Raw genomic sequence first — 576,716 nt, 5'->3', positions numbered from 1 at the left:
AACACGAAAAAAAGAACGCTTTTTTTTAAATGACTGATAATGAATGGGGTTTCTTTCTGCTAAAATTATTCCTAACTGATACAGAAGTAATACATGTAAAATGCTTGGAGTAGTTCTTAGCCATGGTAAATGCTCTACAAATTTTAGCTATAAGTATTATTTTCCAGTTAATTACTTGTGGTATGTCATCAATTTAATATTCATTAATCTGTCATATGTTATTTGTTTGGTTTGGGTATCTTCTCATAATTTCAACAGTTGTAATATTATGTAAAATTCATTGTATTTTAAACACATGATAAATTTGATCCATTTCTTACAGCAATTAATCTGTCTAAAAGCCCACTTTATGCTGTCTACTTTAAGCCAGGAGTCCATTATATCTGTTGAGCTCTTCTTGGTATTCATCAATATGTTACTAATTTGAGTGCTCTTTAATCAAGGAAGTTTTAGAAATGATGCTCTAGAATTTCATCATTAGCTACCTTTTAATCCATTTTTTTAAACTTGTCTTTTTTTGCAATGTTTTTAGCACAAAAATGTTCAGGCATTTATGAGCTTCTACTGCTTCCCAGGAGTCTACGCTATGATGTTTTGTTGGAAGTAAGGGTTAACATATTCTTAAGGCACTCTCTTCTGCCATGCCATCTGCAGTGCAGTCGCTTTATGGGTACATATTAAAAATCAAGGAAGAAAAAATAAAGTAAAATGAAACTACCTGAACATTAAAAAACAATCTAGAAAGGCTGCCTTTATAAGCAAAGTAAATAATTGAGTAAATTTCCTAGTTAATGCAAACAAAAAACAGATATAAAATCACGGAAAATTATTCCAGGAAACTAATCATTCAATCGTGAACCTTTATCTAACTCTCTATTTACCATCCCCGTTTATAGATTATTGGCACTGTCTACATTATGAAGTGTAAACCAATGCTCTTGATTTCAATACCCATACATACGTCTATACACACACACACACACACACACACACACATCCCTGCTTTTCCATTCATTTTCCCCCGTTGGAGTAAATTTAATCAACATTCACCCAATTTTTCAGCCCTAAAATGTGGATGTCATCCCTGACCCCTCTTTCTATCTCATCCACTTGCCACCTATTAGCAGATTTCATCTGCTGTCTCCGCAAAACATATATATCCTGAATCTGGCATCTAGCTATCTCCAAAGATAACCGCCTTTGACTTAGTCTCCCATGTCCTTCTTCTACAATCATTTTCAAATCTGGGCTACATATTAGACTATTTGAAGAAATAAACACAACACACAAAAATTTTCATTAACCGTTACTTCCTTGTAGTACGTTGGTTAGTACTTCTTAATTCATTTTCATCATTTCTTAACGATTTTTTCCCTCTTTGTTTAAGGATTAGTTTTGTTCTCTAATCTAACCATATTCCTTAAGGAAGAAAATAAATCCAGATAAGAATCCACTCCTGTTTTAATAGCTTAACTTCAACGTTCTAGTTTTTTACTTTTTCCTCCTGGATACAGATAACTGCCCAAGATCCAGCCCCCAATATCTTTCTCCAACAACCTTTTCCAAGCTTGGCTACATATTAAAATCACCAGAGGAGCCTCAAAAAATATCAACTCCTGGGCCCTACTCCCTGAGATTTTGATATAATTGCTTTAGACTGGGGTTGTCTGGAATCATCTCCAGAGAATTCTAACATGCAGGCAGGATTGAGAACCTAGATGGTCGCAATAGACTCTCAGCTGGGGTTCCTGATTCTATTCTTGCTCCGCTACCAATAGTCTTTTTCTCCTTGTAGCCAGAACCACCTTTTAAGATGGGAAATCAAATCCTCTAACTTCTTACCACACTAGGAATAACACTTCAGAGAGGCCTTCTCTGAAATCCCCATTTCAAATTCCCTTTTGACTCCATTACTCTCTATCCCCTTCACTTGGTTAATTTTTCTTTATAGAACTTAACATTACCTAACATTTAATTATATAGTGATGTGTTTCTCTTACTAAATATAAACATTCTGAGGTCCAGGATCTTGCCTGTCTTCCTCACAACTTCCTCCTCCATACCTAGAAAACGTGGTAGGAACACAGTCAATATTTATGGAATCAATTAGTGCCATATATATATATATATATATAATAATATAAAAAAATCATTTATCTCTCCCCTTGACTGTATTGTGCACATGAATTTTAGTAATTGTGCCTCCAAAATTATCTCTAAAAGAGGCAGTTAACCCCACTGGATCCCAGACAGGATTAAGAATTAGAATCCCAACAGAATTTTTTCAAATTATTTTTGAAATTAATACCTCACATATTACTATAGAAAATAACCAAGAATTGTAAAAATGTGATAACATTACATTTAAAACAAATTCCCCACAAAATAGAGCATCATCATGGGTAATGGTAAAATGAAAGATATTAGCTAGTCATCATTAACGTCTGAGTCAAAGCTTGAAAGTTAAAAAAAAAACCACCCAGGAACTAGGGAGAGCCTAAGTTTGAGTAATGTTTATTTCTCAGATCCAGCCGGTTTCCTGCCCTCTTTGTTTTAACAGTCTCCTGTCATCAGTGAACCAAGCAGAACACCATAGTCAGTAACAAAGTGGGTAAGTGGCTTTCTGACCCACTCCAGGAAGTCACCCTAGGGGAATTCCCAAATCCCTTCAGACAAAACCAAATTACTGATTTCTTATCTGGCCAGGAATGAAACCTGTGATTAACCTGTAAATGAATCAAGGTTTATTCCGTTTCGAGCATGATTTACCATCAGAAGATGAAATCTGCTTTGGAAAAGAGTGCTTCAGAGACAGCACTATAGTGTGAAAAACAAGTATCCCTCTAGGGAGAGAGGGCTTCTGTGGGCATCACACTTCCTGAGTTAAATCTGAGCCCCACTCCAGAGCCAGAGAGCCTACTGTGATTTCTGACCATCCCACTTAGCACTTGTATGATCTTGGGCTGTTTACATAAACTTTCTGGACTTCGATTTTCTCATACGTAAAATGGAGATAATAATAACACTTATCTCAAGACGTTATAGTGAGGATTATGTGAATTACTGGATGTAAGGTGCTTAGAAAAGTGTCAGGGCACAGGAAGTGCTCCGTGAGTGTTAGATAGTAACGACTGAAGGCATGGACTGCAAAGCTGTTTCCTGTGTTTGAATTCCAGCCATGCCAGGTAGGTGACCTTGGGCAGGTGACTACCTCTCTGTCTCCATTTCCCCTTCTGTAAAATTGAGATAGTATTTACCTCAATAAGTTTGTGTGAGTATTAAGTGACTTAAAATAGGTAAAGCCCTTAGAACAGTAACTGACATATAGGAAGTACTATAAAATGAATTTATTATTCTTAGTATTATTGCTATTATTTTCTTAGGTTACAAGTCAGTGCAAGATTTTTCAGACATTGATCTCTTCCAGGTCTCTCGTTTCTTTGATCATTATTTCTCAAGCCCCTTTGTTGCTTCCTTTACTTTGGTGGTTTCATAAAAGAACAGTAATTCCCTAAGGATATATTCCCAGCCCTCTGATCTCCTCATCCCATCTCTTCTCCTTTGGCAATATCATCGCTTTAACATATCTATTATTACCTCTCAGGAAGATGATTTCTAAAGCTGGACCCATGGTCCAGACCTCTCTAGGGAGCTCCAGACCTGATCTGGACATAGATGTTCCTTACGCATTTCAGACTGTCTCTGTGCACAAAACTTGTCTGTTTCCTCAAAATGTTTTCCTCTTCTTGTCATATTAGCTTTGATCCTCTCTCTCCTTCATCCTTTATGTACAGTCACCAAATCCTGTTGATTCTAATTCACAATAAATTTTTAATGCATCCTCTCCTCTTCATTTTTTAAAAAAAATTTTTTTTTGAGGAAGATTAGCCCTGAGCTAACATCTTCTGCCAATCGCCCTCTTTTTGCCGAGGAAGGCTGGCCCTGAGCGAACATCCATGCCCATCTTCCTCCACTTTATATGTGGGACACCTACCACAGCATGGCTGCCAAGCAGTGCCATGTCCGCACCCAGGATCTGAACTGGTGAACCCCGGGCCACGGAAGCAGAACGTGTAAACTTAACCACTGCGCCACCGGGCCGACCCTCCTCTTCATTTTTCATGCTACTTCTCCAGCTCATAATTACAGTAGCCTTTCAATGGCCTCCTGAAATCACCTTCTGAAACTAATACCATCTGTAAGTCAGCATGAAAAGGAATGAATTACAGATATATGCTACAATGTGGGTCTTGAAAACATAATGCTAAGTGATATATATGGTGTACTGGGTGAGATAGTATCTCCCCAAAATTCCTGTTCACCCAGAACTTGTGAATGTGATCGTGTTTGGAAATAGGATCTTTGCAGATGTAGTCAAGCTAAGATGAGGTCATACTGAATTAGGATGAGCCCTAAATCTAATATGACCAATGTCCTTACAAGAAGAGGGAAATGTAGACACACAGATACTCAGAGACACAAAGGAGAATGCCTTATAAGTACAGAAGCAGAGATCATTTAAGTTATGCCTCCACGAGCCAAGGAATGCCAAGGATTGCTGGCAACCACCAGAAGCTATGAAGCGGCAAGCAAGGATCCTCCCCTAAAGTCTTCAGAGGGGGCATGGTGCTGTGCTGGTGACACCTTGATTTCAGGCTTCTAGCCTCCGGAATGATAAGAGAATAAATTTCTGTTACTATAAGCTACCCAGTTTGCGGTAATTTGTTATAGTAGTTCTAGGAAACTTATATATATGGTATGGATATATCACATTTTGTTTATTCATCAGTTGATGGATATTTGCGTTGTTTCCACCTTTTGGCTAATTGGAATAATACTGCTATGAATGTTTGTGCATATCTATGATTCATTTTGAGTTAATTTTTGAAAAGACATGTGGGTTAGATAGGTTCATTTTTTTTTTGATCTGTGGATAGTCAGCATCATTTGTTGAATATGATCCGTCCTCCATTGAATTTCTCTTGTATCTTTGTCAAAAATCATTTGCCCTTACTTGTGTGGATCTATTTCTAGGTTTTCTATTCTGTCCCATTGATCTGTGTGTCTATTCCTTCTCCAATACAACACAGTCCTGATTACTGTAGCTACACAATAAGTCTTCAAATCAAGAAGGGTAATTCCTCCTACTTTATTCTTCTTTCTCAGAATTGTTTTAGTTGTCTAGTTCCTTTGGCTTTCCACATAAATTTTAGAATAATCTTATCTGTCATAGTGTATTCAGGCTGCTATGATAGCATACCATAGACTGGGTGGTTTGTAAACAACAGAAATTTATTTCCCACGGTTCTGGAAGCTGGGAAGTCCAAGATAAAGGTGGCTGTGGATTTGGTTTCTGGTGAAAGCTCACTTCCTGGTTCACAGAGCATCTTCTTGCTGTGTCCTCACGTAGTGAAAGGGGGCTCTCTGGGGTCTCTTTCATAGGGGTACTAATTACATTCATGAGGGCTGTGCCCTCATGACCTAATCACCTCCCAAAGGCACCCACCTCCAAATAACATCATTTTGGGGATTAGGTTTCAACACATGAATGGGGGGCGGACACAAATATTCAGTCTATAACATCTATATTTACAAAAAATCTTGCTGGGTAAATCCCAAAGTTTTACAAATCAATTATTTGCGGATAACTTTCAAATTTATATCTCCAAGACCAGCCTTTCTCCTGTGCTCTGTACTTGAACATCCACTTGACAGCTACCCTTGAGTGCTTGGTTTTGAATACGTTAATTTTGAGATGCTCTTTTCATCTTCAAGTTTAACCTCTGGTCTTCCTCCACCTAGTAAACGGCACCACTACTTAGCCAGATGCTCAAATGAAAAACCTTGTCTATGAAAGAGTTTGAGTGCTTTAAAAATACACACGCACATGCATACATCAGAAAATATCTTTTGTCAGTTTAAAAACATTTCAATGTTCAATTGCTGTTAGAGTAAAATGCAAACTCCTTACTTAAGGCCCACAATGCCCTTTCATCTCACACCCCTTCCTTCATGAAGCTCCAGCCTCAGGCCTCCTTTGTGGTCCAAGCAGGGCAAGAACAAGAACGAAGGTGAAGTAAGTCAGGCACCTAGCGTGCAAAATATAAGAACTTACAGGATCCCGAGAGTGAATGCCTCTTAAATTTTCCTCCCTAGGGTCCTCACATGCCCTACCCTTGTCCCAGGCTTGGGTCCAAGCTTTTTCCTGCATTAGGGCCTTGGTACTAGCCATGTCCTCTGCCCAGAAAGTTCTGCTCTCCTACTTTTTATGGCTGGCTCCTTCTGGTCATTCATAACTCTACTCAGGTCTAACTACTTTATCTAAAATAATAATAATAACAGTAGCTAAAATTTATTTACCACTTACATTGAGACTGGGCCTATGCCAAGCCCATTATGTTATTTAATCTTGAAACAACGCTTTAAGGTGGGTGCTATCATTATCTCCGTTTTACAGATAAGGGAACTGATGCAGAAGAAAGAGGCTAAGTAAATTGCCCAAGTGCACACAGCTACTGATAGTAAACGATCTGTCTAGGAAATAACATGAGTGGTTTGATTCCAGAAACTAAGCAGTTGTTTATTTCCTTTGGGTCACCTACAATCTGCAATAGTCTTGTTTGTTTACTTGCTTATTATCTTTCCTCATTAGCATGTGAGCTCCATGAGGCAGCTTGGTTCGTCTTTGATGTTGTCTCCCCAAATCTAGTTGTGCCTGACTGTGCTCAATGATCCATAACGTTTATTGAATGAAAGCCTTTAGAAAGACAGATGTGGCCCCAAAATAACCAAACTACTGAAAAATACTTACCTGTGAAAGTCTCTGAAGTAAATATTTCAAAATCTTACATCAAAGATTCCCTAAGAAAAAAAAAATTATTACAAAACTTTCAAGACTTTCAAAGAATGGTGCATGGCTACATTCCTTCTAAATCATCTTGAAGTACATAAATCTGCCCTCTTCCTTGATGGATCTGCTTTTCTGTGGTGGCAAAGATAATGACTGTGTTTTCATGATTTTTCTTCTGAAAGTTAGATGCATAAAATTGAGTTTAGGCCTCTTTCAATTGGAGTTGTTTGCATTCGTTCCTTGTTCTCTGAAAGTTTGAATCATTTCTTCTTCCTATCTCTTTTGATCTACTCTTTCTCCTACTCCAACCTTTCTCGACTGACTCTTTCCTTCAGGGCACCTGCACTATCTAGTTGAGAAAGTGTTTTGGTGTCCTGAATGTTCTAAATCTATGATGAGATCTGACATTATATGGAATTTAAAGGAAGAATTCTTGTGGCTCCTTTGTCGACTCCCCTTTGTCTGATGGCTTTCTGAAGGTGTGGGTGGTGGTCCAAAGGGATGTAAAGGCATACCTCCTTTTATTGCACTTCGCTTTACTGCACTTCACGGATTTGCGTTTTTTACAAATTGAAGTTTTGTGGCAACCCTGCATCGAGCAAGTCTATCAGCACCATTTTTCCAATACTACTTGTCTCTCTGTCACATTTTGGTTATTCTCACAGTATTTCAAACTTAGTCATTATCGTTATATTTGTTATGGTGATCTGTGATCAGTAATCTTTGATGTTACTACTGTAAGTGCTTTGAGGCGCCATGAACTACGCCTATATAAGATGGCAAACTTAATCTATAAATGTGCGTATTCTGACTGTTCCACCAGCCTGCCGTTCCCTCATTTATCTCCCTCTCCTTGGGCCCCCCATTCCCTGAGACACAACAATACTGAAACTAGGCCAATTAATAACCTTGCAATGGACTCAAGCGTTCGAATGAAAGGAAGAGTTGCATGTCTCTTACTTTAAATCAAAAGCCAGAAACTATTAAGCTTAGTGATGTTGCAAGCCAAGACAGGCCGAAAGTTAGGCCTTGTGTGCCAAGTTATGAATGCAAAGGAAAAGTTCTTGAATGAAATCAGAAGTGCTACTCCAGTGAACACACAAATGGTAAGAAAGCAAAACAGCCTTATTGCTGATACGGAAAATGTTTCAGTGGTCTGGATAGAAGATCAAACCAGCTACAACCATCCCTTAAGCCAAAGCCTAATCCAGAGCAACACCTTAACTCTCTTCAATTCTATGAAGGCTAAGAGAGCTGAAGAAGCTGCAGAAGAAAAGTTTGAAGCTAGCAGAGGTTGGTTCATGAGGTGTAAGGAGAGAAGTCCTCTCCTAAAAACTCAAGGTGAAGCAGCAAGTGCTGATGTAGAAGCTGCAGCAAGTTATCTAGAAGATCTAGCAAGATAAGTAATGAAGGACTGGCTACACTGAACAATAGATTTTCAATGTAGACAAACACCTTATACTGGAAGAAGATGCCACATAGGACTTTCATAGCTAGAGAGGAGAAGTCAGTGCCTGGCTTCAAAGCTTCAAAGGACAGGCTGGTTCTCTTGTCAGGGGCTAATGCAGTTGATGACTTTAAGTTGAAGTCAATGCTCATTTACTACTTTGAAAATCCTAGGGCCCTTAAGAATTATGCTAAATCTACTCTGCCTGTGCTCTATAAGTGGAACAATAAAGCCTAGATGACAGCACATCTGTTTACAACATGGTTTACTGAATTTTAAGCCCAATATTGAGATCTACTACTCAGAAAAAAAGATACCTTTCAAAATACTGCTGCTCATTGGCAATGCACCTGGTCCACCAAGAGCTCTGATGGAGATGTACAATGAGATTAATGTTTTCACACCTGCTAACCCAATATCCATTTGGGAGCCCATGGATCAAGGAGTAACTTTGCCTTTCAAATCTTATTATTTAAGAAATACATTTCATAAGGCTGTAACTGACATAGATAGTGATTCTTCTGATGGATCGGGGCAAAGTAAATTGAAAACCTTCTGGAAAAGATTCACTGTTCTAGATGCCATTAAGAATATTCATGATTCATGGGAAGACGTCAAAATATCTACCTTAACAGGAGTTTGGAAGTTCATTCCAGCCCTCACAGATGACTTTGAGGGGTTCAAGACTTCAGTGTAGGAAGTCACTACAGATGTGATAGAAGTAGCAAGAGAACTAGAATTAAAAGTGAATCCTGCACATGTGACTGAATTGCTGCAATCTCATGATAAAATTTTAATGCTGCTTCCTATGGATGAGCAAAGAAAGTGGTTTCTTGAGATGGAAACCACTCTTCGTGAAGATGCTGTAAAGATTGTTGAAATGACCAGAAAGGATTTAGAATATTACATAAACTTAGTTGATAAAGCAGTAGCAGGGTTTGAGAGGATCGACTCCAATTTTGAAAGAAGTTCAACTGTGGGTAAAATGCTATCAAACAGCATGGCATGCTACAGAGAAATTGTTCGTGAAAGGAAGGGTCAATCCAAGTGGCAAACTTCATTGTTGTCTTATTTTAAGAAATTGCCACCGTCACCCCAACCTTCAGCAACTACCACCCTCATCAGTCAGCAGCCATCAACACCAAGGCAAAACCTTCCACCAGCAAAAGGGTTACCACTGCCTGAAGGCTCAGATGGTTAGCATTTTTTGTCAATAAGGCATTTTTTAGTTAAGGTATATACATTATTTTTTAAGATATAATGCTAACGTATACTTAATAGACCACAGTATAGTGTAAAGACAACTTTTATATGCACTAGGAAACCAAAAAATTTGTGTGACTTGCTTTATTACGATGTTCGCTTTATTGTGGCAGTCTGAAACAGAACCTACTATATCTCTGACGTATGCCTCTATTGTGGCCAGTAGGAGTCCCTCTCCCAGGGGAGGCATGTTTGACAGTGGATTTGACAGCGGGCAGCGGAAGGGGTGACCGGGGCAAAAACCTAGTCTGACTCGGCATTAAATTTCCATTCTGCTCCCGCCCTGAGTGCAGCATTCCTTAAAGAGCAAGAACTTCATCAAGCAAATACCCTAAAAAGAATGAAGGGTAAGTCCCTAAAAGGCATTGGAAGCACCGGCCAGCCAAGAGCCTGACTCCCAAAGCACGGCGGCTGGGTCAGCCGCGCCGCCCCGCAGACCCGCAGGTTTTCTTCCACGCGGGCCTTCGGGGTGGCGGGAGGGGGCGAGGGGCGCTGTGCGCGGCCACGCGCCTGCGTCCGAGGTCCCCAAACCCCCGCGTCGCCCGTCGCGCCTTCCCGCGCAGCCCTACGCGCTCCGCCAGTGCGCAGGCGCCAGGGGAGCGGGCGCGCGGTGCGGCGCGAGGTGGCGTGGGTAGGCAGCGGCCGGACAGGCATGGCGGCGGCCAGGTTCCGCGGCCTAGCAGTGGCTGGTGGTGGCGAGAGTAGCGAGAGCGAGGACGACGGCTGGGAGATTGGGTATCTCGACCGGGCAGCTCAGGTAGCAGAGGAGACCTTGTTTTGGCCGCACCTGATCGGACTCCCCTGGCCCTCGAAGGCCCGGCCTGTAGAGACCTCTTACTTCTGCGCCTGTGTTCCCCTAACTTTTTCCTTGTGGAAATGCAGGCCTTTGGCCTCCAAACAAACCCGCGAAGTTTTCCTCTTGTTTCCCTTCTGTGCTTTCCATCACACGCGCTTCCTTCGGTCGTCGATGTAGCTCTTGGCTTGGGTTTGGACCCATTCCGACCCAGTGCCTTTAAAGATCATTTTAGACGTGAATTCTTTACAAACTTTGTATGTTGCCCCTCCCCCCAAAATGTACCTATAAGCAAACATTGTTTCTTGATACACCGGCAGTGGAAAAATGTCTAACAAGGCTTCTTTATATATATAACTTTCTGCTTTTTTAGAAACTGAAAGAGCCGTTGCCTATTGAAGAAAAGAATGAAACATTTAAGAGAGCGTTGACCGCGGGAGATGTTGCATTGGTGGAGGAGCTCCTGGATTCTGGTGAGAGACCAGGGGTAGTACCCAAGACAGTTGTGGAAGTTCCCAAGTGTTCCTTATGTTGAAAGGTTTGAGGTGCTTTTCTAACGGAAGCACAGTGAATTAAGTTAATCTTTTAAGGGTCCCGCGTATCTTACTTGACTCTTGTGTTCCCTTTGCCTTATTTTCTTTCTCTGCCCTCCGATTTGGAATGCCACCCTATTACCTTCCGTCAGTTCTTCCACCTCCTTCAGTCTGACTAATCCTACGCTGCTCTGAGAATTTACTTTGTTCTCAGCGTTTACTTGGCCGTGACATTATTATGTGTTTTTCAACAATTATTTCTAGTTGTGTCCATTTTTGTGGATGTTCTTTCCTTGTGCTGGTTGTGTGTGTATGTGTGTGTGTGTGTGTGTGTGTGTGAGTAGTGAGGCCTGAGGTAGGAATCAATATCTGGATATCTATTTCAGCTTTATGCCTATTCAGTGTGGCTCCTTGGGAAAGCCATTTAAACTTCCAGACCATCAATTTCTTATATAAAACAACATAATTCTGTCCTGGGTCACACGACGTTTTTCTGTGGATCAAATTAAATACTATTTTTTTTAATTACCTTGACATAAAAATGTGAGTTGTTGATAATGATGATTGAAATTATCCAAAGGAGTAACAGGCATTTACCATCTAGATATAAAACATTCACGCACAAAATAGTAAATGAGATTGTATGTAGCAAAATGTTTTTCTTCTCTGCTCGAGTTGCTGCATGGTTTAGTGGAAAGTAAATCATTTTGGAAACAGTACAGTTCTGGGTTTGATTACTAGCCCTGCCACTTGATGGCTCTCATCATCACCAAGTTACCAAACCTTCCTAAGCGTCAGTTTCCCCCTTTTTAAAATGGGGATGCAGGGGCCAGCCCGATGGCTCAGTGGTTAAGTTCACATGTTCTGCTTCTTGGTGGCCTGGGGTTCGCCAGTTTGGATCCCGGGTGCAGACATGGCACCGCCTGGCAAAAGCCATGCTGTGGTAGTTGTCCCACGTATAAAGTAGAGAAAGATGGGCACAGATGTTAGCTCAGAGCCAGTCTTCCTCAGCAAAAAGAGGAGGATTGGCAGCAGACTTTAGCTCAGGGCTAATCTTCCTCAAAAAGAAAAAAGACATTTTACTTCTGTGAAACCTTTTCCAACTCCCTTAGAGAGAAAAAGGTAGCATGTAAAGCTGTTAAAATATAGATATTTTATATAATATAGAAAAACATTTGTCAGAGCAGGTCTCTTTGAACAAAGTGCCTATAGTGAAACTGAGGTTAGCTAATTTTATTAAAGTTCAAATGTATCTCTTCTATTTTTCTGAAGCCACTATTACCAAGAAATTCTCTTCTATTGTAAACTAAATCGTGATGTTACTATGCACGATCCTTTAAGCATATTTTGGTGACAATGATTCCTTTTTGGTAGAGGAGGCTTTTAAAAGCTTGTTTTTATATTGACAGGCATTAGTGTAGATTCCAGCTTTCGGTATGGATGGACTCCCCTTATGTATGCTGCTAGTGTTTCCAACGTAGACCTAGTTCGGGTCCTTTTGGACAGAGGTGCTAAAGCAAGCTTTGATAAGGGTAAGATATTTAAAATATTTAACATGTGAAAATTTACTTTGTATATATCTCTGTTTACAAGCCTAATTATCTTCTGTTTAGGGGTGGTGATACACACTTTCCATGCTCTGTTTTTGTATATTCACTTTAAAATAAACCTTTTCCTTGAAAAAAAGGTAATATTTAGGGTAAGATGTTTGAGATAACTGGTTATGTATACTGTGATTTTCTTGATTCCCAAGCAGCTGTTATGCAAAGTGAAAAAGTTAAAGCAATTTTAAAAAACCTTCCTGTAGTTACATTTTGTAAATTACATACAAAATCAAAGAAGAAACCACAGATATTTTGAAACACTTTCTTTCCAAAGAGGTAGTTTCTCTTTATATTATCTTTATAACTGGTTATGTTATTATATATTATATACTTGTTATTATATAGCTAGAGGGTTTGGGTTATTTTTAGGGAAAAATGCATTGAAAGAAAACATCAAAAAGCTGATAATTTTGTGGAAAATTACTTGATAATCAGTCTTTGGAATTTAAAACTCAGCTCTGAATTATATCTGTTAAAGTTGTTTCAAAGATAGTTTATTAAATCCTTATGTTTCTGTCACTGTTCTTAAATAATTTCTACTCACTAGTGCTTCGAGTGCTTTTGAAAAATAAGAGTATATGTGCAAATCTAGTTTAATTATTATTAAATATATATTAATATCATTATGTTGCATTACTGATTACTTAGTTTTAACATTTCCAATTTCACATTAATTTTGTACCTACATTAAATATTTTTAAAGCCATTTTTACTGTTTTCTCATTTATATATTTTATATAAGTTCCCATCTCATCAACAGTTTTATGTTTAATCTGCTGTTATGATAGATTTTTCTTTTTATTATGTCATTTAAAAATATCACTCAATGAAAGATATACTTAGGAATGAGAATTTTGAAAGTGTATAAAATATTCTCAAAAAAATTCATTAATAGTTTTCTTCCTCTGCATGTAATCAGAGGAATACCTTACAGTTATAAAACACTGTATATTTTTCACAGCATGTTCACATAAATTCTTTTATGAATCCCACAATAGCCCCATCAGGTAGAGAGGGCAGATATTAGCTTCCTATCTAAAATTAGTCTACTGAGATATTGAGATACTACTGGAGTCACAGTTTATCAGTGACAGAACTGGGACTAGACTCTGTATCTTTATACTTGGTCAGTATTGAACCACTAATGTAAACCGTGGCTGCCATGATCTGTTTTGCATTCTCCAATTCTAATTTGAGAAGTGTTTTTGTTTATTTAATCTACCCTGATCTCTGTTGATGCCATAGGAGCCAAGGAAAGAAGAGTTTTAGGAAACAGGGTGAGCTCAGAGAGATCGAGTAGAAAAGGACTGAAAAGAAACCAGTAGATGTGGCAGTTAGGTCATTTTCACTAGGATGGTTGGGGTGTAAGCCAAATTTCAGTGAGTTGTTGAATGAATGAGAAGTAAGGAAGTGATATCAGAGAATATCAGTTACTGTTTTTCAGCCATGAGTTCAGCAAAGCAAATTTTAATCAACCAAAAACTCTTCATCTCCGGGCATTATCTCTACACAGAGTCCATGCTCTTAACTACTTTCCTATTCTCTTGAAGAAAAGGGAATAGGGAAAGGAAAGTAAGATATGAAATGTAGATAAACTTTGGATATTAAGGCAATTCATCCCTCATCTCATTTTTTGATGAAGGAAGACATAAAGTTATCTACTGAGAGCAAGAGATTTGGGAGTAGGTTATAGAATTTTAAGAGTGCAGCAAATATTTAGAATCTTTTACATGGTAAGAGAAGTCAATTAAATACACTTCTTGATGTGCGGGGGGCTCCTCGTTTTTCTATTCACTATAGATAAGCAAACTATTTTGATAACTGCATGTTCTGCTCGTGGCTCAGAGGAACAGATCTTGAAGTGTGTAGAGCTACTACTTTCAAGAAATGCTGATCCAAATGTTGCTTGTAGGTAAGAGCCTTACTATCTGTTCAAAAATGATGGATACTTTTCTTTGATTATCAGCCTGTTGAACATTTGATAGCATGATTATTTAAAAATAAACAATGTGTGTTTATTTGGCTATATAGTTGTTGAATGGAAATAGGTCATAAGATCATGGTTCCAACTGTATAAAATTATCAAAGGAAGGGCATGTCATGAAGGTAGTCTCAACTTTTAATTTTTAGAGGAACGTGCTAACAATTGGAAGTGGGAGGGAAAGGAGTACAATAAACTCTATCATTTCCTGTGAATCATACACTGAAAAGAATATGATTGAGCTATAATAGTAAAGCCTCTTAACTTAGTATTCTCTTTATGTAACACTTACCTGCTAAACAGCTTTATACAAAAACTAAGAATTCCAAAATAATATATCAAAATGAGGTCATTTCGCTAAGACTTTTCTAATTAATTGTGTTATAGCATATATTTAATAGTGCCTAGATGCCTAGAAAATAAGCAGTAAATGTTTCTTGCATCTGTTGAAATGTCAGTATTTAAAAAAATGAATCAGATTGGTTAAAATTTCTAGCTAACTGACTTCTTGTCTGGCTCCATCTTCCTGTTAAATATCTTTTTGTTTTATTTAATCTTGAAAATGAAGAGTAGGAAGTAGTCTGTCCGACAGAAATATGCTTAGCATGAACAGAATTATTCATAATTCACTATTCAAATAATGATCTAGTGCCTGATATATAGAAATAACTATGCTTGACTCTGGAAGTTTTTTCTAGTTGAGTTTCCATGACACCTGGACAGAAGCTTTGGAAGGTACTGCACAGCTCTAGATAATTTCCAGATCTTTTTTAAGATGCAAAGATTTTGATTTAGTAGAGACGTTCTGAAGTAAGATCTGTTTTGTCTCCCAGTGGACATTTGACAATGTCTGGAGACATTTTTGATTGTCACACCTGGGAAATGCTACTGGCATCTAATGGATAGAGGCTGGGGATGCTGCTAAACATCCTACAGGACATAGGACAGCCCCTCAGAACAAAGAATTACCCATCCCCAAATGTCAGTAGTGCCAAGGTTGAGAAATCTAGTGTGAGAAAAGTCAAGGCTTATAGAGTAGATAATCAGTATTTAACAAATAAAGAGTTAAAAAGATCTGGGGAAAAAACTACCTGCAAATTTTTAGCAAATAAATTGACAGGAACTTTTATTCTGTTGTATATGGTATAATCCCTAGTTAGGTGTAACTTTTGGATTTGATTATACCTTGGAATTGTGAGCTCCAGGATGCCTAGCTGAGGTAAACTTCGATAGGTGCTGTAGTTTTGATTTGAACCTTTAGAAGTGGCTTATGATAAGATTTCCCTCTCTGGTCTCAATGGAAAATTGTTTTTTGCTGGTGCTCTTCAATTTTGTTTTTCTTAACCACTTCTACAAGGTATAATAGATAAGGAAGTCTTTACATTCCCAATTACTTCCTGTATTGTAAACACTGAAAGAGAAGTCAGTTAAGCCAGTGTCATAGGTTCTAGACTATTCTGTGTCCTTAAGAACTAGAAGGTATCTTTTAGATACATAGGGTATATCTGGAAAAAACATATTCCATTTGAAATGAAATAACACAAGGTTAGCATCTCAGGCTAAGGCAACCACACAATTTCGGAACTGAAAGCTGATGAATTTGAATGAGCATAAAATTTAGATTGGTTTGTGCGCAACTAAGAGAATTTTACAGCATGGTTGACGGAAAGAGCAGTTTGCATCTAATTAACAAATGTGAGAAATACCTAAAAAACTATTCAACTGCTTTTATTTTAATGCTCAAAGCATAAAGCAATAAAATGATTGAATTGTGTTTTCTCGTGGAAAATGAGGATCTTGACTGAGCAGAAAGGAGAGTAAGTTATGACGGAGTGCTTTTAGGCTTCAAATTTTATAAGGATGGCATTAGTGAACATGGGGATAGCATGCTGGCAGTGTAAAAGGAAAAATCTCAGGACACAAGGAGAAGGCAGTGAGATTGTGGGGAATTTTACAGATAATTCATTAGCAGTGACAAAAACCTATTAGACGATTGGGAGTTTTATTTTCTTGTACAAAGTGCCAAAAGATACCAGGGATACATGAGGGAAACTACTATTCATATATAAAGGAGAAAAACATATTTAAATGAATATTCTTTCAAGCTGTTGACCATAGCCTCTTTTGTTAACAGTTCTTTTGCTGAGAAAAATTACCTCTCAAGAGGAGCACGGGAGAAGAGTCAGCCATAAAACATAAATGGCTATGAAAGCTAGTCATGTACTTGCCAGTTGCAAGGAAAGTTGACCTGTAACTTTTAGGGTTTTTTTTTTTTTTTTAACTTAAACGGGATCAGTAGTCTTGTTTTGTGAAGTGAAAGTAACAGAAAAGTCTTAGAGATCAACCTCTAAGTTAGACTGAAGTCCCAGTTCAGATATATAAGGTAGCATGGAAGCTGTTCTGCATTCTATGGACGTAACTCAAAAGACAAGGTCTTAGTGAGTATATAAAAAGGAGAGAAAAGAAAATGAGGATTTTACCTGTATTGGAAGCAAGATGATGCTAGATCTTATAATAGAAGTGAATCACTTAAATCAAATGTACCACTTGGTTCTGTTTGCACTAAAAGTGAATAAAAGAATGAAAATTAAGAGGAAACTGTTGAATTCCCTATACTTAATTAATTAGAGGTCTTGCTGAATGGTACTAAGGAAATTCTATAATATTTGGAAAAACTTTTTCAGCGTATAATTTACATATAGTGAAATATTCATATTTTCAGTGTATAGTTGGATCAGTTTTGACAAATGCGTACATTCATGGAACTCATACCCCAAGACGGAACATTTCTGTCATCCCAGAAATTTCCCACATGCCCCTTCCCAGTGCACTGTATCTTATTTCTACCACTGTAAATTAGTTTTTGCTATTCTAAAGTGTTATGTAAATAGAATTATGCAGTATTTTTGTGTGTCTGATTTTTTTCACTCAGGATAATGTTTTTAAGATTCGTCAGTGTGTGTATCAATAGTTTGTTACTTTTTATTGCTGAGTAGCATTCCATTGTATGTATATTACTTTGTTGTTGTTGTTGTTGTTGTTGGGAAAGATTAGCCCTGAGCAAACGTCTGTACCAGTCTTCCTCCACTTTATACATGGGTTGCCACCACAGCGTGGCTGACAAGTGGTTTAGGTCTGCACCCAGGGTCTGAACCCATGAACCCAGTCTGCCGAAGTGGAGCGTGCAGAACTTAATCACTACTCTGTGGGGCCAGCACCTATAATAATTTTTAAAAATGTAAGGAAGTCTTCATGGCCTGACAAAAATCGCTGACCAAATAAGGCAGAGAATTGATTGCCTTTGACATTGAAAGAAAAGACGGAATAGTATATAAAAAGGCTCTAAGATTGTTAGAATACTTCAGTAGGCACAACTGAAAGTGTGTTAATGCTCAGTGCTAAGGCAGCTTGAGAGCTGACCACATATAGCGGATGTGTCTCTGTCCGGAGCAGCTCCGAGTATCAGGTTGAAGCACCTGTAGTCAGTCCCGTGGCTTGTCTTCCCCAGTGGTTTTCATCTCACTCCTTTTTTGCACCCTCCCCAGGTTCCTTGTATCTTTTCCTCCAAAGTTTCCGTAAAACTATTAAGTCCTACCTATCCCTCTCTCTCCCTCCCCTAACTCTCTTTTCTTTTCCTTTGAAATTTTTTTATTGTGGTAAAAAATATATAATCTAAAATTTGCCGTTTCAACCATAATTAAGTGTACAATTTACTGTATTTTTCAACTGTAAACTTTCGCCTAAGGCATCTGAGGCTTGCAGTCTTTTTGAGCAATACTTGCTTTTCTAGACTGAGTTCCTAGTTAACCTAAATAGAGGTGAGCACCTTGCATCAGTTCTTCAGAGAGCTGTGACTACCTGCTTCTCTGTTTTACCTACTGAATCGCTGTTTGGGAAATCATGTTTAGTGTTTAGTGTTTGTTTTGCTTCAGCAAGCTGTTTGTGTATGTGTGCTGAACATCAGTATCACCATGTGCTCTTATATGATTTTCGGCTTTTCTTTTACTTCTTTATCCATTCTTGTTCATTGTTATGGTGAACATTTAACAAGACTCAAATTTATTATATAAAGATTATTTAAAAGGCAACTCTCATCTGCTTTGAAGTTTTATGTTGCTCCCAAATTTTATATGTAAGTAGACTTTCAAATCTGCTGATACCTTTTGATTCCTAGTTGTCAGTTTGCAAAATTTTCTTAGTTTCTTCCAACATTTCTTCTGTTTCATCTTGAAAATGGCTAATGAGAAAAACATCAATTTAATATGGTATCATTAAGGTATCTCCATCTGCTGTTAAGCATCATTATGCATCTTCTAAATTTTGGATTGATGCTTCAGTTCTGGAGAAGTCTCATTCATTATCTCTTCAAATATCACCTCTGCTCTTTCCTCTCTTTCTGGCTCTCTGATTGTATATCTGTTAGCCTTCTCACTGTATCATCAATTTCGTTCTTCTTTATTTTCCGTCTCTTTGTTTCACTGCCACATTTTGGATAAAAGCTTCTAATCTGCCTTCTAGGTCATTGAATCTCACTTCATTTGCTTCTGATTTATTGTTAAACTTATCAATTGAGTTCATAATTTCAGTTACTTTTTTATTTCTAGAAATCCTGTTTGATTCTTTTTAAAATTTTGTGTCATTTTTTTATAGCTTATTCTTCCCTGGAAATATTTTCAAGCTATAAATTAAAACTTCTTTAATATGGTGAACTAGATATAACAGTCTAGATATAACAGTTACAATGCCTGAAATCTTTATGGGTTTCTTTCTGCTAGCAACAATTTCTCATGCTTCTTAGTCATGACTAGGTGCTCGTCATTAGATTTCAAAGCTTACTTGTGGGAGTAGTGTGAGGCCTAGGATGATCCATCAGAGAGGATTTTGTGTATTTCTGTAAGTCGCCTAGGGCACTATCAGTCTAGGACTTATGTAATCTAAGTTCAGGAGTTGAAGTTCCCTGGACCATTTTGGTGATGTATACCTAAAGAGCTGGTTTATTTCTGGTTTGTCCTTACCCTGAAGGTGTAGCCCTTAGAATCCCAGCTTACTGTGTCTTGAGTATGGTTTAGTAAACCCTCTACTTTGTACAGGCCCAAAGCTTCGAATTTTGTTCCTCTTGATGTTCAGTGCTGCCAAAGCTACACCTCATTTTCCCCTGGGGTTCTTCTGGACTGGACAATGTCCTCAAGGCAAAAGCAACCACAAATGCTAAATTTATTTACCTCTTTGGATTTTGCCATCTGGATTTTAGTTCAGTAGTTCTTTATATCCTATTATTAGTTCTTCAGTTTTTAAGAAATTTTTTAACAATTTAGCTGTTTCAGATGCCTTCACAATTTTGGTACAAATTATCTAGCTTGCTGTTACTGGAAGTGGAAATCAGCATCTTCTAAATTTTTAAATTGTTTTTTACTTATATATCTTCTGTTAGCTCTTTAATACTTTGTATTCCATGCAGACTTCTATTAATATTGTTGAAAGTACCATTGATTTAATATTTAATGATTAGCTTTCTATATTAGTACGCATAGATCTACCTTGTTTTTTTATTATTTTTCCTTAACTTTTAAAATTCTTATTTTTCCTCCTGTAGGAGTAATGGTAAAACTTGACAACTTGAAAGCCATTTTTAAATTAACACAAATCACATCATATGTCTCTTGGATCTTGCTAATGGCAGTGCTTAGCACAGTGTACTATGTCTAGCAAATATGAGAATTTAATACTGTTTTATTCATTTGGCTTTAGAATTTGTTTCTGGGGTTAGGTTTTTTATTTTGTTTTTAAATGAAACATTTATTGAATGCTTTCTGAGTACCAAGCACTGTGTTAATTGCTCTTAAATATGTTATCCAACATAATCCTCACAACTCAGTGATAGATGGTATGTTATTTTTGCAGAACACAAAATTAGTGCCCAAGTATTTTAAGCCTTTGAATGTAGCAGAGGTTCAATAAGGGAATTTATAACAGTTTCATCCAAACAGGGTCTGCCATTGGAATGTATTCATCTTGTCTATATTTGGGATTTTTCAACACAACCAGTTTAAACAGCATTTCTTTTGTAATTGTTGCAAATATTTGTGTTAAACTGTCTTATATCTTTGGACTTTTTCCCCTCTTTCCCTAAATTATTGTAGGTAGTTGAATATTTTGACTTAAAAAGTCCACAGATTACAAAGCGAAGTATGTGAACAAAAAAATATTATCACTTTAATTCAGCTTGATCATATTTAACCCTGAAAACAAGGTGGCCTGCAATCAGATTAACTGGAACTTGGCAGTTCAGCCATAGTATGGACTTATCATTCCTTATTTTTCTTTTTATATTGATAATGCAGTCACAAATGATTATAACTTATTAAAATTTTAAAAGTCTGTGTTAGATTATTGGATACCTGATAAAATTTGAAACCCTCTTCAATCTAGCCTTAAATTTGGAGTTGTCATTTTTATTGTTAGAGTAGTAATAAGCCTTTAAAAAGTGTATATAGGGCCAGCCCTGGTGGCCTACAGGTTAAGTTTGGCATCCTCCACTTCAGTGGCCCGGGTTTGATTCCCAGGCACACACCTACGCTTGTCTGTCACTGGCCATGCTGTGGCACCAACTCACAAAAACAGGAGGATTGGCAGTTGACATTAGCTCAGGGTGAATCTTCTTCAGAAGGAAAAGAAAAAGAAATGCTACTCGTTAAAAAAATAAAAGTATATATAATTAACATTCCTGTTTTTAGGAATTATGTGGGTTTTTTCCCAGTTTGCTTAAATCTTTTCTTATATTAAATAAATATATGTTTTTTCTTTACATTCATAAGACAGTTCTTCTGGCAGAGAAGTCTGTTATATTCACATTGCTCAGTCATGAGATAGGGGTTTTGTAAAATGATGTGGCATTTTAAGTTTAATAGATATTTTATTACTGTTGATAAGACAGCACACATTAACTAATATCCAAGGTTTTGACGTAATCATTGTGTGATTGTTAACTTGTTGAATGTTATTGCCTGTTTTAATAAACAGAAAATGCTCTGGGAAAAATGTTGCTTTCTTTCTCAGAATATAAATTTAGTTGTAAATGTCACTGGAGCAGTTTAGTAGATTGAGGTGTATTGATTTGTTTTCTAGTTGTAAGTAAGTATGTGACATATCTTTGCTCTGAAAAATGTAGGCTGAAGTCACAAAAATATTTTCAGAAAAATTTTTTTAAATATCTTATTTAGAAAACATTACTTGAAATTATTATTTTGTGATTTTTTTCTCCTATAATTTTTTATAAATTGCCTGTCTATATCCTATGCTGATCTTTTTATTTACCTGTCTTTTTGAAATCTACATATAGGAGTTGATCTTGTCTTTGTTAGGAGTTTTACGTGTATGCAAACAGTGACTATATCATAGCGTTACCTCTCATGTTTAGGGCATTAGCATTAATATTGCCATTCGTATACTTGGAGATCTACTTGGTCCTTTTGAAAGCACAGAATAGAGAGGATAGAGGTGAGAAAAGCTAGTTGATGAAAGCACTTGACACTAACTGATTTCTCAAAACACATGTGCAAAAATCAAGACTTTAAAAAAAAAAACAGCATTCAAAATTCTGACTTGTCTTTGTCTTATTGGTGTCTAGCACCAGTGGTAAGTCATATGCTGGCTACTAAAGCTTCCACCTGGAAGAGGCCCATGCCATTTCTTCTGTTTAACTGTAGTCACATGCTCGTATCTAACTTCAAGGGAGTGAAGAAGTACAACCTTACTGTGTTCACAGAAAGAGAATCAGCAGCGTTGGGTAGATAGCCTTATGATTGACCATGTTACCCCAAATCTATTTTCTTTCTTTTTTTTTTGTCGTCGTCTTCTCCCCAAGCCCCCAGTACATAGTTGTATATTCTAGGTATAGGTCCTTCTGGTTGTGCTATATGGGATGCCGCCTCAGCATGGCTTGATGAGCGGTGCCATGTCCACGCCCAGGATCCGACCCAGCAAAACCCTGGGCCGCTGAAGCAGAGTGTGTGAACTTAACTACTCTGCCCTGGGGCTGGCCCCCAAATCTGTTTTCTTCGTGGCCACAGTAACTATATTTCCTTTTTATTCTATGCTTAAAGCAATAAGTAATTTTGAACTTTAAACATAAATGTGTACCAAGAAAAATTTGTGTTTATCTCAAATTTTTCATTCCCTTTCATATATAATTTGTCCTTAATTTGTTTTAGTTTGTAATGTCTCTTAGAGTCACTGCACTTTTGATATTTATTATCCCACTTTAGGGGCTACTTTTTTTTTTTTTTTTTTTGAGTAAGATTAGCCCTGAGCTAACTGCCGCCAATCCTCCTCTTTTTGCTGAGGAAGCCTGGCCCTGAGCTAACATCCATGCCCATCTTCCTCTACGTTATATGTGGGACACCTACCACAACATGGCTTTCCAAGCCGTGCCGTGTCTGCACCCGGGATCTGAACCGGCGAACGCCGGGCCACTGAAGCAGAATGTGCGAACTTAACCACTGCGCCACCGGGCCGGCCCCCTTAGGGGCTACTTTGATGGTCTCCTAATTGGTATTTTTGACTGTACTATTTCTGTACTTTAGTCAGTCTTACATGCTGTTACCGGTACAACACGTTTCTTTTGTCTGTTAGGTAAAATCCAAAACTCTCCATAATTTGATCTCGCTTTATTTACTTCTCACTATTCCCTAATGTCTAACTTGTATTTCATTTATAGAATTTCAACACTATTCTTCAGATATATGGTCACTCCTGCCTCTCTGTTTTTCCTTTTGTTTTTCTTCAATTTGGAATCTCCTCTCCTCTCCTCACTGTGCAAATTATGCCTCAAGGGCCAGATTAATAGTCTATTAAGCTTTCCTGTTATTACAGCCTCAAGAGTGCTTTTTGTTCATAAGCTGTATTTTGGGTGGGTGACTACCTTGTTTAGCACATTTTTATACATCTCATCTGTTGTTCTCTCATTGTTTTCATGTATGAAAGTCTTGATTTCACTGTGAGACACTTGACTACCATGATACGATACATATTTTTTGATTCCTTCACAATTCTTTTGTGTGATATTTATCAAGTTCTTACTGAATTTAATAGATTTGAAATAGAATGATCATTTGTCTGTTTTATTTTCAAAACTTAACTGAATCATATAATTTGGGAAGTATTTAATATGTTAATCCATTTATACCAAAGAAAATATGAAGCATGACTTGGAGCTTGAAGATCTGCGTCCAAATATTCTCTCAACAATTTGTCCGAGCTAGTATAACCGTTAAGTATTTTTGAAATCTTTGAGGCTCAGTTTCTTCAGTGATTGACAGATGTGATACCTAGCTAGCTAGCAGGGCAGCTATGAAAATTAAAACAAGATAATGAATGTGAAAGTACTTAACATGCTGCCATTTCATAGTATGTGCTTACCAAATACTACATTTGCTTAAATTGATAATACGTCCTGTGCTGTGTTATGAGAGCCACAATTTCTAAAATGCCCATTTCTGATCGATTTATAAAACTAAACTAATAAGTATATATACTATTTTTCTTTAAGCATTTATCATTTTAATAAAATGCACATAAATACATAAGTGTATTAATTCTCATCTGTTGTTTTGACTGAACATTAAAAATGATTATTTCAATATTAAAAAGTCTGTATTGTTGCAGTAGGTCAGGAGTAAATGAGAGTTGGGGATGTGGAAAGAATGGATATAAACTACCCTTTCTAGTAGCTTAGTAAGAAAGAGAGAAGAGATATAGGACGTTGGCTAAATGGGAATGTCAAGTACATTATTGACTTGAAGAGTTAGTCTTTCTACTCTCTTGTAACTGCTGAAAGAATGATTTTTTTTTTTTTAAGTGAAACTGGAGTTTGCCTACCACTCCTCAAAAAGATTATCCAGGTAGCGAATATAATTGTTTCTAATGCTTTGTAATTAGAAATTATAATCCTTCCTCTTCAGAAGTCTCTTTTTGAACTTTGGTATTGATTAAGTTTAGGTCACCATATATATTTTTATAAAAAAATAATTTGAAATAAAAACCAGCCATATTTCATGTATTGTGACACATTTTTTTCCATATATTAGCATCTCTGAAATTGGTATGCCTCCTAAAATTGATTGTGTCTTACATCCAATGAAATATAGATTTGTTACTTATCTATTTTAGTAGTTTCGTCTTAATTTATACTTTTTGTATTCAGGGATGTCCACTGGTACTAGAAGTCTTGGAAGAAGTGAACAGTGTAAAAATAACATTTAAAACTTTCTCTCATGTTTTCCTAGCTTTCAAAAATTAAAATGTTTTTCTTACTTAAATATACTCTCTTTCAGCAGTTTCCCACCAGAATAGGTTACTTTCTTTATATTAACGGTCTGTGCTAAAGAATTTTAGAAGGATGGTCGCAGGTGCAAGTGAGGTATAAGACATAAAGAATTAATATGTTTCTCCATTATACTACCTTGTATACACATATAGATGATATTTTCATTAATAAACCTAATGCTTCAATTATATTTCCTTTTGAAAAATTTTCCCACATTCCAGTGTTGTGGCAATGACCTCATGAATACCTATAGATAGAAGTGAATCCATTCTTGCTAGCATAGTATCTCATGTTAATATGTCTCTGTGGAACTGTGCAATAGTTAGGACCTTTATTTAGTCAAGAATTTACTGGATCCTAATCTTGTCAAGATATTAATTTTTAATATCCATTGGTACTTATTAAAGCCAATAAAAGACTTACTAAAAGTTAAGAAAAACCATACAAAACTTCTGTCTCAAAGCTATAATTCATATAGTCTTTGAAAAGCCGTTTTGCCTAATGATTCTAATTTTGCTTTAAATATGTTTAAATAAAATAATGCAGTGTGCTTAAAGGCCCCCTTGTATCCTCCCCAGTCATATTGGTTTCCCTTCTTTCTTTCTCAGAGACAACCAGTCTTGTAATTTTTGTATATTTTTCCTGCCCAAGTTGGATTATATATATATGTATATATATACGTAGTCATCCGTTTGCATATATATACAGATATAATCATCCATCTGTCTGTAAACCTTATATAATATCATTTGGCATGTTTTTTATTCCACCTTTTTATTGAGATCTTATTTACAAAGTGAAATGCACAGATCTTAAGTGTACAGTTTGAAGTGTGACAAATAAATGCACCAATGTAGCTCACATCCTTTTCAAAATATATAACATTTTTCCATTACTTTATAAAGTTCCCTTAGTCCTTTCCAAAACAATCCTCTGAATCCTAAAGGTAACCGCTCTTATTTTTTTTCTACCCTGGAGTAGTGTTTTGTTTAATGCATCACACATTGTATACTTTAGTGTCTGCATTCTTTCACTCAGCATAATATTTTTGAGATACATCCATGTTTTATGTATCAGTTCATTTCTTTTCATTGCTGAGAAGTAATCCAAAGTTTGAATATATCACAGTTTTTAACGTTTTCCTAGTTTTCTTTTTGTTATTGATTTCTAGCTTAATTCCGCTGTGGTCAGGGAACATATTCTGTATAATTTAAGATCTTTGAAATTTGTTGAGACTTTCTTACTGGCCTAGCCGATGGTTAGTTTTGCAAATGTTTCATGTACACTAGAAAAGAATGTAAGTTGGCAATAGTTGAGTCTAATGTTTTATGAGTATTAATGAGGCCACATTTATTAGTTCTGTTGTTCAGGTCTTCTAAATGACTACTGATTTTTTTGCTTGCTTGTTCTATCAGTACTGTGATTTATATTTTGGTCAACATTTACTTCTATGTTTTAAGGCCACCATATTCCCGATGCAGTGACCTTTTATTCTTAGGACGTTTGCTCATCTGTATATTTAGTAATGCTTCTTTATTATGATGTACTTTGTCTAATATTAGTATGGCTGTATCAGCTTTCTTTTAGTTAATGTTTGTATATCTTTTTCCATCCTTTTGCTTTCAACTTTTCTGTGTGCTTTTATTTAAAGTAAGCATCATATAGTTCTCTTTTTTAATCCAGATTGATTAGCAGTAGTTTCCTTATAATTGGCATATTTAGTCCATTTGCATTTAGGGTTCATACTGATATATCTGTTTAATTTAGTTAGTGCTCTTTTTTTCCCAAGATTGTTTCTGGATTAATCTTTTTATTATTCAGTTTCCTGTCTTGCTAGTTATTTGTTCTTCTATTATTCTTTGAGTGGCTACTCTAGAGATTAGAACACACATTCTTTACTTATTAGAGTCTATTATGAATTAGTACTTTTACCAATTCTTGGACAATGGCAGGAATCTTGGAATATTTTAACTCCTTTTGCCCATCCCACTCCCTGCCTTCGTGCTCTTGCTGTCATGTATTTTAAATCTATATGTATTTTAAACCTCACAATACATTATCATCATTTTATTATTGCTGTCAATTGTGTTGTTGTTATCAACTTTAATTTAGATTTACTCACATATTCATCCTTTCTGGTGCTCTTCGTTCCATTCTATATTTTCATGTTTCAATCAGGGATCATTTTTCTTCTGAAAAATCTTTCTTTAATGTATTTGCTGGTGACAAGTCTGTTTTTGTTTGAAAACCTTTTTATTTCACTTTAATTTTAAAAATTATTTTCATTGAGTGTAGACCACTAGATTAGAAGTTACTTCCTTTTGGTTGTTTTTTTTTTTTTTTAAAGATTTTATTTTTTCCTTTTTCTCCCCAAAGACCCCCGGTGCATAGTTGTATATTCTTCGTTGTGGGTCCTTCTAGTTGTGGCATGTGGGACGCTGCCTTAGCGTGGTTTGATGAGCAGTGCCATGTCCGCACCCAGGATTCGAACCAACAAAACACTGGGCTGCCTGCTGCGGAGTGCACGAACTTAACCACTTGGCCACAGGGCCAGCCCCCCTTTTGGTATTTTAAAGCTGTCATTTTGTTGTCTCCCGCCCTCCATTGTTTCTGTTGAAAAGCCATTTGTTAGTCTTCTTGTTGATCCTTTGACAGTATTGTATTTATTCTCTGGTTGTTTTTAAGATTTTTTTATTGGTCTCTTGTTTTGGACAATTTTGCTCCATATCACTAGATATAGTTTTTTTTTTAATTTGTTAAACTTGGGGTTCATAGAATTTCTCAAATCTGTTGTTTGATATATTTCATGAGTCTGGGAAAATTTTCAGCCAGTATGTCTTCAGATATTGCTTTTGCCTCATTCTCCCCCTTCTCTCTAACTGGGATTTAGACCCATATCACGTATGTCTCTTAACACTCTGTTCTTATTTTCCATCCTTTTGTCTCTCCGTATTTCACCCTGGGTATTTTCTCCTGGCCTATCTTCCAGGTTACTAATCCTCTTCTGCTGTAGTTAATCTGCTATTAAACCCATCTATTAACTTCTTAATTTCACTAATCCTATTTTTCAGTCCTAGAATTTCTGCTTGCCTCTTTTTTTAAAATTCAGGTCTCTAAGTTTTTCCCTTGGCTTCTATTTTGTAGAGCATATTAATTACACTTATTTTAAAGTGTGTTTCTGATAACATCTGTAGATCTGTTTTTGTTGTCTCTCTTTTCTTTTGGTCACTTGGTTCTATCTCCTAGAATGCCTAGTAATTTTTTATTGAATGCTGGATTTTATGTATAAATATTTGTATAGGTCTATTTGCTTCCAGAAAATATTTAATTTTCTTCTGACTGGCAGTTAAAATTTTGATCTACTCAGGGTTTGGGATGGTTCAAGGCTGGGTTTCATGATTAGTCTATGTCCCCCATAGCCTTACAGTGGTCTCAACTCAAACTTGGCTCTTTACCTGAGCCACTCTACCTCTGAGGGTCTTGAATGCCAAATTTTGTTTCCCCAGCTTTATGGGAATGCTGCAAGCCCTTCTTAGCTTTGCAGCCTCTTAGTAGTCCGTTTGTAGTCTTCCTCCCTCCCTCCTTCCCTACACTTATTTTGTGTATTTTAGGAACCTGCAATTGCTTTAAAGGTAAAAGCCTAGCAGAAGATCACTTTTCCTCAGGGTCACTTTTCTGCTTTTCCCTTTTTTCCAGACTCTTAATTCTTGAAGTTCTTGGTTGATAACCCTGAACTCCAATTGTTGTCTCTCTAACCCCATGAGAAGGCCTAGAGGTATTGCTTTTTGCTTATGCTACCCAGGAATTGGCAAATATCTCCAGTGAAAAAGTGGCAGAGAACGTAGGACTCAATTCAACAAATGCTTCTTTTCTCCCCAAGATCTTGGCTTCTTATGTTCTGGTTTTTCTGCACTGCCTTCAGACATGTTTTGTATTTTATCAGCTTTTACAGCCTTTGTTAGAGGGAGGATTGGTCAAATAAAATTACTCTGATAGCTGGGAATGGATGTCCGATTCTTAGCATTTTATCATTGTCAAAACCTCTTTTATCATAGTTGTTCCATTAATCTCCCAGCTAAAAGCTGATTGTTTTAAGCAGAACAAAAACAATAGATAATACTGAACTGTATAGTAAAAAATGTGATATGAAGACAAACCAATCATTTTACCCTTGGTACAGAGAAGTGACATAATATGTCATTATGAAGGTACATTTTTTCCCATCAGGTTGAGAGTTCTGTTTCTACTTTTCCTTGTATGCCCTCTAGTGGAGGTTTTATTGAAATAACCAGAAAGTAGGATGAATAAAAGGCTCTGTATCATCCAGGAAAAAACACTTGTAATTATGGTAACGTAATATGTATAAATTTTATTCTTTTTAAACAACTCTTGACCGTTTATTTTGAGGAAGTTCGGTAACTGAAGGAAAAAAACAACTTAATATCACTAGTAAATTCAACTGGATTTTGTTAGACAATATGTTATGCACAAGGAGATGTAAGATAAAAGACCTAGTCCCTGCCTCAAGAATTTAACAGTATAGTAGATGAGATTACAAGGCTATAGGCATTTATGACATAGTAATATTAGAGGTAGTAGAGGGTATCTCTCTAGGAATAGAAATTAGGAGAATTTGAGATGACAATGACAAGTGGAAGCTTCCTAGAGGTTTAGCTTTTGAACAGAGGTTTAAAGAATGAATAGGAGTTAGCCAACTGAAGATGGTAGAAAAGAATATTCAATGTAGAGGGGTGTGCATGTGCAGGCCAAGAAGAATGAGAGAGCACGTTTCATTCAGGCAATTCTAAGTTACGTAGCCAGATCATATGATGTTAGAATAAAAAATGCCTCAGAAGGGTCGGCCCGGTGGCGCAGGGGTTAAGTTTGCACGTTCCGATTCTCTGCAGCCTGGTGCTTGCCAGTTTGGATCCCAGGTGCGGACATGGCACCGTTTGGAAAGCCATGCTGTGGTAGGCGTCCCACATATAAGGTAGAGGAAGATGGGCACGGATGTTAGCTCAGGGCCAGGCTTCCTCAGCAAAAAGAGGAGGATTGGCAGTAGTTAGCTCAGGGCTAATCTTCCTCAAAAAAGAAGAAAGAAAGGAAGAAAATGCATCAGAATTTGGCAGTGGCTGGATAATAACCTGAGTAATCCATGCTAAAAAATATTAATTTCATCCTAAAAGCTATTGAACAATTTTAAGAAGAATGAGCATATTAGTATTTTATAAAGGGTTATTCTGACAGCAGGTTGAAGATGAATTGGGACCAAGAGGTCCAGTTAAGATTCTTTTGCTCTTGCCAAAGCCATGGATTATATATTCAGAATTGAAAATAGTAAGTAATTTTGCCTGAATTTGGAGAACATTAGTTCCACTCTACCTCAAGATAGTTTTCAAAATTTATTTTTATTTAAAATTCTTCTTATAAAAGGTTCCTGTTGAAATGTTTTAAAAATATGTAACTTAGAAAGTGAAAAGTCTTCTATTTTTCCTATTCTATAGCAGGTTGTTATATATTCTTGCAGCACTTCTTCCATGTGTTAGCATTTTTCTTTTGTTTTCTTTTGTTTTTAAATGGAATTATACATTATATACTGTATTGCAGTTGGCTTTTTTTAACTGAACACTGTTTTATGGACACTATACCTGCCAGTATGTATAGATATAGTTGTCTCTTTGTAATGACTGCATAATATTCCATTGTATGGATGTGATATCATTACATAACCTAGTATTTTATTAAAGAACATTTGGATTGTTTTTAGTTTTTTAGTATTACAAAAAAATGCTATGGTAAACCTGTCTGGCAACTCGGGTAGGTTTTCTATAGAATACATTCCTAAAGTAGAACTGCTGACTCAAAGATATATGTATATTTAGGATTGTGATAGCTGCTGCCACATTGTCTTCTGAAAAAGTTGAATCACTTTGTGCTACCTCCAGCAATATTTGAGAGGACCCACACAGTGATATCACTGGATTTTTTTCATGTTCTAAATTTTCCAATCTGATTTGTAAATAATGATACTTTATTTTAGTTTGCATGCTTTTCAATAGTACTTAATTGATGAGTCTTCCATGTTCTTGTTAGTCGTTTATAATTCTTTGTCTATTAATTGCCTATGACCTTTGCTATTTTTCTATTTGGTCATCCAGATATTTCTTACTGATTTATAAGACCTTTTTGTATATTGGATATTTTAGCTTTTTACTGTCACGTGTTGAAGATGCTATTTATAGCTTTTTATTTATGTATGCTGTTTTTTGTTGTTTTTTAATTTTTATGTTGTGATTTCTATCTTTGGAGAAAAATTATCAGAAAGCTAACTTCTCAAGAAGTTCGGGGCTCAGAGAGTGTAGCAGGTTACTTCTTTTAAACTTCGAAAGAATAGATTACATTAATAAAATTTAAATAGTTCCAGAGCATAAAAAAAGAGAAGCCTTTCAGTTCTTTTTTATAAAGCAACCATAACTCTGATTCTGAAATTCAGTAAAAAAAAGTTATCCGGAGGCCGGCCCCATATCCAAGTGGTTAAGTTCACATGCCGCACTTCAGTTCACCAGTTCGGATCCTGGGCACAGACCTATATGCCTCTCATCAAGCCATGCTGTGGTGGCAGCCCACATAGAAGAACTAGAATGACCTACAACTAGGATATTCAACTATGTCTTGGGGCTTTGCGGAGGGAAAAAAAAGAGGAAGATTGGCAACAGATGTTAGCTCAGGGCCAAACTTCCTCACCAAAAAGAAAAAGAAAAATTTATCCACTCCAACAAACTATAATTCAATCTCAATTATGAATATAAATATAGAAATTCAAATCCTTAATGAAGTATCAGCAAAATGAATGTTATCAGCAAATTAAATAATATACAATGATCAAATGGAATTCAGGTCAACTGTGGAAAAATGGTTCAATATTAGGGAAATAAATTTTATAAATAGGTTGAGATTTTTTTTTTTTAAAAGGGGGTATCATTATAATAGATGCCAGAAGGGCTTTTTTTTATAAAAGTTAAAATTGAATTTCAGTTTTCGTAACCTTAGTAAAATTCGATTAGATGAATAGTTCTTTAATTTCATAAACATATATCTGAAACCAAAGCGAGTCATATGCTTAATGGAGAAACACTAGCAGCATCTGCATTAACATCATGAACAACTCAAGGATGCTTATTATAAGCTCTCTTTTTGTCTTAACATTATTTTGGGAACTGTAAGGCAATTCAGTTATGCAAGAGAAGAAAATAAGAGATACAAATAATAATAAAAAATACCTAATAATGACAGAGCATTATTTCATGCCTAGTACTATTCTAATTATTGAACATTATCTCATTACCACAGATTATGATAATGTCACAAATAGGTGCCACAAATGTAAAACTATTACTATGCCCATATAAAGTTGTAAAAACTGAGGTAATGAGGATTTAAGAAACTTGCCTAAGGTTACACAACCAATAAATGCTGAAGGCTAGATTTGAACTTAGGCAGATTGACTTTACTTATACTTACAAATATGCTACCTATACTCTAAACAAGGAGTTTGAAAACCTCTAAGGTTTTATTGAAACAGAGCCATGCTTATTCATTTATGCATTGTCTATGACTACTTCTATGCTACCGTGGCAGAGTTGAGTGGTTATGACACAGCCCTATATGCCCCATAAAGCCTAAAATATTTACCTTTTGCTCTTTACAGAAAAAAAATTGTTGACCCCTGTTCTAAACCATTGAACTATGTTTCCTTTGATCAAGCTATTAGGCGTTTTTTATTATGAAAGGAGGGACAAAATTATAATATTTTAGATTATATGAATATATGCCTGGTAAACCAAGATAATCAACTCAGAAACTGTTAGAAATAGTAATCTTATAAAGTGAGATAGGTTTTTTAATAATATAAAAAATTCAGTTGGTTTCCAGTTTACAGCTTGAGAATACAATGATATAAGAGATCCCCGTCTCAAGAGCAAAAAGCATAATTATCTAAAGGTAAGTGTACAAGAAATGTGAAGGACCCAAATGAAGAGAAGTTTGAAACTACACTGACTAAAATAAAAGGAGATTGAATAGATATGTCATGTTCTTGGCTGAGATGACTCAGCATTAAAAAAGACATTTGTTTTTTATCTAATTAGTTTGTAAAATTAAACATCTTATTCAGAGTGCCAAGGGGATTGTTTTAACTTGAAATAATTCTGAGAAGAAAACATGACCAAAAAAAGACCAGGAATTTTCTAAAGAATAGGTTTATGACTTCAAGATGTTAAACTGAACATATGCTAAAGTCTTGCCCTTTCACAGCAAATTTTAGATATCCATAAAATTCTATTTGAAAAAAGAAAGGGAATTATCTCTGGAATTGGAAAGGAGCAACTCTCTAAAGAAAGAAACAGATGGGAGCCCTCTCTGCAATCCCTAAGAACTGCGTTACTGATAGGCCAGGCCAGGCTTGCTGGCTTGAGTCTTCTGTGCTGTAAAGACCCCCAAGCGTGGAAGACTCAAGCCAGCAACCCTGGCCTGGCCTAGCAGTTGACAGGCCAGGAGATGGCCGCACAACCACAAATCACCAAAATTAAAGAACGTAAGCAGCATAAACAGGGACAAGAAATTCAACAAAAGAGTAACTTAGACTAGAGAGAGTGGGAAAAACAGAAGACTCTAAAAGGTCTTTATTTCTCTGAGGCTTAAAAGAAGAGTTTGCCTCCACAAAATTACAGGTAGGAATTATGAAACAAGTACAGTGAATTATGAAAAAAGAAAGTATTGCTGAATATTAAAACTAAATATACATGAAGAATAGCAGATGGGACTCAGCTGAAGAGCTGATTAGTGGACTGGAAGATAGATGTGAAGAAATCTCCTAGAATACAACACAAAGTTCACAAAGGAAAAGGTAAGAGACACGGAGAACCCCACCAGAAGTTCTAATATCTGTCTAAGAAGAGTTCTAGAAGGAGAAAATGGAAGATGGACTATATTTGAAGCAGTACTTGCCAAGAATGCCTCCAAACTGAGCACACAAGGCCTTAGGATTGAAAGATCCACTAGACACAAAACAAGATTTATATGCACACAGAGATATATAATGTATATTTTTTATTAAAAATTGTATAGACACATCAGAATGAACTTCAGAATATCTAGAATATAGGCAAAAATCCTAAAAGTTACCTGTAAAAAAGACAGTTTATCAAACAACTCCCATCAAAAAATGACCATCTGGGGGCTGGCCCCGTGGCCGAGTGGTTAAGTTCGCGTGCTCCGCTGCAGGCGGCCCAGTGTTTCGTTGGTTTGAATCCTGGGCGCGGACATGGCACTGCTTATCAAACCATGCTGAGGCAGCGTCCCACATACCACAACTAGAAGAATCCACAACGAAGAATATACAACTATGTACCGGGGGTGTTGGGGAGAAAAAGGAAATAATAAAAATCTTTAAAAAAAAAAAAAAATCTTTAAAAAAAAAAAAAAATGACCATCTGATATTAGACTTCTTATAAGAACTATATGTGGAAGAAGACAAATGGTCTGAGGAATAAACTTTGAACCTGTAATTCTTTATTAAGCCATTTTGTCATTCAAGAATGAAGGCAAGGGCCAGCCCGGAGGCATAGCAGTTAGGTGTGCACATTCCGCTTCAGTGGCCCAGGGTTCACTGGCCCAGGGTTCGCTGGTTCGGATCCCAGGGGGGACATGGCATCGCTTGGCAAGCCGTGCTGTGGTAGGTGTCCCACATATAGAGTGGAGGAGGATGGGCACAGATGTTAGCTCAGGGCTAATCTTCCTCAAAAAAAAAAAGGTGAAGGCAAAAATAAAGACATTTTCTTATATATGAGAACTTAAAGTTATCATCTTCAGCATGAGTATTACTGACATTTTAAGTGACACTGTATTGTATATTGCAGGATATTTAGCAACTGTGGGCCTCGTCCAACAAATGCCAGTAGCTCTCTACAGTCATTTTGGTAAACCAGAATGTCCCCATGTATTTCATAGAAATGTGTTCCCGGTCAAGAACCACTGTTCTCCTAACTCTTAAAAGTAACATCTGAAAATTTTGCTGCAAAAAGAAAAATATGAGGCAAGCCTGGTGGCATGGTGGTTAAGTTCACCTCCTCCACTTCAATGGCCTGGGTTTGCAGGTTTGGCTCCTAAGCACAGACCTCCACACTGCTCTTAAAGCCATGCTGTGGCAGTGCCCCACATATGAAGTAGAGGAAGATTGGCACAGATGTTAGCAACAATCTCCCTCCAGCAAAAAGAGGAGGATTGGCAACAGATGTTAGCTCAGGGCCAATCTTCCTCACCAAAAAAAAAGAGAGAAAAAGAAACCCAGAAGAAGTAATAGGATGCAAGAAATAATGTCGAACAAAGAAATTAATAAAGATATTAGTAAATCTAAATAACTACCATCTGAAAAAAAACATATTTATGATAAGATGATAAGTTTTACTAAATTTCCATGATAACAGGTTTGGTAGTTACATGGCTGAGGACAGAATGAAGCAAAACAAAAGTAAACTTCTCTCTTCAAATGAGACCAAAGTTATTGATTAACTTTAGTCTTTGTTAAATGGTAAGGTTAAGGGTGTTTTGAAGAAGTTGAGAATGATTTAAAAGTAAGTACTAGAAGAAAGTAAGGAAGTTATAAGCTTTCAGATCAAGGGGTGAGGGCTGGGAGTAGGGAGTAGATAGAACAAATAGAACTTGATCAGTCTGACCAGGCTGAAAAGGAGACTTGGAAACATCTATTTACCATGAAATCATGGTAGATAAAAAGCACAAAAATATAGTGTCAGAAATAAGTTTAACCATGTCAAAAAAAAAAAAGGTAAGGGGCTGGCCTGGTGGCACAGTGGTTAGGTTTGCACATTCCGCTTCAGTGGTCCAGGGGTTTGCCGGTTCGGATCCCGGGTGCAGACCTACACACCACTTGTCAAGCCGTGCTATGGCAGGCATCCCACATAGAAAGTAGAGGAAGATGGGCACAGATGTGAGCTCAGGGCCAGCCTTCCTCAGCAGAAAGAGGAGGATTGGCAGCAGATGTTAGCTCAAGGCTAATCTTCCTCAAAAAAAAAAGTCTTAAATTTGTTTATTGGCAAGTCAAAACTGTATGAACAGCATGATATCGTTTATATTTTAAATTGTCATTTTTTTCTGCATACATATGTTTATATATGTAAAATTCGTTCTTTTTGTTTGCTAAGATCTGGAAAGACACCCAGCTCATATCAGTGATTATCTGTAGTGTTCTAAGGAAGAAGTACATATGTATGAATTAAGTAATTTTTAAAAATCGCTGCATCTTGTTATAAAGAAGACTACAGATATAAAATTAGCCTTATATTAAAAATAAATCACAGTAATTAAAGTGTAGTATTAGTGGAATGCTGTCTATTGCTGATCACTAGAAGTAAAACAAAATAGAAGATCTAGAATGAAATTCAAGAATATATGAAATTATCATATATGATTAATATGGCATTTCAAACTAGCAGGGAGAAAATGGATCATCATTTCGGTGCTGGGGATTTGAATAGCTATTTGAAGAAATAAAAAGTGTGGGTTCCAACCTCACACCAAAATAATTTCATATGCCTCAAAATACTTAAATGTTAAAAAGTACAAAGCCACACCTGCTTAATAAACACCAGATGAAAATGTGGATGAATATATGTTGGATTGGCAAAGGCCCTTATAAACATGATGCAAGGATATCTGGGAATGTGGCTACCAGTTTGTTCTCAACTCCAAGCTACTTGCCTTTTCTCTGCCTCAGGCTGAGAAGGCCTAAGGCAGATGGGTGCTGATGAGATATCAGCCTCTTGTTCCTATCCTTGCAAAACAGACAAGCTCCTTTCCTCAAAGGTGGGATGCCATCAGCAGTAAGCCTAGAGGGAGAGCAGCTCATCCTGTAAAAGCTTGACATGAGGAAATCTGTGGACCTGCATGAATGTGTTAGGTTTCCAGACTCCTAAAGACTTGGAGCTAAACAAATGGGCTGAGTAGTCTCTGTCCACAAGGTTGGGAGAGTTCAGGAAGATAGGAAAGCAGAGAGAATTCTCTAGGTACTTCTGGAGGAAGCTGATAGCCTGTGCTTAAACTATATTTCCACTGCACAAGGAACTTGTTAGATTTTCAAAATCTGTAAGGATTTCTGCCATTAAGAGTATTCCAACAACTGGACCTGAGCCCTAAAGAGCCAACAGAAAGTGAAAAACTTCCTAGCAGCTAAAGAAAGGATTGATAATTAAAATATTTGCCTAGTACAATAAAATTGCTGACATAGAAAGGTGAAAACTTGAATTAAAATTTAAGAGCACATAAGGAGATCTAAATGGAGCATGAAAAATGATCTCTTAAAAAAGTGATATTTGAATTCAAAATTCAGAGAAGAAAAAGGAACATCTGGAATATTGATAATAATAAACACATTCTGGAAAAAAGAAGTGGTTCCTGAATTGAAAAACTGTGAAGACTGCTTATTGAAAAAAAAAAGACTGCATATTGGAAAAATGCCTGAGTTGTTGGTTTTTTGTTTGTTTGTTTGTTTTCCTGAGGAATATTTCCCGTGAGCTTACATCTGTTGCAAATCTTCCTCTATTTTGTATATAAGCCACTGATGGGCCAATGGTGTAGGTCCGCACCTGGGAACTGAACCCAGGCCACTGAAGCAGAGTGCGCTGAACTTAACCACTAGGCCACCAGGGCTGGCCCAAAAAGTTCCTGAGTTGTAATTTGAACAGATGAGAGAAAAAAAGACATACCTAGGTGTATATTCTGGTTAAAATGTGTAAATTTCTCAAAGAGGAAATTTTTACAAGCTTCCAGGCAGAAAGAAAGAAAAATTTTTTTTGAGTTCATGATAGTTTATATCAATGTGAAATTCCAGTTGTAAATTATTTCTTGTCTGTCACCACATGGGTAATCCCCTTCACCCCTGTGCCCACCTCCCATGCCCCTTCCCCTGGTAACCACTGAATTGTTTTCTTTGTCCATGTGCTTGTTCATATTCCACATATGAGTGAAATCATCTGATGTTTGTCTTTCTCAGTCTTGCTTATTTCACTAAGCATAATTCCCTCCAGGTCTTTCTGTGTTGTTGCAAATGGGATGAATTTGTCTTTTTTTCTGGCTGAGTAGTATTCTATTGTATATATACCACATCTTCTTTATCCAACCATCAGTCAGTGGGCACTCGGATAGTCTCCATGTCTTGGCTATTGTGAATAGTGCTGCGATGAACATAGAGGTACATATGTTACTTTGGATTGTTGCTTTCAAGTTGTTTGGGTAGATACCCAGTGGTGGAATAGCTGGGTCATATGGTAGTTCTCTTCTTAGTTTTTTGAGGAATCTCCATACTGTTTCCCATAGTAGCTGCACCAGTTTGCATTCCCACCAGCAGTGTATGAGGGTTCCCTTTTCTCTGCACTCTCTCCAACGTTTATTTTTAGTTATTATAGCCTTTTTAACAGGCGTAAGGTGATATCTTAGTGTAGTTTTGGTTTGCATTTCCCTGATGATTAGTGATGTTGAACATTTTTTCATCTGTTTATTGGCCATCTGTATGTCTTCTTTGGAAAAATGTCTGTTCATACCCACTGCCCATTTTTCGATCAGGCTGTTTGTTTTTTTGTTGTTCAGTGTTGTGTGAGTTCCTTATGTTATGGAGATTAACCTCTTATTGGTTATATGATTTGCAAAAAATTTCTCCAAATTGGTGGGTTGTCTTTTGATTTTGATCCTACTTTCTTTTGCCTTGCAGAAGCTCTTTTGTCTAACGAAGTCCCATTTGTTTATTTTTTCTTTTGTTTCCCTTGTCTGAGAAACATGGTATTCGAAAAGATCCTTTTAAGTTCAATATCAAAGAGTGTACTATCTGTATTATCTCCCAGGAATTTTATGGTTTCAGGTCTTATCTTCAAGTCTTTTATCCATTTTGAGTTTATTTTTGTGTATGGCATGAGATAATGGTCTGCTTTTATTCTTTTGCATGTGGCTGTCTGGTTTTCCCAACACCATTTATTGAAGAGACTGTCTTTTCTCTGTTGTATGTTCTTGGCACCTTTGTCGAAGATTAGCTGTCCAGAGATGTGCAGTTTTATTTCTGGGCTTTCAGTTCTGTTCCATTGATCTGCGTGTCTCTTTTTATACCAGTACCATGCTGTTTTGATCACTGTGGCTTTGTAGTATATTTTGAAGTCAGAGATTGTGATGCCTCCAGCTGTGTTCTTTTTTGTCAGTATTGCTTTAGCAATTCGGGGTCTTAGGTTGCCCCATGTGAATTTTAGGATTCTTTGTTCTATTTCCATAAAGAATATCGTTGGGATTGCATTGAATCTGTAGATTGCTTTGGGTAGTCTGGACATTTTAACTATGTTTATTCTTCCAGTCCATGTGCATGGACTCTCTTTATGTCATTATCTGTTTCTTTCAATAATGTCTTACAGTTTTAATTGTATAAGTCCTTTGCCTCCTTAGTTAAATTTATTCCTAGGTACCTTATTCTTTTTGTGTGTGATTGTAAATGGAATTTCATTCTTGAGTTCTCTTTCTGTAAGTTCATTATTAGAGTACAGAAATGCAACTGATTTTTGTAAGTTGATTTTGTACCCTGCAACTTTACTGTAGTAGTTAATTATTTCTAATAGTTTTCCAAAGGATTCTTTAGGGTTTTCTATATATAAGATCATGTCATCTGCAAACAGTGAGAGGGTTACTTGTTCACTCCCTATTTGGATTCCTTTTGTTCTTTTCTCTTGCCTAATTGCTCTGGCCAAAACCTTGAGTACTGTGTTGAATAAGAGTGGTGATAGTGGGCATCCTTGTCTTGTTCCTGTTCTCAGGGGGATGGCGTTCACTTTTTCCCCATTGAGTATGATATTGGCTGTGGGTTTGTCATATATGGCCTTTATTGTGTTGAGGTAATTTCCTTCTATCCCATTTTGTGAAGAGTTTTTATCATAAAAGGCCGTTGGGTCTTGTCAAATGCTTTCTCTGCATCTATTGAGATGATCATGTGATTTTTATTCCTCATTTTCTTAATGTGGTGTATCACATTGATTGATTTGCAGATGTTGAACCATCCCTGTGTCCCTGGAGTAAATCCCACTTGATCACGATGTGTGATCTTTTTGATGTGTTGCTGTATTCAGGTTGCCGATATTTTGTTGAGGATTTTTGCATCTATATTCATCCACGATATTGGCCTTTTTTGTGTTGTCCTTGTCAGCCTTTGGTATCAGTGATGCTGGCCTCGTAGAATGTGTTAGGAAGCAATCCATCTTCCCTAATTTTTTGGAGTAGCTTGAGAAGGGTAGATATTAAATCCTTTCTGAAAGTTTGCTAGAATTCCCCAGGGAAGCTGTCTTGTCCTGGGCTTTTACTCTTTAGGATGCTTTTGATTACTGTTTCAATCTCTTTCCTTGTGATTGATCTATTCAGATTCTCTGTTTCTTCTTGGTCGAGCTTTGGAAGGTTGTAAGAGTCTAAGAATTTATCCATTTCCTCTAGATTGTCCATTTTGTTGGCATATAGTTTTTCGTAGTATTCTCTTATAATCTGGTGTATTTCTGTGCTATTATTTCTCTCCTTCTGCTGACTTTGGGCTTTGTTTGTTCTTCTTTTTCTAATTCAGTTAGGTGTAATTTGAGATTGCTTATTTGGTTTTTTTCTTGTTAAGGTGAGCCTGTATTGCGTGGAATTTCCCTCTTAATATGGCTTTTGCTGCATCCCATGTGAGTTGCTATGGTATATTTTCATTTTCATTTGTCTCCAGATAGTTTTTGATTTCTCCTTTAATTTCTTCAGTGATCAATTGGTTGTTCAATAGCATGTTGTTTAGTCTCCACATCTTTGTCCTTTTCTCAGCTTTTTTCTTGTAATTAATTTCTAGCTTTATAGCATTGTGATCAGAAAAGGTGCTTGTCATTACTTCAATCTTCTTAAATTTACTGAGGCTTGCCTTTTTTCCCAACATATGGTCTATTCTTGAGAATGTTCCATGTGCACTTGAGAAGAATGTGTATTCTGCTGTTTTGGGGTAGAGTGTTCTGTATATGTCTATTAAGTCCATCTGGTCTAGCTTTTTTAATTCCACTGTTTCCTTGTTGATTTTCTGTCTGGATGATCTCTCCATTGATGTGAGTGGAGTGTTGAGGTCCCCTACTATTATTGTGTTGTTATTAATGTCTTCTTTTAGGTTTGTTAATAGTTGCTTTATATACCTTGGTGCTCCTGTGTTGGGTGCATAGATGTTAACGTGTCATGTCTTCTTGTGGGAGTGTCTCTTTGATCATTATATACTGCCCCTCTTTGTCTCTCTTTACTTGTCTTATCTTGAGGTCTACTTTGTCTGATAGAAGTATTGTGACACCTGGTTTCTTTTGTTTGCCATTAGCTTGGAGTATCATCTTCCATCCCTTCACTCTGAGCCTGTGTTTGTCATTGGAGCTGAGATGTGTTTCCTGGAGGCAACATATTGTTGGGTCTTGTTCTTTAATCCATCTCACCACTCTGTGTCTTTTTATTGGAGAATTCAATCTGTTTACGTTTAGGGTGATTATCGATATACCAGGGCTTAATACCGTTTTATCGCTCATTTTCCAGTTCCTTTGTTTCTTGTCCTGTGTATTTTAGTCTACCGATCGTGTTATGTAGTTTTTTATGTTGTATTTCTTTGTTTTCTCCTTATTTATTATTTGTGTCTCTGTTCTGCTTTTTTGTTTAGTGGTTACCCTGAGGTTTGTATTCAAGATCTCATGGATAAGATAGTTCCTTTTCTGCTGGCTTCTAATTTTCTTAGACTAAACCCATTCAGTCCCATTCCTCTTCCCCTAAGTTGTTTTTCTCACATCTTATTCCATCTTATGTTATGAATTTGTAGTTAAAATGACAATATTATCTTTGTTTCTGGTATTTTCCTTCCCTTTGTCTTTAATGCTATACTTGAGTATTTGCTATCCTGCTCTGATTCTGTCTACCTATTTAACTCCTCACTCTGTGCTTTGTAACCTTTTTCTCCCCCCCCCCTTTTTTTTTTGAGGTATGAGGACCTTCTTCAGGATTTCTTGTCGTGGGGGGTTTCTTGGCTATGAACTCCCTTAAGCTTATGTTTGTCTGGGAAAGTTTTTATTTCTCCATCATATCTGAAGTATATTTTCACTGGATAGAGTATTCTTGGCTGAACGTTTTTGTCCTTCAATGATTTGAATATGTTATTCCAGTCTCTCCTAGCCCGTAAGGTTTCTGCAGAGAAATCCACTGAAAACCTGATGGGAATTCCTTTGTAGGTTGTTTTCCTTCTGCCTTGCTGCCCTTAGTATTCTTTCTTTGTCATTCAGTTTTGCCAGTTTCACTACTATATGCCTTGCAGTAGGTCTTTTTACAGTGACCTATTGAGGAGATCTGGCAGCCTCTTCCACATGGATTTCCTTCCCTAGGTCTGGAAAGTTCTCTACTCTTATTTCTTTGAACAAGCTTTCTACTCCATTCTCCTTCTCTTTTCCTTCTTGAATACCTATAATTCTTATGTTGCATTTCCTAATTGAGTTGGATATTTCTCAGAGACTTTCTTCATTTCTTTTTAGTCTTAGTTTTCTCTTTTCCTCTATCTGGAACATTTCAACATGTGTATCTTCGATTATGCTGATATGCTCCTCTATGGTGTCCACTTGGGCGTTCAGGGAATCCATATTTTATTTCTTTATTGTGTCTTTCATCTCTAATATTTCTGATTGATTCTTCTTTATAGTTTCAGCCTCTTTTGTGAAGTAGCTCCTGAACTCATTGAATTGTTTCTCTACATTCTCTTTTACCTCATTGAGTTTTTTGATGACAGCTATCTTGAATTCTGTGTCCTTTAGAGTACATATTGCTACGTCCTCAGGACTGATTTCTGGGTACTTGTCATTTTCTCTCTGGTCTGGAGATCTAATATAATGTTTGATATTGCTAGAGGGAGTGGTTCTGTTCGTTTGCATCCTGCGGTTATTTGGTCACAGTTACCACCCATCGCCACTGGATAGGAGTCAGCAGCCACGTATTCTGAGCCCTCTGTGTTCAGCCAAAATCCCAGGGGTTGGAGCCGTGCTGAGTGTGTGGGAGGAGGGGCACTTTCTCCTGCATGCTCTCGGGGTTTTCTCCTCTGCTCTCACTATCTTCTCTCCTGGGTTGTTGGCTTGTTCAGGTCACCCCCTGCAAAAGCTTTCGCCCCAGTAGAGGGCTTCCCTTTAGGCTGCAAGGGCCCTTGGGAGTCCTTGATGTTCCCACAGACAAATGTCCCTGTTCCCGTTCCTTCCCTCTTGGAGGCCTCCTGCAATCCTGGATCACAGTCTTTAGAGGGAGGGCGAAGTTTTCTCTTACCCCATTCCACCTCCTCCAAGGGGGGCTCCAGTCTCTCTGCCCTGCATCCTATGGCTGTGTGGGTCTCCAAAGTCTTTGGTGTTGTGTTTGGTTGTCCTTTGTTGGATTATGGATTTTTTTTGTTGTATATTGGAGGGGAAGGATTTCTGAGAGACCTCACTGCCATGATGCTGACATCACTCTAAGAATTAAATTTTAACAAAGGAAAGTAAGAAGATGAGTACCATCAGAATTCTCATGTGCATAGCTGAAGCTAGAAAAGAATTAAATTACATCTTCACTTAGACAAAGGGCTGCAACCTAAAGATCTTATTCTCAGCCAAGCTATGTATGCCTGTCATAGTGAAAGAAAGATGTTCAAGGATATGCACAAACTCAGAAAGTACATTTCCTGAGTGCCTCATTTGAGGAAAACACTTGAGAAGGACTCTAACCAAACAAAAACAAACCAGAACAGAGACTTCATGAAGGTGGAGGATGAAAACAAGAGGAAGCAATGAAGAGGGATGAACTTTGATATATGTGTATTTAATGAATAATATTAGACTATCTGGGAATGTGAAATAGGAGTGCTAAATAAGGATTCTGGAAACAGACAAGACCAAAGTGTAAATAAAATTCTAATAAGTACTAAATTATGCCAACAAAATCTGAGAGCTATAGTTTGCAGAGAGTTCGAGGGCACTTAAGAGGAGGAAGGCAACTAAGAGTATTCAAAAGATTGTATCCTATTAGAGGAGAATCCCAGGAGAATGATGCCATGGTGGTGGAGGAATTAGGTGGTAGTCTCATTAGGAGAAATAGGTCTTACCTGGCTTACATACAATAGAGTCAAGTGTGTTTTACTAAGAACATAGGAAGATGGTAATATTTAGTGACTTTTTTTTTTAAAGGAAAAGCAGAGTCGTCTGCTTTTCAAGGGGAAAAATGTAGTGGATAACAAAAAAGAAGAAATATTGTCAATTATATCAGTCATTACACTAAATGAGAATGGATTGAATTTATCAACTGGGATAACTGGTTTAAAAAACAAAAGATAACTAAATGCTATTTAAAGAAAAGTTGAAGAAAAAAGAATATGAAAGTCCCTTTTCAGGTAAGGTTAACCCCATAGAAATCATAATTGTCAATATCAGATATTACTAATATTAAAAGCAATAAAAAGAATAAAGGAGAACTTTGTACTATTAAAGGCAAATCAGTGAAAATATAACATGCATAGACCTGTACACAGTAGACTACATGGCTGCCAAATCCATAAATGAAAACCTATTAAAATTCAAGGAGAAGTAGATCAAAATACACTTATAGCAGGCAATTTCAACACACCTCTCTCATTAGGCAGATATAGCATATGTAAATGTAATGATATAGATGCATTGAATAATATAATCAATAAATGTGGTGTATGTAATAGATAAGGAGAAAATCCTGCCTATATTAAATGTAAGCATGACACAAAACATAGAAGCAGACCGTTATTCTAGTTACTATGTGGGTTGGGGGCTTGATACAGAGACAGCTCAGGGTCATTATTCTCAAGGTACTTAGAGTCTAGATGACAAAATAGATGAGCTGAACAAAGACTTTTTCGCCTGATAGGTGAGCTGATAAAAATAAGCACCGAGTGCTGTGAGAACACAGTGGAGAGGGGGATTTATATCTGAGATGAGGTGGGGCATCAAAAAATTGGGGGGCATTTTGGCTTCTAAGATGAATTCCCAGAGGTAGATTATGGATAAGCCTTTGAAGAGAAGTAAAAGGACATTTCACCCAGAGAGTACTTTGAATATAGGACATCCAGAGGAGAGAGAACTTGGAATTCATGACCTGCAGATGTGACCAAAGTTTATTCTTAGATTGGAGTAAGACTGCAGGTGCTAAAATGGTAGAGAGGTGGACAGAAGACTTATCATGAAGATTCTCACAGGAGTAACCTTGGAAATTTTAAACAATGAATTGCCATGAATAGATTTGCAAATGTGAAGGAAAGACTGGAAACAAGGAGGCCAGTTAGGACGCTGTTGTGGTTATCCATGTTAGAAGTGAGGAGGACCTGGACACATGAAAGGAGAGAGAGAGTAAAGTAGACAGATACAAATGATGGGAAGGAGGTAAAAATGACAGGAATGCTGACTTATTAGAAATGAAGGCTCAACAAGGAATCATGGACAAATTCCAGGTTTCTGGGTTGGGCAGTGCATTGACTGTGATGCTGTTCACAGAGATAGGTAATATCAGAGAGTATTGTGTGTTGGAGGGAAGATGGTGACTTCAGATTTGGATTTATATTGATTTCGAGTTTTGTTGGGGTACCCAGGTGGCAGTGACAGATAAGATCTGGAGCTCGGGAGCAAAGCCTGGGCTATTAGATACAGATTCAGCAGTCATCAGTAAACTGTCAGTTGACAGTGAAGTCATGAGAGTAGGTGAGGTCGTTCATGCATGGTGTTTGTGTAGAGAAAGGGAAGATCGTTGAGGACAAAAGCCTCTGAAATACATACTTTTAAGTGCTAGAAAAATAAAAGGAGTCCAAGTGACTGTTGACCTTTGTCAAAGCAATTGTGTGTTAGAAGGAGCAGGCAGAACAAAATTACAGTGATTTAAAGAGAGAATGGGAAGTAAAGAATTCTTTACTTTAAATCTCAGGAAATAAGATGGAAATTAATATTGGAAGCAAAGTTATCAGTTGCACAAATAGTTACTGTGTCACTTGAGTAGACCAGTTATTATAAAGTTTTATAACTTCCCTGAACAGTTCATAAGATTTTCATAAATTCATAAGAGTTTGTAAAATTGAAGAGTTCATTTAGATTTCACTAATCTGTAACAGGAAACTACATATGTTACAAGTTTGTATAGATGTAAAACCACTGGATGCGTTGTTCTGTCCCTTCTCAGAATTGTCATGCAACATTATTGATGGTATCAGTAACTTTAATAACTGTTTAGAGGCTGAGTAATGTACCTTCTAGGTAATCTAGACTCTGTTACAGAGAGTTTGCTGTTCCATTCAGTAAATTCAACTTTTTTTAGAAGTTAGAAATCAATGCAACATTTTTGGGTAATGATCTGAATCTTCTAAGTAAGCAAACTATATTATTCTAGTAGTTTCTTATCTAGGAAGAAGTAGCGTCTGTAAGAAGGCATTTATGTCCATGTGAATGGACATAGAGACAGCAAATGATAGCCCTGCTTGTTTCTGAGATTCTAAGAGAAGCTGATATTTAGAAGAACCTCAATTTTCGGCACAATCTCAGAACAAATTGCAGTACCAGTTCAGAAAATCTCTGTTAAAATTTTCAGTAATAAGGTTCAATCAAATGGGACACTCACACTTTCATGCCACCTTCTGTGGATATTCTGTCAAATAGTGTCACTTCCTTGAGATTATACTTCAGCCAGCTTACTTTATTTGGGTTCCCAATTTTGCCATTATGTAGACTAAGTTTATGAAATGTATCCCATATTTCATGATCAAATACATAAAAATAGAGAGAAAAAGAGCTTTAGATTTCTCTAAATCAGGATAGATTGAAAAAAGAATAATTCCTAGGAGATTCTTTTGGAGGATCAACAACTTCAATCACACATCAACAGTGATCCTTCAGCAAAAAATTAGTTATTTCTGAATCTGTTTTCTCATCTCTAAAGTGAGAATATCTACTTCATAAGGTTGTCATGAGCAATGAATGAGATGACCACCTAGCACAGCACAGTTTTTGTTTCTCCAAATTAATAGACAGTCAATGCTGAGGTTACAAAATTTTGATGATTGTGTTTTCTAAATTGGTGTTTACTTGTAAGTTGTTTTTTATATGGGTTGAACTAACATAATCTAGACTTCTATAAATTATAAAGAAATGACCCTGTCCTTTTGAATTTTTAGTTCTGAGCCATTATGGTTTATCATGAGTTGGGGAAGTTGAAAGAATAATTGTAAATAATGTTATATGTATTCCATATGAAATATCCTACATAACCCCAGCCTTTACATAGAAAAGAACAACTAAATACTGCGTAAGTTATTATACTTAATTTATTTTAGTAATTTTCCAACAGCAGTAAGCATGTTAAAATATTGAAAGGTCACTCTAAAAGATTTTACTTAGTTATAAATAAAATACTTGTTACTCTGGATAGGTGACAAGGCGAAAGTAATCTAGGACTAAATAAATGTATAATTATATAAGAAAGACTGGCTGAGTTTTAGTATGTTTAGATCACTCTAATTCCATTTCAGTGTGATGGTATTCTACTTAAGATAGAAAAAGAATATTATTCTGAGTTCTTAGAAATACAAGAGTGAAATGAGAAATTGTATCAGTATTACTGAATAATATATTCAGAAAAATGTTTTAAGCTGAAAATATTTTATGACATGAAAACAGGATTTTGGCAGTCTTATAACTTGTCAGATCTTTATAAACCTGTTTGATACATGCTAGCATTGCAGTAGAACTCGTAAAACTTCCAGTTTATGCAAAAGATGTATGCGTTCAGCTGTCTGGTTTATGTTTGTTCTGTAGTTAAATCAGCAGCAGCAGCTTACCTGATATGTAAATGCCAAGTGGACAGTGACTTGGTTTTATGTATTGCTGTATCTCTGGCACTTAGAATAGTGTGTGGCATGTGTAAGTGCTCAATAAATGTGTTTTGAATGAATGAATGATAACTAACACCTAGGTGTTAGGTAGTTCACATGTATTAAATTATTTAATCCTCATAACAACTTCTTGAACTATGTACTATTATCCCCAATTTATAGATGGAGAAACTGAGGCACAGACAGACATTTGCCCAGTGTCACAGCTAGTAAGTAGTGGAGCTGAAATTTGAAATCAAGTATTCTGATTCCAGAACTCATACTTTAAACCACTATACTATATTTCCTCTTATAATTGAGACATCTGAAGACCTGTGTTTGGGCTAGAGGCATCTGAATCCAGATCATTAGTGAGATGATGACTACAAGTCAAATACACACAAATGGGGTGCAGTTTTAGTAAATAGCAGTAGATTTCCCCGTTTTCATATTTTTGGTACTATTGTAAATGGTATTGTTTTATTAATTTCTATTTCAGGTTCTTTCTTTCTATTATGTAGAAATACGATTGATATTTTTATATTGACCTTATATCCCACAACCTTGCTAAATTTATTTATTAGTTCTAGTAGGTTTTTTGTAGATTCTGTCAGATCTTTTGTATAGACAGATCATGCCATCTGTGAATAAAAACAGTTTTACTTCTTTTTCAATTTAGATGCGTGTTTTTTCTTGTTTTATTGCACTGGCTAGAACTTTCAGTACATTACTGATTAGAAGTAGTGAGAGAAGACATCTTTGTCTTGTTCCTCATCTCAGGGGAAAGTGTTCACCCTTTCACCATTAAGTATGACGTTAGCTATAAACTTTTCATAGATGCCTTTATCAGGTTGAGGAAGTTCTTTTCTATTTTTGCATTGCTAAGAGTTCTTATTAGAAATGGATGTTTGATTTTATAAAATATTTCTTCTGCGTTTATTGAGATAATCATGTGGCTTTTCTTTTTTAGTTCAAATGTCAACGTAACCTCACATTCCTAGGATAGCTGTACTTGGTTATGATATATTATTCTCTTTTATGTATTTTTGGATTCTTTTTGTCAAAATGTGTTCACAATTTTTACATCTATGTTCATTGAAGATTATTGGTGTATGGTTTTCTTTCCTTGTAATGTCCCTCTCTGTTTTTTGTTATTAAAGTAATTCTTGCCTCATAGAATGAACTGGAAAGTGTTCTCTCCTTTTCACTTTACTGGAAGAGTTTGTGTAGAATTTGTTTATTTTTTTCGTTAACTGTTTGGTAGAATTCACCAATGAAGCCATCTGGGCCTGTTCTTTTCTTTGTAGGAGGGTTTTTTTTTTTCTTTTTATTTTCAGATGTACATCATATTTCAAATTCTGTGTACATTACATCATGTTCACCACCCGAATGTAGGAGGTTTTTAATTACTAATTCAATTTTCTATAAATATAGGACTATTCAGGTTATTTCTTTAGGAGTGTGCTTTGGTAGTTTGTGTTTTTCTGAGAAATTTGTCCATTTCATAGTCTAATTTATTGATATAAATTTGTTCATAATAGTCCCTTGTGCTTTTAAATCTGGAGAAACTGTACTGATGTCCCCTCTCTTATACCTCACTGGTAGTTTGTGTCTTCTCTTTTTTTTTTCCTGATTAGTTTGGTTAGGTTCGTCAATTTTATTGATCTGCTCCTCTGAATAAGAGTGTGCAGTATGAAGGTCTAGGGAAAGATGGAGGGAACGGCACTTGCACGTCCCTGAAAAGGGAAGAACTTGGCGTTTTCAGAAAGAAGAAACTGTAAGTGGGCAAGAGTAGAAGCATGGAGAGCAGTTATGAGGCTATTGCAATAATATGGGTCAGAGAAATATGATGATGACTTGGACTACTTACAGTGGCTAATGAAGTGATTAGATTCAGAATATATTATGAAGGTAGAGCCAATAGGACCTGCTGATGACTTATATATGGAGTGATGGAGAACAGTCATGAATGATGCTTAGTCTTAGGCCCGAGTTTTGTGGTTAATGATAGCTTTGTGAAATAGCAAAGATTGGAAGGAGCAGATTTGGGCTGTGTGAGGGAAGTAGGGTGGAGGGAGAGGCATCAAGAGGTCTGTTTCAGACTTAGTGAAGAATTTGAATGATTAGTTGTAGGAAACATTCCAGGTAAAAGAGGCAATGTTGACAACTACCTTAGCATATAACTTCCAATAAAACATTGAAATTGTGATGTACCAGGAAGTAGAGGAAACAGATAAATGTGTGATTCTTTTTGTGCCAAAGACATTGGTGTGAAGTGATTAGATTCAGGATATACCTTATGTTAACAAACCTTATAGAAAAATATCCTATTTATAGGTAGTGTATGTAATGTGAGTAACCAAGATGAACTTCCTTAGTGAAATCAAAACAGAATTCTGCAGTTATTTAATTTGTTGTTCTTTTGTGAACATCTTTGTTTATAAATCAGATATTTGAGGCAACTCAGGAAGATTGGGTCCAGAATCCCAGACCTCCTTTAAAACAGACCATGATACTAAGTTTAGCCCAAATAGAACTGATAGAATCTTTCTGGTGACCTTTGTAGTAGGTCCAGAAGCTGAGTAACTTCCAGAAGTAGAGGGATTGAATCTCTAATTTTGGGAAATGATACACTAGAGGGAAACCACTATGTTCTCCCAGAAAATAGTCTCAGAGAGTCTGGCTAACCTATTGGACTGATCTCTTTCTTGATTAGAGTAAGCGTCCAAGTCAGGGTAAAATTGTTTCAGTCCTAAACTAAAGTAGAATCATAACAGAATATATTAAGAAATAAGAGAAAGTTTTATACTTATGCTTTTATTAAATAAAATATAATAAGCATTTAGTATGAGCAGTCCTGAGAGGACAGGGACCTTATTTGTGTCATTCATTACCATGTTCCCAGCATAAGCATAGTGTGGGTACTCTGATATTTTACATGAATAGGTAAGTTAAGGAGACTTCATATCAGAAAGTGTGGCTTGTTTAGTGATTTTTTAAAAACACGTTTCTTCACTAGAGGGTGCTGTGTAAGCACTCAATACTTTTAAAAGTGCAGTCTTCACATTTATTTACTGAGAGACTGGATTTTTAAATTACCTGACTTATTAAAAGCTTTCATTTCGTTTTCTTTGCTTTCAAAACAGTACTGATGGTATTGTGTATGGTAAAATTCATGAAATTGAGTAGCTGTCAATGGCAGCATTAACACAAGTGTTTCTTTTTTTCCTCCTTTTTAGGAGACTTATGACTCCAATCATGTATGCTGCACGGGATGGTCACCCTCAGGTTGTTGCTCTCCTTGTTGCTCATGGAGCAGAAGTTAATACCCAGGATGAGAATGGTTATACTGTAAGAATCACTTTTACAATGTTCCTTTTTATTTCTAAGACATTGATATCTTCTTATTATCAGTAGTCCACGAAAAACGATTTTAAGAAGTAAAAATTACAGAAGGCCTGGGATATAATACTGTTTGGTGAAGAAAAGCCACAGCTGAAGTAGAAAAAGGGAATTATCTGACACTTGGTACTCCCCCCTTGACAAAGAAGCTGTAACACACAACAAAGCCTGGGCTCTAGAATACACACAGAGTGCTTTTTTATGGAAAACAGTTCAGTGATTGGCAGGTAAATCATTTTATTCTATAACATCACTTGACTGTGTAAAACGTTACTTGGTTTTATAAAATCAGTGAGCACTGGCAGTCTGCTTTGCGATTACAACTTTGGAAATATGTTTACGTTATATCGTGAAATAAAGAGGTTGGATCATCTCATTAATTAACCATGTTCACTTTTTTATTGTGCCATAAATACTGTTGAAAAGTTTTCCTCTTTGTCTCACACTCCCTCTGTTTAAAACGATCTTCGTTTTCCCTCACTTACAGGCATTAACATGGGCAGCACGTCAGGGTCATAAAAATGTAGTTTTGAAATTGCTTGAACTTGGAGCTAATAAAATGCTACAAACCAAAGACGGAAAGACACCAAGTGAAATTGCAAAAAGAAATAAACATCTAGAGGTATCCTACATATTAAATTAACTTTTTTATGGCATGTTACATTATTATTTGTAGAACTTTGTATTATTTGTTAGAATTCACAACTGTGATAATAGTGTACCTGGCTATTATTAAATTTTTAAATATGTAATTTTCCTCCAGCCAGGTAATGAAAACTTTATTTTACAACAGTATTCATCCTTTACCAAATAAGAGGCATTTGTAATGTAGTAATTTAAAAGCTATGTAAAGGGATAATAAAGACTTAGTTTGGGCCCTAGAAATAAAATTGTAATAGGTTATTTGTTTAAACATTTCACACTGATCCAGATTTTTAAAAATTAGTGTATCAAGAAAACTTGAGTAAAATTTGAAAATTTGAACATGAAATTAAAATATTTTTAAATTTTTATTAACACATATTAGACAATTTAAAAATTAAATCCTTTAAGCTACATTTACTCCTATATGTGTGACAAGGTATATAATAAAGTGATAACATATTTGAATATATGATCTATTGTCATTCAGATGTTAAAAGTCAATAATAAATATTTTTCATACATTACTTTACTGATATAAACCTTTGGTCTGAATATTAAAGCTTTCAGCCAAAGGTCTCTAATTTCTAAGCAAGGATCAAACATAATACAACTGTAAAAGTAAATTATATAGTCCAAGAGCTTCTAAAACTGAGTTTCTGAATTTAAAAGCATATGACATTCCAAAGTTTCCACCTTTAATAATCAGACCTTGCCACTTTTACTGCATGTAGGATAACCCTCTATTTTTTAAGCAATCGGATAAACATGCCTATCATTTTCTAACTCAAATCTGCTTTTCCAAAATTATTCTAGAGTAAATACTGATCGCTAAAACCCTATGAAACTTCCAAAGGAAATCTACAGTTTTTCTTCTAAGCTGTGAAAATCTGGAAACTTTTTATTAGTTTACTGCATTATTAAATGTAGAGTAGATGACACCACATTTGACATATTAAGAAATTTATGAACATCAAAGATTATTTGGAGTCATAAATTTTTTCTTAAAGTGAGATTTGATTTTATATTTTGGCTGATTATGTGACATAACTTTGACTTACTGAAAAGTTAGATTTTAAAACTAAGGAATTTTACCATATCTCTTTGAGTGTACAGTTGGGATTTGTATATATGTTTAGTCATGCTTATTACTTTATACCTACTTAACAGTGTATTTAAAGTACTACCTTAGTGCTTAATCTTTCTGAGTCACTTACCAAAATGGAATTTTTATTTTTGTTTTATATCTTGTGTGTGTGTGTGTGTGTGTGTGTGTGTGTGTGTGTGAGGAATTTTGGCCCTGAGCTAACATCTGTTGCCAATCTTCCTCTTTTTGCTTGAGGAAGATTGTCGTTGAGCTAACATCTGCACCAATCTTCCTCTGTTTTATGTGGGACACTGCCACAGTGTGGCTTGATGAGCAGTGCTAGGTCTATGCCCAGGATCCAAACCTGTGAACCCTGGGCAGCCCAAGCGGAGCACGTGAACTTAACCACTACACCACTAGACCAGCCCCTGTTTTATGTCTTACTGAAAATATTACTAATTATCTTCCTTGAATTTTTACCATTTTGAATTATATGTACTTTTGTTTCTTTTCTGATTATTATTTTAGGTCAAGGAAATATTTACTTGATTTTATAAAAATTATTCTCAGGGGCCAGCCCGGTGGCGCAGTGGTTACGTTCACACGTTCTGCTTCTTGGTGGCCCAGGGTTCGCTGGTTCGGATCCCGGTGCGGACATGGCACTGCTTGTCATGCCATGCTGTAGTAGGCATCCCAGATATAAAGGAGAGGAAGATGGGCACGGGTGTTAGCTCAGGGCCAGGCTTCCTCAGCAAAAAGAGGAGGACTAGCAGTAGTTAGCTCAAGGCTAATCTTCCTCAAAAAAAAAAAAGTTATTCTCAGAATAATAAGTTGTGATTACTCTGTCCTTCTCACCTTGCAAAAATTTCCTGTATGGATATAAAATGATATATATAAAATAATACATGTGAAATAACATACAAATAAAATAATCATTTAGTTTATGTTAAGTGTAACATGATAGTATATAATAATAACTATATTTGAATGGCTTGTTAACTTTTTTCAGATCTTCAACTTTCTTTCTTTGACTTTAAATCCATTGGAAGGAAAGCTTCAACAGCTAACTAAAGAAGAGACTATTTGTAAGCTATTGACAACAAAGTCTGATAAAGAAAAAGATCACATATTTAGGTAACATAGCATGTTTTTGTTCAACAGAATACCCATAAATGAGTAAAAAATGTACATGTTTTGATTATTTGTAATAAATGTGATAAATTACTTAAATATATGATATTTTAAACTTTTACAAGTGTTTTATGGATTTTACAAGTATTTTATGGAAATGTCTGGATTTTAAGTGCTTTGTTCTCCAGAATTTTAGAAAATTTTTATATATGTGTACTAACAGTAATGAGAATGATTTTTTACTTTAAATAAAATATCAACAATAAATTTATTTCTAAAAGGTTCTAAGATTATATTTTTGTTAGTGTTCAAACTAGACTGCATCTTGCTTTCTAATTCTTGTTAGCACATTTCTGGTAAGTTAAAATTTTTTTTGTCTGGGGCCAGCCTGGTGGTACAGCAGTTAAGTTCGCACATTTCGCTTCTTGGCAGCCCAGGGTTCGCTGGTTCGGATCCCGGGTGTGGACATGGCACCGCTTGGCACGCCATGCTGTGGTAGGCGTCCCACATATAAAGTAGAGGAAGATGGGCATGGATGTTAGCTCACGGCAGGTCTTCCTCAGCAAAAAGAAGAGGATTGGCAGTGGTTAGCTCAAGGCTGATCTTCCTCAAAAAAAAAAAAATTTTTTTCTGAACATAGTTGTTCAATATACATGGCCACAAAGTTATTCTCTACTTACCCACATTTAAAATTGTTATTAAATTTTTACTTCCTGCAGTTAAAGAAACTTTCACGTACAGATATCTCACAAGGAACATACATGTCGGCAACTATTTTTACTCTTAGGAAAGATGAGCTATGTTTTACTATCTCTGTTTCCTCTGTTTAGGATATCTTCACTCAAGAAATCTGTCTTATCACTTTTGTATAACATAGATGTGTAAATTTGCAAATGTATTCTGCATAGATTCATTCTTACTCATTCTTATTCTCCTTTTTTCTCTGCATTATAAATATATATTTATTGTTTGTGCATTTATAGTCTGTTCTGAAATTGACATTGCTATAAATATGTACAGTTCATATACAGCATTTGGAGATCTGGAAATATTTTTACATGGTCTTGGACTTGAACATATGACAGATTTATTAAAGGTAAGATTTTCTATAGGCTATATTGACTTAATGTATGTATGTTTATTTGTTGGTTAACATAACACTAAATATTAATTCATAAGCATGCTTATGAAAGAGTACCAAATGCACTTTTCTCCATAATTTGTAGTAAATCCCATTTTAAACTTATAAGCATTTCAAAAATTTATTATTTTAGAAATTTACATAAATTAGAATCTGGCTGGATTTAACAGCTTTTACTCACCGCCTGAAGCTTCACAGAACTCCTCCTTGTACACCTAAGCCCTTAGTTTGTTTCTGCAGTTGCTTATCTTCCTGTATAGACTATTATTATAAGAGGCATGATTTTAAACCCAATAAACTTGATATCCTTCTTGCCCTAATGATTATTAACTGAAATATGTTACCTAAATCTCTCTCTTTTCTTTTCATAAGGTTGATAATAATACCTAGTGTATGGTTGTCATGAAGATTAAATTAGATCATATGCCAAGCACTGGTCTAGGTACTTTAGGCATGCATTATGGGATTTGAATAGGTGACGGTTATCAGCCGTTTAGCTGATACTGAAGCAGTAAACCACTGTTTAAGAAGGCTCTCCTTAGGAATATGCACATTCTGTTTAGGTAGTTCAGAATTGGACTTTATTGTACAATCTTGAAACTTCTTCCCGTTTGAGAAATATTGAGTAAAACTAAATGTTATTGATTTTAGTGTGATACAATTAGAAATTTAAAATATCCATAAAACAATTTCTGTCAAATTTTTGAGAGTGATTTATCTTTTTATGTAAGCAAATATAAGTTGTAATCATTTTCTTTGACTCTGGAAACCTAGCTATGTTTATACATTTTGGGGTAATTATACATATTATTGTTACTGCCTACCCAGTTGTGTAGTTCTATACCTGCATATCCTATCCCCTCTAGGAGGCTGAAAGTTGTTTAGGAGGGTAGCATATAACTGACAAACTTGTGTACACTTGCCTACTTTCCCTTCTACTGTTTTATTTATATTGAAAGGTGGCATTGTTTTCCTTTCTACAGGAAAGGGATATAACTTTAAGACACCTTTTGACCATGAGGAAAGATGAGTTTACAAAGGTTGGTATCAAGTTCAAAAACTCCAGACATTCTCTTTCATATTTTTAAAATTGTGGATCCTTTTATTTTCTACTTTTAAAATCCTAGAGCTGCAGACCGAGTGATCTTTTGCTAGGTCCTTGATTAGATATGATTGTGAATAACCATATCTAAAGTCTTCTGCTACAGTATTAAGTTCCTTTAAGAACATTTAAAGACTTAGAGGTTATTTTTCTTCAGGTTAGTCATGACATCTCAACTAAAACTGGTGCTTTATTTCTAAATGTGATATAGATTTGTGAAACAGTGTAAAATAGGTTGCTTAGGAATAAGAGGTGGGTTTTTGTGTATGTGGGTATGAACATGTATCATGAAAATACTCCCTTTTCCTGGATTCTCAAAATGATCAAGACTTATTATTTTGCCATCTAATATTATTAAGTAACAATTTGAAAACAGCTCTGGGAAATATTAGAGATATTTTAATAAATAGGATTCCTAAAAAGTATGATCTTCCTGCATGAATACATTGAAACTTGAAATCTTTAGTATCAGTAAAAATCAAATTACACTAGCTAAATTCAGGATAGAAAATTTCGTTAAAGGTAGAATACAGACAATTTGTTTTGCTTTTGAAAGATTATATATTAAAATCTAATGATTTGTTTTTAGAATCCATCACAATTGTTATGTATTGCAAAATATTGACTGTAGTTTCTGTATATGTAGATATTGTAATGATATAACCTTGTCAGTCAGTTACAAGCAAACCATATAATTTTTCAGTATGTTTGTTGTTTTTCCAAGATATGAATCAATCAAGTAGAAAATGTCTTTAGTAATTTTGGATATTAAATTATTCAAATATAACTGTGTTATTGCATCTTAAAATTATTTCTACTTAGAATGGAATTACCAATAAAGATCAGCAGAAAATTCTGGCTGCTCTTAAAGAACTAGAGGTAGAAGAGATAAAATTTGGAGAATTACCTGAAATGGCAAAGTTGGAAATCAGGTAAAATTAATTTATTGGTTTACATTAATATTCTTTAGAACCAACTGTTCTTTTTTAGTTTAATTTTGATAACATCTGAGTCATTTTATTTGATACCGTCATTTTCCTAGGGAAATGGATAGTTCATTTTGCAATTATACCATGTTCTGAAATGGGAGATTCTTTATCAAGTTAATCGTTAAATGTCATTTTATGAAGAAGAACAATGCAGCTTCTCGTTAAGTCACATAAATATTTTTTGTTTTATTTTTCGTAGCATTTTGCTAAATGAACTATATAAGAGATCCCATTATTTTAATAGTATAGCTCATATTCTCTTTAAATCATTTTAAGTGTCAAATTGAAAATTCAAAGTAGTGATATTTTTGCCTAGGGCAATAAGAAAGCATTTCTTATGTACCTCAGATGTATTTTCTCAGCTCTATTTTTAGCTTTATTCTTTAAGAAATTATGTTATCAATATATAAAGTTCACTTACAATTATTAGAAACTTGTCAAGCACTGATTATTAGTAATATTAGTAATCTAAAATCTATTTTGAAAATAATGGCATTTGATTTTATTAATATATTGCAGAGCAGTAAATGATTTTTTTAACTTTGTATTTGAAATCATTATAGATTCACAGGAAATTGCAAAGAAATGTACAGAGAGGTATCATGCACCCTTCATCCAGTCTCGTCCAGTGTTAATATCTTGCAAAACTATAGTATAATATCAAAACCAGAAAACTGACATTGGAACAACCCATATTGCTTATTTGTGTTTCACCAGTTGTACATGTGCTCATTTGTATATGTCTATCGCTCCATGCAATTTTATCACGCGTGTGGCTTCATGTAACCACTACCACAATCAATATACGTATCATACCATTACCACAAGGCACCCTCATACTACCCGTTTATAGTCAGACCCACTCCCCCATCCCTAACTCCTAGCAACCAATAATTTGTTATCCATCTTTATAATGATGTTACTTCATGAATGTTACATAAATGGAATCCTACAGTATGTATCCTTAGTTGATTGGCTTTTTTCAGTCAGCCTAATTTCCTTGAAGTTCATCCAAGTTAAATCCGATGATTTATAATACCAACAAATGCAGCAGTATCATCAGTGGTGTAACCTGCCTAAAACTAACACTGCAACTCTGGTAAACATTGATTGAATACATGAATAATAGATTTCACACCATTTTAGAATTTAGAGACGTCTTCCAGGAGATAATTTAGATGGTGCAGATTTCTTTAAAAACTTTATTGCAAAGTTAAATTATTTCCTTTTCTCTTAATATATTTCCTTATAACAAGATAATCTATATTCAAAATAATACCTCATCATTGTTTCAGAATAACATTATAGCTCTTAAATGTGTAAATACATTGTAAAGAATTTCGGTTGTGAAGACAAAATCAGCAAACCTTCTTGAATCTCTTTGTTCATTTTCTTTACTTTTTTAATTTATTGTTTCTATGAAGGAATATTCTAAGTTCTATATTACTGACTTGAAAATTAAAGTTTTTAATATAACTTATTTGTATGGTGGCAGAGTTGCCTGTTTGACTTTACTTTGTGGTATTTAATAGACTTAAAGAATGTGCAGAATCCTGAATGGTTCACTTATTAAAACTGCTAAATTTTTTAAAAAATAAAACTGGCAGACATATATTTCAGGAATTTGACCTTTTTATTAAATCATAGACTTTGTTTACATGCTGTTATGGAAAAGGTTTTACTTCCCATTTGTTCAAAGTCATTCTTTAAAGAAGAAATTAGTCATTAAGTCATAAGAAAACTAACAGCAGGAAAAGTTGAACTGATTGATTATAATCTTCTGGTAATGCGACTTCAACAATTTAGCTACTGACTTATTTTAAGATAGTTTTGTGTGTTAAATTTTCTAAAATAGTCTGTTACAAGAACACATATGCACAATACATTTACTTTTTCGTACACTTAGCCTTAGTATGTTTGCAGAATTAGAGAATACACTTTAAAGATATTAATAACCAGTCTATTACTATTTTGAGATATTTTGAAGAGAAGTAGTAAGCTTTCATCCATGTCTTTACATATTCAACATTTTCTGCCCAGATCCCTTCTCTGAGCCTGACAGCTACTTGAATGTATAAAAGGTAGCTCAAAATTATGGCTATTAAGGAAACTATCCTCCCAAAAGAAAAATCTGTATAGATACAAAATTTTATGTAAAAATATATCGTTCACGTCTGTTATTTATAAACATTCTAAAATTGGAAACTCTAAATATTTAACATCAGGGGAATAGTTGAATTATATTGCATCAATATAATTATTTTATTCTGTTATTAAGATTATTTTGAGACTTAATGTCATGGGAAAATACTCAAAAGTAAAAAGCAAATGTAAAATGGAGTGAGGTCTTACGCCTGTTGTATATATGCATATGAAAAATACTGGAAGAAAATGTGTACTACAAGAAAACATTCTGGAAGAAAATAGTACCCATCATTATCTTTGAGTGGTTAAGAGTATTGGTCATTTTAATTTTTGCCGATATTCTACAGTGAGCACGTAGTACTTTTATTTGCAGTACCTTTCAAGTATAAATTGTATCCTAATACTTGACTTCACTTTTTTAAAATCTGGCCTGTTATTTTAGTCAGCTTACACAAGGTTATGCTGCAGTAACAAATAACTTCTAAATCTAAATGACTTACAATAACAAAGTTTCTTTATTTTTTTTTGCGGGCATGGGGAAGGTGGAGATTAGCCCTGAGCTAACATCTACTGCCAATCCTCCTCTTTTTGCTGAGGAAGACTGGCCCTGAGCTAACATCTGTGCCCATCCTCCTCTACTTTGTATGTGGGATGCCTGCCACAGCATGGCTTGACAGGCGGTGCATAGGTTCACACCCAGAATCCAAGCTGGTGAGTCCAAGCGGAATGTGTGAACTTAACCACTGCACCACCAGGCCAGCTCCAACAGTTTATTTCTTGATCACCTATATCATGGGTCATCTGCAGTAGATATACTCCCTGTTATTTTTCTGAGAACAGGCTGGAGAAACAGCCCAGGACATGCTGCTTTTGTGGCAAAGGGAAAAGAGAGCTGGCAGAACTAGTCAGTGGCTCATAAACCTTCTGTTCAAAAGTTACACAGTCACTTCCAGTCATATTTTATTTGCGGAGGTAAATCACATGGCCAGGCCTCATGTCATTGAGGCTTGAAGGATAATCTTCCAGCTGAGAGAGGCCTGGTAGTATTTGGTTCAGTAGAAAAGACATGATTCAGTCTACCGTCCCTATACCGTATCTGCTTATTTTGAATTCTTTAAATAAGTATGAAATTATCAGCACTGCCATGCAGAAGTATGTAGGTGGTATACTGTACAGCTCTAGGGTGGGGAGTGGCGAGCCATTCACATAGTATGTGATAAATGGCACACTACAGAGGTGTGTTTTTTTACAACTTGCCTATCCATATTCAGTGGCCCTGAAAAGTATATATTGGAAGAAAGGTATATATTTTCCTTCCATTCATTAAGACTATGTAATTTTGTTAATATTATTTGCTTATTTGAACTGAGTTGTTAATGTACCAGTCTTTATTCAGAATAAGAGCTTATAAGTTTATATCCCACATATATATGTGTGAATTGCCTACCTAGAATTATATACCTGCTGTCAGTTGATATTTTGAGTGATAGTTCTCAGTGGATCTTAATTTCCTTGGGCTCATTAAATAAAAATATATAGGACATTAATGAGTTACTCATCTAGTAGTGATTGCTTTTATTTATAGTAAATAAAATTTGAGTATTTAAAGAGCACTAAAATCTAAGCTATAAGTGTGTCTTAGATAAATATCACATGGAAACAAAAATTAAGTAATGACTGCTGTTTGAAAAAAATGTGTTCAAGTTCTGTTCTTTCTGAAAAATCAAAAAGAAAAAGGAATAAAGAAGAATTAATTATATTTATTTTGAAAATGCTTTTATAAATACCACTTTTGCTAAATAGAACAAGAGCCTGTTTAAATTTTGTAATTTCACTATGCTTTTATAAAGCATCAGACACTTTTCACTTTTGGTGACTTGATTATATATGTTATGTTCATAAAGTTTAAATCTTTATTTTATTTGAACTGTTTATTTTTCAACCTGATAGCTAAGAAAAAAACTTGTTTTAAATGAAAATACTATATAAGTCCTAGCAATGTATCTTAGAGAAAAAGTTTGCTATTAAGTTTCATTGGAGGTTGACTTTCCTTGCTTTTTATAACCTTTCCTCCTGGAAACAGCATGAAAGAAACTTTGTATAGTATATAGTTGAAACTTCTACCTATAAGAATTTCATTTGGAGTCAGAAGTACCTTTTGGTCCCTTAGTAGTAGTTTTTGTGTGCATTTTTATTATAGTATATACTGCTATGTGACTCTCCAGAAAGGTCATCTCACACTGTTGTCAACTCTTGATATTAATGACCTACTTAATTTTCATCATTCCACTAGAAGGTAACATCTTATTTTTATTGTAATCCCATACTTATTATCCACTTAAATTTTGTTTTTTCTTTTTCTCTGAATTACCCATTCATATCCTTGTTCTACTTTTCTATTGGGGTTGTATAAGTTTCTGTGACGCTTTCTCTATAAATTGGCCTCTGTCACTGAAACTAATCTAGTCACCAGTGTCTCTTCATTGCCAGAATCAGTAGACTTATCTTAATTATTTAATATGCTTGACTTTTTCCTCCTTCTTGAATCCATCTCCTACGTGGTCTTTTATAACAAACCTTAATTCTTGATTTTCTTCTTCTCAGGCTACTTTACCTTTGATAGCTTTCTTCTGCCCCTGTCAACTCTCCCTTCTTCATAATATGTATCCTTTTTCTCCATGACCATGGTCTTGATTTCTATTGGTGACCAAGTTACAGACACTTCTAATACTACTGTGGTTTGTGCCTACATTCACAATTGAAGGAAAGACTGAATTTCTTTTAGAGGTTAGTGAAAATAAATATGTGATTTTTTGCCATCTGAGTTCACCATCTCCCTGAATTCTGTCTAGCCTCGTGAATCTGTGGACCTCAGGGTAAGTATCTCTACAAGATTGACATTTTCTGCTGCTTACTGGTTGTTGTCCCCTACTTGTCTACATATCATTGCCATCAGCATCATTATTAAGTTTGTTTGAATGCCGTCTATGAGCTAGACAAACTGCTAGATGCCTTTTCAGTCTTTCTGACAGTCCTTTTATCTCAATTCTAGAGATATGGAAATATTTGACTGAAGATTAGGCTTGCCCATGATCATAAAGCTAATAAGCGTGGAAGCTAAATTCAAACTCAGGTCTTCCTGACTCTGAAGTCTGTGTTCTTAATTATTATGCCATAATGTTTTCTCTTCACCCCACTCCTTTCCCCACAACCCACTCCCGAATTCACTTCCCTGCTTGGTGGCACCACCATTGAAACCAAAAAACTTAGACTCGTCTTAGACTCTTCATTTTCTTTTACAAGCAATCTATCACCAACTTTTCAGTTTATCTCCTAAATGTTTCTAAACCACCACTCTCCCCTCTCCCCTCAGTCAAACTGCTGCTGCCAGATTCTTAGTTTAAGCTTTCCTTCATCATCTCTTAGGGGGATTTTTCCATTAGTCTCCTAATTATTCTCTCTACTTCCACTTTTAAGTTCCTTTAATCCACATCACTCCCCAAATAAACTTTTCTCATACAAAAAATCTGATTTTCTACTTTCTTGTTTAAAATCCTTTAGTAACTCTGCATTATTAAAAGAAAATTCAATCCCTTAGCATGTCACAAAAGGTCCTTAAAAATGGTGACATCCAGCCTCTTTTCTTACTACTTCCCATAATTGTGCTTTAGTTATACTTTGGTGACCTCCTACCCCATGCTTTTGCACCTGCTATTCTCTCCATGCAGAATCCCTTCTCTTCCTTACCTACTTGATGTATTTATTCCTAAGCTCCAGACTCAGTTCAAGTATCATCTCTATGAAATATTACTAATTTCCTATTCCTATTATACTAAGTTCATTGTCTCTTGAGTTTTAGAAGTTTCGACTGTGAAGTAATATTAACAACATCTACCTTACAGGAGTTGTTAGGAGGAATTAAAAGAATAATAAATGCAAAATAACCAGTGCAGTGCCTTCACATGATACTCAAATATTGGTACTTTTATATTCCTTTTTAATTTGTCCCTGTGAATAACAATGCTATAATTGTATGTTTGCCTCTCATCCTGAACTTTGGAGATCCTTAAGATTGGAGACTTGATTTTCCTTGTATACTCTATGTCTTTTTTGGTTGCTAGTACATATTATCTGTACTATACATATTTTTTAAAGAATCTAGTAAATATTATGACTAGACATTGAGTAACTAGCCCAGTAGAAGAATTAAATTGCTTGTATTAGTGATTCCTGTTTGTTTGTTTGTTTCCTCTCTTTAGTGGTGATGAGTTCCTCAACTTTCTTCTGAAATTAAACAAACAGTGTGGCCACTTAATAACAGCTGTACAGAATATCATTAATGAGTTGCCTGTAAATTCTCACAAGGTATTCTACAAGAGTTATTAAGTGAAGTAAAGTATGTATTCCAAAGAACATTCCAGATAAGTTAATGATAATAAACAGTAGTGATCTGGTAAAATTGTATCTTTCTTCTACAAAATCATTTAAGATCTAAATAAGTCAATTTGTTTAGGATTACTCCTTTACGCACTAGTTAATTGAAAAACTTTGTGTTCTAGCCCTCAAGACAAGCAAAATGAGTCAGAGCAAAAATTAAACTGATCTGTGTATGGAACTTACCGTTTGTTCTTAAAGGGAATTTAATTGTTTAAAATATAAAGTGACAGGAGACCCAAGTGAAAGCTGAAACAAAACAGTGTGTTGAGTGTTATTAAAAACCATATCAATACAAGGGTTTTTTAATGAAAGAAATTTTAAATAGGGAAAGTGTAAGTGACCTGTAAATAGAAGACTTATTTTGTAGAGTTTTTCATGTGATTTGCTTTTAGCTGTTTGTCTATAGTGAAAAAGTTTTAATACACTTGTTTTCATATGATTTTTATATAACACTATGAGAATCATGTCATTCTTAAAACCTTCATGAATTTATTTGTTCACCACAAAGATTCTTATTACTAGTATTAGTTTCCATAACATTAAATATGTAGTCATGCATCACTTAATAATGGGAATACATTCTGAGAAATGCGTTGTTAGGTGATTTCGTTGTTGTGTGAACAGAGAGTGTACTTAAACCTAGATGGTATAGCCTACTGCACACCTAGGCTATATGGTACGAATCCTCTGTGACCTGTGTCGTATAAGTGGTCTGTAGTTGACCGAAACATCATTGTGCAGTGCATGACTGGACATAAACATTTAGTAATGCATTCAGGAAACTGATTTGACTATTTATATAAAATTACTGACTTCTTTTTGGTGTCAGGATTTATCCTGAACAAAAACTGCTTTTCAGTTAATATAGTTTAATGTTTAAGAATGTTGTATAATTTTTGTGGATATAAACTTGTGAAAAATTGTTTCCCATTCTTTAAAGTGTAACTTTTGAAAATATTAACAGATAGTACTAGAATGGGCTTCTCCCCGGAATTTTACTTCAGTTTGTGAAGAACTAGTTGGTAAGGTCGAAGATTTGAGTGAAGAGGTCTGCAAACTAAAAGACTTAATTCAGAAGGTATATATTTAACATAAAAAGGGGAATAAATGATTTATAGCATAATATGCTAAGACAATGAAGTAATTCTGACAAGAGCAACTTAAGCTTCTTTAGACAAGTGGAAAAATGACAGTTTCCATAAGAAGAAATATACATAGGAAACAAATTTTTTTGGTCATTAAAGAAATGCATACTAAAAGAACAATGATATGTCGTCTTCATCTTGTAAATTACATGGGGAAAATATATTACCCTACCTATTACTGGTTAGAGTTCACCAAACTCATATTTTCTTGTGAGACTGGTGTCACACCCCTTTGAAAAACAGTTTGACAAGATGTGCCAAGGACCATAAAAATATTTATATCTTTCAATAGTAGTTTAATGATGCCAAAATTGTATGTACCATAAGTGTCCTATGCTAGAAGAATGATTTAATAAATTACGGTACGTCCGTTTGTTATAATGATATTCAGCCAGTTGAAAAAATAATGAAAATCAAATATCAACATGTTAAAGATATGAAGTTATATTTGTAAGTTTTACTTATATTTTAATGTGCAGATGAAAAATTACCAAAATGAAATGTTTATTAGCCCTGTTAATGAGGTAGGATTGTGGGTGAAATATTCCTTCTCTTTTCTAGACTTTCTATAATATCTTTTATTTTGACTTTTTTAGAGGGTATGGGCTTTTTTGGTTCTTGTTTCTATACTTACATAGAGGTATATATCTGGATTTAAGGACAGGTTATTTTTTCCCCCTTTAAGAAGATTGGCTATAACAAAATCTAAGCTTGAAATAGGGAACTCTGTTGAAGATAGGTAAAAAGGAAAACATTTTCACTCAACTAGAGAAATCTCTTCTGAGTTTTCCAAGTCTATTTAATAAATATATTTTATACCTATAAAGATTTTATAAAATATCTGATGTGTACATTAGATTATGCATAAATTTGTATAGCCTCAACCCATAAGTTGTTTAATATTTTCATTAATATTTTATCAAAAAAATTATTTTCCTCAAAATAAACTTTATGCACGTTCCAGATAATTTGTCATTCTAACTATTAACATATGTTCAATCAAAAGGAATCTTTTAAAAAAGTGAGCAGAAAATTGTGAAGCAAATTCTACAAAATAACAGGAGAATAAAGACATTTTAAACCAGTGAATGAATAATATATTCAAAAATTCTTGTAGAAGATGACTCCTTTCCACAGAAAGAGCCATCTTAAAAGTTGTATTCTCTGACAGTTATTCACTTAACAAACATGAGAATGCCTGCTATTTGCCAGGCAACTGCGCTACACATTAGTCTCCTAATTATTCTGTCTACTTCCACTTTTGCGTTCCTTTAATCCACGCCACTCTCCAAATAAACTTTCTCGTACAAAAATCTGATTTTCTACTTTCTGAACTTGGTGACAACATGAATATTAGAATACCACTCATCTTCACTACCTTCACTAATTCATTTAGAAGAATTGAAAGAAAATGGTATTGATTTTACTTAGCATGGTGTTTTTCATGGGGATCCGAGAGAAATTTGGAAAGATTTATATAAAGATACTTCCTGCAAAGCATCAACCTTTAATGTTTAGGAAATTCCTTAAAACGTCTTTGCCTCAGGATTGGTAATTATTTGGTTTCTCCAAGTAATTGGTAGGGGTGGAAGATTGAGATATAATTACAGAGACTAGATTTTTCTTAAAGGAATGAAATTAAGAAACATTGCTTTGGAGTGACTTGGACTCAGAAACATAAACAATTCAATCAGGTACCATAATATTTATTTTAATAATGTGTACCTATAAAGAGAAATTTCAGCTTTCTTTAGCTAAATGGAATGTCTTTGTTCTGTGGCATTCTCTACCTTTAATTTACACACTTTTATATAAGGACTAGCCTTGAAAACACATTTGTTGGTTTAAAATAATGGCAGATACAGTTCTTTGGTCAGGAAAGTCTTAATTTTAGAGCTAGTGCTTTGGTTTTTCTGGATTAGTCTTAAACAACTAGTAATCACCATAATGAGATTTGATTTAGAGAACTATGAGAGCTTCCAGATTTGAGAGTATGTTATCATGCCTGATAGCTTATGATATTTCAGAGTTTACCAATAATTGAAGGGAATTTTTTTAAAAAACAACATGTGAGTTATCATAGATAAGTGTATGAAGGTAACAAAGAGAGAGGGTGGGAGAGGTCAAGGCTGGACTTTAGCACCACATCACTCTCTTTCAAACCAACACACTGACAGGCTCCTGTCAGAAAGGGTCATTCTAAGTAATTGGTTAATAAAAGGAGTGACTGTCTCAGGATTCAGTAAATGGAGCATCAGTGTCAAAAAGGAATCTGTTGCTGAATGAAGCCATTTGGAAGTTAGACCAAGAATACAGTATTACTGCGATTGGCATTGAAGTCTGTTTTCTGCTATAAATTTAAAATTAATTTTGCAGGCTTTTTTAATTAAATATTTACACTGTAGATTTTAGAAGTAGTTATTCTTGCTAATGTTGAAAGTATTTATGTCACCACTCCAGCACAGGATGTTTCTAGTAAATATCACTCTATAAATATGCCTGATTCTTTTTATCTTTCAAGGATCTTTTGGTTTCTGCTGTTCTGCCTCTTCTGCTCCTCCCCCAACAACTCTCATCTCTCTCCTTCTGTCTCTCCCTCTGATACATACACATACATGCACGCACATGAGTTGGGCAGCCTGCTTTAGAAAGAAAGATCTCTGGGATTTTAGAAGCTAAGTCATATACTCTCATTGCTGAAAAGTGCTAAAAAACAGTGTGTAAGATTTTGTTAACATTTCTTCCTGCAATTATATTTAAATAAAGGATTAAACTTGTAGCATTAGCATCAAATCTTCCAGTTTTTAAATCTCATGTATTATAGGTATGCTGTAAGAATGGTTCACTTTTTTTCTAAGAAATCACTTGGTATACAGATTTAATACAGAAGAAAAAAATAAGAAGTATCATTCTTTATAGGTAGAAATAGAAACTTTAACATTAAAAGAACTTTATATCTTGACATTAAAACGTGTTTTTAAAATGTAATGATCTATGAAAGTGTTGATTTTTAATGTGAAACTTGTAATTTACTGTAATGGGACCCTGGGGAAAGAGTGTCTTTCATGTTCACTTTAAATCTTCCATGGGAATCTTGCATTAACTACATCTAAATCAAGTGAATTAACATGGATATTATGATATTTTCAAAATTCAAAGACAGTTTTATTTTCAGTGTACTATACGTTAATTCTTTTCTTTTTTCCCACACTAAATATTAGCTGCAAAATGAACGAGAAAATGATCCAGCCCATATACCATTAATGGAAGAAGTATCTACATGGAATAGTAGAATTTTGAAGAGGACAGCAATTACAGTCTGCGGATTTGGGTTTCTTCTTTTCATTTGCAAGCTAACTTTCCAGAGACAATAACCCTAATATTTGTTTTGAGTAATTATGTGTATCTTATTGAAATTACCTAAAAATGTTGCTTTTAACTATTTGTGGCACAGTATAGCTACATTCGTTGCCAATACTCCATAGGAAAAATTATGATAGCATAGAGCAGAAAGTTTTTCTTTAGAAAGTGCTTTGTCAGTTTGACTTAAAAATAGAATTTGTTATATTTTTATGTTAATTTTGGTCAAGCAGTAAATTATAAGTGATTCTTAAGTTTGATCCTTTGACTCTAAATCACATTCAAAATAAAAGTTTTATCTAATATTCTTTGACATTTAAAAAAGTGTATTCATTTGTCATGGTGACTCTCAGAGAATTTGTAAAGTGTTCATAAATTAGTAGCTTTCTTTTAGTCCTTGTTTTTCCCTTCCACTACTATATAATAAGGAATTTATTATGTAACTTTTTTAGTTATAGCATTATTAGGAAATTATTAATTTTCAAAGTATTCCAGAGAATGTAAAGAATAAAAATAAAATGTAAAATTTTTGAATTATGGAAATTATGGATTAAAAAACTAAGAAAAATTTTTTAAATGTAAATTTAAAAAGCAGAAAACTTAGAGAATAACATGGAAAGCAAAAGTACATTACAATTTTTTATGTAATGTACTTATGGGAACATATGACATGTACTATGTGTAACATTCTTAAGGATGTTATGAAAGTGAATGGCATTTGACATATAATTTCCCATATCAATCTAAAGAAGTAATACACGATTTCTTTGTTTTTTTTCAAAATCAAAATAAGGATATTCATATTTTAAAAGTGAAGGTAATAAAAAGGCAGGCCAACTTTAGCAGGGAATATAGCAGTTAAATCTTGCTTGACATAGTACCATACTCAGAACAGATACACTTGATCTACAGCTGTTAAAAGGTAAACATAAAGCAACGGGAAGAAATTGTGCAAAAGACGAACAGCATAAGGAACTATAATTAGTGGCAATTTTTGCTCTTGGTTATACCAAACAGCAAGACTCGAATCATCATTCTTTTTCTGAGAATGTCATTGGAAGGAACTGGTGTCTGACGTTTTAACCTAAGTGCCATAACAAGACATATTTTTTTCTGATATCCCTCATAAGTTGGTTCAGGACTTAGAACTAAACTGGAATATGGATAGGATAATGGGTACTTCTTTTAACACAGATCATGTTTCACTACTAGCACAGTGCTTAGACAAATAGAAAGTGTTTAATAAATGCTTTTAGTTTCCTTAAAAAAAAAACTGTAGGAAAATGACAGACATACTACCTGATTATCCACTTAAAATAGTCTTTCACCTTAGTTCATCTTAAAGATGGCCATATTTCTTCTCTGGGCTGGATGGGTCACTATTTTTTTCCTCTAACCAAACCAAACTATAAGCATCTCTCAAATTTTAGAACAAGCTATGAAAGTGCAAATTGATAAAATACTCACTTTCCTTACAATAGTAGCCTGACAATGGTAATCTGCCCCAATGTACTTCAAATATAATTAGCTATTCAGGGGAAAGAGTATTGTAAAGTCCATTGTACCTGCATATTCTGAGTATAATTTTCAGATTACAGATTGACAATAAATTGAGCAGCATTTGTTGTGATTAGTTAAATTGTTTCTTCATGGGTAAAGTATCAATAGAATAAGATTTTCCTCATGGTTTCAAGTTGGTTATTTTTTCTAGAGTAGAAGTCTCTTCCTACTCTATGATTATTTGACTTGATTACAGTGCTTTACTATGAAGGGGTATAACTTCTGGAATATTCTTTCTTTTACAAGATAGCTCAGTACAAATCATTTTTCTTGTTTTCTCAAAACAAGTTCCACAGAGACCTCCTAAAACCACGGATAGAAATGCTGTAAACCAAGTTTTAATTCTGTGTCCTTGAAAGTAGTACAACTTTATTTTTTATTAACTGGTATTTAATTTTTAATTAGTTGGGATCAGAAATGTTCGTATGTCTTTGGAATCAACTTTGGAACCCAAAAAATCCATTATAAGCACCTGTTGGGATGCAAGTATCTTTCAAAGAGTGGCATACTTACTTGCCACTATCCTTAAGTGTGGAGAGAGGTGCTTAGTTCTGCCTGGCAACCCTATTACTTTTCCCTGATACATTCACTAACCTTTTCACATAACTATTTTATGCTTCTCTGTCCTCAGACTTCTAAGACCTCCTCCTCATCTCACTCTTAATGATGGCCTTGTTTCTTATTGCCCTGGGAAATGGAATCAGTTAAAGAAGAACTTCCACACTGAATTTCCTTTAGTTAAGAAGTCAACACACATTTTTTGTAAAGGGCCAGATGGTAAATATTTTAGACCATATGGTCTATGTCACAACTTCTTAACACTGTCATTGTAGTGCAGAAGCACTAGAGGCAATACGGAAATGAATGGATGTAGCCGTAGTACAATAAAACTTTATGTACAAAAACAGGTGGTTGCCCAGATTTAGCCCACCAAGTTATAGTTTGCCAACCCTAGCCTAATGTCGCACACTTACAACTATGAGTTAATTTTTGTTTTTATCCAGTCTGACAGTCTCTGCCTTTTGATTGAATTGTTTAATCCACTCACGTTCAACATTATTATTGGTACAGTCATGTGTCGCTTAAGGACAGGGATACCTTCTGAGAAATGCGTCATTAGGCGATTTCATCATTGTGCGAACGTAATGGAGTGGAGTGTACTTAAACAAACCTAGATGGCATAGCCTACTGCACACTTAGCCTATATGGTACTAATCTTATGGGACCACTATCATATATGCGGTCCATCATTGACCAAAGCATGGTTATATAGCACATGACTGTTCGTTATTGGTATATTGGACAGAAATATCTGTCATTTTACTTTTGTTTTCTGTATGTCTCATATAGAAAAGTCTCTTTTTTTTTTTTTTAAAAGATTTTATTTTTTTTTCCTTTTTCTCCCCAAAGCCCCCCGGTACATAGTTGTATATTCTTCGTTGTGGGTCCTTCTAGTTGTGGCTTGTGGGACGCTGCCTCAGCGTGGTCTGATGAGCAGTGCCATGTCCGCATCCAGGATTCGAACCAACGAAACACTGGGCCGCCTGCAGCGGAACGTGCGAGCTTAACCACTCGGCCACGGGGCCAGCCCCTAGAAAAGTCTCTTTAATGATTTTGTCACCATATTTTTGAGTTATTTTCTTAGTGGTTGCTCCAGGGCTTACCATATACTTCTTCATTTATAAGGATCTACCTGGGATTTATACTAACTTAATTCTGTTGAGTTAGAGAAACATTACTCCAATATAACTCCATTCCATCATCTTCCATCTTTTTGTACTATTGTTGTTGTGCATATTACATCTGTGTATGTTACAAATCCAACAATAGTATTATAGTTATTACTTTATAAAATTTTATGTATATTAAAGACTGAGAAAAGAAAAATGATTAAGTTTATACTTATAGAGTGTTATATTTACATCCGTATTTATCATTTCTGGGTATCTTCATTTGTTCCTGTGAGTTCAAGTTGCCATCCTTACTCCAATACAACTCTGCTCCCACCCACCTCCTTTGTGCTTTTATTTTCAAATATAATACATTTTTATCAGTTATAAGCCCAACAGTACAATTATATATATATTCCTTTATCCAGTTGCTTTTTAGATCATTAAGAGGAGAAGAAAGATGCATTTATATTGTCATTTTATAATTACATAATTACCTTTATCACTGCTTTTTGTTTTTTTATATCAATTTAGATTTCCATCTGAGTTTACTTGCTTTCAGTCTGAAGGGCTTTAAGTATTTCTTATAAGGTGGATCTGATAATTAATTTTCTAAGCTTTTGTTTATCTGGAAATGTCTTTGTTTTGCCTTCATTTTTGAAAGAAAATTTTGCTAGATGTTAAGATTCTAGGTTGAGAGGGTTTTTTTTTCTTTCAGCACTTTGAATATGCTGTCCCACTGCTTTCTAGTCTGTGATTTTTATGAGAAGTCAGCTGTTGACCTTATTGGGATTCCTTGTATATAACAAGTCATTTTGCTGCTTTCAAGATTTCCTCTTTGTCTTTGGCTTTCAGCATTCTTACTATGATATGTCTGGGTATGGATCTCTGCGTTTATCATACTTGGAGTTCACTGAGCTTCTTGGATGTGTAGATTAGTGTTTTTCGTCAAGTGTGGGAAATTTTCTGGCATTGTTTCTTGGGATGTTTTTTCTATTCCTTCCTCCTCAGTTTCTGGTATTCCCATTACACGCATATTCGTAGACCCAAAAGTGTCCCACATTTTTCTCTTCATATTTTTTCATTCTGTTTTCTCTCTCTTCTTTAGATTGCATAACTTCTATCCATTCATCTGAAATTCAGGTTAACTGATTCTTTCTTCTACTAGTTCAAATCAACTGTTGAGCCACTAATGATTTTTTTATTTCAGTTACTGTACTTTTCAACTTTAGAATTTCCATTTGGTTCTTTTTTTATGATTCTGTCTCTTTATTGATATTCTGTCAGATCAGACGTTTTCTTCACACCTTGCTTTACTTCTTTAAGCATAGTTTCCTTTAGTTCTTTGAACACATTTATAATGGCTTCCTTGACGTCTATTAAATATGACATCTGGTCCCTCTCACGGTTTCTGTTGCCTGCTCTTTTTCTTGTGTATGGGTCATGCTTTCCTGTTTCTTTGCAGGTCCCATAATTTTTTGTTAAAAACCAGATATTTTAGATAATATAGCAATTCTGGAAAGCAATTCGTCTCTCCCTCCCCCATACAGGGAATTTTTGTTATTGTTGTTTGTTTGTTTAGTGACTTGGCTGGGTGAAGTCTGTTTCCCACAAAGTGTGAAACTCCTGACATTGCTCCTCAGAGAGTGTAGTCTTGGGCATGCACATAGTCACCCTGGGATGACAGTGGTTTTTGCATGGCTCTTTTTAACTGTCTCTTTCCCTGATCTCTCTGATAGGCTGTCTGCTTCATTTGGTATTACACCCAGCCCTTAGGTTCCAAAACTTACTGGTTGGTTGCTCTGGGTTTTTTTTGTTCCCCACCCCCCCCCCCCCAAAGATTGGCACCTGGGCTAACAACTGTTGCCAATCTTTTTTTTTTTTTTTTCCTGTTTTATCTCCCCAAACCCCCACTGTACACGGTTGTATATCTTAGTTGCACGTCCTTCTAGTTGTGGGATGTGGGACGCCGCCTCAACGTGGCCTGACAAGCAGTGCCATGTCCGCACCCAGGATCCGAACCCTGGGCCGCCACAGCAGAGCGCGTGAACTTAACCACTCGGCCATGGAGCCGGCCTACTCTGTTGTTTTTTGACATGCCCTGGGGCATGAAGTGCTCAGTAGTCTGGTAGAATTAAAATTGGACAGGGGTAGTTTATGAGGCCAGATTTTGAGGTTTATTCTGACTGGGGAGGACCCTTCTTAGCTGTGTCTTTCCCTTGTTCTCTCTGATGAACTAGGTGGCCTACAGTTTATCTTGTTACTCCTACATAAGAGGAGCTGCTGTCTTCAAGAGTGCCCTTAGGCTTGATTTTCTCCACATTCTCTTTGAAATAAAGTCACTTCTTTTGGGGAGTACTTTCAAGCTCTCCTTTCTTACGGACTGCTTCCCTCCCCTGGGCAAAATCTCTGTACCACTACTCTGGGTGCTGGGTGGGGCAGTAGCCTCTGGTCTTCTGGGTTTGCTTCTTACAGCTTTCCCCTCTGAGCGAGCTGGCATGAGGGAGAACAGGCCCCAGTATTCTGTCTTGCCATTCCTGGGGTAGAGTCCTCATCCTATGGGGCTCAGTGGAAGGAGAGAGCCCTCAACCTCTCAGCCAGACTCATCAGAATTTAGCTGCTTGACCTTACAGTTGGAGGGGATAAGAAATGCTGGTGGCTTGCCCTTCACATGAGATATGGCAACCCTTATTTGGGAGCTGAGAGAAGAGGGAGCCCCGTATACTTGGCCACTTCTGCCCAGAGTGGCACTTCTGCCAAACTGAGCTGACTGGGGTGCAGGGATATGGGAGGAAATGGGTCATGGCTCAATGTTCTTACTCAGTTTTAGTAGATTTTCTTGAATAAATGTTTCTTCATTTGTTCGGAGCCCTAACTCTTTCTAGAGACTTTAAATAAAGGTTGTATGTTTGTAACTTTCTATAGCTTTGCTTGTTTTGCTGTATGTCCATGGAGCTCCTCACACTTTCATCCCAGCAGTGAAACTCCTTAACCAATATTTCTAGGGTATCTGCTGTGTGCTTAGTATAGTGCTTGGCCCAGAACAGTGTGCAACATGTTAAAAAACAAGCAAACAAACAAAAAAAATTAGCTAAATATTTTTCGTGCAAGCTTTAAACTAGTTTGAGGTTAATATCATAGAATGCTGAAAATTCTAAGAGCACCCAAAGCCTATTGGAAGCAGAAAAGAAAGACCCCTAGGTTTGACCAGGTTACATAAGGGCTGGATAAATGATGAGTAAAGCAAGGCTACACTCTCAATTTTGAAAGCTTTCCTGTGGAAGATATTTCAGCTAATACCTAATTTAAATTAATTATATTTCTTGAATATGGGAAGCAGAATATTTAAAAGTCTAAAAGGGTATCACTCAAACATGAAGCCAGCTATAGTTTCAAGCACAAGAATCAAAATTGAGGTTTTATTTTTTTTTTATGGTACATTTTTATGGTGCCAACAGTTTTTTGATCTTAACCATTTAATGAAAGTTAATCTTTTAAGCACACAGATAACCTTGATGACTTCTGTTTCACACTCCGAGTCACTCTGTCACTGCTTAATAATCATTTCTAGCTCTGTGGGGGTGGAAATAGGGTGGGGATTTTCTTTTTGGCACATCCACTAGTGAGTAATACATTTATTTCAAGTGCCAATAAAAATGTTATACTGGACTTATGTGACACATTTGTTAGTTATTAGAGAGATTAATTCTAAACCATTTGAGCAGTGATCTATTATATTTCTCTACCTGTAAATTCAGATTATCTTCTCAGTATTCTAAATAGAATGAACAAATTTTTAATACTGTATAATATTTTCAGAGGGAGAGTAAAGTAAGGACATTTTCAGGAATGGCACGATCTCTGGATTTCTCTCACTAAGACAGTATTATTTACCTTACTCTTTTCAACTGATCTTTCATAATTGTTTCCATGAATTTTTTTTCTCTCTGGAATCTTCCTAACACTATAGTCCTTGTTTTGTTTTGTGTTTTTCCTTTTGAAGTCCGCGTCTGTTACTGTTACCCTCTCAACCCTTAAAGTTCCCCTCACCTCTACACTGACAGTGGATAGAGCAGAAGGTAGCCTGGGTTCTAGCCCTGTTGTCAATAACTTGTATATTCTCTGAGTCTTGGTTTCCTCATTTGTAAAACAGATTATCTTTAAGACTAAATGAATCAGAGTAATGCCATCCTCAGAAATGGATCCAATTTGGAATTCTGAAATTAGAGCAAAGCTGGTAGGGTCTTTATATAAGAAAATCAGTGCTTACTAGACAAATTAACTCCTCATAAGTGGTTTAGCTTTTAATCTTACATTCATAAATCTGATATGGGGATTGTTCTTAATATGGTTGTTGCCAATATTTTATAATAGTTTTGGGAAGCTTACCAGTAATGACATTTCAGCTCGTTAAACACTTACTGAAGCTTAGTATGTATAAGACACTATACCCATACATTACATAATTTATATGAGATCAGAAAACCCAAATACTTTTTCTCTTATTAAAGAGAGACCATGAGATTACTATTATTTTAAGTAAACTTTAAAACTTAAAAAAAAAAAAAAACACTTTGTAAGACTATTTCATAGGAAAGGGTGTGGTTGAGCATTTTTTTTTAAGTTTCCACAGTTGAGAGTGTGGTGATAGATTCATTTATCTTTCCTTGTGGGAGTAGAACTCAACCTTAACCAATGCCCTCCTACAAAAAACAGCGACAAAGGGAAAATCAGTGAAGTTCCCAGTGTGTAAAATCTTTTAGAAGAGATTTAGACCAGATTTAAAGTAACCTTCTACTCATGATGGATTCAAAGTTCATTAATGTTAAAATAAGTTTGAGAATTGTATATATGCAATTTCCCCTGCCCCCAAAGTAAGGTATTAAAATAAGACACCTAGAATTTTCCAGTAGTAATACTATAGCTAACTATCCAGTTAGTGATACTATTACAATTAACTGTTATGTTAGTGGTACTATTATAATTAATTATCAAGTTAGTGGCAGTGTTAGAGTAACATGTGTTGTTAGCTGTCACATACCAAAATTGGACTTAAAATATGGAAACAAAAGATTAGAGATATTATTGAAAGCCCTTAAATCTATTTCTAGATGAAATAGGAATAGCAACATAGAATGAAAGAAAAATTGTGGATTTTGTTCTTAGTAAGGTTTTGTATCTTGAAGTCGATGCTGTGATGTGGCTCCCAGATCTCCCTTTAAGAATAAAGGACTTATTCCCCCAGCTGCTAGAGTACAGCTAGCAGACAGGCCTCTTTGGGAGTTTTCTCTGCTAGAGAATTGCGTCCCCAAAAGCGTCTCCTATTTCCAGGAATGAATAATGAACTTAAGGGTTTAAAGGCCCCAATTTCATGGGCCTTCATCCCAACTCAAAGCAACTCTAAGGACTAGCCTGCTTCAGAGCTCCTGGTGGGCTGACTGAGGCCTTCATTGAGGCTCTGTCACAGCCCATCTTCTCCCTCTGCCCAATCCTGCTTCCTTCCTTTCTCTTGCACAAGCGGTGCTCTCCAGAGCACTCTTTAATAAACGTCCTGTATGCTAGTCTCCGCCTCTGTGTTTGCTTTCCAGGGAACTTAGCTTTGTCGCTGACCAGCAATACCTTGCATAAGTCGTGAAATATGGTCATTATTAGTAATCATTTTCTCTAGAACTTATTTTCCTAACCTGGAAAAGATCATTCTGAGATAGGGTTGTTGTCAGAGTGTTAAATGCAGTGAGAAAAGGGGTTGTGGAGTTTTATAAATAATACAGACTGTGGCCAGACAAACCTGAGTTCCAGTTTCAGCTCTGCCACCTATTAGCTGTGCAGCTTTTAGAAAACCACCTCAGTAAGCCCTCCAAGTCTCTGCCTTCTCATCTATAACATGAGCATAATGATAACAATCCTACTAAAACTAATTCTCCTTAATTGAGCATTTACTATATGCCAGTCAGCTAATTTAACAAACTTATATTTTAATAAACCTGTAAGGTTGTTATAAGGATTAAGTGCAATAAGATGTATAAAGGATTTTCAACAATGCCTAGTATATGGTATATACTGAATAAATGGTAGTTGGTATAATTCCTATTGTTATTATTCATCATGAAGCATTTGTTACAGTGCCTTGCACCAAAAATGATACTCTACATAGAGATAAAAATGTCAGATTTTTCTGATTGCTGCAACTATACTTTTGTTTCAGAGAAATATATTCTATCATATAGTAACATGTACTTCAAAATAGTTAAGTTCTCTAAACTGACACAGATGTATTTGGAATCCACAAGACAACAGTTAATAGATCAAGCAGAGAATAACTTATCTGGGAAGACTCCTTGTTTCCCTTATCTCTTTAACAGATTGTACCACACTCAAATGCAAAGATGTGCAATCAGCTGCAGGTTAGGGAAAAAGCACTGTCAATAGAGCCAAGTTTATTAAAGCCTTTTGTGGTAGTGGAAGGAGCTAGAGTTGCAATTCTTAGTGTTCCATAGATGAAGACTGGTGGTAGTCTGAGGAGGTGTACGGTTCAATCTTGGTCAGACAGTCAGCTTGATACCTACCCTAATACACCTTCACCTCCTCAAATCACAGAGAGGACCTCATCTCACTGACATGTTTTATACACTAGGAGGGAGCACCAGAGTTTATCCACTTGAGAGGTATACATTTTCTCAGCTTTTCATTCATTAAATTCATCTGATTTTAAAAATATTTACATACTTCATGTCTACTTGAAAACTAATACTAAAAGCATGGAAATATCAGGGTTATTGCTAAATAACCTGAAGTGATTCCATTTTAAGCACAGAGAGGGAGCTGCTACCAAATACTTGAAAGCCATGAGATGGAGCCATACACTAAGAACAGTGAGGCTCAAAGAACCCTCTCTGTCCTGGAGCAGCTATACCAGCTCTGGATGGTCTAACTCTGCAGTGTGAAAAAAATAAAGCCCAATTTGATTGAGCCACTGTAGTTGAGTTTTCTGTTAATGGTGCTAAAGGCATTCCCAACTAATACAAGTTTTACTTAATGTTGCCTCAATCTGCAATTTGCTTTTTCCACCAACATTGTTTTCAGATGTATCCATGTTAAAAAATGAAGATGTAATTACTTCCTTTTAACTGCTCTGTAGTATTCTATGTCATCCCACATTTTACCTACCTGTTCCCCCACTGATAGAAATTTTAGTTATTTCTGACTTATTCTTCTGAACAACATTGCACTGTACCTACTTGTACGTGTATCTTCATGTACATGTGACAAAGTTTAACTATATTTGGCAGTGGAATAACTAGTTGTAGGGCACAAATAGTTTCAATTTCATTAACTATTGATGTTGCCAGATATTTCTGTTTGCTCATCCCAATCGTCTCTCCACCCTGCCTCACCCAGGGAAGCTGAATCTATGAACTACATCAAAGGACCTTTCAAATCCTGATTGAGTTTATCCAATAGGAAAGCCCAGCAGAATATCTGAGGGAGAGTGAGGTCCAGGTATTTATTCACCTGGCTCTACTCCCTGCACGATTGCTATCTGTGTCCCTCAACTGCGGGAGGCTGCTCCTCCTAGGACAACCTCTACAAGATTCACTCCTGGCTTCCAGGAACCTCCCTCCCTCCCCCTGTACCTCCTGATCTGGGGGTGGTAACAGCTCCTCTGCCCACACCTTGAATAATGGTCTCTTGGTAAATCAAGCCTCCTTGAATTATCACCGTCTGTTTCCAGGTCAGAGCCTGACTGCATCACTGCTTTCTTGCTCTTCAAGGAGGCTATGTTAATTTACAGACCTATCAGCAATGCATGAGAGTGTTCATTACCCCATACCATACCAATGCTTAATATTAACTGACTTAGATTTTTTCCTATCTGATGGAATCAATAAAATTGATTGTTTTTGTTTTATTTTATACTTCTGATTACTAGTGAAATTGAGCTTCTATGTTTATAGGCCATTTTTTCCTCCCCATAAATTGTTACCGTTGTTTCCTTTTTTCTACTGGATTGTCCTTCTTGACTTTTAGTCCTTTAAATATTTGAAATACTAGTCCTTTATCTGTAATATGTCCTGAACTATCCCCTGTCTACTGCTTATCTTTTGTCTACGGTGTTCTTTGTTGCCCAGACATTTTTAAAATCTACTTATATTTTCTTCTGTGTCAGAGTTTTACTTTTCATATTTTGGACTTTAATATATCTGAAAATTATTTTTATGCACAGTATGAAATAGGAGTTTAATAGTATTTGTTTCCTTATAGTGAACCAATTTTAACAACACCATTGTTGAATAATCAATCTTTTCCTTCTTGATTTGAATTGGTGGCTATTTCCATGCCTAATTTCTAATGACTTATGGATCTGAGTTTTATGTTCTATTTCATTCATCTATTTGCTGCCAATACTATCCTGTTTTAAATACTAAGACTTTAAAATATGTCTTAATACCATGTAGCACAAAAGTAATTTACCATTACATTTTAGTTTACTTATTGCTGCCTTAGAAATGTAAGTTATTTCCGTATTTGATCTTGAATCTAGATCAAGATTCTGAACTGAATTGTCTTATTCATTCTAATAGTTTGTCCATTGTTAGTTTTAGGTTTTCTATGTAGATTTTCAAATAATGAAAATTGTACCTCTCTTTCCCTTTCTTATACTTCCTATTTCTTTATCTTAACAGAACAGTTTAGTACGTCAGTCCTATAGTTAATAAAAGTAGTGATAATGGATGTTCTTGTTTCGTTACCTTGAGGACTACTTCTAATATTTTCTTATTAAATATGATACATTTGCTGTAGGTCTGGTAGATTTCTTTCAATTAATTAAAATTTTCTCTTATTGCTCCTATATAAAAAGTTTTCCCAATATAATTCATGTCAACTGTCAAATTTTATCAAACATTTCATTGTTCTTATTTTGGAATAATCATGTTTTTTTCCCTTTCATTTGTTTATATGATGAATTACGTTGACAGTTCTTTAAAATGTTGACGTATTCTCACATTTATTGGTCATGATTTATGTACACACATGGTTTGATATTTATAATATTTACATCTATATTCATAAATGATACAGTATTTCATTTCTTGTATTGCCCTTGTCTAGTTTTGTTATCAAGGTTACAGTTGCCTCATAAAAATGAGTTGTAGTTCTATAACTCCTTTTTTTTTGAGGAAGATTAACCCTGAGCTAACATCCGTGTCCATCTTCCTCCACTTTATATGTGGGACGCCTACCACAGCGTGGGTTGCCAAGCGGTGCCTTGTCTGCACCTGGGATCCGAACTGGGGAACCTCAGGCTGCTGAAGCAGAACGTGCACATGTAACCACTATGCCACCGAGCCAGCCCCTCTTAATTATTTTTTTAATTTTTTTTCTGTTTTTTCCTCCCCAAATCTCCCCAGTACATAGTTGTGTATTTTAGTTGTGGGTCCTTCTAGTTGTGGCATGTGGGATGCCGCCTCAACATGGCCTAATGAGCGGTGCCATGTCAGTGCCCAGGATCTGAACTGGCAAAACCTGGGGCCACTGAAGTGGAGTGTGCGAACTTAACCACTCGGCCACGGGGCCAGCCCCTCTAATTATTTTTTAAATCTTGCTGAATCTATAATTATTTCCCTTTTATCCAAATAGTGTATGCTTTTATGGTTTTTTTCTGGCACTATCTTGAAAGAGGCTCATCTATTTTGTTAACCTTTCACAGAACCAGCATTTGTTTTTGTTGAACTTTTCTAATGAATCTGTTTCATATTTCATTAATTTATGTTCTTATTCATTTTCTTAACATCATTCTTCTTTTATAATATGCCATTTTAAGCTAGTTTTCATCTAAATATCACTTTAGCTACATCCCGTAAGTTATGTCATAGTATTTCTATTCCATTTGAAACATTTTCTAATTCCTATTATGAATTCTTCTTTGATCAATAAATTATTTAGAAACATTTTAAAATCTCTAAACATGTCCATTTTTTAAAGTTATAACTAGTTCCTAGCTTAACTGAATTTTGAACTGAAAATAAGGTTTATCAAAGAGCGGTTCTTTGGTTTTTGCTAAGACTAGTTTTGTAACTCTTTATGTGATCAGTTTTTATAAGTATCACACATAGTTTAAAAGATTTGGTGTTTTCTAATTCTGGAGTACAAGTTATCTATATATCAATCACATAAAACTTCTGTGTTGTTCAAATCTTACAGCCTTACTCATTTTTTTTCTCTTCTTGCCTTATCATGGTATAGATTGTAAAAATGACCATAAAATCTTTTCCTACCTTTGTCCATGCCCTTGCAGTGGGACATGTCCATCAAAAACATGAAGTCTCTTTCCTAACTCCTTGTATCCAAATTGGCCATGTGACTTTTTGGGGGCCATGGGACATTACCAAATGTGATGCAAGCAAAGGCTTTAGAAGTTCTTATGTGTTAGGATTTCCTCTCTTGCTGCTTTACTGATTTCCTATCACGTGAACAAGTTCAGGATAATTCAATAGACAATGAGATAAACATGGCTGAGTTATCCCTCAGTTTAGCAAACTCATAGACATGTGAGTGAAGCCATTAAATATGCATGATCCTAACTGAGACTAGTGGAAAAGTTGCCCAGCTAAACTGGTAAACTGCTGATCTGAAAAATAGTGAGAGAATATATGGCTGTTGTTTTAAGTGTCTAAGTTTTGATTGTTGTTTTAAGCTATGTGTTACATAGCAAAAGCAAATTGATACAGTCAGTTACTGAGAGAGATGGGTTAAAATCTCTCACTAACATTATGGATTTGTCAATTTAACCTAGTATTTCTGTTAGTTTTTGCTATGAAGATTTGAGACTGTATTGTTGGGTGAATTTAAACTTAAAATTGTCATTGTCTTCCAGGTCAACTATATCATTCCTCATTATGTGATCAACTTTTTTGTCCCTACTGATGTTTTTGCCTTAAAATCCAATTTGTAGAGGATCACAGAGCTGCCAGACATGTGAGTTAAAAAGCATATAGGACCTCCAGCCCAGCCATCTTTCAGATGAATCTGGTCCCAGCTGCTACCTGACTGCAAGTAGTACACCTATATGAAGATCCCAAGTGTGAACCACCAGCCTAAGTCCAGTCAACCCACAGAACTGTGACGGATAATAATAAATTGATGTTTTAAAGCACGAAGTTTTGGACAGGTTCTGGTTCAAGATGGCAACATAGGAGGCTCCTGAACTCACTTCCAACCATGGACAGACTGAATCTGCAGGTACATATAGAACAATTCCCTCTGAATGAAATCCAGAAACTAGCTGAATGACTCCTATGCATCAAGAAAATGAGAAGAAACCCACATTGAAACAGGTAGGAGAAGCTGAGGCACAATCTCACCATAAACCCCACTGTCAGCACAGTAACACAAAACCAAGAGGAAACTCACAACTCCCAGCTTCTCCCTGAGGAGTGAAGGTTTTGGAACCAACACTGGCACCCCAACTTTTAAGACTTCCACCTGAGAGAAGAGCCCCCAAAATATCTACATTTGAAAGCTAGTGGGGCTTGTGTCTATGAGACATACAAGGCTATAGCAAACTAAGAGACAGTTCTTAAAGGGCTCATGCAGGCTCACTTTAGCTAACTCCTCAGAGCCCACAGCAGAGGCAGCAGACTGAAACGTCCAGTTGTTCTCCAAAAGAGGCTTATTTGCTTATCTTAAAATCTTTAGCCTGAGGAGCAGGCTTTAATTCATCCAATCAGAGGAACATAAAGAAAAAAAAGAATGAAAAATAGTGAATATAGCTTAAGGGACTTATGGGACAACATCGAGGGGACCAATATTCACATTATAGGGTCTTAGGAGGAGAAGAGAGAGAGAAAGAGGCAGAACACTTATTTGAAGAAATAGTGGCTGAAAACTTCCCTAACCTGGGAAAGGAAAAAGACACTGAGATCCAGGAACCCTAGAGTGTTCCAAATAAGAGGAATCCAAAGAGACACACACCAAAGCATACTATAATTGAATTGTCAGAAGTTAAAGATGAGGAGAGAATCTTAAAAGCAGCAAGAGAGAAACAACGTATTACATACAAGGGAACCCCGCCCCCTCGGCCCCAATAAGACAATCAGCAGATTTTTCAGCAGAAACTTTGCAGGCCAGAAGAGAGTGGTGAAGCATTCAGAGTGCTGAAAGAAAAACACTGCCAGCCAAGAATACTCTACCCAGCAAAGTTGTCTTTCAGAATTGGAGAAGAAAGAAAGAGTTTTCCAAAAACGTAAAATCTGAAGGAGTTCAGCACCACTAGAATAGCCTTACAAGAAATGTTAAAGAGGCTTCTTTAAGCTGAAGCAAAAGAGCACTACTTAGTAACAGGAAAACATATGAAAGTATAAATATCACTAGTAAAGGTAAATGTACAGTTAAATTCAGAATAAAGTAATGTAACAGAGGTAGTTTAATTACTTATAAATCTAGTATGACAGTTATGCAAAAGTAGTAAAAATAACTGTAACTACAATAATTTGTTAATGGTCACACAAGATAAAAATGTAAATACTGGGGCCGGGCCAGTGGTGCAGCAGTTAAGTGCACACATTCCGCTTCGATGGCCCAGGGTTCACTGGTTTGGATCCCGGGTGCAGACATGGAACCGCTTGGCAAGCCATGCTGTGGCAGGCATCCCACATATAAAGTAGAGGAAGATGGGCACAGATGTTAGCTCAGGGTCAGTCTTCCTCAGCAAAAAGAGGTGGATTGGCAGCAGATGTTAGCTCAAGGCTAATCTTCCTCAAAAAAAAAAAAAAAAATGTAAATACTGTCATCAAAAACAAAACTTCATAGAAGAAAGTAAATATGTAGAGCTTTAGAATGCATTTGAACTTAAGTTGTTATCAACTTAAAATAGACTTAAAAATATAAGATGTTTTATGAAGGCTCACAGTAATCACAAAGCAAAACCTATAGTAGATACACAAAAGATAAAGAGAAATGAATCTAAGCATGTCACTACAGAAAATCAGCATCACAAAGGAAAAGAGCAAGATAAGAAGGAAGGAACAAAGGAATTTCAAAACAACCAGAAAAAAATTTAAAAAATGGCAATAAGTACATACCTATCAATAATTATTTTTGATGTAAATAAATTAAATTTTCCAATCAAATGAAAGTGGCTGAATTGATGAAAAAAAAAGACCCAACTATATGCTGTCTAAAAGACACTCACTTTAGGGCTGGCCCAGTGGTGCAGCAGTTAAGTGTGCACGTTCTGCTTCGGCAGCCCAGGGTTCGCCAGTTTGGATCCCAGGTGTGGACATGGCACCGCGTGGCAAGCCATGCTATGGTAGGCGTCCCACATATAAAGTAGAGGAAGATGGGCACGGATGTTAGCTCAGGGCCAGTCTTCCTGAGAAAAAAAGAGGATTGGCAGATGTTAGCTCAGGGCTAATCTTCCTCGGGAAAAAAAAAGAGACACTCACTTTAGCTTTAAGGATACACACCAACTGAAACTGAAGGGATGGAAAAAGATATTCCATGCAAGTGGAAAACAAAAGAAAGCTGAGTATGTTATATCAGACAAAATAGACTTTAAGACAAAGACTGTAATAAGAGACAAAGAAAGCCATTATATAATGATAAAGGAGTCAATCCAATAGGATATAACATTTGTAAATATTTATCCACCCAAAAGAGGAGCACCTACATGTATAAAGCAAATATTAACAGACCTAAAGGGAGAAATAGCAATAAAATAATAGTAGGATAGCCTGCTTAAATAGCCCACTTTCATCAGTGGGCAGATCATCTAGACAAAATCAATAAGGAAACATTGGACTTAAATGGCACGTTAGACCAGATGGACTTAATAGACATTCACAGAACATTCCATCCAAAAGCAACAGAATACACATTCTTCTCCAGCACACATGGAATATTCTCCAGGATAGATCATATGTTAGGCCACAAAACAAGCCTTAATAAATTTAAGAAGATTAAAATCATATCAAGCATCTTTTCTGACCACAGTGGTATGAAAGAAGAAATCAATTACAAGAAGAAAACTGGAAAGTCCACAAATATGCGGAGATTAAACATCATTCTACTGAACAACTGATGGGTCAAAGAAGAGATCAAAAGAGAAATAAAAAAATATCTTGAGACGAATGAAAATGGAACTGCAATATAACAAAACTTAAACTTATGGGATGTAGCAAAAGCAGTTATAAGAGAAGTTTCTAGTGATAAACATCTACATTAAGGAACCAGAATAATCTCAAACTAACTTTACACTTCAAGGAACTAGAAAAAGAACAAACTAAGACCAAAGTAAGTAGAAGGAAGGAAAAAACAAAGATCAGAGTGGAAATAAAATAGAGACTAAAAACACATTTGAAAGATCAATGAAACTAAGAGCTGGTTTTCTGAAAAGATAAAATAGACAAACCTTTATCTAGACTCACCAAGAAAAAATGAGATAGACTCAAAATCAGAAGTGAAAGAGGAGACACTATAACTGATTCCACAGAAATACAAAGGGTCATAAGAGACTACTATGAACAATTATATGCCAAGAAATTGTACAACCTAGATGAAATGGATAAATTCCTAGAAACATACAACCTACCAAGATTGAATCATGAAGAAATAGAAAATCTGAACAGAACTATTACTAGTAAGGGATTGAATCAGTTATCAAAAAACCTTCCAACAAACAAAAGTCAGGACCAGATGACTTCACTAGTAAATTCTGCCAAACATTTAAGGAAGAATTAATACCAATCCTTCTCAAACTCTTCCAAAAAATTGGAAGAGGAGGGAACATTTCCAAACTCACTTTACAAGGCCAGCATTACTGTGATACCAAAACTAGACAAGGACATTATAAGAAAAAAAATTACAGGCCAATATCCCTGATGAACATAGATGCAAATATCCTTAACAAAATATTAGCTATCCGAATTCAACAATACATTAAAAGGATCATACACTATGATCAAGCAGGATCTATTCTAGGGATGCAAGGAAGTTTCAACACCCACAAAGCAATCAGTGTGATACACTATGTTAACAGAATGAAGGATAAAAATCATCTCAATAGATGGAGAAGAAGCATTTGACAAAATTCAACATCTATTGCTGATAAAATCTCTCAAACAAAGAGGGTATATAGGGGATGTACTGCAACACAATAAAGACAGTGTATGACAAGCCCACAGTTACCATTGTACTCGATGGTGGAAAAATGAAAGCTTTTCCTCTAACATCAGAAATAAGGATGCCCACTCTTCCCACTTTTATTCAGCTTTGTACTGGAAGTTCTAGCCAGAGCAATTAGGCAAGAAAAAAAATAAAAGCCATCCAAATCAGAAAGGAAGTAAAACTGTCTCTACTTGCAGATGACATGATAATATATATATAAAACCCTAAAGACTTCACCCAAAAAGTGTTAGAACTAGTAAATGAATTGATAAATTAAGAACTAATAAATAAACTTATAGGATAAAAAATCAATATACTAAAGTCAATTGCATTTCTATACACTAATAATGAACTAGCAGAAGTAAAAATTAATAAAACCCATTTACAATTGCATCAAAAAGAATGAAATACCTAGGAATAAATTTATCCAAGGAGGTGAAAGACCTGTACACTACAAACTATAATACATTCATGAAAGAAACTGAAGAAGACACAAATAAAAGGAAAGATATTCCATGCTCATGAATTGGAAGAATTAATATTGTTAAAATGCCCATACTACTGAAAGAAATCTACAGATTTAAGGCAATCTGTATAAAAATTCTAATGACATTGTTCACAGGAATAGAACAAACAATCCTAACATTCCTATGGAATCACAAAAGACTCCAAAAAGCCAAAGCAATCTTGAGAAAGAAGAACAGAACTGGAGGCATCACACTTTCTGATTCCAAGATAACTACAAAGCTATAGGAATCAAAAAAGCATGGTCTTGGCAAAAACCAGACACACTGATCAGTGGAACAGAATAGAGATCCTAGAAATAAACCTATGCATATGTGGTCAATTAATTTACAACAAAGGAGCCAAGAATATACAATGGGGAAAGGAGAATCTCTTCAATAAATGTTGGGAAAACTGGACAGCCACATGCAAAAAGAAGGAAACTGGATCACTATTTACACCATTCACTAAAATTAACTCAAAATGGATTAAAGACATGAATTTAAGACCTGAAACCATAAAACTCCTAGAAGAAAACATAGAGAGAAAACTTATGGACATTGGTCTTGGTAATGAGATTTTGGATCTGACACCAAAAGCAAAGGCAACAGAAGCAAAAATAAAGAAGTGGTATTACATCAAACCAAAAGATTCTGTACAATAAAGAAAACCATGAACAGTGAAAAGACAACTTATGCAATGAGAGAAAATATTTGCAATCGTTTATGTGATAAGTGGTTATATCCAAAATATATAAAGAACTCATAGAACTAAATACAGCAGTAACAAAAAATCTGAATAATAAATGGGCAAAGTGCCTGAATAGACATTTTTCCAAAGAAGACATACAAATGGGCAACAGGTCCATGGAAAGGTGTTCAACATCACTAATCATCAGGAAAATACAAATTAAAACCACAATGAGATATCATCTCATACCTGTTAGAATAGCTATTATCAAAAAGACAAGAATAACAGGTGTTGGTGAGGATGTGAAGAAAAGGAACCCTTTTGGGTATGAAGGTTCCTCGCAAAACTGAAAGTAGAACTACTGTATGATCTAGCAATTCTTCTTCTGGACATTTATCCAAAGGAAATAAAATCAGTATCTTGAAACGATATGCATCCCTATGTTCATTGCAACATTATTCACAATAGCCAAGACATGGAAACAACTAAGTGTCCAACAGCAGATGAATGGACAAAGAATACACACACACACATACATACACACAATGGAATATTATTCAGCTATATAAAAGAAGGAAATACTACCTTTTGTGACAACGTGGATGGACTTTGAAGGTATTATGCTAAGTGAAATAAGTTAGAGAAAGACAAATACTGTATGATCATATATATGTGGAATCTAAAAAACAACTTATAGATACAGACAACAGACTGGCAGTTGCCCGAGGCAGTGGGGCGGGAGTAGGGGTGGGGGGTGGAGGTGGTCAAATGGTATAAATTCCCAGTTATAAAATAAATAAATCCTGGAGATGTAATATACAGCATGGTGACTATCGTTAATGATACTGTATTGTATATTTGAAAGTTGCTAATACAGTAGATCTTAACAGTGCTCATCGCAAGAAAGAAAAACAATTTGTAACTATGTGTGGTGATGGATGTTAACTAAACTTATTGTGGTAATTATTTCATAATATATAGTATATAAAATCATTATGTTGTATACCTAAAAATAATACAATGTTGTATGTCAATTTTATCTCAATTTTTAAAAAGCAGTAATTTTGGGGATCGTTTGTTATGCAGCAATAGATAACTGGAAAAGTTTACTTATTGTATTATTTCTTTAGTGGCTAACCTAGAGATTTTATGTATTCTTGACTTAGAATATATATTAAATATGGTTTCATAATCATTTTTAATTAGTTCAAAATATTTTCTAATATTCCTTGAGACTTCTTCTTTGACCCATAGATGATTTAGAGATATGTTGCTTAATTTCCAAAAGTTTGGAGATTTCCTTGATTTCTTTCTCTTACTGATTTTCCATTTAATTTCATTATGATCAGGGAACATACTTTGTATGATTTCGATTCTTTTAGTTTGTTAAGGTTTGTTTTATTTCACAGCATATGATCTATCTTAGTGAATGTTCACTGGAAAAGAGTGTATATTTTGCTGTTGCAGAGGGATATATTCTATAAATGTGAACTAAATTCAGCTGGTTGATGGTGTTGTTGAGTTCTGTAGCTTGCTGGTTTTCTGTCTACTCATTCTGTCAACTACTGAGAGTGCTGACATCTCCAACTATAATCATATATTTGTCTTTTTTCTTTCAGTTCTGTCCATTTTTCCTTCATGTATTTTGAAAGTCTGTTGTTTGGTGCATACACATTTAGGATTGTATTTCTTGGTGAATTGACCCTTTCATCATTATGTCGTGTCTCTAATTATCTCAGGAAAATTTTCTTGCTCAGATATGTACTTTGATATTGATCTATCTACTTCAGCTTTCTTTTCCTTTTTTTTTTTTTTTAGGAAGATTAGCCCTGATCTAACATCCACTACCAATCCTCCTCTTTTTGCTGAGGAAGATAGGCCCTGAGCTAACATCCATTCCCATCTTCCTCTACTTTATATGTGGGACGCCTGCCACAGCATGTCTTGACAAGTGGTGTGTAGGTCTGCACCATTGAACCCCGGGCCACCAAAATGGAACGTACAAACTGAACTGCTGCACCACTGGGCTGGCCCCTGCTTCAGCTTTCTTCTAATTAGACTTTGCATGAATTATCTTTTTCTATCCTTCTGCTTTTTGCCTAGCTATATTATTATATTTGAAGTGAGTTTCTTGTAGACAGCATGTAATTGAGTCTTGTGTTTTTATTCATGCAATCTTTTAAAATTTTTTATGCTTGAACCATATATATTTTATATAATTATTGATATGTTTTGATTTATGTCTACCATTTAATTATACTTTTCCTGTTTATTCTGTTTTTCATTCCTCTGGTTCCCCTTTCCTGCCTTCTTTTGGATTATTTGAACATTTCTAATTTACTATGTTTTTTGTTACATCTCTTTGTACAGTTTTAGTGTTTGTTATAGGGATTATGTTATATATACAAAACTTTTTACAGTGTACTTAGAATCAACATTTTATAACTTTAAGTGGAATGTAGAAGGTTATCACCATGTAAGTGCCTTTCCCCACCCCACTTGATGCTGTAGTTTGTGTACTACCTCTACATATCATGAAAACACCATCAGACAGTGTTACAAGTTTTGCCTTCAACCATCAAACATATTTTAAATAACTGGAGAGAAGTGAAAGTTTACAGTATTTACCCAGATATTTACCATTTCTCTTGCCTTTCCTTCATTCCAGATTTTCCAAGTTACCTTCTTGTATCATTTCCCTTTTGTCTTAAGAACTTCCCTTAGCATTTGTTTTAGAACAGGTCCAGTGACAATGAATTCTCTTTGTCTCCCTTCATCTGAGAGTGTCTTTATTTTACTTTCATTCATGAAGGATATTTTCACTGCATATAGAATTCTGGACTGAGGGTTCTATTCTTTCAGAGCTTAAAAAAATATTTCATTCCCTTCTGCTTTCATAATTTCTGGCAAGAAATCTACAGTCATTCAAATCATCATCCCCTGTAAGTAACGCATCCTCTGTCTCTGTCAGCTTATAAGATTTGGTCTTTGCCTTTAGCTTTCAGCAATTTTTTATGATGGGTCTTGACATGCATTTCTTTGGGTTTATCCTATTTGGGATTTGCTGAACTTTTACAGTCTCTAAGTTTATGCCTTTGACAAAATTTAGGCATTATTTCTGCAAATATTTTTTGCTGCAATGGACTGTTTCTCATCTCCTTCTAGGATCCCGTGATGCAATGTTACATCCTGTGGAATTCTTCCAGAGATCCCTGAGGCTTTGTTCATTTCCTTTCAATCTTTTTGTTTCTTCTGTTGTTAGGGTTAGATAATTTCTCTTTATCTCTCTTCAGATTCACTCACACTTTCCTCTGTCATCTCCATTTTGATATTGGCCTGATCCAGTGAGATGGATATGATGGATATTTCACCATCTCACTATAAAAGATAGTGAGTACATTTTTCAGTTCTATAACTATGTGGTTCCTCTTTCCATTTTGTGTTTCTTTGCTGTTATTTTCTATTGTGCATTTGTTTCAAAAATATTGATCCTTCTTTGAATATTTTTATAATAGCTGCTTTAAAAGTTTTTGATAATTTCAACATCTATGCCATCTAGGAATTAGTGTTTCTAGATTGTCTTTTCCTATTTGAGTTAGAATTTTCCTGGTTCTTTGTATGCCAAGTAATTTTGATTGTATCCTGAACATTTTGAATATAATTTTAAGAGACTCTAGGTCTTGTTTAAATCCTATGGAGAATGTTGATATTCTTGTTTTAGCATATAATCAACCCAGTTGGGTTCAGGACAAAATTCTGACCAGCTTTCTTGGGTTCTTGTTCTAATATTATTTCAGTTTTCAAAGCCTTTGTAGTGTTATTCATGCCTCCCTCACATATCTAAAACCGAGTGGTTTGTCTGGGACCTGGGAGGTGGTCTCTCCCGTAGTTCTTTTCTCAAAGTCTTTGGTGTGATCTTTAGAGTCAGATCCACACGTGCACAGCTTGGGAGGTAAACTCAGGAGTTCACATATAATTTTATGGGATCATTTTCCCAATTTCTTCATTCTCCAAGACTTTCCAAGTATTTTATGGCTCTCAAGGACTCCCCTGTTTGGTCCTCTAGCCAGATACTGTGGCTTTAGTTATCTCACTTTCCCATACACTTCCTGTGACTGCACTCATGTTTGGAACCACACAGCAGAAGAGAAAGAGAAAGAAAGAAAAAAGCAATGGAAGTTCATCCCACCTTCTTGGTACCAGAGTTCCTCTGTTTGGAGAGGAATTTTCCTATCTCTATCTTGAAGGCACATGTAGGCTCTTACTGCTGTCCTTGTCACTACTGCCAACATTAACACAGTACTTCCCAGGGGTCTGAGGTGTGAGAGAAACGGAGTAGAGATGCTGCAGGGATTTCTCACACTCTCTCTGAGTATGTTAAGAGTCCATTTTGTGTTCCTTGAATGCAAACTAGAGAACTTCTCTGGAGAATTTTCCTGTAGGTCTCTCTGTCCACGCAAGGTTTCCACTTCAAGGTTTTGGCTGCCTTGAGTCCAGGCTGCAGGATGCCACAGAGAATAAAATAAGAAACTCATCATCATTGTGTAGTATCTGAAATTTCAGTCTTCCTCAGTCCACCTGCTACCACTTTACTTTTCAGAGTCCTCAAACTGCTTCTCCATGTATTCTTTCCAACTTGTATAGCTGTATTCAGTCAGAGAGACAGGATAGAATATACTTATTCCATTTCACCTGGAATCAGAGTCCTCTCCTGCTTTTTGTCCTGGTGATTTCATATATTTTCCTTCTACATGTTTTAAACCTCACAAGATATTGTAATTGTTGTTCTAACATTCAATATTATTTTTTCCCACAAATTTACCCTTCCCACTGTTCATTCGTTCCTGCAATTTTATAATACCATCTGGTATAATTTTCCTTCAGCCTAAAGAACTGGCTTGATACTTATTTTCTCAACTTTCGTTTGAAAGTATCTTTATTTCTGTCTTCATTTTTGAAGCATCTTTACAATGATTACAGAATTCCAGTTTGGCAGTCCCCCCACAGCCCCCCTTTTAAAAGGTGTCATTCTACTGCCTTCTGATTTCAATAGTTTCTGTTGAAAGGTCAGCCATATCTTATGGTTTCTCTCATGAAGATATTGTGTCTGTTGTTTTGTGCAGCTTTAATATTTTTTCCATATCTCTGTCAGCAATTCACTGTGATGTGCCTAAGTATGGTTTTCCCTTTATTTATTCTTCATCAAGTTTGTAGAGTTCTTGAATATGTGGTTTGATTTCTTTGACCATTTTGGAAAATTCTCAGTTGGAAATATTTCTTTAGTCTTATTCTCTCTCTCCTCTTCTTCTAGATCTCAAATTACAACTAGGTTAGACATTTCCACTCTATATCTCTAATTTTATTTTCTGTATTTTATATCCTTTTAATTCTCTCTGTGCATTAATCTGGATACTTTTTATTGACCTCTTTTCTACTTTACTAGTCCATGTGTGCTTATAGATAGTTCCTCAACCCATCCATCTAATTCTTAATTTCAGTCATAGCTCCCCTTCTCCTCCCTCAGTTCTAGGATTTTTATTTGGGTCTTCCAAATGGGTTCCAGTTCTCAGCTGAAATTATCTGTTATCTTTTGAACTTTAAACTTTTAATTATTTTAGAGTCCTTCTCAGATAAATCAAAATTCTAAATTACTTGTGGGTCTACTTCTATTTTCTGTTGATTTGCTTGGTAGGTTTTTGTTTTTTGTAATGTTTAGATTTGATGCTGGATATAATGGATGAAAATTTGTAGAGACACTGAATGATATTATCTTCCTCCAAGGAGAGTTGAGTTTTCTTTTGGCTTGTAAATAGAGTACCCTGGGCTCACTTTGATCCTGTTAAGAGTTGGTTTTAGACTTTCTTGGGGCTGTTCTGTTTCAGTTTTCCCTTACTCATGAAGTGTTATTCCTTATTCCCAAAATAAGAGGAAGGAGAAGAAACAAAAGAAGAGCTCCTCTTTCAATTTTGAAAGGTATTTTCACTGATTATAGAATTCTGTGTGGACGATTTTTTCTTTCAGCATTTTAAAGGTGTTGCTCCATTGTCTTAGGACTTCCATTATTGCTACTGAAAAGTCAGTTGTAATTCATATTCTTGTTACCCTGTTTTTAATGTATCTTTTCCCTCTGGCTACTTTAAAGATTTTTCTCCTCATCTTTGGTTTTAAACAGTTTGGTCATGATGTATACAGGTGTGATATGCTTTGTATTCATTCTGCTTGGGGTTTTCTGACCTTCTTGGGTCTGTAAATTAATGTGTTCTATCTTATTTGACAAATTTGGTGCAGTATTTATTCAAATATTTTTGGGTCCCAATTTCTCTCTCCTTTCCTTCTAGAACTCCACTTGCACATATATTAGACTGTTTGGTGTTGTTCCACAGATAGCTGAGGTAAAATTTATTTAATTTTCAATATTCTTTCTCTCTGTTCTTCAGATTAGATGTCCTCTATCTTTAAATTCATTGTCCCTTTCTCCTGACAAATCCATTCCATTGTTATGCCCATTCAGTAAATTTTTCATTTCAGACTTTGTACCTTTTGGTTCTAGATTTTCAATTATTTCTTTTTCTTTTTTCTGAGGAAGATTCACACTGAGCTAACATCTGTTGCCAATCTTCCTCTTTTTATATATGGGCTGCTGCCACAGCATGGCCGCTGACAAGTGGTGTAGGTCCACACCTGGGAACCAAACCCAGGCTGCCGAAGTAGAGCATGCAAAACTTAACCACTAGGCCACCAGGGCTGGCCCTTCATTTATACCTTACAACTTCGATTTCTCTACTGAGATTCTCCATCTATTTGTTCATTGTGACCATATTTTCTGTTAAATACTTGAACGTAATTATAAGAGCTACTTTAAAATTTCTTTCCTGCCAGTTTCTACATCTGAGTCATCACAGAGTCAATTTCTTTGACTACTTTCTCTCTAGTATGGGTCACATTTTTCTGGTTTTTCACTTGCCTATTTTTTATTGTATGCTTGATACTCTAAATGATACAATGTTATCTTTCTTTAATGAGTGTTGATTTTATTCTTATAAATTCCCCTTGGCCTGTCTGGTTTGTTTTTATTCTTTGTTAGAGCATGTGATAGGGGAAACAAAATTTTGAATTTTGTCCTACAACATGCTTTTGCACTAAAGCATGACCCTTACTTTAAAGGGGTGGCCTTTCTAGCATCTCAAGTGAATGCCTGAAATGCTTAATGAGGTCTCTCCACCCCACTGAGCTGGAACTCCAGTGTCTCTCAACACTGCATGACATGAGGATGGCAATCTCTGCTAGGCCTTGTCTTGTCTATATTAAGTCCAGCTCTTGGCCAAGGACCCTAAGTGAATCTCCATGTAGACTTTTGGGGTCCCCTTTTTCACAGCTACCTATTTTTAGGTATGCTACCCTGCCAATTTCAGCTGCCTCAACAGCCCAAAACTCCAGTCTGCCCCTCCTTAATTAATTGAGACTACTGCTTTGCTTGGGTTCCACTTTCTTGCACCACAGAAAAAAGTGCCCTTCAGCAGCAAAACCGGGACGAGTATGGGATAGTTTTAGAGCACACCTCATATGTCTCTTGTCTCTCAAAGATCACAGCTATGTGCTGCCTATTATCCAGTGCCTGAAAAGATTTGCCTCATGTAGTTTTGTCCAGTCTTAGAGTTGTTTTTTCACTAGGAGAACAAGATAAGTACCTATTACTCTCTCATGGCTGGAAGCAAGTCTTTGGTGCACATGAATTTAATTGCACACTGAGATTTAAAGCACTGATATTAGAAATTTTCCTAAAAGCAGTTTCTGACAAAGAATTAGTGTGTGTGCTTCATAAAAATTTTAGGAGTGACTAAAATGGAAAGGGGGCAATGAAAAGCTTTTAAGCAAACTTCAAATTTCAAAGTTAACCTATGTTGTTATGTATATGATACTCTTTAGTTAGATACACTTAGCATGTAAAAAAAGTTTGAATGATGTATATTCTATGTTGTTTGATATGTAATCTATGTTGTTATGTATATGATACTCAGAGATTTAGAAAGAAAAAAATATCTTTTTTTTCTTTCCCATCCTTGATCTGTCCTGTTAATACATAGTGTTCTCTCTTAAGGTCACTGAATCTAAACTGGAGATGCTGGACCTTTGAATCATTGGTTAGTGAGTAGCTAAACTAAGAGTCATTGCCTTAGGAAGAAGCCAGTTCAGACTGAAAGACAAATGACTATTTGGTCGAAGAAGTAACTCTCCATTTTTAAAGGGTGGAGATGGTTTGGTAGTAAATTAGTTCTCTCTCTGCCCTGGGAGATTAGACAAACAATGGATCTAACTAAGAAAATAGACTGACTCATTTGGCTACAATGCTATACTAAAGTTACAAGCAAACTAACAGTAATCTCCAGAAAGAGAATTGGGTTCTGTATACTGTAAATGAGTTTTACAGTCAATTCTGAGATTTCTCATTGAATAAACCAAAAATCAGACATTAAATTCATAGATCTAAAGGCACTCTGAAGCCTTTTCCTTACCTCATCATCTGCTATATAGCAAGGCTGAAGTCATATGCAATTTACTTCATTATTTATTAACCCTTCTTTAGAATGGTAGTTTTTATTGCAAGAGAAGTGACATTTGCAATAACTTTCTTCCCTCCTAATTTTCTTGAGCATTTCCCAACTTCTTCTAGTAGTGAACTTCAAAGTGAAGGGCCCATCAAGAGAACAGGTACAGATGAGGAGGGAGGAAAGTCAGACCTGTTGGGCAGGAAGAGAAGTTGCACAGGCTAATAATGGGTCATAAGTGAACAAGGGTGGAGAATGTGAGGGAAATGGAATCACAGATCTGGAAGAGACAAGTCATCTGGTCCAGACTCTAGACAGGTCAGGAAGGGGTGTTTGGGTGGGTCTTTTTTCACATCTGGATTTAGCTTCTCTTGAACTTTTTCAGCCTTTTGCCTTTCACCAAGACTCTGCAAGTCATGTGGTACTTCTCTTCCTGCCCCAGGATGAAGTCCTTTGGAGTGGATTTAATTAGTTTTGGGGATGGTCTGTTCTTTTTCCAGGAGGTCTGTTTCAGGTTTAGGTCATTCCATTGGCCTCACCAGCAACTGAAGGGCAGATCTCCTGGCCACTCAGTAATCCCCTGGGTGGAGAGGAAGGGCCTCTAAGCTGACGGTCGTGCTCCATATTTGTAACTCCCCTTAGCTGTGAGGACATGATGTGCTGAGGTGGGTGGAACTTTGAGTTGAGGAGTTTTTTAGGTAGTTTCAGGTCTCATTGTCCATGAGAGAAAAACACACAACTGCCTACCTTTCCCAACACACACATCTATACCCCTACATTATTCACTAGTAGAAGTGAAATTTTGGCAACTTATGGTTCCTCTGGGGCCACTAACCTCTTCTACATGTCCCAAGTGTCTGGATTTACTGTAAGAAACTGTGCACAAAGGAGGGCGGAAGTAAATTTTAGTTTATTCTGCTTCATCCGGGGAAGAGGTTTAGAAGCATAAGCATAGAGGTAAATGAGATATTTGTTGCTGTTTGGTGCCTATCACATCACCCCCCTCCCTACCTCCCCCCCCCACCCCCGCCTCCCGCGCCACCAGCGTGTGCACACACTGCGAGCAGAAACGCACCCCCCACACACCCCGCGCCCTCCCTCACGACCGGCACAGACTGACCAGAACTTCCCCTGGGTCGCGGCCCAGCGATACGAGCGGCCCTGGCGCAGAGCCCTGCTCTTCCCGAGTCGTGGGTGGCGCGGTGCTTGTTTCCCTCCCCTCCCTTTCCGGACCCAAACGGGGATGTATCTGGGTCAGCCTGGGAGGGGCCGGACCTGCCAGGGACCGGCGGGGTGGGGGTGGGGGTGAAGGGAAAGGGGCTGGCGATGACAGCATCTTTCAGGTTTTTGGCGTTTCTAAGCTTCGCCCCGTCCAGCCTCTCACCGCGCTCGCACCCGGCGAGGGTTGATGCTCAGCCAGTCCAGGCCGTAGGAGTGGGTGTGGGGAGAGCGGGTCCTTCCTATCTGGACCACCACCCCTCCACTCACTTCGAACAGTGCGGCGCCCACCCCCACCCCCACCCGCAGCCCCGCTCCGACACACACACACACACACACACACACACACACACAATCCCGGTTCCCCAAGGCACGCTCCCGGGGCGGGCTGCGGGTCCCTCCGCCCCAGGAAAAGAGCAATGGAACAGTTCACGGCCGCCGCGAGTTCCTGGTCTTCCTTCCTTTCCGGTGATAAACGGCGGGGCTACAAGCCAGTTGCTGCTCAAGATACTCCACCCGCGGGCCGAGACTCTCTCTCTCTCGGCTTTGCGGGGGCCCAGATCCAGCATCAAGGGTCCGTTTACCTCCGCAAGGCGCAAAGGCTGAGCGCCCGGGCGGCGGGAGGCGAGACCAGTGCTGGGGCGCAGATCCCCCGGCGGGCTCCTCGCTGCCTCGGTTCCTCCTACGTGACCTTTGGCGCTCCACAGCGCATCTTCCCCGGACGCTTTGGCCGAGGACGGCTAGGGTGAGGTCCGGAGGGTCTTGGACCCTCCTGGCTCCCCTCCCTGAGAGCTCTGTGTATAAGCCCAGCACCAAGGAATCAAGGCCATAGGTCTTCATTGCCCTGAGGCCTGGCTCCTCCCTCCCCAACCCTTCCCTGCGCAGATTCGGCAGCCCCAAATTTACAAATGCTCGCTCTTCCTCTCGGAGTTAGGGAGAGAAGCGGAGCAATGAGTTGAAAATCATCTCTAGATTCTTGCATCTTCTCCTTCATTTCCCCACATTGCACGCTCAGGGTCTTCTGTTTAACAGAGGGTCGCCTTGACTATCTGAAACGCGCGGTCCTGTGGGCAGAGCCTACTGATGCTCTTTGGCTGGGAGCTTCCCGAAAGGTGCCTGCCTCCACGGGTGCTCGAGGCCACGCAGAGGTGTTCTTCCTTCCCTGCTTTACCTCACCCGCAGACATCTCTTGCCATCATTTCATCCACCCTCGTATAAAAACCCGCGCCCCCCCCCCCCACCTCGTCCCCGCGCAGCGCCCCCTCCCTCGGCTGCGCCCAGGCGGCGAGCTGAACGGACAGGGGCGCGCGGGAGGTGCGCAGAGCTCTCCTGCTGCCCGCGCTCACCGCGCCTGGGGAATTGGGCTGTGGGCGAGGCGGCTCGGGCTGGCCTTTATCGCTCGCCCCGCTGGTCGTTTGAAACTTTATCAGCGAGTCTCGCCACTCGCCGCAGACGCGGGCGGGGGGCGGGGGCGCGGCGAGGCGCCGGCTGCCGTGACGAGGCGCTCCCGGCGCTGAGCGCTTCTGCTCCGGGCACGCATGGCGCCCGCACACGGAGTCTGACCTGATGCGGACGCAAGGGGGTTAATATGAACGCCCCTCTCGGTGGAATCTGGCTCTGGCTCCCTCTGCTCTTGACCTGGCTCACCCCTGAGGTCAGCTCTTCATGGTGGTAAGTCCACGCACACGGGCGCGGGGGAATTTTGGAGATGGGTGTGGGGACCGCGCTGGCCACATAGAGCGTTCCCGGCGGCGCTTCCCCGCGGCCGCAGCAGTCGTGGATTCGGGCCCAAACCCCGGCTACTACCCTCTCATCGCCCCATCCCGAGCCCCTTCGCTTTTCCTCGGGAGTCTATTCCAGCTTTGACAACTCCAAAAAAACCCCACATTACCCCTCACATGAGAGCTCAGATGTCTGGTTTATTTGGATCCAGCTGAGCGACAGCAAAATCAGCCAATTTCTTATCCCGTTGAGAGACGCGCTAGCCGGGTCTCTAGCTCTCTAGCACAGACGTGTCTGTGTGTGTGTGCGCGTGTGCTTGTGTGTGTGAGGGAATTCACCTTGAAAACTACAACCGTCTCCTCCACCTCCCCCGTTCCCTCCCCCCAAAAAACTGCCTCAAGATAACTGTCGGGCCAATTCAGGCAGCCAGGAGCAGTAGAACCCAAAGCGTGTGATTTTCCATTATTTCTCGTCCTTCCACATTCCTAATGCTTCACCCCAGTGGGGCGGAAGAACATTTTGCTGCCTCCAGGTAGCGACTACAGCCTTAATGCGAAGCTCCAGATCCCAGGGGCTCTAAGATGTTACCCTGTTCAAAACCAGTCACTCCAGAGTAACGTTGCTATGTCCTTTGGACGTCGATCTGCAGTTCATTTTGCTTGGTGAAGGAACGTTGATAGTAACAGGTCTTATCGTTAAAAGTTCAAAAGAGAGATTCCTCTCCACCCAGCAACTCTTCTCCGTCTCCCGACCTCCTGATCTTGAAAAGAGATGGAGTTGAGAGCTCTGTACCTTGTACCTAAAAATTTGCGACACGTGTTAAAATACTGATTCAAAAAGACCTGTTATCGTGGGCTTTTTAAAGAATCCAGCAAAAGTAAGGAGTCTCAGCCAAATGAAAGACTAGAGCAGGGAACTTTAGGAAGATACTGGAGCTCTTCAAAAGAGCAAGGCAAAGCGTTGATGGGAAGAGGGGTTCAATCCTTCTAAGCCGCTTTGAACAGGAAGGCGTTTAAGCCTTGACATTGCTGACACAGGATCAAAGATTGATTTATCAGAGTGACCATTTTTCAATAAAATGACTATTTCTGTTTCCATGGGTGTATAAACATTATTTATTGCCCAGGCTTTTTGTCACATTGTCTCTCAGCTGTCATTTAAATATATTTTTTGGAAGTCACAGCTGTAACGATTTTATGATCATATAAAATAATGAAAATACAAGAAAAAGACATTCTCCTTGTTTGATCGCTTCAAAAGACACCTATGGCAGCTTGGGTTATATAAAAGGTACCTTTCTAAACATTTCACAACTAATAGAGAACATCTGGGTAGAGATGATGATGTAATTTTTTGTTAAAGTTTCTTTTCAAAAGTACTTTATGGAGCTATAACACTGTTTGATTCTTCCAAACATTTAGTGTCCTTAATAACAATAGAATTTTTTCCAAAGGTTCTCTATAAAAGCCAAAAAGAGCTGGAAAATGGAAATATTTAAAAGATTCTTTGGTAAGGAAAGAACAGCTTGTCTGTGAGGAGATACCATCAGATACCAACAGGTGTTGATTAGACAGATACAGACAGTTTCTTAAGACACTTAAACATTAGGTCAAATAAATGGGAGCGAGAAGCTTCTAAAGGTCAAGCCGAAGCCAAGTCCAGACACATTGTGTCACTGAGATCAGAGCCTTCTTGGGAAAAGTCTTCGAGTCACTCTTCCCAAAACATGTTGCCCCTCCCCCTTGTTCCATCCCCTGACTGCAGACCTTGCCTCTGCCACCCTGGCCAGAGCATCCTCTGGTGGCTCTGGCTTCATGTCCAAGAGACAATCATTACACCATTTAGGGGTAGCTTCTACTAGGTCACTCACCAGGCCTGTCATACCACTTCTCCACTGGACTAAAATTAAATAACCTTTGCTTTCTAATATCCCAAAAAGAATAAGGAATTCATCTTTGAAACGTATTTTGAACTCTTCGGTCTCCCCGGATTCACGGCAGCAGGCCCCGCTGTTTCTGCTGTCCTCACCTCTGTGCTGGCTCTTCCCAGGTACATGAGAGCTACAGGCGGGGCCTCCAGGGTGATGTGTGACAATGTGCCAGGTCTGGTGAGCCGCCAGCGGCAGCTGTGCCACCGACACCCAGACGTGATGCGTGCCATTGGCCTGGGCGTGGCCGAGTGGACAGCAGAGTGCCAACACCAGTTCCGCCAGCACCGCTGGAACTGCAACACCCTGGACAGGGATCACAGCCTCTTCGGCAGGGTCCTGCTCCGAAGTAAGTCTCCCACCTTCATGCAGCTCCCCAGGCTCTCCCCTCACACACCACTCCTTACTGGGTCTTCAAAGTCTCTGCTCATCTTTTCTTGCATTTGATTCAGTCAGAAGCTTGTTCTCTTGGGTAGCATTGTCCCTGTTTTGTAGAAGAGGACTAGAGAAAATCAAAGAACTTGTCTAAAGTTTTACAGGAGGCCTGACATAGATTAGGATGTAGTGCCCCAGGCTGATGTCCTTTTACTCTTTGCTCTGTCCATTGTGTCGTGTCACAACTCTGCCTGTCCCTTCAGGTTCAGATTTTGTCCCTAGGAGAAAGGAGGAAACAGCCAGAGGGCTCTTTTGCCATTTTTTCACTCTTCTTTCTGGGACTTGAACTTAAAGAAGGATTTGAGCTGAAGATCAGGATGGAATGCCCAAATCTTTTATTAGCCAAAGATGCTCATTATTACGAAAACACAATGTAAGGGTTTATGAAGAAGCAGAGACAAATCTTTGTTCACCACTTTTGACCTTCCATTCAGCTACTCGGCCTTGGGTCACTGTGTATCTAAATTCAACATTTTTTTCAGTAGATTGTAAATTCTGTAAGGCAGGGACTAGCCTGTCTTCCTTGCACCTTGTTTGATACCTTGTATGTTGCAGGCACCATTCAGTCATTGAATGGTTGAACGAATGAATGGATGAACTCTTAGTGAGTACCTATTCCAGATACTTTTTTTTTTTTTTTTGAGGAAGATTAGCCTGAAGCTAACATCCGCCACCAATCCTCCTCTCTTTTTCTGCTGAGGAAGATTGGCCCTGAGTTAACATCCATGCCCATCTTCCTCTGCTTTATATGTGGGACGCCTGCCACAGCATGGCTTGACAAGTGGTGCATAGGTCCGCACCTGGGATCCAAACCGGTGAACCCGACCGCCAAAGCAGAGCGTGCGAACTTGACCACTCTGCCACCAGGCCAGGGTTTCCCAGTACATTTTAGGCAGGATTTTTATGGAGGGTAGGGGTGAAAACCAGGAATAGAACTTTTTGTCTTTGGGTTTTTTTTTTTTTCACTTACAAGGAGCATCAAACATTATCTAATTACATAATAAACTTCTTAAAAGTTCTGAATATGGGAAGTGGCTCCCTAGCTGGTACACAATCAGAAAATTAACTGAAGATCAGATTTTCAAAAATATCCATCCCCTAACCTGGCATTCTTATCAACATTCTTCAAGAAGTAGCATGGCCCATTTGTTTCTGGGAAATCCGACTGAAAACGTAACAGGTTCTGTGCGAACACCAGAAACAGGAAACTTCACACTTGTTTTTTCCCACCTCCCCCCATTCCTAAGAAAATCATCCAGACTGTGCACTTGGTAATGCTTAACAGAGGGTGTTCCTATCATGTAATCATCACAGCCCTAGGGTTTTATGAGGCCAAATGCATAACTGAATGCTTCTAAAATCCCCCAAGGGCGTAGTACTCTCACTCTTAGTGTATCCCTAAAGTTAATTTACTGCGATATTCTGCAATTTAATTCTCCAGTTTAAGAACTATATTCTTCTGCATTCCTTTTGGAGTTTCGATATGACATCGCAAATTTTTGAAAGGTTAATAGTCAATTTCAGCTACATGGAATTTTAAGACTTCACCTAGATTAGCTCACCAGTGAATCAATTAAAGTGCTGGACCTTGTCACAGACAGTTTGCAAATATCTAGCACGAGAAATCTTTGGATGTATTATGTACAGGCTCTTGGTATTTAAAACGTATCAGGATTTTTCCTTTTCAAAGCGCTCACAACCATTTTCCAATGATTACAAATTAAGTGTACTTCTCATTTACAAAATGATCACTTCTAGATTCTGTCTATGGAAATCCATTAAGATGTCTCCAGATTGAAAAAAAAAAAAACCTTTAGATCACAAATCAAAGGAAGCAATTTTGACCACTGATCTTAAAGATAGTATATCTCCCAAAGCTGGGGATTCATTCATAAAATACTTTAAATCTTGGCAGTGTTTGTTTCTTCAGGACTGTAGAGTTGCTGAGAGAGAAAAGGTTAGAACTAGAGGAAGCTCAACTAGTTTGACTTTGGGCCTCAGGTAAAGAAGAGTTTCTAACTGGTACTTCCTTCAGAGCTCTTTCGGATCAAGCAGAATGCTTTGTCAAAGTACTCAGAACTTAAAACACTCATGCTACACAATTTCTTTCCATTCTTCACAGAAGGCCAGACTTCTTCCTGGACATTTATGTAAATTTCTGTGACTGTCAATGATGATTTTGTGTTGCTTATGGGAGGGCTGAATTTGGCCTAAGGTGGCTACTCCTGGAAATAATCATGAAATTCCAATGAAGCTCTGCAAAGAGTTTTAAAATTAATTGCTTGGAGGGAAAATCACATCTTAGAGTTGTGAAGAACTATCCTTTGGATCCCTCAATGACCTTATAGATGAATAGGAAAGGCAAAGGGCAACACATTTACAGGGAGACCATAAAGTTACTAACATCTTCCATAGTTACAGAGAAATGGAGAACTTTTACCTCTTTTGCTTCAGAGAACTAGAGTGAGAACAATTTTTAGGAACCTTTGTAATTCATTCACTCAACAGATTATGACCACTCACAGGCAGAGAAACTTAGACAGAACTAGTAACCCCAAAAATATTCCTGTAAGAATGTACCTCCAGAATTCCAGAGTAAGCCTTAAAAAACAAAAAAGGTGACTAGGTCTCATACTTGTAAACGTAAAAATAAAAAAGGCAAGTATTTTAAAAGAGTTGAACAACCCATAACTTTCCAGAAAGCCTACTTCTAGTGTTTTGCCCTCCCAAGTAACAATCTGCCACCCCAAACAAAAACTGTGCCTATGCACTTGAGACATTGCTTGACTTATCTCAATCCAAAAATTAGAAAAACTTCAATAGTAACACATCAGGAAGTATAAATATCACCATTTATATTTGTATTTTGATTCATATTGTGATGGCTTTAAAAAGAATCAGTTTTTCTAAGAAGAGGCCCAAAATCAAAATTTGTTTTGTTACGAAGCCAACTCTTGAAATGTGCTACTATTTCACACATAGCATTTTCGTGATTCATCTAAGACACTTAACTGAAAACATCTTAAGGCCATATCTACATGATACCAGAACATCTGGAGGTAAATGAAAAGTCAATGTGCTAAATTTTTTATTTAAATAAATAAACAAACATCTAGCTATTTAGTCACGTGTTTGAATAATAAATGACTAGTATTTAGAAGGGCAATATTTTTGCTTTGGAAATTATTTATGAAATAGAGCAGATTTTAAGGGGTTTTTCTTCTTTCAGCCAACTAGTTAATGTAATTGTTTGCAGGTTATGCCAGAATGAATTCTGTGCCTAGACAATTTATTCCTCCATTACTTTCAAAAGACTGTCTGGTCTCTGACATTCTATCATCCACATCTTCCATACCTTTCCCCTAAAAGACCACCTCATAAAATTTCTCTTCTTTCTCCTTAAAAAATAAGTCTAGTGCTAAATACCTTCATCATTTGGAAACTTTCCCCTATGTGATATCTCTCATTGTGGGCACTGAACTCCAAATCCCAAACCAGGCGTTAGCACATCAATGGGATAACTGTGGACAAGGTATTTTCCTAAACTGTAAAATGAGTAGAACAAAATTTTATTTATCTGAAAGCCACTACCTGAGATGAAGCCACATTGGCATCTATTAGTCATCATCTTTTATAAAACATCTCAATTCCACTTAGAAAACCTGTGATCCTTATAATATGATCTGGGACTCTTTAAAACAGCTCCCATGACCATCATATTTCTCTCTGGAGAGTGCTACCTGCTACCTATGGCAAATATTCATATAATTGATTTTACCTAACTACACGGCATGATTGATTCCTCTTTTGATGGTTAGCGGTTTCAGGGGAGATGTTTTTTGAAGGCTGAGGTAAGTGCCATATAATATGGTGTAGATATGTTTTCCTGATTTTTAATAATGAGACTAGCAGAGCAAATATTGCAAGGGACGTATAATAAATTTTAGCACTGAATGACAAACGGAAACAAGCAGGGCTTCGATGCGAAAAGGTGGTTTGTTCTCCCAGCTGTGTGGTTCAAAAAGTCACACTCGTCTTGACATATTGAATCACCAAATGGCTCTCCGTTTTCTGCCTTGCATTGGCATTAGGTTGTTCAGCTTCTATTTTGATTGTTAATATATTTGCTGCAGCAACCATTAATAAAAAGGCATGCTAATAACAATGAAATACAGCTCCATTTGAAAAATGAGGTGCACACAGACCCTAAAGAGCCTTATATCTGTCACTATACCACAACACTGTGTTATGAGTTACTACAGATTATTAAAATAATTTAATGTAGTTATTGCACTGAAATATGTACCTTTCAGCCTGTAAGTGAAAGTAGCCTGTGCTCTAATAAAGAACAATTCTAAGAAAGCACCCCAAAGGGTTCTTGCCCAAGTCTAATTATAGGCGGTAAATTTGTTTCCTTCCAGAAAAACCAAAGAAAAGCTTTTCACTGTCTTTTACCCAATACCAGTGATTAGTGCAGGTGTTCCAGAAGAAAGTAAATTCACCTTAATAGTTAGACATAGTATGTAACTCAAGGATATTGCATATTGCCTTCAACAATCTCTCAATTACTTGTGAATGTTGATGCCAAGCCAAAGCTCTCCGGTGTTAACGCGCACGCAGGTCTGGTTACTGCCTGAATTCTCTTCCCACCTCAGCCCTTCGATTTCTTTGAATTCAGTATTTCGATCTTGATCATTTAAAAGCATATGAGTGTTCTCAGTAATGCCAGGAGGTTTGGAAGATTTTTTCAAAGAGAGCTGTAGTAGCATGAATACCACAATATGAAATTCAGACTGTATGTTACAGATAAAGAAACCAAGACCTGGAGGTGTTACGCTCCTCTCTTTCAGGGCATAGAGGATTCGAGGTTAAAGCAAAGCACACGTATGAGACTGATGTGAAGCCAGGAGCTGGGAAAGGCGGGCTTTGGCTGCATCTTCTTTTATAGTCTATATATGTGCTTTAACGATAGTTGTCATACCGATATCTAACTTGACAAAAGCTTATGTTAGATGGAGATGGTTCATACTAAAGAAAGAGCTTTGGCTCCAGAAAAGAAGCGTTCAAGAACACCAATATCTTTCTGTCTAATGGCGAAGTATGTCAGAGGCAGAACAAGCATTCAACAGCCATCATGTGCAGAACTAGCAATTCCAGACCACTTTTAAGAAAAGCATTTTTGTTTCAGGTAGTCGGGAATCTGCCTTTGTTTACGCCATCTCCTCAGCTGGAGTTGTATTTGCCATCACCAGGGCCTGTAGCCAAGGAGAATTAAGATCCTGTTCCTGTGATCCAAAGAAGAAGGGGACCGCCAAGGACAGCAAGGGCACTTTCGATTGGGGTGGCTGCAGTGATAACATTGACTATGGGATCAAATTTGCCCGAGCGTTTGTGGATGCCAAGGAAAGGAAAGGAAAGGATGCCAGAGCCCTGATGAATCTTCACAACAACAGAGCCGGCAGGAAGGTATGGACTGCAATGGTGCTCATTTTTTAGACTGCATGGCTTTATAAATCACTTAAGCCAAGCTTATCTTAAACTTCCCTAGAGTTGATAGAATGCTATATAGTCACAACTTCCCACTGTCCCCCAGCCCAGAGCTGTTTGTTCTAAAGAATATCGCCAACTGGGTTGAAATATCCCCACCCACACTCCACCTTCCTTCCCACAGCTGAACTGAAGGAGTCCATCCATTGCTTTTGGCATTGTGTAGAGTCAAGTGTTTTATGGTCCCTCTGGGTACTGTATCATCTAGACGGAAGATATAATCTGTGGGTGAGGATAGCGCTTCATCCCACATACCAATGGGACATTGAATTCTTGTATCTAAGGGATATCAAGACCCAGAACATCTTCACTCAAACTTGTGAAAGCAACTCACCAGGCATGGCTTATTGACTTCTTCTAGATTCAGGGATGCTCTTTTTAGAACCAGACTCAGCTCTCACTCAAAAAAGCCCCACCTTGGGGTTTCTGGTACTAGATGAGTAAGTGGACCAGGGGAAGACATGGCCCCAAAGGGTACTCCGGCGCCTTAACCTCTAGTCCTGACTAACCTCCTGGTCTGTGGGTATCTGGTCTGTATTCACTCCCTAACCCCCATTTGTTAGATAAGGAAATAGGCTCTCAGGTGCTCAAGATCACATGGAAAGTGAGTAGAAAAGTCAGGATTAGAACTCAGGTTTCAACTCCCAGCCCAGGTGTGCTTTGGCCTAGGATTAAACCATCTCAATGCCAGTGTTCAGATCCATTGATGAGCCATGTGTTTCTGCACGGTGGCATGACCAGAATAACTAGAGAATCTGAATGCTGCACATTATGCCTTTGTGTAAAAAGAGTAAACTGGCTGGGCTTCTCAAATACTTAAGGTCAGAACCATTTTAGAATAATCTAATTGCCAATGAGAAGAGATAACCATAATTTGTCTTTTATCAACACAAAATAAAAATGTGCTTGATATTAATATAGAAAGAAAGATCAGCATAAAATTGAAAGGTCCCCAGGGGGGCTTTAATAGGAGAAAGAATAGAAAAGAATGCAGATCTGTTTGGATGAAAACTCTTTTACTAGGCTCATGGAGAGAACAAATCTCATTTAAAGGAAGTTGGAAGGAAAGAACTCTTGCTTAGCACATGGAATAAGATGAGTGTGACCTGAACTGTTTACAAATAGTACCTTCCTTGAACTTTAAAAATCAACATCCCTTATTTTCATGAGTCTATGAACTTATAGTGACTACTGCCAAGAATATAGACTATGGTTGTGCAATCCGACAACTATTGGTAATTACTGCTTGTGCAATGGTTTGGATAAAGAAAGATTTACATTGACCTTTGTTTTGACATTGATACCGCATGTATAAGTTATAAAGTGTGGTGTCTTTGATAGGAGTGTGCTGCTTAATTATTCAAGCTGGATATATAGTTAGATCTCTGATTATTTGTAAAGATAAAGGCGTATGGTCGTACATTGTATCCAAAAGAATGTCGCCTCATCAAAATAAATGTTAATTTTGCTTAATAGGTCATTAGATATTAAATGCTTCAACTCTTCAAGACAATAGATCTTAATTATTATATTGTAGGTTCTGAATAAACATGACTTTTCATGTAAGTCACATGATTCCTCACTGGGTAGAGGTGAACAGCTGTCAGGCCTCAGATATTCTCCTGCCTACTCTGCAAAACTTAGGAGGCTACTTTTGATTGGAATAAAAGTGCACACACTGACTTTTTAAAATGTGGCTTTAATTAATGGTGGGTGGGCAGACTTTTTCAAGGAGATGCATGATGTCAGTGAATATGAACTTTAATGAGAGTAAATGTATTGAGATAAACATGCGTCTCTAATTCTCTTCTTGCGGTCGTTAGACCCCCAGTCTCTACTCCCCCTTCGTACCAGCAGAAGGTCGGTGGAATCAAAATGAGAACAGGCTGGGCTTGCGTTTGAAGGCAGGGCTCCTGAGCTAAGCCTCCAACTGGCCTGGCTCTAGAAAACTCCAGCCTCCCAGGGCTGACAGCAACATCAGTTTATTTTTATTTCTTCTTGTGCTTTTCAGTATTTCCCAAATTGTCCAATATGAACATCTACTTTTTAAAATGGGGACAGGGGCCCAATACATTTTAAAAGAGAAACCATCTATTTCAAGATTGTTCTGTTTAGCCAGCGCTGCAAATCGGAATTCAACACTGCCATTTACAACAGGCCCTAATTTCTCCCTAATATTTGAGCAATTTAATTCATTTATTATAGCAGCTGGTTAGAGCACCCTCATGTGTCTCTGTACTGTAATATCATTTTAGGTCTTCTGTGCTGCTATATTTCATTTTAATCGCAGCTTCAATAGAATTTGTAATGGTGTCTCTTGCCTTCATGTTTACTTGAAACTCATCTTTGATGAGTTTAGTTTTCTACCTCCAAGCAGAACTATTAATAGGTCCTAAAAAGATAAATCCACCTTGTTCAACACAAATATTCTACCAAGAAAGACATTCCACAGCTTCTCTCAGCAGTTCTTTTCAGGTCTAAAGAAGCCATGCTATGAAAACTTCTAAATTATACTTGAAGATGGGTTTAGGTAAATTATAAGCGAAAAGTATTTGGTCAATATTCACCATTTGTTCCCTTTCAGGACCTTGAAAATGGCTTCTAAATTAGTCCACTCTTTCCTCAGGATGAAATAATCACAACTTCTTTTACCTTTCCTAAGAGAATCTGTATCAAAATAATCCATGTATCCAATCGAATACGGCCCTTCAATCGTTGGACAGTTCCATAATAAGAAATTCCATAAAAACACTTTGCCCTAAAGGTCTCTCTCACTATAGTGAAGATAGAACATGGCATTTGAATTGAGACCCACCTTGTTTTTAATCTTGCAATACCAGTGGCTTTGCTCATGAATTTCAGGCTTTCTCTTATGTACAAGGGTGTTATATGGTGCTGGGGTTGAGACACGTGTAAGGCAAATAGCACAGGACCTGGCATGTAGTAGGTACTCAGCAGAAGTTAGTTCCTTTCCCTTGAGTGAAGTGAAGGTTATCTGTAACTTAGGGAATAGAGCTAGGCACAAATCAAGTTTGAACTCCTACTTAGGATTCAATGTGATCACTCCATGTATCCATAGGTTCATCTTTGGTACAATTTAACGTTCTAATAAAAAACAGTAGACAGTATTTGCTAATGTACAAAATACTGTCAAATGTTTTATAATTTGATCTCCAAAAACTCCTAGAGGAATAAAAAACAGTATGAGTATTCCTATTTTTCAGATGAGAAACTGTACCTCAGAGGGATGAAGTGGCTAACGTAGGGTCACACCATCATGAAGTACTGGGTGTGGGGGTTCAAACCCAGTTGTGTCCACCCTTCGGTCCTTATCTACCTTTCCATCTTGTCTCTGTTGAGAATTTCTGAGAAACACACACACACACACATTCTTTCTTTCTTTTTTTTTTTTTAAAGAAGCAGCAGCTGCCCTTGCAAAGTAGTTTACTGATGATTTTTCCCCTTTGTTGAGTGTCTTTATTTTACAAGTTTTCTAAAAGGAATACATATTATTTTTTAACAACAAGGAAAACATTGTTTTAAATGCCAAAAACATAACTGCTAGTCATTGTGAGTATGCCCAGAGCAACTTAGCCTTATTTGGTGGATTCACCAAATTTCAACTAGTGGCCCTATAAGTTTACGAGAACTATTCCTATGTGCTATTGGACTGAATTGTGTTCAACAGATAATTTTTTAAGGAATTACTTTGGGAAAAGTTCTGTTTTAGGTATGAAGTCATACACGGTAAAGAATAAGACAAAGAAGCCCTGACCGTGAGAAACGAAATTTTACTCAAGGAGACAAGTGAAATACAATTGGGAAGCAAGTTCTGTGCCAGGTGGTACAATAGAAAAGTCAGCCAGAGGGCCAGTTAGCTGAGGAGAGAAAGGCTGTGTCATAAAAGAACCGGGTGTTTGAACTGGAGATAAAGATTTCCCATGGTTGAGATAGGGAAAATGCTTTCCAGGATGAAAGGACTACAAGCCAAAGAAAGATACTGGAGCAGAAAGAACATCAAAGTTGAGGAATGACGAGGGCTCTAGGATGGAGCTCACGACTGACAATCGATAGGAGCTGAGGCTGCAAATTCGAGTGTCAGCCGGATCTGGAGAGCCTTGCATGCTGTGCTGAGACATTTGGATGTCGCTGTGAAGCAATAGGAAGGTATTGAACAATGAGGGGTGGGGGAAATTAAATACTTAAGTTCCATTTTCATACCTTGTTAATTTCTCTAAAGTCCACTTTGAAAGAGCAATAGATTTCAGAGTTCAAATCTTCTGTAATATGTCTGAATTAACTTAAAATAGACTTACTAGGAAAATTATGAGAAATTTATACCTCTCTGAATTTTATTTTCAGCCCTAAATATACATATAAGGACTGATGTAGATAGTGAGCTTCCTGGTATTTACTAATAAAAATTAGCATATGGCAACTGTGTTGATATTTATATTTTTAACATAATGTTTACATTATTGGCTACTTTACTCATTAGAGGTTTTTGCTATTGACGTCATCGTGACTGAGGCAATACGGAGGCTGGGGCTTTGGAATCAGAACACTGGCCCTAATACTTGAGCATGACTTTGGACAGGTTACCTAACAAGGATTGCTATATAAAATGCATACACATATGCACCAAGTTTTAAGCAAGCCTAAGAGGTAGGTACCATTATTATCTGCATTTTGCCTATGTAGAGACTGAGGTCCATGATAAGGTGGCTGGAATTAGCAAACAAGTTGAATTTTTTTGCTAGTTGGAATTCAAACTTAACTTGGCATCCTGTGTTTTATATGGGAGGAGTTTGCAGAGTGAGGGGATCCAGAGTTTCTAGCTCCACTCCCTGCCCAAACCTGCACCACTCAAGTTCAGTGCCATGGAGCGCTGGGGCCTGCCTCTGAGCTTGGCCCACTGGGGCACCAGGACAAAGCAGATGCTTTTATGTCCCATCGACAGAAAATGCCTCCAAAGTCAGCAGAAACAGATATTGTACAGGGATGTAAGTACAACCTTATAGGCAAGCAAATCTAGGGCTTAGTAAAGACTTCTAAGAATACATCCTGTGATGCCATCTAAGATACATAATAAATAACGGGTCTGAACCAAGAGAACTAGGCATGATTAAAAAGACACCACTCTTTTTTTTTTTTATTGCAGTAACATTGGTTTATAACATTATATAAATTTCAGGTGTATGTTGTAATATATTTTGAATTCTGTGTAGATTACATCATGTTCATCACCCAAAGTCTAATTACAATCCATCACCACACACGTGTGCTTAATCACCCCCTTCGTCCTCCTACCTCCTCCCTTCCTCTCTGGTAACCACTAATCCAATCTCTGTTGCTATGTGTTTGTTTGTCTTTGTTTCTATCTTCTACTTATGAGTGAGAACATACGGTATTTGACTTTCTCCCTCTGACTTATTTCACTTGGCATAATACCCTCAAGGTCTATCCACGTTGTCACAAATGGCCGGATTTCATCATTTCTTATAGCTGAGTAGTATTCCATTGTGCATATATACAACATCTTCTTTATCCACTCCTCCCTTGATGGGCACCAAGGTTGCTTCCAAGTCTTCACTATTGTGAATAATGCTGCAATGAACATAGGGTGCATGCATCTTTATGCATTTGTGTTTTTAAGTTCTTTGGATAAATACCCAGCAGTGGAATAGCTGGATCATATGGTAGATCTATTCTTAATCTTCTGAGGAATCTCCATACTGTTTTTCATAGTGGCTGCACCAATTTGCACTCCCACCAGAAGTCTATGAGGGTTCCGTTCTCTCCACATCCTCTCCAACACTTATTGTTTCCTGTTTTGTTCCTTATAGCCATTCTGACGGGAGTGAGGTTAAAAAGACATCACTCTTAAAAAGTAAGGAATAACAATAGAAAAGAAAAGAATAAAACTGAACTACAGAGCCAGATTGCTTTAACCTCCTGTTCATCCTAACCTCCCTTAACTTAAGGTTGAGAATCTTTATAAGATACAACTTTCACTTAGTAGATATTTGTTTTCTGATTGATCTCTTTAGTTCATAAAATTAAATGCATTTTGAAAAATTAGATCAGTTCTGCAAGCCTCACCTCTGTCTTGTTAGACCCCAAAATAGTATGTGCTTGATACTATAGATCTTCATATAGCATATGAATCAAAAACTAACCAGAATTCAAGTCCCAAAGCAGAGAATAACTCTTAAGAAAATTGTTACAGTTCCACGTACAGTTCCATTATTCTTAGAAAATGTTTTTTAGACTAGCCTCATTAGTCAGTAAGAATTATTAAATGTATGGTTAGTCAACGGTAATGTTCTTGAATTCCACAGATATAAATTCCACACCTTATATTTCCTAGCTAAGCCCACCGCAGTATTGCTTTTAAAGAATGACAGTGCTTGAGAAATCCCAATGTCTTATTTAATAAATGATTGCATAAACAAGCCAACTGCACAGTTTGCTAATAAATATTCCTTGTTTTCCTAGTTCCAGAGCATGTATGTTTGAAAGATGTAAGTTGGTCTGATTTTCAGTAACTCTTAGAGACGTGGACCTGTCAAAAGGATTTAATTGTTAATAAATGTACTTGGCTTTCAACCAGCATCTGAAGATTAAATAATATGTTTTTAATGTGTGTTTCCCTCAGGAAAACTGATATAGGACCAGAAATATGTTAGTTGCTTTGTGGCATAAACCCAACTAAAAAGGGAAATACTCACATTTCTTTGAATGCTCAAGTTTAACTAAATAATTTAGTTAAAATACAGCATATAAGGACCTAAAACAAATGTGAAGCAGGATTTGTAAGGCAAGGTCAGTTGTTAAGTTGGCATACGTTTCACCTAGGGTAAGGTGGACTGCCCTTTTCCTGATAGGAAGAGGATTGGCACAGCATGATGTGGGGTCATAAACTTAGCAAAATGCAGGTACCTACAAGAAAAAGTTCTCAAGTTCTGCAAAGCAGTCTTACAAAGACATCCTGGCATTCCTTGGGCTCAGTCTTCAGAAAAGCTGACTTGAGAAACCAAAATTTCATTCTCCTTGAGAGAATTTTGTCTTTATAACTGGAAAAATAATTCTTTGTAGACTAACTAGATATGCAAACACTGAGTGTTAAAATTTTTTATAGAACCCACTGAACCCAGAGAACATGAACCCTTAGGGGTTAGCAAACCCTGGTATGAGCAACACTTGCAGAGTGATTTAAGGTACCATCTTGGTGTCACACAGGCTTGGGTTACATCCTGCCTTGGCCACACTGCCCGTGAGACCTGGGGCAAGGCCCTCAAACTCTAGGTGTCTCCATATCTGCACCTGTAAAATGGGGATGAAAATAGTATATACTTTATACGCTTGTGTGGATTAAATAAAATAGTGAGTATAAAATGCTTGTGTAGATTTAGCAAAATAATGAGTATAGAGTGCTTAGCATGGTTTGACATAGGGTAAGATCCTAATGAATGTGATGCCTCAATATTATGCTTCAGTAAGTTGAGGCAGATAAATATAAAATAGAATTGTTCTAGCCTGCACAATGTATGTATTTCCTCTTCCATAACTTTTTCTTTTTCTTTTTTTAATATTCAGACTTCTGTCTCTGTGGTATAGAACGCTAATATTTATAAGTTTCTTAAATTCTAAGAGTAGAAAATAGCTTCTCCAGACCTGAAAGCTTAAAATGCTCAAAATCAAAGGTTTAAGGGCCATCAAAAATCTGTTAAGGGCCAGCCTGGTGGCACAGGGGTTGGGTTCACATGTTCTGCTTCGGGGGCCCGGGATTCGCCAGTTCGGATCCCAGGTATGGACCTATGCACTGCTTGTCAAGCCACACTGTGGCAGGTGTCCCACATATAAAGTAGAGGAAGATGGGCATGGATGTTAGCTCAGGGCCAGTCTTCCTCAGCAAAAAAAGAGGAGTATTGGTGCCAGATGTTAGCTCAGGGCTAATCTTCCTCAAAAAAAAAAAAAAAAAAAGAAATCTGTTAAGATTTTAGCGCTGTAGCAATTATGAGCTTATTGAAGATTTTCTTTATTGATAAAAGTTATATATTAAGCTAAAAATGGTTTATATGAGGCTAAACACCAAAAGAGTACTGCTGTCCTTAGAATCAAATTTATTTGTCTTTTTTAAAGTAGTCATTTCAAATGAGCAAGTATTTATTGATGCCACAGAGTAACCATTAGATGGGATTAAGCAAATAGTGAGGGGAGAGGTGTTGATGAAGGATTGTGCTGGCCAGTCTGATGATAAAAAAGCCATGAGGGCTGTGAGATGTGAAAAGAGGAGCATGAGTAGGCTGAAATGGAATCTTGACAGCAGCCTGCTTTAAGAGTCAAAGAAGAAATAAGTAGAACAAGAGACTCTTTAGAAAAGGCTCAAGAGACAAAATAGAAAACAGGACCTAACTGTGTCAGGGGCTACGGCCTAAGTTTCTGGAAGAAGCGCTCAGCATCACTCACTGGAGAGAGACAGCAGTCATCGTAATGGATTCTCCCTCGAGTTCTGTCTTTCTGTTGTAAAAACAGCACTCTCACAAGTGAAAGTTACAAACTGAGCAGTGCAGAAATGTCTATCATAAAATGAGAATTTTCCTCCCCTCACAATCCTTGTCTCCTTCCAGACCATTTCACACACAAATGGACTCAAGGCTGTGGACAGGATGCGTACCATTTCACCTCCTCCTCCCTAAAACCTCATTAAAGTTATAGCAATGGAATAAAAATGGTTTAAATCAACAATAAAGAGAACGGTCAAAGAAATGAGAGAGCTCATCCAATTTCTGGAAAGTGAAAAGCAAATGAGGAAATTGTACCAGATAAAGCAGGATGGAGAAGCCTCAGTCTAGAAGAATGGAAGCAGATGGGGAAAAAGTAAAAGCAGAGGAGGCAACAGGAGAAGTGGGAACCAAGACACCCTGAGAAAATTTCAGTTACAAATGAGCACTAGAGAGACGCACAAGTCTGAGAATCGGAATTAACTGACAAACCCAAAGATGGAATTCCACACCCAGCCCCTCCCCTCCACCCTGAGCAGAACTCCTGAAGTCTGGCATCTAACCTTCCAAGCTTTCTGGAGTTGGAGTCTCCAGTGTGACAGCCAGTATCCTACCTACTCACTATAAAGATAACCTCTCTGGTCCACAAGTGCCACCCAAACAACCAGAGTTCCTAACTACCTTATTATGACTTCATTCTTAAATATGAAGAAACTGTCTAAGGTTGCCATATATTTGATTAAATTCAGTAGCACAAAAGACCAAAAACTGCAGGAAAAAAATGACAAAGGAAAAAAGCAGTAATTCAGGGATGAGAAGAGAATTTTTTAAAAACCTGATTAGTCTCCTCACAGAAATTCAAGGATATATCAACATCCATAAACAACAAGAATGGATGGCTTGAAAAAGTGACAACTAGAGAAGAGGAAAGAACTTAGAAAGCCAAAGAAATCTCCCAGAAAGTAAAATAAAAAGCCCAAAAGACAAATGGAGCTTAAGGAGATCCATAAACACCACCCCTTTCCCACTTGAGTTTGAAACCAACTGAAAAATGGAAAAAGGAGGTGGATAGATGGAGTAAGAACGTCTGTTGCACTACTGAAAAGAAGCTGCACTGAAGGATGTAGCTTCAAATCTTCAAAGTGCTTCCTAGCACTCCACCCTGAACAGGGCAGACTTACTCACCCTGTCCCAGGCTGTGCATCAGGGCCACTACAGGGAGCCCTTTCTGGAGAGTAGATGCTGATCATAACTCATCTTTTCCACAGGTTGGCAGATCCCCAAAGAGAAGGAACCTGGGTACGCAAGCCCTGCTCCTTCCTCTAAACTCATCAGTTGGACAAGTCACTTCTCCTTCCCTGGGGAGAAATGAGTAAGGGGATGGAAAGAGCCATGAATGTTACTCTAATGGAATTTCTTCCTCAAGAAGCTAGGAAGAGAGTATTAAAAATATAAGAGAGAAAATGTGAGACATGGAGGATTGACTCAGAAGGTTCAGCAACTGATATTAGAATGCCATGAAGAGACTAAAAAAAATGGAACAGAAGAAAATATTAAGACAATGTTTCAGGGCTGAAGGACATGAGTTTCCAGATTGAAAGGGCACACTGAGTGCTGAGCAAGAGCAATTTTTTTAAAAAATCCTAAATATATCATTGTGATATTTCAGAACACTAAGGATAAGGGAAAGTTTCTAAAACCTTCATAGGGGAAAAAAATACAAAGTGAAAACAAAAATCAGTTGCCAAAGAATCAGCCAGAATTTCACACTTCCCATCTGTAGTACCAGAGGCCAAAGCCTGTAGAGCAATACCTTCATAGTTTTGAGGGAAAATTATTTTCAACTCAGAATTCTATACCCAGCCACACTATTAGCCAAGTGTGAAGGCTGAATAAAGACATCTTAGACATGCAAGAATTTAGAAAATGTATCCCCCATTCACCTTGAAGGAGTTACTCAAGCAGGTGCTGCAAAGAGAAGGAATAAACCAAAAAAGAGAAAACATGGCATCCAGCAGAGCAGTATGTCCAATCTAGGAAGGCATAATGTTAGGTCTCCGCTGTGTAGCCAGTCCAGGTTGGAAGAAGAAGATGGAAGACCATGGAGTCCCCCAGGAAATGAGAAGAAGTGATCAAGTAGATGGAATGATTGTGAGAATGGAAAGCATTAGGTTATAATAAATGCAATTGGGTAGCAAGTAAAATGAGAAAACACCAAACTTCACTCCAGGAACATTCTTCTTTGGCACTGAGGTTGTGATATTGGACCAGAGATTATAAAATGCAGTCCTGGCACAGTCCTTGGTTGTGCAGTTAACAGTATTACATAAACGTTTATGGTTTTCAATTTTTAGAATCACTGTCTAGGCATTGTGGGAGACTGAACTATAGTTATGGAACTTGAATGCCGTCATCTTTGTCGCTATAAAAGGACAAGCACTGCTGACGTAGAAGGGGAGGAAGGAAGAGGGAGTGCAAATATCCTCATCGCATAAGAGATATCACCTATGACTTTTGCAACAAGAAAGGAGGTATAAGCTTGCTCCTGGAAGTTGCAAAGATCACCAGAATCATGATACAACCATGTTGGGAGCTGGGGTGACAGAAGTGAGGGCTGAGTTAAAATCTCACCCTCCCTAAGAAGTCTAGTAGGAAATATGGAGTGTCGATCGGTAGGTAGATAAACAGTGCTGTGCAGAGCTGCTGTACTTAGTCATGCCAACACTGCCTTGCACCCCTCCAGAGGGCTCCATTCGCCATACTCTTGCTGTGGATTTGTCCAGTAATTATGGCAATTTTCTGGTGGACGTCCAAAAAGTAAGTGTCTTATGGATGGGATGCTTTTTTCTATTCCTCACAAAGTCGCCTGTCAGCTAGCACAGAACCACTTGTAAAGATTTGGGTAACCACCCAAAGAGTTAAAAGAATTCATTAAAAGTGACCACTTCTGGGGCTGTGCAGACTGGGAGGTGAGGGGGGAAAAGAGGGAGGAGAAGATACAGCAGAGGGCCATTGCTTTTCACCCTTATCTTTTCTGGACTATTTGATTTTTTTAAAATCATGTGCACACGTTTCTTTAATTAAGAAATACGAAAGTAATAATTAAAAAACAAACACAAAAAGCCTCAGTCTGTCTGGCAGCCCTTGGGATGTCCCCAGGTCCTCTGCTTTGCTCACTCCCCACTTTACCGGGCAAGTAAAAGGTCGGCAACTGCTCCACCAGCGGCCTGTGTGGGGAAGCCCACCAGCCCCTCACCCAGCGCCTCCCTGAGACCCCGGAGGGGCAGCCCTTCACGCAGGACCCACCTGTCCAGGTTGATCTCTACTGGTCACCCCCGTCTTTCATTCCCTCCAAGGAAGCACTAGCACAAATTGCTGCTTGCCGCAACTTTTCCCTGGAGGCCAGGACGTTTTCGAGACACACGGTAGGACTCAACTTCTAATTCAATAATCAGATAGCCCTTTTCCTAGAAATGTAATGCCGCCCCCTCCACGGCATTTCTCACCTGCTCTGGTCCTCCGTGGGCCCCGGACTCTGGCCATGGGGCGGGGACTTCTTTCCACCTCCGCTGTGTTCCCGGTTTTGGACGCGGTTCTCAACCCTGGCTGCTTATTAGAAGCATTTGAGACCCGAAGTACCATCCAGGCTGGGCCCCACCCCCAGCCCAGGTTCTGACTGATTCAGTCTGCGGAGGAGCCGCGTCGGCGTGAGGGAAACGGTCCCCAGATGAATTTAATGCATAGCCAGAATGAGAACCACTGAGCTGCTCGCTCCAGGCGCCAGGGACAGTCCCCAATTCCTGTTCTTTCGCTGTGCGGAGTAGTTTGACTCTGTTTTTCCCTCTTTCTAGACCATGCAATTCCTCAGACTTCAGCCGGATTGTAAAAGAACCTTCTTTCCCTTCCTCCTCTATGTATACATATACACGCAGCCCTTTGAAAAGGGGACCATACCACATAGATTGGTCTGCATTTTGCTTTTACCACTTGACTTTCTTTTGTGCTGGTAGGACTGATCAACCTCATTATTCAAAGACCACATAATGTTCTGTTATTAAGGATACGCCTTAACTTGCTTAACCATTTTTCTATTGATGTAATTTGGGTTTTTTGTTAACATTTTGCTATTGCTAATTATGCTGCAATGAACATCCGTTCAAAACTTACGCAAATATTTCCAGAGTGGGATCACCAAGGTCAAACAATATGTATATTTAAAATTTGACAGGTATTACAAAAACGCTTTCCATTTAAATGGTGTAAAATTTACTCTCCCGCTGATGCGGGCTTGGCGAGCCGAGGAGTGGAAACAAAGATTTCTTGGACTCTCAAGGTCTGACAGTAGTGCTCTTTTATTTAGAGAATAGCGTGGAGTAGCAGGGGGACAGGACTCATGGGCAGTAAAGAGCTGCAAACATGAGTCGAGGGTAGGGCTAAATTTAAGGCATAGGTATGTGAGTTACCTCTTTAAAAGACAAAGGAAAGATTATGTGAAAATGTCATTAAAATGGTATCAGTGCAGGTGGGGTCTGGTTATCGGGTGGTCCTATAACTTTAGATGAGAGTCAGATCAGATGAGATCAGGACGTCCTCTGCTTCCTGGAGGATGATATGGATCAGTATGTGGGGCAGGACGCCTTGGGCTTCTCTCCCTGGGGCAGCCTTGGTCCTCCTCACCACCAACAGTTTATTAAAGCACCTCTTTCCCCAACTCTTACCAACATCAAATATTATCAATCTTTTTACTATTTGTTAATCTGCTAGACAAAAAAAAAAAAAAGTGGTGTTGCATTATTTCAGTTTGCATTTCTCTGATGACCAGTGAAGCTGAAAAGTTTTTTTGTCTTTTTGTTAGTCTTTATATTTTTTATGAGTGGCCTATTAATAGATTTTTGATAAGTATTAGTTTGGAAGATGCAATGTAATCCCCCTCCCACCACTTCTCTCGCTACCTCTTTTTCCCTCCCTTATATAAGTCTATAATATTATCCAGTCAATTCTTGGTTTATTCAAAAGAATGGAGGGAAACAGATAATGCATAACTCAAAAGTTGAGAAAATCACAATGTGATTTATATTAGGATCTTAAATGTGTTTTTAGAAAGAGCGCAGATCTGGGAGTGAGCCATATCTGATTCACATCCTAGTCTGCCTCTGTCTAGCTGGGTTACTCTAGGGGTTTTACTTTCCTCCCTGAGCTCTGGTTTTCATAATGATAGAATGAGAATAATAACCTACTTTGCCTACTTGTGGTAATAAGATAAGATAATGTGTGTCAACCACCTGGGTGGAGCCTGGCACATAGTAAGTGGTTGTTATTGTTATAATGTTATTATAAACATTTGAGTATTGGAATTCTTCTAAAGTAGGGCTCCTCATTGTGAGTTTCTCAGTCCTATTCCTTATTCTTACCTCACTGCTATCTAAATCAGGCCACCTAGGCTTAGGTCCTCTTCCCTCTGCCTCCCAACTGAGCAGGGTGTTGTCCTCTTCAAGATTAAGGATTTGAATTTCAAGTCTGCAAATCCAGTAAATAGAAGAGGTGGAGGTAGTCCCGAACAGTGATTTAGGACTGAACAGGCTGTGTGTTAATAATGGGGCGGGAGATGTGAGCAAACCCAACACCAGAGATGGTGTCTCACTTTCCCCCAAGGGGTAAATTGTCAGAGCCTGTGATTAATCCACATTCAAGAACTGATTGGCGCCATGCTACCAGTTGAAATACTTTCAGTTGTAAGTGCCGGGGGCACTAAATAATGAGGAAAACTTATGTTGGGTCACAGGAAGTCTGGAGGCGGGGCAAGGCCAAGGTGGGTTCATTCAAGCAGTTCAACAACATCCTCCAGAACCCAGTTCTTCCCATCTCCTAAGACCAATGTCTGCAGCTTGTTGCTCCTCTCACACTGGCTGCCTCATGTCCCAACGGGGCTGCTGCAGAAAATTGCATCCAGAAGACAGACAGAAGATGTTTCTCTTCATGTGTCCATTTTAAAGAGTGAAGAATCCTTTCTTACAAGTCCCCCGACAGATTATTCCTAACATCACATTGGCCCAAATTGAATCATCACGTGCCTGCTGCTGAAAAAAATCAGTACCAGAACAGTGAAATTACTATTATTGATTTGGGCTGTGCTGAGGTTAGAGCGAGGCCTGGCCACTTCTGAAGCACGTGGCTTCCCAACACCTGAACAAAATTTAGGCAGGAAGAAAGGGATGGCTGTTCAAGAATGCGTGATGACGACGATGAACAGTGTGCACCACCGCCCATGTATTTATAAGGATTCATAAGATGTATTATTAAGATCCACTTTTAAATTAATATGCAAATCCTTCAATTAATCATGTAAAAATACTGACTTTGAAGTTTGCAACTTGGAAACTTAGCATTAGATAGGGAGGGCAGTAATATTTCCTGTCACTTTTAAAGCTGGGAGCATTGCTTATAAATAAACAGTCCAACTTTAAAAGGAATATGCTCTGAAGAATGATTATTCATAGTCAAGTCCCAAGACTTCGGCATGGAGTGAGTTTTGTATGGCCCTCTTGAGAGCTTGGGAGGGAAATCTCCTGGACAGGTGGGACCCCCATGCGACAGAGTGGGGGAGCAAAGATGGCCCTCCTGGAGTTGTGTCTGTGACAGAGGCCTGCCGTCCAGGTCACCCAGTGAGCCTCATACTAAACACCCAGAATATAAAGATATGGGGCTGGGGGCACAAGAGGAAGTATAGTTCCAGAAAATGAGCTCATTCGAAGACAGCCTTTAAAGTTGCCCAGGTCCCTGTGACCGGGAGGACCAAACTAAAGAAGTTCCTCCTGCTCACTTCTCTGTCCTTGCTCTCCAAAGGCATCTCATGCTGAAGAGGATAGATTTCAAATATAACAAGGCACAGACCGCCATGAGGGGCAAAACAACAAACACCTGGGTGCCAAGGCCCAAAGTGAGAAGGGTGTGAGCGCATTCACAACCTAGAGCCACCATGACGTCTTCAGCTCTCAGATGCTTTTTGGGTCTGACTTTCTGGAATGAAGTACATTTCTGCACACTTGGTTCTACTGTGTAGCCTGGGTCAGAAACTGAGTCTGGAAGAGGCAAAACCAGATTCAAGCACCAGGGCGCAGTTCGCTGGAGAGAGGCAGCCTGGAATATTGGTCTACGGGTGTGTTTTGGGGGGAGGTGGGGGAGGGGTGAGCATGTGTGCTTTAGGGAGCTCCATCTGGGCTGCATGCTAGAGCTACCCACCCACCCCATCCCACACCCAGACCAGTTAGATCAGAATCTCAGGGAGTGGGCAGAGGGTTGAAACTACCACCTAGAGTTCTTAGAAGTAGTCCCTAAGAATTTTGTTCAGAGTACCACCTTGGAGAATGTCATCAAGGGGTTCACTGCCCCTTCTACCTGTGCCCCTGACCCCAGATACCCTCTGTCTTGGAGATGCAAATCAAGAGGATGGGGCCCACAGCAGGCAAATTTCTCCTCCTCTGCTCTGTGACTGACCCAAGGCCCAAACGCGCGTACCCTCTTCCCTACAGCCCTGTGTGTCACATTGCTTTGGGGATCCGATGGGGGCAAGCTTTAATCGTCAGTTGTGATCTCCCTTGAGCAACAAAAATTTCTGTTAATATTACAGTAATTTGGAAAACTGATTGAACAAGAGATTAGTGCCAACTGTTGGGGGAGGAAAAAAATGACAGTTGTTAAAGCGTGAATCATATGAAAAAGGAAATATGCTCTTAGGAAATATTTTGAAGAAACCCATTTATTTGCACAACCTCTGAGTTGGAAATACTTCAGAGTCTGGGTTTACGTCTGGCCATTCCACATCCTGGCCCAGAAGCTTGGGCAAGTCATCTTACTTCCTTGATCCCTGGTTTCATCATCTGTGAAATGGGAAGAACAGTACCTCAGGATTGTTGTGAGGACCATGAGTGCTAATAACTCTTCACTTATGCGAGTCAAGGAGAAATGGACCAGGGCAGGATAATTCACAGAATCACTTTGGCGATGGCACAGCTCTGCAGGCTAATCCAAGACCAAAGCAGAAACCTCCCTCGACAGTGCCGGGCCCCTGGGAGCCTCCGCTGTGCAGAGGCTGACAGCGCACAGCGAGGGCTCTTTGTGCTGGGAGCTAGCCAAGATGGGCTTGTCCTGCTTTCCTTTGCTTCCCTCTTAGGAAAGAACAGAGCAAGCTCTGCTCTGTCACCTAAGCTGAATGACTCAGCCAGAGCTAAGTGATCATCTCCCAGAATTAATGTCATCCTCAGGGTCACCAGCCGACTTTCCAGTGCACCCTGGCCCTGTCCTATATCACTTGTGTAACCTTGGACCAGTACACTAACCTCTCTAAGTCTGGCTCCTCAGTCATCTGCAACATAAGTACGGCAGGCGCAGGATGGTTGTGAAGATTCAGGTCATTGAGATGGTGTGTAGAAGGCATTAGTGCAATGCCTGGAACATGGAAAGCACCCCACAAATGGTAACAATCGCTAATATTGGCTTATTGAAAGATGTGGGCTTAGCAGTTACTTTGTTAATCTAATTTGAGTAATCGCATACACTTTTAATATAATAAAGCTGTATTTATTTGGAAAGTACTCTAATTCATTCCCTCACTCTTCCAACTGGCCCTGCAACTCTATTAAATTAAAATTAGTGAGGTTTTTGTTATACGGATAGCTAAATGGGGTTCGCAGGCAGGCACTGCCCCCCAACAGTCTATGCCCCGCCCGCTGTTGTACGGCTGAAGTGACCTGCAAGTGACCTCCAACACCTTCCAGTCCTAAACCCCAGGATCCGTGGCTTCAGTCACTTCGTGAGCGTTCAGAGGTAAGGAAAGTTGTAGCACGAGTCACTCGCTTGCGCCCACCTGCACTGACTTTGCCATCCTTTCCTGCAGGCTGTAAAGCGGTTCTTGAAACAAGAGTGCAAGTGTCATGGAGTGAGCGGCTCGTGCACTCTGAGGACGTGCTGGCTGGCCATGGCCGACTTCAGAAAAACGGGCGATTATCTCTGGAGGAAGTACAATGGGGCCATCCAGGTTGTCATGAACCAGGATGGCACTGGTTTCACTGTGGCTAACAAGAAGTTTAAGAAGCCAACAAAAAATGACCTTGTGTATTTTGAGAATTCTCCAGACTACTGTATCAGGGACCGGGATGCAGGTAAGTTCAAAACACTTTATTCACAACTCCTAATTCTTCCAAGGACCAGTACTCCACAACTTAAATGTAGTTCTGTATTTTCAGCCTGCCAATTCTATAAGCGCAGCCTGCTGCCTTCGGGTTCAAAGCTCATGTTCTTATCAGTCGAATTTCAAGTGCACAGAGAGCTCTCTTAAGCAACTGGAGAAATGGGTTGATAATGTGCAGATTCTGCAGAAATGGGAACCCAACAAGAATGTATGTGGCAAAAAGTCAAAATATGCAGATTAGCAAAATTCTTCAGCCTGGACAGAACTCTAATTAGTGGACTAATGTACGCTATATATAGCAACCCAACATCTTTCCTGTGATCCTGAAGCTGAGAGGAGCACAGCTTTGCAATGTACCGGTCCCCCTTATAAATCCCACCTCAGTGACTGTGGAAGAGGGTGTCCTCGGGACTTTAAAGTTAGCCTGTTCTGTAGTCTGCCATACCTCATTGTTTACTCTTTCCAGTAAGCTCAGAAATTGCCAAATACTAGGAAGCAAGAATTCATCCCCACTGGCTCGGCTGTTGGTGGGCAGTGGATGAGAGCTGTATAAGAGGCAGTTCCTTTATTAAAGCCACACCCTTCCCTTGCAGATGTCACCTCCTCCATCTTGAATTCACTCAGAGCCCGCCTCACCACAGCTGTTCCCACCTGTGTGTTGTATGCATGTGCTGTTCACCTCTCACCCCTCCTGGTCAGCACTGAACTCCAGGCTTAGCACAGTCTTTGCAAAGACTTTGGTACAAAGTAAGAATTTGTACAAGCCTCCATGTATAGGAGGTGTTGGGGAGTCCACAGCCAACTTTGACTCAAGCCAACTTGTCAGACTTAGTAGAAAGCAAGGGACTCCATTATCAGGAAAAACATCCTCGAATTTAAATTTTAAGTTTGTTTTTCATTCCAGACTAATTGCAAAAGAATAAGTAAAATAGTGCAGATGGCAGCCAGGTCCTTGCATGAGGTTGACCAAGAGTCACAATTACCAGGGAAGGTCACCAGAAGTCCAGAGCCTCTCTGTGTCCCCGAGTGGTTGACTTTCCTTCATGGTTTGATGAGCTAGTTCTTTGCAGCACTTTAGCAGGTTTGCACATGCAGCCTATGGATGAATACCTACTGAGCAAGAGGGCCACGTGCTGTGCCCTGCTGCATTCCTGGCATGCTTTGGGACCTCCAACAAGTCGTCCTGCCTGTCAGGCCACAGTATCGACCCAATTACCATGAAACCTGTGCTTTGATACAGGATTGTCCCAGAGGTCCGGCTCCCCTCTGCTGTTAACTAGCTGCTTAGCCTCAACCTCCTCACATAGGACATGTGGATATCAGTATCATTTTAGGAACTACATATTGACTCCTGTGAGCCAGGTACTGGGCTCCAATCACTGCATACTCGGTCTTATTCAAACCTCAGAGCCGCCCTATGACATCAGTGCGTTGGAACTGGTTACTGAAAAAAAAAAAGAATAAGAAAAGGGTGGCTCCTGGTTGATGAACACCAACCAAGAACCAAATTCACATCTTATTTTTTTAATTAATTAATTTTTTTTTTTTTTTTGAGGAAGATTAGCCCTGAGCTAACATCTGCTGCCAATCCTCCTCTTTTTGCTGAGGAAGACTGGCCCTGAGCTACCATCCGTGCCCATCTTCCTCCACTTTATATGTGGGACGCCTACCACAGCATGGCTTGCCAAGCAGTGCCATGTCCACACCTGGGATCCAAACCAGGGAACCCCAGGCCGCCGAAGCAGAACGTGTGCACTTAACTGCTGTGCCACCGGGCTGGCCCCTCGCATCTTATTTTTTGAAGTCAGATAAGCAGCCCTGGATATCATCATCCCAATTGTATGGGTGAGGAAAATGAATGACCAGCTCAAGATCTCATTGGCCTTGGAGGGGACGGAAGTCCAGCTGTCTGACCCCATGGCCTGTGCTCTTGACCCACTTGTCCCTGCCTATCTCCCAGGGCATGTATGTGAAAAGGCCTGTGAAGCAAAAACCTCATTTCAGATGTAGGAGGACCTGCTTCCCCAGGACATCTTTTCTGGTGTTTTGGATTGAAGCAGTTTGCACAGTGAAGTAAACAGTTATGCTTGATGACCATTTACAGCGTCATGAATATTCAATGACATAAAGCCTTTACTTTCTCTTCTCCACGGAGCAGATTCTGAACCTAATCCCTGATGCCTCTTCAGGATACTAGTTATTCTTGCACACTTGGCTTTTTCCACTCCCTGTATTAGAGCTCAATTCTGCTTCTTGATCCTAAACTAGCAACCATATCTGCAGTACCTGCCAGGCCTCAGGGCTTGATCTACTGTCTCTCGTTGATTCTCATGGGAAGTCTGTGAAGTGGGTACATTATTATCCCATCTTATGGGAGAGGAAACGGAGGCTCTGACAGACAGCTTACGGATTTTGCCCAAGGACTCTTGGTTGGTAAGAGGCAGAGCAGGGACTTGAACCTGAGCCTGTCCATCCTTTTAACCATTTTTCTCTGCCACCAGATGCACCAGGCACAAGGCACACCGCTGCAGATGTGGACTTTCTGAGGGAAGCTATATAATTTATTCACTCTCTTAAATTATTTCTATTCTCTTTTAGGCTCATTTTACCTTATATGACTGAAAAAGATGTGAATATAGTTCTTGGTTGGTGTTGATTAGGCAGGAGCCACCTTGTTTTTGTTTTTTTTTTAAATACCCAGGTCCAATGTATTCAATAAGATTTCGATTAAGATTCCTAGATTATTCATAAATTATCTGAATTGACTTAATGCCCATTTTAGCTGAGCCTAAGAAAATGCCAAAATCGTCCATGCAAACTTTGCAATATTTCTTTTTAATTCTGTTGGCCATCAGATGATTGTTTTAGTGAAAATATGATTCAGGGTGTTTGATATCATGTAGGCAAAAGTTCAGATGGTTGACAGAGGATTTTTTCCGTTCTTGGCATTTGGAGTAAGGTACAAATAGGCATGTGTATGGGATGCACATTTCCCTGAGAAAGCCTGCTTCCACCCACACAGCTGCTGAGGGCCTTGTAGTTGTCTGTGTGATCTATGGCCTTCTAAAGATGAGGCTTTAGCCTGGTCATTTTCTTCTAGAAACTTCTGTAGTATGCACCCTAGCAAGTTAGTCAAAACAGTCATAGATGTGTGTGGTTCAGAATCATCCTGCAGTAGCTCCTAACTTCTGTTTGTGGAGGGAGGGAGATGTGACAGAATCTGAGACCCCGCAAGAAGGGACGATCCCTGCCTCTAACTCACGGAGTGTTAATGTTTTTAATGGTTTCCAAGAAAGGATAAGCTCAAAAACTGATTAAGGAAGATATTCTTATGGCAACACCACCAAAGGATGTTTCCCTCTAGTCTTCAGTTGAAGAAAGTGAGTGCTCTGATGTTCGGCTATAAATACTCCCCTCAGATTTGAAGAGTACGTACAACTGTGTGATGCTGTGCATGTGACATTTTGCAGGCTAAATTGGAGGCTAGATCTCAGAACTGGGCTTTCTGCAGTGGGTATGCTTGTGGTTCTGTGGTTATCTACTCTGGTTATTGCCCCAGGCATCCGTAAATCAAAGAAGCCCTTAAGTTAGAGATAGGTTCATCTCTGACCAAGGAATGCCGCTCTCCTCTGCAGAGAAGCGTCTGCACCTAATCACAGGCCACTTTCACTGGTTATGATGTAAAAACCCTGACCCAGGCCAGAGGTCACCCCGAGGTCTCCTCATCAACAAGCAACCCTCCACCTCTTCTCCAGTCAAGTTCAAAAAACAAATGGAGTTCAACAGTCGCTTAACTCGTTGCCTGCTGAAAGCTGGATACCTGGCTGACAGCTGCAGGCTGGGAATGGTGTAAGCGCTCAGGTATCATGGGTTTTCCCACATAAATCACATTTAGCAAACAGCTCAGGACCCATGGGAACGCAATCCCAGCCATGGTTTACAGAGATTTACGTTTTAGACATGCCCTGTGGTATGGCCTGGTTTGCAGAACCTCTGAACGCTGTGATTGAGACCTGACTCAAAATACAGGAACAACATGTCGGCCAATAGCAATGGGTGGACTTGATTTTGATATTAACTGTACAGTTCCCACAAGTACATCTTAGGTCCCTCATTTCTTCATGAAACAAATATTGATTGAGCCCCTGCTATATGCCAAACACTGTGATAAGCCTCAGGAATGCAAAGTGAGGAAGACAGACTCAGCCCTTGTCCTCATGGCTTCATAGGCCTCCTAGTCCTTGTAGATGGGCCAGGTAGGCGATGGGACCCAGGCTGGGTGCTGAGTGACCCTGGAGCCCGAACAGGAAAGTGGTGTTTCTTAGGTTTCAGTCCTTACTCCATTGCTCTATCACAAGGTCTTACCTTATATTTGTCATTTTGAAAATTAAAGAATTTGTTATTCATTCCTTTCTGCATTGAGATTTGTTGTAGAAATTCAAGAACTGATATCTAAAAAGTGCTGACACTGCTAGACTAGGAGAGAATGATATGAAAAATGTATTGGTGAGGCTTATGTCATCATTTTCCTAGGCAATTATTGGTTATGTTGGATAATTAATATTAATTACTATCCAGTGGACCCTCTTTCTAAACTCTTTGTGGCGTATTGTGCAATTAGCCCATCCCGCCTTCCAAAATACTCTATTTCCTTGACCTCTGTAACACCACATTCTTCTGATTTTCCTCCTGCCCTAATAGCTGGTCTTTCTGAATTTCAGTGGTTAGCTTCTCCTCTTCTGTTTCTAAATTTTGAAGATCTTCAGGGCCCAATCCGGGCCCTCTTCTGCCTCTGTGCTTTCTCCCTGGGTGGTCTCCTCCATTGCTGTGGCTTTAACTGCTATCTCAGTCCACATCTGTGTCCTCTCTCTCATGTTGTATCCAACTCCCTGCTTAACAGCTCCGCTCGGATTGCTCAAATTTTTATCAACGTGCTTCTGTTCAAAACTGAATTGATTTGTCCCACTCCCAAAACCTGTTTCCCTCAGGCTTCCCCTTATCAGAAAATGGCACAGCCATCCACTCCGTTAGTGAAGCCATAAACCCACAAGGCATTTGTTACACTACTATCTCATTTCCATGTCCAGTGCATCGCCAGGTCCCCTTAAAATGTATCAAGGACCAATCTCAGACAGCCTTGTTCTTTCATTCGTAGCACATGCCACAGTTGTAGTTAATTTGTTTAAATATTTATTTGTTACCTGTTTGTCCCACTGGACTCTGATTCCATGATGGCAGGAACTCTGTTCACCACTGGATCCTCAGCACCTAGTATATAAGCATGTGTTGAATTGACCTGAGTGGCAAGTTATAAACAACATAAAAGGGGTTCACCATATTAGATGAATTCTTACATTGCTGCTTAAAGATAACTTGGCTTCTTTGACAGGTAATTACTAAGCACATCTTCACTCATCGCTGAATCCTTTATAATACACAGCCTATGAAAATTCCCATTTAAGCTTGAGTTAAGTGTTAAATGGAATTTTTCCTCATATTCAAGTGCATTAGTGGACCATTTACAGAGCTTAAGATGTTGCTGGCTGCCCATGTCCCTGGATGATATTAAAAGTCTCAAATAAATGCAGACTATATTTATTGCTTTTAGCTGCCACCAAATACTCAGTACTTTTACTCTTTGGGGCCTTTTTAATTTACTACTATCAGTAGGATTACTGGTTAGTTCATCTGATCTCATTGTTAACATAAGCAAAATACTTTTCACATCCAATGCTGTTTTATCTATAGGCATGATCTGTAATCTGCATTACCTTTCAGAATATAGACTTGCTAGAATTTTTATACTTTCAAGATATACTACAAAGTGCCCTAATTTGAATTAACAATGGCAATCAGATGGAATTTTTGAAAATTGCAAAAAACCCCGAAAATTTCAGAAAAAAGAGAAGGAAATTTTCATTTTCTTACGTTGAAGTCTTTGACGTAACTTGAACTATTAACAAAGAATCTATCAAATACACCTTTTTTTGAAATAGAACAAATTTCTTTCCAATTACCATATTAATATGCTGCAACAAACGAATGAGGTTAAAGTACTTTAAAATAATATGTTTGCTTACTTCATTTAAGCTTTCCCCATGAAACCTATTTTGTGCTGGTGTGGTAAATCTCTTCTTTAAAGCTATGCAAATTTCAAATTCCTGGTTAAAAGTCCTGCATTAAGGTCAGCAGACTTTGGTGATGCCCATTGCTACCTAATACTATTTCTACTGATTACTAATTAGATAGCCATGGACAAATTAACTTCTCTGGGGCTCTTAAGATATGTATTTCACCTGGAAATTCCTAAGGTTCCTATGAATCAATAAATAAATGAATGAATTGTTGATTAATTTTACTCTAAGTTTGCAATAACAGAAACTGAACTTGATGCCACAAACTCCTTTGAGTTGTCATTTTGAATTTCTATCATTTAGAAATGTGCCGTATTTCTTATATCAGGTGAGACAATTTGAATAGAAACCAGGCTTTTCCCCATCTACTCTCACCATAGTTCCCGCACTGGGGGACTGCTCCCCAGAGAAGTGTGCCCTCCTTTTGCAAGGGAAGGCTGATCTTAATTTTTAAGAAATTGTCTTTAATTTAATATTTAATAAATCAGGAAATATATGTTGACCACCTGAGCACTATGCAGTATATAGAAGAGAGGTAAGACCTGACCCCTGTCCTCAGGGAGAGAAGAAGCACGAGAAATCATCAAACATTTCAAAGCAATGTCTGAGCCCCATTGCATGCCATGCACTGTAGGACTTAGGAAGGAGCCGGCTGGGCATGGAGCAGACACGGAGAGCCCCAAGGAAGGTGCTGGATAGGGCTGAATGTTGAGGGATGAGAAGACTCAATCTAAAGGAGTGAGAGGGGCCTGGCCTGGTGGCACAGCGGTTAAGTGCACACGTTCCACTTTGGCGGCCTGGGGTTCACCGGTTCAGATCCTGGGTGCGGACATGGCACTGCTTGGCGAGCCATGCTCTAGCAGACATCCCACATATAAAGTGGAGGAAGATGGGCATGGATGTTAGCTCAGGGCCAGTCTTCCTCAGCAAAAAGAAGAGGATTGGCAGCAGTTAGCTCAGGGCTAATCTTCCTCAAAATAAATAAATAAATAAGTAAAGGAGTGAGAGGAAAGTCCAGTGCATCAGATGAGACTAACTCTTATGAGGAGTCTACACGGCTGTGACATCAGAAAGTCACTTCAGTGGGACGGTAAAAAGATGGCCTGATTAGAAGGTAGAGGTGGGAAATAAACAACTTGGGTAGGCTAGTTAGTGCCAGATATGGAAAGCCTTGAAGAGTCTGACCTCAACAACTTTAATTTCATGATAGGATTTGCTAATTTAGCGGGACATGCTTTCCTGTGCCAGTCAGACCTTTCCTAGTTATTATGAAAGCATTGAATAAAATCACCTGAGATCAGTGGAGGTATTGTCTTTCTGAGATTCAGCTTTGCAGTCCTTAATGCAAGGGAGGGGTAAGCCTTGCAAGTAGATGAATGTGCGGTCTCTAACATTTGCTCTTTAACATTCTTTTCTTCCCTCGATAAATCTGTGTCATTAATGACAACATGTAAGTCAACCAGAGGAGAAACAGTCTATTGGATGACGTGCTTACGTGAATCTTGCTTTATGCCCTAATGGTCAACATATGGGCTTCTGTCAGCCTGGAGTGGCAGGAATTTCCAAAGACACAGGCCCATCCACAGAGAGGGAGCGAGAGCGCGAGAGCGCGCCCTTCCTCCATGTCCCAGAGGCATGGGTCTGGGAACTATTAGCAAAAGCCCTCCGTCCTCCTCTGCTGTCAGGAAGATGCATGTCGGTGGAGACAGAAATGTTTTTGCACTGGGAACCCTGACTCCATTATGAATTTTATAGCTCTGGGGATGGGATGCTCGATTCTGTAAAGTTCCCTCAGTGGTGCCCCGCCAAAAGTGCGTTAAGTGGTCTCAAACTTACGCAATTGAGAAACTCCAATTCTTCATCCTCCTTGTTCCATGCCTCTGTGAGCCCTTGTGCGAGTCAGGGCGAGGACACCACCTGTGGAGAGGAGAAAGGTAGATCTGGCTGCAACCCACACCTTCCCACGGCATAGACATTACAGACTGCCTGGATCTTACGGACACTGAGTCTAGGGCGATGACCTCGTGACCGTGTGGTGTGAAGAGGACAGAAGAAGGTTGGGCTCGCTGAGCCTGAGTCTGCAATACTCTATCTGGGGACTGGGATGTGTACTTAGGCGACCACACATCTGGGCACACTTCACAATGGAAGGCAAAGGGAAGTCAGGGAAAAGAACTTCCAGCTTGTCACTTCTCTTAGGTGAACTGAGTAAATCAGAATGTGGTAAGAGATAACATTATAAAGCAGCATGGATGATTTTTTTAAACAAACGTTAAGTGTGAAGCAACTAGATATGTATGTATCCTTTTAACATTGTTAAGATATGTTAACATATCAATTTGGGAAACTAAAGATAGGGCCATTACTCAAAAATACTTTTAAAATTTCTCCTTTGAAGTATTTTTAGAGCCAGCCACACATGCTTTTGTAGATATGTACGATACAAATATTTGACTCATAAAGATCAATTTGGTGTTTGGAAATGGCTCAGAGTGTCTTAAAATGAAGTCTGGAGGAGAGTTAGGTAAGTGATCAGGCTATGACATTCCGTTTTTGGTGAGTTACAAATTGATGCTACAGACTTTCCTGAACCAGAAAGTTCTGCTTAGAGAGGGCTCTTCCTAGAGTCTTCGGCCGTGGCCCCATCAGTGACATACATTAAAACCACCTTGAGGTCACAAGTGTTTGGGACATGTGCGTCTTGGTTTTGCAAGTAATTGGACTCATTCCTCTAAAAGGTGACAGGAATTCAACGGGAATACCAGTACAAGAACAATGCAGTGTAAGCTACTGACACCATGTTAACTAGCCTTGTTCACTTTGTCATGTAACCTTAGGTGTTTTAATCTTCTTCGGCATATGCACTGGAGACAAAGGTCCCCTCCAAAAAAGTTACATGTCGGGACCTTTGCAAGTTCTTCATTTGATGAAACAGGAAATATGCTAAAGCCCCAAACATGTTCTGTTACCCATGAGCCTACTGTCTGGGGCCTGGCAGGGCACCGGGATGGAGCTCTCTACCAAAGGCTAAATATCACAACCGTCAAGAGCTTGAGCTCTGGAGTCAGATAAGCCTGGTTTCAAATCCTGACCCTGCCACCTGCTGGCTGTGTGATCTTGGGCAAGTCACTTGACCTCTCTGACCCTCCATTTCCTTATTTCCAAAATGGTGATGGTAATAGTACCTACTTTATAAACTTATGAGAATTAAATGAGATAATGCAGGCAAGTGCTTATCACAGGGCCTAGTCCATGTAAGTACTCCATAAATATTGGTCCCAATTGTGAAGAAAAAGGAGAGAAAAAGGATGAAAAAGAAGGTAGAGGGGAGAAAGAAAAGAAGAGTGAGAAAAAAAAGAAGAAAAGAAAGGACAGATTAGTTCAACTCTATGTCTTTGAAGATGCGAAAAAGAAGATTGCTCCTCTGGGCTCAGGGGTGATGGGTGTAGCTGGATTTATTTCTCCAAGTTATCTTCTTGTGGCTCAGAAGGGGCGGGGCAGTGACGCATTAGTTGATAAGTCAGTATATTATTTAGAAAAAGATCTAAAAGTTTATGTCCCACATATTCAGAACTAAAGTGGGCAGATCATAGAACTCAGTGGCTCCCTTTCAGAAAGCATGCACGCATGCGCACACACGAATGCATAGTTTGAGTCTTATCTTTCAAGAATAATGGTGATGCTTTCTGTTTTGGAAAGGCTAATAGAAAGCCCCCCAGACAGCATAGCCCTACTTCTATCAATAATAGTGAGTCCTTATTATAATTCCTATAAAGGAAAGCAATACCCGTAAGTTTTGTGTAGCTTCTGCGCTCGGGAAATGCTGTTTTCTGGGTTTTGAGCAAATGGCAATGAGTGTCAAAACTGCCTTTCTGCCCTGTAGTCTGTCATTAGATCTAATGAGATCCAAACCCCAAAACAGGGCCAATTGGTAGTCCATCACTGTGCAGCCGCAGCCTCTCCCCAGACTTCAGAGCCTGCTCTTCCCCTCTCGGTGGCCCCTTCCAGGTGCCGCTGATACCTCAGAGGGGCCCATTACGGCTCCAGCCTATGATCTCACCACTGTTCTGACATCAGTGGCTCTCAACCTTCAAACACCCCTCTCATCTCCCTTTTCTGGGCCCTCATTATGCCTTGTGGGCAGCCAGAGGAGAGTGGTACGTTCAGGTTAATCGTGTTTCCCAGCATTCTACCACCAAACACCGAACTCCTAAGACATCCGACTCATTGCTGGAGTCTTTGTCTCCTTCACTGAAACCTCTTCTGAGTTAAGCACTTGTCGGTGGCCATCGCTCTGTCTGCTCCTGTCGGAGTTTTGACCGTGTTGAGGTCACTTCACTGAGCAATCCTTCTGTTCAGAGTCCTGTTCAGTTTTCTGTATTCGGAGGACAAAAACCACCATGATCGTTGCTCAAGGCTGAGTTAGACCACCAACTGAGACCTCCTTAGGCTTCAAGCCACTGAAAAAAGACCAAGTTCAGTGTTGGTAAATGGCCCACAGCCTGATTCAGGAAGGAGACACTTTACTTCCTGGTCCTGGTCCCCTGTGGCCCACAGCCCAGGAAGGATAAAGGATTCTGATTGCATGATAATGTATTCGTATGTTGATAAATGCATGTCGGTGGAAGTGAAGAATGTTTATTAGTGTGCAGGGCTTATGAACAAAACAGAAAAAGGTCAAAATTCAGAGTCGCCTCTGGGATGGCAGTGGGAGTGCTTTCCACACCCACTGGGGGTCTCATTTCCCACCCATGGCTTCACTTCCCACCTCTGGGCAAAGGATTTCCTAATCTGCGTCTCTGTCCTGACCCCTCTCCTGAGTCCCAGAGAAGATTTCCACTGACCATTTCTACCTGGTCAACCCACAGTCACAGCAGACTCAACATGTTGAAAACTAAACTCATTGTCTTTGCTCAAAGCCTGGCCCTCCCCGCTTGTTCCCCACCTCAGGAAATGTCACTAGCATAAACCTAGTCACTCAAGCCAAAAACCTGGGAGTACTTCCCAACTCTTTTCAACCTCTCAGCCATCCATCCCGTCAATCACCATGTCCTGCTGCTCCTGCCTCTTCAACTTCTCTCGGGTCCATTTACCTCTCCCATTCCCACCACTACTGTCTTCATCCAGGCCACATCGTGTCCTGCCCAGAGACTGTATGGGTCTCTAACTTGTCTCTTTGCCCCCACCCTGGCCCCCTTCAATCCATTCGACCCCAACTCCCATAGTGATCCTGCTGAAACACACATCAAATTATGGTGCCTTTTTGTGTAAAAATTCTCAGTAGCATTCCATTGCCCTTGGGTTAAAGTCTAAACCCCTTAACCTGTTACATAAGGCCTTTCACAGTGCAGCCTCCACCCACCACTCCAGCCTCTTCTCTTGACACCTTCCCCTTTGAATGCTACATTCCAGCCATGTTGAACACCTTTCTGCTCCTCATACATCTCCAGGTCTGTGTGTACGTGGCCTCTTCCTCCTCTTTCTCCCTCTCCTTCTTCTTGATTTTGAAATATAAAATGCATACAGAGAAGTGCATATATCACATGCGTACAGCTCAGTGAATTATCTCAAATGAGCACACCCATATAACTTATGCCCAGATCAAGAACCTAAAGAGGACCAGTATTCCAGAAGCTTCCTTCATGCTCCTTTTCACTACCCTCCAAGAGGAATCACTACCCTGACTTCTGATAGCATAGACTAGTTTTTCCCACTTTTGTACTTTATATAAGTGAAAACCTACTGAATTGTGTCAGATAGCTACTACTGCGTAACAAACCACCAATAAACTTAACAGCCTAAAATAACCTTGAAGTCCCACTTTCAGCCTCATCACTCCTGCAGCTTATGCTTTTTCATCCTCTTCATCACCACACTTCTTGAAAATTGCCTACACTCACTGTCCACTGGTCCTCTCCTCCCATTCACTTTTCAATCCACTGCATCCATCCATATCATTCCATTGAAGCAGTTCTCATCAAAGGGCATCAGTTACCTCCTCACTGCTGAACCAAAGGAACATTTTGCAGTCTTTTCCTACTTCACACCCGCCACCACCCACCCCCCACTTCAGCGAGTCACCAAGTCCTGCTGACTCTCCCTCTTCCACCCATTGTGTATTTACGCTACTTCTGTCTCCACTCGTTATTTCTTGCCTGGACTAATTCAACAGCCTCAAGGATACCTCCCTGCCCCAAGCCACTCTTCTAGACTTATCATTCTGACATGTTCTTTCCTGATTAAAAATCTGGACTGGCTCACCACCTATCGTACAATAAAATCCAAATGGTAGCAAGGCAGGAAGACTCTTGTGCCGGTTGCTCCAACCTCCCTTTCCATGCTCTTTGCCTAACACACACCTGTGCCTCAGCCACAGTGAATTTGCACAGTCTTGTGAACTTACCCTCTGAATTTCTGCCGGGAGGTGCTCTCTTGCCTGAAATGCCTTCCACCCCATTTTGCCCTGCAAATCTTCTATTCGTCCTTCATGTCATATCTCTGATGCCACCTCCTCTGTAAAACTGTGCCATTCACAACCTTTTTCGAATCCTATTTGCTTACTATTAATATTGATACTAATAAATATCATTAATATAATGTGCTTGGTTCCCTCCCCCTAGAACACAAACTCCTCAAGGCAGGATCTTAGTTTTGTTCAGTGATATATCCTGAGCTCCCAGACTGTGGGAGCACATGGTGGACACTCAAACACTTGTTAAGTGAATGAATGGCTAACATTTATTGAGCACCTATTATACCAGGCTCTTTCAGACATCATCTCATCCCATCCTCACCACCACCCTATGAGGAAGGAACTGTTTTTATCCCAGTTTTGCATGGGAGGAAACTGAAGCTTAATGACGTTAAGTAACTTGCCCAAGGTCACACAGTTGATACATGGCAAAGCTAGGATTTGAACCCTAATTTGCCCAAGCCCTGAATAACCTCACTCTCCTGTCTTTGAGCTTTGTCTGCAGTGGTGCTGTGCACAAAACTCTACGGTGGGTTATAGCAGGTCTTCAGCAAATGGAACCATTATCTTGAAGTAGTGGAAATCTCTCTTTACCTGTTTATCTCTTCATTATATTATGAGTTCCCTGAGAGTAGGAACTGAATCCTAATTATTTTATTTTCCCACCGCCACCACCAAAAACTCCAAGCAGCAGGCACAGTGTTTTACACGTGTTCACTACATGTTTATTGAACTAAATAAATGGGTATGCTATTAAGAGGCAGCATTGGCAGTGAGTTCTTTTTGCACACTCAGTAATTCTGAGCATTGTCCTGATGGTTGCCCTGAATCCAGGCCCAACTGCTGCCTCTTCTAATCCTTTGCTTCTTCAGCACGATGTAGGCTCTGGGCCATCCCTGGCTGACCCACCCACCACCCTGACCCCGGCCCTTTGCCATCCTTCCTGTCCTCGTGAAATTCCCCTGCTTGTCTTCCTGCTGTCAGTGGCCTGATCACTCAGAGAGAGTTCTGCCCTACCCTCTTCTCTTCTCGACCCCGTGCCCTGCTTGAACCTGGCTGCTTCCCTGGTCATTCTTGAGAGGCAGGGCAACATCACATTTATATAGATAATTGGAACACAGTGTGGATTGTGATAAACACAGAGAGAGTCACGAGGCACTGTAGGAGTTATAAAGAGGGAGAAATTCCTAGTTAAATGATGGAGGAACGGAAAATGAATTAAGTCACTGTCTTTTTCAACCTGATAAAAGTTATGTTTGTTTTTTTTAATAAAGAGTTTAGCTTCTCTAGGTTTGTCAATTATTTAGAACTGTTGATTACAAGGAATAGAAACTGGAGTGGTTTAAGCTAAAAGGGAAATTTATTATAAGGATACAGAGTCTCTAAGAACCAAAGGTCGGAATGCAGCCAGGCCTCAGGGAGAAGTGGAAGCAGGACAAGAAAATAGTCCAGGATCTGGGCAGCATTCTCCTTCCATGTCTTCTCCTCACTGTCTCTGTACATCTGCCTTGTTCTTGTCTCTCTGTGGAGCTCCTCTAGTCCTCAGACCTCACCATGGTACATGGCTGCCAATGGCTACTGAGATTATACTTGGCAAGACTGTCTCCATCAAAATCACAAATCCCCAAGGAAATCTACCTGCTTGGCCTGGAGCAAGTCAGGTGCCCACCCCTGGTCCAATCACTTGCCACCAATAAGTGGGGTAATGTCATTCAACATGGCTATGAGATGCCCATCTCTGTGCAGAAGGAAGAAGCAGGAAGGATGATTGTAAGCTGAGCAGACTCTCCAAAAATGTCCCCTACACTTGGTTCTGTTGTCTGATAATGCTCTTGTAAAAGAATTCTGGGTGCTTACCTGGGGATAGAACAAATTAAGAGGCTTCCTGTCTTTGAGATTCTTTTTTCAGAAACAAATATATGAATATGAATTGCAATTTAGTAAACATCACCCTAATTAACTAAAACAGTGTTCCACTGGTCATTCCTAACAGGGTTTTTATGCCAGCTTTGTTCATAGAAGACCTAGAATCTTGACTTCAACCAGATGCCTCACACACATCTAGATGGCCCACTAGACTGCAGTACGAAAGATTAACCAGGCTGGGCCTTGCTCCCTCCTCAAGGTCTTACACAAATGATGCCCACACTTCCCCTTCAACAACCAGAATTCTCCTCTCTTCTAATAAGCCAGTGGAATCAGGACTGGGGAGACAGAATCCCCTCTCTTTGAGGGTTCCACACCCCTACAAGTTCTGAGAGAGCTAACTTTGGCCACTGCTTCCTTAACATGGTTTGAGGTCAGGACAGAAGGGACTAGGATAGATTCTTCTTTCATTCTCATCCTTGCCCATTCGGTGATCCATCAATCCAAGGCTAGTCAAGGATAATCTGAGAAGTTGATCTAACTCAGAAGTGGGAACGCTGGAGTCAGGTTGCCCAACGCAGATCCAAAGCTTCACAACATCCTTCCTGGTTTTGGCCTTTTGGGCACCACTGCACTCCTTGTGGTTGGCTCCCAGGGTTGACACACGCTACATGGGCCCACAGAACTGGTGGTACAGCCCCAGGCTGTGGTGAGGTGGAGTCAGGGCCCCGTCCCAGAGGATGACCTCCTAACTCTTCTCCTCTCGAGGCATGTTGCAGTCCACTTGTACCTTTTTGGTGACGCCTCCCTGGCTTATCTTCTAGGCTCCCTGGGTACAGCAGGCCGCGTGTGCAACCTGACTTCCCGAGGCATGGACAGCTGCGAAGTCATGTGCTGCGGGAGAGGCTACGACACTTCCCGTGTCACCCGGATGACCAAGTGTGAGTGTAAGTTCCATTGGTGCTGTGCTGTGCGCTGTCAGGACTGCCTGGAGGCCCTGGATGTGCACACGTGCAAGGCCCCCAAGAGTGCCGACTGGGCGTCTCCCACATGACCCCAGCGAAGGTTGCCATCCACCTCTCTGCCTGCAAGGACTCCGTTGGCTCTGCAAGGACTCTGGGTCTTTGGGTTTTCTCGGGGAGGTATTCCTAAGGCATGTGGCCTTTGTCTCATCAGAAGCCCCTTCTCCCTCCCTGGGGGCCCCAGGACTGCGGCCACATGCTGCACATACAGCATGCCCTGTTCTCTCTGACTTCCAGCATCCTGGGGCACATCTCCTCCTGGTCATGACAGGCTGTTGGAAGGCAAGAGGGGTGGGCCCAGCTCACTGTCTCCACCCACCGAGAAGGTTTGCCTTTCTAGAGCAGTTGGCCAGAGGGGAATAGTGTCTCAAAGGAGCTTTTTCTGTATCTTCCAACAAATGCTCACAGTTAATAAATTCCATGCTTCTCTCTGGAGGGTAAAGTAAAGAAAGCAGGATCAGCTGTCACTGAGTTAACTTTAATTCTTGAAAAGACCAAGCAAGGCTTTTGCCTGATCAAGTGATTTTCACGGCCACCACCTTCAGGGGTAGTTGGTAAGTGCCTGGAGAATGATGGCTTTCAATAAATTTTAGGTTTAAAATGCATGTTTTTCAAGGCATTTATTGCCATATTGAAATCTGATGTGACCGGGTGGGACTGCTGTCCTTGGGCAAGTTTTGAATCTTTGCAATAGCAAAAGCCGCAGAAAGTGATTCCTTTGCGATACTGTCCCCTCCATATAAAGAAGCTTTAGGGAATGAGGCTTTCTTCTCACTCAGGATCTGAAGGGATTTAAAAAGAAGATTGACAATCTGGCAGCATCCTGTATCTACTGGGTGGAGATGGAGGAAAATACCTTAGTGAGTGGAAGACAAGAAAATGTGTCTGTGCAGATAAGGAAAACAAGGGGGAATAACATTCCTATGTGGTATGGTGCATGTGACCCGTGGAATTTTGTAACTGAAATGGTTTTGAGAATGACAACTTCAGGGCTGACAAGATCAGGGAACGAAAATGCTGACGAGGTTTCCAGAGAGTCATGCCTGGACAGCCTTTACCATAAGCAGATGCCCAAAAGAAGTTGACTGTGTTTACCATCATTACCCTTCAAGCACATTTTAAAGACCTGTCATATTAAATTGTGTTCATCTGACACTTACAAGACGACGAGATATCATAGCCTAAAGCAAATGACACACAGACTTGCCTGTAAAGTCGGTAACCCTAGTATATTATACTGCAAACAAATCGTAACTTGGAGACTATATTTAAGGGACCCAGCTGTAATTGTGGGAACATGAATATGCAAGTTGTAGTTGGCTTCTGCCACGAGCCAAAAGATGACATCTAGGGGAAATAGAGAGGCCGCCTGCCCCATTTTGGATAAGAAATGAAGGAAAGGTGAAATATAGGAAGCTGCTTCTCATCTGCTTCTACAATTAGGTTCTTGTTCTCAATGTGATGCCTTCACAGAGTTACATTAACTAACAGGGTGTTTCGTTATGTGCATCTCGTGTCAAATTATTGACATCTCCTCATTTAATACTTTGGCCTTCAGGTTCTCTATCCTTGCTTTACAGCAGGACATTTAGGCTGAGGCTCTTGGAAAGCAACATGCTGGAGGATTTTGTCATAATTGATATTCGCCCCCTAGCCCTCTTAAAAATGACAGCATTCATCTCTTTTCCCTCATTCCCAAACCGCAAAATTTCTTGTCTAATTTTTCCAAAGTGGCTCGTTCTTCTTTTTATTCTATGGATTAAGAGGGTGGAAACAGTGGAGCATGACAGTAGCTGCTCTGAGCTCTGTGTGGGCCTGTAGGGTGAGTGGGAAGGCCGGGCAAGAGGGCTCAGTCTTAGTTACACTGAAACTTGCTGTGAATGTCTTCCTGCAAGGATGAAGGGACTTTCATGAGGATCCCAAAGCCATCCGCCCTTCTTCCTGCTGGACGAACTGTGAAACCATAAATCTGTGGATATATTTAGACATGGAAATTGACTTAGAGGACATCTCAGCTCCCTCAATTTGTATCTGTGGAAACTGGGACTACGAGAGGTGCAGGGATCTGTACAAATATCAGCCTTTACCCCAGCACTCCATCACAAATAGGACCACACTCCAACAGTGTTCAAGAAAGTTAAGCACTTTATCTATTAAATGAAACTAGTCTGTCTCAGAAGTAACTCAGTGGATTCTAAATAATGTTAGCATCCAAAGGGGAGGTTCATTGTCTTTTTATTCCTGGGATGTTTAGATCTTTCTTTCTATTCTGAAATGCATCCTTCCTGATAAAGAGCAAGGAGACAAGGCATATCCTTGTAGAAACCTGCATAAATTGTCCTAATCTGTAAGGGAGACTCTGGCAACCATCTCAAGCATCAGTGTGTATGGCCATTGTGGAGGGCATTATAAGAGAGTGAAATATTCTTATCTGCTTTTATTTCTGAAAGAGGAAATCGCCATTATTTGAAAAAAAAAATGAAGAAAAGAAACAGGTGAAGATAATTTCAAATTCATTTTATTTAGGGCTTGGTGGAGGATCAACAATCCATGATTCTAAAATGTACTAAACTCTTGATTATCTGAGGCTTTTAAGGGAAGGCATGGCATGAATTACCCAAAACAAAATAATAAGAGAATCTATTCAAGTCAAATCCCCTTACAAATTCCCTCTCAATAAAAATCTTATTATAAATCGAAGCTTTCTAGGCCCAAGATGATAGCCATTAATTTTCTGCATTATCTGAAAAAGTTCCACACAATCGGAGATCTTGACTGGCTCACAGGAATTTTCTTCAATAAAGATATAATCTGCATGTGACTCTGAGACCAGCAAATGGGTTGTTTTCTTCAGTACATTTGCCTCCCTAAATCAGTCTGTGGTACCGACTGATCTTTGTCTGTATTCTGTGAACACAGTTTGCCAAGGCACATTCTAGTTACAGCATCCTGGACAGCCCCTCAGGCTCTGAAACCGTCAATGCCCTGCCCGAAGAGACCCCCCTCCAATGGCTTAAGTTTAAGCACAAAAGCCCCAGTGCCAAGACCACCCTCAGTTCTGGCTCTGTGCTCCTTGGGGCTGGGGGCCCTGGCACGTTATTGGACCACAGATGCTTCAGGGTGGAAGTGGGAGAGACATAGGGCATCTCAGAACACTGACTCTCTCATACAGATGTCACTGGATTGGAATGAGCATCCCAGAAGGACCCATCAGATGGCAATTTAATCTGCATGGGGCCAGATGATGGGAGGGGGAATGAGAGGGAAACAGCCAGACAGCTGTTGCCAAGTGAGTGGCTGAGCTTGGTCATGGCAGAGAGTGGCTTTTTCAGCTCTTGTCGGTAACCTCCACTTTTCCTCCTGCTGTTGCTTCCCTGTCCCCTCCCAGCACCTACTACCAGATGCATAGGGAGACCCAGAGGCTGAGGCCTCAGGCCACTGCTCAGATCCCCCATACCTGTTGTGTAGCTCTGCTCCAGGCCACCAACGTTAATTTCAATAGATGTTTTCAATTGTCATAACATATTCCTTTTTCTTGGAGTTTTTACAAAGCTTGAAAACATGAGGTATCACGTTTCTTTTTCAAAGAAGGTAGCTTTACAGTCAGAAAATCCAGCTTCACCTCAGCATTTCCTAACCCTATGAATTTACTAAGGAATCTTAACATCGACCCTCTGAGACCTACAGCGGGCCTCTCTCTCAGAAGCAGCCAACATGACCATGCTTGCGCTTGTGCTTGGCAGCATTCTCAGGCCAGGATATTGTTATTCCTTCTCCTTTCTTAAAGGCTGGCCCGGGGCTGGTGTTGTTTCGCTCAGGTGAAAAACATTCATCTCCCCTCTTGCCCACTCTCAAAATAAAGGCTCAAAGAGGTGTCCAATGGACCAGAACCATTCCTTTGTGTCTATTTACTATACTTCAACCTGGGTTCCCTTATCTTCAGAGCAAAAGTTGTACTCTTAACAAATAGACCTCGCCAGTTCCAAAGCTGGTAAATGCTTCTGTCAGGCCTGTGCCGACTTCTGAAAAGCAATGCCCGGGTGTCAGCTGACAGCTCAGACATGCTTCTTTCGACCTTCTCCTTACCTAGGCAGAAAAAACTTTCACTCATCCATGAGAATGTTCTTTACATTTTTCTGGGGATCAGCAAGGTGACAGGTGGTTTGCAAAGCCCAACATGATCATTATTTTTCTAAATCATAGTTGTTCCAGCTCTAGTTTTTTTTTTTCCTGATATTCACATGGATTCCTGTTTAACCAAACCTCCCACTTCCACAAGCTAATAAAAGTGTCACGCAGATTGTTACAAAGAACTATTGTTATTTACAAGTCTACATTTTCTGTGAAATCAAAACATAATAAAGAGAATTTTCAGTGTTGACTTTGTTATTTTAAACTTGTGACAGTCTTGCCAAACCCTCTGGTGAAAAGAAATCGCTCAGGTTATGGGAATTATTCCCGTGTCTCTTCTCAGAACGATGCTTAACACAACTTAATCGAAAGGGGTCTCTCAAGTTTGTAAAGATTTTCAGGGACGGCAATCGTCTTACCTTACTGATAACTACTCCTGTGAGTTCATGGGTGTGGCTTATATTCCAGACCAAGAAATTATTCCAGATTTTTACCCTGTGTTCTCCTGTGGTTGCCATCTAAGTGTTTGCCCTCTCTCGGTGTCAGCCTGCTTTCGCACCATTTATAAATTCAGTGTCTCTTCACAGCAGCTAGACCCACCCTGTTGACTTCTCTGAATTACTGCTTTCAATGTAAGTGCTTACTCTTGGCTAAAATGGTATTTTCTCAGCTTGATTAAAAACATACAAGATCCCTCACCCCTTTATTGAGATCTGTGCATCCTGATTGTGTGTGTTACTTATATACAAGCAGTGAAAGCTCAGAAAATGGAAACAAACTCTCCCCCAGCAAAGGAAATCCACCCCGATTGTCTCTTCCCTGATAAACTATGTTTTGGGGTGACCTGACTAAGCAAGTTGCTGACTCTGCACTTCAAGCACCCCAAGGTGGCCCCAGAGTCAGGCTGCTCCCTGTCCCTCTAGGATTCCATTGTTCCTTCCAGAAACTACCACACTGGGATGATCTGAAGAAGAGGTGGTGGGTGACACGTGTCTGTGTGTGCTTTTCAAAGGGCATTTCCCCAAAATATTTTTGCCCAGACATGGCCCAGTCAATGAAATTTCCCTTTATCTAACCCTTTGTGTGAGAGGGCCGCCCTGCACATTGTAGATCTTTAGAAGTTACCCTGGTCTCTAACCACAACATGCTAGAAGCAACTCCCTTGCTCCCCAGTTATGACAACCAAAAGTGTCTCCAGACATTGCCGGATGACCCCAGTGTGTGTTTGTGGGTGAGGGGCGTGTGAGGGGTGATAGTGAAACCATTCCCGGCTGAGAACCACTGGTCTAACACTTTGAGTTAAGTCCTCTTTTAAAATACAAGCCATATATACCCCTGGCATTTTCAGTTAGGAACACCTCACTGGGAGTATTACTTAATGAGATTAATTCTCGATATTAATGTATCAGTCTAGCTGGGAAGGAATCTTGTGGAAGGGGTGTAGTCGTTGAACCCTCAGCCTCATGGGGCAGAATGAGACAGGCTGAGACCTGAAACTCACTTGGGCCTACACTGTATCCAGAGAGTGTGGGAAAGCATGAGGCCCCTGGGTTTCCGAGGATGGGACTCAAAGGAAGGATGAAAGGTTAGCAAGGAGAAACAATAATGTGGTTTTGGAAGCTGGAGGCAGAATTCCTGTTAGGAACTCAGTTTCACAACAAGCAGTGGGGAAAAAAAAGCCCCAAGATGTGGCCTGGAAGGTGGAGGAGTGAGAACGTTATAGCTCTGCATGAAATAGTTGAGTAATGTTGAGTTTGTCAGAACAGAGGAGAGGGTAATAATAAAGAGGAGTTCTGCAAAATGCAGAAAGTCTGAGTTTCAAGCAAAGAGAACGAGAATTTCCAGTTTAAGGCCCAGGTGGATATCATCTGCAGGTTGGTCACTGAAACACACTCCCCACCCGCCCCTCCCCACGCTTTGAGTTGTCCCTATTGCAGGCAACACTGGCATTGTGGGGGTGGTATTTTAGTGGTGTGAAGCAATCAAAGAGCTGTCCAACATGCGCAAACCAAGGTGGGAAAGGGACAGCACATGCTGGACACGAGACGGGGCAGATGGAGAAGGAAAGAAGCCTGGGTGCAGACAAAAGAAAAGGTAACCCCAGGTGGCTGGAGAACTTGGGGCAGATAACAACTGGCTGAAAGAAGGAAGCAGAAAACCTGTCTTCTTTCACTTGATGATGTTTCGTGGACCAAACTGAATTTATATTTTAGGCTACTCAAAGAGGTAAAGGGTAGATGGGAACCACTTAGATGAACAAAATGATTCTTTATCTGTTCCTCTATGCTCTTATCTAGTTCTAGATAATATGGCATGATTAAAATCTGATCAACGTGATCAATTTACCATTTAGGCTATTTTTGGACACTTAACTTGCTTTTGTAATTTCCGAGTAGCAACTGACCCTGTAAAAGCCCCTGTAATTGAATCACAGGCTCTGGATTTCCCCAGACAGTCAACCAAGTGCTATTTTAATAGCAGTCCAGGCTCTCCTAAGTTCCACAGATGAGAGGAATCACGTTACTGACTGTAAAACCAACGCAAACAATTAAATGAGGAAGATGCATTCAGTATCCACTCAGCCGGATTGCTCACGCTGGTTACTTCAGCAGAGGCTGGGGAGCTTGACAAACCCATCTGAAAATGTTTAGGGGCTTCATGTCACAGGTGGAGGTCGCACACCAGCCAAACAAATAGCAGGAAATACAGAAAAGGAAGTCTGAATTGGAGTCTCCAAAAATCTGCCCGCCCGTAGAAACTTTGGCATCTGCCCCTTGATCATTATTCTCCGATAGTAATGAAGACTTCGTGAAAGACCTTGAACTCACAGTCATCATTGTGGACTCATGCTTAATCAAGACAAATATTCTCAGACTGAGAGTCTGACTAGAAGGAGAAAGGAGGACGGGTTTAATTTTCCGATATGTTGCTGTGACTATAAACAATGCCTTATCTTCTCAGTAACTCTCATGAAATAATAAGCACTTGTGTTTTTTAAAGTATTTACAGCAGCCCTTGGAGACTATTAGAATCATGATTCACAGATGAGAAATTTCCATCTTCTACAGGGTTTAGTAACTGGAGTAAGAATTACTCAATAGACTGTCTATACAGACAAATGAATTTGAATGCTGCTTCTGTCTATTAACCGTGCATTCACTGGTGATTCCTTAATTTTTTCTGAACTAACTGAATGATTGGGTGAAGATGACCCCTCTGGTTTGCATATTGTAGGCATATAATTAAACAGTTTCTGAAAATTACATTGTTCTGTCATATGGATATGGGACTTCAACAAAGCAGTGAGGTCACGTGACACTTCCAGCATCCTGAGAGTGATGATTCATGGAATCACAGAATGTCACATTCGGAAGGAGTAACGCACATCATTTATTCCAACCTCTGCATGTTATTCATGGGAAAACAAAAGAAATTTCATGGTTCAGACTGTGTTGTAAGCAAGACACTCTGAATCATCTTCAGGAAAGAATAGTTAGTATTCATTCAGTCTGTGAGTCAACCACTGTGCTACCTACTGGAAGTGCAATAGTGAGTAAGACCGACGTCCCTTGCTCAGAGCCTTCTGGGAGGGCTAACATGGAACACGGGTCCTCCACTTCTTATTTTACAAGCACTTTCACATGCATGATTGGATTTAGTCCTTAGAACCACACTTAGATATAGATATGATTATCCTCTTTTTTCAGATGAGGCAAGTTTGAGAGAGATTTAGTAATTTGCCCAAGATCATAAAAAGGCTTATAAGAGGCAGGGCTTGAACTCAAATATTTGTCTTCTAACTCTCCCTCCAGTGTCCTTTCCAGCCCGCCAGAGCTCCCTCTGATTAAAACTCAGCGAGAAGTGTTCTGTCCAATGGAGTATTGGAAATGACTGAGTTGGTTCCATGATGATATTTTCCAAACAAAAATGAGGACATGTGGACTGCCAAAGGATTTCTATGATTTCTGATTTCATTTGTATGCAATCCAGACAGCAAATCATATGTAGATACATATTTAGCAAAGTTCTACCAGAAAGTGACTTTTAGTTATATATTTAACAAAGCACTTTTATTTAAAATAGTTTTGAGATTCTCCTAGAAAATCAGAGATTTCTGTTCATAAGAAATCTACTTTCTCTGTCATGTGCAGAATTAATCCACAATTACAGATGGTTCAAAAATATTATGTATCAGTCCAAACGTGGTATGAATCATGATTTATTTAAGAGTTTTCACCAAACCCCTACCTAATGCTTGATTAATCGGATTGAATTAACATGTCAATAATTTTGTAAAATATTTTTCATAATATAGTTAAAATTTTCTTAGCAACAATGGCTAAGAAATATTTTTCAAATTATATTCAAATGCAACAATGTATTTTACAATATTTTTAAAGGTACAAGGTGCATATACATATGATATTAACATCTATTAGCAATAATATTTTCACCTGGTTTAACATGAAGTATGGGTGGTCTTTCTCGCCATAGCAAACTGGGAAGATTTGTATAATCCTAGATATTAGATAATGTTTCTAAGAACAACAGGTGATCTTTCCTCTACCTTCTGGTCTAGAAACAATCTAGCAGGACTAGAGTAATACATGTTGCTATCACTGACCTCCAATTGACCTCTAATCCACTGCTCGCTCAGTCCAGTTTTGTGGTTAGGATTGTTGCGGATGGTGGCCAAATTAGCAAAAGGAAAGTTTCTTCAGAATGTAAAGGAACCAAGGATAAGTTCTTATATGAATATCTGAGGAGTGTAGGAGAGTGAGAGAGAATCTTCGTCTAAATGGAATCTTAAACAATGGGTCAGGAGAGAATTTTTATTACAAGTTTACTACAATTATTTTATTACAATTATTCTAAAAGTATATGGAATAGATTTACACTCATGTTTACTCATGATGAAAAAGAAAAACTGTCCCCAGATATGCATTTTAATTTGTAATATAGCTACTAAGAAATATGAGATTACAGGCCCTTAAAATAAATAAATAAGTAAAATCTAGGGAGTGTAAACCCACCCAGAATGTGATTCATTCTTTTGGAGCAATAAATAGAGTGAGATGATGTCCAAAAGTAATTTTCCTATTTCTTGGACATGTAAGTACTTTTCCTTATAACAACTGTAGCAGAATCAGATCCCTAGGTAGATTATATTGACAACCATGAGGGGGAAAAGCTCACCCCCAAATGTCATTTTCTTTTCATTATCCTTGAATGGGGCCTAAAATTCTCACCTTTACCAGTGCTGCCTGGGGATTAAGAACTATCTTCTGAAATTTTCTTTTAAAATGCATGAATGTTATTCAGCTTTATTCCCTAATTCAGCTATTACGTATTCAACAAATATCTGGCACAATTTGCCATCTACCAAATATTTTCTTGAAACAGCATTGAATAAGGTAAATGAAATAAATGAGACCTCTTCTGGTAATGTGGAAGACTAAACATCTCAAGAAGAAGCCTCCCGCTGCAAATGCTCAGAAATTCTACAAAAGATAAAATAAGCATCCTCTGAAATGTGTGTGTGAGCTTCCCCACCCACACCCTCAAATACGGGAAAGCTCCAAAGGCCAGAAAGGAAGAGGAAGCTGAAAATTCAAGCTTTGGCGCCCTATTGGAGGTTTACTAATCTCCCCATGTAGAAGATTGGGTATTAAAGGGCATGCCAGTACAGGAAATAAGGTCTTGGGCCTTTCTGAGGTGAGGAAGTGGAATTAAGACACAACACCTCATCCCTTCCCGCATAAAGTCAGAACCTTCAAAGGGCTGTACATTCAATAAGGGCAAAATCTGACCACCAGCATAGGGGATCAGCTGGGAACTACAGTTTGTTGTGAAATGGGATTAGGGTAGGAAAAATAAATAATTAAAATAAACTTACAGCTCTGACCATTTACAGCTATAAGCCTCTCTTCATCTTAGTTTATGTTAGAATTTACATAACTTGTACGCTCCAGGAATTGTCTAGCCAAGAAATTAGCCTAAAACAAAACAATAGTTCTAGATGGAGGTGCCTAGCAGATCCAAGAACAAAACTTCTTTAAGGGTCACATTTTCAACCAGCCTGTAGAGGATTCTTTCAGATGAAGTTTCACCAAAGCTGTGTTCATAATCTAAAATTATAAAACATGCCACAAAATAAGCCACCGAGATCGAGAGTCACAGGAAAAACAAACCACAGACTTAGACTCCCAAGAATATCAGATAAAAAAAATTATTATACACAGACTGTAAAACAAATCTGTTTAGGAATGATAGAAGAAAACTCAAAATGGATACAAAACATGAATAAGATACATAACACTTAAAGGAAAAAGACTAAGCTAAAAGATATTTGAAAAGGGACTAAAAAGAATATCCAGGAATTAAAAATATAGCCACTGATATTAGAAACTCAGTGATTTTCTTCCTGTGGCCACAGCTGAGGAAGCATCATTAAAGTCTTTCCTCCTGCTGCCATCATGTATAATTCGGAGTCTCCCAAAGAGCCCAAAAAACTGCAGAAGCTCTTCATTAAAGGTTTGAATTTAAAATAACCAGTGGGGGACTGAGGAGCCATGGGGAATGCTCACAGATTGTGTGGTAATGAAAGTTCCAAACCTGAAGCACTCCAGAAGCTTTGGGTTTGTCACATATGCCATTGTGGTGCAGACAGATGCAGTCATGAATGAATACAAAGCCACACAAGGTGGATGGAAGAGTCGTGGAACCTAAGAGGGCTGTCTCAAAAGGTTTCCAAAGACTGGATGCCCAGTTACCTATGAAAAAGATCTTTGTTAGTGGCATTAAAGACAAAGCTGAAGAACATCATGTAAGAGATTATTCTGAGTAGTCTAGAAGATTGAGGTGATTGAAATCATTACTGAGTAGAACAGTGACAAAAAGCGAAGCTTTGCTTTTGTAACCTTTGGTGAACATAACTCAATAAATAAGACTATCATTCAGAAATACCATACTTTGAAGTAATGAAACCCCTGGCTAAGCAAGACATGGCTAGCGCCTCAGTCAGGTCAAAGTAGTTCTGAAAACTTTGGCAATAGTTGTGGAGGTTATTTTATAGGGAATGACAACTTTGGTTATGGAGGAAACCTCAATGGTTGTGATGGCTTTGGTGTCAGCCACTGTGGTGGCAAATATGAGGGCAGTAATGGATTTGGTAATAACGAAAGCAGTTTTCCAGGTGGTGGACTCTACAATAACTTTGGAAATTACAACAATCAATCTTTAAATGTTGAACCCGTGAATAGATGAAACTTTGGAGGCAGAAGTTCTGGTCCTTATGGTGGTAGAGGCCAATACTTTGCTACTCCACAAAACTAAGGTGGTTGTGAGTGTCCCAGCAACACCAGTAGTTATGACAGTGGCAGAATATTTTAATTACTGCCAAGAAAAAAAATGGTTAGCAGAAGAGGATAGCCAGAGAAGTGACAGAAAAGCTACAGGTTACAAGAGATTTGTGAACTCAGTCAACCACAGTGGCAGGGTCTAATTGCTACAAGAAGAGATGTTTTAGGAAATGCTCTTATGGGCAAAAAAACTAAGGACTATGTTTGTGACTAACTGAATAACAGATATTTTAGTTTCTGTTCTGTGGAAAGTGCAAAGCATTCCACAAAGTTTTGATGTAGGGTGTTTTTATTTGTTCACATGTTGTTAATTGCTAAATGTAATAGTCTGGTCATGATGCTGATAAAATGTTCTTTAAAAAAAAACTCAGCAGATGTGGTGAACAGGAAAGTAGATACAGCTAAAGAGAGGGTTAGGGAAGTGGAAGATAGATCTAGGGAAATTACCCAGAATGCTGCCCAAGATATAAAGAAATAGAATATATGATAGGAGTTAAGAGACATGGAAAGTAGAATGAATCAGTCCATCATATATTTTATAATAGGAATTTCCAGAAAGAAAGAAGAGAAGAAAATGAGAAAGATGAGCATTTTCCAGAATGGATGAAAGATATAAACCTTCAGTTTCAAGCAGCACACATTCCAAGTAATATAAACAAAATAAATCCACACTAAAACATATTGCAGAGAAAGTGCAAGGAGTAGAGGCAAAAGAGAAGATATCCAAAGCTATCAGAGAGAAAAGAAAGTTACTTACAAATGAAAATAATCAGACCAAACCAGACTTTTCCAAAGCAATGATGGAAAGAAAAAGGCAATGGAATAATATTTTGAAAACCCTGAAAGAAAATAATTATCTGTAACTTTATATGCAGCTGAACTATCATTAAAGAACAAAGGTAAAATAAAGACACTTTCAGACAAACAAAATCTACCAAGAGCAGACTCTATCTATAGGAACTTCAGGAAAAAGGAGATATATTCCAAAAGTAATGCAAGAGGACATGAAGAACAAATAAACGTTTACACATGCAGTTAAATTAACAATACTAAATATGTAAAAATAACTAGTAATTACTAATTTCTGGTAACAAAACAAGGCATAATAGAGTATCGGCAACAATATCAAGATGGAAGGAGAGTGTTCAAATTTAAGCACTTTAAGTTTTTTATATTGTTGAGAAGGAGGGTAGAAATATTCATAAACTTTAGACATTGTTAAGTAAGCATGTTAAAATTTTAAGGATAATTATTAAAACAAAAAATGCATAATTTCTTACCCTGTAAAGAGATAACAAATCTTAAACTCTCTGATCAATCTAAAAGGAGAATAAATTTGTAGGTGTGGATGTGGGAGGACTGAGACTGAAAGTGGAGAAACTGGTTAAGATTCTATTGCTCATCATAACAATAAAAATACCTAGGAATAAACAATAGTGACTGTGCAGAAGTGTAAGAAAAACCTACAAAACTTTAGTAATGGAAATAAGAGATATTCGGAATGAATGGAGAGACTACCACAAAAAGATTTAATATCGTAAAATGTCAACTTTTTACTAAAATTAATCTATAAAGCTACAATTCTAATACAAGATCAGCCAAGGATGATTATGATTGTTTCTTTTAGGCAGGCTCTCTCTCCCTCCCTCCGGCCCTTTCCGTGCACCAATTTCCCTTCACTTCTCACTCTGGATTCAACCATAGAGCACCAGGTATGCAGCAGATATTCAATAAACCAATATACTTTTAAAATAAAGAGTGGATAGATATGATTCAACTGTTCTGCAAGCAATTCCGATTTCTGTTCTCAAGCATGGTACACACTATGTATCAAGATAATCCCCAACTTTGAATCCCTGCCTAAGTATATAAACCAACCTCTTACCAGGGGTGTTTTGTGGATTGACTACAACTGTAAAATTACTGTAGAAATTTCCCTGAGAGACAAATAGATGACAGTGTTGACTTCTTAGTGTTAATCTGATGAATAATAACCCATACTAATTAAAATATAAGGACGGAAGACCATTAAATACTTATTAAATACTTTCTAAACACTTCTTAAAGTCAACGAAACTGATTTTATATAGTAATTTCAATACCTCCCTACTTACCATGTGGCTCAGGAAGTGTCTTCAAGTAAATATTTAGGTGACCCACTCATTAAAGCATCTGAAATTCATACTCTGGTTAATTTTTGTAGATGATGAAAAAGATCTCAAATGCCTAATGGTCCCTGAGAGCTGGTTGTCTTGAAACTGTAGGGGAGGAAGACATTTCCTCTACCCTCTCTGGGTTCGTCTGGCCAGAGAATGAATTAAATTCACATGAGACAGAATAGCAGGAGAAAATTAAACAAAGCTTTATAACATATATAGATGGGAGAGGCTCAGGCAAGCTGAGCAACTTGCCAAAATGGCTGAAGCCACCACCTTAAATATCATATCCAGCAAAAGACAAAGGAGGATGTTGGGGGTTACAGGAGGTTACCAGACAACCACAATAAACAAATGCAGATTTAAGTCCTTGCCTTTCCCATTGATTAAGAGTTTCTAGAGATAAGGTCATCCCCCCTTCTTCCTGGTACAGAGAGGGAGATATCTTTACAGATGGAGATTTCCTTTACAATGTAAATGTCTCTTACAAAGGGTAAGTAAATTCTCCTTTTCAGTTGCTTTCCTGTCTGCAAAGTAACCAGCCCCAAGTAATCATCATGCCAGAGAGACTATCTTGGGGTGGTCAATTCCAGGTCCCAACAAAACACATAAATATTAGCATGTTACTAAGAATTGTATTGTTCCTACTCCCATTACAAATGAATAATTGGAGCTTGAAAGCTAGTATAACTGGTATAACACCCTTTATCAGCTTTACACACTTTTCCCCAATTTATTGCTTGTTCATCCATGTATCCTAATTAGCAGAAATCCAGGATCTTTCTCTTGGGGCTCCCACTTCAAATTGCCCAAGAATCCCAGGGACTCACTGAATCCAAGTGGGTCAGTACTTTTGTCACGGAAACCAGAGTGGGCTCCCTCCTGGTAAGTTAAATCAGACTTTCCACCAGAAGTAGTTGTCTCACAAAGTAAAGTATATTTGCAGCAAATAGGAGACCATGAGGAATCACTTCCAGAGTCATGGTGTCCTCAAACAAAGGGAAGCAGGGACCTTTTATTTTGGATGGGGAATGAATATTCAAAAGGGAGGGGAGGGTATTTGCTTGCACAGGCTCAGTTGGAAAACATGCTTCCACATACACTGCAAGTTACCGTAATAAGGCCTATGCTCCTCCTGGAGAGATCTTAGCATTAGAAATAAGGCAAAGGGCCTAGGCATGGCTCTTGTGGCCAGGCTCGGTCTGGTTCAGGGTGGTTGGTGATTGTATCTCCTTAACATAATAAAAGAGAAAAAAGACAATTTGGAAAAACAGTTAAATGCTTCCAAACTTACCCTTGAGTTCCTCAGGGCAACTGGTCAGTGAAACTTCAAACAGCTTAACTAGAAAGTCCCTTTGGTCTACAGGCATCTTTGCTTCCGTGACTTTTATAGGTAGGGTGCCATCATTGAACACCACTCCTGTGGAGTTGCAAGGCTCCAGCCCACGGATCAGGTGATACCCTTCTTGGGCTGGATCCCGGCACAATCCACAGCTCTCGCTTGGGCTCCAAGAGTAGTTTTCACTCACACATTGAGCCATTGTTTTAAAGAGGGACAGCATGTCTTGGTGGCTAGGTCCAGAGGTTACTCAGCCATATCAACCATGCTTTGTTGGAACCTCTCTTTATGGAGCCTGGATCACCAGAAGATTCTCTCAGAATGAAGACGCCTTTGGGGCTCTTGGAGTCCTCTCAGACCAGCAGGTATTTGTTAGGGCCACACTCTTAAAAAGAGGTTTCTCTAATTTCAACTCTCAGGAAGAGGAGCATGAGGTCTCACACTCCTTTCCTACCAGAAGCCTCCAGGGCTCTTTTTGCAAACTGATAAGCCACAAGAATTTTTAAAAGATTCTGTTACATCCTCTCCCTAGGGCAGGGAGAGGCCGGTACCCTTACATTAGCATAACTAAATCTGGGCATGCAAATGATTCCCCTCTAATGAAATTCTGCTCCAAACTGATTTGTGCCTTCGTTTCTATACCTAGTAGTTAAAATACCCATATATACTAGCTTAAAAAGCTAATCTGTGCCCTCTGCTTTCAGGGGAGTTGTAGTAGGCTAGAACAGGCCAATGCTCCTACTGTGACAACTCACGAATGTTCCTTCAGTCAGCCTCCTTGCCTCTCAGTCACAGACTCTCTTAGCTGGAGCATCTCAGTCCTCTAGGTTTGAATTTTGTATTAAAGACACTGTTTTTAGGTACAAATGGCCATTTTTAAACATATACCAACCACCCCTTAGGGAAGAATGAGTTTAGGGAAGAATAAGTGATCTGTTGCAACACTAGAGGAAAACTGTGTTGACTGTGCAAGGGGAGCTCCACTATCTTCATATTTGTATAAGGGAATTTCAAGGTTCTTTGGATTGTACTTTTCCTTAAGTCCTGACTTTAGTACCTACCGTCTGGGTGAATTGGGGCTCTACGGGGCTTGGACAACTTCATGTGCTGCCCTTCTAAGAACTGCAGTCTTAGAAGAGCCATCCCTCTCGGAGAGCCCCATGGTACCCGCATAAAATTAATGAGATAGAGTAGCAGATTCTTGCTCTTCTTAAATAAGTCCAATTGAAATTTTAAATATGTTTTCATTGTTTGAGGCTATAAAAACCCAAAATGCCTAATGGGCTGTGCCTCTACTGGCAAGCAGAGATCTTGTCTTCTCTGGCCCTTTTATCCTGCAAGATGCTCATCATCTTCTTCAATAGGGTAAACCAGTTCTGCATGAATTTTCTTGTGCTGACAACCCCTGGGACTAGGGGTAGTGAAAATCTCTGGGGTCAGTGGAGAATGCACGTGAGAAGGCATTCAAATAGTTAACCAGAGGTGCTGACTTTAAAAAAAGACTAGGCCCTGGTCACTCCCTCCACCCCAGCTCACCCTACCCCCTGGACCCTCCCTGACCTGCCCACCCCACACAGGCCCCACCCTTGGCAAAAAACAAAATAAGATTAGGTCCTATCCCAGATTAATTGAATCAGACACTCTGAAGACAGGCTCAAGCGTTGGTATTTTTAAAAGCTCCCTTGGGGCCGGCCGGTGGCGCAGCTAAGTGCCCACGTTCCCCTTCCACGGCCCGGGGTTTGCCGGTTCGGATCCCGAGTGTGGACGTGGCACCACTTGGCAACCCATGCTGTGGTAGGCGTCCCACATATAAAGTAGAGGAAGATGGGCACGGATGTTAGCTCAAGGCTAATCTTCCTCAAAAAAAATAATAAATAAATAAAAATTAAAAAATAAAAGCTCCCTAGGTGATTATGATAAATACTGAAGTTAGAGAACTATTGATAGCCATCATCCCAATAAATCCTCTTAGCCACACTGTTAAATAACTTGGGTAAAGTCAAATATATAGCGAATAACAGCAGATTGATAGTCGTATCCAGTTCCTAATCTCCAATCTAGTATTTCCCTGACTACGCAGTAAGTAGTTACCCCTCAATTCATTCTAAATTATCACATTTACTGCTGATAACTCAGGCTGAGACGGGAGAGCATTGGGAATCCTCTGCTATCACAGTGTGTTGGGGGAATAGGGGCAGTGCAGGGAGGCAGAGGCCACATTCTGAAAGGAAAAATTCCCAGAATTTCTATTTCTGAAGGCTGTATCATTATTCTGCCAATTATCTAGGCCCCAAAACTTGAGAATTATCTTTGAGTCTGTCGACGCAAATGATCCATAACTACCCTATAAATCAAAATTGGGGTGACTTTCTTATGAGCCACAGCGAGGGTTGTAACCCTGGAAGGCCTTAGAAGGCGTTCTGGAGAAGCATGGGTTTCAGTACGGTTTTATATCTTTTTAGAACAATGAACATAGATTAAACACAACTAGGATACATTTTCATCAAAATTGCAAAGAGGTGTTCAGTTGCAAATTAGCAGGTCAACATGATGGTGATGTCAGGAGAGGGGCTAATCCGGGCATTACCAATAGGGTGTAGGAGGCAAAGTATGCGTTCTTAAGAGAGTGCATTCTCTACGTGAGTGGTTAAGCAGATGTACAACATATGTCTGATAGGCCATAAGTCAGGCTTTTTAGTTCAAGCCAACTAAGTTTTGAACCTATTTACCCCATATACCTCGACATGTGAAAATGTCTTGTCAAGTCCTACTTTTCATACAACATCTATGTCCAACCATTCCCCTTCAGTCTTTCATCCAAATATTCTCCCCTTCCTTTTCTTTCTCAATGCCACCACCCAAACCAAGGCCTTTATCAGCTCATTTCTAAATTATCATAATTAGTCCATAATGAGGCTCGCTGGCACCAAACTCTTCTCTTCAACCCATCTTGCTCACTCACTCTTTCCAAATAAATCTAAAACGTTTCCACCATTTCACTGCCATTTTCCAAAATTTTCACTGGTGCCCATTGCCTAAAAGATCCAAATCCCTTACCCCTCCACAAATTAGACAAAACTTACCTTTCTAAATCTATCCCCATCTTTCTAGTCAATCTACTCAGGGCTGCTTAGAGGTGCCAACCACATTTTCAGGAAACACTATGCATCCTGTGATGGGAAGAGCTTTGCAATGGAAAAATCCTGTGTTCAGATCCCCATTCTGCCCTTCACGTGCTGGATAAGCATGAGGAGGTTATTTAACCTTTCTGAGCTACAGCTCCTCCTTTGCCACAGGTGAATAATAGCACTGATTCCATAAGGTTGTTATGAGGATGAACCAGTGAATGGGTAAAATGATACAAAGTGGACGCTTGGACATAGTAGAAATTATTACTACTTTGTTTAAACTGTTTCCCTTGCTTGTCGCTGCCCTATTCCCATTTTTTCTAGGGCTGGTGAACCCTCCTAGGGTTTGGAGCTCCTAGGGTTTGGAACTGAGAGTGTTCTCTCTCAGCTCCAAACCGACCCTTCTGTGCTCAGCTAGGGCCCTGGGGATAAGGCTGCAAACCACATTTCTGCTTTGCCCGCTGCTCCTTGATAGGATCTTCCAGAAGGAGGCACTAGAGGGAGACTTTAAGGCTCAAGGAGGAAGAAGGGACGCTCTCCTTTCTGTTGGAAGTTCCTGTGGATGTTATTTCAGGAAGAGTTCTTCCTGCAGCAGCAGCTAGTTCCAGTTTGTGGGTTTCCCCCACATCCAGAACCAGCCTCACTGTGGCTCTGAGAGACCCCAGCACCGTCTGGGCAGGACTCCTGCTTCAGCCCTGAGACCTCTTCTCCAAATTTCTAATTTCTAATAATTCCAACCTCTTCCCTTTGTTCCTCTACTCCTATGGGTGGTAGCTGCTTCCTGCACTTCCGTCTCTGTTACACCTCAGGGTTTCCTTCATGTTCTCTAGAACCTGGTTATCAGTTCTTTATATTAAATTGTCTCTGTTACTATAACGAGTGTGGCATGTGTTTCCTGACTGAGCCCTGGCTCATTTCCTTTGCAACTTTCCCCCACTTCCACGTTGAATATATGCCTAACTGCAGGAAAGTCTCCATGGTCATGCCATCCTATTAACTCTTACAGACCCTCAGACTCACCACAGATGAGGGTGGGATGATCTTGGAACCAAATTTCTAATATGACTCTCTTGTTCTCACAATCAAAGAAGCTGAGTTTCAAAAGTTAGCATTAAAAGTATGGCCTCCACCTGTGTCTCTCCTCTACCTTCCATGACAAGCCTCCACCTGGACCATTCACTTAGCACTCAGTCATTTCAGGCCCTGCAGCATCTCTTAATTATTGCCTTAGAATATCACTTAACCAAGATTCTTTAACTTAGCTTTAGGCATTTTATAAAGGAACACTACTGTGTGAGCCATAAAGCTCCCAATAGTACTTGGCTCTGTGTTACAGACAATATGTATGTGTGGGCACATAGGGAGGACGCCAAATGAAGTTTGGTGAATGAATTATTTAATCTAGAACTTTGAGCACACAGAAAAGATGATATGTTCTAGGTGATTGCTAGCAATGACCAACATCTGAATCCAATAAGATCTGAGAAGAGAAGTTTTATGGCATTCATAGATGTTGAAAGGTTTTCTGAGTTGTTTTCTCCTTCGATGCAGCAAAACAGAAGCTTTAATAGAATTTTATAAGAGTGCATATGCTACTCAGACAGGAAGTTCACATAAATTCACAGCACAGTTTTATCAGGTAATGTTTCCTCATTGATGGAATTTAATATTAAAAGCTATAAATAAAGTCTTAATGGGACAAAACATTTTAAAGAAGTAGTCTAGCTTGCAAATTTCCTTCCACAAATTTGGCTATAATAAAGTAACCTCAAGTTATACAAAGGGGAGGGTAAATGCAGCATGGGGAGTGACTGACCCAATGGGACTTTTTCCCCCAGCAATTCCTGGGGCAGTGCATGGCTGTGACACCCTGCCACAGGAACAGCATCCAGGACTGTGGGAGTGTGACCTGATTGTTGCCATGATCTGCACCTTGTCTACATGCTTTCCCTACAGAGCCTCAACTTCTCTTCCAAAGAAGGTAGGCTCTGCCTTGGGATCAGGCCGTAGAGACAAGTCATGTCAACATAGGGCTGCTGGAGTGATGAAAAGAGAAGGGGCTGGGGCATGCTGAGGAGCCAGCCTCTCTTGCCAAAGAAAGGCAATTGAGGATCAATTAGGTAAAACTTAACTTTGGCCTGTGCTTCCTAACTTCTTTATATTGATTTGGAAAATTTCGCTGGAAATAAATTTGGGGCTCGTAGTAGCCAGACAATTACTTTCTTTATCTGCTTTTGAATTTTTGCCAACCCTAGAATTTAGGGATAAAGTGTCCAGTGGACAGGAAAGCGTTTGGAGAAAAGATTTAGTGCAAACATGTATTAAACATACTGTGTGCCAGACCCGGGGGGACTCACTGAAGAGCCCAGGGCAGTGGTTCCCGATCTTTGCTGCATAGTAGAATCAGGTGGGCAACTTAAAAAAATAACAAACCCTAAAACCCAGGTTACACCCTACACCAATTCAATCAGAATGTCTGGGTGGATCAATAGTTTTTAGATTCCACAAGTGATTTCAATATACAGTGAAGATTGGGAACAACCGGTCTAGGGAAAAGAGAATGAGTTTTGGAGTAAACGAGACCTAGGTTCATGTTCTGGTTCTTCTCCTTACCAGCTGTGTGACCTTAAGAAGAAACATAACCTCATTGAGCCCCAATTTCCTCCTTGACAAAGGGAGATACTAATACCACATTGAAGAGTTGTGGTAAATGTTAAAGGAGATGCTAAGAACAAAGAGCATATGTTACTCAATAAACAGTTCTTATGAAAGACAGAAATGAAAGTAACCAATTATAATGTAAGGGCGAGTGAATTAAGAGCAAAAAGTAGTGCACTAAGGGAGACAAGAGGAGCAACTGCTGGTTCTGCCCAGACAGGGTCAAGGAAGGCTTCGTAGTAGAGATGGCCATTGGTCCAAGCTTTCACTTATGGGAGGATTTGGATTGAAAGAAAATGAAGATAAATATCTTTCTAGTTGAAGAGACAGTAAGTGGAGGCATGGGATGAAGAACAGCAGGTTCAGGGATCAGCGAGAAGACTCGTGTGGCAGGAGCAAGGGGCACAGAGGGTGTGGTGGGAAATGTGTCAAGGATTAATGAAGGGCCATGAATGCCCTTCCAAGGAGTCTGAGCCTTTCTCTGCACACAGTGAGGAGTTAGTGTTATGTCTTAGGCAGAAATGGTATGATTAAACGTGTGTTTGAAGCTTGAAAAGACGGGAGCTTGGAGGTAGGCAAACCGGGAAGAGGGTAATGGCAAGTGATCAGGGAGGGGGAGTCAGGACCTGAATTACGAAATGGACACAAAACGGTATGGCCCTGTGGCCATATGAGCTACTGATTAACTGTGGGAATTCAGTCTCCAGGGTTTCCATGCGCGTGACTGGTTGGTGGTGTCATTTACACAAGATGGGGAATTTTTAGGGGAAAGACACTAAGTTCAATTTGAGACATGCCAAGTTTGAAGTGAGATGTCCCATTGGCAGTTGGAAATGTAGGTCAGGAGCTCAGAAGAGATGGGGTGGAGCCAAGGTGGGTGGAGAGAGTGACAAGCACATTGGTGAAGATGTGGGAGAGAATGATATGCCCTGGGAGAGAGTGCAAAGCAAGAAGGCCCTCCAGGACCAGAATGAGAACTTTGGGAGAGGCTCACATTGAAATGGTGACAAAGGAGAACAGAGATCAGAGAGCTTCAAGGGGAATATGGAGGAAAGATGTCTTGAAGGCCAAAGGAGGAGAGTTCCCAGGGCTTTGTGGTAAATTGGAATTAGGAATTGGGCAGTCATTTTCCTTTGAAAAAAGCAGGTTCTATGAGAATAGAGTTTGGAGGGTTGAAGAAGGAACCAGAGACAGAGCATTGAATATAAACTAAAGAAGGGGATGGGAAGAGGCTGAATGGTGGCTTCAGGGAAAAGCAAGATTGAAGATGGGATGGTTTCTGCAAAAACATTTGACCATTCACTTAGGTCAATGAAAAAGGGACCTGAAATGGAGACAGTAGAGAAAGAGAGGAAAAATTGATGAGGTAAAATCCTGGAGGAGATTGGAGCGAGGAGAGCAAGAGTGCAGGTGAGAAGGAGAAGTTAGACTTGGGAGAAGAAAATGGAGAGGAAGAATTAAAAAATACTTTTTAAATTACAACGAGGGCCCAGCTAAGACATGAGACAAGAGAGGATATAAATAGAGAGAATGATATGCCTGAATGATAAGAGGCTCAGCAGTGAGAGTGGTGTGATAAGTGAGCCTTGAAGATGGACAAGGTGAGTGCAGTGGAGATCAAGGGTTGAGAGAAGCGGTGGTGCTGGTCATGCAGAGTGCCAATGGCAGAGCACGGGATGCTGGCTGAGCTGAGGAAGAAATTTGAAGGGAACTGGGAACATGTGAGATTATGTAAGAGTAAAGAAAAATGGTCTTAGTGAATCCTAAGAGAAGGCTTACTGGGAGAAACTAAAGGGAAAAAATAGGAGCCTAAGGAATTGTTTTCATGGAAGGAAAATTAAGACATCCGGGTTTTGGAAATGAGGCAGTTATGAGGATGAGTCTATGGTTTGGCTTTGGGAGTGGAGTTCAAAAATCAAAACAGAATGAGATTATGACTGGGAAAGAATTTCCTAAGCTATAAAATATTAGTGATTTTTTTATATATTGTTTTCATTATTTTTGGAATAGATGGGTCAAGGAACTGTCGGGCTGACATGGTGCATTAGTCATCCATGTGAACACTGAGGTTGCCCAGGATGATAGCAAGGGAAGGAAAAGGAGGGGAACTTTTTGTTTATTAGGGAACAAGGAAAAGTCTCCAGATATCAATGGATGAGGGGGAAGAGGAGGGTACATCCTTGTGTTGGACATGGACATAAAAAGAAGGATGGTTTGTTTAACAAAGGTGTTGCAGAAACATCTGGGAAGCAGCACTGTGAGGTGAGAGGAATACTCCCCCTTCTCCCAGGGCATGGGAGAACAATCTCTGCTTCATGGACCTTGAAGGCAATGCAGTCATCAAGACTGTTCAAGACTCTTTTGGTGGTAACAAACAGAAATCCACTCAAACTAGCACACCAAAAAAGGGCGGCTTGCTGTAAGGATGTAGAGATCTGACAGAGTCCCCAGACAAGAAGCGAAGCGCCCCAGGCTTCAAACTGACATTTGTTTCTAGAAAGATATTGGAGACCAAGGTAGCTACTCTCCACTTTTCATTCTTACTGATGGCCCCTCTGCTTCTTTCTGTGGTTCAGCTTCCTCTTCCCCTTTCTGAGCATCTTCCTTCACTTGTTTAAATTTCGCATGGCCCAATATGACTGCTGGCTCCAACTCTTCATCATGACCTCACAATTCCCACACCCTCTCTCTCCTTCTCTCCAAACCCTTCTCATCAGGCATGTCAAGGGTCTCAAGCTAGGCTCTAGATTGGTTCCCAAGGGGTCGGGTGTGTTCTTCCCTGGCAGCTTCATAGGGTTCAAGCCCACTTAGGAGAGGATGGAGTAGTGGATAGAAATGTTGGGCATATGTCGCTTAAGAGGAAAGTTAAGACTTCATTAAATCCAGGGATGGAGGGGCCATAGGAAGTCATGCTTGAAAAGTCCACAGTGAGAAAGACCTAAGGGAAGGCTGGCAGAGATCAGAAAGCCCAGGAGGGGGATGAAGTGCCTGCATGGAGGGGACTACTTCTCTGTTGTCATAGCAGATCAAGAAGGCAGGAGTTGGGCCACAGACTGAAAGGACATGGTAAAATGTGTGTGAACACTGCATAGGTTGCTAGCCCATGTTAACCCCCAGGTTCCATTCACGATCTTGAGGGAACCAATTGGTACTACCCCAGGGCATAGTCTGAGTGAAAGTCCTGGAGCTGAGCAGAAGCTAGGATGGTTGGATTTCTTAGGTCTTTTGTCTTTCCTTAGAGGAGAAAAGATGCCAGGTAGGGAAGACCTGGCAACCTCTGGAAGACCTGGAATTGGAAGACCTCCAAATTCAAAGACTTTAAGGATCAATCTTGGGAAAAGCTGAACTAAGGCAAATCAAGAAGTCAGTTGTCCTCATAGTGTGAAATGGTAAGTCAGCCATTGGTCCTAATCCTTGCTTGTGCTTGGGAATGCCACACACACATTCAGATGTTTAAGCCCATTGAGGTTATGTACCCGGAAGTATGTAACAGCCAGGTTTCTGCACCCATGGCCAGTGGGTTGTCCAGCATCCTGCCGATAACAGGCCAGCCTGTCTCAGGGCACGGGGCTGCTATTATGTGACTGCTTGTTCCATAGTTAGTGCTTCCAAATATCAACATAGAAAAGAATGGGATATTTGGAGGCAGAGATAAGAGAGGGAGGGAGAGGCCTGCTGGTGGTAAAAACACGACATGTGGAAGGAATGAGGAGAGAAGCAGCAGAAACTGTCACAACAACAGTCTGGAAAATGCACAAGAGCAAACACACTGGTTCTCAAAACACTGTCCATTTTCCACTAAAAGGAACCAGAGTTCCTTTTAGGGGCAAAGAAAATACAAAATAAGCTTAGAGTATCCTGTTGTGCCAGAGAGCAAGGAAATGATTGAAGAACGATGGGGACATGTCAAAAAGACAGAGGCAGACTGAACGGGCTCCTTCTAGCCAAATGTGGCACAATTTGAGCATCAAAATGGTTATTGTAACAGTTTATAACCTATTGAGTAAAATAGGAATTCATGAGTCCTTTCAGATATAAATAAACACCCTAATAAATTGAAAGTTGATGAGGCACGGGACATTTACATAGTGTCAAAGTTCCTCCTCACAAAGTGTTTATTAATTACAAGGGAAAGAGAGGAGAGTCGCCTGGCAGATACACTTTCATCAAGTGACCAAAGTCTTCATTGCCAGTAATTGTAAAAATTGAAAACATACGCTACCCAATGCAATGAGAAGAGCACAGCATTACTTTTGGAGCAGTCCTGAGAAAGACGCATAACCTGAATCTAATCATGGGGAAATGTCAGAGAAGCCCAAACTGGAGGACATTCTACCAAATAACTGGCCCTCAATCTTCAAAAGTGTTAAGGATTTGAAACTCAAGGAAAGACTGAGGATCTGTTTCAGAGTGAAGGAAGCTAAAGGGACATGACAACTAAAGGCTGTGTGTGATTCTGAAGTAGATCCTTTTGCGATAAAAACAGTATTAGGAAAATTGGAGGAATTTGAACGGGACCATCCACATGGAGGGGGATGCTGCGCTCTGCTGGTGTCAGTTTCCTGGTTTCGATGGTTGCGCTGCCGTTAAACAGAGGAACAGCCTTGTTTGCAGGAAATGCACACTGAAGTATTTGGGGGTGATAGGGCATCATGTCAACAACCAAATCTCAAAATAATAGTTTTTCAACTTCACTTCCAACTTTTCTTAATTTTTTGTTTGTTTCAAATGTTAAAAAAATATAAAATATAAAAAGATCAGTCTCTCTGTTTAAAAAAATGGAGCTTTATTTTAGAGTATATAATGGGTTGAATGGGGGACCCCAACAAAGTATATTCACATCCCCCAAACTGTAAATGTGGACTTATTCAGAAAAAGGGTCTTTGCAGGTGTGATCAAGTTGAGGATCTTGAGATGAGTGCATCCTGGGTTATCTGGGTGGGCTCTAAATCCAATGACAAGTGTCCTTATGAGAGACATACAGAGGAGAGACACACAGAGAGGAAGAGCATGTGAAGACAGAGGCACAGATCAGAGTGATACAGCCACAAGCCAATGAATGCCGGGAGCTGCCAGAAATGGGAAAAGGCAAGGAATGATTCTCTCCTTGACCCTCTGGAGGTAGCACAGCCCTGCTGACACCTTGATGTTGAACTTCTGGCCTCCAGAACCGTGAGAGAATGAATTTCTGGTGTTTTAAGCCACTAGTTTGTGGTAATTTGTTATAGCAGCTCTAGGAAACTAATATGGAGTACTTCTCTCATTTTCCTGGAAACAGAAAACTAGGTAAAGACTGAAAGCAAGCTGTGCTTTGATGTCCTCATCAACTCAGGCTGCATAAGCCAGAAGGGGGACATTTACCCTCTCAATGGGGCATGCTGCCCTCCTGAGAAAAATGACTTTCCAGGTCATGCCACCACCAAATACTGCATCTGACCTTCACCTTTGACACGTTGGGTGTCCAACTTCTAGGCTTGTTTGGATTCTTCCTTAGACAGTGGCTCTCAATCAGGAATGACTTTGACCCCAGGAGACGTTTGAAAATTTATGGACACATTTTTGGTGGTCATAACTGCAGGATGGGGTTGCTACTGGCATCTAGTGGGTAGGGACTGGGGGTAATGCTAAATCTTTGATAACGCACAGGACAGTCCCTCACCACAAAGAATGATCTGACGTGAAATTTCAATGGTGATGAGGTTGAGAAACCCTCTTCAAAGGGAACAACTTCCTTTTTTGTTCTACAGAGAATACTCACACTCCTCTGTCAGGGTAGGAACAGGGAAGGTAGGAAGACGCATTCCACAAACACTTTTGGACTATTTTATGCCATCGTGGTAAGAACAGATAACATGAAATCTACCTTCTTGAAAACCTTTTTGGTATACAATACAGTATTGTTAACTATAAGCACAATGTTAGTCAGCAGATCTCCAGAATGTGTTCATTTGCATAACTGAAACTTTATACCTTTTACATGGCAGCTCCCCATTCCCTCATCTCCTGACAACCACCATTCTACTTTCTGCTTCTATGAGTTTGTCTTCTTTAGATACTGCATATAACGAATCATGCTATGAACAGCTTATTTCGCTTAGCATGATGTCCTCAAGTTTCATCCCTATTGTTGCATAAGACAAAATTTCTTTCTTTTTAAAGGCTGAATGTTATTCCTTTGTATATATAGACCACATTTTCTTTATCTCATCTGTCGATGGACATTTAGGTTGTTTCTACCTCTTGGCTGTTGTGAATAATGCTACAAGGAACAGGGGAGTACAAATATCTCTTCAAGATCCTGATTTCAATTCTTTTGGATAAATATGTAGAATTGAGATCGCTGGATCATATGGTCATGCTATTTTTAGTTTTTTGAAGAACGTTCATACTATTTTCCACAGCAGCTGGACCACTTTAGGTTCCCACCAACTGAGCACAAGGCTTCCACACTTGTTTTCCTTCCTTTTTTTTTTTTATAATGGTCATCCTAACAATTGTGAGATGATATCTTACTGTGGCGTTTTTGTATTTTTTTTATTTCATTGGTTTTGACTTGCATTTCCCTGATAGCGATGTTGAACATCTTTTCATATACCTGTTGGGCATTTGTATGTCTTCTTTACAGAACTGTCTATTCAAGTCCTTTGCCCACTTTTAAATCAAGTTTTTTGTTTTTTTCCTATTGAATTGTATGAATTCCTTATATATTTTGGATATTAACCCCTTATCGGTTATACGGTTTGCAAATATTTTCTCCCATTCTGTAGGTTGCATTTTCACTTGGTTCATTGTTTCTTTCCCAGAGTGGAAGCTTTTCAGTTTGGTATAGTGCCCCCTGCCTATTTTTGCTTTTGTTGCTTTTGCTTTTGGTGTTATGTCCAAGAAATCATTGCCAAGACCAATGTCATGAAGATTTTCTCCTATGTTTTCCTCTAGGAGTTTTGCAGTTTCAAGTCTTTAATCCCTCTGAATTGATTACTGTGTATGGTATAAGGGTCCGATCTCATTCCTTTGCATGTAGATGTCCAGTTTTCCCAACCCTACTTGTTGAAGAGACTGTCCTTTCCCCACCCTGTATTCTTGGCATGTTTGTAGAAGATCAGTTGAGGGGCCTGCCCCGTGGCCAAGTGGTTAAGTTCGCGCTCCGCTGCAGCAGCCCAGGGTTTCACCGGTTCAGATCCTGGGCGTGGACATGGCACTGCTTGTCAGGCCATGTTGAGGTGGCGTCCCACATGCCACAACTAGAAGGACCTGCAACTAGGATATACAACTATGTACAGGGGCGATTTGGGGAGATAAAGTAGGAAAAAAAAAAGATTGGCAACAGTTCTTAGCTCGGGTGCCAATCTTTAAAAAAAAAAAAAAGAAGATCAGTTGACTGTATATGCATGGGTTGATTTCTGGCTATTTATTCAGTTCAATTGGTCTATATGTCTGTCTTTATGCCAGTACAATACTGTTTTAATTACTGCACCTTTGTAATATATTTTGATATTAGGAAGTACAATGCCTCTAGCTTTGTTTTTCTTTCTCAAGATTGTTTTGGCTATTCAGGGGCCTTTGTGGTTCCATATGGATTTTAGAATTGTCTTTTCTATTTCTGTAAAATATGCCATTGGTATTTTGATAGGGATTTCACTGAATCTGTAGATTACTTCAGGTAGTGTTGACACTTTAACAATATTAAATCTTCCAATTCATGAACATGGGATGTCTTTCCATTTATTTTTCTTCTTTGACTTTTTTCCTCAATGTTTTGTGGTTTGCAGTCACAGGTCTTTAATCTCCTTGGTTAAGTTTATTTTTTGGATAAATGAGATTGTTTTCTTAATTTCTTTTTTTGGATAGTTCATTGTTAGCCTTCAAGACTATTTATATGTCTTCTAGTTCCAGAGGACTGAGGTTTACAGTAGGATATGGGCTACAGATGGGGTGTGGGGAACAAGCAGAGGATCTGGGATTTCTCAGGAATCCCAGCCTCACACCTTTCTTTAGGCTGATCTTGCTCTTTATCACTCATACATGGAAACAATTTTCAAGTGACTTCTGTAAATTGGTCTGAACACACCTGATGAAATATTACAATTCCAACTATCAAATTACATTATGCAAAGGGTACAGGTGCCCCAGCTGTGAAGTCTGGGAGCTTAAGTTCTCACATGATACAGCTTGGGAGGAAAACACTTCTAGGACTCTAACCACCCCTCTCTCCCTCCCTCCTTCCTCCTTCCTTCTGCTCAGCATTGACTGACAACCACCAATGCAAACACTGGACTAAACATTGGGAATACAAAGATGTATAAATTAATCTGATAGGAGGATAGAGAGAGACATTAAAGTATGAAGCTCTGAGTGCTGTCATAATGGTGTCAACACAGGGCGAATTTTTGAAAAAGCTTTCTGTACATGACAGGCCCAATCAAGTCAGGATTCAGATATGTCATAGGAGAGATGGAGAAAACATCCTGGAGAGATAAAATTGAAACAAATATCTCAAAGCTTGGTTCAGTCCTTTCTGTGGCAGAAAACTGGCTGTGAGATGTGTGGAACTCTTAATTTTAAAAAACCCGGTGTGTTTTTCAACTACCTGGTGAGACCCTTTCCAAACTAAAAGACTTCTAGAGATATTTTTGAAGGCAAATGTACATATGAGTCCTAAAAATCTACATGTATGAAAACATTTCTTACTGAGACCCAAGTGGAACTTGTTAGTCTTGCTGTGGATGCGGTAGGGCCCCTTGGATTTGAAGCTGTCAGTGGATGTAATCACAGTGGAGCAAGACAGAGAAATTGGGGCCTGGGGCAACTGTCATGACTCACATTCTCGGTTCTTATTTGGATCATGTTGGAAAAGCAGGTGGATTACCTGAATGACCCTTTTAAGACATGTCTTTGGCTGTGCTGACCAGTGATGGTTGCACAATCTCATTTGACACTTTGATTAAAGTACATGATTAAAACACCTACTTGCCTACAGCTTGGCTATTTTTAGACTCTCACATTTTCTGGAGTTCAGGACCCTGTGCAAATATGGGCAAAGATACTCAAAGGACTTGAGGAGAGAGAAAGGGGACCTTTGTAGTCCTTGGATATGAAATTGCAAAGCAGTGCCATGTCAATTGCCAATACCCCTGCTGGTGACAGCTGCAGGCCCATCAGAGCTGAACCAGGGACTGCTCAGCTAATTGAAGTGCCCTGTAGGTTCTCTTTGCCCTCAAGAACCTTTCTGATAAATAGCTCTTGACCAGCTCCTTATATGGCTACAGACAGCCCCAGGAGGTTGAGATGTATTTTGAACACAATCTGATCCTCATTTCTCAAGGGTCTCAGGCTTTCGCCTCTGCAGCTGAGGGAGACGGCAGTGGGCTCCAGAGGCTCTCGTGCCCTGGCCCCATGACAGTCATTTCTCCTCTGAAGATTCCCCTTATCTTGAAGAAAAGAGGTGCCTGTCACTTGTCACAGTGTGTTGGGCAGTGGCTAAGATAGTTTGAAAGAAGGCCTGTGGGAAAATCAGAACTAGCAAACTTGCATAGGAGAAAGTGGCTCTTGATTTGTTCACCTTTTGAGAGCCTTTAGGGCCCACTGAGAATAATTTCATAAGCCCCCTTGGGTATGGCATGCTGGCTGTCCAATTTTGTTTGTTTATTACTCAGAAGAACCACACAGAGGAGAGGGTTACTGGTGTTGCTTGGTATCAAGTGTCATGTGAGAACCCCAACCCAGGGACTGCACATGAGGACATTTCCCAGAGAACTGTGGCCCTCACCATAGTCCACAAGCATGAGCACATTGGATTTTTTCTTGTTCATTGACGGAATTCAATGCATAATATATGTTGAATGAATGAATGAAGCAAAGAAAGAAGATGGTGGCTCATTAGAACTTTGTGCTTAGATCCTGATGCAGACAGAGATAAAAATATGTTCATCGTGGATTTTACTGAAGTAACTAAAAAGATTACATCCTGTGAAATCCCTAAAACTGTCCATTAGTGATGCAACAACACAGATGTTTAGGAGCATGCTAGCCATAGAAGACAATAACTTGATGGCTGTAGAGGAGAGAGACTCGTTTTGATGTTAAGGTTGCGGAAGGAAAGATACTGTGGCTTTTTGTCAATGGTCTTGATGGATTCTGGCACCCTCATCTTCTGCCTCCCCTAATCGGTGTGGCCACTCATGTTCCAAACCATCACTGGCTCCACAGAAGGCCACCAGTGCTCTGTCCCAAACAGTTGCCATTTTCTAACCTCCCTCCAGAAAACTCTAGAGAAAAATACTTTCCACCTTCCCCCGGGAGACTGTTCCTACTGGAGAGCACATCTTCCCTGAGGAGTATGAAATAGGAAGGGAAGAAAACTTCCAGCAAAAACAAGGAGCCAGGAGTGGACAACTCTCTCAGGCTCCACTCATGGCAGCCCATATTTAACGTGGAACTGTAACTGTGGAGTGAGAGCTATTCAGAAATGTATACCCAGGAGTGTAACGAGCTGTAATATATGAACTGATTTTGGAGTAACATGTAATATGCTTAACATAACATTTTAACCAGGGGAGCCATTTTTAAAGAATAAGACAACGAGGGAGAATAAATATCATTAATAAAGAATGAGTGACGTGGGAGTTCCCAGTGAACAGGGGATTTTCTCACTCTGACATCAGATTCTAATCGCAGAGGAACCATCTTAGTTGTCACTAACCAGCTTTAAAAAAAAAATAACGTAAAATATAATTTGTTAGATATAAGACCCGAAGGCCTTGGGGTTGGTGAAAAACCCCACTTGGTGGAGACCCCAGGAGAGTGATAGTTACTGACTGCTCACCACAGCCAAAAAAAGAGCTCTTAACAGGCTCTCTCAGGTACCGTCACTAGGTTTTTCTTGGATGACTGGAGAGAAAACAGAACACTTGAATTATGACCACTGCGCCAATCCTTAATTTCTCCACTTTGTTCAGCTGTGTTGGTATACATGGACAGTTTAAGGGCCCCAGGACCCTCCTGGAGGTCCACGGCCAATATTCCTGGCCAGCACCAAGGGGACTCAGGAGAGCACACGGAGCACCTGATGCCCAGTGAGGGAGCATGGCATCATTTCACAGCTGCATGCAGCCTGGGTTCCTCTCCAAATTCTGTGTGGCAGACACTCACCTGGTCAGGATGGGTGAGATGCTCAGAGGACCACATGCCTCCTTCATAAGATCCTCTTTTTGATTTGGCATTGGTCTTGTCCAATGTTTTTCAAAATAAATGTTATGAGGTTACTAAATATTCTTTACACAAGGGGAGGGTGTCCTGTGATCTCATGAAGAGGAGAAGTGCTGGGTTAAGGAATTTCCTTATTACGGGACTTCTTAGGACTTCTGATGTTGTGAATTTCCAAGAGAATGGTAAAGGTTGCAATGTATCCCAAAAAAGCATTTCAATGGACAAACATTTCTCAAAATTCATTGTGAGAAACCCTGGTCTGTATGCATTACAGGGTTCCTCTTCCAGTTTCAAGTCCACACACAGCATTCCTCTCGTTTTTATGCTTATACCAGCTAATCTAGGAACATTAGTTCCCTATCTCCTGTTATAACCCACATGGCTGGAATATGAAGAAAAATGTAAGGTCCACGTTGTCTTTTGAGATCCGCTCAGACTCTGCATCTTCCTGGGGTATTTGAGGTGGAATGTCCCCAGGTGCACTTTTCCACAGGCCTGAAGCTCAGCCGATGAGTAATCTGCTTCCAGCTGGAGAGACTAGGTAGGCAGGAAGTGAGAGGCAGGAGAGTGAGGGTCCCGTGGCCAACTTCGTCGAGACCAGTGCCCAGGTGCTCAGAGGGTCAAACCCAGCTCCTTGACTCAGTAACTGCTCAGTGGGGACGACATTAGTACTCATGTCACAGAGTGGACTGGAGAACTAGAAGAGGTTATGCACGTTGAGCACCTGGCATGGTATGTGGCACACGATCAACATGAACCATGATCATTTGGGAAATGTGGGATAAGAAGAATTAATATGTCCCAAATAAAATGATAATTTGGCAAAGTTTTCACAAAAGCTCCTCATTAAGCTGCTGTTCCAAGAATGGAATAAATACATTTTATTTCATTTTAATAATTTTTTTCCTGGACTTCCATGAAATGATGCTCACTGCTGCATTATCATCATCCTCTTCTCTACCCTGTCTGTTCTACCTTCCTGCCAACATTTATTGAGCTTTTATATACTAGCATATAGAGTAGTTCTAGATGATGAGAGTGTGAAGATGATCCCATAACGTGGAACTTGAATTCTTTGTGGTCCAGTGGGTGGGACAGACAAGTAAATGTAGAGATAAAACAGTGTGATAAATGCTGCAATTCAAGGTAGAGTTGGGAGAACAAGACGATATCCCCGCATTCAGCAGGTCCTCAGTAAATTTCAATTGCGTAAAGGAATGAGTGACCAAGTGAATCTAATTTATACAGGATGTGAAGGAGGTTATCTTTGATTTGAGGGGCAAAATATCTTTGAGGCGTTAATTCACATTTTCTCCTTGCATTCTCCCTTTAGTCATTTCAAGCAGGAGTCCCGAGTTTGTAGTTCTTTGCCCCAGAAAACTACCAGGGAAGCAGCCTGACAGAGCCTGTGTTCGGAAGGGCCTGCTCCCACTGCAGAGATGACTTGGAAGGAGAGTGGAGAAGCTGAGAGGCCTACAGGGCTGGTCTGTGGGCCCACAAGCAGCACCCGGAGCTCAGAAAGGGCAGCAGGGAGACTATCATAGGGAGCTAGGCAGGGGGTGGGGCCTCAGGTTCTGTGGCGCATGTATGCCATGGATGCAGAGAGCCCCCAGACTTCAGGGACACTGCTGGCCTGGATAATGGTGCTGTCAGAGGTGACCAGGACATGAGCCTTCAGAATGCAGGTTTGTGCTATGGGGGCTCAGAGCAGAAAGTAGGTGGTTCAAAAAAAATTTTTTTTTTTAATTATATCCCTCGCATACCCTCTAAAATTGTAACCTACCACCCTTTCCCGGGAGAAACACACACCAACTTGAGGTTTGCTTGCCTTCTGATGATGGTCAGTTGAGGTTTTCAATTTCAAAGGTTTTCTTTCTAAGGTTGACCGCACACAAACTTCAAGGCTGAGGACCCCAGAGACTGTGAAATCGACTTGAGCCGGACATAGGAGGAGACACGCTGGAAAGAGGGGAGACCCAGCTTTCTTTCCGCCCTCTTTGCTGCTGCTGGAGAATTACAGATATTACTCTGAAGGAGATGCAGATATTACCTACAGTTGTCTGTCCCCTGAGCTCCTGCAGCTCTCCAGAGCATTCCTGAGAGAGGGCCAGTCCACCTCTGTTTGGACATTTCCTCGTCAGCCAGTTGCCCTCTGTTTCACCTCAGTCATCCTTGACCCTCAAAAGCCAGAACTGCAGGACTAGTTCCTTCAAGCCCCTGTCTAGCCCCTGCAGCCCCTCCTTTCAATTTCAATTCCTGGGACTCAAGCTGTCACTACTGCAGAGCAGAAGCCAAATATGTGATGTGAATGTCTTAGAGGCGCCCCATCTCCCTCATTTTCAGCACTTACCTGGGGGTACCACTTACCTGTGTCTACTCAGCTCCCTGGTGACTCAGCACACAGACCTGTTTTAGCTTCATGAAGTGCATGGTCATGGGGCAAGAAGAACAATCTGAACAGTGGAAGGAATATAATTGTGTTTTAAATATTGTAACACGGCCCCTGAAGTTTCATATTGAAGAATGGTGGAATTTTGTTAAAACAATGATGGAAAGAGGGATCAAAAGTTTACTTAGGGGGCTGGCCCCATGGCATAGTGGTTAAATTTCCGCGTGCTCTGCTTTGGCAGCCTGGGTTCATGGGTTGAGATCTTGGGTGCAGACCTACACCACTCGTCAGCCATGCTGTGGTGGCAACCCACATCCAAAACAGAGGAAGACTGGCATGGATATTAGCTCAGGGCTAATCTTCCTCAAGCAAAAAAAAGAGGAAGATTGGCAGGGGATGTTAGCTCAGGGCGAATCTTACTCAGCACAAAAAAGAAAAGAAAAGAAAAGCGTTTACTTAGAAGTCATCCATGGATATGAGGTATCAGGGTTTACTGTATTTGGGGGCAGGTAGTTGAATATCTTTAATGTCTTTTTTTTTTCCTTTTTCTGCTTTTTCTCCCCAAATCCCCCCAGTACATACTTGTACATCTTAGTTGTGGTCCTTCTAATTGTGGCATGTGGGACACCACCTCAATGTGGCCTGATGAGTGGTGCCATGTCCATGCCCAGGATCTGAACCAGCGAAACCCTGGGACACGGAAGTGAAGCACATGAACTTAACCACTTGGCCACGGGGTCAGCCCTTTGATGTTTTCATTAGATATTGCAGAGAGCATTAAAAATAAATTCTCTGAAGGTAGTAATGGATAACCAATTATTAGGAAATGCCCAAAGTGATCACTCCTGGATAAGAAGAAACCAAGACAGAAATTTCTAGAAAAGAATGAAAGGAAAACTTCATAGCAAAACCAATGGGACAAGAAAGCTACACTTAGAGAAAAGTTTATAGCCTTAAATACCATCCTTCTTAAAATAAAATAAAAATGAACCAAATACTCACCTAAGGAAATTAGAAAAATTAGAATTATTTTAAACAAGAGAAACCAGGAAAAGCAAATAAAGATGAAAGCTGAAAATAACAAAATGTAAAGCAAAAAGTATGGTTAAATGTCTCAATAAATCCAAAACTTGTTTCTTTGAAATAATAGATAAATTTGTGAGGCCGATTATAGGGGAAAAAGAGAGAGACAGCAAAAATATACAAAATTAGGAATAAGAAAAGAGAAATAACCACAAACACAGAAGAGATTAAATATATAAATTATATACCCATGTAACTCTGTGGTAACACATTTGAATGCTTATAGAAAATGGTAATTTCGTAGAAAAACAGACAATCAAGTAAACATAAGAAGCGGCAGAAAATTTGCATACACACTGATCACCACTGTAGATAGTAAAAAGGTGATCAAAGATCTACCATTAACAAAGCACTAAAGTCAGATGTTTCATGCCTGAGTTTTATCTAATCCTCAAAGAGGAGATAATTTCAGTGTTTAAATTATTCTGGGCCATAAAACAATATGGAAAGCTTCTCAATTCTTCTTTTTACTTTTTTAAAAATTTGACATTTTGCTTCTTTTTTTTTGCAGGGGAAGATTCGCCCTGAGCTAACATCTGTTGCCAATCTTCCTTTTTTTTTTCCTCCCCAAAGCCCCAGTGCATGGTTGTATATCCTAGTGTAAGTCTTTCTCATTCTTCTATGTAAGTTGCTGCCACAGCATGGCTACTGACAGACAGGTGGTGTGGTTTCACAACCAGGAAACGAACCCAGGCCATCAAAGTGATGAAAGCGCCAAACTTTAACCATCAAGCCATCAGGGCTGGCTCCCCAATTCCTTTTATAAAGGCAGAATGACTTTGATACTAAGTACTGATAAACAAAGTTAAAAAAATCCTACAGATCATTCCATTTGGTCATATTGTATTATTTCCTGTACACACTGCTAGATTCAATTTGCTAATATTTAATTTAGAATGTTTGCATATGTATTCCAACATACACATATAAATTGAAGCTAAGGGATACCTGTTGTGCTGCTGGTGGGATCTTCAGAGAGGAAAGCCCATCAGAATGGATTTTGATGCCCCTCATATAGAAATACAAGCAAAAGACAGGAAAGCAACTGGAGTTCCAGTTGCCATCTCAATTAAGAAGTCAGGAACCATGGACCTTCAGCCAGCGTAAGAAGCTTGTGAAAATGATCATCTTAGAAACTGCTCTCTTCTATTGGTTGCTCTGCCTCTGCCTCTCCACAGATTTGCATAAAACCCTTAAGTGCCTGAATGCTAGTCCTCAGAGGCAGCAAAATAAGGCAGGAGCACGGAAGACAGCACCTCCCCGGCATCCAGGCCCATGGAGGTCAGAACTCCAAGAGGCATCACGGTTGCTCTCAAGAGTTGGTTGAAGAGAGAGGAAGCTGAAGAGAGAGGCAGAAGAAGGGGAGCACTGGGGTCACAGCCTCTGTCTGGAGAGACTCTGGGTTATAAAGTGAAAGGTTTATTAAGTTCACACAACTTGCATCCCTCAGGTTTAGAGAAGATATCTCCCTTCTCCTCATGTGATTAGCTCCTCCCTACTCCTCTCCATTATCCCCTCTTGTGTCTCCATCTGTCACTATCTTTTCTCCACCTTCACCTCTCCCATTCACTCCTTTTACCCTTTGAAGTCTAACTTCTGCCTCAGTTCTCCATAAAACTGCTCTGAAGTCCTAATTAGCAAATTCCCAGGGTGCTTTTAAATCCTTTATTACATTTCTTTACTGCATTTCCTGCAACAAAGGTCTCTAACAACTCACACTGGACCATTTCCACTGGCCATTGCCTATGAGCTCTCGAGTCTCTCATTTAAGGCTTATCTAGAGTCCTAACTCAGACAGGTCAAAACCTCTTTGGACTTTGGTTTCCCCATTTATTAAATCAAATAATTGCATTAGATAATTACAACTTTTTCTCCCAGCTCAAAATTACAATTCTAAGCCTTCCCTGGCCCTTCTTTGCTGGAACCAACTTCTCTCCTCAGAAACATGCATACAACTTTATTTGTACCCATCGTGTATTGCATCAAATCGTTCAAGAAATCACTTGAGCACCCACTCCAGGTCAAGAGTTGTGTTGGGGGAAGAAGAGGCAAAGAGGCAACAAGGCGGACACAGCCCCTGCCCCCAGGAGCAGCTCTACTGGTGTGGGTATAGGGGTCGAACCTCTTCCGAGATGCTTTCCGAAGAGCAGGAGCCATCTGCACATCCCTGTCAGGGCTTTGCACAAAAGAGGGAGAAGCAAGAGCTGCCCAAAAGCATGAAAAACCCTTGTGCGCCTAAACATGACCTGCCCCCTTGCCTTTGCTGTTGGATGAAGACCAGGAGCTGGCAGGAAGTCCACCAGGGAAGGAGCCATGGCATGGTGTTTTCTCCACACGCTGCCTAGTGTACCGCTCACTGGGGAAAGAGTCAGGATTCTAAAGAAAAGGGAAACAAACTATGTAAGGACAGCCCGCTTTTTTTAAGCACTGGATTGAGATTTTAAATAGAGGTACTTTTCACTTCAGATAGAGGATTCAAGGTTATTTATTTTTCTTCTTTTGCCTAAGTAAAGCCAGATGCTCGGCAGGTGTGAATCATGTAGAAGGCTTTAAAGGTGGCGAGGACAAATGACTGTTTTGGTTCAGATCAGTAAAATACTCAAAGAATGCTCACACTCAAGCATCAAGAATGCAAACATGATAAAAACAACAAAAAAAGTACTCTTATGAGAAAACATTTTAAAAATGGCAATGTTGGAAAGTGGTCAGGTTCTGCACCAGAATGTTGGGTCTGTGGCTTCTTGTTAAAAGCTTTCTTCTCACAACAAATTTTCGGAAAGCAAAACCAAAATGATTCCTAGAACTCTAGTGTTGAGTTTGATTCAATGAGTAGACCTTCTGAACTGCAACAACCTGTTATGACACACATGTCTCATTTCATTCACGCTTCCTGTCATTTGTTTTGGAAGCTTTTTTTGCGCATTTGGGCTATGAGGACACGCAGTTTGGGGCTGAAAAAGATGGTACTTTCAAGCCAAAGCGATTCCATTCCCGAGTCACTAACTGTAGGGCTCCTAAGGGCCTGCTGAGAGGAGTGCCAGCAGCACAGAAAACCATCGTGTGGGCTTCAGCAGACGTGGGTCGTCAGTAAACTAAATATAAACCTGTAGGTTTACTTGGGACACCAACACTTTCAGGGTTGGAAGACACAGGAAGACACACCTGGTTGCTGCAATACACAAAAGTTTATTTTTGACTTTTTTTTCTTTTCTGAAGGCAAAATATAATAGAACTGAACATCAATGAATTTTGTACAACAAAAACAGCTTTTAATATGGAACAGACAGTCCATGAATGTTTTAAAATCTCGGAATGGCTTCCCTTTTTCAAAGTCATGCTTTCTTGCAGTCCATGAGGAGTTGGCACGAAGAGATGGTGGCAGCTCGCTGGGTGAGGTGAGGGGAAGGGCAGGTGGGCGTCCCTAGATCCGCGTCAGCTGGTGCCACAGACTGGACGGGAGGATGCTTTCCACTTTCTCCATGACAAAGTTTAAGGGGGCAAACAAAGTGCTGAGGAACTGCAAAGAAACCAGAAACGCAGGGAAGTCAGGAAAGATCTCGGTGAAGGCTGTAAAACAAACCTCTCCAACCCATGCCTGCATCTAAGTCTCTGCACTGTGGAACTCTCAAAAGGCTGCAAGTTCACATTTGTTTACAGGAAACATTGGTGCATGATCAAACCCGCATTCCAGCCCCCGCCCCCAGTGCTGACAGGTAAGGGGAGTGTCTGCCGACAGCCCTCTCCACTGCTCTGATAGCTGGCCCACGGTTCCGAGGCCTTCCGACTAACTAGTCTTCAGGATCCACTGGCTGCCCATGCAGATGACTAATGCCATCAAAAGGGATTGGTAGATGGTGGCAAGTGGGCAGAAGAGTTAAAAAAGTGGGGACAACTTAGACCACCTACTTGCCTAGCTGGGGACAGAACTCACTTTAAGTGGAAAAGACAATTTTAAAAAGTTTGTTATATGGTTGTGAATTGCTTTGGGATCCTATTGTCTCCCAAGAACCTGTGCAGCTCATGCTCATTTCTGAACTACCTGCTTGGTGTGGTGCATCATGGGAGCCTGGGGGAGGACAGCAAACTGGCCAGTCCCTGGAAGACACGTCCTTGTTGAAGAGGTGCTGATCTGAGGAGATCTGTGGGGTCTCTTTCATTTGGTTACTAAACTCCTTTCTGCTTTTCATGTAGCGAAGAATGCTCGTTAACTGTGTCTTTTAAGAAAACCAAGTACCTTGCCTGAGATACACCTAACATAATCTCAAATCTATCCTGATTATGTTTTTGTGAAGACTCAGCTTCATTCCACAAACCATCCAGCATCTGGCAGAAGAGGTGCCCTAACCAAGCCCAGCACGAGAGGGGTATTTGGACAGTTTCCTTGCTCGCTGTCTGTTCACAACCAAGGTATCATCTTGCTAGGGTTCAATACCTGGTTCTCATACTGTGGAGTCCTTTGTCCTTTGTCCTTAGCACAGCACTGTCTACTCCACCAAGAATTTCCCACAGAAGCACAGTGTAGGACACAAGGACACATGCAGAGGGAAACATGGTTCTGTAGTGAAATTATTAGACAGTGCACTTAATGAAGTTAGAACGGGTGCCTCTACTGGTCCCATGTTCCATGGACTGCGGGTTTTCAAGAAGGGGTATGGTAGGCAAGTTTCACAAATTCACTTGACCTCAGAATCTTGTCTTTTTTTTTTTTTCTGCTTTATTTCCCAACCCCCCCTGGTAAATAGTTGTATATCTTAGTTGCAGGTCCTTCTAGTTGTGGAATGTGGGACGCCGCCTCAACGTGGCCTGATGAGCGGTGCCATGTCTGCGCCCAGGATCTGAACCCTGGGCCGTGGCAGTGGAGCGCGCGAACTTAACCACTCGGCCGCGGAGCCGGCCCCACCTTCTTCTTCTTCTTCTTCTTCTTCTTCTTCTTTTTTTTAAAGAACCAGTAGAATACAAACTTGGAAGCCCTGTCACACATTAGAGCTGGACCATCAGGTGTGAGATTTGTATAAGGAAACTCAAGATAGTATAAGATTTGGAATCCTTTTCTATGTTGAGTCTTTTACATCAATTAAATATATTTACTCAGTAAGGCACTTAAGTGCTGGGTGAGATATAAAGGAGTCTAGGACAAAACTCCCACTGTCAGCAAGCTCAAATGCTGCGGGAGGCACTAAGACCTGAGCACAGCCAAGTAATAATACCAGAGAGACCACGATGAAACAGAAGAAAGAAGCACAAACAAAGCACCAGGAAGGTTCAGAAAAGGGAGAGAATGCATTGTGTTCAAAGGATCAGGAAACACCTAAAATGAGGCAACTGAAATAGACCCCAATGGATGGCTGCGATATCAAAGATAGAGATGGGGTAAGGATGGTAAGGAAAGAAATATGAGCAGGTGGGCCCTCCAGGCTCAATAAACAGAACAGAAATGGGAAAGCAGCTGGAATGACCAGACGATAATAAATAGTTGAGCTGGCTGGAGAGATAGAGGCAGAGTTCAAAAGTGCTAGGAAGAATGCTAGGGAGGGCCTTAAAGGCTAGGCTGGGTTGCAGTTAAGAAATAGGAGCCATGTTAGTACTTGAGCAAAGGTGGATGGCTCTTTCCTCAAGTGGGTGTTAGATATATGGCAACTTCTGGTAACCTTCTGAAATTATCCTTTGGTGAGTGCACAGAACCACTTGAGATGCTCACCCTACAGAACGGACTGCCTATCCTTTTCAGTTTAGAGTTGAATGCAGTTGGAAGGCATCATGGGAGATACTGGGCCCAGGAATGAGTAAGTACTTCCCAAACTGCCTCTGAAAGAGTTTGTAAAATCCTGGTTATGAGAAGATAATGTGGAACAAATCTACTGATTGCATTAACCCAACATGATAACATTATAAAATTAAAAATATATATAACACACACACACACACACACATATATATCTTTTTACTCATTTATATGTAATCAGAGACCACCAAGGCTCCATAAAACACAGCATTTGCCTCTAACACTCAGTTCCATAAAGAGAAGCGAGGTGTTGAAGTGGTCTGGATAAACCAGATTCTGACAAGGGTTGGAAGATGGGGCTCAAGGAACAAGGTGATATTGTTGGTGAAGTTATCATATCCTAAAGACTTGACCAAAAACAGATTTAGAACTGCCAAAGTTGTGACTCATGTGGGAAGGAACCAGTGAAGTATTAGCATGAACCAGTGCAGTTAGATGAAAGGCATCACTCAAAGTCTGCACTCTAGGCGACTTCATGCACTAAAACGAGGGGATATCAGGGAGTCTCAGCTTGGCAGCAGAATGAATGGAGATGTTGTTGCAAATTGGTTCAAATAAATACCTGTTTGTTTGTTTGTTTGCTTTGTTTTGGGCACTGACCTCATTTTGATAAAAAGTGGAAAAGTGAGGCTTCTGGAAATCAAGGTGAGCCTCACCCTGTTTGATGCCTGTAATTGCCTCTCTTCCCACACTGCACAGCAGGATACAGTGGGCCCTGCCTTCCTCGACTATACCTGCCCTTCTCAACAAGGTTCCACAAGAGAGTTAAGTCCCAATGCCTCCAATATACATGATGATTTACTGCTCTCCCTCACATCTAGAATGTGTTATCCTTGGGAGAAGTGAGAAAAGAATCCCTTGAACCTTTTCACCTCAGTTGAGGTGTGCATCCCTGATTACTAAGCTACCTTCCTCCTTAGCACCCGTTCCCACATCCCCCTCCCCACCCCTCAGCCACAGGGAAGAGGCAGACAATGTGACGAGTCATCTGATGCTGCTAAGCCCTTTCACTTAGTAACCAGATAAAGGTCAGTGGCTTTCATCAGGAGGTATTAAAAAAAAGAAAGTTTGGTGGAACCTGCCTTGCTTGGGATGCTGATTTACATTTCTTCACGTTTGAAAATCAGTCAATACTCTGGCCAGAGACTCAACCAATGCATACAGAGAAACAGCAGTTTCACTCATAGACTTGGGAAATTTATTGCCTGAAAAGTTAAGTCTGAATGAGCAACACCAGGCAACCCTGGAACAGCTCATCTATCTCAATGTCTAAAACTTCTGTCCAGAGGGCAGAGATACACGGTCCAAAATGCACCATAATTCAATCAGTGTCTTGTGGTGAGAAAAAGCAACTGAACTAATAAAAAAGAGAGAGTGACACTTCAATCGCCTGATCCTCCTTTTCCCCAAACACCATTATTTAGAAGAAGGTCATGGCTCCCAACGTGCTTCGTTAACATTCAAAACGCCTCTGCTTATCTGAATAAGTTCCAGGTGCCCTATTGCAATGAGACAATTGACATTTCACTGTAATCAATATCAGACTTCAAAGAGGTCAGGGCCTATAAGTGAAGATGAGAGTCAGAAGTCAGGGGGCTCCGTCTCAGGGAAGGAGAGAGACCAGAGGAGGAAAGACAGGGCCCTTCAAAGCAGAAGGGGTCAGAATGCTGACATTCCCACATTCTGTGAGGGGCTGGGTTTGGAATGATAACTTCTTTATATGAGCAACCTTATCTTGGTAACCAAACATTCTAGGAAGAGTTAGTCCTAAGTCATTGAGGTAGATTAGATTAGGGAGGAAAGCCAGTTGAAGCCTCTCATTTTACTATTTTCCAGTGGTTCACACTCCACTGTGGCCTGCCTTGCTGGCTGCATATCAACATGTAAACACGCTGGAGAGTTCCCAAGCTGCTTGTGGCCTGGAGGGTGGCAGTGCAATCTCTCCGCATCTACTAAAAGTCATTATCCCAGGGCCGTTATCTCAGACGAGGGCTGAGAAAATCATTTTCACAAGCTGCAAATGGTCTCAGGCAGCCTATAGAGTGGCTGTGGTAACCTGTGGGGGCTTCATGAGGGGCCTAATGAAGTGGCAAGGGTGAAAATGTGGAGAAGACTCTGGGGGCGGGGTGGGGGGGAGCAGGCGAGAGATGGGGCTTGTCTCCTTCAGGCCATCCATCTTCCTTCCCCATGAAGTCCCTCCAGACATTTTGGAAACTGCTAAATCTTAATGAAGAGCAAGATGAATGTGATCCTCCAGACAGAGGTTTAAAAGCAAATTTATCTAAACTACATTTGAAAAATATGAGTAACCAAGCAAAACACCACACCTTGGTAGAGAATAAAATACGAAGACTGTAAAGGCAAGTTTATATTTTATTCAATCACTTGATCCTAGACGCAAAACCAAAGCTTTGGAAACATTAAATGAGGAGAGTGGCCGTTTGTCTAACATAGGTAATGAACACACTCTCCGATGTTCTGGAGGCTGTGCAGCCGTTCGTGGAGAACACCCAGTCATATGCTATGTAATGTCCTCCATTCTTCCCAATCTGCTCCCTGGTTAAGGCAGTTTTAGGCAATTAGTCATTTCATTCAGTATAGTGGTTCTCAGCCCTGGCTGCACCCCCACATCACCTGGGGACCGTCTGAAAACTCAGATACCCACGCTGTGCCCCAGATCAATTAAGTGAGAGTCCCCGTGGGGAGGGAGGACAGACATCAGTAATTTTTAAGCTCCCTAGATGATTCCGAGGTGCAGCCAGGGCGAAACCACTGATTCCTAGAAAGCTTTCGCCTCACCAGCTCTGACAGCACACCATCTACCTGCAAAAGGCTGCTCAAAGTTTTGGCTTTCTTGAGATTGGTGTTCCTGAAAGGAAACGTGGTCCTCAACCCCCATCCTCAGAATCTGCTGGGGTCCTTACTAAAAACAGATTCCAGGTGCTAGCACTCAAGATTCTGGTGGCGGGGCCAGGTGAATTTTATGCACGCTAGAGGCTGAGAAGCTCTGTTCTGATGCAAAACTCCCACCAAGTGCTATTTGTTCATATAATGAAGAATACTAGGCCAATGACAATGACTTCTACAGATATGCTTTAAAAAAAAGTTTAAGAGAGGAACATAAAAGGAGGAACAGTAATTGTCTAATGTTGTAAATGTATTCTTATTTTAAATTTTACTAAGTTACACTCTAATCTACTCAGACTTTTGGCAACTACTTTTACTTAGAAGTTGACTTGAGAATAGAAGAAAATAATAAAAAGCATGGGTCCATTAACTAGGGAGCATCCAGGGAGGCAACTTGGGTGATACTGGGTTTAGAAATCATATCATGTACAGAAGACTTAAGGAAATTTAAGATATTCTGCCTAGGGAACATAGAAGGTAGAAAGTTAGAGGTGAGAGGTGGCCAAGAATATATTAGCTGTCTTAAGAATTTGCAAGAGGAAGTAGACTTGTTCACTATAGTTTCAGAGGGTAGAACAGGAACAATAAGTGAAAATTACAGGGAGGTAGCTTTTATCAGTATAAAGAAGAGATCCGAGTGATCCAAAAATGAAATGGGCTTCCCTGTTGAATAGGTGAACTCCCCATTGTGAAAGTATTGAAGATGAGTCCAGATGACCTCCATCATGTTACTGTTGAAGGCAATCTGTTTAAGGTACCTTTCAATTCTGAGTCCATAATTATAAAAGAAGAGAAGAGATGCTAAGCTGTATCTGATTTTTACATTGATTCTTTCTGCAGAAACCACTACCATTTATTTATTTAATAATCATTTATTGAAAACCTACTATGTGCAAGTTACTGTGCAAAGCTTTGGGGATACAGAGATAAGGAAGACATAGTTCTGCTCTCAAGGAGCTCACATTCTAAAAGGGAGACAGACAAGTTTTCAACAATTATAGTACAATACAATAAATGTGATAATATAAGTATTCATGGAATACTGTGGGATCATGGAGGAGAGACATCTAACTCAGCTTAGGAGAAACTTAGAAAGAAAGCTGAGTATAAAAGAACGAAGAGGCATTAGTAGAGTGGACAAGTCAGGGTGGTGATGGGAAAGGGCATTCCATGCAGCGCAAACAGCACGTGCAAAGGCACTGAGCTACACAAGAGCCTGGTGCATCTGGGAATGGTGAGTAATTCACTATGGCCCAAGAGTAGTGTCTGTGCAAAAGTTGGGAGGGATGAGACTGAAGAGGCAAGCAAGGCCAGATCATAAAGGACCTTGCATGCTATGCTAAAGAGCTGGGACTTTATCCTGAAGATGGTGGGAAACCACTGGAGAAATCCAAGCAGGGAAGTGACATGCTTAGACTTGCAATTTAGAAAGATCATTCTTGTGTCAGTAGGAGAAAAAGACTGGCAGAGGATAAGACTGGAAGCAAAGAGACCAGTGAAGACTCTTGCAGGAGGCCAGGCAAGAAATAATGAAGATCTAAACTAAGAGAGGCCACGGGGAGAGAAGGAGGGGAAGAAGACGTGAATTATATTTACTGAATGTAGTGGCTTAAGAGGTTAGGCCCGACAGGGTGTGGAAGCCAAGACAGACGGGATGTGGGGAGGGAGAGAGGGAGCTTGGGAGGGCTGCTGAGTTTCTGGTTGAGCAACTGAGCGGATGGCAGTGCCACTGGCGGAGGTCAGGAATACAGGAGGAAGAGCGGTTTTGGTGGTGGGGGAAGAAGGGTGATGAGTTCAGTTTTGGAAATGTTGAGATTGAGGTGCCGGTGGGATTTCCAGTTCATCTTCAACACGCATGAAAATACTCTTGCAATTCCAGTCCCTGAACTCTGCCGAGCAGAAAATGTCAATCATCTGGAAAGGGATTAAATCAACCCAGCCAAGTTAGAAATCATGCTTTCTGACTCCATTCGCCTTGAAATCAGAATGGAGTTCCAGGGGAATAATTGATACACTTTTCCTTATTCCTTCTGTTTGAAACTCATCTGTGGCAAAATCAGTAAATTTATCCTCACTGCAAGTGCAGTTTGAAATGGTCAGTTTTCAACAAGGAAACAATGGTTCTTGGCTGTCAGTACAAATGGCTTTTCTTATTAAAGCTCTTCTCCACACCCCTTCTTAAAGACTCTTACTGGCTTTCCATATTTCTATATGTTATGTCTGTATACTTTTTAATACTACAAGCCCTTCACACCCTCTCACTTCATTCTCCAAACAAGCCAAACGTTTGTAGCCATTAAAATTTTTTTATTTAAATTTTTGAACATGTAAATCTCATCCTTCTTGAAGGAAAGACCCACAATTCTAAAGATGAGAAATAACGTCATTCAATTTATACAAAACTGAACAATTTCCCACACGTTTTTCATTTGCTAGGATTCTCTTAATTATTTATTTAATCCTTTTAGATCTCATGCTTTTTTTGGAAAAAGAATTTTTTTTGTGCGAAATGAGGCAAGGCATGCATTAACAAACAACCTACACTTTCTCATTTGACCTTCAACCTTTCGATCCCACTGATGATAATGAAAATTAAACAGTGAGCAAATGATCAATAGAGGCACGTCCATTTCTACACGACACTCCCTCAGCTCTCTCCTGCTGCCCCCCCTTGGCTTTCCCTGCCCCTCCCAGAGGCCTTCCTCTAGGCAAATACTCACAGCTTTTGCGAAGACCCCCATAAGTTCTGGGAACTGATGTGTCAGGAGGGCCAGCATGGCTGTGAAGGAACACAGTCCAGCAGTAAAGAGAATAAAGAAGGGAAGCTCTTTCTTTGGGTAAACTGAGACTTCATGGAAAGCTGTGGAGAAGATCAAAAGGGAATTATTAGGGCTGGAATAAAACGCATTCTCAGGGAAGTTTCTACACATGGGACTGACTCTTCAGAGCTTTGGCTGAAGCCTGTTGGAAATGAAAAGTGCAGGCACTTGAACAAACCAGAGCCAACACTTGAGCCAGCCTCTGGCTGCCTATCTGCTTCTCCCGAGTCCATACTCAACCCTCGGCACTCTACCTAGGGGCATGATAGGGCTAACATGGGAATGTCACACATTCATGGGCAGGGACAGTAACACCAGCTATGCCTAATAAACAGTATTCCTTTATCAAAAGCAGACAGAAAAACAAACCTTTATTCCAATTATAAAACACATGTTCATTGTATAAAACCCAGAAAATCCAAAATCAAGTATACTGGAAAAAAAAATCCTCTCTCTAGATTTTCACCTTCCTCTAATTTTTTAATCATTATATGGGTGATAATAGTTTATCTTGTATTTTCTTCCTGGAACACTCTAAGTATGTCGATGGAGGGTGCCGCCTTGCCAGAGACATTCAGCTGGGCCACTCAATCTTCAAGGGTTGGGGAGCAAGGCTGTGAGGGTCATCTGGCAAAATTGTAGGAGATTCTTGATGACAAATATACTTCCAATAACCACCAAAAAAATAAATAACTGGTGCTCTTTAGAGCACCTTTCATAACTTTTAAATTTCAAACATTGAGTTTGGGGAAACCACAAAGCTGTGGCAGAAAAGCCGAGGGAATGGACTCCCCGGCTTTCTGCTCGAGGTGTGGCTGTCTGTGACCTGGGCCAGTGGGCGTGCTGATCAGGGGAGAAAGGGGCTGGCCTGTGCAGAAGAAAACACCAACTGTGGGGGCCCAGGTGGCGGGGAGCCATGACACTGCATGTGAGCGATACTCCACTCAATCAAGTGCTCCAAGAAGGACCAAGTGCTCCATTTTCCTCAGGAAATCCAAGATCTAAAGGCCCTTCCTCAGCCATGCAGCTCGCATGACTTAGAGCCCTGAACACTAATCCACTTTGCTGAAACTGAGGGAGGAGAGGAGCAGGGAGGGACAAAGCACAAATAAGCAGGTGCACCTGAATCCAGGGAAGTCTCCCCACTAGGGTTCAAAGGCAGGATGCGAGTGCGCAGGGCCGACTGTGGCAACGACGACACTTTCAATGTGCAAAATGTGGGTAGCATTTAAAGTAACCGACCCTCTCTATATCCTCACCATCCTCACCATCAACCTCCAACCCCCAAAGGATTGCGAGGGGAGATCAGACTCGGACAACTGCATCCAATTAAATAAGTGTGACCTATAATTTTCTATTTCAGGCTTATAAAGATTATTCCCATAAAATTTCTTTTAAGAACTGTAATCTTGTCCTAATAGTGAATCTATCTCCATGGAAACTTAATTGGACTCAATTAAAACATTTTAAAAGTGTACTTTTCAGAAAACGGCCTTTCTTACCAGAAAATGGAAACTTTAACAAGGATCTCCCTGAAGGGGGAGTCAAAAGGTAAAGTATGGGCCCGTAACAGGGATTTCTGGAATCAAACCTAACGTAGTGTGAGGCACCAGACCCTTTTCCACAACAAACCTCAGACAACGAGGAAGAACGCATCACTGGGATCTCCCAGTTCGCTAAGCCACAAATCTAACGTTGGGCCTGGAAGCAAGGAGACAAGTGCGCTCCCTCCTGCTCCTTCAGTCTGAGACAGCCACTTGTTTTGCACCCAGACCCCACCACGTTGGAGATTTATGACTGGCTCCATAAGGTTGGCATTGGACAATTTACTATGTACCCAGGGCTCCAAAGTTACACTATTCCTCTGGAAAAGCATTTAAATATGTTATAGCTATGAGCTATGATATAACTGGGGCTGGTAAAGAGGAGTGGGTGGCAGGAGAGAGGATGGGGAAGAGAGAATAGCCAAATTCGGAGCTTATTATCTGAGGGAGAAAAATATGTCCTAAGTCAGGGCCACATGAAGAGGCTGGACACGATCCCTGTACACAGTACGACTTGATAATAACTAGTTAGCAGGAATTGTCAAAACAATGTTGTATTACAGTAAACCAAATCATACTTTCCACATGTGGTGTAGGCCAGCAGACTGCTAGCTCATAAAGCAGTCGAGGGCAGGGTTCCCCTCTTTGTGCTGGATACAGCGCTGAGGTTGCACGTGTGCTCTGCACATGTTACATCAACGCACTACGTGCAATCCACGAGATGCTCACGGGAAATCCCTCTGGCCAAGAGCATTGCATCACCACAGAGAGCACCCGCCCTTCCCCACGACTCCGCCTCTGGCAATGATGCCAGCGTCCTGGTGCTGCCCTCCCATCCGTGACTCATCTGCAGCTCCCTCTGAAGTCAGTGCTTCCTCTTCAAACTCCAGTCTGTGCAGACTGCATCTGACCAGCTAGGGAGCTCAGGAAGAACTGTGCACAGTGGACCAGCCCAGCGAACATCAGCCCCAAACTAGGGGTCTCTGTGCTCAGTCCAACCAGTATATGATGTCTCTTCATTTAAACTGCAGTCCTCTGGGGTCTTTCCCTTCGACGAATTGGGAAAGACTTGCAGGGGCAGGAAGCCAAACCCACTCACATAACTCACTTTAATGCATATGCTATCAAATGAGGACAGGGTTTGGGAGGAGAGCAATAAAAGGCAAGGGACATTATAAACATTTCTCATCCCCACCTCTTCCCATCCCCACCCTCACTGGCTGAAGAGGGGAATGCAAAGGTGAGACTTACAGGGCAGCAGCTCTCGGTCTGCTGTTTCTGTACAGATTGGGTAAGGATAAAACAGATGCCCCTTTTCCAAGGGATAGGGGATCATCCGAAAAGCTGAAAAGGAAAGACATTACATTAGAGGTTCAATATTTGTCTCATATCTTCTCAACTTCAAAAAGGGACTTTTGTGCATTTTTATAACGGTGAACACTTCTACAAATAACTCCCAGAAAGGATGCAAGACTTACCCAAACTCTGAGTCATGTGCCAGATAAACTGTCAGAGATGCATTATGATGCATGACTCACACGTTAATCTCACACTATATATTCTGGGCAAACCTCACAAAACTGGGCGGGGGTGCAGAGGAGTAGGGAAGCCATCAATTCCAATGCCCAGGGTTTCCTCATCTACAAAATATTATTAAAATGTCATAAGCACTAATTCACTATAGCTCAACTGATGGTAATAATGCAAACCTGGATTGAAATGCTTCCCCAAGAAGCAAATGTGGATTGACTTGTTGGAGCCTGTTACAGATGTACAAATATGAAAGGCATTCTACCACGTCGATTTAAAAAATACATCTAGGTGGATCAGAATTCCAACCAAGATGGATAAAAACAAAAATCTAAAAATGTATGACTTGGGAGGTATTTCTAAACTTTATGAAACTTTTAAATCTTCACTATCACGTGGGGAAAAAATGGATCTGGAGAGATTGATTATCTGTATTTTGATGATGTCAGGCCACCTAAATTCTGCTCTTGTGGCATCAGATGATATTAGGTCTCACCTTGAATTATGGCTTTCCAATCAATCCATCCCTGCTCATGATCACATGTGTTACTCTCCCTGTTACCATGTCATCAGCATGTTAGTCTCACGGTTCCTATGAACAGTGCTCACGGAGGTAATTTTTCTTCAACAGATGTCCTTTAACTACAGTACGCTGTAGATATGAAATACAAAAACTATACCCTACACTGGGGGTGTAAGATAAAAATCCTTGCCTTCATGTGTGTCAAAGAGGGGTGGTGGCAACACAGCAAACTTTTCAGTCTTAAATGCTATATTTCAAGGAACTGTAGTTACATCTCAGCTGTGTAATTACCTAAGCCTTCTCAAAATGCTGTCAATGTACATATTTATCTTTTGCATACTTATTTCAAACAGGAATCAGAAACAAAGAATGTTCTCCCTCACAAGAAATGACAGGGTTCCATTGTAACCAGCATCAGTGCACATATGGTATTTATTCTGGTGTCTGAATATTATTTAAAAGTAAAAACATTATGTATGTGATTCCAGCATTTGGAATGCAGTCAATCTACACCACAGTGGTATCACTCTGAGGTTACAGCACATTGCCACGGAGAATATAAATCACTATAAACGTGGGATTAGAGCAGAGCCAGTTTGCTGGCAGTTTGCTGAGGTAAAAATGTTATCAATTTTCCTCTTGCAACAGAAACCTCTTAAACAGAGATTAAAACATTAAAAACACCCAAGACTTTAACTCTTCTTAAAATAAAAGGCTCACCCTAGTTCAATCAGACCTTTTCTTTCACGCAAACAAAGATGACTTTTGCCCGCTAAAACGAGCAAGAGACGAGCTCCCTGCACAGGTTGTTAACACACAAAGATCACTCGAAGGAACCATCATCTCTCTCCATAGAACTAGGCTTGCAAGAGAAGAAAAAAATCTACAAAACCTAAAAACCCTTTTAGTGCATTTATAGGATACACTGAAATCTCTTCTGGGAAGCAGTGCATTTAAATTTAAACTGCAATACGGCAGGATTTTAATACCATTTCCCATAAATGATGGCTGCTATGAAAGCATTCCAAAAATGTGGAAAAACCTACATGGAAGTTTCTTTTTTTTTTTTTAGATCCAGATTCTCCACGTGCAACAGGGCTGCTGCAATTAAGAATCTGTTCGGGTTCATATGATATAAATAAACTCTTAGTTTTCAAAGTGGCTATAAATTTGAATGCTAAATTTTATTCAAAATTGAAGTCAGTTTGCACTTCAGGGAACAATATTTTAAATGAAATAAAGGAATGCAAGATCTTGAGAGTGTTCAACCATAGAAATCAAATGGTTGGTTGGTATCTTTTCAGTCAGATGCCAAATTTTTTTCACTCTAGTATTTGGCATGCATCCAGAATCTTGTGCATCAGGTTAGTCTTTTTTCTTCTTCTAATCAGTTCTGGTCTTTTTGGAGAGGGTGGAGACATTGATTATATACAACTTAAAAAAGAATACACACATACACATGCTGCATGGTCCTCCCTCCACCAAACACCCATGACTGTAAAGATGCTTATGGTGTTCTTAAAATCTCTCTTTCTCATTTCAGTTGTCATGTACGTCGGGTTCATAAAATCATACTAAGAATTTTGGCTTCAATAAACAAAAGCAAATACAATTTCTGTTTGCAATTTTATCCTTTACCCACCCTGTTGTGCATGGTCCAGCAAAGTGTGAGATAAGCAGAGGAGGTCTGGAGAAAACGGGAAGAGGCACTGCATAAGCCTTGCCAGCTTCACCTCCCACCTCCTGGTCCCCTTCACTGCAAAGACAACTGTTCCACGAGAACCTTGTGCCTTCAGCTGCATGTCCAGAAATTTTGCAAGTGCAAGTAGTAACACACTGATTTGGCAGCAAATAAGGATGGAAACAAGGTCATCTGATCTATTTTACGAATTTGATCTATTTCATGAGTGACTACAAACCTCCTAAAAATCCTCATCAGAAAAAACACACATTTCAGAAGACATGTATTTGGTTCAAAACAAAACAAAACAAAAAGCTGGGCCACTCAGAGTTGATACATGGTACACAAACGGCATCTCTGCATTTTCCTCTGTGGGCCATCTCCTGCCCTTCCTTGATTGCTGTCGCGCCTTTGTGGAAGGGGTGAAATGGAACTGGGAATTAGTTAATGGACACCTCAGGCCCTCCACAGTGAGGTCCGAGGCATTACACTGCTGCCTTCTATCTCTGACCAGACACATTTTCTAGGCTCCAAGTCTACTGGTGCTGTGCCCATCAGTGACCTGCCACCTATACTGAAGAAAGAACCAAAGAATGGACAGAAGGATGGATACATAAACTAATTAATTCCCAATTTTCCCAGCTATTTCCAATGACCTTTCCCCCTACCCACTACATAGACAAGGATAGAAGGTAATGTTTGATATTTGGCTTGTCTATGTTGCCTTTTCAAAGAGGATCTCAGAGAACTTTATACAGGGAGATTACATGTAACAGTGAGAACTGGATTTGAATCCCAGCTGGATCTTGTCAAAATGTATGGGCCTTCCTCATGATGAGGGATGAAGGTGAGCAACGCACATACTGCTCGGCACTGACGGAGCTCACCCAGGCTAGGAAACAGAGGATCCAATACCACGAAAGTAAGTGCGAAAGCTCCCCCATGCTGTGCACATCGGAGAGGGGAGCAGTGGAGGTGACACCTAAGGATGAGTCGAAATTGACCAGGTAACAACTGTATGACTTTGGGTGGGTCATTAATCTTGACCAGGTAACAAGTGTATGACTTTGGGTGTGTCCAGTCTGTCCATCTGTAAAAATGAGAACACCACGGACCTCAAGAGGCTGTTAAAGGGACTAAGTGTGAGAGCAGAGATCAAGGTATCTAAACACAGTGCCTGACTGCTCAATAAAAGTTAGTTTTCTCTTTACCTCCCTTTTCTACTAAACCCGAAGTTTCTACTTTCTCTATCAGGTCATACTCTAGCGTGTAAGTAAAAATGGTGCTTGTTTGTAAACAATTAGAAGTGAAAACAACAGAACAGAAAATTATCATCAAAATACAAATTTTATGTTCTCATTTTGACTAAAATGTAGGTAACGGGCCATAAAGGCTGTCTGTCTTTTGTGAGGCATTTGGGCACAACAATAAAGAAAATTCAAAAGTCAAAAGCCTGGGTTCTGATCCATATTCTTTCACTATCTAATTATGTGGGGTTGAGTAGATCACTTTCCCCTGGTTAGATTGAATGATGTTCCAATCCAATTCTGAAGGGAAGTTCTGGAGTTTTATAGCAGATTCACTAACTTGTAACATTCTGTTCCTGCTTGTACTAGTACTGTTTGTAGCCACGCTATATATTATATACATATGTGTGTAGTGTATGTATGTATATGAGTATTTACACACACACATATTCATGTTTCTCTCAAAGCATTTCAAAGTCTTAATCATCTTGGTACCCCCAACACAATGCCTAGCACAAAGGAGAAACTCAGTAAATATTCACTGAATAAATAAATGAATAAATTAATGCACAATCAGGAAGAGACAGAATTTTCCCTTTAAAAACTCAGGTGGATCCAAATTATGGTCAGTCACTGAGACTGATAACTGAGAGGAGCAAGCTGGTTCTACTGGGCAGTAGGTGGGGAGGCATCGTGCAAGATCTGGAGACCGGCTATTGGTGGAAGTTAGTCATGACCAGGGGACTTCAGCTGACCATCGCTTTCTCCCAAATTATAAAATTTAGCCCTAGATCTATGGGGTGAGGGGTGGGGGAATCTCTCTTTAGCAGTCCAAAAGGTGCCAGCTGTTCGAAGGAAAGGTTTGGTTAGAGGAAATGCCCTAAGGACCATATTGTACAGCAAGCAGCATTTACCATTAGGTTCAAAGAGAATAAATTAGAATCATAATCTCATCCTATGCTTCAACAATGGGCCATTTTCTCCTCTCAAAGGAAATACTCTGCTTTAGTCCCCCTAAAAACACCACCTTCAAGTCTTATACATTATTTAGTGAATTCTTTGGGGAAAAAAATCTCCAAAAGAAAATAAAGAGTCTTACTTGGTCAAGTGGAAAAAATTGAAACAAAGAAAGGCTAAGTGATTTACCCCACGGCATACTAGTCTTCTGATACGTAGAACTAGAAAATTAAATCTTAAAGTTCACAGTTGTGGCCAGCAGACTACCCTGTGTCATGTGTTATAAAATAAACATAGCCAAAACAGAGCCTTGAAAATACCAAGGCAGGAGGGAGATAAGGCCACATCAGTAATTAATACAGGTAAAACAGAAGATGTGCCACTTCAAATAGGGCCCCCTAGGGTGCAATACCATTGTAAATAAGACAGTTCAAATGAGGTCCCTTATTCATATTTGCTTTTTATATTCAACTCATACCTGCAGTGGTGTGCGTGTGTGTGCGCGCGTGTGCATGCATGCGTGCACGTATGGACAACCAGAACCGACAGTGTTTAACATAAGTATAATTCAGATAAGGTGGCAGCTGTGTAATGAACTAAGGAACATATTTTTAAATCTTGTAAATTAAAACTTTTCTCCTTTCTTGATTATCTTGACTTTGAGGAACATATTGTGTAATTTCAGGGGCTGAGGCAGTGATGAATCAAACATTTTAGAAACCTTTGAAATGCTGATGTATTTGTGGTTGAGGACTCAGTGTTTTTTTTTTTTAAACCACCATATGTTTCAAACCCAAACAATCTCTGCCATGAATCAGCTGGACTTTGGGGTTTTATCAAAAATGTGAGTTATTTAAGCCTGATTGGTGGGAAATTCATTTAATCCCACAAGATGACTAATGCTCCAACATAATAAACTCATTAAAAAGCAAAGCAAAATATAGCCCATCTCCACCCCTAACCAACACTTTTGACAGAAGTAAGAATTTTTTAATCTCTGAAAGACTAAAATAATACTCATTTTTTTAACATGGAAGGTGAAATTGGGTACTGTTACCTTCCTCTCTGAATTGCTTTCCTAATGAAAAGGGGAAATTGGAAGGGAGTTGGGGAACGGCCTTAAAATTCAGAATGAAGAAAAAATGATGTAAAGGAGAAAACCTAAACTATGAGGCTGGAGATGTCAAAAGGCGCCACCACGTGGTGCCCTGGAGGAAGCGCAGCTTCCTGCGCTCAGGGTAAGGCTGTCTAGGGGAGGCCCGCTGACCTCTTGAGAGGGAGAGGGAGAGGGAGAGCGAGCGGTCCACGTACTGCAGCTGCCCTCAGCGCAACTGCCCTGAAGCCCACCAACCTGACCTGCGGCGATGGCATTGAATATCATCAGTGCTTCACAGTTTTCAAAAACTGGGTAAGTTAAGTAAATACCACTGTGAGCAGCCGAGTCCGAATTCTAATCCAAGTTTTCTGATTTAAAATCCAGAGCCTCCATTTAATTTAACTTAGAATGCACACAGATCTAGAAGTGATATCAAAAGATTGCACACAATTGTCTGAAGTTGGAGTGGTAATTCTTTCTTCTAAATTGCATGACAGATTTATAGCTTTATTTTTAAAAAGGACCAAAACTGTTCGTAACGAAAGAGTCTTTTTCTAAATATATACTATTATATACACATACACACATATATACACATACATATTTATGCTTGTAGAAAATATAATGCTTGCCGTATAAAATTGGAAAAATACAAATATGAAGAAAAAAATCACTTATAATCCACTTAAAGATGTATTTATTTCTAGTCTTTTCCTTTGTTTACATATAAAATTTATTTTTGTAAAACTGGGCTCATTCTACATTTAAAATGTTTTAATTCAATATTCAATAACAAAAATATGATTCCATATAGAATCATTACCTTTCTAAACCCTAGAGAAGGAATAAGTATACCCCAGTGCGTAAGTAGTGATGTAAATTGAGGGCTTCCAAGCAAATGCTTCAGAGATGACTGATCCTCTTATCCTTAATCTATTCGGGAAAGGCCTACACAGCTGCTATTACAGGTGAGAGCAGTGTAGAAAAAGTGAACTTGGGTTTACATCCTGGCTCCTACCAACAGAGGCTGCAGGACATCCAACAAGTCGCTCATCTCAATGAATCTGTTCCTCTCTTGAACAGCTGAGATGGCCCCCTCTCAGAACATTATCAGGAGTAGTACATGAAGGAATGGAATCACAAACCCTCTGTACACGCAGTTATACAAACATTCTTCAAGGTTCTTAGTATTCTCCCAGGCAGTTAGTACCTAGGAAGCACTCTCACGGTTCTCTTTTCAAAAACTGAACAGCAGTGTAACTTCCCTGGAGTGATCCTATTTACCTGTAAGGATCAAATGCAGAATTTCCTTTTCCTATAGGTCCCTGACTGCCTTGTCATAGTGTTTTATGTCTAAAAATTCACCTCCTCTTTTTATTCTAATAAAGTGTTCTGCCCATCTAACTTGAGGTAATTACATTCCCCCAACATTGCTACCCTGCATGATTTTGGAGCTCACTGTGTCACTTCACATTTCTTGAAATCTCATTGTCCTTCCCAGTCGATCCAGAGCATCTCCCCACTGTTATTTGATTATACAGGTAACTGATTTCTAAACAGAATTTCCAGTTATTCCTCATGGAATTTTTATTTTTTTTATGGTTATGCCATTCCTAACACCATGTCTCTATCACTTGTTGCCCCATCCCTCTTCTCATCCTTTCTATTGGACTAGTAACTTTCTTATCAATCAGATCCAATTGATAAGGTTCCATTACTCTGTTTCCAAGATGCCAATCTACAACTATGTTCTTATTTGGCAGGCCAATTTGTTCATTTAATTTTTCCACAACTAACACTAGGAAGGCCTCTCATGTTCAATCTTGTTGGGCTTTTTCTGTCTCTTTCTCATGTTTAAATAAAAATTCCTTTCGTCTCGTCTGGATAGAACACCTTAATTGCAACAATAAGCCCCAGTGAGACAGGACTGTATACATGCCCACACACGCCCTGAGTAGAGTGTGCTCTGTCTTAGCATATCCAAATACCAGGACCAGGACACCTGCAGTGTTATTCCACTTAGACAGTCGGGGCGGGAGCACTGATCAAGTCAACATCCCTCAAGGTACAAACAGTAAATTATTTAAGTAGACCAGCTGTTAATTCTCTAAAGAAATATTCTCAAAACAACTAAACAAAAAACTTTCAATCAACTTGGGTCTCACCTCTGTCAACCTACTTTACCCACTCCTCCTTGGCTGCCCCCCTCCCTTCCTGCACCAGTTTGGACTCCTGCTGGGTTAGGAAAGGGCAGGAAAAGGCAAGAGCAGAAGATCATCAAAATGAAAGTGAGAGCAGCAAAGATTAAGCAGAGTGAAAGGTATTAAAAAGACATTCGTTTGTGAGGCTGATCAGAGTAGGAATGAATTAAGAAAAAATTATCAGAAGACTCTAATATTTGTTTTGTTTCCCCATAAGAGGAACCCCCCGCCATGCTACATGTTGCACTTGCTTTGCTTAAATTATTTATAAAAGAGTATCAACACACATGTTGTCCAATAATCCATAGTCTTGGGCCTTTTCCCCTAATTTATATTCTCCCAAACAGTCCCACCACTTAGCATTTCTTCACACAGGGTCCTTGCTTATAATACTGTCCTAACTCTTCAAGGCTTGGTTCAAATCTCATATAACCCATAAGGTTACCCATGACTGCTCCACCCCATAGACCTCTCCCTTCTGAAAAATCCCTGGGCAGCTGATACATGCTGCTGGTTACTCCTCCCAACTAGCCGAGATGCTTCTTCAGGGAAGGGAGTATGTCTCACCCACCATTAGAGCCTCTTCTCCTTACACAGAATGATGGTACCTAGCACGTCCTCAGACTGATTTATCCCTACACCCATCTAACAGGCATTTATCCATTAACACACAGATGCTACATCTGCCACGAAACACTAGGGTCCAATGGCCACCGCTCTGGTTCTGAAGCATAACTGCTGCTTCTTTGTGTTTGGCCAACCTAGCTCCAGCAGAGGATAACTGTGGCTCTTTAGCTAACCATCCCAGAGAGGCCATCCAAGTGGTAATCAGAGCCCAGCAAGAGGTCTAACCCCATGCCAAAGATTCCCATGATGCTGAGGGGCTGTCCAGGTCTCCAAAGAGAGTTTTCTAGAACAGTCCAGATTCATCCCTTTCATTGTATAAACTTGCCTTTTTGAGCTGTAGAGATAGCATCACCAGAGGAACACCCACCACCACTGGGGAACTGGAGAGCCTAAGTAATTAACCATCTCTCACTGATGGACCATCGCAGACAAAAAGAGCTATAGATATGCAAACTTTCATTATTCATCATGAATACTCAAGGAAAAACAGTTTTAGCATCTTTTCATGCTCTTAAAAAAATGTTTCAAAGAAAGAAAATTACTTACTGCCTTCCCATGTACAATGCAAAAGATTCAAAGCCCCTTCCACCCTCTTCCAGTGTGCCAGATGAAAGAAGGCATATGCTATTGCTTCACTGTCCCCTCTCTTCAGGATATGTTCTGGGGGTAGGATTAAGCTTTTCATTTCTAGTAGGTACTGAAATAAAAAAGGCAGGAGACAGATGTGTTAATACACAGTAATTTGGAATTCAATATTGAAAACAGAGAGGTTGATTTCTCTAAAGTCACCACTCATAAGCATTTCATCAAACCTGCAACCTCATTATTGCTTTTGAAGGCAATTACTCAAACATCCAGCAATTCAAATTTTGCCGACAGATAATTAGCCTTGTACTAGGTTCCTACAGTGAAGATCACAGGCTTTCAAGCTAAGATGCTCTAATCAAAAAAATATACATAAACTCAAACAGCAAGAGGGAAAATTGAGACAACACAATAATTTGGTATAACTTTGTAACCAGAATGAAAATATATATAACAAACACAAAAATGTTAAGACGTCATATGACTAAACCAATTGCACTACAGACTTGACCAGAGATTGACCAGCACAGTCCATTATTTTTTCTACACAGATCTATCAAGGAGAAAGACCTAGTCCTGCAGAAAGTGCCACCCATCACTGCTACGATGCTGGAGGGAGGAGGGGTGGCAGCCTGACGATAGGAAGACCCAAGGGAGAGGAGCAGTACGGACCCCAAACTACAATGTTCTTTAAATCCTTTCCCAAAGCCTGCAGGGTTCTCAGTTTACACCTCTTCATTCCTATCTTCTACAAAGGAGATGGGAGTATAGAGCAAAAATGGATATTCTTCTTGGGGGCTCAGAGAAGATGAAGTTTCCATTTGCATTCTTTTGTTCTTACTATAGAGTAGAAAGGGAAGCAATTTAGGATGGTATTTCATATTTGCAAATGTCTTTGCTGGCTGCATTCTTCCCTGTGCTCCACTCCTCATTATCTCCCCTCCCAATTCATCACATACACATACACATACACCACCATGAACCACCATCACAACAACCCATTCTTCTCCTGTAAAATGGAGATTAGCAGCCAATGGAGGGATGTGTTTAATTAAAATGGGACACACAGCAACAGGAAAAGTTATGAGAAGAGATGTTCAACAATTTTAATGTCAGAAACAAAACCATCTGTAGATTCACCTGTTGGTGGAAATTCATGAAAGAAGGTGAAGAATGGAAGAATCCTGGTATACAGAATGGAGATTATGATACACTTATCAATGCTTCATTCCCATCTCGCTGTGAATTTATCTGCTTTGGACACCAGGGTGCAGTTGCCTTTAAGCTTCCTCTCCCATTGGCAAACTTGGTGTCAAGGTGTACAGCCCAGCAGGCACTGGGAGGACAGTTTTTTCACTCTTGTTCAGCAAATGAAACTTTTCTTGCTCTGGGTCTGATATTTGAAGAAACCTCCAAGTCTCAGACCTCAAAGCAGGAGAGTAAGGAAGTGAGAGAGCCCACCCAGAGAACGCCAGAGCACGGTGATATGGCTGTCACACTTCAGGGGGTGGGTGGGATAGAAGGCCCTCCTTCATGGAAAGACCTCTTCCCAGGCTGGTCCTTGAAAGGTGTTTATTATTTTGATGGGAACTCCTCAAGCATGGGTTCCAAAAGAACTTTTTGGTCATATGCCTTTTTGAATTCTACTATTTACTGCTTTCCTCCTCCATCTTCTTTGAAAACAGTACAGTACAAAAATCTTTTGGGAAGAATACGATTTTGAATTACCTAGTAATCTAACTAGCACTATACTTAGAAGGAATATCAACTATAATATAAATACACAGGTGAATTTTATGCTCAAAGATATTTGGCTATCCTCTTGTGATTTTCTTACCTTAATAGAAGCCACCGTACTGTTTATGTTGTTACTGCACACAATGATCTTAAAAGACGTCAAGGCTATGAGTCGTGAGAAAGATATATAACTTGTAAAGTGCTATGAACTGTATTAACTGTTTCAGAGTAAATTAGAGGAGGAAGACCATTTGGTTACTCTTAATAATCACCAGGAGAACAAAGGAAAGGGATAACTTCTTGCCTAATGAGAGCACTAGAATAAGATTTTGATTTCTGAGTTTCTAATAACTATTTATAACCACCCTGCCTACCAAATAGTCAATTTTTAAAGAAGGGTCATGCCCTATGAACTCTGAAACAAACTAAATATGAAAACCACTAGCTCACGTGTCCCAGGTATACAGAAACCTCTTCAAGTTGCTGTATAGAAATTAAAGTGCAAACTACCATTCCTTTTATTTCTATGATTAGGAAAGGCTTTCAAAGTCATTTCATTAAGCATCTATGAGAGGACTCTTCTCTTGGCCTAAGGAACATTCAGGAATAGAAGCACCTGAGAAGAGCCTGGTAGCCACCCACATTTGTGGGTAGAAGTCAAAACAAACTACGAGGGGGCAGGGTAGAGGAAATGTGGTGGCGGGGGGATTTTTAGAAAATTAGCTACAAAGGGATACAATAGATCTGCACTGCCCAATACAGTAGCCTCTACCACATGTGGCTATTGAAATTTAAATCAATTAAAATCAAATAAAATTAAAAATTCAGTTCCTCAGTCCCACTAGTCATATTTCAAGTCCCCAAGTGCTGACATGGTTAATGACTACCATATTGGACAATGCAGAGACATTTTCATTACCACAGAAAGTTCTATTGGACAGCACTGCTGTAGACAATGGAAGTTTCCAATCTTCAAGTAGCTAAAGCAATTTTTAACATGAAAAAATTTTACAGATGCCCATGATAGGAATTATAAGTATACTATCTATTGATTGAAAATAGACAATATGGCAAAAAGCTACAATAAATGTAATAAAACAAGAATTCACTTAAAAGCATTGTTGGCCACCAGGGCATCTACATATATTTGGACTATAGTTGTACACATGTGTGTGAGACAGATGGTTTACTCAGTCTGCAGGCTGAATGTGCTACATATGGCTTCAAGGACATCATCCATAGCCCTAAATGTGAGCCGTGAGGTAATGCTCCATTTCTCCTCTGAGCTCCCTCTCATCTTTGCGTATATACTTTTCACACACCACCTTATATTAGTTATCCACGTGTCTTTCCCCACAGCTGAATCGTAAGATCCTCAAGAGAATGAATCTCATTCCCAAGAAGTCTCTCAAAATGTGCATCCCTGACCTCATCAGCCCCGTGAGGCTAACCAGAGCAACTCACCAAGGAAATGGAGCTGCCTTCTCGTTGTATCTACTTCATGGCAGAAATAGGTTATGCCTATGAAGGAGATTTATACTCCTGTATAGTTCCAAACAAAATGTTGGCTCTAACCAAATGATGAAGGCTAATAAAAACAATGTGTTATGTTTTTGGCCAGGCTTAAAATGGCTGGCAAGATCAGTTCTCAACATGTGCAACATTTAAATTAGAAAGGCATGGAACAACATTTCACATCTTACTTGTCAGGAGAAAAATAAATGGAAGAGGGCAGATCCCTATCCACAAGTATGCAGAAATCAATTAGAATAACTGTAGCCTGCAAATCAGAGAACACTCACTCCCTGCCTGTCTGTAATAATTATTGACTTCTATTAGCTAAGCCAGCATTCTATGCTCTCTTGCCTGCCATCCTGCCTCTAACTTCCTTCCCAGATTCTCAAATCACATTGATCTTAAAGCACAGGTTTCTAAAAGTTTCGGAAGCAACTCTTCAAAATCCATTTGTCAGACCTTGTTCCTTACGCCCAATATAGGAACATATAAAGTCAGGACACAAAGAGGAGCTGAGTAGTGCCTACTTATGGAGGTATTTGAGCAGAGGCTGGCTCACCTGTCAGGAAAGCTGCAGGAGAGATTTCGCCCATCAGAGGCTACCCCAGGCGACTGCTCAGGTCTCTTCTGCTAAGGTCTTAAAATTCTATGGTAATTTAAGTAAAAATGATCCCAAAGTTATCCTTCATATAGATATTAATGCCAATGAGTTAATTCATAACCCTTTTTTGGATTTTTAATACCAACAATAGAAGTCATATGAAAATCATTAGTAAAAATATGGGAATAAACAAAATATGAAAGAACATGTTAATTAAATTACTGCACAGTTAGATAATGGCCATCAAGTTGCTCCCCAAATCATGTAGTGGAAGAATATTTATTAGCATGAGGAAATGTTCATGATATATTACTAAGTGAAAAAAACATATGTATACCATACAGATTATAATTTTGGTAATAAAAATGTATATGTAAGCATTAAAAACTTTGAAAGGTCACAGACTGAATGGTAATGGTAGCTAAACATTTGATTTTATAGGAGATTAATTTCTTCTGTGCTGTACAAGTTTTCTATAAGCATTATCATCTACACGTATGTGCACGTGTATGTACGTATATATGTAATACAAACCCATGTTCTAGACCTGCGTCAAAAACACAAAAAGTGAACCACACAAACCAACCAGAGATAGCAGTTCTTTGTATGTCTACAGTGCTTTGGTGGAACTGGCTCTGAAAGGGGCTGTAAGCTCAGAGAGGATATTTTTAAAACATCAGTAAAGAGTTCAGAGAATAAAACTAGTGCCATTTGGAAGGCATGCTACATATTCTGAGTGTCAGTGTTGCCTACTCCCTGCACTCAATAAGACACACGCTGGAACAGGACAAAAACGTCAAAGGAACAATGGCTCACTCAGGTCATGCTGCGATGGGAAACGAGGTGCACAAGGCACCCTGCCTCCCCTCCCCTCTTCTGCCCTCTGCCACTATGGGCCACTGTTTGAATCCCAGCTCCGCTATTCTGCTGTGAGACCTTGGACAAGTTATTTAATCTCTTTCAACCTCAGCTTGCTTATCTGTTAAAATAGAATAACAAAAACACACACCTTGCCAGTTTTAACTTTTGAAGATTACATAGGACAATATATGTAATACATTCACACAGTACCTGGCACATAAGCATCCACTAAATAGTAGCTATGTTTGCTAACAAAAAATTGAAGTGTCCACATTATTGCGGAGGTAAGTTGTGTTTTTTGTGTCTGTGTGTCCCACAGACAATTGAGTCTCTTTCTAGAGATAATTTAGCAATTTTATCGTAGAAGCAGATCAGCTGAAGAGAACTGGCTACCAACGGTCACCAACTGACCAATATGGAAACAAGCACAAGGCAAAGCTGACCCGACAGATTAAACCCAGTGATCTGTAGTACCACTCAGGGATCCTCTTCACAGGGTAACTGCTTCTTGCTGGTTCACTTATTTCTTCATCAGTTACTTTGCTTCATTAAAAAAATATGAGAGTGCCCACAATGTATCCCAAGGAAAGATATGGGAGTGCCACTGTGTACCCCAAGGGCACAGATAGGGCAGTACTCACAGTGTACTCTTATGACACACCTATGGGAGTGCGCATAGTGTACCCCAAGTGCACAGGTATGGGAACATCCACAATTTAACTCCAGGCATGGACATGAACCAGGTCAGGTCCCTACCCTGGTGATCCTTAATCTTTGTAGGAGTATAGGAGTGTGTGTGTGTGCATGTGTGTGTGCGTGTAGAGACAAAGAAACAATAAAATCCAACATGAAGGCTGCCTTAGTAAGAGGTATATACTTAGTACTAAGGAAGCAAATGAGGAGCATTGTCTCTGAGAAGGCTTCAGAGAAAAAGGAAAATATGAGTCAGTCTTATTAAATAAACAAGAGTTTACCCATAAAGATGAGGGGAGAGGGAAGCCACTGCAAGCTTGGGCAGTGGGACCAAAGCATCAACCCGCATAATGTGCTTATAATCTTGAGGCGCTTGAGTACTAGCATGATAGTAATTGCCAACATTGACTAAGCACTAACAGGTGTTGAGCATTATCTCAGGTACCCTTGCAACAAGTTGAGGGAGCCAATATTACTATTTCTATTTTACAGATGGAAAAATGGAGGCTTCGGGAAGTTAAGCAGCTTGCTCAGGTTTGAATAAGTTGTATGTAACAGAACCTACATTGGAACTCAGGTTTTATGCTACTCTCTAACGTAGTGAAGCAGGAAAAGTAGGCTGTGAAAAGCCTTCCATGATATGCTCCAGAGTATGAACTTAACCCTGAGTTATTCCACGGTTTTCAAACTTTGAGATACAGAAAAATCTGTTCAAAGGAAAACAAAAAACTTAGAATATGTGAAATTGATGTAAAACAAAGCTGTGGGGGACCCTGAGAAAGTGACTTAAGAAAGGTCTGAGGAATCCTGATGGCTCCTAGGAAGACTGTTTGAAAACCAACCGCTCAGTAGACAATTGGGAAGTGAGTGGGTACAGTTTGTGGTTTTGAATGAAATGGGCAAGTCATGTGTAGGACCAATGGACAGAGAAGAGATTGAAGTTAGCCAAGTCTAAGAAAGCTCTTGTCATGGTTCAGGTGAGGGGGTAAAGAAACCGAGGAGGGAAACTTCCCCAGGACATGGTCCTGGCTGAATCTGAGGGCGAGAGAAAGAACCAAGAATGACTGTGAAATTTCTAGTTTAGGAAACTAGAATAACGTGAGATCATTAGCTAAGACAAAGATACCAGGAGAGGAAGAGGCTCAGCAGTGGGAAGGTTAACAAAAATAGTAGATGTGCCTGCAAAACATCTCTGGAGTGAAGGCCTGAAGGCAGCTGGCTGTGCAAGCCTGGAGCTTGGGAGAGAAGCTGGAGACATGGACTTGGGTGTGCCGGGAGAGGCAGAAGCTGAAGCAGTGGGAGCACATGAGCTCTCATAGGAGAGCTTCAAGCAAGCAAGGAGAGGGCAGTGAATGGTGCTTCCCAGAGAACCTGGCTGAGCGATGGGCAGGGGAGGAAACAATATAGGAGAATGCTCAGAGATGCAGGATGACATGGAGCCAGCCAAGATGACCCCGAGATAGAAAAAGTGGTCAGTGGGACCAAATACTCAGGAGAGAGAAAACAGGATGAGGCTTAACAAGGGGTCAAAGGAGCCGATGACTGAGATGGGAGTAGCCTTGGTGGCAGTGGCCTTAGCAGGAGCAGCTACAGTGCTTTTTGTTAAAGAGACCACTTAAAAACTCTCTATTCCTGAGAATGTGGCTAAAAACTGATTTCTCTACACTTTCCTCTGGATCATATTTCCATAATACATTCTCCTTACTATAATCCAAAAAGGCTTTGGAACAAAATATGACTCAATTCAAAGAAACGTATATTGAAATAATATTTCTGAAATGTACTATCGATATACGGTATCACAGACAATCTGCCAAGGTATTTTGAGTTTCTGCTGCCTTGAAGCATTTTTAAATGCTAAAACCCACTACACGTTTTGTTTCCTAAATTGGATTAAAAAGCAATTTTACACTCTGTCAATCAGCTTCACCAAGATATAAAGGGAGGATTGCCTTAGTGTTTGCATGAAATAGAATTTCCATCACTATAACAAGGTCCTGTGGATATTCCATTAGCATATACAATTATCAGGATGTTTCACTTCACAAGTGTCTTAAAATAGAGTTTCTAGATTAACATTAGATGAGCTTTTTAAAAAAAAATTGTAAATTTTTACTGGAAATGCATTTTTGTCATAACATTCTTGATTTTTTCCTATTTTCTCATTACTTTCCACACTCCTAGACTTATAATTTAAAAACTAAATATTAGGCTGGGTCCTCACTTCGATATTCTTTCAAGCCTGGGCTGCCCTGTTGGGAAAAAGAGCTTTAGGAGCATGGTGAGTCCCCTTCCGCCAGCACCCTAGTGGACTGCCCTCCGCGTGGGCCCAGTGACAAGAGCCCATGGTTTAATAGGGCTGGGATTTCAGGCAAGATGAAGATGAAAGGTTTCCCCCATTGGTGCTAATTTTGCTTGATTTTTCTCCCTCAACAGCTTCATTCACAATACCCAGGCACCCCAAGCAGCTGGGGCTCCCTCAGCCCCCTGCTGTGCTAAGAATAGGTGTGGGGCCTCCTGTTCTATGGGTGGGACCTTGCAAGCTTGAGGTTTTCCTGTGATGGTGATAATGGGTCACAGGCTTCTGTTATTTTCCAAACTGTATGCAGAGGTGCTGTGGGGTTGCTGGGCTACCCGCCTTCTCATCTCAGTTTCAACCACAGCAGTTCTGCTTTTATACTTGCTTTGCTCATTAAGGTGTCACACAAGATGGCATTTGGAGGGGAAAAAAATGTTTACTGCATAAAAAGAAATGATAAATTGTTATTAGTTGTTTTTGGTGGCAAGGAGAAGAGGGATGGCCATGCTAGAACAAGAATATAAGACAGGTTGGAAACGGGCAACTCTTAATCAGCCACAAACAAAGGACTTACCAAACAATTACAAATGGGGAATTCCTCAAGACAAGAGCTGTACCCAGGACATGCTAGAGCCTCCCCTCAAATATGGAGGCCTGTGGGTATTCAAGGGCAGGGGCACTGTAGAGCCACTGTTACACTCTCTGGTAGTTCTTCCTCAGACTAGGGTGGTCCAAGAAGCACCTGTTAATGCATCTTTCTAGGCATCTCTATTTCCACCCAGCCTGCCAGTGTAGAAATAGAGCTGAAGGGACAAGAGAAGAGATGATGAAGGGGCCAACATGTATTAAGTACCTACTAGGTACTGGATGAGTTACACAACGTAATTCCACTTACTTTTCATCAGCCCTAGGAAGCCTATATTTTTATCCCCATTTTATCAAAAAGGAAATGGGCAGGGAGCTAATTACCTCCCCACTTCCCATAGTTCCCTCTGGCCCATGGACAGAAAGTAGTGGGAGTCCTTGTTCCAAACACTTTTGAACCCTTTCAATGATACCTCACAAGTCTGCCTACCTTTATGTTGCTACTTATTGCTTCGTCATTATAATTAATAAGTTTTCCCAGTAATAATAGGAAGTCTACACAATGGGCCTGACAATTCAGAAAAGAATAACTACACATGGCCAACAATGTTTCACCTTACTAGTAGTGGCAAAGAAACACAAACTAAAAGAACAGAATTACATTTGTACCTAATAAAATCCTAAACGTTTTTTGTTTCCCTTCTTTCTTTTCTTTTTTGTTTTAAACAAATTGCTCAATGCTGCTGAAGGTGTGATGAAATAGTAGAGTCACCTGCTGATGGGAGTGTAAACTGCTACAATCTTTTTTAGCAATTTGGCGATAAATATCAAGAGCCCTAAAGTGCTTCCATATGTTACTCAGTAATTCCCATTCTGTATATCTATCCTAAGGAAATAATTCTAAAGACCAAAAACACCTTTATGCCCAAAGAGTTTCACTATTAGAGTTGACTACAACCTGATGTCTACAATAGAGGACACAAGAATTAAATTATTTTCTTTAACAAATGGTGCAGGCAAAACTGAAGATCCAAATGCAAAACAATAAAATTGGACCCTTATCTTACACCATACACAAAAGTCAACTCGAAATGCATTAAAGATTTAAATGTAAGACCTGAAAATATAAAGCTCCTAGAAGAAAACGGGGGAAAACTTCATAACACTGGTCTTGGCAACAATTTCTTGGATATGACACCAAAAGCACAGGCAAAAAAAGCAAAAATAAACAAGCGGAAGTATATCAAAATAAAAAGTTTCTGCACAGCCGAGGAAACAATCAACAGAGTGAAAAGGCAACCTATGGAATGAGAGAAAACATTTGCGAACTATATATCTAGTAAGGGGATAATATCCAAAATATATATGGAACTCTTATAATGCAATAGCAAAAACAAAATAAAATTGATTAAAAAATGGGCAAAGGTGGGGCTGGCCCAGTGGTGCAGTGGTAAAGTTTGCACGTTCTGCTTCGGCGGCCTGGGGTTTGCTGGTTCAGATCCTGAGTGCAGACATGGAACCGCTTGGCAAGCCATGCTGTGGCAGGTGTCCCATACATAAAGTAGAGGAAGATGGGCATGAATGTTAGCTCAGGGCCAGTCTTCCTCACAAAAAGAGGAGGACTGGCAGCAGATGTTAGCTTAGGGCTAATCTTCCTCAAAAAAGAAAAAATGGTAAAGGACTTGAACAGCCATTTCTCCAAAGAAGACATGGCCAACAGGTAGATGAAAAGGTGCTCAATGTCACAAATAATCAAGGAAAGGCAAATCAAAACCACAATGAGATATCACCTCATACCTGTTAGGATGGCCACTATCAAAAAAAAAAAATAGAATATAACAAGTGTTAGCAAGGAAGTGAAGAAATTGGAAGCCCTGTGCACTGTTAGTGGGAATGTAAAATGGTGCAACCACTATGGAAAACAGTATAGAGGTTCCTCAAGAAACTAAAAATAATACCACCATATGATGCAGCCGTCCCACTTCTGGGTATTCATCTAAAAGAACTCAAAACAGGACCTTGAAGAGATATTTGCACTCCCATGTTTATTGCAGCATTATTCCCAACAGCCAAGAGGTAAAAACAACCTAAATTTCCATCAGTGGATGAATGGATATACATACACACACAATGGAATATTATTCAGCCTTAAAGAAGGAAATCCTGTCCTATGCTACAACACAGATGAACCTAGAGGACATTACGCTAAGTGAAATAAGCTAGTCACAGAAAGACAAATACAGCATGAGTCCAGCTATATGAGGTATCTAAAGTAGTCAGACTCACAGAAGCGGAAAGTAGAATGGTGGTTACCAGGGGCTAGGGGGAAGGACAAATGGAGAACTGCCCTTCAGTGGATACAGAATTTCAGTCACACAAGATGAAAAGGTTGTAGAGATCTGCTGTAAACAAGGTGCACACAGTGAACAATATTGTACTGTATACTTAAAAATGTGTTAAGGTAGACTTCATGATACGTGTTGTCTGTAACAAAAAATAAGGAAGCAAATCATTCAGAAAACAGTTACTGAGAATATTTTAAAGTGTTTGAAGGCACATGTATTTTAAGGTACAAGGACTTAGACTAAATTTAATGTTAAGTTAGAAGATAGACTTTTTAACTTCAAGGAACCATGAAAATCTGATGATCCTCCCCCAGAAAAAATAAACATATCCCCAATACCGAACCATAAAGCCCAAGTTAAGAGCCCCATGTTAGTTTTTTTAAATATGAATATGCTGTTTGACTATGATTCCTTAAGTATTAAAAATGCATAGATAAGGCTAAAAGACAATAGTCTTAAATATGACTGGATGCTGAGATTATCAATGATTTCCTTATACTTTAATATTTTAAAAAATCATTTTTAGAATACCATTACAGAGGGAAAAAAAGCTATCTAAAACTTCTTATAACTAACCAATAATTTTGTCTTTTTTGGGAGACTTGTCAGAAAATGAAAATTTATCTTTAGCGTCCTGAAGGAGTTAATGTAACATCCTTCAAACCAAAATTGCGCCTCTTTCTGGGGAAAGCTTTGCAGTGTAGATGCAGTATACTAAGAGTACACGGCACCAATGGAAACTCAGATCTGTGTAGAGTGATGAAGCACTGCTAGAAGTGCCCCCTTCCATGTAAACCTCGACATTGCTAAGGAAGAGCAGTGAGTTGGGAAGCATGTTTGCAGGGAGAGCAGAATTAAAAGCTAAAGCGAAAAATCCAATGAACTATAACAAAACATAGATGAAAGTATAGAACCGAGATGAGCATATAGTTCTTCATTTGTCCAGCAACACATGAGTGTTGCTTTAAAAAAGGGAGAATACTCCCTTTAAATTCAAAGCTCCTATTTTAATCCCATTAAATGGAAAACATCCTCTAATGGTTTAGAGGTTTCTTTGTCTTTTTGAACTGAGTACCTAGTTCTTGAAAATCACCAGCATCATCAAGATCCTAACATCCCTAGTTGCCCTCAAATAGGGGTAAACAGGGAGTGCATAATCAATGCAGTGTAGTGAGAGACCACAGAGGGGAGAGACTGATTCTGGGATGAGAAAGACACAGGCTTCTTGGCGTTGATTTTTAATAGCAGGGGTGAAAGAAGAGTAGGATTTCCTCAGAGGAAGCAAAGAGGGAAGGGGAGAAGAATGGTTCTGGAACAATGAACAGACTGTTAGAAGGAGCTGGAAAAAATGAAAAACAAGTTGGGTCAGATTACGAAGGGTCCTGAAGAACCACCCAAGGAGTTCATACCTTCTCCTGTAGGGCTGGGGACACAGCTGCAGTTCCTCAGCGGGGAGTAACACAATTTGATTTGTAATGATGAGTCTATGGGCTGCTTCCTCCTTAAAATCTGCTGCAATCTAAAGCTTCAGAAATCCTCATGTTTACAATCTGACTACTTAGACGCTCTCATTCAGAATAGAGACCCGTGGCTTTTTACTATTTTTATTTACTTCCCAGTCTTGCCTTGCGGTTAGGAGAGAGACACACTCCCTACTCCTCGTGTTTGCAGGTGAAGAGTGTTCCTAAGAGTAATGAGTAAATAACATCTTTCATTGGATGTTGAAATATTAACTACGTATTTTTGCTTAATGGGATGCCAGATGGAACTAAGCTGGAAATTTATGGAAAGCAGTTCTCAGCTATCATATGTGGTATTTTTTCTCCTTTGGGCAGACTATAATTGGATAAAACAGCACGTAGATACTGAAAATTCCTGTGATGGGTCACTGACAACTTCCTGTTATAAAGAAAAAAGGCCATGGAAGTGTTTAAGATACAACAATATCTTGAAGAAATCTGAATTGTCCACAAGGAATTGAGTGCCTTGGGAAGCGACGTGCCTGCCATCATTGAAGGGTTCAAGCCTAGGCTGGTCTGCCACCTGGTGGGATGGGGGGCAGTAGAGGGTGACGTTTAAGAGTTAGAGAACCTAGAATCAGTTCAGGCTCTGTCATGTACTTGCTGTGTGACGCTGAGCAGGTTACTTAACCTCTCCAAACTACAGTGTCCTCATCTCTGTAGCAGGAATAATCGTATGACACACCTTTCAGCGTTCTTACGAAAAACAAATGAGATGGCATATGTAGTTCAGTTAGCATTGTGCCTGGGGCATAGCAAACACTCAACAGAAACCAACAATAAAAATAATTATCATATTATCATTATGAGGAGAGATTCAAGCTGAGGAGGGGAGGGTGTCCTAGATGACTTTTGATGCCCCTTACACCAAGAGTCTAAGAGTTTACATCCTTCATTGACGTTTCATTAGAATTAAGGCTATCCTTTGCCTGAAAAGGCACCAATGTGTGTGTGCATGTGTGTGTGTGTGTGTGCGTGTATGTGTTTACTAAAGCACCAGCAGGCATTACAATAAACAGCAGAACACGTAAAAAAGATGTTTATAGCAGCCTGCATTTAGTACACATATACCAGAGGTTTGTGGTTAATTCTGAACATATGACCCAGTGCCTCACAGGGCCTTTTCCCCACAGAAATGTCAATAGATGAAGACGATCTGGAAACAAGTTTCCCTCTTGGCACAATCATCAACAAAGCAAAGTGGTGGAGAATCAGTTTACCTACGTTCCCTATCTTTTCTTCATTTAATGGTTAGAAAGTTAGAGTGAAATCAAGTATCTGAAATGTTTCCACTTTTAGAAGAATTCTATTTTGCAGGCAGAGTGCTAGTTAACTGAGTCAAATTCTTCCATGGTAGTGTTAAACTATTTCCTCGAGTTTTTAACACTCTTCTAGAGGCTCAATCAACCGTTTAAGGCTATTACCATACTATTAAATGGCAGCTTCAATTAAAGTATCTAACCAGCGAGTACTGTACCAGTTGTCTATCTTGTGCCCCAGAATTACAAGGCTCTGGTTGGTATAACTGGAAAAGTTAAGACCCAGTTGCCAGACTTGAGGGACCACCAAGAAGTCAAATATCAATAGTTTTAATAAGTTACAAACATATGGTGCTCAAGTATTTTCAAAGAACTTTGGATATATTATCTCACGTGATCTTTATCACAGAAGATAAGTAAGGCTTACATTTTAACTTTGAGTTCAGAAATGCTAAGCCCAAGTCCCAAGGCTAATAAATGATTTAAACCGAAGTTTTTGTCTCAGAATCTAGGACTCTATTGTCCAATACTACTTCTAAAAGAGCCTCATTTATGCTCATAGAATAGCTCTGTAGTTAGAGAATGGCATTCAATAAATATTAATTGATGACTTAAGTTTACTGTAATTCAGGACAATATTTTCATGATTGGTTTTAAATTTTAATCAAATTTGAATGAACATTTTTAACTTAGCTGAAAAAATATTAAATGAAAAGATACATCTTATGCCACCCTATATATAATACCTAAGTTTACAAATACGATGCTGGTCATTATCCACTAGAACTAGAGTGGATAAAGGCATCCTTCTGCAACTGTGGCACAGTGCACCACTCTCCAATTTCCGGTTTTGTGAAAAAATGATCACGACCTGAGTAAAACCTCAGGAATGATATTAGGTCACTTATCTCTGTCACTATGGATAGCAACAAAATAAATTAAAGTAGGTAACTCCATAAATCAACACACACACACACACACTCCACCTTACCCTTTGGTTACAGTACTGCAACAAAACAAGAAAACAGCCTTCCCTTGTCATTTTTCACCAATGAAAGTCTTCATCAGACATTTGCCAAGAAAATTATGCCTTGTAGTACCTGATGTGAACTGCAGGAATAGGTTTCTAGAGGTCAAAATGTGCTTTATAATATCCAGAAGCTGAAAATGGCCCTGAGTGACATGCCTATCAAATAGCAGGTACACAAACACAGGTAAATCATAAATACACATCCATCTCCTGAATAAAAGACTATAGAAATATCCTCTACCATGATTTGACTCTCTTAAAATCAAATTCAGAAAAAATATATATATTTATAAATTGGTAAATCATGTGGTTAACACTCAAGACAAATATTTCCTACTACGTATACTGACTAAAATAGCACTCACAAGTCAAAAGGAAAATACTTCATACTCTGAGGTTTTCCCTATTATTTTCTTGCCAATACAGTACTGATGGCTATCATTTATTTAGAGACATAAAATGTCACATTTGTCAGTATTCTTTACCACTTTTATTCACAAGGTTCATTTCCCAAGTTGGGGCTAAGTAAGACTGTAACTGGTGTGAAATTCCTATCAAATGCATCAACACCGTTGGGATCTCCATATTTTGTCAATTTCAGACACCCTGACTTGGCCTGCCTAAGCTAGATCTATCCATTTACCCTTATTACATGAAGCCTGAAAATCAGCCCCAAAGCCTCTTGAATGTAGTTTTTGCTTAAAAATGGACTAATAACCATAGACTACAGAGGGCCTCAGCATTCATTGGTTGCAATTCATTTTTTTATAACTGGGTGTATTCAAGAATGACACTGTGGTCACCGAACACTTTCTCTGCTATCATAATGAGCTCCTGTGGGGATTCCACAGACTCACTTTTGGCACGTGAGGATTGAATTCCACAGCTCTATGAATGGCCTCTACCGCATTCATCTCTGCTGTGCTCAGTCCACGCCGAGATGCAGCCTCGGGAGAGAATCTGAAAAGCAGAAAGACAAACAACATCCAGTTGGGACCACTGCTTGGGCATCAACCTAGAAAGGCATCTACACATCAAGGGCCCATAAAACCACAGTGAGTCAATGGCATGAGCTCTCCAAACCTCCACTACACCGAACCTCTGAGTGACCCCTCAGTACGAGGCCAACAAAAACCCCAGCAGAAGCAGAAAGCGTGCTTGCATCTAATCGCGGCAGGAATTAAATTCAGCTGTCAAATCTCTCTGTCTAAATAGCTAATCTAAATTTTCTATGAGGTACCTGCTTAGGTCAGGGGAGGAGGTAGGACTGACGAGGGTAGAGAGTGTAGGAAAAAGAGAAAACTAGGTTACAGAAGAGCGCACTTGGTTAAAAACAGAACTGGGGAGAATTTTAAAGGAGGCTCCCAACCCAATGTCAGTGCTGCGATGGAGGGTTAAGTCGTTGCAGCTTCAGCAGCAGGCGAGCCTGCTTGGGGCCGTTCCGGCAGGGGGGGTGTACACGCCCAAACTGCGGGCGAGACACCTGCCCAAGTGAATGAAAAAAACCAGACCATGCAATCTCTTTCTCACCTCACACCCAGGGCTAACTCCAGAGCTGTGCTTGGCAGGCAGACACCACAGGGGAAGCTGTGACAACCCTGGCCCTGCCCTCCCAAGCTGGAGTCGCTGTGTAGGGAGAAAAGATGTTGCAGTAGGTACTGGCGATCTACAGGATAAAAAAGAATGAAAGAAAATTACTTCGGTCTTGAAGTGCACACACACTTAACAGCAATCCTGTCTGACATAGCAGAGGCTGTTTTCTTTTCCTGTTATCTGCTTTTCAATGCTACAGAGGAATTGTATCAGGGAAGTGTAGACGTTTATGAACTCAAAAACAGTTAAGCCATCTATTGCCTTTCACCTGCCAGTCATCTTGGATGTTTATGGAAATTCTCTATGCCATAGTCACCTGCCTGAATAAAATGGGAAAATGTCCCACTGAGAAAGCGATTCAGACTAAATGGACCCTGGGTGGGGAGTTAGTTTGGAATTGATGAGGCAAAGAATGGGAGATGACCATCCCCTCTGCCATATTACATTTGTTACAACTCTACCCAGTCTTGGACTGCTGAAGGAAGAGGAATTTGCAAAAAAAATGAATAAAAGGAAGGCATTTTGTGTAAGTCCCAAGCAGGCCTTTTAGTATCTACTGTCTGGCAAAAAAAAAAAAAAAAAAAAAAATTCACCTCAGAGGTATGGAATTTCACATAAATCCCTCTTTAGGGACCCATACACCCTTACAATACCTGGGGATACACATTCCCTCCTTCTAGTAGTGAAAGAAAAGATCAGCAGGTTTTGGAAAATGCATGCTCATAAGCAAGGGTCTCACAGACTAAGAGAAACTTCCAGAGAAAGCCCTCAGAGACAACACATCTCTTTAGTTGGGTCAGGCATTTAGTACCACACAAGTTATTATTCACTTACTTGTCAGAGACAGCTCTTGCTTTGAGCAAGGCAGCTGTGTAGCATATTGTTGCCGACTTTGGTAAGCTTATATCTGTTAGAGAAAAAGAAAGTAGGAACTCTGGTAAGTTTGCAGAAACAAAGAGCAATGATTTTTAATACACTAGCATTTTAATCATGTATGTCTAATAAAGCATAAATTAAGAATATTTTAACATACAGTACACAGCTGCTCCTTATGTATCAAAGTGGTATGTGAAACTAAGGATAATTCATATTTTGTGAATAATTCATATTTAAAATCCACCAGACTAACTCTTCAGCAATCATCTTCTATTTTAAAATACAGATTTTCATATGCTGAGTTTAAGTAGAGAATAGCTATAAATATATAAATTTAAATATTACATGAATACCCTTAATATCATGAAAGGCAAAGACCTCTTTGTCACTTATAAAAATTTCTCAACAGGCACATGAAATACTAATGTGAAGAAAAAATACTACCTGGATTTTTTTTTTGTAAAAAACACAGCTAAGTAAATTATTCTTTAGTGGTTAGATTTAAACCAGATTTCCATTCAATTACATTTCAAGAAGTTCATATTTGGTTTTTTAAAAAAAAAATGTAACATACATATTATATAATTTAACACATATAAGAAATCTTTATATATTTATAAGGAGATATATATACATACATATGAAATCTTTAGAAAACTATACAATTTTTGGTCATTCAAACCCATGGTAAATGCCCTTTCATGTGAAGCCTAATTTGTTTCCCAGAAAAACAGCTCTTCTCAGTTAGTAGAGAAAATTCAGATGGAGAGGTGGGAGCAGGTAACAGATTCATATAATGAGTTTACAGGGAAATAAAAGTACAGGGTACAACTCAGAGTAGATAATCTCAAAGCAGGTAGTCCCTTTGGGGGAAAAATTTGTTTTTAAATTATGGTTCTATTTCTTCCCAGAATAGTATTTCTTTAACATTCAACCAAATTTATACTACGACATAGAAATACCTTCTTAATTCAGACCAGGTAAAAATACGCCCTTCCCAGTGCTACAAAATTCACTCTAGGTTAGAGGAACTCTTAACACCTGGAATGCCCTGCAAGTTTCTTTGCAGGGCTGTTGTCAACTTAGAAAGAATTACATGACAGCAGGAATGAAAAGTCCCATAATTAGCCAAAAGACAGCAGCAGAAGAAAATAATTTTGTAAAAGACCAATCTCTCACCTAATAACAAGTATTTACGATCAATTCCAGCATGAGGAATTTCTCTTTGAGGGAAACGTCAATGACATTGATAAAATACAAATAATCATAGAAAATACGAATACAGAATTGAAAGGGAAAGGGTCTTTGTAACCCTGATCTCACAAATTATATTCAAACAAAATTTCATCACCTAGGAATGGTATAAAATGGTGTGCTTATGACTAAGAAGAAGAAAAAGAATATCAGACACATGGATTTGTTGTTGCTTTTCCAGCATCTAAACATTTAACCGCTTCCCAGTGTGGAAACTCAATCCAGGAATCAAATATCTTGTTTACTAGGATCCACTCATTAATTGTTATTGGAACATAATAAAAAACTGCAGATAATACATTCTACCTAAAAGGTCAGACTTTTTTTTAAAGTACAGACCTTTTAAATAAAAGGTGTTCCTTCAGTGTCAACCCAGCACCTCTCTATTAAGAAGGGACCAATGAAAAGTCCTAGAAAGGAGTTGAGGCTAGAAACAATGGTCATAATTATTTGAAGGTGGCAGTGCAAGATGGAGCCTCACTTCATAAACTATAGAAAATCTGTTGTTAAGGATTCAGCTTCTCAATGAGAAAGATTAGACCGTGTTTTGATGGTTACCAAATCAAACAAGCGGACACATTTACTGAATTGGAAATGCGGAAAAGGTACAATTGATGTGTTCCAGCAGAGTACTAGAGATGCCTAATCAAGGGTGATCCTTAACCCAGACCCAGGCCCTCTCACACCCACAGACAGGACATTCACAACTAGAAAGATGCAACAGAATTCTGCAACATTACGACTACTATAGTACACTTGCCCCATTTAAAAAATTTTACCTCTACTCCTTCATTGTGTGTAAAGACGGTGGTAGATGTGCACAGTCATAATGCTTAAAAAATAAAAAACCAAAAATATATTTTAACCAATATCAAGTGGGGAAAGGGAGAAATGTAAATACCCCATTCCCTACTAGTGGTGTGTTCATTCTATTTATCTTTTCACTCCAGTAAATTACTTTGCTTTCATTGTTTAACAAAAATAAAAATAGCAAAAAATTCCTGCGCAACTTGTTTATTTAGATATTTTCAATTTTTTCTTTTAATTCTGTCAAAGTAATACATCTATTTGGTAATGGGATGAATCACTCTAAAGAAACTGATCCTAAATTTCCCTTCAGGTAAAGCATCTTGTTCAAATAAGGTTTTTGTTTACAACATATTTTTTAAAATGATTCTTATCTTTGGCAATATAAATCAAAAGCTTTAACATTTTGCCTACCAGCAATGCCACTTCTGAGAGTTTATCCTAAGGGAAATAATCATGACTGTGCATGAAGATTTAGCCTTAAGGATGTTGATCACGACATTGTTTCTAATGGTGGAAAACTGAAAACAGCCTAAATGTCCAATTATAGGAGATTGGTTAAGCTGTTGTACATCCACAGGGTGCAATCCTATGCAGTTATTAAATCACACAGTGGCAAAGTATTTAATGACCTGGTGAAATGTTGCATTCTTGTGCACACATCGATAAGTAAAACAAGTTTACAGAAATTATGATTTCATATTTTTTTAAAAAGCATTTATGTGCACAGAGATAAATAGACTGGAAATTATATATACCAAATATAAACAGCGTAGGATATAGACAATTTTTTTCTACTTCTTATCTTTATTTTATTTTAGTTTCTACTTATCTTTATTTCTTTTATTTCTTATCTTTGTTTATCTGTGATTTACATGTAATAAGTGAATTTTTCAAAGATAACAATGATGCTAAATGGAAGACTTCTACAAATTGTCTGAAGCAAGTTCATGGGCAAATACATTGGTGGAGCCAGACACAGACAGCACAAACAGATAAAGGTAGAACTTATACAAAGTGCTGCCAGCTGGCAGATCTATCAGATGTACTTACATACCTTTACAAAAGTTAGGGTGTTCCTTTTGCAGGGCACTCTCATTAACTATATTTCATTCTAATAACTGCCAAACATCTAAATCACAGGTAGGAACTGCATGTTTTGGCTCAATTTTCAGAAAAATCCATATACATTACCTTTATGAGAAAGATAATTATTATGGGTTGCTTGCCCCATGAACACTACCTATTTCTTAAAAAAAAAAAAAAAAACAAGGCTGAGACTTGGTTGTCGTTGCCTATTATATTTTTGAAATTTATTATTTTGAAATAATTACAGGCTCACAGGAAGCTGTGAAAATACTACACAGAGATCTGTGAATGCTTCCCTCAGCTTCCCCCAATGACGACATCTTACATAACTGTAGTAAAATATCAAAAACCAAGAAATTGACATTGGTACAGTGCTATTAAGTCAATTAGAGACTTTGTTCAGGTTTCACCATTTTTTGCATGCATTTGTTGTGTGTGTAGTTCTATGCAATTTTATCCCATGGCCAGACTCAGGCAACCACCACCACCATCAAAATACACAACTGTCCAAAGGAACTCTCACGTGCTTCCCTTTATTTGTACCCTCCTCACCCACACCTGTCCCCTGGTGACCACTAATCTGTTCTTTATCTCTGTAGTTTTGTCTACCTACTGTGATTTTATGCTTTCATCACTAGGGAAATGGATAAAAATGATAAGGGGAATAGAGTGGCAAACAGTAGTGATGAAAATGGTAGTATCAGAAGTTTGGAGCAGGAAATAACAAATTAGCTGCTTTCCAATATTGCTTGTAATTTATTCAGAAGTTTTATTTTGAGGAAAAGGATCTTAAAATCATTCTAAGTCTGATTTTGTATGAACAGACTCAATGCAGTGCCTTTCTGTCTTTTGTAAGTGGCATGTAGCTACCATTATTCCCAGAAAGCCCTCTTAAGAATTAGAATCATGAAGCAAACAAAAGGAAAGGAAATAATGAGACATCACATAATTCCATTACTCATTGCAGAAACAAGGAATGCTAAATAAACATTTCTCACTTAAGCAAAGACGAACTGCTGGTGTTAGTTTAGTTTTCTGTCCCCCTCTTTGCCATCTTGTGTTTCATACAGGTCCTTTTCTGAAAGGGGAAGAACTTTCTCCAAGCATCTTAGGCATGTAAAATCAAATTATCATAAAAGTCTTTCATTAAAATCTACAATCTTGAACTTCATACAATTGGAATCATACAGAATGTGCTCCTTTGTGTGTGGCTTCTTTCACTCAGCATGATGTTTCTGAGATTCATCCATGTTGTAACATCTATCAATACTTCATTCTTTTTTATTGCTGAGTAGTATTTCTTGTGTGGTTATAACACAATATGTTTATTTTCTTGCTAATGCTATTTGGATTGTTTCCAGTTTGGGCTTATTATGAATAAAGCTGTTGTGGCCATTCTTGGGTAAGCTTTTTCTAAAAAAATAAACTCATTTCTCTTCGATATATAATTGGAATTATATATATAAATAACTGAATCAGAAGATAGATATATATTTAAACTGGTAAACAGTGCTCCAAAGTGGTTGTATGCAGTTTGCAAAATAATATGCGGTGATAGAGGTCAGAAAAATAGTTACTTCTGGGTTGGAGGGCAGTCAATGGTGGAAGTGGATATGAGGCAATCTTCTGAGATGGTGGAAAGTTCTAGCATCATGGGTGGTGATCACATAGGTGTATACATAAGTGAAAAGTCATCCAGCTCTACACTTAGGACTTGTGCACGTTACTATATGTAATTTATACCTCAATAAAATAAGATTTTTTAAAAACCAAACCTTCAATCCTGTGCCATCTGAAGCTGTCTTCTCTTACTTCAATCTAACTTATATAACATTTTACTCGCCTTTTATCATTCTGACCCCTCCATTCCCTCTACGCATGCTTATCTAAAAATTACTTACTAGTTTTGCCTAGTAAAAAGAGAAAATAGAATCTGATTATTTCTTATTAGCCTTTCAAGTATTAAGATGGTTCAATACCTCCTCTAAATCTAACCTTTTCTAGAATAAATACTTCTAGGTCCTCAATGGACATAATCTTCAGAATTTCTCACTTATTTTTGTTATGAAGCCATGGGTGATTTCAAAATATGAGAATTAGAAATGAAAATAATCCTCTAAGTCCCTGAAACCTGACCAGGGGGGAGCCCAGGGAAAATGTGCAGTCTCAGGCACTACGGCCACTACACCCCTTTGAAAACCAGCTTGGACGGCCCTGCTGCTGAGCATCTGGAACCCCTAATCTGTTTCTATGATCCTGTGGTCAACAAAATCCCCAGATCCTATTCAAACTGATTTCAGCCAAAAACAGGTCTTCTTTTACTTAAGCCATAAAAATTTTTGAACCTATAAGCAGGATTTCACTTTTGTCTCTATTAAATTTTAAATCTTAAAATGAAATCTAAACCACTAAATCTTAATGGTTTCAGAGTATCATTCCAACCTATTGGTCACTGTGCTGACTGCGTCTCCCACCCACAGCTTTGCTTCATACAATTCATACACATACCTTTCTCCCCATACAATCATTGTCATCATCAAAATTACTGCTAACATTTAAGGGCTTATTAAGTAAGTGCCAGGCACTGATGTTAATCACTTACACATTATCCCATTTCATCCTCAGAGCAACCCTATGAGATAGCACCTACTATTAGCCCTGTTTTATAGATGGGAAAAGTGAAACATAGAATGGTTAAGAAATATACCAATATCACTTAGTTAGAACAAATATGAGCTCCCCAGAACATTATGATTTTTAACTGTGCTTTGTTGTCTACAAGGCCTAACTTAAAAAAATACTGAGGGTGGCAATACCAAAGAGAGAATCCAGAAATGGTATTCTATAGATGACCCTAAATTTGCAACAGCCTGCAATGATATATGTGCAAACATTTACTAATGGTTATAATGGGCATTATATTATACCATTTATATCATTAAATTATACCATTTATTAATGGTATAAAAGGTATTATGACCACATTTCTCCATGTTACCTAAAAAGATAGCATTCAAAATATTATCAAACATTTTATTTAAATAAAGACATAAATACTTCTATGGCATTTTTCTAATTCAGAAATATGAAGAAAAATGGCCATTTAAATTAATCGGAAACATTTAAATACTATTGTATAGACTACAAATATTTTCACGTCCACTACCTCATCTATTTTTTTTTTTTAAAGATTTTATTTTTTTCCTTTTTCTCCCCAAAGCCCCCTAGTACATAGTTGTGTAGTCTTCGTTGTGGGTCCTTCTAGTTGTGGCATGTGGGACGCCGCCTCAGTGTGGTCTGATGAGCAGTGCCATGTCCGCGCCCAGGATTCGAACCAACGAAACACTGGGCCGCCTGCAGCGGAGCGCGCAAACTTAACCACTCGGCCACGGGGCCAGCCCCTACCTCATCTATTTTTATTAGGCACAACTTTCTCAGTAAATCCATGTTGGATCTTCAATCATCTCTTTCTTTCCTAAGTGTTCATAAACCACATAATCATCTCTTTTCGAATTTTGTTGGGATTGATTTATTTGCTGAAATTCTAAAGAAAAAAGAATCAAAAGTATTGAGGGGAAACAGAAAACAGGAATGAACAGCTGTATGTTTTTATCAATTATTAACGTATTACTTTCTTCTCCAAATCATAGTACTACAAGATAGATCAAAGAATTGGACAACAGCACATGACTGTGAAGGTCATCCCTCAAAAATCTTTTATTTACAGATGAAGAAATACAGGTCCAGAGAATCTAAATGATATACTTAAGAGTTGTCTAACTAATTAGTGACCGAACAGGTGTTGTAATACCACAGCCTTGTTACCATCCCATACTGCCCAAGTGCTACTTGCCTTTATTTTCATTTTCTTATACTTTCTTCATCATTTTCCTGGGAAAATAGCTTCACAATTAAAGTCTTGAGACTTTTGCTTCCTCTAGAGTTTAGCCAACACCTGCTTACAGGTTTCTATCTCACTTTTATGTATCTATTTAGCTATTTGTCATTCTGATCTTTTCACATACTTTAATCATTTGTTTTTCCTTTACATTTTTTTCCATTGGGAATAACTATAATTTCATCTTTTGGAATCTCCCATCCTTCTTGAACAGTTTTCCACTTAAAAAAAAAAAATCCTCTGTATTTCCTATGCCAAACAGTGTCAGCACAAAGTCATTTATTGAATCTCCATTTATGGGTTTACATTTATCTTTCCTTTGAATTGAAAAAGGGTGTAGCTTTGGCTTTTTATTTGTTTTTAGATTCAGGGAATATGTCTATGCCTAATGTTCCCTTCTTTTACTATTATGAGCCACAAGATAACATGGTCTCCTTCTCTTAAAGGTCTTCCCTTTTGGTAAGAATGAAATCCAGGGTATTAATTACTCCCAGGGTTTGTCTACTTTAGTAGTAATTAAAGTGTCAGTAAGGCAAGAATTTATCAGATGCTTTGCTTTTAGCAAATGAGACTTGTAGATCTATACAGGCAGGCATTCACATCATCTACTCCACGGTCCCCAAATACACAACCTTTAAAGACTAGGTGGGCATTCTACCTGTTCCCCACATTCTATGTTTTTTCTTCTCGTGTCATTGTTATGACTCAGCAGAAGTAGATAGCTGTTGATGGATTACATGAATCCTGCCAGGCTTTTAACCCATGTCTCAGTTACATTCCCCTGAAAGACAGATTATCTAAGAGTTATGCTGGGTATACACAAACCTCAATTTTCTGTAGTTAAGACATCACAGGAGAGTGAATGAAATTAAGTGGCATAGTTTAAAATAGGAAGTTTTAATCACCTGGGAAATAAAAAAGTTTCTACACTGGGATTCCCTTTTGTTGTTTAAAGAAAAACCAGGAGGGAGAGCCAAGATGGCGCTGTGAGTAGTCCTCTTTGTCTCTCGCCCTTCGAGTCTACAATTATTTGGACACTTATCGCTTGACAAAGGATATCCAGACAGCATCTCAGGACGTCTGAGACACCCACGCAACTATACATCGGAAGGCGGATGGACTTTCCTCCGGGAGGATGTGGAAATAGGTGAAAACTCTCCGACCCTGACGGGCAGCCTAGTACCCGCAAGCGGCTTTCTTCCAACGGACGCCCCCAGAGGATCCACACACATCTAGGGCAGGAGCGAGAACACAACAGAGGAGCGACGGTGGAAACAGGTGACCAGAACCCTACCTAAACCCCCCGCAATTACTCCTAAACGCAGAGGGAAACTTTGGAGTTGCACACCTGAGCCCGCGGGGAGAGTCTCTCCCGGCCATTGGCGGGGAGACCCAGCCTGGTGCTCGGGGCACCCGGAGGGTCCCAGAGAGAGACACGGAGGGCACGGAGGTCTCCCAGCTGCTGTTGCCCGCCCCGTGGGACTAGGGATTGCCGGAGATCTCGGAGAGGACCGGGGCTGGGGGAACTTTCAAAGGCTGGTTCGGTGACCCGGAGGGGAAGCACCGGAGCTCCGCCCGGGCAGCAGACAAAACTCTCTGTCTGCCATTAGCAGAGGGGCCATGCTGAGCACTCACGGCTCCGGGAGAGGCCCGGAGAGAATCCCAGAGGGCGGGGCGACCCCCAGCTGCCGTTGCCCGCCCCGTGGGGCTAGGGATTGCCGGAGATCTCGGAGAGGACCGGGGCGGGGGAACTTTCAAAGGCCAGTTCGGCGACCCGGAGGGGAAGCGCCGGAGCTCCGCCAGGCAGCAGACAAAACTCTCTGTCTGCCATTAGCAGAGGGGCCACGCCCAGCATTCAGGGCTCCCGGCAGAGGCCCGGAGAGAAGCCCAGAGGGCGGGGCGACCCCCAGCTGCCGTTGCCCGCCCCGTGGGACTAGGGATTGCCGGAGATCTCAGAGAGGACCGGGGCTGGGGGAACTTTCAAAGGCCAGTTCGGCGACCCAGAGGGGAAGCGCTGGAGCTCCGCCCGGGCAGCAGACAAAACTCTTGGTGTGCCGTTAGCAGAGGGGCCACGCTGAGCATTCACGGCTCCGGGAGAGGCCTGGAGAGAATCTCAGAGGGCGGGGCGACCCCCAGCTGCCGTTGCCCACCCCGTGAGGCTAGGGATTGCCGGAGATCTCGGAGAGGACTGGGGCTGGAGAGAGTTCCAGAGACCCAGCTTAGTAGCCTAGGGGGAAACCCTACAGGCTCACAGCAGCCTTAGGGAAAGCCTCTGCACAGCACCAGTAGAAGGCACCCAGCCGCCAGCCACAAGGCTGGAAGACCCCAGGGCAAAAGCAGCATAGCTAGGTGTACTAACCACAGACTGTAGAAGATGCCAATAGCTCTCCTGCGACCCATAGAGGACAAGTGAGATTTGGTGGGTGCCGACAGCAACGGAGCGACAAATATAAGTGATCCCACCCTTGGCCGCTGGAAAAGCCCATAACACCGTTGCAGACCCCAAGGAGAGAGCGCATCTAGGTGGGCAACAACAGTAGGCACCTGCAGCCTGAAGCCCCCCTGTGACGGCCCCCACGGCAGAGGAGGGAATCCAAAGGGCCACTGTGGCTACGAAGAGGGGCCCAGGCCCAGTTAGCAACTACGGACAGGGTTCCTGGTTGGTGAAGTATAAACAGCTGCTCCCCCCACCGCAGCAGCTGAAACAAGTGAAAGGAGCAACTAAACTCTATCTCCATGCGGAGGCACAAATCAACATCATCAAGCAATATGAAAAAATACATTAAATCTCCAGAACAGAAAGAAAGTAACAAATACACAGAAAACAATCCCAAAGAAAATGAGATATATAACCTAAATGATGATGACTTCAAAACAGCCATCATTAGGATTCTCAATGAGTTAAGAGAGAATTCTGACCGACAACTCAACGAGTTCAGGAGCTATGTCACAAAAGAGTTTGATACAATAAAGAAGAACCAAACAGAAATATTGGAAATGAAGAACACAATAGAGGAGATTAAGAAAAATCTAGATGCTCTGAACAGTAGGGCCGATAATATGGAGGAAAGAATTAGCAATTTGGAAGATGGCAATATAGAATTGTTGCAGGCAGAGGAGGAGAGAGAAGCAAGACTTAAAAGAAATGAAGAAACTCTCCGAGAATTATCAGACACAATTAGGAGATGCAACGTAAGGATTATAGGTATACCAGAGGGAGAAGAGAAGGAGAAAGGGGCAGAAAACCTATTCAAAGAAATAATGGCTGAGAACTTCCCAAATCTGGTGAGGGAGATGGATCTTCAGGTGACAGAAGCCAATAGATCTCCAAACTTTATCAATGCAAGAAGACCAACTCCACGGCATATAGTAGTGAAGCTAGCAAAAGTCAACGACAAGGAGAAAATATTAAGGACAGCCAGGCAAAAGAAACTAACCTACAAAGGAACCCCCATCAGGCTATCAGCAGATTTCTCAGCAGAAACTTTACAGGCTAGAAGAGAGTGGAATGATATATTCAAAAATCTGAAGGACAAAAATCTACAGCTGAGAATTCTCTACCCAGAGAAAATATCCTTCAAATACCATGGAGAAATAAAAACTTTCCCAGATAAACAAAAATTAAGGGAGTTCATTGCCACAAAACCTCCTCTTCAGGAAATCCTCAGGAAAACCCTCATTCCTGAAAAATCCAAAAAAGGAAAGGGGCTACAAAACCAAGAGCAGAGGAGATAAGTAGAAGGACAACAACAGAGAGTAGCAGCTCTACATCAGAACAGATTAAACCATGGGACGAGAAACAAAGGAAACTGAAGAAAACCGGAAAACAAGACACAAAATGGTAGTGGTAGGCCCCCACATCTCAATAACCACTCTAAATGTAAATGGATTGAACTCCCCAATCAAAAGACACAGAGTGGCAGGATGGATCAAAGAACAAGATCCAACAATATGCTGCCTCCAGGAAACACACCTCAGCCCCAAAGACAAACACAGACTCAGAGTGAAGGGATGGAGAACAATACTCCAAGCTAATAATGAACAAAAGAAAGCAGGTGTCGCTATACTAATATCAGACAAGGTAGATTTCAAAACAAAACAGATAAAGAAAGATAAAGAGGGACAGTATATAATGATAAAAGGGACTCTCCACCAAGAAGACATAACACTTATAAATATATACGCACCCAACACAGGAGCACCAAAATTTGTAAAGCAACTCTTAATAGAACTAAAAGAAGACATCAACAACAATACAATAATAGTAGGGGACCTCAACACACCATTAACACCAATGGACAGAACATCCAGACAGAAAATCAACAAGGAAATAATAGAATTAAATGAAAAATTAGACCAGATGGACTTAATAGATATATATAGAACACTTCATCCAAAAACAGCAGGTTACACATTCTTCTCAAGTGCACATGGAACATTCTCAAGGATTGACCATATTTTGGGAACCAAAGCAAACATCAATAAATGCAAGAGAGCTGAAATAATATCAAGCATCTTTTCTGATCATAACGCTATTAAACTAGAAATCAACTACAAGAAAAAAGCAGAGAAAGGTGCAAAAATGTGGAGACTAAACAACACACTTCTCAACAAACAATGGATCATTGAAGAAATTAAAGAAGAAATCAAATATTATCTGGAGACAAATGAAAATGAGAACACGACATACCAAATCATTTGGGATGCAGCAAAAGCAGTCCTAAGAGGGAAATTCATCGCAATACAGGCTCACCTCACTAAACAAGAAAAAGCTCACGTAAGCAACCTCAAACGACACCTAACAGAACCAGAAAAAGAAGAACAAACAAAGCCCAGAGTCAGTAGAAGGAGGGAAATAATAAAAATAAGAGCAGAAATAAACGATATTGAAACAAAAAAGACAATAGAAAGGATCAATGAAACAAAGAGTTGGTTCTTCGAAAGAATTAACAAAATTGACAAACCCCTAGCCAGACTCACCAAGAAAAGAAGAGAGAAATCGCAAATTAATAAAATCAGGAATGACAGAGGAGAAATCACAACAGATACCAATGAAATACAAGAGATCATAAGAGAATACTATGAAAAACTATATGCCAACAAATTGAACAACCTGGAAGAAATGGACAAATTCCTAGACTCCTACAATCTCCCCAAACTGAATCAGGAAGAAATGGAGAATCTGAATAGACCAATCACAAGTAAGGAAATAGAAACGGTAATCAAAAACCTCCCCAAAAACAAGAGTCCAGGACCAGACGGCTTCTCTGGAGAATTCTACCAAACATTCAAAGAAGACTTAATACCTATTCTCCTCAAACTATTCCAGAAAATTGAGAAAGATGGAGAACTCCCTAACACATTCTATGAAGCCAACATCACTCTGATCCCCAAACCTGACAAGGACAACACAAAGAAGGAGAACTACAGGCCGATATCACTGATGAACATAGATGCAAAAATCCTCAACAAAATTTTGGCAAACCGATTACAGCAATACATCAAAAAGATTATACACCATGATCAAGTGGGATTTATACCAGGGACACAGGGATGGTTCAACATCCGCAAGTCAATCAACGTGATACACTACATCAACAAAATGAAAAACAAAAACCACATGATCATCTCAATAGATGCAGAGAAAGCATTCGACAAGATCCAACACCCATTTATGATAAAAACCCTCAGTAAAATGGGTATAGAAGGAAAGTACCTCAACATAATAAAGGCCATATATGATAGACCCACAGCCAACATCATACTCAATGGACAAAAGCTGAAAGCCATCCCTCTGAGGACAGGAACAAGACAAGGGTGCCCACTTTCACCACTCCTATTCAACATAGTACTGGAGGTGCTGGCCAGAGCAATTCGGCAGGAAAAAGAAATAAAAGGAATCCAAATAGGTAACGAAGAAGTAAAACTCTCGTTGTTTGCAGACGACATGATCTTATACATAGAAAACCCCAAAGAATCCACAGAAAAACTATTAGAAATAATCAACAACTACAGCAAAGTAGCAGGGTATAAAATTAACGTGCATAAATCAGTAGCATTTCTATACACTAACAATAAACTAACAGAAAAAGAACTCAAGAACTCTATCCCATTCACAATCACAACGAAAAGAATAAAATACCTTGGGATAAACTTAACCAAGGAAGTGAAGGATCTATACAATGAAAACTACAAGACTTTCTTGAAAGAAATAGGCGATGACATAAAGAGATGGAAAAACATTCCTTGTACATGGATTGGAAGAATAAACATAGTTAAAATGTCCATACTACCTAAAGCAATATACAGATTCAATGCTATCCCAATCAGAATCCCAAGAACATTCTTCACAGAAATTGAACAAACAATCCTAAAATTCATATGGGGGAACAAAAGACCGCGAATTGCTAAAGCAATCCTGAGCAAGAAAAACAAAGCCGGCGGAATCACAATCCCCGATTTCAAAACATACTACAAAGCTACAGTGATCAAAACAGCATGGTACTGGTACAAAAACAGGTCCACAGATCAATGGAACAGAATTGAAAGCCCAGAGATAAAACCACACATCTATGGACAGCTAATCTTCGACAAAGGAGCAGAGGGCCTACAATGGAGAAAAGAAAGTCTCTTCAACAAATGGTGCTGGGAAAACTGGACAGCCACATGCAAAAGATTGAAAATTGACCATTCTTTTTCACCACACACCAAAATAAACTCAAAATGGATCAAAGACCTAAAGATTAGGCCTGAGACAATAAGTCTTCTGGAAGAGAATATAGGCAGTACACTCTTTGACACCAGTTTCAAAAGAATCTTTTCGGACACTGCAACTCCTCAGCTGAGGGAAACAATAGAAAGAATAAACAAATGGGACTTCATCAGACTAAAGAGCTTCTTCAAGGCAAGGGAAAACAGAATTGAAACAAAAAAACAGCTCACTAATTGGGAAAAAATATTTACAAGCCACTTATCCGACAAAGGGTTAATCTCCATAATATACAAAGAACTCACACTGCTTAACAACAAAAAAACAAACAACCCGATCAAAAAATGGGCAGAGGACATGAACAGACATTTCTCAAAAGAAGATATGAATATGGCCAATAGACACATGAAAAGATGTTCATCATCGCTAATCATCAGGGAAATGCAAATCAAAACTACACTAAAATATCACCTTACCCCCATTAGATTGGCAAAAACATCCAAAACCAAGAACGACAAATGTTGGAGAGGTTGTGGAGAAAGAGGAACCCTCATACACTGTTGGTGGGAATGCAAACTGGTACAGCCACTATGGAAAACAGTATGGAGATTTCTCAAAAAGTTAAAAATAGAAATACCCTATGACCCAGCCATCCCATTACTGGGTATCTATCCTAAGAACCTGATAACAGATATCTCAAGAGTCCGTTGCACCCCTATGTTCATCGCAGCATTATTTACAATAGCCAAGACGTGGAACCAGCCTACATGCCCAGAAACTGATGACTGGATAAAGAAGATGTGGTATATATACACAATGGAATACTACTCAGCCATAAAAAGAGATGAAATTGGCCCATTCACAACAATGTGGATGGACCTCGAGGGCATTATGTTAAGCGAAATAAGTCAGTCAGAGAAAGACGATCTCTATATGACTCCACTCATAGGTGGAAATTAGTATATTGAGAAGGAGATCTGATCGGTGGTTACCAGGGAAAAGGGGGGGGTGGGGGGAGGGTACGAAGGGGGAAGTGGTGTACCCACAACATGACTAACAAAAATGTACAACTGAAATCTCACAAGCTTGTAATCTATCATAACATTAATAAAAAAAAAAAAAGAAAAACCAAACTCTACTCTTTTGTACTTAGTGGTTGGAAAGCCAAGCAAATATCTCCCTAAAGGATAGCATTCTGCAGCTTCACAGTGTCTGAAGTCACCTCACCAGTCCTCTAGAGTGGCACTCCACTCCTTCATGTCTTAGTGCTTTCACACTGTGTGTTTATCTGTCAACTACTTCAAATCAGAACAGGGCAGAGTATTAATCCATTGTGCCACTCTCTCCACTTTGTGGTCAGACTGAAGCCCTTCCTCTGCTGAAATTGCCTCCAGGTCTCTCCATGGCCTGTAGAATAAAATCTAACCTAGATCCAAAACTTGTCTAGGTCTGGTCCCTACCTCACTCACCCAATGCATCTCGACCCTTTGCTGCAGCTCTCCTCAATGCCTTTGCTCTGGGGGATACTTGGAGTTCTCCACATAAGCCATGTCAATCCTGCCCCTAAATCTTTCCATTTTCTCTCTTTGCCTCCAGCACCTTCACTGTCTGGCTCAGCTCAGACCCCATCTCCACCAAGAAGGCTACCCTTACTCCTCCTGGGTGAAGCGTCTCTTCCATCTTGGGTTAAACTCTATCGCCGTCTTTACACTTTACAGTAATTGTCTGTTCTCTTATATCCCTCTCCTACTTACATGGTGTGCTTTAGTAGTAAAAGCTGTGTTTCTTCATCACTTTGTACCCACAACACAAAACAATATCTGAAAACATAGTTGGTGGTCAGTGTTTGCTGAATGAAATCCTAAGTTAATGTATTAACATCTGAAATCACTTGATATTAGCTTCCTTCAATATGCAAACATTTATATATAATATAGCCTCTGGGAGCCAAAAGTGACCAGTGTTGATGGGTGTTTGAAGAGGGAGTCAGAAACTTGTTATTTCTCAACATGCTGTACACATTCTAGTAGAATGTATGAAATTGTACTGGTGCTCTAAATCTAGATGTCTATCTGAAACAGCAGTGGAATGAAAAAGTAGGGCAGCAAGAAAGCAGGAGTAAAAGCTGAAACAAGGTTGAAGAAAAGAAGAATTTTTGGCCAGAAGCAAGGAAGGCAAACCACACCTCTTTTGGCTCCCAAGGACCCTTTATGAGAATGATGCTGCTGAAAGAAAAGGTCATCTCAGGGAGAATGACTCTTAAGTTTTCAAAAGTCATAAATGGCTCATAATAGCAAGTTTGAAATTCAATGTAATAATCTTGGGAGAGATTCATGTAATTATGAGTAAAACTCTCCATTTGAGGTGTTTCAGAAAACCATGGGGCAAAACTTTAGACAGAACAATCTTTTCAGTGATCATCTTTTTTACCTAATTTCCTCTTGTTCATCTACAATATTAATAATCAAGACGTAATTAAAAAAGGATCGTTACTCTTCCTAAGTATGAGATAGGTCAATTGAGGGTCAATTTCATATCTATAATTCTAAAACCTGTTTTCAAGTGTAGCACCAGCAGATAAGTGCCAGAGAGCCTCACAAGGAGGACACTGTCATGAAGCATCTCCATCTAACAAGTCACTCATTCACCACAGATGTTATGAATGTCTAACTAGCACATGAGTGTGGAGAAGAGGAGGACACAGGGCTTGCTCTCAAAGGGTTTCTTTCTCTGCACTTCCCACAACATGTTTCAAATAGATTCACTGAGCACTGATTCATCCCAGCTTGACTTACTATAGGTTGGTTTTTGTTTTTGTTGTTTTTAACATCTTTCTCCACTAGACTGAAAGCTTCTCGGCAATACAGAATAGATCATATTCATCTCTGAATCTGGAAGCACCTAAAAGTTAGTTTCTTCAACATAAGAGTTTGATAGATCCTTGCTGAATTTGAAAAAAATTAACGTAATTACTCTGTAATCATTTAAGAGGATGGAGTATCAAGTGTCCCTTTCCTTCGTCAGGGAACAAGTTGATATACTTGAAGTGTGTATTAATCCAACATATGTGGCCTTGACAGATGCTTTTGGAGCCACAAACTGATCAAACAAACAAACAAAAACTAAAAACAATCAAACAAAAATGCAGCCCATTTCTCCTTCCTAACCTGTTTGTGGACTGTGATGTATTATTACTGTCCCATTATGTGATGCTGTCCTCCATGTGGCTGTCTTCAATAAAATTTCTGTTTACTCCTGTTTATGATGTGAAGCAAAGAAAACAACAGAAATGTAGAATTGTCCTTGGATTTTTTTTTTTAGTTCTAGACAGCGTGAAGTCTTTTTGTCCCACCTTCAAAAAGCCACTCCAAGGTCCCCTTTCAACCAAAGGGGAAAACTTCACTGAAGAAATAAAAAGGATTGATATACCAGAATCTCAAAAAGATGTGCCACCTGGGAGTTCAATGATTCAATAGGGAAATACTACATGACCTTAGTAATTTGGAGCCGGGGGAGGGGCAGGCAACACAGATTCAACTACACCCAGGAAAATTCATTTTATGCTACAAAGCCAAACACCAGATGTTATTTGCAACTTTTGGATTGGATTACCCCAGAAAGTCTGTGTCAGAGGGCCCTTCTGAGGCTGGCGCCCTGGAGCCAAACACGGCAGTTTACGTGATGGTAATGGTGGCTGGGGAGGGATGTCACCTTGGTAAATTATGATAACTTGGCAATAAGGACTACTAAAGCCATAAATTTAGTGGGTTTGTTCATGTGCCAACTATGTGAATTACAGATGTATGCATTCATAAAATGTCTTCCATCATCAGAGACAGTAGAAGCTTCTTATGCATACTGTCTTTATTGAAATAACATCTATTATCAGAACTCCTGCTCATTGCATGTATAGTATAACAGTCAATCATTTTGTAACCTCAAAGGCCTAGTCCTCCTGACAGATCTACCTCTTGGTTTCCAAGTCAGCAGGGCACCCAGTGCAAAGCTATACAGGGCCATCCTTTCTCAGTGACTTGTGCTTACTGGTCTGAAGCCATAACCCATGACATCAGTGTTAATAATTATTTTCTTCTTTGAAGCGGCAATGTGATTCATTTACCCATCTTTTACACAAGGATCCTTTTTAATATCTGCTTGATATCCTTGATCTTTTCCATAAGAGCCAGCCAGGGAAAGGAGCTGGACTAGGCTTGGAGTCTGCCGCTAGGGAGTGACTGCATTCAAACCTTCTTTCTCAAATGCAGCCTAATTTTGTAGTAGATTTGTTTCAGAAGCGGCTTTTGCCTGTGGCATCAAAACTCACATCTATATACTTAACTGAAAACGCTGTTTTGGAGGTCTGAACAGCTGACACTGACAGCCTGAATACAGATTTTATTCACTTATCCTCCTGGTATCTCAAATCCCTCTTATTCTTGCCTAGTCCTCAAACGTAAATGGAAAACAGCCTACCCAAAAGAGAGGGTACGCAGTGAGCATTTCAAAGGAACTGTGAGGATAGTTGAGTAACTTGTGCTAGTTATAAGGCCTTGGGCAATGAACAAGGTTTATGAAATTTCTACTTATAACTATGTGCTGACTCTGCAAAACAATATCAGCAAAAAGCTTATTCTCTGAATAGTCTCAGCATAGAGTAATTCCCTAATGCTTTCTTTAGAACTTCTGTTTTCAATCTACTAAGATGAAAGTATTGCCCCCAATGTTAATAACATGTCCAGTTCTTAAAAGTATACCCTCTGCACATTACCAGATGGCAGATAATAATGCTAATTTAGGATGGGCTGGATGGCATCAGTAAAAATGGTCTTGATATAGTTGTTGCATTTATATAGCATTTGTGACTATAAAAAAGGCCAGCTATCGCTCACAGGGAAGTTTCTGCCCCCAAATTTAGGGCAATCAACAAATGATCCAATGGAGTAAATATCCAAAAGAGCTTGGATTTGTATTTCCATTGGTGCAAATTGCCCCAAGGCTGAAATAATTTGTCTTTTAATCAGGAGTGAAAATCCCTGGCATTTTTTTCCTCAGCTTTCCAAAAGTTTAAGAATTATTTATAGATAAAATTAAGCATTTCCATTCTTATCAAATATTTGTACATATGTCCTATTAGAGCCATAATTAATTTTAATAACAGGCCATAACACTATCTTTGGGGAGAGGGGCACAAGACTGGGCTCTTATTCTCTCATTTTAATTGGCATTTTTATATATAGCTTTCTATTTGAACAAAATTAACTGAGAACAGTGGTGAAGTTCAGGAGTGGTAATCTTGGCTCTTTATAACAGCTAACAGTTACTGAACTCTTACTGTGTACCTTACACTGCTCTAAACACTTAACATGGATTAACTACTTTAATCCTCACAACAAATTCCCAACTGTGTGATCCTGGGCAAGTTACATAGCCTTTCTAAGCCACAATCCCATTTCAAGAGAAAGAAACAAAGGCTTAGCAGGTTAAGTAATTTGCTGAAGTTCACTCAGTTAGTGAAAGGCAGAGCTGGGCTTGATCTCAGCAGGCTGGCACCAGGGCTAGGACTCTTCACCATTATCCTTGACTGCCTTTGGTGTCCCCAGGGATCACTAACTACAGACAGACAGAACTAGACGTTCCCAAGGGTACCTTGTAGCACTCACATTCACATTCACTTGCTCTATGAGATCCTTCTAAAATTGAAATGTGCAAACGATAATGAATAAAAAAACGTATGAATTCTTTTCCACATTACCACTTTAATCTTTTAGACTTAAGTTTTCAACCTAGGTGGCCTATAAATTTCTTTGAAAGGCAATCCAAAGCTTGTAACAACTTTAGTAATGGCTTCTAAAAGAAGGTTCTGATGACTTAATGATCTTAAAAAGATTTCTGTCTTTATAGCTAATGTATGACTGAAGAAGAGAGATGATAAATCTCAAAGTAAATGAATACCATGCATTAAATCCCCTTTGTGACTAAAGAAATCAGGCACAAGTTGATTGAAAATGGAAAACTCTATTTGGAAGACAGTTTCAGAAAGATAAGCAAATACAGATATACCCAGTTCTCAAGGAATGATTAAAAAGGAATCTTAAAACACAATTTGGCATCATTGAAATTCTGTACCACGGCTCCAGCCCGCCTACTTCATGCCTTTGTAAGAGGAGAGAGGGAGGCAGAGTAAGTCACTTCAGCAAGGCTTACATTTATGAAAAACACATGCGCTTTCAGAGCCAAGCAGATCTGGATTTGAATCCTAGTTCTTCAGTTTTCAAAGAATGTGGTCTTGAAAGTTACTTAAACTCACAAGCCTCAGTTTCTGCCTCTGCTAAAATGGAATAACTACCTCCCTGCAAGGTTATCGTGAGGGTTACAGGTAATGTGTATAACTTCTTTGGCACATGGTAGCTTCTCAATAAACTGTAGCTAATAATAACAACAAGAATGGTGCCAGTGACAACAATTAAAAAATACTGCCAACAGCAGAAACAGTGGAAGTGTGATGGTTAAGACCATGGGCCTGGAGTCAGACCACTTTAGTTTTTATCCCAGCTCTCATTTCCTCATAGAATTCACATCTTACTGAACAAGGACTGTTCTCAGTTTCTCTCTTTGCTCTCACATCTCCAAGGCTTTACTTTGGTATCTTAGGCTCTTTATTTGAGCAAGTTACTTAACATCTCTCTGCACTAGTTACCACAGCTGTAAAACAGGGCAAATAACACTACCTACCTCACATGCTTATGGTGAGAATAAATGAGTTCAACCACATAGGGCTTAGAAACATGACTGACCCTGACACATTATAAGAACTCAATAAATGCTAGCTGTTACTGTTGCTGTTATTTTTGTCAGTTCATGAAGGACACTCCAAAACAAGGACCAACTTCCTGGATAAAAACTGCCTACCCATAATTTGGTTAACAAATTGGAAAAAAGGATAAAAACTCCTGAATAGAGCAAGACAGCAATTTAGGTTAATGGCTAGAATAATCTAACATGAGAAGTTATCTTAAGGGCAAAATCAAAATTAGACTGAAGATGATAAGGAGGTATGACCAATTAACTGGTAATCCTACTAGGGATCCAGGGTACCTCACTGTAAAAGACGTTTGTGAATGTCACTTTAAAAAAGACTCAAAGCCCCCCCAAAAAAATGGTGAAGAAAAAGAAGAATGAGGCAAAGGGAATACATGTTGCCTTTCTCCTTTCCTCAGAACATGTTGTTTTTTTCCCCTTTGCCTTGCCACATTTCTAAATCCTTTCTGCAAAGGTCAGGAAAGCAGCACTAATCCTATTGTGTCACTCCCCAACATACTACTTAAAAAATTCAGCCACCTAGCAAATGTAATAAAGAAGGACTGCTGTACCCACAAACCATCCAAGAAACAGCAACCCAACCAGAGCATTCCAATTTGCAAAGATAATATAATCCTGGCTGCTTTGGGTGTGGCCCTACAGAGACGGATAGAGAGGCTGGGATTCAAAGTGCTGTCTCCAGCATCTCATGGATCAGAATGATGACATCTGAATCAGGGTGAAGAATTGGGTGCCCCTAATTGCTGTCTGTACTCCAAGTCGTCTAAAGCACCCACTTCCTCACACAGGGCCAGATAACAGGGCAACAACTCGGTCGAGGTCCTTTGTGTCTCCAGGAAAAAGCAGCAGGGATGAACTCGAAAGAGTCCATTTTATGGTATGGAGTGAGGAACAAGGGGCAGGCCTTTTTAATAGTCTTGTGTGGTTGCAGCTCACTCCTCAAGAACAGTAACTTCAGCAGCCACTTCATTATATTTCTACTGTAAATGACACAGGCCTGAGCCAAGTCTGCACCAAAACACCCTCCAAAATTCAGTTGGGGCTAGGTCATCTGCAGTCTATTGACAAATGCTGAACTTGAAACCCCTAACGAGGCATCTCAGCAACAGCATGTGTCCTGCCTCTAGTGAGGTTCTTTTTCCATGAATAATGAATAAGGACATCATCTCTGTTGCCAGGTGTACAACATAAACAAAGCTCAACACAAGGGCCTTGGTATGGTGAGTTTATTCATTTGCAACAAAGGAATTTGCAAAGTGCAAGCCAAGTTTTAGTGGAGGGTGGGACAGACTATTGTAACAAATAACGCAAACATATATTATCAGAATCTAATAAATCAACTTTCAGTTGTTATGGAACAGAGGCTATGCAATGGGATAGACTGAGATGGCGGAAAGCTCCAAAATTCGTTCATTTCTTTATTTTACAATCAGTCTTATACAAAGCTGATTATTTCTGTAATGAATGAGATATTCATGACAGGAGACTTATGGGACTTGAGATCCCAAAAGCTCTATTGGTTAATCCTTTTTCTTAAGCCTTGATGTATCAGGTTGGGTACAGTTCAGCACTGGGGATGAAAACATTAGAAGCTTGCTATGGCATTAATGGCTACAGGGTGGCATTTGGAAAAGTGCATGGCCACCTGAACCCATGTGCATGGTACTGGGTTCCTTTGGTACCAAAAGACCCTCAATGTATGAGCATTTTGCTTATGAGGTAGCCTCATGACTTAGACTCCCAAAGTCAGCCAAACAGTGAGATTCTAACATATAAACAGAAAACAAAAGTCAGCTGACATGAAAGCCAAATAGTTCTTATTTTGTTTACTATAAAGTGAACTACAAATACTTTTCTCTCTTTCTAAAATCAGTTCCATACTAGGTAGCATATATCTTGTCACATAGGGTGCTCATGTTTGCACAAGCCAAGTGATGCCATCACTGGCTGAAAGCTTTTAGTTTCCATCAATTTGAGCAAGAATTAACAACAAAATAAAAAAAACAGTCTCACAATGCCTCACTTCCCCTAACTGTAGGGGGTAACAACGCCAACCTATTTCAAAGATTCCTTAGGAAGAATTGTGGGTCAAAAATCACACCCAGATAGTATAGTTTCCTCTATATGTCTGATGAATTCCTGGAAATTCCCGAAATGAATAATTCTTTAAATGCACTAAAGATGCTTACTAAAGAATGAATATTTTATAAAGTAAAAAATGTAATATAAGTAATCACTCCCTAACATTCATTTTACAAACAAACATGTTTATTTTGGGGAGAGAATTAATAAAGTAAGGCAGAAGAGTATGCAGTTCTGCAGAGATTCCAGTAGCTAGGTCATGGCATGCACTGATGTGGATAATTTTTGTACAATTAGTCAAATAGTGAATTCACGGATAATGGCAATATGAGTAGAAGTGTTTTCAAATCTCTAGGATGTCAGTTTATTTCTCTGGTTTATTAAGAACAGGTAAAATAGAATAAGCTCATGGGTGAGTAACCAGAATGGCAAACGGACTTCAAAGTCCCTCATGTAAAGAAATGAGAATATCCTGCTAATGAGGAGAAGACCTGAGATGAAAGGGGCATGATTTTATCTTCAAATATTTACTGAGCTGTTACAAGAGGTGTAGCAAGGGCTACTAGCTGTTCTATATTGTTTCAAAGGATCAACACAACCAACAGTTAATGGTCACAGTCAACCAATGTAGGGTCACAGCAGTGGCTCGAACAGTCAGCACGGTCCCTACAGGCTACGTGCTGCCTGCAGAGGTTCTGAATGATTCCTGACCACAGAAGTAATAATGCAGAGCATGTGTAACTCTTGTTGACAGGGAGAGGGTGAGGGTACCTTGTTGGGTGGAAAAGAGAAAAATGCAGCACAGGCCACTTGACATTTCTGGCCCCTACTAACCATGAAATTATGAGATTCTATAAAATGCCATCACAAAACTGTAGGTGAAAATTCTGTAAGAGGATAGTTATCAAACTGCTGTGCTATTTGAAATGATCCTTCCAATCTAATGATTGAAATACATCAAGAAGAGAGGAATACTCAAGTAGATAAAAATACCCAAGGACTTACCATCATACTTTGCTAAGACTGCCTGAACATCAGCATATGCTTGTAGTTCCAGAAGGGCTTCTAAAAGATTTTCATGGATGTTGAACATGCTCAGCAAGGGGAACTCCTTCATTAACTAGGAAAGAAGAAACCAAGGAACAATTAGTACATATTTCTTATTTTTCTAAAAGTATAACTAACACTGAATTGCAACATTTATGTAATATGAAAGTATAATATAATTTTCAAGAGTATAGTTAATACTGAATTATAAGCATTCACACCTATTATTATTTTGTAAAGCATTAAATGCTTAAATTTTTTCCTACTATTTTGAAAAAATGGCAACTTTGAATTTGTGAGAAGCTAAGGTGGGAGAAAATCCAAAAAAGAGGTGGTTCATAAAAACCGAGGAAGATGCTTAGACGTAATGTTCAATAACGTTAAAATGCCATAAAGGCCAAATACGATAAAGGTTGGAAACTCTCTCATTTGTGTTAACAGTTGAACTTCATCAAGAGCAGTTTGGATGGATGCCAGAGAATAGAAGGGTAAACAAGTAGGGACTACTCTTCTGAGCAGCCTGGTGACAAAGTTAAGGAGAAAAAGTAGGAAAATAACTAGAAGGTGATAGGGGCTTCGAAAGTTTGTAGGTAGATAGAAAGTGGTGGAAAGGAAGTGGATGTTCAGGAATTCCTCCCTGGCGGTCTTAGTAAAACAAGAGTCAAGATCATTTTCTGCAACTGAGGGAATAGGTGGCAGGGAGGAAGTTTGAAGATGGGAGTGAAAATTGTAGAATAGCCACAAAGGTGAAAACTGGTTAGGGAAACTATCAAGGACTGCTAAGGCCATCTTGAGGACCTAACAAATTGAAGACTATGAATTCACGGAGGCTGCAAGTGGCATGTTTGTCAAGTTTTAGCAAATAGTGCTCAGCAGCCCAGGTGCAGTAGCAAAGATGTCAAATGATTAGGTTGAGCCTGAGAAGATTGAATTAGATTCAATGAAAAGTCAAAGGGCAAGAGAGTTGACTAGCGTGGGGAAAGAATTATTAAAGGAAGGGCCTAAAGGTTCTAGACAGGATGAGGAGGAAGACAGATTCAAAGGGAATTAAAAGATATAATATTGAAGTTCCCTGGAAAGCAAAGAAAAGAAGAAAGGACCAAGAATTTCAGAGCAAAATCTCATTTTAGAGAAGGGTAAATCTCATCTGAAAGATAACCAGGTTCTTTATAAAGCAAAATCTTATGTACATACATACATACATATACATATGCACACATACACCCACACATTCATGGATATATAGGTGTATACATGTATAAGCAAAATCTCATATATATACACGTGTATACACGTATATGTGTATATGTATTGTGTGTATATCTATTGATGTAAACATCCTCTATTTAATTTCCTACATGGATAACTGTTTTGCATTATAATATAATGACCTCTAAAAAAGTGAGAACTCTTCTTTTGATGTCAACATCTTTAAAGCAATTGTGCTGAGAGAAATACTACTCAAAAATAGACTAATTTAATACTCAAAAACAGGTTAATTCACCATTAAGCAAGAAACCAGTGGACACACAGCATTGACTATCCACTTCTTCCTACATTAGAAACATTTGCCATATTGTTTTGTTTTTTAAAGCCAAGAATCATTTAGCATATCTCTAAAAATAAATAATTTTCTGCAGCCCCAAAGAGCATCATATTACCAATGAAAAACACCTATCAAAATGATTATGTGTTTAATAAGACCGAACCCCCTAGAGACAGCCTGCAGTATTTTCATTGCTAGTAAAGGAAGTGAATAAGACTATACTACAAATTTTGATGTTCTGTAACCAATAAAAGCATTTCTTGTTCTGGTTCACTTTGATTCTGGTTGACATCACCCTTTGATTTTTTTTTCTCTTTCTAATTAGAGCTTGTTAGAATTAAAGCTCTCTGTCATTCAGCATTTGGCAACACAATAAAGACATTCTCTAAACTGTAACATTTAAACATTTACCATTTTTGACCAATTCTTCAGGTAAAGGTCAAACTTAAGGACACAAGCCATATTCTGTAATTTTAAAACTGCAATACTAAATAGTAGTATGCTGAAGCTTAAAAACTGAGAGGGGAGTCTTATTAAAATTCAATGAGATTATGTGTGCAAACACAGGGGTCTCGTCTTGTTTAAACAGAATTGAAGTAAGATGCTAGGAGTTTGGGCAGCAGTGCTTACATTGGAAGCTTGGACAGAGTATACCGTGTCCAAAAACATAATCACCAACAAAAGGATTTTAAACATGGCAAACAGCAAATGTTAGAGAGGTAATCAAAGTCATATGACAATGTGGAAATTTAGCTCTCCTTGTTTAATATAAACAAGAAGAAAAAGTGAACCTCCCTGGGCCCCATCATACTCCAGCTATTGTCTTGCCCTCTCCAGCCCTTCACAACAAGCTATCTTAGAAAAAGCCATCAACACTCTACTCCCTTGGCTCCTGTTACTCCTCACCACACAGCTACAATCTGGCTTCCAGCCGCACAATTCCTCTGAATCTGCTCATTCCACATTTCAGGTGACTTAAATTGTTCCCATGGATACCCTCCAGTCCTTTTCTTGCTTGACCTCTGCAACATTTGACAGTTTGATGACTTTCTCCTTGAAACTCTTGTCTCTCTTGGCTTCTTCAGCACCATTCTCTTCTGGTTTTCTTCATACTTCTCTCCTAGCTCCTTCTCTAGTTTCCCCCTTGTCTCCTATTTAGGAGTAAGCAGTCTCCTCAGTTCCATCCCAATGGCTCTTCTCATAAACACTCTGATCTCTAAGGCGACTTTCATGTCCAAGGTCTCGGTACCACTGGTGGATCTTTGTGAGGATGGCTCCCACATCCTCACACCCTGCTCTGACCTCTCTCCTAGGGTATTAGATCAATTCATAAACTATCTCCTTAACAATTTTATCTAATACACCTAATCCTGGGCTCATAAATTTCCCACCCCCAAGCCAACCCTTCAAATCTGTTCTTCCCCCTTAGTATTTCCTATCTCAGAGAAAAGAACCATTAACTCCTGTTACCCTCTTCATCCTACCCACGGCAGCCAACTGAGAGGTCCCCAAACCCCTGAATTACTAACATATAAAAGTGCCCATAGCTTTCATCAAGTTTGCAGGAAGCTCTGTTATGCAAACAAACAAATAAAGAACAAACAAGTAAACACCTTAACAATCATTACTGTTTCCTCTTTTCTCTGACCTTATGGCCAGTAGTTTAGCTTATGCCCTCATACTTGGTCTATATTGCTCAAATAACATATTTGTTCTGCTTCCCTCTGGATCACCTCTTTCCAGTCCACCTTTCACGCTGCAGTCTTAATGGCTTTTCAAATACATACACTTGAGTCCATCATACTCCTGCTTAAAAGGCAACCACTGACATTGCTGGATCTATCTCAAGGAAATAGGCAAAAGTGAATACAAATTCACAAACAAGACTGTTTATCACAACATTATTTATAATGGTGAAAATTGCAAGCAACTTAAATTTTAACCCATTATGAGGCATTTAAGTATAAAATACAGTCATCTTTTGGGATATTCTAAGTAGTCACTGGTAGTCAAATTCTGAAATAATTTTTAATGGCATGGCCTGGGAAATGCTGACACATAATGTTACATTAGAAAAAGCAGGATACAAACTATATTTTACAATAAGGTCATGCTTTTCTTCTGTATCTATGCACAGAAAACACAGTTGGTTAGAAATATACCAAAAGGTTTTAACAGTGGTTATTTTCGGTTAGTGAGATTAAAAGTGATTTTTATTTCTTCCTTTGTATTTTCAATATGTTCTAATATTTTTAAAAGGAGTATATGTACATTCTATAAATGGAGTAGAAAAAACTATTTTTAAGAATATTGACTTCTCATCAAATTCGGGATATAAAATCCTTAGGATGGCAAACACAGCCCCTCATGACCAGTCCCTGTCTACTGTGCCAGCATCATTTCTAGCCACTGCACTACACACACCATGCTCCCGCCATAGAACAGCTTTCAGTCCCTTAAATAGGCCACATTCACTTGTGTTTCTAGCTCCATGCTCCCCCTCCCTGAAGTATTCTCCCTTATGCCTCCTTGGGCAATCTGGCCAGCTCCTCAACTTCCAGGAACTCTTATCTGCCCTTTGACTCCCGGTCTCTTATCCTCCTTCTGCCAGGTTAAGTACTCCTGCCCTGAACTCTCAGAGCACTTGTCAGAATGGTCTACTGGTCCATCCTCCCCAAGGGCCTGGGAAGAATGTGAGGGCAGGAACTCTGTCCTATCGATAGATTCTTGGTCACTCTCTGACTCATCACAGGTGCTCAATACATACTTCATGAATGCATGCGTTTCAAAGGCTCTTTAAAGTTCTCTTCCTTGGGGTACATATTATATGTGTGCTGCAACAGGCCTACTTCAGTTCCCTGGGTTACATATCCCTGAACATGTTCCTCTACCCTTTAAAATCTTCCAATGACTTTCTATTATCTACATTTTGGAAAAGATATAGCTAGAACCCATAAGATTTGATTCAATGTATGGAAGAATTTTCCTACACTTACAGCTGTCTGTAAATGGATTAAATGGTCTAGAGAAGTCTCCATTACTGGAACTGTTCATATGGAGAGGTTGGTTGCTGAACAGGCATGCTCAAGAAAAGACCCAGGACCTTTCAAATCCTGTAATTTCAGGGAAAAACTTTCCAGCAACTAAGCCTAACTCTCAGGCCCTCTCTCAGCTCAGTGCCAGACGTCTCTTGCCTCTCCTGTCTTCTACAGGATTAAACTCTAGCCTTGTCAGACCAGACTATTATATACCATTCCCAGAATTCTTTCTACAGTTACTAGCCACTGTGTTTCTGCTCAAACTGTTCTCACCACCTGGAATACCTTTTCCCTTCATTTACAAGGCAGCCTGTCAAAATCACCCCACACTCCACAGCCCAAATCAAATGCCACCTCCTAAAGTCACAGCCTCATGGAAAGTGAGAGCCAGAAGAGCCCATGGAGATCATCCAAACACCCTCCTCAGTTTACAGACGAGCTCCCTCCCACCCCTGCTCCACCAAATAACAATGAACCTGCAAATTTAAGTGATTCAGCCAAAGCTAGTGCTGGGACTATGATTCAAACCCAGTCATCAGTAATCATTCCAAATTTCAACACATCAGAACCCCCATCTCTGGTCTGCCAAGTCCAGGAGAACAAATCCATTCTGCTTATGCTTCTCTGCTACAACACTTACGAACCTGTGTTGTATTGTGTTTACATGAATATATGAAGACAGCTGTATTACAGAGGAAAGAGCCCTCGATTTGGAGTTAGTCCTGAGTTTAAATCCTACCTCTACCACTTACTACCTGGGTGACTTTGCACAATTTACTTAACCCCGCTGAGCCTAGGTTCCCTCATCTCCTGGGTCTCAGCTCACATGGCATCTTCTCAGACTCTCTCTACCACCCTATCTATGTCTTCACCACACTCACATCACCATTTCCTACTGCTTCTATCACATTCTGAAATCATCTTGTTTATTTATGTGGCTGAATATCAGATAATTTAAAAAGCAGAATGAAAAAGAATTAAACAGAATCATAACAGGCAATATTCTTATTACAAGGGTCAGCAAATTTTTTCTTTAAAGAGCCAGAGAGCAAATATTTTGGGCTTTGTGAGCCATATGGCCTCTGTTGCAACTACTCAACTCTGACACTGTAGTATGAAAGTAGCTGTGGACAGTACGTAAATGAATGACTTAGGCTATGTTCCAATAAAACTTTACTCACAAAAACAGACAGGAAACCAGATACGGCCCGCAAGCCTTAGTCTGCCAACCCCTGGTTAACAGGAATAAATTTAAAAAAACAAAAGGTCTTCATATAAAGAGTTTCATGGTGATATTACACCTGAAAAATGTAACATCTCTCACACACAGCTGGTTCGGCAGACCATAGTAAAATGAAAAAAGGCCTGCCCTACAACGCAATACTTCCTCTTCCAGCTCCGTTCCCTAGAGACCATTCACACAAGTTTCCGAGGTGTCACACACTGGGACATTCACACAGGATGGGGAGCACTCTCAGAAAGAGTGGAATGGGTAGATCAAATGGGGAATACTCGTATGGCAAATGCTATTCCTCAGGCAAAAGGAATGAGTTAAGCTTAATAAATCTTAATGTAGACAAATATCAAGCAGTTTTGAGTGAAGAAACACTCTGTAGAGAAATATGCTGTAGAATATACCATTTAATTTAATTTGTAAATGCACACAAAACAATTCCTCATGTCGTTTATGGGTATATATTATGGAAATGTACGAAAGCAAACTGAAAAAACAAACTTGCTGGTGCCTCAGAGAAGGTGAATGGTGTGAGTGGTGTTCACATGGGGTCTATAGCTTTAGTTTTATTTCTATTCAGAAAAGAAGGTGAACAAAGATGACAAAAATTTTTAATTATTAATCTATTACTATTTATTATTATTTATAATTAGTTTGGGGTAGTATGGTTCTTTTTAATATTATTATTCTTTTTTTTCCTTCGTATTTTTAAAGTTGCTTCCTCAATCAAAGGAAGTCTGTTAGTTGTAATTCCTCAAGTCATGAAGAGTTCAATTTTCATCACTTAGGACTTTGATTTGTTTTCCTATTTTCTTTTCTTTCTTTCTTTTTTTTTTTTGAGGAAGATTAGCCCTGAGCTACATCAGCCACCAATCCTTTTCAATCCTTTTTTTTTTTTTTTTTTTTTTTTGCTGAGGAAGATTGGTCCTGAGCTACCATCGATGCCTATCTGCCTCTACTTTATACATGGGACACATGCCACATTATGGCTTGATAAGTGGTGCATAGGTCCACACCCAGGATCCAAACCAGCGAACCCTGGGCTGCCAAAGTGGAGTGTGCAAACGTAACTGCTGTGCCACCAGGCCAGCCCGTTTTCCTATTTTCTAATTGCCTTTCAAGGCAAAAATATTTCTTCCCATTGTGGGTTTGACTTTGTACCTCCTTAAAGTATTGCTAGAGTCTAAAAAAAGGTCAATGTCTGGCTAAAAAACATTTAGAGAATTTCCTCAATTCTAATATACTAATTCTAATACACTGCACTTGGATTCTATAATGAAATCAAGATAATAATTGCTAATCTCAGATGAACCACAGCTTAGAGTTTCAGTTAATTCTCCTCTGAGTTCCAGAGAGTAGTTTCACTGACTGATGTGGTATGGGGAATTACAAGAATTATTATTTCCTCTTGAAGGATGCTTCAGAGTTAAACTGACTATAAGGTAAGTTCCTTCCCAAGTCTTAGCATCAGGGTTGGGGTTGGGGTTAGGCTTAGACAAGACTATCTAATAAGAAAATTCTTCTGTCATAAAATTCCTTCTTGTTTCCTTTCCAGAACCACAAAGATTCCCATGACACATTGTTTCAAAATAAAAGAGAAGGCATTGGACATGGCAGTGGGGCTCCTAGAAAGAGTGCATCATGGGAGAGGTGGCACATGATAGAAGTCAAGAGCACCACTGCCTTAGGAATCAGATAGATCTGGGTTCCCATCCTGGGACACTGGAGTTTCTTAGCACCAGGTGAGCTGATTTCTCTCATCTACAAGACAAAGGTAACAGCTGGTTCACAGCACACCCAGACACAATATAGGGGCTTGAAAAACTCTAGCCATTATTCTTACATAATGTCAGGAGAGGAATACTGCATTTTCAAAGTGCTATTTATTTTGCTTTGTGAGATTAGATTCCTTTTTGGTTTTAGTTGTACAACATAGCATATCCCAATTTATTTTAAAATATAAAAAACATGGCTTGGTGACATAATTAGCCTTTCTATTAAGAAACTTGAATGAAGGCATATATGATAAATATAAAGGCCTGTTCTCTATAAGCTAAGTCATTCTAAATAAATCTTTAAACTCGTCCACTATCTAGCATAGTTCTGTTTATTTATTGCCAACTATCTCCTCCATGCTGGTAATTGCTTTCTCCTGGCAGTAAGAAATTTATATGCCCTGTTTTGCCCAAATATTACAGCTCACATACAATGAAAATACTAACTCTCCTATAATTCCTCTAATACCTATGGGGAAGAACATGGGATGGGCCAAGGATAAAATTTCAGTTTCAATTTTACATCATCTGGCTATTGTCAGTTCAAGTTTATTTCAATGGAAGAATTTGAGGCACTTCTGAGGTTAACATTTATGAGCTCAAATAAGAAAAAAAAGGAGAGTTAATTCACTGGATTTGAAATACTCTACGGACATAATTTAGAACTACAGTCTGTATGCTTTTTCTCAGCTGACTTACAGGATGAAAACAACAGTTTAAACTTTCAAGTCTGATTTGTATCTACTTAAACATTTTATTAGTTTAGCTATCCATGCATTGCTCCTTGAGTGAGAAAAGCGACGTGAAAATTCTTACATATTTTAAAGCAGAGGTAATTAAAAGAGATCCTCAGCCAGATTCCTACTGAGGTCAACACAAGCCTGGCCTAATTAAAGTGTATAGAATTTGGCCTGGATTACATTCAAACAGCAGATACTATTTTGTTATAGTTGCAAGTTTGACATTATTTAATTACAGTTTCAAATAAAGGCATAAACAGAAAATAGAAAAGACATTCTGTTTTGCATGGTTATTATTTTGTCAGTGAATTTTACTGACACTAAGGGCCATGAAAGGAAAGAATGAATTGTTTACCAGAGTCCTCAGAGGCCCATGAGAGTTCCATTTACACAGACCGCTGTAAAATGCAGTCCTGAGAGGCTTAAACGCACATTAATAAGAAAATGTCATTTTCAGAGCTAATCTACAGGAAAATAGTAAGCCACATCTTGAAAAGATCATTGATCTAACATTATCAATATATGACCCGCATGGACAGTCAGGTAAATCACCAGTTAAACAGGTCTTCATTGAACTGAGCACATGATGTAAATACACCACCACTGAGAACTGACGAGAGGAGTGACGGTTGTGGGCATGATGGTGAATCACCCAATGACAGCTTGGTGTTGCCCAAAGACTCAGAAGGCTGGAAGCTTACTTCAATAATTATCTACTTTTCTTGTCAAAATTATGCTCACTTCATTCCAGAAAGGGAAATTTTTCTTAAAAATTTCTAGTGAACGAGACAAGCTTTGCATTTCTACTGATCCTAACAAAAATATTTTCAGTTTAAAACTTGCTCTTCCATTTGTTCCTCAATCAAAGATAAAACAAGCACAACTCCAGTCAGAACTTAGGAAACTTCAAAGAATCTCTTCTTCAACCTCTCCGCTCGTCAGTGACAATCCTTTACCTCACCTCGAGACGCCTAAGAATTTTTCTTTCCAAAGGCAAGGGTCTCATTGCACCATTATTTTATCTATGCTATTATCTGTGTAAAGTTTTCCCACTTTACACTCTCTGGGGAATTGCAGTTTCAAGAGCCCCAAGGGGGAAGTTGGGGAAGAGGACAGGGAAGAAGTCAGGATGAGAAGACTCAGCCTGTCTTGGGGAAAAGAATGATTTATAGTCTCCTTAAAACTGACAGGTAACACTTTGAGTAAAACATTTTCTTTATTAGCTTAAACAGCTTCAAATAGGGCTGTGCCCTAGCCCAGAGATCATGAACAAATCTGAACAATTTGATGCATATTTCAAATGGCTTGGAAGCAGGCCTAGTAAAGGAAAACAAGACAATAAGCATCCTTCCCTCTGTGATGACATGGCATCGCTCTCCTGTTCCAGGAGTGGCCTCAATGAGCAGCTCAACATACCGGCCAAGAATTACTGTCAGAAAAGACTTTTTATTCCAAAACCACAATAACTAACTGTGTTTGGCAGACACTGTTCCACATTCACATGGGTAATGGTAAATAACTCTATTCAAGAGATTAACTCATTTGGTTATCTGGGGCATAGTTAACACTCACCCTGGCAAGCATCTCACAACAGGCTCACGCTGAAAGTCAACTATCATGAAAGATTCTTTCATAGCAACATGCAGGTCAGTACTTCAACCTCTGACATTCATCCCTACACTGCACTATAATCACTTTACCTTCCAGTGTTCTCTTTCCTCCCCAAGTCTTTCTGCTCTACCCTCTTGGAACCTGAGTCCATGATATACAAATTCCCCAAAACATCCATAAGCTATTTACAGAACACAAGTCTGAGTTCACTGATTCTGTTGCAGCTGTTAACTTCCCCTCCAAAACCTGTGTCTACCAGGCAGGTTGTAGTGCTGGCTGCTAGTTCCCCAAAGCACATCTAGACCATTACCACTCAGCCCTTAGGCAGCAGTTCCTGCTCCTCTGAAGCTCATGCCATAATGCTCCAGCACCCGCCACCATCCTTTGATCATGTTTTCTACCAGGAAACAGACTCCCACACACTGAAGATTTTGGAACCTGGCTCCAGATTCTTACCTCAAGTCCTACCTTCAGTGTGGATGATTACAGTCCACGTAAACATCTCATCTAATATCCTAGACTTCAACTGTTTTACTGTCTCAAAGAAAAGACTGTCCCTCCACTGCAATTAAGTAACTCAAGGTCATAGCCAAACTCCAGACCCTGGCATCTAGATGTGCTCCATCTAAAATATGCAACTCTCTGACCATACTGTACCGATCTCCAGCTATCTTACACCATTACTCACACTAAATGTCTTCAATTTCAACAAGACCACCAGTGCCTTATCCTGTCCACTAACTTTTTTGTCCTTATCTTTCTCAGGCCACTCTCATTACTCTTTTTTTCTTCTTTTAGCTTCTATGATATCACACTCTCTTGGTTTTCCTCCCACCTTTCCACATGCTCCTTCGCAGAAGCCACTGGATGGTTCTCCTCTACCCAGCCTGTCAATGTTGGAGACCACTGGGGCTCACTCCTTAACTTTCTTCCTTCTCTATCTACATCTCTACATACATGATCTCACTCATACCATGGCTTTAAATCCTACACATATGTTGATAACTCCCAAACTCCTCACTCCTGAGTTCCAGGCACACATCCAATTGCCTTCCAGAAATCTCCACCTGGAGGTAAAATAGGCATCTCAAACTTAACATGGTCAAAACAGAATCCTTGCTTCATCCTGAAAACCAGTTCATCTCCTAATCACCCTCTTTTCCATAAATGGCATGACCATCACGAGCCTGCTCAGGTCAAAAACCTGTGGACTAGTAGGTTTTCCTTGATTATACAATTTCTTTCTTTCCACATCCAATCCATTCAGTAATTCATCTTTCAACTGGTTATTGATAAGCTACTATGTGCCAGGCACTGTTCTACTGGGATATAGTAGTAAACAGATAAAAAAATTCTTGCTTTTCTGAAAATGACATTCTAGTGAAGAGAGACAGAAAATAAGCAAATAAATATATAGAGAGACTGTCAGGTAGTGCTCAGTTCTAAGGAGAATAAATAAAGCAGGGAAGGGGGTTAAGGAATGCAGGCAGATGCAATCTTAAATAGAGCAGACAGTGAAGGCAGGAGAGGGAAGGTGGGACTGCAAAGGCAACATTTAAGCAGAAACTGAAGCAGGTGAGGGAGTAAGTCACGAGAGCATCTGGAAGAGGAGTATTCCAGGGAAGCCTTCCAGCAAGTAAAGATCTTGAGGTGGGGGTGAGTCTGGGATGTTCAACAAACAGCAAAAAGTCAGTGTGATTGGAGCACAGTGAACACAAAGCAGAAATGAAGGTGAGATTATATAGAGCCTTGTAGGCCACTTTTACAGTTTAAATTCTGAGTTCGATGAGAGATCAGTGGAAGGTTCTAAGGCAAAGAATGACGGGGTCAAACCTATGTTTTAAATGGTTCGTTCTAGCTGCTCTGTGAAGAGTAGATGCAAGGGGACAAGCACCGAGGCAGAAAGACCAGTTGGAATGCCATTATAATCCAAGTATGAGATAATGATGGTTTATATCAAGGAGATGGCTGTGGACATAGGAGGAAGTGGTAGGGTTCTAAATATGTATATATTTTAAAGGTAGAGCCAATAGGATTTGCCAGTGGTCAAATCCTGTTGATTCTATGTCCAAGTACATCTCAAATCCATTCACTTCTCCACTGCCACCCCCAATCCCAAACCCTCAGCAGCTCTTGCCTGAACTACTATTATAACTGTTTACATGGACTCCTTGCTTCCATTTTCGCCATCCATTCTCAACAATGTACCCAGTAATCTTATAAAAACATTAGTAAGATCAAATCCTCCCTCTGTTTTACATACTTTAATGGCTTCCCACTGTACTTACAGTGAAATCTAAACACCTTACTTTTTCCTGCAAAGCCCTGAATGTCCCAGCTCCTGTCAGCCTTTTCAAATCCATCTCATTCCCACCTTCCCTTCACTCACCCTGGCCTCCTTTTCATTCCTGCCAAACTCCTTCCAGTCTCAGAGTCTCTGCATTAGCTCTCCCTCTGTAATGTCTTCCCCCAGATCTTCACATGGCTGGCTCTCTCTCACCCCTCAGGTCTCAGCAAGGTTACCTCCAGGGAACACCTTCCCTGAGCAGTTATCTAAATTGGTCCCTCTCCAGTTATCCTCTACCAGGGCAGCCTTTTTAGTTCCTTTGTAGCACTTACCATAATCTGTAACTGTCTTTATCATCAGTGTCCCTTCTCTCCATTATAACTGTTCCATTACAGCCATAATTATTGGCTGTCTTGTTGTCCACTATGTAGTTAGTGCCTAGAACTGGGGCTGGCATCTTGTAGACACTCAACACACACCTATTTTTAGAAAAGACCAAATCCATCATCCCTTGTTACTTTCCTTCCTTCCCTCCCCTTTCCAGACTAGAGCCCATGGCTCATCACCTTACCACTTACTTGACAATCCCTCAAGTTCCTGACTCCTTGTCTATTTCATTCACAAAGCAACACCTAACCTCCACTCAACCCAGATGTCTATCAATTCTGCCCCAACATTCAGGCTAAAGGACACAACTGTGAGGTTTGGAGGAACAACTAAAATACAACTATCTCCAACCTCTGCTGGGCTGATGCTGCCTAGTAAACCTCTAGTATTTCCATTCCACCACTCCCTTTATACTCCTAGCCCACCTCCTCCCAAGCTCATTCTCGTTCATGACTTTAGTCATATTCTACGCTGACCATTCCCAGAACTTCTTCCAGCCTAGGTCTCTCTCCTGAGCTCAAGGTCTGTATATCCCACCACCTACTAGATATTTCCATTCGGATGACCCACAGTTACTGCAAAAGTAGCATACCTAAAATAGAAATAATTCCTCCCTATCCTCCCATCCCCCCAAAACCAGCTACTTATACTACAATCTGAATCCCCAAGATGGCAACATTGTCTCCCCAGTTTTCCAAGCAAGAAATCCAGAAGTCATCTATAACTTCTCTTTCTTGTTCTCTCTCACACAGAATATCCAATGCCCTGAAAGTAACATCAAAAACAAAAACAAATTTATCCAATCAGTTTCCAACTTCTCTCAATTCTACATCTTAAATCTCTCAAACTGGACCTAGAATCCACTTGGGGCTGTCCTACCAGGACCCATTAAATTAAACCCAGAGCATTTGAATGTGAGTGTATCTCCATTACTGAAGGATAGAAGGCAAGATTGAGAAAAGAAACTACACAAGACAGGAGTGACATTTCTCTCTTTCTGAAAGGGACATATGCTCAGATGCAGCAGCATAAAATGAACTCTTATTCTTTAGAGAAGGGTCTAAATAAATTTCCTTGCTTGAAATCAGGGATGCATGAGTGTGCCAGACAGAGTTATTTATTAACACATAAACTCTGCATCTACTCGAGAAGTCTTTATGCTTCCCACATCATTGTAGTAAAAGAATTCAGGAAAGGACTTAGAAATTGAGATGGAAGACTGAACAAACACATCTACCTCCTCTCCCTACCACAAACCTACTGAAATGACAGGAAAGTAGTACAAAAGGAGGCAAATCTATACCTGTGATGAAAACAACAAAGGGGGTGGGAGGAATGGCTGGGAGAGTCGCTGAACAAGAGATCTTAACAAATATCTCCAAGACAAACTGCAAATGGAACTTAATATTAAACCACAGCAGAAGAAGCTGAGGAAGCTGCAGCTGTTCTGAGAAGAGCCCCAGAGAGCCTCCAAATTTGGAGCCGGCAGAGACAGAGAGCGGGAGTGGGTTGATGAGCAGTAACCAAATGTAAGTAAACACCTCACTATAGAACAGTTGGGTTGAACAACCCTTTTCATCCCTCTGAGTTTAACGGAAATGAAATGACTGTCTAACCTATAATCAGACAAGTGCTCACTAAAGAGACAGAAGATTTACGCAGGGTGGAAAAGAGCTTTTAATGTGGCACTCGTAAGTTTTTAGTTAAGTCCTCTTATTTTTGCATTTGGTAGGATGTGGATGGGAAGTGCTCTTGTCTACTCCCCACCCAGGCATCCCATTCCTCCATCCATCCATTCAATGACAATTAATGGAGTAGCTATCGTGTGCCAGGGAACAAGATGAAGTTCCTACCCTTGTGGAGTTTACTTTCTAGTGGAGGTGGGGGCTAAAGACAGTAAAAAGGAAACAAACAAATAAGTGAAATAATTTCAAAGGCAAAGGGCAATAAAAAAGAAGACAGTAATATGACTGAGAACCATAGTGTGCGTGTGTGTGTGTGTTTGTGTGAGTACTTGTGCATAGTGCTCCTTCAGCTGGGTGTCATGGGAAGCCTTTCAAAGATGATATTTTAGCTGAGCTTAAATGACAAAGAGCCAGCCACATGAAGATCTGGAGCAGAGTATTCCATGCAAAGAGAAGTATCTGTGCAAAAGCCCTAAGGAAGGAAAAAGCAAGCCTGGCACACTCAAAAACAAGCCTAATGTGGCTACAGCCTGGTGAGTGAGAAAAATACCAGCATGACGTGAGTTTGTAAGAGTAAAGAGTGAGCAGATCATGTAGGGTCTCGCAGGCCTTGTAAAGGGTTTGCATATTATTCTAAATGCAATGATAAATCATTGAAGTTTTTTAAGCAGGAAGGTGACAAGTTATGAGTTTTAGAAAGTTACTTGGTTACTTTCTGCAGAAGGGACTCTAGAAGGGCAACACTGCAAGCCTGGAGACCAACTGCATAGGTCAGATGAAAGAAAATGGTGACCTGAATGAGGATCACAGCAGTGCAGTTGAAAAGAGGTGAACAGACTGTGTACACATTTTGGCAGTAGAGTCAACAGGACTTTTACACGTTAACTGAATGTGGAAGGTGAAGCAAAGAGAGGAGTCAAAGGTGCTTGAGAGTAGGAAAAGAGGTGGTAACTACATCTACTCTACCTAAGCAGTAAAAATTTTTCTGATGGGAGAGTAGAGCAAGATGCTCTACTAGAGACTAAGCTTGTATTTAGAGGGCTCAATGAGACTCAGGTCTGAGAAAGGTATCTTGTGCACCAGTGGAGTCTTGAGTCACAAAGGTAGTGTCCCCAGTCCATAGAGAACAGGGAAGTCTATCAGGGAATCTGCTCTTAACAAGCAGGATAGATGACTGTCCTAGAAGAAGATATATTCAATGCTTTTGCATTGATTATTAAAAGAGGAAACCCAAGAGACCCAACTCATTGGCCTCCCTGGTCATCACATGCATTGCTGGCTTTTCCTGCTTTATGGTTTCTCTTTCCTTCTGATGCAGGTCAGCTGATATGTCTGTTTCCAGTGATTATCTCTCTGTTCCCCCTAAAAGTCAGCACCTTCACTGGCTCCTGGTCACAGAAGCAGCCCAGCCAGAGATTCAGACATCAGTGATCCCTGTACATCTCAGAGAAGGAAAAGCTGCTTACAAATTTCCACGGTTGCTGTGTGAGTCTAGAGACGGGGCAGGCACGTGCTAAGTTAACTCTATCATTTGGGAAGAAAATACAGATATTGATAAGCTTAATAACTAATTGAGAAACATAAATATAAGTATGGATCTTAGTAAGTAGTGACCATAAGAAGAATAAAATAGAATTTTTAAATGTTGAACCAGCAGATCTATTCAATGGAAGAGAAGAAAGGAAAAGGGAAAAGTACAAAGATACAAAATACGAAAGACAGGAAAAATGACCCTAAACAGAATAATAATGACAATAAACATAAATGGGAAAAATACAAAAGTACAAAACTCTCAAATCTGAATAAGGACAATATTCAGCAAAAATTTTACAGATCCAAATGGTTACAGAAAAAAAAAGTTACAAAAAGTTACAGAAAGCTTGATTATAAAATTTGGAAATACATCTATCAGGCAAATACAAACCGAAATAAGCTAGAATAGACCATCTTAATACAATTTAAAAAGAAAAAATCAAGGCAGAAAAATATAAGAGACAAATGAGGGGCATTATATACTCTTAATGATATGTCAGCAAGACAGAATAACCATCAACATAAATGCATTTAACAATACAGCCTCAAAATATATAAAGCAACAATTAACCAAACATGGAAAAAAGCAGGTAAATAATCAATTAGAAGTAAATATTCTATCATATCCCTCTTAGAAACTGATAGACCAAGCAGACAAAATAAGCTAAGATATAGAAGATTCAAATAACATGATTAGTAAGCTCAAGCTAGTAAATACATATAGAATTTTATAACCAACAGGGAACATACTCCTTTCAAACAGATAAAACATTTGTGAAAATTGACCACATACTAGGCCTCAGAGGAAGCCTCTGTCCAAATCAATATCATATGATCTATGTTCTTTACGCATAATGTAAAAAAAATTATAAATCAATGACAAGGTGGCAAAAACATACTATATGGGAGAAAATGAAAATATAAGTGAATAAAGAAATAATTAGAATCAAATGGAGCTTACTGTTCAAATTGAGAAACTGGTAAAAAGTCCACAAATACAGAGGATGGAGGATGGGGAGGAGGAGGAGGAGGAGAAACAAAATAGTACAAATATAGGCAGAAAAAGCTAGAATAAAGATGAAAAAGTTGAGAAAATAATCAAAACAACATCCTAGTTCTTTTAAAAGATTAATAAAATAGACATACTTTTGTCAAGACTAATCAGGGAAAATAGAAGTAAAAAGAGGCAAACAATACAAAATGAAAAGGGAGAAAAAAAACTAGACAGAGTACTTTTTTAAATTATGAAATAGCATTATAAAAAGCTACATTCAATAAATTTGAAATACATATAACATACATACAGTGCTTAAAACAGCCTAGTTCTGAGATACACGGGTACAGTCATGTATTGCTGATAAGCATTAGACATTCATAGGCAGCCATCCTGGAGTGTGTGCTGGCAGGACATACTGAAATCACTCACTCACATGCCCAAATATCCAGCAATCCCACTCCTGGAAATACACCCTAGTGGAAGCTCCTCACATGCCTAGAAGGATATTCATTGCAGCACTGCTGGGCTAATGGGAAGTTGGAAGCAACCTGGGCGTCCTTACTAGTGAAAGGTTAAGTAAAATAGAATAGAGCATAATACGGAATACGATTCTGCAGTTAGAAACTGCAAACTACACACTAGAGGTACACAGAGCAAAACTGAACAGCCTGAAAAGTAATGTTGAGTAAAACTGGTAAGAAAAAGAGAAAAATCTATAGACATGCAAATTAAACACATACAAGCCACTGCATTATATATTTTGCAAGACTGTTATGGTCTTGGTTTCTCTGAAATCAATTAGGTTCTATCTTCACAGGATTTTAAAAATGAGTTGTCCTATAATGGGAGTTCCTCACCATCTACATTTTAAAAGAGACTCCATCAAACCCAGAAGTCCCATTATTTTTCCTCTAATTAATGGTTTCCTCACCTCAACAAAGCAAAAATTTGTTATGGCCCACAAAACAATCAAGAAAGCCACTATTTACGATAAAAATGATTATCTGCTCTCTCAAATATAGCATGTTCAAAACTGAACTCCTAACCTTTCCCAAAAAACCTGTTCCACATGCAGGTTTCCACATCTTAGCTGATAGGAACTCCTCTCCTTTCAAGGCAAAATCCTTAGAACAAAGAGAACAGTTCAGTGGTTACCAGGGGAAGGGGACCGGGGGTGGGAACAGGCAGTGCAGGGAAGCACTTACATGGTGACGGACAAGTAATAACGTACAACTGAAATCTCACAATGTTGTAAACTATTATGAATTCAATAAAAAAAAATAATCCTGGGGCCAGCCTGGGGGCACAGCGGTTAAGTTCACACATTCTGCTTCTCGGCAGCCCAGGGTTCGTGGGTTCGGATCCCAGACATGGCACTGCTTGGCAAAAGCCATGCTGTGGTAGGCATCTCACGTATAAAGTAGAGCAAGATGGGCATGGATGTTAGCTCAGGGCCAGCCTTCCTCAGCAAAAAAGAAGAGGATTGGCAGTAGTGAGCTCAGGGCTAATCTTCCTCAAAAAAAAAAAAAAATCCTTAGAACCATCCTTGACTTCTCCCTTTTTTTCACACTGTACATTGGTTGATTAGCAAATTCTCTTGGTCCCACTTTCAAAATATATCTAGAATCTGACCTCTTCTCACCACCTCCTCTGCTACCACTCTGGCCTGAGCCACTAGTGTCTTTCACCAAGATTAATATAAAAGAATTTTGCTTGACCTCCTTTCTTCTCCCTTGCCACACAGCAGCCTGTAAAAATTAAGACTGGACATGTCACTCCTCTGCCCAAAGCCTTTCAAGGCTCCACATTTCACCCAGGGTAAAAGCTGAAGCCCTTACTATGGTCCACAAACCCTGAGTGATCTGTACCAACAACCCTCGCTTCCCCTTCACTCCCCTGGGATTACTCTGTTCCATCCACCCGGGACTCTTTTGCTATTACTTGAGCACACCACGCACACACCTGCTTCAAGGCCTTTGGTAAAATGTCACCTTCTACATCACATGTACCTGATCATCCTATCAAAATTGTGACTTCCATGGCCTCCACACTCTGCCCACTGGCTTTCCTAATCCTCCTTATCCTGCTCTACTTTATCATTTTTCCACAGCATGCCTGGGAAAGGAAGTCAAGAACAGGAGTTTGGAGGAGGGAAGCTAAGCCAATCTCCCAAACGACAGGCATCTGTCTGGAACTGCTCATGGTCCAGCCCATACACTGAAGGCTCTGTTCATCAGTGGATACCACTCACCACATTGAAAAATGTGGGTCCACGTACAAAAATCCTGATAGTGACAGTTCAGGTTATCAGTCGTGTATTTACTATGCCACACATAAGACTTTCATGTACGTGACAATACCTAATGGTAAATAAAGCAATGCTATTTCTAGCTAAAACTCTCATCCACATCAGAGATTATTTAATACCTGCTCTTCACTTTATATAATGAATACAGAGTACAATGCTGATAAAACTGTGCTTCATTACTACTGATGCAATAAGTTAAATCAATAATTAATAAATCCATTATTTGCTCTTATTAATTAAGCTTTTCCTTTCTATATAAGTCACTAATTGCCAATAATTTACTAAGTCAGTCAACTTAAACAACACATCAGGCAAATCATGATTTAAAAAAAAAGCAAGGATTCATATAAAGTCGAATTTTAAAGATGAGTGAGTTATTATTTTTATTGCATTTGCTTTTAGGATTCATTTTTTTCTTTATTTCTAAGTATAGCAAAAACAGAATCTGGAAACATGCCAACAATCACTTCAAGAACACTTACTATGAATTAACATATTTCACTGTATATTTTGTCTTTAGTTCAATGATACATCTGGTTATCCTAAAGCTTGAAAGCAACTGTATTCAAGTGACACTTGGTTGCCTGACTGTATTAAAATACTACCCTTCCATCCCCCATAATGGTACTTTACTTCCTTCAACAATCAATTTAACATCTTCTAAATTAAACCATCAACCAAGTTATCCATAATAATCCATGACAATTTTAAGAAAAATAAGTAAATGTTGATAAGTGGGAAATAATGTGACTTGTGGAATGGAAAGGCAGAGAGAAGAAAGGAACAAAACTAGAAGATTAAGAAAAGGAGGAAAAAGAGAAAAAAAGGAATAGAAATTACCCTCCAAAATAGTCATTTATTTTCCTCCTAAAAAGATCTTTTTACCTCTGCAAGAAGAACAAAATTTCCCCTGCAGAATATTCCCTAAAATAAATTTTAAAAACAATTTGGGAAGAGCAACTAGCTCTCTTTTACAAATCACTGATTTCATGAAGATTTCTCCTCATAAACATAAGTAGGCAAAAATGCAAATCAACAGTCCTTAATGCTCCAAAGGCCTTGATTAGTCCCAGAGGTGTCTATTTCCTAAAGAATGCCTTCATTAGAGGTGCTTCTCTTCACAAATCACCTAAAGGGCATCCTCTTACTATTAACACTATTAAACTACTGCTCAAAGGTCAATTGTTCACATCCTAGGACACCTCTAATGACCTAAAACGGATACATAATGAACATCTACAATAATTTTCTCAATAGAACTTATTTTAATTTACATTAATTAAAAAATAAATGTTATCATTTCTAACGAAGGTAGAAAATCAGTAGTAGTAAACCAGTAACATAGAGACATCATAGTCAACAAGAAGCTGGGCATCAAAGGTCACAAATGCAAAGTGCTATCTGGGAATTAGTATGCCACAGCTCTGATTCACCTTTTCAAATATTTTATTGACTGTGTCTGTCTATAAGATACTACTGTTCAGTGTGCTGGAAAGGACACAAAAGAAAACCAAACATCATACCAGCACTCAAGAAGCTCAAATCTAGTGCACTTCAATTATACTTTTGTACACTTTTAAAATCCAGCTCAAAAAACTCTCTCTCTCTCTTCATTTAGCCCTAATCTCTCTATACTGAAGGGATCACACAAATAAGTGATTTGAGATAAAAATTAGGAATAAGAATAAAATAATTGTGAAAAAAGCCTTCAAGGAAAATGGCATTACATTACCTCAAAACTTGTATATTTTCTTTAGTGAGGGAGCCCCCACAGAAGACGCTCAGAAATTGAGCATCCCCATGAAGCCTTAATTCTTGCATGGAAACTTAGTTAAGATACAAATCAACTTTGCTCAAAATCCTCACATGATCAGGTTTGTATTTGTAGGAGCAAAGAGAAGAGGGTAGAAAGACATACATGGAACTCGGAGTGTTGGCAACCTCAGTGAGATGGCACTGTAGACATAACTTTCTTATTCTTTGACTTGTTACAATGACTACAAATTATTTTTGTACTTTAATAGGACACCCATGTTGTGTGTGAATGAAATGAGTTGGTATATGTAAACTTCTTAGCAGACTGTCTGGCTCATAGTAATACTCATTATGTAACTTGATAATAAAAACTGAAAACCCTCCAGTTCTCAACTGGGAATCCTAGAGAAGATGCTGAAAATGCAGGAAGGATACAAGCCCAGGGATGAGGTAACTATAGCTTCCTCTGATTATTTTTTATAAAGAGTCATGACTAAGAACACAAGAAGGATGGTTAGCAGTTATAATCTTTACTCCCTAGGCTGAGAATAGGTTTATCATGACCAAAGGTATATAAAACATGTCTTCAGCTGACCTGATATAGTTAGTGACATTTAGAAAGAATGAAATTAAATACAGAGTATCTATATTTGCTTTTATATATGACCCGATATTGCAGGTTGAACTGTGTCCCCCAAAAAGATATGTTGAAGTCCTAACCCTCTGTACCTGGGAATGTGACTTTATTGGGAAACAGGGTTTTTGCAGACGTAATCAAGTTAAGATGAGGTCATAAATCCAATTCTAAATCCAATATGAATGGTGTTCTTATGAGAAGATGGAAATTTGGACACAGAGACATGGATACTCAAGGAGAACGCCATGTGAAGACAGAGGGGGAGACTGAAGTGATGTGCATACAAGTCAAGGAATGCCAAGGACTACCAGCAAGAAAAGATTCTTTTCCAGAGCCTTCACAGGGAGTATGGCCCTGCCCATTCCCTCTGAAATCAAATCAGTTGATTTGAAGTTGATCTCAGACTTCTGACCTCCAGAACTCTGAGAGAATATATTCCCCTTTTTTAAACCATCCAGTTTCTGGTACTTTGTTACGGCAGCCCCAGGAAATGAATACACTTGGTAATAAGTCACAGGTGGGTTTTAAGCTAAAATTTTAGGTGGGTGGATTTTTTCCTTGATATCCACATTTCCCTGTGTCTACCCCATTTTCCACCCTTTTGCATTCACGATTTTGCTTTTTTAAAAGTAGTTTCAGTATTTATTTTTAAATTTTATTTTTATCATTATAAAGAGTAAGAATAACACACTTATTATAATAATTTAACATTAGATAAATACATTAGATAAATTCAAAAAGTAGAAAGTTATAATTTTACTGCTAACAACTTTCTATTTCAAGGTTTTTTCTTATGCTTATGTAAGCGGCTCTCAAGGAAGCCCTGGGGGTCCCTGACACCTTTTCAGAGGGTCCTCGGGTTAAAACTATTTTCATAACAATAATATGTTTTTTGACTTTTCACTCGCACTCTCTTGTGAGTACACACAGGGGCGTTGCCACAGGCCACATGCTGAGTGATATCACAACAGACGAAATGCAGAAGCAGATATCAGTCTCCAATCATCTCCTACTCAGCTGGACACTAAAGAGATGTGCAAAAGTCAAAAGACAATGTCACTCTTCTCACAAACTTTTCCATTTGAAAAATATAGTTATTTTTCATAAAAATGTTATTTGTGTTAACATGTAATATATTTGCAATTCTTATTTTAAAATGAATAAATAAATATTTCAAAAATTTCTCAGTTTTAGTTTCAAAAATGGTAAACAATAGATAAACCCACGCAAACAAAAGTTTGGGGTGCTTAACAATCTTAAAGGGGTTCTGAGACCAAAAAGTTTGAGAACCCTTGGTTGATATCAGCATCTATTTTTAATTGAAAAAATGGAATCAAACTATACCTAATATCTGCATCTATCCTTTTCAGTTAACAATGTATCTTGGACAATAATGATAAGAACAGTAACACTAACTGAGTACTTATTATTCATAAAGTCCTGTGCCAAGTGCTTTGAATAGTTTATTCCATTTAATCCCTATACCAACCCTATGAGGTAGGTACTCAACTAGCACCCTGGGCACTTCTGATGCAGATGACTGGTAGACCACACTCAGAAATATTCATCACTGGTTGTGTAACCTTGAACAAGCACCTATGTAGAGGGTTGTTATGAGAATTAACTGAGTTTATATTTGTAAAGCACTTAAAATAATGCCTAGAACACAGTAAACACTATAGAAATGTATGTCAGCCATTAGATGGATTTAAAACTCTGAGTCTGAGTGTGGTCATCCAGGGTTGTAGATGGAGACAGAAAAGAAGAATTAGGACTGGCCAGGAGCCACTGCAAATTTTGGAAGTCAGGAAGATGAGGAGAATCCAGGAGGGAGACTGTGAGATTTTAGGAGAACTAAGAGATCACAGTTACCTAAAATCAAGTAAATAAAATGTTTCAAGAAGGTTGTGATGAGCTGTGTCAAATGAGAGGCCAGGATATTGAAAGAGGTAGTGCTGCAGAGAAAGAGCAAGCGAAACAAGAATGAGGGAGAATGACTCAGAAGTCTGCAGAAAACTACAAAAAGGAGGGGAAACAGGTGATGAAGTCTGAGAGCCTATAGTCAACTCTCAAAGGAGCTACAGATTTTAGGGAAGAGAGGTAGACAATGATCTGGAAGCACGCATAAGGAGCAAGGAAGATCACTAGCCCACACCAAGCCTTCACATTCTCCTCTCTCTCTTTCCCATCCGTCCAACCAGGACCCCACCAACACCTTCAAGTTCATTTACTCTTCAAGCTCTGGGATGCCTCTTCAGGGAACCTCATCTAAGACAAACCACCCCCTAAACCAGCCAGTTCCCCATCAAGGGTTCTAGTAGGAACTGATTAACTCTAGGGATGCTTTAGAGGCTTGTGCCCAGAGGAGGGGGAGTTCAGATTTCTAACAACTAAAGTGAATAAAAACCCAATATCTGCCCTGAAACAGATCTACTCACCTCAGGATTCTCTAGACCAGTGGTTCTTAACACGGAACAATTTTGCCCCCAAGGGGACATTTAGCAATGTCTAGAGACATTTTTTTTTTGTCACACTGAGGAGCAACAAAGGGACAGGTTGCTACTGGCATCTAGTGAGTAAAGTCCAGGGATACTGCTAAACATCCCACAATGCATAATACAGCCTCCCACAACAAAGAATCACATAGCCCAAATTGTCAATAGTGCCACGATTGAGAAACCCTGCTCTAGACCAAGTGACCTGAGGCAAGAGGAGCTTTTGGGTTCTTTCATGGGCAAACAATCCCATCCATCTCAGTTACCTATACCAGTTCTGACCCAATATGGCTAAGGGGCCAGATCAAACAGTCAGCCTTATGAATTCTATTCCAAATCTACTCAAATAGGGCCAGCGAAAGATAGAGGAAAAACTTGAGGCTAGCTAGCTAAATGGTAAAAGTTAAAAAGAAAATGACGGGGCCGGCCCCGTGGCCGAGTAGTTAAGTTCGTGCACTCTGCTTCAGCAGCTGAGAGTTTCTCTGGTTCGGATCCCGGGTACAGACATGGCACCACTCATAAGGCCATGCTGAGGTGGTGTCCCACATAGCACAGCCAGAGGCACTCACAACTAGAATATACAACTATAAACTGGGGTGCTTTGGGGAGAAGATGAAGGAAAAAAAAAATTAGCAACAGATGTTAGCTCAGATGCCAATCTTTTAAAAAAAAAAAAATCTCAAAATACTTAAAAAAAAAAAAAGAAATTATGTATCAAATGTTAGAGGCAAAATTACCAAAACTGAGAACAAGCAAAAAGACTTTTCTTTAAATTTAAGAAAGCAGAAAATGCAATTCTTTTAATATGAATAATAAATAATACCTTACAGTAAAGTTCAAAAACCAGAATGTTCTCTTTGCTCTACTCACTGCCAAAACACTTCTTCAGTACGATGCTTCCATATTCTTGATTGCAAAAGGAAGCTAACTAAAGTGAGTTTTTGGGAAAACATTCTGGGAATTCAAAATAGTGAAGGTGTTGCTTTAAAAAATGAGAAGCCATGAATCTTGACATTTAAGGAGCTGATGTGTTCTTATCTCATCAACATTTCACTTACAGTATCAATATTTTATTAGACCCATAATCATCTACAGCTGGCCTTTCCGGAATTTTCCTTCATTCTCTTTCAGGATATCTCACCAATTAACAGTTTTTCCCTTCCTTAAGGGGTTTCCAGAGAAATTTTTTGAAGAGTCTACCTTCTACATGGAAGGCATTCTGCCTCCAGCATTTCTATTTCCACTTTAAAATCTGCTCCAGGAAAGATTCACCTAATGCATATAGCAAGAGGATGGCTGTGTCTTAATGAAAAATTAGGTCCTCCTGCCTAAACATTTTATCAGCAGACTGCCTGGAATCTAGTGTGCTGTTTTATCACAGGAAGTTTTCCAGCAAGATGGTTTATGTGCATGTTGTTAAAGGAGCAAACCTATAATAGAAGTCCCCGTTTATGCATGACCCATGACCTGAGAGGAGTCAGGCCCGAGCAACAACTGTCTCCTGCAAGGCTGAGACCAGCTGCAGCTTTAACAGAGAGAGGGGTCCTCAACCTCACCTTCTCCACTTGGGGTGCCAGGAGGTTCTGAAGGAAAAAGCACTTTGAATACTTCTCTTCAAAACCCATTTCCACCATGTCTGACAGTGTCCGGATAGGACTATTATAACAGTAGGGCCCGCATCTACTGGATGCTCTATAAACCCAGTCAAAAGGCAACATGTATCAGTATTCTAATGAGATGACAGATTTTTTTTAGAAAAGTAACCCAAGAAACAAACACATATAAATACAGATACACACACACACATATAAACATATATGTGTATGTGTGTGTGTATATACACATATGTAGAGAGAAAGACTGCTTGACTAACTCATTCACTCAAAAACAAAAAGTCAGAAATACGCCCAGATATCCATCAAGGGAATGGTCAAGTAAATTAAGGCATACTTACAGAATGGAGAAAAAAATGGAAAAAAATTGTAAGAATGTCTATTATATGTTGGTGTTTTCACATTCTCTCCCATTCCATTCTCCCCATCACTCCCTCAAATACCTTTTTAGGTTAGAGTCATTATCCCCAATTTACAGAAGATGAGTGAAAAGCTCACAAAAGGGAGGTTAGTTGCCCTGAGTCACAAAGCTAGTGAAGAGCAAAGCTGAGATTCACATCCAGGTTTTCTGACTCCCGGCCCAGCATTTATTCCACTGCATCCCAGACTTTCCCTCAAGATCTATATTTGGTCTAGGTCAATACATGGAATTGTTAATACAAAACAATGCTAAACAAAAATCAAACCACAGTAAAGAGGTATTTGTTTTAATCATATGAAATTTTATATGTATATACTAAAAATGATGATAATCAGAATGAGACGGATAGAAAAAACTGGAACTAAAATCACCCGAGTTTGTTTTTCCTAAGAAGTTGTTTAAGCATATTATAAAGAAAATCACCAAAATCGGCTCCTCCATGCATGCCTGTCCCGGCTAGCTAATTAAGGTTAAGATGAGGCAATAAATATGAGACACCTTGTAAAAGGCTGAATGTGGCTGGACCAAGTTAAGATATACAAATATCCCATCCTTCATAAAATTCTCAGCTCATTCAGAGCCAAAGGGACTGGCAGAGTTTCTTTGCTATATCGAATGATGGAATTTCTGCAAGTTAAAAAGCTTGAAAGCAAGTTCATGTCTCTGCAGAAATTTACTTTTCTTAAAATTAGCACTTACACTATATAACAAACATTCTTTAAATTCTTCCTTCATCCAAAAGAATTTAATCCCAGGAGATCCCCTTTGGGAGCATTTATTACCTTCAGTCAAACAGAGTTATTTCAGGATCTTCTTCCACTTGTTCCTCTCCACAGGTCTGGGGGCTATAGGGCTATTTAATGGAGTAGCCAGAACCCATGCCTGGGTCTCACTGGGGTCTTCACATTATGCTATAGCTTGCAGAAATAACCAGGGGTGGCCTAGAGTGCATGCCCCCGCCTCCAAAGAGTAACTGGGAATTCACATGAATCACTGCCGTTCCAGAGACAAACTGAGAAAAGACTCACCAGGTTGACAAAGTACTGTTGTGAAACCCAAAAGCCAAGAATTGGACAAGATGCTACTTATATCTTGCCCCTTGGTTCTTTCATTTTTATAACAGGCAGTTAGCTATGTCTGCTAATCCACAAAGACAGTAGAAGAATGAAACGTTGACAAAGGTTTTCTGAGATGGTTTTTAAAAAGAAAATGGCTTATAAATACAATTTACACTGCTAGTTCTTTATGAAAAAGCATTTCTTATTTTAAAAAAATGTGGAAGTAAAAGTTCCCCCACTGTTTTCCCTTAAAACCACTGTTTTGATTTAAAGTTACATAATAATCTCTCTTGGTTCTCCTTTGTTTTAGAACTTTCACCTATTTCCTCTCTTCTTATGTAGACTACTGCTAATAAAATATCCTGATTCAAGAATCTAGGAAAATGCTCGAAATGACTACAATAAGATTAGATCATAATATTATTCAGTTTGAGGGTAGCAACTCGACCCATAGTTTATTCAAATCTTCCTAACAGCTACAAAAAGAAGTCAGTCAGCTTAAATGGCTGATCTCATTCTTGGCTTCTGGCTACAGCCCCAAAAGTTTAATAATAATGGCATCTATTGAAATTTCTTTAATATACCAGCCACTCTATTAAAAGCTTTGCATGTATTATCTCATTTAATCTTTGCAACACTCCTAAGTGGTAATTGTTATTATTATTGTATTGTTATTGTTATCCTCATTTTACAGATGAGGAAACACGGCACAGAGAAGTTGAGTAACTTGTCCAAGATCACACATCTAGCAAGTTGGGAGCTAGAGATGAACCCCAGACAGTCTGGCTCCAGCACCCATGGGACACCATCAGTGATACTCCCAGCTATGGCATTCAGTGGGCTCCTCCTTCTCTAAGTCAGGTGCATTGCCACTGATCCCAAAGACAAATTAAAACTCACATCTCTCATCATTTTCACTGCTTCCCTGGTCCTCCCGAGTCTTCTGGCACACATTGCTAGCCTTCTTTTGATGTAGACCAAGACATTGGTGTCTCGTCCTGAAGAGGGAGATATAAAACACCAAAATTTTAAAAAACATGAGCTTTCAGCTGAGCAGCAAGAAAAAATTGCAGAGGCCCATTTGCCACACTTTTAAAGGAAAATCTCAGAGAGAACAGACTGCTCCTTGGCTTTTCCTTACTGCCAGGAGCACTGACAACTTTGCTAATACTAGAACACCATACACAGTAAAGTCAAAGTACTTAGACTTCCAAAGGTCAAATCATGTGACTGATTACCTAATTCATGCTTTTGAGTTAGGATGTTGAATACTTGATAAATAAAATCATCTGCCACAAAGTGCTGGGAAAATGAACATACCCACATTGCACATGGTTTACAAGCAAGAATTCCACATTCTTCAAGTGTGCATGCTTTTGGTGAAGATGCAAAGAGGTGAATCTCAGGTTGCATCCTGATGAACTATTTTTTTTCCTTCTTGACATTAAGTCTGGAGAAGCCTCATCTTGAACTTCTGTTTTATATTATTCTTTCCCTAACACTAGTGACATCATAATCATCTCCAGGTCCCCAAAGCAGTCGATTTTAGATGGCAATATAACACATTCCAGATATGACAATAGAGTATGCAACAAAATGAAAAACTATCCTAGTGTTAGAGAAAGCATTGACAAGTTAAATAGTTATAATAATAGTCACTAAAATGGCTCTTAAAAAGTACATTAACAACTTCTCATCTTAATCTTTTATTTAATTATATGTCTTTTTGGATATGTTTCCAGACCAGTGAGAACATGCATGTGCTTAATCCTCAATAAAATTACCATGCTTTAGAAAAATATGACACACCTGTTATAGATTAAATACATGTATAATATGCAACTATTAAAAGATGTTAAGACTGAAGTCCTAACATTTCAAGTTTTAAACAATGAGAACAAGATGTGTGCTGAAAATTTGCCAAGTACCTACAAATTATTTTAAAGATGTGATTATAATTTTTGGATAGCTTTAGGCAGCAAGTTGAAAGGATTTAATTTACAGAAGAAAAGAAATAAAGAAAATTTCTTGTTATATTATTAAGTTATGTAATTTTATGTATTAATCCTCATTTAGTTCACAAAATATTTACTACATATGTCTTCAAAATTCACTTTATACATAATTTTTTTTAAAAACCAAGATTTAGATCGTGATTAGAGACTTGATTAACATATACACTTACTGCAAAATAAAAATTAAAACCTGTGTATTGATGGGTTGTGTATACACAGGCTACAATGCAAAGGTCTCGCTGTATCTTAGTCATAGGCACTAACGCACTCAGTGTCTGCACCAAATCCAAATTTAATACTAAAATTTAATTTTATAATCTCAAATATAAAGGAGATACACCCCTACTCTCCAAGATGCAGGAGGGAGAAATGAGGTAAGAGAAATTCCACTTTAAGTTAAGGAAACAACCCAAAGTTTGTTTGGACAATGAAAACATTCCCTCCCCACAAGGATTGCTAAATTTCTGCTTAAACAACCAACAAACTGACAAGTCAAGGGGCTCAGGAAATTTCAGAAACCATTTTGTTGTCTTGTTTTTATACCATTCCCCCAAAATATCACTGACTCTGAGTTTAGCGTACTGAAGTGAAAGGTCTCATTTTAAAGAGACATTTATCTTAAATAAAAGAAGCCATTATGTTTAATATAGAAAAGATAAATAATCAGGAACTCATAGCTCTTTCTCTCTGGAAGCAAACACCAATGCTTCCTAAAGAAGAGCTAATACTGAGAAAACCACCAATAACTGTTGTCTTCTTAAGTGTCCTATTTCAACCCATGCTGTAGAAGACCCATAAGATAAAACCTTTGATAACACTAACTCTAATTTAAATCCTGTTTCCAATTAGGACTTAAAGTTATGGGGCAGAGAAGCAAATGATAAACAGAAATATATAAGAATTCTGGGGAGAAAAAAGGTTACCATTAAAGGTTATTACCATTTATTTCTATTAGAACTCTGCGGGCAAGAAAGAGAATCTGAACATTAATGTGAACAGTAAGGAAGCCATAACTATGTACTGTGCTCTCATGGAAAGGAAAAAATTAATAAAAACAAAGAAAAGTAAATACCAATATTTATTTTCATCCAGAAGAATCACATTTTGAACTGGCCTAAAAATTTGCTCTGATGAATCATGTTACGGTTCTGATCCCCCAACACGTCAACCTCAAGGGAACCTTACTATGTTGGGCTTCATACTGGGATCCATGATGCTGTAGCTGCTGAGAACGCCGGTAACAGCCATCTCCAGCCTTCAGGGCCTGCTTAAACAGCTTTTCTGCTTCAGCAATGGTTGTTGCTTCTTCTTCAGCCAAGAGAATATAAGCAGTTGCACACCTGTTCATTCAAATAATAGCCACCATCAATTACAAATCCAAGGACATCCTAACAGCTGTGGGAGTGCATGCAGAAGGGCAAGGAGTTACATCAAAACATGCAGAGTGGCCAACTGGTTCATGCACCCCTGTTCATAGTTGTTGACACAAAATAATGGTACAAAAGAAATGTCTGTATTTTAGCTTGAGAGGTAGAATGCGTAGTGTTAGGCACATAGGGCTCACATATGGACTCTGCCCCTTATTAGTGTGTCATTTTGGGCAAGTTATTACTCTGCCTCCCTGGTGGAGAACAACATAGAATCTATTTGTTCACAGTGTTGCTGTGAAGGGTAAGTAAGGTGATGCATGTAAAGTGCTCAGTACAGTAGCCAGCATGTGGTACATGCTCAACAGATGTCAACTAACGATGGCAATGAGAATAGCTGTTAAATATCTACTTCCAACACTCAAAGTTAGAGGTACTATATATAAGTTTACTTCTGTTTACTAAACACAGATTCTCTTTAATCTAAAATTTTCTTCAGAATGAGAAATTCATTAAATCAAGTAAGTTACTCATTGAAAAAAATAGCACTTCAACATCTCATTACAGTTAGCACTGATTCTCTATGTCAGAGAAGAACACTAGAAGAACCTGCAGGTAGTGTTATTTCTGAAAAGCTCAAAATTTGATTCAGCCTCAGCAGTGAACAAGAGTTAAATCTCATGTCTTTAACAATAATAGCTACCATTTGTTGCTTAGTGTATCTTAAGCACTGTACCAGGCACTTAACACATATCGTCTCACTTAAGCCTTTCAACAACCCTCTAAGGTAGGAAACCAAGAAGGATAAGCAGTTAACTAATGAATAAGGGGAACTCTGAAAAATTTAAACCTTCCAAATCATGTAAGAACAACCCAACTGCCAGAGAAAGGGAATGTAATAGGGAAACAGTGAGCCGAGAACAGACCACACAGGTCCTAATCTGCACAGATCCCTTTGCTTTCCTTCTTCTCCGCTGCCTCTCTTGTGGTCATTTCCCTACTTATCAGAATCTCCATCAGACCACAAGAGAGAAAAATAAACAGAAAGTGAAACCAAATGCTACTTAGACTATTCATAAACTGCTACAGCCAGCTAGGAAAAGGAGGCTGAACTTACAGTTAATGTGACGTTTAGGGTTACTAGTTAATCTTAGCTTTGAGGAGGGGTCTTCTAAATTCTTTAGCCAATCCTTCTAATTTCAGGCAGGATTGATCAATGGGGCTTTCAACTGAATGTGGTGAGGTAGGGAGAAAAATGCCCAGAAAAAAAATCATAAAACCAATTACTATGGAGGGCAGCAGATATGACTTGGAAGAACAATAATGATGCTGAAACTGCCCAGGGGTTCACTGGAGAAAATAACTGGGATAGGCATCAGGAAGGAATACTTAAGGCTTCAGATGCCAACATATAAATATGGGTCAAGGGTAATGAAGTGAAAATTGAGATTATAATACTGAGTGGTAGACATAGTATCAGAGGAATTAGCTATAAGACTATAGCTGGTGGGCTAGGAACTCAAGACAGGTTGGGGCCAGCTTGCTTGCTTTGTTTATTTATATTTCAAATAGCTTTCTTAGGAGGAGAGGCAGAGTAGCACTACCGGCCAAGAAAACATACATCTATGTGGAAACTCATGAATCTGGGGTAGAAACATGCTAAGAGCTTGTGAGTGAAGGAGAAAGGAAAGAGCAATAGAAGTGCTAATGGTTGGGGAGTACAGAACAGACTGCTCAGCTCGATGGAAGATATAGATGATGCATCCTTGTCACAACACAATACACATACAGAAGCAAGAAAGTGTGGTGATGGGGGTGTCAACCATCCAGATATCTGCTAGAAGAAGTCTCACTTGGTTATAAGTAGGGCACCCGACAGATTCTTGACTTACTTTGGTAACAATTTTATCTCCCAGATGGTAGAGGAAGCAATTAGGGGAACTTCAACTCTGGACCTAATTCTGACCAAGAAGAAAAAAATAGTTGGTGAAATGAAAATTGATAGGAACATTCAGAGAGAGTTACTGTCATTCTGGAGTTCAGGGTAATCAAAGAGGGTAAGGTGGACTTCAAAAAATTCAAAGAAAAGAGGCATGATTCAATGGCATGAGATTCAGAGGGAAAAATGGTTTAAGAGGGTTGGGCAGCTTCCAAATGTCCAACTGTAACTGCAATCACAAACGATCCTCTTGGGAAGAAGAGAGGGGTGACAATTAAGTCACCAATACGGCTGCACAGAGATCTCTCACAAGGTCAGAGTTTAAAGGAGATGGAAAAAAAGATGATAAGAGGGCATGTAATGAAGGACTATAAGAGAGTGTCATGAGCTAATAAGAATAACGTCAGGAGAGCTAAAACTCCAATCTAGCCAAAGCTTGAAAACAAAGACAAAAGTAAACAAAATGCTAAAGACAACCATCTATTCCATGTTTTTAAATTCTGTTTAAGGCCCTATCGCCACACTATTTCTCCAAAACCATCACAAAAATAAATAAGCAAAAAAGACAAACAACACAACATCAAAACAAGGAAAGTTTAAAGTTAGTAGCAGCAGGTAATAAAGAGAAAGCAAAATTCTCTAATACCTATTTTGTTCCTGGCTTCTCCATCAAGGAGAATGATTGTCAGACTGAAAAAGGGAGAAGAAATGAAACTCTAAATAGGGGAAAAAGATGTAAGATAGCAAATTACTGATCTATTCTAAATGAATTATCGTACCAGGATAGGCCAATCCCAAGAAGCCAACAGACCTTGTAGGCAGGCCATGGAATTGCTCTATGTGGATAGTTAAGGAATCACGAAGAATGGAGAGGTACTAGAAGATGAGATGACAAATGTAGTAAAAATGTACACCAAGGGGAAGAAGGCAGACTTCTCAAACTACAGAACAGTGATATGGAAAAATATTCTAATAGATTATTAAAGGGATGGTTTCCAAGCATTTTAAAAAGGAAGTAGTGAACACTAGAAGCTAGCTTAAATTCACCAAAAATAAATCAATCAGGTTGTGCTAGCTTAATTTACTCTAATAGATTGACTATACATTAAAGATCCATAGCTACAACTGGCATTCTTAAGATCAAAATGCTGAAGTATAACTGGGTGGCTTAGTAATCGGTTGAACAATACCAAAGGATGATGATTCATGAGGACATGAACCTGGAGGGTTGTTTCTATATATCATGTCACAGGGTTCTATCCCTGATCCTGATATTTTTATCAGAAACACGGATGACATACAGAAGGCAGGCATATCAAATTTGTAGATGTCAAGAAACTGGAAAATAAATATGTTGTATGACAGAACCAGAAATCAAATAGATCAACAGGTTACAATGGCAGGATTCCCAACTCTCAAGCGAATCTTTCTTCTAAGACCTCTGAAGAAGATTCTGTAACCTTCTTCAGAAAAATCATAAAATAGTTTAACAATGACCACTTGGCAGGGAGAGTGTCGAGGTGATTCAAGCACCAGATGGGTGGTTGAGCTAAATGACCTTTAAGGTCTCTGCCAACCCTGAGCTTTTATGACTCCAACTTTAAGAATCTTTCTCATTTTCTGAGATTTCCAGAACAGATTTCCCAGCCTTCCTTGGTAACTCATAGAATGTTTAACGATGCTAAGGATGGCATTTCCTCTTATCTCTGTGTTGATCTTGAAATATTTTTAAAGTGTAACTTTTTCACCTTACGTTTTTATTATGTTCTCCCCACTAGCAGAAGTTCTACCTAGAAAATGTGATGGCACAGTTGACATTACATCTGGGAAAATTTCCCTGTCAAAATGTTTTAGATATGTAAAGAACTCTATTTATTTTATGTCCTCACAATATCCCACAGATAGCCCTTGAAGAATTTAATTTACGGTCAAATAGCAAAGCCACTGAATTGTTCTTTAAAATAACTAAAACCACCTTCACATAGATGTCCTTGATAAAAAAATTTTTTTTTATAAATTAATATCCCCCAAAATAATCCTCAAGTTCAAATGAATAGTTTAATATGAGTAACCCATCAGCGACAACTGATTACATTCAGCAAAGGATGAGATTTTCTTTTTAAAAGCAAGATTTTCCCCACTTACTCATTTATCTCTAAGGCTTCATGAGCTGCAGAAATCCTAGCCTGGGGGTTTCTCTCTCTCCAGGCTTTCTGCATTACTATTTTAGAAAAAAAGAAGAAAGCAAGATAATCAATACACATAATTAGGAAGACTCAATACAAGACAACAGTTAAATTAATAACTTTCAGCTTGAACTACAAGAGAATATTTCACTTATCAAGAGGGTCAGCCCAAATCTCCAAAGTCACACAAATACATTCCAATTTGCTATTCCATTGTCCTTCAATTACTGATATCAAACCTTTCTTGTGCTCATGAAACTACATATCTAAATATTATAGACTAATCCATAGTTTATAACCTTAGACTTAACCTTGATTAAGATGTCTTAATCAAGAAAAGAGAAGGCACTCTAACAGAAACTTAATATTCCTTTTTGCTCATTAATGACATTTGTTGTTAGAGAACATACATTATTTTATACATTTTGAGATGACATTGCTACTAATCTCTTCCTTCTACTTAGACACAACATAATTTCTATTGGTCATTTTCCCAAACACTTGCTACAAGCTCTGGATATTAGAACATTTTAAAACTATTTGAAGAATTATGAGTTGGATCAGGAAAAAAAGCTGGAGGCTTTTGTTAACACATGTACCTGCTCCCAAAGTTTGCTGCAAACCCAGTTTTTATATATCAGAGAAGTTTGTGAATATATTGTGGGAAGCTCAATGCTTAGAATATTTATTGTACTAGGATGTTCTACCATGGCAAAGTGCACCTCTTAAAAAAGAGTAACAGTCTCCTTATCTAATTTGTTTTACAAATTTCTGTCTCCTAACTTAGTTTCTCAGGAATATGAACATATTCTTTTTAAAGATTTTTTTTCATCTAGTTTCCTTAAGCTTGGAACATAAAAAAAATATCAGTAAGGTTATTTGGAACTCAAGCAGTATCAAATGCATGCTAAACTAAGTCTTTTCCAGGATGGAAAACAAATATGGATTCCAATAGCCAAGGCCATGCCCCCATTCAATGCTAGTGAATCTGTAAACAGGCATATAAATCACCACAATATATTTATTAATCATTTAGATTCACTAAATCCCAACTTCTAACTAGAATATAATCAAAGAGACATGAGCTTTCACTCTATTTCCACCAAACATTTAATTAGCTTCACATAAGATTCATATTTCTTCAAAATATGTAAATCCAACTTTGGTATATTTTTTAAAATGATATTTTAAATTATAATAAGGGGACTCATTTCTACATCAATACTTCAATGTGATAAAGCCTTTACTTAAGTATCAGAATTCTGGGTTCTACCAGTCATCTTCAATTTAATATTTTATTCATTGAGGTTTCCGTAGAGCAGATATTCTAAAAGTAGCAACCTTGATACTTAAAACAAACCAAGAAGGTCTCCCACTCAGCAACTATCTGAAGGATTTCTCATACTTGCATCTGCGGGGCGCAGATGGTCCGAGTCACAAGTAAAGAATGTCTGGTGGTCCTGGGCAGAGAGATTCATGTCATAATAAGTCAGAGGCTCTCGTCCTGTCACCCAAGTGTACCTGTAAAGAGGAAATAAAATGGTCAGACACTTTTGAGAGAGAAAAGCAAGATCTACAAAATATTAAGCTGCATAGAAGTTCAACTATAAACCATTAACTGAGTACTAAAACAGTTTTACCAATAAATAAAAAAATATTTTAAAAAAATCGTTCTCATCTCCCTTTAGGAGGTATATCAGCAGGAAAGAAGTTCAACATTTTCCCCTATATTTTTGTCCTAAAATTTTACTAGCACTAGCTAATGAAAACCTCCCTAATTAGTATTATGAATAGACATTTCCCAAAAGCCATGAAAATTCTGATTTGCCTAATTACTCTGCAAAATTAAATTTCAATATAACTTTTGTGGTATCTTTATAACCATATTCCATGTAAGCTTCAAAATATTTTGATTGTATAATATATAATGAAAAGAATAGCTGTAATAGAAAATTTCTAAAAACTACACATTGTTGTACATTATCTGAATTCCAATGCTAAAATACTTATAAAACAGAAAAATCAAAACATTTAAGGAGAGTATCAAAAAATGGAAGCACTGAACAGACTGTTACAATGACCCTTAAATGAACCAGCAAAAACATTTGCTGCTGTCTTTGCTCTCTGAACTAGACCCATTTGTTTCCCAAGCTGTCAAAATGCTTACCGATTATATTCAGCGCCCCTAAATAAATTTAACGGATTTCGCCATACTTTGCATTCTGCAATAAAGAAAAATATGAAAATGTTACACATAGTTCAGACACATTACAAGCTAATTAATTCAGCAAAACACCCTTCCTGGCCATTTGATAAGATAATTTTATTTTCTATCCTCTACATGGGAAGCGATGTGGAAAAACTCTGGGTGGTTAATCAGGAAATGTAGCTCAGGCACCAGAACTTTGGAAAGTTTCACCTAATCTCTCTGGGCCCCAGTTTCCTCATTTGTTAAATCAAGGTACATGCCAAAACCAGCTAGTTCATGACTTCTACAGTCATTTTAAGAGGTCTAAACAGATTCTATGAATTTACTTCCAACATTAAAGGCAGCAGATATAGCTAGAAGTAAAACTACTTTCTGTTACTCTGCAATATATCTTACAATAACTTCATATATGACAAACGAAACTTAAGCTCTAGAGTATAACATGCAAAAAGGCTTAGATTTTTAATTAGGGTCTATGTTAATATTGATTTTGTGATAATTCACTAGATTGATTTTACATCGCCATAAAGGAGTGATAAAATTAGTAAAGGTACCATTATCGTAGAGAGAAATGTTACAAAAATAAATTGTTTTAACATTGTTTACTTATGCAAATTCATGTATTAATCATCACGTTAACACCATGTTAGCATGTACTAATAAATTATACATCTTTGTTACACAAGGACCACAGAAATTTAGAACCACAGAACTTTAACTTAAAAAAGTCAATCATTAGCTTTTAAGACTGTGTTATAATAAGTGTGCGACTAATAAGCTACAATTTTTCTCAAATAGCCTATGATTAAGACTTTCTACTGATGCAGAATACTACATTTCTTTGGATGAATGTTTTATTAGAAAATAAAATCAGCTAATAGTACTTAAAACATCCATGTGTGTGTGTAGTCTGTCAAAAAACACACTCAAAGACATATACACACAAAAGAGAGCAATTATTGCAGAAATCAAAAGACCATTAAAGGCCATGGGTGATTCTTTAAGATTCTACCCTCAGTCTTGTTAGACTCAACATCCATCCTTCCACCCACCCACCATTAAATCCATTCAATGAGCACTGAGCACCCAGTGTGGGAAACAAACAAGTAAACTATCAATTACAATACAGCGTGAAAATGAAGAACATAAAACACCGTGGGAACACTGTGTGCAATCTCCATAAATTTTTGCTAAAATAGTGAATGAAGGGTCTATATAGAACAGGAAGATATGTTTTTATTTAAAGAAGATAAATTTATCTTTAAATTAGGGCATGATTCCACTGAAAAAGTGCTCCATTTTTATAAACAGTAGCCCTAAATTTTCTGTCACTTAGCTTAACTTGCCACTTAGGAAATGATCTTTGCTCAGTTAGTTCAGCATTTTTGAATTTTTTTCTTGAGAAACTGAAATTCAATGGCTGTCACTTCATATGGCACTAACTAGAGGATTATTCCTCACTTAAATAATTACTTTTTTTCCAGATAGAAAGCCCTTTAGAGGGTTCACTAACGCACTTCAGATCACGGAATCACAGTGGTGAGACAAACAAGCACGATCGGGGTCCTTACGGCTATTATAACTCTTAGGTCCTCACCACCCCCAACCCTTCCTCAGAGCATATCTTTCAAGATTCAAAGTGCTCTTCTTAAAGCTTCATGAATATTGCAAGGTTTGTGTTTAGCATATAATAAATGTGCACAGAGATTTATGTACAAAGGATGCTCATGGTGGCATTATACAATAAAACAAGGGAGATCTCTCTCCCCCACTGAATTTCATCTGAAATATTAGTAAAAAGGTTATAGCAAATAATTTGTCTCCAACAAGTACATTATTATATTGCCTAGAAGGATAAGCACCATTCAAATATCAATTGAAAATTCATAAAGCAAATTGCCTTCACTTAAAATTTCAACTCTATTTTATATTGCATGCTAATGAAAGTATTTCTAAATAAAAATAACTCCAAAGAGAAATGGTGTGTATAAAGTATTATTGAGCAGTATCTAAAGATGCTATATTTATTTATGAAGTGCTACAATATAGCCAGCAGGGGGTGCTGCAAACATTTTGAAATACAGTTTTCACGCCTTCTATCTAGAGAAATGAACTTATAAAAAAAATCATTGTTAACATTAGTGTCATAAATGTGGTCTGTATTCAGTTTCTTCAATTATCACTGAAACTTAGAAATGAGGACCTAAGTAATTGTAACAGACGTGAAATGTTCTCAGTGAGAAAAAATAAGTAATGAAGACATATATAAATGTCTTCATTAGCTATATCCTTTAAATTAAAGGTGCAGGGCAGGCATAGTTTTCTTTTAAGATGAATACAGGGCAAAGTTTCACCTTAAATTAGGTCATAGCTAAGTTAATTTCTTCTTTGCTGCTGTGCCTCATAATCTTATCTTACTACAAAAACTCTCTCAGTCTGGAATCATTCTAGAGAACACACCCCATAAATATCAGACTGCCTGATGGTTTCGTGATATGGACAAGGGTTGTAAATGCCAAATGTATTACAATATAAAGATTTAAGTCAAAAATTTAAACTCAGGTCTCCAGAGGGTAAAAGTTTTTCCACATCAGGTCCAGTTTCTTATCTTATTTGTGCCTTTGAGGAATAAATTCCTTATTTAAGCCAGAATTAAAATTTTACCTCCAAAAGGAATTTTCCCTTCTCCATTAATTGACTGGGACTCCAGCAAGGGCTTGCTAACATCACTAATAGTTTAGTTAAAAATATGCCCCTGGTGCAACACACATGCTTTCTACAGTTCCATCTGCAGCAGCCCGCAGTGGAGTCTCTGCCCGCAACTGCTGACAGAAACGTTCAGACCTCAGCACACGTGCAAGAATGCAACTCAAGAGAAAAAGAAGCAGTAAATATTGGAATAGGACCTGTTTAGCTCCCAAAGTCTGTAGAACAGATTCCCTCCTTTGTCATAAAAGGATGATTACAAGTTTCTGTATGGGATACAAAAAATAATGCTGACTACTATCATGGACTTCCAAACTCAAACTCCAATCTCTTCCTCAGTCTTCCCTCTCACCATTCCCTATTAAAACTTTCAATCTCAGTGATACTTATTCCATGTCTTTTCATACTCAGTTACTCATCTAGAACATGCAGAATAGCTATTACGCATTAGTCCTGCACTAGGCCCTGCGTTACAAAAACAGATACAGTTTATGATCCAGAGGAGCTTACAGACTTACTGGAAAAATGAAAAGGGCATTGGAGCACATCTGGTATCCAACTGAAGAAGCTCTAGAGAAGAAATAAATGTACCAAGACAACCACACACTTTCCCTTTGTCACAGTTCTCAATGAAAAAAAGAACTTAATTCTCAGAAAAACCAAAGGCTCTAAAGTCACAGGGCTTTTAACTGCATGGAAAATATTATTCTAAATCCAACCTACTCAAGTCTGAAACCTTTTTTTCCTAAAATTTAAAAAATAAGAGGGGCCGGGCCAGTGCGCAGCAGTTAAGGGCGCACGTTCCACTTTGACGGCCCGGGGTTCACCGGTTCAGATCCCGGTGCAGACATGGTACCGCTTTGCATGCCATGCTGTGGTAGGCGTCCCACATATAAAGTAGAGAAAGATGGGCACAGATGTTAGCTCAGGGCCAGTCTACCTCAGCAAAAAGAGGAGGACTGGCGGCAGATGTTAGCTCAGGGCTAATCTTCCTCAAAAAAAAAATAATAATAATAAAAATTAAAAAATAGAAAATAAAAAAAAGATAGAATCCCCACTCCTTAGGGTCTTCAAATATATAAAATTACTAATTCATAGCCTAGGAAGACTTCTTATACTAAAAAGTTACCACCTCTTCCCAGAATCTAAAATTTGATAATGATTATCATCTTATTTTTACTATTATTATATTATTACCGTATTATGACAATCACATATTATTATTACAAGCAGCAGCAACTTTTATTGTAGCTATAAGCTTGATTTTCACTGAGCCTTTCTATAAAGTGGCGTAAAGCTCAAGTCATCTATCTCCCTTCCATAAGTAAGTGAGAGGCAGAAAGTAGGCTCTTTTTACAGAGTAGAACACAGAAAAGCTACATAATTTCCCGAAGGTTCATGATAAATGAAATTAAGGTCTGGTGTCCAGATGGCCCAACCATTACCCACTATATGCAACAGACCTGTTACCCTGCAATATCATATTTTAAAAATCCTGTGACTTCATCAATTAAATTTTCTACTAAAGAAATAGTTTTGAAAACTCCTCTGGGGTAATGTTAGACACTTTTTAATAATACTTTTAAAGATTTTAGTCCCAAAGTACAACAGAAAAGGACCCTAACTAAAATTTCATCAGATATATTATGAGAATCAATATTAACCCCAAGCCAGTCAATTTCTGATATGTGATTCTGCATATATTTATTAGCTTTGATATCTCAAAAATAAATACCCAATTCTCTACATCACACAGGTCAATTTTAAGCAATCACTCGAGTAACAAAATATCTATTTTCGTTTTCTTTTAAAGATTTTATTTTTCCTTTTTCTTTGCAAAGCTCCCTGGTACATAGTTGCATATATTTCTTTTTAGTTGTGGGTCCTTCTAGTTGTGGCATGTGGGACACCGCCTCAGCATGGCTTGACAAGCAGTGCCACGTCCACGCCCAGGATCCAAACCAGCAAAATCCTGGGCCGCCAAAGCAGAGCGCACGAACTCAACCACTCAGCCACGGGGCGAGCCCCCATTTTCTTAAATAATTAAGCTTTACCTGTTTTATTTCAAAATAATATTTTGAAAATACTATTTGAAGTAACATGTAGGTAGCTTTAAATTCAACAAATATGTGACTCCCTCAAATTCTTTTATGGAATGAGAAAAGGTGTAAATAATTATGAGCTTTAAGATTTTTATTGATCTGCTTTATTCAAGATAGTGTACCACTGTCTTCAAGAATATTGCCAAATCTTTAAACATCTCTCTCATACATTTCTCATTGGTCATTTCTGACTGAAGTGAATAAATTCTACCAAATAATGTGGAAATGGTGAAATAAGTTTATTAAATAATGTTTACCAGGGACCAAAAGTGTTTTAGGCATTTTCACCATTCAACTGGAGATCTAATCTATACTAGAACAGAAATTTTAGCGGCAAAGGATTTTAAAAGATGTGGTAAGCATTGGCTAAGAGAATGATTTTCAACACTAACATAGATTTTGGCTACTATCCCCTGATTGACACTATTACAGAGCAACTCCAAAGGTCCTTGACATGTAGCAATTTGCAGTTTTGTTGAGGAACATATTTGAAATGAAAGCACTGAAAGGGCTTGGGTATAAAAGTGAGTCACTGAGCTAGCGAGCAAGCCTAGCTGAACTCAGCCATATCTCCATGTGGTTGTGCCATCCTCCTGATCACATTCATAGAGAAGTCAGTTCATCTAGAGGACACTGCCAAATGGCTATCCTCTGACTTGATATTTCTGCATGACCTCATTTTAATCATCAAACTATTCTGTGGAGTAGATAGTACTGTTATTCCCATGTGTGCAAATTAAGATACTAAGGAAGGTTAAGTGGCCTGTCCAAGGTCACACACTGTAAGTGATGGAGCCAAGATCAGGGCCAAATCTGTCTCACCCAGAGCCTGAGCCCTCAACATCAGCAATCCTGCCACTGAGCTGTTTCCAAAGTAAGTTCGGCTAATGTCATTTCAGAAATAATGTCATGTACTATAGTATAGGGTTTTAACAAAATTATTCTAATTGTTTAATAATTACATTAGTCTTGAGTTTATAGACCTCACAGAGGGTCTAGACTAAATTTTTAATTAGTGTTTAAGACATTGGACTCTGAAGTGATCCAATATTAAAACTATACAGCTTTCTACAGGGAAAATTATTTGCTCTGGTGTTACGAGAATTCGAGGATCTACAAAGGTCTTTGGATACATCTTTGCATTCTACCTGAGCTTACTGTCCTCCATTGCTTTTCTTTAATTTATTATCTGTATTTAATCAGTGCTTGAATTGCCTCTAGTGATATAATGAACTTTAATTTAGAATTCCAGGTGGAATTCTTATAAAAAGTTTTCTGTAAAAAAGATATACATATAAACTTATATGTGTGTGTAATATATATCTTATATAGATTAAATGAGGTTAAAATGAGATTTGTGACAGAAAACCAAATGACTATAACCAGAGTTTGTCTAAAGATCCAGTTCTATGCAAGAGGCTATCAAATGGTCTCAGAGAATTTAAACTTGACTTTGGCAAGGATACTTCTCATGTGATGAAGCATCCTGTTACTTTCTAAATATCTTGAAGACAGTGAATGCTGCAAACCTTTGTCTTTACGGCATCTTATTTGAGAACAGGGCAAACTGTCAGAGGTTCCCAGAAACCCAAATTCAGAATGTTACTGGGCCCTGAGAATCCCTTCCCTTAAGACAAGGAGAAGCTGGCCATGTTTTAAAATCTCTATGCATCATCAGCTCATAAGCTAAGCTGAATTAAGAAGTGGCAGCAATAAACATAGTGACATGGCAAATACATCAACAGGGTTTATCAGAAACTGTATATTTATGAGAAAAATAGCACTTTAGCTTCCAAATAAAGAAAAACAAGTGAAATGTTCATAAATGTTAACCTAAGCCAAACAATCTGAAATTTGGCTAGATTAGGAAGCTGCATAATTAACTATATTACTTCTCCAGCCCACAAAGATTGCCGCAAATTTTGAGAGGGTCTGCACTTAGGTCAATGAGGACAGATCCAAAACTTAAACGATATTGGAACAGTCTGCCTTGTAATAATCACAACCTGCTCACTCTCCATTCCCCCACCCCAAACTATTCCTAGGTAAGCCAGTCTTTCAGCTTTTAGCCAAAACAAGAGTCTTTAAGGAAAGAGCAACACTATGAGTTTTCATATACACCAATGCTTATAACTGGTATTTTCAGTTTATTTTTAGCTTTTTCAATGATTTTCTCAAATAAGCAATGTCATTAAATTGCCTCTGCCAATGTCCATGGGACTGTGTTAGCCATGTTGCATTTCATGTAAGATCTGGCAAAGAGCTGTCTTATGATGCTCCAAGAAAATCAATAGATTCACCCTTCTGTTATTAAGGCAACAGTCATTGTGTTATTATTATTAAGGCAATGGAAATTTTTTAACAAATTCCTCTATTTTAAGAAAATGTATTGATTACCTCAGCTTTGGACTTTCTTTTTCCTTTATACTTAGCTGAAACCAGACTATGAAATAGAAAGTGCTTAAGGGTAGAAATAAACACAGATAATGTACTTTTATAATATTTTTCTTATCCAAAAGTAAAAATCACCACCAGAAAAAAGAAGTGGAAAATGGTATTAGTTCCAAGGTGTCTGGTACTTCCATACTAGCATATATGTTTGCTGATCTGAGTTAGCCAAATATCAGAAACCCAGATGTCAAGGAGAAGTGGGTAGAATGAGCCCTGATAGACTTAGATAAGATAATTTCCATTTTCCTAAACGTAACTATTTGAACATTGTTATGATCATGGTCAGATCATAAATGATGTATCTATTATACAGAAAATGAATATAAATATTGTGTGCATAGTAGTAGACATTCAGTAAATACTAGTGGAATTGAATTAATAATATTCAAAAGCTCAGTCTTAGCCAGTAAAAATAAAACTGGGAATTTCCATGCTTATTACTGTAGAATACATTTTTTAAAAGGGCTTAGGTTCTCCCTTTAAAAACTGCTGTAAAAACACTAAGAATAGCATCAAGATTTATACAATGCATAATGCTTATTCACGGCATCCACGAAGAGAGACAGAAAAATAATAGCAACAATGAGAAGAGTATGCACTCTTCATTGCATTAAGGAATGATGTCAAGAGATTTAAATCGGGTAGAGAGAAAGAGAATTTTAATGAAAATAAAAATGCATTCACAATAAAAAACGGCTTCAAATGAGGCTGCTTTCTGTTTTCAACATGCTAATTTTCTACAATGTTCTGTGTCATTTAAAGACTACAGTAATCAGACAAGAGCACATTTAATTTGTAGCGTCTTCACAGCAGATGCAAAGTGATGGCAATTACCCACAACTGCTTATGTGATGACTGAATGATCAAGATTCTTCATTAGAATAATATGCCACACTTATTAGAGTAGCTGATTAAAGTAATGGTTCACTTTGCTCAGATCTCTTTCTGTTTCTTTCACAAAGTGGATGAGTTCAAAAAGTCCCAGACAATTTTTTTACCTGCGTGGTGCCATCTCTCATGCATGTACCCTTTAGGATGAAATAAATGCGAACCTAGAGGCGCCCATTGCCACTCACAGTTGGCTTGCAAAGATCTATTGAAGGAACATTGAATCGACATCAGTAATAAAGCATACATACAACGCTCCTGGATCCTTATCACTTGGCTAGACAGTTATGAAATGCAGACTGAGTTATTCTAGGGAAAAAGAAAAAACATCTAACTCAGCTCTTTAATTTCTTCCTCTTCATCTTGCAAGTCTCAGAACTGGTGCCCTCTCCTTCAAGAAGTATACGCCTTCTCCCAGTTTGGGTCAGAAACCCCTCCGTTGTTCTCCACAGCACTCTGTTTCCTTCATACACTTTCCACTTTGTCTCCTTCAATAGGCATGAGAGTTCCATGGGGACAAGGCCTTTGACTTTTTTAATCACAATATTCAAAAGAACCCATACAAGGCCAGGTTGATATTAGGAACTTTGGAAATGTTTACTGAGTTGATAAAGAAAGAAAGCTAGGAAATTATACTCTTCCCCCTTCTTTTATGAGTGGAGAAAGTACTTTTATGAGTGGAGCCTTGCCTGTGCTCATTCATTCATTCACTGAGTTTCAATGATATAGACACTGTGCAAAATGCTAGAGATACTGTAATACAGCAGTAAGTTTAAAAATTATACACAGTGCAATTTGATAAATGCTGCCAAAAATAAAAATATTAAGAGTCAATGAAGGTTGAGAGATATTGTGCAACCTATCAGAGAAGGCTTCCCAGGAGGTAACATTTGTGCTGGGTTGTGAAAGATGAACAAACATGAGAGAAAGGGAGACAGACTTCTAGGCAGAGGGTCACAAGAAAACATGGTATGTTCAAGAAGTGAAAAGGAGAGGAAATGGACTGTGACAGAAGCCAACGTTGGCAAGACAGGTTAGAAGTAGCTTATGCTGCACCAAGGAAACTGGAATCTGGGCTTCATCTTCAGTGGAATGGGAACCACTGAAGCCTTTCAAGCAGAAGAGTAATGTGATCAGATCCAGTCAGACACAAGATTCTGCAATTAGCATGGAAGAAAGCGGATACATTCAATGAGGTTTGAGAAACTAGGGATAAGGACGCTGGAGACTCAGGCTGGGAACAGTGACCTAAATGGCCATTAGGTAAATCAAATGGATGAAAAAGTAAAGCCAAACAAGACAAACCTTCCCTTTTCCTGAGATGCTTATACTCCACTTCTCTGGTAGACACTGTCAACTCCTTGGGAAAATAAACTGCATTTTTCTCTGAAGTCTAATCTTTAAATAACATTCGTACAGTCTTATAGTCACAATAATTTAGTGAGAGTAAGCAAATAATGTTGGAAACTGAAGGATTTTCCATACCTGAGACGCTTTGCCTATTGGAATCCGAGTCCCCATTACTGGAGTTAGAATTGTTGGAGGAGTTGTTGTCAACCCCTCCCAGAAGGGGGCGTAAGTGGCTTACTGAGACTTGCTCAATGAATGACGTTCCATACTTGCGAAAATACCACCATTCAAATATCTAGAACAGAAAAATAACTGTGATTATGGTTCTTGTTACTGTTTATGATTTTTGTACACATGCCCATAAAATACATTGCATTTACTAATTACATCCACCTTAAATACTTAAACAATTCTTATTCCAAAAAATTTAATTTATTCTAAAAATTAAAGTGTAATAAAATTACAACATCAATTACATTTTAAATTCTCAATGTTGTTTTCTCTACTTAACACTGGTTTTCAAGAAAAATCTGTAATTACAATCACGAATAAAAGAACACTGTTAAGATCTGCTCAATATTATTTTTCTCCAAATTTACTTAATAGTCTAATAACATAATCACCATAGCTGAGAGACATCTCCAGAAATGTACACAAATAAGCCAGTTTTAGAAGTATGGCTTATAAAATATTCCAATTCTTGGCACTTTACATTCTGATAAATCCACACCTGCATAAAATTTTTAAGATAGCAAAATTCCACTAAGAAAAAAACAAAGCATCTCCTTAGAGAAATGCTGGTTTTACAAAAGGAGTGAAAGGCATCCCGTTTCATGTATGGATGGTACCCAACCGCTGAGAGACTCAGCAATGTCCCACCTGTTAAGAATTGCTTTATAAACACAAGCATCTGTTATACGCCATTAATGTTTCCCAGTTCACAAGCTTAGCAATCGTTATGTACTGTGGATTGTGAAGGAGAAAAGAAATAACTTTCATTAATAAAAGGAAAGAAGCAATGATGCTTACATGACTGACTTAAATCAGGACTTCCTAGAGCACTGGGAGAGCAAGCTACCTCCCTCACCCCATCTAACCTGATCCCTGCTGCCCCTTCAGTGAACGCTTTCCCACCACTGCTCAAAGTTGCTCTCTCCCACATCCTTTCCTCTTCTCCCTGTCTGATTTGGGATTTGTTCCTTAAGTAGTCACAAATCATTATACAGAAGAAATTTAAGAATCAACTATATCCCAGAATCTCATAGGTTAACTATACTATATTTTTATAATATAATATAGAATGTGGAACTAACATAGAATTATGTTTATCCTTATTTCATAAAAACAAGATTTTGTTATCTACTCTGGAATGGATTTGGGGCTATTATTTAAAAATTGATGTTTTCTCTCTTATGCTCTATCAAAAATTCCTAAGAAAGACAGAAAATGGGCCGGCCAGTAGCACAGTGGTTAATTTTGCGTGTTCCGCTTCAGGGGCCCAGGGTTCACAGGTTTGGATCCCAGGTGCAGATCTATGAGCTGCTTATCAAGTCATGCTGTGACAGGCATCCCACATATAAAATAGAGGAAGATAGGCACAGATATTAGCTCAGGGCCACTCTTCCTCAGTAAAAAAGAGGATTGGTGGTGGATGTTAGCTCAGGACTAATCTTCCTCAAAAAAAAAAAAAAAAAAGACAGAAAGAACATCTGTGAATGACCAGAAAGAACTATCAATCAAACTAAACGTTTCCATTTCTATAATAGGATAACTTGATTTAATTCCAACCACTTACCTCTAACTATACGAATTTTCAGAAGTTAAGACATTTAAGTAATTTTACTGGGCAGACAGGGGAGAACATAATATAGCTAAGAAGGAACAGGGCTAGTCTACAGCATATGGAATGCTAGGAATAAGAGATCTTACTTGCAGAAGGAAGAAAGTTCAAAAATGGTAAATTTACGAACCATGGATCCAGAAGGGAGTTTGTAACCTCAGATAAGTTGTTTAATCTATTTGAACATCAGTTTCTTCAACCGTAAAGTGGAAATCATATGTCACAACCATACAAAACATCTAGTTTCAAATCCCACGTAAAAGATCTACTTCAATGCCTGCTGCATAGATGGTTCTCAAAAGTAAAGGCAAAGCTATTATTTATTATAGTGATGATGTACACACCTCCTATGGGCAGCACAGCCCACATACTGCTATGACGCGCCCCTCTTTTTGCCAGTCTACAATTCAGGCTGGGACAGCAGCTTGTCTGTTACTAAGTTGTTGGCTGAAAGCCTTGGAAATCATTTTGAAAAGGGGCACTGCTCACCATTCAGTCCTGATCACCCATCAAAGCCCTCAAGAGGTTAGTGGCTTTGCCTTTATTAGAAGAGAAGGAAGGCTCTGAAAGGACCAGAACATTGGTCACAGAACTAGCAATGGCTCTCAGTCACTTGTGGGGAGAGCTCTCTTTGCACCAAGTCTTTGCTCTGCTTTCTGTATTATGCTGCTTGGGTGCCTGCCAGGCCTTAGTTCATTACTTCAGTCACACAGCACTAAGGGCTCCACATCAGGCATGAGCTGTGCTCCAGGGTTACAAAGCACAGATGTGGCCCCTGTTGCCATCAGTACATGCCACAGACACACAATGCCTCTCACAGGTTGCTCCTGACATGGTCTATACCCATCACAAAAAATACCTTAGGACTCTTCAGAATTCTGAGTTCCTCCAGCATCATCACAGAACATTAGCACTAAAAGGGACCTTAAAGGACCATGTACAGTCTCCATTTAGAGATGAGGAACAAGGACCGACCAAAGTCACACAGCTAAGTAAGTAGTCACTTAGCCTGAAGCCCCAGCTCTGTGCCACTAATCTTCCCAGGGCTGTATAACAAGATATCTTTTTATAACTCTCTTGCTCATTTAGACAAATACAGACAGACGTAGCTTATCATTTCCCTTTTCAGATCTTCAATTCCAAATGCCCCACAAACTCCACTGCACCTCTGTGCTTTCTTAGCTATCAAAACCAACCCAGTAGTAGTCTACCAAAGGGGACCAGATAATTCATCCTAAGGTGTAAATGATTCATATTAATGGCATATTTGTTTTATAACAGAAAAGTGACTTTCCGGGGCTGGCCCCGTGGCCGAGTGGTTAAGTTCGCGCGCTCCGCTGCAGGCGGCCCAGTGTTTCGTCGGTTCGAATCCTGGGCGCGGACATGGCACTGCTCGCCAGACCACGCTGAGGCAGCGTCCCACATGCCACAACTAGAGGAACCCACAACGAAGAATACACAACTATGTACCGGGGGGGCTTTGGGGAGAAAAAGGAAAAAATTAAAAAAAAAAAATCTTTAAAAAAAAAAAAAAAAAAAAAAAGAAAAGCGACTTTCCACCTACTATTTCTAATGCTGGAATAATAGACTTCAGTAAAGATTGGGATATTCATGTAGCTGTCTGGGGGGAAAAGGAGGGTATTCTCAGGCCTGTCTTATCATCTTATCACAGTAATAGATGGCTTCTTACCCATCATGGTCCTTCTTTATACTAGTGTCCCCTGTACCCCGGAGCAGAGGCTCCAATATGTATTGAATGAACAACTAGTAAAAGGAAGTAGAAAAGGACTTGAAGCCTTCTTAAACTTCAAACCAAGTCTCTAATTTGGGATCTTAGGATAACAATCTGCCCCTTATCCTGAAACATGACAGGCTTTGGGCCAGTACCTCACAGTATTTTTAAAGAGCTGCATAGATCCAAATGGGCAGATGGTGTTATTTAACACGCACATATTTGGTGTCACTTTGAATTCTTCTCCCTGGTGCATAACCTACAATGTAAACAGCAAGGCTCTCATAAACAAATTCAGATTTTAAAATTGGTCCTTGGACATGCAAATAGCTTAGCAGATTCACCACAGTGGAACAAAACACTTTTTAATCTGACAAATAACCATAAAATTAAAATATAAATTTACGCATTTCATAGTCTTAAAAACATCTCTCTCTAGTATTTTCTTCCTACTCATGCTCCATCCCAAAGATTTTACAGATCAAGTAAGATGAGAACTAAAAAGCATCAATTGGGGGGCCGGCCCCATGGCCGAGTGGTTAAGTTCCTGCAGTCTGCTTCAGCGGCTCAGGGTTCGGATCCTGGGCATGGAGATGGCACCACTCGTTAGGCCATGTTGAGGTGGTGTCCCACATGCCACAACTAGAAGGACCCACAACTAAAATATACAACTATGTACTGAGGGGATTTGGGGAGGAAAAGAAATAAAGCAGGAAAAAAAAAAGGTTGGCAACAGTTTTTAGCTCAGCTGCCAATCTTAAAAAAAAAGAAAAAAAGCATCAATTGAGTTTGGCATTTAGGAAGTCAATAGTGACCCTCCCATCTAGCTGAAAGGTAAAAACCCGAATACACTTCATGATAGCTGAGTCGTGTACCTTTGGTTGGCACTCCTGATTCTCTGGGACTCAGTTATCTAATGTATAAAATAAGGTCACAGTAAGCACTCAGTTCATGTTGGATGGATGAATAGATGGGTGGATGGGAGGATGGTGGATGGAGAGATGGATGGATGATTAGAAGACTGGATGATGTCTGGAAGGTTGAATGGATAGACGATAAGGACTGGGCTGGTCATTTAATGGGATATGCTCTAAACAAATGACAAAACCAATGAAAAGTTTTGTGTTCATTTTGCTTGTTATAAAAAAGATGGGTCTACACAGATTTGTGGAATAAGAAAGAATCTAGTGGAAAGAGAGAAACTGGAGATGCAAAAGAGTACGAATGGCTAACAGGCATGATACCAAGAGCCCGAGAAGCACATCTACCCTGCCTTTGAAAACGTAACCTACCATTTCCTGCTCTGAGACAGGAAGAAAGAGGAGGACAAATGAATAGAAAAATACATTCTATTTTGGAATGTCGGGCATGCTATGAGCTGTTTCACAAGTAAGAAAGCAACAAAGGAATAAAAAGTGGGTACCACAGATCTCGGTGGAGATGCAAGTAAGGTTTATCATCTGTGAAGAAGGGAAGTGGGGATGGAATTGGGAATGTGAGGGTGGAAGAAGTGGTTTGGATCTATATCTTACAGGACAGAAGGGCCACAAGCTATACTCAGGACTCAGATCACACATAAAACAAAGACCCATTTGCCAAGGACCGAGTTACCAAAGCCTTGTGACCTCCTCAATTACTATATGACAGAAGTGGAGAGGATGACCAAGGAGCACTGGGGCTGGGAGCTGGAGGTGGAGATTCAGGTTTGCAACTGGCTTAAGGTGCAAACTTGTCTCATCTTCATCAGCAGAGAAGGAACAAAAATCTGGCAAAAGGATAACAAATATGGCCCTTCCATCCGCCTTGCAGACCTAAAGGCTCAGTCTTTCCTAAAGATGCCTAGATTCTTCCTATCCAATAAGACCTCCTCTTCTGGAACCACACGTTCTATATACAAAACACTTCCCCTTCGTGAATCAAGGACTTCCCTATAGCCTGTTCACACTCAGAAATACTTCAAGATTCCCACATAGCAGCACTTCAGTAATTCCACACTAACTCCATCAAACCCATGGGAAATACAAAGATGTCACAGCCTGAAATTGGCTAAGTGCTTCCTACGGATTACAGCTGATGATGATATCACAGGAGGATAAATACAGTGATGGCAGAGATGGAAGAGGAAATATGAAACTCCAGCAGTCTACTCCTAAATAGAAAGTCTGCCACATTGACACCTGCTCTAAGTCTTCAGAAATATATCTGATAGTAAACAGTTTTTTTGGCAAGAGGGGATCTTCTGGGCTTAAAGGAGATAAACCAAGGCAGCTGGCCTGGGGTATTGTAATATCCACAATCTTTTTAGTTTCCTGTTAGAATTCTCACGTATATTCTTTTCTCCATATTCATTGACCCCTTCAAAGTCCCTCCCAATTCCTCATAACAGACTTTTTTTTACACTTGGCCCCTGTATGTTTCGTATAGGAATACTGCAGAGCTACCTCCACAGTGGGTCTTGGCCTCCTGCTTCTTTTGTCTCAGCCAATCCTCCTCAGCCACCTGTTCCCCTAAACAGTTGAGGGGGCTGTGTGAAGAACTAGAGTTCATGCCCTTCCAGCCCCTTTCCCGGCCACCTATTGCCAAGGCTTTAAGAAAAGAGAGAAGGCAAAGAAGTGAGGTTCTCTTCAAGATGGACAGCCAATGATCCATCCCCATCTGTGTCTGTATGTTCACAGGATGAGATTTTCCACTGCAGCCTGGACGAGAGGGCCACTCTCCAGGGGTGAAGTCATGGAGACCACTGACAATTGAAAGAAGCCAGCCTGTGCCATTTGCCCCAAGCCCTGCTAGCTCATACTGTGCTGGCCGCTATCCTCTGGGCCTCTCTTCTAGAGATTCCAATTCAATTGATGGTGGTGGTACTCATTTTAAACAAAATCCATCATTTTAAACAAGCTCCCAAGATAATTCTGACTCAGTCAGTTAATTCATGCACTCACTGGATCTCTGTGCATTCAACAAATATTGTTTAAGAGTTCACCCAGGCATTATACAGTCATATACAAAAACACAGATATGGTCCCAGCCTTTGTGAAGCTTCCATTCTAGAGAGGACACAAACAATAAATGACACAAATAAAATTATAAATTGTGTTAAGTGCTGGTCCATGTTTTAGACTGGTCAAATCTGACCTAATCCATGCCCCAAGTGGAAAAAGAAAAAATGTTTCCTCCAGAAAAGAGAAGGTTGCAGTCTTCCTCCCTCCTTTCTTTTCTTTATCTTTTCCTTCTCTCCTCCCCCTTTTTATCTACCCGACCCATTTCTGTGAATCTGTTAAATTGAAAACATCAACTGCTAGACACTGCTGCTACCCCACCTTCCTAGTCAACACCTTTACGAGAGGCTGAATAATGCTGGGACAGAGCCGTGGAAACTTAAATTCTAGTCCTCATTCCGCCCTTACCTAGCAAGGTGATCTAGGCAAGTCATAAGCTTTCTGGATGCCTAGTCCTTCCGTCTTTACTGGTTTAAATTGGACGGCTTCTGAGGTTCCTTCTCCAAACCCTGCAATTGCATGATTTTTAAGCCTCTCAATTTGTGCTCAAATGGAAACTAAAAAAGCCAAAAGGGCAGTTTTGTCCCTTTATTAGCTTGTTCACCTTCTTCACTCTTGCCATGTCTAATCATTAATCTGATTAGCACTCAAATGCTGGTGTCCACAGCCAGACTCTGACAAGCTTCTATCTACTCTCTTGCCTGGCACTTGGTTTCCTGAAAAAGACCATTAATTTTCATGGTGACCCCAAAAAGCTGTAATTTGATAAGGCTGAATGAGCCTTAGTTTCTTCCCATTGTCAGCAGGCTCCCCTACCATTGGCCCCCAAGGCATCTCTCATTCTGGAACCTAAAGACAATCTGCTTCATAATGGACACAGCCTGATACTTACACGCCACCTCTTACACCCAAGAGCCCTTCCAGTCAAGTTTTCTTGAGTCATTTTTTACTCTTAGCTCCAGAATCACCATCATTTGGGTGACCCACATACCTATCAATTAAAGCGTTACCCCAAGAGCAGGTTAAGTTCCTTAGATGGATGAGAAAGAGTTGAAAGGAGCCATAACAACCTTCCAGTCCCACTCCCTGACTTTAGAACAGGAGGGGATGGAGGACACAGTCAGAGGGATCTGCATTCAAAGCACCATTTGTCTGTTAGGTAACGTTGGCCAAATTATTTAACCTTTGTGTCTGTTTACACTCAGCAGCATAAAGGCACTTAGAATTTCAATAAGAATTAAATGAGATAATATATGTAAAGTGCTTAAAACAGTACCTGGCATAGAGTGGGAAACTCAATAAACAGACCTTCTGTTACAACTGATTCCTACCTAATTGTGGTCTCTTCTACTTCTTTCCCAAAAACATAATTCTTTTACATCTAATCCACAAACTAATTCTTTTATATACTATTCTGATTTTCTCCCTTTTTTGTTCCTGATTCTCACTTTTTAAAATTACGTTATGGATTCTATTATCTCTATTTCATATATATGTGTGTATGTGTGTGTGTGTGTAAAATGTAAGTGCAGGAGCATGTCCATATACATGTTAATGGGGATACAGAGATCTATGTATGAATGTCAATACAAAACACTGCATTTTCTCCATTCTACCAAGATTTTGAGAAAATTAAGAGGAGTGTTTTCTCCACAAGTCCACCATACCACTCTCAAAAGCAAAAACAAAATCCAGAAATTTTCTCCATTGAAATAAACACTGTCCGAAGAGGCTACTGCAAGCAGACTGGACATGTCCTTGCTAGAGCAGATAAAAGACTAAACTGGTGGCTTTGGACTGTGACGACAGGTGCAGTTCCAGTGGCTTGTGCCAATGGGCAGAAGAGCAGCTTGTAATCAAGAAAGGGAGAGAGCTGCCTGGAGGAGAATATGGGCACAGGAATCAAAAGGGAAGAGTGAGAGGTAGGTGGTAGAATAAACTCATTGTTGGCTTTCAACTTGTGAAATTAAGAGCTGGCAGTGATATCTAGTAAAATACACACTGATTAGTCCTCATTTATTTTTAAGCACATTAGTGTAAACGACAGCAGCATTTGCCAAACACAATTTATTTCTATGTATATTTGCTCAGCTAATTGACTTTTCTTCACAGGAGAAATACTAGGGTGTTATTTTTGTTTGTTTTTTCCTCTCTTCTCCTAAGACATCACATTGTGTGATAATTTCAGTCTCCAGTATAGGAATTCTGAGGTCTCCAAACAACCAGTTTCCCCAGCGGCAGCCCTGTACTTTGAATGTTCACTGCCTGGCTCTCTTAACGCTGCTCAGGGGAGAGTAGTTAGGTAATCATCTCTCTGGTGCCAGGAAACAAATCGCTAAGCAGTTCTACGCACGCAGCTTTTTTGCAAAGCACCTGATTCTTTACCTCAATGTTGCCTCTCCATGAAACGCACTTGGCAGAAAATAGTGGCTGAATAGAAACCTCAATCCTGGGTACATTTCAAGGGCTAGCAAAGCTGAGTGCCCAAAGGCTGGACAACGTCAATGTCAACAATCTCTAAAGCAGAATCCTAAAGCTATCAAGAACTATTAAACATTATAGTTACTCTGCCCTTAGTATAGACCAAGCATTTTTGAGAAAAGCCTTTCAAAATCTTCACATATCAGAAGTGTTCCTTTGCCTAAAGTTTCACATCAGTCAGGCGTATCCTCTGCTTCCTGAGAGTGTCGCAAGGTACACACACCATCAGACAGCACAGCAGGGACCATCAGGTTTCAGCAACTGCACTCCACAGGCAGGGAGGAAGCCTCGCCAATGTGGAACTGCAAGGACGGTCGTGGTCTAGGAAAATCCCTTTATTCAGAGAATAAGAGAAGCAAGCTGACGGGCCTTCACCATCCCAGAGTTAGAAGGGAAAACAACTGTTGGGCCTAACTTAACCCGAGTGAAAGGAAAGAACCCACCCTCTGGTAACTAATTTACAGCCTATTGAATAACACCAAGATAATGCTAGAATAACATCCAGACCTGCCGTTTGTTCAGCAAGCTAGAAAAACAGATGAGAACTTAACCAGAGAGGTGGTGCAATGAGTGATAAAAGCACAGGCTCTGGTGCAAGGTTGCCTGGGTTGAAAACCTCTCCACCACTTGCCAACTATGTGACCTAAGCAAGTTATTTACTTGCCTATTCTACCTGTCCAGCTTCTGTATAAGTAAAACGAAAACAACACTGGCAATGGCCTCATTGTATTGTTCTGAAGAGTCAATGAGTTAGTCAGTTAGCACACGAGGTGCTTAGATCAGTGCCGGGCACAGAGTGAGCATTATCTAAGTAGGTAACGTTCTTTAGTGAACATCCCTGAGAGAGGAATGCACAAACAAAACCTACCTTTCTGCATCAGAGTGAATTATTGGTTTCAGTATGAAACTGCTATTCAAATTACATCCAAAAAAGTTCACTTTTTTCCTATTTGTTGAATCAAAAAATATTTCGAAGATGTTTTAGAAAGAAAATATTAGAATACTATTTTAAATGTAAAGGACAATTAGTAGATGGAGACTTGTAATACCTCCTCCTCCCCCCAAAAAACACACATGCTAAAAGGCTGCCATGTTTTCAGCACATACTTATTTCTCAAGCATGTGAAAGCACTTTCCAAGTTTAAAGTTTCTTCAGTCCATTAAGAACATCAAGGTAGGAACCTGAAGACATAGGTTCCAGGCCTGGCTTTGCTACAAACTAACAAAGTGAGCTTAGACAAATCACCTTATAGCTTTATGAACAACTGTCTATAGCATGCTTATTTTTCTCATGTCCCCAAAGAACAGGAAAGACTTCAGAGATACAGACTGGCGTGCAGATCTGCATTTGAGAGGCAATATGGTACAAATTACTACAAATTACTACGCCTTATTTCAACCCATTTGAAAGAGGAGCTTTAATATGCTCCCGTCACCTTGCTTGATCTCGGCAGCCAGCACTGGGCTTTCTATTTGGATTTCCACTTACGTAACTATCTTGGAGCGGCTCTTGCTGATGTTCTTCACATTCCTGATCCAATAATATCGACTTCAAACATCTCCTCCCTTAACTCCAGCAGCCCACATGACACAGCAGAGCAAGATTAACCTGAATATGCTCTGACCACAGAAAGATGCTCCCACACACCCACCATCCATGTCACCTGTTTGTAGGTTTGTGCCCTGCATATATTTCCCCACCTTTTACTCTGCCTCTCTGTAAGTGCAAGCTTCTGAAATCCTCCATTGTTCTAGGTTCATCTACACCTTTTTTTTTTGAGGAAGATTAGCCCTCAGCTAACTACTGCCAATCCGCCTCTTTTTGCTGAGGAAGACTGGCCCTGAGCTAACATCCATGCCCATCTTCCTCTACTTTCTATGTGGGACGCCTACCACAGCTTGCCTTGCCAAGCGGCACCATGTCCGCACCCGGGAGCTGAACTGGCGAACCCAGGGCCGCCGAGAAGCGGAACGTGCGAACTTAACTGCTGCACCACCTGGCCGGCCCCATCATCTGCACTCTTGCTCCACATTTTTGTGCCTTTCTCCCCTAAAATTTTTGTTCTTCTACTGATCTTCTCCTAACATCAACTCTGTAACATCTTTCTTGTCCCTGTTTCTATAATAATTAGCAATCACAGCATTATATGTAGAGGAAAAAAATGCTTTCTAAAACTTCTTTTGCCTTAAAGGTCATTTTATTAGAGTGATTCCACTGAGTTTAGATGGTCTTTCTTAAGGCCACTTAAATTAAAGCAAACTACTTCAGGTGTTACAATTTATCGTCCCTGTAACTATTTTAGAGCATAAGGTAATGGATTCATAGCAATGACTATCATATTGCTTTTTGCCTATTCAGGATTTTTTTAAAGGAAGCAATAGGGAAATAAATGTAAATTTTAAAAGAAAAAAGATGAAGGGGAAAAAACTTAGACCTGCCACATCCATGTCAATACATTTAAAGAAACTGAGCTGTATTTCTACTGATCTTAATTACATCCAATAATACATTTTGAAAAGGGTAATGAAAAACTTTTTACTTCAACTGAGTCACATTTATTTTATAGTATCTTAGACAGTAAAATCTGACACATGGGACTGGCCCAGTGGCATAGGGGTTAAGTTCACGCACTCGGCTTCGGCAGGCCCAGGATTCCTGGGTTCAGATTCTGGGCACAGACCTATGTACCACTCATCAAGCCATGCTGGGATGGCGCCCCACATAGAAAATAGAGGAAGACTGGGACAGATGGTAGCCCAGGGTCAATCTTCCTCACAAAAATTTAAAAATTAAAAAAATAAAAGAAAGATTTGACACGGAATTGTGTCTTCCTTTATTTTTCATTTTATTTACATTTTGTTTTTTTCCTTCAACAAAAGTAATATTTTTTCCAATATTTTAGAAACCTGGCTAGTGGAAGGCCTCTATAAGTCCCCCCACCCAACATATACACACATGCAAGATAATCACTGTAGGCTGCTGGTGTATATTACTCCAGATTTTTTTCCTGTACTTACACTAACATGTATATCAATAATAAATATGTTTTTAAATAGATAGGATTCCACCACTTACCAAAATAAGCCCTGATATTAGTGAGGAAGTGCCTGTCAGGGCCACGTAGAACTTCGGTGTTAATGTGTTCAAAAACATGCTCACTGAAAAAAAAGAGAGATGGAGAAGAACAGGGAATGCATGAGTATGTCATCAGTAAAACCGACTCTCATTTTGCTTTCTGGTGAAATCATTTGTTTCTGATGACGAGAATTATTAGAACCATAGCAAAGTACCATTAAAATGGTTCAGCATTACACAGGCTTGGAATACTAGGTTCAAGTCATATACCCTAGAAGAAAATAACTACATATAAGAAGAAAAGCACAGTTTCTTAGTTTCTGCCTCCTAAAGCCATTGTTGTGAGTAGTTTTCATGGATTCATAACCACTGAGGAGTCTAATGAAAGCTAGTTACTAAACTGTCAGTCAAAAACAGAAGATGCCCTTATAAGTTTTGTGGGAGCCACACATCAGAGTTCTTGATGAACCAACAAGCAGTATCTCAACCTTAGAACAAATGGAAAATAATTATATTAAAGTTATTAAAGATTGTAATACTATGGTTACCTCTAAAAAGGAAGGACAAATTGACAAAAGTTAGCATATATTAGTAAAAGTTTTTTCAGCTTACTTAAAAGGCCATTAGACTGCTCATCAAAATAGCTGGATCCAATGAAAAATAAAACCACTAAAAATAAAACTGCACTGTCAGGCTCCTTCCTGACCAATTCCTGCTACTCTGTTTATATCAATTATATAGGTGACCTGGTTGCCCATTAAGTAAGTTTCGCTTACACATTTATAAGTATATTATAAGTCATTATCATTTATATCTGGATACTGCACAAAACTTTGACTATTACCAAAACAACAAGTGACCTAAAGGACCTTTGCACACATATTACACTTCTTTACTGAATTTGTTTGTGGAAGAGGATCACATCCAGTCCAGTTTTAGAATGAAGGACGTTAGAAGTAGAAGTCTGATCTCATTAGGGAAAAAGGCTTTTGCATTTGTCGTGAGCTCAGCCCAGAAAGCAAAGTCATCAACATGAACAGAGAACGTAAGCTCACTCATTCAACAAATACTTCCTTCTGTTTATGAATGAGACCATGGACAAAGAATGGACGTATGAATCAGACACAGCTCCCACACTCGAGAAGGCCACTGTCTCGCTGGGAAACAGACAAGTAAACAGGCAATTACCGTAAAGTTTGACAGATGCACAGACAAGTCCTGTGCACAAGAGTTTATGAAAATGCATAGAAGGGATGCATCTCAGGCTGGGGGTCAGGAAGATGTCCTGAAGAATAAGCAGAAGTTAACCAGACCAAAGAAGGCAGGAGGAGGGACAGAAAGGCAATGTGAATGGAGGAAGGAGCCTGCTTGAGGCACTGAAGAAAGAGCACAGCCTTTCTAAGCAGTTGCAGGGGTTGAGGAGGGAAGGCTCATGAGCTATGGACCCTCAGCAAAGATGCAGATGTGGAAGGGTGAACTGTTTTCCATCCTTCCTGGCTACTGAGCATCCTCTCAATAAGCCCTTCTCCCCCTGCACCCACTCTTAAATGAACTAGTTTGACTTGAGGTCTGTCATTTGTAATCACAAGAGTCTGGACTAGCACAATGTGCTCAGTCAACAGTCACTATTTGACTAAGTGGACTCTTTCAGGGAGGTAGAGAAAGGCACGGAAAGAGCAATAAGCCTATGGCTGTAAGGCAAGAGGAGGTACAGTTGGGCTGGCTTTGCTTAGCACTAAAAAAACCAAAAACGTAGTGATTTGTCATTTCTCACACAACAGTCAGTGGAAGGAAGCATATTTTTAAAAAAGGAAAAAAATCAAACAGTCCTAGCTACAAACCTAGAACTTGTAACTGCCAGCTGATTCTGAGGTCCCTTAAATTTTCAAAATTCCCTTCCTCACACTATGAATGATCCCACATTTCCCATTATTTAAAAAACCAGAGTACTTGCTTTGTTATTGTGTAGTTACAAACACTCGTATCTGTACCATATACTTTTCAGTAATTTTCTGAGGACAAACTGAGCATAGAATTTAATGAAATCCATTTCTAAAAAAAAAGAGAAAAAAATATGCGTGAATTAGAAGTGCTTAAGTAGCCCTGCTGTTAACTCCCAGCAACAAAAGCACAAAGCAATGGAGGGGAAAGAGATTCTGCTGAAAATCACTGATCCACTGAGGGCAAAGACTTAAGAATTAACTAATAGTGAAAAAAAAATTGTGAGTTTTATTTTTGTTTTTTGCTGAAGAAGATTCGCCCTGAGCTAACATCTGTGCTGATCTTCCTCTATTTTGTATGTGAGCTGCCATCACTACATGGCCGCTGATGACTGGAGTAGGTCCACACCCAGGAATGGAACCTGGGCTGCCACCAAACTTAACTACTAGCCCACAGGGCGAGCCCCTGTGTGAATTTTTTAAAGAGAGAAAAATAAACATTCTACCCATTCAGTTTTACTTTTTATATAGCAACAATAATTAATAATTAAAACATACTTCTCTATTTTATCCAGTTAAAGAAAGCTACTAGAGTTGGGAGAGACAATGTCACGCATTAAAAGAAACAGAGAGGGGCTGGCCCAGTGGCACAGTGGTTAAGTGCACACATTGCACTTCAGCAGCCCAGGGTTCACCAGTTCAGATCCCGGGTGCAGACACGGCACTACTTGACAAGCCATGCTGTGGCAGGCATCCCACATATAAAGTAGAGGAAGATGGGCACAGATGTTAGCTCAGAGCCAGTCTTCCCCAGCAAAAAGAGGAGGATTGGCAGCAGATGTTAGCTCAAGGCTAAACTTCCTCAAAAAAAAAAAGAAACAGAACACAGAGAATGAGAGAAGCAGAAATAGAAACATTCAGAGAGTGGGAGATGCTCATTTAATAACCTATTAATCTTAAAGTCTTTCTGGATATTCTGGCTAAAATCATTAAGACATGGCATTTGGCAATTCTGGGCATAAATATCAACACTTAGTACTCGCCATTTTAATCTATCTATGTATTTAAAGTTTATAACAAAAGCACTTTCACCTATTAGAGAATTTAATCCTCACTTCAGATCCACAAGGTCAGTATTATTCATCATTTTATTTCACAGGTGGAGGTTGGGCAAAGGCCTACACACGTCCCCAAAGGTCAGGCTCGTGGAATCCCTGGGTATACATGGGGAGATTGCTGAAAAGCATTAAGGAACAAAATAGCAAAAGGAAAACAGTAGCTTTTCTTAGAAGGGGATAGGAAGCTCTAAATAAAATAAAAGATACTAAAAGATGGATGTTTTTAACACTGTACTTATTTTTACCTCTGACCTTTAAAGATAAGTCCACTGTGATCTTACCATCAGTGTATGTAGCCCAAAGGTGGAAAGGCAGGAAGTCACCCCAAAAGAGGGGAGCACCTAGTTAAAGACTCAACTGTTAAATAGAGGGCTGCATACCGCAGGCCGGGCTGCCTCAGAAACCAAGCAATACCTTTCCTCGTTTCATCAGGGTCACCAGCAATTATTTTTGAAAACATATGAAGGCCTAATAAAGTACCTAAAAATTGCACCGGAAAACTGCATGGTGTTTTTTGAAACATAAACTAGATTTTCCTGAAATCTACAGACACGTTAAAGTTACCTCCATACCTACTGGGGCTAGGCAAAACAAATTCAAAAACAAACAGGTAAAGACTAATCTAGCTTTACAAAGAATAAATTCATAAAACGTTATTAATGTCCTATTTCAACCCAGAGACAAAATTAATAAATCAGCAAGGCTTTTCATTTGATCCAGCTGGGCACTCCTAACAGGACACTGCTCAGAGAATACTGCATCAGTTGTTAAAAGGCAGCCTCAGGGACTACCATCACGGAGCACTCTGAAGATGCTGAACTTTAACTTGGCACAGTCTTCTCATTTCATTAATGAGCAAATAGGAAGGAACTGAGTATGGCCCTGAGAAGAAACTTGGTAGGCAGTGTGGGTACATGGACTGAAAATTACATGACCTTTCTGGATCACGGAAGAGAGGAGATAAGAAGATAACACAACAGTCAACGTTGGGAAGAATCACTCCTGTGAGCAGAGAACTAGAATCCAGAGGGCTTACTCAGGAATCACGTGGAACGGCCCTGTGAGGCTGAGGAGCCAGCCACGTTTCTGGCCTTCGTGACACTAAGAGCCATCGTCATATTCTTCAGAGAACAAACAATCTCCAAATGACACTCCTGGAAAAGACCTTCTGTAAAACAGAATGAGCACATAACCCTGGCATTTGTCTGCTCAAATCTATCAGAGGAGCCCTTGAATGAAGAGGCTAAGGCAGCATCAGTGACTTGGACGCACTGCCTAGAAAGAACTGAATTAGGAACGTCAAAGTCTACAACACCCAAAAATATGGGTCTGCTTTGTCCTGTGTTCCTTTCAATGTCTTGCTAAAATATGGCATGTGAAACAGAAAGAATTAAAAAGTTATAAAATAACAATTAGCAATCACTGAAAAGGTTAGAAAAAAAGTTTCCAGGAAGAAAGTTTAAAGAAACTAAGCATATTTAGGCTACATGGGAAAAAAAACTGAAGCAATTTTACGTAAAGGCATTATGCATGGGAAAGGGACCAGAGTTAGGAGACTTGGTCTCTAAACATGAAACCAACTGGGATGCTGTGGCCCCAGGAAAGTCTCACATCCTCCCAGAGCTGCTCTGAGGCTCAGATGAAATGTGCATTCCCTCATAATTTCAGTACATACCCGGTGAGTGCCTACCCTGGACCAAATGCTGAGGCTACATCGGTGTGGAGAGCACTGTCCCTGCCCCCAGAGGACCCACAATCCAATGGGTGGGAGAGGCAAGTAAACAGATAAGCAAATATCAAAGACGACGCAGGAGGGCATTATGAGGACACAGGCCACCCAAAGGGATTAGCAGATCAAGAAAAATTTCCGCCAAGAGAAAGCAACCCATTTGAGAGTTGTAGGATGAACTGGGAGTTATCCAGGTGAAGTTACCTGTGGCTGTTGAGGAGAAGGGGCAGTGAGAGGTAGAGCTGTAGAGCATTCTGTGCAGAAAACTGCGGGCCAGGGCCTGAAGGTGCATGCCCGTGGAAGGAAAGGGAAGGGCAGAGCAGGCGCTTCAGAGTTACATGTGTATGTTGAGGCAATGGAGGGAATTACTATTAGATATGTGAAATTACTTCCTAAAGTGCCTGGTATACAAATACATGGGATATCAATTGACTAGTAGTGAATGGCTATTCTCAGATGATACACATTAGAATGGGTCCAAATTATATATTTCTAAAAATTAGAGTGTTCACTGCTGTCGGTCTTCTCCAAAATTATTTATGGAGAACTTCTAACAATTTTATGCAATGATGGCAGATGTGCAATGTGAGTTAACTAAAAAAATACTTAAGGAACAGACGACTCTGGTTTACTTACTTTTCTTAGTAAATAAATAAAAGTAACATTTATCTCAACACAGGTGAAAATCTTTATAAAAAGTATTGGCATACTTTTGCGGCTGTTTCATTGTACATAAAATAAGAGAAGAATATGTACCTTACAGGGTTGTTGTGAGGACTAAATGTGATAGTGTAGATAAACTGCCTAACACAGCAGACGTCATCAAATAACATGTATTATTATTGTTATTTATGTGTATGTTACTCTTCGTTTTGTGATTTGGCATCTTATATTTCCATGGTTGTAGAAAGCAGAGGAGACTGAGCTGAATGTGTAAATAATACGAGTAGAAGTAGCAGCAGTCATACTAGCATATACTGAGCACCTTTACAGGCCAAGCACTATGGTACAGACTACAGCCCGAGAAGTAATTCCCCTGTGCTGTGATCTGTTCCCATGCTAAACATGGATGCCCTACAAAACAAGTGAGGAGCCAGTTAATAGAAGGGTGCTTTTAACTGGATTCTAGTACCTTGAGGCGGTACTAAAATCGTTGGGTAAGTTTGAAGGCATTTTAGAAAGCAAAGAAATTACTGAATCCCAGAAGTCTACCACGTGATCCTAAATGTCTGATTTCTGCCTTACTAGATGCTGTGGGAACAACCCATTCAGCCACAAGCCACATGGGAAACACCTGTAATCCCGTTCCTTAGTTTTTCTTCAGTACCCTTGTGGCTTAGAACATAAACTATATTAAAGCCTAAACCATAACCCAAGCTCACTGGTTTACAAATATTTTAATTGCAAGGGACGAATAATGTAGGACACAATAGCTTCCAGGCCCTGAGACAGGGACATCAAGGTGGACTAGGAAATTCTTCAGTTAATGCAAAGCAAGATTTACGATTTAGTTTCCGAAAGTACACAGAGTCCCATGTCTGTAGAAAGTGCATCAAGACACATGTTAGTCTTGAGGAACCTTCTATCAAACTGTTATCTCAGACCTCCAAAGTGGGCTAGAGAACACCCTGGAATAGTTTAATCTACCATTAGCATTTTTCCTTGTGAGAATAGGGAATACTCTCTTCTTTCATTTTATTGTTCTTTCAACCCTGCTAACCTCTCTCTTCCTTCCTGTCAGCTTCCATTAAGTAAGGCTGTAACTTCACTTCTGCCCTTCCTCATTCACCAAAGGGCAAGAGAACGAAAAATGGAAGCTTTAATAACGTGCACACATGCTAATTGTGAACAGATTTCCAGATTGTACAGCTTTTAAAATTACAGAACTTGCCCTTTTTCTCAGAATGACACTGTGATGGACAAACCCTAAGGTGACCTCCAATGATCCCTGTCTCCTAGTGTTCATCTTTATGTAACTCCCTCCCCTTGAATGTAGGTGGGACACGTGACTTGCTTCTAACAAACAGCTATGTAAGATACCATATTGGTGGCGAACATGCCAGAGATTCTCCTTGCTAGTTTAACGAAGTAAGCAGCCATATTGGGAAGCCCATGTGGCAAGGCACTACAAGCAGGCTCTAGCTGCTCAGGCCAACAGCCAACATGAAATTAAGCCCTCAGTTCTACAGCAATGATTTCTGCCAACAGCCTGAGTGAGCTTGGAAGTAGATTCTCCCTCAGTTGAGCTTTGGGATAAGATCACAGTCTGGTCAACACCTTGATTATGGCCTTGTGAGACCCAGAGGAAAAGACTCAGCTAAGCTGTGCCTGAACTTCCGACCCACAGAAACCGTGAGATAATAAATGTGTGTTGTTTTAAGCTGCTATCTTTCTGGTAATTTGCTATACTGCAATATATAACTGATACAATCATGTATAATTCATGAAAGTGAAAATCAATGTGGACATCTGATAACACCGGCCAACTGCAGTGTGCCCAGAAAGAGTGTTAAGATATGCCAACTCTATCTGCCCCAAGAGTTTCTTTCTCAACCACTCATAAGGAAAATGCAATTTCAACCTCTGCTGCCGTGAGAACATGTTATTCCACCTGCTGATCTGTAGTTCTCTTTGCAAATCCAATAATGCTAAAGTAGAAGCTAAGAGGAATTTTTTTAATATGGAAATCACGTATCCTCATTTCACTCCAATAATTGGTTATTTTTTCTTCTAGGCACATTTTAAACATACAACAGTTGAATGTTTCCAAAAAAAAAACTTAGTTTTACATTGGGCACAGCATCAGTTCAACAGAAGGTTAAAAGCACATCGTGAGTACTTTTTCTCGTTGGTTGCTTCTGCTTCCCCTCTCCTTGCCCTTCACCCTGGTCACCTTGGACCCTGGGACAGGGTCTCAAGCTTTCATGCATCACAATTCCCTTGATAAATCCTGTGGCATTTATCCTTGTGAGGAAAAAGACATGGAAGTATATTTTTAGACCTGTTCCTATGGCAAGAAACCCTCATAAATCATTCTGTCTCCTCTTCTCTCTACCCTTGATGTTGCCTTGGCAACGTTACAGGTATACTGTTTCGCTTTGCTGGACATCTGGCTCTACTGAGGAGTGGAGCTGAGTACATGCTTTCTTTCTTTTCTCAGCTGTAATCTGGGAAACATTATCAGAGTGTTCAGCCTTCACGGCTCCATGAAGGACTGTCCAAAGCCCAGTCACACACAAACCTCGGTAACCCCTGAGGACAACTGAAGCAAGATCTCAGGTTATCTGTTCCTTTTTATTTATAAGCAGGCTGATAATGAGGAACTATACCCTGGTAAAGAACAGGAGAGAGGCTTGTCTTATATTTTTACCCACCTAAAATATGTTTTAATTTAGGGCTGAAGACCATTTTATGAATCTTTCTGTTTCTCATAAACTGTTTAACATCAGGAAGAAAAGACAAATCTGTCTCTAAGGGGAGAAAATCTTCCCGAGGTTATGCTGCAAAGAGATAGAAGCCTTAGGGAGACATGGTCCTCCGGGCTCCAGCTACCTCTAGTCTACAAGCACCCACTATGCCTCGATCCTCCAGCACCCAGCACAGAGCCTGGTCCCCAGAGGTACTGTGTGTTTGATGAACGCTGAAAGACTGCATAAGGACAGAGTGCTGGGTGATAAGTTGTAACAGCCATTTCCTAGGACTTCTGATAAGAAGCTTCGTATATCTGGCAAAATTGAAAGTCTTTGCTGGCTTGGACCTTGTCTTTTGGGGGAAGGGGTGTGTGTGTGTGTGTGTACGTGTTTCTATCCCCAGGGTACCTGTACTGTGTGAGATGCTTACTAGGTAGACTGAACGACTACTACTCGATAAATTGAGAAGATCCCAGATACGTTTATATTATCCTCATACAGCAAGACCTTGGCTATATAGAAGCCTCAGAAATGAGTCATTTTGGATAGTTATGGATTTATCCTATTAAACACCAAAGATGCTTTTCTTTTTAAAACAATTTTACAAGGAAATCTTTCCAAAATGCATTACATACTTGACTGCATCCTTAAACAAAGCATCCTGAACATATTTCAATCTTTAATTGATGGCTTTAAGTCACCAAAATGAACACAAATTATAATACTCTACTAGCATGCAGCAATGTTTTCAGAAACTGTTAAAGTACTTTATGCCATTTCCTCCAAAATTAAATGATCCTAGACTGATGTGTTTTTTTAGTCTTTTTCATAGTATTTTTGTCACTTGACATGCTATCAGGTATTAACTATTATTTGTTGTTGTTGTGTGCCTGCTTCAAATTGCTTTCTCTCCTTCTTAATATGCTACCTAAAAATGTGTTGTGACTTCAAAGGCAGGTAATCAACTTTGGTCATTCAATAAATATTTATGTTTAATGTATGCTGGGCATTGTGTAAAATGTTAGGAATATAAAGATATATGATACATAGTTCTTGTCCTCAAGGAGCTCTCAGTTTTGTGGAAGAGGCAGACATGGAGACAAATTAACAGGCAATTATCATTCTGAGTGTAGCTCTGGAAATACAGAGTTGGTACCCCTAACTCAGCCTTGGGCTGGGGTAGGAGACAGAATGTACATCAAGGAATGCTCCTATGAGAAGGCTGCTAAGCAGAGCCCCAGAGGATATGCATTGGAACTATGTAAAACAAGACCTGTGGCCTCCTGTTGGTCTCTTTGATGCTCATCTGTACGTGCCATATACACCAGTCTTTTTTTCTTAGAGCTTGGTGGTTTGGGGAGTTGAAATGACTGGATTGCTGAGTTCTTGAAAGGTGAGATATCACTGTAGTGAGCTACAATGCATGCTTTTATAGGACAGCTGTAATAATGTTGTAAAAGAACACTGGTTCTTATGTTCACACTAGAGCACTCCAAAAGGCTCCTCACAGCATCAGCCACACAAAATGTGCTTGGACTTTACCATCATCTTAAGGAGAATTTGGTCATCAACTTCTGGTTTACCCCTCCTTTACTGAAAGTTGTTAAATAAATATATATAGAAGTCCTTAATGGTTTGATTTAGGAAGATAACATGCTGCAAAGATGAATGTAGCAATTCATTACCTAATGGGCCAGAATAGAGATAACTACCTAAAGGGTTCAAAATACTAGTGGCAATCAGCTGTTGAAAAGATAATTGTTAAATCTAAGGTGCATGGAAATAACTAAGAAAGGTAAGAAGAATATTAACAAGAATAATGGAGTAACCATCCATATTCTAAAACATCTTTTAGTAAATGCTCTGTATTTATTAATATTAGCTAGTTCATTCATTTATCCAAAATGTACTTAGCTTATAAAAAGTACAAGACACTCAACTAGACACTGGAGTTGGAAAATAAAATGATAATGAAACTGATCCGCTTGAGAAGGGAAAATAAGATGCCCATACAAATAACACAGGACAGAATAGGAAGAGAAAGAAGAGAGGTACAAACAAAAACTAGAGGGAGAAAGGTAAAGACAAAATCTAGAGGAATAAAATATTACTTCCCGCTAGAAGGGTCAGAGAAGTTTAATGTATGAGATGTCTTTCCTTCTGGCTTTGAAAGAAGGATAAGCTTTGGAGAGGAGAAAAGAGAGGGAATGGACTGCAGACAGACATTACAGCACACACAAAGGAACTGGGTTGGAGTACAGGGCGGATGATGAGAAGCAGCGGGAGAGAATGCTGCTCAAATGCCAGGCCAAGCAAACCAGAGTTTATACGGCAGACAGTGAGAAGATACTCACCATTCATGAGCAGAGATGTGACTAAAGCAGATGTGTCTGGTAGTAATGCAGCAGTGGGTAATACGTACAGCTTTGGGAGTTATTTCAGAGGGGAGCTCCTGTAATACCAGTAGAGTGGGAAATTGGGCATATCAGATGGTGCAGAAGTAAATTCAACAGGATGTGGTTCTTTACAATGTGACATAAAGGGTGAGAGTCTGGAGAAGTGAGGCCAAAGTCAAATTGCAAGTGATTACAGACAGTTAGTGAGTGGTAAGGAAATCATAGCAGAAAGCACAGGCTACTCTACAGGAAGTCTGGCAGGAAGAGAAGAAAGTTTATCATTAAGTGCAACTTAAGTTAAAAGAAAATAGAAACAGCACCATATGAGTTAGTAAGTGACTTAGGAATAAAACTGAACTGCAACAAGATCAGCCCTCCTAAAACATCCAATATTGGTTCAATCTTATACAAAACTTTCAAAGACATACGGTTAACCACTGGAAATGTGTGTGCTTTCTCTGAGATTCTTCTTTTTATACAGAATAATTAAAACAGAGTGAAGCAGTTTACTTGACAAGATTTTGAACCTGACAATTACACATACGTATATTCCTGTTTTATCAGTTGAGATTAAATGACAAAACAAAAATAAATTTATTTTCTATTCTATTTATTCTGATTTTTGCACTTTCCATTAATTTACTTGCTCTGTTTTGAAACCGTCTGCTAACTTACAGCTGAAGAGTTTGCCTCAAAGGAGGATAATAGTTTGGCCAGAAAAGCAACCATGGGCTATCGGGTAGTAAACTCCAAATTTGATTTTAAGTAAGGTATTTCTTTTCATTATATACTCGAAAAGTTCAATGACTAATTTACTTCTCTTTTGAGTGAAAAGCTGCCTCACAACAGAAGGGCTGCTGGAAGCTGTGTTAAGGCTGTTTCCCTATGGGTGAAGGTGCATAACCCACAGAGATAAGAAACCACAGAGGAAACCACCAGACAGGCCAATATTTTAGTATTCAGCTGCTCCAACTGCCTGGTTGTCCAAAATAAGCCCTAGGCTTCATTATTTTCAATTCCAGTAACTAGATTTGGCTTTGCACTTGCATCAAATGACTGGTTACTATTCCAGAGAACACCTGAAATTATCTCCCCAGGTACAGGGCTGGCAGAGAATTATAAGTGGTAAATCACAAATGCATCTGGCTTTAAGCAACATCTACAGGTGACAGTCAATGGAAACTGGGCACTGGTATTTTGAAATACTGGTAAGCTAGTTAAAAAAAAAAAAAATCTACTAAAAGATGCATCTAATTCCAGATGCCCTATGTGGTCCCTAATACAAATGCTCCCAATCTCTGTGGATGGCTTTTTTCTCCCTTTCAAATCTATTCTTACTATTTCAAATAGTTGGTTTTGTTTGTTTGTTTTTTTAGGAAGATTAGCCCTGAGCTAACTGCTGCCAATCCTCCTGGTTTTTTTTTTGCTGAGGCAGACTGGCCCTGTGCTCACATCCATGCCTATCTTCCTCTACTTTATATGTGGGACGCCTACCGCAGCATGGCCTGCCAAGCGGTGCCATGTCTGCACCCAGGATCCAAACCGGCGAACGCCAGGCTGCCAAAGCAGAAGGTGAGAACTTAACCGCTGCGCCACTGGGCTAGCCCCTCAAATAGTTTCAGAGATTGCCATCCCTTGCTGTGAGTGACCCATTCATCTGTAATGTAAAAAGAAAGAAAGAATTGCATGTTTTTTAATTAGCAATTCCTAGATCCTTAGGGCCCAGGCAGTTTACTTCCAGATGGATCAGTAGATGGCTAAACCCCAGGATTAATGCGGCCGCAGTCCTGGGTCTGAATGAGTCAGCGAACCTCATATCAAGAAACCCTGTGCAACAAACTCAGAGGACACCTCTGAGCAGTTCCATTACAAACGGGTATTACCACTAGGAGGCCAACCATCACATCACTATAAAAACAACCCTATTTTAAAGGAAAAAAGTGGATCAATTTTCAAGGTTGTTCTTCCAATATATTTTTTAAAATATAGAAAAAAATTTTTAAATCACCCTTCCCAGCCAAAAAAAACCCAAAAACAAACTAGCACATACAACACTGGTAATGATAACCTGCACAGGCTAAGGTTCCCTAGAAATAATTGCTAAGATAAAATCATGCAAACTGACAGACATAGAGACTAAAGCACAAAGAAATATTTAACGTTACTCAGTAAGCAGGTACAGTAAGTGATTTGCAAAAATCCCACTTTCAGTATCATTCAGATCATTATCCACAAAATGTCCAACACCATGGTTATGGGGAGAAAAAAATGTCTTTATCAGGCTATAGTTTTAAATACTTGTTTCAGTTCAACAAACATACACTGTGGAGAGAAAGGCTGACTAACACTTACTCTCTACTGAGGGCTATTATGTGTCAGGCACTGTTTTAGGTGTTTAACGTATTTTTAATCATTTGATCCCCACCGGAGCCCTGCAAAGTTTTGCATTATTTCTCCCATTCTGTGAGGATGAAACTGGGGCTTACTGAGGTTAAATAACTCGCCCAAGGACATGTAGCTATTAAGGGCTGAACAAGCTCTGTCTGACCCCAAAGCCAGTACTCTCTCCCCTGGGGATATACCTCTCTTTTGGATAACTGACACTACTTTTGGGGAGACAAAACAGAGATAAATGCCCAAGTTTCAGGTTTGCTGCTTGAGGTTTCCAGTGTTCACTGCCTCTTTTGAAATGGCAATCTGGTGCTTGCTTCAGAGGCAGGCCTGGTGGCTGGGATCAGGTAGCCCTCTCGGATCTGAGAGCAAAGGGCTGCCCCGAAACCACAGCCTCAGTCTTAGGACACACAGGCCCTGCAATGACTTCCTCCTGAGTTGAGGGTGAGGGGGAATAGTGGCTGATTACTGAGCCATTCGTTACCACACAAACCTCATGCGAAATGACTGTGACTCTCCCCAAAGGCTATCATTAGCAATGAGGGATGATGTCTGCACATTCTGATGCATTCTATTCTGTATTCTATTTTATTCTGGATCTTATTCATTTATCTTACTAAGGGTCAAGATAAAACCCAGGGCCAGATATTTCACATAGAGAGAGGCAGCACTGTCTACGGTCAGGACATACATAAGGACAATGAAAGATTTGGCTCCTTTCTCTGATTCTCTTTTAGGCACCATTCGGTCTTTATTTTTAGTATGAACATTTTCCAATGTTATTAAACATTCTTTGAAAACATGATTTAACAGCTGCATGATAAAATTTCCTCTTGAAGTCGTTTTATAATTTATGTAACCACTGCTGTCAATGGAAATTTAGGTTGTCTCTAAAGTTTTTGATATTTCCAATGCTATTACAAACAACAGTAACTATCCTTGTACATAATACTTTGATGACATCTCTAATTATTTCCTTAGAATGAATTTCTAGAAGTAATATTAATAGGCTAAAGGTTACAAGCATTTGAAAATCTTGATTCATATTGACAAATTACTTTCCAGAATGGTTGTGCCACTTTCCACTCCAATAGTGTTTGAGAGCACCTGCTTCACCAAATTAAGTATTCTGTGTTGTTAGATCTCTACCAAATTAGAAAAGACAGAGGGAGGGAGGGAGGGAGGAAGAGAGAAGAAGGAAGGAAGGAAGGAAGGAAGGAAGGAAGAGAGGGAGAGAGGGAGAGAGGGAGAGAGGGAGGGAAAAGTCATTTCTTTGATTAGTAGCTAAGCTAAAATTTTTTCATGTTTATTTTCTCTAGTTTTTATTCTTTTGGGAATATCAGTTCATGTTATTTACCGATTTTCCTATTGGAAGGTCGTTGATTTATAAAAGCTCTTTCTTTAGTAAGTATGGTAACATTTTATCTGTCATAGTTGATGCAATTTTTCCCTATGTTGTTTTTTAATTTTGTTTCCGAGTTTTACTTTATTTCCAAAATTTTAACAGAACATTTTCTATGTAAAAATTGAGGGCTTGGGAGGAAAAAAATTACTGGGGGAAAAAACACTATATACAATTAACTAGAAAGTAAGGGTTACTGGAAGGTTCTCTTCTATCTTCTAGTTGTCTTTGATCCAGAAAGTGGAAGGAACACTCCAGAAGTATTTGATGACACGAAGAAAAACAAAACAAAACAAAAAGAAACCACTACATTGAATACACTGAGTTTCATGGGCTCTAGGCAACTGCACAGCAAGTAGCCAGAGCAGACGCCTGCACACACACAAACCATAAATATTGTTCACTAACAGAACAGAACATGCAGAGGCATGTAATTACATGAGAAGGCATGACTATTGGTTTAAGTGATTCCTGCAGGATGAAAAACAGACCCAAAACACAGAAACCACTAAAATGAGCTATTTCTCAGGCTTCATCACAGACAAAACCAGATTTAGAAATGATTGGAGTATAAGATGAGACACATCAACAGCTGCAGAGAAAATCAAACAATTTCTCAAAACAGGCAGGCAAGGGCCCTAGCTGCTGAAAGGAAGTATTCAGAAAAAAAATCCTGCTTGCAGACTATCAGAGTTAAAAACATTCTAAACTGTCTACCTTGGTTTAGTATGAAAGAGAAGCTCTTTCTCTTGTCACGATCACTAGGGACTTGATGTATTCCTTTTTTTTTTTTTTTTTTTTTTCCTTTTGGTGTTTTCCACCTTCCTTTCTTCTTTTTCTTATACGGAATTGCTATGTACTTGTCTCTTATTTCCTCTGACTTCCTTAGGAATAACCACCATGACTGACTTAAGCAGTACACAGATGGACACACCCAAATTACAGAGAACAGGTACCTACTGTTCCAAAACCAGGAAACAGAAAAAAATGACAGCCTAAAACTGATTTGCTCCTAAGATTTTTGATCAAAGTAAAAATATAAAATTTATCTGTATTCCCACCAAATTAAAAAAAAAAAACAGAGCATGCCCTGGCTCCAGAAAATTATAAAAACTTTTATAACTACAATTTTTAAATAGCTGACAATTTTCATTGGCACTGTAACTTTCTTTTCTCTGACAAATAATAATAATAATGGCAGCAAACATTTATGGGACCTTCATAAGACTCCCAGCAACGGGTTAAATGCTTTATATTCACTGTCTTTGTTAATTTTTACAACTTCATCAGATAAGTGTAATTATTCTGCCCATTTTTACAGATAAGAATAGTGAAAATTAAATCACTCAAGTCATTTGTCCAAAGCCACACGGCTACAAAGTGACAGACCCACAATATAAATTCAGGCGTAACTGGCTCTGAAGCCTAAGTTGTTCACCACGGTTCTAAGAGCATCTTCCACTGGATGGAGCCCACAGCAGCTCTCACCCAAGCCTCCAGTTGGATCATTCCTTTCCATCTGTGCTCCCCTCAGTGGTCCAATGCTCCCTTCTCTTGCCTACACTATCCTACCCTCTAACTCATCTCCTTGCTGCCATCTTTCAGCACTCAGTCTAACCTATCCCCTACCCTGCCACCTTAGTCACCTTTTTAACACATGGGAGCTGATAGGCTCCAGTTTAAAGATCACTAACCTAAGGTATGACTAAAAACAGATGAAGAAACGAGTGCCCAAAGATAACATTCCTTAGGCCATATTTCTAGGTACAACAAAATCTCCTGATTCCTTATCCTGTGCCAAAACTATAATTTATTACACAGTGTTAGAGCAGAAAGTATCATCTCTGCTACTGAATTTGGGATCTCAGACTCAAGATTTGGACGTCTGTGACGGTTTACCAAAGGCCTATATCCTCTACATATATGCTCAAAAAATTCTTGAGCTGCCTTTTTAACATGATCATCATCATCATCATTATTTACTATATAGAAGATGATGGGAGGAACCAAGGTCAGGAAGCAGGCAATCAGTAGCTCGCCTCGCCTTGTAGTGCTGCCTCCAAATGCTCACAAGGAAATCTCCACACCTGGCCTGTTTCTGTGCTGAGACACAAAACAGACACAAATATTTACTTTCTTCTTTCTTCCTTGAATGTTAGAGGAATATACTTAATTTCATATATATAATAGAGAAGTAAATATATAAAGTTATGCAATCATATATAACATAAAATATATATCATATAACCTTATATCATTACATATTGTTTGCTAGTAATTTTATATAAAATAATCTTAATTCTCTGAAAGTGTTGGGCACTGCCCCATTCCTATACTTGTTCTGATTCCTCCATGGTTCTTATTAAAAGAACCATAGCAGAAAAATAGAAAGTGTTCAACAAATAGTTGATCAATTCCTAACTTTCTAAGTTGTGCAGAAATATATCCTGTCACTAGATATGTATGGTATTACAAGCAGAATAAGTGACTACTTTAACCAACACACCAGGCCATCTACTTTAGGGATCAGCAAATCAGGGGTTGGCAAACTACAGCCCACAGGCAAAATCCAGCCCACCATCTCTGTTAAGTAAATAAAACTTCATTGAACACAGCCAGGCTCATTAGTTTACATATTGTCTACTGCTGCTTTCATGCTACAACAGCAGAGTTGAACAGTTGTAAAAGAAACTCTATGGCCTGAAAAGCTGAAAATATGTACTATTTGGCCCTTTACAGAAATAGTTTGTCTGGTCTACATTAAATAAAAGCAGGGCTTCTCTGCTATTTTCTACTGGCATACTTCTAATGGCAGAAGAAAATTAAGTATGTTCTCCATGGGAGTCATGAACCCCAGTTTGAGAAGCATAGATTTAAATGACCATTTGCCCTTTCAAATCCTGCTGGGAAGCCATCAGTACTCCAATGATACTGCCATTCCTCAAACCTTTTTTAAAATCGTAATTGTAGCTGGATGTACTTTCTTTTCAATAATCTCAACTCTGGTAAATACTAGTACTTTTAGAGGGTAAGTTTTGTTTTTGGTAACATACAAAATTTTGTATGGCCCAAACTAGCACCAGAATTAAGTAGTCAAATTGGATATTTCTGGGTTTTATCACAGCTAAACTGCAATTATATATTAATGAAGCTGATTGTTTTATATGACTTGTCAACTGATTCAGATATCAAATATAATAGTGAGTTTTGTGTGTGTCAACTTGGCTAGGCTACAGTCTCCAGTTATTTAACCAAACACTAATCTTTGGTATTTTGTAGATGTGATTAAAGTACACACGCAGTTCACTTTAGGTAAGGAAGATTATCCTAGATAATCTAGGTAAGCCTGATTCAATCAGTTGATGGAACTGAGGCCTCCCTGACAAAGGAGAAATTCTGCCTGTGGATAGCAGCTCAGCTTGTGCCCAGGAGTTCCAGCCTGCCCTTCCTGATGGCCTGCCCTAGGGATTTCAGACTTGCCTCGCCAGCCCCACAATCACGTAAGCCAACTCCTTACTTCTCTCTCTCATTTTAGTTTAAAAAGCAGATTATAGGGGCTGGCCCGGTGGCGCAGCGGTTAAGTTCGCACGTTCCGCTTCTCGGCGGCCCGGGGTTCACCGGTTCAGATCCCAGGTGCAGACATGGCACTGCTTAGCAAGCCATGCTGTGGTAGGCGTCCCACATATAAAGTAGAGGAAGATGGGCACAATGTTAGCTCAGGGCCAGGCTTCCTCAGCAAAAAGAGGAGGACTGGCAGTAGTTAGCTCAGGGCTAATCTTCCTCAAAAAAAAAAAAGATTGTACAACTATGTATAGTTTGACCCTTTTGTAAAAAAATTCATAGATTATACATTTGCTATCCATGTAGGTACATAAACATGGGTACAGTTTCTGAGCACAGAAAGAAATGCAGAAGAATACAAAGCAAACGTTCCAATATGCGTTGTTGCTGTTTTTTAATCAGTGGGAGAAAAGATTTTCAAAACATGACATAAAACTAAAAACTATAAAGTAGTTATCTTTGGAGGGTGGGATTACATGGAACTTTCATTTTATACTTTTACATTCTCTATAGTCTTAAATTTTTTACACATACATGTATTATTCTGGTAATCAATAAAAGTATATATAGTTCTAAAAACAACCAATATATGCTATTTTTTATTTCAATGAATAAGACATTTTCTAAAGCAGGAATTCAGAGCAATTTTTTAAAAGAATATTTCAATTTATTTTAGTTCAAAATGAGATATTTAAGGATAACTTGACAGATTAATAGCAGCAACAACAAAATTCTCTTTATTAAGTTTTCTAGGAGAACTAAATAGGAAAGCTTACATATGTTTACATGTTTCTGAATTCCAGTTTTAGAAAGATGGTACATGAACAGTGAATGATTTTTAATGACTACAATGCTACAGTCACAAAATCTTGTATGGATTTGTTTCAGTGCATTTACAATTGCAAATGCATAATTCACACTGATTTATTCAAGAACCTGAAAGACTGTTCCCAAGACCTAAAAGACTGTTCCTAAAAGAGGAGAGCCATTTAGGAAGCCAGCAACTTTGATTTAACATGCACAGTCTGCACGGAGCAGTGCCACCCACCCAAGCACTATCACCATCCTTCAGTGTCGCAGTGGGCTGGTGACAAGACTTAATTGCTGAGCTACAGCTAATTACAAGGCAAATAAAACACTAAGAGAGAATTCACCCCAACCAAGTAACTAACAGAGTAGACATTAGTTATCTTAGAATGCCCTGCATATGCTAATTCAAACTTTATCACCCATAAAGGCATTCATACAACCATGACTCTTTTGTGTTCCATTCTTTTTCAAGCTTTATAATAGTAGGAATGACCCTGGTGCAGAGCAACTATCTTGCTACCATGTAGCTGGCATTCAGCTTTTTCCAGCTGGGCATGAATTTCTAAGCCTCACCCTGGGCTTTAAGCAGCATTGTTTAAATAATGTAAATTACTCTGTGGTAATAAGTTGATAATATATAATAAATCCATTAGAAAGAATGAAAGTAACAGAATAACTAGAATTCGCAATGCTTATATTATATCCCAATAAGCGCAATTAATTTGTATCACCAGATGCTGGATTAATTAACATATTTAATCAGCAATGTTCCTAAAACTAAGGTTGTAAAAACAATGACTATAGTTCTTGAAATCCTTATTTTATCAACCATACTGTTAAATTGTTGAAATGATGAGTTGCACCTTCTCAACATTAAAGATCTGCAAACTATGCTTTGGATTCTGTGTCAATGTTGTATAAAACTATTACACAAACAGCTGCAACTAAGAGTTCTCCCCTGTTTTTCAATCCCATCTAGCTACATGGAACACTTATTCCTAGAAAAGATCTAGGAGTCAGATTTGCTTTCTCTTGAGCCAATAGTTTAATGTCTCTGAGCCAATTTTTCTCATCTATAAATTGAGAGATTTGGACTGTAAGGTCCTTTTCAACTCTAAGACAAATGACAAATCTCTAATAAATCTAGCACAGGATTTAAGCTAAAGATCACAAATTTTTGCAGCTCATATCACGAAGGGCTAATCTCACTAATAAATAAAGAACGTCTAGAAATCAATACCTCTTTCACAAGAGAACTCAAACCCACACTGAGATAGCCCCTTTTCACTGATTAGACTGGCAAATATCCAAAAGTTTGACAGCATGCATTTTTTTCAAGTTTACTTAAAAGGAGGCAAACCCACATGCTGTCTATAATAATAACAGTTATTGTTGTTATTCTTACTACTATCACTACTACATATTATTCACTGCAAATTGTTAAACTCTAAAAATCTAATCTGGAGTTATTACAGCTTGCCTTACAATACCCATTTAACACAATGTCTGCAGCAGTATAAAAGCAGAGTTGCTGGATTCCTAAGTGCGACTTCTTCTCAGGCTTGAGGGCAGACGTTTAGGATCTTGAATACACTGGTGTGCTAACCATACCGTGTCGTAGATGTATATTTTATACTTCTACCTTGCTGGAAGGATGTTACAGAAAATAATGAGGCAATATTTATAAATCACTCAGAATTCCCAATAAGAAATACTTTTATACTAAGGGATTTTTGTATATATGTTATATACACACACACATATATTACATTAGCTAAATCCTGAATTGATAATCTGGAAACAAGAAATCTACTTTCAGTTTTACTACAGATTTATCAAGATATTTTCTGCATCTTTGTTTCAAAATCTATTTTTAAAAAGGGATCTTCTCAAATTGTCTCATGATTTCTAAGGAAGATGAGGAGGAATTAGTTACAGGAATCCCCTGCAATTTATGGAACAACTGTTCTAGAAAGCTCTAAGGACTGGGAGATAAGAGGATGAGTGTCCTTCTTCAGCTCTCTTTTCACACTGGCTCAGGCATCTCCCCACCAGAGAGGCCTGGGAGTGGGAGACAGTACACAGCAGAGAAGTGCCCAGAAACACACCTTTCTTTCCTTTACTTCTTCCCAATGTCCAAGGGAGTGGCTACAGGGGACAACAAGGGGCTACATGGAGAGAGACGCTCAACTTCTTGGTCTTCCCATTAGTCTGAATGTCTTAATTTGGGAGCAAAGAAACATATAGCCCCTACATTATCTAGCTTCCTTTCCAATCCATCTCCATTCACCTTTATACTCCTTTATTTCTGTAGGTAGGACTTCTGCCATGAAGCAAAGTAAAAATCATCACCATAATGAGTTCAGTGGGCATACAAAATACATTAAAAACAAAAAATTATAAACCTTTAAACTATGAGTGCTTATATACTTAAGTAACATGAATGATACTAGTCAGTATAATTTTTCACGAATAGAATATATTTGAATAGATTTGCAACATGTTTTACAGTAATTATTTTCATCTTTAGTCTTCATAAAAATCTTCAGGAAAGGATAAGAATTATTCTCACCATATTAGCACATCACTGATATCACCTTCACCAAGGGATAATTTTGAAATGTCCAGTTTCTTGGAATTAAGCTAGAGAGAACGAACTACTTGTGATTTAAAATTACTAAATTCATTCAACAACTCAAATTGTGATATCTTCTCATAATGCAGCTGCAATGCTAATTAATTTGAAATCATTCTATAACTGTACATCTCTACCAAAAAGAGTACAAATGCAAAAAGACTATTATTCACCATAGCATCACTACTTACTAGTAAACAAACATGTCAGCTCACTGATTCAAACAGCTCACTGTCAGGAGAAGCCAAATTTCCAAATTTTGGAGGAGTTCTAACTCATTATATATTTATTATCATCATTATATATTTATTATCTGGTGCTGGTTTCCTTAACTTTATCTGATGGCATTACAAAGGTTTAGGAGGCTTAATCTCTCAAAGCCTTATTAAAACAAAAGCCTATTACTCTATCTCATTATTTGAAGTCACAGTGTATCTAATGACTTTTCTTTTCCATGTACCAGTCACCTGGCCATTCACGATGTGTAAACTTCATTATCTTCTGTCAGACTGACTCATGGTGTGTGTGTGGCAGGAGCCTAGAAACAGTTTTGGTGTGGTATACGTTTCCTAACTGTCAAAGCACTACCCATGAGGGGAAAGAGACTAGCCAACCAAATTAGATATTAGATTAATTGCATATAAGAAATCATGTAACAATATCTATTTAATATACCATTACAGGACAAATGCATAGAACTGGTTTAAAGTAACTAGTGTGATTTTTTTCTTAATTTCAGAAGGATTAAGGTCAAAGATCCAATCCACTGATTTGCTGACAAGAATTTTAACTATATTTTTTCCATAGTGCTTGAAACAATACTTTTTAAAAGAAATTTCATGTCCTAAGAGAAAGCTATCGACATGGAAATGGAAAGAAAACTCTCAGATTAGCTCCTGACTGAATCCTGGAAGCTGAGAAAGTATGTGTTTTATTTATTTGCTTAATGAACATTTGTATAAAGCCTATTATAGGCCAGACACTTCTAAATATATTATAAATATTAGCTTATTAATCCTCATAACTACTCTATAAAGTAAGCACTACTATTGTCCCCATTTTGCAGATGGGCAAACAGGCGCAGAGAAGTTAAGCGACTTACTCCAAGTCATACAAGTAGTCAGTGGTGGAAGCAGGATTTAAACCCAGACAGTTTGTGCCCTGACCACTGACGACTGCCCCCCACAGAATGGTGTCTCTCTTCAGGAATACCAGTGACATTTGGCTGCTTTAGGCAGTTATTATTCAATAATTGCGGACATTTCCAGGGGGATAGAAGGATGAAAACAAAGGCAAACAATATATCGTCCCCATAAAGTATATCTAGGGTACTTTTATCATTCATCTGAATAGAGTGCTACCATACCATGTCCCAAGGTTCCTTTCACTGAGATCATACATTTTTTCCCAAAAAAAAAAATGTTATATAATATACTACAATTTGCATTTTCACTTAATATATCAAGGACAGTTTTCTATTTCAGAACATCCAGACCTACCTCATTCTTTTAAAATGCTACACAGCACTAGGGTATATGGAAGCCAACAGATATGGTTAAATGGCCTACTGATTTCTCCCAGTTTTTATAATTGAGTTTCTTCTGCTTTTTTTTCCTGGTCTCATTCCAGTAACCTGATTTTTAGTCCCACCCTTTTCAGTCCTGTTCTTCAAAGACTGAAGCCCAGGCTCAATGCTCCCTAGTGGGTACCAGTACAGCCTGCCTGGACTTCTGAGCATCCTAAGCCTGAGATTTTTAGTTACTGTGCTCCCCCTTTCTTTGTCTCAAACTCCCTTTTGCAATGGCCTACCACGTGCTTTACTGCCCGAGCACCTCTTTGGTCTCTGGACTGGATCTTACACACTCCACTTCATTCATCCACACCTGAACCTGGACCAGTTGCAGTGGCTGTGTCTCTCTTTCCCAATTCTGGCTCCTGCCCACCTGCCTTGCTCTGCTAGAAGGAATTAGCTCTGCCTGGCCAGATCCCAAGAAGTGACAAATCAAACTCAATCAATAGGTGGTAATTAAACTTCTACCTCAAAAGCCCAGAAGAGGCTGTCAATGGGATTTCTCAGTGGATCCCTGCCACTAAGAAAGGATGCAGTTTTATGTTTAGTTTTAAAATTTGAACTCTCTCCAATAGATTCTTAGAGAAAACGATAAAGAGTGAACAAAAGCAAAAATAAGAGTTGTTTTAAGGGGAAAATGGCAATGAGGGCAAAAGATAATCTAGGGAGGACTTGGCATTTCTGAAATCAAAACGTCTATTACTAAGTGGATCGTGACTATCTTTGTTTCTAGGTAAGCTGAATAGAAACACTAACTGAAAGATGTAGGTCATCTTCAAATCTAATCTGCTCTCTTGTTTTTCCCTTCAGTCTAGAATTTTTAATTAAGCCATTCAGAAGATATAATATTAGAGAATGACACCAACTGAGGGGAACAGGGTGAAGAGTGAGGGCTGAGGATGACTTCAGTAAGAGGCTGTAAGTGTGAAAAGTGTTGCTTTCATTCATGGATTTCTACTATATTTTTTTTAGGAATGCACTAATATGAATACGATTTTCTCCCCCACATCCAATCCACATCACTGGCCCAAATAATTATTCCTCTAAGTAATGTGAGATTGAAGAAAACATTTCTCCTGTTAAATAAGAACTATGCTGCTTATGACATTAGCACATATGCTCTCACTTTAAAAATAAGTGGCTGTTGAATTAATCACTTAAGTGTATCTAATAAACTGTTGAAGAGTATTATCCTGCTGGAAAATTCTCACCCCTCACTCTCACACCACTGGAGATTTCCAGTTAGGTCTAAAGACCAGCAATAACCACAGATATTCAGATGGTCAGGAGAGTTTCTGGTTGACCTAAGGTGAAAACTATTGCCAAGGAAAAGCAAATGGAACATAGTTTAGTATATTCTGCCTCTTTCACAGTCTGAACAAGACAACTGAAGAGTAAGACATTTCATGCAGTTTGCTCAATGATAACTTTTTAAAGATCTGATTACCAGATCTTCACCCAACTGGTGTGCTGATTGGGTTACCAAGATCCCAGCCCTGAGCTACTTTGTCTGTTTACCCCAGTTTGCCATTCAATTATTATTACTTTCTATGCATTCCATGATGCGGAAAACGTTGGGAAGCCCTGAATTAATCTTTGTCAATTGGGCTATCTAGGTTTTACCTGGACATAGCCCATATTATCATATGGTGTCTTTGAAGAACGACCTAGTTTCAGCTAGAAAAGATCTCAGATCACCTCTTACCAAATGGGACTCCTCCCAATGTAAGTTCCAAGGGATATTAAGAGATGTTAGTTTAATCAGGAGAGGGATAATTTGAGAAATACTGGGTTAAAGTTAAGCAGGTTTTTTAGTGCAGGATGTCTCAGAAGCTTCTACATGCTGAATACACTGTGACTCTCCAGAAGGGGAGGATAATATACAATTTATGTTTACTTCAGCGTGGAGCCCTTAGAATACCTTTCTTTTCAATTGTGGTAAAATACACATAACAAAAACTTATCATCTTACCCATTTTTAAGTGTACAGTTCGGTGATATTAAGTATGTTCACACTGTTGTGCAACCAATCTACAGAACTTTTCATCTTGCAAAACTGAAACTCTATACCCATTAAACCACAACTCTCCATTTCCCCCTCCTTCCAGGCCCTAGCAACCACCCTTAGAATATCTTTCTGTTTTGTTTTTAGTGCTGTCGAGTGGATTCCAATTCGTAGCGACCCTATGTGGTTCCCTAACTGGGAAATGAACCCAGGCCACAGAGTTCACTGCCAAATCTGAACTACTAGACCACCAGGAATATCTTTAGCAATAATTCACAAAACACACTTTGGAAAACGCTACTTTATCTCTTAGAGTTCACCCACTCATTTTATATGTGAGAAAATGGGCCTGAAGATGTTAAGTAATTTGTCCAACGTCACAAGTTAATATTGAGCCAGGTCTAGAACTCAGACTGCTGGACTTTCAGTCTGACCTCTTTTCACAACACTAAGAGCAGACAGCTAAAATATGCAAATATTATCCAAATTCTACCACCATATGCTCTGAAAATACCTGGTATCTACCAGGTCCATTTTAAATAAAGGACTATTTGGTAAAAGAACTTTCCCCAAAGTCACACTAAGTTCGTGATTCTCCAAACTAGGGTGTACCTAACATCAGGAAGCCGCAATTTAAACATGCCATACCTTCCTGGAGCATCAATTTTACTTGATTAAATGATAATTTGAAATTTGATATCAAGATAATCATGGATATATCGCAAAGGCCAGGTGCAAAATTAACCTAATTTAAAAAGACTCAAGGGAGTCCTGGTTCAGCAGTGAGCTACTTTAACCTGTAGCCTCAGCTGCTGAGGGCATCCACTTCCATATCTGCCTCCAGGGCATCTGACAGAGAAACACGACAAGTGGTGCCTGGAGGGGAACAGCCTAAAACCTATAGTAGGACCCAGTTCAGAAGGGGCACCCTGGAAACCCATGAACCAAACTGTGCTTCCACATGCACCAGGAGGGTTCATGTCAATTCTGATGCTCTTAAGTAACTGTGTCTTTCAATGATTATCCAAAGGTTCCAGAGAAGGAACAAGCTGGAGGGTCTTCCAGCAAGGATAATCAGCCAAAAGAACACAAAAAGGAGTGATACTGTCTATCGCTAAGACATCAAGTTTAGGAGGAAACAGGGGAGTTAGAAGCAGAAAAGAAGGGTTGAATTACATATCAAGCTCCTATTTGGAAGGCCACAGTGGGATGGCATTTAAATTCCAGTAGCTACTTCCTCTTTCTGCAAATTCTAAATCTATAAAACTGAAAATAGTTATACTGTATGCCCATTCATTTGTGCAATGTACTTATTAAAATTCAACTATACCGAATGACATTATAAGAGTGAAAATGAAAAATATTTTTCCCCTTTCTTCTGAAAATTATCCGAAGAGGGAAGGGACAATCTTTTCAAAAATAATTCTGCAGAGGCAGGAAGAATAAGCTATTTTCTTTTAGATCTCGAAGTTTTTAGCTTTCATCCACATGTTATTGCCAACATTCTAAGCTTTAGAAATTACTAGTAGATTTTCAAATATAAAATATATTGTGATAATATCCTTGCCTTTATTTTAGCTGTGCCTAAGCAGCTGGCTTAAGGGAGCTGGCAATCCAAGAGCAAAATGTAGCAAAATGAAGCCAAGCACCTCCTTGACTGGCATCACATGACTGGGCAAGATCAGCTTCAGTTCCACTTGGCGTTTCCTTTTAGCCTGGCTGAAAAGATCCGTTCTCAGAATATCTGCATCAGTATGTTAATCCTGGCACTAGGTTCTGGGTATTCACTCTTCCCTCAGCTGCTCTTTGCTTCACATTGTCTAAAATCATGGTTCCCCACCCCAAAATGAAAAGCAAAATGGTACATTAGTCAAAGACACAGAGAATGAGCACCATGTAAGGTGAGAGGCATGTGCAATGAATATTAATGTAACCCAAGCAATTATAATCATTACAATGGGAGCTGGCACGCATTAGTTACTAACCACACAGAAAAGGCTACAGTCAGCCTTGGTCAAGTTAGGAAGCTTGGCTTTAGTTACTCAGAGGAGACCTTCATTAGAAAAACTGGATTTCCAACTCTCCAAGACAGCCAATTATTTTCAGCAGCATTGCTAAATTCTCAAAATAAATTTGAATTTGCATTAATTGAAGACACACAACATATTGCAGATAGGAGGTAGTAAAATAAAAAAACACAGGATGAAGCAGTTTGAGAGAAAATTAAAATCATTCTTAGCAGTTGCTGGTTAATCTATAAACAACCGACTCTAACAATATTTCAGTAAGTGGGATAAAATAGTAATAGTAATAAAAACAACTTAGTACTGGATTGGAACCACTACCTACCCTGAGGCATAGAAAGAAAATCCTTTTCTAAAAGGAAAGAACAGTAAAAAAGGAAAAGGAAGAAAGAAAAAGATATTTACTATGCTTAAAATATGCATTTACAGTAGAATAGTAATTTACTTAAATGAGACCAGCATCCTAAAATGTGAACCCTACAATAATATATAATGTTCCCTTTTACTCTTTACAGCATAAATGAGATTTCCAAAGAGGTCTAAACTATATAATGTACTAAATCTTTCTATATAGATTTAAAAACAAAACAAAAATAATTTGTAAGCATGAAATAGAGGACAAAGCAGCTTTACCAGCTTCAATACTCCATACACCGTATCCCAGCTCAGCCAACATCATATCAATAAACACGTGTTGGATGCTGAATGAAATGTCACTGTGTAGAATTTGAGGGAATTTAAGAGAATTTATTGGAAGCCTCCTTGCTACTACAGTTGAGGAAAAGTACAAGAAATAGGTAATTGCTGAATTATCTGTTACGGGTCTGACAGGGTCTCTCTTTGATCAAACTTTAATCAGGGTCCTCCGAAGCCTCTTGCCAACTAGGCTTCGAGTTTTGGACCTGCATGTCTGCCTTTGTATCGCTCAATTTAGCAAGCATTCTGTTAAAGTAGGATTAGCCAGAATCCCCCACCCTCGATATCTGATCTCCCTCAATATCTGACCAAATTCCTCATCCTCCACCATCCCCCAAGTGACATCTGATCACCCTGGCCTGCCTTCAGCAAGAACCCAGTTAGGTCAGTTTAGCAAAGAATTACCCTACCCTCTTAGTAATTTTCCACCCACCAGCTCTCCCCCTACCCCAACCCTGCTCCTTGGCTATAAATTCCCACTTTTCTTTGTTGTATTAAGAATTGGGCCCAGATCTATATTGAGGTCTCTTCCTTCCTATTGCAATAGTTCTGAATAAAATGTTTTACTACTTTAACTACTATCCAGCTCTAGTTTTCTTTGACAGGTCTTACTCACTGTGCCATTCTGGGGAACAGTTTGGCAATTCTTCAAAATTTTAAACATAAGAGTTACCACAAGACTCAGCAATTCCACCTTAGGTATATACCCACGAAAATGGAAAACATACGTCCTTTTTTGTTTTGTACAGAATTTTTTGTACAGAAATGTACAATTCACAGCAGTATTATTCATAAAGCCAAAGCAACCTAAATCCCCATTCAAATAATGAACAGATAAATAAAATGTGGTATATCCATACAATAGAATAATACTCATCAATAGAAAGGAGTGGAGCTCCGATATATGCCACAACATGGACGGACCTTGAAAACATTATGCAAAATGAAAGCAGCCAGTCACAAAAGGCCATATGTTGTATGATTCCATTATATGAAATTTCCAGAATAAGAAAATCAATAGAGACAGAAAGTTGGTTAGTGGTTTCCAGGCGTTTGGGGGAGGCGGAAATGAGAAGTGACTGCTAATGGGTACAGAGTTTCATTTTGGGGTGATGTAAATGTTCTAAAATTAGATAGTGATGATGGTTGCACAACTCTAAATATACTATGAAGTACTGAATTACATATTTTTAAAGGGTAGGTTTTACTGTATGTGAATTATATTTCACTAAAGTTGTTATAAAAAACAAGTCATTGCCACAGGTTTGTTTGTTCAATACATATTTGTTGAGGGCCTACTATGTGCCAGGCACTGGGAATAAAGCAATCCACAGACATGGTCCCTGACCTCCCAGAGTTTAGTCTTGTGGAGGAAAGCTGGGTTTAAATCTTGGCTCACTACTTCCTGTAATCTGGGAAAGTATCCTACCTCTCCATCTATTCTCCATTCCACTGGCACATTGGAAGGGCTCCCTAGATCTTAGTTATTATTTTTAAGTGAATATAAAGGCAAATTATAAATGCCAGGAGAGAGAAAAAATATAAATACACTAGGAGGGCTTAGATGGGGAGGCTGGAGAAGGTATCTCTTCAGGAAATGACATTTGGGCTGAAATCTAAGGATCAGTTGAAGACAGAAAAAACTTAAAGAACAGCAGACAAAGGACAGTATGAGTACAAAAGTCTTGAGGCAAGGCGGAGCCTGGAGCATTCCAGGAACTGTGTGGTTAGAGGACACTAAGTAAGTGAGCGAAAGATAAGCAAGAGTCAGAATGTGCTGGGTCTTGTAGACCAAAATAAATATTTTGGATTTTATTCCAAGTACAACAGAAAATCACTGAAGGCTTTTAAGCAGAAGGATGACATGATCCAAATCACATTTCAAAAAGATCAGTGGCTGCTGTGAGGGGGAAGAGCATGCAGTCAGAGGGCTACTGCTGTGTTCTAGGGGAAAGATAATGGTGACTTGGATTACACTGTGGTAGAGATCCCAATAACCTTGACTGGGCTGAGACACAGAAATGCAAACAAGGATTTGCAGCAGAATCCCTTCCCTTCTGTCCTACATACGCAGCCTGCACTGGAAAGAACACAAAAGGGAGAGTGAACATGATGTAGAAGAAAGTGGACTACACCAGCCTTGAATCAAAAAGCTCTCAAATTCCGAGTTCTACTCCCAACTAGCTATGGAATCTTGGCAAATTCTTCCTCCTTGAGTCTCAGTTCCTTATAAGTATAATAAGAAAAATGGCTCTACCTCACAGGATTACTCTAAGACTTCATTGACTTAATACATGTGAAAGTGCCTGCAGAGTATCAAGCAGTGTGCTCCATAAGTGCTAGTCAACTTAAGAGATATGCTCAAAACAAAAACAAAATCCAGATTGTGATTGCATAGTTACTTGTTCCTCTTTAAGGCCCAGTGATTTTTTGTTTTGTTTTGTTGTAATGAGCTTGTGTTAAGCTTCTTCAATATACTCTGGCCTGTACAGAACCCAGCAGGGATCCATCTACCTCTGGTCCACGGCACTTACTTTTTGAGAAACCCTTACAGTTGCTGCAGATAACAGTCCTCTTCCATAGACACATCTCTGTGGAGCGAAAGGTAATTAAAGAAGAAGAACCCCAGGTCAGGGAATGTACTGACCTGGAGAAAAGTGGTAAACATTTTGCTATGTAACAGGTTTATGAAGCAACCAATATGAGGATTGATTTTAGGAGACACTATGGCAAAGTTTATAACAAAATTATCCTGTTTATGTTTAAACTTCTGCTGAAATTAATAAATTATACCCCACCTGCAGGTGAAAAACACACTACTTTTGGTCTTGCCACTGCTGAAGACACCACTGTACACATTAGAGTCACCACCTTTCCTGAAGCACATTTGTAGTAAGGGTACACTTGGGACTTTTCTCAAGTTAATTAAATGGATGTGAAAAGAGCAAATTCTTAGACTTTTCTGGAAGCCCCTGACAGAAACCTATAGGGAAGTAGTTTTTTAATTACCTTGATATTTCATTAATGTTTTTGCTGACTTTTTATAATAATTATATCACATTTCTTCTTAAAATTTTTCTAAGAAAGTATTAACTAAAGGAAAAGCAAAGGGATATGTGTTTATTTACCAGTACACTGAGTCAGATGATGAAAAAGAAAATAACCTTTCCCATGTATATTGTCCCATAAACTTTTTTCTTCAACAGAAAAAGACAGATTTTATTTTATAGTTTAATAAAATGCCATATTAAAAAGCCAAAGGTAGCAAAACAAAAAAACCTTTAAATGAATGCCTTGTTATGTTGTCATAGCTATTATTAATTATTGAATAAATATGAGGAAATCTAATTATTTCCCTGAATAGGGATTTAATGCTCTGAAAATTATTGTACTTCAAATCTTATACACAGACACTGATAAAGATTAATATAAATAATACCTTTGGGAAATTGCTATAAATGGCACACAATTGGCATAAAATTATATCCCCTGGGTGAAGGAGACACTGGAGGATAACAATATCACAAGTATTTTCCAAATTACTGTGTGTTTTTAAAACTCTAGCTTCCCTTAAAGAAGCAAATAAACTGTTTCTATAGAAAAAGAGAAGAAACAAAAAGAGCAGCACATACAATTGTTTTATGCAAATGTAAATATAAAAATCTTTCTCCATTGCCTCTCAACTGAAGGAAACACAATGAATGAAAACAAAGCTTCATCATTCTGAAAACCTTTTATCTTTGCCCTGGGCTTAAAGCAAAAAAACAAGAATGAAACTGTATTTCATGATTTACGTAAAATCATCAATCATATTATAAAAAGAACCTTATCACCCAGATTTTCCTTCTAATTTAATTCTGCCTAGCACCTCGAAAGAGAACAGAGTGAAATTCAAAAACAAAAACCAAAGCAAACAAACCAAAAAAGCAACTACTTACGAATCAATTTCCAGTTTTTATTTTGATTGTGATACCTTTCCATGTATAGTACAATGCCCCTATCACAGTGTGCTAAAAAGTCAGTATTTTAAAATATCATTAGATGGTACTGGCCCAGAGGCATAGTGGTTAAGTTGCCAAGCTCTGCTTTGGCATCCCGTAGTTCACAGGTTCAGACCTCAAGTGCAAACTTACACTTCGCTCATCAAGCCATGCTGTGGTGGCATCCCACATACAAAACAGAGGGAGATTGGCACAGATGTTAGCTCAGGGCCAATCTTCCTCCAAAAAAAAAAAAAAAATATATATATATATATATATATATATATATATCATTATATATAGATTAATGAGAGAGTCTCGGCAAAAGTCAAAACCAAAGGATTTCTTAACTTTCTCTTTTCTTCTTCTTGAAAGATGTAAAAAACTAAAAGAAAACTGCCAGCATTTTGTGCTCCACTCTATCTCACTGTCTATGTGGGAGAGGAAGGCACCAAATATTATAACTGAAGTGACAGAACTAATCCATTATTTTGACACAGAATAGATAGATTAGGTTGCTCATAAACAGTGCTGGCCAAGCTCAAGACACACCATTTCTTCCTTTGTCTCTCATCCTGAAAGTCTATCCAATGTCTGATATACAGAGTACATAAACATTCACTTTTTCCCTACAAAGGACCTAAATTTAATTTACTTTACCTATGATAAATTAGCATAATTATATCTTTTGAAGAGATCTCAAAAGTTTATTGTATCCTTGAAAATTTAGCATATATAAAATATATTAACATTCTAGAAAAGCAAAAGAGAATAATTAAACACATGAACTGCTACTGTTGCTTACCATTCTAATAGAAAGCTAACTCAGTGAAATACATTCCACAGATTGCTATGAAAGTATGATTAAATTTCTTATCACGATGAGCAAAAGACTAACAAGCTATCACCTTTAATTAACCAATATTGATTCTGATCGCCATGGTAGCACATGTACAACTAGAATGAGCTCTCTGCTTGAAGGTTTAAAAAGTATAAGATAGAGTCCCTATTGGCAAGATTACCTACCATCTATGCACTGAATTATGTTCTCCTAAAATTCATATGTTGAAGCTCTAACTCCAATGTGATGGTATTTTGAGATGGGGCCTTTGGGAGGTAATTAGGTTTACAGAGCTCAGGAGAGGGAAGCCCTCATTATGAGATTAGTGCCCTCATAAAAAGAGACATCAGACATCTTTCTCTCCCTCTCTGCCATGTAAGGATACAGCAAGAAGGTAATTGTCTCCAGGACAGGAAGAGAGCCCTCACCAGGGAAGTAAATTGCCCAGCATTTTGATCTTGGAATTCCCAGCCTCCAGAACTGTGAGAAATAAATTTCTGTTGTTTAAGGCACCTAGCCTATGGCATTTTGTTATGGCAGCCCAAGATGACTAATACTCCACCAAATCAGCGACGAAGAAGGTACCCTTTTGAATAGAGGACAAACCAGAAATATAATCTGAAAACATGCTTGTATTCTTAAGCTTTGTTGTACATATTAATTTACCAAGTGACAACTAGTGTAACTACTGTTTATTTTCTTTTTCTGGCATATCAATAGCTACAAATTTCCTTTCAATGTCAGTGTCACCCTCCAGTACCCACTTCTATGTAATCCTCCACCTTTGCTATGCCTATGAATCCAGACCTGCCATTTACAAGTACTACTTCAACTTATATTCTATCTCTGTACCTTTATAGATATAAAATTCAAACTCTCTGACTAATGTTTTCTAGAACATAGAGCATTTACATCTAAATTTTTCTTATCACTCTATCTGGGATTCAAATCATTGACATTGTTCTTTGGACATCTAATTATTTTCTACGATAAATCATTCACGTCAAATTACTTGTAAAAAGCATCATAAGTTATTTCTACTACCCTCACTCTCCTGCCCCACAAAAGTTGCAGAAAGTAAAGTTCAAATAAATTTCAGCAAGCCGGCCAGTGAAAAAGCTAGGCTAATGGGGCTTGAATCTTGTGAAACCTGCCCTCCCTGCTTCCCCTGTTAGTGAAGGAGTCTTTAGAGCTGAATTGCATGAGTGAGACTAGGAAAAAAGCCAAATGGTCAATCTGATTCCCTACCACCCACTCACTTCAGGGACCTGAAACTCTGTGTCCTAGAGTTTCAATTCCGTGAAACTTATAATTGGCTTCACAAGGGCAGGAATTAGATTTCTTTTCCTACTTATTTACGGGAAAGGCAATATTACATTAAACATTATCATAATTATTTTAAAACATCCTGTAAAACTATCATTTTAATAGAATTACTTTCATTATTGCCTATTAGCTTCTACATATACTTACTATTGTTGAAATCATACTGTGGCTTCTATTCTATTGAACATTACACCTTAAATGTATTTCCCAAGTATTTAGTCTTCAGACTTTTCACTGTAATGATTTGATGAGATTCTATCATGTTGATAGAGCATCACTAATATATAAGCTCCCTTCCAATAAACATGAGGTTATTTTCAATCATTTGCTATTGCAGGAAACAAAAGAATCTGATTATTATGAGCATACATATTTCCTTGGGATAGATTCCTACAGATGGAATTACTAGGCCAAAGGATTTAAGCAATTTTCTCACCGTTCCTATGGTATGCCTTTTTTTTTTCAAGAGGGGCTGTGCAAATTTAACTGCAAATTTGCCAACATGAGATGTTCTCTTTTGTGATGGGAGGGGGGATTACTTCAATAATTATAAAATATCTATGTGCTATAAATTCAAGCAATATTTTTGGTCATGAAGTATCATAAACATTTTTTCATGTTCACTTTACTAACTATATTCCCCTTTGTGTAAATTATCTGTTTTGTCCACTAATCTATAAAAGTTTCAATGTTTAGAGGATAAAAATGAACCAGCAATTTATACTTTTTAGATATTCTTTTTCAGTCATGTTGGTGAAACTCTATTTCCCAACTTTGCTATTGTCCTCTTAGAAACCTCTATCATCGATCATACATTTTAAATATTTTTCAAATGTATCTCTTTCTTTATTTTTTCGATTCCTTTAAAACTAAAAAATATCTCCTTTCACAGTTCTCTTATATATTCTCTTCTATTGTCTTTTGGTCTTTCTAGAACATGATTTTTTTCATTAATTTCATTAATTCATCAAGTTCACTAATTTATTTCAAATTTATATTGGTATATGGTAAAAGAGGTTTATGTAACCACTTTTTAAAAAAAACTGCTATTCAGCTTCCCAACACCACTGTAACCCTTCCTTTTTTTGAAGAAAACATATTATATTGTTTATATAATGTTGAATCTATTTCTAGACTCAAGTATTTTTCCATAGATCTGTGTTTATACTTTTTTTTTAAATCATTATTACTCATTGCTTTTATTTTGGAAAGTTCTTTGAGAAGCTCTCAGTTTATTTTTCCATTAGATCATCCTTTCAAGATCTTCCCCCAAAATCCCAGAATGATTTTGGCTGAAATGATACCATATGCATAAATTAACCTTGAAAGGTCAGGGGTTGTATTTACAAACTAAAATGCTGCACACACTTAGAAAGAATGCTTTGGCTTCCTAATACTTGTTTTTAGTTTCTCTCAGGATGAAGAAGCTTCATGCCCATTTCTTGGGACTGCTGAATATAACAAGTTCTCCGTATTTCTACTTCCACACCCAGCCTTTACTTAGTTCAGAACATATCTCAAGGCCCACCGTGTCTCCCAGCTACAGAACACCTGGAAAGAAGCAAGATTTTCCACTCAGCCAGAATCATGAAAGAGGTAGAGGGAAATATTCCAGGATTGTAATTAGAAACTTTTCCCTTATACAATGGTGGTGCAGTCATGAGTTATCTATATTCTGCTTGCCTTGTTTGCATTTCCTCCTTCAACTGATTCCATAGCTTTCAGGTCCATTTTGACCTCCATTATCCATAGGCACTTCCTCTTTGACCAGCCAGTGTCTATCCCCACTTAAGGTCTGGCTCTACTGGACCTGTCCTCCCCTGTCCAGGATGCTTGGCTACCCCTAGACCTTCACACCAAAGGATCCCACTGCACATGCATCAACTGGTTACACTGATTAAGCAGATGTGAAATTTCAAAACTAAATTTTAATACTTAATCAAACAAATCCTGAAAATCAGTGGAAGCCTACATCCCTGGGTCAGAAATAAATTAAAATATAACTAACAATTAGTTGGCATATATGAATTTGATTCAATATCAAGAGTACAATCCACAGTACTTCTGACCAGAGGCACCAATTCTATGAAATGAAGTGTCTGAGGGATGACATAATTCCCAATTCCAGAATAAGTCTAGATCTATATGTCTAAAATTAGCAGGAATTTTATATACATACATACATATGTCAGAAGTACTACACATACACACATACACACACAGACGAATGAAACTTTGCCATGATTTGTGTTCATTCTAGCATGTGTTAGACAGGCAAAGAAACATTTCTAGACTTGAATATTCTTTTTCTTTTTCCTCTAAATAATAATCTATTTAAGAGCAGAAATTATATTTGTTTTTTTTTCATAACATCACACAGCAGTGGTAAAAATATGGCCAATCAATTGGCTTAAAAGCAGAGTTAAAATTTTCCTGTATTGTAATTTCTCATAAAATATAGGATAAATATGAAAATGGAATTTATAATTCTTAAGAATTTCTATTTTTTGATAGTTGGCTCCCTCTTAAGAATTATGATATTCAATTTGACCATAATGAAGCAAGAAATCAAAGCAAATTTAGCCTTCAATGAAGAAGCACAATGTACCTTCACGAAAAAGAGGTCTCCATTAACAACCAATAGAAAAGATGTATCATAACTGCTATTAAATAGAACATATTTTAAGTTTCCCATAGTAAGTGCTTTTTATGCAAATTTACCATTAATGTTTAAAGACAAACAAAGCTAAAGAAAGTTGAATGTTTATGTTTTACTGGGAAATAAAAACAAAAAATACCATCATGCAAACTTTATGGGAAATAACTGCTCTTCTTAAAAAAGAAAATATGGAAAAAGGGTCAAGCATCATGGCAGAATGAGCTCTCCCCTTAGCCTCTCCCCTCTAAGATACAATGAAAAGGACATTCATACACCAACAGAGGACATTCACCCAACAGAAAAGATGTCTGAGAGACCCACACAGCCATACATCTGAAGGTAAGGGTGCTGGACCCACTGGAGGAAGTGGTAGGATAAAAGGAGAATCTTCACTTCCTCCTAAAAGGTAGTGACCCTGGGACTGATCCCAGTTCTGAGAGGAAAGGGGGGAGAGGCAGCCCTCCACGGGAACACAGCCATTCTCAGAGTTCACTCACAGTACATGGGAAAGCCCCACACAGAGGTAACTAAGCTATTGCAGAGGTATCTGCATCAAGCTAGCACCCCAGGAGAGCAGATACAGAGGGCCCAGAGAGAATATCCCCAGGATCACCCAGATGAAAGAAAATGTCCCCTGCCCCCACCAGCTCAGTGGTCAGCCAGGGCATGCACAGAGAGAAACCAGCCAGCAAGTAGGGTGAAGGAGCCATGGATCACAGCGGGTTCAGAATTCACAGCTCCTGACCACCACCCAACAGCAGCAGATGGAAGCTGTGACCAGATACTATCACTATGCGGTGGCAGAAATCCATGCTGTCTAGCAGTGTGAAAAAATATATTAAATCCCCAGACCAAAAGTAAAAAGACAAGCACCCAGAAATCAACCGTGAAGCCACAGAAATTTATAATCTAAATGACAGAGAATTCAAAACAGCTATCATAAAAAAACTTCAATGAGTTAAAAGAAAATACAGAAAGACAGTTTGATGAAATCAGGAACTTCTTCACAAAGGAGACTGAAACTCTAAAGATAAACCAATCAGAAATGTTGGAGATGAAATACACAACGGATGACATAAAGAAAAATCTGGACTCCCTAAACAATAGAGCTGATATGATGGAGGACTGAATTAGCAATTTAGAGGACAGAAATATAGAAATGCTTCAGATGGAGGAGGAGAGAGAATTAAGACTAAAAAGAAATGAAGAAATTCCCCAAGAAATATCTGACTCAAGCAGGAAATGCAACATAAGGATTATAGATATACAAGAGGGAGAAAAAAAGGAGAATGGAACAGAAAGCTTGTTCAAAGAAATAGTAGCTGAGAAATTCCCAAACATGGGGAAAGAGCTGGAAATACAAGAGAAAGAAGCCAATAGGTCTCCTAACTATATCAATGTAAACAGACCTTCTCCAAGGCATGTACTAGTAAAGCTGGCAAAAGTAAATGACAAAGAGAAAGAATTAAGGTCAGCAAGGCAGAAGAAAATAATTTACAAAGGAAGCCCTATCAGGCCTTCAGCAGATTTCTCAGAAGAAACCTTACAGGTTGGGAGAGAGTGGAATGATATATTCAAAATGCTTAAAGATAAAAACTTTCAGCCAAGAATACTCTATCCAGTGAAAATATCCTTCAGCTATGATGGAGAAATAAAAACTTTCCCAAATAAACAAAAGCTAAGGGAGGTCATTGCCACAAGACCCCCCCCTACAAGAAAGCCTCAAGAAGGCCCCCATACCTGAAAAAAAAAAATAGGAAAGGGCTACAAAACCCTGAGCAAGGAGATAAATAGGTAGGCAAAATCAGAAAATCACAGCTCTCTATCAGAACAGGTTAGTAAACGCTTAATTATAACATTAAAGATAAAGGCAAGGAAACCACCAGAATAAATATAATCTCGTCACTTTAACCCCAATCTCACAAAACAAGATGGAATAAGATATTACAATAATAACTCAGAAGGGAAAGAGGAAAGTGATGGAGTCGGCTTAGTCTAAGGAAATAAGAGTCTATCAGAAAATGGACTATCTCATTTACGAGATTTTTTATACAAACCTAATGGTAATCACTAAACAAATAATTAGAACAGGGACACAAATGATAAATAAGGAGAGAACTAAGAAAACTACCATGGGGCCAGCCTGGTGGCGCAGCAGTTAAGTTCGCACATTCCACTTCAGTGGCCCGGGATTCACTGGTTCAGATCCTGGGTGTGGACCTAGGCACCGCTTATCAATCCATGCTGTAGCAGGCATCCCACATATAAAGCAGAGGAAGATGGACACAGATGTTAGCTCAGGGCTAATATTCCTCAGCAAAAAGAGGAGGATTGGCAGTAGAGGCTGGCTCAGGGCTAATCTTCCTCAAAAAAATAAATAAAATTAAAATTAAAAAAAGAAAACCATCATAGAAAACTACCTAACCAGATTGGTAGTCCAAAATACATGGGATGAGAAACAAAGAAAATGCAGAAGAACTGGAAAACAAGTGATAAGATGGCAGCATTAAGCCCTCATATATCACTAATCACTTTAAATCTAAGTGGATTGAATTCTCCAATTAAAAGACACAGAGTGGTGGGATGGATCAAAAAACAAGACCCAACAATATGCTGCCTCCAGAAAATACATCTCAGCTCCAAAGACAAACACAGGCTCAAAGTGAAGGGACAGAAGATAATACTCCAAGCTAATGGCAAACAAAATAAAGCAAGTGTTGCCATACTTATACCAGACAAAGTAGATTTCAGGATAAAACAAGTAAAGAGATACAAAGAGGGGCAGTATACAATGATAAAAAGGACACTCCACCAAGAAGACATAACACTTATAAATATTTATGCACCCAACACAGGAGCACCAAAGTACATAAAGCAACTATTTACAAACCTAAAAGGATATATTAACAACAACACATAATAGGAGGGGACCTCAACACCCCACTTACATCAATGGATAGATCATCCAGACAAAAAGTCAACAAGGAGATAGTGGAATTAAACAAAAAACCAGACCAGATGGACTTTATAGATATATATAGATAGATAGATAGATATAGATATAGAACATTCCATCCAAAAACAGTAGAATATACATTCTTCTCAAGTGCATATGGAACATTCTCAAGGATAAACCATATGTTGGGGACAAGGCAAGCCTCAATAAATTTAAGAAGAATGGAATCATATCAAGTATCTGTTGCTACCATAATGCTATGAAACTAAAAATCAACTAGAAGAAAAAAAGCTGGAAAAGGGACAAAGATGTGGAGACTAAACAACATGCTACTGAACAACCAATGGATCACTGAAGAAATTAAAAGAGAAATCAAAAAATATCTGGAGACAAATGAAAATGAAAACACACCATAATAACTCAAATGGGATTCAGCAAAAGCAGTCCTAAGAGGGAAATTCATAGCAATACAGGCCCACCTCAACAAACAAGAAAAATCTCAAATAAGCAATCTTAAACTACATCTAACAGAATTAGAAAAAGAAGAAAAAAGAAAGCCCGAACTCAGGAGGAGAGAAATAATAAAAATTAGAGCAGAAATAAATGAAATTGAAACAAAAAAGGCAATAGAAAGGATCAATGAAACAAAGAGCTGCTTCTTTGAGAAGATAAACAAAATTGACAAACCCTTAGCCAGACCAAGATAAAAAGAGAGAAGTCTCAAATAAATAAAATTAGAAATAAAAGAGGAGAAATTACAACAGATACCACAGAAATACAACAGATTATAAGAGAATACTATGAAAAACTATATGCCAACAAACTGGACAATCTAAAAGAAATGGATAAATCCTTAGACTCTTACACCTCCCAAAACTGAATCAAGAAGAAATAGAGAATCTGAATAGACCAATCACAACTAAAGAGATAGAAACAGTAATCAAAAACCTCCCCAAAAATAAAAGTCCAGGACCAGATAGCTTCTCTTGAGAATTCTACCAACCTTCAAAGAAGATATATTACCTATCCTTCTCAAGCTACTCAAAAAAATTGAGGAAGACGGAATACTTCCTAACACACTCTATGAGGCCAACATCACTCTGATACCAAAGCTAGACAAGAACAACACAAAGAAGGAAAATTACAGGCCAATATCACTGAAGAACATAGAGGCAAAAATCCTTAACAAAATATTGGCAACCGGAATGGCAACCCGAATACAGTAATACATTAAAAAGATCATACACCATGATCAAGTGGGATTTATACCAGGGATGCAGAGATAGTTCAACATCTGCAAATTAATCAATGTGATACGCCACATTAACAAAACTGAGAATAAAAACCACATGACAATCTCAATAGATGCAGAGAAAGCATGTGATAAGATCCAACATCCTTTTATGATAAAAACTCTCAATAAAATGGATATAGAAGAAAAGTACCTTAACATATCAAAGGCCATACAAGACAAACCCACAGCTAACATTATGCTCAATGGGGAAAAACTGAAAGCCATCCTTCTGAGAACAGAAACAAGACAAGTGTGCCCACTCTCACAACTCTCATTCAACATAGTACTGGAGGTTTTGGCCAGAGCAATTAGGCAAGAAGAAGAAATAAACAGAATCCAAATAAGCAAGGAAGAAGGAAACTCTCACTGTTTGCAGATGACATGATTTTATATATAGAAAACCCTAAAGAACCCATCAGAAAACTATTAGAAATAATCAACAAGACAGTAAATTTGCAGGGTACAAAATCAACTTACAAAAATCAGTTGCATTTCTATATTCCAATAACGAAATAACAGAAAGAGAACTCAAGAATACAATCCCATTTACAACTGCAACAAAAAAGAATACAATATCTAGGAATAAATTTAACCAAGGAGGTGAAAGACCTATACAATGGAAACTATAAGACATTACAGAAAGAAATCGATGATGACATAAAGAAATGGAAAGATATTCGATGCACATGGATTAGAAGAATAAACACTGTTAAAATATCCACACTACCTAAAGCAATCTACAGACTCAGTACAATCCCAATCAGAATCCCAATGACATTTTTCACAGAAATAGAACAAAGAATCCTAAAATTCATATGGGGCAACAAAAGACCCCAAATAGCTAAAGCAATCTTGAGAAAAAAGAACAAAGCTGGAGGCATCACAATCCCTGACTTCAAAACGTACTACAAAGCTATAGTGATCAAAACAGCATAGTACTGGTACAAAGACAGGTGCACAGATCAATGGAACAGAATTGAAAGCCCAGAAATAAAACCACTCATCTACAGACAGCCAATCTTCAACAAAAGAGCTGAGAACATACAATGGAAAAAAGAAAGTCTCTTCAATAAATGGTGTTGGGAAAACTGGACAGCCACATGCAAAAGAATAAAACTGAACCATTATCTTTCACCATGCACAAAAATAAACTCAAAATGGATCAAAGAGTTGAAGGTAAGACCTGAAACCATAAAACTTCTAGAAAAAAATATACACATTACACTCTTTGACATCAGTCTTCAAAGGATTTAAATTTTTAGAATATCATGTCTACTCAGACGAGGGAAACAAGACAAAATAAACAAGTAGGACTTATCAGACTAAAGAGCTTCTGGAAGGCAAGGGAAACCAGGATGAAAATGAACAGACAACCCATCAACTGGGAGAAAATATTTGCAAATCATATATCTGGAAAGGGGTTACCCTCCATAATATATAAAGAATTCATACAACTGAACAACAAGAAAGCAAACAACCCAATCAAAACGCAGCCAGAGGATATGAACAGATATTTTTCCAAAGAAGATATACAACTGGCCAAGAAGCACATGAAAAGATGTTCAACCTCACTAATTATTAGGGAAATGGAAATCAAAACTACAATGAGATATCACTTTACACCTGTCAGAATGGCTATAATTACCAAGACAAAAAGTAACAAATGTTGAAGAGGATGTGGAGAAAAGGGAACCCTCATACACTGCTCGTGGGAATGTAAACTGGTGCACCCATTCTGGAAAACAGTATGGAGATTTCTCAAAACATTAAAACTGGAAATACTGTATGACCTAGGTATCCCACTTCTGGGCATTTATCCAAAGAACTTGAAATCAACAATTCAAAGAGCCTCATGCACCCCTATGTTCACTGCAGCATTATTCACAATAGCCAAGATGTGGAAGCAACCCAAGTGCCCATGAACTGATAACTGGATGAAGAAGATGTGGTATATATATATATACAATGGAATACTACTCAGCCATAAAAAAGGACAAAATCGTCCAATTCGCAACAACATAGATGGACCTTGAGGGTATTATGTTAAGCGAAATAAGCCAGATAGAGAAAGACAAATAGTGTATGATTTCACTCATATGTGGAAGATAGATAAACAGACGGACAAAGAGAACAGTTTAGTTGTTACCCGGGGGGAAGAGGTTTGCAGGGAGCACAAGGGGTGAAGGGGCACATTTATATGATGACTAACAAATAATAATGTACAACTGAAATTTCACAATGTTATAAACTATTATGACCTCAATAAGAAAAAAAATGAAAAGAAAATATGTTACTGATTTCCCTGTCTTATTTACATAGATAACCTGACTGGCTAAAGAATAATCTATTCTCAAAAAGCAAAAGCAGACATGTTTCCAACCACCCACTCACACAAGTTAGTCAATATTCTTGATACTCTTGACACCCACTTGCAAATACAACGATAAAGAATTTAAAAAATAAAAATTTATGAAAAATGAGCTAGCTTTCTAATGACAGCTTACATAAATCCTGAAATCTGCGGCCCACACACAACAGCTGTTATCCTAAGTGAGAGGAGCCAGGAGCACTGCCTCAAAGCAATTATGGTTCTGCAAAACATCCTGCTTTGAAAGGATCACTGTAGCCACCAGACTCTACAGATGGTAACAGGACTTGAAAAAGAATCAGAAGGCATCTTGACTCTTAACCCTCTTACTTCATAGTACATATGGTTGGTCCCAACAAGTTAAGTTACAGGCCCATGTTCAGATACCAAATAGGGACAAAACTCAGGTTTCCCTACTCTTTTTACTACATCACTGTCTTTTTTCAAAAGGATTCTGTTAAGAGGAAAAATAAGTCCCAACAAAGAAGTCCCTTGTCCTATATTTAAATTGATGATTTAATATGGGTTTAAAATAACATAATAACTAGTTGATGTTAGAGGTCTTCAATTGGGCTATTATTTGCTAGGTTTAGGCATTTGAATAGACACTTTAGCACATAACTCAACAAACAAATCTCCTATTAGGAGAAGCCCTTACTCAAACCATGTAAACAAATATCTTACAACTCTCTAAGGCTCATTTCTTAATTTTTAAAAAATTCATATCAATTAAACACTATGGAAAGAGCATCGATAATATCCAAAACATAACATTGGACACTATATCAAAAAGAAGTAGAAGAAACAGTCCCTGGCCTAACAAATTTAAAATTTTATTTTTAGTTTTATCCTGGGCCAGCAATCATTCATATTTAAGGGCATAAGAAAGGCACTTTCAGAGATATTAAGAATAAATGTACATATATACAAATCATTATGCTGTACATCTATAACTAATACAATGTTATGTCAAATACATGTCAATAAAAAAAGAATAAATGAATACATAAGTATAACGAGACAAATTAGTGAAATACAGCTGTAAACATGTTTATGAAACGCCTTAAATTGGCCACAATTTAAAATAATTATATTTTAAATATAATTATATTTTATTTTATATTTTATTTATATTTATATATATTAAAAATAATTATATTTTAAATAGTCTACCTTTCAAATCATTAGAGAAAATAAAATATAAGAATCAATGAAAACTAAATCTACCGCTTTAGATCATCCACAAGTGGATGATAAGCATCCCCTCTATTTTCTTCATCCCAGATACTGACACTATGTTCAAAAGGGCCGGATCAAAGTTAGAACCCTGCAAATACCACCAGAATCCTCCCCCAGAGTGACTCTGTTGTAAAAGAATTTCTTATATGTGCAAAGCTCTTTCCAATTTACACTTTCTTCTATTTTATCTCATTTAATCTCATATGACTCTCACAACTCTGAGCAAAAAATAGACTCTTCAGTAATGCACTGAAACTTTGTTCACCTGGCACAAATCAACATCCCCATCTCACCTGGCTCGTTAAGATGAAAGAAAAAGTTCGAGTGCCAATTTGAACAGAAAGAAGGAAGAGTACCAGAAAGGCGGAGACTTAGAATTTACCGTAATATGAACAGCAACAGAACCTGCTATTTTATCAGATAAATAAGTTCCCACTACTCCACTGATCAAATTGGGACTTCAGTAGCTTAGGCACAGCATAGTGGTTGGCGCATGGACTGCTTAGTCAAAATGATCTGAGAGCGAATTCCAGATCCTGCAACGGCGAGCCGCACGATCTGGGGTTCTTTACTCACTGTCTCTACACTTCAGCTTCTTCACATACAAATTGGGAAATAATAACAGTACCAACATCTCACAGAGGATTAAATCAATCAAATTTCCCCGTTGATATAGTGAATTACTTTTTAGTAATTGAGCAATTACTGGGTAAATGTCAACCACTATTATATATAATTATGATTACTACTATTAAACTGTTCAAGGCCATATGACTAATAAGAGGAAGGGTAAAAATGTCAACTCAGGACCAATAAGTGCGTGTCTAGGGTACCTTGTTCCACATCATCACTAAATAAAATACCTAACATTCCTAATTCATCTGCTTTTCCTTGTATCTAGTGGATAGTTCTTCATCTTTGCAAAGGAATATCATGAGGTGGATATATTGCTAAAATCCAAATTTAATTGTCTGCTGCATTTCCCTGATACGGCCAGCAGAGAATTTCACAGCAGTTGCAGGCATCAGAAATACTGGTTGTTTTAAAAAAATAATTAATGTGCCAGGAAAATGCTCACATAGAACTTAGCAGGTGAAACCATTTTGTTCCTCACCCACGAAAACATATTTGCCAAATTACCAAATAAGTCAAACCAAACCAAAAAGTACAACAAGGTTCCCTGCCCTCAAGCACAGCACATTTATAGCACAGACTGAGTGTCATAAAGGAATGACCAGACAAAGGCAAAGTTCACTTATACTCTGTGTTCTTGGTGTCCTTTTAAGAAGATGAGGGAAACACACCAAGAATAAATGTCACCTTCTAGGCAGACTACAAACACAGCTCTACCCTCCTCCACCTTTAACAAGAGACATGCATCCTGTCAGACACATGAAGAATAGTTCCTGGACTTCGAAGCGCTATAACAGACTTGCACTGCAGCACCTGAGGATCGAGCACAATTCCAAAAATGCAAAAAGCCAGCAGAGAGACACAGCATTACAAGCAATGCCTCCACTTTACTGTGTTCTTTTGTCTCATTTTCTAGTTTTAACAGATGTCACTCATCCTAAAGGGATGTGTACACAGGTTTTAAAATACAATATGTAGATAGCGCTCAGTGTGAGGGGAAAGTTAGCTAAGGTCAGAACTATCTGGAACACTGTTTTGGTACATCACTCTCCCATATTACACCTAACAATCTGTACTCCCCTGTTTAGTTACTTCCCACCAAGCATACACTATGAGGGCAGCTGATCTGTCCTACCATTGTGTCCTCAATATCTAGTCCTTCCTGGAACTGGGTGCTCAATAAACGGTTGCAGAGTGGATGGATGGCTAGAAGGAGGTGACCTGCTGAGACACGAGGGACTGCCAAGAGGAGGGCTGAGTTGAGGGCGAAGCAAATTTGGCAGCCCAAAACTGTGGTAAGAGGGCTGTGCATATCACTCCCCAGTTCCAGCTGGTGCTGCAAGGCAAGATCCGGAGGTGGCAGCTACAAATGGAAATACAGAGAGGCTTCAAAGGACCAGGGCGAAGATCCCAGTGAGGAATAGTGTGAGGAGCTTAGCCGAGAGAATCTACCTTTACTTCTCGTATCTTCCAGGGCACAGACAAGCACTGCAAGAGCCGAGAGCCCAACAGACTAGGGCTTTTTCTGCTATTGTTCAGACGCCCCAATCATTCTTCTAAGGCTGCCTGGAAAAGATAGCGGCTTTTACAAATTATTTTGGTTTGAGAAGAAGATTGTTTCTTTTGTTAAAACACTGTGTTCTGGAAAAATTGTCTGACTTTTTCCTGCATTTAAAATTTCTCTGCAAAGAACAGAAAATAACATAAATGCTCAACAGGAAAATGATTAAATGCTCCATGCCACAGAAGAGTATACAGCCATTTAAAATGTCGTCTTTGAATAATAGTAAATAAGATATAGAAAAGAGTCACAACAGAATGTTAAGTCAAAAAAATGGAGGATAGAACATTGCACACAGACTGTGAAGCATCACACTAAATAGATTAAAAAGACTAGAAAAATTATTGCTTCTCAGTATTGGGATTACAGGTAACCGTATAACTTTCTGTACTTTCCAAATTATCTACAATGAAGATATTTTACTTATAACAAGAAAAGTTATTCATTATTAAAAGAATAGGAACGGATGAGAATAATTACTTCCCTGAAAAATTAACTGCCAATGTCAGATGGAAGATTACAAAGCTATACCTTCAAAAACCTTTCTGGTGGTATATACAGAAAAGAAAATCAGCAGAAAGCGAAACATACCAATTAACCTGTTTCATTTGCTATAAATAGGGTGCAGGTGTTAGTATAACAGGTCCTAGAAGAACGATAACCTTTACAGTTAAATTACACACCTACAAAAAGGAGAGTGACCCTGGGTAAAATTTAATTATGGCCCTTTAAATTGCACCATACTAATAAATGGTGGCATTTTTTTGTTTTTAAATCTTTGCTTTCATATCTGCCCTGTGAAATATTCTGGGAAACTAGATCAGAATCACAAGGCCTTAGACACTAACGCTTTTACTTGAGAATACTGCATAAATTATTGATGACACAGAGACTGCACTGTGTTCAAAGAGTCTGCAGCAGATGAAAAGCTTTTATTTTGGTAAAAAGCAAGAGAATGGGAACAAAAACATGTGGGTGGCTAGACTCTTTCCCTTGGCCTTTGTTGTGTGTCCTTCTCTATTTCCTTCAGATAATTTCCTATGTCAGTTAATGGCACTCCCATCCATTTAGTTCCTCAAGCTAGAAGGTCGGGAGTCATCCTTGATTTCTGCATCTACCTCACTCGCCACACCCAACCCAACAAGCCCCACTAGTTCTACCCTCTAAATACATCCTGAAGACATCTTCTCCCTCTCTCTCTCTCTCTCTCTCCACCCCAGCCTCCCTGAACCACACTACCATCACCTCTCATCTTACACAACAGCCACCTAATTGGCCTCCTGCTTCCACTCCTGCTCCACCATCACAGCCACACTGCTCTCTTTTCTGAAATGGCAAGACCCAAGCTCTTTCCCCTACCAGAGCCTTTGCACATGCTGAGCCCCTGCCTGAAACACTCTTCCTTCACAAGGCTGACTTCCCAGAATCCTGCACCTTAACTCTCAAGTCTTCAGAAAGGCTTTCTCTGACCACCTTATCTATAGTAAGAGCCCGATTATTCTTGACCTCTGCACTCAGTTTGGTAAATACGGAAATAGGATGTATTTGATGTCTGCTTTATCTATCAAACAATAAGCTCCATGAGGGCAGGGGCCATTTCCATCTTGTTCACTGTTGTATCTCTAGCAGCTAAACACAAGACGTTTTAATGAATTGAAGAATACTTTGTTTCATCTGTAATTTGTGGTATTTCTACAACTATATTAGAGCAGAACAGGGAAAGTAAATCCCTGACTTCCAGGCCAATTTCTTAAGTCGGCTTGTTTACTTCTGCATTTGTTTTATCAGCATGCCCTCTCAAGTCAATTTCTGGAATAAAAATTTGGCAGGGAGACTTCTAACCATGAAAAACATCCCCAGCCTCCAAACACCTGGTATTAAGCTGGCTAACCTATTCTCAGATGTCACAGACTTCACATTACATCTATTTAATCCAAATCCTTTATTTATTTATTTATTTATTTATTTTTGCTGAGGAAGATTAGCCCTGAGCTAACATCTGCTGCCAGTCTTCCTCGGTTTTTTTCTTTGCTTGAGGAAGATTAGCCCTGAGCTAACACTTGCGCCAATCTTGCTCTATTTTTTGTATGTGGGTTGCCACCACAGCATGGCTTGATGAGTGGTGTAGGTCAGCACCTGGGATCCAAACCCACAAACCTGGACTGCCCAAAGCAGAGCATGCCGAACTTAACCACTACACCACAGGGCCAGCCCCCTCAATGCTTTAATTATTGCCAGTCTAGGAAGTTTTCTGATAATGCACGGAGTATAAAGTGCCAGACACTAAATCAATGTAAAAACATATTGCAGCTGAACATGCACATTTGCATGGTTTTAAAATTTTCATAGAAGATCCTTTAAATATAATTCTACCATATGACCATATGTACACCATATCACAGGGCTCACCACACAGAGGGCGAGCTTCAGTTCTGGCAATCAAATGCTCTACTTGGTAAAACCTCTCCCTAACTCACCTCATAAACAACACTAAGATTGTCACATGCCTTTAATTAAATTGTTGTGATGAAACACACAACTCTCAGGTTCCAATTTTTTCCCTTGCAGTAACGATTATTTCTAAACCCTCTTTATTTAAATGTTTGTAATATTCAACTTCTCACTTCAACGAGGGCTCTATGTAGAAAAAAAAATGAGTGTCAGAAATAATTCTGAAGGATGAACCCACAAAGTAACACAAAAAACAGGTGGCTTGCTTTTTGTTAAATGACCTATGTCAGTTTAGTATTTTGTTCAATCTACTCAATGCAATTTAAATCTAAGATCATGTAGTACAAATATTAACTACCCCAGAAAATTTTGTTGTAATTATGCTTATTTGTTTAGTGTTTAATATATGACAGTCCCTTTATATGCACTGTCATTCAATCCTCCCAGCAACACTAGTAGGTAGGCACTAACATTATCTCCCATTTCACACATCAGCTGGAGTTTCAGAGATAAGTAATTTGGCAACGGTAAGCCTGAAGAAAGTGGCAGGGCTGGGTGTTGAACTCATTAAGTCCATGCACTTAATAATTAACCTATAGCACTGAATAAATGAATGAATGCTTCATCCACCAAGTATTTCTGAGGTGTCTTCTAGGCTTTTCTCCAATTCTAACTGCCATTCTTCCATTTTTAAATTCAAAATGCCTAGGTGTTTCCATTACCCATTAGAGCTCATATCACCATTAAGTGACTAAGGAAACATTTACTTAGTATATGGCACATTCTAGGCCCTGTCCTAGGCACTCGTAAAACAAAGAAGAATAGCAGAAAGCCTCATTCCTGGGGGACTAACTAGAACCTAGTGGAAAGGTTCAGTAATTACCATATGACAGGTAGCATTCTGGGAAGCAGCGTGCAGTGACCAACCACTTCCCCGAGAGAAGCTAAAAGGATTTTATAGAAGAAGTAATACATGAGCTGGGATTTCAAAAACAAGCATCGATTCCCCAGACATAAAAAGGAAGAAAAAGCATTTCAGTTAGTGGAAAAACACTTTGTAGAGGTGTGAAACTATGAGCATATAGCCTATTAGGTAAAAAGCAAGACTTTAAAGAGATGCTGAGTTGTCAGTGCCTCAGAGGAGGGAGAAAAACTAAGCCTCGCCAGACAGGCTGAATGCAGATGGAAAGGGTCTTACGTGCCATACTTAGGAAACGGGGCACACCCCACAGGTGATGAGGAGCTGTTAGAGAGGCAGAGTGGGAAAAGCACAGATTCACAGACATGGGTTGGACTCTTTCTCATGCCACTTATGCGGCAGCTGGTTTTTAGCAGAGTGTGTAATATGCCTGAAGCACAGCTCCCTGCAAAACACAGATAATATATCCCTCATGGGGTTGTTGTAAGGTATAAATGAACGCCTTCCATCTATCTATATGAAACATCTGATACGAAGCAACTGCTGAACACACGCTGGTTCCTTTCACCACTGGAAGTTACAACCACTCTCGGACTTGACTTCCCTTTAACCGAAAGGTAGAAATCCTAAAAGAGTGGAATCGATGGAAACTTGAGAGCCAGGGAAGGCCCTTGTATTCCTTACTCTTAGCACAGAGCTTGATACATGTTTGTAAATAAATGTATTCATTCCACAAATTTTATTGATCACCAGCAATGTGCAAGGACTTGACATAATTGCTAGGCATATAAAATGAACCAAGCAGACAAAAAAAGAAAAAAATTCCTGTCTTCATGGAGCTTTCAGTTGGGGGTGGGAGAGCAGAAAGTGGGGGATATAGATAATATGCATTAATAAATAAGTAATATAATCTATTAGAAGATGATAAGTGCAATAGAGGAAATTTAAACAGGTTAAAGGAAATGGGGAGTGCCAGCAAGTGAAGTAGTCAGGGTAGGCCTCACTGAGAAGGTACCATTTGCTCTAAGCCTTGAGGAAATGAAAGATTGAGCCATGCAGATATCTGGAGGGAGAGCATTCCAGGAAGAAGGAAGATGAAGTAGAAAAACCCTAAGGCAGCTGTGTTCCTGGTATGTTAAAGGAATCGCGAGAAGGCCTGTGTGGCTAGAATAGGTCAGCAAAGGGGACTGTAACAGAAGATCAGATAAGAGAGGTAACAGGGCCAGATCCTATAAAGCTTTAACTCTGAGAGTGAAGGAAAACTACTGGAGGGTTTGATCAGAAGAGAAGACTGCCTGTAGTGTGAAAGGGCTCTCTCTAGAACACACTTGCGAAGCAAGGGTGAAAGCAGGCTTACCAGTCAGGAGACCTTTGCAGTTATCTAGGTGGAAAATGGTGTCAAAAATTCTGACGGTAAAGCCAATAAGATTTCTTGACAGAGTGCACGTGAAGGATAAGAAATAAAGGGGTCATGGATAACTTCAAGGAATTTTTGCTCCAAGCAACTGGAAGGATGGAGCAGTCAGATCTGAGAAGGAAATAAATGGGTGAGCAGCAGGTGTAGGAGGCACTAGAAATCAGGTGTTTGCGGATATATTGAGTTTGACGTATTCAAGGGCCATCCAAGTGGAGATGCTGACTAGGCCACTAGATGAACAGCTCTGGAGTTCAGAGGAGAGGTCTAGACTAGACTACAGGTCTAGACTAGAGAGGTCCAGACTAGGTCTAGAGGCCCAGAGGTAAAAATTTGGGAGATGTCTGCATACAAACAGTATTTAGAGATGCAAGAAACAGATGAATAAACATTAATTGTAGCCACAGAGCTCTGGATTTGATTCTTGGCTCTGACACTGTGTGACCTTAGACAAGCTTCTTTAAAACTTCTCTGAATTCATTTCCTGTTGTGTGAAATGGAATGATAAACCTATCTTAGAGAGCAAATGAATTAGGAACACAAAGTACCTAAATAGTGCCTGGTACATGTCAAGCTCTCAAATGGTACTGGGTTTATCAGGTTTTTAAGCAAATGAGTGATGTTATCCAATTTGTCTTGTTAGAAAGATAAGGCTCCTCTCTCCCTCTTTCCCTTTCTTCCACCTCCCTCATGCCTGCTTATCCCTTCCCCTAAAATAAAACATTCTATCAGATACGTAAATTGAACCTACAACAATCCCCTTTCCTTTCTTTATGAAGACAAGGAAAGAAGACATCTGAGAGAGAAGGACAGGGGAACCATGGGCATTAAGCATCCATCCATGGGCTGTGTACTCTGAAAGAACAAAATATGCTGAAAAATAAATAAATAAACAAGAGGCAGGTGTGGTCCAGAGGTACAGTATTATAAAGTACTTTCTTCAGAGTTGCTGCCATCACCGATAAGAGTGTGGTTTTTCTATTACCCTTTCAAAACCTCTTTTTAATTTAATTTTATTTTTTTGGTGAGGAAGTTGGCAAAAGATGTTCGCTCAGGGCCAATCATCCTCTTTTTGCTTGAGGAAGATTGTCACTGAGTTAACATCTGTGCCAATCCTCCTCTACTTTGTATGTGGGACATCACCACAGTATGGTTTGATGAGCAGTGTGTAAGTCTGTGCCCAGGATCAAACCCATGAACCCCGGGCCACCAAGGCAGAGCATGCGAACTTAACCACTACGCCACCAGGCCGGCCCCTCAAAACCTCTTTGGCCCTGAGAAATGCAGACCCTGAGAAATGTAAATGTAATTAAGAAAAGCTGGCTAGAAAATTAAAAAACGCAGACTGGCACCTTCACCCTCAGGCAGAGTAGGCACTAATACTCTCTCAACTGGAATCTCTGCAACTATGAATGGGAATAATATTTGCTATCTCACAAGGGGTGTGGCGGTGCTATTTTGCAAGTTTGGACTTAAAAAATAATAGCATTAATAATAAAATCTGACAAACTCAAATAACATTTATGAAATATTCTGAGGGACTTTAATAAATAGCAACATTTATGTATTACGATGGTGTAGACAATCACTTCCTCATCTTGGGAGGTGAGGTCACGCTCCCTTTAGACCCCACTCACGAGAAGCCTTCATTGGCTAAAGGCAATTAAACACAGGAAACTCCCTGGCCTCCTCTGAGAGATCCTGTTGACCTGGGAATACAGAGGCAGTTATCACGGAAGTTAATATATCTTTAATCAAGAAAATATTTCTTACTGGAGAGCCACGTGCAAGAGAATGAAACTACACCATTATCTTGCACCATACACAAAAATTAACTCAAAATGGATTAAAGACCTGAAGGTAAGCCCTGAAACCATAAAACTCCTAGAAGAAAATAGAGGCAGTACACTATTTGACATTGGTTTTAGCAGCATCTTTTCAAACACCATGTCTACTTGGGCAAGGGAAACAAAAGAAAAGTTAACAAATGGGACTACATCAGTCTAAAAAGCTGCTGCAAAGCAAAGGAAACCATGAACAAAATGGAAAGACAACCAACCAACTGGGAGAAAAGAATTGCAAATAATTTATCCAACAAGGGGCTGATTTCCAAAATATATAAAGAACTCATACAACTCAATAAAAAAAAAAATTCCCGATCAAAAAATGGGCAGAGGATATGAACAGACATTTTTCCAAAGACGATATACAGATGGCCAACAGACACGGGAAACAATGTTCAACATCACTAATTATTAGGGAAATGCAAATCAAAACTAAAATGAGATATCACGTTACTGGTCAGAATGGCTATAATTACCAAGACAATAAAAAACAACAAATGTTGGAGAGGATGTGGAGAAAAAGGAACCCTCATCCACTGCTGCTGGGAATGCAAACTGGAGCAGCCACTCTGGAAAACAGTATGGAGATTTCTCAAAAAATTAAAAATAGAACTACCATATGATCCAGCTATCCCACTACTGGGTATTTATCCAGAGAACTTGAAATCAACGATCCAAAGAGACTTATGCACCCCTATGTTCACTGCGGCATTATTCACAATAGCCAAGATGTGGAAGCAACTCAACTGCCCCTCAGTGGATGAATGGATAAAGAAGATGTGGTATATATATATATATAATGGAATACTACTCAGCCATAAAAAAATGACAAAATCATCCCATTTGCAACAACATGGGTGGACCTTGAGGATATGATGTTAAGTGAAATAAGCCAAACAGAGAAAGACAAAAACAGTATGATTTCACTCATATGTGGCAGACAACAAATATATGGATAAAGAGAACAGATTAGTGGTTACCAAAGGGGAGGGGGTTGGGAGGTGGGTGAAAGGGGTAAAGGGGCACATATGTATAGGTGACGGACAAAAATTAGACTCTGGTGGAAAGCCTGATGAAGTCTATTCAGAAACTGATAAATAATAATGTACACCCAAAATTACACAATGTTATAAACCATTATGATCTCAATAAAATTACCGGGGAAAAAAACCAAAATATTTCTTGACCTAAAAATTTAATTGGTCTCAAACATATGACTCCTTCAAGAAGAACACAATTTTGTTAGGCCACAATGAAAAAACTGAAAAGGAATAGTCTCAGACACCCCAGCAATACATACCAATGCTTGCTTCATTAGTCACTATTTTTATCAACACCAATTTCCAACAACAACTCTAAGACTATAAAGCATAAATAATTCATCTTTATTTCCCTGCTGGGAATCTTAAGTCAAAACAAAATATTACTAAGACTGAATACATTTTTGTCCCCCAAATTGCTGTAATCAGACATGAGAAAGCAGAGCTGTGTAACAGCAAGTTGTTCCAAAGACTGATTCTTATAGCAAGCTTCCATAATAAATCATTCTTGAATGTCTAATTCCTTATGGATTACTACGATAATTCCAAAACAGGTTAATTTTTTTGTGTGTTGCAATGATGGTTCAAAACATTACTTATCCCACCCCTAAATAGTTATATTGAAAATTTCAAAAGTATAAAAGAATTATTTACTAATTACTGTCATTCATGAGAGAATATATACTGAGTGGTACCACTATGCTAAAATATACAATACACTTAACATAAAAGCCCTATAGGTTATGCCAAATCACATTTTAATATTTAATTGTATGCATTTTTCCCTGAAAAGAGAAAAAAATCCATCAGTGGATCAAAGATTCAAAAGTAAAGAAGAAAAACATAAAAGTCCTAGAAGAAAATATGGGATGTTTTAATAACTGTTTAATGTTGGAGAAGGGAAGGGCTTTGTGGGCAAGACACAAAACAAAAGCCATAAACAAAAAAAAAATTTATAAATCTGACTATATCAATATTAAAAATATCTCTATGAGAGAAGAATGCCAGAAATCAAGACAAATGACAAACTGGAAAAAATTATTTGTAAAATATACAGCAGAAAAAAGATTAACCTTCTTAATATAAAATAAGCACTTATACATTAATTTAAAAACTAATTTTTATACATATTTAACAATGTTCAACCTCATTCATAATTAAAGAAACACAGTTAAATGAAATTCACTTTCATCCATCAGGTTGACAAAGATTAATAGTAACAATAATTGCAAAAAATTATCGTGCTTCCTATGTACAATCATCCTCATTTTATAAGTAAGAAAACTATGTAATCTTCCTAATATCACAGAGCTGGGAAATGGTAGAATTGTCACTTTTTACGGTCTGTTCAGACACAGTATAGGAGAAAGTGAGGTGAGCAGGTATCTTCTCACACATTATTATAGATGATGTCTTAAGGAAGACTCCTGGGGGAAAATGTCCTATACCCCATGACTATGGCCCCTGAAAGTGCTACATGATTTTCCCTCATGAGACAAACATCTTATCTGTCATTGAAAAATTGAAATGTTGTGTTTCTATGTCCCTCAGTATACCAAATAAGGGAAAAGACAAGATTGGATGTCACATCACCCTTCCTCCCCTCTGTTAGAGTTGCACAGTCATCCCACAAGAACTAGGCTGCAGGAGAGGGCACTCCCACTGCCGTCCCACTCTCATCACTGCCAAAGGAACCACACTGGCTCTCCAACCCACATCATCTGTCTAACTGAAGCCTGGCAATCAGGAAACAATGTGTGGCATTGTATTTAATAGGGAATAAAGAGAGTGACACTTGGTCTCTTAGTGTCTTGCACTTTCCATTTCACTGTGACTAAAAATCAAGGTACAATCTAGCCCAGACAGAGGCTATAAAAACAGTATACTTTGGATGGCTTCTTTGGAGAGTAATTTGGCAATAAGCATCAAAATTTTAAATTCATGAACTATCTATCTACACCACTTTTAGGAATTTAGGCTGCAAATATACTTGTGCACATTCACAAAGACTGTGCCCTAGACTGAATGCCTGTGTCTCCCCCAAAATTCATATGTTGAGTCCCAAACCCTAAGGTGATGGTATTTGAAGGTGGAGCCTTTGGGAGGTGATTAGGTCATGAGGGCAGAGACTTCATGAATGGGATTAGCGTCCTTTTGAAAGAGATTCCAAAGAGTTCCCTTGCCCTTCTGTCATGTGAGAATACAGCAAAAAGATGGCATCTATGAACCAGAAAGTGGGTTCTCCCCAGAACCTGACCGTGCTAGTGCCTTGATCTTGGACTTCCCAGCCTCCAGAACTTCAAGAAATAAATTTCTATTGTTTATAAGCCACCCAGTCTACGGTATTTTGTTATAGCAGCCCAAACAGATTAAGACAATTTATAATAGTCAATCCTGAAAATAACCTAATAGTCCACCAGTAGAGGACTATCTAAATAAATTGTGGTACAGTCATATAAAGGAATACTACAAAGCTGTTTTTTACAAAGAATGCAATCAATCTAAATAATAGTCTCTACATCTTTTTTCAATACTTGGTTAAAAAAGCAATAACTCAAGGAATATAAAAGTATGGATAAAAAAGATCCCATTTGTGTAAAATAAAATTAAGAGAAAATATATACACGCATTTATTATCCAAGAATATTTCTGAAAGGCTACATATGGCCACCCACATTCCTTGGCTCATGGCCCTCTTCCTCTACCTTCAAAGCAAGCAACAGCAGGTTGAGTTCTCACATCGCATCACTCTGACTTCTTCTTCTGCCTCCCTCATCCACATTTAAGAATTCGTGTGATTATACTGGGCCCACCTAGATACTTGAGGATACTCTCTGTATTTTAAAGTCAATTCATTAGTAACCTTAATTCCATCTAATATCTTAATTTCCCATTGCCATTCATGGTAACATATCCACAGGTCCCAGAGATTAGGACATGGACATCTTTGGAGGCCATTATTCTGCCTACCACAGGCATAGGCATGCAGTTTAAGGGAAAAGGAAAAGGACTTTCATATTTTTCTTTAAGGGAAAACATGCTTTGCCGAAATAGCCTACACAACTATTTTAGGAAAATAGGGACATATGTATGCAGACAGAAGGGACATTAACATGTGAGAAAAGTGATCTTTTTAAAAGATGATATATATGGATATAGAGTAATAATGCAATGAGAAACAACACATAAGAAAATGTTTGGAAAAGAAAGGACAATCCAGTTAGCACGAAGCATTAATCAAATTCTGCCAGTAGTAACTGCCTTTTTTTTTTAAGATTTGCACCTGAGCTAACATCTGTTGCCAATCTTTTTCTTCTTCTTCTTCTTCTCCCCAAAGTCCCCCAGTACATAGCTGTATATCGTAGTTGTGGTCCTTCTGATTGTGCTATGTGGGACTCCGCCTCAGCATGGCTTGATGAGGGGTGCCATGTCCGTGCCCAGGATCCGAACCAGTGAAACCCTTGGCTGCGGAAACAGAGCGCGCAAACTTAACCACTCAGCCACCAGGCCGGCCCCAGCAACTGCTTTGCAGACCTTCATTCTTTGCTAATACCAATTCTTTAAAGTATCCGTACCACTATCTCACAGCTCTGGCCAATTTAGTGACTGTAACATGAATCCTTGGCACATAAGCATCTCTAAGCTTCACCGGAGGAGAAAAACAGAACACTCTAGCAACAGCAGAGTTTGCAATGAGTAACCAATCTGCTTGCTCACCTACTAAAATTACATTCATCCTGAGTGTAGAAAAAAATGAATATGCAATAAAAATTCAATCCTGCATTTCAGAATGACACATTTCTAAGCCCTTTAAATGGAAATCAGCTAATACACTTGCATACACCCATCACCCAGACTTTCTTGTTTATGTTCAGAGTCTTTACACCACAACGCAGATATAGTCCTTGAAGTTCCCCAGAGAAATTCTTGAATATTACAGAAAGTATCTTCTACTGAAGGTAATTCTGACTCAATCCAGAGAAAAGGGAAGGAGTGGAGTAAGTAGTGGAGGAAGGAAGAAAGAAGAGAGGCAAAAAAAGGGTGAATAATAAGGTTTGATAGTGTGTGTGTGTACGTACTTCCGTGAACTAAGTTCTATAGAACAAAACCAGAGAAAAATATTCTTCAAGACACTAGATTAATTCAGAGTTTATATTATAGATCTTTTCGACAATTATATTATTGCATAGGCTCTGTTAAATGCAAATATGAAAGTCTAACTACATCAGCAAGTTTTCCTACCAGTGATGGTTTCCCAAAAGGAACTGGCACCTATCATCACTCCACAGTGACAAGTGACACTATGGCAGTCTGGGGTCATTCTTGTTCCTAGATAGACTAACACGAATGTCTCCCAGAAGGCTACTGCAAGAAATTATTTCCCAAAGCATCCACTTACCATTAACTAGACAGCTTAAATGTTGGGAAGTGGTGAGCTAAACTTTATTGTCATATATTGGATTCAACCCTATCTAGAAATAACTTCATGAAATTCAAGATTATGCTATTTGCCATATAATTAAGTCTCATTTGATGCCTCCCTCACACACTCAGAAGCGTAGGCTAGCAGTAAAGTTCCTATAAAACAATTTTAAAAATCTTTAAGTACAAGAGTGTGCTGAACATGTCATGGACAATTTTAATAGTTTCATGAAAACTAAATAAAATATTCCACCCATCTCCAATAGGAACATTTGAAAAGATCACAGCACTCAATTATCTTGATTCTGAAAAAAACTGTCTACTGCTAACTCTGGTAACTTCAACCAATGCAAGAGGTCATGGTCAGAGGCTAGGATCAGCCTTTTTGGATCAGTCTTTTACCATAGGCTTGTCTGTTTTCTACCTCATTCTAATCCATTACATTTAAGTGCCTTTCTCAGTTTAAATGGCATCATAAAATCTTTTCCTCTTCAGTTTGAAATTGGCTCTTCTCAGAAAGCTTTTGTGGTAGGACTGTACATTAAGGGCATAACATAAAAAGGCAATGCTGTGTATCTTCACACAAAATACAAGGTCACGGGACCTTGCTCCCAAATGCCAAATTCTTTTAATCACCAGCATAAAATACCAATGTTTAGGGGGGAGGCTGCCTCACAAAACATGGCACAGGCAATTGCTCTGGCTGCCCATGTGGCTTCCATGGCAGCTGTTCAGGGCAGAGCCGCTCTCTCCTCTTGTATTGCCAGCATTCTTAGAGCCAGAATGTGGGATACAACCAAGAGCTTTTAAATCTGGATAGAAGGAGGAGGAAATTTACTATGAGGTGACTTGTTGGCTTTTAGGCTGAAGTATTGAACAATGGCATGAAAAAAAAGTGTGACACTGTTGTCACATCTATTCCTACTTGTACGAAAGGATTTTAAACTGAGGATTGGATTGGAAGATTGAAGCAATTGGGATTTTTCCACCAAATTCAGGGCATCTTATTATTATTGGAACCATTGTTTCAAAATACAAAATGGGCAGCCAAACCCAAAAGTGTATGAATGTGATGTATGATTGCCCCAGGGAAAGACATAATTGCCACCTAAATGCTCCTGGCCCCGCTTCCTTTCTCTTTTCAACAGGGTTCTCTGAAAAGGCAGCTTCAATGATCACGTCTCATTTTCACAGTGGCTGAGAAGGAAACTAAGAATATAAAACCTAGCACAGCTGGTACTTAGCCTTATTTCTACTATCAATTTTCAAAAGCAAAAAAATAAATAACAGTCCAGTCAGCTAAACAAGTAAAATACCCAGTATTATCCTATACAGATTCTACTGATTCATGATACGTGTCATACTGTCACTTACTCTAAACATGATGTTTTTTCGGGCCCCACACAAAACAAATGATAAAATAAAATATGCTGCATCATTTGGGCTGACACCCAGCCATTGATAATGCTGACCTGACTGCCGCAGAGGACTGTTCACTACCAGGGAGGTAGCTCGTTGCAAGAAAGGCCAAACAGAAATTTTAGCACTTCAGGAGTAAGGCGTTCTAATAAAACACAGGAAAGTCAAGTCCTAATGTGTGGAATGAGCTTCCCAAACTGTAATAAACAATTCCCAGAGAAATTTCTTAAACAGCAAGTAACTATTTTACTTGTTAGTCTGGGACCTTCCCAAACGCAGTCCGGGTCAGAAAAAGAAAAACCATATCTCAGGCTTTTAAAGTTAATACCCTAAGAAATCTCCAGAATGATTTATGAAATAGGCATGATGCTGTATATTTCTTTGTATGCTTCTCAAGAATTCTCAATCATCTGTTTGTTCACACAAGTTAGCAGAAAATATCTGATTCATAGTAGATCCTGAACTAACAAATTTTTGGATAACTGTCTATTCTACAAAGAATTTACTCAGAAGAAAAACAAAACTAACCCCAATTTTTTGAAGCGACAAATTAGAGCACATTCAATGCCAAAGGAAAGGAGAAATTAACTCCATAAACATGATTCAGTTTTATCTACTTAAAAATGTCATGTAGATAAAATCCTGAAAATATGTGTGAAAAAACTGTTCTTGTCTTGGCAGCAATAGTTAGAATGGAGGTATTTCCTTTATTAAAAATGAAAAAGCCTAAAAAAATAACTTTAAATAATCAAGTTGCTGTAAAGAGAAAGGGTCTGAAAACTATGAAATTGAAAGACAGTTAAAATTTCTACTATATATGCGTGTTTTACTTTAAGCAAATTAGATGTACTGAATAAAATTTGAATTTTCAGATGAATTATTTGCTTTTTAAAGTCTACCCCTAAAAAAAAAGAAAAACTAAAAATAGAAAATGTTGCTTTCATTCATTTGAAATATCCTACTGACAAAAGAAATCAATGCACAATTTCAGGAAACAAAGGCGAGGCATACTCTGCATCTCTGAATTATTGTTCCATTCTGTCACGACACACAGCTGGTGTTATGTAGACTCCAACTTCCTCAACAAGAGAACCTGGAAAAGGGCAATTTAACATTAAAAGCAAATGGACTATAATCAGGTGTACAACTGGAGATTACCTAGCAGATGAAGATCCTAGGACTTAGGGATATGGGTATTTTATATCTACAACACCCACCTTTCCAATCCTCTGCATGGAAGCAAATGTAAGCACAGAATGTCTTTGCTTAGTGAAAGCTTGAAGAGAAACTAGGCATGTTGCAACACCACAGTAAAAGTCTTTCCTAACATGCACAAATTCTGGATACAGTAGTAATACTGCTGCCTGTGCCCCCTTACATAGCCAAACAAAAACATCTCTGAAACACGCTAGTATAAAACCTAAAAGAAATAAACCCAAAAGTAAAGTCACAGGTCTTTTATTTCTCTATTATTCCTCCTGCCCATCTCAATTAAGAATCAAGAAGGGTTTATCAAATGCCACTTAATCCATTTAAATGGAAATGAAATAATGCAATGCATGCTGTACCATCTATATTAAAGCATCATAAAGCTTTAGAAAAAAGAATTACAGATATGCACGACTTTAAGAAAACCTAACAAACATATAAACCAGATAAATTAGGGAATGATTACTTGTATTTAAAAAATTCTCCTTAAATATCAAGCTTGACATAAGTTAAAATATAGTAACACTACAAAGGTATGGATTCCATTTACATTTTCATTAATAAAGAGACAGATACTGACATTATTGTGTTTACTTTAAAAGCAAAACACTGAAAGAGACGATTAAGCACATATATTAGGTGAAGTAAGTAAGCATAAAACTCGAAACCATTAATGTTTTTGTCTTTAAATAACTCCTAACACATCACAGACTTTCATACAGAGAATTATTAAATGGAGAAATTACTTTTAATATTTAGTTTGGTAGCCACTAAGATGAGTAAACCCAAGTCCGAGGGAAAATGCAATGGAATTGGAAGGATAAAGCAATAACAGAAAAGACTCAAATATAATAATATCTAATAATAATAGGTAACATTCATTGAGCCTTTACTAGGTAATAAGCATTTTATGGTATTTAAAACTCACAACAGCCCCAAGACATAGTTTATACGTATGCCCATTTTACAGAGGAACAAAGTGAGGTGCAAAGAAGTAGGTTAATCTACCCAGGGTCACACAGCTGGTAGAATGAAAATTCCAGCCCAGGAAGTCAGACTCCAGAGCATGCAAGCCAGGAACCATGCACCTTCCATTATAAAGTGCAATGGGTACTCAAAAATGCGGGATGCTTTTTGGCAGAGGCCAGTGATTAAGGGGGCAGAGGGACAAGGGAAGGATAATGTTGGAAAAGGAGAATAACTGTTCTGTGTATAAAAGAGGTGGCTATGATGATGCTCATGTGATGAAGGTTTAAAAAAAAAAAAAAAAAAGCGGCTGAGAATCATGTTAGGAGAACCAGGGAAATTCACGGAGTAACTGGTACCTGAGATGAACTTCAAAGAGTGAAAGAGTGGTTGAGGTTTGAATAGCTGGAAATAGGGGTAAGATCCAAACAGAAGGCCTTGCATGAGAAAAGGCACTCAGGAAAAACCAAATAATATACACAGAGTAGTAGTGGAAGTTAAACTGGGAAAGGAAAGTTGGAACCATACCGTGGCTAGCTTTGAACACCAGGGCAAAAAGTTTATATTTAGTTCAAAAGCACTGAAGAGTCATTGAGAGTGTTTTAAACAGGTGTTGGGCACTGAAAAACATGATCAGCAAGGTAGCTGACATAAAAGAATACAAACTGTGTCATTCCATATATATTAAGTCCCAGGCAAAGCTAATCTGAAATTATAAAAATCAGAAAACGATTGCCTAGTGGAGAGGGAAACTGTTTGGAAGGGGCACAAGGGAACTTTCTGAAGCAGTAGGAATGTTCTATATCTTACTTGGGTGGTACTTAGGGAGTCTGTAAAATCGTCCGGACTCACTGAATTGGACACTTAACGTCTGTGCATTTTATTGTATGTTAGTTATATTTCAATTTTTTAAAAAAGGCAAAAAATTCACCTGTAGCATGGACCTAGGCATGGAGGAAGGTGAGCTAGGAAGACAAGTTAAGGGGACCCTTACAGAAACCCAGGAGAACCGTATCGGAAGTGAAGAGACCCCGGATGTAAAGAGAAGGAAGAAGAGGACTGATCATACGTAAATGTGTATGTGCAAAACATTTATACAAAGCAATACCAATGTCAATAAAGTACATATGCATGAATTATAATTTCATTCATCTTGTCCCCTTAGAATGTAAACTGCCAGATGGCAGGGACCAAACTTAATAAGTTTTTCACTTAAAACTATTTTTTCTCACACTTTTTAATTCAGTTGTGTTTGATGCTGCCATTTCTATCCTCGATTATACTCTATTTTATATCAAATATACACATAGTGTGTAGTATTTCTGGTAAAGAAAACTTTAAAAATAATTAAACTATTGATTGCTTATCACGTGCCATTAAGGGCTTGTCACCCTACCTACCTATTCCATTTAAGCATTACAACAATCCCATGAGGTTACTGTTATTTCCACTTTACAGATAAACAAATCGAGGCTGAGAGATAAGACGCCCAAGGCAACATAGTAAAACTAGGCCCCCCTGTCTTTTTGTCTCAAAATTGTGCTATACAATTACACCAAATATAGCTAACAAAGTAGGGCTCCCGGGGACCAGCTCAGAAAAAGGGTGAGAAAATCAGCATAGATGAACTCATAATCCATTAAGTATATTCATCTTCACAGCTTTCAAAAGACTGAATTAGTTACCTGGGGATTCTAACAGGAGTGCTATTTTATAAGCTGCCTAAAACAAGGGTGGGGGATTTGATGTTTGAGGCATCTCTGGCTTTATGAAGTTTGAAAATTTTGGAAATTATCAAGACTAATGTCAAATAATTAGAAAAGGTTCTTAAAAATATAAAGTCAATTCAAGTTCAATTTAATTTTTAAAGGTGACAAATGCCATCCTGAATTTATTTTAGAGAAAGGTTGGCTTCAAATCTCTTGAACTCATAAAGATCCATAGATTTATCAGATAAAGGCTGATAATCCAACAGGAATATAGAACTAGTTTCAAAAGAAGGGGGATCCTGGGGCCAGCCTGGTCACGTAGTGGTTAAGTTCATGTGCTCCGCTTCAGTGGCCCAGGGTTCACAGGTTCAGATCCAAAGTGCAGACCTACAAACCCCTTGCTCATCAAGCCATGCTGTGGCAGCATCCCACATACAAAAAATAGAGGAAGATTGGCACAGATGTAAGCTCAGCAACAATCTTCCTCAAGAAAAAAGAGGAAGATTGGCAACAGATGTTAGCTTAGGGCCAATCATCTTCACCAAAAAAAAAAGAAAGAAGGGGGATCTTGTTTCCAAACATAAAAATCCGTAAGTTCAGAACTTTCTAATTAAAGAAATGTAAATATTTAGGCAATAACTGGAGTGAAATTACTTCTACAATGCAAGAACTGGAGTGAAATTACTTCTACAATATAATAAAGTGATTTCCTAAGACATAACAAACGAGAGGAAGAAGTAGTTCTTCCTGTTGAGAGAGCAAATGTTTTAAGGGCCATCCAAGTAGCATTTCACAGAACATAATTTTAAGTGTTCTAGGTACAAACCATTCTTTCTATTTGTTAAGACAAACTCCCAAAATACTTCTTCATGCCACATTTGTTTAGTGAAGTCTCATTTTTCAGGCTAAGACTTTTCACAAGTTCAAATAAGTCCTCCAAATTCAAATTAATGAAATTTTACTAATACCACCACTTTTTCATTTTACTATACTTTCCCTAGGAACATATATTCAGTGGGTGAGATAAGTTAGTCTACTCCAGATAAGTATTCCTTTGTCAATGAAAGAAACCCTAACTATTCTTTTAATTTCATAACCCGTTTTACCATTGCTAGGAGAAATTAAAGAAAACCTAAATGAAAAGTTATTAATAGACCACGTTCATGAATTGAAAGACTCAATATTGTTAAAATGTCAACTATCTCCAAATTGCTTCATAGATTAAACACACTCTCAATCAAAATCCCAGCAGACCTTTTTGTAGAAATTGACAAGCAAATTTTAAAATTTCTATGGATAGGAAAGGGCCAAATATAGCCAAAACAATTTTGAAAAAGAACAGACCTGGAGGGCTTACACTACCTGATTTCAAAAGTGATCATAAAGCTATAGCAATCAAGACTACGGTATTGGCCTAAGAATAAACACGCAGACTTCCAGAATAAAATAGAGAGACCAGAAATATAGGGTCAATTGATTTTTTTATAAAGTCAAATCAATGGGGAAAGGATTATCTTTTCAAGAAATGGTGCTCGAAAAACTGAATTTTGGTGAAAAAAAGCAAACATCCACCATTGCTGTACCACACTATATACAAAAATTGACTCAAAATGGATCATAATACACACAGAAGCAAAACACCTGAAACATCTGGAAGGAAATATAGGGAAAAACTGTTTATGACCTTTGGGTAGGCAAAAATTTCTGATATAGGACACAAGAAATTGAAAAACTAGACTTCATCAAAATTAAAAACTTATTAAGAAAATGAAAACCTACAGACTGTAAGAAAATATTGTCAATACATTTATCTAACAAAGCACTTGTATCAAAATATATAAAGAACTCTCAAAATTCAATAATAAGACAAACCACCCAATTTTTAAAACGGGTACAGTATTTGAACAGACACTTCATCAATGAAGATACACCAATAGCCAATAAGCACATGAAAAGATGTTCAACATTTTTAAGAATGAGGGAAATAGAAATTAAAATCACAGTATACCACTACACACCCACTAAATTAGCTAAAATTAAAAAGACTGACAATGCCAAGTGTTGACAAGGCTATGAAGCAGTTGAACTCCCATACATTGCTGGTGGGAATGTAAAAAAGTATAACCATTTTGGAAAATAGCTTGGCAGTTTTTCAACAATTACATTTCTAGGTCTTTACCCAAAAGAAATGAAAACGTATGTCTACAAAGAGAACCATACATGAGTAATTATAGCAGCTTTATTCATAAGAACCAAAAACAGGAAATAATTCAGTATCAATGGGCAAATGGCTGAGCCAATTATGTTATTTCTACTACTCAGTAATAAAAAGAAATGAACTACCAATAGCTTCAACAACACGGCTGAAAGCATTATGCTAGATGAAAGAAGTCACACACAAAAGTAGTAGACATTGCATGATCCCATTTATATGAAATTCCAGAGATGGAGACTGACTGCACAGCAGCATAAGGGAATTTTTTGAGGCGATGGAAATGCTCTATATCTTGATTGTAATGATAATGATGGTTACATATACATATACATTTGCCAAAATTCATCAAATGGATTTTAAATGGATACATTTTATCTTACATAAATTGTTCTTCAACAAAATTATTTAAAGAAAAAATGGTTTCCCCTGTCATATTCTGCATATTATAGAATGTCAATTCCAATGAGAACCATTTCTTTTTTATTCATGGGCACTGGTGTCAAAAATAATCTCATCTGCATTGCCTTCTCCACTGAATGAGAAACATACAGTATTACTATTATTACCCTCTCTGTTGTCCCTCTCTCACTGCCTCACCTCCCAAATCCAGTTGAACTTTAAATTACTTGAAAGCTTTTTGCTCTCTTATCTCTTATCATAAGCTACTCCTCTGCATTCAATAAATATTTGTGAAATTTAATCAAACAGAAGGTCTCCATATCCTCACTTTTGTCAACTAGTATTATTCTGAGAATAGACTAGAATTGAAGCCTTTAAATGTCCTAGGGTTTTATTTTTTTCTTTCACTCATTTTTAACAAAACCTTTTATCAAACAAAATATTATACAAGAGCCCACTATGTAAAACAGACATAAATTTGTAATTTCAAATTTACAACATTTAATTAAAGTTAACCAATGAGAACATAAATTCATCTATCAGTAGTACCCAACATATCAAAATTAGTGACTTTTAATATGTGAATGTATCTATTGTTCTTTGTTTCAGTTTTTTAGTAATTAAAAATGAAATTCAAATCAAATATTAAGAGCAGGGGTCAGCAAACTGAGGCCCATGGGCCAAAGCATGCCCACCACTTGGTTTTCTACGGCCCTTGATCTAAGAATGTTTTTTTTACACTTTTAAATAGTTGGAAAAAAACAAAAGAAGAAGATTTTTTTGATATATGAAAATTACATGAAATTCAAATTTCTGTGTCCATAAATAAAGTTTTGTTGGAACAAAGTCACACTCATTTGTCTATGGCTGCTTTTGTGCTACAATGATAGAGTCGAGCAGTTGCAAAAAAGACTGTATGGTCCACCAGTCTAAATAGTCACTATTTGGCTCCTTATAGAAAAAGTGTGCAAACCCCTGATTTAGAGAATCACAGCAGCACCTCTGGGGAACTAACTTCGTGGAGTAGAGTTTGGAAATTACTTGTAGCAAACTGTTTTTTCCAAAGATGGCCACTACAGTATTTCCCATCCTACTTGCTCTTCTGCACTGTGACTTTGCCACTCTCTCACCCAGAGAAGAAGTCTAATTCCCCGCCCTTCGAATCTGGGTCAATCTTAGTGACTTGCTTGGCCAATATAACATAACAGAAGTGACTTCTGAGACTCCCAAGATTAGGTCATAAGAAACCTTGCAGGTTCCTCCTCAGTCTTCTGGAATGAATGCTCCATCATAGGACGCTTCCTCTGAGAACTTAGCACCATGCTGTGAGAAGCTTGAATCTCATGGAGAAGCCAAATACAGGTATTCCTGCCTACAACCCTAACCAAGCCTCAAGTCAATAACCAGCCTCAACTGATATCTATGTGGGAGAACTATCCTGGACCTCCAGCTCAGGAGATCCTTTAGATGACTGCAGCCCCAACAGACATCTGACTGCAACCGCAGTAGAGACCCCATATGAGAACTACATATGAGTCCAGTCAACCCAGAGAACTGTGAAGTATAATAATAAATGCTTAAGCCACTATGTTTGGGGGTGGTTTGTTATATAGCAATAGATAACTGGAACACCATTATACTAAAACAACTCTAGGAAAGTTTCAGTGAAGAAACTCCAGACTTGAGTCAAGCCCATGCTTGGACTAGTCATACATATCTCCTGGCCAAACTCTACCAAAGCCTCCAGCTAACCCTAGGTGTTCTAGAAGTAGCCAGGGATGAAGGAAGTGGTAAATAATACTCTAATGGAGTCACTGTGATCTCCTAATCTATATGCATTTCAATCAGGCTCACTACTCCCCAAAATATGCCAATAAGCTTGAATCTTAACAGTCTGAAACTCTCACAAAAACATGAAAAATAATTTTTCCAATTCCTAAAATTAACTCAGGATTGGTAAAGAAACAATTCTCAGTTTTCATGCTATAAATAAACTTGTGCTTATAATACCTCATTATTTTTACTTAATAATCTTAAAAACTGTAAGTGAATTTAGATGAGATGTCATCAAGTTATAAATACAAAGCAAAGTATGGCAGTTTACCTCTAACATATTTGGACTTAGTAACGAAATCTTCTGTTTGTGGCACCTGCTTCCTGCTCCAAAGGGTGACAGGTAAGAGCTGTCCACTGACACATGTTTCTGATATGTGCCAGTTATGTGTGATAAACCCTTCAGACTAGAAAATTTAATTAAACTCAATATTAACCCCTATAAAGCTCACACATTGTATTTTCAATGATATTACCTTAAGCCACAGAAGATTCAAACATTAAAGAGTGAGTGCTTAGTATATATTAGCTACGCTGCTACATTCTCAGGATACGTCTTCAATTGGTGTAAATTGCATTCAGAAGAGACCAGAGGTGGCTCTGAATCATTAACCCATTGACACTACTGAGAACCATAATGTGACAGAGAATGGTGTATCTGTTATATCTAGAGGGATATTACTGGAATTCTTAAGATTCCTAATTTTTTTAATTCAGTAATTAATTGCAAGTTTACTTAAATATTTATTTATGTGACTATTATTCACACTAATGTGGAAAACACTTGCACAGATAAAGTGCTTTAAGTGTAAAACATTCCCACCTTTAGAGGCTTAAGCCAATTCTACAAGAGTACTGTGACCAATGAGTGATGCCTACCAAAGGAGTGACTAGAAGTGAGAAACACACTGGGCATTTGCCATCTCAACCAGTTTCACGCAGTCTCCTCCCTTCAGATCTCTTATTGGGTCCCTTCAAAGATCCCCATGATGGAACTTCCACCCAGTCTTCGGAAGTGACATGTCCCTTTCTTTAACCAATCTTTCCTACTGCTGGAGTCTACTCTCCACAGATGACCCTTGATAAGCTTCACCCTGGGGCAGATGTCCTGGCCCAAAAAGACAGATTCTCCTAACACCCACAGTTTATTGTATAAGCCACACTTTGAGCTAGAAGAGCTTAGATGGTAGATGGCCAAACCGTGGCAGAACATAGTAGAGCCATAACTTGAATCCAGGCAATTGAGCACCAGTCTCTGCACTTAGTCACTACATCTAGTATGTGGTTGCTACCAATTCTACAACATGTATTAAACTGTTTCTTCTTCCTTCAGTTCATCCATTACTAATACAAGCAAAGTCTCTATAGAGAAAATCTTACAATTTACTATTCTAGCACAGCAAATGTGACTACAAGACTTTTAAATAATTCAAAACTTGCATATTTTCTAATTAAAAACACATTTATAAGCATGTTAATGAAGGCTTTATACTTACTAGGGAAAAAATGGTAGGATATCAGCACTATTCAAAAAACAATTTAAAAAATAACCATACAAGGGCTGGCCCTGTGGCCGAGTGGTTGGGTTCGTGTGCTCCACTCAGGTGGCACAGGGTTTTACACACTCAGATCCTGGGTGCGGACCTAGCACCGCTCATCAAGCCATGCTGAGGTGACGTCCCACATGCCACAACTAGAAGGACCCACAACTAACATATACAACTACGTACTTGGGGGCTTTAGAGAAGAGAAGGAAAAATAAAAAATAAAAAATAAAATCTTTTAAAAATCACCATACAATTCATATTCTTGAGTTTCATATGGTCTCATATTGAAAGTTTCGTGGTATTTGAACATAACTTAATGCAATGACTATTATTAATGTTAAAAATACACATTAGCAGTGAGTTTTCCAACTCAGAATCCATAACAACAATGAATCCTATTCACATCCTGTGTAACTCCATGGGGATACTATGGGGAAAGTTTCCATATATGGCAATTTTTCTCCATAGACTCCCCACAGTTTATACAGGATATGAATCTGGTCCATTGTGACAATGAAAACAACAGATCACTGAAAACTCATGTGTAATTTCTGCTGAACAAACTACAGACTAACAATTAGGGAAAACAGTACTCAACTGAAAATAAGTAATCTGAGAATTTAAAAATAACCACTGAGTATTTTTATTCCATTTCTGTACTAGCAGAATAAGTATATAAATATCCAGAAGAAAAAAAATTCCTATCTTATTTATTTTAAAATATTCTCTTGATACTAAAAAGTACGATGTCAACTATTAACAGGTAAGAAACCCAAAAGGAAATTTCACATCAACTTATGTTGTCAGAAGGAAAGAAAAGATGATACGGTAAGACAAGTCAAAAATGTTATATGAGCTTTAGCTTCCCAGGCTCCTGTATGACCATGTCTCAATGTAAATCTCTGTAACCTATAATTATTTTTCCTTATTTATGACGTTAGTAGTCTGTGGTGTTCTTCTTATCTAAAGTCATGTAATAATATTTTTCTTTTACATTCAATGCTTGAGTGCAGACTTAGAGGTAAGTTTTTGTATGTCTACTTAGCTATTTGCATTTTTGCTTTAAGTAAGATGAAAGCATTTAAAATCCAGTACAACTAATTACTAACAGCCAGATTAAAGTTGTAGAAAAGGAAAACGGCTGTTCCTAAATTACCTAGTTTCAAGACAAAACTAGTAAGGGGGGAAACAAAAGACTGTACTAAAACATCAAACACTCTAACAGCAAAAACATCAGTCTGATACAATTATTTAATAAGAATTAGAGGTTATAATGAAAAATGGTCCAGCTGTGAATAGCCGTCTTTGAATGACCACAGTTACTATTAACATCTCAACTGATTCAGAAAAATTACACCAAAACAATAGACCCAAATTTCATCTCACGTTTGAGTGGTTGTCAAGAATGACCATGAAATGCACATAAAAAGGGAGTGTGACTCATTTGTTTCTCTATCAAAAAGATGCTTGTTTAATTATACAGTTCTTGGTGACCTAATACAGCTGGAGTATATTCATTTGACTATTTTCCACAGAATGGCTCAAAATTTGAGATAATTACATTGTTCTTAGAAACACAGTACCACACTCACTATAAAAATTGAGAAGCTGTCAGTTCCAATTTAATGCATTCATCAGTAATGAAAATAAAAGGCAACAGCTGAACTTTTGATACCCATCAAAGATAAATCACAGAGGCCATCACATGTACTGCAAATCCTTTCCAGCACCTAGCTACCTACCCAAGGTGATGTGGCATCCAGAGAACAGCAGGGAAGACTTGTGGGTCAGCCGAACCAGAGCTAAAGAAAACTGACACCCTGACACACGTGTCCACCGTTTCCTCATCACCACTAAGTTCACTAAATATACATCTTTGTTGGGATTATGGTGATTTATTTTTCCCTTTCACAGATGAACTAGATGCTCTTTTTAATTTATTATGACAATAACAAAATTTGCAAAGGAGGGATTAAATGACACTGTGTGTCCCAGGGGAATGTTATTTCTCAAAAGGTAAGTTGTTGCTCTCTTCACTGGACTAATAAAGCAGGTGCTTTGGAAGACACTTTAATGTTAGACCAGGGCACAATTCCCACTACAGCACATCTTAAACGGTACCCTTGAGACCTGACAAAGTTAAACATGGGAAGGGAGAAAGGAGGAGGACTGAGCTGGATAAATGCTAATTCAATAATGTTCATCATACTTTAAGTATTTACTCTTTAGAGAATAACCGGCTTTATTAGGAAGGATGTAATCAAATGGCAGCAGTACAAAACCAGTTTTCCTTACTTCACAAAAAAAGATGAAATTTTTCTGTTCCTTTATAAAATTTTAAGAGAAAACTAAATTTTTAAAATTTTTGTAGAATTCAACTTATCGATTATAAAATATCATTAAATCAAATTAACTACTCAAAATATGAATTTTAACAATGACTTCCCTCAACAAAACTTTACTGATAGTACTTTCTTCTTAAACCTAAATTATTCTGACCACAGAAACTGAATTGCATTTCCTCAAAACAGATAAAGAGTAGATATACAACTCCCATTTTTAGACATGGGAAATTTCAGTAAAGGAAAAGCTCAGTGAAATATATCAAGATGGTAACAGAGTTACAGAAGCTAGACTTCCTGCTTTTTAATGATTAATCTACACACAACACAGAAACCTTCCATTTCAAAATGGGCCCAAAATAGATTGTGGCCAATCTACACAACTATGGGAGATTCAGATCCACTAAGTCAGAAAGAAATGAGACTTGCACATTGCAGATATTCACTAAACAATATCAGGAGATATTCATTAAACAATATCAAAATATATTCACTAAAACGATGTCAGACAGAACATCTATTAATTCTGTTGCCATAACTATGTAAGTCTTTACTTTGATGAACAAGGGTCTACTCTTTCAGGTAAATTTTTTGTCACTTTTAAGGCTCTTTGAGCGTGTGGCGGGGGGGGGGGGTGCTTTTTGGTATTTAAATCAAGCAATACTACTTCAGTGAGACAGAACATGTTATAATGCGATACACAGGTTACTGCAAATTCCTGACCTTAAAGGTCTGAAACATACAGCCACCTTAATCAATCCAGTATTTAAAAATGAACACAATGACATTTCCTTCTGTTATAGGCAGAGAGCAAAGACGAGAGGAAGAAAATTTAAAAGAGCCATTTACATGTGACTCTATGGCAACAGAAGTCAGAATAATGATTATCTTTTGATGAGGAAAAGTAGTATCAACTGGGATGGGTCATCACAAGGAAACTTTCTGGAGTAACAGAAATGTTCTGTATCTTAATCTAGGTGGTAGTTATATGGGTGTAAACATAAGCAAAGATTCACTGACTTGCACACTTTGACTTATGCATTTTATTGTATGTAAACCATACCTCGATTTAAAAAATCAAAGCATCCAATAAGAGTAAGGAACTGCAACCAGAAATCAAGGATAAGCATCATGAAATCAGAATATGTTAGGAAAAAAATTGATCTTTTTAGGATCTCCCACAGCATTGTACACAAGGCAGATAGTTAAACAATTATTTAAGAATGTAGTAAGAATATCCTAGGTGGTTTGGAAGATCCCTTCTGAACTAATTAGAACTTCAAATGTGACTATTTTTCTGAATATTCTAAATACAGATAGTTTCAGCCTATAAAACAGCCTCCAAAAGGTGGAAATTGAAGGCCTAGAAAGTTATGCCTCAAAACACAAAGAAACTACACTTGTCTTAACTCTAAGCACAGATTTAAGGCATCTACTTATCTAAAGAACATGTAATGATCACTGACAGTACAAACCTATCTATGGGCTTCTAGTGATAAACAAGAAACAAAACTTAATAGTCAGTAAAGTCAAAAAAGCGCCAAAAACCCACATGATGATTTTCTGTCTTCTGAATGGTATTCTGTCTGTTCAGTAATCTGGTAGCTACGGAAACCAAAAGCAACCAGCAGTTTTCAAACATACCACATAGCACATGGATGATATTATCAAAAGATCAGGTTTGATGATCAAGAAAGCTGTGTCTACTTGGCAAACCTAGCCAGACAATGTTTGAGTCCCTAGTCCAAGAATTCAAAGACTCGCATGCTGAGTTGCAACTTCCATTTTCAGCCAAAGTGCTAAGACTAATTTTTCTTTTGTAGATAAATATTTCTGTCCATACCTAGGTTCCTCCATAAAACAAATTCCATGACTGAAATGAAACAGTAAGGTCTTTGCCACTTAATAACCTGTTTCTATTTCTTGGGGGACAATAATTCCAAATGTAACATTAAGTGAATTCAAAATATATTTTTAAATTACTAGAAAATAATATTGTTACATGCTGAATGGGACATTACATCTCATTGTTGTTCTATCTTGACTTGATTAGCCAGTGTGGTAATCTCAGAAAAGGGAAGCTTCTGTGTGAAACAACAAAAATAATCAACCCTTTAAAAAAGCCAATCAAGAAACAAAGAACTGAGGATTATTAGCTCTCCTGGAATACCGCTATTCTGGAATAATCATCTGCTGTGCATAAATAGTCACACTGATCACCTGAGATGAGAAAGAAAAGGTCAAATTAAAAATTCATAAGAAATGTGTTTCCTAAATTCCTGCCCTAATCTCCTTCTCCCCAAAAAGATAGTGTCTTGCCAATTTCTAATGTTCTAGGCCAGCAGGTTGAGTCTCTTTAGAAATTCCTAACTGTCACCTTTGCTTGTGGATAATGAAAATATATTCTGCAGAGCCTGTACAACTGCATTGACAAGTTACATTATTCTACATCCAACATTAAATAATCCTCAAATTACTTAGGCTGGTAATCATTTTTCAAATACCAATTTTAGCTGTCTACAAGTGCCATCCAGCCCAGCCCATTGTGCAGGGCCTGCTCTGCACCAAAGCAATTTCATTGTATAAGTTTTAAGATAGATATGATGCTGCTGGACTGTAATGCTAGCCAGCATATCAAAATTGAAGCCATTGTGTAAAAAGAAGAAAAATTCATCTTTAAAAATAAAGCTTATTTCTTATTTAAAGAAGAAATTCACATATCCTACATACAACGTCCACTCCTATGTTTCTGTAAAAATATGTAGGAAGAGGGTCTAATGATACCTTTTTCTCCTTTTAAATAAAAAAATTTAAAGCTCTTCTTTCCTTTCAATAAACACTATCATCTGAGATCCTCCCAGTATCTATTTTAGGGTTTAAGGACCATTACAGAACCCACAACAATAGATCAGTGACAGACTCGATCCTATCAATTAACACATTCTAGGGAGGCTGCCTGGATTCCTGTCTTCCTTCCTCCCTCTTGGAGGCCTGGTTTTGACCACATTGACATCCCTGGCCTTAAGGATGAATAACCCAGTTAAGGGGGAGTCCCTTCCCTGAGACCAATTCCTTTGTAATTAGAGCCAAAATACAAAGGCTGTTAATGACCTAAGGCAAAGTGATATGAACTCCAAGCCAATGAAACCATGACAGCAAGCAGATTTCTAAATAGCAAAGAAGTGGAGTCCATTTACTTACATGAAGATTCAGTGCCAAACATGGCTGGCTCCAGAGGCTGCTTTTAAAAAATTAGAAGAAAGAAAAAGAAAAAAAAGGAAGAAAGAAAAATCAAGGAGAGAGTACGCGTGAGAGTGAAGAGAGGAGCCGCTACACAACAGGGGTCATGAGGACAGACAATGCAGTCCAAGCTGCGTCCAGCTGCCAGATTCTCCTCGTACAAGCTTCAGTGCTCTCCCGTGTGACTGAAAAGCAAGGTCTCCTACAGCACCAAAAACCAAAGAGCTGCTTTTGAAAATCCAATAGGGAAAGGCAGGCCGAGGTGAGACTTCTGGGATGCAGTGAGGCAGAAGTAGGTAGGAGCAGGAGCAGGACTGGGAGCAGCAGCAACAGCGGATACTGCAATCCCCAGCCCTGTTGGAGCAGTAAGACAATAGCAGGGCTTATGCATACACTGATGACGTCAGAGACACTGCACAGACCGACTGCGCTGCTTGAGCCAGAGGCTCCAGGGGCTTCGGGGGAGCAAGCGATTCAAAGGGGAATTCCTTTGTCACAAAACGCACAAGACCAAGAGCCACATATATATTCAACCTCCTGATGAGATCTCCATCCTGTGAAACCAGGCACTAAAAGAGACCTCCAAGAAATTTAAATATTGGCTTTATAGCAACTAACCACAAAGATATCATGCAGATCAGGCTTCTTAGTTTTATGCAGTCAGTAGAACTTTCCAAGGGAATTAAGGATATCGGAAATGAAAAAAATAACCTACCTTTAAAAATAACTACAGAACTCATTTTTTCTCTAGGTTTATGGTAGACTCACAGATCTAGAATGTACAATCAATCACAAAAGTGTGAAAATATGTATACTATTACACACACATTCTGGATGTATAAATACACACACAAATGTAACAGTAAAAGAATATGAGTGCTTAGAACACTGCTTGGCACACAGCGGGCACTCAAATGTTAGCAATTACATTATTAGTTATTTTGCAACTACTATTCAAATGTGAAAAACACTAATCTAGGAATATATTTACGTACATATACTTCTTCTATCCTATTCCTTTGCCTTATTTTTCTTCATTTTGCCTTATAGAATTCCTGTCCTTTTCCAGGGTAACTCAGTCATGTACATCTGTGTGCAGGTGAGCATCTATGACCAACACACACATTTCTTTTTAATTTACCCACACAAAGAACTAATTGAAGATATTACTATTTTGTCTCTTCATTCACTTGACAAAAGTCTTCCTGCATTACCTTTACTCTTAGAAATCTGGTTTTTTAAAAAAAGCTGGAAGTGTACAGACTTTCACTAAAATGTCTATCCAACACAAGCAAAGAAAGAAGTTTGGTAGGTTGGTTTGTTTTGTTTTGTTTTGTGTTTGTTTTTATTTTGGTGAGGAAGATCGGCCCTGAGCTAACATCTGTTCCCAATCTTCCTCTTTTTGTTTGAGGAAGATTGTCACTGAGATAACATCTGTGCCAATCTTCCTCTATTTTCTATGTGGGATGCTGCCACAGCATGGCTTGACAAGCAGTGTGTAGGTCCATGCCCAGGATCTGAACTCGTGAACCCCAGGCTGCCCAAGCAGAGTACACAAACTTAACCACTACACGACCAGGCCAGCCCCAAGAAGTTTGGTTTTAATGTATTAAAAATACTGAAATGCACAAAATACATGTATACATGTATATTCCCATAATTCCACACTTTTTAAATCATATAAAGTAGGAAATTCAAGAGCTCAAGTTTCTTCTCCATCCATTCATCCAAGGTACATACTTTTTCCCACATTTTCTCATGTTTACAAAGACGTGTCTTTATATAATACAGTTTTTAAACATTAAATTCTGATATAAATGTGGCATTGCCAATTACCATCTAAAAATATCATTAACAGCTTTTCTGGTCAGTATATAGATCCATCCCATCCTTTTAATGGGTGCGTAATATTCCATTGTATGGATATAGCATGATTTATTCAAGGTAACTTAACCTTTATCTTACTGAAAATGCTGAACCATTATGAAAAAAGTGCAATGAAGCTACATGAGATAAAGAAGAAATATTTTGTTGTAGGAAAGAATAAGAATAACTAATACTTATTGAATATTTACTATCTGCCAGGTAATATTCCAGGAATTTTATATATTAACTTATCTAATTTTCATAACAACCTTAGGAGGGTTACCATAGTTATCCACATTTTATAGATGATGGAATAATTTGCCCAGGTCACACAGGTAGTAAATAATAAGCTGGGATTCAAACACAGGTAATCTGTTTCCAAAGCATATGCTCTTAACTACTCTTCCATAAAACCTCTTGAAAAATGAATAATTACCAAAGTTATATTTTAAGGATTCAAGTAAAATGAAGTGAAAATAGAAACCAAAGGAAAATGTGGAGAAAAAAGTCCTTAAAAGAGAAAAGTCAACAGAGAAAACCAAAGAATGACAGAAAAGACTATACTGAAAATTGCAGAAATTAAGGAAAACACATCCTTCCCAAAATAATTGGCCAGGTCAACAACCAGTGAAGAATATCAATAATGGGGTTGAGATAGAACTGTAGGAAGTGGGAAAGGGCAGCACACTTCAAAAGGATTGAAACCAGAATATTATCTTACATAAGATCTATTTTAAATTATATCCGAGATGTTGCACATGAATAATCCACACAAATGGTGGATGGAGGTGGCCATCAGAAAGGCAAGAGAAAAATCAGAATGAAAACCGACCCGTGGGTAAGAGCGATTTTGCACCAGAGGCCTCAGACGACACGCGATAACTGCTGTGCCGACTCGCTGACGTAGCTCCTTCTTATGCTCGTACACCAAAGTGTACATATGCATATATAAATGCATTTTCCTGAGTGCCTATATTTATTTCTTGGCTCAGACTTCTAAGAGTAAACTAAGGGCTACAATATTTTTCAGGAAATCTACTTTTTAGATAACTATAACAGGATCCTCATGTTAAAAACATTAGGTACCTCACTTTTGATCAAAACTGGACACAAACGACAACCTCTGACTCCTATTAAGGTCTCTATAACCTCTGGAGGCCTCAGGTATTTCTAAACACTTTAGAAGGCTGGGATCCATATCACTGTAGATCCATCTTTGACAAAACAGTTTCCAAAAATTTAGTTCGCTCCAGTTCTCTCCTCCAGGCAGCTGGCACGAGCTCAGAGAATGAAGACAAATTTTTATGTGTTGCCAAAGGAAAATGTAACAAAGGAAAATGAAGGAAGAATAAAATTGATCTGATGTACCCCCTGCCCCTCCAAAAGAATCACATGATACATTCCAAAACCAAAGTGATCTTTGGATTATCAATTCTAATTATGCCTGCCTGCCTACCACCTTGCCCTTCCATTAGAAGAGAGAGTATCGTTAATTTCAGCATAAAATTAGCAATGAAAGAAAAGATCAATATTCAAAATTATTTAGTCATCAAAATAAGTATTGTTAAATTAGAATGCTATTGATAAAAAAAGATAATAGTGAAAATGTTAAAGTCGGTCAACGGCCACTTTTAGAGGAAATCCCATTCATAAATTCACTCAACAACCATTTCCTGGGAGACTAAGGTTTTGCACTCTAGAGGTATAGCCATGAACAAACACCCTCCTTTATGGAGCTTATATTCCAGTGGGTGAGACAGGCAGGTGGCGGTATGTGTCATAAAGAAAGACAAGGGGAATTAGAGTATGAGGAGTGGCTAAATGGGAGGGTCATTTTAAGTAAAATTGTCAAGTAATACCATCCTAAAAAGGTGACATTTCAACAGAGACCTGAAAAAACTGAGCAGAAACCAAATGGGAAACATGGAAATCACACAGAAAAAAGAGCACTCCAGAAAAAAAGTTAAAATAAATCTATTCTTTTTTTTAATATATTTTTTTATATTTTTCTTTTTTTTTCTTTTTTTTTTTTTTGAGGAAGATTAGCCCTGAGCTAACTGCTGCCAATCCTCCTCTTTTTGCCGAGGAAGACTGGCCCTGAGCTAACATCCATGCCCATCTTCTTCTACTTTATATGTGGGATGCCTACCACAGCATGGTGTGCCAAGTGGTGCCATGTCCGCACCCGGGATCCAAACCGGCGAACCCTGGGCCAGCGAAGCAGAACGTGTGCACTTAACTGCTGCACCACCAGGCTGGCCCCCAAAATAAAACTATTCTTGAATTAAGAATCAATTTTCTACTGAAGATATCCCCTTCAGTGCTACGATGATGTCATTAGCACAAAAGTGCTTGTGCTGAACTGTGCTGACAGCAAAATAAATTCTTTTCTAATCCAAAAGAATTCACTCTCCCATGAACTGAAGACATATGCATTCTTCTCTTCAAAGTTTAATAGACTAAATATACCTATATTTGCAAATATGTAAATGTTTATAAAAATCACCATAGAAAATAACATTCAAAATAGTTCTACCACATCAGACAACTAATTTAATTAATGTATCAATGTAGTAAAAATTTAAACCACATATTCTCTCTAGACAATACATAATAACTAATTTTAAAAGTGTCATATCTGGAATTTCTCTGGAGCCATCCCCTTTGTTCACATTAAAGTTTTTTTTCTTAGTATTCCTCTTTACGTCTATTTAGCATATTAAAGTTCTCTCTCTCCTTTTTTTGTTTTTTTAGTGAGGAAGACTGGCCCTGAGCTAACATCTGTTGCCAATCTCTTCCTTTTTTTTTCTCCTCAAAGCTGCCCAGCACATAGTTGTATATCCTAGTTGTAGGTTCCTCTAGTTCTTCTGTGTAGGATGCTGCCTCAGCATGAGGGGTGCTAGGTCGATGCTTAGGATCCAAACTGGCAAACGCCAGGCCGCCAAAGCAGAGCACAGAAACCTAACCAGTTGGCCACAGGGCCAGCCTCTAAAGTTGTTTGTCTTTTAGACTATCATCCATATGTTTATAAAGCATTACTTAAAAACAACAGAGAAGTGTTTTAATGGCAATATATAAACTATTGCAAAATGAAAGAATCAATGGTTCTGTTCTTTGGCAAAAGGTACAAATTTATAATTAAAAGCATACTCATACCAAAGCTGCCTGGAAGGAGTTTAGAAATTTGATTTCTTTGCAAATGGCCATAAAGTGTGTTCCTTTCTGCTTCAACATAGTACCAGACATACAGTGAGCCTTCTAAAAGACAAGTATATTTTATTTCAGAGGCCTGGAACAAAAATTTTGGTACACTAATCTTATGAAAAAGAGAAATGCAAAATACACAGAGACAGAGAGAGAGATGCTAGTATACTTGCTTTAAATGAACTAAAATAGGAAAAAAATGGATCTATAGAAAAAAACATATTTGGGGCAATTAGTTATTTCAAAATGTTTTATCTTCAAAAATATTCACTACAGAAGTCCTCTACGTAGCAAGCTCCTAAAAGTTGCATTTTAAATTATCGATTTCCCCACAAAAATTTGATTTGCACACCATAATTAGCTGTCTTGCCAAAGGTCCATTCATATATTGAAAAGGATCATTTATAGAAAATATGCAAGTAGAGCTTAATCTAAACACACACTAACTGGGATTTTGTCATGATACTGGTTATGGAAAGTGGGTCTCTGCTGTGGAGGAAAATCTCCCAAAGCTTTTGTTCTCTAGTTTAAAAGGAATCTGTCAGAAAATAGTGTCGCCATTACCCAGAAGTTCAAATTTTGGGTAATATAATTTTTAATTAGTTGCACAAATTTGGGACAAAGACTCCCGTCCTTACCTCCTTATCACCACCTCAACTCCCAACCCACCTTAGCCCCGTCTAATGTAAGGGAATCCCCCACTTACTCATCAAGCAGCCACCACCCACGGTTAGTCTAACCTTCACTTTGTTCCTGAACCTGTACCAATTCACAATTCAGTGAAACTGAACATCGAGAACAAGGCTATGCAGCTCAAAAATGGAAGAGGCTAGTCATCCATCAGAAAAATCTGGACACCTTAACACTCAGAAAATTTAGGATAAAAACTGAAATTCTCCAATTCGCTTCACTAAGTTAACTTCTTCTAAAAGACTGGGCCATACACATGCACAAAACTGCCACAACGCCAACGTTTTACAGAAACCAGAAGCTGTCTGTACACGATAGGTGTATTTTATTCTCTGAGTGGCATAATCTGAACTCAGATGTTTGTACTCTAAACCTTCTGGCCCAGAGAGGGAAAATGTGCATCAATTATAGGTTGCAGTTTATTTTAAGTCTGTTTGAGTATGACTCAAACTGAAATAGAAAAAACAACAAGGGTATGTCTGAGAAATTTCCTTAAGTGCTTATCCTAAATTAATCACAATTTGTATACAACAAATTCATATATACTCGGGAATAAATACATGCATAATATTTTTTAAGGTATAAACACAACCAACATAATTTTTAAAATATAAATTCAAAATATTATATTTTAAGTAATTCTATATGGCTGGAAAATATTTTAAATTTAATTTACCTGTATAATCCATAACAAAGCAACAGGCAGGGAACCGGGCACCTTCCAAAGTACAACTCTATCAGACACGAAATGAAACAGCTCCTAGGACAGGCAAACTGCTCCGGGGAAAGCCTCCTGCCATGTGACACTCAGCACACGCACACTTCTGCTTATCTTGACTCAAGCTGCAAGGCTGTGGCTCTGCTCTCCTTTGCCTGTTCTTTTAAAATCATCCTTGGAAAAGTCTCTCTTAGAAAAGAACCGTTATTTCTTCCCATTTCATTCCTGTATTATCAGCTTAAAACTAGGAAAAAGATAAATTCTTTTCTTTCTCCAAATAAAAAGAACACAAGATACCTATACTTCATTCTAGTGTAGTACTCAATGTTACAAACCCACAGAACCTGAAAGGAATCAGCATACAAATTTTTAGGAAGAATACAATTTTGTCATTATGTTAATTCATTTGATAGGATGCAGATTTGATCCATTTGAAATACAGTTGATCAACTTGTAAACAAACCTAATAAAGGTGATGAAAGAACAATCCTTTAAAGCATATCTAAAACCAACTCATTTGTCTGAGTCCTGAAACTGACATCAGACAGAAAGGCCATATGGTCATTCCTGAGACACACTCTATCTGGTGTAATCTTTTTTTGTGTGTGTGAGGAAGATTAGCCCTGAGCTAACATCTGCTACCAATCCTCCTCTTTTTGCTGAGGAAGACTGGCCCTGAGCTAACATCCATGCCCATCTTCCTCTACTTTATACGTGGGACGCCTACCACAGCATGGCTTGTCAAGCAGTGCCATGTCTGCACCCGGGATCCGAACCTGCGAACCCCAGGCCGCCGAAGAGGAACATGCGCAATTAACCCCTGTGCCACAGGGCCAGCCCCTGGCGTAATCTTTAATGTCACACTGCCATGTACTCTGAGCCATCTTTTCCTATATTGACAATTGTTTTAATTTTGAGTGTGTCCTGACTAAAACTTTAAATAAGCTTTACCAATGGCTACTTCATCTCGATACAACAATTCTTTACCTTGCCCAGTAAATAAATTTTAAAAATTCTTATCAGCTTTCTTTTTTTTTTTTTTTTTTTTGAGGAACCTGAATAGTTGGACAATTTCCAATTTAGAGATATATTAAATATTCTCCCAAAGTGCAGGTATTGGTTTGAGAGTGGTTTTGTTAGAGTAGTGGGATGTTTGTTTTGCTTTTATTTCACTACTTTCCTTTCCACTGAATAAGTTTCGTCTTAAGATAATTACAAAGTTGACAATACTATAAAATATAATTCTAATTTTCAATACAATATCAAAAGTATGTTTAGTACAGAAATCTAAAAATTCTGGGCTCAGGGGAATGGGGGACGGAGGAGGGCGAAAGGGGCGATTAGGCACACATGTGTGGTGATGGATTATAATTAGTCTGTGGGTGGTGAACATGAGATGATCTACACAGAATTCGAAATATATTATGATGTATATGAAAAAAACAAAGTGAAATATATATGGGAAAAAAAGAAAAGCACTAGAACTGATGACAGAAAAAAATGTGACATTATATGACAACTATGAAAAGAAATGCTTTCTTATAGCTAATTAATAACTAACTAGAAAATATTATGAAAAAAGGTACTATCCACAAGAGTAACAAAAGTTTTAATATTACTAGTAATAATCTTCAGCCTGTGAAGATTTTAGTTAAAATTACAATGATTTAGACATCAAAATAAATAAATAAATAAATAAAAATTCTGGGCTCAATAGCATCATTTAACAGATCTCCCTGATAATTTTACAAAATAAAAGAGAAAGCATCACTCCCTCAGCCATCTAGTCAGCATTGCATTTCCATAAGCAGATCCCATTACACCACCATTCTGCTAACAGTCAAACGCTGTTAATTTTCATCAACCTCACCTGTCACTGTTGCTAAGCAGACCTGTCTCACTTCTTGGGCCCTAATTCTCTTTATCTTAATCTAGAGTACAGACTGGGAAGCTTTCCACGAGCTATAAAAATTTGATATCGTTTCTTCCTGGTAATTAAGATGTATAAATGGTTAAAACATCAATGCCATGACTGTTTTAAAATGGTAAGCTCAAAATGCCTAAGAATAACTGTCTTAATTTCCACACAACTTACAAGTGTGTGGAAACACTGATAGCCATTATCAGATGTCATATGAAACGACATTTTATGCCTTTCACAATTTACTACTCTTAGCATGGATTTTTAAAGTTCTTGCCTAATTATTTGAGTTGCATTATTTTAAAAGCAATTGTTTTATTTTTATCCTTCTTTATATTTTATAATTCTTGTTTAAGTCACAGATATTCTATTAACAAAATGAGAACATAATGAAAAAATCCAAATTAGAAAGTATAAGATAGATGGATAGATGAGTGGATAGCCAGAAAACCTACAATCTCCAATCAAGTGATTTGCCACACCTAAGAAAGCCAGCAGAGGGCTGGCCAGGTGGTGCACAGGGTAAGTGCGCACGTTCTGCTTCAGCGGCCTGGGGTTCACTGGCTGGGATCCTGGGTGCAGACACGGCACCGCTTGGCAAGCCATGCTGTGGTAGGTGTCCCACATAGAAAGCAGAGGAAGATGGGTATGGATGTTAGCTCAGGGCCAGTCTTCCTCAAAAAAAAAAAAAAAAAAAAACCAGCAGAGCAGTTAAGAGCCAGGCTTTGAGTCAGACAGAGAAAGTTCAAGTCATACTTTAGCCACTTACTAGCTTAAAGATCTTAAGCAAGTTTTTAAATCTCTCTGAGCCTCAGTTTGCTCATAAATTAAGTGACAAAGGGCCTAGATCAATGCCAGGGCCACCATAACAGCTAATATGTAAACAGCAATGTGGACCAGGCATTGTTCCAACTCATGTATTAACTTATTTAACCCTCACAACAACCTTCCAAGGTATTAGCCTCATTTTACAGATGTTAAATTATTTAACTTAACTAAGGTCACACACTATACATAGCAGAGCCAGGATTCACCCAAGTAGCAGAGCTCAGGCTCCTTGTGCTTAATCCCTGCACGACACCGCCTCTATAGAGCAGGCGATCACATAAATGGGAGCAAAACAAGAAAAATCAATTCCAAAAGCTAGGCTCTTTCTTTCCAGTAAAACCAGTCCTGCAGTTTGCCAAATATTTTAGTTTAGAGTTTATAAAAATTCCGGTTTTTTATAGTCTATGTTCAATTTTAACATATGGAAAAATTAGACAGAGAAATAGAATGAAAGGGATAATGTTTAAAGTCATCGTGAGAGCTTAAAATGTGAGTTGCATTAGCCAGTTAGGCAGAAATAAGTACAGAAAGCTGTAACCATAAAAGGACCTGTACTACTCCCCACACTCCCAGCAACCGCTAAGTCTGTCCCCCTCTACTTTTCAGTTCTCCAAATGTCACAGTAGATACTACTTGCCCGGCCTCAAGAGTTTGAGCAGGTTCCTCTGACTGTAACTTCAAAGCTCACTCAGAAGGGGAGCCTTCAACTAGATCCCCCTACCGTCTTCTCCAACAATCTTTCTATCTCCATCTCACCCTCAGCAAAGCACGCCCAGATGCACCCCCATCCCCAGCAACAAGCACATCACAGTCCTCCCCAATACGTAGTAATAAGTTACCAGAGTCAGAGATTCTGCTCAGGTCACCTGTTCTAGCCTATGGGCCAGGGACCACTACCCTAACTGTAGCTAACTACTCAGCAGCACCCTTGAACCCCATCCCAGGTTCCTGAGACAATTTAACCCTCCACAGTCCAGGCTGAAAGAAGTAGAGTTACTGAACCAAGAGACCTGAGGTCTAGGGGCCCGCCAGGTGGCGCAGCGGTTAAGTTCGCGTGCTCTGCTTCGGCAGGCACCAGTTCAGATCCTGAGCACAGACCTATGCACTGCTTATCAAGCCATGCTGTGGCAGGTGTCCCATATATAAAATAGAGGAAGGTGGGCATAGATGTTAGCTCAGAGCCAATCTTCCTCAGCAAAAAGCGGAGGATTGGCAACAGATGTTAGCTCAGGGCTAATCTTCCTCAAAAAAAAAAAAAAGAGAGAGAGTGACCTGAGGTCTAGCCTTAAGACTGCTACTCATTCCCCTCTGATCTAAGTCCTGGACCCTCCATAGGTGTCCATTTCCTCACTGGTAAAACAAGGAAGTTGAACTGGATGATCACTAAACTCTAGTTCAACTCTAATGATCTAGGATTCTACTTTATACCAATTACAGCCGGATGAGGAAACTCAAGTAACTCCCTGAAGGTAGCTGCTCCTCCTCCTCTAGCCCACACCATCCGCTCTTCCATCCTCCTGGGGCTTTAGGAACAGCCACACCTCAAGGGTGGGAAAGCAGGGAGCCAGGGTATAAATCCAGTGCATTTACCTTGAATGGCTGATGCTCCGAGGGAGCATCCAACTGTTTACAGGCACACTTTCCTCTCTAGACACAGCCCTAGTTATTCTACTCAGCCTAGGGGTGAGGAGAGAAATACAAACATTCACAACACACACATAGAAATAACTGTTGAGGGCCCTGCTTACTGGAGTGTTCACGGCCTGGTAGTCACTCCTATTAGGACAATGAGGCCTGGGTGTCAGCAATAAAGCTTCTGAAGGAGACCCTCCTTCCAGGACATGACTGAGATAGTCTAGACAGGGAGTGCTGAGTTTTCTGTAGATGACAGCTCAGGAGCTGAGACACCGCTCTCCTCTCTCTCCCTTTCAGGCTTCCTTTCCTATCTGGAGCAGTTCCCGTGTGTGAGTCCACAGCCCTCCACCCTCCCCAGAGAAGGAGAATGAGCACGGTTCCCACTTCACTCTTCCTTCTTAAACCCCAAAACCATAACTTTACCATAATATCTTACATCATATTTATTACTCATATAATAACTCACTTTGTTGCACATTCTAAAACCTTAGAATTAGATTATAAATGCTCACCCTGTTTTTCCACATTTCAGAAATGATAAAAAGGGGGTTTCCCCCCAGTCTCTATTCTCACCCTCCTTACCAACAACTCAGAGTTAAGTCAAAAGGCCTTAATGTTATGCCTCATCCCAACTTCCCCTTACTCTGAAATCAGAACAAACTTTACCAAAGATGTTGCTGTTCTCCCAGGCTTCTGACCACCCACTCCAGCCTGCAGTTTCCTCAGCTTTTCCTTTCACATTCTGTCATCCTTCATTGGCTTTGCTTACAGAGCTCCAAGACCGCTATCCCATAATGTGAGAAGACTCCACAGCAAAAAGGATTCTCTGAATGAAGAAGATTCTAACAGAGTGAGCCCACCTCCTCCCATGAGTGAGCTCTAACCCCCACACCTCCAAACTTATAAGCTAAGACAGAGGAGCATCAAGGACCAACCAGGTAACAAAAGAGCCCTATGAAATAAGAAGGGAACTCAAATGCTCAACTCAATACCACGACCCAGCCCAGCGATATGCATGCTCCAAAGCAAAGTTCAGAATCATCCCCAGAAAGCACAAAAGCACAATTATGACCAAAGCATGGTGCAACTTGATAGAAGATCTACTTTACCAAACTCCAAACCTTCAGATAAGGGCTCTCTCTAGACAGACAACCCCTGTTCATTATGCTGTAAAAGAACGGTGGTAATGGTGGCAGGATCGAAAGCTCTCAGCGGCGGCAAACTCAGACTTCTTATAAAGTAGCAGGGCCACTTCTTTCTTACATGAGCCACAAGAGAACGGACATCCAGTAACCACAGCTGGAAAGAGGGGGGAAATAACTTTTATAAGAGGTGGAGTATAGTCTCTCAACCACTGATGTTTTTCCTCTGTCAGAAGATGACTGTAAAAAGAGACATTGGTTTAAATGTTTAAGGGCAACCAATAACAAAGAATATATATCAATTAATCTTGATGGAAAATTAAGCCATGAGAAATAGGATTAAAGTTATTAAAATGCCTGGTAAAAACATGAAAGATTTTCTTCCCACAAATATGGATCTAACAAGAAACATGTTTATTCATTTTACACTTTGAAAGTGAGTGTCATTTTATAAAATGTATATAAAATTATATACATTCGAATCAAAGCTCTAGTGGAAAGATCACAATCAAAATCCAGGTTTCTACCACAGAGAGGTACCCAAGCCAGACATATCCCTCTGTAGAAAGCTTCTTTAGGCAGACCACAGACCTTCCTGTGTGGTTTTGGTCTGTTCACCTGGCTGGCAAAAGGAACCACTAGAAAATAAGCAAAGGAAGTCAAGAAAAATAGTCATGAATGGACTATTATAGTTGTCCCAGAGGCAAAAAAAAAACAGTGGAAAAATTCTTCAAGAAAGCTGGAAGTATTCAGCTAGAGTTCTTGGTAAGTAAAGAAAGTCACAAATTTCCATGGTACTCGAAAATACAAATCATTCTTGATGTTCTGTAACAGGGGTCAGCACACTTCTATAAAGGACCCAACAGTAAATATTTTAGACTTTGTGGGACCATCCAGTACCTGCCACAACTACTCAACTCTGCCACTTTAGTGCAAAAGTAACCACAAACAATACATGAATGAATGAGTACAGCTATGTTCCAATAAAACTTTATTTTTAGACTGTGAAATTGGATTTCTTATAATTTTCATTATCATGAAATATTTTTCTTCTTTTGAATTTTTTCAACCATTTAAAAATATTTAAAAAAAAAACGCATTGTTATTTTGCAAGCCACACAAAAACAGGTTTGCCTATCCTGTTCTACAATCTTTACTGTAGTTGATCTAACCTTTCTCTGAAAGAGCTCTGATCTTCATTTAGATCTCTGCCTCTGACATGACTCACAATGGTAATGGATTCGCCCCAACAACTGCTTGATGGATCAAGGCTGGGAATTCAAGAAAACTTCCCCGACAGCTCTCTTTATTTCTAATGATACTATGAGCAACACTTAGTCTTGACAGCCCACATGACTTTGTTCACTCCCTATCACATTAGAATCAGTGGTAAATGCTAAATCGACTTGTGAGAAGTCAACTACTTTCACAGGGTAATAAAAACATTTCCAACCCACAGACATCTCTAGCCCTCAAGAATTCTATGAAAATGGAAATCGCTGGTTAAGATTTCCAAATCTTCTCAATTATACTATCAGCCAGGAAACTTTATACAAAGTACACTCGTAGTACAAAACGCAAGTAAAAGTCAGTTTGGTATGAGAAGATCTGGCCCTGTTCACCAACGACAGCTGACAGATAATTCTTGAAAACAAGAAACTTCGATTTCACTCCTTACGGCACAGTTAACTACTTTGGCTAGCCATTTCAGATCAGTACTTCATGTATGAAATTAAGAAATAGATTTAGATTATTTCTGAGGTCTTTTCTTGCTCTAAAAGGCTTGTAACGAGCTACACTTATCATGATATCTGAGCTAGCCCACTGAGAGTTTCAGCACTTACCACTTTTCATTATCCTTAAACTAAGAGGAAGATAATTTCCTCTCTGCTCTTTTATCTCCAGCTTTTTGAAAGGCCATTGAAAATAGATTTCTGATCAGGACAACTGCTGACCTCTTAGAAAGAATCCAGTCTTAACACAGATATAACTGACTCAAGAGAAAATGTAATGCAGTAGAATGCTTGGAAGCTGTTTCTAGAGACAGACCTTTGCACCTGCTGCAGCTGTAAAATGCAAGCTGTGGAGCTTCCTCAGAACGAGAGCCTACAGTCAGCTCCTTCAGCTACCACAGAATTTGTCTTCAAAATTGCTTCAGTCCTCCACAATAATCGCATCCTTGACCTACAGGAACCACACTGCAGTCTGACTCTAGAATCAGGCAGCCCTGGATTTAGCCCCTGCCATCGATCCTTATAAACTGAAAGCTATTCACCTCTAAGCCTCACTTTCCCATCTGTAGAACCAGGATGCTGTTGTTGGCAGCAATCGAAATGATATATACATAATGGTCTATAAATATTGATGTCTTTGGGAAGACATCTGCCACACATTGATAGGTTTGAAAAAAAATAATTTACAAAGAAATAGGAATAATATGATAGCATTTTGGAGTTTTTTTGAAAAGCAATCAGTGGAAAAAAGGAAAGAAATTCTGACACATGCTACAATATGGATGAACCTGGAGGATATTACACTAAGTGAAATAAGCCAGTCACAGAAAGACAAATATAGTATGATTCCACTTATGTGAGATACCTAGAATAGACATATTCATAGACAGAAAGTAGAAGGGTGGTTGCCAGAGGCTGAGGGGAGGGGAAAATGGGAGTCGTTTAACGGGTATGGTGCTTCAGCAAGATGAAAAGAGTTCTGAGGGCTGGTTGCACAACAATGTGAATGTACTTAACACTACTGAGCTGTACACTTAAAAACTAGTTAAGATGGTAAATTTTATATTATGTATATTTTACCAGAATTTTAAAAATTTTAAGTAAATTTTTTAAATAAAATAAAATTTAAAACACTTTTAAAAAGTATATAGTGAAGGCCAGCCACAGTGGCCTAGTGGTTAATTTCAGCACATTCGAGTTCAGCAGCCCAGTTTGGTTCCTGGGCACGGATCCAGCCCATTCTGTTCATGGCCATGCTGTGCTGTCAGCCCATGTAGTAAAAGATAGAGGAAGACTAGCATGGATGTTAGCTCAGGACTAATCTTCCTCAGCAAAAAGGAAAAAGAAGAAAGCATACAGTGGATATCTCTGGCAGAATTACTGATGATTTTTACTTTTTACTTGATACATTTCATCACTGTTGCAAAAGTGGGCAACCTCACTATGAAAAACATTCAATACAGAAAAAAAAAAAGGCATTTCATTTTATATGTGAAGTAAGCCTAAAAGCCCAAAAGCTGTGAAATCTACCACCTAAGGGTCCAATTAGTCTTAACATACATTAAGATTAAATACAGTAACCAGGAACTATACATATAATTAGGGTCAGAATGACTGGCTAAAAGAATAATAATAGATTGGTTAGAATAAATTATATTTCTGTTCTTAAATTTATAACATTAGATGGCATTTACACAAAGTTTATCTAAATTTTACTTTTGAATAAAAAGGCATTATAAAAATAAATAATAAAAATTTCATTGTTGGGGGCTGGCCCAGTGGCGCAGTGGTTAAGTTCACATGTTCTGCTTTGGCGGCCTGGGGTTTGCTGGTTTGGGCCCGGGTGTGGACATGGCACTGCTTGGCAGGCCATGCTGTGGTAGGCGTCCCACATATAAAGTAGAGGAAGATGGGCACGGATGTTAGCTCAGGGCCAGCCTTCCTCAGCAAAAAGAGGAGGATTGGCGGCAGATGTTAGCTCAGGGCTAATCTTCCTCAAAAAAAAAAAATCTTCATTGTTAATTATAGTGCCTAGCAATGTTTGTTGAGTGAATAAATGGATACACTTGAGTAGGAAGCAACTTCTTGAATCTCAGAAAATGCACAAACCATTCAGAATAGACATTTATCTTACGCTGCTACCCACTGGTGGCAGCATTCCTAAAACACAAGGACAACAGCTAGGAAAGAGTTCACTGCTGAAACTTTAAAAGATGTCAGCAAGAGGTGACACACTTCTAACAACCTTTCTCCTTTGAAAGCTTTTATTATTTCCAAGAAAATATGGACTCTGTCCTTTAAAAAGGCACATTTACTCTGCCATACATCAACTGTGAAAAACATATAAAGTGGGAAAATCACTGGAATTAGAGCAAGATCTACTTTTTGATCTTGCTTTAAGCAACACTGTACCTCAGTTTTCTCAGACATGAAATATGTGAACCTCTCAGCAACCTATTACCAATACTTCATGTCTGAGGGCACCCTGAAATGGTAAAATGTCAGGAGATAGCAGTACTTATTATTAATTAAATTACTATTATTGACTTTTTTGTTTAAATAATAAAACATCTCTGAAACATTTCTCTTTATGATCTATGTATTATTTACGTTAAACAAATGCATCAGCTTTTCAACATGTTAAATACCTAAAGACAATTTTTTAAAAATTAAGTGCCTAACTAAAGATAAAAGAATAACAAATATCTGTTCTTTGACTGAGTCATCCTTTACATGATACTCCATCTTCTCAATTCAATTCGGATTTTTTCCCAGGGCTTTTTTTTTTAGCAGAAACATGCCCTACATACTTTTCATGAGCATAATTTATTTTTAAATTGATGTCTGGGAATTCTGCATACTGTATCTTAAAACAGTGCTCCATGTTAGTCATTGTTTCCACAGTCCACTAGCTCTTAGGCAGGAAGTGTGATACACAAAGAAGGAACTGAATCTCCTGGGGGCTATCAGTAACGTCCTTTAGCATTTCATAAAAATCTGATACACAAAACTCATGGTGAAAACTGGAAATGTTTTATATTAATGGTAGCAACCACTGTAAAGATGGAGAAGAAAAACAGGGACCATTTATGACTCATTATCATAGGAGATAACTGAAGCGAAGTGACCTCAAACTGGGGCCAGACAGGATCAACAGCTTTTGCATTTTCCTGCTCTGCACAATGTTAAAATAATATCAGATTTTATATTCACATAATATTAATTACTAACATCAAAAATTGGTCCTCATAATAAATCATGAATAAATGATGATCAAATAAAACTGGGGAAATTTTTAAGTTATTTTGTCAATATTATAATGTATTAACAAATACACATGCCACTTCAGTGAAATTAGATTCAACAGACATATGTCTTGGCATTCCATCGAGAATGTAAAAGGTTCAGGAATGTACGTGTATGTGTGTGTGTGTGTGTCTGTGTGTGTGTGTGTGTGTGCGCGTCTCCTTAAAAAGAAAAATATAGGGGCTGGCCCCATGGCCGAGTGGTTATGTTCGTGCACTCCACTTTGGTGGCCCAGGGTTTCACCAATTTGGATCCTGGCCACGGACATGTACCGCTCATCGGGCCACGCTGAGGTGGCATCCCACATGCCACAACTAGAAGGACTCACAGCTAAAATATACAACTATGTACTGGGGGCATTTGGGGAGAAAAAAACAAAAAAAGAAAAAAAGAAGATTGGCAACAGTTGTTAGCTCAGGTGCCAATCTTTAAAAAAAAAAAAGTATACACTGAGGATAGATGATATAACAAGGAACAAAACAGAGGCCTGTGAACTTCCAAGGATCATACAGCAGCAAAACACTTACCATCCATGTTTCAAAAATATCTGAGGAAATCAAAGATAAAACACATTAGGTTCCCATACACTATTTACCAAACAGACCCCTAATTTACTTGAATCAAGACTTTACAGAAGTACAAATTAAAGTTTCATAAATGTTTTACCCAAAACAGTCCATGAAAGATGTCATCTTTTTAATTGTTTACTGTAACTTACACACTTTTTTAAATTAGGTACTACTTTTAAGTTATACTAAAGCACTTATCTGTAAAGCATTACAAGATAAAAATAAAGGCTCACAGACATTCCTCAACACCAGACATAAAGCATAAGTACACTAAATGTAAAATATGAGTATAAAAAATAAGTTTTATTTCTATAATCAAAAGTATACTTTTAGATACTTATCAACTAGAATCAATGCCTATTCAAAGATAGATTTCTTACAGGTGAACAATCCATTTAGGTCATTTGGGGGACACTTCCAGATTCTATATTTTTCTCCCTGAACACAGAACAAGAACTTGGTTGCACAAGTACCCTAAAGCCACTCAAAGAATTAGGGAAAAAGTATGTGGGAGGCATGGAACTTCTGAACTTGGAGTCAATGCCTGAGGACTGAAGCGTTCTTTTTTGGTAGTTCATTTCAGTCCTAGAGTGTAAATGTACTCGTATGAATTGACAGAAAATATAACTGCAGGAATTATATATTATCCTAGGAATGCTTGTTTTACATTTTCAACAAAAGAAAAGGCTTTCAAAGAAAAAGAAAAAAACCCAACATTTATTGAGTTGTTTAGTATGTTTCAGAGACACTGAAACATTATGATAGAAACTTTGATATATATTACAACATCACAATCATATTCTCCATCTTTGCCATAAAATCATGACGGATTCATCGATCAAAAGAGCTCTAAATTATTAAAATGCCTATCTTACCAGAGTTTAAAAAAAATTTCTAGGGGCTGGCCCCGTGGCCGAGTGGTTAAGTTCGCGCGCTCTGCTGCAGGCGGCCCAGTGTTTCGTTGGTTGGAATCCTGGGCGCGGACATGGCACTGCTCATCAGACCACGCTGAGGCGGCGTCCCACATGCCACAACTAGAAGGACCCACAACGAAGAATATACAACTATGTACCGGGGGGCTTTGGGGAGAAAAAGGAAAAAATAAAATCTTTAAAAAAAAAAAAAAATTTCTATAGATTGTTCATTTCTTTTCAACCTACAGGAGATATTTCTGAATTAAGAGATTCAACAAGCTGAGTATTTCATCCTTTCTCTCCAGAGATCAGGAGCAACACAATGAAATGATAAAATTCTGAGCCAAGTGGATAACACAAACATCAACAAACACATAAATACAGAAATAGATTAGTGGTTACCAGAGGGGAAGAGAGGAGCGGGGAGGGCGAAAGGGGTAAAAGGACACATGTGTATGGTGACCAATGGCAAAGGCTTTTGGTAGTGAACATGATGTATTTTGACTTCTATATAGAAGTCAAAATGTAATGATGTATACCTGAAATTTATATATTATAAACCAATGTAATCTCAACAAAAAAATAAATTAATAAAAAAAATAAGGTCAAAGAACTCTTAACTATCTTCCTAGACCTCTGATTGTCATTGTCCAAGAAATCATTGTCAGGACATTGGATTTTTTCCTCCTTAATTTAACAATTTTATTGTCTCTATTTTGCCTAAAGGCAATAATTTTCCATCTGGATCAACTTATTCTGTCAAAAATATATTATCCATACTATTCAATATTAATTCATATGAATGTAAAGGAATGAATGAACGAAAGAAAGAAAGAAATGGCCAAATCTTTGTAGAATTTATAATGGGATATCATAAAAGTCAGTCTTCTCAATTTAAAAAGTAGACAATACATAGTAGCCATATCATCTTGAGAGACCCCAATCTCAGATTTGTAGAGACAACTGAAAATGGAAGAGACATCTCTAAACAGATGGTAGTCACCCTGCAAAGACACCCTCCACGTCACATGAATCAAATCAGCAGCAATTATGACCTATAAACAATGCATTTAGAACCTCTAAGAAACACTGCAAAAGCCCTGCAGTACACCATAGGAAAAAACAAGAGCACATTCTAAAAAATTAATTCAGTAAACGCATCTGGTATTGTAGAAAAAAAGAATAGATTTTATGTTATTATTGATTTGCACAATTTCTTCATTCAATGGTTCATAATGAGGAGATTTTGCCTTTAACACACACACCTACACACACACACAATGCAACCCTTAGGGAACTAGCAGAGCTTCTACATACCTGGTCAATTTGAAATAGACTGCATTAAAAATATATCATGCTATCAAAGGAAGTTAATTAACAAAGCTTGTAAACATAATCAAATAATGTATTAAAAACAACAATATTGTTTTAGAAACATGAAATCTCTCCCAAAAATATTCTTACTCAATCTTTAGCTAAAATCACTTAAACTTCAATGTTTAAGAAAGTACGTTCACAAAACATGATGTCTTTTCAGGTTTCCATATACTTCTATTATATTTTGTCTTTAGGCAAAATAGAGTCATTATATTTTGCTAGAACAAGATACAGATTCTGCCATTACTGAGGGGAAACATAAGGAAATTATCTTTTCCTTTTTTAATATAACCCTTATAATGACATTAATGCAATTATCAGTCTATCACCCATAGTTACAAAAAAAAAGCATAGTAACACTAGACTGTATCAAAAATGTCTCAAAGTGGTCTTAGCCACATCTTTTCAAATACCATGTCTACTCGGCTCAGGGAAACAAAAGAAAAAGTTAACAAATGGGACTACATCAGACTAAAAAGCTTCAGGAAACCATCAACAAAATGGAAAGACAACTCAGCAACTGGGAGAAAAGATTTACAAATCATTTATCAGACAAGGGGTTGATATACAAAGTATATAAAGAACTCATACAACTCAACAACAACAACAAAAAACAACCCGATCAAAACATGGGCAGAGGATATGAACAGACATTTTTAAAAGGAAGATATACAGATGGCCAACAGGCACATGAAAAGATGCTCAACATCACTAATCAAGGGAAATGCAAATCAAAACTACAATGAGATATATCACCTTAGACCAGTCAGAATGGCTGTAATTACCAAGACCAAAAACAACAAATGTTGGAGAGGACATGAAGAAAAGAGAATCCTCATACACTGCTGGTGGGAATGCAAACTGGTGCAGCCATTATGGAAAACAGTATGGAGATTCCTCAGAAAACTAAAAATAGAAATACCGTATGACCCAGCTATCCTACTACTGGGTATCTACCCAAACAACTTGAAATCAACAATCCAAAGTAACATATGCAGCTGCATGTTCATTGCAGCACTATTCACAATAGCCAAGACATGGAAACAATCCAAGTGCCCATCGACCAATGACTGGATAAAGAAGATGTGGTGTGTGTATATATGTGTACACATACACATACAATGGAATACTACTCAACCATAAAAAGGACAAAATCATCCCATTTGCAACAATATAGATGGACTTGGAGGGTATTACGCTAAGCGAAATAAGCCAGACTGAGAAAGAAAACACCATATGATTTCACTTATATGTGGAATATAAACAAACACATGGACAAAGAAAATAGTTCAGTGGTTACCAGGGGAAGGGGGGTAGAGGGTGGGCACAGGGGTGAAGAGGAGCACCTATGTGGTGACAGTCAAGAAATAACGTACAAATGAAATTTCACAATGATGTAAACTATTATGAATCTCAATTAAAGAAAAAATTTTTTAAATGTCTCCAGTTACGATGACAGTTACATAGGATGTACCTTCTCCCAAGCTTGGCCCACAATCAATCTCGAAGGCTTGTAGGCTCTGTTAACAACCTACATTGCTTGCTTCCAAAAGCATCATTACCTGATCTCTGCAATTTTATTACCTTTACTAACTATTAGTCCTTTCTGTAACTCACACAGAGAATAAAAGCCTCTCTTTCCAGCTCACTTATCAAGTGAATGGTTCCTTTCCAGAAAAACAGACACCTGAGCTCTAGGGACCATAACAGAAAACAGCTCTAAAATCATTCAACTGCACTTAGCCTTGGTAGTTTTCTTTTCTACTATGTTCTTTAAGGGAAAAAGGTGGCCGTTAAATTTGGAAACATATTCTATAAATACATGCATTCTTCTACATAATACAATAAATAGTTTGACTGATTTGTCTTTTAAAGGAGAGAGAGATGAATACTCTTTGGGTGATGTTTCAGCTTACGACAATTAGACCTCCTGCTTTCTTCCATTCATTTGCAGCAGAATAGTTTTTCAATCATCCCTGTGGATTTTTATGCACACTACATAAGGTGCCAGTTTCATTGCTTCTGCTCTAAACAAATGTCAAATAGTTTTTTCAGTGTTTTCCAACATCAACATTCAAATGTTCTATTAATTGATTGGTGCTGAAAAGGAGTCCTAGATTCACAACACCATAGGTTACCGAACAGAAAAATCTCATAGCCAGAAGAGTTAGAGAACATATTCCAGATGTTTGAATTTTTCAGAGAAGAAATAACCCTTTGGATGCTAGGATTTCTAAATTTTTAATACCATCAAAAAGACCCAGGGGTCTGCCTGGTGGTGTAGTGGTTAAGTTCACACACTCTGCAGCCCAGAGTTCATGAGTTCGGATACCAGGTGTGGACTTACACACTACTCATTAAGCCATGCTGTGCCAGCATCCCACATTCAAAATAGAGGAAGACTGACACAGATTTTAGCTCAGCAACAATCTTTCTCAAGCAAAAAGAGGAAGATTGACAACAGATGTTAGCTCAAGCCAATCTTCCTCATCAATAATAAAAAAAAAAATCCAATAGCATTTCTCAATGAGCATGCTATGGGTATTTTAAGCAGGATAATACTATAGTTAACATCCCTGAGCCCAGGCATTAAAGGCCAGTAGCACTGACCAGTCACTGTGACAACACAAAGCCCACACACACATTTCTACATGGCCCCTAGTGAGAGTACTGCCCTCCCAACCTTAGCAATTTATTTCCCTGCCATGTTAAACAAGTCATACAAAGCTCTGAAGAAGCTTTTCTTTTTTTTTTTTTTTTTGAGGAAGATTAGCCCTGAGCTAACTACTGCCAGTCCTCCTCTTTTTGCTGAGGAAGACTGGCCCTGAGCTAACATCATGCCCATCCTCCTCCACTTTACATGTGGGTTGCCTACCAAAGCATGGCATGCCAAGTGGTGCCATGTCCCCCAACCAGGGATCCGAACTGGCGAACCCTGGGCCGCCAAGAAGCGGAACGTGCAAACTTAACCACTGTGTCACCGGGCCGGCCCTGAAGAAGCTTTTCTTAATAACTCAATTTTTTTGATAGGGTACAGAAGTAACTGGAGACACAAATGAACATGATGTAGGCATATAGGACTAACCTCTAAAGGAGCTCTTAACATGCTGCTTGAAAAAGTCCTACAGGTCACTTTGCTTTTTGGTCACTTGTTTCTCCCTCATAAAAGTACTAAAGTTGCCTCTAAGCCTGTGCTGTCCAATATGGTAGCCACCAGCTATGGACGGCTATTTAAATTTAAATCAAAAATTCAGTTCCTCAGTCACACTAGCCACATACACCCAGCAGATGCTTTATTATAGAACATTTCCATTATCACAGAAAGTTCTATTAGAGAGCACTGCTCTAAGGCCTCCTAAGTATACGACAAGGCAGCTCATTGCCATTTTGAGGGTAGTTCACAAGAAAGACATAGAAATCTTCAGTGGCAGTAACAGAAAGCACTTATGCAGTCACAGTTCATCTCCAAACTTTTTTTTTTATTATTGTTTTTTGAGGAAGATTTGCCCTGAGCTAACATCTGCTGCCAATCCTCCTCTTTTTGCTGAGGAAGACTGGCCCTGAGCTAACATCCGTGCCCATCTTCCTCTACTTTATATGTGGGACGCCTACCACAGCATGGCTTGCCAAGCGGTGCCATGTCTGCACCAGGGATCCGAACCAGTGAACCCCGGGCCACCGAAGCGGAACATGCGCACTTACCCGCTGCGCCACCAGGCTGGCCCTCCAAACTCTTTTTAACATTTGGCTTTGGAACAAAATTCCAGACATGAGCAACATTAAAAACAGAAAACTTCAATATTAGACCAAGTTGATTAGTATCTACAGAAAGGATTAGCTCTCCTATAATATCTCATAAACAAGCTGTCCTACAAGATAATGTTGATCAGTGAAATACTAGTAGGAAGGCACCTAACCTTTCTTTCTTCTCCAGATATCATCTACTGAGGGCCAACCTTTGTTTTTTTAACAAAAGAACTGTCCAGGGGCTGGTGTGCCCTTCACAAGGCTCTGTGTAGCCTTTGAGGCGACAGAGGTATAGATTTGCTCCTATTTGCTATTTTGCTCCTCCCAAATTCAGAGCTGGTCCATCCTCTCTTTTATCTGTCACTGGGTACTCTTCCTCACAGTGTTTGTAGTTTGCACACTTACCACACCCTGGAATTAGCCCAAGAAGTGGCCCAAAAGGCTGGACTCCAAGTATCTAAGATGTTTGGTATGTAAATTCTTTTTTTTTTTTTTAAAGATAAAGGATCTTTTTTTTTTACATCATATAGCTTTCAGATGTACATCGTAATATGTTTCAAATTCTGTGTAGATTACATCATGTTCACCACCCAAAAACTAATTATAGTCCATCCCCTCACATGTGAGCCTAATCACCCCTTTTCCCCTCCCCACCGCCTTCCCCTATGGTAACCACCAATCCAATCTCCGTTGCTATGTGTTTGTCGTTATTTGTATCTTCTACTTATGAGTGAGATCATACGGTATTTGACTTTCTCCCTCTGACTTATTTCACTCAGCATAATACCCTCAAGGACCATCCATGTTGTCACAAATGGCCGGATTTCGTCATTTCTTATGGTTGAGTAATATTCCATTGTGTATATAGAGCACATCTTCTTTATCCATTCGTCCCTTGATGGGCATCTAGGTTGCTTCCAAGTCTTGGCGATTGTGTATAATGCTGCAATGAACATAGGGGTACATGTGTCTTTATGCCTTTGCATTTTCAAGTTCTTTGGGTAAATACCCAACATGTAACTTCTTCAAAAAGCATTTGATAAGACTATAAAACTATTTTTCTACCTCTCTACTATTTGAAACTCTAAGACCAGGGCAGTAATTCTATTGTAATTCCTTAAAAACCAAATTTTCCAAAACTTCTGGGGTACTGAAGTTTATTAACAGGCCTACTATTAAAAAAGGGGGAAGGGTGATATTTCAATCTCAAGTAATTTGGAAGGCAGTAGGGCACACGCATGCCTGAGTTCCATCCCTGTTCCACCACGAACTGACAGGTTCCGAGACCTTAGGCAGATTGCATGGTAAACCAAGGGTCTCATCTGTAAAATGGATGATAAGACATTACCATGCAAAGTGATTCTTATTAGCACATAGTAGGGGCACAAAGAATTTTGTTAATGTTACTTTTGCCCTTGCTGTTCCTTCTGCCTAGAACACATTTCCCCTGGTAGTTCACATAACCAGCTCCTTCTCACTCTTTAGGTCTCAGCTTAGATGTCACCTCATTAGAGAGGCCCTACCTACCCATTCAAGTTCAATATATGACCCTGTTATTCTTTATCCTAGCCCCCTGTTTAGCTCTTTTCTGGTACTTCTCATAATCTATGAGGAATTTACACACTAGTTTAGTTCTTCATTACCAATTTTTCTCATCAGAATATAAATTCCGTGAGGACAGTATATCCTGAGAGAATAACACAGTGTATAGCACATAGCAGACTCTCAACAGATAGTTGAGAGGGCCAGCCCCAATGGCCTAGTGGTTAAAGTTTGGCATGGTCCGCTTCAGTGGGCTGGGTTCAGTTCCCAGGCATAAAACCATACCACTCATCTGTCAGCGGCCATGCTGTGGTGGCAGCTCACATAAAAAACCAAAAAAAAGAGGAAGATTGGCAACAGATGTTAGCTCAGGGCAAATCTTCCTCAGCAAAAAAAAAATAAGAAATAAATAAGTAGTTGACAGATAAATGAATATCTGGATTAAACAAAGTTAACTGTTTTCTTCCTACAGGGCTTCTCATACTTTTCCAAGCAAATATGCACTATGACTCTTCTGGAGGGCCACAGGGTTTGTAGTATTTCTCCAACTTACTGGCCATAGGACCCTTTTCTTGTAGAATATCTTCATATCTCCCAGAAGTAATGTTTTAGGAGACACAAAATGGAAAAAAATTAGCTATAGATACGCATTCAATTGTGTCCTGGAAAGTGTAAATAATATCCAAATGTCATCTAGGGATTTTATCCACCTAGCTTAGCAAAAGAGGGTTAGTTACTCATTTGCACCATGAGCAAACACCGAAATAACTGACCAGGTGACATACCACACCCATATTAGAATACGTTAAGGAGAGTTTAATAAACGAACTACTTACAGTGATGTGGAAAGAGCATAGGGTAATTACAAAGGATACTACAGTTCCCTGGGACCATTACCATCCCAAGATGGAAAGAGCAGGAGTTACCAGAACCAGGAAAATGGAAACCACATAAAGAGTGAAAAGCATATAGAGATACTGTGGCTTTGGTAGAAGGGCACAGCCAGATGACTCACTTTCCCTAGGTCCTCCAATCTCCTACCATGCTTTCTTCCCATTGGCTAAACCCAACCAAAAGACAGAAGACAAGACCTGTGACTGAAAAAGTCCCTATTAGTCACCTCCCTATTAGGAGAGAATGTAAGGGTATAGAAAGGTAAAAGTGAATCTGAAGGAGAAAACAGAAGATGACTGGTACATTATGCTATCTCCAATCATTTATTTAAAAGGGGGAAAGGAGATATCACATATATTCCCAGAATCAATTTCCCTACAGGGAAACTACTGTTAACACTCCATGTTCAAGAATTACATTCTTATTTCTCTTTTTGACTGTGGTCTCTAAGACAGATCTCCATGTTAAAGTATTCCCTCTAACGTCTTAATGAATTCCTGTTTAATAGCCTTTGGTATAAAAATATCACCAAAAGTTTTCTCTTATTCTAAAAACATAGTGTCCACTGGTTCCTCCTTATTTGGAGGAAAATATTCCTTCTCAGATATATCTAGTATATTCTATTATAAAAATCAGGCTATCTTTCCCCAAAGAATTACAGTTGCTTCCTTAGTCAATCATTCTATTATTTATTATGTACAAAAATCACTGGTCATTTAGACAGTATACATTTTGGCAAATAATTACGTCCTTAGATTTCTTTGATACCTTTGTTTTTGTTGTTTTGTTTTGTTTTGTTTTGAGGAAGTTTAGCCCTGAGCTAACTGCTGCCAATCCTCTTTTTGCTGAGGAAGACTGGCCCTGAGCTAACATCGTACCCATCTTCCTCTACTTTATACGTGGGACGCCTATTACCCCATGGCTTGATGAGCGGTGCCATGTCCGCACCCAGGATCCAAACCCGCGAACCCCAGGCCGCCAAAGTAGAATGTGCACACTTAACTGCTGTGCCACCGGGCCAGCCCCTCTTTGATACCTTTGGAAAGACGTCTTTGAATCCCAGAAAGTTAGCATATTTACTAATCAAGTCCAAAACATCCTCCTATCTATTTCTTTCAAAAGAAAATTTAGAACCTTGAAGACATTATGCTAAGTGAAATAAACCAGTCACAAAAGGACAAACACTGTATGATTCCTTTTATATTATGTTCCTAAAGTAGTGAAATTCACAGGGACAGAAAGTAGAATGGTGGTTTCCAGGGGCTGGGAAGAAGAACGGGGAGCTTTAGTGTTTAATGGACACAGAGTTTCATTTGGGGAAAATGAAAAAGCTTGGAGATGGATGGTATTGATCATTCCACAACAATGTGAATGTCCTTAATGTCACAGAACTGTACACTTAAAAATGGTTAAAATGGTAAATTTTATATATTATATATATTTTTTACAATAAAAAAATTAAATTTAGACCATCTACTTTAGATTAAAGCAAAAACTCATTTACTATCTCTGCTACTTGCTTTTCCTATCTGAAAATACCTTTTACAATATAATCAAACGGTACCACTGATTCCTTAGCCAGATTTCTGTCTTCAGTGTATTTAGAACTCCTCTTGTTTTTGGGCTTAAAGTTTCTACAAGGTAAGGCTCAATTTTATCCCTGATCCTTCTAAGCAAACTCTATTTCCTCTTTCCCTGGTATCCATTCTGAAAATAGAAGCTTATGTAACCCCTCAGAAGCAGTCTTTAGATTACTACGTGCCTGGCCCATGCAAGGTACTGAAGTTTCAAAGATGATTAAGTCAAGATTTCTGTTGTCAAGGAGCTCAGTTCGTGTAGGACACAAAAATGACTGGATAATATTTCCTATTCCCCAATTCAAGCAGGTAGTCAGCCCTGCTTATTGCCTCAGAGGAAGTATGTGTCGGGGGGAAAAAGTAGTAGCCTAGGAACCTTTCAGGCTTTTTCAAAACAAAAGACAAATTACTTGTAATAGCCCCAAATGGAAATCACCAAATACATACATCAACAGTAGAATGAATAAACAAATTATGGTCATACAGTGGAGTACTACACAGCAATGAGAATGAACAAACTGTTGATGCAACATCATAGATGAAACTCACAAATAGAATGTTGAGGGGGGAAAATCCAGGCAAAAAGAATATATACTATGTGATTCCATTTATGTAAAATTCAAAACAGGTAAAACTAATACATGGTGAAAGAAGGCCAGAGAGTGGCACCCTTTGAAGAGGGGGTCCAGCTGAGCATTAGCAACGCAAACGGGCATGAGGAAGGCCTCTGGAGCACTGGTAACATTCTACCTCTTGAACGGGGAGCCAGTGCCGTGGATGCGCGTCCTTTCACGAAAATTCATTGAGCTGTAAACTCAGGATTTCTGCTCTTCTCTAGATATGAGTGTTACAGTCAATTAAAATTTTACTTTAAAAAATTTCTGCTCTATTTTGGGGGGAGATAGTCAAAAGTAAAGTATATAGTATGTCAATGGCAGTAAGAGCAATAAAAAAAAATAATAAAGCAAGGAAAGGGAACAGGAAGTGCCAGGGTATGCAGAAAGGGATTTACAAGTGTCAAGGATCAAGGAAGACTGAACTCAGAAGGTGACATTTGACTAGAAACCTGAAGAAAGTGAGGGTGTGACCCATGCAGCTTTTTAAGGGACAAGTTTATAGAACAGACAGTTCAAGCTAGGCTTATAGACTGCAATTTATATACCTTCCTTTCTTATTTTAGTGCAATTCTAGATCAGCATAACATTTTTTAAAAGATTGTTTTCTCATGTGTGCATACAACAAAACAAGACTAAACCCTTAGAGGAAGAGGATTCTTAAGCACAGACACAGCCAGCATGCTGAACAAAAGTCAAAGGGGTGAGTTTACCCAGACCATAACGAAACTGGCCCAAACTGGAGAAGGGAGAAAGTTGAAGGGGAAATTACTCATTTTCACTCACTCACTAACTCACTCTACAGTGAGGTCAAAGATAAATAATCACCAACCTCCCCACCACTGAAGACACCACACACACACACACACACATGCACACATGCACATAGAGTTTTCTATCAGTCAAGGATTACCAGACACAAGAGGAAAATTTCTAACAGGTGACAAAAACAACAAACAAAACACTTTTTTAAAAGGCATATGGAAGAAACAGAGACAATAAAAATAGAAAATATTTATCATCAGAGTGATAAGAGATGATATTAGATCCTTGGACAAGAACAGATGAGCTTTTTTTTTTTTGAGGAAGATTAGCCCTGAGCTAACTGCCACCAATCCTCCTCTTTTTGCTGAGGAAGACTGGCCCTGAGCTAACATCTGTGCCCATCTTCCTCTGCTTTATATGTGGGACGCCTACCACAGCATGGTTTTTGCCAAGCGGTGCCATGTCCGCACCCGGGATCCAAACCAGCGAACCCCAGGCCACCGAAGCGGAACAAGTGCACTTAACCGCTGTGCCACCAGGCTGGCACAGATGCTATTTTTAAAAAGGGCATGACAGGGGCTGGCCCCGTGGCCGAGTGGTTAAGTTCCCGCGCTCCACTGCAGGCGGCCCAGTGTTTCGTTGGTTTGAATCCTGGGCACAGACATGGCACTACTCATCAAGCCACAGTGAGGCAGCATCCCACATGCCACAACTAGAAGGACCCACAACGAAGAATATACAACTATGTACTGGGGGGCTTTGGGGAGAAAAAGGAAAAAAATAAAATCTTTAAAAATAAAATAAAAAGGGGATGACAGAATTGTACACTTACAATGGGTGAACTTCTTAGTCTAAAAATGATACCTGAGTGAAGAGAGTAAAGCCATGACAAAAATTCCCAAGATGCAACCTGATGAAAGCGCTGAGAACAAGAGCTGCATCTGCCGCAAAAAGTAGATACTAGCTACATGTGTCTACTGACCGCTCAAAATGCGGCCAATCTGAGTTGAGATGTGCTGTAAGCATAAAGTACACATTGGATTTCTAAGTCTTAGTACAAAAAAAAATATTGTAATTATCTCATTATTAATTTTTTATATTCAGTAAACGTTGAAATGATACTGTTTTGGAAATACTGGGTTATATAAAATATATTATCAAAATTAATTTCATGTTTTTCTTTTAAATTTTTTAATGCGGCTTCTAGAAAATTTTAAATTTCATATGTGGCTCACATGTGGCTTGTGTATTCTATTTCTATTGGATAGCACTAGACCAGATTATACATTCGCTGAGGACAAGGGTTGTATCTAGATAATTTTTGTGTCCTCTAGGGAGCCTAAAACACAGTAAGTATTTGCTGAATAAATTAATAATGTATGCTTTCACAGTGTTAGTCTCCAAGTGTGTGATTTTGAAAATGTGCATTTCAGAAGTGCATCCTGAGGCAAGGTAGATAGTTAATTCAAGTAACTTGAATTGTCTTTTGTTACCTTTTGCTGATTATTTAAAAGCATTTTTGGTATACTTGATAGAGCACAATTTATTCCTCCCATACATTATTAGAATACAATGATCATTCTAATCACTAGCCTCAATTATTTCAACAGCTATAATCAGAGATTTCCAAAACCAAGCAGTGAAGAATGCCTTATCTTTTAAATCTTGCCCTCTAGTGATCATATTATTAGAATACATTTGTCTACAAAGATCAATTTGATTTACAATAAAACAAAGTAAATTTAACTATGAAATCTGCACATAACAATATGTTAAAAGACCCAGAAAAACACAGTAAAAATTAAATGTTGCAGATAGCTAAAATATTGGCTTCAAGTGAACCAGTTTAATAAAAGGAAATTGAAGAGAAAATATCCTTCAGTGTCATTTTTTAAATATCAATGAATACTCCATTTTATTAAAGTGGGCAAGCTTGCAACCTAATTTCCCACCAATATCACTACAAATATACCTAAATAAATACTCTGACAACGAGATTCATCAAAGCAACTAATGAAGTTGGGATATGGACTGATTCAGGAAAATACTCATGAGTCCTTCTATAGAATCATACAAATTCCTCATGCACATTGGATTTTTACAGGTCAGAACAGGAATTAAACAGCCAGTACCCCTAAACCAGCAAAGGGGAAAAATAATACATAGTATTAGGACTGGCTAGGGAACTTTTGCAAAATAAGAAAAGAGGAGTGTCATGGTGGGTGATTCCTGGTACCAGATAGAGACCAACTCCAGAAGTGGAAACAAGAGAAGCCCCTGGGTGACAGGTTTCCTGTGAGGTCTGCCTGAGCAAGTAGTAAGGTCATAACGAATCTGCAGAACTGAGCGTCAAGAGTGATCCTATGGGAAATAATCTGTACAAAGTTCAAGGGGTGGTGCAGAGTCAAAAACCAAAACAGAGGCCAGTTTTCAGTGACAAAAACATGGGACTAGGCGTAGGACATCCAAGGAGGAGCAGTTTTCTTGCTGCAGCCTTGAGCAGCCAGGCCAGTGACACCACAGCAAGCCCAAAGGCCAAGGAGGTTGCATGACAGTATGCACACTCCCAGTGAGCCACTCCTGCCAATGGCCTCCTATCCCTCAACCATATCCTCGTGGGGACTCCCTCAGAACCCAGTAAGATGCCTAGGAATGAAAAATACCAAAACTACCAATTCCATTTAGATGGCTCTACATAACACACTAGCACTCATTTCTAGCTTATAGGCCTTCTCGGGGTGACTCTGAGGACAATGAAGAAGAGAGATTCTTCAAATACTTCAAATACTACATCTGTTCACTCTGAAAGAGGAGAAGGCCTAGGCTCATTATCTATATAAATTTCTGGGCAGTGGCTAACGTCTCGCTGAATAATCAAGGACTAGAGCAATACTAAAGGATTGGTGACTAGGAGGTTGGAGATTGAGGAACGTGGACAGACGCGATTTGAAAGGGCTCGGAAGTTGAGAATACACACACAAATTCTCAGAAGAAACTCTTAACTATCTCTCTCAGTCTCCTTTGTTGGTTCCTCCTCTTCTTCTTAACCTCTTTGAGGTAGAAAGCCCCAGAATTCAATCTAGAGCTTCTTCTCTTCTCTACCTAGCCTCATTCTTATTTTAGTAATCTTATCTAATCTCAAGACTTTAAATAATACCTATATACTGTGTTCAAAATCTCTCTCTTTCTATCTCCAGACTCAAATATCCAACTACCTACCTGACATCTGCATTTGAAGGTTTGAATATCTCCAACTTAACACATCCAAAACTAGTCTTCTCAAACTAGCCTTCCCCATCTCATTTGATGCCAACTGAGCTGGGTAGATAGATGCTCTCTCCAACAAATCTGACACTCAGCAGTGATTAAAAAAAAATACTGAAGTAGGTGGAATTCATTCATTCTGACAGTGGCATCTGAGAAAGCTATCCTTTAGTTTCTGCTACCTAGATCCCTGGAAATGCTCTACATTTTGTCCTTTCCGAAATCTAATTCTTCAGCTTTTCATTAGATTCTGCAATTTTTCACTCCTCCTTATGATGGCCAGGATCAGTTTCTGTTGGTTGCAACTAAAGTCCCACCAGCTCTACAACCACCAGCTCACTGGCTGCTTTACCACAAACAACTCCCAATTTGTCACCAAAGCCTGACCTCTAACCTGTTCTCCACTTGTAGTTAGGACGAAAAAGCAGAGTCATCCCACTTTCAATTATAACAGACTCTAATCACACATGCCCAGAACTGTTCTGTATGTTATCTGAGACATCCTAAGAATTAAAATTATCTTTCACCAAATTTTTTGTTCCCAAACTGGTTACGTCCAGCTATTCACGGAAATCCCAATGAGTGGGAAATCTCTAACAGGATTCCCCCTGCAACTCATCTAAAATAGTCCTGTTCCACAAATTCTCATAATCCCTTCCTCTGATCCCACACAATCTCTATTATAGCAGCAAACCTCCGTCAGACACAATTAATTATTCATGACTTCATGAAAGGAAGGGGCCATGTCTCCTCATCTCTATATCCCCATGTGAGGCAGGCTTGATAAATGTATGTTGAATTTTACCAGAAAGCAATACAGAAAATGCTTCACATTTTTTAAACAACCACCATATTTGAAATGATATGCATTCTGAGTTGAATATGATGTTGGTTATCCACTACTAATATATCTGAGTATGAACTGTGTGCTAAGTCTTTCTGATCATATTGAAAAATAAGAGGGAATTATACACACGCCTACAAAGTGCTTTATTATCTTGATATTTCTAACTAATTCATGAATTTGCCTAGGTCAAATTTTGTGTACATCTTAAAAATAAGAAGAGCATATTTACTCGCATAATTCCTCCCATCTCATTCTTTTTTAGTAAATATCTTATGTTTAAACTTGAGAATTATATAAATAAACAGAATGGTCTAAAAGGACTTTAAAATTCCAAAAAATTTCTGCCTCTACTCTCCAGTTTAACCTTAAAATATCTATAAATATATCTATAAATATAGAGATATTTTAAGATATATCATATATATAATACACAAATGTATCTTAAAATATAGCAGGTTGAGAATGAGTATCAACACCACATACAGAAGTCTCAAAGGTAACAAGATCTGTTTTTCCCTCAAACAACATAACTTTATGTAGGAAAGCCTGACAAATGCATGGACAAACACCACCTAGTGGGGAAAAGAATTACTCCAGATAAACAGTTACCATTGACAGTAGATCTAAATTAAATTACCCACCAAAATCTAAATCATGGACATTTGTTGTTCAGGACCCAATTTTGTTAAAATGTTTAATAACCATGTGGCTACTAAGTCAAGAGTAACACAGTTTTAAGATAAAGATTAAGACTAAATGGTCATTAGGACAGCTCAGGTTCTGCTGTTTAAACATTCTTGAATGAACCTCTTAAACCTGAAGTGGAACGAAGTGAACTAACATCTGTATTGAGCACCCACTCTGCCATGTGTTGGGCACATTTACATATGCTACATATAATTTAATCCCCAAGACAACCCCATAACAACAATAAAGAAGCTATTAAAATCTCCACTGTACAAATGAGGAAACTGAACCTATCAGATATTAAGTAACTTATCTTAAGTAATACAGACATTAAGTGATGGAGTCGCCTCCCCAACTACTGCTCATCTATTATTGGATCCTTGGGAAAAATAAAGCAATACAATAGGCGAAGTGCTTGCAAACTCACTGAGCACTTGGTCCAGGCCATATGTAACTGACTCCAACATGGACAACAGAGAAGCGCTGCTGGATAACAGACAATCCCTCAGACTGAGATTAATCAGACTGCTAGCTAAAAGGGAACAATGCCCATCTTAGTCCTGAACATAGTGAAGTGTAATAGAAAGATCATGGACTTTGGTGTCAGGCCTAAGTACAAACTAGTGTTAGTAAACTAATATTAACTGAGCGCCTCCTATGCAGCAGAGCACAGCACTGGGGCTGGGGACACGAAGGTGTCCACAGAAGATATGACCTGCTGTCACAGAGCCTAGAGTCCTACCCTTGAACAACTTTCAGTCTAGCAGAGGAGATGACAGACGAGTAGGGCCTTTTGGCACACCGGGAGAGACTACTTAATCCATAACCTGGTTTGGGACAAAAAGGAGTTTCTTAGAAATTTTTTGAATTACATAAAGATTGTCCCCTTCACAAGAGAGGCTTCTATAAATTATTCATCCCAACTTTCAAAATTTTCTCTCTCCCCATTTCTCTCTCCTCTGTCTCGCACATACACACACGCAGCTGAAATGAATATGTGCAAACTGGAGCTTGCATTCAAACTTCTGCTTTCCAGCAGACATGCCCTGTGCAACGAGGTTAAATTCTTCAAGTCCTTACATGTTCACAGATTTAAATCAATTCCATTGTAAGAACTGAAGGACATAAAAAATAGATGATAGCGTAGCTTAATGAAAGAGGACAGGACTTTGCGGCCAAGTCTACTGAAATTCCAGGTCGATGGTAATTGATTAACAGATTATTTGGATTTCTTTTTTTTTAAAAAAAAAAAAAGGTAAGAAGAAGGAGGGGAACAATCCTAAAGATGGGTCTGCCTCTTCTCTTTCTCTTCCTAAGTAACTCAGTTGTTTCTATACAGTTCTAAACTCACAGAGAGGGCCAAGCAAGGTAGGCATCTACACCGGGGTGATGACACACACTGGGGGGTGGTGGTAGCACAGATGCCCAAGGTGGGGGAAGAGGGCATCTACACATGGCAGCAGCCCTGCTTGGGGTGTCAGAGCCCAAGCAGAGGAAGGAGGTAGTGGCCCCACGTGTGGTGTTAGAACTGAGTGGTGTGAGGAAGACATCCCCTTGGGGCAAGTGGGGAGGAATGTAGACGTATTGAGTATTGGAGCCCAAAAGGGATGAGCATAGCTTCTGAGGAGGACTCTCAACAGGTGGTTTCAGAACGCAGGTGTGTGAGAGCCAGAGTGAGGCAAGAAGGGATATTAACAGATACTGGTTACATATCTACCTTATACTGATTACATACATATTTAAGGATATGGGACCTAGGTTTCTCACTGTCAGGGAAGGAATAAATATGGAAAGGAAGAAAACTGGAATGAATTCTGGAGGGATTAGATTGGAATTTGAGGTATCAATGTGAACTTATGATTTCAAGAGAGATGGATAAGGAATAAATAATGAAATACACATGTAAATGTGCACATATCTATACATGTATATATACATATATTCCCTTGCTCTGTCTTCTGAGAGGACTGGGAGCAGCCACATCACAATGGCAGTAAGCACTACCTTGTACCCAGATCTTGACTTCAAAATATTTTTCTCCACTAAAAGGAAAAAGGGATTCTTAGAGAAATCACTCATTCCAAGGCTGAAGCAGGTTAAAAAAAATAAAAAATAAAAATAAGTTGAGACTGGAACGTCTTAAAAAGTAGTCAAGTCCTCAATAAATTACAGGGACATGTCAAAAGAATACAGAAGTCAGCCTGAAGGGGCTCACACAGGCCAAATCTAGGACAGTTTGAATATCAAAATAATAATGATAGTAACAAATTATAGCCCACTAAATAAAACAGGAAATCAGGAGTCCACATGATATAAAGAAATAAATGAATACATTAAAGTCTGACGAAGAATTTACATAGTTTCAAAGCACTTCTCCACAAAATACTAACTAGAAAAGGATTAAGAATGACTTTACAGTAGTGAATCCTTGCAGACATCACTTTAATCAAGTGATCGAAAGCAGCACCTTCAGTAATGGGACAAATATAAATCCTGTGCCACCTGATAGGATGCAATGAGAAAAAAGAGCATTACTACAGTGCTGTGATATTCTGGCCAAGGATGCATACATAACCTGAACTTGATAATGAAGAACCACTAGGCAAACCCAAATTGAGGGGCATTCTACAAAATAGATGACATGTATTCACCAAAAGTATCCAGGTCATGAAAGCCAAGGAAACACTGATGAACCGGCCCCATGGCCTAGTGATTGAGTTTGGCATGCTCCCCTTCAGTGGCCCAGGTTCACTGTTTCCGGATGTGGACCTATACCACTCAATGGTGGCCATGCTGTGGCAACAACCCACAGACAAAATAGAGGAAGACTGGCACAGATGTTAGCTCAAAGCGAATCTTCCTCAAGCAAAAAAAAGACGAGAGAGACACCGCAACTAAATGTCATGCATTAATTGCAAACTGGATCCTACTGCTATAAAAGTGCATTATTGGAACCACTGTTGAGACTTGAATAGGGTCTGAGACTAGATGGCGGTAGTGTGCCAATTTCTGATTAATTAAATTGATTAAATATTAAAATCAATTTACTTAGATGGTTTTACTGTAGTTATGCAGAAGAACATCCTTCTTTGTTGGAAATACACCCTAAAGTAAAGTACAGGGAATCGACAGCAAGTTTACTCTCCAATGGTTCTAGAAGAAAAACAAACTGTACTGTACTTTCAAGTTCTAAGTTTGAGACTATTTTAAAATAAAAATTTTAGTTTAAAAAAAGGTGAATAGGACTGCTAGAGAGGTCTCCACATAGACTGTTGTTCCTTGTGACCAACACCAAACAGAAGGGCTCAGCTTATAGAGGAACAGGCACCGAAGGGGAGAAGACCTAGGACATTCAGAGTCCAGAATGCACCAGAACGTAGGAGTCAGACTCTGGAAGCAACAGTCAGCTCCTCAGGAAACACATGACAAGGAGATTAAGGAGCCAATGAGATAGATAGGTTACATGGAGCATTTAGAATTTGGGGTATCTTGGAACCATTTGTGTTACTGAATCAAAGTGGGTTCCCTCCAGGCGAGTTAAATCAGACTCTACACCAGACGTAGTCGTCTGACAAAGTAAAGTATATTTGTGGCAAATAGGAGACCACGAGGAATCATTTCCAGAGTCATGGTGTGCCCAAACAAAGGGAAGCAGGGACATTTATTTCAGATGGGGAGTGAATATTCAAAAGGGAAAGGTGGGTATTCGCTTGCACAGGCCCAGATGGAAAACATGCTTCCACATACACTGCAGGTTACGGTAATAAGGCCTAAGCTCCTCCTGGACAGATCCTAGCATTAAAAATAAGGCAAAAGTCATAGACATAGCTCTTGTGGTGAGGTTTGGTCTGGTTCAAGGTGGCTGGTGACTGCATCTCCTTAACATAACAAAAGGAAAAAAACAATTAAATGCTTCCACACTCACTGTTGAGTTCCTTGGGAGAACTAGTCCGTGGCATTTGGACTCAGGTAAAATAGAGGTTTCCAACTTGCAGATGAATCAGCTGGTCTCCACGATAAGAAAAGTGAGGAATTTTTAAGATAATTAAGAATATGAGCATGATGGAAATAACGATGTTACATGAAGTAAAGTATACTTTGAGTGGGCCATATAACATAAAGATTGGTATTGAGTATCAGGCTAGAAAGGTTCACTGGAGCTAATGGAAGAAGGCCTAGAATATTAGGTTTAGATGTCCCCATTTTATTTGCTGGTGACAGAAATACATCAAAGGATTTGAAAGCAAAATCCCAGTATGCAGGAGAGATTAGAGGCAGGAAGATCAGTTGGGAAATTATTATAAAAAGATTATAAAAGCAGAAGTAGGAATTGAAGAGAGATTCACAAGGCACAACAAATTTGACAGGATTTGCCAACTAAGCACATGTAAAGGAATGACAGATGAAGATTATCATGAGCCTTGAAAGTGATGGCATTTAATTTCCCCCACTCAGACAGGCCCAGTGGCGCAGCGGTTAAGTTCACACGTTCCACTTCTCAGCAGCCCAGGGTTCAAAAAAAATTTCCCCCACTCAAAAATCCTTACACAAAGTTCTAGTTAACAGCTTTTTCTAGGATCTAATTAGTCCATTCTATGTTTGCTCTCCTCTGTCACGTTTTAAGATGTAAGATTCTCAGGTATCAGAAGAAAGATTCATCCTCACTAACCCCTGTGGAACCTGGTGCCTCCAGGGAAAAGGAGACCTGGAGACATCAGAGAAGTTCACAACTGCTATCAGGAAGCAGTCTCTCCCTTTCCTGCCAAGAGACACACTGTTGCACATATACTGACCCAGCCTTCCTGACTTATTATTTCTTTCTTTCTTTTTTTTTTTTTTTTGAGGAAGATTAGCCCTGAGCTAACATCTGCCACCAATCCTCCTCTTCTTGCTAAGGAAGACTGGCCCTGAGCTAACATCCATGCCCATCTTCCTCTACTTTATATGTGGGATGCCTGCCACAGCATGGCTTGTCAAGCTGTGCCATGTCTGCACCCAGCATCCAAACCGGCGGACCCCGGGCCGCCGAAGCAGAACATGCACACTTAACCGCTGCGCCACTGGGCTGGCCCCTATTTCTCTCTTTGAAGATGTCTGCCAATAGCCAGTAAGCCTACTTGTCTTACCAAAGGATGTAAGGCTGGCAAGGAGGGCCCAACTGAATTAGCTGAATGACTCAGCTAAGCTTTTGGCACCAAAAACTGATTTTGCCCTGCTTACCTGACAGGATAAAACTTATCGATGCTGAAGAATGTACCAAATCAACAACCATTAGCCTGTCAAAGGGAATCCTGGAATTGCCAGCCCATCTACCAAAGCTGTGGCCTCAAGATTAAAGCCCCATTACCATTCAGGATTTGGTGCCCTCGTCAGCTGCACCCCAGATTAAAATCTCTAGGACCAAGTGAAAGAGGCATGTTGGCCCTGACTTAGCAGCCAGGTGAAGACAATGGTGCAAAGGAGTTGGGGCTGGGAGGATTCACCAAACCAAGCCATGTAAGTTCTAGAAATCACTCCAAAAAGTCAAAGAATCACAAAGAAAAGACCTGGATATCTGAGTATCAAGTCATATGAGAAGGTGCTATTCCAGCAGGAAGGGATGTACCAATCCCTGATAAGGAGGTGGCCTTTCTCCCACCTGTAAAAGAAACATATTCCACATACCGTTGTAGAACAGACCTGCCCTGGCAAGAATCAGTCCCACAGAAACCACCAGCGCCTCGATGGCTGTCTCTTTGAAGGCCCTGCCTCCTATCCATATTCTTCTTTCTGAAGGATAGCTCTTGGCCAGGGGCTGCTGAGCATCAGGAAGAACTGGGCACACTCCTGGATTCCAAAACCAGCCATTCCTTCCTTGTTTGACAGCACAAAGGTGTTAATGTTCACATGTGCATAGATGTCATCACCTGTCCACAGCCTGTGAAAGAGAATTTAAACTGATACTCTACCCAGATCGTCACTCCACCACCCCCAGCAATCCAAGAGACTCTCCTAGTCCACAGTTCCTCGTTTTTTTTGTGATGCAGAATAAAAAATGGGCAGAGAAGGACTCGGGCTGAGAGGCAAGAGAAGATCTGAGAGAGTAGGAGGAAGAAAAAGGCTTATTGGAAATAGGTTGTGTCAATCTCTGCAATAAAGCATTGAGGCAGAAGAGAGTAAGGAGGCTAGAAACCCAGCTGAGTGGGAACAGGAGAGGGCACTAAGGAGGGTGGTGAAATATGAGGAACAGCAGACAAAGGGGACTCTAGAAATGCTGCCGGGGTTAGGAACCATATCTCCATTAAGATATAACAGTATAGAATGAAATCCCTTTTCAATCATTTTTGTTATTGTTGTTGGTATGGCCTGTGCTGCTTCAAAAACACCACCATTCTGGGACTAACCTGTCTGATCTGGCATAAATGAGATTTACAAGGCAGAAGCTCTTTGGGTGCCTTTCTTCCTCTCCACCCCTCTCTCACCTGGATGGAGTTCTCTAGCAAGAATTGCCTCCAAATCAGAGGCATGCCAATAGCCAGGAAGCACCCCACCAAGAGAAACACACCAGAAATCCATTTATTGAAACTCACAACATCTGCATATTTTGGAATACAGTCACATTTTCTAAGTAGTTTGGAATTCGGAGTCTATACCCTACTATCACTAAATGGGTTCCATAGAATTAGATTACTAAGTGGAAAGAAAACTGTGAATGCATCATGTCCACAGAATCAGAATGCTAGAACTAAAAGGGCCTCTCAAGAACAGAGTCTAGACATTTTTAATGTTCCTCAGACTATTTGACATCATGTAAGCAAAAGAAAAAAAGAAATTAGTCGGCAGCTAAAGCTTATAACTAATGATAACCATCATAATCTCGGATTCCAAATTTTTGTTTTCATCACAAAAAGTCTTATTCTCACTAGCTGACTTTATAGTGGAAGAAAAACTATAAATATCCATGAGTCTATACCAATATAAATAAATAAGAACAAACCTCCTATGCAGAACAATTCCAAATACTGATGTAGAGACTCTACCCTCAAGGTGGGTGAGAGATTGAATACAAAAACAGGCAATGACCAGACCATATATAAAAACAGAACTCTGACCCACTTCCTGCAACACCAGTGCTGAAAGCCAAACCACAACTTTCACAGTAATCAACACAGTCAGGACCTGATCAATACCTGACAGTTTCCCTAATTTTTGTCCCCATTTCTAATCTGGAATCAATCTGAGAAAGCCAAGTAGTCTCCCCTAACCAATGACATAGGATGCTCTGCTTCTGGTTAGCCCAACTCCAGCTTCCCCTTGCCAAGAGCCTCCAGGCAGGGCATACCTGATGCCTTCCCTTTCTGCTACTGTAAAGCTTGCCTACTTCTCTGCTTGCCTTTGAGTCTCTCCCAGAAGCAAGTGATGGTGGCTGACTGCTTTGCTGTAGCAAGTTCTGGATAAATAGCCTTTACATGTTCTCATTTGGATGGTCATCATTTATTTCCTCCAAGGGAAGCAAAACTCTTAAATCCTTATGTGTGGGCTGTGCAAAGTGACTTCTATTCTAAGAGTACAGTATTTGAAGGGGGGCTGGGGAGTCACTTTACAGTGTAAAGCTTGACAAACACTACCTCAGCCAGGTGATCAAGGCCAACGTCAACAGTGATAAGTCCATTGATAGTATGTACCCTTCATATGTGATGAAAATAGCACTTTACCTCTGTGGTCTTCCTCCCCAAAACCTATCCCAGAAAAATCATGAGAAAAACACCAGATAAATTCCAACTGAGGGTCAGTCTACAAAATACCTAACCAGTACTCCTCAAAACTATCAAGGTCATCAAAAACAAGAAAACCATGGAAAACCATTAAGCCAAGAGGTGTCTAAGGAGACAGGACTACTAAATATAATATGGTATCCTAAAATGGAATCCTGGATGGTAAAAGGACATTTGGTAAAAACAGGAAATCTGAATAAAGTATAGACTTCAGTTAATAATAATGTATCAATATGGTTCATCAATTGTAACAAATGTACCATACTACTGTAGCAACAAATGTACCATACTACTGTAAAATATTAATAATAGGGGAAACTGGGTGTGAGGTACATAAGAACTCTCTATACTTAGTACATAATATTTCTGTAAATCTAAAAGTGTTCTAGAAATATAGTTATATAGTTTATAGTAAAAAGAGAAAGGAAAAAGAATATGAAGGCTTATGGCAAAATGTTAAATAATGTTTAAAAATGCACATAGTGGTCACCCCATATTATTTCCCGTCCTCTTCTCCATGAGTAAAATATATCATAATTTGAATTTTTGTAAGTTTTTTCAATCCTTCACAACGAACTCCAATTTAACCCCAAGAAATTCTCACTTTTCTCCCTTATTCTCTCTCCCTTTGGCCACACTGCAGTGTTCTGAAGGCACCAAACAGCACAACATTCCTGAGTTAATACAGTTCCATTAGCCAGGGGGTTCCTAGAGCGAGGTCCAACTCAACAACTACCCCAGGAATTTAAAGCTTTCTCTCATCTCCTTGTTTGGTATTTGTCTGCTTCTTCAAGCTCTACACATCTTACTTTGGATTAGCATCAGTTGTGTACCTGTTTCTCTTTCCCTCTCTGCACTAGTACCTTGAGGACAGAGACCACATCTTGGTCATCCTTCTCTTCCTCCACACCCACACCATATACTGCGAGTCGTCAATAGTATGACTCAATGAATTTACTATTTGATAGTAAGAGACTAGAGGTTGAACATAAAGAGTCCTTTTCTACAGTACAACAAATCAACAAGAACGAGATCTGGGTACAGATTAGTGGATTTGCCTTTGTGTTATTCATGAGGTTTAAGCAGTTCCAGGAAAACTATGAAAAGGAGTTAAGGTAAGAAATGGAATATAAAAAGCTTATTCATTCTGACCAAGAATGGAGTTCCTAGTGCTACCGTCATAAATTTCTCCTCAAAATTTGAAGGAGAACAGAAAACATACAGAGGACAAATATGTAAGTAACTACGAAGAAGGAGAACAGATGCATTTAAAAAAAGTCTGCTAGTCTAGAAAGTGACTCAAGAGAACAAGCTGACTGATTCAGGCACTGAGAATTATAGAACAAGATCAATATTGTAGTAGCAGCAACAGTAGCTACAACTGAACATCTAAAATGTATTTAGCACTTACATTGTACCAGGCACTGTGCTAAAGCTTTCCTCATATTATCTCATTTAATCCTCATAATAATCCTATTATCCTCAATTATATATAAAGTAACTAGTGTCAAGATCACAAAACTGGTAAGACTTGAACCCACACTGACCTTGTGCTAAATTGTGGTAAGGGCACCACCACATTTTATCACAGTCAGTAATGCAGGAGTGCAAAGCTGGATGCAGCAGAAAGGCCCCATAGGCCTCCTATAAAACTGACTGGGCCAGCCAGACCTGCAGACTTGCCCCCAAGGACAATGACTTGCACAGGCTGCCTGACCAAAGCTACTCTTCAACATCCCTGAAAACGGGAACCAGTGAGAAAGGAAGATGAGACAGCGGTCCTACACACCAGAAGCCAGAAGTAACAACCGTGTAACTGGAGCACTCACAGGCAGGAGTGGGAATTAACGCTGTCACTTAGGGGCATAGGAGCCCTGCTGGACCCTGCCAGCTCAGAGTTGTTACTACTTATTCATACCAACATATCTTTAGTCCTGCTCCTCCAGAGCAGCATAGCCCGAGAAATCTAGGTTTATTTGAGTTACTTTGTGATCACTGGCAAAAAAAGGAAGTAGGAATGATAGAAACTCATAAATAGGAAAGTGAATCCCTCGATATTTTGCAACACTTTATCACATCATGAGTGCTTTGATTTACTACACCCATCTTATTTCTAAGAAAAAGTAACATATGATACATTAATTTGTTACTGATTTCAGAATTTTTACCACCCCATTTTGGATAATTTGCTACATCATGTGGCAAGAAAACTAGGACACGGAATCGTGTGCATATAACACTGTTGCAAGAAGCAACAGTTACTTGTTCTCCAGGGTCTCTAAGAAAAGAGGAGTGAAAGCGATGTGCCGAGACTGGGAAAGAGCAGTTTTATTTAAACGCAAGGTGAAAATAAAGTCATTTCACAAATATACTTGGGCTTCCCGCCTAGGAGAAGTACGTGAACTTTGTCTAAACTATTTAAAATCTTCAGTAAATAAATCGACTTGAAAAGACTGACATTGTCTAACTGCCACTTTTCAGTCATCTGATTGGCTAGTTGATGCTAAAAAGAGATTTCTATAAAGCTAACTATCAATAGCATTCACATATCAATAGCATATTTTTAATGAAATATAACATTTTATAGAGATAATAAGTGATTGCAACAAAGGAATGTAAATTCATTAATAAGATACTGTCAATGTCTAAATATTTTTATATCTTCTTTTGTCTTTGCAAGTGTTACAAACAGAAGAATATACATTAAAAAGGACTTTATTTTACTTGTAAGTCATGTTTATTCCTAGAAAGTGAGCTAGACGTGAAACAGTGGATGGCCATAATGTTAAAGACACAACAGGGAAAAAGCCCTCGTCTGTGACCACTGCTACACAACTCCTCTGACCACTGCTACACAACTCCGCCTCTGACCACTGCTACACAACTCCATTTCCCTGGCTAGTCCCAGCCTGCAGCACGACACTTACTAATATCATTTAAGTTCTCCCTTTGGACTGACAATAGTAAATCTTTGTTTTCTCATGGTAGCTGGACCATTTTCAAGCAAGCCTTGAATTTAGATCTCCTCCAGCTTGAACAGTAACAGGTTGTCTGTCTTATCTTTTTTAAGTATCTTATTACTCCTCTCCATCACATATATTCTCATGGTAAAAACTAAAAATGCTCATTTTTAAGAATTAAAGTTCCTTTAACTGTCCTTTAAAATTTACCGGAAATTGTACATTATTTTCTGCAGGCAAGCAAAAAAAAAAAAAGGTTGTGTAAAACCCAAACATTTTTAGGAATTCTTTTATAGCCAAAAGCAATTAATGTCTGTATATCTTTGCTCAAGCTTAACTAATGTTATGTTGTCATCGCTTCTGTACTTTCCCTCCAAGAATCTGACTGTTCAAATAGTGTAAAAGAAAGAAAAGGTTTATTCTTAAGATAATGACTTTCTCCAACTGATTACATTTGCTATAAGATCTTTTTATATTGCATTTTCAGACTTTTACTGAACGATAATGAACATACAACTCCAAGTTTAGAAAAAAAACTGAGAAGCAAGTTTCTAATATTTAAAAATTGTAGTTTTATCATTCACACATCATCTCTCAAATATAAGGGTGCCATTTAAAAGATTCTCTTTGCTAAAAGAGCCGAATAAGCTAAGAAAAAATTTTCTCTCTAAACCATAATGTCAGGTACTCTGAGCCTGAACTGAGAAAAGTATAATTTATTTTGTCTTATTTTAAATAAAAGATATCAATGATAAAGGATAGGAATTCCCCTCTTCCTCAGGCAAAGCCGGAGGGAAAAGTACAAAGCAGATCACAGCATTCTTACTATATGACACTATAGGAATCTAAATGTATGTCACAGAAGGGGCACCAAATGAGTAAGTGGGTCTAATAAATTGCAAAACACCCCAAGAGCATCATTTTTTACTTCTATTAGTAATGCTCCATAAACAGCATATATCAACTATATGAAAAAGATCAATTTGGTAGGGAAGTAAATTTCATTCTCTAATTCCCAAGAGATTAGAAACTGGAAAAGCTTAACAGAGGGAAGAACTGTAAGCATTCTGCTACTAGCTATTGCTAATCAAGTAACATTTTAGAATGGAATTACAACTGACTCCAAAACAAAACAAAACAAAAAACCCTGACTCTAGATCACACATAAATCCAGACCCAAAGTGCTTATTTTCAAAAACCACTTTTTTTTTTAAGGCTTTTATGCCTCAGAGTGTTTCAACTGTTTGTGCTATTTTAAATTGTTAAACTTGTTTATAAAAAACAAATAGTCCTTGTTCATTGAGCTAAGAGATTCCTTTAAAGTCCTCAATAGGCTTGCTCAAAATTTCCGAAAGACTAACACTCAACCAAGATCCACTATTAGATTTTAAAGATTTTATTTTTTCCTTTTTCTCCCCAAAGCCCCCCCGTACATAGCTGTATATCTTTAGTTGTGGGTCCTTCTAGTTGTGGCATGTGGGATGCCGCCTCAGCGTGGCCTGACAAGCAGTGTCATGTCCACACCCAAGATTCGAACCGGCGAAACCCTGGGCCGCCGAAGCAGAGCACACGAACTTAACCACTCCGCCACAGGGCTGGCCCTAAGGTTTTAAAGTCACCTTCGAAATAAAATCAGGGTTCTCCACAGAGTATCCTTGTAACCAGTACACTTTAAGTTTCCTAAAATTTAGAGAGGAAAAAATGCTTTCTCAGATAAATGTTGCCTGATTTTGCTGAGAGATTAAGTAACTGCAATTAAACAGTGACTCCTCTGGCCACAGCCACAGTTAACATGAAGTAGCGCTCGAGCTAACCGGGCCTGTCAGTTTCTTATTTTAGCTCAGTAGGTAGTGCAGGAATGCCTGCTATATTTGAACGACTGGTAACAGTAACACATGAGCAACTGTCCTGCTCCACGGTAGCATTAAAAATGAATTTCAATGCTTATTCTCTCTCTTTTAAAAACTCTTTATAGATATCTTTACAACATCTCAAATGTAATAAGGATATTGGGAGAGCGCGTTTCATATTTACAACAAACAGACGTCCAGTACTGTGGTTACAAAGAATCCAATAACTCATCATCCTGTTTAGAGCAATTCTTGGGTATTCTTTAGAAAGAATATCCGGGATAAATGAGATCTTGTTATATATTCCAATCTGTCATTTCACCGGGACAGACAAAGCCTATAGAATACAAGCTTCTAGAGAAACAACCTACTATAATGCCTTAGATTGAAATAGCAGTTTACAGTCCACAAAGCACTTTCTCATTTTACCATCTCATATGAAGTTGCATTCCAGTCAAGGGACCAATTCTATCACCAGGCTGGAAAGCCAAAGGCAACTATCTCAACCATACAAATATTCATTGTACCTATTACAGTCTATTTTAGAAGTATAAACACTCCTTAAGTTGTGGTATTCGTCCAGTTGCACACTTTATGCCAATCCCATTCCAGCCCCACATCTGGACAATCACTGAGCTGTCCGGAACCATCTGACCGGTCACGTATATACCACACTATCCCTTCTTCCCCTCTGTGTTCTCCTGCTCTGAATTCCTCCATTAGCTCTACCTCAGGCAATCACCTCTGAATACACAGGAATGCTCTTTTTCCTCCCTTGTCTTTGAACTCTTGCCCCAACTGCCTCAGAAGAATCCTTCTCTCTCTCTGAGTTTCAGTTGCAAGGCAAATAATAAGCTCAGCCTTGAGTGCTGAGTGTTAGCAATACTCCCTCTGAACCAAGAGAAAAAAAAACCTTAGGTGGTGAAGTGAAATAAGAAAAGGACCACCAGTGCCATCAATCTTGGAAAGCCTTAAAAACACTCAAAGTAATCCATAATCCATGCATTCATCTTTTCAAGCATCATCACTGAGCAATGACCAGATGATGGAAATACAAAGATGAAAACATCACAGTCCCTGCTGTCAAGCTCTTCTAAGTATACTATAGAAATAACCCCTTCCAAAAGTCTCCACCAAGGTCTTGTCGTAATTAATAAATTTGGCTACTTTCCCATCAAAATACATTTTTAAATGTGTTCACTTGTATTGCTTCTTTGAATAGTACATCCAGTATTATAACAGTACTCACTTTGCTTTGAAAAGTTTTTATTCCACATGTACAAAGAGAGAATCAGCTATATAACTATTTAAACAGGATATAAACAGACTTTTGTGGACAAGCCCGGGAAGCATACCAACCAATGATAAAGTAGGCAGCACAGAACCTGGCTCATGTAAGAACTCAATAAAAGTTAATTCCTCATCCCTTCCTAGTTCTAATCAACACGTTTACATTCAATCTTATTTTTAAGATACGGCTTCTACCACGCACAGCCTTTGCTCATATGGAGCAAAATATACCTGGTAGCATTTGTGAACAAGGCAGTATATTAGAGGATGTTAATTGTTCAGCACAGAAAACAAGTGCAGAAACTGGGAGGAAAATAACTGACATGAGATTATATGTCCAAATAGTAATTGATAAGAATAATGCAACTTCAATTTTACAGGCACCTGCCTCTCCAAATGAATGAATAAACAAACCAGTGGATGAATGAATTAACTAATGACTGAACACAGTTCAGAGTCAGTGAAACGGGCTAGAACAACCAGGTATACAATATATAGCTGCTAATAGTATTTACTAGCTATGCTCAGGGCTCAATGCTAAAAGCTACCTCACTTAGAGTTCAAAATAAAACTAGGAAATAGAGATTACTGTCCTCATCTTATAAATGAGGAAAGAGTCTTTTACAAAGTAATTTGCCCAAAGTTTACAGTCTACAAAGTACTTTCTTTGTAGTACATAGTACTTTATGGAGAAAAAATATGCCAGAAAAATTGGCGATAAAGCAAATTTCTATAATGCTAAAACTATTTTCACCCTGGCTTCTCATACAAACTTAGAAATGGTTTCTACAGTTAGTGGGAGGAATATGTAAATACACGAACTTAAAATTGTGCTTAATTATTTCTAATCAATTCAAATTATGCTTCTGTGTGTTAGGTTTCATAATGCCTGACAATATTGTTCTGAAAAATTTCTCAACCAAATCTTCCTTCTATTACCCTATGCTTCCCTACATACAAGAACTTTTTCCATGTCGTAAAATCCTAAGCCCCATCCTCACAGGTAATATGAGACCCTAAACTCCACAAATCCCTATGTTTGAAGTTCCAGTTTATGTTACACAAACTGGCTCCTAATGCTATCAAGTTTTGACTCTTAACATTCTTTATAATAAATTTACTTTACAATATGGACCAGAAGGATAGCCTTCCTTAAATTCTACCCCTAAAAAATGGATCAAAGCATACTAATATTTTGGAACATCAGTAGACATTTCAGGGTAATCTTTATACATTACAGTCGGTAAACACAACTCTTCAATCTCTTAGAAACAACTACGTGATAGATTCCAAAATCATTTCCTAAAGGACAGTATTACTGGTGAGTCACCACAACCAATTGACATAGTTTCTCATTCATTTAACAAATACATACTGAGCACACGTTAGGCCCAAACACTCACTGCTCAAGATCCTGGGGATACACATGTGGAAATCAATAAACAGAAACCTCATTAAAATAGAGTGGGGGGCTGGCCCTGTGGTCAAGTGGTTAATTTCACACACTCTGCTTCAGCGGCCCAGGGTTTCCCTGGTTTGGATCCTGGGCACAGACCTGGCACTGCGCATCAGGTCAAGCTGAGGTGGCGTCCCACATAGCACAACCGGAAAGGCCTACAACCAGAATATATAACTATGTATTGAGGGGCTTTGGGGAGAAGAAAAAGAAGAAAAAAATAAAGATTGGCATCTGAGCTAATATCTCTTGCCAATCTTCATTTCTTTTTCTTCTTCTTCTCCCCAAAGCCCCCCAGTACATAGTTGTATATTCTAGTTCTAGGTCCTTCTGGTTGTGCTATATGGGATGCCACCTCAGCATGGTCTGATGTGCGGAGCCAGGTCCATGCCCCGGATCCGAACCAGCAATAACCTGGGCCGCAGAAGCAGAGCACACAAACTTAACAACTTGGCCACAGGCCAGCCCCACAATCTTTAAAAAAAAAAAAATGGAGTCAGGAGGCCAAAAAGGGGGAATTCTCATGCCCTATGTCCATGGCAGAGCCCAACAGAAAGAAGACTTTTTCTTTTTGACCTGCAAAGAAGCTCAGCGAAGGAGAGACTATCACAACTCACCCAACGAAAAGCCACCACGCCTCGAAATCCCAGTCTCCTTCAAGGGACTCTTGGTTTACAATAGCCCTCCCAACTTCCTCTTCCCCTCTATACAAGTTTCTCCTCCCCTTGCTGCTCCAGGGCTGGTACATGGCTTGCCACGGTTGCAGGACCCGAAATGTAATTCTTTGCTGATGCCGAATAAACCCATTTTTGCTGGAGAAATAACTGGCTGTCTATTTGTTCAAGGTCAACATTTTGATGGTCCTTACAGAGATCCAGAAAAGACTCTTGATGATTCCAAGGCTGGTGAGCACACAAGTGAGTTACTGACAACTGAGCCCACTGAGCTCACTGCTTCTCTTGCCCACCCTGGAGTTCGAGGGCTAAGTCTTTTTACTGGATCCGAACTTCTGCCTTCTTTGTGTTTGAGGCTCTCCAAGGCTTTATTCCAGATCTAGTTCAAGGCCTCGTCCTTTTCTGGTTAAAGCCTTGTTTGTCTGCAAGAACTCACGTGGCACTTTGGCCTGACTCTTTGGTCCAGGCTATTCCTTGGAACCGCGCTGGCCTTTGGTCCAATTCCTTTTGAAAATGGACTGTATCTACTGAAACTGTGCTAGCCTTCAGTCTGACTTTCAGACTGTTTCACTGGAACTGTGCCGGTCCAGCCTTTGGCCTGACTCTCTTGGGGACAGACTGTTCTTTTGGAACGGGGTAGATCAACCTTCAGTCCACCTTAATGAACAGGACTGTTCCCTTAGAACTGGTTGGTAGTAAGCCTGCAGGCTGTCTGAGCTGTTCAAGCTGTTTGAATTGCAAGCTGTTAAAGCTGTTTGAGCTGGTTAGGCTGTTTGAGAATTATTCCTGTGCTCTAGAGAAAAACCTCTAAGAAGGGATCCCAGTTACCTAAATATTTTGAAGGCACGCCCCCCTACAGGGATTCTGGCCAATTTTATGTTTAAAAACTGGTCATTCCTCATGTGCGTTTCTAACTAAATGGACCAATCCAACCAAAAGTAATTTAGAACACCAATGGCCATTGTGGGGACCTTTTGAACTCCTCAAACTTACTTTTCTTAAAACTGAATTTGATAACCATAGCTCTATAATTTCCACAATTGATTGGAACATCTATTTTGATTGCTATCTTGAGGCTTACAAATGTTATCAGGAGTTTAAAATTGCCTCTCTGCAAAATAAAATGTTAAGATTAATTGAAGTGAAACAATTAAAAAAAGATGAAGTGGCTCCTGAGGCCTCACGTTCCCCTTCCCGGCTTCTTTGTCTCAGTCTCCGCTTCCAGTACCCTCCACCTCCTTCCTGTCTGTACCAGGTCTACACCTCCTCCATACCCTCAGTTCCCCCATACCAACTCTCGCGCCAAACTGCCCCTTTTCCCTGAACTTCTCCCCACTCTCTCTTCCTCTTAACCTATCAGAACTTGTCCTTTTAAAATTAAGCCTTCTGAGGATCCAAATGCTAAACCCTTAATTTCTTACACTCCCTGGACTAAAGCTAAAGTGAGAGCCATAGCGAAAGATTTTCTTAAAGAAACAGAAGATCCTCACAGATTTGCTGAGGAATTTGATATAGTCATTCGAACTTATCATCCTGGTTTCTCTGACTCATATCAGTTAGTTCATATGCTTGTCAGTAAAGGCCAGGCCCAGGGTTGAATGTAAACCACTAACTGAGAAAATCCTGAAAGGTCTCTAGAACTACAACCAAGAGACCAGCTGCTGACCTGTTGTATGATGTGTCCATCACTAAACGACTTCATCAGGCAATTCCTAGGGCTTTCCCAAAGCCCAGTGACTGGAACAAAATTCAGGCTTATGCACAAAAACCTGATGAATCTGTTTGTGACTATTATAATCAACTTTCAGACTGCTTTTAAAGAAAATTCTTGTCTTCCTTCAGATGTAGATTCCACCCGGGTAGCTTTTAACTCTATGTTTATTAAAGGGCTGAACGGGGACCTTCCCTTCTAGTAAAGAGGACCAGGATGGAAAGGGAAACTATGTCCTCTCCAGATTTAGTTAATCTGGCAAACAGCTCTCTCATACCTAAAAGAAAGACTGCTAAAATTCTTAATCTTCAACTCCAGCAAATGAAGGCCCCTAAACAAAACCAAAAACCTAGTTTCTGCTCTTATTGCAAAGAGCCAGGACATCGGAAAAGAGATTGTTACAAATTTTGGTGCTTCTAGAAGGGCCTTCAGCCCTCTAACCAGCCTTTCCAACATCCTCCAAATTCTCAGTGACAGGGCTCGGAGGAACTACGAGGGCTCTTCTCAATCTTCCCTCTTGACTGGCTTGGAGAAACATTTCTCTAGATTGGAGACATGTCTCTTTCTGTCCTGACACCTCAGCCACAGTGTCAGCGCTCAACCCCACTACTATAAAGCAGCCCCTGCCTTGGAGTACTAAAGCAGTTCAAAGAGCAGGATTCCTAATAAACATCAAAACGCTCTTGTCTCTGAAGCTAGTCCCTTCTGTTTAGGCCCTTTGAGAGACACACCCTTTTCTCCGTAGTTCCTCCACCCCATTCATTTATTAGGCTGATACTTCTTGGAAAACTATCATGCTGGATTTCTTTCTCTCAAAAGGGGGAAATAATTCTAGAATTTGACAGTAGCCATCAAAACAGTCAACCAGGTGAATTAAAGGACCCTTTTGACATCTTTTATTTCCTCCATTTCTGATGATACTAGAGCTGATTCTGGAAACTCCGATCATTTGTCCCTATTAAATCAGCTACCACCCTCCTTATGGGCAAAATCTTCAGCTGATAGTGGTAAAATTCACAGTATACTTCCCATCAAGATTCAAAGAGATCCCTCAAAACCTCTCCCTAAAATTAATCAATACCTATAAACGAAGAAGCTCTTCAAGGTATAAAGCCCATAACAGAGGATTACAAGGCTCAAGGCCTCTTTATCCCTTGTACTAGTCCCTGTAATACTCCTATTTTATTTGTGAGAAAACCCACTGGCCAAGGGTGGAAGATTGTTCACGACCTCCAAGCAATAAACCATACTGTTATCCCTCAAGACCCTGTTGTTCCTAACCCTCACACACCACTAACATCCATTTCCACTGGAAGCAAATTCTTTACGGCAATTGATTTATGCAGTGCATTCTTTAGTATTCCAGTTGATGAAGCCGGCCAATATCTTTTTGCCTTCACTTGGGAAGAAAAACAATTCACCTAGACAGTAACGCATCAGGGTTTTACTGAGAGCCCTTTTTATTTCTCATGAATCCTGATGGCTGATCTGGATGAGAGGAAGTGCCCTAGGTTCTACTTTGTTGCAATATATGGACAATTTGCTTCTTTGCTCTCCCTCCCAAATTTCCTCACAGGAAGACAGCATCCGCTTGCTAAAGCTTTTAGCCTTAAAGGGACACAAGGTGGCCAAAGAGACATTGCAGTTGGCCCAAACCTAGGTTCAATATTTAGGGCATCTTATATCAGAACAAGGGCTACATCCTGATCCAGATAGGCTTCACGGTGTCCTAAGTTTCCCGAAACTAAGCATCAACTGTGAGATCTCCTCAGGCTAACTGGTTATTGCTGAAATTGGATTCCAAATTTCTCTTATGGTCAAACCTCTGTATGTTTTACTAACAACCACCCCAACCCAATTTTATGGGAAGAACAGGACAACACAGCCTTCAAAGCCTTTTTAAAGGAGAGTTTGACGAACCCACCTGCCTTTGGACATTCCAATTATCAGATTCCCTTTTTCCTTTTTGTATATGAAAAGGAAGGGAATGCCCTTGAGGTACTCACTCCAAAACACGGGCCCACCATCAACCCACAGGGGTCAGCCACTGGACCCTGCGGCAGACATACCCCCACTTGCCTTAGAGCCATGACTGCCACTGCCCTTTTGGTTAAGGCCACCAAGGAAAAAGATGTGGGATCCCCTTTAACCATTTTTGTATCTCATGCTATGGAAGCCCTCCTGAATTCTCATCACACTCAACATACTTCAGTCAGCCACCTCACCTCCTACAAAATCCTTTTGTTAACTGCTCCTCACATAACTCTTTTACACTATTATAACTTTAACATGCTACTCTTCTCCCCTCCATTACTGATGAAGTCCCTCATGACTGCTTAATGCTAACGGATCACCTCCTGACTCCTCGTGCTGATCTGTAGGAAACTCCTTTGGGTAATGCCAACTTCTCATGGTTTACTGAGGATTCTTATTTAGAGGTGACAATGGCAAATATTGTACTGCATATGCTATTGAAACTCCTTTTGATATTGTTAAGGCAGCACCTTCACCTATGGCTACTTCGGCCCAATAGGCTGAATTATATGTACTTAGACAGGCTTGTACGTTAGCCAAGGGCAAATCTGCCAATGTTCATACTAACAGTAGATATGCTTTCAATGTAGCTCATGATTTCAGAATGCTGTGGAAGCAACGTGGCTTCCTTACTGCCAGCAAAAATAAAATTTAAAATGGGCCCTATGTTCAGGAATTATTGGATGCTATAGTTTTACCAGCCACTTGAGCTATTATTAAGATCCCAGGGCATTCTAAACTTGATTCTCTGGAAGCTAAAGGAAATCACTTTGCTGATATTTCCACAAGGAATGCCACCCTTAAAGGAACCAACAGCAGCCAAGCCTCTGTCAGTGTCCAAAGGGATATTCCCCAAATGATAACTTAGAAAAGCTGACTAGAGAGGCCCAACAACTGGCCTCAGAAAAGGAAAAACAAGATTGAAGGTTCATCAACTGTTGGTTTGATAAAAAGATAAAGCTCTGGTTTGGACCAAATTACAATCCAGTCCTATCAGAGACTCTAAAATTCCCACTCCTCACCACTGTACATGCATCAAACCATTGGTCTACTGACAAAATGACACCATTCATAAATCAATATTGGTGGGGAAATATTAAAAAGGCTGCAAAAAGTGCTTATCCTACTTGTCCCATTTGTCCAAAATACAACCCAGGGAAGCCAGTTTGTACTGCTCCCAGACATTTAAACTGCCTAATGGACCATTTGAGGTTTGGCAAATGGATTTCACACAACTTCTCCCATCTCATGGATATAAACACATTTTAGTCATGGTTTGTAAGTTTTCTCACTGGACTAAAGCCTTCCATTGCAGACAGGCTACTGCCTTTTCTGTGGCTAAAGTCATTTTGGAAAAGATTATCCCTACCTGGGGAACTCCTCTCAAACTTCATAGGGACCGAGGAACCCATTTTACTGGTCAAGTACTTCCACAAGCCTGTGCTGTTTGGCCAGTTTTACAACACTTTCACTACGCTTACCACCCTCAATCCTATGGTTTAGTCAATGCCTTACAGCGTTACTAAGACTGAATTGGCAAAATCTGTAGAGAACCTCCAAATACCTTGGCCAAAATTACTGCTGTTGGTGCTTCTCAATCTCAGATCCACCCCCTCTGGAACTCATAAACTCTCACCCTTGGAGACAGTCACAGGACGCCCAATGCAGTTGGCTCCTGCCTCTTTTGACCCATACCCGATAAAAGGAGATATACTCCAAAATGCAAAGACCTAATTGCTTCTAATGAAAATGACCGTTTTCTGGTAGAGCTGTCTTTTCATAGAGCACTCCAGGGAGAGAGAGACCTTAAGCATCACGCCTTGCAAACTGGAGATTTTCTCTATTGGAAAAAACACCTCCAGAAGGACTCTCTTCAACCTCACTGGAAAGGCCCCTACCAGGTACTGTTATCTAACTCTTGTGCCGCAAAACTCCAGGGAATAGACTCTTGGATTCACATGACACACCTGAAGAAAGCACCAAACCCTGACTAGACATGCACATCATCCGGTGACTTAAAAGTAAAGATTTCTCAGAATTGAAGCAGACACCATCCAGTGAGACAGCTTTCTCGAATGTCTGGACCAGGCCTGTTGGAATTTTGTCTGTCAAACCTTTGATGATGACATAACACTTCAGATGATTTCCAATGCCCACGACTTGATAACATGGACTTTAGAGTACCTGAGCGTCCTTTTTACTTCTCCTTGTCACTCAAATGTGGCCACAAGAGGTTTCTAATCTGTGCACCTTCCCTCTGACATGGGACATGACACCCAGGAAAGGTCCTTCCTGGCACCAAGAGACAAAAGACTGCTGAAACCAGAATAACCTGACTCTTGATCAGTGATTCTTTCAGAGAAATATCTTGATCAAAAAGGAAAAATGTGGAAATTGATAAACGGAAACTTCATTAGAATGGAGTCAGGAGGCCAAAAGGGGGAGTTCTCATATCCTATGTCCATAGCAGAGGCCAAGAGGAAGAAGAAAGACTTCCTCTTGTTGACCTGCAAGAAGCTCAGCCTATAAGAGACTACCACAACTCAACCAATGAAAAGCCACTACACTTCGAACTCCCAGTCTCCTCCAATGAACTCTTGGTTTACAATAGCCCTCTCCACTTCCTCTTCCCCTCCATAAAGGAGTTTCTCCTTCCCTTGCTGCTCAGGACTGGTACATGGCCTGCCATGGTTGCAGATCCCAAACTGCAATTCTTTGCTAATCCCAAATAAATCCACTTTTGCTAGAGAAATAATTGGCTGTCTGTTTGTTTAAAGGAAAAACACAATGAGACAAAACAAGACAAACAAGGTCCCTACTGTCGTGGAGTTTACAGTCACATGGGGGACAACTACGAAAATGCAATAAATAAATAAACAAGAACTGTATCAAACAGTGCTGAGTGCTATGCAGATAATTTAAATCTGGTGATATTACAGTAACTAGATGGTCATTTTAGACTGGGTCATCACTCAAAGCCTCTCAGAAGAAGTGAATTTAAGCACAGATGTGAACAGTAAGAAGAATATTGTGCAAAAATCAAGTAGGAAAGCATTCCGAGTGGAGGGCACAGCTAGCGCAAAAGCTATGAGGGCAGGAACAAACAAGGTATGTTTAAGAATGAGAAAGAATCACATGTCTGGAGGGTAATGACCTCGAGAAAGAGTGGTGTAAATTCAGATACAAGGGGTAGGAAGGGGTCAGAACATCAGACTGTGTGACCCAGGGTAATATATTTGGATATTACTTTCAGTGAGATGGAAAGCCACTGAAGGAAGCCACATAAAATCTGGAGTTGTAGTCACTAAGAATTAGAGTCCAAACTGGAAAAAACATATACATCCATTGAGTCCATGTATTTGCTTGGTTCTACCCTCTGCATTCAGTGAAATTTATCCCAAGGCACTGAAACGGAATCCTAGAGCTAGAAAGAATTTTAAGGAATATAAAGCTATCATTGTACATGTATGGAAACTGAGGGCCTGAGGAAAAAAGCATCATTCAGATTGCTTCATTAATGGCTGAGAGAAATGTCTCCAAAAATAAGTAAGGGCAACTAAGATGTCTGGAATATATCCTAAACTCAAAGCTGACGTTAATCAGAAAATTGTCCTTTTCATGTGTTCGTAAACTAGACCACCATGAATGAGATGCATACGACCCATCATAGAATTTACGTTTTTGTGACAGCTTCTGACCTCGATCTAAAGCTGAAAAGTTAAATGAAGCACATACCTAGTAATGTCTTTAACCAATTCCATTGTTCCAAATCCCAACTGACAGTACACTACAACTTGGAGATTCATTCATCCAGTGAATGGTAAGGAACTAATATGAGCAAGGAATTATACTGGAAAATGAAGAACTCAGAGCCTAGGAGAAGCTATAAAACATGTATACAGCAAGACACACACACACACCTATAACTCATGCAAGGTAAAAACTGTCTACATGCTTCTCAGATAATGTACTGTGAAAGTTGGAGGAAATATCACCTTCAGTTGAAAGCATCAGAAGGCAGCATGCAAGTTAATCCCTGAAGGATGGGTGGGATTCACAAATGGGGAGAACATTTTAAACAGGCAGAGCAGGGGCAAAAGACCTAAGTAAACTGGAACCAGGCACTTGAGACGAGAAATCCAGAGTATTAACTAAATTTAGAGCAACTATTTACAATACTAAAATACTCAAAATTGAGCTGACCTAAAGTTATGTATCATTTCAGTTCAGTGATGTAAGATCTGTATTTATCATCTTAACACAAAATAAGTTTTATAATAGAAACAACCTTAAGCCTAGGTCAGACTATTGCATTTGCTTTCCAGATGGAATGAAACATGATTTCAAAGGTCTTTGAAAACTTGCTTTTCAGGAAACAGAAAAAGAATCGGAAAATCATTTAAGTTGCTTGGTGCAAAAATGGCAAAGGTGCACATTCTAAGAAAAGGTGTTATCATGCAGTGAGTTTTTTTTGGTTTTTTTGTGTGTGTGTGCCAGGAAGATGGGCCCTAAGCTAACATCTGCTGCCAATCTTCCTCTTTTTGCTTGAGGAAAATGGTCCCTGAGCTAACATCTGTGCCAATGTTCCTCTATTTTGTATATGGGATGCTGCCACAGTGTGGCTTAATGAGCGTTGCATAGTTCCACACCCAGGATCCCAACTCATGAATCCTGGGCCACCGGAGTGGAGCACGTGACCTCAACCACTATGCCACAGGGCCACCCCAATCATGCAGTGTTTTAAATTCAGCATCTAAAACCTCAGAACAGAGGGTAGATGAGAAAGTGCTATCAACACCACAGTATAAAGTGTTTTTTTTTTTTTTTAAAGATTGGCACCTGAGCTAACAACTGTTGCCAATCTTCTTTTTTTTTCTGCTTTTTCTCCCCAAATCCCCCCAGTACATAGTTGTATATTCTTTTTCAGTTGTGGCACGTGAGATGCCGCCTCAGCATGGCCTGAGAGTGGTGCCATGTCCACGCCCAGGATCCAAACCAGCGAAACCCAGGGCTGCTGAGGCGGAGCGCGTGAACTTAACCACTCGGCCACAGGGCCGGCCCCAGTAAGTGTATTTTTTAAAGACTAATCTATTCTATTGTTTTTCTTGAATAATATCCTGCATGACTGCTCCTATCTACAATTAATATTCTGCCCTTCTGGAAAAGCATTGTTTTAGGATATTAATTCACTTGAAAACTGACAAGTAGTAATATAATTCAGGGTTTTTTTAAATCTTGTTAAAGTTCATTCTATTTTCAGTAAATCATGGAATTATTTTAACACTCTTATCAACTCAAGGGCAGAACGTCAAAAATCAATTTTCAAAGCTAACCAGTGGGTTCTATTCTTAATATGTTTGTTTTCTCCCTTGTCCTTCTTAAAATTCATTTTTCATTGTAAGATTTGGTTACCTACATGAAGTTTTCTCTGTGTGGCCTAAGAGAATACTGTGGAATTCTTTTAACTTTATCCCTAAATGGCACAAGCTCAATGCACTGAAGGTCAAGCAAACCCAGATGCTGAGAGTAGGGAAGTAGCACAATGAAACTAAGGCACACCATGAAAAGAACCTTAGAAGTATTTTTACTTGGAAAATTATACATACTACATATGTATGTAAATTATACATACTAGCGTTGTTCAATTAAAGTCCTTTTCTTATATTGTTTTAAATTCCACATGATTCACAGTTGTCTGAATCTGACCTGCACTTCCACATCCTCGTGCATTTGTTTGGGAGGCCCACCCTCTGTGTCCCCAAGTCAGAACCACGGACTTCTCATCCTCAAGGCTCAGTTGAAGAGAAGCCTCGCCCTGCTCCACTTCGCATTATAGGAAGTTGCACCCATGTTGTAAACCCCTTATTTAGCCTGAGTTTTGCAAACTTGTGTATCTTTCCCATCACAGCACCTGTCACAGTGCCCTATGCATAGGAGGCATTCAAGAAATTTTAAAAAACAAATTGGGTTAAGCACATTTACCACAAAATATGATCACATGAGATTAGATATATCAAAGTTGTCACAGGTAATCAAGCTATTGAGAACACGCCAAGTAGATATTCAAAACAACTCTGGAACATTTTTTACCAAATTCCACAATCTTACAAGTGCAGAGCTGGGCCTGTGTCATGGAAGCCCTGACTCCTCCTGCTGTCTCACCCGTCTGCCTCACTGTGATAGCGTCCTCAGCTTCCCTGAGGAAGGAGGCCCGCGCCACCCGCAGCTCCCTAAAAGCAGCTCTAGACTCGGCTGCCTCTCCAGGGACACCTTCACCGTCACAGGAAGAGCAAGCACCATAGGTTTAGGAACTGCAAAATGAGTCCCATGAGAACCCACTTGGATTTCCCTGCAAGGGGAAGTTCCACCATGGGAAGGCCCAGTGACCCCACTCCTCCTACCTTCTCACAGAAATAGCAGAGAGGTGGCTGCTCTCGGTGTGCTTCTCCTTTTACCTTCCTTTATGACTAAAATGTGCATAAAACCACACTGAAAACAGAAGTCCAAGAGTCACTAGGGAAAACAGCCTCAGGCTCCCTCTATCACGTGTCTGGTGAGGTTCAGCCCAGATGGCACGCTCATCTCTATATTTTCTCTATCTTTTATAAGCTCAGTGAGAAACGGCCCTATACAAATCAACAAAGGTGTCTGTGAGACATGCTGGATTTAAAGCTGCTGGGAGATCTAAGTATTTTCTTCCTTGAAAACTACACATTTTCCCAGTAGGTATTTTGCTTCTTGCCAGTTCTGCATAAAGCATTGGTATGTGGCACTTAAGGGCACATGCACACATATACACACACCAGGGATTATTCAACCTACTTTAAGAAAGTGGTAAACAAAATGCGTGTTCCAAAATAAAAATTTTTAATGTGTATTAAATGACATGCATTTTTTAAAACCCTACAATGAATTTTTTGGAAGAAAAAATCAAACTCATTTATCAATAAATATAGGATTACCTTACCACATATATTCAAACAACTTCTTAAAGTTAGAGGACTTCGGGATTAGAGGGTATCTTGGAGGTATATTTGCCTAACGCAAGGAAGACAGTATTGTGACAAGCAGCCACTCTAAGAGATGAACAGCCAGAAAGCCACGGTCTCTGAGATAACTGAATCCAAGGGCTGAGCAGCACCTATTAAAGTAGTAAGATGACTCTAAGGTGCAAAATCCTATCTGCCTCCAAGGGATACTATGAAATAAATGTAAATAGAACATGAGTTTAAGTTAAAGTAATCAAGATGTCTGAGGCATAGTGTTTAAAAGCAAAATTGTCTAATAAAATCAGTATATTATCTCAAGTGTTCTAAAAATTGTTTTAGTGCAGTTTAAACAACACACAGGAAAACGCATTTCCAGACGTGGACTCCCAGAGAACGTAAATCACACACTAGGGAGAACATACATATATATACACACACGTATTACCTATACATACACATGTATATTCAGGACTGTAAGGACTTCCCAAAGCACTGTGAAATTTTTTTTTAAAACCTATCTAACTTGAGTCCGACATCTATTTCTAGACTTCAAGGACTGCAACCCTTCCCGCAAAATATACTTCGTGTTTCTGAATTGTCTCTGGCGTGTTACACGTGGTGTGGGTTTTCCCTGTGGTTGCTTTTCCAGGATTCAGTTGGCCGCTCGCAGGTTTATTAACATCCTGTTCCAATTACCCTCTGCAGTTCCGACCGCGGACCCGAGCCTCGGGGGCTCCCGCGCATGTGGAGCTTTCTCTAGGCTTCTGGACGGGACGAGCGAGCAGAGCCTCATGCCGGGGGAGAACGGGGACAGAGCCCTGAAAAGCCCCATACATTCCCGACTCCCCTCTCTCCTTTTGTCCCGTTGACACTCGGTTTGCTAACCTGACACGTCATCCACACCCCTGATGGCACCTTCGGGAATCCCTCTCCCAGTCTAATCAGCGCAACGCGGCCCTCCCCGCCAACCCGAGGGCTCAAGCCGGGGCCGCCGGGGGGCGCCTCCAGGCAGTCCCGGGGCCCGGCCGGGGTCGGCTCCTTTTGGGGGCCTCCCCGCAGGCAGCGTCCCCGGGGCGCCCGCGGCCGGCCGGGTCCCACGGCACTTCGGACGTTGGCCACGCCAGCCGAGGGCGGTGGGGAAGGCCACGGGCCGCCTCCAGGGAGCCCTCGGCGGTCGCGCGCACACCCTGAGGGGCGGCCGCGGGGACTCCCTCCCTGCCGACATGCGTCCGCCCCCGTCGCCGCCGCCGAGCCCGGGAGAGCGGCCGGCCCGAGCCGAGACGCTGTCGCCGCCTGCTGGGCCCGCCTCGCGGCGTGTGCGCGGCGCGGCTCCTCGTCCGAGGGGCCGCGGGGCCGGGCAGGCCGCCGGCCGCCTCCGCACGCCCCGGCGCCCCCGCCGCCCGGCCTCGCCACCCGGCCCCGCCACCTGAGGCACCGCGTCCCCGGCGGGCGGCCACGGGCAGCCGGTGCGCGGGCCCTGGCGCGGCCCCGAGCGCGCGCCCGGCCGCCCGCCCCCGCCGGCCGCGGCCCCGCGCGAGTTGCACTAACTTTCCGGGGCGGGGGAGGGGCGGGCGCCGCGGGCCGGCTGCCGGCCTTACCTGTGCTCAAGTTGTCGTTGATTTTCAAGGGCACCCGCAGGATGTAGACAAGGAAGAGCACGATGAAGAACCACACGGTCCAGAGATAAGTCCACGACCAGACGATGCAGGACTTGAGCTGCTCCAGAAAGCCCGTGCCCGCTTCAGCCATTTTTCGGCGCTGCTCTCTGCTGCCGCGGCTCTCGGTGTCTGCCGGGATGATTCACCGGCCCGGAGGCGCCGCTCGCGCCGCCGCCGCCGCTGCACGGGCGCCCCCGGAGCCCGCCCGCCGCCCGGCTCTCGGGCGCGGCGGGAAATCGCGCGCCGACCGCGGGCGCGCTCGCCTTCGCTTCCCTAGCCTTCCTGCTGAGTCTGTGAAGGCCCCCCAAGTGGCCTTCGTGAAGGGATCACGTGGCCCCTGCCCCCTCGCATTCCGATGCCATTTATATTGATCATGGTAATATTTAGAAAGACAGGCGAAGTGGCGCGCTGAGGGACACGGGACATACTAATGATAACTCACGTATCTTGAGGGTTTCCTGTGTGCCGGGCGCTGTTCCAAAATCTGTATAATCTCTTTTAATCCCTTCAGCAATCCCCGATATATAGATAGGGAAACCGAGGCACAGAGCGATTGGGTAGTTTACCTTAATCTCGAGCCACAATTCGGTTGCAGTATGATGGATGCCGGGGTCCAAGGTCTTGAACCTAACACTCTACTCTTTTTCTGTCAGAATTCAGGCTCAGAGGGATGAATAAACCCGGGCAACTAGAAAAATAGAGATGTGCTCCTGTCACAGGTTAATAGGCCTGAAGATAAATCACTCTATTAAGCAAGATTTGGATTTGCACACTCTATTTAGCTTTGTTTTGTCTTCCTTGGAGCAGCACAGAGGATTTCCAAAGAAATATTGACAAGAGGAATGTTTATCCTCCAATTTTTGGGGCAATCACAGTTCGAACAACTTTTAGCCTGTTTTTAATATAAACAATTCTCCGGGATAATTTTGGCTTATTCTGTCCTGGCTACTTGAAACAAGACGTACGTTATAAACGTTTTTGTCTGTGCTGAATAAAATGCGTTGCCTTTGCCAAATGAAATTCTAAAGTTTGTTTCTCTCCATAAATAATTTCACTTTCTGTGTGTTATACGGTAAGGAAGCAACTGCTGGTTATTCAATCTACGGCAAAGACATTTTTAGAATTCTGAGCATTCAGCGGAATCTTTTATTATAAATTTTATTTTGCTTACCTGTAGTTTCCTCCATACTAAAACAAGCTCCTTTAATTTTTTACATGTAGGACCTGCTTATGACGTACATAATAGAACTATTTTTACATTTTCACTAATTTCAAACTCACTCTCAGCTACTGGTTTCAGATACGGACAAGGAGAAGAGAAATTGACACATACATACTTTTTATAGTTATTTATGGCAGCACATGCCGCAATTTTTGTATCTAACAATGATGCCTGGATTCTCAGAATAAAACAGCAAGGACAGGAACCATCTATTTTGTGTGATGATGAAGTAATCTAACCAGATTCTCTGCAATAGGATTGCCTATTTAGTTTAAATGAACATCCTGGGGCCGGGCTTTTTGCTATAGTGAACGTGAAAAAAGGGACATAAATATGACTCAGTTGAGCCTCAATCTTCTGATAGTCTGCTAGGCGCTCCTGGAGGGTCAGCCATGTCTTACTCGTCATTGCCTCTCCTTGGTGTGCAGCCTGGGATGGGGGTTGGGATTGGAGACATGGTTTTTGTGCTTGGGTGCAAAAGTGAGAGAGCATGGTCTCTTGGGAACTGCGCTGCTTCAGTATGACTGGAGTGCAGGCTCCATGTGGACTGGTGTCAAGAGAAATAAAACTGAAGATGAGCTGATTTTGAAGGGCCTTGTAGAAACACTAAGGTATTCACAGTTATTTTGCGTTGCACACACTAACTCAAATGACCAATGCAGAGATTTATGTAAATGGGGATTAAAGAAATGTTAAGAGGTAGAATTCACGGGGCTTGGTGACCAACAGGCAGGCTAAAGATAAAGGGTAACAGCTCACTCTTGAATGGGGCCATTCATGAAATAGTGACAACCCAGATATGTCTAGCTCCCTCTTGACCATCTCCCCATGGAATGGCCCACAGTCACCCCACTCTCATCACATCAAAAACTGAACTCAATACTTCCTCACCCCCAACTGCTCCTCTTCTAGACTTCCATCAGGGAATGGGCACCACACTTCCAGCTCCCTAATTCAGAAATCTGAGGATGATCCCACTCAGATTCCTCCTCTCACTCACCTCCTTCTTTCCAACAATTTTTTTCTTTCCAATTTTTTCTGTCTCAGATCTGTCACTTCTCCCTATTCCCCTGGGGATAGTCTTTAGCCTTTAATCTCTCACAGCCTGACCATCTCTCACAGACAACCAGGCAGCGGGCTCCCTGATTCCCCCACAGCCAATACTACCACCTCCATAATCATCACCACCACTACCTCCACACCACCTGCTCAATCCACCTTCTTCCGCACTTCTCTGCCAGAGTTACCTCTTAAAGCACAAACCTATCTCACTCCCTGCTCAAAATCTTTTAAGGCCCCGTCCACTCCACTCCTACTCCACCCCAAAGCCTACCTAAAGGATAAAATCTAGATAGTAGCCAAAGCCCTTTGCAGGGCACTCCTACCAACCTATGCAGTCTCATATCCCACCCTAGGCACTCTTCACACCACGAGCATTTTGCAAATCTGCCATTCTCTTCCACACCTTTGGACCTGCACCACAGCACCTGCCTGTAGTGTACTTCTCTCTGCTGTACTTCCCACCCAACCTTCTCTCCCTGCCACAACTGCCTGATAACAGCTTATTTAGAGATGCTCTTGAAATATCACCTCCTTTGTGACACCAGCTGCCCCCTGCCCCCCAGAGTTCACTGTCTCTTCCCTGAGATGCAGCACTAGGAAGCTTATGGTGGGCTGCTAAGGCTTGGAGCCAGACAATGAAGGGCTCTATTCCTGATCCTGCCAGTCACTAACTGGGTGCTCTTTACAAGTTACTGAGTTTCCCTGAGCCAGTTTCTCCGCCTGTACAATGGGTTACACTTGTACCTATTACATACGTTGTTGGAAAGATGCAATGAGATGCATACCAAAAATGCTTAGCACAATGCCTAGTCAATATCTTTCCTCTCTGTTAGCAAGTTGAGGCCTTTAATGTTAAGTAATTTACTATTGTTGTTTATTTTAGTCCTCTTTACCTTCTAGTACAAATAGTGCTGTGTTTGGCACACAGTATGTGTTCAATAAGTATTCATTGAGTGTTGTCTGAAGCAATGAGAAAATCAATTATATCCAAAGAAGTTCCAAGTCTTACGAAGATTTGGACTTGCATTTAATTCAGGGGTAAGACTGAAGATTTGCCCTTCCGCCATATGGTGAGCTTCCTTGAAAGTTTGTTTCAGGAATTGTAACCACCTGTGGATTATATAATAGGAGTTAAATGACCATTAATTTATGGGAATTATGTCAAAAACAATATACTCCTAAATTGCTCTTAAATTGGTTTATATGTTTGGTTAAAATGTATATCTTGGTCTGATAATTCCTCTTAAATTAGTTTATATGTTTGGTTAAAATGTATATCTTGGTCTGATAAAAATATCTGAACTGAATAAGAAACCAATATATTAGGGAAGAACTTTAAAAGTTCTTTAAAATTACTTCTATATTGTTTCTTTGTTTTGTAAGTGGTGTTTACAAGTATTTAAGTGTATATTGGCTGTCATAGTTTTATACTTTAACATATAACATACTTTATATGTTATAAGCTTAAGAATCTATTTTTGTAAATGATTTTCAGAGTTCATCTTAGATTTAAATGAAAGAAATATCTGTTGTGTCTTTTTGGTTTTTCTTTAAAATAAAGAAAAAATCTCACCCACATTCACTGGCTAAATTTATGAATGAGTCAATATCCTGTGTTCATGAATAACATCCTGACTAACTAGTTAGTCTTATTTAGTGACTTACCTAGAACTGAATAAGTGCACATCCAACCTAGTTTAGTTTTGAGAACCAGTAGAGTAGACAAACAGGTTTGGAAAGGAATTTCACCATTTCTAACTTCTTCAAGACAACATACTTTCTCATAGAGTATTGAAGGGATGGAATTCAACTATCCATATATAGTTTAAAGATTATTTAGATAGCAAAAGGCTTGGGGAGAACATCCCCACGATGTAATACTGCATGTAGAAAGAAGAGTGCATTTCCATAATCGACATACACACATATTGTAATCTTACAGTGAAAGGTTCACAATGACTAGGTTTAGAAATTATATGATGAATTGTAGTCACAGTTACTTTCGTTCCCCCATTCCTTAAAAAAGATATCTTAGTTTCTCTGTAATGCCTTTCACAGACATGTCAACACTCAGTGACAGTCCTTAACATCCCTGATTCGTTTAAAAAATCAAAATTACTTTTAATAAAGTATTAATGAATAAATTAATAATTATATATTATATAATAAATAAATTAATAATTAATAAATAAATAGTTTTAATAGAGTACTTTTTTTGATATACAGAATAATTCTGATAACAACAATGCAAAATAGAAGAAGCAGAGCCTTGTATAAAGAATCTGAAGGCACCCTAACCCTATCTTTACCCTAAAAACCTGCTCCAGCCAGTGAAGGATGGTTCCTCATTTTTAAAGAAAAAGAAAAAGAAAATTCAGTCAACACAGCCTTCTCCTTTTTTCTTCTTTTAAAGATTGGCACCTGAGGTAACATCTGTTGCCAATCTTCTTTTTTTTTACTTCTTCTTCTTCTCCCCAAAACCCCCCAGTACATAATTGTATATTCTAGTTGTAGAATTGTGTACTGTGGCTGTGCCATATGGGATGCCGCCTCAGCATGGCTTGATGAGCGGTGCCATGTCCACACCCAGGACCCGAACCAGTGAAACTGTGGGCCACTGAAGCAGTGTGTGGTGAACTTAACCACTCGGCCACAGGCTGGCCCCAGCCTTCTCCTTTATTGCTGAAATATAATCAGGAGAGGAGACCGGAGGAAGATGAATGAGATTAAAAAAAAAAAAAAGTTTTGAGATAGCAGAGATCAGACGTATTCAACAAAAATGAGACCGGAAATACATATAAAGGAACTCTCTGAAGCTCTATCCGATCCTTTGGTTCCTAGGTGAAGCAATCATGAGAGGCAACGGTATTACTTACTCTCTTTATTCTTGACTGTGGTACTCAATACCTTTACTCTTGAGAAGGTACTCTGAGATGGGCTAGGTTTTCAGTTTCAGCCGCACATTAAATAGTGTAGAAACGATGACAGTATACTTTTCTTTTTATTCCTTTTTTTTAGGAAGACTGGCCCTGAGCTAACATCAGTGCCCATCCTCCTCTACTTCACATGTGGGACGCCTGCCACAGCATGGCTTGATAAGTGGTGCCCGGGTCAGAACTGGCGAACCCCGGGCTGCTGAAGCAGAGTGTGAACTTAACCACCACCAGGCCAGCCCCTTTTCTTTTTCTTCTTGATACTCAAACCCAAGAGATTTTTTTTATTACAGCATTTTTAATCAAAATAAAAATCCCTTGTCTGAAATTTTCTATATTTGTAAAACATCATCAGTTATCCCAATTTTATTATTTTATTTTAAAATAGTATATTTTGGGCACATGGCTGGCTAAAATTTCAGGAACTAGAGTCACATCTAGATATCTCTTTGCTAAAAATCACACTATTTCAAAAATACCCAGCACTAGTGATAACCATCATATAAAATAATTCCAAGACAAGTACAAAAATATTATGCTGTGTATTTCCTTGCTATGTGCAGGCCATGTTATTCTGAGGTTTTGGCTTCAAATCGCAAGGTCATGCACACAAACCTCCAAAGCACCTGACAGATTTAGATGCATCAGTTAAACAATCTGTTGCCTTGAAAAAAATCCAGAAATCAGGTTAGATAGATGTTACAGAATTATTGGTAGAATTAAGAAAAATCGAATAGTTGTGACATAAGCTTAAATTTGTTTTTATTGACAGATCAATAAAAATTCTCTTTAAAAAACAAAGAGCATTTATTGTTTAATTTCTGAGAATTGATTCCATTCTTTATATGAGATGTATTCCCTTACACTTTATCAGTTACATTTCATTTTGTTCTCATTTCTAATGTGCAAGCCTATACTTAGGCATGCAAATTAAAGTGGAAATTTCACAATCATGTGGTATATTTGGCCTATGTAGAAACCTAATCTAAAAAAGAGAAAGAAAGAAAAGCCAGATTATTTTTATCTTAAAGCACGTTTCAGGCTAGTATTAAGTGATATGCTTGCCCACTCCAGCTAAATTAATTGTATTTCTAATATTAATTCTAACCTCTCATCTTTACTTTGCCTCGCAAAAATTATTCCAGGTTTTCCTTTTATTCTCTCTTTCAATGCTGTTGCACAACTGCTATATTTAGCAGCTTATGCACATTTAACTATAATGGGATTTATCTCCCTGTTAATAATGACAGTTAGTGAATATGAGCTATAATTGAAGCTGTGGCTTCCCTTGAGTTTTTCCTCCCTCTCAAAATTATCTTTATAATACTATTTTTACAGTATAATTTTTTTCTCTTTCATCAAAGTTTGTCATTCTACCTTTGAGCTGAAGATGTCCTCATAATCAAGCCAATTTGAATTAACTTGTCAAATCTGACTGATTGGACAAACTGTAGGAAATAACTTGCTATAGCCTAGATTTAATTATCTGCACTTCCATTTCTCATGTGCATTTCATATTACACTTTTATTCCAAAAGAGGCACTGATCTTGGGCTACCATGTTTAGACATATCTATCAAATATTATTTATACATTAGTTCATTGGTCCATGTTCTCTTTCTTTCTTTTTTTTTTGGGCAAAGAAGATTGGCCCTGAGCTAACATCTGTTGCCAATTTTCCTCTTTTTGCTTGAGGAAATCTAAAATCTGTGCCGATCTTCCACTATTTTGTATGTGGGACGCTGCCACAGCATATCTTGATGAGCAGTGTGTAGGTCCACGCCCAGGATCTGGCCCTGTGAACCCCAAGCCGCCAAAGGAGAGCTGATGAACTTAAAACCACTATACCACCAGGCCAGCTGCGGTCCATGTTCTTTTATTGGATCTCTTCCTGGGCCTAGCACAGGCCTTGTATGCTGAATTGAACTGAAGTGATTATATTGAAGTGGGGAGTGAGGGGATAGGCTTGTTTGATTTTTTGACCTCTCAAACAAGTTGGATTTCCAGACTTACCAAATTTAAGCCCTGTGTGATTCTCATGTAAGAAAGGACCAATGCATGTAAATGACAGGGGAAAATATTTCCAGTTGAGGAGATAGCCTCTAAGAGACCCTCTAGCTAGCTGCCCATGCCTGAGATCACCAAGAGTATTCTCACAGAGATCTGGCTGACCACCAGCCTCATCTGGACACCAGGAACAACATCTGTGTTTGTCCTGTAGAAAGGGATCCTTGCAGAAGGTGGGAGGCTGCGTGAGCTTTGCTGGGACTTTCCCAATTTTAAATCTGAAAGTCCTGAGCCCTGGGAACCCCCTGCATCACAGTTGGCCTAAATGACCTCTGAATTTTCTTTCAACTGAGAAAGATTCTAAGATGCAGGGCCTACCCTCCAACCCTGGGAGGTAGGAGGACGTTTATTTTCCCCACCTCCCAGTGGGCCTTCTCTCTTCCTCAGCTGCCTGGGCCTCCACTTCCTTCCCTTTCTACTTTCAAAATCTGCTCTCGTAACTATCAATTTATTTATGCATAAACAAAATGTATGTTAGCTCAAAAAGTTACTCTTCTAAGTGCTATGAACAGATACCAGATAGCAAAGCCGCAACATAAAATAATGCTTCTCAAGTGTTTTCAGGCGTCAGCATATCTCGGGACTCAGGGGACCCTTACTGAACCTCAATATGCTGGTAAGTTTAATTCCATCACACAAGGTAAGAATAAATATATGAGTATATTATACATCTCCAATTTAAAAAAATCATAGTAAGAGTGTGTATCCTTAAAAAAAACAAGCAGACAAGCTAAAAAAATCTATAACTTACTATTTCTCTTATTGCTAATTTACTACTTACTCATCTGTTTTATTGTTTACTAGGACTCTAGAAAACAAACAACAGCAATAGGCAAAGGTTTAATAAAAATGCATGGGAAAGAAACAACTTTGAGAAAACCATTCTCTTTTCTGCAAGTTAAGATTGCCATTTTAGGCTAGTTCACAAAACACTTGAGTTCCAAGAAATTATAGATGGAGAAAACTGAGGTAAGCAAATGAAATTTCAAATTCAGATATTACCCAGCAGTGGTGGGATTTGAATCATGATATAGTAGAAGCAACGTGAAATTCAGTAAATAAATATGTAGGTTTAGAAAAGTGTTCTCAAAACTTTGGCCAGCAGTGAAAAAAAATTTAAACTCACTCCCAAAGTACGCATATCTATTTGTTTATAAGTTAGTGTGTTCCATGATAGCAATATACTACATACACAATAAAAATAATGATACAGGCATTTCAAAGGTGACTTGAATATAAAAGTTTTAGCATTTCCCCCCCAAAACCCAACAGATTGTCTATGTCCTTCTGGACGGCCTGCACCCCACTTTAAGGATCAGTTCCTTGGAGAGCTTATACATTGACTGTTACTTCATTGTTGCCAAGTTGCCTTAAATCCCATAACAACATTGCTGCCTCTCGCAGCTAATACTAACATAAGTCTGGAGTAGATCTCGTTTTGCCGGCTCCTCTGAGCACCCTGAGCAGTACCACTCTCATCAAAGGCTCATCCCATCCCTGCACAGCCTCCTTGCGATGGCTTCAGTTCATCAGTATATAACTGCTAACGTCTCAACCTCTACGGTGGCTGTACATTTCTAGCAGTGCCCTCAGCCCATGGATAAGTCATTGGCTGTAAATAGACACGAGGAGGAAGGGAGATTTTAACCTAACTCCACAAAAGTTTTATCTTTCTTTATCTCAGCTCACACTCAGCAGGCATTTTTTTTTCAATGTAACACTGTTATGATAATGGCAATTTACTTTGGCTTTAGAATTTTTATTTTATTCTTTGTTTAGATTCCAATTCTTTAAAAATGTAAGAAATTCTCCTTTTTATCTATATCTTTCCCTCTATTTTCTTGAACATATTAATCATAGTTCTTTTAAAGTCCATATCTGTTAACTTCAGTATCTGGATCACCTGTGGGTCTATTGCTATCGTTTATTTGGGGTTTTTTTCTTCCTCTCTTGGCTTTATTTCGATATGTGCATGAATTTTTTAATGGATGGTTAACATTGTTTATAAACAGAATTATAAAGGCTGCTCCAGATGACTTTATCGTCTACTAGAGAGGGTTTACCTTTGCCTCTGCTAGGCAGAGGGAGGGTGTGAAAAATGAGTTTTCACTTATCAAACTAGTGGCACTCAAGATACGAGATTGGCTAAAATATTTTAAAGATACACAGCCCAGGGTATCAAAAAGAAACAAAGCGGGGAGGATGCAAAAAGCATGATTCCTATATGGTTCTAGAACCTGCTGATAACTGGACCGTGTCTGGTTACCTCATGCCTTCTATATGGTTAACTGAATCCTGTTTCTTTCATGCAGTTTTTTCATGTATTAGTGGCCGAGCACCTAAGATTTCAGAAAGTGGAGATTGTATCCAGCTTACAGAACAAGTTATATAAACTCTTTTAGCATCTGTTTCTAATAAATGCTTGAACGCATGTCTGAATTTGGTCTGAGACTTACTCTCATTTTAAGACATTACCTGGTAGCTAGATGTTGAGGCCATAAGAGGAGAGGGGAGAAGACCTATAGGTTTGTATAACTATTCCCAGCCATTGATATCAACCAAAAAAAAGAAAGCCAGTGTTTGCACATGACCAAATTGGCTTTGGTCAGTTCACAACTTGAGCCCAAACAATCACAATAACATTTGGAAAATAAAGAAAATTAGATAAAAATAATGAAGAACCGTGACCCTATACACCTTCTGTTAGTTAACTTTTTAGTATATTTCCCTCTATCAGTTTTTCCATGCATAATTTTTACATTGTTTTTATCATTCTCTAAGTTCATTTCTACAGGCTGCTCTTATATACTAGTAGTAAAAGATTTTTCTGTGTCAGTATATATAGTCTTCAAAATCATCCCATTTAATCACTGCATGATATTTCATAAGACATAAAATTTTTATTTTTTTATTTTATTTTTTTAAGGAAGATTAGCCTTGAGCTAACATCTACTGCCAACCCTCCTCTTTTTGCTGAGGAAGACTGGCCCTGAGCTAACATCCATGCCCATCTCCCTCTACTTTATATGTGGGATGCCTACCACAGCATGGCTTGCCAAGTGGTGCCATGTCCGCACCTGGGATCAGAACCAGCAAACCCTGGAGCCGCCGAAGCGGAACGTGCTCACTTAACCGCTGTGCCACTGGGCTGGCCCCAAGACATAAAATTTTTAAAGCATTCCATGACTGTACTAATAATTTGCTATTTTAAGTAATTCCATAATGAATATCATTGCATTTATAACGTTTTATTTTTAAATTAGGGCTATCTGATTGGGATAGATATTCAGAAGTGGATTTGGTGGTCAAAGTCAAGGACATTTTCAAGTGCCTTGACATGTGCTGCCCAGTTGCTCAGAAAAGCAATTATTAAAAACTCCGCTCATCCTGATGTATAAAATCCTAAATAGCCACAACTTTAAGTTACAGCATGGTTTAAAATGCTTGTGCCACAGGCATTAGGAGTTTTGCCCTGTGATTCAGCTAAATCAGATCTGCAGCACATGTAATCCTGCTGGTTGGATAGTTGCCCAAATTTTGCTGTAAGTAAAATTTTCTTTTCCATTTGTTTACTCAAAGCCACGTAACGGACCTTCTAAGACAACAATGAAGAAATCTGACTGTGGACTTCATGAGAGGAAAAAGTTTCCATTCTAAGTTTCTCATAAACTATACTAGAAAATAATTTAATCCTCAGGGAACAGCAGTCATCTTCTATCAATCTATTAGAAAAATTCCGAAATATGCAAACTTGAATCACCCTACACTGCAGGCAACGCTGAACTCTGCGTCATCCAAATGACACATCTTCCCCTTGGAAATTACATTTTACTCTCAAGAGTCTTTATTCATCTGCTAGGAAAGAGTCAATGAAATTTCCCTCTGAGGAGCAAGCTTTCACAGAAACAAGTTTTACTGGTTCAACCGCCCCTTATCTGTATTAATTTTCTAGGGCTGCCGTAACAAATGACCACAAATTTGTGGGTTAAAACAACACAGATTTCCTCTCAGTTCCGGAGGGCAGACGTCTGAAATCAAGGTGTCAGTAGGGCTGTATTCCTTCCGAAATCTCCAGGAGAGAATCCTTCCTTGCCTGTTCCAGCTTCCGGTGGCTCTTGATTCCTTTGAATAGATCGATATTTTCAACTGGTATCATTTTCCTTCTGCCTGAAGAAAATCCTTTAACATTTCTCGTAGTGCAGGCTGGGTGGTGATGAGCTCCTTCAGCTTTTTATGCCTGAAAAAATTCTGATTTCACCTTCATTTTTGTAAGATGTTTATAATGGATATAGAATTAGAGGTTGACAGATTTTTCTTTCAGTATTTTAAAGATGTTTCTCCACTGACTTCTCACTTGCATTGTTTCCAATGAGAAATCTGATGTCATCTTCATCTTTGTTTTACCATATGAATGTTGTCTTTTCTCTTCGGCCAACTTCAAGATTTTCTCTTTATCACTGGTTTTGAGCAATTTGGTTATGATGTGACTGGGTGTAGTTTTCTTCATGTTTTCTGGGCTTGGGGTTCATTGAGATTCTTGGATCTATAGGTTTATGTATAGTTGTCATCAAATTTGGAAAATTTTTGACCATTATTTTCTCAAATATTATTGCTGTCTCCCACTTTCTCTTCTCTCCTTTGGCCACCTGAAGTTATCCCATAACTCACTGAGACTCTGGTCATTTTTTTTCACTTAAGTTTCATTTTTGGATATTTTCTATCGCTATGCCTTCAAATCCACTGCTCCCATCCAACGTATTTTTCATTCTGGACATTGTAGTTTTTCACCTCTGGAAGTTTGATTTGGCTCTTCCTTAGCTCTTCCCTGTCTTTCATTAGCCTTTTCAGCACGTGGAGTACAGTTAGAACAATTGTTTTAAAGTCCTTGTCTGCTCTTCCAACATAGGGCTCAATTTCAGGTCCGTTTTACTGACTGCTTTTCATTCTCATTATGGGTCACATTTTCCTGCTTCTTTGCATGCTTGGTAAATTTTTATTGGACACCAGACATTGTGAGTTTTACTTTATTGGATGCTGGATGTTTTTGTATTCTTGACCTTTGTTCTGGGGTACAGGTAAGCTACTTGAAAACAGTTTCATCCTTTCGGGTCTTGCTTTTAAGATTTGTTAAATGGGACCAGGCTGTGCTTGGTTGAGGGCTAATTATTTTCCACCACTGAGTAATCTCCCCGATGCTCTGTGAATTATGACATCTTCCAGTTTGGGCTGAGGGGCACGGGCGATAGTTAAGTCCTGTGTCCGCACCGGGTAATAGTTCCTCTAATCCTTAGTTTAGGCGGTCCTCTCCCCGGCACTGCGTGGTTTCCTCACACCTGCACCCCTCAGTACCCTGCCAGCCTTTGCGGAGGCCCCTCTGCAGATCTTGGGAGTTTTCTCGGCATAGCTCTCTCCTTTCCAGCATTCTTTCCTGTGAATTCTAGAAGTCTTGGTGTCCCCAGACTCTCAGCAATCTCTCCTCCGTTCAAGTGGTCTGTCAGGCTCTGCCTCGGTCTCCCTCCCATGCACTGTGGCCTCTCAAGGCAGTAGGCTGGGACAGTCGTAGGGCTCATTTCACTTGGTTCTCAACCCTGAAGGATCACTGTCCTTTATTGCCTTACATACAGCGTCTTGAAAATTCTCTCATGTTTCGTCCACTTTGTTGTTGTTTCAGGTGTGAGGGTAAATGGACTCACAGTCCATTAAGACGTCCCCCAAATTAATAAGGTTTATAACAGGATGAGGCTTTTAAGAGAAGTACAATTAAAGTATAAGGACTCAAAAAAGAGAGAAACTAGTTTTCAGAAGCTTTTTTTGGGAGGGGATAGCCCCTGGATCAGGCCTTAAAATGTGGGTGGAACGGGGACTTGTAGAAAGGGCATACAAGTAGAAGGAAGAGAAATGAAAAGAAGCAATTCAGCAAAGGGGTAAGTATGGGTGAAAGTGAGCCTTACAGGATGGACAGTTTTGTGAAAATCTTCCCAGGAATGATTCTATATATTTCATAACTTATAATAGGAAGTCTTCTTGTTCTATGCAGGAAATAGTCTAGTCTTACATTTCAAACAACAATCCTTTATGGACTGCTGGCTCTGCACGATGCAGTTACGCTGCCTTCTGCTCCAGGGTGCTGGTTCATTCATCAGGGAGGATTTACTGAGTGCTGGTCAGTGTTCTAGGTGCCTGGGCTTCCTTGGCGCACAACACAAAGATGCCTGCCCTTGAGGAGCTTACATCCTAGGACAGGCGGGCACAGGAGCGCGGGAGGAAAGGGAGACAGCAAACAATCATCGTGATATAATTGGACTCTTTCCACACACTTTACTGTCTCCACGTCTTTCAGTCAGCTCCATAAGGTAAATTGTTTAACTTGCTGACTGACTTGTATATCAGCCTGTTTCTTATAGATATTCATGGTGCCCTGAGGAGGTGGAAAGAGCAGCTTTTATGAGTACCTAATAAAAATAAACTGAACACTCGTAGGCCTATATTTAGAACTCAAAATAGCTTTATGTTATACTCAGATGAATAGGGCTTTCTGAGTGAACAAATAGGTGGTGCTAATTGGTAGGTATGCAATGGCTGGAAGAAGAGCATAGGTCCACCCTGAACCCTCCACGGCGCCGGCTTCTCAGTTGGAGGCTGCCCGACATTTGGTAAGGGGAGGCACGCTTAGGCATTTTGTTTCCGTCTCTTGAAGTTACAACTAGATGATAGAAAAAATGACCATGGCTACCAATGAAATGTGCTAAAAGGAGGCACCTACCTTTCACACGTTACATGGCCACCTCCTTGTGACTGAGAATCTCAGGGCCACATTGCCCTTCTGGACATTATATCTCAGAGTGGGATATTCCTGGAGATCTGCAGGTTTTTAAAGACCTTCTTTTAAATGCTTTTTTTCATTTACATCATAATCGTGAAAAACTGATGGGCATGCATTCGGGGTGATCTGGACAGTGCCCCATATTGCACGATTCCTGGGGCAATGTCTGCACTGTGCTGATTCCTGCTCCAGAAGAGCTGTTCACAAAGACGGCACTGTGAAGGGCCTCTGGAGTGGTGCAATTCTGGGGTTCTGCATCCTGTTACCACCTTCAAACCATCTATTGCCACAGGTTTTAGTGCTGCATTTGCATTCGATTCATTCATTCGACAAATGATTACTGAGAGCCCTCTATGGCGGCCCCATTTTAGGTGCTGCGGACTCAGGCTTGTTGTTGTTAAGATAATGTTCAGCCGAACCAGCCCTGATGGCCTAGTGGTTAAAGTTTGGAGTGCTCAGCTTTGGCGGCTCGGGTTCAGTTCCCCGGCACAGAACCACACCACTCGTCTGTCAGTAGCCAGGTGGTGGCAGCGGCTCACATAGAAGAACTAGAAGGACTTACAACTAGAGTATGCAGCCATGTACTAGGGCTTTGGGGAGGAAAATAAAAAAAAGAAGAAGAAAAAGAAAAAGAGAGGAAGACTGGCAACAGATGTTAGTTCAGGGTGAATCTTTCCCAGTAAAAAAAAAATAAAAGACTGTGTTCAGCTGATATAACGGAAAATCTAAATGATAGTGGTTTAATTGAACAAGGGGTTTCTTTTTCTCACACAACAAGAAGTTCAAAGTCTGGGGTTCACGAAGCTGTTGGAGGAAGTTATCCAAGTCCAGGTTCTGTCTGCCGTCTGCTCTGCTCTGCTTTTGGTACAGTGTGCAGCTTTTCTTCCCACGGCTGCAAGACGGCTCTGCATCTCTAGGAAACAGATCCACATTCCAGGGAGGAAGAAGGCCCGAGGGCAAAAGGCCAAAGAGAGTGAATCGCAAGAGTTTTTTCCTTTAAAGAGCATTTTCCTAAGCCCCAACCCGCTACTTCTGTTTACATAGCATCACTTGGCCACACCTGGCTGCAGAGGAAGCTGGGTAAATGTGTATTTTAACCAGGCATCTTGCCACCGCCAACATACTTTGGAGTCTGTTAGGAAAAACAGAAGGAAGAGAGGGAGGAAGGAAGGAGGGAAAGAAGGCGAAAAGAAAAGGGAGTAGGGAGGAATGGAAGAAGGAAGGAGGGGGAAGGAAGAAAGCATGTGAGTAGGCACGCAGAAGTATCTGTCAGAGTCGTGAAGAAGACAGATGAGATGTCTGCCCTCATGCAGCAGACACTCTATTAAAGGAGACAGTTGACAAACTTTTCTTTATTATCTTCAACGACTTAATTTCTATCACATCCAGATTAATTTCTAGTCACATCCAGATTAACTTGGTCTCATTCAGAATTTTCCCCCTTGGGTCTCATTACTGTTAATTCTAAACCCTGGGATTATGCTGTACTTCACCATTAAATGAGGAGATAGTAACTATCTTGCAGTTTCTGTCTGGTCTGTGCTGGCCTTGGCAGTATTGTGCAATTGTCTAATCCTGGTCTTTTGTTGTCAGCATCTACTCCACGCTGGCTGAGATGCCTGTGATCTCTAAATGCACAATCTAAGCTTCTTTCTTTTTGTCAGCTGCAAAGCTTGGAGCTGCAGCAGCCATTTTGTGACCATGAGAAGCCAAACAAACAAACAACAACAACAACAAAACACCACATGCTACAAATGGCAGAGTGAAAAGATAGAAAAAGACTGAGTCTTTGATGCCATCACTGAGTTGCTGAACTAACCCTAGAATCACCTACATCTGGACTTCTTAAATAAACGATAAATGTCTTTATGGTGTAAGCCAGGGTTCTGCAAATTTTTTCATTAAAGGATCAGGTAGAAAGTATTTTAGACTTTGTGGAACAAGAAGCAAAATAGATGGTATTTTGTCGGTATTTATACATGAAGAAAAAACAAATCTTCATAATTTTTTTTACTGACAAAATTCAAAATATAATAAGTGAGTACAATACAGGCCTACTAATGAGATGAATGGAATTCCTTTGGGGGGAAGTAGATAACATTCACTTAATTCGGGTTAGTCTTCCCTGTCATCCTGCTAGGTCTCATTGGCCCACAAAGCCTTCTCTTGTTTCTCTGAAACAGTGATCCCCTTTCCCTGGAACTCACGAGAATGTGTTGCCCACAACTCTCTTTTGCCACTTATACACTATCTTCATCACGTCAGATACCTTTTCACATGGGGATGCAAGTTAAGAGCACAGGCTCTGGATCAAGACTCCCCGGGTTTGAATTCCAGCTGAGCGACTATTAGCCGTATGATCTTTCACTATTTACCTACCCCATCCAGAAGTTTCAGCTTTCTCAACTATAAAATGAGGAATAATACCTACTTGATAGTGTTGTTGCAACAATTAAGTGAACTAACAAGTGCAAAGATTTGAGGAGGGCATGGCTTCCTGGAAAGCATCTGATATATGTTATCTTTTGATTTTTTTCCAATCATTTAACAATGCAAAAACTCTTCTTAGGTTTCCTTCTGTACAAGGGCAGGCAATGGGCTGGATTTGGGCCAGGCGCCAGAGTTTGTGGACCCCTGGTTCAAGTGCTGTTTGTTAGGTGACTTGCTGCTGAGAAGATGACTGACTGTGCAACAGGAGGCGGTGGGGTGCAGGACCCTCCACATAGCACTCAACTCTCTTGTTTACAGTCTTCTCTATCTCTACCAGTGTGCCCTCGCCAGTATCCCCCTCCACACACACACACACACATACATGCACACACACACAGAATTTACAGGTCTTATTTGGCATCAAGGGCAGGAAGAAAACCTGGCTCAGTTACTATTCTTTCAATACATTTGCTATTGTGTTAGAATTCTCAGACCCAGGCTTTTTTGAATGTAAAATTCAAGACTTTGTTCTTGTTCCCAATTTCCTCTCTTTTCCCTTAGACAATTGTGGCTTCGCGTCTTCTGTTCTGAATAAGATTTGGGGAGGGAGGGATGAAGGAAGAGGAAGAAACAAAGCAATGAATACATCAACTATTATCCCACTCAATATTATAAACAAGCTAATGAGAGACCGTTAGCAGAGACAGGAATGGAATAAGCTCCTTGGCTAGTTAAGATCTCAGAGGTGGGCAGGGAAGACTACTTCAGACGGGTCATTTGAGAAGGACCTCTCTGAGGAGGTGTTACTTGATCTGAGACCTGAAGAAAAGAATATACAAGCCTTGTGAAGGGCGAAGCAGGGGAAGTGAGGGTGAGCGGAGAACCAAGAGAGAAGAAGCAGCACGTACAATGGCCTGGGGGAGAGAACACTCACTGCACTCCAGGAACAGAAAGGAGGCCTGTATGGCGGGCCAGGAGGGGAAGAAGAGAGCGGGACGATGTGAGACTGAGGCGGCAAGCAGGGGCCTTGTTAACAAGGGATGTTGGGGAAAGAACAAGATATGCATTATGAAAAGATCACTCCACTGTGGCTATATAGGAAACGGACTGGAGAGAAACAACAGTAGAAGCAGAAAACCAGTTAGATGGTTTCCACGGTCTAGGTGGTTTGTATTAGGGTGAGGACATTGGGAATAGAGATGGACTTACTTAAGACATATTTTGGAAGTAAAATTGACAGCACCTGTTGTCAACTGGATGCAAGGGTGAGAGAAAGGGAGGAACTGAGGAAAAGGCCAATGGCTCTGCCAACCCAGTGCAGCTCATTCCCATCTGGGGGCCTTTGCAGGAGCTGTTCCCTTGCTAGGAATACTCTTCCTGAGTTTTTTTACTCCTCCTTCCTTCTTATCTTAGTTTACATGGATCTCTTCAGAGAGGCCTTCCCCGTTTTGTTTTCTTTAAACACTTACCACTATCTGGCATTTTCTCGTTTGCTCCTTAGGGCCTCTCTCCTAGTGAGTGAGGACTTTTACCATCTAATTCACTGCTGCATCGCCAAGTACCTAGAACAATGTCTGGCACTGGGAGGAGTTGGAGAAAAGTTTGTTAAATGAATGAATTATCATTTTAAAAAACAATTTAACCGCAAAAGCAGGGATCTACAAAATTTTTTTTCTATAAAATATGTTGGAATATTACTCAGATCAGGGAACACTAGATTATAGGGGCCATGAACTCCTTTAAATTGTATGAAGTATGTGTACGTTGATAGAGCCAGCAAAAGAGAGAGAGAGAGGTATGGACGTGCAGATACACATGCATTTTTCTGAGAAGAGCGATCGTAGCTTTGTACAGATTTTCTTTTAAGATTTTATTTTTCCTTTTTTGCTGCCCAAAGCCCTCCACCCGCCCCCCCCCCCCCCCAATAGTTGTATATTCTTAGTTGTGTGTCCTTCTGGTTGTGGCATGTGGGATGCTGCCTCAGCACGCCCTGACTAGCGTTGCCGTGTCTGCGCGCAGCATCTGAACCGGTGAAACCCTGGGCCGCCAAAGCAGAGCGCCTGAGCTTAACCCCTCGGCCACGGGCCAGCCCCTCTTCAGATTTTCAAATGAGTGCTTGACTTTAAAAGTAGTTAAGAAATACTGTTCTCTTGGCTTGAATATACTTAAACTTTTCTACAAGCGTTAGTGGGCAATATTCTAATTTATTGCTAAACATTTCCACATCACAAGTGCCCTTTCCTCGGATGCTAACTGAAAAGTTTCTTTCCCAGAATCAGCAGTGTCCTTCCGCTGAGTAACAGCCAAGTCATGACAAGCCCAGGTGCTCCACGTGGTCAGACACAGCGCATGGTGGCCTCATTTCCGCCTTTCAACAGCTTCTGAAACTGCCCTTAGCCTGAAATGAGAACAGTGACACCTTCTGGTTCCTCTCAAGAACTGCTACCTACAGCCCTCGTGAAAATTTCAGAAACATCCCGCTCAAACGTATGCTCAGAAACACAAACTGCCTTCCTTTTCAAGCAGAATTTTGAAATGCTCAGTGAGACACATAGTGATAGTATTTCTGACCACAAAAGATGCCAAACATAAAATTAAAAGATAAAAAGATAAAAAGAGAGAAAAGTATTTGTAATTGCTACTAACGGTTTCTCATGTGGTCAAAAATGTTACGTTTTGGGAGGAGAAATCCGTCAATCTTTTCCTTTCTGACTTCTGGGTTTTGTTTGTTTTTCTAGGAAGGTTTTCTCTAACTTAATATTATTCGTTCCGAAAATGTTCACCATTTGGTTTGGCTAGATCTTTAGCCCATCAGGAATTATTATTTAATATCACGAATGGGATGGTGTAGGGGGTGGGGGTCCACCTTTCAGGACTAGGTTAAGTTGCAGGTGACAGGAAACAAAATAGCAGTGGCGTAAACAAGATAGAGGCTATTTCCCTCTCAGGTGAAAGTCCAGGTGGATGGTTCAAGCTGGCATGCTGTCCCATGTGAAGGACAGGTTTCATACACCATGTGTGCTGGGACCTGCTGGCCTAAGATGGTGGTATCCAAATTTCAGGCAGCAAGAAGAGGGAAACCAGAAGGCAGCACGGAGCTTTGGACTCCTAGGGAAGTTCCCAGAAGTCACCATACAACCCTTTTGCTTATTCAGTTAGGCAGAATTTAGTCACATAGCTCTAACGGAAGCTGGGAAATGGAGTCGTTATTCTGTGAGAGCAGAGAAGCAGCAATAAAGGGATATTGGGGGGCAACTAGCAATTTCTGCCACAGATTATCCCTTCCACCTATGCGAATGCATCCTCCTTACCACACAGAGGGGTATGTTCACCCCTCCCGAAGGGAGACACCCTCAAATACTTATCCGCTTACCACAGTCAGCTCAAGTCTGAGACATCTGGGTGAGTATGCAGTTATCTTCATCACCACAAATTTACCTCCTTGTTGCCCAGCAAATCACAAATTAAAGATGTTATCTGCTCCAATACACTCATTATAAAATGGAAGTATAGGAAAAGAATAATCACAACGCAAAAATGGAACATGGGAATCACATATCAGCATTGCTTATCAAACACCACTCCGCAGGGATTTCAAGGTCTCTCCCTTCTGGCTGTAGATGAGCTCCTTGGTTAGCTTATGGGGCAGTCCCTGACTGCTCTTCGGTAAGAACCCTTGTCCACTCTTCCCAGGAAGTTTCTTCCTTTTCCATTATTCTTCTGGGCCGCAAATGGGGCTGTACAGCCTTCAAAGCTCACTGGAGTTGATTAGGGTGATCACACACAGCAGTTCGTTAGCACAGTACCTGTCACCTCTTATCAATGTAATTATTAAAGCTCCCTTTCTTTCTCAAAAGGACTCTGGTTTGGGTAATAAACTACATAATCACTGCATTCTTGAATTCAGTTCACAAGGAAATGAATCCTGCCAACCACATGGGCTTGGAAGAGGACCCCAAGTCTCAGATCAGATTACAACCCCAGACCATCGCCTTGATTTCAGACAGGGGAGACCCTGAATAGAGCACTCAGCTCACGTGGACTTCTGACCCATAGAAACTGTGACATAAAACTTGCAGTTTTTAATGCTAACTTTGTGATAGTTTGTTACACAATAGAAAACTTCTGAGACAATGGGCTTGGGTAGGACAGCAATACCCGTCTCAACTCTGCCTTCCACTGTACGTCCCGAGGATGTTCACTTAGGATCTGCAATCTATAAATTACAAGTGACAGAATGAATGATCCTGACAGTCAGGTTCAGTGGACTTAGGAACATTTTCGATCCATAATTAGTACACAGCAATCGTCCCCATATTTGATATCGCCAGAAATTCGACTTGGCTCTCCTTAAGCACCTCAGACAGGGGAACGATTCAGTAGAGCGGATAACCCCTTCCTTACAACTTTCACCTCAGCTTGTAGATTAGCTACGTTCAGCCTCAGGGCACAGCTCACCGTTCTGAATCTTCCCTGCCATCTTTCCTATTACTAAAGCCATGTCATTCTACTTTCCAAGGTGTGTAAGCTAGAATTTCAATATTTTGTCATGGCCTAACAAAGGTCACCAGCTTTGAGCCTGCAACATCTTTGCCCTACTGAATTCTTTTAGCCAGTGGAGCATACTCCCTTCCTCTAGGGTTATTTTTTAAAAAGATTTTATTTCTCCTTTTTCTCCCCAAAGCCACCCGGTACCAAGTTGTGCATTTTCAGTTGTGGGACCTTCTACTTGTGGCATGTGGGATGCCGCCTCAGCATGGCTTGATGAGTGGTGCCATGTTCGCACCCAGGGTTCAAACGGGTGAAACCCTGGGACGCTGAAATGGAGCTCGTGAACCCAACCACTTGGCTACGGGGCCGGCCCCTAGGGGGTTATCTTTGATTGTCACAAGGATTAGGAGGTGTCACTGGCATTTGGTTCCTGGGGTCAGAGCTGATAAATACACCCGAGTGCAGTTTGCACATTGTACTGTATTCATATGTTGATGTACGCTGCCTTTAGCCAATGCTACATTTTAGGTTTTGTTACTTGTAGGACACCACTTCTAGTACCAAATTCTGTGCAGGATGAGAGGCAGAAGTAAGTGATTTTTTAAAAATGCCCTGAACAGCAGTGGCTTAAACAAGATGCAAGTTTATTTCTCAACAAAAGTCCAACGAGGCAGTCCAAGACTGGCAAGGCTCTCCATGATGTCCGGGACTCAGGCTTCATAGAATCTGCTGCTCCACTTTCTACTGGACTCATTTATCGGGTTGTGGGTGCTCATTAGACATTAGCAAAATTAACCATTTGTCAAATAAGTTGCAAGTACGTTTTCTCCTCTGAGTGGTTTGTCTTTTGACTTAGGTTAGAGCATTTTAAGCCATGTAGACAATCTTTATTTTTATGAAATCAAATATATTAATTTTTATTGTATGGACTCTGAGGGTTTTGTCTTAGAAAGGTCTTCTAATACTCCATCATTCTAAAATTATTTAAAAACTGTTATTTCTTTAAAAACGTTTGAGAATTTATAACATTAAATCTTGGATCCAATTTTAACTTGGTGTAAGGTGTGAGGTGTGGATCCAATTTTTTTTCCCAGCTGGCTGCTCTATTGTCCCATTACCATTCACAGAGTAATTAATCTTTACCCTACTCAGCTGAGATGATGCCTTTAAAATCAGGACTGCGTATAAAATTTTACAAAATGCTTTACCAAGAGGATGATGTGTTTCTCTCCTTTAATATGCTAATGTAGTGAGCTACGCGACTAGGTGTGCTCACAAGGAACCACCACTGCATTCCAGAGATAAACCCTACTTGGTCATACCGGAGTATGCTTTGGTTAACACCGTACTAAGGAATTGTGCTTAACTTTACAGAGTTCCATCGATAGTTTTCCTTTCTGCTGCTTTTCTTATTTAAGGTTATGCCAGGCTCATAAAATAGATTTCCATCTTTTTCTGCCATCTAAAATAATTTCTACAACACAGAAATGATCTGTATATGAAAAGTTTGATAAAATTCACTATAAAACAATATGGGTCTAATGGCTTTTTAAAGAAGTATTAATAAATGCCCTATTCAATTTTTCCTACGATCATGACCTTTGCCATTTTACGACCTTCACTTGAGTCGATTTTTGTACATATTTCCTTTTATAGAGTTCCAAATGTCGACATAAGTTGTATAGTATTTTAAGTTACAAAATACATGAGACACTAAAAAAATTGAGAATGTTGTAATGAACACTTGAACACTTGTATGCCTAAGACCCAGGTTAAGAAACAAGTTTTCAGATACAACCAAATCCTTCCATACTGTTCCCCAACCCCATTCCCTGGTTCCTCCCACACACACACTATCCTGAATTTTCTACTCCCTTGCACGTTTTATACCTTAGCTGTACAGAAAACAAGAAAATACGTTTTAGAGGTTTTTAAACTTACACTCAAAATTGTACTTACCTTTCTGCAACTTGTTTTTTTCTCTCCACATTTATAGCATGTTGCTATGTGAAGCTCCAGCTCATGAGTTTTTAAAAGCTGTAAACTATCCCAGTGTTAACAAACCACAGCATCTGCTTGATTCTCGGTCGCTGGACGTTTAGACTGGCTTAAGATTTTGCAAATACAAGTCTCTGGCATTTCCTTTTTATTTCTCTTTCTCCCTCGTAAAGCCCCAAAATAAGGGGGAAATGAGTGCACACAAGCAGGATTATCTTCTCCTTTTTAAAAAAGATTTTGGTTTTTCCTCATTTGAGATACTTTCAGTGTCCTGGAACACTGGTCTCCTCTATTTTCCTGTGCATTCTAAAAGAACAGACATCTTCCCTAAGTGTCTAATTTATTCCTAAGAGATCTGTAGCTCCTTGGTGTTTCTCTTTAGCATTCCTTTGGGAAAAAGAGGCCGGCCCTGATTTTCAAGTAGAAGTCTGGAAGAGACCTGCATCAGTGTTCAGAATCTGCTAAGTTGACAAGTTTGCAGCACAAAACTTAAGCCAAAGGCGGCGTCAAAGATTTTTACTGTTTAGTTAACAAGACTTTTAGGGGGATCCTTTTAATAAGAACACCTTGGATTTTTATTTGGTTTAAGAGCTGGGCTTTACAAACTTCCCCAAGAAACCATCTTCTAAGACATACCAACCAACTTTTCCCCTAAGAGTCTTCTATTAATCAGAGCTTTAATTTCATGTCGTGAGGATTCATTATCAGAATGACTGGCTGATTTGACATCTGTGATATGTATGCTCTCTGAACAGTTTGCATGAAAAGATGTTAGCTTTCCAAGAGTCACACTACAAAAGAATGAAAATTCATAGTTTTTAACACTATATGTTAAAACTGGCACAATTTTCTTAGATTATACCAAAACTGGGGATAAAAATGTTTTAGTATTTTATAACCATATTCTAGTTTTATAAGAACACTTATTTCTAATTTTACCCTCTGTGTTGATTTCATTTTGTACTATGATGTGTAAAAAAAAAAAAACTTAGATTTAGTTTTCAACTAGATAACGCCATTCAACCCATGACATATCAGAGGGAGCTAAACCTGTTATCTGTATTTTCATACTTCACTGAGACAGAACAGGATTTATTGCCTACCAGTACATGCATATTTACAAAAAACAGCAGTGTGCCGAAATACACTTTAAATTCATCCTTTCCAGGGAGCCTTTCTTGGCTTGGCATCCCTTTAAAAGCCACCTAAGTTAGGCAGGAAGTTTATCTTGTAAATAGTCTTAAGTATTTTATATGTGTTATCCATACCAAACCTTCCTAAACAGGTTTAAGGTGTACCAAGATAGTAATCCCCTCAACGCTTATGGGTCAGTGGGCCAGCAGCCTCATCCGTTTCTCCCAGAATGCCTTAGAAATATCATTTCCCATATACACTATGAAGTGAAAAATCCTGGAAAACTGCTATAGTCTCATGACTATTTTGTAGACTCCTTTAAGAAACAGTTTTTTATATTTTCCTGACTCCGCAATGCCTAGAATAGTCCTCTGAACACAGTGTGATTAATCTTGAAGGACTTGACGTTAATTTCTAATACCAAGTAGACCTTAAAGTTTAACTGGTTATTTTAATTTTACTTGGTGAATATTTGCATATTTTCTAATACCTAGCACTACCAGCCAATCCTACAATAAAGCTTTGGTGTAATACTCAGAATGCCCAATTTGAAGATTCCTATACAGACAGTCTTGCCTTTCAAAAGTTTTCAGTTTCAAGACTGAAAATACTACAATTCAGGAATACCAAGTACACTGTGATTCTGCTTCTAAATAATCTACTGTAGAGAAGTGAACAGAATACACAGGCTTCTCGGGATATTTCCTAACATGAATGCATTACAGAACACCTGTGTTAACTGCTGGCCAAATGTTTTTATATTTTATACCCACGAGCCGGCAAAGGCACAATCTGGTTCTCAGTATGGAAGATATTTTCAAAGGATCTTGTATTATTTCAAAGCTTCGGGTGTGATTAAAAGTGAAAAACGACTTGAACCACAGAAAGGGACACCCAAATCCTACAGAATTACCTATAGTCCTTAATTACTTTCCTAAGAATTTTACTTTTCAAGAATGTTTGTAGTGAACCAGAACATCCAGGACACCTCTTTTTAATGCTCCTGTTCCCATTTTAGTTTCCAAAATCCCCAAAGAGGAAAAGCCTCACGAATGTCTGTATCACATATTTATCTAACTCATACACATGTGTAATAATTGTATATCCAGGAGCCGGCTCCGTGGCCAAGTGGTTAAGTTTGCGCGCTCTGCTGTGGTGGCCCAGGGTTTGGATCCTGGGAGCGGACAAGGCACTACTCGTCAGGCCACATTGAGGCAGCGTCCCATGAGCCACAACTAGAAGGACCTGCAACTAAGATATACAAGCATGTAGAGGGGGGCGGGGAGGAGGGAAGTTGGGGAGATAAAGAAGAAAAAAAAAAGACTGGCAACAGTTGTTAGCTCAGGTGCCAATCTTTAAAAAAAAAAATAATTGCATATCCAGGTATAGTCTGGAAAAACAGCACTCTTGTCAGAATACTTACTTCTACTGTAATTCTTGATTTCAATATCCACAGCAACTCCAGGCTTCATGATTGCTTGAACTCCTCTCCTCTCCTACCTCAGCCAGTCACTCCCTTGGTCAAACTTGTCATTACTAATAAGTATAATTCCTAAAGATTTCAATTTTAAGTATGTCACTCTAACCACCACTTTCTACATTTTCAGGTCATTCCTTCCAGTACCCCAACTCTAAACCCACCTATAATCCACTGACTGTGCCACATTTTCACTATCCCTCCCCTCCACTCCTATCCTCACCCCTGCTTACCTAGTTTAAGTCCCAAAGACTATCACTACAACCTTGCCCCCTCTTCATGTGGTCAGTCAGATCCTCTTGGCAAAACCACAACCTTGGTTAAACTCAATTTATCTACTCCATGCCTGCACCCACGCAGCTTTACATGGCTGAAGAAAGAGAAATAGCCATACTCACTGGTCTCACTTTAAATTCACTATCACTAACTCTGAGTACCCTTCATTTTGCCTGGCTATCAAACTATGTTTCCCAGGTCCATTCACTCTCCCATTCATCTAGCCCAGAGCTGTCCTCTACCTTCTATCTCCAGTATCAAACTGCTACTTGATATTTTCTCTTGAAATCTAAAACTGACTCCGGACCAGTCCTCCCCTTTACCCTGAATCTTCCCCAATTTCTTAACTCCAAGATGTCCTTTACATTTCTCTTTATCTCACATTCCACAACCCATCTTTTAGCAAATCTTGTTGATTTTACCTTTAACATATATACACAACACACCACCTCTATGGCCTACAGTTAAGATCTCAGGCCAAGCCAGCATTCTCTCTCAAGCAGATTACTGCAGTAGCCTCCTAATTGTTCTCCCTAATCTTGCCCTTGCCTCCACCGGTCAGCCTATTCAACGCAGTAGACGTTAAGACTCCTATTAAAACCACCTCTCTGAGCTTTAGACTGTTGCCATTCTTCTTCCACTTAACAAAATGCTATTCTTAGACCGTAAAAGACTAGTCTATTGCACAACCATCATTTCAAACCGTGTTCTCAATTATTTTGATAAATATTACCTTTCACATGCACATCACCTTAAAAACAATTTATAAGTATTTTCAAGAAAGCATTCTAGGCCATAAAACAGAGCCAAAGTAATTGACCTTCGGGGGTACAAACCCAGATAGCCCAACTGATACAAGTGAGCTAATCAATTAAAGATCCAACTAGTACTTAGTTCAGAATCATCATACTTTTGAAAATGTCTTTTTAAAAAGGGAATAGATAATTAACATTGCCAATTCATTTTCTTTAGTAATCCCAATACGGCAAAATTTGTATTTTAAAACTAGAGAAAACCATTTAACCAAAAATGTCTTAATTTTATATTATATTCTCAATGCTTTCAAAGGCCAACAGTGGTTTTTAAAAAGAAATTAAACAACACGCTTTCATAGAGAGGGTTTTTAAAATCTATACAATTCAAGCTAATGAAATATTTTATTGTACATAATAAAAGTGGTGTTTTTAAAAAAACATTTCCAGGCCCAGACATCTGCAGGAGTCTGTGAGGAAAGGATTCCACTGGAGTATAATAAGCAATACTCGATTGAATGAAACCATAAATTTACCCCACTCCCTACAGTAAATACTAACGTTCACCACAGGCTTGAAATTCCTGTAGCATCAGTAAATGTCTTTTTTAAAATATTACAAACATGCTTACGATGCACAGGCAGATGGAAAAATTTAGACTGTAACTGCACACCATATGTACTCCCAGCTTTTCTAATTTACAACTAGTTAAGAATCACAATATCCAAAGAAAGTATTTTAAAATAGTATATGACTCACTGGTAAGTGATTTTCTACTCAAATAAATAGGAAATTTTTCATTTTAATATCACATTGAATTTCAGTACTTTTCAATCCAAGAAAAAAAAATAAACTGAGACATGGTCATGAGTTCAGGATTATATATATTACAATTTGCCTTGTTATAATACATTTGTGGCTTTATGATAAAAATAACTCAGGGACATACGGAATTCAAGCTAATTTGCGTAACTGTCACAAGAAAAAAAGCATTAAATGCATTTCTGAAATAAGTATTTTCATTTAATTTCAGAATCTCAAAACAGCATTAGACCTTGGCCTTGTTTAAAAAAAGTTTAGTTAAACACTAAGCTAGCTAAATAACCTTCTTGAAAGGTTTAAACACAATTCATATAGAAAATGCTCTCCCTCTAATCTCAATTACATAAATGGAGGAGGTGAGGGGGAAAAGGTAGACAATTTCTTTAGCAGCATATATGGCTAAATCCATCAACCACCTTAAACTAGAATGTCCATTATTGACCCCATTAAAAAGAACTGGGCGAATATCAAAAGTTACCCACTTCATAAACCAAAAAACAATTTTAGGGTTATGATAAGTAAAATATTTTTGAAACGCTTCAAAAACTTTTAACGCTATTAACGTTAAACTAGAGGAACCATCTCTTCATTGTAAGAAAGAAAGGAATAACAGAAAGTAGAAGACATTTAAACTAAACTGATTTTCAATCCTCTTTGAACAAAAGAAATGAAAAATAATGGTTGATTAGCTAAGCTTTGTGCTCTAACCAAACTAATTAATTACAGTGATTTTTTTTTTTAAACGGCAACAGCCCATCTGACTGGGTAGCTTGACAGTTCTGAATACTTTTGCAATGATTATTTTTTAAAACGCAAAGACACTAAAATGATCCGGTCATGCAATGTTCATCTTATGCATTCTGCATCTCTTTGCCAATCTTGTAGCTAAGGATCTTGTTCCAATCAATCTTAGTGCGTGTAACTGGCAACTGTCGACGTAAGGCTTTGAAAGTAGTGTCCGACATTGTCTGATAATTCTCACTGATGGCAGTCTATAAAAAACAGTAGTTATAAGTTTAAAGACATAAAAGGAACAGAACAACTTGTAAAACACATAGATGTTTTAGGAAAAACATTTTAAGCATCCTGTTTCAATGCTTTCAAAAAGTCAAACAAAAGCCTATTTTAAAAGCTGTTTAAAAGCAGCTAAAAGAAAAGGCTTATAATCATTTTGAACAATTAATGAAATGAAATTGTAAATCAGATTTAATATTTGTACGTCCTCATTCGGGATCTATTTTAATTTCACTCAGAACAATCGTATAAATTCCTATTTGCAAGGAGTGGAAATGTGTCCAATCCACAAATGAAATGCTTACATTCAAGGGTATAGTTTAGAAGCTGATAAATAATGTAAAAAGTAGAGTACAAAATGAAATACAATCTGAGCAGATAATATATCATCCAAATGCTTTGGGAAACATCTCCTAAATTAAAGTTTCCAATCAGAAACAAAATAACCATTTAAAATCTTTGCATATTTTGACCAATACTCAGAAATTACAGTTGGCTAAAACTAAAATTTTGCTACATTTTCACAACTTTGCCCTGGAATTAAAAACACACACAAAAGACTATATTTTATCATAGTGAAACAATGAAAAAATTCAGGCTTATGACTGCATTAAGATTTCAGTGCCATTATTTTTAAGTAAATATAGATTATATAATATTTTTGAAAATCATACCTGGTATTCATTTTCTGCAGCTTCTACAATCTTTATAAATTCTTTTGCTGTTTGCACCTCATTCTGAATGAAGAACAAAACCAAAAGTAAATAAAGTAGTAATTTAAAACTACACCACTATTATTTTTAAATAGGTATGTCAATGTATGTATGGTTAATGATTTGTTATAATTTAATAAATAAAACAGTTGGAAATTATGACAAACAGGAAATACTGTAAGATCAATTATTCTAAATCCAAGGGGAACTAGGCAAAAATATTTTAAAAGTCTACAGAATGAGCCTGGTCTAAGTGTTTCACTGGCTAAGGAAAGTGAAATCCTAATAGTACACACCGATGAAAAATTCAATTGTAACACAACACACATTCCAGTAGATAATCCTTACAGATAAGAAGTTAGTCATAGATTTCTAATTAATGATTGTATCTAAATATTGTTAAATATTTACTGAACAATATTTATCACCATAACGATACATTAAAGAAAGAGTACCAATTAGGAAAAACATTTTAAAGTTTAAGCTGAATTTACTGTAGTGATTAAATATTTTCTGGAAAAATCTTAACATTCCAATATATTGATTTCTTTGCTTCTTTCCTAATAGTACAGTTAATGAAAACCTAAACTTTTTAATAAAACAGTGTTTACGTCAATTTCTGTAATTTGCTGTTAGTGCCATTAAGTTGATTCCAGCTCCTAGCAACCCTGTACGCAGCACAGCAGAACCGTGCCCCGTATTTTTGCACCACCCTTTCACCTTCCAGAGCTGTATGAGACAAGGCTCTGCTGCACTTGTAGGGTTTTCACAGCCAGTTTTTTTTTTTTTTTTTTTTAAAGATTTTATTTTTTTCCTTTTTCTCCCCAAAGCCCCCCGGTACATAGTTGTGTATTCTTCGTTGTGGGTTCTTCTAGCTGTGGCATGTGGGACGCTGCCTCAGCGTGGTCTGATGAGCAGTGCCATGTCCGCGCCCAGGATTCGAACTAACGAAACACTGGGCCGCCTGCAGCGGAGCGCGCGAACTTAACCACTCGGCCACGGGGCCAGCCCCTCACAGCCAGTTTTTTCAGAAGTGAGTGGCTAGGTCCTTCCTAGTCTGTCTCGTCTAGAAGCTCTGTTGAAGCCTGTCCACCATGGGTGACCCTGCCGATATCTGAAATACCGGTGGCATAGCTTTCAGCATCACAGCAACACACAGATGCCAAAGTATGACAAACGACAGATGGGTGGTATGCTCCCTGACCAGGAAACGAACCCAGGCTGTGGTGAGAGCACAGAATCTTAACCACCAGATCACCAAAATTCTCTAATACCTTACCTTATACATATAACTTATATATATTTACACATGTATAAATTTCTATAATGGGTGCATTTTTTCTCTGTCCAAAAACAATAAAACAACAATAAAAACTCTGTAAGATAAAATGAAAAATGCATTCCTAAAAAGCTCAGCACAAAATGGCACATTCAAATTTAATTACCATGACCATCTCTCACAACTCCAGTCTATAATTTTGTAGGTAAATCTCTCTTAGGAAGAGTCTTTGCTCAGTGTCAAACTCCCCAAAGAAGACAGACCAAGTACCCTGTTACGCAAATAATATTACATGCATGCTCATAATATAGAACTATACTAAATACAATGTCTCATGAAAAACCAGAAGGTTTCTTTTACGCAAATTTTGCAAGAGTACCACTTAGCAAAAAAGCAGAAATCACCTAAGCGCTAATGAAAAATTTAAAAAACAAACAGCTTTCTTCTCTTCTCAGGTAGTATCTGGCCTAACACATTCACACATGTTTCTTAATAAGTCAAATGCTTTCTTAAATTAAAAATCAACTTTTCTTTAATATTTGTAGGTTAGCTAATTTTGTATATTAGCAGTTGATGTATATAATATACTGGTACTTTTAGGTATCCAACACAAACGTTTATGGGAAAATGTCACTGTTAAATTATTAATATCCTCGGGGCAAAAATACTCCAAAGAAATAGTTGCATGTGCAATGAAAAGAATATTTGAAAGAACTTTACAGGGAAATAAAACCAAGTTCAAAGTTTCCTGAATTTCAAAGCTGAACTTCAGAAAAACTTCATTAAATCATAATCCAAATAGACAGAGGGGGAAAAAAATACAACAGAGTTTAAAAGTTAAGTACAGGATCATAGACCTAAATTTAATACCTAAAACTATAAAATTCTTACAAGAAAACACTGGAGTAAATCTTCATGACCTTGGGTTAGGCAGTGGTTTCTACTAATATACCAAAAGCACAAGTAACAGAGAAAAAATAAATTGGACTACATCAAAACTAAAAAAACCACTTGTTCTGCAAATGGTACTACCAAGAAAGCGAAAAGACATAGAGAATGGGAGAAAACATTTCCAAGTCATATATCTGATACAGGACTTGTATCCAGAACATATAAGCAACAACTGCAACTCAACAATAAAAACACAAATAACCAATTAAGAAATAGACAAAAGAGCTGAACAGACATTTTCCCAAAGAAGATATACAAATGACCAATAAATACCAAAAAAAAGAGGCCCAATATCATTATCCATCAGGAAAATGCAAATAGAAACCACAATGAGGTACCACTCCATACCGACTAGAAGAGCTATAATAAAAAAAAACAGACAAGTTTTGGTGAGGATGTAGACAAACTGGAACCCTCATATACGCCTGATGGGAATGTAAAATGGTCCAGCCACTTTGGAATCAGTCTGGCAGTTCTTCAAAAGGTTAAACTCAGAACTACTACATGACCCAGGATTCCACTGCCACGTATATACCAAACAGAAATGAAAATATATGTCTACACAAAAAATAGAATACGAAGGTTCATAGGAGCAAAAAACAGAAAACACAGATGTCTATCAAATGATAAATGGATAAATAAAATGTGGTATATGAATTATTTGGTAATAAAAAGGAATGAAGTACTGATAAGTGTTCCAACATGGATAAGCCTTGACAACATTACTCTAAGTGAAAAAAGCTAGTCACAAAAGACTACACATTGTAGGATTCCATTTGTATAAAATGTCCAGGCCAGACAAATCCAGAGTCAGGAAGTAGATTCGGGGTTGCCTAAACTGAGAGGGGTTTGGGGGAAGGTCTTTCGGCAGGGAATGGAAAGTGACTGCTAACAGGCACGGGGTTTTTGGAGGATGAAATGTTTTAAATTAGACTGTGGTGATTGTTGTACAATCCTGTTAAAATACTAAAATGCATTGAATTTCACACTTTAAATGGGCGAATTGAATGCTAGGTGAGTTATATCTCAATAAATGCTGCTTAAAAAAACGTTAGGTACTGATTTCCAATTACTTACCATCTTTAATCTATTTGAAAACACTTTAATCTGAAGCAGAAGTATTACTTAAAATGCTAATTCCAAAACTGTTCTGGTTTTCTAGAAGTATTAGGTTGTTTACATTTTATTTTGAAATTAATTACTTACAGACACCGTTAGGGAATCTTGTATATCTTTATGACTCACTAGCTGAACATTACCATCTTCATAATAATGAACCTATAAGAAAATTACAGAAACCACATTACAGGAGTCATCAATATCCTCAAGGCTCCAACACTCACATCAGTGCTGATGACTACCAAATTTAGCTCTAACCTAGACTTCTCTATGGAGCTGACCTTTCAAGCTCCAGGAAGACTCCTCCTGCCCCGAGTCCAGTGAGGAGACTAACAGTTCCTGCAATTACTCAGGCAAGCCCTCCACTGACCTGACTGCTGAACATTTTTTTTTTTACCTCTTAGATATTCTACTGGTACCTAAACTCAAGATTTCCAAAATCAAGCTCACAATATTCCCCCACAAACTCTGCTCCTCTTTTGTGTATTTCCACCAACCATTTAGTTCCTCAAATTCAAACACATGAATTTGTTCAATAAACACTGAGTCATTACTACTCATGCCTGCTACTACAGAAGGTTCTAGGGACATATAACTTTTAAAAAGACAGTCCCTAAACCTCATATTTCAACACAACACAGTGAGAGGTGTGTACAAAGTACATTAGCAATACTCCAGACTCTCTCTGAGACTCAAAAAAGGACTTCAGAGAGGAGGCAACACTGCCCTTGACTTTAGCAAAACGAGTATGACAATGACTAAACCAGGAAAGACAAAGCAATTGAGCTTAGAGAAGAGCACGCTTTAGGAAGCCTTAGAGGGACTTATGGTTGGAAAGTGTGTGGGGTTGGAGAGAGGAAGAGGGGGCTGGAGAAACACACAGGTAGGGGAGAAGTCAACTTTGGGCCTTGTATGCCATGCAAACATGTCGGACTATCTAGTAGGTGAGAGCGTGCCGCTAAAATGGTCTTAAGTAGACAAGTAACATAAGTGGATTTAAATTTTAAGAAATCATCTTTCTTGATAGCAATGTGAAAAATGGATCTGAGGATGGCGAAAAGTCAAGCAATCCAACAAAATAAAGTAATAATTATATACTAGGCATCATGCTAAGTGCTGAAGATAGAATTGTGAACCAGACAATCCAGGCTCTCAACAAGCTTTGGTTCAACAACGGCACCATTTTTGAAATTATCCAGGTGAGAGCTACTGAGGCCTAACTGAAGGAAAGAATAATATCAACAATAATGGCTACCATTCATTAAGCACTTCTGTCAAGCTACGTTCTAACCATTATGCTCACATTAACTAATCTTCAATCACATGAGCTATTAATTGTTGTTGTTTTCTTTAGCCGATGCTGTTTTTAGCTGATGAGAAAACAAACCAAAAAAAGCTTAAATGACTTCCTGATGTCATACAATTAATAACTGGCAGAGCTGGGATTCAAACTCAGGCAGTCTGGTTTCAAAACCCATGCTCTGAACCTCTATTCTCTAGCCCATAGGGGACAGTCACACCAAGACATAAAAGTAATAGGATCTAAGACTAGAAATGTATATTAGAGTCAGATGATAAAGCAGCAGCATCTGATTCATCTTTATTCCTTTATAGCCCTTACACCTTATATACCTTATACAGTGCAATACCTTTCATGATAACTGATCAACAAATGTACCAAATAAATAAACAAACCATGACAGAAAAAGATTAGTGAGTATTTTCCTCTGACTTATTTAGTAATATTTATATTCAAATACCTGGTCTTAGTTATCAAATGTTCTTCCCTATAAACATTTGAGCTTACACTAAGAGTCAAAGAATTCCACTCTAGCAGGTTTCATATAAGAAGCCAAATATGAGCACAGAAGATACTTAAAAGATATATGCAATATGTACATATATTAATATACACATATAATAAATATATTTATACATCTGTACTCACATATATTAATATATTTCATCCAACTCCACTCAATTCAGAAAACAGAACAGTACAACTCAAACTCAGAGGATACTTGGATGAACAAATTGTATAAAGAGCAGACCAAATGGTAGTATCTAATTTTAGCTGTATTTTTAGAATCTGTCAGCTATCCTTGCAAATTTGTGATGATTAGGGAATGAACTGCAAAGTTATTTAAAAGATGGCATCAGCACTATTTGTTTTTCCCATTACCTCAAAACAAAGGTCTGGAAAAGAAATGGTTGTGTTCTATGAAAACGTAAAGTTAACCATTTAAAAAATGTAAATATTTCTCTGTTCAGAATCATCCAGAGATCAGTAAACAAATTCTTTTTATTTCATACCTGAATTTTCAAGATGCCAACCACCTGAGCGGTTGAAGGAGTGATTGTAAACTTCCACTCTGACCTCCAACGACCATTCCTTAAAAATAAAAACAGCAGCTGTAAATAAGGTAGGGAAAATAATTTAAATAAATTTTAAGTTCCAGATTTAAATTTAACGCTACAATACGAGAGAGTGTGGGGGGTGGATGCTGGACATTCATTGTTTAATCAGTGAAATATTCAAAAGAATTAAAAGGTTAAGCTCAGTTATGAGCTACATTTAATTTGACTTCACCCTACTGATAAGAAAGGCCCTATACAATGGATGCAACTTCAGAATTCTAAAGCTAGAGCTTAAAATACAGTTCAAAGCTAAATCATATAAGCTACTTTTGGAGAAAAATTTTAAGCTACTTCCTCAATAGACTCACCTATGCTTTAATTAAGAATAAACTGAATAAATGTTCAGATTATCAGGGGCTTTCACAAATACAGTCAATGCAATTTAACATCCAGTGAATGATACAAAGTATCAAATAATTTTAAAAGAATGGACAGTAATGCAACAGTCTTAAGGAGGTTTTGATATCTGGAAAGAGAAAGGCTATAAAGAGTTATAAGTGTCAGATTTTTTTTTCCTTTTCCAATTTTAGGTTTAAAGTTTCCACATAAAAGGCACATCCTTCTCCCACTTCCCAAATGATCTTTGGGATACAAATTAACATGTATTCATGGTCGGAAATTGTGACATTACAAACAAGCAACAGGTATGTTATTCATTTTTGTCTCCCAGATAATGAATTTTATCCTATTTTTGACTGACAGCCTTTTCATAGCAACTCCTTTTCTTTGACCTCTATTTGCTCTTTGCATGCTAAAGACATATTGTGATATGCAAATTTATACCTGTTCAGTTTTTTTTGAACAGTATATATTTCTAAAATAGTCACAGGGCTAATGGATCACCATACTAGCTTTTCTATAAAATTCCTCCTGGGTTCCTTTCAATACTCTTACAGTCTACACAATCATGAAAATGTGTAGAATAATAAGTACTCTCAAACCTAAAGTTAAGACAACATTTGAAAAGTACTATAATTAGAACAATATATATGGTTCTACAAAATAAGAGAATTTTATAACATGTCTTGATTTTGAGTGACTCATTCAAAATTATCCATTGGAAAAAGAACCTAGGTCTATTCATTTTTATTTCATGACTGTAAAAGAAGTTATTTATTTTATTTATGTATTAGCATCAAGCACCAGTGAGTTCTAAGCATATACATTTCTAATGTATTATGACAATAAGTATATATCACCAGTGATTGTGAAAAGAAAAAAGAAATTCCAAATGAAGTAATGGTACCAATCTGAGAACTATTTCAAAAGATCCTTCCAAAGGCATTACTGTATAGTAACAGTGAATGATGCTGAGTAGATAGTACCCTTTCATCAATGGAGTAAACAGTCAAGACATCCTAGCCTTTAATTACATTCTTCCCTTCTCTTCTATTAATGCTGTAATTACAAATGTGTGTTTCTGGGCCGGCCCAGTGGCGCAGCAGTTAAGTGCGCATGTTCCACTTTGGCAGTCTGGGGTTCGCTGGTTTGGATCCTGGGTGCAGACATGGCACCCTGTGGCAAGCCATGCTGTGGTAGGCGTGCCACATAGAAAGTAGAGGAAGATGGGCATGGATGTTAGCTCAGGGCCAGTCTTCCTCAGAAAAAAGAGGAGGATGGGCAGATGTTAGTTCAGGGCTAATCTTCCTTGAAAAAAAAAAAACCATAAACAAATGTGTGTTTATTCAACTTCTAGACGTTAGGGAAATAGTAGAGACCAAGAAGAGAACGGCTCTAGTGAAATCTAAGAAATGTCCATGACTAGTATCTTCTGATTTTTATTCTATCTGTATTTCAGGTAACCTGAAGTTCATTTCTTTGTACCAAAATATTTATATTTTATCAAGATTATTGTGATATGTGATGCTTAGCACTTTGGAACGTCATATAAAATTTATCTTTTCCAAAAATCTAGAAGTCATTTTCAACTTTAATGATATAACGTTCATAGTGGTAGTTTAGAAAAAAAATATTCACATATGTAAAGCAAAATAGTGAGAACAGAAAAATCAAGGGCAGATATCATCTTCATTTTACATACGCTAAAGCTCAAATAAATTGTATTTTGGAAACTAATTAGTAAATTTACACTAACATCTCCAATACAAATTTTTATGTTCTGGTTTGCTTCTTTTGGTGAGGAAGATTTGTACTGAGCTAACATCCGTTGCCAATCTTCCTCTTTTTTTTTTGTTGGCTTGAGGATTAGCCCTGACCTAACATCTGTGCCAACCTTCCTCTATTTTTTGGATGTGGGGTGGCTCCACAGCATGGCTGGTGAGTGGAATATGTCCATGCCCAGGATCTGAACCTGCGTCCCTTGGCCACTGAAGCAGAGCACATGGAACTTGAATCATTCGGCCATGGGGCCAGCCCCTCTTCAACACATTTTAAAGTAAAACAGTAACAAGAATTTTCCTGCACTTCAATCTCAACAAGATTGATTTTATTATACATATCCTGGCATAAATAGTATAAATTAATTGTGATTTTGTGAAGATTTATTTCTTTAGGATACTGGCAGATTAATGCAACAAGTTTTTAAGCCTAAAGTGGAGAAACTACATTCACATTAAGTCTATAAAAGTAACTTTGTACTCCAGAATCTCTAGGAAACTGTAGCTTGTCATTAAGCCATATGTTTACACATGAAATTGATTTTCCTTCAGTGATAATGGATCTGCATTCCTGCAAACGTTCTTGGTTAACTTTGCATTTATTTCTGAGATGGTTAAGTAGTGGAGCAACCTTGGGCCACAGACCAAACTAGTCTATAAGAATTACTGATACTTGTTACTTTACCCTCAATAGCACCACCAACCAACTTGGCTAACAAGTCAAAGATAAATATACTTAAATTATGACCACACTTACTCTGATAACCTTAGCATGTATAAACAAAAAAAGAGGGATAAAGATTTCATTCAATTCTGAACTTACAAAGTCTTCAAACAGCCTCAGAAGTTTATAACAAGAGCTATCTCAGAAAACAGTCTTGTCTAAGAATAAAAATGCCCAACAACTTGTCAAAGGTCCAAGATTAATAGAGCAAGTCAATGCTTTGGGTGGCTGGATTTCTTCAAGGAATAATCAAATGATTTATACACAAAATTATAAGGCATGATTGTAATTTGCCTCGCTGTATAAAACATGTCACTACCGCCTCACGTTGGCCAACCAAGCACAAGGCAATCCACATGAAAACATCTAGTTCAGAGCCCCCAAAGTTCATATACAGTAAAGCATCATTCTTCACTTCACAATTACCTCAGTCCTCCTCCCCCATCCAAGTCTCACTCAGGAACAAGCCCTTCTCAGAACGAACATATGGGCCTGCCAACTGGTCTGCTCACAGGCACACATGTTCCCTTATGATGCTGCTTGCTCGTCTCTAAAAACACTTGACACTCTCCCACGCTCTTCACTGAGTGTCAATGGATTTACTGCTACCTTTAAATGATTAGGCTGATATGGACCAGATACCTTTCTTACATCAAAAGGAGAGGTTCTATATTATGTTTAGATTGCCTCTTAACCAATCACACACAAACAAGGTATATGTCCAATCAATAAAGCAAGAACTACAAAGAACATAAACAATGTCAAAATGCCCCAATACACAAAATTTTAACTTACCAGAAGTTTTTTGCTTGGAACTGATGGCTTTCTATGCATGCAATAATGGTTTGCTGTCCATCTATTTTTTTACCATATACCTTATTGGCAAAACACAAACACAAAAGTGAATTTAAGGCCACAGAATAACCAACTTTAAACATCTATAAAATACTGAAAATTTGTATAGCACTTTGGCAAAAACATTTAAAGAATTCCAATAAAGAGCTCAACAAGTACTCAAGTATATACACCTAATCACAGGCTCTAAGGTGGAGCAAAAAAGAGCTCACAATTAATAAAGCACAACTTACTGAGTAAAACTATTTGTACTCTAAAATATTCATAAACATCCTAGATACACCATACTTTTCATTCCAAACACAAGAATCATAAAATGTGTCGATAATTTATTTTAAATACATAGATATCAATCTGGCTGTTTTCATGCAAATAAAAATTGGACCTATATTGTGATTATCTCTGTTTATGCCACAATCTTAGGGGTTGCCATTTCTCTAGTCATTTTAAAAAGTACTAGGATAGAGGTGAGAATGCTATTTACTTATAACTGAGAAAGGTCATTAGGAGAACGCATGTGATGGTATGATAATATTATTTCACCTCTTACCCACTGCTTTAAAAGTGATAAATAATTTGTGACTTTCAATCCCCCAGGAACAAACGAGGACTCTCTAACTCAACCTAACCACCAAATTCTTGAGTTATTCCTCCAAAGTAATCCTAATCAATAAGGTTCATAATTCAAAGACCTTGTAAAGTATTCTAGGTTATGTTGCTATATTTCTCAAATAAGTATTAAGAGCTAGATACTTAAGGGGAGCATATGAATTGTTGTCCTAACTAGGAAACTTCTGAGAGTGAAATGGGGTGCTATTGGTAATATTAATAATTATTGGGACAGCAGGTATAAACCAGGATGAATGGCCACCTTAGGTTGGAGAGGTAGGCAAAGGCCAGGTCCACAGGGCCTTGAAAGCCATGTTCAGAAGCCTGGACTCTAAGTGCAAAGGGAAATCTCTGAAGGATTTCAAGCAGGGGATTTTGATCTGATTTGCATTTCAAAAGATCACTTTGGCTATGGAGAAGATCACAGAAGCACACACTGTGGGGGATTAAAAGGCCTATTGGAGTAGAAAGAATTTTATGAAAAGAAAAAAAAAGCACTCCTGTTTTCTACCATATTTCACCCTGAAAACATAAAAATAGGTTAAATCTATGAAAGAACCACATTTAACAACATAAGAAATTTGATTATAAGACACACGAGGATATGATTCCACTTCTAAATAATTTTACCTCCTCTAAGATCTTGTAACTTAATGAAAAGAAGTTTGATCTAAACTTACTGAGATGAGGCATGAACATAAGATTAAACAGTCTCATCATAGCATGCGCCTCTAATCAATGTATGAGAATTCCTACTTTAATTCAAGGTACAAACATTTTTCCATATCATATATATATATATAGCATAATACATCTACTATTTAGAGTTTCCTGAAAAAAAATAGTAAACATTCTTAGAAGTATTTACTTCAAGAAAATAAAGAATGCCAAGTTATAAAGTGTCAGTTCTATAAGTTACTATAAATTTCAGGAGATCATAAAAACACTGTCATATTTACATAAGACAAAAGAAAAGAATGTCCACATTGAGACTTACAGTGCAGACCCCATTCGGATAATGTTCTTTTACGTAAGCTCGCAAAGCAGTTTCTACTGAAGTTCTCCATGATTCAACTGCATTTTCTGCTTCATACGGTCTTGGATCAGTTGCTTCCTTTCTTAAGTGATCAAATTTGAAACAGATTCTGTTTTTTGGATCCAAAAACTTTCCATTTCCCAAGTCACCATGTTCTGTTATCAATACCTTCAATGATGCAATGAATTTTGGGAAAGAAAAAGTATTTAAAATAGCATTTAAGTACTGATATATATTAATATACATTGACTTAAGCCATTTCCTTAAAACCACAGAGTAACTCTACCCCAAGTAACTGGTTTAACCATATGGCACAACTATAATACTTCAAATGAGTAGGCTATAAAGACAATGAAGGCTACTCTCATCCAGTTTAGATAAGTGGATCTTATTTTCTCCCAATACAGTTTCCAGCTATCAGGTGAAAAAACGGCATCTTCTAATATGCTACTGTAGTTTGTTTTGTTTTGTATTATTTTTGGGGAACTATGAACAATTTACTATTTGTACTATCAGTCTTCAGTTCCTCAACACTAAGGAACTGGTAACGACCTTCAATGAGGATGGTTACAAGAAAGGTTTCAGTCCAGTGAGAATCCTCTTCAGTGTGTCCTACATTGCTCCTGGGCCCACAATCTCATCTGCTATAAAGAGCCTGCTTCTTGGTTTTATAAGCTAATCACGGACAGTTGTTTTCAATTGACTTCCAAATTTTTAAAAATACTATTCATTTATGTACATTTAAATTATACATGTGTAAATTTAACATTTGTGCTTTATTTTTAAAATTTCCCTCTGTTTCCTTCTCTAGCAACTCTCCCAATCTTTTGACTGCTTACCTATGTCAGGACTTCCCCAGCCCTCCAATGTAAATCATGCAAACACAGGATGTATCCCTCTGAATTGTTTTGAGTCATATTATCCTACACAGATAAATATATACACATCTACATATACATACACACATACAGGGTTTTTTCAGTCACTGTTTTACAAGACTGGAACCAAAATGCACAGGCACACACATTTTTCTGCATCTGGCTTTTTTCAACAATACCTTATGGAAATCCTTCAAGGTCAACTGGTATAACTCTCACAATTCTTTTTTAGATTTTTTTTTTTTGAGGAAGATTAGCCCTGAGCTAACTGCTGCCAATCCTCCTCTTTTTGCTGAGGAAAACTGGCCCTAAGCTAACTTCCATGCTCATCTTCCTCTACTTTCTATGTAGGACGCCTACCACAGCATGGCTTGCCAACTGGTGCCATGTCCATACCCAGGATCCGAACCAGCGAACCGCGGGCCGCTGAAGCGGTAGGTGCGCACTTAACTGTTGCGCCACTGGGTCGGCCCCTCACAATTCTTTTTACTGGTTGCACAATATCCCATAATGTGGATATAACCTAATTTATACTGCCATTCTGCTATTGATGGACTCTCTCTTTATTTCCATGCTTTCTTTTTTTTTTTTAAAGATTTTAAAATTTTTTTCCTTTTTCTCCCCAAAGCCCCCTGGTACATAGTTGTATATTCTTGGTTGTGGGTCCTTCTAGTTGTGGCATGTGGGACGCTGCCTCAGTGTGGTTTGATGAGCAGTGCCATGTCCGCGCCCAGGATTTGAACCAATGAACCACTTGGCCACCTGCAGGGGAGCGCGCGAGCTCAACCACTCGGCCACGGGGCCAGGCCCTCCATGCTGTTTTCTTTTGAGGGGAGGGATGGGCATATTAAAAATGTTGAATTAAGTACTATTGTACATATATTTTAACATACTCATGTTTATATTTCCATTGGATGCTTCTATTTCTCTTTGACAGATTCCCAGCAGTGGGGATGTTAGGTAAAGGGCCTACATATTTTTTAATTTTAATTTTTAACACATAATTAGAGTGCTTTCCAAAAAATGGCTGTGACAATCCACATTTCTATAAACAATATATGAGATAGGCTTCCCTTCACGTTACTACCATCAGTAGGCACACAGCTCTTTTTTCAGTCTGATGGGTATAAAATAGATCTCATTACTTTAATTATATTTCTCTACTGACAGATCTAAATATCTTTTCACGTTTGTGGTCCATTTACTCTTCTATGAACAAATGCCCTTTAATATTTTTCATCTGGGGTTTTTTTTTTTTTCTTATTAATTTATGAGAGTCCCTTGTTTAAGGTATCTTTTCATTCAACAGTTAAAACAATTATTATATAGTAAAATGTCCATCTTTTCTTTTACAATTTCAGGGTTTCCAGTTTTATTTCAGATGGTCTCCCCTGCCCTTATATTGTACATGTACACTCTCCTCCTACAATTTTAGTCACTTTACAAATTTTTAATCCACCTGAAATTTATTTCTGTATATTGTATGAGAGAGAGGTCTAACTTAACTTTCTTCTTGATAGAAATCAGTTGTGCCACTATCTGTTATTATATGTCTGTCTAAATTATAACCTTGTCCTGTATAAAAATTTTTACTCTTTGGGACTAAATTCTGTACCACCTGATTTGACTTTACATTGGTTATAAGCATCTCTGCTATTTAGTAAGGTAATTTTCTCTCTCACTATTCTTATTGTTCTTACATTTTTCAAGCATGTATTTTTTCACATAAACTTTACGAAAATTTTGACCAATTAAAAAAACTATCAGGATTCTAATCAAATTGCATTAAATTCATATTTTAATTTTTTAATTTTTAGTTTTTTCCTTCTTCTTCCCAAAGTCCCCCAGTACATAGTTGGATATTTTAGTTGTGGGTCCTTCTAGTTGTGGCATGTAGGACGCCACCTCAGCATGGCCTGATGAGCGGTGCCATGTCCACGCCCAGGATCTGAACCAGCAAAACCCTGGGCCGCCAAAGCAGAGCACAGGAACTTAACCACTTGGCCATTGGGCCAGCCCCATATTTTAATTTTTAAATAATTTAACTTTCTACCTTAAAATGGAATGTGGTATGCCTTTTCATTGTTCAGATCCTGTTTTATGTGTTTTACAAAGACAATAGCCATATCTTCACAATCCTATGCCTTTCTCGGTAAGATTATTCCCAGGTTAATGTTTAGTTTTACCACTATTTTAAGATGGAACTCCTCCCACTCCAACTGTTTCTAGTTTACTTACTTGCTGTGATAGAGAAAAGTTAACGAGTTTTGTATACTTACCTTAAATTCAGCCATCTCACAAAATTATTCTAAGTCTAGTAGGTTTTTTCGGTTGGGAGGTTAATTTTACTAGTCTCTCTCAGTATTTCTAAAGATATAATCATATCACCCAAGAGTTTTCTCTTCTTTTCCAAAGCTTTAAAAGTTCTCGTTCTCTTTTCTTATTTTCTACACCTTCACTTATGATAAATGATAATGGTGATTAGTAGACATACTCGGCTAATTTTCTAAGTAAAATTACTTTAGTGTTTTGTAGTTTATGATACTTACTATTACTTTTTGTTAAACAGTCCATTATAGTTAAGAACCTCTCTTCTATCCCTATTTAAGGTTTTTGTAATGAGGACTGGCTGCTGGATTTTCAAGTCCTTTTTCACTGCCAACTGATGTATCATAAGGTTTTTCTCTTTGATTTGTTGGTTAATAGATAAGACCAATATATTGCCTTACAGGGTACCACTCTCGCATTCCGGTAATAAAGTCTATTTTACTCTTGGCATATTATTCTTTTAATATATTTCTAGATTCTACTTGCTAATACCTATTTAAAGTTTTTAAATCTATAGTCATATGTAAGATTAGTGTAGAGTTTGTGTTTTTTCTTTTATCTTTATTAAGTATTAAAATTATACTAGGTTTGTAAAATGAATTTGGAAGCTATCGAACATTTTTTAAAGATGTATTTCCTGGAGCCAGCGAATCTTCTTTTTAGGGACTGATTTATCTTAAGAAAACAACAGTCAATGTGCCCAGAGGTACAGAGATGTTCAATACAGCATTGTTTATAACATTAAAAAAAAAATTCAAAAAACCCAAATCTCCCGAGAGAGAAAGAAAATAAATTTAGGAGATTCACAAAACAAAAAATTATAAAGCTTTATAGATACATGCGTATACACACATGCATATCTATATATATAAGCTTATGTTCCCTTCAGTTACAAGTCATCTTCTGTCTAGTCTCTTTCCCCTGTAACTACAAGACTACATATTGCATAATGAATAATGTCAAATGCAAATTTGATATAATTAGCCACTAAGAACTAATTGTTACCACTTTTTTATGCTCTACGTACTAGTTCCTTTTTCATATTTTTTACATAAATTGTGTTTCATGTAAACACAACACGAATTAATACAGTGTTCAATTATTTATAACTCTAAACCAAAAAAATAAAAAATAAGAACGTAAGTAACTTTTTGTGGCTTTTCTTAGCTTAGCTTAGCTTAGCAATTCTAACTTGCACTTTGGAAAGAAAAGATTTAATATTTACTAAATGCTAAGTTACTCACACGAAGCACTGTAGAATTCCAGAGCAACCAAATTATGATATAAATCTTACTAACATATATTTTAGATTTTGGATTAATATAGGATTGATTTTTCCCTATAAAAAACAAGAAAGTAGATTTAAAGCAATTATTTTCTAAAATCTTAAAAGAATTACATTCGAATACTTCCAAAAGGGACTTTCTGCTAATAGCATTATTGGTCTCAACAAAAGAAATGAAGTAGCCCATAACTGGCTATGATTAAAATGAACACTTTTTTATCTTTAAACACACCACTTCATAATTCTTGCAGGATACATCAACCATTATAAATGAGATAAAGAACAGCCAGAGCTTGTGTTTATGTAAAACATACCTGATCTTCATAACCTTCAATTTTTACTGGAGTGAACTGGTCCAAGTTATACTGTGCAAATGCACTAAAAAAGAAAAAGGCCAATTACTTAAAATTACATATTTAATGGGCTTAAAAAATCACAAACGATTCATTTGTCGATAAAAGTCTCCTATACTGCACACGGCAAGTTAAACAAAATTATAATTCCCCATTATTGATCTTAATATATTAATTATACATATTATATAGATATGGCTATTTTAAAAACTGATGAGTGATATCCAGCTTTTAATGTTTAGCAAAAGAAAATTAAATCAGTAAATATAATTGATCTTTTCATTCAAAACCTTGAAAGTAAAGGTTAGCCATCTGTAAGCTATATAACAAATTATTCAAGTATATATTTAGCATACAACATGCGAGGAGATAGAGAGCAGGTGCTGTGAGATGGAAAGAGTCATGAGATAGATACTATGATCAAAGGGTTTACAGCAGAGTAGGAGAGATAATAAAGATACCCGTAACACAAAGTAGAAAGTACCATAAGAGAATAATCAATAAAGCACCATGGAGAATATATATACATTTTTAATCACATTCTGTTAAGGCAAGGGTAAGAAGAAAAGAGAATAAGGAGTGATTCCAGAATGGATATGATACTGAGAAATGGCCCTGAAATAATGGGTAGGCTCTCTGGTCTTGTAGAAATTAGGGGGTTGGGAAGAAATGAATATTTCAATTAGAGGGACTAGGATGAGCAAAACAAATGAGAAGACAGGTTAGGTCCAAAGTCACAGAGAGAACCAAGCTCAATGCCTGGCACATAGCAGGTGTTGGGTTATATTTACTGAATTGAACTAAAAGAGGCTGAATGACGGAATAGTTACTTCACTTGGGAGGCAAAGCAGAATCACAGAGACTTTTAGAGAAAGGAGAACCTAGAATTACTTCTAAAGAAGATTAGTTTGACAATTGGGAAGTGGAACAACTAGAGCCAGAAACAGAAATTAGGCTATCCTTAGGCAAACGTCCATGTTAGAACTGCTGAGTCTGAACTAGGAAATGGTGACGAGATGGGTTCAAGAATAAAGCCTCTCTCCATACTCTCATATGAGTAAAGAACAGTCATGTGTCACTTAATGACAGGGAGACATTCTGAGAAATGCATCATTAGGCGATTTCATCCTTGTGTGAACATCAGAGTGTACTTAGACAATCCTAGATGATATAGCCTACCACACACCTAGGCTATGTGGTACTAATCTTATGGGATCACCATTGTGTATGTGGTTTACTGTTGACCGAAACGTCATTATGTGGTGCATGACTGTATTGACCATATAAGCCACTGCCAAACACACACAATGAATAAAGAATTTCATGTTATAATTGTGTCCATATGTCACTCTGTGATCAAAAATATTTCTCCTCTAGCCTAGGACATATAGATAATTATACATATTTGAACTTGATGTGCAAATATCTATTTCAGGCATTTTAAACATTTTTTCCTATGCCACCTTAATATATAATAAGTATTATATAATATAATACTTACTGGGCTGCTCCTTCCCTGAGAAGATTATCATTATTGAGCAGTAACCGAACATCTGCAAAACAAATATTATGTTTTCTACATTACTATTTTTCTATGTTTGAAATTTCTATGTAATGAATGCAGGTTATTTTGGTCATGTATTAAAACCTCCCCACCACATGTACACAAGATCAAAATACCACTCTGATGATCAAAATAACCACAAAACACACCATGGTGTTAACGAAAAGAAAAAAAAGATTTTGGTTAGGAAATGGGACAGAGAATGAAATAGAAAAACACACTATTTATACCCTTAATAGTCAATGCACGCAGACTGTATTGTATCTCCAAAGAAGTAAAGTGGAGATAAACTACACCAAAAAGATAGTGTGATAAGATCTATAAAAGATTTAGCACTATTGTCTCTTAGTTGACAATACTATCATCAGCTTCAAATAAATGTGCTCTATAGAAAAAGTGATCAAACAAGAAACAGCTTGTGAACAGAGTACAGATGGAGGCATTTCTGTCCTCACACAGCTCATGTTCAAACAAATTTTTATTAGAAAATCCAAGCACTTTGTAAAGGAAAAAGAAATCACATAATTTCCAAAAAACAAAAAATTCTATTCTAGTCTTAGTATATTTTCCTTCATTATTTTTCCTAGGCATCTGAATATTTTATACAGTTGCTATCATAAAGTACATACAACAATGTATCCTATCTTTTTCATGAAATGAAAATAATACAAATAACCTAAGCATCTGCTATCAAGAAACAGGTTAAATATGATACAAACAGACTCTAGTCCTTATAACAAGCATAAAACTGGGCTGCCATTAAAAATAATGTAGACACGTATTTATCAACATGGAAATACATTCATAATAAAATAAACAAGAGGAGGAAAACTCAGCATGTACAGTATCATCCTAGTTATATAAAGTTAGATATATGTGACTAAACTGAGAGATGTTGGAAGTATTTCATTCAAACAGTGGAGAACTAGAGGGTAGAATTTTGTGTGATTTTTAGGTTCTTTTTTGCACTTTGAAAATTTTAGAACGACTATAAATCACTTTTACAAAAATAATAAAACTATTCCAAAAGAAAAAATATTGTCTATTTACACACCTGTTTTCAGTAGTAGGCCCCAATTTAAAAAACAATCTCTTTTGTGACCGCTAAAATAATACTAATTTGATTTCTAAATTAACTGATTTTAAACAATGGAAGCTTCTATGTAAAAAATTATTTTAAAGAATACATTTACAATTATAGTTATCCCTAACTCACAAAGCAAACTGGTAAGTTCTATTTGATAAATATGATTCTTGCACTTTAATATTTGAAACACAATCATTAACAGTGGTATTGCACAGTGAGTGGTCTTGCATGGTAGTCTATCTTTTCCAGTTCTAAATGGAAAAATAATTTAAAAGCAGGATCTAGTTGATCCAGTTAGCTTTACTATGAAAAAAAAGTTCATTCTTTTATCATAAGCAGAGTACAGTAGAACAAATAGAAAGACAGAGAAGAATTTGAATAAAATAAACTACTACTCTTAAGAACGGATTAGGCTGTGGTTCCAAGACAGGCTACACATCAGAACCATAAGGTGGTGAGTGGGAGGCTTTAAAAAAAAAAAAAAAAGGTATATATTTCAGAGCTCTAGCCTAGATCTACCAAATCAGTTTTCTAAGAATGAAGACCAAAAATCTATGTTTCAATGATTCTGACGTAGCCAGTCTAGAAGAGCATTTGGGAACCACTCAACTGACAAGATTTTACGACTTTGCAATTCTAAAATTGCCAGCTCTGGTGGTCTAGTGGTTAAGATTTGGCGCTCTCATTGCTGCTGCCAGGGTTCATTTCCCGGTCAGGATCACACTACCCATTGGCGGCTGGGTGGTGTTGTAATGCTGAAAGCTGTGCCATCAGTATTTCAAATACCAGCAGGGTCACCCATGGTGGACAGATTTCAGCAGAGCTTCCAGACTAGACAAACTAGGAAAGAAGGACCTGTCCACCCACTTTTGAAAAAAAGCCCACGAAATCCCTATGAATAGCAAGGGACTCTTATCTGATAAAGCCTAAAGATGAGAGAGTATGATGCAAAAAGAATGGGCAGGGTTCAGCTCTCCTGTACACAGGATCCTAGGAGACAGAACAACTCAACAGCACTAACAACAAAATTCTAAAATTTGTGGCTTCTCTTGAAATCACTATGATGTCAATGTTATTAACTAAAATAGCAGCGAAAATAATCAAATTCATATGCGATTACCCCTCAAATATTGAATTCCTTTTTAATTCAAATACTCTTTTCTCAGTTTAAAACTTATATCCCACTTCTACTCCACAGTTCACTCTCCACCCCAGGCCTACTGAAAGGCTCATCCTGAATGCCCAATTTTATATACCTCAACACAGAACCTAACACTTCAACATCGATTTCCAATGAGAAAGCAATTTCTAGGGCTCAGACATTCTTTTAGGACTTTTCTGGTCAACAAATTTGTAGGGCATTTAATTCAGGGTAGAATAGAAAGCGAAAAACTTTTCTTAGAATTATAATTTATTCTTGGCTCTATGAACCATACAGGAGTTTGGGGGCCACCGACATCAGTGCAGTTTCACCATTAGCAAGTTAAGTTACAAGCCAACTTACAAGCCTAAGGAAAGGAGACTCTCCATTCTTTAATGCCCCAACCATCAAGTGTGTTAACACACAGTTAGGTTACAGAGGCTGAATATTAAAACAGAAGTTAAACCCTGCAGGAAGCACAAATATGTTTGAATTCTCCCCAACTTCCCAATTCACTACTTGAGATTTTATATTTACCTAAAAAGGCAGAATTATTTTATTCTAGATTTTATACAATGTAGACTTGCCATTGTTCCTCTAAGTGTAGCTCAGTGTTAAATATTTAAATACATAAGAATTACCATATGCAACTGTACGTACTAAATCATATATTATAGTTTGTGAACGATTTAAGGGATTTTCAAGAGTGATTTTCACTTTATACAATTTTGCCTCATTTTTTTGACTTTCAAACTTAATCTTTTCTGAGGTGAGATTCCACTATATCTTACACTTTGAATGAAAGTGAGTGACTAAACTTCTTAAAAACCTGTTTAAATAGTTTACTCTGGAGTAAAAGGTTATGAAAAATGAAATTAAAAGAGTCCTGTGTAAATTAGTTTTAATTTAAGACATGGTAAAGGTAAAAAATAAATACATTTGAAGTAGAAATAACACATTTAAAGTACTTCTGGTGGTTTATTCTTAAAACTACTTAAGAAAAGTTTTATAAAAACATCACCACGGGCCATCTTCCTGGCGATTGTTTTAACCATGTCATTCTTACTGTTAAAGAGAAGCTATTGTTACAGTTTTTACAGCAAACAGGAGACTGAATAAAAGTTTAAATTTCTGGTCTATGAGTGAATAATTATAAAAATGCCTGCCAGTGAGGTTTAAAGAAAGGCATACTGTGAATTAATTTATGAGATATAATTTAAATAACAAATTTTTACATGTGCTGTCGTCTTCTGCGTATGGTGAAACAATGTTTTTTCCACCATTTTTGGCTGTTCATATTAATCTAGTAGGCTTTTCTTGAAAAGAAATACAAAAATGCATGTCACAATTCCAAAAAAATAGTTAAAATTTTGTCTTGTTACACAATATTATTCTTTCAAGAAGGTTAATTTACTCAAACACAATTATCATATATATCATAAATACATTATATTCTAGCTATTACAAAATCCAGATTTTCCTGCATACTCCCCTTAGCTTAGTTATTTTGGTTATGTAATTTATTCTTTAAAAAAGGAGTGCTTGATATATCAAGCCTTACTGTTATGAATTAAATACTCACCATTAAACACCTCATTAAATTCTCCAGGAGGGGCATGAATGATGAATTTTGCTGCTATACGCACCTAAAATAGAAAGGAAGATATAAATGTTCCATAGTATAGGCCTCTGCTAAAATAACCAATAAACATGCAAAATTATACTACTTCAAAGTTCTACTGAAAATGGTTTGAGAGGATTTTAAAGACAGTGACTCTTCTTCACTCAAACATCTTAAGTTTATTACTGTTTTAATCATTTACTATAATCACAATGTATAGGCTGAATGTATATTAAATATACAATTAATGCATTTAAGGATTCACAGCTGCCAACATAGAAACATTTTCTTATAAGCAAATTTTTCTTTTAAACTAAAATGGAAAAGAATTATCAATCAAGAAAATTTGTATGTGTAAAGAAATAATATGCATTTAGGTACAATGAAGAAAAGATATATATTTATGTCTATAAAGTCACAAATCAGTGAAAAATGTAGAAAGAAAGAGGGGAAGAAAGGTCTACATTATAGTTTTTTTTAACATGAGACCTTACTGGATGGATCTTAAGACATTTTAATTGAAAGATAAGTAAGAGCTAAAATCTCAACAGGTGTACTGACAGGCATATTTTAGGAGAATAAAGGCTATGTTTGATAAAGAGATTAATCACTAATGAAAGCATATCTGAGAGGTTAAGTGAAATGCCCAATATTATAGTTTAGTGAAGAATTCTTGAGTGTTTATAGCAGTTTTCCAACAACTACACAATAACCTCTGACGACGCTGAGGGAGCGTTCCTGCACGTGTACTCCTTGAACAAGCAGCAGCAGCATCAGTGACCTTGTCAGAAATGCACCTTCATGGGCCCCATCCTGACCGAATGAATTAAGACTGGAAATGAGGCCCAAGAAACACTACTAAACAAGCTTTTCAGGTGATTTTTAATACATTTCCAACTATTTGCTGAATTAAGGAACCACTGTTAGCAAAAACAAAAGCCTTGACTTATTTTCACATTTCCCACTTTATTACTAGCCCTGTCATTGCTCTGATGTGGAAACTAAAAATAATGGAACAAAAAGGAAACAGTTATGTCCATTTGTGTATATATGTTATGTGTGTGTGCATGCATCTAAGTAGACACATGGTTTTCACAGAAGAGAGCTGAAAAAGAGGTATATATAGCTATAATGAAGATGTTTCCAGTTAGAGGCCACATATGTGACATGGCCTTAAAAAGATTTTTAGAAAATGTCAATTTAAAATGAAAAGAAACTCTCTGTAGTCTGGATTACTCAAAGCTTGAGGCAAAATCTATGCTTGTTGCTGGATACCACTGAGAGATAATAATGATGAAGATATAACAAAAATGAGATTATTTAAACTAGTGTTTACCAAGCACTTTACATGGATTATGTCATTTACTCTTCACAGCAACCCTATGAAGTAGTTACTATTATATTTGCACATTTTTTAGATGAGGCAACTGAAGCAGAAGAGGTTCAGTAACTGTCAGTCTGATTCCTGAATCTACACTTTTATTCACTGTATTATACTGCTTCTCAGATTGAAAAGTTTTAGTAGAAAACTAAAGAGGAACATGGCAGAATGTGATAGCGTAGCCATGGAACGACTGCCTCAATATAAACTTTTTTGATATTTAAAATGTCAATAGCAACAACTCAAGTGAAACAAATTCCTTGAAAGATACAAAAACCAAAGTTCACTCAAGAAGAAACAGATAACCTCAACAGTCCTGGATTTATTAAGAAATTGCATTTGTTGTTAAAAGCCTTCCACCAAATAAAACTATCGGTTTTCTTACACCAAACATTTAAGGAAGAAATGATATCACTTCTACACAAATTATTCCAGAAAACAGAAGTGAACACTTTTCAACTAATTTTAAGATAACAGCATCATCCTATACCAAAGAGTAAAGTATTACAAGAAACACTCAAAATCTCTCATGAACAAAGAAGCAAAAATCCTCAATAAAATATTAACGAATTGAAGGGCTGGCCCCGTGGCCGAGTGGTTAAGTCTGCGCACTCCGCTGCAGGCGGTCCAGCGTTTCGCTGGTTCGAATCCTGGGCGCGGACATGGCACTGCTCATCAAACCACGCTGAGGCAGAGTCCCACACGCCACAACTAGAAGGACCCATAGCGAAGAATATACAACTATGTATGGGGGGCTTTGGGGAGAAAAAGGAAAAGAAATAAATAAAATCTTTAAAAAAAAATTAACAAATTGAATCCAGCAATATATAGATAACACACCAAGACCAAGTGGGGTTTACCCTGGAAATGTAGGGCTGTTTTGATATTTGAAAATCAGTGACAGGAATTCACAATATCAACTGATTAAAGATGAAAAACCTTGGATCGTCTCAATAGACGCAGAAAAATTTGATAACATTCGACAACCAAACATGATAACAACTCTTAGCAAACTAAGAAAAGAATGTCTTTAATCTGACAAAAAATAGCTACAAAAAAGCCTACACCTAACATCATCCTTAATGGTCAAAGACTAAATGCTTTCCCTCTAAAATCAGGAACAAGACAAGAATGTCTGTTCTCACCACTAAGACCTACGCTGAGGTCTTAGTGCAGTAAGGTAAGAAAAAGAAATGAAAGGCATTTCATAAATAAAATAAGACTTTCTATTTGCAGACAACATGATTGTTTACAATGAAAAATCATCAAAGATCTAAAACAAAAAAAAGGGGCCGGCCTGGTGGTGCAGCAGTTAAGTGCGTATGTTCTGATTCAGCAGCCCAGGGTTCGCCAGTTCAGATCCTGGGTGCAGACATGGCACCACTTTGCAAGCCATGCTGTGGTAGGCGTCCCACATATAAATTAGAGGAAGATGGGCACAGATGTTAGCTCAGGGCCAGTCTTCCTCAGCAAAAAGAGGAGGATTGGCTGCAGATGTTAGCTCAGGGCTAATCTTCCTCAAAAAAAATAAATAAACAAAAAATTAAAACACAAAACCCCAAAACCCACCTACAGAATACTTATGTATAAATCTAATAAAATATGCGCAGGGCTAGTATGCTGAAAACTACACAAAATACTGGTGAAAAGAAATCAAAGAAGAGCTAAATAAATAAAGATAGATTTTATGTTCAGGGATGGGACGACCCAATACTGTAAATATAATAATTTTCCACAAACTATTCTACAGATTCAATGGAGGCTCAATGAAAATCCTAGCAGGATTTTTTGGATACACATCAACAAGCTGATTCTAACACTGATGTTCTATATTATTGTTTTCCTATGTTTGAAGAATGCAATGAATGCAGACTATTTTGGTCATGTATTAACATCCCCTCCCCCTAAATGCAAGCAAGATCAAAAAATCACTCTGATGCCCAAAATCACCATGAACACACACCATGGTATTTAAAAAAAACATTGTGGTTATGAAAGAAGAGAAGGAATGAAATATATTCTATTTCACACCGTTAATAGTAAATGAAAGTAATAAAGGCAAATGAACTAGAATTGCAAAAACAATTTTGAAAAAGAACAAAATTGGAGAATTCATACTATCTGATTTGAAGATGTAATATAAAGCTATAGTCATCAAGATAGGGTGGTACTGGTGAAGGGACAGATAACCAATGGAACAGAACTGAGAGTCCAAAAACATACCCATATAAATATATATGGCCCAAAGACTTCTGAGAAGGTGCAAAGGCAATTCCATGGAGAAACGATATCCTTTCAACAAATGATATTTGAACAATTAGTCATCCATGAGCAAAAAAAATGAACGGCAATCTAAACCTCACACCTTATTCAAAAACTACCTCAAAATGGATCATAGCTCTAAATGTAAAATACGGAACTTAAAAAATTTTAAAGGCAGCACAACCTGGGGTTAGGCAAAAAATTCTTAAGATATGATACTAAAACCATGATGCATTAAAAAAATAGATAAACTGAACTTTATTGAAATTAAAAAGTTTTGCTCTGTTAAAGACACTGTTAAGAGAATAAAGAGACAAGCTACAAACTGGAGAAAATATTAGCAAATCACATATCCGACAAAAGATTTGTATCCAGAATATATACTCTCAACACTATTAATAGTAAGAAAACAGTAAGCAAAAGACTTGAACAGACACTTCACCAAAGAGGATATACAGAGGACAGATAAATGCACAAAAGGATGTGCAATACCATTGATCATTAGGGAAATGAACACTGAAGTCATGAAATACTACTATATACCTAACAGAATGGCTAAAATAAAAAAGACTGATAATACCAAGTGCTAATAAGGACACAGAACTGGAGCTCTCACATATTGCTGTGGCAATGCAAAATGGTACAACCAGGATGGAAAACCGTTTGGCAATTTCTTATAAAGTTAAGCACACACCATATGACACAACAATCCCACTTCCAGGTATCTACCCTAGAGAAATGCAAACCTATGTTCACACAAAAATCTACTCATAATTGCTCAAAACTGGAAACAATCTACAACTCAAACATCCACAAATGAGTGAAGGGATAAATAAATGATGGTGTTTCTACATGATGGACTACTACTCAGTAACAAAAAGGAACAAATTATCGTGAATACACACAACTTGGATGAATCTCAAAAGCCTTATTCTGAAAGAAGGAAACCGGTCTCAAAAGGTTACACAGTAATAACGCATGATTCCACATATATTTCCACATATATTTGACATTCTCAAATAAAGAATATTATAGCAATGGAGAACAGATAAATGGTTGCTAGCTCCTGGGAGGAGGGATGGGGAAGGGTGTGAATACAAAGGGAGAAAAGAGGAAAAAGAAGAAAACGAGGGAGTTTTTTTTGGGTAATGGAACTGTGCTATATCTAGATTTTGATAGTGGTTACATGAATCTATATAGGTGTTGAAAGTCATCAAAAGAAACCCAAGGGGGTACTTTTATATATATGAGTTTTCAAAATTATTTTCTTCTAAAATGTTTAAAGGTACCATTCAAATGAAAAGGCAAAATACAAAAAAATAATTTTAAACAGGCAAGAGTGGAGTATGGCAGACAGTGCAAGATAAATATACACTGGAATCTATTATGATTATGTAAATAATCTTCATGTCCTTCATTCCCTTCTGTGCCCTTCTCCCTTCTATTAAGGTAAGAAGTTGTTAGAAAGCATTTAAAACCAAGTCTTAATTACTACCACAAAAAAAACCCTGATAATCTGCTGATGAATTTATCAAATATTTCTTTTGAAAGCTTTCAGAATTTTGAGGTAATTGTTTTTAACACTCCAAATGATTCATACACTGCCTATAAAGCTGGCAAAATTAAAGTACTGATAGTAAGCAGTGTGTGTGTGTGTGTGTGTGTATAAATACATAGCCAGCATATTTAGTGATACAATTAACTAGCTGTTGAGCTTTAAAAATTTTAGTTGTTTCCAAAAAAGAGAGATGCCATTTAGAATTTTAGTCAGTTCTATTTTGTGTTTTCACCAAGAAAGCAAAAATGACCTTTATTTTTATCCTATAGACTTATTTGCCCTTGCTATCGCACTACATGTATACAGTAACCAAAAGGAGTCAACGAACTGCTCACAATATCTAAGTGACTGCTGGGTCAAAGAAGTACCACCAAGGGTTGAGAGGTCATGAGAGCTGTCTGGCTGAGAACCCAAACCACCACTTGGATTATGCCAGGTATGCATAAACTATTTTAATCTGGTTTTTGTGAATTTCACCAAAGAAGGAGGATCTGATTTTTTGATTTCTCAGGTGCTACAACAAAGCAAGCGTTGTCTGTCACAGTAAAGGCTTGACTGTCTTCCTAAGAAATCGTTCAATTATCACAGTATTTAAACACTGCTATAGCCTCAACATTTCCCTACATCCATCCTTCCTAACTTCTTTTTTAATTTAAAAAATTATTTATTCTAGCCCACTTCTAAATCCAAGAAAGAAAAAAGGTCGTACAAGTTAACAAGAAGAGGTCCCAAGAGCAGAATAGATCTAAAATAATCGAAAACATATTTCCGCAAAGTTTCTCTAGTACACACGGAGCTATACTTTATTTACCCCTGTGAATAGTACAGCTTTGTTGGAAGAGCCCAGTGAATGAATAGATACATTCCTGGGCCCACTGCTAAATCCTCTGCATTAACCACCATCTTCCTCCATGTGATTTTATTCAAAGTGAAGTCCCTCTAAATTGGGGTCAGATTCAGGGAAGAATTATTACTTTTATTGTATTCCTAAGCTGCAATTCTAGATTTTCGGGGGGAGGCGCCTTGGTTTTGTTGGGAAGCTATGCCTATATGAGAGAGTAACTCTTATCTATGCTATGTAGTCTATGCTATTAGCAGTTGACAGGCATATCTCAGAAAAATAGCACCAAGAAGTACAGTTTAAAAAAGTTAACCTACTAATGTAGAGCTTAAGGTATTAACCTGAGCTTAAAAACTGAAAGAGCTATATTTTTTCTTTCCTTTCTCTTGGATCCAAACATCAATTTTTTTTGTTTTTTGGTTTTTTTGTCTTTTTGTTTTTGTGAGGAAGATTGGCCCTGAGCTAACATCTGTTGCCAAACTTTCTCTTTTTGCTTGAGGAAGACTGTCGCTGAGCTAACACCTGTGCCAATCTTTCTCTATTTTATGTGGGATGCCGCCACAGCACAGCTTGACTAGCTGTGGTAGGTCTGGGCTGGGTCCGAACATGCGAACCCCTGGCTGCTGAAGCGAAGCGCGTGAACTTAATGACTACGCCACCAGGCTGGCCCTTCCAAACATCATTTTGTATAAAATATATACCACAATTGACTATAAAATTACTTATACAGAAGATAAAGTAGCGTACTCAAAAGAATGTCAAAAATCTTAGCATACATAAACCCCAGGGAAAAACAACTTCTGCCCACTGACTGTCTGAGATGACATAAAAGTACTTACTCACTGTCAAACTTTTTTTCTGCAGTTTTCTTATGGGCTTTCTTCTCTTTTTTTGTAAAACAAAAAGCATTCTACAATTTAAGCAACAAATTAAATAATGATAGTAATGAATAGTAACAGAATAAAATAAGAATCCACGAGTCCTTATTAACATAAAGAAATGAATGAACAAATGAGGGAAAAGGGAAAGCTCTTCATTATGGTAGAATTTCGACTAATAAATGAAGAACCAATGATTAGAAAATCACCTTGGGTGACCACCACAGTAACTGCTGCAGGCAAAAGTCATCAATGGATGCCAAAATTAGCGGGTAAAAGTATGCAAAACAACAGGACCATGTAAATATCCTACTGTCGTTTCACCACACTTTTACCCACTATTTACATGGTCTGAAAGTATCTTTCCACATGATATTTAATTACAAAGGGATTAATAGTAATTTTACATTGAAGAAACCTGCCACCCACTACCTTTGCCAAATGATCAAAGTTATCATAAGTAACAGGAAAAACTGACAGCATGCGCCTCCTAATAGGATATACTGAGGACACAACATCACTTCTGTGCCCAAAATTCACAGGCTGAATCTAATCATGAGGAAATGGCGAAACAAACCGAAATTGAGAGTCTACAAAATAACTAGTCTGTATTCTTCAGAAGCATTAAGGTCATGAAAGACAAACACTGCTGAGAAACTGTTCCATATTAAAGATCAAAGAGACAGTATAACAAAATTCAGTGTGATCCTGAATTGGATCCTGGAGAAGCAACTGGTGAAACGTGAACAGAGTCTGTAGAGTAGATAATAGTGTTGCATCAATGTTTAATTTCTTGATTTTGATAACTGTACTGTGCTCATGTAAGAGAAAGCCCTAAACACACTAAAGTATTTAGAGAGTAGGAAAAAAAATTCCTTCTCTACCCTGAGGTTGTGGGGATTTTCTCTTATATTTTTTCTAACTTTAAAGTTTTGCTTTTCGCATTTAGGTCTTTAATCCACCAGGGACTAATTTCTGTGTGTGATGTGGGATGGAGATCCATTTATTACATTATCATATGGATAAATAAAACATCCCAATAGTATCTGTTAAAATGTACTTCTTTTCCCCACTGGAGCAAAATAAATAAACAAAAGAAAAAAGAAAAAGTGTCTTGTATATTCAGTACTATTTTTAAAATATGAGTTACTTCTTTATTTCAGCCAGGGATATGAAAAAACACGTTATACATTTTAATAAATTCCAAAAAGCCTTCTGAAAAGTGTCTAACAGAATTTGGCAGTCATCATTCAGGTAATAATCACAAGAATGTAACTTCCTCAAGGAATTTCTGAATATTCAACAATAACAGTAGGCAGCAATAAGAGATGCTATCCTGGGTCCGGCCCAGTGGCGCAGCGGTTAAGTGCGCATGTTCCACTTTGGCAGCCCGGGGTTCACCAGTTCGGATCCTGGGTGCGGACATGGCACAGCTTGGTACACCATGCTGTGGAAGGCATCCCACATACAAAGCAGAGGAAGATGGGCATGGATGTTAGCTCAGGGCCAGTCTTCCTCGCAAAAAGAGGAGGATTGGCAGCAGTTAGCTCAGGGCTAATCTTCCCTTAAAAAAAAAAAAAAAAGAAGTACCATACAACCCAGCTATCCCACTACTGGGTATCTAGCCCAACAATTTGAAATCAACAATCCAAAGTAACATATGCAGCTGTATGTTCACTGCAGCACTATTCACAATAGCCAAGACACGGAACCAATCCAAGTGCCCACCGACTGGTGATTGGATAAAGAAGATGGGAGATATATATATATACACACTCATACACACATACACACACACACACACACACACACACACACACACACACACACACACAATGGAATACTACTCAGCCATAAAAAAGACAAAAGCATCCCATTTGCAACAACATGGATGGACCTGGAGAGAATTACGCTTAGTGAAATAAGCCAGACTGAGAAAGACAAACACCAGATGATTTAACTCATATGTTGAATATGAACAAACACATGGACAAAGAAAACAGTTCAGTGGTTACCAGGGGAAGGGAGATAGCGGGTGGGCACAGGGGGTGAAGGGAAGCATTTATGTGGTGACAGTCAAGAAATAATGTACGAATGAAATTTCACATTCATGTAAACTATTATGAACTAAAAAAAAATTTTTTTTTAAATAACAGCTGAAAGAGTTACTTAATACAAAACAAAATTCCTGTAAATATACTATAGTTGTGTTCACCATGTTATGGGCAAATACGTTAGAATCTGTTTTCAGAAAATTACATTAAAATCTCCTATTGAACTTACTTAAAAAAATTGGCTAAGTTTCCATCTTCTCTGCTTCCAAAATCCCAAATGTCTAGCATTAATTAAGTCTGGGGAAAAAAAGAAATTCGGAGGAAAAAGAAAAAGAAAATCAAAAAGGGAAGAGACTTTTGCCTACATACTGCTGCTGAATCTGAGTGCTGAGAATAGTGCCTAGCAAATGGCAGGCTCTCAAATATTTGTTGAACAAATAAACATTCAATCTCCCTTCAAGGCAGGATCCCTGCTGCCTCTGCACTCAGTAGATTCAACTGCTGAATAAATCTATAAGCATGAATAAACTCTCATTTTGTTAGAATGGTCTGAGAATGGGTGGCACAGCGGTTGTTTCCATGTTCCGCTTCGGCGGCCCGGGGTTCAAGGGTTCGGATCCCAGGTGCAGACATGGCACCACCTGGCAAGCCATGCTGTGGTAGGCGTACTACATATATAAAGCAGAGGAAGATGGGCACAGATGTTAGCTCAGGGCCAGTCTTCCTCAGCGAAAAGAGGAGGATTGGCAGCAGATGTTAGCTCAGGGCTCATCTTCCTCAAAAAAAAAAGGAAAATAAAAAACCACAAAAACTTATGGTAATATAAGGAAGCAGTACAGTTCATGATCTCTGGAGCCAGACTGACTGGGTTGGGTTTTCATCTCCACTACTCAGTAGCTACGTGAAACTTGGGTGAATAAATAATACTGGCTATTATTATTAGCAGTAATAGTAGTAGATAATAAGTATACTTGCATTAGTATAGTTCCAATATTCTTAAAAACAGCTCTGGAACATAGACATTTTCACATTACATGTTAGTTTCCTTATGCCCTACAGTGGCACAAAGATGGCGTATGCTCACACTTTCTGTGTTGTTTGCAGTGCATTCACTTCCCACATACTGACATCCTTTCTCCTCACTTGGAAACCATCCCTTCCCTCTCTGTTTGACTCCGCTCACCTCAAAAACCAGCGATAGCAACACAGGAGGAAAACGCTAGTTTCCTCCTAGCTGTATGGGGGCAACATGCAGTTTAAGATCTGGGTTTTTATCTCAGCTAAGACAAATGATCTGTACTCAAGTGTTGAGTTTTTTAACATCTATAAACCACCATTTTTTATAGGTAAATTAAGGGAGATGAAATATATCATTTCTTAACTTTTTAAAACTCTTGCCTCTGTTAGATAAAACAGGATATTATCTATAATTACTCTCCGAGATAGCTGTTATTACCTTCTATTGCTGAAGGAGAAACAGAGATCCAGAACTGGGATTTGAACCAAGTCTTCAGATGAAGTCCAAGGCTTTTCATAGAGCAGCCTCCCAATACAGCATAATCTTTCTATGATGGTTCAGAAAACAGGTTGGGAACAAAAGAAATCTCTGGGTAATCTCATCTACTTCTGCTGCATCTATAATCATCCCGTAACAATAGCTCTCAACCTCTCTCAAGATCAAGATTTATTTTTCTAAGTGTAACTTATTTATTAGAAATCTCCAACAAAATGCCTCAAAGATACCTCAGTCTATCTCCCCCAACCCAACTCCCTTCTGTTCTTAATTACTGGCATCACTTAGAAATCATTGCACATTTTTTCCTCTCTCCTAGTCAGTCATATGATGAACGGGTGTTTGTCTCTCTTGCTCAAATCCAATTCCCTTTTCTTTGATTCCATTCCATTCAAACCCAAACACTTTGTTTCTGGATTGTTACAATAGTTGCCCTGCCTCTAGTCTCATCTTTCCCTAAAATTCATTTTCCACCCTGCCACTGATTGATATACTTCAGTGCAAATTCTGATCACATTTTTTTCTGCTTAAAAGCATCCAATGGTTCCCCACTGCCAATAAGATAAAGTCCAAAGTCCTTAGCATAACATACAAGGCTTTTCCATATCTGAAGCCTGTAAAATGTAATTGTTAACAGCACAAACTAAAATAAGACTGAATGGACTCAGACTACAGCTCCACTGTCTATTACCCGTATGACCATAAGCAAATAAAATTCAGTTTTCTCACTTGCAGTAAATGAGATAATACACTTAGAAAAATGCTTGGCACAGAGTAAGCACTCAAATAATGGCTTTTACCTTTTTACTCTTTCTGCCACTTTCTAGCTCTTATAACCTACCCACTCTTTTTTTCACCCCACTCATACACAGTACTGCAGCCTCATCACTCCATTCAGACTTTCAAACAAGAACTGGTGTCTTTCATGCCTCCACATCATTGCATGTATGTGATTTGGCCATCTTTTATCTACTGTGGTAAAACTGTACACAGCAGAATATCTTAAACTTTGCAAATTATCAGAAGAAAAGGTCTCATAGAAAGGAAAAACGCAAAAGATTATGTGGTATTAAAAATTTCTTGATGTATTACTTAGCACAATAACCATTAGCAAATACTTTGATAAAGAGTTAGTACTACTGAGATCTGTGGTATAAGGCCTAAAACTAAGGCCCAGTATTATGCGTGCCTTGACATCTGGGGAAACCTGGGAGGGCCTGAAAGCCCTAACTGCAAGTTCCCATCTCCACTCTGCTCCTGCAGACCAGGTCCCCCAGCCAGACAACACTCTTCAGCACAGGGAACGGGCACAGTTCCTGCTTATTCCTGAGTAGCAGGCTTCAGTTCCCTGCCAGCCTGTGGAATTATTCAAACAAACTAATTACGTCCCCTCCCCTAGGGAACCAGGGATAACTCCATCCTCTTGATATTACAAAGCTTGCTTCCCCAGCCTCTGCTTATTCACTCTGTTCCCGAGTGCAACTCCCATGCGGCCCTGCATTGTGTGCTGTGTCTCCCTCTCCTGGGCTGTTGAGTATACGTGATTAACAAACTGCTGTTCACTGCATTTGTCCAGTGGCAGGTGTTGCGTGTTCAGCCACTCTCATAATCCTAAGGCAGGAACCTCTCCCTCACCAACAGAGTGAAAAGGAGGCGAATAAAACAAGATCTCACTTATCTGGGAAGCTTGAATTTAAGACATGTAATCGGGGACTAGGAAGCAAGGAACTCAGTTATTTAAAATATATTTTAAGGGGCCGGCCCAGTGGCGTAGTGGTTAAGTTTGTGCGCTTCACTATGGTAGCATGGGGTTTGCAAATTCAGACCCTGGGCGCAGACCCAGCACCACTTGTCAAGCCACGCTGTGGCAGCATGCCACACAAAACAGAGGAAGACTGGCACGTTACCTCAGCAACAATCTTCCTTAAGCAAAAAGAGGAAGACTGGCAACAGATGTTAGCTCAGGGCCAATCTTTCTCACACACATACAAAAAATAAATGAAATAAAATATATTTTAAGCAAGGAAACAAGCTGATATATAGTTCAAACGTTAGAAGGGGATAAGAGAGATTCTTCACAGATTTCCTTTATTTTTATTTCAGATATAAATTTACAAGTGTGGTTATGTAGTTTCTTATCCTCTAATGGACTTGACGGGAGGAGGGGAAAAGGTTGACAGCTTTACTTACAACATTAAAAAAAGGGGAAGGATCTGAGCCAACCTGACAAAGGCTGCAGAAAACAAAGTTCTTTTTTTTAATAACATTTTATTTTTCCTTTTTCTCCCCAAAGCCCCCTGGTACATAGTTGTGTATTTTTAGTTGTGGGTCCTTCTAGTTGTGGCATGTGGGATGCTGCCTCAGCATGGCTTGATGAGTGGTGCTATGTCTGCACCCAAGATCCAAACCAGTGAAACCCTGGGCCACTGAAGCGGAACACACGAACTTAACCACCCAGCCACGGGGCCGGCCCCCAAAGTTCTTTATAGAAACAAATAAAATTACAAATCAAGTCCTGAAATTCAGGAGCTAATCAAACCTCTTGAAAAGAGAGCTCTAAAATTTTTTTTTAGAATTTTTATATAAGAATAACTACAAGCTTACATCAATAACCTTTTCAGATGAAAATACTAAACAGGATTTTGAATTATGGAATGACGTAAACATTTCAACACCTCCAGACTTACTGCAACTCTACTGAGTGATTAAGTAACTGGGAAAAATCTTGTGGATGTGGCCAGTGGAGTGGAAGGAGACGAATTAGAGACTCTTTCACAATTTTAGGCTACCTTCCTCCACTCTTCACTGATCCTTGGTCTATAGAGAACTCCTTGCTAATTCAGAAATTAGAAGATAAAACTAGTTTATTAAATACAGTCACGTGCCTCATAGTAACATTTCAGTCAACAATGGACAGCATATATGAGGGTGGTCCCATAAGATTAGTACCATTTAGCCTAGGTGTACTGTAGGCTATACTATCTAGGTTTGTGTAAGTAGTGTAGAAGAGACAGAAGTTTTCCTCTACTCTTCTAAGTCCTTTTGGCTGGTCTAAGAATTAAGCTGACAGACATATTAACAGGAGAGCAACAAAAGTTTAATAACAGGTATACACATGAGAAATCCAGGAAAACTGAGTAACTCACCAAAATGGCCAAAGCCCTCAGCTTAAATACCATCCTCAGCTAAAGAAAAAGAGGAGGTTGGGGGTGGGGAGATTCAGGGACTTTTAAAAGGAAGGAAGGCAATTCACAGGTAGGTGAAAAGGAGCAAACGTTTGGAGAACAAGTGTTTGGCCACACAGAAACAGAAGAACACAGAGGGGAGCCCAATAAACAGGGTTTTCTAGGTTCCTCCCTGTCTACCACCTAGTCCATGTTATGCTAAGGTGGTAGCTCACTTCATGAGACAGGTTTTTTAATCTGAGTTCTTTCAGGTAGTTAAGGTGAGTCTTCCATTTTTTTTTTTTTTAAAGATTGGCACCTGAGCTAACAATTGTTGCCAATCTTCTTTTTTTGTTTTGTGCTTTTTCTCCCCAAATCCCCCCAGTACATAGTTGTACATTTTTCAGTTGTGGTATGTGGGATGCCACCTCAACATGGTCTAATGAGCGGTGCCCTGTCTGTGCCCAGGATCCAAACCAGTGAAACCCTGCGCTGCCGAAGTGCAGCATGCAAACTTAACCACTCCACCACGGGGCTGGCCCCGAGTCTTCCATTTCTTAGAAATAATTAGCCTAAAATAATCCTCGTTTTAGACCCATAAAGAGACATTTTGGGATGGCAAATTTTGTTCCCCTTCAGTACACTCTATGATGTTTGCACATCAACAAGATCTCCTAACAATGCGTTTCTCAGAATGTATTCCTGTCGTTAAGTGATGCAACACTGTAGTGAGAAATGGTCTTTGATGGAGCAAGTTAGAAAAGCTGAAAGTGAAAGAGACTTCCTCAAAAATAAATACTGCCATTTTGGTAGTTTGTGACTCTGTTCAACATTCTTTGGATCGGAATCCCCACAAATACTTGAAGAAAGTGGACAGAATTCAACTGTAAATTGTTAAATTGTCAGACAAGGGAAAAACAAGGATGGTCATCTTTCAATATCAGATGAAGCTGATTCCATTATTCTTAAAGAGAACTCCCCAAATCTTTCCCTATGAAAGAATATCTTCTCCGAGTAAAAATACAGTTCATTTTGATAAATCTCATAGAAAACTGTCTCCTGCTTTCCACCAAGTGCTACTTTTTTCTTGTGGATGTTGACAGAGGATCAGAAGTGTCTCAGATTGCAGACAATGAAAAAAGCATTACATTAATCCTGGGATGCTGCCACAAATTGCTCCTCACGTGCTGCAGGCAACAGAGAGGGGTTGATGCCCCTCATATTGTGTACAGCATGCCTACATTCTGAGCTTACAGATAGAAATTGGCTTTACTGCATACTTTTCAATTTGATCAAGGACAGATGATGAGCAAAGCAAACAATACTGATGGGCTGTGTGGCACTGGCACATGTGGGACCAACACATGTAGAAGCTAAACTTTTATTACCACAGCAACGGGAAGAAATTTGTCACAATACTCAGAAAGATGACTCCTCGTGGCAAAATCCTGTGGAGCAGAGGCGCCTTACTTTTCTAAAGAAGTTCCCAATTCCTTGGTTTTTTCAGTGTTGTAACCGATGCAAATAGAAGATAAGGCACGTTTGGTATAAGAAGCTGTGATCAAAATCCTTGGTATCATTTTGGCATACACTGATGATCCAGACAAATATCAACAGAGTATTGAATTGTTGCTCTTGGCCTTGGGTGATCCCTCAGAAGGAATAGTGAGTACAAGACATCAAGTGTTTTTACCATCCTATGCTACCTGGACTACAGAATTTGGAAACGTCCAATCTTACCTTATACGTAAACGGCTGAGTAACACTGAAATACTTCTCAGGGAATGAAAACAAAGAGGAGGGCTGGATGCACATAAACGCAAGTAGCTTTCTGCCTTGCAGTCCTTGATTCTGTCACTCTTTGCATTAGTGCTACGAAATGCACCTTTCTCAAGCAAAGCCAAACCTCATAATGAAATGCCAAAGATGGAAGCGACTAGATTCCCTTGGCCTACATTGCCTCTGTCTTTCACTGGCAGGGATGAGCATCTGGCAGCGCTACTTCACCTTCACGACTACCATCTAGAACATGAAGGTACGGCAGGGTGGGGGAGTCTGCCACAGGTTGTCAATCGACTGTTGCCACAATTTATAGAAATCGTTGGGAAAACTGTTACTTTAATGACCTGTGTCTATGAATTCTAGAAATCTTTCCTGATGCTTTGTGCTGAACATTGTAAACTGGCAAAATTTTTACAAGTATTAAGGTAAAATTTTAGTTCTAGAAGATTTTAACGCTACCTGAAGAAAACACTGATTTCTTTTTAGCAGGAAATGGAGTCCTCAACAAAGTAGCTATAAATATAGTAGGCTGACAAAAATTTTAAAATTTTTAAAAAGGCTTGAGTAACCAAAAAAAAAAAGATGCAAAGTATACAAAGCAAACAATGCATGTGCATGTAAGCACATACACACCACAGAAAATAGCTAGCCAAACCATTAAATTTAGAGGTAAACAGCCCTGCACTCTACAGTAGCCCAAAAGTATATTGCATGGGAGATACTTATCCTAAAAATCATTTGTTATCTTAAATTCAAATTTAACCAGGCATCCTGCATTTGATCTGAGAACCATGCCAACAACTCCTCTAATTTCCATATGTTGGACATTATCCCAAATAGTTATCTCCTCCTTGATCAAGGCAGGAGACATTAGGGTAGAGATTTCCCAAATCTGGATGCCTGTTAAATTTGCCTGGAAAGCTTCTGAAAAAATACAGATTCCTAGTTCCACTCCAGGCCTAGTGAATCAATCTCCAGAGGACCAAGACCTAGAAATCCATATTTTAGAAAATCTCCCCAGGTGATTTTGATGGGTGGCCAGATATTGTACCCACTGCCCTACAAAGGATTGTATATGCAAAATTTGAGGGTTTTGGTCTTATGAAGAAAGGAATCACAGATTTCACCTGAATCTCAAGGAATGCGATACCAAAAAGTGTAACTGCTCAGAGACAAGTAGTAAAGTTAAAAAGAGCTGTTATGCATTCTTCAACTTCAACTAAAAGAAGCATTTAACATTTTTTCCCCTAACTCTCTAAAAACTGCATATGCTTTTTTGAAAGTTACAAGTAAAATAAGAATAGAAACACTATTTTTAAACTCTATCATATTTAAATAGTTTATGACAAAGTGATCACTATTGCATATGTGCTAAAGACTAATTGATTTTGAGTATACTTAAGAGTGTTAATTTGTTAAGTTTTCCTTACAAACTTTTTCCCTTATAATTATCATTCTGAAGAGTAATTAAAAACAGGGCCCTGGTGATGGCTGGGTACCCAGAATATGAAGACACTAAAGTAAACTGTTAACATCACACAGATAATAAGGAGCTGCCAGACTCCAGTGGACAAAATAATGCAGAAGTGACATCAGCATCACAGCAGAGTGAGCTATTCCCTTACGCTCTCCTCCCTAAGATACAACAAAAACGACATTCATTAACCAACAGAGGAAATCCACACAACACAACAGATGTCTGATGAGAATCCACACTGCCATACATCTGAAGATGGGGGTGCTGGATCCCAAGAGGCAGTGGACGGAAGTAAGCACATCCCCTCCAGTTCTCCTCATTGGCAGTGATCTAGGGTGCAGGACCTCGCACTGCAGCTGGTGCATGACTCTGAGATGAGAAGGGGGGAATAGTAGGAATGCTTCTGCTCTCGGAGTTGCTTCCCAGCCTGTGGGAACGCTCCACACTGAGAAGGCTAAGTCAGCAGGGGGGTGCCGCCACTAAGCTGAGCAGCCCATGGAGGCCACCAGTGAGTGCAGAGTGGGAGCACGGGTGGGAAAGAAGGTACCCCTCCCCCTCATCCCACCTGGCACACGAGCTTGCTGGTCAGCCAGGGCAGGGGATCCTTGCCAGATCACCTGTGCCTGCATGTATGACGCAGCAGCAGCCAGACACAGAGAGCCCTATCAGCACAACTTCCTCAATGGACAGGCACAACTGCCAGGAGACGTGGTAAGGTCAGAAAACAGCTCCTGCCCCACCCAGCATTGGCAGGTGGAATCTGAGACCAAATAGTACCACTATGTGCCAGTAAAGGCCCACCACATCTCACAGCATGAAGAAATACATTAACACTCCAGACCAGAAGAAAAATGACAAGTGTCCAGAAACTAATCCTGAAGTCACTGAAATTTACAATCTAAGTAACAGAGAATTCAAAATAGTTATAAAGAAACTCAATAAGTTACCAGAAAACTCAGAAAGACAGTACAAAGAACTCAGGAATAAAATTAATGAGCAAAAGTAATTCTTCACAAAAGAGACTGAAATTTTAAAAAACATTAAAACAGAAATGCTGGACATGAAGAGCACACGAATGAGATTTTTCAAAAGTCTAGAATCCTTAAAAAACAGGACTGACATTATGGAGGACAGAATTAGTAACTTAGAGGACAAAAATATAGAAATGTTTCAGGTGGCAGAGGAGAGAAAACTAAGACCAAAAAGAAATGAAGAAATTCTCTGAGAAATATCCAACTCAATTAGGAAATGCAACATAAAGATTATAAGCATTCCAGAGGGAGAACAAAGGGAGAAAGGAGCAGAGAGCTTGTTCAAAGAAAGAATAATACCTGAGAACTTCCCAAACCTGGGAAGGAGCTGGAATGACACATAAATGAAGATAAGAGAACTCCTAATTACATCAATGTGAAAAGATCTTCTCCAACACAAAAACCAATGACAAAGAAAAAATATTAAGGGCAGCAAGACAGAAGAAAATAACCTACAAAGGAACCCCTATCAGGTTGTCAGCAGATTTCAGAGCAGAAACTTACAGATTAGAAGAGTAAAATGATATAGTCAAAATACTGAAAGACAAAAACTTTCAGCCAGGAAAACTCTATCCAGCAAATTATCCTTCAGATATGATGAAGAAATAAAAACTTTCACAGGTAAACAAAAGCTGAGGGAATTCATTGTCACAAGACACCCTCCCGATAAGAAATGATCAAGAAAGCCCTCATACATGAGGGGGAAAAAAAGGCAAAGACTTACAAAACCTTGAGGAAGGAGATAAACAGACAAAAATCATGAAATTGCAGCTCTCTATCAAAACAGGTTAGCAAACATTTAATTATAACATAAAAGACAAAAGGAATGAAAGCATCAAAAATAACTATAATCAGGCTGGCCCTGGTGGTCTAGTGGTTGGGTTCAGTGCACTCTGCTTGAACAGCCTGGGTTCAGTTCCTTGGTGCAGACCTACACTGCTCTGTTAGCAGTCATGCTGTGCTGGTGGCCCACATAATAAAAAACAGAGGAAGACTGGTATAGATGTTAGCTCAGGGTGAATCTTTCTCAGGAAAAAGACAAAACAAAACAAACAAAACTATAATCACTTCATTTTAATCACAAACTCACAACACAAAACGGAATAAGTTGTGACAACAATAATTTAGGTGGGGAAAGGAAAGGGATGGAACCTGCTTAGGATAAGGAGATAACGGGCTATCAGAAAATGGACTATCTCTTCTATGAGATCTTTTATACAAATCTCACAGTAACCGCTAAACAAAAAATCAGAATAGAGACACAAATGATAAATACTGAGAAAACCATTAGGGAAAATTACCAAACTGAAATGGCAGTCAGAAACACATGGGATGAGAAACAAGGGAAGTACAGAACAACTGGAAAACAAGAGATAAAATGGCAGTATTAAACCCTCATGTATCAATAATCACTCTAAAAGTAAATGGACTGAATCTCCAATCAAAAGACACAAAGTGGCTGGATGGATTAAAAAACAAGAACAATATGCTGCCTCCAGGAAACACATCTCAGCTCTAAAGACAAACAAGCTCAGAGTGAAGGGATGGAAGACGATATTCCAAGCAAATGGCAAATAAAAGCAAGCAGGTGGTGCCATACTTACATAAAGTAGACTTCAAGATAAAAAAGGCAATGAGAGAAAGAGGGACAGTATATAATGATAAAAGGGACACTCCACCAAGAGGGGATAACACTTATAAATATATACGCACCTAACACAGGAAAACCAAAGTACATAAAGCAACTATTAACAGACATAAAAGGAGAAATTAACAATAACATAATAATAGTAGGGGACCTCAATACCCCACTTACATTAATGGAGAGATCATCCAGGCAGAAAGTCAGCAAGGAAGGGGTACAATTAAACGAAAAACTAGACCAGATGGCCTTTATAAATTTATATAGAACACTCCATCCAAAGCCAGCAGAATATACGTTCTTCATATACGCACATATGGCATATTCTCAAAGATAGACCATATGTTGGGAAACAAGGCAATTCAATACATTTAAGAAGACTGGAATCATATCAAGTATCTTTTCCAAACAAAATGCTATGAAACTAGAAATCAACTAAAGAAAAAAGCTGGGAAAGTGACAAACATGCAGAGACTAAACAACATACTACTGATCAACCAATGGATCACTGAAGAAATCAAAGGAGAAATAAAAAAATATCTGGAGACAAACGAAAATACATCATACCAACTCATATGGGATGCAGCAAAAGCAGTCCTAAGAGGGAAATTCACAGCAATACAGGCCTACCTCAACAAACAAGAAAAATCTCAAATAAGTAATCTTAAACTACACCTAAGAGAACTAAAAAAAGAACAAACAAAGCCCAAAGTCAGAGGAGGAAAATAATAAAAATTAGAGCAGAAATAAATGAAACAAAAAAGACAGTAGAAAAGATCAATGAAACAAAGAGCTGGTTCTTTGGGAAGATACACAAAATTGACAAATCCTTAGCCAGACTCACTAAAAAGAAAGAGAGAGAAAGACCAAATAAACAAAATTAGAAACGAAAGACGAGAAATTATAACAGATACCAGAGAAATACAAAAGACTATAAGAGAACACGACATAAAACTATATGCCAACAAATTGGACAATCTAGAAGAAACAGATAAATTCTTAGATTCATACAACCTCCCAAAACTGAATCAAGAAGAAACAGAGAATCTGAATAGACCAATCACAACTAAAGAGATTGAAAACGTAATAAAAAACCTCCCCAAAAATAAAAGTCGAGGACCAGATGGCTTCTCTGGAGAATTCTACCAAACGTTCAAAGAAGATTTAATACCTACCCTTCTCAATCTATTCCAAAAAATTGAAGAAGACGAAACACTTCCTATCTCATTCTATGAGGCCAACATTACCCTGATGACAAAATCAGATAAGGACAACACGAAGAAGGAAAACTACAGGTCAATATCACTAACGAACATAGAGGCAAAAATCCTCAACAAAATATTGGCAGACAAAATACAGCAATACATTAAAGAGATAATACACCATGATCAAGTGGGGTTTATACCAGGGATGCAAGGATGGTTCAACATCCACAAACCAATCAATGTGATACACCACATTAACAAAATGAGGAATAAAAACTACACGATCATCTCAATAGATGCAGAGAAAGCATCTGACAAGACCCAACATCCATTTATAATAAAAACTCTCAATAAAATGAGAATAGAGGGAAAGTACCTCAACACAATAAAGGCCATATATGACAAACCCACAGCCAACATCATACTCAATGGGGAAAAAAATCCCTCTGTGAACAAGAACAAGACAAGGGTGCCTACTCTCACCACTCTTATTCAACACAGTACTGGAGGTTTTGGCCAGAGCAATTGGGTAAGAAAAAGAAATAAATGGCATTCAAATTGGCAAGGAAGAAGTGAAACTCTTGCTGTTTGCAGACGATATGATTCTCTATATTGGAAACCCTAAAGAATCCATCAGAAAACTATTAGAAATAATCAACAACTACAGCAAAGTTGCAGGATACAAAATCAACTTACAAAAATCAGTGCCATTTCTATACTCCAATAACAAACTAACAGAAAGAGAACTCAAGAACACAATCCCATTTACACCACACAACACAAGGAATAAAATATCCAGGAATAAATTTAACCAAGGAGGTGAAAGACCTATACAATGAAAACTTTAAGACAGTATTGAAAGAAATCAATGATGACATGAAGAAATGGAAAGATATTCTATGCACATGGATTGGAAGAATAAAAATAGTTAAAATGTCCATACCACCTAAAGCAATCTACAGATTCAATGCAATCCCAATCAGAATCCCAATGACATTCTTCATGGAAATAGAACAAAGAATCCTAAAGTTCATATAGGGCAACATAAGACCCTGAATAGCTAAAGCAATCCTGAGAAAAAGAACAAAGAGGGAGGAATCACAATCCTTGACTTCAAAATATACGACAAAGCTATAGTAACCCAAATAGCATTGTACTGGTACACAAACAGACACACAGATCAATAAACAGAATTGAAAGCAGAGAAATAAAACCACACATACGTGGACAGCTAATCTTCGACAAAGGAGCCAAGAACATACAATGGAGAAAGAAAAGTCTCTTCAATAAACGGTGCTGGGAAAACTAGAAAGCCACATGCAAGAGAATAAAAGTAGACCATTATCTTTCACCATATGCAAAAATTAACTCAAAATGGATTAAAGACTTGAAGGTAAGATGTGAAACCATAAAACTCCTAAAAGAAAATATAGGCAGTACACTCTTTGACATCAGTCTTTGAAGCATCTTTCCAAATACCATGTCTACTTGGGCAAGGGAAACAAAAGAAAAAATAAACAAATGGGATCCCAGCAGACTAAAGAGCTTCTGCAAGGCAAAGGAAATCAGGAATAAAATGAAAAGACACTAGGAAAATATATTTGCAAATCACATATCCGACAAGGGGTTAATGTCCAAAATATGTAAAGAACTCATACAACTCAACAACAACAAAACAAACAACCCAATCGAAAACGGGCAGAGGATATGAACAGACATTTTTCCAAAGAAGACATACAGATGGCCAACAGGCACGTGAAAAGATGTTCAACATCACTAATCATTAGGGAAATGCAAATCAAAACTACAATGAGTTATCACCTTACACCTGTTAGAATGGCTATAATTACCAAGACAAAAAAATAACAAATGTTGGCGAGGATGTGGAGAAAAGGGAATCTTCATACACTGCTACTGGGAATGCAAACTGCTACAGTCACTAAGGAAAACAGTATGGAGACGTCTCAAAAAGTTAAAAATAGAAATATCATATGACCCATCTATCCCACTACTGGGTATTTATCCAAAGAACTTGAAATCAACAATTCAAAGAGACTTATACACCCCTATGTTCACTGCAGCATTATTCACCATAGCCAAGACATGGAAGCAACCCAAGCGTCCATCATCTGATGAATGGATAAAGAAGATGTGGTATACATATACAATGGAATACTACTTAGCCATAAAAAAGACAAAATCGTCCCATTTGCAATAACATGGATGGACCTTGAAGGTATGATGTTAAGTGAAATAAGCCAGATAAAGACAAACATGCATGATTTCACTCATATGTGGAAGATCAACAAACATGGATAAAGAGACCAGATTAGTGGTTACCAGAGGAGAAAAGGGGTTGGGGGGGTGGGTATAAGGGGTAAAGGGGCACATATACATGGTGAGTGACAAATAATAATGTACACTTGAAATTTCACTATGTTACAAACTGTTATGACCTCAATAAAACAGAAAAACAAAACAACAACAACAAAAAAACAGAGGGGCCGGCCCCGTGGCCGAGTGGTTAAGTTCACATGCTCCACTGCGGTGCCCCAGGGTTTCACTGGTTCGGATCCTGGGTGCGGACATGGTACCGCTCATCAGGCCAGGCTGAGGCAGCATCCCACATGCCACAACTGGAAGGACCCACAGCTAAGAATATCTAACTATGTACTTGGGGGCTTTGGGGAGAAAAAGGAAAAAGATAAAATCTTTAAAAACAAAAACAAAACAGAGTCCATATCACCTAATCTAAAACTAGGTCATCTACTAATTTCAACATCAGCTTTTCTTTAAATATGTTTTTACTATTTATTTAAAATATTAAGAAACCCATGAATCCAAAGTAGGCATTATCATTAATATGAAAAATTAAACTCCTAAATTTTTTCTATCTTAAAAAAAAAGTATCTCTAAAATGCAATAGTAGGGCAAAAATGAAGTAGTAATACATATTCTTTTTCTTTTGTTTCACTACCAAATTTTCTTCAAGAATAATTTATACTTACTGTCTTCACTTCTTATCCTCTAGTTAACATTTATTGAGTACCTAACACAATGAGACTCAACCCTGGTGGTACATTCAAGTCATCTGCCAAGTTTTTTGAGTTTTTTTTTTTTTTTTTTTTACAAAAAAGTAGAGGCTTCAGGCCTCACACATGAATGAAGCCTGTGCATCCACGTTTGTTTATAATCTCTCCAGTTGATTTTTACATGCAGCTAGAGTTGAAAACCACTCATCTAATATATGCCAGGCATTCTACTGGAATTACAAAAATGAATAAGACATAGGGCCTGCCCCTGAAGAACACAGGAAATAACAAGATCAGGTAAACCTACTAAAATTGGTAAACGTTATAACAAAGGTATATACAAACTGCTAAGAGCACGGGGTAGGCAAGCATACAAGAGAAGAGGGAAGTCTTCGGGTCTGGTCTTTGAAGGACAAGTAGTTTACAATGCAGACAAGACTAAAAGGCCATTTCTGGAAGAGGGAAAACATATACACACTTTTTAGATTCTGGTAATCTGGCTTTTCTGTTTCCTGCTCCAAACTCTATTAAAATTGCTCTAGAGGCCACTAACGATCTCTAGTCCACCACTTAAAGAGCTGACCTTATTTGCACCAGTTTTCCCGTCTGTAAAATGGGGTTAATAACAAGGTTACTCTGACAATTAATTGAGAGATTAACATAGTAAATATTGGCATGCAGTAGATATAATTTGTTTCTCATCCCTTTCTCTTAAATCCAAAGGCTTTTCTCAATCTTATATTCCTTCTTAATCTCTCTGCAACCCCGGCACTGCTCCTCTGGAAATTCTCTTTAGGTTCTGTGACATGAGCACCTACCCTGTGCTAGATATACACTCCTACTTCAAGGGTCACTTCACCTTTTTGTTTCTCTCCTCTTATTCCCTACAAAAGTATATGCTCTCTGCCCTCTCCTCTTTGCCATGAAAACTTATTCTCCTAAAAGGCTTATCCCATCTTGTGGTTTTAACCCACAATGAGAGAATTTCCAAACCTATACAAAATCTCTGAGCCTGACCTCTTTTCCAGGCTCCATTTCTACATTTCCGTATCTCCTAGGCATGTTCACATAGACATTCTGCGAGCATCTCAAAGACAGTATAACCCAACCAAACTCATCATTATTCCTCCCAGCTGTGCATGCTTTTTCCTGTGTTCTCTAGTTGTTAGTGACGGTACCACTTCCCAGTCGTCCAGATTTTAACATGAAGTTATCTCTGACTCTTCCCTTTCCCCTACATTCACTCCCCAAGTCCTGTTGATTCCAACTCTGAAATCTGTTAGCAATTGTTTTTATCTCTGTTTCTTGTGAAACTACATTAAGTCAGGTCCTGACACTTAACCCAGGTTCCCAAGTGTTCTCACTAGCTCCAATCTATCTAGATTCTGTGGTTCTCAACCAGGGGCAATTCTATCCCACAGGAGACGTTTCTGATTGTCATGACAGGGGCGGGGGGTGAGAGTTGCTACTGACATCATGTGGGCCAAGGATACTGTTAAACATCCTACAACGCACAGGACAGCCCCCTACAACAAAGAGTTATCTGGCCCAAAATGTCAACAGTGCTGAGGTTGAGAAACCCTGTGCTGTTTAACAGCACAAGTCATCTTTGCATCTCTTACTTGCAAAGTACCTGAGATAGAACTCTCACTCTCTGCTCGTTCCCAGTTTCCTTTTTCTCTTCCCACATTGTGATCTCTGGCAGGAGCTTGCACCCCAACTAATGTTGCAACGCATCCTTCTAGGCAGAAGTAATTTTTCTGCCTTTTTAAATTCCATGAAGTTATTACTTTTTGACCCTGTGCAGTACATATGCTACATATGTCTGATCCATCTTTGAAACTTTAGTCTTGCATTGTGTATACAAAACAGGTGATCAAATCACCAAACTTCAGTGAGTCTAAAACTTAATCAACGGTGACATCATTGCTATTCACAGACACTGCAATTCTCTTCTTCCCTGACCCCTCTGAAACTAAGTTTACAGATGTAACTTTCTTTAGCTAACTGAAATCTGAGCAGTCTGAGCAGAAGTGTAGTGAGTCTCTAAGTGTGTGTGTGTGGGGAGGGGAGAGCTTTAAAAACCAGTGTGCAGGGGCTGGCCTGGTGGCACAGTGGTTACGTTCGCATGTTCTGCTTCTCGGCAGCCCGGGGTTCGCCCGTTTGGATCCCAGGTGCGGATGTGGCACTGCTTGGCACACCATGCTGTGGTAGGCGTCCCACATAGAAAGGAGATGAAGATGGGCACGGATGTTAGCTCACGGCCAGACTTCCTCAGCAAAAAGAGGACTGGCAGTAGTTAGCTCAGGGCTAATCTTCCTCAAAAAAAAAAAAAAAAAAAAAGACGGGGTCAGCCCCCTGGCTGGTTAAGCTCGTGTGCTCCGCTTCGGCGGCCCAGGGTTCGGATCCTGGGCGTGGACATGGCACCACTCATTAGGCCACGCTGAGGTGGCGTCCCACATGGCTCACCTAGAAGGACCCACAACTAAAATATACAACTATGTACTGGGGGGATTTGGGGAGAAAAAAGCAGGAAAAAAGAAAAAAACCCCGAAGAGGGGCAACAGATGTTAGCTCAGGTGCCAATCTTTAAAAAAAAAAAAAAAAAGAAAGAAAGAAAAAAACCAGTGTGCAATTCACTGCATTTCCTTCCCCCTGCTGAAGGGACCATGGGGAAAAGCCTAAGTTTTTGTTGTTTGGGATAAATGTGACATGTTACATTTTGTAAATTTAAGGTGTACAGCATGTTACTTCGATACATTTACATATTGTAATATGGCTGCCACACAAGCAATATTTATCACCTCATTATAGTACAATACTATTGTCTATATTCATTACACATGGCTTATTTACTACTCATTACAAGTTTGTACCGTTAAACACCCTCAATGTTATCCTCCTTCCCCCAATCCCCTGGTAATCACCATTTTATTCTGGTTTTTTTTTCCCAGGTTTGACTTTTTTGGAGTCCACATGTAAGTGATATCATACAGTACTTGTCTTTCTCGGTCTGACTTATCTCATTTAGCATAATGTGCTCAAGATCCATCCATGTTGTCACAAATGGCAGGATATCCTTTCTCGTGGCAGAATAATATTCCACTGTGTATATATACCACATACTACCTATGTTTAGACTGAAGTCCTCCAACAGCCTGAAACTCTACAACCCTATGTGACTGCTGAGCAGGGTCCTTTCGCTGCTGACCCACACTAGACATACACACAATGAGTGAGGAGATGCCATACAAAGCCCCCTCCAAACCCCTCATGCTAAGATTTTAGGTTGTTGTTGTAGTATATAATCGCTTATCCTGATTCACAGAGTAATTAATGTAAGATGCATAATTTTATGTGCCACTAAAAAAGGAAAAATGCTACCAATTAAATACCATAAGCCATTGATTGTACAATGCAGCCTGATTTTAGGGATCTTAAAATAAGGAAAATTATGAATACCGAAATCAATGAAATATGGTATATTTGGTAAATGAATGAATGTGGAGGTAGTTTTCAAAAATTATTTCCATTCATTGTCAAAAGAACATTACGAACTAAAATGTGCAAGAAAAGTTCTCAGCCCATTAGATTCACAATGAAACATGTAAATAAATATCATAAAAGTAAGAATGTAAAGATTGTACATCTAACCTTCAAAATAAAATTTGTGAAATTCTCTTTCTTTGGCAACTATACGTGGTTCTATGGAACCCCTAGTTTCTTTGATAGGCATGAATCTCCTGCAACAAATTACTGCTTCAGGCAATTAGGCTTTTAGGTCGGAGCACAGAACCATAGATCAAGTTTTCCCACCATGCTTTTCAACCTTAAAAATTACTTTGTACTCCCTGCTCTAAGTAGTTTTTTTTTTTTTTTTTAAGATTTTATTTTTCCTTTTTCTCTTCAAAGCCCCCCAGTACATAGCTGTATATTTTTAGTTGTGGGTCCTTCTAGTTGTGGCATGTGGGATGCCACCTCAGCATGGCTTAGATGAGCAGTGCCATGTCCATGCCCAGGATCCAAACCGGCGAAACCCTGGGCCGCCAAAGCGGAGCGCATGAACTTAACCACTCAGCCACAGGGTCGGCCCCTTCTAAGTGTTTCTATATCCCATGTTCTTACACTAAAACGCAATGTTCTATGTATATAACTATTCTTATTTTATGTAGAAATGGCTCCCAAATGTGCTGAAAACACACTACAAATTTGCTTTAATGTGCAGTCTGAAAAACTCCACTAATGCTACAGCAGCTATCAAGTTTCCGCTTGCTGTAGGAATTTTTACATTTTACTGATGCAATGACAGAATTCACTCATCTACAAAATGAAATTAGGAATGAATATTTTCTACATTAATAGCTTACTGGTTGAGTTTGCTTTTTGGTTAATAAGAAAACTACTGATTTTACATTAATTATGATGGAACATAAAATTATGATAGAATATACAATGGCGGCTTACATTGTTTTTACATACAAACAAAATTTCTGAAGCCAAATTATGATTGTGTAGGGAGAGAAGTGTATCAACTGCCTGTAAAGAATATTTAGCATGTGTAAGTGCTTTGAACCCTAGCCAATATCACCACCTGCACCTCAAAGAGCACCAGGAATTTTGACTCTTTAAATCTTTAAAATCTATAGCACTATTTAGAAGAGAAACATTTAGGCACACTAGATTTTTCCTCAAAAACTTGCCTTTATATGCTACTTTTGCTTTTCATAAAAGTGTTAATGTTTTCTCTTAATTTCGTGAATTTGTGATCCCTTTGTTTATTCACTCACTGAACCATTCTATTCATCACATCCATCATAAAGACAGATACTAAAAATGACATTATTTCTGCACTTAGGAATTCCACTGGAATAGGGGAAAAAACACAGGCAAACAAATAACAATTACGCAAAACTTTATTTAATACTATGTGTTATAGCATTCAGAAGTGAGGTTAAACTAGCCATGTGATTTGAGCCGAATCTTGAGGGATGAGTAAGATTTTCATCTTTCAAAAAAGGAGCCAGACCAGGGAGCAGTACCACCACACAAAGTGGCTAAGTCATGAGCAGAGAAAACTACGATTTTATTGTGTGTTTACTACATGCCAGGTGCCAACCATTTATACTTACAGCAACTTAATAGAGAAGATACTTTTTATTATATCCCCACACTTCAGAGGAAACTGAGGCTAAGAGATTAAATAACTTACCCGAGGTGCTAGACATGGACTAGCACGCAGGTCTCTGAATTCACAGCATGATTAAACAACAGTACATAATGGAAATGTCAGAACTATTTAGGTTAGAATGGAATACAAGCCACAAATACCATTTTCAGGAGTTGAGCATCCTTGTAAAAGCAATGGAGGATCCAGCAACTAAAAGCTTGGGAGTAGAAAAACAACATATTGAAAAACAGCTTAGTACAGGAAATTGGAGAGATTAGTCTAGAAAGTTTATAATAGAAGCCTACCAGTGGCAAATTTAACAGAAGGGAAAGACCACATAAGAGATATTCTTCTAATCCTACTTTTCCTCCTTTGGCTTTATTCCTTCCTCAACTGTGTACTCACAGAACAGGTAGAATCAATTTTCATTCTGTTTGTACAGTAAAATGTTGTTACTAAACAACAGTAGTTAATAACATAACAATAGTTAATTTAATAATCTGGTCAACTAGGAGATAAACCAAATATCAACATAAATGAACTAACTTTTAGAGCAAGAAATAAATTATCTGTATAAGACACATTTTGATGATGGAACTGTCAGATTTAGAAATTGATTGTAAGGTACAGGGCACAAGGAAAAAAATTTAAAATAATGCTGAAGTTAAAAACAAGAATGACTGGGGGCCAGCCCCGTGGTCGAGTGGTTAAGTTCATGCACTCTGCTTCGGCGCCCCAGGGTTTCGCAGGTTCGGATTCGGGGCACAGACACGGCACCGCGTGTCAGGCCATGCTGGGGTGGTGTCCCACACGCCACAACTAGAGGGACCCAAAACTAAAAATATGCAACTATGTACCAGGGGTCTTTGGGGAGAAAAAGGAAAAATTTTTTAAAATCTAAAAAAAAACCCAAGAATGACTGGAGCCAGTCCGGATGGCCTAGAGGTAAACGTTCAGCACTCACTGCTTTGGCGGCCCAGGTTCACTTCCTGGTTGCAGAACCACATCACCCTTCTGTCAGCTGCCATGCTGTGGTGGCAGCTGCTCACACAGAAGAACTAGAACGATTGACAACTACGATATACAACCAAGTACTGGGGCTATGGGAGGGGAAAAAAAAGAGGGAGACTGGCAACAGATGTTAGCTCAAGGCAAATCTTTCCCCACAAAAACCTGGAATAACATGAATAGAGAAATAAAAAAATGAGCGGGAGATACACTTCTGTCTTTCTTTGTGTAGGGAGAGAGGAAAGGAGAGTTTATGAATTTACTTTTAGGCAGGTTCCATTTGGCTACATCTCATTAACTATCTGCTGTGAACAGGACCAGCAGACAGAAATATACTCCGAGAGAGAAGTTAGGGCTGAGCTATGTACTTAAGACACATCAACAAAGATATAAAAGTTGAAGCTATGGTAAAGGAAATTAGTCAGAGAAAGACAAATACTGCATGATTTCACTCATATGTGGAAGATAAACACATAGATAAGGAAAACATATTGGTGATTATCAGAGGAGAAGGGGGTGGGGGGTGAGTGAAAGGGGTAAAGCGGCACACACGTATGGTGACGGATGGAAACCAGACTATTAGCGGCGAACATGATGCAGTCCATTCAGAAGTTAAAATTTAATAATGTAAACCTGAAATTTACACAATGTTATAAGCCAATGTAACCTCAATAAAGTAATTTTTTAAAAAAAGTTGACACTATGGGTATGGATCATTTTAATCACTGGGGGAAAGTGGAAGGGGTTACAGGAAAAAAAAAGATCCTTTCCAGCCAATAATTAAGTGTCTTCCTTCTAGAGCTTGAAGTGACTTCCTGGATTTTCTCATCTGGAGAGGGGTTTGAGAATGGTTCTTTTCATTTGAGCCTTATGCCACAATTTCATATAATTTCAAATTCACAAAAATATTTTACTGTAGAATATAGCTGACACAGGAATGGAAAACATAAACTCTTTTTGGCCTAGAGTTTCTATAACTATGTAAAAAAGTCTGTGGGACACACTACAGCAAATGAATAAAGAACATCATTGTGCTTCCTCAGATAATTTATTTCCTATTAACCCAGTAGCCAAAGGTGAAAAGGTAACTGAATTTCATAGTGGTATCCTCAAAAAGCAATTATACATGATTTTAAAAAGCAAAGATATAATTTTAGGTTAATTTCTAAAATGCTTTACCCTAGGGCATATATGACACTATATCAGTAGCGTAAAACTTTTAAATGTGTTAAACAATAATAAACTTTGTACTAAAAGGATCAAAACACAAATTAGATTTGGAACTCAACACTACTTTATGTTTGGTATTTACAATTTTTATTAAAAACAAAAAGAACCATTGTTTCTCCTTTTCAAAATAAGCTGTCAAATTGAACAAAGATATAAACCCAGAAGAGGATCTCATTATTAACTGTTTAAGGCAGCGTAATGTCACAACAGCATCAACTTTGGATTCAAACTCAGGTTTAAATACCACTTTTGCTACTTCCTACTTAGCTGTCCTTGGGTGAACTACTTACAGCTTTTGAAATACTACTTTACTTATCTGTGAAATGGTAATAATAAAACCCACCTCAAACTCACAATAAGTTAACAAATGTACTGTCTAACTGAGCCAGGCATATACAAAGTATGGTACTACATAAGTCTTAACAGATTCCCTTCCTCAGATCTGCAATCAACGGAAATTTCAAGAGCTTAAAAGTATCAAAAGCACATTTTTGAAAATTATAAGCAAGGTGGCAGGAGTAACATGATTTAAATATTAGTTTTAAAATATCACTTTGTGTGTGTGTGTGAGAGGAAGATTGGCCCTGCCCTAACATCTGTGCCCATCTTCCTTTTTTTTTTTTTAACATGGCATGCCTCCACAGCATGCCCTGACCAGCGGTGCGTAGGCCCACGCCCAGGATCTGAACTCACCAACCCTGGGCCAGGGAGCAGAGTGCATGAACTTAACCACTATGCCACCGGCCTGGCCCCTAAAAATATCACTTTTAAATTCTCTTTACTTCTGATTTCATACCCAAGGTCCTCCTCCCAAAAGAGTAAAAGAACATTTAGATAGCCAAAGTGACAAGAGGGTTAGAATGTCACTTAACCAGTAACTTGAATTTAACTCAAAAGTTTGGTCAGTATTTTTCTTAAATCACTAAATATAGCAATGAAATCTATACTCAAACTATCTACAGAATAGTCTTACAAAACTGGAAATAAAAACAAAAACACCAAGGGGCTGGTCCCGTGGCCGAGCGGTTAAGTTCGCGCGCTCCGCTGCAGGCGGCCCAGTGTTTCGTTTCGTTAGTTCGAATCCTGGGCGCGGACATGGCACTGCTCATCAACCACGCTGAGGCAGCGTCCCACATGCCACAACTAGAAGGACCCACAACGAAGAATACACAACTATGTACCGGGGGGCTTTGGGGAGAAAAAGGAAAAAATAAAATCTTTAAAAAAAAACACAAAAAAACCCCACCAAATTCCTTCAAATTAGAATTTTCATTCATTTACTCTTAAAACATTGTGTTGGGCTAGCTTAGAGAATAAGACACTCTCCCTCCTCGCCCCACCCGCCCCACCTTTATGGAGCTTAGGGCCCTGAGAGAGCCAGATAATAAGGAATCTTGCCATATCATTTTGAAAAAACTTTGCTATTTTAGGCCTTTACAACACATGGCAGGTCTATATTAACTCCCACACTAAGTACTCTCTCCTCAGCTAGATTTTCTAGCCACTTGAGCTAGTAATCCCCGCTTAAAAACAGTAGAATATGACACAACAATCTCTTTAGAAAACTTTTTAGCACTAGTTAATTTTAAATGTGTGTGCTTGCCCGCGTACATTTTCAGTTACCAACTTCCGGTTATTTACCAATATTACACACGTGAACACTGCACAGTAACTTTTATGTATACAGGGATCTGCCTACCAAGTCTGTGGATTATGGAGAATCTTGCTGCTCTCCCCATTTTGTCGATTTATTATCCATTTCACCAAAAAGCACGGACAAAAAGAAAAGATTCTGTAAACTGAAGATGAGGCTGATTGCTGCACAATCACATGTGAAAGGAGATTGAACATTACATTCCGGCGCCAAGAACACAGGATATAGAAACACTTAGAGCAGAGTTTCAACTAAAACATCCTTAGGCTGACATTAGGATTTCTTCAACTCCATGATGTGTTTGTGCTTCATACATGGCTGTACTGCTTTGCAACTTAAAAAAATGAACACTGTTAAATTAAGAGCGGACATTTCGAAAACTATCTTATTCACGGGTTATGCCAGTTACTTCTGCGTCTGAGAAATGTCAAGGTCCTTTCCAGGAAATACTCAAAATTAGTAGTGTCTACCCCCCCTCACTGGGGAGTGGGGCCTCACAGTAGCCAAAGGAAACGACGAATTAAAGAGAACTAGTTCAATGATCAGATTTCTTACTTTAAATGCCTGAGAACTTAAGTCGTTCATCTGGTTCCGATGCTGTCACAGCAGCTAAGATACAGTAAAAAGGAGTTGCACAATCTCCCCTCTTCGGAAGATCTCCTAGCAGGACGATGGGGCGCCACCAAATCTGCCCCCGGGGGGCTGCTGCCAACCTGAGCAGAAGACAACTACCACAGGGGGAGGGGGGGTCTTTTTGTGAGCAACTCCGCTGCCTCGAGGGAACACGGGAACTGCAAAGCCCACAGCTAAAGCCGAAAAAAGAAAAGAGGGGGAAAAAGACAGAGAGACTTCCACGGGGAAAGGACGAAAAGCGCGGAGAACCAGGAAAGGCAGCATTTTGCTTCTGAGAGGAGGGAGGAAAAGGGAGAACCGAAGGTCTGCTTCCTAAGCGATTTTTCCCCTTAGCCCTCACCCCGGCTGCACTCTCCGGCCAGGCCGTGGGGCCGGGCACTGCCCTTGGGCCGCTCCCAGGCCGGGACCCACATCCCTCTGCAGTCCCCAGATGCGGGCGCAGGGCCCCGAGGCCCAAGCGGAGGCAGAGGGTCCCCGCGGCCGCCGCCCTCCGCGCCCCCCGCCCCCGCCCGCCCGCCCGCCCGCCCGCCAGGCGCCGCCGCCCGGCTCTCGCTTCCTATTTTCGGAGCACACACCCTACAAGGAGCGAAGCGAGCAGGCCCGGCGGAGACCTGCCCCCGCGCGGGGCCTGGGGTGACTGACAGGGGCAGGCACTTGGGCGCAGCGAGAAGAGGGGGAGGAAGGGCAGCCGAGGGCACAGACCAATGCCCTTCCCCGGCGGCCAGACGCCGGGCTGATACGCCCGGGCTCTGCTGGCTTCCTGACCGACGGGCTCCGCCGCCCCCGCGTCTCTTACCTTCTCCTCATCAGACAACTGCTCCTCCAGATCCGCCATTTTCCTTCTGGCGACAAACCGCGGCGGCGGCGGCAACAGCGGCCACCTGACTTCCCCCTTTCCGTGCGGTCCTCCGCGCCGCGCGCCCCCGCCAAGGGAGGGACCCACAGCCCAGGCCGCGGCGCACGCGCCCTGGGAGCCCCGCCTCCCTCTGCCGGGCCCACGGGGCGGGAGCTTGGCTGTGCGCTTGCGCAGGCGCCGCGGAGGTGGGGGAGGAGGAGAGGGTAAGGGGAGGGGCAGAGGGAGGAGAAGCGGGAAGGGGGCAGGGAGGAGGAGTCGCCTACGGCCGCCCGCTGCAGGCCTGTCAGCGTCCTAAGTAGTATAGGATTCTTTCCGCACCGGTGACCATATGGACGCAGTCTGGGACGAGGACATTCTAAGTCCTTGATTATGTTCCCATCAAGTCCTGAACTCTGCCTGCTAAAATGTGAAAAAGTGTACAAATAGAAGCTTTTTAAACATTCTGGTTTTAAAAAAATTACTAGAAAGATACTCAGCTTTCATTAAAATATGCACACACAACCCCGTCCCTAACTGGAAGATTGTTCTGGGTATATTCATTTATTCATTAGAGAAATATTTGTTGATCCTCTATTGTGTGTCTCTGGAGATATACAATGTTAAGCAAAAACCAGAGAAACTTCAGTTCTTAAGCTCATTGTCTATTCCTTAAACAAATATATATTGAGCAGTTGGGGAAGGCACAGTACCATTGCAGGGTAATACAAAATTATGTTAGACATGGATCTTACCCTTCTGAATAGGGTTGCCAGCTTAAATACAGACAGTCCAGTAAAATTTGAATTTCAAATGAATAGTGAATATATATATATATTTTTTTTATTTTTCATGTGGGACGCTGCCTCAGCGTGGTTTGATGAGCAGTCCCATGTCTGCGCCTAGGATTCGAACCAACTAAACACTGGGCTGCCTGCAGTGGAGCGCGCGAACTTAACCACTTGGCCACAGGGCCAGCCCCAGAATATATATTTTAAGTATAACCGTGTCCCATGAAGCACTTGAGATATACTAAAAAATTATTCATTGTTTTCAGATTTTATTGGATGTCAACCAGTTTTATTTGCTAAGTCTGGAAGCTTCTGAAGCTAGTTCTGAAGCTTCAAGTGTAGCAAGAGAGTGAAGATGTGGTCAAAACTGTATATGTGAATTGCCTAGAAATCTTATTAAAATGCAGCTGCTGATTCAGTAAGTCTGAGATGGGGCTGAAGAATCTACAGTTATCAGATTTACAAGCTTCCAGGTGATGCAATGCTACCTGTCTGGAGACCACACTTGGAGTAGCAAGGCCTTGGAGTTTAGATGGGAGTTAAGACTAATCATTATGCTGTATACTAAAACTAATATAATGTTATATGTCAATTATAGCTCAATAAAAAATATATTTTAAAAAAGACTTTATTCAGCAGAAAATGAGATGCTGTTGATAACTTTTGAACCGTGACATGACATCATCAGAAATATGTCTAGCAAGATAAATCTGACAGCTGCGTATAAATGACACGTGAGAGCATCTTCATTCAAATAACTATTCATATGCAAAACACTATTATTAAGTAGTTTACTGAGTGGTCATAGTGTGCAAATCATTGTTTCTTCTGGGTGGAAAGCAAACAGAAGCCATGCTATTGAAAAGCGTGTAGTCCATTTGGGGAGAGAACAGAAAGGGGAAGCTTGCTGACAGATGCAGGGAAAAGCAGGTGTCCTGCTGAGCATAAATGGTGTAGAGAAGACACGATAGAGAATAAACCACACCATTTGGCCAAGGACCTCACTGGATGTAAATGAATAACGTTTACTCTTTTACAATTTACCATTCATTGCTTCATTGATTTCTCACTGCAACCTCATGAAGTAAGGTATTTATCAGCATTATTATACCCATTTTACAGGAGACAAAACTGAGGCTAAATATTTGTCCAAGGTTGCACAGCTCTTAAGTGACTGATTTGAGTTTGGAACTCTGGCATTTTATTCTATACGCTGTGTTCTTTTTACTTTGAGATCTTTCTCCCTCTCTAAATTCTAGGCGCTCTCCCACCAAATAAAACTTAAGATGATTTCTCTTCCATCTCGTCAATTCTATTCACCACCACCTCCTGCATCAACAGTACTTCCTTTTTTCCTTCTGTTTTTTTATTTCTGTTTACTCAGCAACACAAACATCAATAATTTGTACACAGTGAGTACTCAGGAAAATGTTACTTGACTAACTGGCTGCTCTCTTCCTCTAGAAACCTCTCCCAAATATGGTAATGTTTGCAATAAATTGAGTCAGACTATGTTTATAACTGTAACCTTGATGATACTTTACATGTGGTTTCCCATAGTGACACAGCCAGCAAATTATGTATAACTTCTGATAATCCTTTCAAAAAGCTCCCAATACCACACTCTTGATACAGTTCAAAGAAATTATAGAATTCATGTAACCTAGGAATTCTGGGAAGATTTCAAGCTGTCACACAAAATGGATATAAATATGGAATAACCACATGACCACAAGCAGAAATGTATTGGTATTCTTGATAATCAGTTACTTTATGATGAAGAGAAAAGAAACAAAATACTCTTCCCACAATTCTACCTACTAAGTGAGAATTTCTACTCTTTTCTCATTTAATTTCCAAACTCACCTTTCTTCTACTTATTAGTGGTGTTATCGTGTCCTTTCCAATTAAGCGCACTAGAATCTGATTTTTTAAAATAATTCTGCCTTTTGTAGTATTTGTTTTTAAGTTACTTACAAACATCTTAATCCATTTTCCTGTGAATATGCTCTATTTCCTTAACTAGATTTTAATCTTGTCAAGGTCAGAGGTTACCTAATTTCATAGAATCACAATCTGAGAGTCCATCTAGTACAAACCTCTCATTTTACAGGTAAGTTGAGCCTTAGATAAATTAAATGATTTGATAAAAATTGGACATCTAGGGGCCGGCCCAGTGACGCAACGGTTAAGTGTGCACCTTCTGCTTTGGCGGCCTGGGGTTCGCCGGTTTGGATCCCACACGGGGGCATGGCACTGCTTAGCCAGCCATGCTGTGGTAGGCATCCCACATAGAAAGTAGAGGAAGATGGGCATGGATGTTAGCTCAGGGCCAGTCTTCCTCAGCAAAAAGAGGAGGATTGGCCGCAGATGTTAGATCAGGGTTAATCTTCCTCAAAAAAAAAAAAATTGCACATCTAGCTGATATTACTTTAGAACCCAAGTGTTCTTATGATCAGACTCATGTTCTTTCCTTTATTTTACATATATGTATATATAAATCTTATAAGGTATAATAAGATGATAAATACTCAGTAAGTATTACTCACCATTAGATGGTTGCAACTAATATCTGTAGGTTAAAGTGTGGCTTACCTCACCTCTAAGAAAAACTACCAGTGTTAGACAACTAACATTTTGTTGTTTGTTACTGTCTCACAATCAGTGAACACAACTGATCTCAAATAATATTTTTTATGGCAGTAAAAAAAGTGTCAAAAATATGCATATTTTAAAAGTAATTGTTTTTGTAAATGAAATCATCACCTAAACTATTGGTTTCTTATAGTCGAGCGTGTCCTACCTGTAGTCCATTTCCTCAGCTGGATTTGAAAAGGTCCACAAAAGTGGCACCTCTGGAGAAGCCTAACATGGATCATTCTAGAGCTACTAAGAAATTATTGAAGAAGCTTGTTTTTCAATTCCTCCTGCCTTGTGAATATGCTGTCCTTCATAATTTGGTTCCTACCAACCTCACCGAACCCACCTCGGCCACTGCCCCAAATGCATGTCGTTGAAACACACAAAGTGACTTATGTATCACCCTCCCTCATGCCTCTGTTGAAGCTCTTTCTGAAATGTTCTTTGCCACCTATCTTTTAAAAGTCTGTTTATTTATCCCTTTTTCCATATAACCTTCATTGAATCCTCTAGTTAAAGCTAGTAATTTCTTCTAGATTCCCATAGAAAGTTTTCCATGGATTTTAGCCATGCACACTAGTGGCCAAGTGTATAGATTTTATAATCAGAAAGTCCTGGGTTTTGATCTTGGTTCCAGCTCTAGTTAACTTGGGCAACCTGCTCTGGAAGCTTCAGTTTCTTCATCTTACACTGGGGACAATAATGTCCTCATAGGGCTGTTGTGAGGATTTAATGAGATAGTGCAGGCAAAATGCTTAGTACTCAGTGCAGGCTTTAGCAAAGGTCTCAACAAATGTTAGCTACAATCATCACATTATAATACCAATCTGCTCCGTGAGGACGTGACCTAAGTCTTAATTAGCTGCCTGACAAATACAGAGACTGGCACATAAGTGCTTTAAAAAGCTTTGCTGGAATGCAGATTGAACGACTCTTTCATTTCATATCCTCAAATGGGAGCTGAAAAATTAAGCTAGCCACCCATATGGGGTTTAGAGATTGCCCTAAAATGTGGCTCTGAGACTCCAGAACAGGAAAGCAAACACTTTTCCCAGCAACCCTCAAACCATACAAATACTCCTACTCTGTACTACTCCATATTCAATCACCACTTAAATAGCTGTCTGTCCAGTTGATTTCCTGCTCTTTAATTTCTCTGTTACTTCAGCATTTTCACACAATGTCTCAAATGACGTACAGGGCACGAGGAATACCCTAGGTGATCCTTTATGGTAAAACAAGGAAATACTAAATTTTCTACTTATTTCCATTTATTTATTTGAATTACTATTACAAAATATGTCAGATATACATAAAAGTGTAGTTTATCCCTTCCAGACCCCATTCCCTTTACTTTTTCCCAGGGGTAACCACCAGCCTAAATCTGTTCATCATTGTCATGCATGTTGGTTTGATACCGGCTTAACACAAGGTTGACATAAGGGAAGCCATATTGTAGAAAAGAAACCGTACTGTAACTTTGAATGACCTCTGACTAACTAACCCAGCTAGATATGCACCCTCTAGGAGATATATATGCTCTGTAGATTTTATGGCCCCTGCTTGTGTATGTGCCTCCCAGCAGATGATAACTTTGTTCTTTTGAGCTCCCTAGGAATATGATGACCGCCGGACAGAGATTTTATGCTAATATCCATGACAACTGAAAGATCTGATGTGGTAACTCCAGTCTGTAACACCAGAGGGTCAACATTCCTAACCTCCTCCCCTATAACCACTGCCTATATAACTGCTTCAGGATTCTGTGCCCCCTTAAGATGGTTCTTTAGTCACCGTCTTCCAGTTTGCTGGCTTATTGCTTAATAAACGCCCTTTCTCTGCCACCGTCTTTCATCTTGATGACTGGCTTTTGTCTTGCGGTGAGCAGATCTGGGGCCCATTTGTGCCATAATAGGTTCTTTTTCTTTTTCATCTTTTTTGTCCGCTTAATGTGGTACCTAATTTAAAAGGTATTTATGGAATCTATTAGTGAGTATGATTTCTTTGTATAGTTTTGAAAACAACATGGATAGAGAATATTAGACTAATTTCTCACTTTAAAAAAACTCCCTATATGGCAACATTACACTCTCATGAGTGAAAAATTAAGTCAGGCTCTTGACCTGGACAGGGGAAGCAACACAGTGAACAGATTTGCTGGTAGTAAGTGAAAAGATAGATTCGATATCTTTAATTTTTTACCCTTAATGTCTGATAATACTTTTTCTTTTTTTTTTTAAGGATTGGCACCTGAGGGGCCGGCCCAATGGCGCAGCGGTTTAGTTTGCACGTTCTGCTTCTTGCTTCTCGGCGGCCCAGGGTTTGCTGGTTCGGATCCCGGGTGTGGACACGACACCACTTGGCACGCCATGCTGTGGTAGGCGTCCCACATATAAAGTAGAGGAAGATGGGCACGGATGTTAGCTCAAGGCCAGGCTTCCTCAGCAAAAAGAGGAGGACTGGCAGTAGTTAGCTCAGGGCTAAGCTTCTTCAACAACAACAACAACAACAACAACAACAAAAGATTGGCACCTGAGCTAATATCTGTTGCCAATCGTCTTTTTTTTTTTCCTTCTTCTTCTTCTCCACAAAGCCTCCCAGTACATACTTGTATATTCTAGTTGCAGGTCCTTCTGGTTGTGCTATGTGGGACGCTACCTCAGCATGGCTTGATGAGTGGTGCCACGTCTGTGCCCAGGATCCGAACTGGCGAAAGCCTGGGCCACCAAAGTGGAGTGTACAAACTTAACCACTTGGCCACTGGGCCGGCCCCTGATAACAGTTTTAACTCTTCTTTGGAATCAGTAACATCAAATTAGCAATATAACCGGAAAAGAAGTTTGTCATTTGTGTTTCCCCAAGCCAATCAACTTACAGTAAAATTATATTTCTCTAACTCAGGTCTAATCCAAAGAATTGCAGGAGTACCTGCCCAAATTCCTTCCTCTTGGTTCTCTGGGGATGCCACAACGTGATATTGTGATTTATAATAAAAATATGTATGTGGTCTTTGTCCCCATTTCTGGCAGAGCTCCTAGAACCCTTGGAATTTCCTACCTTGATAAGAGATAAAGGCGTCTTCTGTTATGTTAGGGAGGTGACTTTGGACCACACCTAAGGATGGGGCTGGTTGCCAGTGGAGCCAACCATATGATTAGAGGGTTGGAATTTTCGTTCCCACTCCCCTGACCTCTGGGGATGGGAGACGGAGGGGAAGTTGAATCAATCACCAGTGGCCAATGATTTAATCAATCATGACTATGTAATGAAGCCTCCATAAAAACCCCAAATGAGGGGGTTCGGAAAGCTTCCAGGTGGGTGAACAGGTGGAGCTGCGGGGAGAGTAGCGTACCTGGAGAGAGCATGGAAACTCCACGCCCTGTCCCTGCACTTTGCCCTATGCATCTCTTCCATCTGGCTGTTTCTGAGTTATATCCTTTTATAATAAACTGATCTTGTAAGTAAAATGTTTCTCTGAGTTCTGTTAACTGCATTAGCAAATTAATCGAACCCGAAGAAGGGGTCATTGGAACCTCCAATCTATAGCGGGTCCCTCAGAAGCACAGGTGATAATCTGGACTTGTGACTGGCATCTGAAGTGGGGTGGCTGGGGACAGCCTTGTAGGATTGACCCCTTAGCCTATGGGATATGACACTATCTTCAGGTAGACAGTGATGTGGGTTCGGCGAGCCGAGGAGTTGAAACAAAGTTTTCTTGGACTCTTAAGGTCTGGTGGTAGCGCTTCTTTATTCAGAGAATATCATGGAGTAGCATGGGGACAGGATCCATGGGTAGTAAAGAGCTGCCAGCATGGGGACAGGACCCATGGGCAGTGGAGAGCTGAAGCATGGAGACAGGACCCACAGGCTGTAAGAGCTGCAATGGGTTGGGGGGGGGGGCTAAATTTATAAGGCATACATATATGAGTTATTCTTTACAAGACAAAGGAAAGATTACATAAAAAAGTTGTTAAAATGGTATCAGTGCAGGTGGGGTCTGGTTATCGGGTGGTCCTATAACTGCATGGGAATCAGGTCTGATAAGGTCAGGACGTCCTATGCTTCCTGGAGGATGATGTAGATCGGTATGTAGGCCAGGATGCCTTGGGCTTTTCTTCCTGGGGCAGCCTTGATCCTCATCAGATAGTGTCAGAATTGAGTCAAATTGTGGGACACCCAGCTGGTGTCAGAGACTTGCTTGGTGGTGTGGGGGAAACCCTCGCCACATACACCCACGTTGTAATTGGTGACCAGAACCCTTTTACGTGGTGCTTTGTGTGCATTCAGAGATGCTTTCATATTGGCCTTTATCACCTCTGCTGCTCCCTATCTCATCAGATCTCCCCCAATGTTCTAGCTCTGATATGTTTCCTGATGCTTCTCTCCTGGGACGTATGGCTCAGTGCTCATGTCACCTCATCTTCTTCTTGTGACTTTAGCTGCATCTATTGCAAGTATCCCCAGCGATCCCTGGCCACTATCCCAGGCCATGTGGTGGGGCACTCAGTTTTCTGCAGTTTTCTCCTGTGTTTTGTTTGAGGGGGCAAAAATTATACTCAGAGACTGAGACTGTCTTTGCCAATATTTTATTTAACACAGGTTCACTGTGGAATTTATAGTAGTTTCACAAGCCAATAGGCCACAGTATAATGTCTCTTGATAAGCCAACATAACAACTCCATAATGTACTCATAACAACAACAACATAACAGACTCCAAACCAATGATAGACTAATCACACTATTGTTCCAGGCAAGAGGAGATGAAAGGAATAAAGGCCGAATTTACTTCAAGATGTACCTTTTTACAGTAGGCACTCTGGAGAGATGGCTTGACCAACCGAGAGTGATGTCCAGCTGCTGGCAAAAAATGAAAGTGAAAAGTCTTCCGTTGCTAGAGCACGTTGCTAGGGAATGACTGTGCCGGTGTTGGTGGGCAGGCTGATCTTCTTCATGGCCACTGCCTCTTTTGTCATCGCTACCGATAATGGAGTCACTCACACTGCAGTAAGAACTAATGTCCCAGGATCTTCGGAGAGTTTATTTAGGTCAGCAAAGTGTTGCCTTACCCAGACTGAAACTCTCAGATATTCCTCACGAACTCTGGGTATTGATAATCTAAATGTCCCCTTACCATAGTTGCTCCTCCATGTGTTCTTACCAATAAACTCCTAGCAGGGCCCCTCAGCAACTAGGCTACTGAGTTCTTATCAACGACGACAGATGAGATGATGACATCCTGATACAATTTACTTCAATCTTATATCAAAACAACTTTTTTTGTCTTTGTTTGTAAACAAGTGGATGAAAACAACTTCATTTAAGTCATAAACAAGTAGATTTGAAATCACATCAAACCAGTACACAACAGATGGATGGAGCTGTAGGGGACACTGTAAGTGCTCTGAATGGATCCTCTCAGATCACTTTGACTATTTCTGTGCTTTGGTGCTTTTTGTCTGTTTCACAGAACCTGCAATTATTCTTTGAAGGACTGCTGTTGTGCTGCAGGGGCTGCTTTGCCAGCAAGCACAGAGCTGGGGATTTAGGTCCTCTGGGGCAGCTCTTAACCAATGGCTATCAGATGATGGAGTAAGAAAACCCAGCTCTCCAGCCTCGGGTCAGAACAACTCTGAGGTGTAATTTACATTTCAGATTTTCTCTGAGGGAGAAAGCCAATCTCAACTTGCCTTTTTCCCTTCCAGGGGCTGAAGTATTATGAAAATTTATCAGATTAGGAACATGAGAACAATAGAATGAAAGGGAGGTTTTGCATGTGAGGGCATTTTGGGGTTCCCAACTGGAGGTGGGAGGCCAGTCATAAAACTTGGAGCACCTCGGCAGGGTTGGACTAGCCTTGAGGATGAACCACAAAATATTCATTTTGGAAGGATATTGATTTACTCTTGCCTCAGCAATATTAGCCCTGGGAACGGAGTAGGGCTAACTTTGCAGGTGACTTTAAATGTGGAGAGGAATAGAGACAGCAAAGCCAGGAACTCACTCAAATTGGGCTTGAAATGTGTGAAACAGAGAGCCAGAGGAGAGAGAATTGTAAACTACCCATCATGATCCATGTCCTAAAGTAACTTACATTCTGGTTGTAAGGGGCTAGAACTCAATGTATAAGAAGATAAGCCTATGAAGCAATGTGTGATAAGTGCAAAATAAATGGCACAAATGAGAAATGTTTTCCTTATATATATGAGCTTGGATGTAAAACATATTGAAACAACGGATGAAAGGAGGAAATATAGATTTTAAATTACACTTCTCTGTATTTCTTTTTTTTAAAGATTGGCACCTGAGCTAACATCTGTTGCCAATCTTTTTTTTTTCTTCTTTTCCCCAAAGCCCCCCTACATAGTTGTATATTCTAGTTGTAGGTTCTTCTGGCTCTGCTAGGTGGGACCTCAGCATGGCTTGATGAGTGGTACTAGGTCTGTGCCCAGGATCCAAACTGGTGAAACCCCAGGCTGCCAAAGCAGAGTGTGTGAACTTTACCACTTGGCCATGGGGCCAGCCCCAAGTGTTTCTTAATCTGCTACACTGCCTATCTCATGATTGAAGTGTGACTTTAAGGCATGTTACAATGTTAAACTATTAATATTTATTTATTTATTTATTTTATTTACTTATTTTTTGATGAAGATTAGCCCTGAGCTAACATCTGTGCCCATCTTTGTCTATTTTATATGTGGGACGCCTGCCACAGCATGGCTTAACGAACAGTGTGTAGGTCCACACCTGTGATCTGAACCAGCGAACCCTGGGCCACCAAAGCGGAATGTGTGAATTTAAGCGCTGCATCATCAGGCTGGCCCCTAATATTTATTTTTAATCTAAATTTTAATATTTCCCAAGAAGATCTAAATTCTAAAGATAGGTATACATGCGATGGCTTCTGTGAGTTTATATACCAACCACCTCTTAGATGAGTTGTCTTATTTTAGGAAACAGTTTCCTAATTTTACAATATTCGACACAAAGTAAGAGATTAATGTATAGCAGAACATATTAGATTAGGCTGTTTTGATGGTATTAAAGAAAGGGATGTCTGCCTCTTGGGAGGGTAATATCCTTTTATAAGAAAGCATCACATTTTCAGTCTAACATTTCTATATTTTAACTAATGGGAGAATTAGCTGGATGATTTCTGCCAATTAGGGAAATCATTCTGAATCTCAACTTTATCATCTGTTAAAGGGGAACAATGGTAATATTTATTACACTTGTTTTGTGAGGATAACATGATGTATAAATGTTGCACACTTTATAAATTCATAAAGCATAGTTATTTGTAACTTACCGTCTGATGGAAATTGAAATCTGCTCACTCATCTTCACCGGGATAATTGTAATGAATATATACAATATTTCCACGAATGCTTCACTTTTCATTTAAATGAAACATTAAAAAGATATTTCCCCCAGTTTGCTTTGACATTGTCCTACTTTGTAGCTGTCATGGATAAAAAGGCCTTGTTAAATATACGAAAGAGATTGGCTTCAAATACACAGATTTTAGGCCTGTTTTTTCACTTAAAAAAGTCCAGTGATCTTGGTCAAGATTTAACATCTTCATCCAATCCAAAGATTTATTGTGAAGCTTGCATGAAATAATGTATGACAGGTACTTTATAAAATAAAAAGTGCTGGATGAATGTCAAGAATTAGCATTAAAGTACATTATACCTGTGACATCAATAACCTGTCATTCATCTTTCTTCTGGTTGTGTCTCTAGTGTATGCAAGTCTAATAATGCAGGAGTATTTCTTCAAAAAACATGTAGTATGCTTCTACTATATGTCAGCACTCTACTAGTCATTGGAGATGTAGCAATGAACAAAACAGACATTGTCTCTGCCCTCATAGAGCTTATTATTTAGAGAAGAAACAGATAATAAACAAATAATCACTCAAATAACTATGTAATTACAATTGTGATAAGTGCAATGAAGGAAATATACATCATAATTTTTGAGTGTACAGGTTGGGAGATAATTCTCAATGAGTCTTTCATATTTCTGCACATCTTGCAAGCAGACTGACTACCCTTTGTTCTGGACTATCTTTTCAAAAGAAGTTTGCATAGCAAACAACCTTGGAAGATAGTTTCTCCCACCAGAACAAAGCATAGGCATGCTTACTTCCCATTATAAAAGATTTGGGTTCCCTAAGATCAAGATTCCTCTTCTGTGATGCACCCATTACACATGTGGACTTCCATCTGGATCCATCTGTGTTGCCAAGTGAGTCTTGGGGACAAGAGAAACTAATGCCAATATGTGGATGCTTTTGTTGTTTGATGTACCATGAGTAATAAGCCTTTTGTCTCTGAGGAAGGCATATCGTGTTTTCTGCCAGCATCCATGAAACGGTAGCAGGCTAACTTGTTAGGTTGAAAGTGGGGCAGAATCAGAGTCTCATTTTAAAAGGGGACTGATTCTAGGAAACGACATTTAAGTTTCTAGTCTAGCCTCCTTCTAATTCATTTTAAAAATAAATTTGATTTCACCATGAAACGCTTTAAATATGCAGACAAGAATGCAGATTAATATAATAAACATTTGCATATTCACAGCCCAGCTTTATCAAATGCTAACTAGCATTGTGTTATATTTGCTTTAGATCTCATGTTTATGAATAAAGCATTACTTACATAGTGGAGGTTCCCGGTCTTCCTTCCTCATCTCATTCTTCTCTGTCTATCCCTCTCTCTGAAAGATAAACACTATCATGAACTCAGTGTGTATCATTCTGTGCTGCTTATTTCCTTCATATAATATTTTATTATTTTATCAACAACAGTTTATATCAACAACAGTTAAGAACCTTGATGCTCAAGCATATATTTCACTGTGTAAGAACAGGACAATATTGCCAATGATAAATGAAGTGGTGGAAATTAATAAACAGAAACATCATTAAAATGGAGTCAGGAGGCCAAAAGGGGGAGCTCTCATGTCCTACATCTACAGCAGAGCCCAACAGGAAGAAGAAAGATTTCCTGTTCCTAACCAGCAAGAAGCTCAGTCAATGAGGGACTATTATAACTCAGTCAATGAAAAGCCACTACACTTCAAACTCCTAGTCTCCTCAAATGCACTCTTGGTTTACAACAGTCCTCCCAACTTCCTCTTCCCCTCTATAAAATTTTCTCCTCCCTTTGCTGCTCAGGACTTGCACATGGCTCACCATGGTTGCAGACTCCGAATTGCAATTCTTTGCTGATCCCGAATGAATCCATTTTCGCTGGAGAAAAAACTGGCTGTTTATTTGTTTAAGGTCAGCAAAGGCTTCTGGAAGAAAATCAACTAAACTATCTCTAGGTTATAATCTGGCTTCAGCATTTCTGTAAGTTTACACATGCTCTGTCAGGGGAAGTCAGGGGGAAAGGCCATGAGTGAGTCCCAGGAAACACTCGGCTACCAGTCGGCACTAGAATTTGGGCCAGGTTTGAGACATCTGAGAGCAATGAGTTAAGGGGGAGGTGGGCTTCTTCGTGTGTTCTGATCCTAAGCTCACAATGGCCAACCTCCTGCTCTCAGGATTAGGCTGAAGCAGTGTTCTGTGTGGTGGGACAGATGTCCTCAGATGGTCCTTGCCCTGGGCATGGAGGAGAGAGCAGAAACTTCATCCGCACACAGTCAAAGCAAACCAAGTACAGACACAGATCTGAGGCAGGCTCATCTCAGCACTCAGGCCTCAGATTGCAGCAGGCATTTTTATCCTTATGGACCTCAATATGTCCTATTTCTTGAGGCACACTGCACTCTAATCTGGATATGTTCCCCGCTTTGTCAGATACATAAGTATCTCCCTTGGCAGCTCCCTTTCTCATTCTCCCAGAGATTCCTTTAGTACTTTGTGTTGATTCTGTTTGAACTCTATTTTGTGTCAGACCTCATATTTTCTTTATCCAGTGACTTCTTATTTTTTGATTTACTCTTGTATTTATAGAACATATTGTCCAGAAGTTTCCTGAGAAAAAGTATCTAAGAGGTAAATTTTTGCAACCGTACATATCTGAAAGCATCATTATTTGACCCTCATGCTAGATGGATAGTTTGGATATAGAATTCTAGATTGGAATTCATTTTCATTCAGAATTTTGAAGGCATCGTTACATTGTCTCTAGAATTTTTTTTGTATGAGACCTTCTCTTTGTCCTCAATATTTTGAAATGTCGCAATAAAATGAATTCTGTGGGGACCGGCCCAGTGGTGCAACGGTTAAGTTCACATGCTCCACTTTGGCAACCTGGGGTTTGCCAGTTCAGATCCCAGGTGTGGCCCTATGCACCGCTTATCAAGCCATGCTGTGGCAGGCATCCCACATATAAAATAGAGGAAGATGGGCATGGATGTTAGCTCAGGGCCAGTCTTCCTCAGCAAAAAGAGGACTGGTGGCAGATATTAGGTCAGGACTAATCTTCTGGGAAAAAAATGACTTCTGTGGGTCCACTTTCATCCATTTTAGTGGGCCCTATGGGTCCTTCCAATCTGGAAAATCATGTCCTTCAGTTCTGAGAAAGTTTTAAAATTATTTCATTAATGATTTTCATTCTTAGACTTTCTCTGTATTTTTTTCCTACAACTCCAGTTATTTGTATGGTCTACCTCCTGGATTGGTGCTCTATTTTTTAAAAATCTTTCCTTTCCTATATTTACATATCTTTTCTTTTTTGTCATACTTTTTAAGTAACAGCCCTGAGTAACCTGATTACTTAGTTTTTCCTTTTATTTGTTATCTGCTTATGTTTACGAGTGTTTGACTAGCTGGTAGAGTTTTGCTTTAGGAACATCTGATTGGGCCATTTTGTAATTCTCATCTTGTTTCGGTCAGAATCCCCAGAGTAGAGCCTTCTAATCTCCTGCCAGAAGAGGAAAGGCCTGGCTAACAGTATTTTAGAAGCCAAGTAAAGGAGGAAGCCTGGATATCTCAACATTCACCATCCAGATGTTCCTTTAGGTCCCATTTTTGGCATGCTATCTTCACCCTCAGCTATGTTTGGTATCCACCAGTCCAGAATCTTTTATTTTACCTTCCCCAGAGAATAAACTTCTAGACTTCTCCCAGGGTGGGGATGGGGCAGTGGCTCAGCAGCACAGAGTAGAGGATGGGATCTAAGGATCTACCTGCTTCTCAAACCGCCTTCATCTGGTCCTTCTGATTTGGGCCCCACTTCACCTCCATTTCCAGAGGTACTTGATACTATCAAGTCATGGACCCTTGAGGATTCCATGGGTATAACTGAGGCTGATTCCCAGCTTTAGCCACCACCAGTTTAGGATCTGGCTTTTTGAGGTCCCCAAGTCTGCTGCAAAATTTCTGGTGCTGTTGTATCCTTTCCTCTTTTCCACATTGTTGTGTGTTTATTAATCTTTTAAAAGGTTCCCTTTAGTGGAGCTTTCTGAGGGAAGAAAAATTGGATACATGTGTTCACTTTACCGACTTTACTTAGAACCTCCAATCTATTTACCATATTGTAGCTAGAAGGAACATCCTGTTTTGTTTCATGGGTGCAATATCTCATCACATGAGGATATGATTTACAGCATTGTTTTTGTTTTCTTTTTCAGTTTTCCAAAGCACTGTATTTTTCAAAATACAAAATCTGTTAGTGTCACTCTCCCCATGTAACTCCTATTTTAGCAGCTTCCTATATAGCTTTTAGATAAAGATAAAATTCTCAAGAATGATTTTCAAGACCATATCTGGGGGATAAATTTATGGTGAAATATATATGTTTTTGCAGTACAGTGCTGTTTTTCTCAAATTCAAATGGAATTTGAATGCCTGCAGGCAAGGTTTATTTTCTCTGTTTTACCATAAGTTCTGCCACTCCCTCTTGTCATTTCACACATTATCTGCCCAGTCTCTGAGGTTATAGAGTCATTTACCTCTGCTGTGCATGTTTTGGCATCTCTTGCTCATGTCTTACCATGCTTCCCTCATTCTCTCAGCTTCACCACACTGGCTTTCTTTTGGTTCTTTGTAAGCCCCACGATCACACTTCCACTGGGCCTCTGAATGTGCAATTTACTCTGCTTCTAACCCCTTTTTTTCTGTTTAATATCACCTTTCTTCAGCTCTCTACTCACTTGTTGCTTCTGTCTTCTGACCTTCCTGACCAGACCAAATCCCCCATCACAGGCTCCCTGAGCACTATGAGCTACTCCACATCTCTTTGTATGTTATTTGGTTGCTGTCCACTTCCCTCAACTAAATTATAAGCTTCATGGGATAAGATCTAGGTCTGTTTTGCCTTCTATTGTGTTCACAGAGCCCAATACAGAACTTGGCTCAGAGTAGGTACTTAATAACCTGTTTATTAAATGAATCAATAAAGCTTATACCTTAAAGATGAATAGAGATGATAAGATGAAGACTGAAGAAAGAGTCTCCAGGCCAAGCAAACATAGGAGAATAATCTTGGCGGATTTGAGGAACTGAAAGACAAGGGTTTTGGTTAAAGCTATGTGAACCAAGGGAGGTGGGGGTAGATGAAGCTGGAAGGATCAGTAAGGGGCAGATCACAAGGGGCCTTTTCAGCAATGGCGAAACTTGTGAACATTTTCTAAGGGCAATGAAAATATCACAGGGGAGTTACATACCCCAGGATACCATGTGGAGAATGGGTGGGAAATTGCAAAAGTGGATGAAGGGAGGCCAGTTAAACATTACTGCTCCAGTCCAGGCAAGACTTGATGGCTCAGAAAGGGGAAAAAGGTAGTAAAGATAGAAGTATCAAAGGATATTTTAAAGGCACAAAATTTGATGATGGATTGGAGATAGGAAGTGAAGAAAAGAGAATTGTCAAGATGACACTCAGGTTTCTGGTCTTACCAACTGAGTGAACATGGGTACCATTTATTAAGGTGGGAAAGATTAGCAGGGAGCAGATTTTAGGAGCAAAAGATTTTGAATGCTTTGTTTTAGATGCCTGTGAGCTGTGGGAGAAGATCTGTTGAGGAGATAGTTGAAAATATGTGTCTAGAGCTGAGAAGACAGGTTTACATATAAATTATTAGACATATAAATTTGGGAGTTGTTAGCACATAGTTGCATTTAAGCCATGGTGGTAGATGAGCTCATCCAGATAGAGGGTGGAGTAAGAAGATAAGAGGCCTGAAGATAACCTAAATAAGAAGCTAAAATAGTAGGTTATTGTGGTTCCACACTGATGTCTACATTAGTGATTTTGATGTGGGAGCAGGAGTTGGGGCAGGAATAGAAAAAATCTGAGGTGGGTGTGACTTTAATGAAAAGGTGACTGAGCTGGGTTGGAGAAAGTCACTTGGGGTAAGGTTATTAAGTAAGAGGCCAAGATATTGAATGCTTATCAAGTGAACACCGATATAGTTTAGGTTAATGACAAGAGCTGGAGGGGCAGGCTGAGAGCCAGGTGCTACAGACCTGAGGGAGTGGAAAGGAGTGACCAACTCAACAGATGAGGTAATGAGGATGGGGAGTGGGATATAACTGAATGATATAAGTCAGGTTAAAGTACTTTGTGCTTTTCCAGGCAGCAAAAAGTATTTTCACTGTTTGAATTTTACAAATAAAAGGCAACAAACAAGCAAACCCAACTAAACTAAGAAAACAAACTAAACTAAAAACAAAAACAAAGTTTATTGCAATGATTTGCCTGGTTTTTATTTAAGCATGCAGGCTTTTTGTTTGAGTATAGTAACAACAAGCAAACATTAAATGCTCCAAAAAAAGTAATATAGTAAAACACAGTAATGTAAGAATGTGATATCTTCTCGTGATACACTTTGACGTTTAGACTCACTAAACCTGAAAACTTTGAAAAATAAAATAGAAAGAGGAAATGTTGGTGACCTACAAAAATGGAAGTTCTATTTGAGATGATTATTTTTCTTTTCGTTGGTGCTAAATATTTGTCTTTACCACATTGTAATTAAGTGTGATCATGTCCTTCATGGATTAGACACCCTAAATTTATAGATCACCTACTCAATTTTCAAACATGAAAGTAAATATGTTTGTGCGGTATATTCTGGTAGTCACCCTCAACAAGATAAAGTCACTGAATTATAGGTTAAATTGCATTAAATTATTAGTATTATCGTAAACTTAAGATATACAAGAACTTTGACTAATAGAATGATTATCTTTGAAACAATTCATTCACTCTCTCTCACACACACATACATGATTATCACATACCCGTTATCACAAGTAACAAATTTGAAACATGATATATAAAAATAGCCTCCATGACCAGTCATATAAAATTCCTCCCTACCTTCCCTTGCAAACATCAGTGAAACTCATTTTAGGCACTACAAACATCTGGAACTTTAAGGGGTCACATTTTAATAAGAGAAACTCCTAACAGGGTCTCATCTGTAGTTGACTATATCCCATTGAGAAAGCACACTTACTGCACCATGATTAGAACAGAAGTAGGTTTTCTTTATTTTATGTTTGTGTATCACCTAAAACAGAGTCGCTTTCTTAAAAAAAAAAAAAAAAAAGGAGCAAGAAAAATGATTGAGAGTAGTAAGTGTTTTTGTTTTTTTTAAAGATTTTATTTTTCCTTTTTCTCCCCAAAGCCCCCTGGTATATAGTTGTATATTTTTTTTAGTTGTGGTCCTTCTAGTTGTGGCATGTGGGATGCTGCCTCAGCATGGCTTGATGAGCGGTGGGTGCTATGTCCATGCCCAGGATCTGAACCGGTGAAACCCTGGGCTGCTGAAGCAGAGCATGTAAACTTAACCACTCGGCCACTGGGCTGGCCCCAGTAAGTGTTTTTTGTTTGTTTTCATGGTGGACAGATATTCACCATGAAAGGGGCTAGCCCAGTGGCATAGTGGTTAAGTTCACATGCTCTGCTTCAGTGGCCTAGGGTTCACAGGACTGGATCCTGGGTGTGGACCCACATACTGCTCATCAAGCCATGCTGTGGCAGCATCCCACATGCAAAATAGAGGAAGACTGACACAGATGGTAGCTCAGCAACGGTCCTCCTGGAGCAAAAAGGAAGATTGGCAACAGATGTTAGCTCAGGGCCAATCTTTCTCACAAAAAGAAAAAAATATTCACCATGATGAAAACTAAATTTAGGGGCCATCCCAGTGGCGCAGCGGTTAAGTTCACATTTTCTGCTTTGACTGCCTGGGATTCACTGGTTCGGATTCCGGGTGTGGACCTACGCACTGCTTGTCAAGCCATGCTGTGGCAGGCGTTCCACATATAAAGCAGAGGAAGATGGGCATGGATGTTAGCTCAGGGCCAGTCTTCCTCAGTAAAAAGAGGAGGATTGGCAGCAGATGTTAGCTCAGGGCTAATCTTCCTCAAAAAAAAAAAAAAAAAAAAACCAAAACCAAAAAGCTGAATTTAGTTTCTGTGCTAGTTATAATTTTTAGTTATAAAGAACAGAGACAGACTGGAGTTACCTCAGTTCTGAGGTATTTATTATAAGGAAACTGGGGAATTAAGGAAGACGAGGATCTCAGTCAGATGATGAGAGCTCAAGAATAGGAACTCCCCGAGTTCTAGTTAGAAAACTAGAGGCCTAAGTGCATCTCAGCCTCTTGGAGACCAGACTGCCTTCAGGACCCGGAAGATCACTCCAGACTGGACCAAGGCTGCTCTGACATATAGGTTATCTGCTCATCTCATCAACCCCTATTTAGCCATTAATGACTCAACTCCTTTCTGCTCCTGCTGCTACCACTTCCAAAGTTGTAAATCAATGAACTCAAGCCTACTCTCCTCCCCCTTCTCAATTGTCTGAAAAAGTGAAAATAAGTAACAAAGATAAGCTAGAGAGGATGTGGTTGGAGGAAGGTAAGCACCACTCAGCTGGTCTCTTCACTTCCCTGAGGGTTTTCTGGTTACTCAAGGATTTTGTTCCCTCATGATGGATGGGTTAACTACTCTGGGTATCTCCAGTTCAAGCTTGCCAGGAGGAGACTCTGATTGGTAGTACCTGTCCTCTCTGCTGGGTAAAGGTCTCATTCCATTTGGCCTCATTGTCTGCTCTTAGGTGTCTTTCTCTGGCCAGATAGCTGGTAAGCTGATAAAACATTATTTCTGGGTGTGTTTATGAAGTGTCTCTGGAAGATATTAGCATTTGAATCAGTAGACAGTAAAGAAGATCTCCCTTGCCAATGCAGATGGACATCATCCAATCAACTGAGGGACTGAATAGAATAAAAAGGCAGAGGACGCCAAGACATCCAACTTCTTCTGACCTTGGGCATTGGTGCTCCTGATTCTTGGGCATTCAGGCTCGGATTTAGACTCACACCAATGCCCCTCCCCGCTTCTCAAGAGTTCAGAATGAATACACCACCAGCTTTACTGGCTCTCTAGCTTGCAGATGGCAGCTCAGCAGATTGTGGGACTTTTTGGCCTCTATAACCACATGAGCCAATTCATATAATAAATCTCTTATGTATATCTATCTATATATCCTACTGGTTCTGTTTCCCTGGAGAATCCTAATACAATAATAGGTAAAATTTTCCTGTCATTGATAAATGATAACTGATTTTCATCTTGGGTAGTAATCAATTATACAGTCCGTTTGTTCTTATTTTCTTATCACAGACAAGGCCTATTCTTCAATATGTAAGTCTAGCAATTCTCTTGTTTTCTGGTACGATTCTGTTAAAAGTCGTTGGTGGGATAATGAGCCTCCTGATTCAATCCAGAGCTCATGGGAGGTAAAAACAGCCTACAGAAATGCACTAAATTGCAAGGCACGTTTTAATCAAGTTTAATCTTCTTTTGCCCCTGGCACCCTTTCCTAGAGCTAAAGAGAACTCCTGGGTTTCACTTTTACTTCCTTGAAGAGGTGCTAATGAGTGCAAAAGGAAGAAAAAAGTACTTGAGTACTTACATAATTTAAGATATGTTAGGGGTCTGGCTGGGTGGTGCAGTGGTTAGGTGCGCACTTCCGCTTTGGTGGCCCAGGTTCGCTGGTTCAGATACCTGGTGCGGCCATGGCACCGCTTGGCACACCATGCTGTGGTAGGTGATGAGGATTTTAGGCTGGTTACTTTTAAAACTGCAGATGAGAAGCAGGCTCCGAGGAGTGGAGTTTGCTTGCCCTTTGTTGGGAAACATTTACATTTGTAAGGGAAACCTCCATCTGTAAAGTTGCCTCCCTCTCTGTGCCAGGAAGAAGGGGGATGACCTTATCTCTAGAAACTCTTAATCAATGGCAAAGGCAAGAACTTAAGTTGGTTACTGTCTGGCAACTGATTTAGGGTGGTGGCTTCTGGCCTTTACTTAATCCGATTTGATTCTTATCTAAAAGTTGTGGGACCACCCAATGGCCAGACCCCACCTGCACTGATATCATTTTAACTTTTTTACATGTTCTTTCCCTTGTCTTGTAAAGAGATGGCTCACATATCTATGCCTTAAATTTAGCCTTACTCTCCACCCATGTTTGCAGCAGAAGCGGGGGCAGCAGCAGCAGCTCCTCCTGCCCGGGGGCCCTGTCCCCACGCAGCAGCCTGACTGCCCATGGGTCCTGTCCCCATGCCATTCCACACTATTCTCTAAATAAAAGAGCACTACTGCCAGATCTTGAGAGTCCAAGAAATCTTTCTTTTGACTCCTCGGCTCACCAACCCCACATCAGTAGGCATCCCACATATAAAGTGGAGGAAGATGGGCATGGATGTTAGCTCAGTGCCAGTCTTCCTCAGCAAAAAGAGGAGGATTGGCAGCAGTTAGCCCAGGGTTAGTCTTCCTCAGAAAAAAATAAAACAAAACAAAACAACAAATACAAGATGTGTAAACCCTGGAATGTTCCAATCTTCTACTTAAGTAAAACACTAAATTTATTTTTGTTAATTTTTGTGAAAAAATAAGAAAGCATATCAAAGCAAGGGCTCCACCGAGGTGGAGTATCTGGCGGTTTGAGGGTGTAATGGGGACTGATCTGGGGACCAGGGCGGTGGTTAGCCTGCACTGGGCTGAGAAGAATTTATTGTAACTCAAATCTGTATGCAAATCAAGCAGGCAACCCTGGCAGATATGAGATGGGAAAAAAGATGGTGTTTCTAGCCTTACAAGTCACAGAGGTTACATTTCATAAAAGTTATCCTGCATTTTACCATGCTCATCTTCCCATATAAAATCCTATTGTGAGGTAAACAATTTTGAGGAAGCCGAGATTCTATGTAGTTAGGACTCTTTAACATATTTTTTATTGCAAATTCAGAATTGTTTCCACTAGAGTCCAGAGCCTGATGGGAGACAAGAAAGGCCTTCTGAGGCATTCTTTGGCTGGGCCTGGGCCAGAGGAGGCTGGGGTCGGGGACGCTGGGGGAGAAGAGGGGAAGGAAGAGCCGCAGAAAGAGGAAGAGGCAGAGTTTTTCCCCCTCTGTGGTTCACAGAAAAGGGAAACTGGGTTTTCCCGGGCAGAGGGGGTGAAACTTCAGGGGAACCAGAGTTTCTCTTCATGGTTAGAGCAAGCCTGGGGCAGGCAGAAGTGCCAGAGGCTTAGCTTCAGCTTGACACGAATCCTAGAGACCTGGAAATCCATGCCCAAACCCTGGGAGAGGTGTCTGTACACAAATCCAAGATGCCGAGTGAAGGGTGGTGAGGCATCAGAAGCAAGAGGATGACTAAAATGCAGAGTTGGTCAAGCATTTGAGAGAATATCCAGTTATATTTTAGACTTATCTTTAAAAAAGTTTTCCTCTAAAAGGGCTGTAAAAGGAAATAAATAAGGGAATGAGATACTAACGAGGTGAGACCACTCAGGGTGGCCAGGGAAGGCTTTTGAGGCATTTGAGGCATTTGAGCTGAGGCCTGATAGGCGAAAGAAAATGAGTGCCCCAGGTGATGGGGCTGAGGAGCAGGAAGAGGGAAACACAAGGCTTGAGATGGGTCAGGTTCAGTTTACACTCTAACAGTGCCAAGTAACTTTCCCTCATAGTCTATAAGTGGAAGGGTGAACAGCTACAAAAGAGCGTTGTGCTGGAGAAGTGGGTGGAATTCAGTTTCCCTGGACCAAAACATGCAATAAACTCACTTGTGACCTTGTCTTAGTCAACATTCAATGATATTTTCTTATGCCTCCTCTTGCTTGATTTCTACCAAACACATTTCTGACAACTTTCTTTTTTCTTCTAAATTCTCCTTTCCCCAACACTTTGTATTCTTATAAGGAGGATTAGAAATGATCCAAAACAGCTATTTCCAAACCTGACTGCAATTCAGAATAACCTGAGGGATCTTGTTAAAAACAGATTCTTCACGCCTTGGGTGGGGAAGCGCTCCATGTGATTCTGATGCTGCAAGTTTAGCAGCCTAATTTTGATTGGTAATTTCCAAATTATTCAGCAAAACTTTGGTTTCAGGAGATGTTATCAGTGCTCCAAGAATAAAAGTTTCTCTTGTCAAATGAGCTTGAGAAACTGTCTTAGATTCTCCTCTTAGGCCAGCCCGGTGGCGCAGCAGTTAAGTGCGCATGTTCTGCTTCAGCAGCCCAGGGTTTGCCGGTTCGGATCCCGGGTGCAGACATGGCACTCCGTAGCAAGCCATGCTGTGGTAGGCGTCCCACATATAAAGTAGAGGAAGATGGGCACAGATGTGAGCTCGGGGCCAGTCTTCCTCAGAAAAAAAGAGGAGGATTGGCACATGTTACCTCAGGGATAATCTTCCTCTGACAAAAAAAACAATAAGCCTTCACGTATGGGGCTGGCCCCGTGGCTGAATGGTTCAGTTCACAGGCTCTGCTACAGGCAGCCCAGTGTTCCGTTAGTTCGAATCCTGGGCGCGGACATGGCACTGCTCATCAAACCACGCTGAGGCAGCGTCCCACATGCCACAACTAGAAGGACCCACAATGAAGAATATACAGCTATGTACTGGGGGGCTTTGGGGAGAAAAAGGAAAAAAATAAAATCTTTAAAAAAAAAAGAAGATTCTCCTCTTAGCATTTCACAAACCACCCTAGAATACAGGCCCTGAGAAAGACTGAAGTGCCTAACAGTCAACAATAGAATCATATTAGATATTTTTTCTTGACTTCCCACAGAATAGTTTTCCCTAAACAAGAGCAGGAAAACGTTGATCTAGAAAAACAGTCTTGTTTAATTTCCACGAATATATGCGTGCATGTATTTTTTATTATATCATAAATTCTTTAACAAGATGTTCCTTAGGTTAAGAAAGCAATCCCAAAGAAGGCATATAGTCCTGGTTGCAGGTAAAGCTCTGACCAGCCCCACAGCTGGTCCTGAACACCTTCCCCCATCCCTCTGCTCTTGTCCTTTTTCCAGGCTCTATCTAAAACCCCTGTGCTGACTCTCAAATTTACATCTCTAGGATCAGCCTGTCCCACACTTCCACCTGGAAGTCCTAGGCTTACTCTCTACAATTCTAACACCAATCGCAATGTGTGGGTTATTTCCCTCACACCACCAAGCAATTCTATGATATCAGCTGGGTGTCCCACAATTCAACTCAGTTCTGACACTGTCCACCTGGAGGTAGCATCAGATCCCACATGTTAAACGCTCAGTCCTACGAAACTGCTTCCCTCCCTTCAGATGCCAATCACAAGTCCAGATTGTTACCTGTGCTTCTGACAGACTGGCTATAAATTAGAAGTTCCTACTATCCCCTCCTAGCCTTCGATTAACTTGCTAGGTCAGCTCATGAAACCAGTTTACTCACTAGATTATGGGTTTATTACAAAGGATACAATTCAACAGCCAGAGGAAGAGATACATAGGGTAAGGTATCAAACAAAGGAGCTCCTATCCCTGTGGAGTTTGGAGCCCTGCATAGTGGCCCATGGTTGTGTTCTGGTTCACCAACCCGGAAGCTCTCTGAACGCTGTCCTTCTGGGGTTTTATGGAGGTTCAATACTTAGGTACAATTGATTAAATCATTGGCTATTGTTGATTGAACTCAGTCTCCCCTCCTCAGGGGTGGGGCTGAAAGTTCCAACCCTCCAGTCACAAGGTTAGTTGCCCTGGCAACCAGCCCCGATCCTTAGGTTACCTCACTAACATAACAAAAAACATCTTTATCTCACTCATCACTTAGGAAATTCCAAGGGTTTTAGGAGCTCTGTGCCTTGACTTTGGATGAAGACCAAATATATATTTCTTATTATAAATCACAATATCACACTCTCCAAAACAGAAAACAGAATTCATGTTCCTTTCCAGTTTCTCAGTGTGGTTTCTCTTCTTGACTTCCCCAGTTGGGTGGTGACCGCTATTATCCTAGTGATGTAAATCTCAAAACTCTAGTAACCTCTCCTTCCTCATACCACTGGAGATTCAAATTCTGTTGCCAGTCATCCTTGAGTACCTCAGTGTCGTTTCTTCCCATTTTTACTATTAATAACTGCATTTTTTGTCCTCCTTACTTTATGCATAGATGATTTCAATTGTCTACCTTTGGAATGTTCATGTTTTCTTCCATTTCTCCAAAAGCCCTTCTCAGTACGGAAATCCGCTGAGACCAGTTATTCTCAAATTTTAGTGCCTCTCAGCATTACCTGGAGGGCTCCTGAAGACAGTGCTAGGCTCTACCTCCAGAGTTTCTGATTCAGTAGGTGCCAATAATTTGCATTTTAACAAATACTCAGGTGATGCTGGTGCTGCAGCTCAGAGACCACACTTTGAGAACCACTGACTTAGACCAATGGCTCTCAGCCCTGGGTTCCACATTAGAATCACCTCGTACAGTAGATGATGTGATGCTCTGCCCAGATCTCCCTTCCAGGACTAAGACCCTTATTTCCCCCCTCCACCCACCCAAGATGCTAGGTTTGTTGGTTGCTGATGGTTCACAACTGTATTCCTCTGAGAATTATCCTTATACATACTCTGTGTAACTACCACCCAAATCAGGATTTAAACAAACAAACAAACATCTGGGGCCAGCCCAGTGGTGTAGTGATTAAGTTTGAGCACTCTTCTTCAGCACCCTGGGGTTCACGGGTTCTGATCCGGGGCAGGGACCTACATACCACTCATCAAGCCATGCTGTGGCGGCATCTCACATACAAAATAGAGGAACAGTAGTACAGATGTTAGCTCAGGGCCAATCTTCCTCACCAAAAAACCCACAAAAAACAAAACACAAACATCTCTAGCTGCCTAGAAAGTTCTGCCTTGTCCCTTTCCAGTCAAGTCACTAAAAAATGACTTAGATTGCCATAAATTAGTTTTACCTGTTCTTAAAATTTTAACAATTGAATTATTCAGTATATACTCTTATGTCTGTGACTTCTTCCACTCAGCAAAATGTGACATTCACCCATTCTCTTCCACATATCAGTAAATTACTCTTTTTTATTGTGTGTAGTATTCCATTGTATCAATGTACCACAATTTATTTATTCATTCTCCTGTTGAAGGACATTTGTATTGTTTCCATTTGTTGGATATATTTATTGCTAATATCTTCATCCAGTCTGTGGCTTGTCTTTTCACTCTCCTCATGGTGTGTTTTAATGACCAGAAAATCTTAATTTTAATGAAGTCCAAATTATTTTTTTCTTTTATGATTATTTTTTTCTTCTTTAAGAACTCTTTGCCTACACTTGAGGTTTTAAAAGATATTGATACCCAGAACCCATCCCAGATCAATTAAATCAGGATTATGGGTATTTTTAAAAAGCTCCTCAGGTGCTTCTAATGTGCAGCTAAGTTTGTGAGCCACTGACTCCAGCTATGAGCTTTCTGAGGGTAGAGGTGGTAACTTGCTTATCTTTGTTTATACAGACCCACCCACTGCCTGACACAGCGATGCTTGATAATATTTGATGAGTTTGATCCATCTTTCCCAGGTCATCTCAAATTCTATCTTCTCTTGACATCCTTTTGCACCATATTACTCCCAATGACATGGTCTTTCTCAGACTGTTTTGACCTATAAGTGTTTCTCAATTGTTTTAAGCATTTATATCTTCTGTTCCCAACTAGTTTGCAAAACTGTTAGTATAGAGAATGTTTAGGGGGAGCCCTTATGCTCTGTTTCTCTTGTTTCCATGGGGAGATTAGCCTTCCATCTCTGGAAGGAACAGTTTTGGAGTATTATTTCCACCTCCTCTCTCCATCCTCTCATTTTGCCTCTCCCCTGTACTTCCTCTCCTGAGAAGTAACTAATATGCTTGGTGAGATGGAGAGAATCCAGTGGACATCTCACTCCATGGACAGTTGGACAGTGATGGGTTTCAGGGCAGGCTGCCCCAGAATGTATCACTTTGGTATGCGGATTATTTTGAGCTGAGGATAATCAAGGCCTGACAGACTCAAAGAGAGCTTTTTACTTCCCCTTTAACTGCCTAAAAGAATTTACATAGAGGGCCTTGTCTGAGAAGACAGCTATCACCAGAGATAACTACAAAGAATATGGGCTAAGTATGGTAAGCTGTGGGGAGCTCGGCAGGGCCTGTTTGTTCAAATTTCTGTGTCCATTGTCTCTGCATGGCATGACAAGCGTTTGTTTACCAAACATTTGCTCTGACGTTTTGGTCTTACATCCCATCTTCCTGTGAATTGTCTTCCTTCCCTTTGAAGCCCCAGACCTCTACCCACTTCTCCTTAGTTCAGGATGGCATAAAAACCTCAATTGCCTGTCTTTGAACTGTATGAGTTTCCCATACATACGAAATTAAATTGGGTTTTCTCCTGTTACTCTGTTTTATGTCAATAGATCAGCCAAAAGAAGGTAAAAAGGTAGAGGAAAAATTTTTCCGTTCTACAATGTGAAAACCAGGATTCCTCTAATTCTTTCTCTTCCTCTAGGTAATGCACACAGTAGTGAGAATGCCAGGGCTCTCCAGTGCCCTTTTTCTCTATGTAGTTAGCCAACTAAACTTCTCCACCTGCAACTGGTTGGGGAAATTATATTCAGACAGATTCTTAGGTTCAGGGTGTCAAAGGATGATGTGACCCTTGCTCAATACTTGAAATAAAATGACAAAACTGAATCGATTGCTAACCGTAGTAAAAGGGGTACAGTCTCTCTGAATAGTCTGCCAATAAAACTGCTGATACAGTTTCATAAGGGAAGTGATGAGTTCGGGGATTGGCAGATTTGCAGAAACTTACGGGTGAAGAGGGTTACTTGGGTGAGGCTTTTTTTTTTTTTTTTTTTTGAGGAAGATTAGCCCTGAGCTAACTGCTGCCAATCCTCCTCTTTTTGCTGAGGAAGACTGGCCCTGAGCTAACATCCATGCCCATCTTCCTCTACTTTATATATGGGACATCTACCACTGCATGGTGTGCCAAGTGGTGCCATGTCCATACCCGGGATCCCAACCAGCGAACCCGGGGCTGCCGAAGCAGAACGTGCCCGCTTAACCACTGCGCCACCGGGCCAGCCCCCAGGCTATTGTTGATTGGTTGTCACAGTGGCGTTATTATTGGGATGAGTCTGTGATTGGCTGACTTTTGAATAAGGGACTGACACCGATTGGTTGGCTTGTAAAAGCCGTTCAGTAAGGTACATTGTTGATGGCCTGCACAGGTTTCAAGCAGGTTGTGAGTGCTACTTATTGCCATGATATAAGGCAATCAGGGTTTTCTTAGGGGTGTGGGAATTTTTTAAAATTTTCCCATTCAGCTTCACCAGTTGGTATGGTACTTTTATCATCTTCAAGCTCCTTGTGTGCATTTTTTCAACGGGTTAGAAGCTGGAGAGAGGAAGGCAGTGACTAGTGCCCCCTAAACTTTCCCAGACAGAGAGGAGCAGGTAGGGCTGAAACAGGCTGTGTTACAGCTGAAAGGAATTTGGGAGTTTCTTTAGAGTTTTTTTGAACATTTTAAAACAATGCAACCACCTCTTTAAGGAGAAAACTTGGATGAAAACTTAGTATAAGCTAAGAGCTAGTGTCCATCTCCCTTTTGTCTAGGGCGCAGTGAGAAAGCAGACATTTTGGTCCTACCTCTCTGTTAAGATAGTTATGTGCAGCTGCTCTTTGGTGTCTCTGATGTTCTGCGTGGATTCTGCCCCTGTTACTGAGCCCCAAGGAACCAGTGACCCACACATGGGTCCTTTTGCCCGGAGTCGCCTGTGCCAATAGAATGAGACGGGGTTTGGAATAATGGAGCAGAAACGTTATTCATTGATCAATGAATGTAGAAGGCAGAGCTGTGCTCTAAAACACTTTCTCCCCAAGGGAGGGTGAGCAGGCTTTTTATGGGATGGGGCAGGCTCTCCGCTCCAGGTGGGGGGGCATTGGGGGCATGTGCAGATCTTCCCTTCTTGCACACGGCACCTTTTGCACATGGGACCCCATTGCCATCTTGGACCTTTCTAGTTTGGACTGGTTCTGTCATTTAGCCACTGGCATTGTTCTGCCTTGGTTCCTATGAGCAAGGACAACTTAAAAACAAAGCAATAGGTATGGAAAATGTTTTAGGGACTTCCCTGGGTGACAGCTCCACCATGCACCATGGCTCCCTTTGCTGCTGGTCACCTCCTTGAAGTTCTGGGCACAGGCCCTGGTGGGAATCGGTCCAGGTCGAAGAGGAAAATATGGTTCTGACAACTATGATTCTACTGCGCGGTCCTTTCAGCCTCCAGAGCACCATCATGAGGGCGGTCAGGTTTTCATTCTTCGAACACAGGCAGAAGTTAAAGAGACTTTCCTGGAGTCCAATGGGAAAAGTACCACAAAGGCAAAACCTCTCTGCCGTGTTCCCTTGAATTCCATTCCCGCTTCCTTTCTGGCTCTCCTGCCTCAGCATGACCTCTCTTTACCTGGGCACTTGCCCTCAGGCATGGATCTCGCTCCAGCGTCAGCCTTTATTCTCTGCGGCCCTCTGTTCTCTACATCTGAATCATCTGGCCTTATCCTGTACTTCACAAATTTCAATGTACTTATAGCTCACTCAGAACGTTGTAAAAATGCAGATTCTGACTCATTAGATCTTGGGTGGGGCTTGAGAGTTTGCCTTTCTAACAGGTCCCCAGCCTGTGCCCATCCTGTTGCTCTGCCACCCCAGTATGAGTAGGAGGGTTCTCATAATAGGCCAGGCAGCAAGGGATTCATCAGGTCAAACAGGGAAGGCTGCTGACGCGATCACGCTCCAGGACACATCTTGGGGATTTGGTGCTCAAAGTGGAGTCTGGGCTGCGCTGGGGCTCTGTGCATCAGGTCCCCTTTGTGAGCCGTCACTGCTCGGATCTGTAGGCATCAGGGCTGCATTATGACATAAGTGGGCTGCAGGCACTAGTGGCCTTTGTGGACTCCTTCCTCCATAAAAAATGTTAAAAACTACATTTTATGGTTGTGTTGGTACAAAGATGATTACAATCAGGCTGAATTTATTATTACACATAATAAAATATTTTTTTCTTCTGATTTTAAAAGAAATGAAAATGAAAACATTTCCGTGGGGCCCTAAAAGTATCCTGAGTCCTAGGCACTGTGCTGACTGTCTCTAACGGATACGCCGCCCTTGGGAGCATGCATGTTGGACCAAACATGGACATCAGCCATGAGAAAAGCGCTTCTCAGAAACAGAGCTGTCTAAACTAAGAAGGATAGAAATATTTTCTAACCGCCTTAAATTTGCAAAGCATCTCCCTTTCTGTGGCACTACATTAATATTCTGCACAGGAATTGATTCAATTTATTCATTCCCCTCCCCGCTGCTTTCCAAATGGTGCTCATTTGGATTTGTCAGGAATTAAAGAAAAGGGCATAATATTTTAATGGCTGCGTCCCTAATTACAAAAAAGAGGAGCTTTGAGACTCTTACTCCAAGAAAAACTTGATTACATTTTTAGTCAAGGGCCTGGAGTTCTCCTCTGTTTCCATCCACAGGTATTTTGTTCTTACAGTTACAATTCCATACAAAACAGATGCAAGTGGAGATGCTGTGGTTGAAGTGGGGCTGGGGTCTTGCCCGGTCCGCTTCTGCTCTGTACCTCCTGGGAGACCTGTGACACTCTGAGGAAAACCATGGCTCTGTCGAAGCCACCAACGAAACCACAAGCCCACCACACTTTACATATAAGCAACCAGATTCCTTTACATATAAGGAATCACCAGTGTGATCATGTCTTCTGTTTTTTAAATCATAAACTTTGATGTGTTTCCAGGTATCAGAACTAGCCTGCTTCTTCTAGAGTTAGAATAGAATGTGCCTGCCTATTAGCTCAGATGCTTGTCTTCCTTCCAGACAGAATGGTTAGTCACTTTGTCACTCTGAATGGTTTTGATCCCAGAACCACACCCTGATTTCCTGGAGAAAAAAAGAAAGGCCGGAATGGAATTGTCAAGGCGAACAATGTCCTGCTACCCAGGAAGAGATAACAATAGCACAGGGTACTTAGAACAACTGGGTCAGGCTGGTTCTAACACTTGACACTTGTTAACTCTATATGCTTCTCATGGCGGTGCTATGGGGTGGGTGCCATCTTTTCCGCACTTAAGGCACAGAGAGCTTCAGTATTTTGTCCAGGGTCCCTGGTTACTCAGTTGTAGAGTCAGGCCACAGATCCAGCCAGTCTGCCTCTAGGGTCTGGCTCTTAACCCCTCTGCTATGGGGATAGCCCTAAAAGTTCCCATCCCAGTACTGGAATTTTCTGCTTCAGAGAACAGATTTTTTTTCCTTTCTTTTCCACTTAGCTTCTGCTGCCTCTCCAAGGAACTGAGGAATTTCCAACATCCGTCCTTGTCTAGTGATACAGCTCCCCTTACTCTCTCAAAATCCATCTGCAGACAAGAGCTTCAGGTCAGGGTCCTAATTATTCCCTATTTTTGTGCTCACCGGGAGCGATTGTGTTATAGAACAGTCTTGGGGTCTCAGGTGGAGCTCCTGGGGGCTGCTGTGGAGTCAGAGGGAGACTTTCCAGAGCCAGGGTAAGGCTGTCTCTGGTCGTCAGAGCCCGTACCGCCTGTCACCCCACAGCCTTCCCCATCAAGGCACGCCCTCCCTGACTGAATGCTATGTCAGCATCTCAGCACCCAGCTCTCCCAACTTGACCAATAAGTCAAGCTGCATCCCTGCCCAGATAGCTGTGTAGTACACAGAGTTCCTGTCACCACTGAGGTCGATGCTTTCCCTTCTCTGGGAGGCAGCTGAGTCTTCAGACAGAAGATAGTCTCTGAGTCAAGCTGCTTAGATTCAATGCTCATCCTATTACTTACTAGCTTGCAGACACTGAGTAAGTGATTTAATTCACCTGTGCCTCAGTTTTCTTATCAATAAAATGAAAATTATTATCGTACCTACCTCTTTCAACTGTTGTGAAGAATGAATGAGATAATGTACATAAAGCACTTAAAACAGTGCCTGGTTCATAGTGAAGAATTAATGAACAGTAGCATTTATTATGATGAGGTGGTTGGCAGTAGGAGAGAAGACTAAGTGATCTCCTGTTATCATCTGAGCATATTTCAAGACTAGAATTTTGTTTTTTTTTTTTTGCTGAGAAAGATTAGCCCTGAGCTAACATCTGTTGCCAATCTTCCTCATTTTTTTTTCTTTGCTTGAGGAAGATTAGCCTGGAGCTAACATCTGTGCCAATCTCCCTCTACTTTATATGTGGGATGCTGCCACACTGTGGCTGATGAGCTGTGTAGGTCCTCCTGGGATTCCAACCTGTGAACCCATGCTGCTGAGCAGAATGTACTGAACTTAACCACTATGCCACAGGGCTGGCCCCAAGACCAGAATCCTTCAGGTATCTTTCACTACCCTATTGGACTTCCTTCTGGTGTGTAATCAAAGGAACACAGATCTCTCAGACTTAAAATAAAAGTCCTTGTCCACCTGTGTCCCTTACAAGTGGGTAGGGACAAAGCAGAGGCCCAATTAGCAACATGAGCTTCCTAGGACTTGTCAAATTAACTCATCCCCTGAAGCTGACTCCACTATGTCTGTTAATCCTAGTCGCCTGAGTAATATTACCAAATCACTTCTGATTCACTGGTTTCACCTCTACGAGCAGAAAACTCATGTATTACTCCATGGACAGACACTCCCAACTCTGTGTTCAGTTTTCTTCCTCATCCTGCCTCATCACCTTAGGTTCCTGACTTTGTCCTGTCTTGTCTGAGATTCTGTACCACTCCTAAACTATTCCTTTTATAGCTTGGCCTTCCTGTCTTACTCATTTTCTTTTCTTTTAGACAATTTTTATTGTGAAAAATACCACACAAACTGATGTTGTGGTGGACACTGTGATGTGCTGCCTGATGCTTTTCAGGAGTAAAGGACCTAGTCCCAGCTGCTAGGAGCATGGCCAGCCAAGAGCCCTCAGTTGTCAGCCCCTGTGTGAATGGCCTCAGCTTAAGAGAGCAGCTTTGCTCAAGGTCAAGATCTTCTGCCAAGGGGAACTTGCATCCAGTGACTGATACTGTGGGCATATAAAGACCTGTCCCCCATCACCAAATCAGGGCAACTCTGAAGGGCCATCCCACGTTCAAAACTCACTATATGGTTGGCTGAGACTGCATTGCAGATCAACTTCTTCCCCTAACCAGTCCTGCTTCCTTCAATGCCCTTCCACAGTTGTTGATTCCAAGAACACTGCCAAATAAATCTCTAGCATGAGAATCTGCCTCAGAGGCTGCTTCCCAGGGATCCCAACTTGTGACGTGTATTATACATTATACACATGTCACTTTTCCTACTGTACTCTTAGAAGGAAGTCATAAGGCTCTGACCACACACAGTAAGTGGGGAGTTACAGTTCAACTATTTGAGGGAGTAGTAGTTACATAAATTATTTGGAATTCTTCTATATGGGAGATTTGTCTCTTCTCTCCTCATTAATTTATAGAATCAATTAATCATTTATGTTAGTATCAATTTATGAATTTTAAAAAATACTTTGGGTTATAATCAATACCACTTTACTTTGTTATTCAAATTGTTCCAGCTTTGTTCATTGGGAACTCTTTCAGCTGGCTCCTGTGTTCTTTCTCATCTCATTGGATGTGTGTGTGTGAGCACTTTCTATCACTACAAGATGCTCCAGGCTCATCTTGTAAATTTTCTGCTCTTTAGTCCTAGACTCAACCATTTCTCCAAAGAGCCTTGGTTCCTTTTTCTTTCTTTCTTTCTTTATTATTTATTTTTTTTGAGGAAGATTAGCCCTGAGCTAACATCCGTGCCCATCTTCCTCTGCTTTATATGTGGGATGCCTACCACAGCACGGCTTGCCAAGTGGTGCCATGTCTGCACCCGGGATCCAAACAGGCAAACCCCAGGCTGCCCAAGCGGAATGTGCTCACTTAACCACACCACCGTGCCTGCCTGGATTCCTTTTTATTGAAAAATGCTATTAGAAACGAAGATCTGGGTGCTAGCTGTTCAGATAGATTTTTTTGGTTACCACTTCCTTTATTTTATGTTGGCTAAGTCCTAGGGCTAGGGCTAGCTTCTCCTAGGGCAGTTAAACTAAATCTGTTCATCACAAAAAATGCATACTATAAAACAACATACCTATTGGGATATCGTATTGATTAGTTGTTCTTCTACAGGGAACTAGGATGGAATGGAAAGCAACTGAAACCGTAAAGAGCTTTGAATCCTGCAGTTCCCCTTCTCGCCATAGAAATAAATATATATTCCTATAGACCAGGGGTCTTCTGTGCTGGCTGTGCATTACAATAACCTGGGAAGCTCTTAAAAATGCAGATGTCCATCTCTGCCCATAGAAATTCTGCTTTAGGAGCTGCCCCGTGGCGCAGCGGTTAAGTTTGCACGTCCTGCTTCTGCGGCGCGGGGTTCGCTGGTTCGGATCCTGGGTGCGGACATGGCACCACTTGGCAAGCCATACTGTGGTAGGCGTCCCACGTATAAAGTAGAGGAATATGGGCATTGATGTTAGCTCAGGGCCAGTCTTCCCCAGCAAAAAGAGGAGGATTGGCAGCAGATGTTAGCTCAGGGCTAATCTTCCTCAAAAAAAAAAAAAAAAAAAAAAAAATTCTGCTTTAATTGATTTTAGGTGGAATAAGTATTTTTAAAATGTTCCCAATGTGCAAATAGAACTGAAAAGCATTCTTGTAAACCATGTGCCAATTATTTGGGTCAAAATGATTATGACTTTATTTTGTGCAAAGGGTGTCCCTTTTGAATGATTACTATATGTTCATCAAGGTAAACTGAGATCAAGAAAGCATACACAATAACAATAAACTCAGTGGAGATAATAAGGTGTGTGATATCTCAGTTGTTTCTCTTCAGTAAAGGGTTGCCTCGCCCAACGATCCTGAAAAGTAATCAGTCAGTTCCTGAGTGGGGTTATCTGCTCTTCCTTTCTTCAGCCTGATGGTCTTCCAGTTTGTCTCTTTTAAAGATTTTATTTTTTCCTTTTTCTCCCCAAAGCCCCCCAGTACATAGTTGTATATTCTTCGTTGTGGGTCCTTCTAGTTGTGGCATGTGGGACGCTGCCTCAGCGTGGTCTGATGAGCAGTGCCATGTCCGCGCCCAGGATTCGAACCAACGAAACATTGGGCCGCTTGCAGCGGAGCGCGTGAACTTAACCACTCGGCCACGGGGCCAGCCCCCAGTTTGTCTCTTTTATTCCATAGCTTTCTACATCCTTTACCATTCTATGTTCAATTATGAGACATTCAAGACCAAGCGAATTATACATGTTCAGACTGTCTCATCTGATTTTTGTTTTTTCACTGAATTAGAAGTATATTTTAGAGATAACAGGGTCACTGATCATCTCACATTCATCTGGAAAAAACCCAGAAAGCCAAAAACCTTCCTTCCTTGGCTGCCTCCATAGGTGGTAACCAGTAACACGTCTCCCCTCTCTCACTGATGACCTAAAGTTGGATTAATTTAACCCCCAATCTCCTACAAACCAAACCACCCAACAAACTGCACAGACTAACTGGGTGAATCATTTCCAGGGGGGTGGAGTCCTGTGATGATCCTCAGAACCATTGTGATAAGGGCCAGAAAGGCGACTAACAGTTAATTAACTAGAAGAGTAGAGCCTTTCATAAAGTAAAGGACAATTTCATTACAACGGTTTCCTTTGAATTTTTGGCTTTAAGTATTTGGCATCAAAAAGGAAAAGCATTACTCATTCAAGAAGGGAAACTGTCCTTGATGAAGAATCTGAAGAATAAGTAACACTTTTTGGAGACTTTCTAATGTAAAAATGTATACGATATTTGTCCTAATGCATTCTGTTATAAACTATGTCATTCAAGTACCTCTAGGACTGTGGGCTTTGATATCACATTGCCTGGATTCAGATATTTGGCTCCAGCACTTATTTTGGGGAAATCCTTTAATCTCTATGAGCCCCAGTCTACTTGTTTATAAAATGGCTAATAATATTAGGCTGAAATATGAAATTATTATTTTGATAGGTCATAAGCAGTCAAATATGAGCAATTTCCTATGTTAAATCTGATAATTCCTACTTTACAAGGTTCTTGACAAGATTACCTGAGATAATGACAGTCAGATGGTCAGAATATTTGTAACCATTTGCCTAGCAGGACCAGTTCCAACTGACCCCATCTCTTATCGACAGAGTGACTATGAATTGTTTTTCAGAAAACTTGCAAAGTCAGGTAGTCATCGCATGCACAGAAGAGGAAATCTTGGCCTAAAATGACTGTGGAACCAAAGATTCTCCTCCCCAAGGACCCACAGGACTAGGACATGACCAGAACTTGCAAGTCGGACTCTCATCAGAGCCAAGGGTTCCGTCGTCCAGAATGATGTGGTGTTAAAACCCCTTCCCCACCTTACCATAAAAGTTTAAAAGCTTACCCTAAATACTTAAAGTTCTCCAATTAAAACCTGCCCCACCAGCATTTCCATGTGCCAGCCAGTTTTCCATCCTGTTTTCCCTAACCTCTTAAATTTTGCCCCAAATCTTGAATTGGGGAGACAGATCTGAGAGCATATGTCTGCTGTCTCCTTGCAGATCGATCTCACAATAAACGTATTTTTCTTTCCCTAAAAGCTGATGCTATAATAATTGGCTCTTTATGCGCATTGGGTGGTGAACCCTTGCTTGGTAACACATTCTTGGCACTTAGTAAGTACTCAATTGCACCAGCCAAGATTAATATATACTATTTTCTTCTTATCTGTAAGTTCTAAATATGTAATATAACAATTTAGAAACTACTGCTATCATGATTGAACACACGAATGGTAGGCCCACTTCTTGCTAGTCATACACACTCTATGTTTAACTTAGTCTTGGCTGAAGTGAAGGGAACAGATCAAATCAGGACCTGGAATAGAGGTAGGGTGGCACAATACTTCATGACCCAGTTTGAGGAGCAGCAAAAGACTTCACTCCCCAAAAAGATCTTCCTGATCATGCTTACCATTTAAATATCCTCAACATTTCTTCTTCTTTTTTTTTTTAAAGATTTTATTTTTCCTTTTTCTCCCAAAGTCCCCTGGTACATAGTTGTGTATTTTTAGTTGTGGGTCCTTCTAGTTGTGGCATGTGGGATGCCACCTCAGCATGGCTTGATGAACAGTGACACGTCTGCGCCCAGGATTCGAACTGGCAAAACCCTGGGCCGCCAAAGCGGAGCGCACAAACTTAACCACTCGGCCACGAGGCCGGCCCCATCAACATTTATTCTTTTAGGTTTCCCATTGCATCTACCAAAGTCCCCTTAAACAATTAAAATGTCATAATTATATAAACATATACACATAACAAGAGGGTGGGGGAGAAATTCATCAAAAAACAGCTAGGATGAAGCAAAGATGAGAAGGATGAGGGACCAAAGCCAAACTTCTCGCTTGTCAAGATGGCACCAACCCAGCGCTTAGCAGAGACGATCTCAAGAACTCTTCCATCTTAAGACACTTTGACTTCATAGCATAAATAAATTTCTTGGAAAAGGAAGGGAAAAAACGAAGAAAAGACAAACAAAAAGCAAAGCGAAAAATTCCATCTGAAATGAAATTTTTAGTAAGGGCTACAGAGTGGTGACAGCATCCCTATTGACTTTACGCTGCAAACAGTATTTTTAACGTTATCTCATATAAAAAGTGATGTAGAAAAGAAGCCATATATCAATAAACTTAATTTTTTTTCTATTCAAATAGGAGGGAAAAGTAGCCCTACTGACCAGAACGAGGGCTGATTCATGCACACTTTAAATGACTGATTTACAAACATCACCATGAGAATGGGCTATGTCTTTGATAACAAAAACCCAAACATTAACAAATCTTTTCCTCTTCCAGAAGAGATGCAGGGCAGCACAAGGAACCTGTAGTCTTATGCTTGCAGTAGAAACTGTCTGGATTATGTGCTCCTTTGGAATCTACATGCCCTTGTTTACTCCCTGAAAATCTGACAAACTACCACAGCCAATAGAGTAATGAGAATTCATTTTTTCATGGGAGAAATCTTCCCAGGTACTTCTTAACAAGATTTTATAAAGATTTTAAGAAGTTTTCTTTTTAGCACTTCCCCTTTCCTTTCCATTTTCTCTAGCACTAATATTATTATTATTTTAAATTTAGTATTTCTATTTTTCACTCTTTCCCCACCTTTCTCCTCATTATTATATATTGGTTCACTCATGACATTTCTGGTAAAATTATTCTTTGGAAATAAAGTGAAGTAAAAACAAAGAAGAAACAGCTCATTGAATTAGGCAAAGAGCAAACTGGAGCTGCGTGGAGAAGGAACATCTCCTCAGAGGCCCTTTGTGGCCACTCCGTTATCTTCCTCTCCCAACTCGCTTCTGCATAAGCAGTTACCTAATGTCCTTGTACCTTAGTTTTCTTTACCCATAAATTAAGTTAGTATGATGAAGTACCTGCCTGATAGGGCTTTTAATGAGAAAATACCTGTCAAGCACTCAACAGATGTTAGTGATATGGATGATTATGATAATGATGACAAAGAAGGAAAAATTCCTGGGGCCACTTAAACAGAATTTCAACTATATCTCTTAATTTGCCTGGGTCCCAGGAATGTCAGTGGAGAGAACCCGGCTCATGGCCATATTTGGTATTTAGTCACATAGAGAAATGTCTGATGTCCTCATGGGAGGATGGGTCTAGGGAAGCGAGATTAAAGGGAGGGCAATGCGGCTTCTGAAAGAAAAATCCTTATAAGGGAGTTGGGAGTCTGTTACACTTAGGTGACTTAGGTCTAAGTCTGAGTTAGAAGGTAGAAGAAGATTCCAGATAGAATGTGTGACTGCACATGAATCCACCGTGACTCAGTGTCAACCCTGCCAGCTGCTATATACGAAAGAATTATATCTTTAAGGGTCCAAAAAACTCTGCTGTGGGAACCCCTCTAAAGAGCTTAACAGGAAAAAGAGAAGGAAGCATTCATCAGTCACTGCCTTCTGGGAGCTCAGGGAGATCTTAGTTAAGAACGGACCTATAAATAAGAGACATACAGATAGAACAAAAACAACATGAACATATAAAGTATTTATCCATTTACATGATGTGTAAGTCAAAGAGAAGCTACTTTAGAAATGGAGGCCATAAGATTAGTGCCATAAGATTACCAAATGGATATCGGTTATGGTGAAAGACAGATGTCAGCTCTCATTTGGAAGTGACAGGGCTTGGGACAAATCTTTTTTTAGAGCTTGGGACAATTTTATTTTAGGATTTGACCTATTTTAGACTCCCACTGGAGGCTGGATCAAGGGAAAGGATCCTGGGTGTTATGAGTTGAATTGTGTCCCTCAAAAAGATACATGAGGGGCTGGCCCTGTGGCCTAGCAGTTGGGTGTGCTCCGCTTTGGTGTTGTGGGTTTGGTTCCTGGCCATGGACCTGCACCACTCATCAGTGGCCATGCTGTGGTGGCGACCCACATACAACATAGAGGAAGATTGGCACAGATGTTAGCTCAGGGTGAATCTTCCTTAGGCGAAAAAAGAAGAGGATTGGCAATGGATGTTAGCTCAGGGTGAATGTTCCTTAGGAGGAAAAAAAAAGATACGTTGAAGTCCTAACCCCCAGCACCTGTAATGTGACCTTATTTGGAAATAAGGTCTTTGTAGATGTAATCAAGTTAAGATGAGGTAATTAGGGTGGGTCCTAATCCAGTATGACTGTTGTCCTTATAAGAAAAGGAAAACATCATGTGGAGAGAGACACACAAGGAGAACACCACGTGATGATAGAGGCGGAGATTGGAGTGAGGCAGCTGTGAACCAGGAACCACCAAGTATTGATGGCCACCAGCAGAAGCTAGAAAGAGGGAAGAGAGGATTCTACTCAGGGTCTTGGAGCATAGCCCTGCTGGCACCTTGACTGTGGACTTCTAGCCTTCAGACTGTGAGAGAATAAATTTCCGTTGTTTTAAGCCATCCCATTTGTGATACTTTGCTACGGCAGCTCCAGCAAACGAACATACTGGGGTATGTTGATAGTAATAAGTATTGTTGCCATCAACTTATTATTAAAGAGTGTTTTTTTCAGGCAAATGTTCACAGCTTATTTTTTTCCTTCTCCTTTTTGCCTCTTTTTTTTTTGCCCCTCTGCTTTTTCTCCCCAAATCCCCCCAGTACATGGTTGCATATTTTTTAGTTGTGGGTCCTTCTAGTTTTGGCACATGGGATGCCGACTCAGCATGGCCTGATGAACAGTGCCATGTCGGTGCCCAGGATCCGAACCAGTGAAACCCTGGGCCACCAAAGCGGAGGGCACGAACCTAAACACTTGGCCGCAGGGCCGGCCCCAGGTCACAGCTTTTTTAAATCTTGACTGTGCCTTTACAAATAAAAGTTTCAGTTCATAGTTGCTCTTGATAGCCATATTAGAATCTATTCTGTATCTGGCACAGAGACTTTACTTAATATAACAACTTTTTGCTGGTCAGCCTTTAATCTCCCCATTTCTTGCTTCCTATGTTGTCACTTGTTTCTACCTCCCTGGTGACTGGTCTTCAGTAGCCTATTCCAAGGTATCTACCTTGGAATTTTGATTTCGTAGCATTTCCATCTTGTAGCCTTTCCTGTTCACTTCATGCTGTTCTTACTGGAATCCATTGGATGTGGGGTCTATTCCACTCCAGTGTACTGAGGGTAGGCGGTTCCATGTTCATGTTGTTTCTGGTGTTTTCACAAGCAAAACACTTCATTACTGTGGGTGCCCCCCTAGTGCTGACATTTTAAGAGGAGTTTTTGGTTCTAAGGTTTCTCACACTTTCATTAAAAACACAAATGTAGGGAGATCTCCATTAAGTCAGGTCCCACCCCAGCTAGGAACCCCTAAAATTGCTTTTACTTTTTGATGCTTTTGCAGGTCATTGACTCATGAGTTTTCACTTTGTCACTGCAAGATAAGCTCAAAACAAAGTCTGTTTTTCTTTGGGACTGAGAATTGTCTTGAGCCCCAGAGAATCTTGAGGTTGCATCCTAACTCTTATCAGAGTGTCCTTCGGAGGCCATTACTCTGGTTCCTTCATTTCACAAGTTAAGTGAAAATCAAGGCCTGCCTTAGTCAAAAGCAGACTGAATGTTGCCTCCAGTCCTGTCCTTCTCTTTTTGGGCTTCCTTTTCCATCAACAACTTCCTGTTTCCTATCCTTTTTAGCCCTTGGGAGGTGGTCTCTCTTTAAAAATCTGACAAAATAACACAGCCAACAGAATAATGAAAATTAATTTTTGCAAGGGAGAAACCTTCCCACGTGCTTTTTAATAGGGATTTTCTAAAGATAATATGCTAACTTTACTGGTAGGAAGGACAAGCCTTAAATGGGGAAATTTTTTGTTTTGTTTTGGGCAAGAGAGGCCTTATGATGCAGTTTAGATGTACATCCCAGTTTAGTCTTTCAGACATTTTTAGCAGATAAAACCAAAAAAAAGAGGAGGCTTATGTTTATAGTGCTTTCTACAGTGCAACCGTTCTAGCATTCATTGTATTTTCAGGCCCCATCAAAAGAACATTGAGCATCTCTCTTCCTTTTGGCATCTGCTTGGTTGCTCCGTAATTCCAAGGACTATTAAAAGAACTGATTTGTGCATTTGGTTCAGGAATTCCAAAATAACCTGGAGCTCTCATAATAAGCAGACTGCTGGCTTTTTTCTTTTCTTTTTTTTTTTTTGAATCAAAGCAATTATAAGATGCATGCAAAGTAAAGGGTTTTGTTAACTGGCCATTTTCGAAGTGGCAAATGGAGGGGAGGCAATGTGGTGACAAACAGTTCTCACCACTGTGTGATTTCGAAGTCTCTGATATGTGATCTAAATTAAGCAGGTTTTCAGAATATATAATTTCTATTCTTCCACCACTCCTTCAGGAAAATAATAAAGAATAATAGTGTATGACATCTTTCATCGATACGTTTTCTTTCTTTCTTGTTTTTAAAAAAATTTTATTTTTCCTTTTTCTCTCCAAAGCCCCCTGGTACATAGTTGTATATTTTTAGTTGTGGGTCCTTCTGGTTGTGGCATGTGGGATGCTGCCTCAGCATAGCTTGATGAGCGGTGCCATGTCTGCACCCAGGATCTGAAGTGGCGAAACCCTGGGCCACCGAAGCAGAGTGCATGAATTTAATCACTCGGCCACGGGGCTGGCCCCTCATTGATACTTTTTATTATTTTTTTTTTTTGAGGACAATCAGCCCTGAGCTAATATCTGCTGCCAATCCTCCTCTTTTTGCTGAGGAAGACCAGCCCTGAGCTAACATCCATGCCCATCTTCCTCTTGCTACTTTTTAAATGATGGTTTGGCAACACAACTTCTTTTATTTATTTGCTTTTTTTTTTTTTTTTTTAAAGATTGGCCACAGTTGTTAGCTCAGGTGCCAATCTTTTTTTTTTTTTTTTTTTTTAAAGATTTTATTTTTTCCTTTTTCTCCCCAAAGCCCCCGGTACATAGTTGTGTATTCTTCGTTGTGGGTTCTTCTAGTTGTGGCATGTGGGACGCTGCCTCAGCGTGGTCTGATGAGCAGTGCCATGTCCGCGCCCAGGATTCGAACCAACGAAACACTGGGCCGCCTGCAGCGGAGCGCGCGAACTTAACCACTCGGCCACGGGGCCAGCCCCCTATTTATTTGTTTTTTTTAAAGATTGTCACCTGAGCTAACAACTGTTGCCAATCTTTTTTTTTTTTTTTCTTTTCTGCTTTTTCTCCCTACATCCCCTGAGTACACAGTTGTATACTTTAGTTGTGGGTCTTTCTAGTTGTGGCATGTGGGACACCGCCTCAGCATAGCCTAATGAGCGCTGCCATGTCCGTGCCCAGGATCTGAACTGGCAAAACCCTGGGCTGCCAAAGTAGAGCGCGTGAACTTAAACGCTCGGCAACAGGGCCGGCCCCACAACTTATTTTTCATAATGCATGTTTGAGTCACTGAATGCATTTGTCTCTAGCTTCTTTATTTTCCTCTATCAACAAATGTTTATTAGTAACATTTTATTATATTCCAGGCAGTGTGCTAGAGACACAAAGATAAAACATAGTTCCTATCATCAAGGAGCTCAGAACATGGTATCAAGCTAATCAATAATTGCCATATAGCTTGAAAAGTAAAAAAACCCCAAAAGTATGTATTTGTTACAGAGGCAGCAAGGGGGAAAAAAAGGACCAATGTAGATTTGGTAGATTGGAGAAGATTTTGCGAAGAGGAGATCGTTGAGTTGGGTATTGAAGGAAGAGTACGCATTTAATGTACAGAGGTAAGAGGCAAGGGCTGATGGAAAGACGTTTCTAGTAGAAGGAACAGTTCGTACCAGAGCAAAGGGGTGAAAATAGGAGGGCATTTGAAAGTCTTTTTGGAATGGCTGGAGTGTAGGGTGATCTGGGGAAGATCTGAACTGTGAGGCTCACAGGAGGCAGGGGCGCAATCACAGAAGACCCTTCCCCGCCTTACCTAGGAGTCTGTAGAAAAGGGGGAAACTCTGAAGGAAGGCTGTTAACTGAAATTTGTGTATTAGAGAAACTAGATACTGGATTTAAGAATGGTGAAACCAGACAGAGGCAGACCAATTAGGAGACTGTTCAATGTTGAGGTAAAAGATGAAGGGGGCCTGAGGTCAGGCAGTAGGTGTGGGCAGGAGAGAACAAGATAGAAATAAGAGATGTTTAAGAGAGAGAATTGAATAACTAGTTGAGCCTTGGGAAACGCTCACATTTAAAATGTGAGTGGGAGCAGGGAAAGAGAAGAAAAGGCATTTAGGTAACGCAGAGGAAATTGGCCAAGTAGCAAAAATTGAACTAAGTATAGGATGGTATTCCACAGCACCTGAGTCTCAGCCTTGTACCTAGGCAGAGCAACAATGACTACGTTCATTCATTCATTTGACACATCTGTTTGAACGTCTGTGGTATGTCAGGCTCTGTCTAGGTTCTAAGCATGTAGGGTTGGATAAGAGAGATTGATCCTTGCTTTCCTGGAGCCCGTGATCTAGTGGAGGGGAGACAGTACAGAAGTAAACACATTGATAAACAAGATGATTTCAAATAATTACAAATAAAAAAAAGAAATCAGGGTTATGTGACAGAGCATGACTGAGGGGGTAGGTGCTGTTTAAGACTGGGTGATCTGGGAAGGCATCTCTGAGAATGATGAGAAGGGGTCAGCCATGAAAAGATCTTAGGCAGGGAGTTCTAGGCAGAGGCAACAACTAGGGCAAGACCCCAAAGGGGAAATGAGCGTAGAGGAAAGAAGGGAAGCTGGTGAGGCAGAAGGGTAGCTAGAGTGGGTGAGTATAATGAGATGGGTTGGAGAGAAAGCTGAGGCTTAATCATGTAAGCCTTAACAAACCATGGTAAACAGCTTGGACTTCATTTTAAGTGCAATGGGAAGCTGTTGAAAGATTTTAGATATGAAAGCAACATGATCTGATTTTCAAAAGTTCACCCCAGGGGGCTGGCCCCGTGGCCGAGTGGTTAAGTTCGTGCACTCCACTGCGGCAGCCCAGCGTTTCGCCAGTTTGAATCCTGGGTGCGGACACGGCACCGCTCATCAAGCCATGCTGAGGCGGCATCCCACATGCCACAACTAGAAGGATCCACAACTAAGAATATACAACTATGTACCGGGGGGCTTTGGGGAGAAAAAGGAAAAATAAAATCTTCAAAAAAAAAAAGTTTACCCTGGCTGCTATGGAAGAATGGATTGTAGTGGAATCTTGGAGACTGTTTGAGTAGCAGTCCAGGTAAGAAACGGTGGTGGCCTGATCTTGGGGTTTGGTGGTACAGATGAAACAGATTGTGGATGTATTTTGGAAATAGAATTAATAGCATCTGCTGAAAGGTAGGATTTTGGTAGGGTACCACTGGGAGGTTGATGATGCCATTTTACTAAGATGGTGGAAGACTTGAGAGTAGAGGAGGTCAAGAGTTTTGTTTTTTATCTGTTAAACTTGAGGTGCTTATCACATGAAGATGTCAAGTAGGCAGCTGAATATATGAATTTGGAGTTCAGGGGAAGATGTAAATTTGGGAATCTACAGATGTATTTAAAACAACAGGACTGATAATATTACTTTGGAGGAGTGAGACCACAAAAGAAATGGGGCTCCAGAACTGAACCTGAGATAACTGAGTTTGAGCTGGGGAAAAGGATCCAGCAAAGGAGACTGAGAAGGAGCCTTCTGTGAGATACGTAGAAAACTGGGATGGTATGGTGACACTGAAGCCAAGAGAAGAAAGCTAATCAACAAGGGAGGAGTGATCACGTGGGTCAAACGCTGCGGAGAAGTGGTGCAAAACTGAGGACAGATTCAACACCACTGGGGACTTTGACAAGAGGAGATCTAGTGGAATGGAGGGATGGGAAACTCGACTATAGCGAACTGAGGAGAGAATGAGGTGTGGAAGTAGAGATTGTGTCTTTCAAGACATTTCACAGTGCAGGGAAGAAGAGAAATTTAGTGTTGCTGTTTATTGAGCACTATCCTGTGCCAGGCATTTTTGCATATATTATTTATAATTCTCACAACTCCACAAGGTGGGTATATTTATTTTAATTGTTTAGATAATTGAACAGAAGATGAAAAGGACAGGAAACGTTCTTAAAGCCACATAACTAGCAATGACAGAGCTGGAATTCAAGCCCAGGTCCATCTTGGTCTAAGTTCTATCTCGTTCCGTTACGCCTTATCCCCCTCAGAGTAGCAGATCACCCCATCGGCATGATTTTCCAGAGCCTAAGAATTCCTTCTCAGCTTCTAGCTGGAAATATTTTTCCTGGGACTTATAGTTTTCCTGAAATTTCACTAATAGGGATTTAAAAAAATATCCATTCTTGAAAGTTTTGCAGACTTCTGTTATTAATTAAAATGTCAATAACAAAGGGAAAGGTAACATCCAACAGCTTAATGCAGATTCCCATGGTTTCAAGTACTGTCTATAAGCTCATGACATCCCAATTTTTATCTTAAATCTAGAACTTACATTTGTGTTCTGGGTTCATATTTCCAACTTGACACTTGAATAGCTTACAGGCATTTAAAAATCAACATCTCCCAAAAGGTACTCTTGACTTCCACAAACCCTCTTCCAATTTTCCACGAGAAAGTAAATGGTGACATAGTGCTTTCAGTTGTCTGTTATGGAAACCTAGTAGTCATCTTCTAATTCTCTCTTTCCTTATCCCTCACATCAGATCCATCAACCTATGTCAGCTCTGCCTTCAAAAGAGACTTTAAGGGCCAGCTGGTGGTGTAATGGTTAAGTTTGCAGGCTCTGCTCTGGTGGTCTGGCTTTCATGAGCCCAAAGTTTGTAGGCCTGGATCCCGGGCACAGGCCCACACACTGCTCATCAAACCATGCTGTGGTGGCATCCCACATACAAAAAAATAAAGGAAGTTTGGCAACAGATGTTAGCTCAGGGCCAATCACTCTCACCAAAAAAAAAAAAAAAAAAAAGAAGAAGGAAAAAAAGAGACTTTAAATCTGTCTGCCGTTCTTCTTCTTCAGTATCCCACCTTTAACTACTACCCCACCTAAAGTGGGTTTCTCCCACCGCATCATCTCACCTATCAACACTAATTTCCTTCTAGCACTTATCCCATGCTATTATCATTTGGTTTCATTTTTTGTTTATGTCTCCCCTCTAGAATGTAAGTTCCATTAGGACAGGGACTTTATTTTGATTACTGTTGTATCTCCAGTGTTTATCATGATTGGCACACTGCTAGGCATATGGTAGATGCTCAACCAATATACTGGTACTTGAATGAAAGGATTAATGAATAAATAATTTCCCTATGGGTGGCAGAGACTCAATGCAAGGAAATAGCCCCGGACAACTGTAACTGAAAAAAAAAATGTGACAAAACCCATGGTCATCAAAATTGGGCTCTCCAGAATTTTTGAGGCATTGAGGTGACTAGGGCTGGCTCCCCAGTGGCATCCTTTCCGTCTCCCCCGCCGGTTAAGTTGTACATTACTCCTGTCTGACATGGCAGTAATACAAACAACAGCTTATTTTTTGGTAGTTTACAAAGTACATGCAGATACGTTACTTTAATAACCTGCGAGATGGGGACATAGGTTTTACAGATGGGAAGTTTCAAGAATAAGAGGATTATGTCTTAGAGCTGATAAGAGCTGAAACCAGCGATGGGCCTGCATCCCTGACTCTAGCTCTTCTTTGCATTCCACACGCTACACTTATATATTCTCTCAAAAGGACATCATAGCTAGTTTCAGAGAACAGCAGTATTATAAGGTCAGTGCCTGGTGATTTGCCTAAGTATAAACCTCTCTGTTGAAAAGGGATATCTACCTTAGAATTTGGCTTAGGATTCATCTTGGTCATTTCTAAAAATCAGAAAAGAAACTGAAAACTGTAATGATTTATAACTCACTGAGACTTTTACACATAATGATCTCATTTACTCCTCAAAAAGACCTAGGGAAATACGTAGAATAGGATTATTATCCTCATGTTTGAGATAAGTTATCTGAGTTTTAGGAAGGAAAGGGCTCAAGGTGACCCACTTTTAGAACATTGATTAAAAGCACAGGTTCTTGGAGGAACACTGCCTGTGTTTGATTCCTGGTCCAACCACTTATTAGCTATGTAATTTTGTGCAAGTTCCAGAACTCTCTGTGCCCCAGTTTCCTCATTTTTAAAATGGGGATAGTAATAGTATGTACCTCATCAGGTTATTGTGGGGATTGTATCTGTTAATCCACATAAAGCATTTTGTGTAATGTTTGGCATATCACAGGTTCTCAATAAATGCTGGCTGTTAAAAGAAGTGACTGAGCCAGGCCTTGGACCTACTTCTTCTGGCTCCAACTCCAGCGGTCTTCCTATCATTCATACTAGTCCTATTCTTAGAAAAGCAAGTTGAAAGAAATTTCTCTTGAAAATGCTCTTTTCAGGAGCATCTGAGGCCAAAGACGTCTTGTTTAGATTTTTACTTAACTCATAACTGGATTGCAGAGGAGCGATAAGAACTTAATGTTGCTACATCTTATGAAATCATGGCACGGAATGTAATTTTGGCAGAGAGGATGCTGAAGATCATAATAGCAACATAAAGAGTTGTTCTTTTTCATTTTAATTTTTTTCTCCAGAATTTCAGACCTGGGGCAAATGTGCCCATGCCTTTTTGTTATGACACATGCTCAGACTTATTGTGTGTCGGAGGAGAAATCTTCTCTTTCAACTTCAGATATTTAACATGGTATTAGAGGCTGCATCAGTTATTTATTACTTCTTCTGTCTCTTTAGAACTGTATCCCAGAAGAATAAAAGGCTGATATATTCAGATTATATGTATAAGATATTTTTTGCAGCATTATTTGTAATGTAAACAAAACAAAACAAAACAAAAAACCTGGAAACAACCTGAATGCTCATGAAGAGGGGGACAATTAGATGAATTCTGAAACATCCGTTCTGCAGAATATTAGGCAATGAAAAAGACTGAGTTACAGACTGGAGGAGTACCTGTGATGTACTGCTAAGTGAAGATAAATTCTGCTGCAGATTATGTACAGAGCATGATGCTGTTTTATTTAAAAACCCTAAATTCGACTTATATGTCTATCCTTCTACAAGGATGAGAGGCACGGAAATACAGAGGTGAGAGAATCTCTCAGGACAGGGCAGTACAGGAGAGGACTGTTAGCATCTGCAAGAACGCTAGCTTAAAAAACAATTACATCTTGACATTATTTTACACACAGGAAGCATACACTACATATGAAATAAAAAGTCTAATAAGGACAAATAAAAATTTGTTTTTTCTTTAGCAGTGGCCAGTTGACACATTCACTTTCCCAAAGCCCAGTGATCTTGAGGAAACATTGATAAGACGCCTCAAGACAGCCAACAGTGAAGCTGTCTGTCCCGCTTAGGAATCAAACCTCCGACCTTGGTCTCAAGAGCACAAAGCTCCACCTGAACTAGTACCCGCTGTTTACACACAATCATAGCAAACTCAGAGTCTGCTTGCAAATTATATAAGTATGAGCTGATGCAGGAGCACACAGCTCCTTAACAAACTAGATTTAATTATTTAATTATGTTAGCCTTTTAATTCATAAAAAATGATACTTGAATTTCAGTATAGTGTGAAGCTAGAACCTATAAAATCTCAACCTCAGTTATAATAAATGTAATTGCCTTTTTTCCGCTGATTTACCGGTGTTCTTTAAAATGTATGTCTGATGTCATTTAAGCCATATCTGCTATTGTCACAACCGCCTATAGGTTTCAGATTAGTGAAGTCTTTGAAATATGACTCTGCTCAGCAGAAAGGAATCTGCAGCACTTGGCATAAAGATTATAATCTTTGGCCTTCCTGTGGCAAGATTTACAACTGTGACCTTAGGCTCTATTTCTTTTGGAGAGTAGTCACTTCAAGTTACCAGTGATGATTGCTTTGAGTTACTAGGTCAGCGTGAATTGCCTACTATAATGTCAGATTCGTGCTTCCCGAGGGCTGGGCAGTATTAGGGACACGAAACAAAGTGAATTTTAATGTCTGCAGGAGGCAAGGCTCTGATATATGAGCCACCCCAGTAACAACGACTTTCCACGGCAGGAGACTTTATCACCGGTTCCTAACCTCTTCCATACTATCCGTCCTTTAATTCATGAAAGATTATGAGTTCACTTTTAATTAGGTGAAATAATCCGAAACTACTCAGTTAAAGAGATGAAAGGAAAGAGTTGAAAGCTAGCTCTACCGTAGGGCCAAACTTTTCCTAGAATGATAAAAAGAGGGAGTTGTATGATGGATGATGCAAAGCTGAAAACAGTGCCTTTAACACTGCCTAGAAGCTGAAGTCTCCCTCTTGCTGCATTCCAAAGTGAATATTTTGTTTGTTTAAAATTCAGATCTGTATCCGGATGACAAGCGATAAAGGTAGTTTGAGAGTTTGGTTCTTCCTAGTCAAATGTTGCCTAGTTTTTAACAAGAGGGAGTCGCATACGGTGCATGAAACAAGACCCTTCTTGATACACTGCATTTAAAGACGTTGCTAACACTAGATGGCACTCTAGGGTTGCTTTTCTAGTATCTTCCGCCAGTTTCAAGGTCCTTCAAGATTAATTCCGTCCTTTAAAAAGAGCAAACATGCTATTCAAACAAAGGTCCCTGTAGTTGCTCTGTAGTTCTGTTTTTATATTTATAGTCATGTAATCAATATGTTGGAAGAGTAATTAATTTTTAACCTCAATCCACGGGGAGATCAAATGTTAGTGGAGTTAATGGATGGAACAGGCTTCATTATTCTAAAGTAACACTAATGATAAGGCAAGGAAGAAAGAGGAGGTTGTAAACAATTGTGCTTTCAAACACAATCATAAAGCCACAGTGCCATGTGGTCACGGGATGCTGACCTATTGCCACTCTCCTCAGTACAGCTGTAGTTTCTGCTTCAGTCAACTAGTCTGAACAGAAATACTCTCTGAGCTGATCTTTTAAAATATATCCTATTCTAGTCAGTGCTGTTGGAGTTATTATTCCAAATAATAGTCCTGGTTTTGTTGCCCTTCTGTTTTGAAAGCCTTTTGTCATTCCCCATTTCCTAATACCTTAGGGCGATATTAAAGGCCCTTCATGATTTGGGTCCTCTGCACTCCTGGAGCAAGCACCCTAGCTCCAGGTGTGCAATGTGAATCTTCACCCACAACATTTTTGCAGTGCCATGTGCCTGACTGCGTGCTGTATTCTTCCAAGAGATATAAAACTCAGTGCAGACTCTGTATTGCATCATATCCATGGGCACAGAGGGTTCTGGATGGGCTCACTCCCAGGACAGGAGTGTGGTGGCATGGACAGAGCTGAGGGGCTGGAAGCCAAACAGGACAAAGGACTTACTCTCTTTTGTCCTGATTATATCCTCCCATTACCCAGCCCCATCATTGAATTTCCAAACTTACTTCCCAGGGTCATGAGAAAATAAGAAAGATCATACTGTTGTAGGCAGCAGAGATGTACAGTTGATTGTATACCAAGGCTCATTATCAATAGACACATTACTATTTCTTCCCTAAATGTTATTATATTCAAATCAATCTCTCTTGCTCCTTAACCATTCTTGTATGTTCCTTTTTTTTTGAGGAAGATTAGCCCTGAGCTAACATTCGCCACCAATCTTCCGCTTTTTTTTTTTTTTTTTTTGCTGAGGAAGATTGGCCCTGAGCTACCATCTGTGCCCATCTTCCTCTGCTTTATATGTGGGACGCCTACCACAGCATGGCTTATAAGTGATGTGTAGGACTGCACCTGGGATCGAACCAGCAAGTCCTGGGCCGCTGAAGTGGAACATGCAAACTTAACCGCTGCACCACTGGGCTGGCCCACTTTCCTGACTTTGCTTATGTGATTGTCTATATGTGGAATGTCCTTTTCTTGTCTGTCTATCTGGGCCCATCTTGCCTTCATCTTCTTTCACAAAACCTTCTTCAAAGTCTTCTATCATAATGAATCTCTTTATATGCTGAACTCCCAAATTTCTTAATTTACAGGACAATTCAATAGCCTATTACAGTGAGGATTTCCGTCCTTTTTCTTTTTCCTTTTTTTTTTGCTGAGGAAGATTCACCCTGAGCTAACATCCGTTGCCAATCTTCCTCTATTTTGTACGTGGGTTGCTGCCACAGCATGGCCACTGACAAGTGGTGAAACTCTGCACCCCAGAACTGAACCTGGGCCGCCAAAGTGGAGTGCATTGAACTTAACCACTAGGCCACGGGGCTGGCCCCTTATTTTTCTTTTATAATAAATGTATATATCATGTGAGGATTTGTAAATCTTTGTATCTCCTATATTGCCGAACCAGCTGCCTCATGCAACACAGATGGTCCATAAACATTGAATTTACTTAAATTAGATAGGGTAAAACTTGATCAAAAGACTGAGGATGGATGGCTTTATTAAGGATAGCTTGTTTTTTTGGACTAATCATTAAAAGAGGAAGATTCTTAAATGGTTTATTCCATAAAAAACACTGGTTGATAAGGGTTGTGTATACCCCCTCTGAAAGAGACTATTAGTTGCCTACCAACATCCATTCTCCCCTTCTCCCTTAACAGAAACCTGGTTTTTAGCTGGCAACTGGGGCCAAAAGGCGGCCCAGTCACCCCCTGCATCTAGGTGTAGCTCTAAGACTACATTCTGGCCAAATACAGTAGGGAAAGAGTTTCACAGGCCTTTTAGGAAAGTTCACAAAGGATGCTGACTCCGTGGTTCCTCCATCTTCCTGAGACTCAGGAAGCCACCCAGACCACAAAGGTGACTTTGACGATGGAAGCCTTGCGCCGGGAACGACGGGGCAGGAAGATGGGAGCCTGGGTCCCCGACAACACCTTGCAGCCTCCACACCAGCCCCCAAATATCTGTCTCCCAACTTGTTTTGTGTAAAAAAGGAAACTCTTACCTCATTTAAGCCACAGTTGTTTTGGCATTTTCTGAACCTGATCCTGATACACATACTCTAGATTAATTGTGGATCATTACTTTTGTTGTTTTTAGAGACTTTCTGTAAGTATGATAATGATCCTATAAACATACCATCTAAGTATAAGCAGGAGTTAAGGTGTTCAAAGAGAACAGGTAAACGCAGGATGAAAATTTTCCATTTTAAAATGAAAGAAGACAAGCTTGGGTATAATTTGTGTTAATTTAGTAACGTAAGCTTTAGAGTAATTAGAACGAGACGGAATTCTTTAGAAGGATAGGAGACCTGTCATTTGGGATTACTAGTTGAGACGCACAATGACTTGTCAATGTATGATCTTTGCTGGTTTATTACTTGCAGTTGGGGCCTATGTAAAATTGAGCTAAACTTTTTTTATTCCTAGGATATACAGTGGCTCCCTTCTCTTTTTTTTAGAACAAGTGATTAATTATATTTGGATATCGGGAGTGGGTAAGAAGGGAGAAGGTTAAACAAAAAGGAAGAAATGAACAATTGTTGAATGTCTTTAACTGGCTAGTAGCAAACAATACATAATTTTATTTAATCTTTCCAGACAGTAACTTTGCATTTTACGACGAGGTAGGTAACTCCTGCTCAGTCTCACTTCCCTGACCTCTAAACATTGCATGCCCTGAGGTTTCATCCTTGACCCGCTCTAGATTCTATCCCTAAATGGTCTCATCTGGTTCCAAGGCATTATACCACCAAATGCTGATGGTTTTCCTCCTCTAAACTTTGGACTTTGTATATTCAAATGCCTATTTGGCATTTTTTTTCTTTTTGAGGACGATTAGCCCTGAGTTAACATCTGCTGCCAATCCTCCTCTTTTTGCTGAGGAAGACTGGCCCTGAGTGCACATCCGTGACCATCTTCTTGTACTTCTTTTGAGGAAGATTAGCCCTGAGCTAACTACTGCCAAGCCTCCTCTTTTTGCTGAGGAAGGCTGGCCCTAAACTAACATTCATGCCCATCTTCCTCTACTTTATACGTGGGACGCCTACCACAGCATGGCTTTTGCCAAGTGGTGCCATGTCCGCACCCAGGATCCGAACTGGCGAACCCCGGGCTGCCGAAGCAGAACGTGTGAACTTAACTGCTGCGCCACGAGGCCGGCTGCTACGAGTCATCTTTGATCATTCTCTTTCCCTTCTCATGCACGTACAGTTCATCAGCATGTTCCATTTATTTTATCTTCAAAATGTATCTCAAATCTGTCCACTTATTTCTCCCTCCACTGCCTCCATCCTACTTCAAGCCCCCCATGATCTCATGCCTGGAGTTATTCAATAGCCTCCCTGCTTCTCTCCCATTGCTACGATCTACTTTTCCCTCAGCAGCCAGACTGATCTAGTAAACAGAAATCATGTCCTCTCCTGTTGAACTCTCTTTAGTAGCTTCCCACTGCTGTTCGAATAGAAATCTAACTGGTTGTTGCTTACATTTCCCACTTTGCCTCACACCACTCTTAACCAGCTCAACATATTACTGCCATGCAGGCCTGTTACCTGGGCCTTCAACAGGCAAAGCCCTTTCCTGCCTCCAGAAGCAGCCTCTGCGCTTGATGTTCTCTCCGCCTGGATTGCTCCGCACCAGCTCTTCACAGGGCTGGCTCGTTCCCGTCTTCAGGTCTCAGCTCACATTTTGTGTTCCTAGAGAGGTCTTTCTGGATCACGCTATGCCACATAGGATTATTTTACTATCCTATTTATTCCTTTCATAGCACTACAACAATTTGAAATTAACTTTTGTGTATCTAGCTCTTCTATGCATCTATCTACAACATCTATCTATCTATCTATCTATCTATCTGTCTGTCTGTCTATCTATCTACCTATCTGTCTTCCTTCTTGCTTTGGAATAAGTGCTCCACGGAGGCAACAGTCTTGTCTAGCACATGCCCTGCTGTATCTTCCTTCCTTAGAACAGTGCTTGTCATGTAGAAGGCTCTCAATAACTTTTTTAAATGGAATAAATAGACAACCGTATTTGTCCAGTGGCAGATGGTGAGTAGATGGCAGAGCTGGGATGGGAACTTGGCCCTTTCTTGCTTCAAACCCTTGTTTTTTCATTACAAGACCTCTGTACCAATCAACCAGGACTCAAAGTTCTTCTCTGCTATTGAAGCAAAGATTATTTTAGCTAAATGTACTGAAGAATTGCAGTAAAGATTTAGTTAATTGGTGTTCCCTCTAAATTATTTTACCTGAACTCCACAGATGCTTCAGTTAAACATACATTTTTTATTTGAATTATTTAAATAATTGCTTCAACTCTCACTTTTCTTTGCTATCAATTTTTATCCTTTCTATGTATGAAGAATCATTTCCTTTTAAAAATAATGTTGTCCATACCCTTATGAACTAGTTAATTTTCTTTCCAACATTTTCTTTTGGGCCATGTAGATATGACCTAACAGTTATTGCAATAATGCTGCTTTTTTCAAAGGGCAGAGACCTTTTTTCTTATAAAAAGTTGAATGTGAAAAAAAAAAAAACCCCACCACATACAGTGTGAAAATGCCTGTTTTTCTTGGTCATATTTCATTTCCTTAGCAAGACTATTTTCTTCTGCTTTCCATTGTCAGCAGACAAAAAAGATCCAATTAAATCAAGGAAACCTGGCAGGGCGATTTTGGAAAATAAAGGGAATTCAGTTTCTGATTTGAACAAAGAGCAATTTATTATGTTGGAAAAACACTGCCCTGATGAGATTCAAACTCAACATGTCTCATGTTAGCCCAGGACACCGCTTCAGATCTGCGTTTGTGTTTATCTTTGAGAAGGGGCAGTGATTTCACCCCCAAACTTTGAACTCCAAAGAGAATGTGGAGTTCTTTAAGGGTCAACTAGCAATGAGCACCCAGCACCCCTGTGCGGAGGCCCAGGGCCTTCTCCAGTCCTGAGCTCATTGATTCTAAGTACAGATTTCTGTAAACAACTCCAGCAATTACGTTGGAACAAACGAAGTGCCAGGGTTGGTTAGAGGAGATTTTATGAATCAGATGAGATCTAAGGTGACTTTTGAAATAAAAAATATTTTGATGAATCTAATAATAATAATACCTTATATTTGTATAAAACCTTAGTATATAATTTAATATTTACAACTATCACTGTGAAGTATAATTATCTTCACTCTTTATAGAAAAGGAAAGTACAACTTAAAAAGATTGTGACATTGAGGGTCACACAGGTAGTAAAGTCAGACGGGACTAGGACCCCATTCCTAACCTCGGGCTGGTACCACTAACAAGGATGAGGAAAATCAGCGTCTATTTTTAT

The 576,716-nt window shown here is 39.1% G+C and overlaps 4 protein-coding genes, 1 long non-coding RNA gene and 2 pseudogenes across 29 annotated transcripts; 5 read left to right on the top strand and 2 right to left on the bottom strand.

Annotated features, from left to right (window-relative positions):
• Positions 1-9,760: 9,760 nt before the first annotated feature.
• On the top strand, positions 9,761-68,743 carry ASZ1 (ankyrin repeat, SAM and basic leucine zipper domain containing 1). Of its 3 annotated transcripts, none has more exons than XM_070264275.1 (13): positions 9,761-9,907; positions 10,727-10,826; positions 12,296-12,418; positions 14,291-14,402; positions 50,998-51,109; positions 51,648-51,782; positions 53,899-54,023; positions 55,041-55,116; positions 56,145-56,201; positions 57,086-57,195; positions 63,657-63,762; positions 64,799-64,912; positions 68,201-68,647. In XM_070264275.1, the coding sequence occupies exons 3-13, from the start codon at positions 12,340-12,342 to the stop codon at positions 68,351-68,353; spliced, it is 1,179 nt and encodes a 392-aa protein (XP_070120376.1). In that variant the 5' UTR covers positions 9,761-9,907; positions 10,727-10,826; positions 12,296-12,339; the 3' UTR covers positions 68,354-68,647.
• A 30,236-nt stretch (positions 68,744-98,979) lies between these two features.
• Positions 98,980-141,441, top strand: WNT2 (Wnt family member 2). Its single transcript, NM_001114150.1, is given in 5 exon segments — positions 98,980-99,363; positions 101,464-101,690; positions 106,965-107,242; positions 124,724-124,988; positions 140,314-141,441. Coding segments are annotated over 5 exon segments (1,083 nt in total). The 5' UTR covers positions 98,980-99,280; the 3' UTR covers positions 140,544-141,441.
• Positions 141,442-151,118: 9,677 nt separating this feature from the next.
• Positions 151,119-152,034, top strand: LOC100071220 (heterogeneous nuclear ribonucleoprotein A1-like; annotated as a pseudogene).
• A 27,093-nt stretch (positions 152,035-179,127) lies between these two features.
• ST7 (suppression of tumorigenicity 7) lies at positions 179,128-436,585 on the bottom strand. 23 transcript variants are annotated; one of them, XM_005609177.4, is made up of 16 exons: positions 436,207-436,473; positions 298,538-298,620; positions 286,548-286,707; positions 276,874-276,928; positions 276,112-276,227; positions 274,666-274,741; positions 272,474-272,542; positions 270,400-270,554; positions 268,100-268,197; positions 240,038-240,152; positions 216,333-216,405; positions 214,763-214,865; positions 199,422-199,572; positions 190,265-190,357; positions 187,371-187,510; positions 179,128-179,478 (listed from the first exon to the last, which is right to left on the bottom strand). In XM_005609177.4, the coding sequence occupies exons 1-16, from the start codon at positions 436,355-436,357 to the stop codon at positions 179,383-179,385; spliced, it is 1,734 nt and encodes a 577-aa protein (XP_005609234.1). In that variant the 5' UTR covers positions 436,358-436,473; the 3' UTR covers positions 179,128-179,382. The 23 variants fall into 23 exon arrangements, with proteins under 23 accessions (XP_005609234.1, XP_070120315.1, XP_070120312.1 ...); XM_070264214.1 differs by lacking the exon at positions 436,207-436,473 and adding an exon at positions 380,487-380,620; XM_070264211.1 differs by lacking the exon at positions 436,207-436,473 and adding an exon at positions 374,012-374,461.
• On the top strand, positions 306,636-325,924 carry LOC138923821 (uncharacterized). Its single transcript, XR_011437968.1, has 4 exons — positions 306,636-306,943; positions 310,507-310,702; positions 316,203-316,423; positions 320,737-325,924. It is a non-coding gene; the product is annotated as an uncharacterized lncRNA (long non-coding RNA).
• A 26,625-nt stretch (positions 436,586-463,210) lies between the features above and the next one.
• Positions 463,211-521,294, bottom strand: CAPZA2 (capping actin protein of muscle Z-line subunit alpha 2). Its single transcript, NM_001114142.1, is given in 10 exon segments — positions 463,211-464,744; positions 465,441-465,503; positions 468,916-468,987; positions 471,142-471,220; positions 474,883-474,962; positions 476,549-476,755; positions 481,393-481,456; positions 482,933-482,984; positions 486,806-486,869; positions 521,153-521,294. Coding segments are annotated over 10 exon segments (861 nt in total). The 5' UTR covers positions 521,192-521,294; the 3' UTR covers positions 463,211-464,603.
• On the top strand, positions 501,241-502,810 carry LOC102148948 (RAB11-binding protein RELCH pseudogene; annotated as a pseudogene).
• Positions 521,295-576,716: the final 55,422 nt, after the last annotated feature.

Source organism: Equus caballus, chromosome 4 (genome assembly GCF_041296265.1).
Source record: "Equus caballus isolate H_3958 breed thoroughbred chromosome 4, TB-T2T, whole genome shotgun sequence".
Lineage (NCBI taxonomy): Eukaryota > Metazoa > Chordata > Mammalia > Perissodactyla > Equidae > Equus > Equus caballus.
This window is presented reverse-complemented; position numbering and strand designations above follow the sequence as displayed.

Coding starts and splice junctions, on each gene's coding strand:
- ST7 (XM_070264207.1), bottom strand. CDS start 436,357: ATGGCTGAAGCGGGCACGGGCTTTCTGGAGCAGCTCAAGTCCTGCATC. Junction 216,406..240,037: donor AGTCTTAGCAAAGTATGATG/GTAAGTCCTTGG, acceptor TTTCTCTAACAG/ATATAAGCTTACCAAAGTCG. Junction 186,565..187,370: donor TGGGGGTCTTCGCAAAAGCT/GTGAGTATTTGC, acceptor ATCCCTTTCCAG/ATGATTGACATTTTCTGCTC.
- ASZ1 (XM_023638776.2), top strand. CDS start 10,213: ATGGCGGCGGCCAGGTTCCGCGGCCTAGCAGTGGCTGGTGGTGGCGAG. Junction 56,202..57,085: donor GGAAAGATGAGTTTACAAAG/GTTGGTATCAAG, acceptor ATTTCTACTTAG/AATGGAATTACCAATAAAGA. Junction 57,196..63,656: donor ATGGCAAAGTTGGAAATCAG/GTAAAATTAATT, acceptor TCCTCTCTTTAG/TGGTGATGAGTTCCTCAACT.